At 41.7% G+C, this 520,848-nt stretch overlaps 5 protein-coding genes, 1 long non-coding RNA gene, 1 other non-coding gene and 1 pseudogene across 9 annotated transcripts; 2 read left to right on the top strand and 6 right to left on the bottom strand.

The window, feature by feature from the left end:
* Positions 1–1,546: 1,546 nt before the first annotated feature.
* tnnt2a (troponin T type 2a (cardiac)) lies at positions 1,547–36,365 on the top strand. Of its 3 annotated transcripts, none has more exons than XM_080210091.1 (13): positions 1,547–2,322; positions 3,617–3,643; positions 6,048–6,074; positions 12,461–12,493; positions 14,284–14,299; positions 16,581–16,641; positions 17,824–17,940; positions 22,283–22,360; positions 22,444–22,557; positions 32,140–32,252; positions 33,194–33,284; positions 34,694–34,734; positions 35,529–36,365. In XM_080210091.1, exons 1-13 carry the CDS (start codon positions 2,271–2,273, stop codon positions 35,575–35,577), a joined length of 819 nt encoding a protein of 272 aa, XP_080066217.1. In that variant the 5' UTR covers positions 1,547–2,270; the 3' UTR covers positions 35,578–36,365. The 3 variants fall into 3 exon arrangements, with proteins under 3 accessions (XP_080066217.1, XP_080066216.1, XP_080066218.1); XM_080210090.1 differs by having other exon boundaries at positions 14,281–14,299; XM_080210092.1 differs by lacking the exons at positions 1,547–2,322; positions 3,617–3,643; positions 6,048–6,074 and adding an exon at positions 10,991–11,192 and having other exon boundaries at positions 14,281–14,299.
* Positions 36,366–71,897: 35,532 nt separating this feature from the next.
* On the bottom strand, positions 71,898–131,201 carry LOC145357036 (plakophilin-1-like). The gene is made up of 14 exons (XM_080210088.1): positions 130,846–131,201; positions 129,569–129,654; positions 113,639–114,078; positions 105,224–105,353; positions 103,189–103,396; positions 102,153–102,318; positions 94,914–95,031; positions 90,420–90,590; positions 86,500–86,676; positions 85,247–85,400; positions 84,648–84,834; positions 82,180–82,264; positions 78,531–78,649; positions 71,898–74,606 (listed from the first exon to the last, which is right to left on the bottom strand). The coding sequence occupies exons 1-13, from the start codon at positions 131,027–131,029 to the stop codon at positions 78,548–78,550; spliced, it is 2,208 nt and encodes a 735-aa protein (XP_080066214.1). The 5' UTR covers positions 131,030–131,201; the 3' UTR covers positions 71,898–74,606; positions 78,531–78,547.
* On the bottom strand, positions 71,898–519,644 carry LOC145357037 (uncharacterized). Its single transcript, XR_013889237.1, has 2 exons — positions 519,549–519,644; positions 71,898–72,861 (listed from the first exon to the last, which is right to left on the bottom strand). It is a non-coding gene; the product is annotated as an uncharacterized LOC145357037 (long non-coding RNA).
* LOC145356858 (uncharacterized) lies at positions 174,259–190,608 on the bottom strand. The gene is made up of 5 exons (XM_080209794.1): positions 190,283–190,608; positions 185,362–185,987; positions 185,019–185,172; positions 176,380–176,500; positions 174,259–175,689 (listed from the first exon to the last, which is right to left on the bottom strand). Exons 1-5 carry the CDS (start codon positions 190,556–190,558, stop codon positions 175,430–175,432), a joined length of 1,437 nt encoding a protein of 478 aa, XP_080065920.1. The 5' UTR covers positions 190,559–190,608; the 3' UTR covers positions 174,259–175,429.
* LOC145357035 (immunoglobulin-like and fibronectin type III domain-containing protein 1) lies at positions 195,386–274,524 on the bottom strand. The gene is made up of 24 exons (XM_080210087.1): positions 274,422–274,524; positions 262,870–262,954; positions 262,107–262,229; positions 257,865–258,004; positions 254,796–254,895; positions 253,048–253,089; positions 252,062–252,107; positions 246,361–246,541; positions 242,592–242,705; positions 241,495–241,663; positions 241,132–241,401; positions 234,445–236,883; positions 232,569–232,693; positions 226,993–227,134; positions 223,064–223,360; positions 221,351–221,650; positions 221,055–221,228; positions 217,788–217,916; positions 214,785–215,087; positions 208,309–208,397; positions 208,024–208,216; positions 205,729–206,028; positions 202,802–203,128; positions 195,386–197,967 (listed from the first exon to the last, which is right to left on the bottom strand). The coding sequence occupies exons 2-24, from the start codon at positions 262,910–262,912 to the stop codon at positions 197,963–197,965; spliced, it is 6,051 nt and encodes a 2,016-aa protein (XP_080066213.1). The 5' UTR covers positions 262,913–262,954; positions 274,422–274,524; the 3' UTR covers positions 195,386–197,962.
* LOC145357167 (U2 spliceosomal RNA) lies at positions 257,625–257,823 on the bottom strand. Its single transcript, XR_013889257.1, has one exon. It is a non-coding gene; the product is annotated as a U2 spliceosomal RNA (small nuclear RNA).
* LOC145356825 (receptor-type tyrosine-protein phosphatase R-like) lies at positions 333,870–425,405 on the bottom strand. Its single transcript, XM_080209734.1, has 11 exons — positions 425,291–425,405; positions 424,966–425,061; positions 413,276–413,514; positions 353,494–353,671; positions 348,574–348,658; positions 344,756–344,835; positions 344,038–344,175; positions 341,929–342,039; positions 339,892–340,049; positions 338,392–338,505; positions 333,870–334,498 (listed from the first exon to the last, which is right to left on the bottom strand). Exons 3-11 carry the CDS (start codon positions 413,338–413,340, stop codon positions 334,390–334,392), a joined length of 1,038 nt encoding a protein of 345 aa, XP_080065860.1. The 5' UTR covers positions 413,341–413,514; positions 424,966–425,061; positions 425,291–425,405; the 3' UTR covers positions 333,870–334,389.
* On the top strand, positions 343,587–343,821 carry LOC145357166 (U2 spliceosomal RNA; annotated as a pseudogene).
* Positions 519,645–520,848: the final 1,204 nt, after the last annotated feature.

The following is a 520,848-nucleotide window of genomic DNA, read 5'->3' as shown; positions in this document are numbered from 1 at the left end:
GAAAAAAACCAGTGCGATTTACTTCAATTTTTACCTGAATTTGACTCTTTGGGAAGATTCACCCCACCATATTCTTTCCCTTTTTCCAGCTACCCATTTAACTCACCCTTAAAAGTTCTGAAGGTATCTGCTTCAACCGCCAATGTTAGAAATGCATTCCACAGTCTCAAAATCCTCTGTGTAGAATAATTCCTCTTGTTCTCTAACCCATTTTCATCTTGTGTCTGTAATTTCTTCAATCACTGAAAATGAAAATCAGGAGGGTGGGGATTTGACTGAACCCCTGGCATCAGTGTCCTGTTGTTATCTACTCTTGTCCCATCACTTCATTGATGTTAAACACTGCCTTGTAGGATTCTCTATTCTAATGGGAACAACCAATAAGTAAATCTGTTCTATTCAATCTTCCATTGATCAATCTGGTATACTTACCATATGGTATACTTATTTCTTTTAATAATGCCAAAACCATATTAGTATTAATTTAGCAATCTGAGGAAATGAGTTGTTGTAAGTGAAATTGGTTGTAGGGTTGAGAGCTAGGAGATCTGTAATGTTTGTCCAAAGATAAAAGCATTTGAGTAGATATCTCTGATTGTATAGGCATGAGTGGCTCTGACTAAACTACTTTCTTGAAGATTTACAAGAGGTATCTTCTAATTTTATAGAACAGCCCAAACTCTAAAATTAATTTTCGTGGAGGGTAGACAAAACAATGCTTTTATTTAGTTTGCACCAATTAAATTTTGCCGGAGCAACAAAGTCCTAAAAATTCATGTTTGCAGGTCCTTTCTTATTTTGATGTCTTAAACTTGTTTTTATTTATTGCAAAATATTGTGCTGTATGAATATGTGTGCATATTTTTATAATTGTGTTTTAAAATTGTTACTTTACAATACTGATTAATTCAAATTTTTAATTTATAAATCTATTACCTCTACAGAAGAGGAACATGAAGAAAATGGTGAATAAATTTTTAACTCCATAAATTCCCATGGCAAATAACAAATATGGTAACATGTATGGTTGTTTCAAGTCCAATTTAGTAGTGTCCCCCATATATTTGGTGATGTTAGCTGAATTGGTTAAATCAGTGGTTAGCTGATCCAGTCCCTGCTTTGAAGAAGATGGCTTTGATGCATGACAGTGAATGTGATTGATTAATTATATGAGGCAAAAAAATTATGCCCTCCCAGTATAAAAAAGTTCCAATTTAAGTCAGACTACAGCAAACACACTTGCTGGGATTTTGCCTGCTAACATCTCTTTTTGTCGGGTTGTCGGGTTGGAGCAGAGGGGGTTGGGGGGGGAGGGGGGGGAGTGGGTGGGCGGAGCGCGGGTGAGCGGGGGAGCATCTACAAGCAGGTCTTCCAGCTTCAGTGTCATCAAGATCCATCTTCCAGCCATAAAATACCCCTGGAGATCCAGCATCTTTTTCAACAGAGATGTTGGATGCCCTTTTAATAAAACACCCAGGCCATCAAGCCTGTCCCGCCACTGAATACAATGCTAAACCACTTTGTACATCATTAATGAGGTCAGGGCAGGAAAATATGGCATGTTTCCTTACTAGCCTTTGCAGCAGGAAACACCAGCCTTTCCCACCTCCGCCATGGGTCTTTTGATTTTTTTGATTTAAGTTAATTTGATTTATTATTGTCACATGTATTAGTATACAGTGAAAAGTATTGTATCTTGCACACTCTACAGCATGCCATTCATACAGGAGGAAAAAAGAGAATGCAGAATGTAGTGTTACAGTCATAGCTAGGATGTAGGGAAAGAACAACATAATATAAGGTAGGTCCATTCAAAAGTCTGATGGCAGCAGGGGAGAAGCAGTTCTTGAGTTGGTTGATATGTGTCTTCAGACTTTTATATTTTTTTCCTGACGGAAGAAGGTGGAAAAGCATATGTCTGGGGTGCTTGTGGTCCTTAATTATGCTGGTTGCTTTCCCGAGGCAACAGGAAGTGTAGACAGTGTCAATGGGTCTTAGACCCAGATTGGAGAATTCTACCCTCTCTAACACCCCAGACAATATTTTCATTATTGCAGTTGTGAATGCTCATCACCTTTTAAGCCCCTGTTCATGAAACATCTGTCCTTTTCAGTCCTTATAAACTCTCTTGTAGTCAGACAAGTTTATAACCAATAAGAAATTAGGCACAAATATTCATTATATAATAATAAACACAACCCCTCCAAAAAACTTACAGAATCTTGCTTCATGATGTGCAAAGCATTAACCATTGCGTTTATGTCATTTTAATGCTCAATGTTGTAGAAGAGGAAGAAGTGGAAGATGAAGAAGAGGGACAAGGTAAATCATCTTATTTTCAAATTTCCGCTTTTTGTCGGTGCTTTATTTATATCTGATCTTCTCTATCAAGAAAAGTTTGCGTGGAAAGTAATGGTGCAGTTATAACATTGATGCTTCAAGACACAATTAGCTACAAACACTTGATGGATACTGAATTGTGATTGACCACTTTGTCTTGCAATTCAAGAATGAAAGGAACGCAATCTGTGTTGTTTCAGTTGAGGGGTTGGTTAATGGAACCTTTGCTAATGTCACTCGAATGCTATTTTTGTCACACCCACATGTAAAACTCAAATCCCCAAGGGATGGGATGGAAGTCCTGAGGATGCAATTAAAACTGACTTCACCTAGCAGTCCCAACAACATTAAGAAATTTGACATAAGAAGCCTAAAATGGGAGGAATGTGTTACATTGAAAGTAATGCCCTTCCCTCTGGGAAAGTCTTGTCACTAAAAATGATAATCTGTGCATGTCAGTTATCATGTGTGTAACGTCATCTCAGTTTAATTAGATTGCAAAACATTGCAGTCCCAATCTGTTGACTAACATTTATTCTGTAGCATTGTATAAGGGCGGCACAGAGTGTTGCTGTCTCACAGCACCAGGCACCCAGGTACGATTACTGGCTTGGGTCATTGTGGAGTCTGCACATTCTCTCCGGGTCTGCATGGGTTTCTTCCACGTGCTCCGTTTTCCTCCCACAGACCAAAACACGTGCTGGTTAGGTGCATTGGCCATGCTAAAATAATGTTTTAAAAGTTAATTTATTAGTGTCACACATAGGCTCACATTAACACTACAATGAAGTTATTGTGAAACTCCCCTAGTTGCCGTACTCTGGTGCCTGTTCAGGTACACTGAGGGAGAATTTAGCATGGCCAATACAAACGCACCTAACCAGCACGTCTTTCTGACTATGGGAGGAAAGCGCAAACCTGGTGGAAACCCATGCAGACATAGGGAGAATGTGCAGAGTCCGCACAGACAGCGACCCAAGCTGGGAATTGAACCCGAGTCCCTGGCACTGTGAGGCAGTAGTGATAACCACTATGTGGCTGTGCCACCAATTTCCTTCAGTGTATCCGAAAAGGCACCAGAGTTCGGCGACTAGGGATTTTCACAGTAATTTTATTACAGTATTAATGTAAGGCTATTTGTGACACTAATAAATAAATTAAACTAGAAGAGGAATTGAACTTTTCTGCCTTAAAATATCTTATCACATTTACAGTGACCACTGATGAGCACTAATCTCTTTTTTAATTAATCCCTTTGCTTCATTGTTTATTTTAGCTGATGAAGAGGAACTAGAAGAAGAAGGTAAGGTGTGTGACCCACACTGACCACTGCTTTATTGTGGATTTCTGTGTTTGGCAAATTGCATGATGTGCTGTTTAATAATGATGTAAATGATACATGGCTGTTCTAGCCTTCTGCCTTATTTCGTCCTTCCTCCAGGTGTAATGCTAAGTGTAACAAATTCTACTCCCACCACAATGTCAGAACAAATACTTCATGTCAAGTTTGTTTTGCAGAAATCTTCTTTGCTTTCTGCTACAGAATTACCCTCTTGCTTTGCTGTTTCTGCTAACATTCTGAATCTTGAGAGAGACAAATTATACCGTATTCATATTTTAAATGGATAAGCATGCACTTAACTGGAAAAGGTTTGGCAATCCGTTCAGAATATTAAGTTGATGAAGCCACAGCTGGCTAAAATTAATTGTAAATCTGAGTACACAGCTCCTTTACATACTCTATGGTACCATTATTTGAAATATAAATGATTTTGCTGGGATGAGTAAAATCTCCCCAAGCGATAGGCAGGGTGGTGGGTTATGATAGAAGTGGGACATGCATTGCCGAACTGTTCCCTGTGGAAACTGAAGAGTATTACATAGAGCATATACAAAGCAGCTCACTGGATCTCACTCCAACCCCCAAAAGTTGCAAGATTTAACACTCACAAAGTAATGCCATGAGCACAGACGCAAAGAACAATATGATTTTTTAAGTGTTAACACCATAGCAACACTTCTATCCAGCAATCCGTAAAACCCTCAAGTGCATGTGCGATGCTATGGCTAAAGAAATACAATCGATTCTTCCGCCACTTGCCATTGCTGATAAAAGATTTAAAATCATATATTGTAGTGAGTAAATTCATATGGTATTGTTGCAAAACCTGCTTGAGTTGCACCTTTATTTTTTCATTTTTGTCTAAGGTTTTTGCATTCATATATGTAACAAATTGGGGAAAGTTGCATTTTAATCCTCCAAATGTAATCATGCAGTTTAAACATAACAGAAGCTTTAAATGACAAAAAATCAAAATTAAATGGAACAGCTATTATTACTTCAATTGAGCCATTCATTATGTAAGAGGATAGAGATGTTTGACAGAATGCATTGTAGTTTTCAACTTTTTGCAGCTGTATATAGAACATCTCCCAGGAGCTCTTGTGCTCCACTGTGACCAAGGATTTGATTCAATTGTCTAAGGATGTAAAGAACCCAATTCTACTGCTGGCTCATTTCACAGTAATGTGGAACTGCCGGCGTTGGACTGGGATTGGCACAGTAAGAAGTCTCACAACACCAGGTTAAAGTCCAACCAGTTTATTTGATAGCTTTCGAAGCACTGCTCCTTCATTAGGTGAATGGCCATTTTACAGTGTAATGGGAAAGTGGAAGAAATGCCTTTTGTAACCATAGCTTAAGAAATTATAAATAGAAAGAGGACCTGTGAAATTCAAATCCTTTTTTGACTAAACATTAAAAAAATGTACATTTATTGGAATTAAGTAATGGATTAATTAGCATAAAAGTCATTGTAGAAATAGAAAATGTAGCAGCAATTCAGATGTAAATATCCAGGAATTACAATGGCCCAAGCTTTGCGGTCTATGGCAAATCTTTGGTAGTCACTTTTGACCTTGAAGGAAATTGCCCACAAAGTGCTAACAATCTCTGTGGCATAGATTTCTCCTTTCCTAACTTTAGGTTAAATCTGGCACCCATCAGCAGTGTTGGCATCAAGCAGCCAATTAAATTGAAGAATTCTCACAGACAGCAAACCATTACATTGTACAAATTATTTTTAAAATATTACGGCAGGAATCCCATGGCCGATCATACTAGCAGGATTTTCCCATCCTGCTGCAGTGAATGGAGATTTGGCTGGGTGTGCACAGCCAGTAAGATCACGCCCTATTTTTACAAAGGCTGAACAATTGATTGGGATGTACACCTGGGATTAAGATAGAATCATAAATATCATAAACATTTTAAAAATATTTATATAGAATTAATTTTTCAGAGCAAGGATAGTTGTTCAGCAGTAATGATGAACTTAGAATGCTGTCAAACCACCCAGTTACAAATTAGTCAACAAGATGTAACATTTTCAAGGGTTTTTACAAAGGGAGTAATAATGTAAAAGTGGAATTCTAATCAGTCCTGTAGTTAGTAACATGTGGAGTCTTTAATGGCACAATGTTCGGAGAAGCATAGAATAATTGACTGCAGCTGCTAAATTTTCATATTTCAGTGTGTATCTGCAGCATCCAGAAACTGTTGTTAAAGGCTGATAGTTCCACTGTCATTACTATTGTAAAATCTGGGGCATTATATTTCACACTTCAAAAGCATTTGCATTTAATTGCTGAAAATTATTTCAGGTTATTGCACTAAGTAAACTTTCATTTACAATTTTAATTCCTAGAAGACGGAACTGTTGAAGAGACTCAAGGTTAGAAATATTCAGATTCTTTGCTTATTCTCACTGTTGCTTTATCTGTGCCTTCGGGTTTTGTTAGATAAATGGAATAGCCCGTAATATAGCATATATATATCAAAAAAGTCTTGACACTTTCATTACCATGTATTATATTAGGATTCCCCGTTGATCTTCTATTTGTAACCACAGAGATATAGAGTAGACAGAATCAGAGGGCTTTTAGAAAAAAACTATAATATAATATTGTATCTGAAGTCAGGGTCAGAGAGAAAAATCATGGGTTGCGTTGCTTCTCCTGATTCTAAGCCCTTTATTTCCTCCCACCACCTCCACCCTCCACTTTAATCCTCCCTCTCAATCACACATATTTCAAGATTCACCAATCAATTCACCAAGCAATTGCAGAAAAGTCCAAGTGAACTGATGATGCTTGCTATTGGTATCTGGTTACAAATATCATTTGAAATACATGCACCATGGGTCATTAATATTAAGAGCTGCAATGATATAGTGAGGTGTTAGTTTAGGCGTACCCTAGAGGTGATCCCAGTGTGCCTATTAAACAGACCAGCAAGTCCAATTTTTACTTTAACAGTATTGTTCAATATTGTTAATTTAACATGAAAATATCCCATTAGTTATCTTTAACCACAAGCGTATGATAACAGGTGATAGGGCAGCATGTTGGCACAGTGGGTAGAACTGCTGCCTCACAGTGCTAAGGACTCGAGTTCAATTTTGGTTTGGGTCACTGTGTGCAGAGTCTGTATGTGTTTTCTCGAAGTGCTCAGGTTTCCTCCCACACTCCAAAGATGTGTGTTAGGTAGATTGATCATGCTAAATTGCCCCTTAGTGTCAGGGGGATTAGTTGGGTAAATGCATGGCATTAAGGGGAAAAGGTTTGGGTGGGGTTGGTGCAGACTCAGTGGGCCAAATAGCTTTCTTCTGCACTGTAGGGATTCTATGGTTCTATAACATTGATTTCAGTGACTACCTTAGCCCTCGTTAACATGTTTTACACATTGTACCACATGGAAACGCTGATAGTTAATTCATATTTTATGGAGACAATCAATACCTGCAACTCAAATATATTGCACAAGACATTTTCCCTTCTGTAAAAGTAATTATTTCATACAAGGAGTATAGTTGGAATCTATTTTATCAATGATCTCACAGGGTAGAAAGATCAAATGACTCCTGAGCAATAAAGTGGAATTAATGTACAGTACAGATCTTCACTGTCTCTGAAAAGTGCTGGGGCCCTCAGGTGTCTCTGTTCCAAATTATACTTAATAGGATAGAGGAAAAGACTGAATCATTCACTATTGTAGTCTTGCCTGGTGATTGTCAAGCGGTGTTCATTCATCCGTTGTCATAGTGTCTGCATGGTCTCCCCAGTGTACCATGCCTTGGGTCATCCTTTCTTGCAACATATCAGGTAGACAACGTTGGCTGAGTTGCAAGAGTATGTACTGGTGGATGGTTTTCTCATGTGAGGTGATGGCATCTGTGTCGATGATCCAGCACATCTTGCAGAGGTTGCTGTGGCAGGGTTGGGTGGTGCCATGATCACTGTTCTCCTGAAGGCTGGTGTTTTGCTATGGACAATGGTCAGTCTGAGGTTGTGCAGTGGTTTGAAGGGAAGAAATGGGGGTGAGCAGATGGCCTTGGCAAAATGTTTGTCTTCATTGATGACATGTTGAAGGTTCCAGAGAAGAGAGTCGCTTCTCCATTCCAGGGAAGTACCGGATGACAAAGGGTGTTCTGTCTGCCATGTCCTGTGTTTGTCTTCTGAGGAGGTTGTGCGGTTTTTTGCTGTGGTGCGTCGGAAGCGTCAATCAATGAGTCGAGTACTATATCCTGTTCTTATGAGGGCATCTTTCAGCGTTTGGAAGTGACTGTTGTGATCCTCCTCATCTGAGCAGATCCTGTGTATATTGAGAGCTTGTCCATAGGAGATGGCTTCTTTACAGTGTTTAGGGTGGAAGCTGGAGAAGTGAGGTTATCTGTGAGCTTGTGGTACAATGAAGTGCTGAGATGACTGTCCTTGGCGGAGATTTGTGTGTCCAAGAATGCAACCGATTCCGGAGAATAGTCCATGGTGAGTCTGATGGTGGGATGGAATTTGTTGATATCATCATATAGTTGTTTCAGTGATTGTTCACCATGAGTCCAAAGGAAGAAAATGCCAGTGATGTATCTAGTGTATAGCGTTGGTTGAAATCCTATGTAGTGGTGTTGTTCGAAAGTCTGACACACCCACACACACACACACACACACCCACACACACCCACACACACACCCTCCACCACACCACCCCCCCAATCCAATTGGTTCTAAAATTACAGAATTCTTACTTCCCATTTTTCAAGCAAGAACATTCTCCTGATAATTACCGAGGTGCTGTTGATCTTCAGCAGCCTCATGGATTTCTGACAGGCTTTTCAAAAAAATATTTGGAGCAATAAAGCTGTCTGAAGGTCAGAAGCAGCAGCACAGCAACTCTGTGAAATTGCCACTGACAAACTAGTTCTGATGTGTTAAGCTATTCAACAGTTCTGGTTTCTCAGTCTAGACAATGAGTACTCTGTTCACAATATGGAATCCGCACCCTCCCTAGCCCCAGGCCCTGACATTTGACATTGTCTGCAACGCATCACTCCCAGGCCTTGCCTGAGACCACATAATCCATAATATCTCCTGAGATAACAGAATTAATATTCTCCTTTCTGAAGTTTCCCTCAAATGTCCAGGCATTTACCCACAGGGAGCATGGGAACGGTGGAGGCACTGTGACTCCAGGTAGTTTTGGCCTTTAATTATTAGCTAGCATTGTTGACAGAGATATGGGAGTGGGGGAATGTCACAACAAACAGTAGGGGCTGTAAAATATAAAATTAAACAAAAAGATACAAATGAATGGATTTGCTGTATCTATAGCTTTTTGTGGAATGTTGAAAATAGAATCAATATTGGATCGAGACGATTTTCACAACATGCAACAAGTTGTTTGCTTTCCACTAAAAACTCATATTAAATTTGTTCCATCCTCCATCCTATACCAGTGACATTAGTTTCATGTTAATTACTTCCATAAATAATCCCATTGGTCAGGTTTCAAAATATTTTGTGCTGATTCCAAAATACACAGAAGCTGATTACCGCTGAAGTCAGTCATCCTCGAAGCTTATCATAAGACCATAAGAAGTTGCAACAGAAACAGACCATTCAGCCCATTGAGACTGCTCCATTTTTCAATGAGATCATGACTGATCTGATCTGATAATCTCAACTTCACTTTCATGGCCTATCCCCATAACCTTTGATTCCATAACTAATTAAAAGTCTGTCTATCTCAGCCTTGAACATTAACTTTACCTCTACAATCCTCTGCAGTAAAAAACAAATCCGCAGATTCACTATCCTCTGAGATGAGAAATTCCTCCTCATCTCTGTCTTAAATTGGTGATCCCTTATGCCAAGATTCTACGACAAGGGAAACATTTTAAGAACATAAGAACTAGGAGCATAAGTAGGCCATTTGGCCCCTCGAGCCTGCTCTGCCATTCAATAAAATTATGGCTGATCTTTTCATGGACTCAGCTCCATTTACCCACCTGTTCACCATTACCTTAGTTCCTTTATTATTCAAACATTTATCTATCCTTGCCTTAAAAACATTCAATGAGACACCCTCAACTGCTTCACTGGGCAGGGAATTCCACAGATTCACAACCCTTTGTGTGAAGAAATTCCTTCTCAACTCAGTCCTAAATCTGCTTCCCTTTATTTTGCTCTAGTTTCACTTGTCAATGGAAACAACTTCTCTGCTTCTATTTTATCTATTCCCTTCATAATCTTATTTGTTTCTGTGAGATCTCTCCTTGTTCTTCTGAATTCCAATGAGTATAGCCCCAGTCTACTCAGTCTCTACTCATAAGCCAACCTTCTCAACTCTGAAATCAACTTAGTGAATCTCCTCTGCACCCTCCTCAGTGTCAGTATATCCTTTCTCAAGTAAGGAGATCAAAACTGTACACAGTAGTCCAGGTGTGGCCTCATTAGCACTTTATACAGCTGCAACATAACCTTACTGTTTTTAAACTCCATCACTCTAGCAATGAAAGACAAAGCTCCATTTGCCTTCTTAATTACCTGCTGCACCTGCAAATTAACTCCTTGTGATTCTTGCACAAGGACATCCAGGTCCCTCTGCACAGCAGCATTCTGCAATTTTTTATCATTTAAATAATAGTCCATTTTGTTGTTATTCCTACCAAAATGGATGACCTCACATTTACCAACATCGTACTCCATCTTCCAGGCCCTCGCCTATTCATTTAGATTATCTATATCCTTTGTAGGCTTTCAGCATCCTCTGCACACTTTGCTCTGCCACTCATCTTAGTATCAACCGTGAACTTTGACACACTTCGCTTGGTCCCCAACTCCAAATCGTCTATGTAAATCGTAAACAATTGAGGTCCCAACACTGATCCTTGAGACACATCACTAGTCATTTTCCTTCATGCTTCGTCTTGAGTCCAGAGTTATTGAGCATTCAATGTCAAAATGCTGAACTTCTCTGGTCTAGGAGAAATATCGTTCAAACATAATACATCGAAAAATAGCAGCAATATGTACAATACAGTTGCAAACTCAAATCTTGTTTAGTATCAATACAGGTGAATAAAAACATCAAATCCAGCTTTGCTTTCACATCACAATGTGAAGATGAATACAATGGAGCCTGTTATTTAAACTACAAATATATTTATGTGTTTAAATTGTAACTTAACTTTATTTCTGCAGAATCCTGATATATCACTACAAGGAAATAGTCCATTATTTAACTTTATGCCAGATATTTACAATTCATTCATGGAGTAGGGGCATCATTAGCATGGTCAGCATTTATTGTCCATTCATAATTGTCCTTAAAGGCGATGGTGAGTTGCCTTCTTGAACCCTTGCAGTCTATGTGGTGTTTTCAGGGAATCAGTTCGAAGCTATATCTGCTCAATGGCCAAACTCCCTCAACTGATGCTACATAAAAGACCTTTTCTCCTATAAGTGGCAAGTTGTCTGTGTGCTAATCTATCTAATGCAATTGTCATTAGACAAAGGTAAGTTTCTTAACTGAGCACAACCTCCACAATTAATATAAAATGATGGATGAACATGTTGAAATTTGACAATTTGAAATTTCTATTAGTTGGATTTTATGCTCCCCCATCTCATCAGACTGATGTGAATGGGAGGGGGGAGGGGGAGATGGTTGGTGGGCATGAAAAATATGATGAGTTGGTAGCCCACCGGCTACCCCCAAACCCCAAAATATGGGTAAGGCACCCACCAGCCCACCTTCCCCTAGGCCTATTGAGGCCCTTGTGCCTAACTCAGTGGCAATTAAGAACCTCAATCTGCTTCCACTGCCATAATATCTTGGGTAGTGACAGGCATGTGGGAATGGGAAGGCCATTTTTACACTAAAAATGGTGAAAGTGTCAGCAATGGGAGCAATTTACTTGAGATTGTACATTCTCCCCGCACTTTGTGCTTCCATGCCTGTTCTTGAAAACCTGCCTACCCTATCCCTTCACCTATTCCCCTTGCCCCAAGTTGCCATTATGTCCGCTCATAACATTCAGCCAATTTGATTTTTGTACTCTTAAATGACAAAACTACAACTGCACTAGTTATCTTTATGCATCCATTTTACATGAAGAATTTGACAGCAATCAGCAATTGTGTAATAGGGCTGGGTTTTACGGCTCGCCATCCCAGTGGCAGGTTTGCAGGTATTGCAATGAGGCAGTAAACATCATGGGTACCATGCCAATCATCTGCCTGCCAATCCTTGAGCTAACCAAGGCTCTTATGTGGTCAGCTAATAACCCTTAATGGCCTCATTGTTCCACTGCTAGAATTTAGCCAATGGCAGGGGAGGCCCACACCAAGCATCCAATATGGCAGTTTCTACTGCATGAGTTGGTGATAGGAAAGGGGGCTTTTCCTCCATATTTACCCATTTAAGACCCTGTCCCTAGGTCTTCCTAACTATCCCCCCCTGTACCCAAACAGGTTCTGTTTGTGGTGACTGGGGGACTTCCACAGTAATTTCTTTGTAGTGTTAATGTAAGCCTGCTTTTGACAATAACAAATAAGCTAAACTAATCTATCTATGTACTGCAATGCTAGCAGACCAAGGTGGGTTCACATATTTTCTTAGAAGCTGCTTTTGCTGTATGGTAACCGATACTTTAACATAGTATGTATTGTCGGAAAGAATGATTGAAGTTGCACTTCTATAATTGTCACAGTGAATGTGCAAGAGTCTTTTTCATCTGTATTTTAAAAACCTTAAAATAATGCCTTCTCTACAATGTTACAGAAAGAGATGCAAGAGATGGAGGAGGAGAAGAAGGTATTTATTTTTCCTGTTTCAAGAACATTGAAACTTTTTCAGTGCAATTGCACCATTAATGAAACTTGCCCAGTCTTTGAATCATACCTTCTTTTATAATATCCCTGTGAGGGACATTTTATTATGTTAATGGTGCCACACAAATAAACATTGTTGTTGATTTACTGTAAAAGTACTAATCAGCCAAATTACACTCCTTTGTTCATTTCAATTGCATTGTGGGATTTATGATGCTGTAACTTATTAATACGGGGATGAAATGAAAATTGTTTCACCGTGCAAAGGACTTGGATTTGATTCCCGGCTTGCGTCATTGTCTGTGTGCAGTCTGCACATTCTTCCCATGTCCATGTGGCTTTCCTCTGGCTTCTCCAGTGTCCTCCCACACTCCAAAGATGTGCTGGTTAGATGCATTGACCATGCTAAATTCTCCCTCAGTGTACCCGAACAGGCACCTGAGTGTGGCAATTAGGGGATTTTCACAGTAGCTTCATTATAGTGTTAACGTTGGCCTAGTTGTGATGCTAATGAATAAACTGAAAAAAATACTCCAATTGGTCTTTTTGTCAAGTGTTTCCACCTTATGCTTCATTACAAAAAAGCACTTTATGGTGCATCAAAAAAATCTTTTTTAACGTCTTTGCTATACGAATCTCTTCATTTCACTCTGATATCTGACAAATTTTCAGACCTTTCAGCAAAACAATTGCTTTCACCTTATTAGCCAGGGAACAAATCTTATCCTTTGAGATGACATTTGCATTCATCCACAGACAAAGATATGGGGGCGGATTTTTCTGGGAATCGCAGCATGCAGTGGGGCGGACCATGAAAAGGTGTTAATCTCAGGCGGGATTTTTTTAGTTTTGGGGCGATGCAGTCAGAAAATTCCACTCATGGTCACAGTTTGTAGCCCAAATCTTTGCACTCCACGAAAGTATGCACAATTTTTAATTATTACAATATCTGAGAATTAGCACCCGATGAGGTGGTTTTCACATCGGAACAAAAATGCTTGGCCTGTTGACTGTATAGGAGTACTCGAGCCCTTGCACCCGATGGGATGAATTGGTAGATGGGGTGAAACTCTGAAACACCAGCAAATTGGTTATAAATTAATATTCAGGCCTGGATGCTGGATTGATGAAAGGGCCTTTACACCCAGAAGTTCCCACCTGAGCTCAACGGACCTTTAAATAGTCCGCCGAATTTGCTAAGATTCCCATGGCGGGTAGGATGGGAGAATTTCAGTCATTGGCTTTAGTGAGACAGTACAGCAATGAATAAACCCAGATTTTTGTCTGCAACTTATTTAAATTCATTTTTAATCATTTAATAGGCAATGAATGTAAATATTAGAAAGGGGATTTGTGCTTGGAGCTTTTATTTTTTTAAAACACTTGATTATGTTATCAGTTCATTTATTTGGACTAAATTATGCTCTATATATGTATTGCATCATCATTGAAGACTATATTAATCAGCTGCCAAACATTAACCAGCCTAATCTGAACTACAAATGAAACTGATCTTTAGGCAGTGACAGATATTTTATAACACTTCAGTTTTTGCTCTTACTATGCTGGGCACTCAACATTATTCCCACACTCGAGAAGCAGCTCAGTATTTAATGCATCCTTTTTTATTAAGTATTCTTAAGATTGCAGACATTATTGAAAGTGATTATCAACCGATGTAAATAACTCAGACCTGATAATTGCTTATTTTCTGACTTTAAAATTGTCATTAACAAATCTCTCATTTTCCCTTTTTATTCCATGTCTAAGAAGGAAAACCTAAGCCAAAGTAAGGGACAGTTCATTCCTTTCATTAATTTATTAAGCTAAATGATTATCGTGGCAGCTGTGTTCTGTATCATGACTTTACGCAGATATTTTATGCTTTTGATGTTGGTTTTGGTTTAATGGTAACACCTGTAAGGCAGACAGCTAAGTAGTCAAAGTTCCAAATCAGACACTTGACTGACATTTAGGTGATGTGCTTGATGATCTGCTGCGTTTCACATCAGACCCAATCTTCTCTCTCCAATGTACTTAAAAGATCCCACGCACTATTCAAAGAGGAGAAGTAGATGTTCTCAAGTACTTGGCCAATATTTTACCCACAACAACATCATCATTATAAAAAAAAACAGATTATCTAATCGTTATCTCATTGTAGTTTGGGTATTTGACCAGCTGGTTACTGCATTTCCTTATGTTACAACCGCAGGGGCACTTTTGGTAGAGGGGTAAAAGTAAAATACTGCGGATGCTGGAATCTGAAACAAAAACAGAAAATGCTGGAAAATGCCTGGCAAGATAGAGTAGAGCCAACATTTTGAGTCTGGATGATCCTAGAGCTGGAGAGGAAGGGCTGTGGGTGGCAGTTACATCCACTATGGCAGAATAGTGAGGCAACGGACCTCTAGATATTGAGAATAAAAACAAAAAATGCTGGAAAGCACGGCAAGTCTGGCAGCATCTGTGACAAGAAAAACAGAGTTAATGGGGGCAATTCTCCTGGCCCATTGCAAGGCTTTTGCTGGACGCTGCATGCCTCTGGGTGCTGGATTTCTGGCACTTTCAGCTCTGCACCAGAAATCAGCTTGGAGTTGCATAAATTATTTAAATGCATATTTCAATACGAGTTAAACATATATATACTCCCCTGCCCACCCCCAGCCCCACCGCCAACACTGTTTCACTCCAGCAGGGTTTACAAAAGCTTTTACTCATTTATTAAGCTAAATGATTATTGTAGCAGCTGTATTCTGTATCATGACTTTATGCAGATATTTTATGCTTTTGATGTTTGTTCTGGTTTAGTGGTAAGGCAGACAGCTAAGGAGTCAAAGCCCTCACTTGTGGGGAGCTCACAGCCAAGCCCCTGCTGGAGTGATGGGGGGCCATCGAGGCATCCCAGAAGGTCGACAGTAAGGGGTGCCCCCTGGGCACGACCATCTTGGCAATGCCAGCCTGGGCCCCCAGCACTGCCCAAGGGCAGATGCTGCCAGTTTTGTCCAGTTTTCCAGTATTTTCAGTTTTTATTTCCAGCATGCACAGTATTTTGACTTTCCTCTAGATATTGAGCCTTCAGCTTCTTTACAATGGAGCCAACTCCGCATCATAAAGAACAGTAGATCAGGAAAATAGGTAAACAATTGTGATTTGGGATTGGACTGGACCAGAATCAGGAATGGACTGGTGAGGTTTGCGTTTCTATCAGGGCTTACAAGATGGGGGATTAGTGGGGGATTTTGGGATGGTAAATCTGATGTGTTCACCTTCTTTCATCTGCAAACTTATTAATCAATCCAGTTACATTTTCCTCAAAATCATTTATATATATTACAAACAGCAAAAGTCCCAGTATTGATCTCTAGGAATGGCACTATGGACCTCGGCATGCTTGTCCATAGATCTCTGAAGGCAGAAGGGCATGTTAATAGAGTAGTGAAAAAGGCATATGGCATATTTGCCTTTATCATTCAAGACATAGATTACAAAAGCAGGGAGCTTTTTGCTTTATAGAACTTCAGTGAGGCCACAGCTGGAATACTGTGTGCAGTTCTGGTCGCCATATTATGGGAAGGATGTGATTGCACTGGATAGAGTGCAGCGGAAATCCAGTGGAACGCTGCCTAGAATGAAACATTTAAGTTATGAACAGAGGTTGGGAAAGTTTGGGTTGTTTTCATTGGAGCAGAGAAAACTGAAGGGCAACCTGATCAGGGTGTACAGGGTTGTGAGGGGTGTGGATAAGAAGTAGCTGTTCCTCTTAGTTCAAGGGTCAGTCACGGGGGGACACAAGAGGGAATGTGAGGAAAAACATTTTTGCTCAAGCTGGTGACAGTCTGGAATGCGTGTCCTGGGAGGGTGGTAGAGAGGTAGAGGTTTGCCTCACATCCTTTAAAAAGTACCTGAATGAGCACTTGGCACTTATAACATTCAAGGCTTTTGGGCCAAGTGCTGGTAAATGAAATTAGGTGGGAGGTCAGATGCAGACTTGATGGGCCGAAGGGCTTCTTTTACACTATATGATTGGATGACTTTATGTGATCTCAACTTTTTTTTGCTTTTTCTAGACTTTTCATGCCCAACCTTGTGCCACCTAAAATCCCAGATGGAGAAAGAGTTGACTTTGATGTAAGATTCCAAAGTGCCAATTCATTTTCTTGTTATTCTGAGTGAAAAATGTTTCGTATTTAATTTTTAAAGATTTTTTTCTTGTCCCGTACTTCACATTCTCTCTCGAAAATCTCGTTCTCTTGGTGTTGGTTCACTATCTTGCTATTTATAATGTCCTTTAGGGAAGGAAATCTGTTATCCTTATCACTGGCCGACAAGTGATTCCAAATCCACAGCAACGTGGTTGACTCTTTAATGCCCTCTGAGGTGGGCAATAAATGCTGGCCTAGCCAGCGATGCCCACATCCCATGAATGAATGAAATAAAATGGGCATGGGAAAATGAGTTGGTTATTCAGTCCCTCAGACCTGTTCTGTAATTCATGATCTGTACATCAACTTCAGTAATTTGATTTTGCTTCATCCCTTACCTCACATAAATCAATTTTTCTCGGTCTTGCAAAAGTCCAATTGATGCAGCATCCTTTTTAGTGAGGAATTTAGGACTGTTCAAAAAAATCATTTTACGAACATGAGTATCACTGGTTTCCATACCCTGTGTGTGGGAACATGCTTTGCACTGTTACATCTTAATGGCCTAGCTCTAATTTTAAGATTATCATTTTTATTCTAGATTCTTGTACTACCGAAAATAGTTTGCCTGTAGCTACACTTAGAAATGTTTGCATATGGCTCTGCTATTTAACCAGTGGGTAGAGTCACCATTGTTCTAGATGATTATCGGCTAACTCTCCCGTTTGAGGGAGAGAGTTGACTGGTGGTGATTTAACCTGAGGAACGTCATACCTCAGGCAAGAGGGAAGTTTGGGAATTGAACCCATACTGTTGACTTTGCTCTGCATTATTCACCAGCTGTCCAGCCAACTGAGCTAACCAACTCCCAGTGGAACCATAACATCAAAGCCCAATATGTTTGTTTCCTAACATTTCCACAGTGAAATTCCAAGCAAGGATTTACCCCTGGATAATGGAGTGCCCTGAGGCCAATTGTGACATTTGTAATATAGTACTGGATGTAACTAGCTAACTCAAGACTGAGTGCCAAAATGAACCCAATATTTCCTCTATTGTTCAACGTGTCTCAGGCGAAATTGCAGAACTATCTGTGACTTACATCTTCAGAAATTTGAAAGATCATCAAATGTGATGAAGCCCACTCATATGATCTTCTATTTTGCAGGACATCCATCGAAAACGTATGGAGAAGGATCTATTGGAATTGCAGACCTTAATTGAAGTCCACTTTGAGAACAGAAAGAAAGAAGAGGAGGAAATCATTGCTTTGAAAGAAAGAATTGTGAGCTGAAGTGTCTTTAAGAGTTGATTCTATGAAGGATGCTTTATGTGGAAAATCTGTAATGTGTGATCAGGGAACGGTCGCCTCCGAGACTGGTGGATTTACAAGGATTTGTTTTTTCAGTTCTGTGTATGTCAATGTCACGGACAGATGGTAACAGGGGCACATCAAGGGTTTCCAGTCAATAAATCAAGTTGCAAGCTAGGACAGAAGAATGTCAAGTTAGAAAGTGTCCCTTGAAAAGCTGTCACCTCCCCGCCCCCCCCCCCCCCTCATTCTACTTTGCAAAGGATACAACTAGAAACCATCAAGCTCTAGCCTCCTAGAATGCTGATTATGGCCAGAATTTTACAGCCTCGCCTGCCCCAGAATAAGGTCGGACAAGGCTCGCAGAATATCATTCCCTGTTGGTCTCGAGCAGAATCTTATGAGCCTTGGACAGGCGAGGCAGTAAAATTCTGACATATGAGATTAACCTAAGGCCCAGTGGACTGCACGAGTATCATTTCACAGTCCACAACTCCTAATTTTATTGGAATTATCAACACCAATTATCTACGCAGTTGTTCAAAGGCCAAAGATTCACTGTCGTGTCAAATTGAGGATTCGTATTCTTGGTTGCTCTTCTTCTGTCAATAGCCTTGCTTGGGTCTGGTGAAGAATATGTCCCTTGTATGATTATCAGGGCTGATACAAGGCCTGACCTAGTGTACCTGAGTCCTGGCCTAATTTGCAATCATTCTACTGCATTTAATGAGAGTGTTGGAAACAGCCCTTATTGCCTAAGGACATAAAGCAATTGATCTCATTGAGACGTATAAGATGATGAATGGGATGGATAGGATAGAGGTGGAAAGACTCTTCCCGCTCAAAAAAGACAGTAGGACTAGGGGGCACAGCCTCAAGATAAAGGGGGGGCGGTTCAGAACGGAGTTGAGGAGGAACTTCTTCACTCAAAGGGTGGTGAATCTCTGGAATTCTCTGCCCGTTGAAGTGGTGGAGGCTGCCTCGCTAAATATTTTTAAGAAGCGGGTTGATGGGTTTTTGATAAGAGAGGGGATTAAGGGTTATGGGGAGAGGGTGGGAAAGTGGAACTGAGCCACGACAGATCAGCCACGACAGATCAGCCATGATCTTATTGAATGGCGGGGCAGGCTCGAAGGGCCAGATGGCCTACTCCTGCTCCTATTTCTTATGTTCTTATGTTCTTATGAAATCAGGAAGAGGCTATTTGACCCATAATGAATGGGTCTCATAGGGGAACTCAAGGGGATCTCATAGAAACTTACAAAATTCTAACAGGATTAGACAGGGTACATTTAAAAAGAATGTTCTTGATGGTGAGAGAGTCCAGAACTTGTGATCATAGTTTGAGAATAAGAACTGAGGTGAGGAGAAATTTCTTTACACAGAGAGTGGTGAATCTGTGGAAGTCACTACAGAAAGTAGTTGAGGCCAAAATGTTGTGTGTTTTATAAGCAAAAATTAGATATAGCTCCTAGGGCTAAAGGAATCAAGAGACATGGGGGAATCAGGGTATTAAATTCAATGATCAGCCATGATCATATGGAATGGCAGAACAGGTTCGAAAGTCCAAATGGCCTATTCCTGCTTCTAGTTTCTATGTTTCTATAATGTCTTGTTTGGCTCTTTGCAAGAAGAATCAAAACTAATCTCACTGCCCAACTTTCTCCACCAAACCTGTTTTGTTTTTGGTATTTCATATTTCAGATTGTGATTATTGGAAAATAAAGGCTTTGTTATTATGGAGCATATAGCCCAGGATAAGCAATAGGAGATTATAAAATGAGGCCCAATTATCTATGGCTTGCAAGAATTGCACCTGCCGGCTGCCATGCTGATTTAACAAGATTATGCGGAGAAAATGGAAGATCTCATTTGCACTGGTGGTATCTGTGACACCATCATAGCTACCTGAACATTTACTTAGCCATTAGCTGCCAGAAATATTGATGCCCAGCTGCCGTCAGAAAGGTATGGTGCCAAGCACCCTATGGCATACTTTTTTGCTGCCCCATCACTGCTTCACAACTCAACCAACACTAAATGAGGAGGCAATGGCCTAGTGATATTACTGCTAGACTATTAATCTAGAAACTTAGTTAATGTTCTGGGGAACAAGGTTCAAATCCCACTATGGCAGATGGTGGAATTAGAATTCAATAAAATATTTCTGGAGTTAAGAATCTACTGATGACCATGAAACGATTGTCGGAAAAACCCTTGTGGTTCACTAATGTCCTTTAGGGAAGGAAATCTGCCGTCTTTACCTGATCTAGCCTATATGTGATTCCAGAGCCACAACAATGTGGTTGACTCTAAATTGCCCTCTGAAATGGCCTAGCAAGCCATTCAGTTGTATCAATCACAACCCTCAACACATGGGCTGCACCATTTCAAGATGGCAGCTCACCTTCTCAGGGGCAACTGGAGATGGGCAATACATGCTGGCCAGTCAGAAATGCCCATGTCCCTCAAATGAATAATAGATAAATAAATTCACAAACTAAAATTGATCTCAATATCTTAATGGACTTAAACCACTCCCTTGGCTTTCACCCTTCCTGATGGGTCCCACTTCAGCCTTCTGAGATTCATTTCACTCAATTCTCACTGATTTTCCATTTTACACTCACCCACTGAAACTAGTATGCATGGTGATTACTCATGTTTCAGATCCTTTCTTCTCCAGCATTTGTATTTAAGGTCTGCCATAGTCCATGTACATCATTCTCTTCAGGAGAATGATGAAAGGTACATGTATTTAAATGACAACAAAGCTTTGAGAAATAATAATTCAAAACAAAATTAATAACTACCTGGGCTAATTAAGGACAGCCAATGTGGATTTGTTCATGGCAAACCATATTTAACTAATTTGCTTGAATAGTTTGGTGAAGTGACAGAGAGGATTGATGAGGGTAATGCTGTTAATTGGTGTACATGGAGTTCCAATTGGTATTTGCTAATGTACCACGCAGCAGATCTGTGAGCAAAGCTACAGCTCATGAATTAAAGGGCACACCAGCAACTTGGATACAAAATTGGCTGAGCGATAGGAAACAGTCATGATGAATGGTTGTTTTTTTCACACTGCAGGAAGATTTGTAGTCGAGTTCCCCAGGGCTCAGTGTTAAAATTCCTGCTCTTCCTAACATATGTTAATGACCTAGATCGAGGTGCACAGAGCACAATTTCAAAATTTGAAGATACAAGATTTAGAAGTATTGTGAACTATGAAGATAATGTAAAACTTCCAAAGGACATAGCCAGGTTGGTTGAATGGGTGGACTAATGGGAGGTGATATTCCATACAGGGAAATCTGATATGATTCACTTTAGTTGGAAGAGCATAGGAAGACATATAAATTAATAAGTGCAATACTGAAGGGGGTGCAGGAGCGGAAAAACCTGAGTGTTTATATGCATAAATCATTTTAGGTGACAGAATGGTTGGGAGTGTGGTTCATAAAGCAGAAGGTATTCTGGGTTTATCAATAGAGTACAAAAACAAGGTTAAGCCTGCATAAAAACCCTGGTGTGGCCTCAACAGGAGTAATACACCTAGCTCTGGACACCACACTTTAGAAAAGATGTGAAGGCATTAGCAAGGTACGGAAAAGATTCACAAGGATGATTTCAGGGTTGGGAAACTTCAGCTATGTAAAAAAATTGGAGAAGTTGGGAGTGTTCTTGGAGAACAGATGAAGAGAGGAGATTTTATTGCATATTTAAAATCATGAGGGATCTGGACAGAGCAATTAGGAAAATTCCCACCGGTAGAAGGATTAAGAACCAAAGGGCACAACTTAAAGTTTGTTGACAAAAATAACAATAGCAACATGAGGAAGAACTTCTTTATGCAACAAATGATTAAAATATTTGGAATGCACTGCCTCAATTGAGGTTTTCAAAAGGGAATTGGATCATTAATTCAAAAGCACTTCAGGTCTTCAGTCCAATTGTAGGAGATTGACACAAAGTGAATTATTCCTTCAGAGTGGCAGCGGAGAAAAGATAGGTCAAAATGCCTCCATCTTTGCTAACCATTCTATGGGATTTTTCTGGTCCTGCCCATCATGGAAACGGTTGCAGATGGGAATGGAAAATTTGGACAGGCAGTTAAAAGTTCACTGACTTTCAGCGGGACTAGGAAATCCTGGCTGCAGGTAGGACTGGGAAATCCTGGTTTCAGGCGGGATAAGGGAATCCTAACTGTCGGTGGGACTGGGAAATCCTGGCTGTAGACGGGACTGGAAATTCTGCCCAAAGATTCTATGCTCTCAGTTTTCTGGTAAAACTCAACATTTCTTCACGGTAGGAAAACCGTAGAGCAGAACGCGCGGAACAGCAAAGGATTCGAGCCGAGAGAGAGAAAGAACGTCAATCAAGGATTGCTGTAAGTCATGACCTTAGAAATATCTTCATTTTACCTTTTAATAACTGCAGAAGGAACTAATATCTCTACTGAAATTGTGTTAGGAGGAAAAAGCCAGAAAAGAAGAGGAAGAATCAAGAAAGAGAGCAGAGGAAGATGCAAAAAAGAAAAAGACTATGTCAAATATGTCCTTACATTTTGGAGGCTACATGCAGAAGGTAATCATTAAATCTTGTTCATTGTATAGATATTGGTGTTTTTAAAGGTTATCTATACATACTATGCATTATGGAAATTATCTCTGGGTAAGCCTTACATGAGAATGGAATATTTGTTTTGTAATTAAAATTCCATTTAAAAAAAAACAGATGTGCTTTAGTGATGTTTCACTTTAAAACTGATCCAGATAGATTTATGGTTGTTTGAGCAGCTAAGGCTAAATTGAAAAACAGAACCACAAAGTTAGTTGTTTTAAGATTAGTGCATGAGTCACATACAAATTGAATTGGGCAAATAAGGTCAATTGCAATTCTCATCACACACCTACTGATGTACAAAGATAGACTTTCATTTGTTTCCATAGCTAGTAATTCCCACATCAGGTTGCTGGCTTGTCGCCAGAGGTTTATAGTTCGAGTAGCACTACTCTACATCAAGTGTGTCAGGCCTGAATTCTTTCCAGCTCTTACCGCCAGCCATGGGTGTGTTTTGAAGGATGTTGACACACTCAACCTGTTTGGCCACATTATGAATGCACCTTCTTTAGCCATGAAGCCTTGGGATGGGACTCAAAGTAAGGAGTCTCACAACACCAGGTTAAAGTCCAACAGGTTTACAAAAGCCACTAGCTTTCGGAGCATTTGCTGCCCGGGGCTCAATGGGACTCAAACCCAGAGCTCCTGGCCCAGAGGCAAGAATGCTATCCTTTTGCCACAGGTATAAATTAGATGCATGGCACAAAAGGTGTGTGGAACAAATTTGTCTTGATTCATGACTCACTGGCATCAGTGCCAGTGAAAGCAGGAACAATGCCAATGGGACAGTGTCATCTAAACTTCACCAGAACCAATTTCTTGCCAAATCTTTTAACTAGGGTTTCAGAGATGCATTTAAATAAAAAGTGAGGGTAGGGTTCACGTAAAGAGAGACATACAAATTTGAAGAGCAGGGTAACAATGCAAGTAATGATAACCAGAGTGTAACCGGAATGGACAGATCATACAACCATAATAGTACACCAGCAAGGTCAGAGTTGGGAAAAGTGGTAAAAGATAGAATTAAAGGCTCTTCATCTGAGCACATGCAGCATTCATAACAAGATGAACATATTGAAAAACAAATAAAAATAAATTGTTATGATATGATAGCCATTACAGAGATTTGATTGCAAAGTGACCAATGCTGGGAACAAAGTATTGAAATGGTCATAAGAAATGTGAACAGTATAGTAGCGAGAAATTGCCTTGGCTCAGAAGATTGAGATGTATGGAGGGATTTTACAGCCTCGCTAAGGCAAGACTGGAAATTCCCCCGAGTTCAACAGAGATTTCTTTTGTCGAACCCACACCTGCTCCTATTCTGTGATGGGAAAGTTGTAGAGATCCGGCTGTAGAATCAGTTTCGGAGATCAGTAAGTAGCAAAGGAAAGAAGTTGCTGGTGGGAGTAGTTCATAAGTCTGCTAATAGTAGCTAAACTGTAGGACAGTGTATAAATCAAGTAATAATATTGGCTTGTAAGAAAGGTATAGCAGTAATTGTAGGCAATGATCTACCTTTATATAGATCAGATGAATAAAATTTGTAAAGGTAGTCTGAGATACAAATGGTTGTAAACACATTAACTGCATGAGCAAAAGTTTGGCAAATGAAGTACCATGTGGGAAAATGTGAGGATGTCAACTTTGGCAGAGGAATGTAAAAGCAGAATATTATTTAAATTGAGAGAAATTGCAGAATGCCATGGGACAGAAGGATGAAAGTGTCCCAGTGTATCAATGGCAAAAATTTAACATGCAGGTACAACAAGTGTTTAGGAAGGCAAATAAAATATTTGCCTTTATCGCAAAAGGGTTGGAATATAAAACATATAGGCCTTGATTTGATTTGATTTATTATTGACATATGTATTAGTAAACAGTGGAAAGTATTGTTTCTTGCACGCTATACAGCCAAAGCTTATCATTCATAGAGAAGGAAAGGACAGAGTGCAGAATGTAATGTTACAGTCATAGCTAAAGGTGTAGAGAAAAATCAGTGAAGAAGCTGTTCTTGAGTTGGTTGGTCCGATTCCTCAGACTTTTGCATCTTGCTACAACTATATAAAATATTGGTGAGAGTCTACCTAGGGTACTGTGTACAGTTTTGATCTTCTTACTTAAGAAAGGATATACTTGCATTGAAAGTAGGGCAGAGTACATTCAATAGGCTGATTCCTGGGATGAAAGGGGTTTCCTTATGTGGGCCAGTTGGACAGGAAGGGACTTTATCCTTTGGAATTTAGAAGAATTAAAGATAATCTTATGGAAACATATATGAATTTTAGGGGACTTGACAGGGTAGATGCTGAAAGGATGTTTCCCCTCATGTGGAAATCAAAAGCTTTAAAAAGAAAAGATCTCCTTTTTAAGATAGAGATAAGGGGGAAATCTTTCTCTTGGGGAATTGCTAGTCTTTGGAATTCTCTTCCACAGAGAGCAGTGGATGCTGGGTGATTTAATGGTGGAACAGGCTGAATGCCCTGATTGTATTTTTAATAATCTTATGAAGATAATAATCCAAATTTTCAAAATGCGTGGCACTGAATGGGAGATTTTGCTATTGTTTCACTTCAAGGGCCAGATTGGTCCATAACTTAGACAGCATCTATCCTCTGACACAATGACAGAGGTTTTCAATTTATCTGTACTTCGAGCAGATACTCAGTAGGGAGCTCCACTCTCAACAGTACTAGTGAGAGACCCCGACCATATGAATATATGGCAACAATATGAATCCAGCACATTCTTCATGGATCCCAGACAAACATTAAGGATAGAATCCCTAGAGTGCAGAAGGAGGTAATTTGGCCCATTGAGTCTTCACCAACTCTTACCCAGGCCTACTCCATAACCCCACGTATTTACCCCGCTAGCCTATATATCCTGGGATACTAAGGGGTAATTTAGCATGGAAAACAACCTGACCTGCATATCTTGGAACTGTGGGATGAAGCTGGAGCACCCGGAGGAAATTCATGGAGGGAATATGTAAACATCACAGACAATCATCCAAGGCTGAAGTTGAACCCAGGTCTCTGGCACTGTGAGGCAAACCACTGTGCCACCATGATGTCGAGGATGCAAATAGCATTCCCTGAGAGGAGTTGATAATTCAAGACCTCTGATATTACCTCCTCTTAATGGCTCATGTAGACATTTGCTTATGATACTTCAATTATACTATAACCCAAGGGTAATATTTGATGCCTGCCTTGAGACCTTACAGTAAAAATTAAAAACAATAATGTGGGAAGGGAAACAAGTCACTTGAAAAAGCAAATACATTGAGGATTTGTGTAAAAGTTAACAATGAGAACTAATTCTTTTGTCAGCAAATTTTATTGGAAATTTCTTCATGAAGGATTACTTACATTGGAGGATGCAGATGTTGGGAATTAGCTCAAATAATGATATGGAGAATACAACCTATTCACAGCAGGAAGCTAGTGTTGTCTGGAATTACTTAATCTGCCAAACACTATAATATTTATGCTTGATGTAGCTTCCTGAACATCTTGTACATAACACAGCCTGAAAGTATGTGTTTGTTTATACTACAAAGTTAAGTCAATTTTGGATACAAGGTGAGGTGTATTAGGTAAAGTATCATTACTTAACAGCTAACTAAAGAATACACATAAGGATATCAACAAGTGTGAGCTTCAGTATACTTTCGATAAGAGTATGATTTAGAACCTAAGAACTAACTAGGAGCAGAAACAGCCCACCCAGTCCCTACATCATGCTCTGCCATTCAATAAGGTCATGGCTGATCTTTTAAGTGGACTCAGCTCCACTTAACCTACCCTTTCACCATAACCCTTAATTCCTTTACTGTTCAAAAATCTATCTTTACCTTAAAAGCATTCAATAGGGTAGCCTCAATTGCTTCACTGGACAGGGAATTCCACAGATTCACAACCCTTTGCATGAAGAAGTTCCTCCTCAACTCAGTCCTAAATTTGCCCATCCTCATTTTGAGGCTATGCCTCATAGTTCTGGTTTCATCCACCAGTAGAAACATTTCCCTGCCTCTATCTAATCTATTCTCTACATAATTCTATGTTTCAATAAAATCCCCTGTCATTCTTCTGAATTCCAATGAGTAAAGCCCTGGTCTACTCAGTCTCTCCTCATAAGCCAACCCTCTCAACTCCGGAACCAACCTAGTGAATCTCCTCTGCACCCCCTCCAGTGCCAGTATATCCTTTCTCAAGTAAGGAGACTAAAACTGTACACAGTTTTGAAGAGCATAATTGCCCATTCATCTTATCTGATTAGGTGAGGATTGGTACTTTACACATTCAGTCTTTTGCCATTGTTCTGTAATGTTGAATTAGTAAATACGAATCATTTAAATAAGATTTAATTTCCATAAGGATTGCAAAGATGATCCTGGATAGGTGCGAAAGTCATGATGTGGGTGTGCCGGCGTTGGACTGGGGTAAACACAGTAAAAAGTCTGACAACACCAGGTTTTAGTCCAACCGATTTATTTGATAGTAAACGCACAAGCTTTCGGGTTAGTCCCTTCGTCAGGTGAACTCTCCATTCACCTGATGAAGGGACTAACCCAAAAGCTTGTGCGTTTACTATCAAATAAATCGGTTGGACTAAAACCTGGTGTTGTCAGACTTTTTACTTAGGTGCGAAAGTAACAGGGTAGTTGTTATGGGGGACTTTAACTTTACAAATATCGATTGGAAAAGCTATAGTTCAAGCACGTTAGAGGGGTCAGTTTCATGGCACAGTATGTAGATAGGCCAACAAGAGGTGAGGCTACATTGGATTTGGTACTGGGTAATGAACCAGACCAGATGTTAGACTTGAAGGTAGGTGAGCACTTTGGTGATAGTGACCACAATTCAGTTACGTTTACCTTAGTGATGGAAAGGGATAGGCATATACCGAAGGGCAGAAGTTATAGCTGGGGGGAAAGGTAATTATGAGGCTATTAGGCGAGATTTAGGATACATAGAGTGGAGTAGGAAATTGCAGGGGCTGGGAACATCTGAAATGTGGAGCTTATTCAAGGAGCAGCTACTGCGAGTCCTTGATAAATATGTATCTGTCAGGCAGGGAGGAAGTGGTCGAGCGAGGGAACCGTGGTGTACTAAGGAAGTTGAATCACTGGTGAAGAGGAAGAAGGAGGCTTATGTAAAGATGAGACGTGTAGGCTCAGGGCACTGGAGAGTTATAAATTAGCCAGGAAGGAGCTAAAGAGAGAGTTAAGAAGAGCTAGAAGAGGACATGAGAAGACTTTGGAGGATAGGATCAAGGAAAATCCTAAAGCTTTCTACAGGTAAGTCAAGAATAAAAGATTGGTTAGGGCAAGATTAGGGCCAGTCAGACATAGCAGTGGGAAGTTGTGCGTGCAGCCTGAAGAGATAGGAGAGGCACTGAATGAGTATTTTTCGTCAGCATTCACGCAGGAAAAAGTCAGTGTAGTCGAGGAGAATACCGCGACACTAGGTAGTAGACTAGACGGGATTGAGGCACATAAGGAGGAGGTGTTGGCAATTCTTACGAGTGTGAAAATAGGTAAGTCCCCTGGGCTGGATGGGATTTACCCTAGGATTCTCTGGGAGGCTAGGGAGGAGATTGCAGAGCCTTTGGCTTTGATCTTCATGTCGTCATTGGCTTCAGGTATAGTGCCGGAAGACTGGAGGACAGCAAATGTTGTCCCCTTGTTCAAGAAGGGGAGTAGAGACCATCCTGGGAATTATAGACCAGTGAGCCTTACTTCTGTTGTGGGCAAAGTTTTGGAAAGAATTATAAGGGATAGGATTTATAGTCATCTAGCGAGAAATAAATTGATTAGGGATAGTCAACACGGTTTTGTGAAGGGTAGGTCGTGCCTCACAAACCTTATCGAGTTTTTTGAAAAGGTGACCAAAGAGGTGGATAAGGGTAAGGCAGTTGACATGGTGTATATGGATTTTAGCGAAGCGTTTGATAAGGTTCCCCGTGGTAGGCAATTGCAGAAAATGCAGATACGTGGGATTGAGGGTGATTTAGAAGTTTGGATCAGGAATTGGCTAGCTGATAGAAGACAGAGGGTGGTGGTTGATGGGAAATATTCAACCTGGAGTTCAGTTACAAGTGGTGTACCTCAAGGATCTGTTTTGGGGCCACTGCTGTTTGTCATTTTTATAAATGACCTAGATGAGGGTGTAGAAGGATGGATTAGTAAATTTGCTGATGACACCAAAATTAGAAGAGTTGTAGACAGTGAGGATGGATGTTACGGTTTGCAGAGGGACATAGATAAGCTGCAGAGCTGGGCCGAGGGATGGCAGATGGAGTTTAATACGGAAAAGTGCGAGGTGATTCACATTGGTAAGAATAACAGGAGTACAGAATATAGGGCTAATGGAAGAACTCTTAGTAGTGTTGACGAGCAGAGAGATCTCGGGCTAGATGTGCATAGCTCCCTGAAAGTTGGCACCCAAGTTGATAAGGTTGTTAAGAAGGCGTACGGTGTGTTAGCTTTTATTGGTAGGGGGATTGAATTTCGGAGCCGTGAGGTCATGTTACAACTGTACAAAACTCTGGTGCGGCCGCACTTGGAGTACTGCGTACAGTTCTGGTCGCCACATTATAAGAAAGATGTGGAGGCATTGGAAAGGGTGCAGAGGAGGTTTACCAGGATGTTGCCTGGTATGGTGAGAAGGTCTTATGAGGAAAGGCTGAGGGACTTGAGGTTATTTTCATTGGAGAGAAGAAGGTTACGAGGTGACCTGATTGAGGCATACAAGATGATCAAAGAATTGGATAGGGTGGACACTGAGAGCCTTTTACCTCGGATGGTGATGGCTAACACAAGGGGACATAGCTTTAAGTTAAGGGATGGTAATTATAGGACAGATGTCAGAGGTAGGTTCTTTACTCAGAGGGTAGTAAGGTCGTGGAATGCCCTGCCTGCAGCAGTTGTGGGCTCGTCAACTTTAAGGGCGTTCAAATGGTCAGTGGATAGGCATATGGATAACATTGGAATAGTTTAGGTTAGAGGGTCATTAGATTGGTTCCACTGGTAGGCGCAACATGGAGGGCCGAAGGGCCTGTACTGCGCTGTAATGTTTTATGTTCTATATTTTTAATTGAGCACCGTGACTCAGATTGAGGGTTTCATAAGCATAATTACTTTGAATAGTTTAGCGTAAGTTCCAGTTACATTGTTAGTAATTGAGCAATCTAGTAAACAATGGACCAGTTTTATAGTTTATATAGTTACTGTCAATATTGCTCTTGGGCCATTTGGTAAGTGATTTCCAAGAAAAACCAGAGACAATTATAATGGAAAACTATTGTTTTGGAGGATAAAGGATTAGGAGAGAAGAATTTATCAAACAATAGTATGTTTTTGTAATAAAGTGTACGAGTAGTTAACTATTTAAACAGACAACTGAGTGTAAATCAGAGATAAACTCAACATATCCTGTACAACTGCTTAAGTCAATTCTACTCAACAAAACCATTCCTTCACAAGCAAAATATTATTTTTCTTAGTACTATCACCAAATGAAAACCCAAAATCAGAGATTTGTCAATGGATTTTTTTTAACACTGTAGGAAATATCAGTGCTGGAAGAAGATGAACATTGGAATTTTAGAACCCCCCCGCCGCCCCCCCAGGAATCAGAGCAATAGCAGGCAATGGGAAGCCAATTGACCATGGGCGGGATTTTATGGTTTGGGAATGAGCGAGGCTGTAAAATCCCACCCAATATTTTGATTGTGAAGGAACAGTTTTATGGAATAGATTCTATTGATAGATTCTGATTTGTACTATATGTGCTGAATTTATTAGTGATTTATTTTAAGGAATCTGTTTAAACATTTAGCTACTAATACATTCTTCAGATCTATTACAAACACATAGCTATTGTATACTAAAACCTTCACTCTTAATCCTTTATCCTCAAAAAACACTGGGATTATTATTTTTTAAAAGGCCTCTGGTAGTTAAGTAATAACTGAGTCACAGGTGATACTGATAATATTCCTATAGAAATTAATCAGAACAAAGCAACTTAAATATGATTTCAATAGAAAAGAACAGAGCGAGTAATTACCACAACAAACCTAGTTATACGACCTTTGACATAATATGTTTGTGTCAATCAGCATAAGTGTTTCCTGACAGGGATTATTTTGTTTTCCTAGTTTCTGCAATTTTCTTCACTCCCTGATAGATCCTAAAATAATTCATCAGAGGCCAATGTACCTTCATCAGATTCCCTTTAATTACAAATTTATCTACAATTCTAGGAGCGGTGAATTCAAGGTCAGAATCTGGTATGTCAGTAGACCAGGGACACTCCTCAATCTAAGTATATGAGAAACTCCCTGATTGGGGAGGTAATCATTACCTCAATCAGGGAGCTTATACTCCAAGAGACCAACCCAATGGCCTCATTGCAGTTATTACAAATCATTAAACCAAATGTGGGGCAAATTTTCCCTTTCCACCTGCCATGTGAGTTGGAGCAGGCGAGGGGTGAAGCATGGAAAGATCTGTTGACGTCAGTCAGGATTTTCCTGTTTCAGTGTGAATGCAACTGGAAAATCCTGCTCAGTGTGTTTGGTGCTTCAAACTAATTGACCATTCTTCATATATAAGCCGAGATTCTAAGAGTCAGCAGGTTTTTGTTGACCAAAGGGTTTATGCCAAGCAAGTCCAATCATCATCTATGCAGGGTCTACAACTGATAGGAACTTTGTTTGGCCATTTGAATTGCAGACAACCAATCTCACGCCAATTAATAGAGTCCTCCCTCTCCTTAGATCAGTTAAATCAGCACATACTAGGCATCAAACCTTTCATTTTTTTGAGGAACTTTCTTGACTTGTATTGTCTGGCTCTATACTACAGGATATTGCCTAGTATGGAGGGAATTAGCTATGAGGAGAGGTTGGAGAAACTTGGTTTGTTCTCACTGGAGTGAAGGATGTTGCTGGGAGATCTGATAGAAGTCTGCAAGATTATGACTGGCACGGACAGAGTGGATAGTCAGAAGCTTTTTCCCCAGGATGGAAGAGTCAATTACTAGGGGGCACAGGTTTAAGGTGCGAGGGGCAATGTTTAAAGGAGATGTACGAGGCGGATTTTTTACACAGAGAGTAGTTGGAACTCGTTGCCGGAAGAGGCAGTGGAAGCAGATACAGTAGTGACTTTTAAGGGGCATCTTGATAAGTATATGAATAGGATGGGAATAGAGGGATATAGTTCCCGGAAGGGTAGGGGGTTTTAATTAAGTCGGGCAGCATGGTCGGTGCAGGCTCGGAGGGCCGAAGGGCTGTCCCTGTGCTGTAATTTTTTTTGTTCTTTGCTCTTTGTACTTGGATACTTTTAGAAGTAGGACCACTGAGAAAGCATGCATTTTCTAACTGAGAACATTCCATTTCTGGAACTGGGTTGCAAACAATCCAGATCTTTTAAGAAAAGAGCGGGATTTAATTTCACTGGTTAAATTCCAATTTGATTCAAATACAGCAATTAATAATGGCGTTGTATCAAACTAATCACATCATTTCCATCAGACTGACAGCCGTAGAGGTGGGAAGAAACAGACAGAGAGGGAGAAGAAGAAGATGATCCTTGCAGATAGACGCAAAGCTCTAGACATCGACGATCTGAATGAGGAGGAACTGAAGTAAGGATAAACATATTTTGTTGTTTATTTGTTTCACATCTATTTCCCTGAGACTGCCTCAATGCCATTTCCCTAAGACTGCATCAGTGCCAATGTAATTTTGTGGAAATTGGAAAATAAAACTGTCCACCCTTTGGTTTTTCAACTACTTATTGTATTTTGTTGGTGATTTCTCCACTGTCCAACCAGAATTGCAATGGGCAAACAGTGGAATTCCTAAAATTTTAAGTCCATGACATTTAAAAAAAGATAACTACATTTGTGTGGTTTTAAATTCATCTGTTTTTCATGCCTATAAGACTGTAAAACACAGGAACATTTGGCCCAATGAGTCTACTCCACCATTCAATGAGATCATGGCTGATCTGATCTAATTCTCAACTCCACTTTCCTGCCTTATCCTATTATCCTTGATTCTCTTACTGATTAAAAGTGTATCTATCTGAGCCTTGAACATTCTTAACAACCCTGCCTTAACAGATCTCTGCAGTAAAGAATTCCATAGATCCCCTACGCTTGGAAAGAAGAAATTCCTCTTCATCTTTGTATGAAAGGGGCAACCTCCTTACTCAGGTATTATGCCTTCTGGTCCCAGACTCTCACAAGGGGAAACAATGGCCAGAATTCTCCAGCCGATCACGTTAGTGGCATTCTCTGGCTCTGCCAACCATGCACCTCCATCCATGGATTTCCTAATGGTGTGGGGTGTCTTCAAGAGGAAATCCCATTGACAGAGTGGTGGGACCAGAGAATCCTGCCACCAGCAAATGACATGCCACCTTCCATCACCAAGAGACACACAACTGGGAGGCCAGAGATTCTGGCTCAAACTTTCAGCACCTATGTCATTCATAACTTAGACATATTTTTATAAAGGACTTGGATGAAATATAGAACAATATTTCAGGCATTTAACAAAGTTTACCTTACTGTGTGATCAGGGAAAAAGGCAAGGAGCTATGGAAGTGGCTGTACCAATTGGAAGCAGAAAAATTTGACCTACAGGAGAAAATGAAACAACAAAAATACGAGGTGTGTAGAAATGTAACTATTTTTGCTAGTTCGAATCCTTACAATTAATTTTACCAGCTGCATATAGCCATCATTACATTTCATTTATGATAAATTTGAAAGATATCAGGGTATTAGATTTATTACAAGGAGTGGAACACTTTTCCTCTCACCAGTCATGAATTACATATTCCCCAAACCATAAAGCTTTGTCCTTTGTGTCTCAACAACTTGCCTTAACTCCAGCATTCTCTGCTCACGCACCCCCATGCTCCCCCCTCCCCGAAACAAAATAAAGAATCTTCATAAAGGACAAGTCTACTTAATGTTTCAACACTGCGTACAAATTCTAATAAATCCTGTCTTACGTTCTTGGACAGGCGATATAATTGGTCATTTGATTCACAAACCTGAAGCCTATATTTGCCATGTAATAGATGATGTATTATTTCATCAATTGGTTATACAATTCTATTTTTCATACATAAAGAAGAAATCCTGCGAATTAATGCTTCCCTTGGGTTCCAGTTATTTGCTCTGAATTATACCCAGTTTAAATTCAGGCATAGTCTAGTGAGATTAGGAGGACACTTGGGCATAATTTGATAATACCAAAAGGGTGCAATATTGGGCATGTTTTCTGCTTATCTCCTAGCTTGAACCCATAGAAGAAATCTTGGAATATTTCTTAATATTATTAAGTCAACCTTTGATATTCTTTATGTCAGTCACTTTAAACACTGACTCAGATTTTTATGAAAACACTAATCAGAATATCCTAAATTGGAAGACTTGCAGTCATTGGAAATTCTAAATGCTTAATTATTTCCATCAGTTATGAGTGGCATGGTGGCACAGTGGTTAGCACTGCTGCTTCACAGCACAAGGGACCTGGGTTCAATTCCTGGCTTGGGTCACTGTCTGTGTGGAGTTTGTATGTTCTCCCCATGTCTGTGTGGGTTTCCTCCGGGTACTCTGGTTTCCTCCCACATTCTGAAAGATGTGCTGGTTGGGTATATTGACCCGAACAGGTGCCGGACTATGGCATCTAGGGAAATTTCACAGTAATTTAATTGCAGTGTTAATGTAAGCCTTACTTGTGACTAATAAATAAATTTTAAACTTTAAGATGGATAAAGATGAATGGAATATAAGCATGAACTAGAGGAAAGATAATGCAATTAGACAGAGCTAAGTAATGGTGTTCCTTTTTAAATATATCGAGTGGAAACACTGCCATTGAGAATAATGTAGATTTCATTTTCAATGCTGTACTTTCCACTCAGAACAATGTTAGAGAGAGTCAACCTTAACACAGAAAGCTCCAAAAACTAGGACACTATTCAATGAAATGAGTCCATTTCACCCATCCAAGTTTCTCCCTTATATATGCTATTAATCTAAATGTGTTTTTCTAAATTATCTTACAGATTAATGTACTTCGAAATCGAGTTAGTGACCATCAGAAGGTGTAAGTATTTAACAATGCTATGCTAATAATGAACTAACTATTCCACAGAATTACAAGATCAATCCCCATCAGTTTACGCATCTGTGATATTTTTTATTTGCTTTGCTTGCACATGTAGTTCCATGTTATGCCAAATTACTTGAATTCATACTCTCCTGAATACAAAAAGTAAACAAATTAACAAGTGAAACAAATTGAGGAAGAGGGGAATACTCCTTCAAAGGAGTCAACAAATAAAAAAAAACCCAAAGGAAACTTACTAAACTTTAAATCACTATATGGTTCTAGGGAGAAATGATGCACCCCAGCCCCCACTTTGTTGACTTGAATTGGTATAAGTCCATCAAAATAATCTTCCAGTTTGCCATAATTGATTGACATTCATCCTGATTGCTTTGTTTAATTATGTTGTGGCTATGCATTCATTTGTTCTATAAATGCTGAGTCTTCCGCATTAACCATAGTGGCATACTCTAATCAAATTGATTTCTTATTATCTTTCCATCCCGTTTGATATTTTTCATTCTCCTACTTTCTATTCCATGAACCTCTTGCTGGGTGATTTAATTGAATTGAATACCTCCAGATGAATAACAAAGATATGTTTAAAGGGAAGTTGGATAAATGCATGAAGGAGCATGGATTAGGAAGATAAGATGTCACAATTAGATTAAGTAGAGTGAGAAAAAGATCTTGTGGAGCATAGACCGGTTTAACTAAATGACCTGCTGCGAATTCTGTGTGATTTAAGTGAAGAAAAGCTGGAATAACTGGTCATTATTTTCCAACTTTAGCTCGAAGGGACTTCGTGGCAAGGGAAAGGTTTCAGGCCGTTGGAAATAAGTGAAACGTGTCTTGTGACATTGGGCAGAAACAAGTTTCAACATCTGACAACTGATTCTATAATTTCAACATCAATAATTCCACTGTCTCAATCGACGCCTATCACTCACAATTCCATTTCTTACTTGTAGAATCTTCAGAAAAGCACTTTGACTGTTGTGGTTTTCATGTCATTCAATATTTTAATATCTTTGTTACATTCTTAACAGTCACAGCAATATTTCTTTACTTGTAATTCGGTGTGATCAAGCTTTTGCATAACAGTTGCTTCTTTGTAGTAGAATGAAACCTGGCAGTATATTTAAGACCTTACAAAGACAGAAAGTGCATCACTGCAAACCATAGTTACATATCTTACCTGCTTACGGAAGAGCTATTTCAGGATTACTTCGATGTTCTAGGCTTATCATGTGGACAAAGCTGATGAATGGAAGCATTTGAATATTTCTAACTAATTTGTAAAAAATCTTTTGGCAAGAAGGACAGATTTTCAAATTTTTTGAGCTAGCGCTTCTCCAGGAAAAGGAAACAATTTACTGCAATTGCAGGGAACAGTGAACAATTGAGCTTCGTACATTACCTAAATTCTAGTTTACAATATTTTAGCATATGTATTGAGACAAAATCTACATGTTGCAGATGTGATAATGCACAGTCGAAAATGCAAAAATTTTGTATTTCAAGGAAGTATTCGTGAGGCATACTTATTAAAACTAAACAAAATATGCTTGGTATCACTGCAGAGCAAATGTCATTGTCAGCTATAAAATATGATGAATCTCTGTATAAATGAGGCTTAATAAAAAGTGACAAAGACAAATGGATTATGTTAATATGTTTTCTTATGCCTTTTTTTAAATTATGGCATATGTGTTTAAATGGTTGAAAGATTGTCTGTAGCCTATGAAAATTAGTTGAAGCTAGCTTGTGATGCCACTTTGTGACTGACATCCTAGCTGTAATGAAGAGCATTGGAAGGTTTTTTGATCTCTGATTTGTCTACTGCCTTGGCCCACAAACCACACCAACTTCCAGTCCTGTTCAGATAACTACCACTTCTCCCGACTTCCTCCTCATTAGTCCTGGTGGCTTAAACCCACAAATGTGATCATCTAGATGGACAACAGCAGCTGATGTATGGGAGCACCATCACCTGGAAGTTCTCTTCTAAGTCGCTCACCATCCTGGGTTGGAGATATCTTGTCATTCCTTCACTGTTGCTGGGTCAAAATTCTGGAATTCCCTCCCTAACAGCATTGTGGGTGAGGATGTATCTACACGACAGGGATTGCAGCAGTTCAAGAAGGCAGCTCACCACCAGTTTCTCAAGGTCAAGTAGGATAGTGCAATAAACACTGGCCCAGCAGCAATGCCCACATTCTTTGAATGAAGTTTAAAAAACCTCCAATTATTATTAGGAGTGGCACAGTGGTTAGCTCTGCTGCATCACAGCACTAGGGACCTGGGTTCAATTCCAGCCTTGAGTGATTGTGTGGAGTCTGCACATTCTCCCTGCGCCTGCCTCGGTTTCCTCTGGGTGCACCGGATTCCTCCCACAGTCCAGAGATGTGCAGGTTAGGTGGATTAGCCATGCTAAACTTCCCCTTAGTGTTTCAGGATGTACAGGTTAGGGGGATTAGCAGGGTAAATGTGTGGGGTTAAGTGAATGGGGCAAGGGGATGGGAAGAATGCTTTGTCAAAGAGTGTGCTAATTCAATAGGGTGAATGGCCTTCTTCTGCACTGTAGGGATTTTATGCTCCAACAACATTTTTTTTATCCGCCTTTTTGCTTACATCATGTCGCTCTGTAGCACAATCACTTGGAACTGAAAAGAACTGACACTGAGCCCATCAATGGCAATGGTGGCTGTTTCCATTGTATAGTGTGGCACTTATGACAAATATTTTCATCCATTGGATCCATGCCATCTCGCTGGCAGGGCAGCCTGTGATTCATTCACCCTGCCATCACCTCAGCACTGCCATCCTCGCAACGTCACATTTAAAGGCAGCACCAGCACACACGAGCTACACTTCACAGGTCTCTGTGTGATGGCTTAATTCCAGATTTTTTTTATTGAACTCAAATTCCACCATCTGCTGTGGCAGAATATGAATCCAGAACAGGCCCCCAGAACATTAATTGAGCTTCTGGATTAATAGTCCAGCAATAATACCACTAGGCCATTATTTCCCAATTCAATGAAGAGCGAGTTCCATTCATTCTCCTCACTGCAGTCTTAGAGAGAGAGAGATTTGACAGTTAGCATTTGTCTTCTAAGGATGACTCTGCCCACTTCATTACTGACGTTGTCTCTCAAAGCTCACTGATTCATATCCTGGCCATCGTATTAAAGTCCGGTCCTTCGTTGGAATACTGTTTGGCAAACCCCACACCACATGACCAAGTGGCCACAGCATCGGCCACTCTACTGCATCCAGATCTCTCATCTCATGTGCAGGTATTGTTCCAAGCTTTACTCCAAGGCCTTGATCACAACTGGTCAATGGGAGGCACCTCAATACACAGCCAAGAGTTAAAAGTGTGGAGTTACAGCTGAACGGTCTCAGCTGTAAGAGGGTAATTATCAATGACATGTCTTTCCATTAGCCCTGCCCTTGTCAACATCCCACCTCTAGAAGTTCCCCTTTCCCCATCATTTGAGTGGAACAGTCAGCCTGTGATGACTGCCCACCCACCTATTGCACTGCCCCAGGTTTCCCTTCCCTTAGTGAGGCCATTCCAAGAAGCACGCAGCCCAGAAACAGAAGACAACCTCAGGAACAGTACTTTCACACTTGACAGTCCGCCTACTCTCAGTCTCCCCCGAGTCAATCCCTCACCCACACTACCCCTCAAGTAATCCCTCACCCCATTCTCCTAGAGCCAACCCTGTTCCTTGCTTATGTCCACAGCCCACTCTCACCCAAGTCAACACGCTGTACTCCCACTGGTCACCCCTGAGTCAACCACCCCCTCCCCAGTCTCCCCCACTCTCCCCTGAGTCCCTAAGTCAAACCATTCTCAGTCTCCCCCAAGTCAACCTTCTGCGCACTCTTCCCAAAGTCTTTCCCCACTCTCTGCTGAGTCCCCAAGTCAACTCTCTCCCACTCTCCTCAAGTCTTTCCCCATTCTCCCCCAAGTCCCCCAAGTCAACCCCATCCCACTCTCCCCAGTGCAACACCCTCCCCATCTCCCCCAAGCCTTTCCTCCATTCACCCCCAACTCCCCAAGTCAATCCCTTCCCGCTCTCCCGGGTCAATTCCCCAAGTCAACCAGCCCCAATCTTCCCCACGTTAGCCAGGGCCCCCTACTCTGCCCTGGTCTCCCCCAAGTCAACCCCTCCCTCTTCACCCTTGAGTAAACCGCCCAGTCTCCCTGAGATAAACTGTTGCCCTTCAAATTCTGATCTCCCTGCTGGGAAATTGAGATCACTGTATTTATTCATTCTTATTTTGTTACACCCTTTGGCTATTGCATCTCAGCAATGTTTCTTTACACAAGGAATTGACTAAGTCATCATGACCTGGAGGGAAACAGCAATTATGGCTGAGACAAGTCTAATTTTCCCAAGAAACCGGTTCAGCATCTATTTCTTTCCCCGCAGGGATAAACAGATGTGAAGCTAAGTGTAACAAAGCTATAACCAGCACTGGCTCGCTGAACTGTAAATGTTAGCACAAGTTCAAAATGATGGTTTCCTTTCTTCCAGTGAACTGTACATTAATGATCTGTTTCAGTTAAATAAGTGAAGGTAGTGTTTTTTTGGAAAGTTGTGATGGTTTGGAATAAGTGCTATGGCTGTGGTTCTACCACTCACTGACCACCTAATGGAGCTCAAATAAGACCAGGGACAAACCTGCTCTTGCATAAAAAGAAAATGCTGGAAATATGCTGCAGACTAGGCAACACCCATGAAAAGAGGAACAGCCTGTATACATTTAGATGCATCCTAATTAACATGACACTATCATAAGACATAAATGGTGGCCTTTCTCACTTATTTTGTGGAAAACCGGTCACTCCAGCTCTCTTTTGTGAAATATTGATCTTAGAACAAGAAGAGGGCCACATTCTTATGACTTCCTCCCTTTAGGCTTTAGACGAGGAGAGGTAGTAAGATCAGGTGGGAGGTAAAAAAATCAAGTTCACGCCTGGTTTTTCAACTTCCCCAATCATTCTTTTGCCGGTGAAATCGCCTTTGCACCCAGAAAGAGCACAAAGCCGATTGAAATATTAAATATATTGTTTAACTGTGATTAATGAGTCCCAAAGACTATTGTCCAGGCTTACTTACCTGTACCACCTCACTGGCTGAACTTGACCCTGACAACAATCACATTTGATCCCCATCAATGGGTCCAGATGTGATGGCCTCACCGGGTGGGATTGGATGCCATTAAATGCTCCGAGTGGTTGAAGGCAGAGCCAAGCAGTGCCCACGGGGCAGTGTCAGCCTGGCACTATCCACTTGACACTCTGGCACTGCTCACCAATCCTGGCAATGCCCATAGGGCACACTGGCAGTGCCCACCAGCCACCATAACTATGCCAGGGGCAGAATTATTGGTGGTGGAGCCAGAGTGGGACAGAGCCATGACAGTTGGGAGACAAGTAGGGAGCTTTGCATGTGTGGGATGGTGAGAAGGAATGAAGCCAGGTTGGGAGGGAAGGGGGAACTCTGCCGAGGATGGTTCAGCGTTCAGGGAGGAATGGAGGGTACTGTGCCAGGGGGTGCATGGGGGTGAGGTGATCAGTGGGATGGAACTCTACGGGGAGGGGAGAAAGGTGGGAAGGCGATGCCCATTTGGGGTTCCAAATGTCTGGGGGGGTGGTTCTGATTTCCCTGGGAGTGCCTTGATGTCTGTGGAGTAGACGGGGGACAGCAGGAGATTTCCAAGGACTGGGAAATTGAGACACCTGCGTAATAGTATCCCTAAAACTCAGCAGCTGGCTTCCCCAGCAAGCTGAAGCTCTACTCCCACTTTGCGCCCCCCCCCCCCACCCACCCTCCTCCCCCCCACCCCACCCCCCCTCCCCCCTCCCCTTCCCCCCAAGCACCACCACCACCACCACCACCACTCCACTGACAAGAATCACATCCTGGCACTATTTTTGCACTTAAGTGCCATAAGATTGCATTTTCAAACTTGCCCAAAAAAAAAGTCTGAAACTCTTCTGTTTTCTCACTCATTTGGCACTTTGAATTTTCTTTGTAAAAGACCACGCTGGAGGTCTATTGATTTTGTGTTTGGGGTAAACTTTGAACAGTGGTAGTTGTCAATTTCACAAAGGGGTGTGGTTGGGACTTCTTTACTCTAGTGGCACGCCTCCACCTGGGATCGTTCAATTAGGAACTTTCCAGGAACTTGAGATATTGCATATTGAAATTGCAATCATCACCTGACTTTAGCCAACTTATGAGTGTGCATTTTAAAATATAAAGAACGCAGTTCAAGTTATGAATAAGACATACATTCATTGGGTATAATGCCCTTCTCTTCTGTCATTAAACCTTCTTCTATTTCTCATTCTTATGTAATCTACCTTCCCAAAATTCTAAGCTCACCCTCCAGATCCTTGACCTTCTCACTCTCTTCAGTGTCCCAGATTTAACTCTCTCTGAGATAAGCCTCCCTTTGCACCTCTCTCATCATTCTTTGAAAGACCAATTGAGGTCGCAACTAGCAAGTCCAACTGCCCCATGCTAATCTCTCACCAACGATCCCACCCAGCACATCCGTTGAGGACTGAACTTGCCAATCTCCTCCCTGTCCAATTAAACCTTCCCAGTGTTGTTCCTTTGGAATGAAAAGAGAAAATGCAGGAAAATCTCAGCAGGTTTGGCAGTATCTGTAAGGAGAGAGAAGAGCTGAAGTTTCAAGTCTAAATGACACTTTGTCAAAGCTAAGTCACTAGAAAGTGACAGATATTTAGACTGTAGGGTGAGGGAATGAAAGATACGTCATAGCCACAAAAACAAGGGAAGGGCTGTTCATGGCACTCTCACTTTCTATGCATTTTAACTTTGACAAAGAGCCATCTGGGCTCAAAACACCAGCTCTTTTCTATCCTTGCAGATGCTGCCAGACCTGCTGAGATTTTCTCTTTCGGTTTCAGGTTCCAGCATCCGCAGTAATTTGCTTTTATCCACTGTTCCTTTGGATTCTGCCAGTGGTTCAGTTATCACTGCTCCTGTCTATATCTCTCCAGAATGTCTGTTCACTTGTTAAAACATCCTTTGCAATCCACGAGTTAATTGCAGATGATTGAATCGATGGAAACCTAATTGAGGATTAAGGGGTCCTCTCCCTTAATGAAGCTTTCCCCCTAGTCATGTCTTCAATCACTTGCCTCATCCAAACAGTCGTGATGGTTGTGTGACTCCATACAGCAAATTTCATCCTCTCTGCTCTCTGGCACATTCATCTCCTTTAAGCAACTCACCTTGTTCCATTCACTTAAAAGAACAAAGAACAAAGAACAACACAGCACGGGAAACAGGCCCTTCAGCCCAACGAGCCTGCGCCGCCATCTTAACAAAGCATTTTTCCTACACCTCCCTTGACCCGTGTCTTTCCTCTTAAGATCCTCATTCTCCACCACTCACCCAAATAGCAAGTCCATTTTCTCATCAAGATATCTTCACCGCTTTACTTCGTCAACCTCCTGAGCAATTTCATGTCCTTGGTAATTTCAACATCATTTCAATTCACCATTCCTACTCTCTTCTCTGCTGTTTAATCCTCCCTTAATCTTTCCTTCCAAGTAAACTCCCTTGATGTTACCATTACATATGGCTTCACTACTCCTATAGTTTCAACCACAAATCAGGTGTCTTCGATCAGTCCCTTGTATAACTCTCTACTTACATCTCCTCCCCCTTCAAACTCTACTTCCCTCTGTATCCACTCCTGGAATAATCTCTCCCAAATTGTCCTATAACTGTCCTCTAAATCTTAATTCTCTGGCCTTTGGTCTTCCAACTACCATGACATTTCTGCAGCTACTAATCTACTCACCCGTATTCTCAGCTCTGCCTTGGATACCTTAGTCCACATTCAAACCACTAATCTGTCTTATCCTGTCTATTCTCCATATTGTAGCCATCATCTCCACTGTCTAAAATCCGAGAGTAACAGATCTGAATGAATATGGTGGTTCCGTCACTCACTGCTAGATCTTGCAGAACTACATAAAGCACTTTTGTATCCTTTTCTCTGCTAGATTTTGTCACTTTTCCAGAATTATCCTTCAATGCAAAGGTAAACTCTGACTTGCTTTCTCGACTACATGCTGTCATTTAAAATCTCTCTCCATTGACTCCTCCTCCCTCATCTCCAATAACAAGGGTGATGAGTTCATGGATTTCTTTCTCACCATGGTTAAGAACATCCAATCAGCTGCCTCCCTCACTTTCCTCCCTTTCACCAGCTCAGCAGGCTGAACTTCCTCTATAGCTCCCTCTGCCCTAGCTCTGAACCTTTCTCTAGTTTCTCTCCTATTTCTTTTCACATCCTCTCTGAGCTCATCTTGTCCATGAGATCCAGCTCCTGCTCTTTTGACCCTTTGGGGTGCTGACCATCCAACTTCTCTTCCTGGTTAGCTGATATCACGAAGGGGTTTCTGACCTCAGGTCCTGTCCCTTTGTTATTTAGATCTGCCATCAACATCCCTCTCCTAAAAAAACCCTTGACCCTTCTTGTCTTTGCAAGCCATTGCCCCATCTCCCACCTCCCTTCTTTTTCTAATCCACAAATGTGTTGTAATCATCCAAATGCCAAGCTGCAGGGGCTATGGGCTGGGTGCAGGAAGGTGGGATAAGAAAGGGCACCTGGCATGGACAAGATTGTCCAAATGGCCTCCTTCTGTGCTGGAAATTTTCTATGATTCTAAATTAGTGCCCACTTTTCCTGAAATTCTGTAGCTGAATCCTTCTAATCAGATTCCTGCCTTGGACACATTATCAGATCAACTCTCAGATAACATCCTATATGAAAAAGACAGATTTTCATCCTTCTTGATCTGCCTACAGCCTTTGGTGCAGTTGACCGCACGATCCTCCTTCATGGCTTTTCATTCTCCCCAAAAAAAATATTGAATTTGCATGAAAACTGGAGCAATTCCAATGGGAGTTCACACGATAATCTCTCATACTCTGTGCAATGCAGAGACCACAAAGGTGAATATCATTAGATTTCAGGGGTTGAGGCCTATTCCCACCTGGGAGGCTGAAACCAGCAGGCCTCTGCACATACGCAGTGAACCTCAACTGTCAGTCTCCCAGTTGCTGGCCAGCTCGATTGCTGGCCAGTCTGGGACCCCCATAGTGCTGCCCCCCAACTCTCCAATGCCTGATGGTGGACCCCCTGACCATTACTGGGCCCAGACCTGACCCACCAGTATCCCAGATGGCTCTGATCTCAAGTCTCCCCTGTATAGCTCACCCCACCAGCAGTCCTGACCCCACCACCCCCACCAGCCAGCAGACCACTCAATGCCCGCCCTGATCTCCAACCCCACCCCCCCCAAGTGACAATTCCCCCTTCCACAGTGCATATCCCCTGGCAGGCAGACCCCCCACCTCTGGCTGCCCCCCTGGCAGAATCCCCTCCCTGGCTGACTTCCCCAACTCCCCCTCTAGCAGAACCCACAACAGCCTGCCCCGATTGCTAGCCTATTTCCTGACCCGACTGATCCCTATGCAGAGTGATTGCAGGATTCCCCTACCCTGAGTTGATTGCCCCCAGGCCCCACCCCCACAGGTCATGCCCCCTATAGACCCATGACTATGCCCACTGTGCAATGTCTAGGTGTCCCCTGGGCACGGGCTGTTTGCCTCTTGGGCAATGCTGGGGGCACAGGCCGGCGCTGCCGGGTGCCCATGCATGGGGGAATGACCACCTGCTGCCCGGTCCTCCGAGGGGCCCCAATTTCCCTCCCCCCTTCACTCCAGCAGAGTTGTCCCAATAGTCCCTGAAAGTGGGGAGCTACTGGAAACCCCGCTGGAGTGAAACACTCTGGTGGGGTGGGAGAGGCCAGCGGGCCCACTAATTACATTTAAGTTATATTAAAAACAGATTAGAATGACTTATCTGGTCTTCCCCCCCGGTTTCCAATGTAGATCCGACAGTGCCAGAAATCTGACACTGGGAGGTGCTCTCACAACAGTAACGCACGTGCGAATCCTGCGCATGCCCAAACATGAGATTCTACCCCCTCCCCCCCACTTGTTTTGTTCTATTTTTATTAATTCAATTCTACTCAGGCTATCACCATTCTTGGACCCTTCTATTTCTCACTGACATTCTCACCAATAAAATCCGCAGCAACATCACCCAAAAACACAACCAGAGTTTCTACATGTACATTGATAATGTCCATCTTCACCTCGCCACCAGTGATCCCAGCTCTTCCACTACTTGTCTGATATGCAGTCCTTAATTAGCCAAAATCTTCTCCGATAAAATATCGAGAAGGCTGAAGCCATTGTTGATGGTCATCACCCAATAAAATCCATTTCCTAGCCACTGATTTCATCATTATCCCTATCAGCACAAAGTGAAAATGGTTGGCAGAAATGAAATTGTTGAAGGCCCTCATTGTGGCTATCTGCATCAAATTCCTTAAACACGAGTAATCAAAATAACTCAGATCACTGCAGTTGTGAGAAGTTACCACCACTCCAGCTCAGGCAAATCCATTCAGGCACGGACAGAATGTGCAAACTCCACACAGACAGACCCAAGTTGGTATTGAGCTCAGGCCCCTGGTGCTGTGAGGCAGCAGAGCTAACCATTGTGTCACCATGTCACTCTCATCTGAATTATTAACTTCTCACCAGAAAAAGCAATAGAAAGTTTGTGTGTGGAGGCAGTAGAGGGATTCAGTTAAGAGAAAGTTGGGGAGCCTCTTCCAAACTTACACCATCCTCTGTGCCTTACTCTTATTCTGTAGCTCCGTCATGTACGAGCACGCTGGCCTTTGATACAGTTTCAGAGAATTAGCAGCCATTCAAACCTGCATTAATGCAGATTCTGGACCCCATCACAGATTCTTGGAAACATTGGGTGCACTCGTTCAGATGTTAATGCATTACTGAAATTGAAGAATAGCCATTTACCCAAAACATTTCAGGGAATTTTTCCAGAAACTTAGAAGTGATTTTAGAGCCAGGAGTGGTGGTAACTTCTCACGATTCAGTGATCTTTGTTATTTTGATTACTCACATTTAAAGAATTTGATGCAGATAGCCACAATGAGGGCTATCAATAAGTTCATTTCTGCCAACCATTCTGTTCTCACATGCCTCCTTGAATGGAAGGGAATGATGAGCTGAATAGCTTTTGTTACTGTGTTTTTTTTGAAGGTTTATGTACTGGCAGTATTAGTTCTGAAGGTTTCCAGTGTTGGTTATATCATAGAATCCTACAGTGCAGAAGGAGGTCATTTGGCCCATTGAGTCTGCGCTGAACACAATTCTACCCAGGTCCTATCCCCATAACCCCATGCCTTTACCCTCACTAGTCTCCCTGACCCTGAGGGGCAATTTAGCATGGCCAATCAACCTAACCCACACATCTTTGGACTGTGGGAGGAAACTGGAGAACCTGAAGGAAACCCATGCATACACGGGAGAACGTGCAAACTCTACATAGACAATGACCCAAGCTGGGAATTGAACCTGGGTCCCTGGTGCTGTGAGGTAGCAGTGCTAATCACTGTGCCACCATGCCATACCTTTGAGAGGTACTGTATGTAAAATGCCTTAAGAGCTTTTATGGGCCTATGGCAAACTACGCATAAGTCATATTTACACAGAGGTGAAGAAATCAGGTTTATCTGATAAAGTTTGATGATAATCTCCACTATGTTCTACAGTTCTTCATGATTGGATTGTGGCACAGAAGGAGAGTTGCAGTCTGGTACAACATCTTCATTTTTTCCAAGCCAAGGCAATACATTCATATTGTTTCACTGAGCCTCCAAATGTGGTTAAAAACTGTTGTTCGTTTGCAACCTTCAGCAAAAAAAAACTCGGGGATACAGAAAGTCTAGTTTCCAGTTGTCTTTGAATACAGAATGCATTATTAAGCCAAAATAAGAGAGTTAAAGAGAATTTATGGATCAAAGCGTTCTGTAGGGTACCTGAATTCTTATGAATTCAACTTCGAATGTTAAGATTTCCAAACATTTGGCACTATTCAGGCTAGATTCACTTTGAAATGTTTAGCTGTGCATAAATGAGCAATGTATAAATGCTTTAGGCAAACATAATGTTCATGCTGGTTTTGGAATGCTGATGGGGGAATTGATGCAATTTGAGACAAGTTAATTAATTTGAAAGTGGATTTAAATAATCCACTTGACTAAATTACAGTTGCAATCTATTTCTTTCCCTTTGGCAATTCCCAAATTTCAAACACCCATTTCCAGTGGAATTTAGTGACAATGAAGAATTGGAGACCCAGTGGAATTGATTCTTGGCCCATTTCTGCTCCTCCATCTGAGATTGTGCCACCACAAGACACTCTGGATCCCAGGAACTCCAGGATCCTTTTATCCATTTTATTTTGTATTGGAATTCAACAGAGCAAATTCAACTGTTTAGTTATTTTCTAACTTCGAAAGAGAGTTAGTTAAGTTTTCTACTGAGCATCAATGGTATATTACAGGTTCTGCTGACATATTAGGCGGAGTTTTATGGCCTCACTCATGCAAGATTGGAAATTCCTGCCTGAAATCAACAGACCATTATCCATCCCTCGTCCACTCTGATTCTGTGGTGGGTAGGGCAGTAGAATTATTAGACATTGTTTAATGCATCTGTTTGACAGCTTAAAGTTAAGTCACAATTTAAAAGAGTATTTATTCACTGAGAAAGAAAACATGAGGCTACTTAATATCTTCCTGTGTCTGCATGGGTTTCCTCAATGTGTTCCAGCTGCCACCAACAATCTGAAAGACTTGCTGATTAGGTGGATTGACTGTGCTAAATTCTCCCTCCATGCACCTGAACTGGTGTCAGAGTGTGGCGATTAGGGAAGTTTCACAGTAACTTCATTGCAGTGTTAATGTATGCCTACACTAATAAGTAAACCTAAACTAAACTTTTCTGGTAGCCCAAATTCAGCGTCCATGGTTTTCTGTTCGGTTCACAGGCAAGTTTAACTTACCTATGGTGCAGATGTGAGAGTGGTTGAAGACTTTAAACGTGAGAAAACAATCTAATATAAAAACTATAAAATCTGACAGCATTAATCTAAGGAAGGGGTAGCTGATCTGTGGGAACACAATTCAAGCTATGTTATCAGGTCTGAAATTATATCATTTTGTGCAGACGAAGACGGGATTTGACTTGTTCCAGATCAGAGCTCCAAATACCTTCTAACTTATGTCATGCAGTTACTCACTTAAAAATTACGAGGGTGTGTTAAAAATAGTTAACATCACATATTCAGAAAAGGTCAATGTAGTATTTAAAGATATGCAGTTTAAGTTGATTGGCCATACTGAATTGACCCTAGCATCAGGGGAATTAGCAAGGTAAATGTGTGGTGGTAAGGGAATAGGGCCTAGGTAGGATTGTGGTCAGTACAGGCTCGATGGGCTAAAAGGGGTGTACTGTAGAGTTCTATGATTCACATATTAAATGCTGAGAACACCCATGAGAGTCATGATGATTGCCCAAGACTGCAATATTTCCCTCGCACAAAGACACAACAACAGGGATTAAACATATACACACACACACACACACACACACACATACACACACAAATATGCACACACACAACCATGCACATGCATGTGTGCATACACACACACACTGGGGTCAGAATCTGATGCAATTGAGAACATCTAGGTCAGATGGACTCATGATGGGCAGAAGGGCATCAATAGATGAGCCCAATTAATTGATAAAATTTGCTGGCAAGCTCCCCACCAAGTCATTTATTATTGTAACGTGAAAATATATCGTTCCTTTCTTGTCACAGGGGTTCTAAATCCCTAACAGCACTGTGGATGCACCTACACCACATGGACTGAAGAAATTCAAGAAAACAGCTTGCCAAAGACAATTAGAGATGGACAATAAATGCTGGCCTAACCAGCAGTGCCTATGTTCCTTGAAAGAATAAAAACAAGAATGAAGTCTCATGTCTAGAGTTCAAAACAGAAGGACCAATCTTCATACCTGGAGGCAGCGACACAAACATTAATGTAAAAAACACGTCTTTCTTAGCACTACCAGGAAAAGAAGATAATCCTCCTGAAAAATCATTGGAAATCTTCTCTTTTTTTTTCCCTAACAATCTTACAGGAAGCTGGCCATTTTTTTTTCACTGAAATTGCAGATCTTCATTGCCTTCTCAGTCTTCGATACTGCACTTTATTTACGCAGTTGTGAAGTTTTCCGAAGAATTAGAGATCATTCCTCTTTTGCGGTTTCTTCCAAGAGTTATTCAAGGAAGCAACAAAATTCTCAGAGAGTTCTGAGTTCTTCCCTTCTAGATCCAGAGTGTCCAAAGTTCAATCTTCCCTTTTGGATCAGTTTGTCAGTTAAATGTCTTTGTTGTCCTTTCAGTTCAGTCATCCAGCAACCTCTCCCAGCAATTGACAGCAATGTTGATAAATGTTGTCCAATTCTGCAGATGATGTCCTACCACATGCAGAAGAAAGCTCTCATGTCTCCAAACTTCTTCCCTAAAGGCCAAGAATAATCATTGAAGCGGGAATATTGTTGCTCAAAAGTAGAATCAAGCACTTGGCGGGAGCAGTGGAGGAGGGGAGATTAAGTTAAAGGGTTAACAGGTGGGGTACGCTAATATGTGACATAGATGATGATGTACCCGTAACATTGGTCAGTCATATGATGCTCAGAGCTATGTGTTTACTCTGTAACCCATTTAAAAATAGTAAATAGTATTCATAAGAAAAGTCTTACTAAGATGCTACAGTATGTCTACAGTCTGCCTAAGAACCAAGTTGTGGAGATGCTGGCATTGGACTGGGGTAAGTACAGTAAGAATTCTCACACCAACAAGTTAAAGTCCAACAGGTTCATTTAGCAGCACTAGCTTTCGGAGTCTCAGGCTCCTTCATCAGGTGAATGAGAACTTGTGTTCTCAGACAGGTCATATACAGACACAAACTCAATTTACAAGTTAAAGATTAGAATGTGAATCTTAACAGGTAATCATACGGCACATGAGGACAGCCTCAACCAGGGTCTTGGGTACATGTCACACTATCTGTAATCCCCACGACTTGCCTGGGCTTGCAAAATCTCACTAACCATCCTGGCTGGAGACAATATACATCTCTTTATCCTGTGCTTAACCCTCTCTCCACTCACATTGTCTGCATCTTTAAGACTTGATTACCTGTCAAGATGTGCATGTCAACCATTATCTTGTAAATTGAGTTTGTGTCTGTACATGACTTGTTTGAGAACACAACTCACCGGATGAAGGAGCCTAAGACTCCGAAAGATGGTGCTGCCAAATAAACCTGTTGGACTTTAACCTGGTGTTGTGAGATTTCTTACTTTCAGAATCAAATCCCATGTTTCGAGTCCAAGACAGAGGAACCCATCTCAGAACATACAATAAAACTGCTATCCTTGCATCTCATTTATCTTCAAATCAAAAGACAATACAAAAAAACTTACTTTTATCTGGCATTTTCACAAACTCTGGATATCTCAAGACACTTTACAGCCAATGAAGCATTTTTATTTGAAGTGGAATCACTGTTGTAGGAAACATAGCAGCTAATTTATGCTCAGCAGATTCTCATAGTGATGCAATAATGACCAGGTTATGCTTTTTGGAACATCGATTGAGGGATTAGCATTGATCAAAGGATAGCTCCCCTGTTCTTCTCCAAAATAATGTCCTGGCATCTTTTACAACCACCTGAACAAGCAAATAGTTTTAACAGGTTTGGTTTAACACCTCAAAAGAAAGATAGCAGCACCTCTGACAGTGCAACATTCCCTCAATACTACACTGGAATATCAGCCTTGATTTTTGCCCATCCCTAGTCACCCTTGAACTGAATGGCTTGCTAAACCATTTCAGTGGGCAGTTGAGAGTCAGCCACATTGCTGTGGCTCTGGAGTCACATGTAGGCCAGACCTAGTAAGGAAGCAGATTTTCTTCCCTAAAGGACATTACTGAACCAGATGGGACCTGCCTCACCTCTCCCTGAGAGTGGAAGGCAATCACTGACAAAAACTGCCAGGGGAAAACAGCTCAGGATGAAGCATCAGTTGACAATGAGTCAAGGACCTGCCTTTTGGCAGAGCTCACATACCATACTTACAGTCAGAAACCATTATATAAGCTACAACCCATACGTGGACCAATTAAAGGCAGCACACAATAATGAGGCAAGAAAACTAATTTTAAACAAAATGGGGTGAGGAGACCTCTGGACTAATATACATCACATAAATGACTGGCTCATTTGTAAATGATCGTAACATTTAAACATATAAAGCACATCTTGTTTATCAGACAATCATTTTTCTGGGAGGAATGCCAGGTAGCTAGTGACTCAATGACACAATGCACGCTGTAAGCTGTTGGTAATGCTGTTAAAACAGACCATGTATGATTTGTTTTTCACTGTTTGTGTGCTGAAAATGAATCACACAGTCACACCTTTAGCCTCTGTAATTTTGTTTGAAAAAAATGCCATGTTCCACATGAAAACTGGTGATATTCAGCTCTGTCTTTCTCAACCTGTCTACGGTCTTTGAATCATCACATTTTGTTTTTGACTTCAAGTACTGGATGTACAGAAGTATCCATCAACTAAATATTGAGAAGACAGAAGCGGTGGCGCAGTAGCACAGTGGCTAGCACTGCTGCTTCACAGCTCCAGTGACCTGGGTTCAATTCCTGGCTTGGGTTACTGTATGTGTGGAGTTTGCATGTTCTCCCCACATCTGCGTGGGTTTCTTTCGGGTGCTCCAGTTTCCTCCCACAGTCCGAAGGTGTGCAAATTAGGTTGATTGGCTATGCTAAAAATTGCCCCTTAGTGTCCTGAGATGAGTAGGTTAGAGAGATTAGCAGGTAAATATGTAGGGATATGGGGGTAGGCCTGGGTGGGATTGTGGTCTGTGCAGACTCGATGGACCAAATGGCTTCTTCCTGCACTGTGGGGTTCCTATAAAAAAGAAGCCATTGTCTTCAGCTCACAACACAACCTCCAGTCTTCACCCACCGATTCCAACCACAACTTTGAAGTTGAACCAGGTAGATTGCACCTTTGAAGTTTTATTTGACATGTGGAGAGGTGAGTTTCTGGTCACATTACAAAGACTGCCTACTTCTCCCTTTGCCCAACCATCTCAGCTCGTCTGCTATAAGCCCCCACCTACCTACATCTCCATTGTCACTAGACTTGATTATTCCCATAAATAAAAGCAAATTACTGTGGATGCTGGAATCTGAAATCCAAAGAGAAAATGCTGGAAAATCTCAGCATGTCTGGCAGCTTCTGTAAGAAGAGAAAAGAGCTGACATTTCAAGGCCAGGTGATCCTTTGTCAAAGCTTTGGCAAAAGGTCATCTTGACTATTCCCATGCTGATCCAGCTTCCCATCTTTCACCCTACACAAAGCTTATTCAAAATTCTGTGCTGCCACTCTCCTCGCTTGTTAAAATAATCATTTTCTTGTCACTCCTGTGCTCGCTGACAATACATAGATTGGCAATTCCTCCCTATAACCTCATCTTTCCCTGCCCCTGTAACCTTGTTGACCCTGAGCTCCAAACATACAGCTTCATCCATTAAGAGAGGCAGCTCTAACAACAGAACGAGAAGCTCTTGGCGTTGTGCTCAGACCTGCAAGTTCTGACACAGGAAATGACTACAGGAGGTCATTGCCAGTGTAGGGGAAGGATATGACACCCAGTCTTTTAGATGGATGTCCATCCTTCAGTGGTGAACTGGGCGGTCTAAGCACACCTCACAATGGTAGGCAAGCTGCCTGTCATCATTGTGACCTCCTCTTATAATGTCCCGGAAGCTGGCTGCAGCTCCTCTGCCTCAGAGTCTGTGGCGACTGAGAAGTGCATAGCTGTGTTTCTAAGCACACTGTCTCAGGTGAGCCTGTTCAGGCCTCACCAGCCCGAAGACAACCCACAAGGTCATCTATGCCAACTACTCCACGTAAACTTCAGGCACAGTGAGCTCAGCAATGGGTTTGAACTGGAGACTTATTTAAAATATCACAAGTTTTTAATTCTGTTCCAGTTTGATGTTTTTAGTTTATTTAACATGAATGGTAGAAGTAAAATTACTACTTGGTCACAAGCCCTGAGTTTCCTATGTATTCGATGGGTGTTTGTCTCATCAATACCTGGCAAAAGACGCTGGGGCATCAAACTTTATTATTAAGGCATCAATGCCACATTGGCTCATGACATGGTTATGTGTGTGATATTTGAGATGGAGGTGGTGCCCATGGACTCAGATGGAAGGCAGGTCTTGGTAGTCTAGTGAAAGAATATTAAATCCAAGCCTCTTCAGTGTCTTTACTTCTGTGGAGATTCTGCTTTCATTGATCACGACGATGATGAGCGATACACACTCTGGCAGATATTGCAGGGCACCCCTGGAGTGGTCCGGCATCAGAACCACATTTTCAGCAGGCCAATTGTCCACACCACTCCCCTCTTTTGGATATGCGACAGCAATTGTATCTCTCCTCTGCCTCTGTCCTTGGGTGCCTGAGAGGCGACATCAGCCACCCTTTCAAGGGATACCCTTTGTCACCAAACAATCACCCATCAAGGAAAGCTGGAGCCCAGAATAGCCTTGGCACTTTAGGGTGGTGCAGCATGGAGGCATTGTGGGAGCTGCCAGGTTACCTTGCACAGACCTGTAGAATCTGGGTCTGGTCGTCACAAACTATCTGAACGTTCATGGAGTGAAACCCTTTCCTTTTGATAAAGATGCTCACCTGGCTGGTGCTTTAGTGGCCACATGGGTGCAATCAATGGCGTTCTGGATGTGGGAGAATCCTACAATTGCTGAAAAGCCCCTGGCCTGTTCAGCCAGGCTAACTTCACCTGTCCTGAATGGATGAATGTTCTCACCTCCCTGAGTATAGTGTTAGTCACCAGCTTGACCCAGCTACTTGCAGCTGACTATGAGACTCCACAAAGGTCACCCACTGAGCTCTGCAAAGATCTGGAGGTATAAAATGTTAAACGTGACAGTGATCTTGAGAGCTACAGGTGTTGGGTTTCCTTTCACACAATTGGAGGTTAGCCCTGGGCCAATCATCTGGCGAATTGTGTCACTGCTTTCCTTGAAAGCTGGAGCCCCTTGCATCTTCCCACATGATTTCTTGTGCTTCCAAACCAGATGCACATGCACCTGAGCAGCATAATTTTCTGCCCTATGATTGTAAATCCTGGCAGAATTAATGATTTAAATCACTCCATTGGATGGTTCGCAATTCAGCGCAATTGTCCAGGGGAAGTTAGCCCTTATTGACAACTGTTGGGTCAACCCTTACCTGGGAACCCAGCACATCTTTGACACATCTCCCAAATCCGAAATGGGGGAGCCAGGAAGTTAACACCTCAGAAGAAAGACAGCAGCACATCTGTATTGTATATCGTCTGGCATCTCCAAATTTTGACAGACTTGATTTCCTTGTCATGCATAAGTGAACCTCAGCATCAGTCGTGATTCATATTAGGATGTGGTAATGATGATTCATAAATAGCTATCAGCTGTTACCATCTCTTTCATACAAACCCTGTGGCTTTATCTGATTCCTGATCAATATCCTGTTCTGAAGTTTTGTCATTTTACCAACATTTATCTTGGGAATCCCTTCGTCATCCAGTACTTACCCGGAGTGGAGAAGCTACAACATCTTCTCCAGAGTCTTCAACACATCATTGATGAAGACGAACATCTCGCCAGGGCCATCCCTACACGCCCACTTCTTGCCTTCAAACAACCGCACAACCTCAAACAGACCATTGTTCGCAGCAAACTACCCAGACTTCAGGAGAACTGTGACCACAATACCACACAACCTTGCCACAGCAACCTCTGCAAGACATGCCGGATCGTCGACATGGATGACATCACCTCATGTGAGAACACCATCCACGGCACCATTCTCTTGCAACTCGGCCAACGTTATCAACCTAATACGCTGCAGGAAAGGATGTACCGAAGCATGGTTCATTGGGGAGAGCATGCAGACACTACAACAACAGATGAATGAACATCGCTCAACAATCACCAGGCAAGACAGTTCCCTTCTTGTTGGCGAACACATGGGCATTCGGTCTCTGACCTTTGGGTAAGCGTTCTCCAAGGCGGCCTTCACGACACACGACAACACAGAGTCACTGAGCAGAGACTGATAGCCAGGTTCCGCACACATGAAGATGGCCTCAACCGGGGTCTTGGGTTCATGTCGTACTATCTGTAACCCCCATGACTTGCCTGGGCTTGTAAAATCTCACTCCCTGTCCTGTCTGGCGACAATACGCATCTCTTTAACCTGTGCCAGTGCTCTCTCCACTCACATTGTCTGCATCTTTAAGATTTGAATAACAGGTTAGCTGTAAAGACTTGCATTCTGATCAGTATTCTGTAAACTGTGTGTGACTTTATGTGCCCTTCTCTGATCAGAACCTTCCACACACCCGACAAAGGAACACTGTTTCCGAAAGCTTGTGGGTTAACTATCAAATAAACTGGTTGGACTTTAACCTGGTGTTGTGAGACTTCTTACTGTGTTTACCCCAGTCCAACGCCGACATCTCTGCATCATGCTGGAAACACAGAGAGTGAAATTTGCTGGTTATGTGAAACAGGCTAATAACAGATTAGTAACCTGTTTTACACCACACCCAACTGAAAGTTTAACAGTTTATTTATTAGTCACAAGTAGGTTTAAATTATCAATGCAATGAAGTTACTGTGAAAATCCCCTACTCACCACACTTTGGCACCTATTCAGGTACAGTGAGGGAGCATTTAGCACAGCCAATGCACCTAACCAGCACGTCTTTTGGACTATGGGAGGAAATCAGGGCACCTGGAGGAAACCCATGCAGGCATGGGGAGAATGTGCAAACTCCACACAGACAGCGACCCAAGCCAGGAATTGAACCCGGGTCACTGGACTTGTGAAGCATCAGTGCTGACCACTGTCCCACTGTGCTGATCAATGGGAAAGAACATCAGAAATAACATAAAATAGGCCATCAATTCACTATTAGCCCATTTTGTTTTCCTGATGTGAATCCATTTCTCTCCCATTGTCAGAAAACTGAACATGTCCCACTTACATCCATTAATCCAGAAATTTTCATTTTTATTCTTGGCTTTCTTATTATAGTATCATTAATCTTAAACAACATTGCCATTTTTCATTTTATCACCTCGTTCTGTCAATTTGAGATAACGAAAATTACTAAAGTAACATTTCAAAAACAAACAAATGTGTGAGTTAAAAGCAGGAGTAGGTCACTCAGCCCTTCAAGTCTGTTGCACCATTCAATAAAATCATGGCTGATCTGTTTGTAAATTCCTACCTGTTATGTATGCTGGGACATGCCCCTTTAAGAGAATGGGTCAGGCGACCTGAGACTCAGGCTCCACACAGAGTGGAGCTTGTATAGTTAGTCTTGTGCAGACTGTGCTTGAGGATAGATGTGTTAATGAACAGTTCCATTTGTTTATTCCACGAACCTCATCTTTATATCAGACTTCAAACATAATATCACCTACCCTCAATAACTTTTTACCTCTTTGCTTATCAAAAATCTATCTACCTCTGCTCTGAAAACATTCAAAGTCTGTGCTTCAACTGCTTTTTGAGGAAGGGAGTTCCAAAGACTGACTAAAATTTCATTTCTGTCTTAAGATATTTATTTTTAAGCAGTGATCCCCACTTCTAGATTATCCTCTTTGCATTCACCCTGTCAAGATCCCTCAGGATTTTATGTCACAATTCAGACACCTCTTATTCTTTACACTCCAGTGGATATATTAAACTTCCCAAGACTGGCCTGCCCAACCTTTCCTCATAAGATGATCTGCCCTTCCTGGTATTTGTCTTGTAAACCTTCTATGGAATGTTTATAATGCATTTTCAACATTCCTAAGTAAGGAGGCAAATACTGGACACAATACTCCAGTTGTAGTCTCAGTAGTGTCCTGTGCAACTGAAGCATATTTTCCCAATTTTTATATTCAATTCCTCTCACAATAAACAATAACATTGTAGAAAATCATAGAATCATAGAAACCCTCCAGTGCAGAAAGAGGCCATTTGGCCCATCGAGTCTGCATCGGCCACAAACCCAGCGAGCCGTACACCCATATCGCCACATACTTACCCTCTAATCCCTCTAACCTATGCACCTCAGGACACTAAGGGGCAATTTTAGCACAGCCAATCAACCTAACCCACACTTCTTTGGACTATGGGATGAAACTGGAGCACCTGGAGGAAACCCACGCAGACATGAGGAGAATGTGCAAACTCCACACATTCTGTTAGCTTTGTTAGTTACTTGCTGCATCTGCATACAAGCCTTTTGTAGGTCAGACACAAGGACACCCAGATCCCTCTGAGTCTCAGAGCTTTGCAATCTCTCAGATAAAATGCTTTGTTAAATTTTTTCAGCCAAAATGGACAGTTTCACATTTGCCCACATTGTATTCCATTTACCAGATCTTTGCCCATTTGTTTAACCTATCCATATCCATTTGTAGCCTCCTTATGTCCTTTTAACAATGTACTTTCCTACTTTGTGTCATCTGCAAACTTAGCAAACATGCCTTCAGTTCCTTCAACCAAGTTATTTGTAGAAATGGTAAAAAGTTGGGGGCCTGGTACTGACGTCTGTGATATACCACATGTTACATTCTATCACCCAAAATAAACATTTATAGCCAACCTCTGTTCGTCAGCCAATCTTCCATCCATGCCAACAAGTTACCACCTTCACCGTGAATTTTTATCTTCTACAAGAACCTTTGAGACCTTATCAAATACATTCTGGAAATCTAAATATAGTACATAAATAAGTTCTCCTTTATCTGAAACACGTGATCCCTTCAAAGAACAAAAACATTATTTAAATGTGATTTCACTTTTATAAAAGCATGTTGACTCTACCTGATTGCCTTAAAATTTTTCAAGTGCCCTGCCATAACACATCTAATAACAGCTTCTGACCTTTTCTCTATGTCAGATGTTAAGCCATTTTGGCCTTTAATTTCAGGCTTCCTGTCTCCCGTTTTGAATAAATGAGAAACATTCTCTATTTTCCAGTCTAATGGCACTCTCCCTGAATCCAGGGAACTTTGAAAAATGGAACAAGCATCTCAACTATCTTGCTAGCCAATTCTGTTGCGATCATAAGATGCAGTCACAATCAGAGAGTCATAAAGACATGCAGCACAGAAACAGGCCCTTTGGTGCAACTCATCCATGCTGTCCAGGTTTCCTACTGAAATAGTTCTACTTGCCTGCATTTGACCTACGTCCCTCTAAAATTTTCCCATGTGGCTGTCCAAATATATTTTAAATATTGTAATTGTACCCACTCCTACCACTTCCTCTGGCGGCTCATTCTATATCTGCCTCAGCCTCAGTGAGAAAAAGTTGCCCCTCAGGTTCCTTTTAAATCATTTCCCTCTCACCTTAAACCTATGCCCTCTAGTTTTGGATTTCCCTATCCTGGGGAAAAGACCTTGTGGCTATTCACCTTATCTATGCCCCTCATGATTTTGTAAACGTCACCCCTCATCCTCCTACGCTCCAAGGAAAAAAAGTCCCAGTCTATCCAGCCTCTCCTTCTAAGTCCATCAGGGCCCAGGGACTTTTCAGCCCAGAGCTCCAACATATCTCTAATGAAAATGTATAACTTTACATCTGTGATGTGATAGTCTGTGGTAGGAGAGGAAGTATTGGTTATAGATGATCAATGAGGTATTGGACAAAGATAGGTTGATCACAGTGGCCCACAATAACTCTGCGGAGTAATCCAGTTTTTGGAGCTTGGTGTCAAATTACACTTTACCTTGTTTATTGGTGGGTGATGCTAAGGCTACAACAAACCCCTGAAAACTTGGTGGATCTGATTTGATGCTTGTGAGTGCTAATTTCCCCAAGGGAGTTCATTAAACAGATGATTAGCCACTCAAACATCTAATGAGCTGAGCTGTGACCTCCTAGTTCATATGTTTGTGTGTTCATATGTAAATGAACATACAAATAGGGAGGACGCCTTCTTCCTTCTAAATTTATCATTATCACACTCCTATACTTCCCATGATTTAAAAAAAAAGTTATGGGCATTGCTGGCTAGAGCAGCATTTATTGCCCATCCCTAGTTGCCCTTGTGAAGTTGGCCGTGAGCTGCTTTCTTGAACCACTGCAGTACCTGAAGTGTAGGTACACCAACCGTGCCAGTAAGGAAGGAGCTGCAGGATTTTGGTCCTGTGGCTGTGAAGGAATTGTCCAGTAAAGAAACAATGAAGAAAATGGTGCATTGATATTGAAATTTTCCCACCTTAACTCTGTTTCTCACTGCTTGCGCTATGTGAGGAAGATGTGTTCAAGGTCCAATTTTCATTGAACTCCATCTGGCCCTCACAACAGGATATGGATTACTTAGTTTGCAAATCTAGTAACGTGACATATCTTGGTGTGTCTTACCGCTGTTGTATATCTTACATGTAAATAAACAATTGGTCTGTCATTGTGGTTTCTATTGCATTTCAAGAAAAGCAAGTGTGGTAAGCAACGGAAGAGACAACAGACTGAAACCTGGTGTATATTCCTTGAACGCTGGACCAAGGCAGCCACATGAGGCTTTGAAAAATAGACAATCTGCGCAAAGGAGACTAAGAGCAAGTGAACAGGGCTGTCATCAAGACTCATCAGATACTCAAACATGCCCTCCCTCATGGACAATATTATTAGAATGGAACTTTAACTTTTAATCAAACTACTCATCATTTTCGATAATGCGCAAGCTTCAGCATGAAACCTCTTACCACAGCAGGAGAATCAGGCCAAAAATATCTCCATATACGAGTTGTGCCCTTGTAAAGTTGGCAAGAGGTACAGTTCGAATTGAATAAAGTGGATCATTGTTTAAGAAGCTAAAAATGCAACATCTTAACCATCCATGAAAAAAACATGTTCTAAAGTTATCGTAGAGCAGTAAATTAGGTGCGTAATGACTGCATAAATTTCTCTGAAAATTGGGTGAATTTTTCAATATATCAGGAACACCAAGGCTGAAATCCTTTACAGGAACACTGAACAATTTCAGTAAGTCAAACACTTAAATATTTTTCAATTTCTCTGATTATTTTACTGTGCTTTCAACGATCAATTTAACCCGAGTAGGAAATCATTTTTTAACAAGAGGGTTGATTCTTTGAACTCGCTGTGCTGTTAGTAGATTGTGCCAATCCTGGAGTGAAGGCTGAGAAATGCGTTTCGCACCAGGCACCAAACTGCTTGCGATTCTCTTTACCCCTTTCTAATAGCATGAACTGGTTCATGCCCAGAAAGAACATGAGGCTGATTTGTATGAGATTGACTGCATTTCAATCTCATTAGCAAATTCCATACCTTCCCCCCTCCTGGAATGAGCCCATCCCTCTGGCGGGATGTCACACATGCGCAAATTACTAGTGGTCCCTGCAGGTGTGGTTCAGGTGTAAAAGCTGTAAGGTTGGGCATGAAGGTTAATACCGTTGAACACCAACCTCCAGGGTGTAAGACAGTGGCTGGTCGACTGCTGCCATGGTTTGGGGTGGGGTGGGAGGGGCTCCAATGGGCACAGGATTTGGGTGAGGTCAGGCTGGGCAGGGGCTAGGGTCATTGCTGGTCCAACATTCTCCCCATCCACTGACTGACCTTTGAGGTGTTCCAGAGGTCAGGCTTAAACCCCACTAATGTTGCACCCTCCACCTTGCCATCTGTTCCATCTGTTGGAACAACTCCATGATTTACCATGGACGTCCCTCTCGCCAGGAAGGGGTTGTGTCTGGGGGTGTCATAGAACATAGAACATTGAAAAACTACAGCACAAATAGCCCCTTCGGCCCGCAAGTTGTACCGATCATATCTCTACCTGCTAGGCTTACCTATAACCCTCAGTCCTATTAAGTCCCATGTACTCATCCAGAAGTTTCTTAAAAACCCAACGAGTCTTTCAAGGGAAAACTGAAATGGGTGCAGGAAAGGCATGTGCTGGTTAGGAGGAAGGATGGGAAAAGTAGGATTAGAGAGCCGTGGATTACTAGAGATATTGAGAACCTGGTCAGGAAGAAACGAGAGGCGTATGTCAGGTCTAAGCAACTGGGAGTGGAGAGAGCGTTGGAGGAGTACAGAGAGAGTAGGAGGGATCTCAAAAGGGGGGTTAGGAGGGCAAAAAGGGGGCATGAAATGGCTTTGGCAGGTAGGATTAAAGAAAATCCAAAGGCGTTTTACTCCTATGTTAGGAACAAAAGGGTGGCTAGGGGAAAAATCGGTCCCCTCAGGGACAGAGGAGGGGAATTGTGCTTGGAGTCTGAGGGAATGGGGGAGATCCTGGATGAATACTTTGCGTTGGTATTCATGAAGGAGAGGGGCTTGATGTCTGGTACGGTCATTGAGGGAGCTGTAGACCAAATGAAGGATCTATCGATTACGAGGGAAGGGGCTTTTAGGTAGCATTAAAACTGATAAATCTCCAGGGCCAGATGGCATTTATCCTCGGCTGCTTAGGGAGGCGAGGGATGAGATTGCTGGGCCTCTGACGCAAATCTTTGTCTCTTCTTTGGACACAGGTGAGGTCCCAGAGGACTGGAGGATAGCGAACGTGGTACTGTTGTTTAAAAAGGGTAGGAGGGATAACCCGGGTAACTATAGGCCGGTGAGTTTGACATCAGTGGTAGGCAAGTTGATGGAGAGGATTATTAGGGATAGGATGTATGAGCACCTAGAGCGTTGCAATCTGATTAAGGATACGCAGCATGGCTTTGTAAAGGGGAAGTCTTGCCTTACGAATCTGGTAGAATTTTTTGAGGAGGTGACAAAAACGGTCAACGAAGGACGAGCCGTTGATGTCATCTATATGGATTTCAGTAAGGCGTTTGACAAAGTCCTTCATGGTAGGTTGGTAGAAAAGATTAAGGCTCATGGGATTCGAGGCCAGGTATCTAGATGGGTTGAGAACTGGCTTGCTAAGAGGAGACAGAGAGTAGTAGTGGAGGGGTCCTTTTCTAGCTGGAGGTCTGTTACTAGTGGTGTGCTGCAGGGCTCAGTACTGGGACCTTTTCTCTTTGTAGTATATATAAATGATTTGGAAGAGGGAGTAAGTGGTGAGATCAGCAAATTTGCAGATGACACTAAGATGGCTGGATTGGCAGGCAGTGAGGAGCAGTGTCTGGCAATACAATGGGATATTGATAGGCTGGTGTATTGGGCAGATATATGGCAAATGGAGTTTAATCCGGATAAATGTGAGGTGATGCATTTTGGCCGGAATAATGTAGGGGGGAGTTATATGATAAAGGGTAAGCCTATAAAGAGCATAGAAACGCAGCGAGACCTGGGGATGCAAGTGCACAAGTCTTTGAAGGTGGCAGTACAAGTGGAGAAGGTTGTGAAGAAAACCTATGGTATGTTAGCCTTTATAGGAAGGGGTATAGAATATAAGAGCTGGAGTCTAATGTTGCAGTTGTATAGAACATTGGTTAGGCCACATTTAGAGTACTGCGTCCAGTTCTGGCCGCCTTACTACCGGAAGGATGTGGAGACTCTGGAGAGTGTGCAGAGGAGGTTTACCAGGATGTTGCCTGGTATGGAAGGACTGGGTTATAAGGAAAGGTTGAGCAAACTGGGGCTGTTTTCCCTTGAAAGACGGCGACTGAGGGGGGATCTAATAGAGGTATATAAGATTATGAAAGGTATAGATAGAGTAAATAGAGGTAAGCTATTTCCTATGTTAGAGACACACAGGACGAGAGGCCATGGGCTTAAGGTGAGGGGGGAGAGGTATAACATAGATATTAGAGGGAATTTTTTCACACAGAGGATAGTGGGGGTATGGAATGCTCTGCCAAGCAAGGTGGTGGAGGCAGGCCCGCTGGAGTTGTTTAAGAGTTACTTAGACAGGCACATGAGTGGGTTGGAGATGGGAGGATATAGGAGATTGTTTTAAATAAGGTTCATTAGCATTGGGACATCCCTGGTAATGTAAAAGGATGTGGTATGATAATAATGTTTTTCTCTTTTAATTCACAGGTTTTAAGTCGGTCCGCCTTGTTGTCCAACAAGGGGCATACACGCAATGGGTCGTACTAGGGCTGCTCTTGAATGTTTGAGAGTGGCCTAGTGCTTCATGTCGTTAGTGTGTGTTTCAACTGGACCAGATGCTGGGCAACACGACATCTCAGTGACTATCACTGATTGCTGTGCAGACACATGGATTTGGGCCGGTGTCTGTGGGAGTTTGTGCATTCTCCCCGTGCTTGCGTGGGTTTTCTCCGGGTGCTCCAGTTTCCTCCCGCACCCCAAAGATGTGCTATTAGGCTGATTGGAAGTAATAAGTTGTCCCTAAATTAGTTTCCCTCAATGTGGATTGCCATAAAACAATAGATGGGGGTCATGGGTGGAGGGGGCGACTGGTAGTGTTGGGGTGGCGGTGCGGGCTCGATGGGCCAAGGGGCCTGTTTCCCGGGCTGTTTTTATTCTTTGTTCTTTGAATTTGCCTCCACCACCACCAACGGCAGCCGATTCCACACACCCACCATCCTCAGAAGGACTTGAGGACAAGGCTGGGGGGATTGGGAAGTGACTCAAGGTGGACATTTGAGGTATGATGGATAGGATTGGTGCCAGGATGAGACGGGTGGACATTCACCCTTGCAGCTCAAATAAGGTCATTCATTTTCTTCCGGCATTGCGCAGGGGGAGCATACAAATGCAGCTATCCCTGGTTAAAGGCACACAGCTCCAGCCACTTTGGGCGAGTCACACGCCTGGGGACTCCATAACAGCGTGTTTCATGGGAGGCTGGCTCAGTACACTGAGTGCTGGAGGATTATGGTGTGGTGCGTGCCAAAATGACCTGAGTTGTTCACTCCTGTTTGCTCATCGTTGTGACACTTAGAAATTTTGTGGGAAGCTTTCACCCATTGTTCTCAGAGTATGGGTGGCAATACCAAGATTGCACTAATTGCCCCTCCCTACCTTTGACAATCTGAATTTCACACAGATTAAAGATACTGGATGTTGGAAAACACCAAGGTGAATAACTCGTTACAGAAAGGCCTCAACTGAAACAGCCTTTTGGCTTCAAAAATGCTTTATTTCTTTGATATTTGAATAATGCACGCCAGAATGCAATGCATCCAATTCCTCATCTCTTACCAATTAAACACAGAAAATATAATTCCAGGAGAAATGCAAGTGAATCATCACATTAAGATCTTTTGTATTCAAAGTAAAACTCCCTGTAAAAAAGGTACAGTCACCAGCAATCAGAGCAAAGACAGAGAAAGAGGGAGATTAACTCAAACAATTAAAAATAAAAATAAGATTGATTACATGCATAATTTAAAAAAAACCTTTCATGGGATGTGGACATTGTTGACTGGGCCAGCATTAATTGCCCATCTCCAACTGCCCTTGAGAGAACCATGTTGCTCTGGATCTGGAATCCCATGTAAGCCAGACCAGGTAAGGGTGGTGGATCTTTCCCTAAAGGGCATTAGTGAATCAGATGTGTTTCTGTAACAATCAGTATTGGTCATCATTGAAGCTATAGTTACAGATTTTTATTCAAATTTCACCATCTGCTATGGTGGGATTTGAACCTGGGTTTTTAGAGAATTACGCTGGGTCTCTGGATTAGTAGTCTAGTGAAAATACCACTGTACCACTGCCTCCTTAAATTTCTGCCTAACTTGATTCAATGTCAAAGCAAAGCAATGAAATATTACATAGATGAGGACATAGACAGGAGAAACAAACCTTAAAGAGTACAAATTACACCAAGTAAAAACCTGTACCTCAGGGACAGATACAGTACAATGGTTGCGTTTTACTGTTCTTTTATTGACTTCAAAACCAACATAAATGAATCCCCTCACCCATCAATTAAAGACATGCTTTAACAATCAGAATTCTGTAATATGCAGCAAGGAAGTTAGTTGTAAAGGAGAGAATGGAATGTCGAGAGCAAAAAACATAATCCCATTTTAATTGCAACCAATGACCCTCCAAATTGAGAATAATTAAAATTTAAGACACGTCAGACAGAAATAAATCTCTGCAACGCTGATACCTTTTGTAAGTTATTACTTCATGCATGGTGGCAAGATGAGGTGGGGTGGAATAGTGTGGACCAGAATAGAAAACACTGATATGACTCAGCCTGCAGAGCAACATGTCTTGATGATTCTTCAAATTCTTGCTCTCCTTAATGCTGTTAGTCCTGTTCTCCCAGTCTTTCCAATGCTGTCAAGAGGCAAAGGAAGGTTAGAGATTTCTTCAGCCTCATCTCTAGCTTCAGTCATACTGTCGTTTTTGCCTTGCTGCTAAATGGTTTCTACTTGGTGTAGTTTGTATCCTTTAAAGCATGTTTCTTCTGTCTATGTCCTCATTTGTGTAACATTTCATCACGTTGCTTTGACATTGAATCAAATTAGGCAGCAGTTTGAGGAGGCAGTGGCACAGTGGTATTTTCACTGGACTTGTAATCCAGCGACCCAAGGAAATGCTCTTGGGACCAAGTTCAAATCCCACTATAGCAGATGGTGAAATTTGAATTGAATGAAAATCAGATACTAACAGTGTGTGGCAATAACTCTACAGGTGCCACTTTAGTTTGATGATGCATGTAGCATATTGTGTATGAACCTAATTAAATGAATCTCTCAAGAGGGTACAGTGATTACCAAAATATTTTGTGGGTTTTTTGCTCCTGTCTCTGGTCTTAAATGTTTGCTACCTAAAAGCTGTTTCTTGCTCTCACATACCAAGGGCTTGAATCTATCTCTAGGAAGGATTGGCGCAGTGAGGAGGCCAGGCTGAGTGACAAGTTTGGTGAAAGCCAAAGAGAATTTAGCTCCCTGGCACATGCAAGATCATGATATCCAACCCAGCGAGGTCTGTCTGACCTGGAGGGTCACAGATTCAAGTGGCAATGAGCCTCCACATGCGATAATGGAGCATGAAGGAAGTTATATTCAGCAGGGGCTGTGGGAGTGAACCAAGAGCAGGGTGTGCCAAGGTTTCTCTTTGTGGACCAGAAGGAGTATGAAAGCTCATTTTGGCTGTAGAGAAAATAAAAATATTTAAAGAATTTCTCTTGCTGGACCTGTCTGACCTTGGTTACTGTTCTAGTAGGTTTGCTATTGCTTTGAAAGAGAAGCTGGTTCTTCTTTATCTGAACCTCCTTCATTCACAGTGGCTCTGTGTCTTCAAAACCTGCTCATGTTGAGTTGCTCAGCAGCAAGAGAAGAAACTATCAGGAGAAGGCCTCAGTCGTGTTTCATTGGCAGCACTACTGCCTCACAGCTCCAAGGACCTGAGTTCAATTCCTGGCTTGGGTCACTGCCTGTGTGGAGTTTGCATGTTCTCCCTGTGTCTGCGTGGGTTTCCTCCCACAGTCCAAAGATGTGCAGGTTAGGTTGATTGGCTATGCTAAAATGTTCCTTGGTGCCCGAGGATGCGTATGTTAGAGAGTTCAGCAGGGTAAATGTATGGGGTTTCGAGGATAGGGCATGGGTGGGATTGTTTTGGTACAGGCTCGATGGGCTGAATGACCTCCTTCTGCATTCTAGGGTTTCTATGATGTCAATGCCAATGCACCTCCTGCCAGTGGTGGGCTGTGTTTCCTGCTGTTCATCATTGCAATATATTACCATCGTTCTAGGTTCTTACACTGGGAATATAACCCTCACAGCAAATAATGCTGCCAGCAGGTTCAATGCCACTTTTCCCATACATTGCCAATATCGGAGATGATTCTGCCCACCGACTGAAGGCCTGGAAAATAGTCCTGCTCAGAGACTAATGTCATTTTGCACTCAAACTACTCTTCCAAAGCAGCAATACTACTGAAGCCAGAAGTAGTGATAGATGCAGCATAAAAAGCAACCTTTCCAGATGTATCACAGCACTTCCAAATCAGCAATACTACTGAAACCAGAAGTAGTAATAGATGCAGCATAAAAAGCAACCTTTTCAGATGTATCAAGACCCCAAGAAATTACAAAGGGTTGTGAATGTAGCCCAGTCCATCATGCAAACCAACCTCCCATCCAATGACTCCGTCTACACTTCCGCTGCTTCAGAAAAGCAGCCAGTACAATCAAGGATCCATGCACCCCAGACATAATCTCTTCTACCTTCTTCAGCTGGGGAACACATACAAAAGTCTGAGATCACATACCAACCAACTCAAGAACAATTTATTCCCTGCTGCCATCAGACCTTTGAATGGACTTACCTTATATTACATTGATATTTCTCTACACCCTACCTATAACTGTAATGCTATATTCTGCATCCTTTCCTTTCCTTCTCCCCTATGAACAATATGCCATGTTTGTATAGCACGCAGGAAACAATCCTCTTCACTGTACACCAATACATGTGACAATAATAAATCAAATCAAGTGTGCTTGAAAAATCAAGTTGAAAGGGAGGAAAACCAAATTTCATTTTGACATTATAGCCAGAACATTACCAGAGTTTAGCATTGGGGACATAGTCGGTACAAGTCTTCAACATTCTCAACGGACATATGTAGAGAAATTGTCACCTCAATTGTACATGGTGGATGTGAACAACCAAATACATTGGGTGGCACAGTAGCACAGTGGTTAGGCCACTGCTGCTTCATGCTCCAGGGACCTGGGTTCGATTCCTGGCTTGGGTCACTGTTTGTGTGGAGTTTGCACATTCTCCTTGTGTCTGTGTGGGTTTCCTCCCACAGTCCAAAGATGTGTGGGTTAGGTTAATTGGCCATGCTAAAATCGTCCTTAGTGTCCTGAGATGTGTAGGTTAGAGGGAATAATGGGTAAATGTGTGGGGATATTGGGGTAGGGCCTGGGTGGGATTGCTGAATAAACTAGGCTTGTACGCATTAGAGTTTAGAAGAATGAGGGGAGATCTCATTGAGACATATAAGATGATGAATGGGATGGATAGGATAGAGGTGGAGAGGCTCTTCCCGCTCAGAAAGGACAGTAAGACTAGAGGGCACAGCCTCAAGATAAAGGGGGGATGGTTTAGAACGGAGTTGAGGTGGAACTTCTTCACTCAAAGGGTGGTGAATCTCTGGAATTCTCTGCCTGTTGAAGTGGTGGAGGCTGCCTCGCTAAATATATTTAAGACGCGGGTTGATAGGTTTTTGATAGGCAAGGGGATTAAGGGTTATGGGGAGAGGGCGGGAATGTGGAACTGAGACACGACAGATCAGCCATGATCTTATTGAATGGTGGGGCAGGCTCAAAGGGCTAGATGGCCTACTCCTGCTCCTATTTCTTATGTTCTTATGTGGTTGGTGCAGACTGAATGGCCTCTTTCTGTGCTTGTAGGGTTCCTAACCACAGGAATATATTAACAAAACTGTTCCATCACAACAAATAGCATGAAGGGAATCTCACCAGCAGCACTGAGTACAGAACTACAGTCAGTCCTAGAGGTTCACACGTCCCCAATAACCATAATAGAACAAGTTACCACAGCAACAGGTTCTGTGAGAACAAGTTCCAGATTCCACACTTACTATCAAGAGGCCTGGGTGTTCTCAGACTTTTGTATCTTTTTCCTGAAAGAAGGTGGTTGAGAGTATGTCCAGGTTGCGTAGGGTCCTGGATTATGCTGGCTGCTTTTTCCGAGGCAGCAGGAAGTGTAATGGAGTCAATGGATGGGACGTTGGTTTGCGTAATGGATTGGGCTATGTTCACAGCTCTTCGTAGTTTCTTGTGGTCTTGGTCAGAGCAGAAGCCATACCAAGCTGTGATACATCTGGAAAGGATGTTTTCTATGGTGCATCTGTAAAAATTGGTGAGAGTGGTGGTGGGGAGATGCCGAATTTCCTTAGCCCCCTGAGAATAAACCCATGACCTCTACCAATGGGAAGGACAAGGGCAGGAGGTGTTTAAGAATATGACCATCTGCCAATTCCCCTTTACATCAAACTGTCTCGGGACCATATCACTGTTCCTTCACTGTCACTGGGTTAAAATCCTGGAACTCGCCACCTAACAGCATTGGTGATTACCTTCATCACACTGCCATGCTCAAAAAAAGGTTATCTATCACTTTCTCAAGGGCTATTAGAAATGTTGACCAGGACAACAATGTCCATATTCCATGAATGAATAATTTTAAAAAGCTTTTAATGCTTCGGTTTGTGTTACATTAATCGTGTAACGAGAGAGCAGTTAGCCCTCTCATATGTTGTTATCAGTGCAGAAGTGAGATATGTTCCTGTAATCAAAACAATTAACAACAAAGATTGACTGATTAGTCAAATACACACCTTTCTAACGTGCAATTTTAACAAGTTATGCCATTGGACATTTCTTCACTGTTGCCAAATTTTGAAGAAGTCAATATTAGTTGATTGATAGGTCATTTGTTTAGTTTTCAAAAAATAGGGAGCACATTTATGAACAGCGATAATGCGATATAGTCAGGCATGTCAGAATGAATTGTCTTTGCCTTTGAGAAATTGGGTGGCACAATGGTTAGCATTGCTGCCTCACAGCACAAAGAGACCTGGATTCAATTCCAGCCTTGGGCGAGTGTCTATGAGGAATTTGCACATTCTCCCGGTGTCTGCTTGTATTTCCTCTGAAAGTTCCGGTTTCTTCCCACAGTCCAATGATATGCAGGGTAGATGAAACAGGCATGCTAAATTGCCCTTTAGTATCCCAAGGTTTAAGCTATGTAATCCCAAGATTACATAGCTTAAACATAGCTTGAACCTGACGAAGGGGCCAACCCGAAAGCTAGTGAATTTACTATCAAATAAATTGGTTGGACTTAAACCTGGTGTTGTCAGACTTTTTACTGTGTTTACCCTAGTCCAACACCAGCATATCCACATCATTACATGGGTAGGACAGGGGAGAGGGGCTGCGTAAGAGTTGGTGTCGATTCATTGGCCTCTTATGCACCGGAGGGATTCTATGATTTGAGTGTCCAAGGGAAATGAAAAGGCCTCAACTGGAGTGTTGCACCTAGGTCTGCGCACCTCATTTTAGGAAGAACGTAAAAGCACTAGCAAAGGTGAAGATTCATGAGAATGGCTCCAGAGATGAGCAACAGTTGGTAAAATTAGCACTGTTCTCCTTGGAGAAGGTCAAGAGGAGACTGAGAATGCTGGAAATCTAAAATAAAAACAAAGTGGGGGAGATACCCAACAGGCTCGGCAACATCTGTGGAAAGAGAATGGGAGACCGGAATTTTACCTTCTTCCATTGGCAGATTTTCATGTAGGAGGCGGGGGGGGAGAGGGAACAGGGATGAGATTCTCACCCATTGTTACCACACAGCAATTTTACATTGCAGTGGGCAAGGCCTTAGACGGGAAGCCCATTGTTGCTGCAACTGAGGCTTTCATGTGGCCACATATTGACTATATAAGATTTGCTGTCCCTCCTGCAACGATTCTCATGGGTGGGCGGGTTGGAAAAATCTATCCCATGGACTTTTACTTCATACTATCTAGAACCAAAAATGAATTATGAGATAATTTGGGTGGCACGGTAGCACAGTGGTTAGCACTGCTGCTTCACAACTCCAGGGTCCTGGGTTCGATTCCTGGCTCAGGTCACTGTGTGGAGTTTGCACATTCTCCTCGTGTCTGCGTGGATTTCCTCCAGGGACTCTGGTTTCCTCCCACAGTCCAAAGACGTGCAGCTTAGGTTGATTGGCCATGCTAAGAAATTGCCTCAGTGTCTAGGGATGCATAGGTTAGAGGGATTAGTGAGTATAATATGTAGGGATATGGGGGTAGGGCCTGGGTGGGATTGTGTTCGGTGCAGACTCGATGGGCCGAAGGGCCTCTTTCTGCACCGTAGGGTTCTATGATTCAGATGGTGGAATGCAGATGGATCTGCACCAAACCAGTTTGTTCAGATCCAGTAATACGACTTCACTGGATGTTCCGGTCATACATCTTGCACAAAAATTGGGCACCAAATTCAACTGAACAATTCTTTCATTTAATTTTTTATTCAGGAGTTTGATATATTTTGCTGTTTCAGAAATAAAGAGGTCTAACTGTACAAGATTTCTAAAGTTTTGTGGTTATACAATTTCAGATAAAACAAAGACGTTCCACAATCACATTTTTGTCATAGTAGCAGACAGATTGCTTTGTGGTAGGTATACAGAAGACGTGCCTTTTAGCCACTGTGCACACCAGCTTTTGATATTTCTCCCTAAACATTCTTCACCTTCCTTACTCCTTTAAAAGATCCTCTCAAAACCCACGTCTTTCACCTTTACTATGTCCTTCTTTGGCTTGGCATTCATTTTTTAAAAAATATTGATTATACCTTTATTAAACATCTTGGATATTTTTCTGTATTGAAGATGCTATATAAGTGAAAGGTCTTGCTGTAGTACTCAGTAATATCGTAGGCATAATAAACTATACTCTCCAGTTTCTCTGAACACTCTCTGCTTCTGTTTTATTCATTATTCAGTCTCCCTTTCTTGCTCTCAATTATCTGTTATTGTTTTTTTTCCATACTCTTTATACTTATTTTTCTACATTTCCCCAACACTCTGTATAAACATAGACTGATTTTTTTGTGCTCCTGCAAGATCAGGAACCAACAAGCCCAAACACTGAGGCTGGTAAGTGTTCCAACTTCCTGGCTCCATTTTCAACATCAGAGGCAAGTCAACTTGTTAACCAGCCTTGTTGACCAGTGATTAAAGGAAGCTGCCTAAGATTTTCCATTTAGTTTCCTGACATGATGAAAGCAGGCACACAGTAGTAGGTCGGGTTGCCAGTACTCTAGGTAGGCTTACAGACCCCATCTGTCTCATTGCAGGGTGCCACAAAAAAAACACCAGCCTGTTGGGTTGCTACTCATTTACCCCTTCCTGCAGCTAGGTGCTTCACTAGCCTGTGTGCGAGCCTTTATTAGGAAGCTGTCTCAGGGCACTGGTCAAAACTCCAGTAAGTGATAACTTTTCCAGAATATTTTCTCCAAACCACCCTTTGATGGAAGCTGTTTTTAATGATGGGTACACAAGAACGTCACAGACTCCAAATCAGTTTGGGGACAAATATTTCAAAATGAACTTAGGTGCAAATGAATGGGATGCCTCCACCTAGCTTAATCAATAGAAAAACTGAAGTGTCAGGGATACAATTATGGGTCTGATACAAGTTAATATCAATGGGAATAACACTCAAAAGCCTTAATTCTGATGTATAAATATTCTGCATGCTGGAACATTTTTGAACTGAATGCTGAACAATTACCCCAAAATCTGAATTTACAGATTGTCATTTAAAAAGAAAATCTGACATTTCAACAAATCCAGAAACATATAAGAGTTAAGTGAAAATTCCCAGGCCCCTCTCCTTTATAAAATCAAGCAAAAGCAACCTTAAAAACAGCATTTGGAAGCTTCTCTTTCCTCAACGCCATAACCAAAACAATTAACAATTCAGTACAATTAAATGACAGAAGAGCATATTGCACTTATTTTGAAGTGCAGCATTAAAAAAGAAATGTATAATACAAAGTACATTGCAAAGCTATGCAACATTCAAGATTATAGTTTATCATTAATTATTCCAGATTAAACATAACCAAATTTCACTGGCAGTAAAGCTTCCCGTTGACACTAAATTTTATGTATACTGCAGAACAGGTCAAATATTTAATCACAGACGAATATGTTGAATGTTTTTGTCTGACTCGTAAGTACCTTGATTAAAATCTGCCCTTGTGCGTTCCCTTCAGATAAGCCACATTTCAACTGCATTTTTCTGTGAAAGGTGGTGGCACATTTGGAATGACACACCTATTTGTCTTAAAGAGTAGGTGAAGCAGTAACAATCCCAGAGACTTGTTTAGGGCATAACATATTTAAGCATGCAAAATCAACCAAATACATTCATTGTACCGAGAGAGAGATTTAATCAGAATGAGAGTCAGGCTTTCTTTATTCATTCTGAAGAAAATCAAAATATACAATTTTTAAAAAGTAACAGACAATGCTTACTCCCACTGATTATAACTTTGTGAACCAAAATGCTAAGCTATTGGAATGGTGCCCAATATTTACGATTGCCTCAGGAACCAACTCGAAGTTATGGCACAGTGGTTAGCGCTGCTACCTCACAGCGCCAGCACCCGGGTTCAGTTCTGTGGAGTCTGCATGTTCTCCCCGTGTCTGCATGGGATTCCTCCAGGTACTCCGGTTTCCTCCCACAGTCCAAAGATGTGCAGGTTAGCAGGATTAGTGGGGTAAATACGTGTCATGGGGATAGGGTCTGGGTAAGGTGCTCTATCAGAAGGTTGGTGCAGACTCAAAGAGCCAAATGGTCTTGTTCTGCACAATAGTGATTCTGTAATAGCAACTCACCAATGACTGGATAGCCACTTGGGTTTGGCCCTGCTTAAATTCACATAGCACCAGTTACTGCGAAGTTGTTTTTAATATTTTCTTTATAAGTCGTCTATTATTGAACTATTTTTGTGAGAAATGTGCTTATACAGGAATTTCATTCAACCACAATGTTGTGGACATTAGAGGCAGGGATGCAGATTCAACTGTTGCAAATTCCCAAAATCTTTCTAACAGTAGCAGCTTAAGCATCAAGAATTTCAGGAAAAGGAGTAAGGAGAGCATTATAACATACATTTGTATACAGTGAAGGTGGACAAGCACCAGGACACACAGGGTATACTATAGCGTGCACACAAATCAAGTAGAAGTTCAGATAAACAGTGAACACTTTTGTTTTATCATTTGTTATCTTTGTGATATGATTAGGTCTGTTCCTGATAAGTCATAACAATTGGGCTGCAACATTTGTCTTCTGTAAATGCATGTTCATTATGTCAACATGCTTAAGGAATGTTTGCACAGGCAAGTATGAGAATATTAAGGGCTTTAGATGAATTTAAAAATGACAGGTTCATGTATTTAAAAGGATTCGAAAACTGAAGTTCTATCTGTTCCATATCAAAATGTAAGAGTTGTTCTAAAAGCTTCTCTACTGAAATGATGTGGCAAAATTATCTGGTTCTCTTTTACATACATCTCTTTAACAAGCATATACATACTCTATAGAACACTGTCCTATGACTTTTAGCCACCTTGCTGATTGTTTCAACTAGACAAGGGAGCTACTACAATAGACATATTTGCTGGAATTTTACGTGGAGGTTGTTGCCCTGCTCCCAGCTTAGAAATCACAACTCCATTTACCATTTAAAACTGCACAAGTGGTCCACTGCTATGACCACATGCAACCCCACAGACTCTGAGGAGAATGGAGGAGTGTGGGGGCATTAGTTGTTACAGAAGGAGGGGACTTGCTTAGAGGGCCTCTGCTAGGCAAAACCCAACATGTAATTTGCTACTTAAGGCTTCAAATGGTCTCTGGACAATTAAGTCACCCAAAGCCTTCACCGTACTACAGGTGCCACTTAACATACGCAAATTTATACTTCCCTCACCCGCCAGCCTAGCTTTGGTTGGTGGGGGGGGGGAGCATGCTTCCTGATGCAAGTTTTGCCGCACTGATTTATAAATGTACATTGTGAACTGTAAGCTTGCAACGCTTGAACTTTACAAAATCTGACAACATTTCTCAAAATAATATATAATTGCTACAATTTTAGCTTCACCGCTCCCGACCCACAAGATTCATTTGTGGAATATCATACAAATCTTCTGCACAAATTCAGTGTAGTTAGCGTTCCATTGAAGTGATCTTTGGTCAGCCAAAGAGAATCCACTGCAAAATAAAGTGGATTTGTTAGAGGTGATCAGATTTGATTTAACACCATATAAATTAGGAATACTGCACAATACGCCACATCAAAATAAATGCACATTTATACGCTCAACAGAACAATGTGTATACATTAGAACCGCTTAATTGTCACTCCAATCTTAAATGTTAAATTAAGTTGTGAAAAAATAAATAGATTTCAAGATCAAATAAATCAAATTGAGGGGAAACCCTTCCACAAATCAAACTGAGGGGAAATACATTCCACAATACAATAATTATATTGCCTCAAGGAATACTAAAAAGGGAATTGATATAAGGGCTATAGGCAAAACAAGATTGCAGGCTTCCACTTCATAATAAAACTTCCATTTTATAAAATGTTTTTATCTATAAACTTTGCTGTTTAATGGTCTTTTGGTTAAGATCAAGCGCAAGATCAGGTTATCATCAGCTAGGATCGAGAGTGTTCCTTTTGTGGGGGCCATGAATTGGATTCAATGTGAATTTGAATTGAATTATGGAGCAAGCAATGAGTTGGATTCGGGATTGATCGAACCGTTCTGCTTATTGACTTCTGAATTCTGAGAAAGAAATAACATTTTAAAAAATATAAAACATTGCAGTTTAATTAGATTGCTAAAGATTGCAATCTTATCAAATCAAGTATAATGCATGGAACAATCCAAGTAAAGGGGGATTTTTTGTTATCTTATGTTTTATGGGGTTGATTTACAGGGGATTGGAAGGATAGGTATGGTATGCGTTTTCTCAGATGAATAAACAAAGCAGATGGCCGGCAAAAGACAAAACAACATTATTGATAGGAAATCTTCAAGGATGTATTTTAGTGTATATGAATCTGGACTTTGATTACAAATTTTATAATAATCTTGGTAAGGATAATCAATTTGAAACTATGTGGTGAATGTCAGGAATGATGCCACTGTTTAACTGCTTGAAAAAGAGAATCTTTGTACTTTAACTTCTAACTTCTTGTATTCTAGTTCTTGCATAACTATAGTCATCACAGTCTCCTGGAGTTTCTGTTCTTCAACTCATAAATGTCTCAGTATAAGATATTGCTACCTATAAATCATAAACAAGTTTTTAAGAACAAGATGGCCCAATGTAATTGATAGCAGAAGTATTGTTATCTTAGATGCTGTTTCGCCACATACCATTAATAAGTAATTAATTTGTCTGCTTGAAAGTCAGAAAACATGTACAGTCTTCCTAGCTTTGAGCAAGGGGTAAAGAAATCAGAATATATAGCTGGATTTTGCGACCCTTCTCACCAGCAGGGTCTTCTGGTTGTGCCCACTATGGACTCCCTGTGGCAAGCCAGGCAAGCCACACAAAACACTGCAGACATCAGCACAAACAGAAGATCCCACAAGTGGCCACTGGTGAGTCACCAGGGAGGGAGGGAGGGAGGGGGTGTTGAATCCCACTCATTGACACTGACAGTCAGATTCAGCAACAGTTGAAAAAGAACTTAGCAATACCCCTAGTTTAAAAAGGATAAAATAAAGATTTGCATTTATATAGCATTTTTATTTAGTGTCTCAAAGTGCTTTACAGCCCATTAAGTACTTTGAACTGTAGACAGTTATAATGTAGGAAATGATTTGAATGAAAAAAATTGAATTATTAGCTAGCCACAACTCTTAGTTGGAGAAACAGTTATCCATCTGCAAAACACGTCATAGCTTTGAGGCTGGGATATGAAATATTGACATACAAAGATGACCTTTGCTCAACTGCCCAGAAATCTGCCATGATACAGACAGGTTGACCCATTGCCTCCATTGATTTATATAGTGAATGAAATATGTGCAAGTAGGCATGACACTGGGTTGTTTCACAATAGTCTGGTGAATTCCCTAGTGTAAGATTATACTACAGACAAGGTATACCTGCATTACAATTAGGTAATGAATGGCCACAGAACCCCATTATGGCTGGAACAGATTGCTTCTGCAGTTGCCACAGAATTGTGTTTCTGTTCGTGCCTACTGTTTGATATTTCAATAGGGGTGGATGCCAAGGGGGTTAAAGGTAAAACAGCTCAAGAATGTGATCAATACAGTGTCCGATCGTTTTGAGTGCAGGCAGCTAGATGCTCAGTTCCCACCACTGCAGCAGGTGTACGTGTGCTTGCAGGCAAGACACCACAAGGTGCAAGGGTTATACAGGCTACGATATTAGAAACCAAGTGAGACAAGAAGTAATTAACTCGCCAACCATGCTCAAAAGTTTGGCAAGTTTATTTCACAGACTCTCCTGAGGAACCAGGTCTCAGGATAAAAAGGTGTCTGTCACACAGGGAACAGAGTATCTGGAAAGCAAACTTGTAACATTCCTTGAGCAGGTGGGCTCTTAAAATACATATACAGTCAGGTTATAGCACTGAACCTTGACTGCTATTTTAACTCTGGTCTGATGTGGGGAAGCCATTTCCCTGCCAGAAGGGCGGGTGAATAAAAGCTTGACTCAAAATCGATGACAACCTGAAGTCACTGGGTGGGATTTTCTGATGGGGAGGTGCCGGCATTGGACTGGGGTAAACACAGCAAGAAGTCTCACAACACCTGGTTAAAATCCAACAGGTTTATTTGGTAGCAAAAGCCACTAGCTTTCAGAGTGCTTGCTGCTCCTTCGTCAGGTGACGAAGAGGCTCAGCTGATGAAAGGGCAGTAAGCACTCCAAAAGCTAGTGGCTTTTATTACTAAATAAACTTGTTGGACTTTAACCTGGTGTTGTGAGACTTCTTACCGGGCTTTTCTGGTCATTTGCTGGTGGTGGAGGGTGTGGACAACAAGAAACTCCATTGGCAGCAGCAGGATTGGAATATCCAATGACAGGTACAGCAGGTGATCGAGGCAGCAAATGGAATGTTGGCCTTTATCGCGAGAGGGATGGAGTATAAAAGCAAGGAGGTCGTGCTGCAACTGTACAAGATACGGGTGAGGCTGCACCTAGAGTACTGTGTACAATTTTGGTCCCCTTATTTAAGGGAGGATATATTAGCTTTGGAGGGGGTACAGAGAAGGTTCACCAAGTTGATTCTGGAGATGAGGGGGTTAGCTTATGAGGAGAGATTGAGTAGACTGGGTCTGTACTCATTGGAGTTTAGAAGATTGAGGGGAGATCCTATAGAGACATATAAGACAATGAAGGGGCTAGACAGGGTAAAAGCAGCGAGGTTATTTCCACTTGCAATGGAAACAAAAACTAGGGGGCAATGCCTCAAAATATGGGGTGAGTCAATTTAGAACAGAGTTGAGGAGGAACTTCTTCCCCCAGAGGGTAGTGAATCTTTAGAATTCTCTGCCCAATAAAGCAGTAGAGGCTACCTTGTTAAATGTGTTTAAGTCACAGATAGATAGATTTTTAACCAATAAGGAATTAAGAGTTATAGGGAGCGGGCAGGTAAATGGAACTGAACCCAGTTATCAGATCATGATCTTATTGAATGGTGAAGCAGGCTCGAGGGGTTAGATGGCCTACTCCTGCTCATATTTCTTACGTAAAACACTCCGAGGAGGGTGACACGGAAAATTCTGCCCAATTTGGGATTGAGATTACACCCTAATTGTAACAATGAAAATTACGGGTTTACCTTAACTCAGGTCAAGCTATTCAGGCTTTGACCAACAAAAAAAAAGGCCCTAATAAAATATAAAAGGAAAATAATGCTAATGCTGGAATCTGAAACAAAAACAGAAAATGTTGGAAAATCTCAGCAGGTTTGCCAGCGTCTGTGGAGAGAGAATGGAGCCAATGTTTCATGTCTGGATGACCCTTTGTCTAATAAAATATACTTCATCAAAATAAAACATATTCGATTTGCATCTGTACCAAATCACATTCTGAAATCCAATTAAAGATCAGTGACATTCAAGGAATTATTTTTCCAGTTACCTTACTGAACATTTCCGTTAAAATAATGTTTTGCTTAGGAGCCTTCCAGAATGCTGTTGAGTTAATTTGACAGCAGCCGTGGTCAAATCATTTACAAAGTCCTTTTTGCCAAATCCTTCCTGTTAAAACACAAAAATATATTGTCACATTATTGTCTTGACTTTTCACAAGTGTCAATCAAAATTCAAAAGTTTTTCGCTGCCTCAGAAAACAAAACCAAATTTTTAATTCTTTATCATTTAAAAAAAGATCAATCATTAACTTTGCACAGAGATCTCCACCTGCAACCTCCTCTGTGGCTGGAATTCTTCATGCCGCTGCAGTGAATGGCATTTTGGCCGAGTGCCAAATTCTCCATTGTTACTTGCAGTGGGGCAACCATGGAGGAGATCAAAGACTCCTACCCTATGTCTGACTCCCTGCATTCACAATAAAGAAGCACAGTATTGTAAATTTACGACTTTTAAGCCATGTGTGTAGAAATCAAATTCTTATTTCCTTCACTCAAAAATGCAGACTCCGTGCTGTATGTCAGAATACCGTAAAATATCTGAACTTGTGTCATTAATTGTTATAGCTTATAAACATCCTTCATCATGGTGGCACAATGGTTAGCACTGTTGCCCCACAGTGCTAGTGACCAGGCTTCAATTCCAGCCTTGGGTGGTTGCCTGTGAGGAGTTTGCACATTCTCCCTGTCTGCGTGGGTTTCCTTCAGGTGACCATAACTCACAGCAGCAGAAGTAGGCCATTCGGCCCATTGGGTTTGCTCCGCATTCAATCATGGCTGCTATTTTTCTCATCCCCATTCTCCTGTCTTTTCCCCATAATCCCTGATCCCCTTATAAATCAAAACATATCTATCTCTGTATTAATAACATTCAATGACTTGGCCTCCACAGCATTCTGTGGCAGAGTTCCACAGATTCACCACTCTCTGGCTGAAGAAATTCCTTCTCATCTTTGTTTTAAAGGATACGCCCCCTTAGCCTGAGGTTGTGCTTTCTGGTTCTAGTTTTTCCTACTAGTGGAACATCCTTTCCATGTCCACTCTATCCAGTCTTCACTGTATCCTGCAAATTTCAATATGATTCCCCCCTCATCCTTCTAAACTCCAAGTACAGACCCAGAGTCCTCAACCGTTCCTCATACGACAAGCTCTTCATTCCAGGGATCATTCTTGTGAACCTCCTCTGGACCTTTACCAAGGCCAGCATATTCTTCCTTAGATATGGGACCTAAAACTGCTCACAATACTCCAAATGGGGTCCGATCAGAGCCTTATACAGCCTCAGAATTGCATCCCTGCTCTTGTATTCTAGCTCTCTTGACATGAATGCTAACATTGCATTTGCCTTCCCAACTGCCGACTGAACCTGCACATTAACTTAGACAGAGTCTTGAACAATGACTCCCAAGTCCCTTTGTGTTTCTGATTTCCTAAGCATTTTCCCATTTAGAAAATAATCTGCCTCCATTCCTCCTTCCAAGGAGCATAACCTCACTTTTCCACATTGTATTCCATCTGCCACTTCTTTGTCTACTCTCCTAACCTGCCCAAGTTCTTCTGCTGCCTCCCGGCTTCCTCAACACTATGTGCCCTTCTACATATCTTTGTATCATCTACAAACTTAGCAACAGTGCCTCAGATTCTTCTTCCAAATTGTTAATGTATATTGTGAAAAGTTGTGGTCCCAGCACCAACCCCTAAAGCACACCTGCCATCCTGAAAAAGACCTCTTTATCCCCACTTTGTCTTCTGCCAGTCAGCCAATCCTCTGTGTGAACTGGATTTAACACCATAGGCACTTATTTAACAGTCTCCTATGCGGCACCTTGTCAAGGCCTTCTGGAAATCTAAATAAATCACGTCCACTGGTTCTCCTTTATCTAATTTCCTTGTTACCTCCTCAAAGAGCTCCAACTGATTTGTCAGACATTAACCGCTCTCCCCCGCCCCGCCACCCGCCTTGACAAAGCCATGCTGACTCAGTCCTATTTTATCATGTACTTCAAAGTATTCTGCGATCTCATCTTTAATAATGGACTCTAAAATCTTGCCAATGACTGAAATCAGGCCAACTGGTCTACAAATTTCCCATCTGCTGCCTCCCTCCCTTCTTAAATAGCGGTGTTACATTAGCTACTTTCCAGTCCTCTGGGACCCTTCCTGCCTCCACTGATTCCTGAAAGAACACCACCAATGCCTCCCCAAACTCTTCAGCTATCTCTTTTAGAACCCTGGGGTGTAGTCTATCCGGTCCAGGTGATTTTTCCACTTTCAGGCCTTTCAATTTCCCCAGAACCTTCTCCTTAACGATGACCACTGCACTCACCCGTGCCTTTGATTCTCCTGGAGCTCTGGCATCCCACTCGTGTCTTCCAATGTTCCGCTGCCATTTCTTTGTTTCCTATTATTACTTCTCTAGCCTCATTTTCCAATGGTTCAATGTTTATTTTTGCCTCTGTGTTACCTTTTATATGTTGAAAAAAACTCTTCCTTTCTTCTTTGATATTACAAGCTAGCTTACACTCATATTTCATCTCTCCCCCCTCAATGGTCCAGTTTCCTCCCACATTCCAAAGATGTGCAGGTTAGGTGGATTGGCCATGCTGAATAGTCCCTTAGTGTCCAAAGATGTGAAGGTTAGAGGGATTAGCAGGGCAAATATTTGGGTTATGGGGATAGGGCCTGAGTGGGAATATTGTCAAAGCAGAATCAATGGGCCAAATGTCAGGACTCTATGATTCTAATTGAGTCTTCACATTAAACCCTAACTTCCAAGAGTGAGTGGCTAACTTCTGATTCCCAAAATGTTTGCAGCACCAACAAGACAAGACATGATTCAGGAGTGTAATTGTCTGCACTTGCACTTGTGTATTAGTAACAGCACTTAAAAAGCTAGGTAACATCCAGGTCAAACAATCCTCTTAATAAGCTCATTATCTACCACCTTATACAGCCTGCACCACTATGGCCGCAACGTGTGCTACTTACAGAATATTCTGCAGCAAGTTGCCAGACTTCTTTGAAAGTATAGAAAACGGACAACAAAAAAAAGCAGCAATTTATAGTGCCTTGTGGCCACTATTCACACAATATTCAATTAAATCATGACTCTGACTCATAGCTGATCAAAGCTCAATTCTATTTATCGATCTTTGTTCTGTTTCTCTTGATCCAGAGTATTATCTTGACACACCTTCCATACTCTCAACACTCACCAATTGGAATGACAAGAGTAGCAAAAGAAACAGGGTCACTTCCAAGCTGCCCTCCAAGTCACAAATCACCTTGGCTTGGATGTATTATGGCAGAATCAAGGTTCTGGACTTCTCTACCTACTAGCAGTGAAGGAGCCCCTTCACAAGGGCTGAAATAATAAGGAGAAGCCAGGCCATATGTGACCAGGATTGTATAATAAATACTGGCCTTGATAACTAAAACTCACGTCCACTGAGAATGCACAGAAAATGAAAATGCACCACAGACTTTTTTAGATTTTGGTAGGGTTTCCAGTCTCCGAAGTAGCCAAATGCATCATACATGTGTGATGCCAGCTGATACTTAAATCACAATTTCACACACTAACCATTAATGGATAAAACAGAAATAAAATCAGGCCATGTCTAAGAATCTGTTACATACCTTTTTAAAGGAGCTCTGCAAGTCTTTCTGTGCCCACAATTCATACAGGAGAAGACAAGCAGCTTTGCCAGCAGAGGGATGAGCACTATAAAAATAAATGGATAATATTTACATACTTACACAATGCAATTTGCATGCACATAATTTTGACCAAATATATCATACTAATATATAGGTATGGAACTTCTCATAGTCTTTGAGCAGGTATCAGTTTACTTGGAACAGAATAAGTTAGCGCAAAAGCTCAGAATTTTAAATACCAGAGAATTATATACATCACCACCTTTACATTGAATGATCTACAATCTTTTACATGGCACAAATAGATTTTTGAAACAAAGCACTACCTGCCCACTAAACTAGCAATTCCACCAATTGTCATAGAATGTCTACAGTGCATTCCAGCCATCGAGTCTGCACTGACTTTCTGACAGAGTATGTTACCCTAGCCCTCTCCACTGTCACCCCATACATTTACCATGGCTAATCCAAACATCTTGGGACACTAAAGGGGCAATTTGGCATGGCCAAAAGCTGCATAGAAACAGGGTCACTTCCAAGCTGTCCTCCAAGTCACAAATCACCTTGATTTGGGGGTATTATGGCGGCGTCAAGGTCTTGGACATCTTTGGACTGTCGGGGGAAACCCACGCATACAGGGAGAGAATCTGTAAACTCCATACAAACAGTCACCTGAAGCAAGAATTGAACCCAGATCTCTGGGAGCTGAGTTAGCAATACTAACCCTGTGGCGCCCTGTACACTTCAGTACCAAAAGCAGGTGAAAACAACCAAGTGAAGACCAACAGCATTAAATAATACTGCTGAATAATACTTTCCTGATGATCCCACACTGCTGTGATGCTGGAAAATGAATGCCCTGTTCAGTTCACAAATCAATGACACTAACAATCTGGGATTATGTTCAATGTATTTCCTAGCGGAAATGCCAGACTGAAAAAAGTGCAAATTTATTTCGGAAAGAGGTCTGCTTACTTGGCTAGCATAACCTCAGAAGTACATAGAACACTACAGCACAAACAGGCCCTTCGGCCCACAAGTTGCGCCAATCATATCCATACCTACCAGGCCTATCTGTAGCTCTCAATCCCATTAAACCCCTAGTAGTTCTACATCTTAGAGGAACAGAGACAAATTGTTCACATTGTTTCTTTCCACCCATGATTTTTTTTAACAGCATTTGTGCCAATAAAATTCTGGCAGGAAAATGTTTGGCAAATGTGGTACACCGATTAAAAGTTCTAAACGCTTCTCAGTTTTGTTTTGGAATTAACTGAAAAGTACTGTTTCAAACCAGGAAAAACATTACTGCATAAATGTAGCACATTGTGGTCAGAACCCCGAGGTTGAGTGAATGAATTTTCAGCTACCAACCACATGGTGTCAGATGCCCAATTGTTGACTAGCTGGTCAAACTAGTGGCCAATGAGTGCACTCAGGATCCAATTAAGAATGGTGGAAAACCAATAGGAATCGCTCCAACAACACCACATTGGGAGCTCTCCATTTCAGTTAGAAACTGATGTAGATTTTTAAAATTTGTTCATGACTGTGGTCATCACTGGCAGGGCCAGCATTTCTTGTCCGTTCCTAATTGCCTTTGAAGCAATTGACTTGCTATGTTCCTGCAGAGGGACTGTCACCAATTTTTACAGATGCAATATAGAAAGCATTCTTTTTGGATGTATCACAGTTCTGACCAAGACTGCAAGGAATGACAAATATTATGAATATGACACAGCCAATCATGCAAATCAGCCTCTCATCCATTCAGTCTGTCCAGACTTCCTGCTGTCTTAGAAAAGCAGCCAGCATAATCAAGGACCCCATGCACCCCGGGCATTCTCTCTTGCCCCTTCTTCCGTTGGGAAAAAGATACAAAAGTCTGATCACGTACCAACCGACTCAAGAACAGCTTCTTCCCTGCTGCTATCAGACTTTTGAATGGACATAGCTTATATTAAGCTGATCTTTTGCCACACCCTACCTATGACTATAACACTATATTCTGTACCCTCTCCTTTCCGTCTCCCCTATGTACTCTATGAACGGATGTTTTGTCTGTAAGTTGTGCAAGAAACAATATTTTTCACTGCATTCCAACACATGTAACAACAATATATCAAATTAAAAGGAAGTTAAGAGTCACCCACATTGGTGTCCAAATATCTATTACTGCATAGCAACATTTATTATTCAAAACAAATTTAAAACCAATCAACTGTATTTATCAAAATAAAGTCAAGTTAGTTTCAGTTACCTCAAAACTATATTGTGAATAACAGTGTATGAGTACATAATGTTACTTTTGGAAGCTTCTGTATCTATTTTAATAGAGGCATTAACCCATTTATTGGTCTAAACGTGTCCAAATCATAATGGGATGAAAATAAGTTAAAACAGTTTGGTTGCTTGCTAAATTAGAAAATGTTTTTCTGATGAAATACCTGGATTTACTAAGGCTGATCAGATTTCTTAACATGGAGCCCTGTAGTACTGTTTTTGCCATGCTGGTATTACTTGGTATCAGATTTCGCATAATATTACAGGCCGACGCGATGGTATCGTCTGAAGTCTTGGAGCTACTGCCTTCTCCAGGGAGAAGCCGCGCTAAATCTGGTAAGGTCTGAGATGCTGACAAAGGATTTAAGAATTGGTTAATTACTCAAACTTTATAGACACTACCAAAATCACAACTTTGGCTTTGTCAACACTTGCATGGTGTCATACTCCCAAGTAGGCCTGCCTGCTTGGAATTCACCACAGTGCTGACCGCCTCCTGCTGGCTTCAAAACAGCAGAGAGCGACCATTAAGTGATCAATAATTGACTACTTGGGGGCCCACCCCCTGCAACACAGCTGAAATGATTAATGGAAAACATTGATCTCATGCAAAATGGAAAATATTTCATAAAAAATCACAATTTTCCCATCTATGATAATAGACAAGGCAGTTAGGAATTGTTCAGCCATCCAATATCAGGTTTGGTAGGCATATTCAACTGTATAACCGTTTGCGGGTGAGTGTCAAAAGAAAATGTCTCACCCAATTGTGGCTGGAGACTACTATGCCTCGACATGTTGTTCAGCAGCGAAACTGCAGTTTTCTGTATCTCCGAGTTGCTTGAACTGAGAAGCTTTGTGACCTGAGGAAGCGCCCTTTCTTTATCTACTATTTTTGAACTCATCAGATATGACGACTTGTGAAAAAAAGTCAAAGAAATTAAATGTTTCTGAAAACAAATAGGGTGCATATATCCTGTTAATTATAAGCCCATTCCCCACATTGATTAAAATGGATGAACTTGAACTCCGAGTCTAAAAGCTAATACGGAAATAGGAAATGTACTTTATATTTCATTGCAAAGAAAGAGAATAAAGTTAATCATTTTTGCATTCAACAGTTTGGCTGATTCTACTGAATTTCATTTTGCACAGGATTGTGTTTTTTTTTATTCAATCATGGGACATGGGTATTGCTGGCTGGACAACATTCATTACCCACCTCCAGTTGCCTGAGAGCAGTTGAGAGTCAACCACATTTCTTTGGCCCTGGAATCATATGTAGGCCAGACCAGGTAAGGACGGCAGATTTCCTTCCCTAATGGATATTAGTGAAGCAGAGGGGTTTTTTCCCAACAATCAACACGGTTTTCTGGTCATCGTCAGTACATTCTTAATTAGATATTTTTTATTTAATTCAGATTCTACCATCTGGGTGGCATTGGGCGGCACTGTAGCACAGTGGTTAGCACGGCTGCTTCACATCTCCAGGGACCTGGGTTCGATTCCCAGCTCGGGTCACTGTCTGTGTGGAGTTTGCATATTCTCCTCGTGTCTGCGCGGGTTTCCTCCAGGAGCTCCTGTTTGCTCCCACAGTCCAAAGATGTGTGGGTTAGGTTGATAGGCCATGTTAAAATTGCCCCTTACTGTCCTGGGATGTGGAGGTTAGAGGGATTAGAGGTTAAACATGTGGGGATAGGGCCTGGGTGGGATTGTAGTCAGTGCAGACTCGATGGGCCGAAGGGCCTGTTTCTGCACTGTAGAGTTCTATGTTCTATCTGCTGTGATGGGATTTGAACCCAAACTCCCAGTACATTAGTTAAGTTTCTGGATTAATAGTCTAGCAATAATAGCACGAGGCCATCATTTTCTCTACTAACAGTTGACAGAGAAAACACCCAGATTAGATGTGATTCCATAAAATGAGCGTTAGAGACACAATCCCTTTCATATATTAAGCAACAAAGTTTTGCTACACTATATTAAAAAAAATCTGTCCATTCAAAGTTTCTGTACCATTTTGTTGCTGGCTGTAAGGTTCTGCAGTGCTCCAGCACAAGCTTCCAGCGTAGCATCGGACTTGGATTTACTAATAAGAGCGGTATACATTTTGATTGCGTTTGAATGCGAAAGGTTGTTAACACCTTTGGGATTGTCATCCTCTGGAGGCAGGGGCATATTATATAAATCAGGCTGTGGAAGGAAAAAGAAACACACGTGACAGAAAGGCCAATATAAACATTTCAAAGGAACTCTTTCCAGTTTTGGCAGGAGCGGCATGCCAATGGGTATGAATGGCTGGCTGATTTTCAGTTCCATTGGAAGAAAAATCAGATGCACAACAGGAAACAAATCCAAATTGCAAGTTAACCACCAACTCCAAAAGTGAAAATTACCCACCTCCTTTCTGTTTGAGATAGCAGTGATCGATATTTCTACTAAAATATAGTTTGCGTTGGAGTTGGATTCAAATCTACCAGCAACAAAAATGCTGCATGAAACTAAATTTTAATTAATCTTGAAGCATTGGTTTTGGGTGAAAGATGTCAACAAAAAGTAAGTTCCATAAATTGTGTAATACCATATAACCATGGTTTCCAACTGTGTGCCCTGGCACACCTGATGTAGTAAACACAGTAAGAAGTCTCACATCACCAGGTTAAAGTCCAACAGGTTTATTTGGTAGTAAATGCCATTAGCCTTCAGAACGTTCTTCCTTCATCAGGTAACCTGACAGCATTCCAAAAGCTAGTGGTGTTTACTACCAAATAAACCTGTTGGACTTTAACCTGGTGTTGACACTCCTTACTGCGTTTACCCCAGTCCAACGCCAGCATCTCCACATCATGACGCCTGACGTGCCCACACGAAGAACCCCCCCTCATACTGCCAAAGTGTTCCGAGAAAAAAAATACTCAAAAATGATTCCGAATTCATGTAATTAAACTAACTTCCATCTTCAGCTCTGTGGTTGGCATTGCCCATTTCCCATTGTAACTTCTGTCCACATTAGTAATAGAAACTTTGAAGACCTGCTATTCTGTAGTTAAAGCTGCCTGATGGAGAAAGTGTTTCAGCTTCACCACTGGGAGGGTGCAATTACAATGTGACCGTTTAAATAGGTATAGGTAATTTACAATGGGATTATAAAAAGGAGTGAATTTATGACTTTAAAATGAATCTATATTATGTGTTGGTGTGTCCTGCTCCATTGATCTACCTGCCTCTGCAACCAAAATCAACTGGATAACACCACTTGGCATAATACCAAGAGCAGCACAGTGGTTAGCACTGCTGCTTTGCAGCACCCAGGACTCGGGTTCGATTCCTGGCTTGGGTCACTGTCTGTGTGGAGTTTACATGGTCTCCCCGTGCCTGTGTGGGTTTCCTCCAGGTGCTCTGGTTTCCTCCCACATTCTGAAAGACATGCTGGTTAGGTGCATTGACCTGAACATGCGCCGGACTGTGGCAACTCAGGGAATTTCACAGAACTTCATTGCAGTGTTAATGTAAGCCTTACTTGTGATTAATAAACAAACTTTATTTTAATACCACGGCAAATCAATAAGTTTTGCCACAAGTATTCACTTTCCATATTTCCACGCTAAAATGAATTTTGCTGCAGTATCAAGAACACAAAAGATTAGGAATTTCTTTAAAAATGAAAAATTAATTCATTAAAGCTTCTGCCGGTTGGATGACAGCAGTATAAAGTGTGAACATTGATTATTTAAGGCATTTTGAAATTTCAATTATGAAGACAGCAATTGTTGGTTTCCAATGGGAGAGTTCACTTAAAAACCAACATGCAATCTAAAAAAAGGGACCGAACTCCCTTGCATACACTGAATTGAACTCAAATAAAAACAGAAAATGCTGGAAAAACAGCAGGTCAGGCAGAATCTGAGAGAGAGAAAACAGAGCTACACTTTAACTCCAATACAACTCTTCAGACAGAAACCCGCCAGGCTGCTGCTTGGCTATGGCCTCTCGCGTCACGGTTTCAATGCTGTTGCCAGTGGGATGAGCCCGTTCCTCAATTGGCCTACTGGTTTTTGGGCTATCAAATGCCAACCCATCCACAAGTACAACCGTGATGGCTCTGCGCAGGCAAATATTGGCAGGTAGGCGACTTACTGGATTTAAGATGCTTTCCTGCCTTCAAGCCCACCATCTAGCCCTATGGCTTCAGATTCAATTTTCTGTGGTACATATCTAACGTACTTAACTTTTGTGCCGCATATTGCTAGTGAGAATGACATGACCTGCAGCACAAGAAAAATTTGAACAGCTTATTTCACTGCTCTGTGCTATGAGCTTTCTAGCAAATAAATGGAAGTGCACTTCATTATACTTCTATATACTATGTAGTCACAATAGAACCATAAAGAACTACAGCTCAGAAACAGGCCTTTCGGCCCTTCTTGTCTGTGCCAAACCATTTTTTGCCTAGTCCCACTGACCTGCACTTGAACCGTATCCCTCCACACCCCTCTCATCCATGAACCTGTCCAAGTTTTTCTTAAATATTAAAAGTGACCCCGCATTTATCACTTTATCTGGCAGCTCATTCCACACTCCCACCACTCTCTGTGTGAAGAAGCCCCCCCTAATATTCCCTTAAAACTTTTCTCCTTTCACCCTTAACCCATGCCCTCTGGTTTTTTTCTCTCCTAGCCTCAGTGGCAAAAGCCTGCTTGCATTCACTCTATACCCATCAAAATCTTATACACCTCTATCAAATCTCCCCTCATTCTTTTACTCTCCAGGGTATAAAGTCCTAACCTATTCAATCTCTCTCTGTAACTCAGCTTCTCAAGTCCCGGCAACATCCTCGTGAACCTTCTCTGCATTCTTTCAACCTTATTTACATCCTTCCTGTAACTAGGTGACCAAGACTGTACACAATACTCTAAATTCGGTCTCACCAATGCCTTATATAACCTTACTATAACGCTCCAACTTTTATACTCAATACTCCAATTTATAAAGGCCAATGTACCAAAAGCACTCTTTACGACCCTATCCACCTGTGATGTCACTTTTAGGGAATTCTGTACCTGTATTCCCAGATCCCTCTGTTCAACTGCACTCTTCAGAGTCCTACCATTTAGCCTGTACGTTCTACTTTGGTTTGTCCTTGCAAAGCGCAATACCTCACACAGTCATTTATTTCTGTCAGCAATGAAAAGAGGGCAGTTAAAAATAAAATCTCATCTTAACAGCAGGTATTTTTGTCAGGAATTCCCCTTTTAATGCGATACTCTAAACCCCAAACAACTTCTGTTTTGATGGAGCTACATATGGGTTATTCTTTTAAACTGCAGAAGTGCCACTGGGACAATACCCATTTGTTATTGAATAAACCAGCTTCCCTTCACACTTTAACAATGGCATGGACAATATTTTAATGTTTGCTGTTGCATAATTTAGACATGTATCCTCTTGAGCATAGAGGCTTCGGGATGATCTAACTGCAGTATGCAAAACAATTGAAGAATTTGATAGTTAATTATTTCCTTTAGTGGAGGAGTACAGATAAATTTAAAAATCAGTGTGGTATGCTATCTGATGTTGATGTTACAAATTTTTTTCTCAGACAAAGGATAGTGGAGATCTAGAGCTCTCCTCCTCAAAAATGTTGAGGGTAGGTCAACTAAAATCTTCAAAATTTGGATACAGTATTTATGAGTCATAGAACTAAGGGAACAGCCAACTCCTGTTCCTGTCTGCCTAGTATTCAGAGGAAACTTGTTAAAAAAAACTCACTCAGTTATTAATTTTGCTAAGTTTTTCTTGGTAAAACCTTAAGTGATATTCAAAAAAAAATGAAAAACCGGACTTAAAGCTTAAAGGCCTGAAAACAGATCAGAATTTATTGAAATATTGTAAAAATAACACTAACAGCGTCTTCAAGAATAGATATGTATGTTTACCTCATCAAACTGGTCAGTTGCAGGGCTGAAACAGCCTACTGAGGACTTCTTTGTTACTCTACTTCGCTTCTGCACATTTCCATTCTCAGTTATCTGACTGAATGCAGTTGGCACTTCAGAATCCAAGTGATATGAGAGGTTGTGTAGGATACAGACACAGTTTTCAACAGACTGGCAGGAAAAAAAAAAGATGGTGTTACAAGAGTTAAACAGCAGAAAACACTAATTTAATATTTATGCTGGCCAAGTTATTAATATAAGCTTTTATTACAAAATTGGCTAATTTGATTTATTATTGTCACATGTATTGGTATACCATGAAAAGTATTGTTCCTTGCGTGCTATACAAAGTATACCATTCATAATAGTACAAAGGGGAAAAGGAAAGGAGAGGTGCATTACAGTATGCAATGTAGCATTACAGTCATTGCTAGGGTGAAGAAAAAAGGTCAACTTAATATATGGTAGGTCCATTCAAAAGTCTGATGACAGCAGGGAAGAAGCTGTTTTTGAGTTGGTTAGTACATGATGTCAGACTTTTGTATCTTTTTCCCGACGAAAGAAGCTGGAAGGCTGTACGTCCAAAGTGCATGGGGTCCTTGATAATGCTGACTGCTTTTCGAAGGCGGTGGGAAGTGCAAATGGAATCAATGGATGGGAGGCTGGTTTACGTGATGGACTGGGCTGCATTCACAACCCTTTGTTTTTTTGTGTGGTCTTGTTCTGAGAGCAGGAACCATACCAAACTGTGATACATCATTAACAATCATAAAAGGTAGCTAAAATGTTTATCGGTTTGTATCTGAATATAAAGTATATTGTTGAAGTGTTCAAATTGTAGGGCACCTGGGATTATTAACTGTAGTAATTGGAAGGTAAAGTATTTGAAAATCAACTCAAGGACCAACCCTCATCTTAATTGTAAAATGAGGTATATTCATTGCACTGACAAAGAAAATCTGCTCTACATAAAAGTAAATTGCTGCAGATGCTGACATCTGAAACCAAGAAAGAGAAAATGCTGGAAAATCTTAGCAGGTCTGGCAGCATCTGTAAGGAGTGAAAAGAGCCGATGTTTCGAGTCCACATAACCCTTTGTCAAAGCTAAATTGCATCGAAAGTGGGAGATATTTATACTGTAGGGTGAAGGAATGAAAGATGAATAATAGCCACAGAAACAAGGGGAAAGGCTAAGAGGTGCTAATGGCAGTTCATAGAGAGAAATGAAGGTGTGAATGGCCAAACGGCAGAAAAGCTAATATCAGAGAGTAAATCTGCTCTACAAGTTTTGAAGCTTGAAGGATAATATTGAGGTTTTTAAAATTACAAAAGTGCTCAATGAAGTAAATACAAAGAAGTTACTTCCTTTGGTATGCAAGTGGTAAAATTATAGCTGGGCCATTCAGTAATGAAATCAGAAAAAACTTTTTCCCTTGGAAATGTGGAATTCTCTCCCCCAGTCAGCTGCCAGATCCATGGAACTGCTCAGGGCTTCAAAGTGACATTTTTTATTTATTAAGGATTACCGAGGGATATAGATCAAAGATGTGTAGTGGATTTGAGACACAGATCTACTAGGATCTTGCTGAATTAAGGAATAGATCACAATTCCTATGCAGGCTCAAGTAATGTGAAAGCGGTGCATTGGTTAGTACTACATTATAGGAATAATCTGATTTAGCACAGAATCATTATGGCACATGGGAAGACTATTTGGCCAATTGTGACTGCACTAGTTCTCCAAACAAGCATCATGACTCAATGCCATTCCCCTGCCTTTCCCCTGTACTCCTGCACATAATGACTTGAATAGGAGCAATCTAGGAATTCTTCAATTCAACCTGCCTCCGTCACACTTCTAGACAGTACATTCCAGACCCAAACCATTTGAGAATTTTTTTTTTCCACACCATATCACATTTGCTTCTTTTGCAAATCACCTCAAGTCTGTGCATTCTCATTGTTGATTCTTTTATGAACAGGAACAGTTTCCCCTACGTACTCTCATGATTTTGAACATCTCTATCAAATCTCCTCTTAGACTTCTTCTCTCCAAGGAGAACGATCCCAACCTCTCCAAGCTTTCCTCATAACCGAAGATTCTTGTAAACCGCTTCTGCGTGCTCTCCAATGCATTGTTATATAATATTACCGGGAGAAACTTTATCCCATTTTGTGTTAAATGACATTCACAATAAATATAGGCCAAAAAAGAAAGATGAGAGGGGAGCATTGCGCTATTTGGCTCACTGATAAATGGAAAATAATAACTCTATACTGTGGATGGCAAAGAATTTGGGGCAAACATAAGCAAAATTTTGTTTTTCAAATACTCTGTTAATCCAGATGAATGTCATTAATGCCAAAGATGTGCAGTTTAGGTGGATTGGCCATGCTAAATTGTCCCTTAGCGTCAGGGGATTAGGAGGGTAAATATGTGGGGGTTATGGAGATAGAGCCTGGACTGAATTGTGGTCAGTGCAGACTCAATGGGCCGAATGCCCTCCTCCTGCACGATAAGGATTCTATGATTTATGTCAGGAAAAGGGTACTTTTCATTTCAGACACAACACGGATGTTCCCAGTAGGTTTTTGAAAGCCATCATCAGATTTGAAATCTGGACGGTGGAGAACAGACACTCTGAGATTTACCAAGCACGGTGAATTAATGATAGAAGACAGGTTCTGGTTGCCTGTGAGCGGCCACCTCCAGACAGTTAAATTGGTCTCTACACCTCTAGCAATTCGGAGGCTGATAGAACATAAGAACATAAGAACATAAGGAATAGGAGCAGGAGTAGGCCATCTAGTCCTTCGAGCCTGCCCCGCCATTCAATAAGATCATGGCTGATCTGTCGTGGCTCAGTTCCACTTTCCAGCCCTCTCCCCATAACCCTTAATCCCCTCTCTTATCAAGAACCCATCAACCCGCTTCTTAAAAATATTTAGCGAGGCAGCCTCCACCACTTCAACGGGCAGAGAATTCCAGAGATTCACCACCCTTTGAGTGAAGAAGTTCCTCCTCAACTCCGTTCTAAACCGCCTCCCCTTTATCTTGAGGCTGTGCCCCCTAGTCCTACTGTCTTTTTTAAGCGGGAAGAGTCTCTCCACCTCTATCCTATCCATCCCATTCATCATCTTATACGTCTCAATGAGATCTCCCCTCATTCTTCTAAACTCTAACGAGTACAAGCCTAGTTTATTCAGCCTCTCCTCGTAGCTCAATCCCCTCAACTCCGGTATCAGCCTAGTAAACCTCCTCTGCACTCCCTCCAGGGCCAAAATATCATGTTGCCTTCATTAACAGGCTTTCAGCTGCATTAGTGAACTGCCCACTGCGTGCTCTCCTGTCCTCCTCCACCCAATCCTGACTCTGGAAAAATGTCATGATATGGGGATGCTGGCGTTGGACTGGGGTAAACACAGTAAGAAATTTCACAACACCAGGTTAAAGTCCAACAGGCAGCGCTCCGCAAGCTAGTGGCTTTTGATAGCAAATAAACCTGTTGGACTTTAACCTGGTGTTGAGAGACTTCTTACTCTGGAAAAATGTCCCAGAAATGAGATGGAGCTAACACTCAGACCAGTGAACAAAGTTCTGCACCTGCCTACCATTGTTCCTACCCCTTACAAGGGCTAAAAATCCACACTGCGTCAGAATCAACCATTTTCAATTCATGTACAGCACGGAATGTTGCTTTGTAGAGATTTGAACGCTTTGGGCTCAACCTCAGGACTGTAGACCTCAATGTTTACTTCTTAAAAACTGTTAAGTTTCAAGTTTCAGTTAGTTTAGGCAATGTATTAATCCACAAAAACACAAACCATTGTGTATGAGCATTTAGCATTGTACTATAAAAAGAAAGGTTTATAGGTAGGATTCAGCAGCCACTCAGGCCAGTTGGATTCTCTCATCCCACTTCAGTGAATAGTGATTTGACCCGGCGCCAAATTTTCCATCCTCTCAAAGCGGTGAAGGGGCGTGAATGGCTTGAGAATTCCAGCCTCTATTTTTACGTTGTCAAGATCCCTTTAAACATTCTCTCTCTCTTACAATAGATAGGTCAGTGGTTGAGCATTACTGAAGAAAACAATGGGCTTTTTGTCAGCATAAGGTCTCATTGAAAGGACTGGCAGTTACGCTGCAAAGTTAATGAACGATTTCACACTATCACAGATAGTGTTACAATAGACGTCAATTTTCTTTCTTCTTGTTCCGAATGTTTGGACTGCTTTATACATTAATGACGTAAAGAGTTGCCCTCCCCCCCCCAATTTTGTTTCCTGTAAGTTGAATGACAAAATGTGGAAACCCAAATAATATAATTTGAATATCTCAGCTAGGCATGCAAAGCTTTGGGGATGGGAGCTATACAAATTACAGATGAAAACTCTGATTAGGTTCTCCTCCATTTTCATAAATTATTTATAAAATATACACATGCCTCTCTAACAACATCATCATGAACCAATTAGATTAATTATTATACTTACTTTTTCATCAGCTTGGTTTCTTTCAATGCATGCTTGAACATGAGACATGAGCGAATCAATTAGTCCAGGGGAGTTGCGCATTAATTGACGGCCTGTTTGACTAGCAGAGCTCAGGTTCCTGTACAGAGCAAGATTTACAAGTTATACATTATAGAGTCTGACAGTGCAGGAGGAGGCCATTCAACCCATCGAGTCTGCACCGACCACAATCCCACCCCGTCCCTATCCCCCTAACCCCATTCATTTACCCTGGCTAGTCCCCCTGACACTGAGGGGGAATTTAACATGGCCAATCCATCTAAACTGCACATCTTTGGACTGTGGGAGGAAACCAGAGCACCGGAGGAAACCACATAGACACAAGGAGGATGTGCAAACTTCAACAGACGGTGACCCAAGGCATATTGAAGCTGGAGTAGGCCTTTGGGCCTGTATCTCTGCTATTCAGTTAGATCCTAGCTGACTGCCTACCTCAAATGTCACTTTCGACACTGTCTAAATATCCCTTAATATCACTCTTATCCAGAAATCTATTGATTTCTCTCTTGAACATGCTTGATAGATGTGGTAGCGAATTTCAAAGATTTACCACCCTCTGAATGAAGAAATTCCTCATCATCTCAAGTTTTAAATAGCCTAAGACTGTATCCTTGTTCTGGACTTTCCAGGCAGGGGAAACATCCTATCAACATCAACCCTGTCATGTGATAGTAAGCTCAGAATTTAGAAGTGATCAAGATTGAAGAAGGAAGCATGGATCAGCTATTTTTTTAAGCTAGATCAGTACAACCTGAAATGCTGGAATCAGATTTAACTGTACCATTCAAAAGGGAACTGGATAAAGACTTGAAAGAGAATCAATGACCAAACCATGAGAAAAGAACTTGGAGTGTCACTAATTAGATGGGTCTTTCAAAGAGCTGACATCGTGGAACAAATGGCCTTCTTCAATATATGATTTTCCAAACCTATGATTCATATGAATGTATGGTTAGCACTTCTGCCTCTCAGGTCCAGGCCTGGGTTCAATTCCCACCTTGGGTCACTGTCTGTGAATTTTGCACATTCTCCCCATGTCTGTGTGGGTTTCCTTTGGATGATTCAGTTTCCTACCATGCTAAATTGCCCCTTAGTGTCCAGGAAGTGAAGGTTAGGGGGATTAGTGGGTAAAATATGTGGGTATATGGGGGTAGGGCCTGGGTGGGACTGTGGTCAGTGCAGACTCGATGGGCTGAATGGCCTCTTTCTGCACCATAGAGTTTTATGATTTCTATGATAATGATGGCAGCGATAACTGATCTGCTTCCATTTCATAATTGGATCCAGGTGGTCTTTCGATTTATGATACAATTGGTCCTGAAACTGCATTAAGTCAAAATGTCATTAGCTACACCAGTTTTCCTACTGGAGCAATGTTATAAATGGGGGACTGGTTCCTGAACTAAGGCGTAATACTGTATTTTCACTAAATTGTGAAAAGCTTTTCAGATCTTGCTTCAGCTTAATTGCATTGCAGTAGTGCATTTCCCGTGATAGAAAAATAGTGCCTACACTTTCAAAGGTGCTTCTATATTGTATCTGAGAACTAAATTGTCCTTCCTGCGGTTGTGAAAGCCAAGCCCAGCACAGCCAGGGCCAAACCCAGCAGTCTATTTCTAAATGTTGCTAATCATTATAATTTGAATGTTGTAAAGTCAGGGTCTGCACAGTGGTGCAAGATTCTATGAAATAACAACAACAATGCAAGAAAACCTGCTTAGTATAAATTCTGCTATTCTGTTTAATTGTGACGTGGAGTTGCCAGAGTTGGACTGGGGTAGGCATAGTAAGTAGGTTAAAGTCCAACAGATTTATTTGGTAGCACGAGCTTTCGGAGCGCTGCCCCTTCACGAAGGGCGTTGTGAGACTACTTACTGCTTAATCGTGTTTCAGTAAAATAAAACTCAGTGGGAGTTTTATATCCAGAGTATGTTTGCAACACCAAATGATACATTAATCCATAAAAGAATCATAATTGTTCAACAAGATAAAGTCTTATCTATGGTTTGCACTGTGAATGTTAATATCCTTGCCAGATGTTAATGCAATACTCATTCCTGACCAAGATTTTCCTTCACACAAGAGTACCCAGCACACAACAGTAGCTTTGTTTTTGAAGAAATATGTGCTTGCCAAGTAGGACAAAGTCTCCAGTACACACCCTGCTCAAACGTGAAACCTGGCTTTTTTGGAACCAAAACATTTTTCAGAGTAGTGTGAACCAAGTTGCTTAATTAAAAATATTTCCAAAGATTGTCTTGACATCTTGTGTTAATATTCATACATTCACGTTTCTACCAAAGTGTTGCTGATAGCGGACAGGGGTAGAAATGCTACGTAATTTCTACCTTCCAATCACCAGGAACATTAAATATCATTGTAGACACCAATCTGGCAAATGCCAGTGTTTCTAATGTAAGTAAAGAGAGCTACAGTGTCCTCAAATGTGATTATTTTCATTGCATTAATAAACAAAGGGGCATTTTCATCTTTACTTCTCTCAATGCAGAGCATCACAACTAGGATTGCTTGAAAGGACAATTTACCCTATTAAGTCAAATAGAATATTTGGTAATTTAGGCTGTATGAATCCAAAAAGTGAGAAATAGTAAGTTTATTCACAGCTCAAAATCACTGCACTAAAAAAGTCTTATTCAATAAGAAGAAAATAATTTTATATTAAGTTTCAGAGTAAACTTCACACAGGAGGAATCGCTCTGGTCACGGTTCCTACCTTTCACTACGAATGTAAATATGTCGATTTCAGTTTGATGTTTGTAGTGAAATAACTCACAATTTGTGAATTCACAATAAATCGATTTACTATTTTGCTGGAAATATATAGTAAAAGGAAATATTCACAGATTTAAGACATTAATTGATGTAGTGATCACAGCAAACCTTCCTCTTTGGTATTTTGAGGAAAAAAAGGAGTTAATTAGTATTCTCTCTCTTCTACCTTTAAGCTTAACAATGTAGTTTATGACTACTGTGTCTACAAATTCAAGGTTTTCTTGGATCGTGAGAACTCTTAGCTTAGAAAGCTAATCCATAATTAACAAGTTACTCATCAATTCACAACATGGGAGATGCTGGCTCCAGATCCTCTGCAGCCATTTACAGAAATTGACTTTGACGTACTTCAAACAGAATGCTTGTATGTTTAAGAAAATCTATTTAAAGCGATCTGTCAAATTATCAGCTTGACAACTGTAAGGCATACTTCCAAAAGTAACATGCAGCTAACACAGTCAGGCTTAATAATTACTTTTGTCCAATCCACCCAGATTTTTTTTATATATTCGTTCATGGAATGTGAACGCAATTGTCTAGGTCAGCATTTTTATTGCATTTTTATTCAGGGTGGTGCATGGATTTGAACTTGCAGATGGCAATGTGCCCAGATATTGGTTGTCCTTGTCATTTAGGGTGTAGAGATGGAAGGTTTGGGCTCAAAGGAGCCTTGCTGAGTTCCTGTAGTACATCTTACAGGTATTACACAATGCTGCCTCTGTGCATCAATGGTGGAGATGGTTGACAATCAATCAGTCCTGGATGGTGACAAGTTTCTTGAGTGTTGTTGAAGCTGCACTCATCCAGGGAAGTTGAGAGTATTCTATCAGACTCCTAACTCCTCTACTTAAAGTTAGAAGAGAAGGAATAATAATTAACCCTTATTTTTTCCTCAAAGTACCATAGTGAAAGGTTTGCTGTGATCACTAAATTAATAATGTCTTAAATGTATGTCAAAGTTCTTTACTCGCTGTAAAACTCTTTGGAATATTTTTGTGAAAGGCACAGTGTAAAAGCAAGTCTTTTGTTTTTCTCGAAAGCATTCATCATTATTCACCACCTGCTCCATACTGTAACTTATAAATTGTTTCCACCAACTTGCAACATAATCCATCTGCTTTTCCCATTTGACCTAATTTTCCATTACATGCAAATTTTTAAAAAGTCACCCAAAACTCTAATTTAATAAATGCTGAAAATATGCAATAAACCATGATCTGCCATCCAGTACTGGGAAGAGAAAAGGCAGATAGTGTCTTGGTGTGGAGGGATCTGACACCATTTGAATATTTCCCTCATTTCCTCGTGGGGAATGAGGAAATGGCTGAGACTTTAAATAAGTTTTTTGGGTTGGTCTTCACAGTGGAGGACACAAATAGCTTACCGAATATTAAAGATAGAGGGTTGGTAGGAGATGAGGTCCTTAGTACATTTAATGTTACTAAAGAGGTGGTTCTTGGTAGGCTAATAGGACTGAAGGTAGACAAGTCCCCAGGACCAGATGGAATGCAACCCAGGGTACTGAAAGAAATGGCAGAAGTAATAGCAGATGCGTTAATAGTTATTTATTAAAATTCGCTGGACTCTGGGCAAGTGCTGGCTGATGGTGGAAAACAGCTACTGTAACGCCACTGTTTAAAAAAGATAGTAGGCAAAAGGGGGGTAACTACAGACCGGTTAGCTTAATGCCCGTAGTTGGGGAAATGCTAGAATCCATCATTAAAGAAGAAATAGCAGGACACCTGGAAAAGAACGGTTTGAATAAGCAGACACAGCATGGGTTCATGAAGGGAAAGTCGTGTTGATGAATTTACTGGATTTTTATGAAGATGTGAGTAATGCGGTAGACAGAGGAGAACCGGTGGATGTGGTGTTTTAGATTTCCAGAAGGCGTTCAATAAGGTGCCTCACAAAAGGTTGCTGCAGAAGGTTAGGGTACACAGAGTTGGGGGTAAAGTGTTAGCCTGGATTGAGAATTGGCTATCTAACAGGAAGCAGAGAGTTGGAAAAAATGGGTGCTTTTCTGGTTGACAGTTAGTGACTAGTGACGTGCCACAGGATCGGTGCTGGGGACTCAACTGTTTACCAAATACGTAGACAATCTGGAGGAGGGGGCTGATTGTAGGATAACAAAGTTTGCTGATGACATGAAGATGAGTGGAAAAGCGAGATGCGTGGAGGTCGCGGAAAGTCTGCAGAGAGATTTGGATAGGCTGAGTGAGTAGGCGAGGACTTGGCAGATGGAGTATAACGTTGGCAAATGTGAGGTTATCTACTTTAGAAGAAATAATAGTAGGATAGAATATTATTTAAATGGTGAAAAGTTGCAGCGTGCTACTGTGCAGAGGGACCTGGGGGTCCTTGTGCGCGAATCCAAAAACTCAGTCTGCAGGTACAGCAGGTGATCAAGAAGGTGAATGGAATGTTGGCCTTTATTGCGAGGAGGATAGAGTATAAAAGCAGGAGGTCTTGCTGCAACTGTACAAGGCACTGGTGAGGCCGCAACTGGAGCATTGTGCGCATTTTTTGTCCCCTTATTTGCGAAAAGATATATTGGCCTTGGAGGGAGTACAGAGAAGGTTCACCAGGTTAATACCAGAGATGAGGGGGTTAGCTTATGAGGAGAGATTGAGTAGATTGGGCCTGTACTCAGAGTTTAGAAGGCTGAGGGGGGATCTTATAGAGACATATGAGATAATGAAGGGTCTAGATAGGGTAGAGGTAGAGAGATTCTTTCCACTTAGAAAAGAAACCAGAACTAGAGGGCACAGCCTCAAAATAAGGTGGGGGAGGTGGGGGGTGGGGGAGCAGCTTAGAACAGAGTTGAGGAGGAGCTTCTCTCAGAGGGTAGTGAATCTCTGCCCATTGAAGTGGTGGAACCTACCTCGTTGAATATGTCCGAGTCACAGGTAGATAGATTTCTGATCGATAAGGGAATTAAGGGTTATGAGGAGCAGGCGGGTAAGTGGAACTGATCCACTTCAGATCAGCCATGATTTTATTGAATGGTGGGGCAGGCTCAAGGGGCTAGAAGGCCTACTCCTGCTCCTATTTCTTATGTTCATTTTCTGTTTTTATTTCACGAGTATAAAAATAGACAGCGTCTCCTAACCTTCCATAACTAATACTGATGAAATAATCACTTTTTAAAAGATAACTTGTTCTTCCATTGTGTCACCATTTAAATTAATACTAAATTGAGCTGGTCAATGTCTTTGTTAAAAAAAGCTCACAAGCAGTCCTGTTTACGTGGATATGTATTTAATGTTAAACCTCATCCCCCTAGTTCCAGAGTCTCCAACAGTGTCTCTCAGTGTCTACCTAACAGAACGTTAGACATTTCGGTTAAGATTCACCTCTCATTTTTCTCAACTTAAAAGAGCACAGGTCCAACCAGTTTAGTATTTGCTCATAAGACAACCCCTTCAGACCAGGAATCCTTCTGAACTGCCTTCAATTCAACTACCAAAACTGTACATGGTATACTAAGTGTTGTCTCAGGAATTACCTTTTAGTGAGACTTTCTTTTAATGCTTTTAGACTCTTATCATTTTTGCCTAGTTGCTTATTGTACCAGTACGCCAATTTTACGTTTCATGTACAAAGATACCCAGATCCCCCAGTGATGGGAACTTCTATAGTCTCTCTCCATTTGAGCAATACTTTGCTTTTCTATTCTTCACCAAAGTGCCTCAGACTCAGGCTGTCACCAAATTGCCTTTAATTTGTGCCCACTTGATTAAACTATCCACTTGCTAAATCTGGTCCGAATCTTTCCCTTTGCATGAGGAAATGCCAATTGGGCCATCTCCTGACTTTGGTGATCCTGAACCTGTGTCACCTTCTCCCACTCCAACAGTATTTTTGTCTCTGTGACATGGGGAGTTAAAGCCTGCTGTCCTCTGAAGAAGTCATATTCAGCTCAAAACGTGAACTCCATTTCAATCTTTGCATATGTCACCACTGAGTTTTTCCAGTATGGTGGTTGTACTTCAGATTGCCAGCATCCACAATATTTTGCTTTAATTGTGTGGGTGCGATCGAAGCTTTCGATCTAAAATTCAATTAGCAACATTTGGAATCCCAATTTGTCTGAGGGAGGGGCTGCAGGCAGGAAGTGAGCAGGTACTCGCATGAAATTTTAAAGCTTTGAATTGCAGGAAGCACAGCAACCTGGCAACAGGAAGGCTGGGATGTGGGTCAGTGGACTCAGATACAGGATGACTGGTCACAATAGTTAGGATGGACTCTTAACCGGTTATGGTACTGGCATACTAAACTATGGAAAGGGGACTTTTTTTAAAAAAAGCAGTGGTAGTTACTATCAAATTATGCATTTTACATAACTAGTTACACAACAAGTTCCCATGTCTTACTCCCCCACCAAAGGATCAGTGACGATGATACCTTAGACATCCCGTGGCATTGTAGAAAACATCTGAATCATTAGTTTTGATGTTGCCATACTCCTTAGAAGCAGATGGAATGATCACACATTCAGTCAGGACTGGCAAGGCATCATTTATTAGGTCTTCCTTGAGGCTGTCACATGATGAAAGGTTCCATAAAAGTCCTAATAACATGAAAAAGAATTGGCAAACTTAACGTGCCATGCACAAACTGAAACAATCACTAGTTTTAAAAGTAGCATTTTTTGCATATCCTGATCTTTTCCCTCTCACGTGTCTCTTTTTTTTAAAAATAGCTTCCTTAAAACTGAGCAATTGCAGACAATAAACTGTGAATTTCAATCCTATGATGCAAATCAATTGACAGCAGTCTGCAATTGATTAACAATGATAAACTGTGAATTGCAACATTTGACAGCCTATATCACGAGTAAACAATTTAAGTGAATTGGATTGCATTTACTGCCAAGCTACATGTCAACAAGAATTTGGCAGGTACACATTGTCTAGAGTGTAACCTATTTCCGGAATGCTCATGGTGTTAATCTAGTGAATAGATAGAAAACCCTTTGTTTTTATTACTTCTGCATGAATTTATAGTGTGCCTTTAGCAGCAGACCACAAGACCCAAGCGGCAGGTAATAACTGATTGTGCTGCAGTTCTTTACCATGATCAGGCAGGGGATGAGGCTAGTCCGTTGCACTTGGGGTGTGCTGATGCCTGTGATCGTGGCTTGCCCAAACTAGAGTAAAGGATCAGGGTGGCCAATGGAGTAAAACCGAGGCTTTACCTGACGCAAGTTTTCATATCGGTCTTTTGGCTAAGGTGAAGCGTTGCATTAAGCCTGGGAGGCCTTATCCTGTCAGCTTGGATCTTGTTTGATCAAGCCCAGGATGGGATGCCTTGTCTTGTCAACTTGGATCTTGTTTGTCCCTTATCTGGGGACCATGATTGGACTTAATTTGAATTGGCTTTTTTGATTAAAAAGATACCAAAAAAACAAGAGGTCTCCCGATTAAACAGAAGGTTGTACCTGTTATTTGCTTTTGTGTTTCTGGATCATATGTCTCTCTGAGAAGCTGAAGTGTTGATTTGATCCCACCGTGTTTCTTTACTTCAAGCTTATTGGTGGTGTTCTTGTAGACTGCATTTCGGAGGGCTCCACAGACAGATTGTTGAACATTGACATTTTTGATTCCCAAGAGGTTGATTAGCTGAGGAATTGCACCCATTCTGCATATCTGGAAAATCAGATCAGTTATTCATTCTAGTTGCAACACTACACAATAAACTATGTAATGACTATCCAAAAATCATTTAGTAACAGACAATGAACATCAGTCTTAAATATTTAAAATATAGCATTTGCATATAACCTCTCAAAATGAACATCCACAAGACTCTTCTTTAAAAGGGGGTGACCTGAAGTGGACATGAAGCAAGAATGAAAGAACTTGGAAGTTCTTTAGTTCTTTGTGGTTCCTGATTAAATGGACCAGGGAAAACAATGCCCCAGATCACTGACCCAAAACATTAACCCAGTTAATGTTTCGGAAGCACAGATGCTTCTGAATTTGTTGGCTATTTCTTGATTTTTCTGTTTTTATTTCAGGTTTAAATGAAGCCTTTATGTTAAGAACAAAGGCAGCAAGATAGGTTGTTTAGAAGGGGTCTGTAAAAGAGAGGGCCATGCATAATGGGTGAAGTATTATTAGAAATCAATCTATCAAAAATGTTGAAGGAAAGAGTACCATTCTGGAGTCAAAGGGTAGAGGCAAGGGGACTGGAATGAATGGCTGAAGATTTCCCAAATAAGGGAGAGATCTACAAAAAGAGCCAATCAGTGTAGCAACTCAAAAAGAAGATCTCAATGTGGAGCTGGAAAACTGATACCAAAAAGGGTCAGCCTTCACTCAGCTAGCTGTACCACTCCCATCTGAGAAGGTTGGGGATTCAAATCTCTACACCAGATGTCTCCTCGGCCTTTTGGCCAAGGTGAAGCATCATTTCAAGCTCAACATGTTGTGCAATGCCTCATATTCTCAGCTTTGGATCTTGTTTGTCTGTCTTGTGGGGAGACAAGTTAGAATTAGAATTTGGTTTTTGGAGCAAGCAAGGAATGGATTTTGGTTTGTCCGGTCCATTCTGAGCATCGGCTTTGTAACTTTAGGAGTGGAGTAAAAAAATGTTTTAAGAAACTATGAACACAATCTAGGTTGAAACTCCAGTGCAGTAATGAAAGAGTGCTGCACTGTCAGAAGTACATGCCTTCCCCTTTGGGTGAGACCATAAACGAAAGTCCTGTCCATCCTCTCAGGTGGATATGCAAGGATTCTGTGGTGACAACTGAAAGTAGGGGAATTCTTCAGATCGCCTGCCCATATTGATCCCTTACTCAGCATCCGTAGAGAAGATTTATCTGGTTATATATCTCACTGCTGTTCATGGGGCTTTCCTATACAGCATTTGGCTTCCTTTTTTCTCGCAATACAAAATTAGAGGCCGGGATTTTACAGCCATTTACATCCCCCTGTCACTGCAAGTGAGGACTGAGAATGTGGTGCTGTGCCAAATCTCTATTCTCCTGCCATGAACAGCCAGAACATTTCTGCCATACACTTCAATAGTAATTCATTCGTAGGTGTTAGACGAAGAGGGGTGGGAGGAAGTCTGCATGGAGCGTAATGAGCATGGGCCTACCTTTCTGCTTTAAGTTTGCTATAAAGTACATAGGGACACCTTCGGATCAAAAACAAGGTTACAGAATTCCAAATTTGTCCCAAGTCTGGCAGAAAAATTCTGTAGTGAGAAAAGTTCATTAAACTGCAACAAACCAGGGAAAATTATGTCCCAAATCATGAAATCATAGAGTGGAACACAATTACAGGACCCTCACCCTCCTTACCCCTGACACTGTCCCATAACTCCCACTGAAAAGGTCAAAGTGAATTACTCCAGTTTTCATGCAAATTCAACACTTAGAATTTTGGGGGGAAAATTCCAGCCTCAATGTTATATTTTGTTCAAGAATTCCTATTCCAGGGTATAATTGCAGTTTTTTACTTTACCACTGTTTTAGCATTGTCCTCCTTAAAGCACTCATGCTGGATGTAGGAAGAAGCATAGGCCAGAACATTAGGTTCCTTGGAAGACAAGGACATCACTGCTTTTTGCAGGTTCATCTCAAAGCCAAATTTTCTGGAATAGATCAGAAAGATTAGTGTGACAACACTGAGATTTGCAGCTGTACATCCTCTGTGGCTGAACAATGCAGGCTTTTAATTACTATTGAATAATGCATCAAAATAATATCAACACAAACCCCCACCATATGGTATTTGAGATGAAAAAATTGAATAAGTGTGGACAGAAAGGCAATTATTCTAACTGTAGCTAATTATTTGATAGTTACAATCACAGAAGGCGAACTTATCACAATTTGGCAGAGTGTTGATTCCAGTGAGAAAACAAGTTGGTTTCTCTCCAGATCTTACCACACGCTGCCAAAAAAATGGAACAGCTGGGCCTGTTTTCATGCCATCACATAAGGTCAGGGGGAGGAAGGCCCCCCCCCTCCCCCACCAACTTCTCCTCCGGATCAGAGTCAAAGCTGGCACTTCTTCACCAGCCCCAATAATCAATGCCCTGGCAACCTTCCCCTTCCCCCACACCCCTTCTTTCTAAACATCAAACCCCTACCCTCGACCCCCACACCCATCGCCGGTATCCCCAGCCCCCAGTCCCAGCCATCATCACATTTTAATGAATTCACCCTCTCTCCCATGTTACTCCCACTGGGGTCCCCCTCAGCACTGCCCTGGCACAACCTGGCAGTGCCAACATGTGCCAATGGACAGTGCCAGGAGTCACAGCAAGGCCAATGCCTGGCCATGTCCCTCCTCCCCCAGGGGCTATACTCACCTTTATGCCCCCCGGGAGGTATCCCCTCGACAGGTTCATGTCTGGGTGAACCTGTTGTAAGCTGTACTGTCGTTTGAATATAAAGCCTGGGTGGGGAGGAGGGAGGTGTCAATATACAGTAAGGACAGGTTAATTATATTTAAGTTTATTCAAGATGCATTGAATTCACATTCACAGAGTTTTTGCTGCATCTTGAGCCCTTGCCGACAGTCTCATTGACGGCAAGCATGGGCTCAATATCCTGATGTGGAGATGTCGGCGTTGGACTGGGGTAAACACAGTAAGAAGTCTCACAACACCAGGTTAAAGTCCAACAGGTTTATTTGGAAGCAAACGCCACTAGCTTTCGGAAAACTGTTCCTTCATCAGGTGAGTGGAGAGTTCACTCACCTGACGAAGGAACAGCGTTCCGAAAGCTAGTGGCATTTACCACCAAATAAACGTGTTGGACTTTAACCTGATGTTGAGAGACTTCTTACTCAAAATCCTGTCCATATGTTGCAGATCCTATTAACGTAGCAGAGTAAACAAAAGAGATGTGCAAAAATCAATTCAAAAAAGTGAAATGACAAATAGTAATTGAGCACACAGTTTTCTTTTTACATTTTTCCCCCTGCCCCCATTCTATATTCGTGGCTATACTCCATTCCAGTACAGTACAGTGTCTATCACCTCTGACAGGCACAATGGCACCAATGTGATTTGCCCACAAGACGTGCTGGATGGTTCATCCTCAGAATCCTACAATGCAGAAGGAGGCCATTTGGCCCATTTGCATCAACCACAATCCCATCCATGCACTATCCCCATAACCCCATGCATTTACTCTGCTGGACCCTCTGGAACATAGTCAATCCACCTAACCCACATACTTTGGACTGTGGAGGAAGCCCACACAGACAAGGGGAGAATATGCAAATGCCACATTGACAGTGACCCAAACCCTGGAATTGAACCTGGGTCCCTGGAGCAGTGAGGCAGCAATGTTAAAGACTGTGCCATCCCATCCTCATCCACATCACCCATGAAATTCAAACTAAAGAAATAACAAGAAAATACATTTAATGCAAAATGCTTCCAGCTATGTATAAAAAAAGATTCATTTTAAATTCAGCTAATTCAGAAATAATTGCCTGACTTTTTCCAGTTGTCAGGTGCATGCTCTTGGCAGGTGCAGAAGCAGTTGGAATTTTATGCGCTTCCTGGCAGTACGTGTCTAAATTTTATACGCAAAATTCTGGCCAATGATTTTGGATGTTTAAGAATGCACGGTAAGGGCGGGGGGGGGGGGGGGGGGGTGCGCACAGTAGCACAGTGGTTAGCACTGCTGCTTCACAGCTCCAGGGTACTGGGTTCGATTCCTGGCTCGGGTCACCGTCTGTGTAGAATTTGCACATTCTCCTCGTGTCTGCACGGGTTTCCTCCCACAGTCCAAAGATGTGCGGGTTAGGTTGATTGGCCATGCTAAAATTGCCCCTTAGTGTCCTGGGATGAGTAGGTTAGAGGGATTAGTGGGTAAATGTGTATGGATATGGGGATAGGGTCTGGGTGGGATTGTGGTCGGTGCAGACTCAATGGGCCGAAGGGGCTGTTTCTGCACAGTAGGGTTCTATGTTCTAATGCAGCTTTTTGATCACTGTAGTCAGAAAGCTGACAAATGTTTTATGGCTAATAAGGTACAGTTCTGAGGATAGGCAGTTGCACTCCTATTTCACAAATTAAAGTTACAACTTTGCCAACGACTTCGTATTTTGGAACTTTGTACCTCCTAACTGGATTACAGATTGCACTCCTAAACAATAACAAAGGCAAAACTCTGCTAATGCTGGAAATTGGAAATAAATGATCACATTTGTGGTGAGAAAAACAACGTTAATGTTTTGCATCAATTAACTTTCCAATCTCAAAGATTTCAGGCATTCCTTAAACTTCTCACCTGTAGTTCAAGAACCATGCTCAATGCCATTCACTGTCACATGCATACTCCTAACCTCTTCTGCAGTACCAAACATTGAGATGTGATCAAGCATATGAAGTACAAATTAACATGAACTTCTCATGAAGACTTGTTTCTGTTTGAAATACTTGGCAGGATGATGCACTAATTATGCTATGAGGGATGTCCGAAAGGCTAGGTCTGGTTAAATGCATTGATGTGGAGATGCCAGCATTGGACTGGGGTAAACACAGTAAGAAGTCTCACAATACCAGGTTAAAGTCCAACAGATTTATTTGGTAGCACAAGCCACTAGCTTTTGGACCTCTGCTCCTTCTTTAGGTAAATGAGAGTTCTGTTCACAAACAGGCCATATAAAGACACTAACCTAATTTACAAAACAATGGTTGGGATGCGAGTCGTTATAGGTAACCAAGTCTTAAAAGGTACAGACAATATGAGTGGAGAGAGGGTTAAGCACAGGTTAAAGAGATGTGTATTGTCTCCAGCCAGGCCAGTTAGTGAGATTTTGCAACCCCAGGCAACTCATGGGGTTTACAGATAGCGTGACATGAGTCAAAGATTCTGGTTGAGGCTGTCCTCATGTGTGCAGAGCTTGGCTATCAGTCTCTGCTCAACGACTCTGCATTGTCATGTGTTGTGAAGGTCGCCTTGGTGTACGCTCACCCGAAGATCAGAGGCCGAATGCCCGTGACCGCTGAAGTGTTCCCCAACAGGAAGAGAACGCACTTGCCTGGTGATTGTCGAGCGATGTTCATTCATGCATTGTCATAGCGCCTGCATGGTCTCTCCAATGTACCACGCCACGGGACATCCTTTCCTGCAGCGTATCAAGTAGACCAGGTATCAAATACCTTCTAAACTGATGAATGAACATCGCTTGACAATCGCCAGGCAACAGTGTTCTCTTCCTGTTGGGGAACACTTCAGCGGTCACGGGCATTTGGCCTCTAATCTTCGGGTAATCATTCTCCAAGGTGGTCTTCATGACACCGACAACACAGAATCGTTAAGCGGACTCTGATAGCCAAGTTCTGCACACAAGGATGGTCTCAACCGGGGTCTTGGGTTCATGTCACACTATGAGTAACCCCCACGACTTGCCTAGGCTTGTAAAATCTCACTAACTGTCCTGGCTGGAGACAATAGACATCCTCTTTAATCTGTGCTTAACCTCTCTCCACTCATTATTACCTGTAAAGGCTCGCATTCCAACCGCAGGCGCTGGAGTGTGGCGACTAGAGGATTTTCACAGTAATTTCATTGCAGTGCTAATGTAAGCCCACTTGTGACACTAATAAATAGACTTTAATGTTATAGTTTATCATAAAAGGTGGTTAGTGTATTTTGACTAGATTAAACAATAGCCCGATTTAACAATGGGCTGCTGGGGGCAGTACCAGGAACATAGAAAGGTCAATGTTCTCATATGTATCATAATTTGTAAAGATTTATTAAAGATTGAATCATAACATTGGCTGCAATGATCATTCTTTAACTTAGGGTTTCTAGAATTAATTTTGTAGTAAGATTTTCTGAGCAGAATTAATTTAACAATTAAAAAGACTGAAAAGTGATGCGATGCAGACAAAAGAACTAATCTGGGAGAATTAATAACTGGAATTTACTAAACCACAATCTATTTTCAGATGTCTAGTGTTTCAGGAAGGCAAACAGAAAACACATGTAGGCTGTAAAGTTTCTCTGTGCAGATAAAGAGAATGTTAGCAACAGTAGATCCAAATGAACCCTCATCAAAACATCAAACGTGACAGCATTTTCAATTGGAAACCAGTCTTCAAAAGTAGTTCACATTGTACTGTCCAATGTAAATCTGCCCAACTCTCACCTACCCTGACTAAGGCCCATAATTCTGTTTTTTTTTTGGTCTGGCGCAAAATGGCCTTATTAAAAATGAGGCAGGATTTAATGTCACATGTCAGATGCAGCAGTTATGGCCCTTCAAAAAAAAAGTCTGCAAACTACTGAATTCCAACATGCAGAAGGGGCTCCCCCCCATCACCCCACAGAAACATTAAAAGCCAAACATGAATGCAAGAAAATGACAGGACACCAAGGGCCAAAATCAGTCTCAAAGAAATGTTGGCACTTAACCAAAAATTGCAGAAGATTTAGGTTAAGCTTGTAGAAGAATAATAAGTTATCCTCCTGACTCTAAATCAGGAAGTGTCTCAGCTCAAGTGACAAATGTCAACAAACCTTGACTGGAATGTCAGTTCTGATGGTAGCAATTAGGAAGATCAAAAGTTACTGTCTTTCAACAGTGCCTGGTGCAAAATATTTTCTTTCTTCTATTCCGCCATGAACCTTTACCCTAGGGTTTACCATGGGTATTTGTCTGTCAGTCTTTACAATGGAAAGGGCAGAGGAAATGAGTAACGAATTCAGGCTAAGGTTACACCCAAAAAAATACAACTTGGAACACCCTTCACTAAGTCTATACATCATATTACTGGATCACTCAGATGAGGCCTGCTTGAGAAGAAAAAGATTCAATAAGCAATTGTCTTTATTACAAGCCAACTTTCACAAATACACTCAAACAAACATTATCTTAAAGAAAACTTCAGATCAGGTGATTTGTAGTGCATAGAAATTTGACATTTGTTTCCCCTCACCCACATCAGGTAATGTGGCATTATGTCAAATTCTTTCCCTCATTGATATTTAGATGCTACACCAGCTTCTGTTTCAGATTCTCCAAGATGGTCCTCAGTGCATTACACATCCAAAAATATAAGAGGAAGCCAATGGAGATCTGATCGTATAGACTCTGGAGTCAGGAACTGACTGCTGCAGTGTCTCCACTCCCCACTGATCACACTTTCACTCTTGACTCATCCGGCATTGAGGTACTATGTACAAGAATGCCACACATATAAAGACACTGCAAAGGAGAATGAGGGGAACAAGTAGATTATTTTGACTGCTTTGCTGAGGCTGTTAAATTATGACAGCTGTAGAATCCCAAGGTTCAAAGTAGTGACACTCACTGCCACATCTTTCTACAAGTGTGTATCACTTTCTTCACAGGACTCCAGCATCTCACCCCAAAAAGCCTGACCCACCTGTCCAATATACACATTGGGATTCTTTGATCTCCGAGAGGAGGTGTTTTGCTCAGCAGGAAGAGGTGGTGTACCTCCAGCAGCAAGATCTTCTTGTCCGATGCTATCAATAAGATTTCCCATTGATGCATCCCACACCGCTGGAAAACATGCAGTCAGGGTGCACCATTGGCAGGACTGGAAGATCATGCCCATAGAATATGGAATGTACAAATTTGGCCCTCAAAGGTTTTGCTGATTCCTTCAAACTGCTTAAATATTGTCCAAGTTTTATATTCTACAGTTTCACCAATGCTCTGTATCTCTGTTCCAGGTATTCTCCAGCTGCACCTCCTTGCGCTCCCCCAACATCTTTTGCTACCCTCATCAACCATAACCGTCCCCCTCCACCCCGCCTCTCATTTCCAGTCACCCATTCCACCCATCTCCGAATCTCCAATCCACACATTCCTCGGGTCTCCTAAATTTCTTGACCTTAATCTTTACAATGGCCATTTGAAGACTACCTCTCAACTGTGTTACTCCCACCTCTAGGTACATTGGACACAGTTGGGGCAGTATTTAGACAGTGATTTACTGAGTTACAATGGGTCAGCGCTGCCAAGTCAGGGGGAGGAATTAGAAATTCTGCTCCACCTCAGTTCCAACTGTGAAGCTTCACAAAATATATTTCATATCAAGCCCCTAATTTTTACGTTCTTCAACTAGACAATGGGGGAGGGGATCTTGAGTCCTCTCTCTATGTGCAGGAATGCTGGCAAAACCAGGAAATTGCGAATCTCGGTGGCAATGTTGCAATTTCCAATTTTCACCACCCCTCACTGACAATGTGATAATGGCCGTGAATCTGATTTTAATACATCTAAATATATTTCCATGCAATTAAAGACCTCCATATTCCCCTCGCCGACATGACATTGCTTTACAACAGGTGCACCCAGTCGTGAACCGGTCATGGGAAACCCCCAGTGACACAAATGTGAGTATAATCCCTGGGAGAGAGGGATATGACTGTGCAATAGCCTGGCACTGCCCCTGGCTACTGCATGGGGTGCCAGGGGGTAGATAATAGTGTAGCCTCATGGGAGGGGTCTCATTTATTTGTGGAAGTGGGGCAAGCAGAAGTGGGAGCTGGGGACCCTGGAGATAATTGTTCGTGATGGGGAAAGAGAGGGAGTCTGATGCCAGCCATGTTTAGGGGGGGTGGGGGATGGGGGGTGACATTGATTGTTTGGGGGGGGGAAGCGGTGAAAGGTCCAATGCCAGTAATGTTCAGGAGGCAAGTTTAGGCCTGGCCTCTCAACATAATGGTGTGGAACAAGCCACCTGATTTTTTGGACAAAGTATCATAAGATCCAGAGAGAAAATTGGCCCATTTCTGTAGAGAAAAACATGCCGTTTTTCAGTCAGATCATGATACTTTGCCAAGTTCTGGTAAGGTCGTCCCCAGACTTTGTAGGGTGTTCACGAAAATAGAAAAACCGTCAATGCACATATGACCTATACAGTACACCACATACATTTTATGTAACTTAATTAATAATTTGCTTTTTGACTTGTACGGGACTTTGTCCACTGTTAAATGGCTTTTTTGTTACAAGAAGCGTCACATCTCATCAAGAGTTTCTATTTTAACTACGATGGTGGGATAGGGACAAGTAAAATAATCTGGATTTCTCATTCAGAGATAGCTCTCAGCTATTTTCTACCATCTTTATTGCTTTATCTGGGTATCACAGGGACCAATGGAAATTTTTAAACATGATGCGGAGATATCAGGCATTGGACTGGGGCAAACACAGGTGAGTGAACCTGATGAAGGAACAATGTTCTGAAAGCTTGTGGGTGTACGATCAAATAAACTTGATGGACTTTAACCTGGTGTTGTGAGACTTCTTACTACAATTTTTAAACATCCAGCACCATGAGCAGGAATCTCTTCTCAAATTGTATGATTGAAAGAAATACTCCATTTTAAAAAAAGAAGGTTAAATTTAAAGTTCCCCATGGTTCTGCACCCAGTTGTTATTTGGTAACTTAATAACAAGACGTGTGTGGATTTTCTAAGATTTAATCTGAAACAGTGCCGCAGGGAAAGTGAAGCAGTAGCATCCAGCTTGCTAAGGCTGATGGTGGAATGGATATTAAATTTTAACCCCCCACCCTCAAATGCTCTTACCACAACAATCGATCTGGACATTCTTAAATGCTGGGAAAATTTGATTGTTCAAGGAACTATAAGCTGCTACAAAAGGGAGCATTCAGACTTTTTGAGTTGTCTGTGATGGTTCTAACAAAAATAAATTCACATCTCAACATAGCTTGTTCCCATGTGCAGGCAAAACCACCGGATACCCACCAAAAATGTTCAAATTAAGCTGACCATGGCACACGAGCTGGGGCCAGCTTCAAGTTTGTGGGTTGAAATCTTGGCCCACCACACACACTTAGCAGCAAACATTGCCATAGAGGAACATGATAACCTCAATATTTAATTCAATCAAAATTAGGCTTACCGTGTTCCATTTGCTGTTTTCTGAATAGTGCTTCCTCTTTGGAAAGTGGGATGCCTCGAGGTCAATGATCCTAACCTTCCATTTTCCTGACTTTTAGTATCTGGAAGCATCCTGCTTCTCCTGATATAGAGACTTTTGCTTTGGTTGACAGACCGGTTCCTGCTTCCCTGTTTCCTGAAAATCTGAGTCTTTTGCATATTTAGGAGATCTGGTTCACTTCGACTGCTTGAAATGCCTGGGAAGAAGACTTCATTGTCACCCTGCGGACTTTGTGGACCAGGATGCTTTTGATAAGGTGATGACACGCTGATGGACTGCTTTCCCTTCATGCTATAAGTGCTGAACCTGCCCCATTGCTGATGTTCTTTACTGGTTCTTGTTCCATCAGTGAAGCTTCCTTTAATAGAATATCCATTCATGATGCTATCATATTGCGAACCCTTAACAAAAAGGGAATGTTTAAGTAAAAGTTAAACATCTTCAGTCTAAAAAAGTTACATGCAAATGTATTTGAGATGAATCTAAAGCCTAGAACTGCAAGGTAAAAATAAACATTGTCAGTGTCAAATGTAATTGAGATCCCTCAAACCTAAATTTAATCTTATTGCACCCTTTTATAGGCATAAAATGGGGGTAACAATGCAGAAAACCACATTTGAAATCTGAGAGTTCAGTGAATTGATTGGGTCCTTTGTTTTAGAATTCCACAAATTCGCAAAGGTGTCATCTCAATCTTACAATAAAGGCCTCAGCTTATTTTAAAGTTTATGTATTAGTGTCACAAATAGACTTACATTAACACTGCAATGAAGTTACTGTGAAAACCCTGAGTCACAACACTCCGGTGCCTGTTTGGGTACACTGAGCGAGAATTTAGCATAGCCAATGCACCTAATCAGCATGTCTTTCGGACTGTGGGAGGAAACCAGAGCACCCGGAGGAAACCCATGCAGACGTGGGGAGAACTCAGACTCGACACACAGTGAGCCAAGCCAGGAATCGAACCTGGGTCCTTGGTGCTGTGAGGCAGGAGTGCTAACCACTGTACCACCATGCCAACTCTTCAGACTCTTGTTTTGCTCAACTTGGAATTACAGGCCAGAAGTTCCCTCTCCCCTCTGCGGCAGGTTTTCCATCAAGTAGTGGATCTCTCTTGGCCATGAGCAAGATCTTCTGGTCCAGCCAAAGTCAATGGCCATTTGCATTGCTCACTGGCTGTGCTGTCAGGGAGGGTCACGGTGTGGGAGGGGGGCCTTCTCCTTCACTGGAAAAGGAAGAATGCTTCAATTAGTGGAAGAGACCGGGATCCAAGGGCATAGACTGAGAGTAAACGGACGACCATTTAGAATCGAGATAAGGAGGAATTTCTTCAGCCAGAGGGTGATGAATCTATGGAATTCGTTACCACAGAAGGCGGTGAGGTCAGGTCATCGAGTGTATTTAAGACAGGCAGATAGGTTATTGATTGGTGAGGGGACCAAAAGGTAATGGGGAAAAGGCAGGAAAACAGGGTTGAGAAACTTATCAGCTATGATTGAATGGAGCAGGCTCTATGGGCTGAATGGCTTAATTCTGCTCCTATATCTTATGGTTTAAGGTCCCACTGGTGGGAAGAGTTGGAAAATCCTGTCCATTGAATCTTACAACATTGAAAGAGCCCATCATAGTTATCCTATTTCTATGAAAGAGCTAATTTTGAGTAAAAACCAAAATGGATTGCTTTCATTAATGAAGTGATGGAAAGGACTGATGGTTGGGGGTGGGGGAGGGAGGCTGTAGTGCAGTAATATGCATATGGATTTTTTAAAAGGTTTCTGATGACATACCACTGAATAGAATTGTTAGCAAAATTGAAACCCATGGGATTAAAGGGGCAATGTAATATGAATCGGAAATTGGCCAAGGGAGAGAAAGGATAGGGCAATGATGAACAGTTGTTTTTCACAACAGGATAGAAGTGTGCAATGATGATCCCAACGGTCAGCATTAGCTCATTTGGCATATTTATTTAGACATATGTAATGGCTCTGATACAGGGGCATAATTTAAAATTTGAAGACAACAAAACTACAGGTATTTAGTTAGCTCTGCTTGTCACATCCCCCTATGCCACCCCTACCATCATAACCACTCCAGCAGTTTCTATTAAATTCCTCTCATTCGCTCTTAGCTCACATTTCATAGAATCGCTAGAGTGCAGAAGGAGACATTTGGCCCATTGAGTCTGCAATGGTTCTTACCCAGGCTAACTCTGTAACCCCACCAATCCTCCTAACCTACATACCTTGGGACACCAAGAGGCAATTTAGCATGGCCAATCATCCTAACCTGCATATCTCTGGACTGTGGGGGGAAACTAGAACCTGGAGGAAACTCATGCAGACATAGGGAGAATGTGCAAACTCCACACAGACAGTCACCCAAGGCTGGAATTGAACTCAGGTCCTTGGCACCGTGAGGCAGCAGTGTAAACTACTTTAGGCGACAGTGCTAACTATTGTTGCCCGAGGTACCCTGTACCTCATGTATTCAGCTGGCTCTCTACTGAGTTAGAAACCTGTCACCATGTGCTTTCTTTTTCTGTTTCGGGTATGTCAAAACAATACTTGTGCTTACATGCTCCATTATCAGCGCAGAAAATTCAAGCACACAGGCAGAGAAGTTCAATGTTATTTAAAAAATAGCTATTTGCTAAAAAGCTCCTTCAATAATGGCTTTTGAAACTCAATAAAAATAAAACATTAATGGAATGTGGCTCTCATTTCAACTGGAAGAATATACATGTGCCTACATTTCTCAATTTTCCAACTAAAAATTAAATCAGAAATAGGAAACTCGCAAAATTTGTGAAAATATCAAGAGTGGTTTTCCTCTTACAGCACTTGTAGTGAAGAGATCATCTAATGATGAGGTGATGAGCACACACCCATAGCAGAGATTGCCAGATATTAATTAAATTTTAAATTAACGAGTGAAAGATTGGGTCGATACCATTTTGGATGTGGAACTGTTTCTGTCCGTGTTTTTTTGAAAAGTGTGCATTATTCATGTGATTCCTTAAGCTCAGGCATTAAAAAGGAAGATCTTCCCTATTTAGTTCCACTGCTTATCCAGTAGGCAGGACACAAATGTTAACACATCTAATTATAGTAGCAATGAGAATAAGTACAGTCATTATACAGAATTTTGAATCAAAAGGGGTTAAAACTGATGTTCTAGACCCAAGCTCATCATTTCCATTTTTTTCCTCATTTCTTTTAAAGAAAACAGTCCTTTTCTTTTTACACATTCTCTCCCACATCCTTTCATCTTTCAAGGCTCTTTGCCTTTCCAAAACCCAATCTCATCCTTTCAGTATTCCTCAATCTTCCTCCTCACCTTCTGGTCTGCTCAAGGCATGACCAGAAGGGCTTACAGTTTCCTCTTTGCCTCTCTCAACATCCTCCAAAGGGCTCTTTGACGTATTTGATGCTGCTACATACTCATTGCCCCACCCTACTAACTTGCTAACCAATGGGAATGTTCAATGGGGATTAATTATTTCAATATTTCTTCCCCATCTAACCACTCCCAGTTCTGACCTTGTGGACTAGAGAAACAATAATCACCACCCCTCGCTACATCTTGCTATGAAATGTCCGTTCACATGTGCCCAGTGTCCTGGCATCCAAAGCTTATTATGGATAACTGCATTGGTCTCAAAGTCACCAGAAACCTCCGAGGGGTGGTTCTATCTTGCGCCCCCCCCCCCCCCCCCCCCCAACAGCTGCCTATACCTTCTACCATTTGCCCCATCAAGACCACTTTCCTGAATCAAACCTACTTGTTTCTGATATCCATGCCGAGGAAAAAAAAGCCCTCAACTCATTCACAACTGAACTTTCAATATCCCAATCACCTAGTCTTTAGCGTAGCAATGCAGATGGCAATTTTGCAGATAATCTTCTCCTCAGCCCATCTTTGCCCCACTGTGAGCCATGACTTTCATACATCTTGACCATTTTTCTGGTACAACTTCCATTTCTGTTCTCTAAACCTCAAGGGACACAAACTTGAATCGATATGATGGACAACTTGTTTAGTCACTTACGTCAAATCACAAAGCAATCATCTATTATTTTACTTATTATTTGCCCTCCTTTGTTTTATTTCTGAGAACGCTGATCATTTAGTTCAGAAATAAAGGAGTGTTGTTGTTGTACTATTTGACTGCGGCTGACAGCCCCATCCATGCTCCTTCTCAAAGGTGTGGAGATGCTGGTGTCGGACTGGGGTAAAACAGAAAGAAATCTCACAACACCAGCTTAAAGTTGGACTTTAAGCTGGCGTTGAGAGATTTCTTTCTCCATCTTAAAGGATCAGTTTAGCGGTCAAAGAATGACAATTCTGGTTGATTCTTTCCTTCTCTGGTCCCTTTGCCCCACACTACTACCCTGCCTGGATGCCTTTTTCCAACAGCCCACTGAGGGAGCGAGTAAGTTGTTTTGTTAAGAAAATGGTCCATGAAACAAAATTTTGAAGAAATCATTAACTTGGTGCGGAGCATCCCAAAACACACCACAGCCAATGAAATGTAGCCACTGTTGTCATGTCGGAAGAACTTTGCACATCTTCCTTGAATGGTGCCATTGGATCTTTTGCATCCATTGGACAGCCAAATGAGATATTAGTTCATATCGCATATAAAAAATGTAGCACACCCTTATAACTATATGGAAGCTCTAGACTACATTATGCACTCAGGTCAGTTTCAAAGTCACAACCTTCTGACTCGGATCCAAAAATGCTACCACAGAGGTATAGCTATTGTACAATTGTACTCATTTTTTCAACACCAGAATTTTGATTGGCTCTGTAGCTCAGTGATTAAGAGCATTACTCTTGTAAATCAGGGGTTGCCAGTTCAATTCTTGCCTGAATTGGTGGCTAACATTTTAGGGCAGCATAGTGGTACAGTGATTAGCACTGCTGCCTTACAGTGCTAGGCTCCCTGATTTGATTCCAGCCTAGGGTGACAGTCCGTGTGGAGTTTGCACATTCTTCTCGTGTCTGTGAGGGTTTCCTCCGGGTGCTCCGATTTCCTTCCACAGTCCACAGATATGCAGGTTAGGTTGATTGGTTGTGCTCAATTGCCCCTTAGTTTCCCAAGATGTGTAGATTAGGAGAATTAGCAGGATAAATATGTGGGGGTTACAGGAACAGGGCAGGGATGGGCCAGGGTGGGCCTAGGTGTTGACTCCATGAGCGGAATGGCTTCCTTCTGCATTGTAGGAATTCTACGATTACTAAACTGCGATCCTTCCAGAAAGCACATGGATGGGATTGTCAGCGGCATTCAAATAGTGAAACAAAACACTCCTCTACTGCTAGTGAAATTGACAGTATTTTCTGACTTTGAACAAGCTGATTTAGAACAACTTCCTTGGGCATCACCATCAGGAATTCCTCCTCTATAACTTTGTAGAAATTGGGTGGAAAATTCTTCACAGAAAATTGCCAACAATCATTCAAATTCTTGGTGGTCAATTGAAGGACCTGCAAAGAAATTCTCGAGGTTTCCTTCAGCCAAGATACTAGAATAAACATTTGGAGAAAAAGGTACAGAAACATGGGGAAAATGGGACAAACTGGAATATTCTTTGAAAGAATCGATGCAGACTTCATGGATCAAGTGGCACTGCTTCTTGCTGATTACCACATATTTGCTGATTCCACAGAAGAATATTCTGACAGGCTTCAAACTCTCTTTTTCCTTCATAGAGTCATAGAGGTTTATAGCATGGAAACAAGCCCTTTGGCCCAAATTTTCCATGCCACCCTTATTTTTTCTATAAAACCCCTAAACTAATCCCAATTGCCCGCATTTGGCCCATATCCCTCTAAAACCATCGTACCCATGTAACTTTCTAAATGCTTTTTAAAAGATAAAATTGTACCCGACTGTATTACTACCTCTGGCAGCTTGTTCCAGACACTCACCACCATCTGAGTGAAAAAATTGCCCCTCTGGACCCTTTTGTATCTTTCCCCTTCAGGTAAGGGTTACAATTTGAAGCTACAACCGAGCAGCAATTGTATTCAGACGTCTTGTTGCAAAACGAGTTTCTTAACAGTGGAAGCCTGATCACATTCTTAAGAAAATGTTACACCCAAAAACTGGGTGGAGAATGGGTGTTGGACAGTTGAAAAGAAACACTTTTTAAAATCCTGTTCGTGTGCGAATGTGCCACCTGCAAAGCTCAAAACTCAAACACGGGTAGCAAAACTGCTTTCATTACACTTTTGAGCTAATTGAAAATATAAGCGGCAGATGAAAAGGTTCAAAGTCTGTCGGTATATAATCAAAGCAAGCAAGTCTGTTCATGTTTCTTCTACTCTCATTTCTTCAAGTGATTTTAAGGGAAATGAAATATTAATTCAACAATATGAAGTCAATTATTTATATATGCTCTTGCAAATGTTTCTTTGAATGCAAGATTATATTAAAAGGATATATTTAAACATCATGTGAGTCAGGAGTAGCTATTGCCTGGAAAGTGTTGGCTGAGTTGATATTTTTGGTTGGACAGTACTTCGCTGTCAACAACGACTGCTATAGCATCTATAAGACCCCAAGCCACTCAGACAGGCAAGTGTCAAAAAGCATGGTCAGACAGCTGTATTCTTAAATGAGGAGCAAGAGGTTGAAAAGGAGAAAAAAGGGCCATTCCAGAGTTTAGGGTGTTGGCAGCCAAAGACACGGCTGCCAATACTCAAAGTCAGACATGTCGTCATTGAATATTGTCAGATTCCATTAAGCTCAGAGTCTTGAAAGCTGATCTTAGCAAAACGTTGCAATTAATAAGTATAGTATTACAGAGTCACAATGCACTCAAGGGGAGTTTTACATCTCTAACCAGGAAACTTACGGTGCCAGTGCTTTTTCCATTGACAAAAACCAGAATATCTCCTTTCAGACAGAGAAATTGATCCACCTTGAATTAGCTCATCTCTGGTGGGTTATCATTGGATGCTTCAACTTTCTCTCTCTGTTAAAAAGAGACCAGAAATATAGGCCGGAATTCCCCCATCCCGCCTGCCACTGGAATATTAGTCGGTGGGGATGGACCATGTAAAGGTCCATTGAAGTCGGGCGGGAATCTCCGGTTTTCAGGTGATTGTGGCCGGAGACTCCCACATATATATCTCATTTATATTCAGCAACTCCCGCTGAAGGAGCATGCACATGTCAGTAACTCCTGCTGGAGGTGAATGTACATGGATGTGAAAAGGTTCAGATATAGTTGTGATCATTCACAGTCAAACACCTGACGATACACACTGCCAAGATACTAATCAAAGAATACAGAATTGTGCTATTCCAGCCAATCTTCCAATCAACTAGCCATGCATTTTGTTGGTATTTGTGAACTTGAATGGTGACAAATGACTGCCATGGTGCAATACTTAACTAAACCATGTAATGTGGCATACCTTGTCTCATTCAGAAACATGGAAATCAATGTATACTTCATGTGTGAAAATATCACAATTAATGATATTGTACAGTAGGCAAATAATCAAAACAGTTTTTCAATTTCACTGACAGATTTGATTACAAATTATGTACTAGAGGCTGACATTTTTAAAAATCATCGCACTGTAGGATACAAACCTTTTCATGCTTGTATTTATTTTATACTTCATGAGTAATAAATATTTTGCATCAGTTCCTAGTAAATGAAGGGTTAATTCTAGCTGTATGGTTCGAGTTAATTTGAACTATATATATGGACAGATTATTAATGTTAGGGTCATGACTATTGTTTGGGGCTTGTGATTATGATTGCCAGTTAATGTTAGCATTGACTAGGCAGACAAGAGCAGCCCCTGGTTACAGAGTATAAAAGGAAAAAAACTCAAACTTATTTACCAGCAATAAGGAGAATGACAGCCGCCACAAGCCACTAAAATCAGCGAAAGCGGGAACCATTTAAACTCTAGGATATTGGTTGCTTTCTTAATACTACTGAATCAAGTGGCTCCCTGCTCAAAATTATATTGTCTGACATCTGAGCCCTTCTCAGTACTGAAAAAAGAATGATGCTAAAATCTCTTCAAACCTATAATTTTCTTTGCTAATCCTTCGCTGCGGCTGTTTTAGACTAGGGGCTGAATTTTGCTGCCCTGCTGGAAGTGAACCCTACGATGGGTTCCCCTGAGGCAGGATAGGTGAACCACCCAAAATGCCACCAGCGTCGGCAGATAGCCAATGGCAAGTCGCCTTTACCACCAGAAAACACATCATGGGGGGGAGCAGAAAATCCCACCCTAAATTTGGAATTCAGTTTACTTTAAGACATTTTGCAATTCAAGTTTTAAACACATAACTTTGCTTTCAAGACGAGACAAGAAATGTGAAGCAGGAAGCGCTCAATTTTACTACCTGACAAATCTTGAAAGCTTTCTGTGGCTTTCATTGTGTGGGTTTTTCCAGGTCCATGAGTTTGACAGAGTCCGTGTAGACTCCTCTCAAATGGTATGAGAAAAAGTATGTTCAGTTTTTCACATGAGTAACCTGTACTTAAGTCATCACTTACAAAACTTTACTGAACAGTCATTTTCTGTTTGTATCTCTTCCCGAATCTAATGGTGCACAAGATAGATTTTCATCTAGTTCCATAGCTACTTAGATTTTTTTTTCCCTGGAACAGATCACTAGACTGTTGCCAGAGACTTACTGAGGGGTGCCACTCCACCATCAAGTGTGGCTGACCAGGAGTCTTTACTATTTTTGTCATAATTGAGTTTTAAAACTGGGATCTGACCAGCTATATGAAACAGTGGTAAGGAGAACGACAGAAGCCACAAGCCACTAAAATCAGCGAAAGCAGAAACCATTTAAACTCTAGGGTATTGGTTGCTTTCTTAATACTACTGAATCAATTTGGCTCCCTGCTCAAAATTATATTTCTGATATCCAAGCCCTTCTCAGTACTGAAAAAGGAATTGATGCTAAAATCTCTTCAAACCTATAATTTTCTTTGCTAGTCCTTCGCTGTGGCTGTTTTAAACTAGGGGCTAAATTTTCACTAGACAGAAAAAAAGCAGCCCCTGGTGCTCTTAGTGTCTAGCATTGAAAACTGTAGTTTGGTAATATCCAATGTATAAAGCTCACGCCAGAAATAAAACCCACATGGCAAACTAGGCTTGAGCTACTCTCTATTGTTACTAAAATTATTTTATATTCACATATTTTAAAATGTGTTTTCAACAGTGGTAAAACTGTAAGAACATAATCCAGGGAAAGTAAGAAAGACAGAAGGAATATGGATAGTTACAGAGGACTAATCTAGCTACTTTCTTTGAACAACAAATTACTAGTTTGCTCAATGGCATCAGTGTAATCAAGACAGAATTTTCTAATGGTGCTGATTAAATAATTTCTACTCAATGCTGGATTAAGTTGAAGTTTATTTATTAGTGTCACAAGTAGGCTTACATTAACACTGCAATGAAATTGTGAAAATCCCCTAGTTGTCATACTGGTGTCACTGTGGCACAAGTGGTTAGCACTGCCGCCTCACAGGGCCAGGGATCCGGGTTCAATTCCTGGCTTGGGTCACTGTTTATGTGGAGTTTGCACATTCTCCCTGTGGGTTTTCTCCCACAGTCCAAAGATGTGTGGGTTAGGTTGATTGGCCATGCTAAATTGCCCCTTAGTGTCAGGCAGACTAGCTAGGGTAAATGGATGGGGTTATGGGGATATGGGTGGGATTATGGTTGATGTAGACTTGATGGGCTGAATGGCTGCCTTCTGTACTGTAGGATTCTATGATTCTATTCCAGCACCTGTTCAGGTACACTGTGGGAGAATTTAGCATGGCCAACGCACCTAAACTGCATGACTTCCAGATGTGGAAGAAAGCCCACGCAAATACGGGGAGAATATCCAGAATCTGCACAGACTGTGACCCAAGCCAGGAATTGAACTCAGGTGTTAACCACTGTGCTAAAAAAGAATAACCTTGGAGGTATTTTTCAAATTTTGAGGTAAAATAACGTTTCAAATATTGGATCCTGTGATTATGAAATAGAAATTTATACAATGTGTTCAGATCATATTTCAGATGGGAGATCCATGCAGAACTTTTTATTCCAACAGCTTTGTCCAATATTTAAATTTTACAAAACCTGCCTACTCTTATTCCTATCACAGAATTTTATATATTTTGAAAGTGAAACCTATTCTATTAGTTGTGACCAAATGCCTAACATTGAGTTAATATTGTGTAATATTAACCCAAGATTGTACTGATTGAAGTTAAGGCTCACTTGGCAGGGAAAAGTTAAAGATCCAGGTTGAGTAAGCTCTGCTAGGTTTAAACCAAAAGGTCTTCCAAGTCTAATCATCAACCAACTGATCTTCTCAACTGACCATGAAATGGAATGTGTCTACACGTCACATGGCCAGGTGAATGGTCCAGTTTTAATTTTGATCCCCTGTATTTTCACAGACACTCTAAATATAGAATGTCATCTTACACCCAAGCGAAGCAGAACAAGAACAAGAATAGTGTCAAAAGGATAGGAGAACACATCTTGACAAGGGTGGTATACTCATTTCTATGGATGTCTGTTTAACTCACTATATAAAAGGGCCTTTATTTTCAAAATGTATCATATTTTATAAACAATTCTACACAGGGAAAGACTCTCACATGCTGCGTGCGCTCATGGTAGTTGTGGCAGAGGGGCAAGAGTGGAATAGGAAATATAAGCAATCAAACCTAGCCCAAGGGATGACTCTGTTCCTGAATTACACTTAATGTCTGTAATAGGATGTTGCCATCACCTAAATATTAAAACATTTAGCCATCCACTAGAATCTGACCAATTTTTTTTTCAATGCAAAAGTTTATTTATTAGTCACAAGCAAGGCTTATGTTAATGATGCAATGAAGTTGACGTGAAATTTCCCTAGTCGCCACATTCTGATACCTGTCTGGGTCAATTCACCTGGCTGTGGGAGGAAACCAGAGCACCAGGTGAAAACCCATGCAGACACAGAGAGAATGTGCACATTCCACACAGTAAGAAGTTTCACAACACCAGGTTAAAGTCCAACCAGTTTATTTGATAGTAAACCCACAAGCTTTTGGAAATACTGTTCCACTGTCAGGTGTGTGGAAAGTTCTGATCAGAGAAGGGCATATAAATGCATCCACAGTTCACAGAGTACTGATTAGAATGCGAGTGTTTACAGCTAACCTGCTATTGAAATCTTAAAGATGCAGACAATATGAGTGGAGATAGCATTAAGCATAGGTTAAAGAGTAAATTCCACAGTAAATTCCACACAGACAGTGACCCAAGTCGGGAATTGAACCCAGGTCCCTGGCGCTGTGAGGCTAGCCACTGTACCACCCACAAGTTCAGTAAAGATCTTAAATATAATTTACAGTAACTAAAACACCATTTCGAAACATGGAAAATCATTTATTAGTTGTTGAACACTTAAAGCGGCTAACCTTTTGCTGCAGGTACCTGTCTTAAACTTATAATGACCAAGTTTAATTTACTATGCCCGACTGAGTGATTCTGGATAATTTACGAACAAAAACTAAAATTAATTGACAACAACAATTAGCTATCTTGTCCTATCCTTTAGACAGAAGACTACCACCCTTCATTTATTTTTCACCCAAGATCATGGTATGAATTTTTAATTATAGTTTTAAGTTTATTCATTGATATCACAGTAGGCTTACATTAAGACTGCAATGAAAATTCCCTAATCGTCATATTCTGGGACCTGTTTGGGTATACTGGAGAGAGAATTTAGCATGGCCAATGCACCTAACCAACGTATCTTTCAGATTGTGGGAGGATATCCATACAGACACAGGTAGAATGCAGTCAGTGACCTAGGCTAGGAATCGAACCCCGGTCCATGGCGCTTGAGAGGCAGCAGTGCTAACCACTGTGCCACCCTAAAATCCTTTAATATGCTTTCTCCTTCAGTCATAAAATCATAGCAGCCAAAATTTGGCAAACAAAATATATACATTGCAGTACTGATATTCAGTTTCCAAATACAAGAACGTAACACGTGTTATTATTGAAATGATCAATCCAAGTTAACAATAATTTGTTAAAGATGGCAAATCAGAAATGTTTAAGAACATAAGAAATAGGAGCAGGAATTGGCCATCTAGCCCTTCGAGCCTGCCTCGCTATTCAACAAGATCATGGCTGATCTGAAGTGGATCAGTTCCACTTTCCTGCTTTCTCCCTGTAACCCTTAATTCCCTTGTCTATTAGAAACCTATCTACCCGTGACTTAAATATATTCAGCGAGGAATATATTTACACATGTTGTGTGATGGTTATTAATTTGTGATAACTATGGATTATGAAATGTGTAGTGTAGTTTTCAGTGCAAGATGTGAATTTACTCATAGAAATCTTTGGAGTGTGGGAGGAAACTGGAGGAAACCTGTGCAGACATGGGGAGAATGTGCACACTCCACACAGACAATCATCCAAGTACAGAATTGAACCCAGGTCCCTGGCACTGTGAAGCAGCAGTGAAAATGTGTCACTGAAAATGGCACACAGCTCAGGTTAAGGTGACACTGAACTAAGTATCATAGTATCCACACAGTGCAGGAGGCTGCCATTTGGCCCATCAAGTCTGCACTGACCACAATCCTACCCAGTCCCTAACCCTGTAACCCTACAGATTTACCCTACTAATCCCCCTGATACTAAAGGCCAATCCACCTAACTTGCACATTTTTGGACTGTGGGAAGAAACTGGAGTACACAGAGGAACCACACAGACAGTGACCCAAGCCAGGAACTGAATCTAGGTCCCTGATGCTAAGAGGCAGCAGTGCTAACTACTGTGCCACCGTGCCACCCAAAGGTAATCAACTTCACATGGTGGAAAAAGAAATGCCAGGAACAAATCAGAGCCACAGATTATTATAAATTTGCAAGCAGAGTTATTAAATATTTGTAAAAAGAATTAAATATTCTTTTACATTTACACATTGGTGGTCTATTTAATTGCAAATTATAATTATTTGTTTCACAGCATGACTAATCGAAGTGATCAGTGATGATACTAATACCACCACCAATCAATCACAAACTTCAGAAAGGATAGTTTAAAAAGAATTATTTAGGACTGAAGAAAGGATATATTTTATTCAAGGTACTGTTTGATTTTTTTTCGATTTGCATCGTGAAAGCATTGTACTTGGATACTATAATTGCAATTTTGATCCAGTGTCATGAAACTATCAAGCCGGAAATTGAATATATTCTGAACTGTGGGAATATGCGAGTAAAATAATTAAGGCAGGGACAAACAGATTGTGTGAATGGAACTGGTATGTTTGATATGTTAATGAATTTAGCAACACCGCAAACAGACACTTACCTAAGGCAATATTGGGAAGAATGGGTGCAGAAAGTGAGTGGATTTGAATAGGTTAAGACTTCAAAAGGAAGAGACGGAAACTGTGGAGGAAATGTGTCATGGTGGAGATGTATAGCTAAAACACAGGAACGGAGGTAATTAAGTCTGGGAGACAACGATTCAAAAGAAATTAGATCAGAAAAGGGAGAAAGTTAATTTTTTTAAAAGATGACACCAAAACCTATGCAGAGAGTTGCTTTTTTTTAATGATCTCAACCAACGCACTGGCCAATATTCCTCCCACAAGCGGCAAAAGCAAAATTGGCTCTCATTCATCTCAAGTTTGTTTGAAGAGTTGAAACTTGGTTAAAATTGGCTGCTATATTCACCTAACAGCAAAAATAATTAAAATTGAAAAGCCAACCTTTTGTTTCCAGCAGTGTTGCATAAACCAAAGTTTAAAATTGGTTACATCATAACTATTATTTCAGCTTAAGCAGCAGCTTGAATTAAATCATTTCAATAAACACTTGCATAATTTGTACGTGTTAAAGGGAAATTCACCTGAATATCAGAATTGAATTCTACTTCAAATTGTGTAAAATAGTACAGAATTTTGCTCCACAGTGCAAATTAAAATATAAATATATTTCCAAGCATAATTGTGTTTTACTGCCATTCTTTCAAAATTAGTGAATCAATAAGATCTTTGCAACATTGCTGGAAGTTAGATAGCCTTTATATTATGGAATCTACTTATCTGAAAAACAGGCATGGGTGGCAATCTGACAGACAAACTTTTATAGAATCATAGAAAATCATAGAAACCCCACAGTATGGAAAGAGGCCACTCAGCCCATTGAGTCTGCACTGACCACAATCCCACCCAGGCCCTACCCCCATATCCCTACATATTTATCCACTAATCCCTCTAACCTATGCATCTCAGGACACTAAGGGCAATTTTTAGCATGGCCAATCAACCTAACCCGCACATCTTTGGGTTGTGGGAGGTGATGCATTTTGGAAGGAATAATGCAGGGAAGAGTTACATGATAAAGGGTAGACCAATAAACAATATAGAAATGCAGAGGATCCTGGGAGTGCAAGTGCACAAGTCTCTGAAGGTGGCAACTCAGGTGGAGAAGGTTGCGAAGAAACTTATGGTATGCTAGCCTTTATAGGAAGGGGTATAGAGTACAAAAGCTGGCGTCTAATGCTACAGTTGTACAGAATGTTGGTTAGACCGCATTTGGAGTACTGCGTCCAGTTCTGGTCACCTTACTACCGGAAGGACGCGGAGACCCTGCAGAGAGTGTAGAGGAGGTTTACCAGGATGCTGCCTGGTATGGAAGGACTGGGTTATGAGGAAAGATTGGGTAAACTGGGGCTCTTTTCCTTAGAAAGACAGGGATTAAGAGGGAACCGATAGAGGTGTATAAAATAATGAAGGGTATAGATAGAGTAAACAGTGGCAGGCTTTTTCCTAGTTTGGAGACAAATATCATGAGGGGCCACGAGCTTGGGGGGGGGGGGGGGGGGAGTATAATTTGGATACTAGAGGGAGGATTTTCACACAGAGGGTCGTGGGGGTATGGAATGCACTACCAAGTAAGGTGGTGGAGGCAGGCACGCTGGCCTTGTTTAAGGTTTACTTTGATAGGCACATGAGTGAAACAGGGATGGAGGGTTACAGAAGACGGTTTTAAATAAGGATCAGAGCTTCGGGACGTTACTGGAAATCTAATGCTACATGTGTTGACGTTTTGTCTCTTTTACTCCGCAGGTGTGTCGGTCCACCTTGTTGTCTAACGAGGGGCATGCACACGATGTGTCGTGCGTGGGCTGCTCTTGGATGTTTCGAGAGTGGCCTAGTACTTCACGTCGTTTGTGTGTGCTTAAAACTGGACCAGCAGATGGGCACCACAACAGCTCAGTGACTATCACTGCTAGCTGTGCAGACACATGGATTTGGGCCAGTGTCTGTGGGAGTTTGCGCATTCTCCCTGTGGTTGCATGGGTTCCCTCCGGGTGTTCCGGTTTTCTCCCACACCCCAAAGATGTGCTCTTAGGCTGATTGGTGTAACAAATTATCCCTAAATTATTCTCCCCTGAATCTGGTTTCCAATGGGGGTACCGTAAGCATAGACACGGGTCGAGGGAGGTGTAGGGAAAATGCATTGTTAAGACGGCGGCGCGGGCTCGTTGGGCCGAAGGGCCCATTTCCCGTGCTGTGTTGTGTGTTGTTCTTTGAAACAGAAGCACCCAGAGAAAACCCATGCAGACACGAGGAGAACATGCAAACTTCATACAGACGGTGACCAAAGCCAGGAATCGAACCCAGGTCCCTGGAGCTGTGAAGCAGCAGTGCTAACCACTGTGCTACCGTGCTGCCCACAGATTTTATGATCTGTTAAATGGATTATAACACAATATTAATCTGATTTTATAAGACCTTTTTGCAGATTATGAAAGCAAATATGCTGCCGGTTGTAGATTGAAGAAATGTCTTTATAAATTACCTTGTGTCTCTGGGTTCCTTGATTCCTTATGGATACTTTTTGAAATGAATTTCCAGCATTAAGAATGTCTCTTGAGTTCCGTGGTTCTAATCAGACAGAAGCAGAGAGAGAAAAAAATTATAATGCAATAACAAAATATTCAAACAGGCATTTTGCATCTTGCCCAAAGTAAATTAAAACAATCACAACAGTCAGTTCTAGCAGTATGTCCCATGGGACCAAAAGATATAGGACAGAATTAGACCATTTGGCCCAAATGCTCTGCCATTCAACCATGGCTCATAAATTTCTCAACCTCATTTCTCTTGCTTTTCCCTGTAACCTTTGATCCTCTTACAAATCATGAACCTGTCTGTCTCTGTCCTAAATATCTTTGATGCCTCCATATGCTTCTGTAATAATTAACTCCAAAGATTCACCACCCACTGGCTGAAGAAATTCTTCCTAATCTCAATTCTAAAGGGTCATCCCTGGACTCTGAGGCTGTTCCCTCAAGATTCTACTTTTCACCTAATGGAAACATCTCCCCATGTCCACTCGGTCCAGGTCTTTCAGTATTCTGTGCTATATCAGAACTGTAGAATAAAGTGTTAGATGTGATCCCGGGTGGTATAATAATTGCACTGAGCAGTTTTGGCAAAATTGAGGTAATTGTGCAAAAAGGGACATAACAAATCCATCCTGTCCTATAAATTATATGCATCACCAGCAATATTACATTATATTTACATAAGCAAGATTTTGTAAAAAAAACTAAAATTATAAGTGCCTGTCATCGTAACTTAAGATTTCAAGTGAAAATAAATCATGCCTCATGGGGCAGCTCAAGAAACCTCCCACCAATAGTACAATTCTCAATATGCCAATGTTTGACCTAGACAAAATGCAAACATGAAATATGTATCAGTAGGTAAACTGTAATGTTCATTCAAAACATGCCTTTGTAAAATCCAAAACAAAGCATGTCTACTCCAAACCAGCAGAGAAAAACATCATTTCAAGACAAAGAGAAATCCCAATGTTGTTAAACATCCTATTAATATATATAAAAACAGATTAATTTAAATTAACGCAGCATCAATAAAGTTTTGTACTGGTGCTCAAATCTCTACAGCATAATAATTGCAAACGTAAGACTGGGGGAAAAGACAATAATTTTGACTTGTTCCTTAATAATAGTTCTGCAGAAAGTAAAACTTGTATCGGAGTAAAAGTGGGGGGTGATGCGGGGGGGGGGGGGGAGGGTGGTGGAGTTGGTGAAGAGAGTGGGTCCTTACCTCTTTTCATAAGACTCTGATGATTTCTCTTATTCTGCATCATTAACTGCACTTGGTTGCGGACTCTCTTCTCACTGTCCACTCGAGCCAAGGTGCTCAGCCTGTCCGGTGGCGGCAGAGCCAGAGTGGAATTAGCCTGATAGTCAAAGATTTCAGCGGCTGTAACTGTCTTCACATAAGCCATTTTCACGCTTTTTTTCACCCCTCTGGTCTCGACAACCACTCTGACACCCTCTTTGATTCCTCCCGTCCGTCTGCCTGCCTCAGACTTGTTTAATCCTCTTTTCTAACCTGCCTGAGCTCCGTACCTGAACACCAATGAACCTGGGTGGTGTCCGTGGTTGTTTGGTTAGTTCCTCTGTCAATCAAGTCAGAGTCTTTTGCATAAAGCGACTTTTTAAAATGGAAGGAGTGAGAAAATGCTGTCATTCTGTGTAGTAATGAATCAAACAAAGAAGGTTAAAACTTTCTTCCCCAGTTTTATTTCTCCTTGTCTTATGTTGTCTTTATGGTCTATGGTTCCGCATTAATCTGTCACTCCCTGAATTGCCCATTACCCACAGTATTTCTAGTCTTTGAGTAAACACAGATCCACGAACTAAAAAGATTAAAGGGGAGCGGGTGGTGACAGCCCCTGGTGCTGCAACTAAAACAAAATGTCAATCGGAAGTTTTACTGACTAAACCAAAGTATCATTCCCAAGGGGTAATGGTGCACCCCCCAGCCCCCATGGCACTGACTGGTTGTGGCAGACTCACTCCCTCCCTAAGGCACCCAGCCGTGAATGGAGCCATGGCAGAGGGGCAAACAGGTTGTGGACAACACCATCGTCCACCCACTTCTTGGACTTGTTAATGGCCCTCTTAACCAGGCTTTTAGGGGCAGGCTGATGAGAGGGCGCCTTCATCCCATCCTGATTCCCTGTCCCCACTCCCTATCACACCAGTTAACCAAAGATTAGAAACTTGGGGCTGAAGCGCAACCAAAGATTGAGGAGCAGCCCCTTCAAATGACTAAAAAGGGAGCTGCAAACCTGGACAATTTATATACACATGGAACAGAGACTCCCCTTGGCAGCAGAAAAGATATTCAGTCTCTGAATCTCCTTCATACACTAAAGGCTTCTGGTCATCTGGGACAATGATGACTTTATCTTTTATCTTTACATTTGCGTCAGACAATTGACATGGGAATCAGTGTCCCCAATCAAAAACTAAAAATGACTGTGGTGTAAATGTATGCATGTTCAAAGCACTTGTACGAAATCCACCACACAATTATTGTAAAAGTTCATTTTATGCAGATAAAACCATCAAAACAGATGAAAATCATCTGAGCATTTTTGCACTCAAGTATGATAAATAATCATTTATATAAGTTTATTTATAAGTGTCAAAAGTATGCTTACATTAACACTGCAATGAAATTATTGTGAAAATCCCCTCGTTGCCACACTCTGGCACCACTCTGGGTACACTGAGGGAGAATTTAGCATGGCAATCCACCTAACCAAGACATCTTTCGGACTGTGGGGAAAAACCAAGGCATCCGGAGGAAACCCACGCAGACACAGGAAGAACGTGCAAACTCACGCAGTCATCCAAGCTGGGAATGGAACCCGAGTTTCCTGACACTATGCAGCATCAGTGCCCCCATTTATTTCTAAGCTTTACTTGCATATTAGCACCATTATAATTAGCACCATAGTAATTAATAGCTGGAGTCATTATTTTATCAAGACGAAGGGGGGAAAAGAAGATAAAATTCTTATCTGGCCATTTAACCACAGGTGATGAGCAAATAAAGTCCCGACATGATTTCTTTACTCGTACTGTCTCTATACCTTCAGCCACGTTTTTGATATATTAACAGCTTTCATTGATATTTGTTGCAAGATGTAGGTGTAACCCAGATGAAAGTATTCACTTGCTGTGCTTTTGAACTAGTGGCCATCAGTTAACCAGCTGCATTTTGTAAAGTATTGTGCCGAGTATGCAGAATAAATACATTCTCAAAACCATGAGACATGGTTTAAACAAAGCATGTGATTAAACAAAACCTGACCCTAAATGGATGAGCTCACAAGTTGGAAGAGTAAAATGGTCTATATAAATGCCGCAGGATGAAAACAGGTGGGTCAAAAGAATGCAAAACATGTTTGACAAAGAGAGATTATCTTTGTGCGATAGTTTGAAGCATACAATCAGCAAAGCCTTTTTATATCTTTCATAATTATAAAAAAAGCTGCTAACTCACTCTCACGTGTTTAATGCTATCACCCAAAGCCAGGAACCAAGCCAGAGACCTGGGAAAAAAAACTGAAAATCATGAATGTCACAAATGTGCTCAGCTTAAGAGGAACAATTCTGAATGACTTCTTCCTCCACAGAATCATAAAACAATTCTGATGTTACACCGATGTGATTACTTTTTAAAGACAGGGGCCAGAATTTTACCGCCCTGCCCGCCATGGGAATTGGAGCGGCCGAGGGCGGATCATGGAAAAGTCCATTGATCTCAGGCAGATTTTATGGTTTCAAAATGAGCAAAGCCATAAATTCCCACATATGGTTTCTAATTTTTCTTTTTCTGGCTGGACCTTTATAAATATATTGAAATCCTCTTAAAACAATGGAGGACTACTAGATGACTACGATATGTAAGCTGGCATCCCACCAAGTAGAATTAAAAACAGACACTTAATCCTCTGGAGAGTGTGAAAAACTCAGGGGCAATTTGAGTCCATACTCTCTGTCTAGGGGAATGGGGGCACATGCTCAAAATCTGGAAAGTGCAATTCGCATCAGTGAGTTTCCATGTTCATATTTTACTGGCCCCCTAACCGATGGAATGGTGTGAAACACACAGCAGGACCACGGAAAGTTCATTGTAATTCATGTCATTAGTGAGCACTCTCTCCAGGAATTCCTCCTTCACCAAATGTTCAGTGGCCTCTGCCTTGATGTCACGCCAGCGCCAGTTACAACAGGTCTACATAAGCATAAACCTGGTGCTTCAGAGTGCTCAGGCAGTCAACACCCTCCATAGTGTGCCATGCTCAGGGGGATCTGGAGAGGATTTGGGGGATGCAGATAAATTCAACTCGGGACTGGCCATGAGGTCCCAGAACTGCCATTTTGAGAAGGGACGCACACCGAGACAGATACCAACTGCTGCTGGAAGGTCATCAACTCGGTGAAGGATGCACTTTGGTCCGCCCGAAACTTGCTGATCTTCCAGCTGAAAGAACTGTCCTCGACCGAGTGTTGCAGACTGGCACATTCCAAGGTCCAGGACTATGTGCTGAGGGACGCGCTGAAGCTTGGGGCAGCCACCGCAAAGGCACAATGGGGAAAGGCCACACTGTAAGGCCTTTTAACGGGGGCAGACCGATGGCTCGGGAACTGCAGAATACCCTCGACCTGTGTGCCAATCTAAGCAATAACGGCACACAGTAATTTATTGAGGCATTTATATAGTTTTAAGTATTGAAATGTAATGATTGTAACTTGTATAAATCTGTAAAAATGTTTTGATTCTGCATTGTTTGCTACTCAAAGCCATGTAGATTTGCAATAGTTTATTTGAGATATTTTTGAATAAAGTATATTTTTGGGAAAAAAACTGCCATTTTGAGAAGTAGGGTCAGCAGGGGTCACTTGCAGGCCTTACTTTCCCTTCATGTCGGAGTACCCTTTGCATTAAAGTGGCTGTGAAGGCTGACATGCGTTTCCCATATCCTCCATCCTGGGTTCCTGTTCATGTGGCAGCTAAAGGAGTGCCCTTCCTTGGTAAGGGCTGTCAAGAGGGTATGAGGGATGTAACACTGCCATTCTTACACTCCACAGGGATGAGACTCTGTGAGTGAATTAAGAAAAATTTATTGCCAAAGGTTCAACACAAAATGGTGACCTAACTTCACTAGTGCCTATATTCATCAGTGCCCACTAAATGCCTATAATTTCTTAATCTTCCTGACCCTCCTGCTATGCCTAGATGTATCCCCAGCATCCACAGCTGAGGGTGAGGTGGCCTGCTGACTTCCATGTCCTTTTGTCTGAGATTACCTTGGTGGGCGTGTCCCGAGAGTCCAGGACTTTGAAGGTTCAGGCCTGCTTTCGGGCAGCATAGATTTTTCACTCCTTTCCTCCTCAGTGTCAGGGCTAAAGATGTGTTGCTTACAAGGAGGGCAGGTATCAGATGGGCTGGAGATGCTTAGGGTCCCGTGGCTGTAGTGCCACAGGCTCTACTCCTGCCAATCCTTTTCCCTTCAAGTTCCCAAGGGACCCTGTGCTCATCCATGGGATGGAGGTGCAACTAGAGTGAGATTCAGAAGCCCTGCTGTCCTCTGACACTGACACTCATGGATTCCCACCAGTGTTTGCACCTTACAGTTGAAGACCTGCAGCATGGTATGGACATCTCCTGCCATGGAGTGCTCGTTCTGCATCAATGTATTCACTGTGGTCACATGGAGTTGGCCTTGATGCACTGCAGAGGCGGTACTATCTGCTTGGATAGAAGGTGATGAGACTCCTTCAAATAGCTGTGTACTCTGAGGAGGGCTACTGTCATCCCTTCCTGATACTGCTCACAACTCTGCCTTTGCACCTCCAGCTGCTGTGGGACAACCAGACCCAGGGACACATCATAAGAACATAAGCAATAGGAGCAGGAGTAGGCCATCTAGCCCTTTGAGCCTGCCCCGCCATACAATAAGATCACAGCTGATCTGAAGTGGATCAGTTCCACTTTACCGCTTTCTCCTCATAACCCTTAATTCCCTTGTCTATCAGAAATCTATCTACCCGTGACTTAAATATATTCAACGAGGAATCCTCCACCACTTCAATGGGCAGAGAATTCCAGAGATTCACCACCCTTTGAGTGAAGAAGTTCCTCCTCAAATCTGTTCTAAACTGCCCCCCCTCCCCTTATTTTGAGGCTGTGCCCTCTAGTTCTGTTATCCTTTCTAAGTGGAAAGAATCTCTTTACCTCTACCCTATCTAGCCCCTTCATTATCTCTATAAGATCCCCCCCTCAGCCTTCTAAACTCTAACGAGTACAGGCCCAGTCTATTCAATCTCTCCTCATAAGCTAACCCCCTCATCTCCGGTATCAGCTTGGTGAACCTTCTCTGTACTCCCTCCAAGGCCAATATATCCTTTCGCAAATAAGGGGACCAAAACTGCACAAAGTCCTCCAGCTGCGGCCTCACCAGTGCCTTGTACAGTTGCAGCAAGACCTCCCTGCTTTTATATTCTATCCCCCCTCACGATAAAGGCCAACATTCCATTCGCCTTATTGATCACCTGCTGTACCTGCAGACTGAGTTTTTATGATCATTATCGGCAAAGGACCCAGCAGAGTGCTAGGCTCTGGCATCCCTCTGATTGCTGGTTTCCTGGGATGTCTCTGCCTCTGCCTGCTGTGGATATTCAGCTGTGAGGTGCTCACCAGTGAGTGAGCCAGAAGTCTGCCTACTTATTGAACCCACCAAGGTGCGAGTATCTGTGCTGGTGCCAGATGTGGGTAATGGCTCTTCTACAAAGAGCCATTTGAATTGCTGGAGTCCATTGGGTGAAGGGAGGGGGGTATTGAGGGGGGGTGGGGGGTGGGAGCATGAGGATGGTCTGGCCTGGAAGAGAAGGAGGAGATGACATCAATGCAATAATAGGGGATACAGAGAGAACATAGATTACCCACTTGCGATTAGAGGAATGAATTGATTGGAGATAGTCAGCATGGTTTTGTGGCGGGTAGGTCGTGCCTTACTAACCTTATTGAGTTTTTTGAGAAAGTGACCAAAGAGGTGGATGGGGGTAAGGCAGTGGACGTGGTGTATATGGATTTTAGTAAGGCGTTTGATAAGGTTCACCATGGTAGGCTTCTGCAGAAAATGCAGATGTATGGGATTGGGGGTGATCTAGGGAATTGGATCAGGAATTGGCTAGCGGATAGAAGACAGAGGGTGGTGGTTGATGGTGAATATTCATCATGGAGTTCGGTTACGAGTGGTGTGCCTCAGGGATCTGTTTTGGGGCCACTGCTGTTTGTAATTTTTATTAATGATCTGGATGAGGGTATAGTTGGGTGGATTAGTAAATTTGCTGATGACACCAAAGTCGGAGGTGTGGTAGATAGTGATGAAGGGTGTCATAGTTTGCAGGAAGACTTAGACAGGTTGCAGAGCTGGGCCGAGAGGTGGCGGATGGAGTTTAATGCGGAGAAGTGTGAGGTAGTTCACTTTGGTAGGAATAACAGATGTGTCGAGTATAGGGCTAACGGGAGGACTTTGAATAGTGTGGATGAGCAGAGGGATCTAGGTGTATGTGTACATAGATCCCTGAAAGTTGGGAGTCAAGTAGATAAGGTTGTTAAGAAGGCATACGGTGTCTTGGCGTTTATTGGTAGGGGGATTGAATTTAGGAGTCGCAGCGTCATGTTGCAACTGTACACAACTCTGGTGCGGCCGCACTTGGAGTATTGTGTGCAGTTCTGGTCCCCACATTACAGGAAGGATGTGGAGGCTTTGGAGAGGGTGCAGAGGAGGTTTACCAGGATGTTGCCTGGTATGGAGGGGAGGTCCTATGAGGAGAGGCTGAGGGATTTGGGGTTGTTTTCGCTGGAAAGAAGGCGGCTAAGAGGGGATCTTATTGAAACATACAAGATGATTAGAGGTTTAGATAGGGTGGATAGTAATAGCCTTTTTCCTCTGATGGAGAAATCTAGCACGAGGGGACATAGCTTTAAATTAAGGGGTGGTAGTTATAGGACGGATGTCAGGGGTAGGTTCTTTACCCAGAGGGTGGTGAGGGATTGGAATGCCCTGCCTGCTGCAGTTGTAAATGCGCCTAGTTTGGGGGCGTTTAAGAGATCCGTGGATAGGTTTATGGACGAAAAGGGATTTGTTTAGGTTAGTGGGTCATTGTTTTGTAACTGGTCGGTGCAACATCGTGGGCCGAAGGGCCTGTTCTGCGCTGTAATGTTCTATGTTCTATGACAGCATATGTGTTGAGGATTTTCACATTTCTCTGCTGCCCCCACTTCACCAGTACTGCAGGCATGCTCTTCCTCCTCCCTGGCCATCTTGAGAGCTGACTCCTCAAAACATGTGGTTATTGTCGGCTCGGGCATGACTCCAGCTGCCATCCCCTGCAGTTGTTGTGGACCAGGTGCTGTATATATGGAGCCCCCCAGTGCTTGCAGCAGTTAAGTCATTGCAGGGCAGGCAAATCAGCAGGAATGCGCTGCTGGAATGGCGTGAAAGTCATGGGCATAAAAATGATCACTAATGAGGCATAAGATTCAGCCTGAAAACACACTAGTGCCATTGATGGGAAACACTCTGGAAATTTTTGGTAAGATTTCATCCCCCTCTCCTATTGGCTTTACAATAGCCTGGAAAGTTTCTGAGGTGAGACATAAAAATGCAATTACCTGTCCTAAATACTGCAGTTTGTAGAGACTAATAGGACTTCCCTTGGAATATACAGCCAGCAAGATACTTTAAGAGACTGTTCAAAGCAAAAGAAAGGTCAGCAATAAGAATGCTGAACCTAAACAGGCTGCAAAAAAATTGTTTGGTCTCTCTCTTTCTCTCAAAAGTATTGTGGCTGGATTTACAAAGTAACCATCCTGAAAGGGGAAATTTACGGCAAATGAAATCTTTTGGGAATAAAATGTGGAAACTTGCCCCATACAACTACATTATAAAGACAGCTGAGCGCAATGAGAGCAACATGGAATCATCACATTGAAAGCAGCCAGAAAACAGTTAACTGTATACTTATTTGTTTCATCTTCTTCACAAAAATAACCTCAAGCTATTCTCTTATTGTACCACCTGTGCTAGTGTGTGGGTTCATAGAGAGCATGAGTGATTTATGAATGATAATTGCAATTTACCTCATTTTATAAAAAGAAATTCTGGAAATAGTTTCAATGAACTAATTTTGTTCTTTGGTTAACCTTAAAAAATCTGTCTGACTAATTATTTTTAATTGGAAAGTGTAAGTACTGGGACTTGGGGATTTTCATAGTGACTTCATTACAGTGTTAATGCAAATCCACTTGTGACTAATAAATAAACTTTTTCGGTTGTATTGACAAAGACTTCTACCTTCACAAAATTAAACTCAAACTTGGAATAGGGGAGACATTTCACCCCTCCTCACGTGATCATGACAACAGCACAGAAGGGAGTCATTCGTTTTGTCATACCCATGTGGGCTATTCCAAGAGTAATCCCGACAGTGCCACTCTTTTCCCATACCCCAACAAAATGATCTCCTTTAATTATTTATTCAGTTCTATTTTGAGGATTCTTATTTGATCTTCAGCTATTAGAAAGTGCATTGCAACATTGCAAATCATAAACATTCATTGCGTAGATCATTTTTTTCCTCATCCCATGGCTAATTCTTCAGGCAGCCACTTTAAATCTGTGCTCACCCTTACCCTGCAATCAATGGAAACAAAGGTGTTTTTCATTTACTCAATCCAGATCCTTCATGTGAGAGTGGTGGACGACATGGTGGTGCAATGGTTGGCACAATGGTTAGCACTGCTGCCTCACTGGTTTTGATTCCCAGCTGGGGTCACTGTCTGTGCGGAGTCTGCATGTTCTCCCCGTGGTTTTGTGGTTTTCCACTGAGCGCTCTGGTTTCCTCCCACAGTCCAAAAGAGATACTGGTTAGGTGCATTGGCCATGCTAACTTCTCCCTCAGTGCACCCAAACAGGCGCCCGAGTGTGGCAACCAGGGGATTTTTGCAGTAACTTTGTTGCAGTGTTAATGTAAATCATTTGTGACGCCAATAAATAAACTTAACCTTAAAACTAGAGATAAAGGGAGCAATAGAGAACCCAGAACTCAGTGAGATCAGTAACAACTCAAATGTCCACAAGAGCAGCTGGGATAAAAGATTTTGAAGTTCAAAAATACATTGAAAGCGGTGAAGGTCCAAGGACAAAGTGAGAACAGGAAAGGCCACAATGTGCGCCATGGAGTCCTGCTGGCACAGTGAGAGAAGTGGAGGCCTGAGTGGCTGGCAAGAGCAGTGGGAATAAAAAGAACTCTGGAGGCCCAAAAGCACATGGAGAGTAGTGGAGGCCCATTAGAGAGCACAGAGGCAGAAGCCCAAGAGCAAGGAGAATTCAACAGTGTTTAAATTCAGAGGCAGTAAGGGAAATATCAAAAGATATAGAACTGATTAGTGAGTTGGCTAAAAATAATCAGAGTGGGTTAACAAGAGATGAAAAGCTTGACAAAAAAAAACATTTTTAGCAATTACAGAATGTGCACATTTGGAGGGACATTCAGTACTCAAAAAGGTTAATCTGCCCTGTTTCATATCACTGATTTTTGCCAATAGCAAAAAAGTCATTGTGTCTTTTTTTACAATTGCAATTCACTACTGTTGTGACTATTGCAGTTTACTTTCAAAATTTTTCCTTTTTCTGATTCAGATAACGTGTTAACAAATGAATGAGTCAAACTTGCATGGCTTTCTGCTTTTCAAATACTGAATAAAAGGGTTGGACGGCACAGTGGTTAGCACTGCTGTCTCACAGAGCCAGGAATCCAGGCTCAATTCTGGCCTCAGGCGACTGTCAGTCTGGAGTTTGCACATTCTCCCTTTGTCTGCCTGGGTTCCCTCCCACAGTCCATAGACTTGTGGGCAGGTTGATTAGCCATACTAAATAGCCCCTTAACATGGGAATTTGCAGTGTTAATACATGGAGTTTCAGGGATAAGGCCTGGGATGGATTGTTATTAATGCAGGCTCAATTGACTGAAAGGTCTCCTTCTGCACTGTAGTGGTTCTATGATTGCATGCTAGCTCAACAGGCTCAATGTATTCAAGAAGCCATTCAAGATATGGCTGTAGAGACTAAGGTTGACAGAGGGGAAAATGAAAGAACTAAAAGACTGTACTTGAAAGCATAAAGAACTCACATGAAATCAGATTAATAAATACGACAGATAAAACTAAATAGATTTAATCTCATAGCCATTGAGGAGGCATGGAACAGAATAATATGGCCCAATGTTGGATGGGCAGTAAAGATCCAGAAGTGGGCAACTTTTCAACTTCTAGGCCTGCCGTTCAACTTGCCATATTAATTGATCCAGTTGCAAGCAGAGGACAGGTTTGAAATGTGCAGGTGGTGAACATCCCTCCCAAACAGTGATCTAGGGTGGGATGTCCGGTTTCTGAGGATTTTGGCTGTGACCTGGAACAAGATCATGGCCAGTAATTTAAATAGCTCCCTGGCACAGGACAGTGTCAAGGTGACCAAGCATATGCCAGCATTGTTTATAGTTTGGAAGTCTATTTGAACTTTAGCTACTTTAAGGTTGGGTGTTTATTTATTTGAATTCTGCTGTTGCCACTGCATAGACTGTTTTTTTTAAACCTGAAGGAGTTTTCCACATCTTTGCACGGAGAAGTTGTCTGAAATTTCCCACCAGATATGTCTGCACTATTGTAGTGAGGGAACAGGCAGGGGAGAAGCCCCTTGACTCTCAGAGCGCTCCTATCTGCAGTGTTCAACCATCCTGACCAGCTGTTGCCTTGGGGGGAGGTGGGGAGACGAAGAGGCAGCATAGCCACACGTATGCTTTCAGGGAGGAGGTATCCCAGGGGGGTCAGCAGTGTTGGTCTGGTGAGGACACCCTTGTATCAATGGCAGAAGAGGCCCAATGACTTCACAAGGGTGGCCAAGGTGCATCAAGGCCTTGTTATGACTAACCTTATGCCAGAGTGCTAAAGAGCACGGTCGTCAATGCAGGAGGAAAGTGAGTTTGACTGGAGCTCTAAAATAGCTGGATGCAACAAAGACTTCACTGTCTGTGATAATATCTACGTGCTTTTGATTATTTGTTCCAGTTGGAGGGTGGAAAGTTGGCAGAATGCGTGGATGAGAGATAAGCACAGCATTTGGGCTGCCATGTACTCTGTTAATAAAGAGTTAGCGTTATGCCATTAAATAAGCTGAACTTGCTAATGAATACAATCTCACCCATCTTTTCAAGCCTACAATTTCCATTTTTCCTCAACCTCTTTATAGTCCTGGAAAATGAACAGGAGATAAATAGAGCACCAAGCAACTGAAGAAGATGATTCCAATTTGAGGGTTTGAAAAGGAAATTCTACTCCTGGGATTGAGCATGCCGCAGTTTCCGATCTCTAAACTGCTAATTTGAGACTCAGGCTCTGCTGAACATTTTAAACCTGCACTAACAAGCTTCCCCTTCTAAAAACGGGAGCACTACATGACGCAAACCAATTTTGCTGATGAAGTGTATTATAGCAGTCAATTATGTCATTAGTCACCTTAAATACACATTTAAATGGAACTTAAATAACACAGGCAGGCTACTCATTTAAGACTGCCCACCTGACATATTATGAAAGATTGCCAAGAAAGCTATTCAATGTCCGATGATACCGGAGATGGGGAGTGCTTGCGATTTGGGAGCATATTATTCAGTGCATGGTTACAGGATGAATTATAAGGGAACCAGGGGGTATGAGGTAATGTTGAAATAGAAGATCAGCTTAGTGAATAGTAGAGGAAGCCTTAAAGGACCAAACTGTGTACTTTTTTTTAATGTTCTTACTAATTTAAACACAGTCGATCAGTTTGCTAGATGTTTTCTACGCTCACTGATACTTACACTACTTAACTTTCCACTCAGATGCAATCAGTTTTGCTATATCAATCCTTCTTAAGTTTGGGGATACTCATTTGTGTCCTTTATGGCATTAGGCTTCACACTTGCATAAGTTTACAACAATTTAGGGTTTGTTATATCTGGACTCCTCCAATGATAAATGCAATTTTGGTTCAAATATCTATTAGCTCATTCATAATGCAGAGGCATTATTGCTGCTTAAGTATCAGTTTGAAAGCCACACCCTTTTTGAACTTTAAGAGCATCAGCCTGTTAATAGAAAATAATGCGTTTAATTTTAATTAATTTCCTCTATCTTCTTCAAAAAGGAATCAGCGCAATTGTACGCAATCTAAAATAAAAGCTTAGCATATTGGAAATACACAGCAGATGTGTAGAGAGGAAAGACCCCAATCTGTGTCTAGGCTAAACCATTAACATTTCTTCTCTCTCCACAAATGCTAACTGATGGGCCAATCCCAATGTTATTAGCCTATTTAAGTAGGATCTCAGCATTTGAGGCTAATTAAAATGGCCAGGGTCCCTAACGTTGCAAATCTTGAATATAATATTGCCTTAAACCTGTAGCTTGAAGTAATAACTTTTTAACAATAAAAATCTTGAGAGAAATGAATTGTTATCCAAAATGTTCAATTATCCCTCCCTATATGTTTCTAACATTAAGCCCCTGTGGCTACTCTCTAATCCGAACTCCAGCCTCTTTCATGCCCCTGCCTTTTTCTCATCAGCAATTGTGCTTTCAACACTTGGATCCTATTATTTTTGAATTCTTTCCCTTAATTTCACTCTTCAACCTTCCTAATTTCCTCAAATTCCAACTCTGGACAAACTTCTGGTTGCATATCTTTCATATTTTGGTGGCCATTCCTTCCCTTTCTGGGCTCAGCTTCAATCTTTCCTCAGGATTCAGCGACTTGAGGTATTGTTTACGTTAACTATGTTGTATAAATCTGAAAAGTTGTGGTAAAACGTTTTAAAAATAGGTGTGTTTGGAGTGTGGGAGTACAATAGCACATGGGAAACTCCAAAATGTGTTAAGCACATCCATTACTGGCTCTGTCATTTCATTATCATCTTCCCAGCAGCAGCGGGCACGATGCCAAACTACATGAGTTTGTCTCAATTCCAGCATTTAAAGGGACATTCCAAACATGCAAACTGAAAGAATTTGAGTTTATTGCTAAAGAACTGAAATACTGTAACAGAGCCTAGACAGGCAAGGGCTGTACCCCATTTTATGAATGGCTGTGAGGAGTAGGAGAGAGATGACAGCACTATTTTCATGTTGTTCCTGTGGCCACGTTGAACAGACAGTCTCAGCACGTCCTTCACCCACTGCTGTATCTGTTTTTGGGTGTAATTGAATTTCTGGGCCTCAGAGTAATTTTGCTCCATTGTAATTAATGAGCTCAGTCTTTTTAATCATGGATGTGAACTGTTATGTTCAAAAGGAATTATAGTTGTCACGATAGCACTCAGTAATAAAAAGTGATCTTAGTTACATGTGAATGAAAATACCTTACATTTGAAATATGCATTGACACAAAAGCTGAGAGCTCAGGTTGTTGATGATGGCCCAGTATCCATTAGTTTTCCCAATAATCTTTACCTCTTGCTTGTTAATAGGGTGCAAGCCATTTGGTGAAGCCAAAACAAGAGTTTCTTTTTGTGAAGAGAGTTTACTGACAACTTTCTCAGTCTCAGAATTCTTCTCCCACCAACTATAGTGCCCCAGCTATCCTCTACTTCTAGCCTTTGAGTGAGCCAGTGGAAAGAAAATGAACTAATTAAATTGCCAGCCTGTTAAACGGGCACGCGTCTCTGACTTACGTGTGTTCAAAGACAATTAATACCGATCATCTGATTCTTTTATCTATAATAACCATAATTGACAAGATGTTAACGTTGGTTAGTGGAGCTCCGGCTATTACCATTCTGAAAAAAACTCTGCGTGCTTATAGTTCACAATCCTTATAAAGAAGAAGTAGATATTTTGTTCCACCTTTCTCAGAGTAATTGACTCAGATTTCTCAGTCCTGATGATACTACTTGTTGAAGTAAATCTTATTGCCTGTATTGAGCTGCAGTGGTTAACCTTTTAATCAGGGCGGCATCATTGATTTTCTTGGCTTTTTACCAAAACAAATACTTACAGGATGTGCTTACAGTTAATCACACAAGTTTTTAAGGCGGTGAATATTCAGTTTCTGATTTTGTGACAGATTGGGTGGATTCACTTTATCATGTTGTGGAAATGCCAGCGTTTGTGAACAACAGGTAAAGGTGCTGTTAACACATATATCTGTACACCATAGAAGGACACTGATAGTCAGGACATCGGAATTAAGTTAGCAGAAGATTGATTACAGCCGGTCTGAACTGGACATGTTAAATAGTTTTAGATAAGACAGATGGGAGAACTAATCAAGTAAGAATATTGAATAAACACTATAATATGTACTCTTGCGATAACAAGAAACGTGGTTAGAAGGGGAGTAGAGGGGATGGGAACGTGGGGCACCATGAGCCAATAGGGGAATGACAACTCACTAATAGGACAGAGACCACCAATTAGGGGAGAACAACATATTGTAATTGATTAATATGCTTGTAAAATAGTATAAAATGCTTGCTTAAACTCGATGTAGGGTATGCCTATTTTTTGGACACCCGGTCTTGCAAGAACGTTAAATAAAATATCTTGCTCCTTCAGAACTTGACTCAACTAAATATTTTTGACTGTGAGCTGCGTTTCTCACAATTGGGGGCTCGTCCGGGATCCTAACATCCCTGGTGGGACTGTCGCCGGCGACGACTGGGAAGATGCGTCCCGTTCCTCCTTTGAATGGTCCCAAGTACTCGTCGGTGGGCCTCTCCGCCAGCGGACTGTTGAGAATCCTAGGAAGGTCATTCCGAACGAGTAAGGGGGAGACGATAGGCATCGTCGTGGTCGGGCAATGTCGTGCACGAACCAAGGTAAGAAAATTGACTTTTAAGCATTGCCTTGATGACCGGGTCGTGGTAGGTAAACTATGGGAGGCGGGGGGAGTGAGATTAAGTCCCCCAGGCCAGGGAAAGGTGCCGGGAAACTGCGGAAGAAGGGTGGGGCCCCAGGGAACATCCCTGCAGAAAGTCCTTTGGGATGGATGTTGGAAGATTGGGATTATAACACTAGCACTAAGGATAAAAACAAGAAGACTATGATTAAATATTGTTGTTTTGTTTGGGTAAAGGAACCAAACCGAAGTCCGGCCGTCTTCTGGCCAAAGTACGGTTCGGATGAGGATTGGGTCTGCCAGACCCTTAAAAAAACATTTATCTAAGCTAATAATAGAAATGAAACTTCCTTGGACCAAATGCTTACCAATAGCACTTCTGCGTATTTGCACAGCTCCCCGAAAGGATTTGGGTTTATCCCCCTATGAAATAATGTTCGGACTGCCGTATATGGGAGCAGCCAGGGAGTTACCAGTCCCTGAAATGAACGATCAATTTGTAAAGGAATATATACTGGGTCTGTCCTCCTCCATATCCTTCCTTAGGAAACAAGGATTGTTGTCACAGATGCCACCCCTCGACTTCACAGTACATACGATCCGACCAGGAGACTGGGTCCTGGTAAAGTCCTGGAAAGAACCTAAGCTGCAACCGGAATGGGAGGGACCATATCAAGTACTCCTAACAACTGAGACAGCGATCAGGACTGCAGAAAAGGGGTGGACACATCACACCAGAATTAAGGGACCGGTAAAACCCCCAGACGACTCTAACACATGGACGGTCGAACCTGCTGAAGAACCTTTGAAGCTGAAGTTTAAAAGACTCTAAGTAACCAATTGTTAATAGCGGCAGGAGCGCGGGAAAAGAACTGTTTTGAGTTAGGTTCTCCCCTAAAAGGTAACGGGAAAAGAGATAGAATGAAAGAGATAATTTTGGTAATACTCCCCTTCCTCTTGTCCCCAGGAGTTCTTGCAAGTATGGGTTATGATCCAGATGAGTTAGAAACGGAACAGGGGAACACTATGAGCTCAGTCACGGTTTTGGATCTCCCTACACCACAGGTGGTAGAGACTGACCTGTGTTCCCTGGTAGTATGTGGGGATTTGGTGAGCCAGCGAAAATATTCGGTTGAATCCTTACAATTTTATGCAGATGGGGAGCATCCTTGGGGTACACTCCCTACCATAATATCCCTTCATCAGAAACGTATGCGGCCAGGAACAGAATGCCTAGGCAAGAAATGCAACCCCATATATATAACCATAAAAGGGGCCCATTGGACCGAAGAAATAAGAGGTCCAGTCTTAGATCCTAAGAACCTCTCCCAGTACTCCCTAGCCGGTGGACCCTTCTTTACAGGTAACTGGACCAGGGACCAACAACTGCATCAGGCAGTATTTGGAATCAGGGTAAAGGAGGGAGGAAAAGATAGCGAATTGAAATGTTGTTTCCGAATCTATGTAGATAAAAATTTGAAATCACCCGACCAGAAGGAGAAGGTCCCTCAAAACAACCCAGGGGTAGTAAGAGTGGTAGAGGTAAAAAAACCTGAGACAGACCCTTGAAATAGAGACTGGATATGAGGAGACCAATGCCTGGGTAGAATGGGTCAAATACACTGTAAAAAGCTTAAATAAAAGCAATTGCTATGTCTGTGCATCTGGGAGGCCAGTAGCTCGAATAGTACCCTTCCCCCTGGGATGGAAACGCGACGGAAGAGGTATGGAGTGCATGTTGGCCCTGTATCAAGAAAAGGGAGCATGGGGCAACCCGAACTGCACATCCCTGTCTCTAATGTTCCCTCCTGTAAAAGAAAAGAACTTAAAGACTCCCCCTCAGTTTCTCGCTACGGTTGTGAATCACACCTCATGCGTGAACAGACAAGGGGCAGGGTTAACTCATAGTATGGGGGAGTTGGAATCATGCTTAGAGATCAGTAGCATTACGGAGAACGGGACGGGAGGGAACTATTCATCACTGAACATCCCCAGGGCAGATTTATGGTGGTATTGTGGAGGAAGGGTACTGAGGCCAACTCTGCTGCCCCCCCCCCGGTGGAAGGGTACATGTGCAATTGTCCAATTGGCTATACCATTTACCCTGGCATTTGAAGGATCCAAAACAATCAGGAAGAACAAAAGGTCAGCAATAGGAACTTCTTTTGATGAAAAGATATACCTGGATCCCATTGGAGTGCCTCGGGGAGTCCCGGATGAATTCAAAGCCAGGAATTAGATTGCGGCTGGATTTGAGCCCTTGTTTTGGTGGGTGACAGTAAATAAGAACGTGGATTGGATAAATTATATGTATTATAACCAACAGAGATTCATTAACTATACCAGGGATGCTGTCCGGGGGTTGGCGGAACAACTTAGACATCACTAGTAGAATGGCATGGGAAAATAGGATGGCCTTGGATATGATGCTAGCAGAGAAAGGAGGGGTGTGTGTAATATTGGGGGGAAAGTGTTGTACCTTCATCCCAAACAATACGGCCCCGGATGGCTCTATAACCCGAGCCTTACAAGGACTAACGACCTTAGCTGAGGAGATAGCAGAAAACTCTGGGGTTAACAACGTATTCACTGACTGGTTGGAGTCCTGGTTTGGAAAACGGAGAGGAATGGTGGTGTCAGCACTGACCTCCTAAATAATAGTGGCCAGGGTACTGGTAACGGTGGGGTGTTGCATAATCCCCTGTGTGAGGGGACTAGTCAAACAGTTTATTGAAACAACAATAACCAAGAAAATGTCTGTAGTAGACCATGGGGAACAAATGAACTTATTGGAAATAGGGAATGAACTGCATGATGAAATAGATAAAACAGTGGAAAAGATGCTCCAGAAATTTGAAATGTGAGAAGTTGCAATGAATGCGTTAACAGCAAACTAAAAGAAAAAGGGGGAATTGTGAACAACAGGTAAAGGTGCTGTTAACACATATATCTATACACCATAGAAGGACACTGATAGTCAGGACATCGGAATTAAGTTAGCAGAAGATTGATTACAGCTGGTCTGAGCTGGACATGTTAAATAGTTTTAGATAAGACAGATGGGAGAACTAATCAAGTAAGAATATTGAATAAACACTATAATATGTACTCTTGCGATAACAAGAAACGTGGTTAGAAGGGGAGTAGAGGGGACGGGAACGTGGGGCACCATGAGCCAATAGGGGAATGACAACTCACTAATAGGACAGAGACCACCAATTAGGGGAGAACAACATATTGTAATTGATTAATATGCTTGTAAAATAGTATAAAATGCTTGCTTAAACTCGATGTAGGGTGTGCCTATTTTTTGGACACCCAGTCTTGCAAGAACGTTAAACAAAATATCTTGCTCCTTCGGAACTTGACTCAACTAAATTTTTTTGACTGTGAGCTGTGTTTCTCACATGTTGGACTGGGGTAAACACAGTAAGAAGTCTAACAACTCCAGGTTAAAGTCCAACAGGTTTATTTGGTAGGAGTGCTGCTCCTTCGTCAGGTAAGTGTGAGTTCTGTTCACAAACAGGACATATAAAGACACAAACTCAATTTACAGAGTAATCTTCATAGGTAATCAAGTTATGTCTGGGCTTGCAAAATCTCACTAACTGTCCTGTCTGGAGACAATACACACCTCTTTAACATGTGCTCAACCACTCACATTGTCTGTATCTTTAGGTCTTGATTACCTGTAAAGACTCGCATTCCAACCATTATTTTGTATATTATTTTGGTATAGATGATTCACAAAAAGCCAAGAAAATCAATAATGCTGCTCTATTTAAAAGGTTAATCATTGCAGCTGCATACAGACAATGAGATTTACTTCAACAAATAGTGTCATCAGGGCTGAGAAACCTGAGTCAGTTACTCTGAGAAAGGTGGAACAAAATATCTACTTCTTCTTTACAAGGATTGTGAACTATAAGCACGTAGTTTTTTTTCCCGAATGGTAATCAACAGAGCTCCACTCATCAATGGTAACATCTTGTCAATTATGGTTATTATCACAGAAAGAAATCACAGAAACCCTATAGTGCAGAGGCCATTCGGCCCATCGAGTCTGCACCAAGCACAATCCAGGCCCTACCCCATATCTCTACATATTTACCGCTAATCCCTCGAACCTACGCATCTCAGGGCACTAAGGGGCAATTTTGGCATAGCCAATCAACCTAACCCACACATCTTTGGACTGGTTAAAAGAATCGGGTGATCGGTATTAATTGACTTTGAACACACATAATTTGGAGATGCGTGCCCCTTTAACAGGCTGTCACTTTAATTAGTTCATTTTTGTTCCATTGGCTCACTCAAAGGTTAAAAGTAGAGGATAGCTGGGACACTGGGGTGGTTGGGAGAAGAATTCTGAGACCGAGAAAGTGAGAGTGTGACGTGAACCCAGGATTCTGATTGAGGCCATCCTCATATTTGTGGAGATTGGCTATCAGTCTGTGCTCAGTGACTCTGCGTTGTTGTGTGTTGTAAAGGCCGCCTTGGAGAACGCTTACCTGAAGATCAGAGTCCGAATGCCCGTGACCGCTGAAGTGTTCCCCAACAGGAAGAGAACGCTCTTGCCTGGTGATTGTCGAGCAATGTTCATTCATCCATTGTCGTAGCTTCTGCATGGTCTCCCCAGTGTACCATGCCTCGGAACATCCTTTCCTGCAGAATATCAGGTAGAGAATGTTGGCTGAATTGCAAGAGTATGTACTGTGTACCTGGTGGATGGTGTCTTCAGGTGAGATACTGATAAAAATGTTTAAGGTTGAAATAGACAGATTTTTAATCAGTAAAGGAATCAAGGGTTCAGGAGATAAGGTGGGAAAGTGGAGTTGAGAATTATCATATCAGATCAGACATGATCTCATTGAATAGCGGAGCAGAGTCAATGGGCCGAATGGCCTACTTCTGCTCCTATTTCTTATGGTCTGACTTTCATGAACTGCTGTGATCTGGTCCAGATGCTCTCCCAGTGTTGTTAGCGTGGAAGTTTTAGTTTTTTGATGCATTGAAGTAGGGAAAAGGATGAATGCATTTTGTACCTGAAGGGAAAGGATTAATGGATTTTGTACCTAAAATATGTCACAAACATAACCCTTCCTCATGGCTGATCTCCTTTAGCTTATACTGTTCCTGGCAATAATATAAATTATTTGTTCATGTCTTACATGTTTTAATTCTCATTTGTATAAAGACAGATTGTTTAATGTCGCTGTTATTTTGTAGACTTTGTAAATCTTACCTGTTTGTGTTAGTGGGAATTGTTACACAGATGGTAGATTATGATACCGGCTTTTAACAGCTGCTGATGGCAGATCATGATACCGGCTTTTAACAGGAAGAGTCCTGCTAGGACAGCCATGATCGCACAAGTAACTTCAAATAAGGGATGCTGGTACTGCTGCAGGAGTTTCCTGTGTCCTGCCTGCAGGACTGTAATTCCTGATTAACTCTGGGGCTGCATCACGACCCAGGAAGGAAGAACTGGAGGTCTGGCAGGGATTGGAACTTTGAATCGTGATTCCTGCTGCAGCTCATAATGTATAAATATCCACTTGTGTTTGTGTTCTATGAGAAGTCTGGTAATCTATTGTAAGGAACCAGTTTCTCCCCAAAGCTTTGGAATACAAACCACTGTATTTTGACTCACTAACAGTCTGGGGTATTATTTTACCAGCAACAGCAGTATGCTTCCAAGTCCAGATGAAGTATGACTTGGAGGAATATGTGGAGTTGGTGATGTTCCTATGTACCTTTTTCAAATTAATTCATCGGATGTGTGAATTGCTGGCTAGCTATAGATTAGTTAGCCTGATGTCAGTCGTGGGGAAAATTCTAGTGCCCATTGTCAGAGGTTTATAGCAGAATACCTGGAAAACAATGGTAGAATTGAATAGAGTCAGTACAGATTTATGAAAGGGAAACCATGCTTGTCAAACCCACGGGAATTTTTTGAGATTGTAACTAGTAGATTCAATGAGAGGGAGTTGATGGATGTGGTTTATTCAGACTTTCAGAAGGTTTTCAACAAAGAGAGATTCCCACAGAAGAGATTCATAAAAATCATAGAATCCCTACTGCACAGAAGGGGGCCATTCAGCCCATCAAGTCTGTACTGATCACAATCCCACTCAAGCGTTATACATGTAACCCCACGCATTTACCCTGCCAATCCACCTGACACTAGGGTCAATTTGATTTGATTTATAATTGTCACATGTATTAATATACAGTGAAACGTATTGTTCTTTGTGTGCTATACAGACAAAGCATACTGTTCAAAGAGAAGGAAACGAGAGAGTGCAGAATGTAGTGTTACAGTCATAGCTAGGGTGTAGAGAAAGATCAACTTAATGTAAGATAAGTCCATTCAAAAATCTGCCAGCAGCAGGGAAGAAGCTGTTCTTGAGTTAGTTGGTGTGTAACCTCAGACTTTTGTATCTTTTTCCTGAAGGAAGAAGGTGGAAGAGAGAATGTCCAGGGTGCGTGGGTTCCTTAATTATGCTGGCTGCTTTGCAAGGCAGTGGTAAGTGTAGACAAAGTCAATAGATGGAAGGGTGGTTTGTGTGATGGATTGGGCTACGTTCACGATCTTTTGTAGTTCCTTGCAGAGCAGGAGGAGTTGTAGACAGTGAGGATGGATGTTACAGTTTGCAGAGGGACATAGATAAGCTGCAGAGCTGGGCTGAGAGGTGGCAAATGGAGTTTAATGCGGAAAAGTGTGAGGTGATTCACTTTGGTAAGAGCAACAGGAGTACAGAACGTAGGGCTAATGGAAGGACTGTTGGTAGTGTCAACGAGCAGAGAGATCTCGGTGTGCATGTGCATAGATCCCTGAAAGTTGGCACCCAGGTTGACAAGGTTGTTAAGAAGGCGTACGGTGTGTTAGCTTTTATTGGTAGACGGATTGAATTTCGGAGCCGTGAGACCATGTTGCAACTGTACAAAACTCTGGTGAGGCCGCACTTGGAGTATTGCGTACAGTTCTGGTTGCCGCATTATAAGAAAGATGTGGAGGCATAAGAAACGGTGCAGAGGAGGTTTACCAGGATGTTGCCTGGTATGGTGGGAAGGTCTTATGAGGAAAGGCTGAGGGACTTGAAGTTATTTTCGTTAGAAGAAGGTTAAGAGATGACCTAATTGAGGCATACAAGATGATCAGAGGGTTAGATAGGGTAGACAGTGAGAGCCTTTTTCCTCAGATGGTGATGGCTAACACAAGGGGACATAGCTTTAAACTGAGGGGTGGTAATTATAGGACAGATGTCAGAGGTAGGCTCTTTACTCAGAGGGTAGTAAGGGCATGGAATGCCCTGCCTGCAGCAGTTGTGGACTCGCCAGCTTTAAGGGTGTTCAAATGGTCAGTGGATAAGCATATGGATAACATTGGATTAATTTAGGTTAGAGAGTCATTAGATTCATTCCACTGGTCGGCGCAACATTGAGGGCCGAAGGGCCTGTACTGCGCTGTAATGTTCTATGTTCTATACCGAGCTGTGGTACAACCAGAAAGAATGCTTTCTTTAACATAGCCAATGAACCTAACCCACACGTCTTTGGACTAAGGTGTGAAATTGAAGTGCATGGGATTAGGGGTAGTATATTGAGAAGGATAAAAAACTGGCAGTCAGGAAACAAAAAGTAGAAATAAATGGGTCATTTTCCAAATGGCAGGCAGTGACTAGCGGAGTACCTCAGGTCCCAGCTATTCACAATATGTATTAATGATTTGGATGAAGTAACTAAATATAATATCTCCAAATTTGCAGGTGACTTGAAGCTGTGAGATGGATACAGAGATACTTCAGTGTGATTTGGACAATGTATGGCAGATGCAGTTTTATGTAGACAAATGTGAGGTTATCCACTTTGATAGCAAAAACAGGGAGATAGATTATTATCTGAATGGTTATCGATTGAGAGAGGGTAATGTGCACCGAGACTTGGGTACACCAGTCACCAGATAAGCATGCAGGTACAGCAGCCGGTAAAGAAGACGAATGGTATGTTGGTCTTCAACGTGAGGGGATTCGAGTACAGCAGGGGGGATGTCTTGCTATAATTATGCAAAGCCTCAGTGAGGCCGCAGCTGGAATATTTTATGCAATTTTGGTTCCCTTATCTGAGGAACAATGTTGTTGCAGTAGAGGGAGTGCAGAGAAGGTTTATCAAACTGATCCCTAGGATGGTGGGGCTGATATATAAGGTGAGATTGAGTCGGTTAGGATTATATTTGCTGATGTTTAGAAGAATGAAGTGGGGGGGATCTGATAGAAACCTATAAAATTCTAACAACACTAAACAGGGTAGATACAAGAAAGATGTTCCAGATGGTGGGAATGTCCAGAATTAGGCATCATAGTGTAAGGATATGGGGTAAACCTTTTAGGACTGAAATTAGAAGAAATTTCTTCACCCAGAGAGTGGTAAGCCTGTGGGATTTGCTACCGTATGTTTTCAAGAAGGAGTTAGATATATCTCTATAAATCTAAGGATATGGGGGGGAAGGCGGGATCAGGCCATTGAGTTGGACGATCAGCCATGATCATAACGAATGGCGGAGTAGGCTTGAAGACTCAAATTGCCTATTCCTGCACCTATTTTTCTATGTTTCTACTGCCATCTCAAAAAGCTCTCAAAGGTGATGGTGAACTGCATTCTTGAACTGTTGCAGTCCCTGCTGCCTTTCTAGATAAAAAAGAGATTGTGGATTTAGGAAGTGCTGTTGAAGTGGATCTGGTAAATTGCTGCAGTGCACATTGCACAAGCTATATGTTTATGCTACATAAGTTAGTGCTGGAGGAAGAGAACACTTAAGGTGTAAGATTGGGTACAGATCACTTGGGTTGTTTTATTCTAAATTTTATGAACAGCAGGGGATATTTTCCAAAATTTCCTAATATCTGTGAGCAATACATGATGATTTGTATATAAACCTTTCTGGTCATAACTACTTTCTTAGCGGCAGTGAAAATATAATCCCTTTTTCATTTTACCTAGATTTGTGAGTAGATTTTTAAAATGATCAGGCTTTATGTAAGATATGGTGCTCATTTTGTTCAGTATGTCCTGTTCAACTAATGCAATGATTGTCATATACAACCTGTGAAGTAGGGAAAAGCTGAATGCATTTAGTACCTGAAGGGAAAGGGTTAATGGATCTTGTACCGAGAATATGTCACTAACATAACCCTTCCTCATGACTGATCTCCTTAAGCTTATACTGTTCCTGGCAGTAATATAAGTTATTTGTTCATGTTAAAGTGTGTGAAACTTTTATAACTGCTGATAGTTGAATGTGACTGTTATTTTGTAGACATTGCAAATCTTACCTGTTTGTATTAATGGGAATTGTTACACAGATGGTAGATTACGATACCGGCTTTTAACAGCTGCTGATGGCAGATCATGTTACCGGCTTTTAACAGGAAGAGTCCTGCTAGGACAGCCATGATCGCACAAGTAACTTCAAATAAGGGATGCTGGTACTGCTGCAGGAGTTTCCTGTGTCCTGCCTGCAGGACTGTAATTCCTGATGAACTCTGGGGCTGCATCACGACCCAGAAGGAAGAACTGGAGGTCTGGCAGGAATTGGAACTTTGAATCGTGATTCCTGCTGCAGCTCATAATGTATAAATGTCCACTTGTGTTTGTGTTCTATGAGAAGTCTGGTAATTCTTAATCGGAGCCAGTTTCTCCCCAAAGCTTTGGAATAAAAACCACTGTATTTTGACTCACTAACAGTCTGGGGTGTTATTTTACCGACAACACCTGAAATAATTTAAAAAAAAATTGTGTGTGGCTACTTGAATATTGAATACTTCTAACAGATGTTTTCATAAAGTTCTCCCTGGTCGGGTCTAATACAAGTTAGATTCAGAATACACACCATTTCCTCCTTCAACCAGGAACTCAGGTTCAATTCCGGCCTTGGGTGACTGTGTGTGTGGAGTTTGCACATTCTCCCCATGCCTGGGTAGGTTCTCCAGTTTCCTCCAACACCCCAAAGATGTGCGGGTTAGGTGGATTGGCCGTGCTAAATTGCCCCTTCATGTCAGGGGGATTAATAGGCTAAACATGTGGAATTATGGGGATAGGATCTAGGTGGGGTTGTTGTTGGTGCAGTCTCAATAAGCTGAATGGCCTCCTGTGCTGTAGGGATTCTATGAAGATCAGCATAGTTGGTAATTTTTTTATTCATTCATGGGACATGGGCGTCACTGGCTGGTCAGCATTTATTGCCATCTCTAGTTGCCTGGGGGCAGTTAGAATCAATCACACTGCTGTGGCTCTGGAGTCACATGTAGGCCAGAACAGATAAGGATGGCAGATTTCCTTCCCTAAGGACATTAGTGAACCACATGAGTTTTTCTGACAATGGACAGTGACTTCACAGTCATAGTAGATTCTTAATTCTAGATATTTATTTTATTGAATTCAAATTTCACGCTACGGCTGGATTTGAACCTGGTTCCCCAGAACATTAGCTGAGTTTCTGGATTAATAGTCTAGTGATAATACCACTAAGCTATCGCCTCCCAAAAAAAACTCAAGGACATTTTTAATAACATGATAATTGTTGTTATAATGCTAATCATCCAGCCCCTTCACAGACATTGGGGTTCTCCCCTCTTTCCACCTCAATATATGAGAGGAACCTTCCCGAATGGAGGAAACCCCAACTCCCATGGCCCACCAACCTTGCTGATCATCCCCTGGGACTTGGCATGGTCACCAGACCTGTTTTCACTTTTGAAAACCAGTTGTGATTTGCAACATCAAGATGTATAGTGGGCAGACATTATAATGTAAAACCATTTAATTACATTCAAATTGTATCAAAGGAGAGAACAGGATGACACAATGGCAAAGTGGTTCGCACTGCTGCCTCACAGTGCCAGGAACCTGTGATGTCTATATGGAGTTTGCACATTCTCCCCATGTCTGCATGGGTTTCCTCCAGGTGCTCCAATTTCCTCCCACAGTCCAAAGGTATGCAGGTTAGGTTGATTGGCTCTGCGAAGTTGACCCTAGTTTTGGGGGACTAGCAGGGTATATGTGTAGGATTAGGGAGGGTAGGGTGAGATTGTTGTCAGTGCAGACTCGATGACCTCCTTCTATATTGTGAGGGTCCTACGACTGTATGAAATGTATTCAAATTCATGGAAATCAGGTTCATGACCTTTTTGTGTGCGAACCTCATCACATCACCAGCTAGGGATCTGAAACCAAGATCACATTAATGCAGATCCTGATTTGGATCTCTTTCAAGATGGGAGAATTGGGCCCTATGGATGAGATTTAATGGCCATAACAATGGCAAATGGGGCCACTAAATTTCACCCATGGGGCCCGATTCTCCCATCGCAATGTGCACGTTTTTTGGCATGTCTGGTTGGGAGATGCACATGTTGGCCACTATGCGGGATTCGCGCATATGGGACAATCAGTAGAGATGAGGGGACCCGCTGCCAATTTGCATTGCTGGAGGAAGGCCAGCGATCAGGGTGCAGTGGGAGGAGGGATCTGCCTCCTGTGGAGGGGGGGGTGTCTGTAGGTTTTGGGGGGGGGGGGGGGGGGGAGTTTGCTGGGGTGGGAGGTTGTGGGGATTGTCATTGTGCGGGAGGGGCTGGAGATCGGGACAGCCCAGGATGGGGGGAGGTTGTGTGGCCAGAAACGGACGAGGGGTTGGAAAGACAGAACTGCGAAGATCCCGTGCTGGCCATAGATCGAGCTGGCCAGCAAACTACAAACTGACAGATCAGGGCCACTGTGCACGTGCAGAGTTCTGAAACTGTCAGACTGATGTGAACAGGCCAGGCCCCCTGAAATTTTAATGATATTCACGATTGTGACCTCTATATTGCACAGTGTGTGGGATATTCAAGTTTGAACTCCCATTGAAAAAACAATTGTGATTTACACCAGTTTTTCCATGAGTTCAGTACTTAGAATTTTTTGGGGGGAGAATCGGGCCCATAGTCTCTCTTTCTCTCCTTTAATACAGTCCTTATTTTCTTTTATTTTGTTTGGTGCTTCAGCAATGCATAGGTCAGTATTTTATTGTTTGTAGTTGAAACTTCTACTTCTGTATTAGAAAAGCAGTTTGCAGGTCCTTCTATGAATAATGATCGCGGATCAGTGGTGGGTAAACTGCGGCCTGGGCGGGCTGAGGGGGGTGGTGGGAACAGATGCTCCGTTAGTGTTTTGAGTGTAGCCCACAAGACATTTTGTTGACTGTTGCCCACATGCAGAGTTGCCACATTCCACTGCTTTCCATTGGTGTGGCTTTTTTTTGCTACCAGTATAACTGAAATGATACGCATGTAAAGGAAGAGAAGGGAAGTGAGGTGCATGCTAATTGCACCCAATGTTGCCTGTGAGCACTGTGTGCTCCCTCTGTGTCCAATCAAGCGTAATTATTTGTTTTATTTTTACTGCTTGAAGTTGCTGGCAGATCCATAAATATATGAATGATTAAGCATTTTCTCTATCTTTCTAATAAAATATTTAGAATCATAGTGTCCCTACAGTGCAGGAGGTGGTCATCTGGACCATTGAGTCTGCACCAACAACAATCCCACCCAGGCCCTATTCCCCGCATATTTACTCTGCCAATCGTCCTGACACTAAACGGCCAATCAACCTAACTCACACATCCTTGGAGCATGGAAGGAAACCAGAGAACCTGGAGGAAATCCACGCAGATGTGGGGAGAACATGCAAACTCCAGACAGCCAGTCACTCGAGGCTGGAACTGAACCCAAGTCCTTGGTGCTGTGAGGCAACAGTGCTAACCACTGTGCCAATATGTCGCCCATTTGATGTGTATTAAATGTGTTCAACTCATAGTTAGTGAACGTGTCCAATTTCAATCCTGCGGCCCACAAAGATGAAGGAGGGCCACTCATGCAGCCCACCCATTCGCTGAGTTGTCCATGCAACTCATGCCCAAATAACTCAATGGCTGCTATTGGAGAAGTAGTTCCACGGATGGCCTCCTAAACTCCCATTGTAATATTAGCAGAATCTCAAGTATTAAACTGTCACAGCCTAAGTTGTGTGGAAAGATCAGGGAGCTCGCATGTAAATGATATCCTTTTAACACATTCATGTGGGCAAAGATCAAGGGTAAAATTTGGCTGTTCTTTGAAACATGCTCATCATTCTGTCCGGAAACATTTAGCCCAAGGGCTATCAGTATTGTGTCACTGCCATCAAGTAACACACCCAAGAATCATCTACATTTACAGAGACTTTGATTTGCCACTCCCAAAAGCCAGTATATTTACATTACTTGTGATGAATCAGATGTCTCTCCTATACTAATGTCTTTTGCAGAGTCATTCACGCACAAATTATTCTGCTCAATAATCCAACACCAAGCAGTTTCAAAACTGGTATGTCACATTTGAACTTTAGAGCTCTCATAATAGTCAGCATGCTAGACACACACTTCTCTTAGACACTAAAAGATTTCGAAAACGGGTACTCTAATTTTGCTCACGTTGCTTAAGCATAGTCCAAAGCCTAAAAACTATGATAATGAGTTGTGATAACAAGATTGAGGTACGATATTTTTTGTGAGCCACAAACATTCATAGAATCACAGAATCCCTACAGTGCAGAAGGAGGCCAATTGGCACTGCTCCAACTCTCCTTCAGAACATGTTACCCAGGCTCCATCCTCATAACCCCACACATTTATCATGCTAATTCCTCTAATATTTTGGGACACTAAGGAGCTATTTAGCATTGCAAATCCTCCATACCTGCAGATCTTTGGACTGTGAAAGGAAACCGGAAGATCTGGAGTAAACGTACCGCAGACACAGGGAAAACATACAAACTCTGCACAGACATTGAACCAAGGCCAGAATTGAACCCAGGTCCTAAGTGCTATGAGGCAGCAATGCCGACCACTATACCGCCCATCTGTAAGAAAAAATAGATTTGGAAGGAGCACAGTGTCATTGACCAGAATGATACTGGGTCGAGAAGGTTAAATTATGAGAATAAGTTGTATAGCCATAGATTGGATTTCCTTCAGTATATGAGATTGAGAAATGATCTGCTCAAGCAGGTAAGTAAAAAAATATTTTTTCCCTGGGTTTTGTTTCTGGTTGGTCCAGGGTGGCACAGTACACATTGATTAGCACTACTGCCTCACAGTGCCAAGGATCTGGATTCAATTCTGTCCTTGGATGGCTGCCTGCGTGGAGTTTCCACATTCTCTCCATGTCTTTCTCTGGGTGCTCCAGTTTCCTCCCATAGTTCAAAGGTTTGCAGGTTAGGTTGATCAGCCATGCTAAATTGCCCCTTGGTGTCCCAAGATGTATTGGTTAAGGGCATTTGCAGGGCAAATACTTGGGGTTACGGAAATAGGGCAAGGGTGGGTTGCTCTGTTAGAGAATTGGTTCCAAGTTGATGGGCTGAATGGCCTCCTTCTACACTGTTAGGGTTCTAGTATTCACGTTAAATTCAAAATGGTGTGTAAAAATGAGGCTTGCAGTTTTATTATAATTACTTGCCTACCTGTCCAATTGTTCACTGACCAGGAATGGAATGGTTGCCTGCCCTTCTCACCATGCCTTCACAATGGCACAGTGGTTAGCACAGCTGCCTCACAATGCCAGGAACCCAGGTTTGATTCCCAGGTTGGGTCACTGTGTGGAGTCTGCATGTTCACCCTGTGTCTGTGTGAGTTTCCTCCCACAGTCCAAAAGGCATGCTGATTAGTGCATTGGCCGTGCTAAATTTTCCCTCATTACACCCAAACAGGTGCTGGAGTGTGGCAACTAGGGGATTTTCAAAGTAGCTTGACGGCTGTATTAATGTAAACCAACTTGTGACATTAATAAAAAAACTTCTGAAATCCCTTTTTCAGAAATAAAAACTTACCTTCTCCTTAACAACATGTTTTGCGGCTCAGATTATCTGACTTATTTCAAACTTCCAAGAATATCATATTTGGAATAGACAAATCCTGTAAGGAAATTACTTCATTAGAAATTGAAAGGCTGATTTTGTACACAGAAGGGCTTGGGAGAGAATGAGACAAGGTGAAGTTACACACATGATAGATTTCTAGTTTCTATGTATTTATTTGTAAGCCACGATGTGGAGATGCTGGTTTTGGACTGGGGTAAGCACAGTAAAAAGTCTCACAACACCAGGTTAAAGTCAAACAGGTTTATCTGGTAGCTAAAGCCACTAGCTTTTGAAGCGCTGCTCCTTCATCAGGTGAGTGGGATTTCAGTTCACAAATAGGACACATAGAGACACAAACTCAATTTACAAAATAATGGTTGGAATGCGAGTCTTTAAAGGAAATCAAGTCTCAAAGGTACAGACAATGTAAGTGGAGAGGGGGTTAAGCACAGGCTAAAGAGATGCGTATTGTTTCCAACCAGGATAGTTCACGACACAAGACAGCGCAGAGTCGCTGAGCAGAGACTGATAGCCAAGTTCCGCACAGATGAGAATGCCTCAACGGGGATCTTGGGTTCATGTCACACTATCTGTAACCCCCATGACTTGCCTAGGCTTGCAAAATCTCACTAACTGTCCTGGCTGAAGACAATGCATATCTCTTTAACCTGTGCATTGTCTGTACTTTTAAGACTTGATTACCTGTAAAGAGTTGCATTCCAACCATGGTTGCATTCCAACCATTATTTTGTAAATTGAGTTTATGTCTTTATATGCCCTGTTTGTGAACTGAAATCCCACTCACCTGATGAGTAGCTAGTGGCTTTTGCTAAACCTATAAAGTCCAATAAACCTATTGGACTTTAACCTGGTATTGTGAGACTTCTTACTTTCTTTATAAGTACGTGGTCACAATGAGAACATGAAACAAGGAAAAATTGTTTGGAATTAACTTCTGTTTTAAAGCTCTCAGTGAAACCTAAATGTCAGAATGCTGTTATATTTATTTTGCCAAGAGTGATCATAGTGGAGTGTTGGTTTAGCCCTGAAAATCTTTAATAGATACCTTGGAGCGTACTTGATGAAATTAGAATCAGAGATATAGAATCATAGAATCCCTGCAGTGCAGGAGGCCATTCAGCCCATTGAGCTCCCAGTGACAACAATCTCATTCAGGTCCTATCCCCATAATATTATGAATTTACCCTGCTCCCCCTCCGTGTACCTGAAAATGCTCCCTCAGTGTACCTGAATAGGTGTCGGTGTGTGGCGGCTAGGGGATTTTCATAGTAATGTCATTGCAGTGCTAATGTAAACCTACTTGTGACTAATAAATAAACTTTATTTCCTGGAACCCGACAGTGAAACCTCATCAATTTTCCATAAAGGCAAAATACTTTGCTGGAATCTGAAATAAAAACAGAAAATGCTAGAAAATCTCAGCAGGTCTGACAGCATCTGTGGAGAGAGAATAGAGCCAGTGGCTGGAATCTTATTACCATTCACTAGTGGGAATTTCCTATCCCACTGCAGTGAATGGAAATTTCTCTGTCTTCCAAATTGTCCAATCTTGCTACAGTGGGAACGAGGCTTGAACTCTACATATTGAATCTGGATGAGCTCTGATGATGTGTCATCCAGACTCAAAACTTGGCTCAATTTTGATGAAATTAGAATCAGAGATATAGAATCATAGAATCCCTGCAGTGCAGAAGGAGGCCATTCAGCCCATTGAGCTCCCAGTGACAACAATCATTCAGGTCCTATCCCCATAATATTATGAATTTACCCTGTTCCCCCTCCGTGTACCTGAAAATGCTCCCTCGGTGTACCTGAATAGGTATACCTAAATATGTCGCACTGTCTGTAACCCCCGTGTCTTGCCTGGGTTTGCAAAACCTCACTCACTGTGCTGTCTGGAGACAATACACATCTCATTAAACTGTGATCAGTGCTCCTTCCACACATATTGTCGGCCACTTTAGGACTTGAACAGCAGATTAGGTGTAAAGATTCACATTCTAATCAGTAATCTCTAAACTGTCTGTGCTTTATATGCTCTGTCCGAGGCCAGAACTCTCCATTCACCTGACGAAGAGGGAGTCCCCTCGAAAGCTTGTGAGTTTACTATCAAATAAATCGGTTGGACTAAAACCTGGTGTTGTCAGACTTTTTACTGTGTTTACCCCAGTCCAACGCCGGCACATCCACATCAATTTTCCATGTCAAGCTGGTTAGAATAAAGATCCTATTCCTTCAGGTTTATGGAGAGTAAATGTTCTTTGTCCCATCACATTAAGAAAATGCCAGAAATAGAACAGTACTAAACTTCATCCAACAAGTAAGCAAGCTGATCTGTGAATGTCAAGTTCCACACTTTTTTTTAGATAATACTGAAATGCCATCAAATATAATCAATGCTCACTTAGCAATAACACAGCTCACAAGCACTTAGAAGAACATCTACACCCTCTGCTGGTAATAGAAAGTTTAAACTCCATCTGAAGGAACACAAGTTTTAATGCAAAAGCTCCTCTCAATGGAAGGGAAGGGTTGTGCATTGGAGTCAAAATTGACAAGAATATTTAGCTAGTGTTCAAAAATCTAGTTTTTGTACAAATATTTCTCAACAGCAAGACTTTTATGTCTGTCACATACTTTGGGGCTAGACTTTACGCTCCTTCAGCAGTATATTTGAAGATGTTGGCCAAGGGCAGGGTGTAGGCTCATAAAACAAAGCTTATGACCTGCTTCTTGTCTGTCCACTGCCCCTGTCCTATCTCCCACCTTACAGGTAACTGTGGGAACCTCAGGCAGTCCTTCTGCCCTTGGGCCTACAGAGCACCTGAAAAGTGTCCTATCCTGCCCCTGTTTGCCTGCAGCAGGGGGAGGGTCCCACAAACCGAGTGGTCCAACAGCTTTTACTGGGCAGGTGGCATGGGCAAGAGGCAGTAAGATCCCATGTAGCTATTGGAGGGACCCGGGTTAAATCCTGGCCTCAGGTAACTGTGTGTATTTTGCACATTCTCCCTTTGTCTGTATGGGTTTCCTCGGGGTGCTCTGGTTTCCTCCCATAGTCCAAAGAGGTGCAGGTTAGGTTGATTGGCTATGCTAAATTGATCCTTAGTGTCAAGTGGATTAGCAGGGTAAATCCATGGGATTACGGTGATAGAGCCTTAGTGGGATTGTTGACGGTGCAGGCTTGATGGACTGAATGGCTTCCTTCTGCACTGTAGGGATTCTATGATAATCTCCTTCTTTGGGGACTGGCTCTACTCTCTGCAGTGGCCACAGCTCAAACATGTCAATCAGTTTGACGGGAAGTTCTGACTCCCCACTAAGTGGCAGAAGGTTTGCCCCCCCGAACCAATGAACATCCTGCTGAGCTGTGGGAGAACTGGCTTTTCAGTCTGGGAAGTGGGGGTGGCAGTTGGGTGGTTGTGAGGGGTGGAGGAGCTCATCCCGTAGATCTGTGGTACATTTTTTTTGGATTATGAATCATCAATGAATCTCTTAACCAGACTTTGGGCAATTTTTAAAATTCCTGTCAGAGGCTGCAGTGCCAAAAAACTGTCGTCAGAGAGCAGTGTGTCAGTTTGTTGGCATGTTCCTGCCTCTGGCCCATTTTGGCATGGTCAGGTTTTTGGAAGTGATGATTATCTTTCCATAAGCAGTGGAGTCCTTTAAGTCAATTAAAGGGCTTTTTCAGGTCCACTGGAGGGGCCCAATCTTCCTGAAGACCCCTGTGGGAGCAACCAGTGAAACATAGCTAATGCATGGAGCAACAGACCGGGCAGATAGAAGTGGGGGCAACACTCCAGCATATATTGAAAATGCTCCCCGCAGCAATGGCTGCAATATGGAGTTGATCACAGCTACAGCCATTGTGATGGGCTTCACCCTCCACAATAGATGCCTGGTATCCCTGGTCACTTTTAATCTAATTCATTTTAAAGAACCATAGAACCCTACAGTGCAAGAAGAGGCCCTTTCGGCCCATTGAGTCTACATCGACTACAATCCCACCTAGGCCCTAACCCCATATCCCTACCTATTTTACTTGCTAGTCCCTCTAACCTACACATCTCAGGACACTAAGGGGCAATTTTAGCATGGCCAATCAACCTAACCCGCACATCTTTGGACTGTGGGAGGAAACTGGAGCACCCGGAGGAAACCCATGCAGACACGAGGAGAATGTGCAAAGTCCACACATGGCAGTGACCTAAACTGAGAATCGAACCCAGGTCCCTGGAGCTGTGAAGCAGCAGTGCTAACCACTGTGCTACCGTGCCACCCGAAGTTTAGTTATTAGTGTCACAAATAGGTTTATAATAACACCGCAATGAAATTACTGTGAAAATCTCCTAGTCGCCACACTCCAGCACCTGTTTGGGTACACTGGAGGAGAATGCACCAAATGGCCACATCTTTTGGACTGTGGGAGGAAACCAAAGCACCCGGAGAAAACCCGTGCAGAAATGGGGAGAACATGCAGACTCTGCACTGTGACCCAAGCTGGAAATTGAATCTGGGTCCCAGGCACTGTGAGGAAGCAGTGTTAACCTCCGTGCCACCTGACTAACCGTCTGCAAAGTTTTAAATTGTGCCTTTTCTCCTACATACGCTTGCAATTCTCATCTCCGAGAGTGAGGCTGTCAATCTATGATGCGAGAAGCATTCCAGCCTCAGAAGCTGAACTGTTAAACTTAATTAACGGTGATGCACAACCTGACCATTAACTGGCTATCACTTCAAAAAATTACATGGTGCATCTGATGCAACAGGGAGTCAGCACACAGAAATGCATGCCATGTCCAGGTTTTGGGCCAGGAACTAAAATTCTGCTCCTCATGTCCCGTGAATACAATCAAATGTTCACTGCTGCAGTGACCAGGAGACCAGAACACAGAATGTCACCTTGTCAGCAGTGAATTTTCACATAGCTTTCTTGTCTTTGAGAAAGGCAAACTGAAAATCAGTCCAAGAGAAAAAATTGATTGCAAATCAACAAAGTGATGTATTTTCCATAAAGTACATGAAAGAACAGAATACCATTCATTAGTTAGATGCATCTTTACTTCCATAACAAGGTAAGCAACCTTGCTATCACTTTAGTCAGAGCTCACTCACAGATTAGCTGACTGGTTGTGTGCAGGCTGGGGATGGTGATTGGTGGTGTAGGATTTTCCTCTGGGGACATGGGTGGAAAATCGCATTGTGACCTCTTAACTGCTTCAATACGGTGACTCAATCGTTAGCACTGCTGCCTCACAGCACCAGCGACCTGGGCTCAATTTCTGGCTTGGGTCACTATCTATGTGGAGTTTGCACATTCTCCCCGTGTATGTGTGGGTTTCCTCCGGGTACTCCTGTTTCCTCCCACAGTCTGAAAGACATGTTAGTTCGGTGCATTGACCCAAACAGGCACAGGAATGTGGCGACTAGGGGAATTACACAATAACTTCATTGCTATGTTAATGTAAGACTTACTTGTGACTAATAAATAAAGTTTACTTTATTGGAATTGGACAATTAGCATTTTTTGTTGTTGCAATTTTTAATTTTTTTTTCACCTTTGCCACAGGTGTGTCTATTAGTCAGCTTCTCTAATATCCACTACTGACAATGTTGGCACTTATTGGTCATCCCTTGTTACTCCTGAAGGTGGTGATCCTTCTTCACGAATCATTGCATTCTGCGTGTTTAATGGTCAGGTTGTGCCTCATTGTTAATTGAGTTTCTCACCTTGACTTCCGAGGCTGGAGTGTTCCTAGCGTCCACAGATTGACAGCCTCACTCTCAGAGATGGAAACTGCCAACGTACACAGGAGTGAAGGGGCAATTTGAGATGGAGGCACTCTTCAAAGACTTTGCAAAATGGTTAGATTGAAACTGATCACAGATGCCAGACCCCTACTGTGGAGTGTTGAGCCCATCAGAAAGTGGGCTAGCTGTGGCTGCAAATGAGTACAAGGTGAGTTCCCAAACTGGAGCAAATAACGAGGGAGATGCCTCACCCTCTTGAAGAGCCAGGAGGTGTATAGCAGGAGCTGGACATCCACTTGGTGGTGGTAATGTTCCAGGAGACATTGAGGGGCCATTCTCCCTTCCTGGCGCACACATTTTAAGGTACGTTGGGATGGGAGAATTGCGTGTCGGCCATTTGCGGAACTTGCTCGTGTTCCCGATGTGTGTTCATCTCCCAGAGCCGGAGAACAGGCACAGTCAGGACCGTGCTAGAAAGCGGCGGGAAGCGGGGTAGGTAATTTAAATTTTTAAAAAATGTATTTTAAATCTCATTATTGATCCCAGCACAAAATTCTCAGGGTCCGACAGCATCTTCCACATATTTCACTTGCAGGGAACTAGTGGGAGACTCTGCCGGAGTGAAGAAGGGGCATTTGGGGCCCAACCGGGGCGGGGGGGGGGGGGGTGATGGTGGTGCCCCAGGGGCATAGGCACTCTGGCAGTGCCAGCCTGTGCCCCTGGGACAGTGCCAATCAGACAGAACCCATTGTGGATGGGTCTAGGGGGTGAGAGTCCCACTGCCACTCTGCATTGGGATCGGTTGGGGCTAGAGGAAGGCCAGCGACCGGGGCAGGCTGGGGGTCAACTGGAGATCGGGATGCTCTGGAACGGGGGAGACGGAGTCAGGGCTGGCCCAGGAATGCTAATGCAAGCCGTGATCGGGCAATGAAGAGGACTGGAGGGGCAGCAGTGTGAGGGTCCCCAAAGCAAATGGGAGGCTGACAGATTGCATGTGCAGAGGCCTGGAACTGTCAGAGTCCAGCATGAATAGGCCCCACGGTTGTGACCTCTGCTTTGTACGGAGTGGAGATTCAGGTCTGAAGTCGAACTGAAAAAACACTTGTGAGTTACGCCCATTTTCTCACCAGTTCAGCACTGTTGGGAGAATCGCCCCTGTGGAACAGGCTGAGGGAATGCAAATTTCCAGAACAACAGAGGGTGCTCATGACTCAGTGCTCTGTTCAATCAATGGCATCGTGACAAATTTAAATAAGGAACGGGGAAATTCACAACTAGGTCAGGGAATAGTGAGATTGATGCCCTACTTAGCTCCAGAGCCACAGGGCAGAGCAGTTGAAGCTAGCCCAACCCGTGAGGTAAGGTATCTCTAAAGATGCAGGACAGAATAGGAATGAGAAGGTCACAAATCAGGCTTTAAAATGGGATGTACAGGTGTTTGACTTGCCCAGATCACCTTTTCAATATTAGAAGGAGAACAAGTTCAGTGCCTGACAGACAAGCAGATAGTGAAGGGATGCCTCACCTTGCTGATGAGCTGCAGGGCAGTGCAGCCAGAACTGAACTTTCAGCTAAGCGCAGTAGTGTCCTCAAGAGCATGGGACAGGTTAGGGGAAGATCCCCAACTAAAGTAAAAGAGGAAGGGAAGTAGGCAAAGTGTGCAGAAGTCAAAGGGAGACTAGCAGGGAAATGCAGACAGGAGTAAGCCCTGATAAGCCTCCACGTTCAATATAAATTCATCTGAAAAAGTCAAGTCTCTGAGTGAGAAGACGCTGTCAAGTAAACATTTTAATTAAGTCATTATGAAAGCAAATCAACTATCCAAAGGATATATTACTGTGAAATAGGTCAGTGATTGATTTTAATCATTTTGGTTAAAATATCTTACACATTAGAAATTTCAAGTCACTAAGGAAAATAAGTTGGGAGTTAAAAGGAAAAGTTCTGAATAGGAGTAATTTGCAGGAACCCAGTGACAGGAGTGTGAGAATATGTCACCCTATGATTGCACAATGAAACAGCATCTCATGTAGCTGTCAAATGTGGCAATATGAAGAAAGGTGCCATCTTCAACAACCAGTGGCAATAGGAGGTATTCCCATGAGTCTTTAATAAATCCACTGAATTTAATACCTAATGGATAAATATAGCCATTAAATCACCAAATAACATTTATCTATTTATCAATAAAACTTAAGTGGAACTGAGGAATTTATTTCATAATTTAGTTCATATTCCATCCTTGCCCCATTAGCTTCAAATAATTACCAATTTTAAAGCATACAGAAAGGCTGCAAACAATATATAAATGAAAAATTTGATCCAACATGAAAATTAAAACAGTTTTCTACATTTGAAATGAAAAACAACACCAAAGCTTTCTATCCAATACTACCAGACCCAAGAGTAACATTCTAATATTTTTAAAAATGTATTGAATTCAATTGTGCATCTTATCTCGACAATGGATACTGAAGCACTCATTATAGAAGCCTTGTAGCACCAGGGTACCTGAAAGATTTATCTTTCTCCCTACCTCTCATCTTATATTTTAAACAGAGGCAAGGATTCTCCAAACTCATTCACCCTGCCACCACTACCAGCAAGAACGGTGAATTTGGCACTTAGCCAAATCTCCATTCACAGCAGTAGGACCGGACAGTCTGAGTTACGGACAAGGTTGGTGAATTCCAGCCACAATCTCTTCAAGGAAGACAGTAGATGCACCTTCAAGTCAGCCTCCATTATAGAAGGTGATGTGCGCCTTCCATTGAAAACTAAATGTCAGCATGTAAAGGCATTCATTTGTATGGAAGGCCTGTTTAGTAAACCACACAAAGACTTTTACGACAAAGCTATTCCAAAATTGTAAATTAGCTTTAGCCCCAACAGATAGATACAAAGGTTCTATTAATTGGGTAGCTCTTTTTGTGTACCAACCAAATAAACAAAACCAAAATAATTCAGGGACAACTCAAAAAGGGCAGCTCCCTAAAAAGAGGGTGAACCGTCCGAAACAAAAAACAAAGCAGAAAGGAAACTTTAAACATCAAAATGTGAATATTGGGGTCAATAAAACACCCCAGTTCCTGCGATACCCAGCAGTCACGGAAGGCGTCCACTAATTGGGTATTGTATATTCAACATTACACATGTCCAGTTGGATTGATGACTTAATTGGATTGATTCAGGCCTATAAAATAATTAGGGGCATAAATAATCAACATCTTTTCCTGACGGTAGGGGAAGCTAAAACTAGAGGGCAAAGGTTTAAGGTGAGAGATACAAAAGGGTCCAGAGGGGCAACTTTTTTCACAGAGGGTGGTGACTGTCTGGAACAAGCTGCCAGAATAGTACCATTTTGTCATATAAAAAGCATTTAGACAGTTACACGAGTATAGAGGGACCAACTGACCAGATCGGCCAAATGCAGGCAATTTGGAATAGCTTAGTGGTTAAAAGCTGGGTAACATAGACAAGTTGGGGCAAAGGGCCTGTTTCCATGATGTAAACCTCTGATTCCTATTGTTTTTACACACATCCAATTGGATTGGTGACTCCTATTGCTTTTAGCTAGTTAATGACCTGCCCACATAAAAAGGGCTATCAGTTACTTAACCAGTCATGGTTCACTCACTACAAAAGCAGAAGAAACAGGGTGCCGCATCCACAATTAAGCATGATGAGATGAATATGCATTTTATAGAGTGGCCTTCATTTGAAGTTCTGTAATTCCTTCGTCTCATCTAACAAAGTAAACTGCATGGTCATAATTAGCTTAAATTAACTACAAAATGGTTTTGTAACCAGCGCCTAATTGTTTGCCACACCTTAAACAAATGCAACTGGAAAAGTGCAATACAACTTTTACAATATACTGAAACCTTTAAAGTTATAAATTATTTATATTAAACATTTATTTCAAGGAGCAAAATCAACATTGTACCTGGCATAAAGATTTAGAACAGCTGATGGAATCTTTGTATAGAATGGAATTAAACATTAAAACTGCCTTTGCTCGACTTCATTTGATAATGGTTGAACCCAGCAATAAACAAGAGTTGTTTTTGATTTTGTTCCTGTACCTTCCATTTAAGATTGCACTTATACCCAGTTTACAATGTTATAAAGAAAACGCGATCTAAAACTGCTGAGTAATTTCCAGCATTTCCTATTAAGGCAACTTTATAATCTTGAATATCTCTCTGTACTCTTTCTATTCTGTTTCTAAAAGTTAAATACAAGAGAAAATGCAAGACCTCATTGAAACTTAGAGGATGAAAGGCCGGGAAGGAGTGGACATAGGAAGATGTAACCATTAGTAGGAGAAATTAGGATCCAAGGGCACAACCTCAGAGTAAAGGGACAACCCTTTAGAAATGAGGTGAGGAGGAATTTCTTCAGCCAGAGGTGGTGAATGTATGGAATTCATTGCCATAGTAGGCTGTGGAGATCAAGTCATTCGAGTGTATTTAAGACAGAGGTAGATAGATCCCCTTACCAGTCAAGAACTTAAGGTTACGAGGAAAAGGTGGGAAAATGGGTTTAAGATATTTATCAGCCTTGATTGAATGGTGGAACAGACTCAATGGGCCAAATGGCCTAATTCTGCTCCTATATCTTATGGTCTTATCACAGTATTGTGGAAGGATTTACATGTTTGGCTGTAGCTGTTCTGAACTGTATTTTGAATTATAAACACTTATTGAAGTCAGAACCGATTTAGATGCTGCAATATGTAGGTAAATGAATAGCCTGCCTTCAGGCCTTAAAAGATTTAAATAGTATTTGCACATATTCTCGGTCTTGCATATCTTACATTCATTTTCCTCAGAGAGACTTAGTGACTTGACAATGTTACAGGTAATTATAATGTATTTACTAATTACGAGGTATCAAGGTATGTGATGACTAATCAACTGGTGGATAGTGTTAACCAAAGAAATGCTACCACTTAGTGGTATTCATCATATAGCTTGATGAATTTCTCAAATATTGCTAATAATTTCATTTTTAGAAAAGTGTATAAATAATTTAAAGTTGATGGAAGAAACTGATTACATTAGAAAATAAAAATGAGTGTGCAGAAATTAAGGCAGCTTTTGTTTAGTGTTGGAAATCGGGAGATAGGAGACGAAGGGCAGAATTTAATGCCCTCCCCCATGGCAAATTTGGTGACGGGAGAGACATTTAATCAGGTGGGATGGTGGCGGGTGGGGAGCCCGCTACCTTGTCACCTTCACTCGAACTACATTGTATAATCAAGTTTGCCGATAGTGCACTTAGTCACGCACATTTAAGCAGAAGGTTTAAAAGAGACGGAGATTGGGGTTAAATCTGAACAAGTATTAAATTATCAACTTTGGGAAACCAGAGTTTTTTGGGGGGAGGAAGTAAATTTTAATTGAGCAAAGAGATTTGATTGTTTCAGAGACACAAGGACTGATTAGAGACAGTCAGCATGGCTTTGTGAGTGGAAAATCACGTCCCATGAATTTGATTGAGTTTTTTGAAAGGGGTAACCAAGAAGGTAGATGAGGGCAGTGCAGGATGTTGTCTACATGGATTTTAGCAAGGCCTTTGACTTGGTACTGCATGGTAGGTTATTGCATAAGGTTAAATTTCATGGGATCCAGGGTGAGGTAGCAAAATTGGCTTGATGACAATGTGGAGATGCCGCCGTTGGACGACAGAAACCAGAGGGTGGTTGAAGAGGGTTGTTTTTCAAACTGGAGATCTGTGACTAGCGGTGGGCCTCAGGGATCGGTCCACTGTTATTTATCATTTATATTAATGATTGGGATGAAAGTATAGGTGGCATGGTTAGTAAGTTTGCAGATGACACCAAGATTGGTGGCATAGTGGACAGTGAGGAAGGTTATCTCGGATTGCAACTGGATCTTGATCAATTGGGCCAGTGGGCTGATGAATGGCAAATGGAGTTTAATTTAGATAAATATGAGGTGACGCAATTTGGTGGACTGAACCAGGGCAGGACTTACTCAGTTAATGGTAGGGCACTGGGGAGAGTTACAGAACAAAGAGATGTAGGAGTACAGGTTCATAGTTCCTTGAAAGTGGAATCACAGGTGGACAGGGAGGTGAAGAAGACATCAGCATGCTTGGTTTTGTTGGTCAGAACATTGAAAACAGGAATTGGGACGTTTTGTTGAAGTTGTACAAGACATTGGCAAGGCCACACTTGGAATATTGTGTACATTCCTTGTTGACCTATTATAGAAAAGATATTAAACTAGAAAGAGTGCAGAAAAGATTTATTAGGATGCTACCAGGACTTGATGATTTGAGTTATAAGGAGAGGCTGGATAGACTGGGACTTTCTTCCCCGGAGCTGAGGGGTGATCGGTCTATAAAATAATGAGGGGCATAGATCAGCTAGATGGTCAATATCTTTTCCCAAAGGTAGGGGAATCTAAAACTAGAGGGCATAGGTTTAAGGTGAGAAGGGGGAAATATAAAAGTGTTCAGGGGAGCAAATTTTCCACAACAGGGAGGTGTCTGGAACAAGCTGCCAGAGGTAGTAGTAGACGCGGGTACAATTTCATTTTTTAAAAAGCATTTAGGCAGTTACATGGGTAAGATGGGTATAGAGGGATATGGGTAATTGGGACTACATTAGAGGTTTAAACAAAAAAGGGCAGCATGGACAAGTTGGGCCGAAGGGTCCGTTTCCATACTGTAAATCCCTATGACTAAATTCACTAAGATAGGTGCAAAAAGCAATCTAAAGGCTAATGGCCTTTATCTCAAATGGGCTGGAATATAAAGGGAGTAAATTAAGTTTAACTTCAGTCACAAATCAATCCACATCTGGACTGCTGCATTTTTTCATGGGACCTCAGGGAGGTTTTGTTGGCCTTCAAGGAGGTGATGCACTTTTGCAACAGAATGAAACCAAGGCTCAGATTTGGAGTCAATTATGGTTGCATGAACACAGGTTGCCTATACTCAGCTTGTATTCCCGAGTATAGAAGTTGATGAGGTATTTAAAGAGTTACAGAAACAGCATCTGTGGAGAGAGAATAGAGCCAACGTGGAGTCTGGATGACTCTTTGTCAGCGAGTTAAGTGGTTAAGATTTAACTGGATTTGATAGTTTGTTTGAATCTATCCTTTCTACTGGTAGGGGGAAATCTGTTTCCCATCCTGAAGCATTGTAGAAATCTAGAACTAACAAGTTCTAAGTACAAGAATTGGGAAATCATGTTGCAGCTATATAAAACCTTAGTTGGGCAACATTTGGAGTATTGCATGCAGTTCTGGTCACCACATTAGCAGAAGGACATGGAAGCTTTGCAGAGAGCGCAAAGAAGGTTCACCAGGATGTTGACTATGAGGAGAGGTTGAATAAGCTAGAATTATTTTCACTGGAAAGATGGAGGCTGACGGGGGACCTGATAGAGGTCTACAAGATTATGTGAGGCAATAGACGAGGTGGATAGAAAGAGGTTTTTTCCAAGAGTGGAAATGTCAGTTACAAGGAGGCACAGGTTCAAGATGAGAGAGAGAAAGTTTAAGGGAGATGTGAGGGGTTAGTTTTCCATGCAGAGAGTAGTGGGTGCCAGGAATGCGCCGCCAGAGGTGGTGGTGGAAAAAAAGCAGGCACATTAGCAACATTTAAGAGGCATCTGGATGGGTACATTAAAAGGGAGAGAATAGAGGATATGACCTAAGGGCAGAAGTTTTTTTTAGTTAGTGACTAGCACTGCTAGCTGTGCAGATACATGGATTTGGGCCTGTGTCTGTGGGAGTTTGTGCATTCTCCCTGTGGTTGCGTGGGTTTCCTCCAGGCGCTCCGGTTTCCTCCCACACCCCAAAGATGTGCTGTTAGGCTGATTGGTTTTACCAAATTGACACTATTCTCCCCTGAATCTGGCTAAGTTAGGGGTTCCATTCGTAGACATGCAGGGTAGAATAGGTGTAGGGTGATGCGGCGGTGCAGGCTCGTTGGGCCGAAGGGCCTGTATCCCGTGCTGGGTTGTTCTTTGCATCATGATCAGCACAGGCTTGGAGGACTGATGGGCCTGCAGCCTACAGCGGTAGGATAATTGATGCCTTCAGACCTTCAGTATAACATTCCTATAGAGTGAAGGCAACCAAATACAGGTGACTTAAAGATAAGCCATGATCCAACTGAGTGGCTTGAAGGCTTAGTACTGGATCCTAATATTCTTATGTTTATTTTGAAGATCTGTCTATTCCAGTTTCAATCATTTATGAATCCTCACACTACGACCCAAATCTCCGGCAATAACATTGAAGAAATTTGGATAAGTTTTCCTTCCTTTGCATTAGAATTTCAATTTACTTTGGTTCCAAAATAACTGGGAGTAGAACAACAAAATACATTGGAGATCACTCAGCACAAACAACTACCTTATGAATAGGGACTTCATCTTGTAGCCTCTGCAATCATCTATGGAGCAATCTTTGAGATTATGCACTCAAACATGAAGCCATCGTATAGTGTCGTTCTTCCATCCATCTAGCCGCATGAACTTGTTTTAAAATTGTCATTTTCTCATGTGAGAATTTGGCCATCTCAATCGTGGCGCTCATCTAATATTCTACTGGAAATAGATTTACATTAGACACATTTACAATGATCAGGCAGCATGGTGGAATAGTGGTTAGCACTGCTACCTCAATTCCAGAGACCTGGGTTTGATTCTGGCCTGAGGTCTGTTGTGTGGAGTTTGCACCTTCGCCCAGTGTCTGTGTGGGTTTTCATCAGTGCTCTGGTTTCCTCCCACAGTCCTAAGACATATAGGTTAGGTGAATTGGCTGTGCTAAATTACCCCTCAATGTTACCCTTTGGCTGCCTTACCCCTCAAGCTATAAACCCTCGGTGACAGTTTAGCAACCTGTTCCAGGAATAGTTAGCAACAGAAACAGATGAAAGTTCCGACTTATGCACCATCAGGGTACAAAAAGGTTGAGAGAGAGACAGCGCGACAGACAGACATTTGCAATGGTAGAATTTCATAACAGTCATGTCAAAAATTAATTTAGTCACTCAGTCTTTGCCAAAAACAGGTTCATTGTCTTCCTACTGATTATTTGTCTCCGAAAACAGTGGTTGTTGCAAGGTTTCCACCTCTATTTGTTCCTTGTACAGCTGCAACAAATGGGCTCTATTTGCAGATTTTTCAAGCTACTACAACTATGCACATGCCATCCAATTTACTCTCACAGTTGCTAACTTATAACTACCAATGTTATTAATTTGGATCTTAAAGCCAGAATCCGTAACATCAACAGTTTTTACTGTTACTCCAATTGAATCAATGGAACTGATTTCAACCAAGCTCAGCACAATCACTGGATCCTTCAATATGCGATGAGGAAAGTTAACTTCTCGAATGTGTGGCCAAGCACAGTTATCTGAAGTTTCACAGAAAGTTCTTACTTCTCCTGAAAGACCTGTTTAAAGGAAGATATGCTGAGAATTATTTTCAGCCATACAAGTGGGTGCACCCCCTGCACCCCCCACCCCCACGCACTCCCCCCGATGGCGCAAGACTCACATTTGCTACCAAAGGTCCTAAAATTAAATTTAATCCAGGTCATGCATTCATTCCAATTAAAATAAAACTTCCCATTTTATGTTAGTGATAAGGATGCAGAGACTACCACCGATTGCCCGAATAAAAATGATCCATTCCATCCCAATGGTCGAGTTGTATATACAAGGAGTATCTGAGGCCTACAGACTGGCTAAGTCCTCAATCTGTGTGGTGCTGAATTATTCCAGACAGTACACTGGTTGGGTTGCCACAATTGACTTCCATACTTCAGAGTTAAGGCTTGGCGAGGGCAGGAGAAGACTGAAGAACACAGGATTTCCTCTCCTGATCACTTTCCAGTGACCCCTCTGGGTGATTATGTTCATGAATGTTGGGCTCAAGGATTAATTTGTTTGATGTCAAATGGCTAATCAACAGATTAAGGCTCACACCTGCATAGTGGACCCACAGAACCAAGTCTGGATGATGCTTCAGCAGACACGGAGAAAATGAGCAATTAAAAAACACTAAGACATCTTGAAACAAGCACCAGTGAAATATTTATGACCGGTAACAATTCTTAGTTCTCTGGTGTGCCAATACTTACACTGTTCAACAGTGTTCTTCAACTTGGTTTCAATCTTCCCCAAGCTTTTTTGCACAATATGGAATGTTTCATCTATGACATTTGTTAGCTGTTTAATTTGCTTATTTCCCTTATCTTCAACCTACATGTCAGAAAAGAATTGCAATATCAGTACTGCAACTTATTTATATGAAGCTCAAGCAATAATCAGCCTCGTGCCTTTTTTTTCTGCTGACTCTATGATCCTCAATCATTTTGTATGATATGCTATTACATATTTCCATATGTTGTGTGTGTGGATTGTTAGAATCATATAATTTCCTACAGTGAAGAAGGAGCCATTAGGCCAATCAAGTCTGCACTGGCCACAGTCCCACCCAGGCTCTATCCCCATAACCCCATGCATTGACCCTAGCTAGTCCCTGACACTAAAGACAATCCACCTAATGATGTGGAGATGCCAATGTTGGACTGGGGTAAACACAATAAAAAGTCTCACAGCACCAGGTTAAAATCCGACAGGTTTATTTGGCAGCAAACGCCACTAGCTTTCGGGGCTCACCTGACGAAGGGGCAGAGCTCCGAAAGCTAGTGGTGTTTGCTACCAAATAAACCTGTTGAACTTTAACCTGGTGTTGTGAGACTTCTTACTGTGTTAACCCAATCCATCTAAACCACACATCTTTGGACTGTGGGAGGAAACCAGAGCAACCGGAGGAAACCGACACAGACATGGGGAGAATGTGCAGACTCCACACAAACAGTGCCTCAACATCAGTGGTAGCAAAGTTGTTGGAAAAAATTCTTAGGGATAGGATGTATACGCATTTGGAGCGTTGAGATCTGATTAGGGATACACAACATGGCTTTGTTAAGGGGAGGCCTTGCCTTACTAATCTGGTAGAATTTTCTGAGGAGGTGACAAAAACGATTGATGAAGGACGAGCCGTTGATGTCGTCTATACGGATTTCAGTAAGACGTTTGACAAAGTCCCTCACGGTAGGTTGGTTGAAAAGGTTAAGGCTCATGGGATACAGGGACAGGTATCTAGATGGATTGAAAACTGGCTAGGTAACAGGAGACAGAGAGTAGTAGTGGAAGGGTCCTTTTCTAGCTGGAGGTCTGTCACCAGTGGTGTGCCGCAGGGCTCAGTACTGGGACCTCTTCTATTCGTAATATATATATAAATGACTTGAAAGAGGGCATATGTGGTGCGATCAGCAAGTTTGCAGATGACACAAAGATGGCAGGATTGGCGGATAGTGAGGAGGAGTGTCAGGTGACACAGCAGGATATAGATAGGCTGGTATACTGGGCAGATAAATGGCAGATGGAATTTAATTCTGATAAATGCGAGGTGATGCATTTTGGAAGGAATAATGTAGAGGGGAGTTACATGATAAAAGGTAGACCTATTAAGAGTATAGAAATGCAGAGGATCCTGGGAGTGCAAGTGCACAAGTCTCTGAAGGTGGCGACACAGGTGAAGAAGGTTGCGAAGAAAGCTTATGGTATGCTAGCCTTTATAGGAAGGGGTATAGGGTACAAGAGCTGGTGTCTAATACTACAGTTGTACAGAACGTTGGTTAGACTGCATTTGGAGTACTGCGTCCAGTTCTGGTCACCTTACTACCGGAAGGACGTGGAGACCCTGGAGAGAGTGCAGAGGAGGTTTACCAGGATGCTGCCTGGTATGGAAGGACTGGGTTATGAGGAAAGATTGGGTAAACCGGGGCTCTTTTCCTTAGAAAGATGGAGATTAAGGGTGGATCTGATAGAGGTGTATAAAATAATGAAGAGTATAGATAAACAGTGGCAGGCTTTTTCCTAGATTGGAGACAAATATCACGAGGGGCCACGGGCTTAAGGTGAGGGGGGGAGAAGTATAATTTGGATGCTAGAGGGAGGTTTTTCACGCAGAGGGTCGTGGGGGTATGGAATGCACTGCTGAGTAAGGTGGTGGAGGCAGGCATGCTGGACTTGTTTAAGGTTTACTTAGATAGACACATGAGCGAAACAGGGATGGAGGGTTATAGGAGACTGTTTTAAATAAGGATCAGAGCCTCGGGACGTTCCTGGAAATCTACTGTTACATGTAAGAACATAAGAACATAAGAAATTGGAGCAGGAGTAGGCCATCTAGCCCTTCGAGCCTGCCCCGCCATTCAATAAGATCATGGCTGATCTGTCGTGGCTCAGTTCCACATTCCCGCCCTCTCCCCATAACCCTTAATCCCCTCTCTTATCAAAAACCCATCAACCCGCGCCTTAAAAATATTTAGCGAGGTAGCCTCCACCACTTCAACGGGCAGAGAATTCCAGAGATTCACCACCCTTTGAGTGAAGAAGTTCCTCCTCAACTGCATTCTAAACCGCCCCCCCTTTATCTTGAGGCTGTGCCCCCTAGTCCTATTATCCTTTCTGAGCGGGAAGAGTCTCTCCACCTCTATCCTATCCATCCCATTCATCATCTTATACGTCTCAACGAGAGCTCCCCTCATTCTTCTAAACTCTAACGAGTACAAGCCTAGTTTATTCAGCCTCTCCTCATAGCTCAACCCCCTCAACTCCGGCATCAGCCTAGTAAACCTCCTCTGCACTCCCTCCAAGGCCAAAATATCCTTGCGTAAGTACGGCGCCCAAAACTGCACACAGTACTCCAGCTGCGGCCTCACCAATGCCCTATACAGCCGCAGCAAGACCTCCCTACTTTTATATTCAATCCCCCTCGCTATGAAGGCCAGCATCCCATTTGCCTTCCTGACCACCTGCTGCACCTGCAAGCTGGGTTTACTCCGCAGGTGCGTTGGTCCACCTTGTTGTCTAACGAGGGGCATGCACACGGTGGGTCGTGCGTGGGCTGCTCTTGGATGTTTCGAGAGTGGCCTAGTACTTCGCGTCGTTTGTGTATGCTTAAAACTGGACCAGCAGATGGGCACCACAACAGCTCAGTGACGATCACTGTTTGCTGTGCAGATACATGGATTTGGGCCGGTGTCTGTGGGAGTTTGCGCATTCTCCCTGTGGTTGCGTGGGTTTCCTCCAGGTGCTCCGGTTTCCTCCCACACCCCAAAGCTCTTAGGCTAATTGGTGTAACAAATTGTCCCTAAGTTATTCTTAATCTGGTTTCCAATGGGGGTACCATAAGCATAGACATGGGTTAAGGGTGGAGGAGGATAAACATTGTTAAGGTGGCGGTGCGGGCTTGTTCGGCCGAAGGGCCTGTTTCTCTTGCTGTGTTGTTCTTTGTTTAGCCAGAATTGAACCCAGATCCTTGGCACAGTGAGGCAGCAGTGCTAGTCACTTAACAGGGTGTATATGGTAGGTAGGAGGAAAACTAAAATTACAATCTCAATCTTCCATGAGGTTACAAATATTCAGTTTTTAATGACCTTCTATCCACACATAGACAAGTGGAACAAGAGGTGCCAAAGCCGGTTGAAAATGAAAAACCAAAGAAAAGTTAGGACACTGGTCCCAAAGATCAAAGGCCAGTATCTAACCCACTGTACCATTCAGTTTTCTACTTTCCCATTTATGCCCCGATAACATTCCTGATCAAATTTAAGACATATTTCAGACTTATTCTAAACTAGAACTTATGAGCATGAGTTGTGCTGAGTTTGTGATACAATTGGTTTTTAACTTGATCACTATCAATATCAGTACATTTCTACATGTTTGTTCACTTGTTTTTCTCTTTTAAGTTTTGCAACTCAGGTTTTAATATTTGAATTTGTTTTCTGCTACTGTTATTTGGTTCGGAGGACAAATTTTTGAAGATTCCATCGCCAGTCAAATTTCTATTTGAGTAACTCTATAACAGTGTAGAGAAGTAGTGCCATCAAAGTTTCCACACAATTACTACAAACTTATACTGATGTGAAATGTCTAGAGGGTTTTAAAACCCATGCACAATCAGGAAAGATTTCAGTGTGTTAAACTCTCCAGTGCCTTGTAATCTATCATGTTGATGGAAATCCAACTTGCATCATTCTTATGAAAATTAAAGAAGTGACAGCCCAGATTATGGTTGGCCTGGATTTGAATGGAAAATGTTACTCATGCCTACACAGATATATTTGGATAGGAGACATTTGCATATACCTTGGGAGGCACTTCAATCCAGGCAGGAAAATAGCTGAAAGGTGCACACACAGGCAGAGATGTCATTAGCATGATTTTTATAGTGTGTACAATTCAGCAAAAATTCACAAAAGGATTTTCAGTGAATTGTAAACTTGCAGTTTGAACAGTTTACTGTAATGTTTATAACATTTTATTATTGGGAAAAGATACTAAAATAGCTTTGCAGTTATGTTCTTATATTATCCATTGGTTAACAATGTGCATTGCAGTCAATCAAATTATCCCAGTGGCTACGAAACCTACATAATGCCAGATTATATTAACCAACAGATTTAATTCCAAGTGCATAGCACAGTGCCAGGTTTTATTGAATAGCAAATATTACAGTGAATGTAATTTTCACTTTAGTATCACAAAATTCAATTACATCAAGAACATTCACAGTACATTTTTGACATAATCTGGATCCTTCAACCAAGGACATCACACACAGTTCAACTTGTAAATTATCTATTGCTATCAGTTTGTTGTTTTAAATAAATACAATTTTATTCTATTATATTTTGTGTTAAGTTTATTCAAATCTATTTCAACTTTCTGTTGGCCTTCCTCTCTAACAATTTGGTGTTCCAGGACCACAGAATTCTTGCAGTGCAGAAAGAGGCCATTCAGCCCATTGGGTCAGCACTGGCTTTCTGAAAGCACAATCTCTCTGCCACCCTATCCTCATAACCCTCATAAGTGCATTTACTCTAGTTAATCCACTTAACCTACACATATTTGGACATTAAGGGGCAGTTTAGCATGGCCAATCCACCTAACTTGCACACATTTGGACTGTGACTAACCAGGCTAGCCCCCTTGAAATTTGGATGCAAGACAGACAACTGTCATCCCAGCCCAGAAAGGCTGGCCCAGATTTCGGAGCCTATTGTGCACCTATTGCCATATCAACCCAAAGCACCTAATAAACAGGAGCTGGAACTCTGAAGTTGAACTAGCACCTGAACAGGAATCCCCAAAGAGGTCCAAGCCTCTTAAAACACCTTCAGACCTCAGCCTTCCCACAGTCCCTGGGACTGAACAGCTGAACCCACAGGTTACCAAAAAGTGGACAGGCAAGAGCCAAGCGGGACAACAGCAGCTCAGCCCTATGATTCCAGGATTCGATTCTGGACTCGAAACATCAGCCCTTTTCTCTCCTTACAGGTGCTGCCAGGCCTGCTGAGATTTTCCAGTATTTTCTCTTTTGGCCTATGATTCTAGGGCACAGCAGTCCCGGAGTGGCATTTTCCTGAAGACTACCCATCACTCTAAGTGCTAACCGCTCCTGCAAAACCCCCAGACCCTTTCAAACAGACTTTGTCAGAAGGTTGGAATGTCTAACATCCAGCAGATGGAAAACAGAACTCCAGCACTGAATAGACTTGCCCAGGCCTATGAATTTCAAATCCTGTCAAGTTACCTAAGTGTAGTAGGAATGTACCTTTTCCTATAAGCTCAGTTGGCTGGTTTGTGAAACAGAGCCACGCCAACAACGCGGGTTCAATTCCCGTGCCAGCCGAGGTTATTCATGAAGCCCCACCTTCTCAACCCTGCCGTCACCCATGGTGTGGTAATCCTCAGGTTAACCATCACCTGTCAGCTCCCTCCCTTTCAAAACAAAGGGGGAGGGCAGCCAGTCGTGCTCTGGGGCTTTGGCAACTGGGAACTCCGAAACCTGGGCTTTCTGGGCTGGGATGATATGAAAATGGCTCTCTGACAGTTGCCTTTTCATTCTAAGTAAAAGAATTCAACTCAAGAGCATTGTAGGCATGTTGGTGTGAAGACAAAATATAATAGAATTGTATTGATTTAAAACAAAAAACTAATAGCAATGGACAATTTGCAAGTTGAACTGTCAGTATGTGTGATGTCCTTGATTGAAGAATCCAGATATCAAAAACGTACTGTAAATATTCTTGATGTAATTGAATTAATTCTGTAGGTTCATTATTGTTTCAGAACAGACTTGAAATGATTGCTTCAAAATAAAAGTTTTTCCCCCCCCCCTGAAAAGCTCTTTGAAAATAAAGAACAGTCAGTGCCTAAACTGTTGGGGCCCTCAGACTGAGGGGGTGGAGGGGGGCCCTAAAATTGAGGCTGATAGGGTAAGGCCCCCAAGTGGCTGCTTAATATTTGAATGGGTGGGTTTCTCATCCTTGGTCTTGCCTGTCCCAAGAGTGAAGTTGTATCTAGGTTTGGGCAGGCTGGTACTGTGTGTGTGTGTGTGTGTGTGTGTGTGTGTGTGTGTCAGGGGAGGGTGTCCTGTCCATTGAATTGTACGTTACCCCTCTCTGAGGGAGGGTAAAAGCCTGCCGCTGCAATCCAGGAGCCATTTTGTGGTTATTACCACCTGACAAAACCCAACAAGTAATCTGAAACTTTGACAAGCTACTTTTTAATAAAAGCAAAAGACAGTACACGATACTGAAGGAGTTCTGTCAAGCAGAATATGATATTATGGTCCCAAATACCAACAACTTGATAGTGCTGATAACCCTCGAGGCACATTGGCACTGATTCGCAAAAGAAAAAGCCCAGGAAGTGAATTTCCATCTGGTGAGCTTTAAAAAAAGAATGACTTATTTGATCATGTTGATTAACCAAAGCTTCACACAGTTTGAGATCTACGTGCAAGCAACAAAATAAAATTCCAGTTTCATGTCAAAAGAAATTTCAACTTAAAATATTATAGACTGATCCTTTTTGGTGTAACAAATGGTATGAGCATATTCTGTTTGTTATGAAATCCCTAAAAAGTAATTGGATTTTGAATAGTTACAAACTGAACATTTCAGATTAATGAGATTGAATCCCCAAACAATTTCCAAGTGATTAGAAAACAATTTCAAGAGAACTTGTGAAAAGATAATAATTCTATCTTAAAATCTATCAAAATACGAGGTAATTGCTTTCCGCATTCAGTCAGAAGATCGAAATTTTGAAGTGTCACAAGTTATTTTCTGGATTACTCGTCAAGTATAAAGGATGGCAAGAACTTCTCCTACTTCGACTAATGTTTTCCCCCAGTTGTATTCCACTCACGTGAATGCTGCTAAACTGCAGATCTGCAAACATTACAGAACAGACTCTATGGACCAAATTCTCCGACATCACCTGTGGCTGGGATTCTCTGGTCCCGCTGCAGTAAAGGGAGTTTTAGCTATTCACTAAATTCTCTGTTCTGGCTGGCGACAGTGGCTGAGTAAATGAGATCGGAGAATCCCGGCCAATGTTTGTGACACCAGTCATCAACTCAGGTAGTTAAACAATCATAGGTAGGAATCCATCCTGTAAACATAGCATTGTGGGATGGATTTTCCACAAGGCATTGGGACCTCAATGCCAAACCTATACCCTCTGGCACAACCTTCTGGGTGGCAGTGTCCTAGCTAGCTGTCTTCATGTGGGCTTCCAATGTTGCAGGCCCAATAAAAGGCCAACAGCAATGTCAGTCCAGCAGCCTCAGTGAGAGAAGAAGAAGCTTGATGGAGGCACCCAAGATGCATGTGCAGAAGCAACGTATTAAAGAGGCCTGAAGTCAGTACAGCCATCAGGGTCAAGGGGAAACTCTCTTCAGATCTATCGATGGATGAGGTTTCAACATTTCATCCCTGTCATAAAATATAGAACACTACAGCACAAACAGGCCCTTCGGCCCACAAGGTGCACTGATCACATCCCTACCTACCAGGCCTATCTATAATCCTCAATCCCATTAAATCCAGAAGTCTCTTAAAAGACCCCAACGAGTTCGCCTCCACCACCACCGACAGCAGACGATTCCACTCACTCAATACCTTCTGAGTGAAAAACTTACCTCTAACATCTCCTCTGTCCTTTTCTATAGCTCCAACTTTGGAGCACAGAGTCTCTCACTCCAGTGGCCTTTGGTCTGCTGCTAGGAAGTTGCTCCAATGCAAGGATAAAACTGACGTTGACCTGGATTGGATTACTTATTTTCCCATCTCCACGGAGCAGGCCGCCATCCTGATTCCCAACCCACCCTTGAGGAAAGTCCTCAGCAGCAAAACCGCAGCACAGAATCTTACAGATGCGGCTCCTTTTGTTTCTCCAATTCTCAGCAGGCTCCAGTGTGAAAATACCAGAAGAAGAATTCTCTTCTCATCATTCAGTACTTTGTCCTTGTCCCCTAGAAACCAGCTAGGCTTTTGTTGCTTTGGCAATACATTTCCTCATACAATTTAGTATTCCAGTAAGTGTTAAATGGCTGCACATACCTGTTCTTCTAGCCTCTGTTCTGACAATATAGGAGAAATGCTTCAAGAATCAGGTAACAAAAAGTCCAGGGTGGCCCATTTTAATTGATGCTACTTAGCTCTGCAGCGACACAAGGTACTCACCATGGCTGGGACTGGACACCATCCAACTGAAAAGGTCCAGCACCCAAGTACCATACTCATATAGAATTTTGTCCAACCTGTTAAGCAGGTGGTTCTTCAACAATTTTTATTATAGTTAATCAAACAATAAAACTGCAATTTATTGAAAATTATAAACTGTTTACCTCTGTGATGTGATTCCGCAGATTAACCATCACTTCATCCATTTCGCTATTTCTGTTTTGCAGTTGGCTAACATCGTCAGCCAAAGTACTTCGAACAACATTCTCGAGTTCTTCCACAGAGATCTTCTCTTTTTGTAACCGATGGGTCAATTGCCTGAAATGGATACAGCAGGGCATTATATTCTTCAGGTAATACCCACTATACACAGCATACAAAATCTCAACAGATCAGGGCTGAGATAAATTGTTAGGAATTTACTGGCTGCTACACATTAAATATCATATTTTTCTTTCAGTGTAATCAATTACAATTCCCCACCCACTGACAAAAACATGGTCAAACCTGATATTTTCTAGCTCTTCTTTACTGGAGAGGTGCTCTGCTTGTTGGAGTGATGTGGTCTCTTTAAGAGTCAGGAGTTCCTTGCCATGCTGCGTTATCTGTGATTGTATAGCATCAGTCATCAGAGCAGTTTGATTTAATTGTTTTGTTAATGTAACCACTCCATTGGAAAGGGAGGGAAGACTGTGATCCACTAACTCTTTGACCGCGCTTATGTCCTCAGCACTTTGTTGTAGGGTCTGAAGATTCAGTCTCTCTGCTTCTAGGTCTGCGATTCGACCTGTTAAACTTGACAAAGAAGCAGAAAGCGAATTCACATTTTCCTCCAGTTTTGAACTCACAGACTTCACACTTGCAACTTGCTGCTCAGTCCTTGCAAGTTCAGTTCCTCTAAGAAGCTCAACTGTTTCCTCCACGTGCTGCAAGTCAGTCTTTGTTAGCACCTTTTCTCTGAGCTCACTCAGGCTTTTGCCCATTTGCGATTGAAGCGCAGCCAACTTATTATCCAGGTCAGAGGATTGAATCTGTGCCACGGCTACTACTGTCTTATCCATCTTACGTTCAAATTCAGACTGACCAACTTCAAGATTCAGCAATCTTTGTTCATATTCTTCTGTGATCAACAACTGAAATAAAAGCAAAAAGAGATGAGATAAGTGTTTTTTTTTTAAAGTTTGAACCGTTCCTACTTTTAACCTACCACATTTCTACTTCAGATCAACTGTATACTGAATACTTCAACATTTTCAATGCATTTCTGTATCAGTAGGCTACTCTGTTTTCAAATTCTTCTGTGGCCTCATCTCTCCTGGCTGGCAGTTTTTACATTTGCAAATTGGGCCATCTGCCATTCTGTGCAGATGTAAAGTCTGGCAAGGCTGTTGTCAGATTGTGAATCTGACTCTAACACAACTATTTCCTATATAGAGTAGGTGGGTGCCAAAATCAGAAGCCCGTCTGCCAATTAAAAAAAACATTAGTGAGCAATTGAGCTTGTCAGCAATAAGAACATAAGAACATAAGAAATAGGAGCAGGAGTAGGCCATCTAGCCCCTCGAGCCTGCCCCGCCATTCAATAAGATCATGGCTGATCTGTCGTGTCTCAGTTCCACATTCCCGCCCTCTCCCCATAACCCTTAATCCCCTTGCCTATCAAAAACCTATCAATCCGCGTCTAAAAATATTGAGCAAGGCAGCCTCCACCACTTCAACGGGCAGAGAATTCCAGAGATTCACCACCCTTTGAGTGAAGAAGTTCCTCCTCAACTCCGTTCTAAACCGCGCCCCCCTTTATCCTGAGGCTGTGCCCTCTAGTCCTACTGTCCTTTCTGAGCGGGAAGAGCCTCTCCACCTCTATCCTATCCTTCCCATTCAACATCTTATACGTCTCAATGAGATCTCCCCTCATTTTTCTAAACTCTAACGAGTACAAACCTAGTTTATTCAGCCTCTCCTCATAGTTCAACCCCCTCAACTCTGGAACCAGCCTAGTAAACCTCCTCTGCACTCCCTCCAAGGCCAAAATATCCTTGCGTAAGTGCAGCGCCCAAAACTGCACACAGTACTCCAGCTGCGGCCTCACCAATGCCCTATACAGCTGCAGCAAGACCTCCCTGCTTTTATATTCAATCCCCCTCGCTATGAAGGCCAGCATCCCATTCCCCTTCCTGACCACCTGCTGCACCTGCAGGCTGGGTTTTTGCGACTCATGCACAAGGACCCCGAGGTCCCTCTGCACCGTCGCCTGCTGCAGTTTTTCGCACGTAAGTAATAGTCCTTCCTACCATTATTCCTACCAAAGTGGACAACCTCACATTTGCCAACATTAAATTCCATTTGCCAGTTCCTGGCCCATTCGTCCAGCCTATCTAGATCCTTCTGCAGACTCTCCACACCCTCCGCACAATTTGCCGTTCCCCCAATCTTGGTGTCATCAGCAAATTTCGACACCATACACTTGGTTCCCTCCTCCACATCATCTATATAAATGGTGAATCCAACTGACCATGGACTGGTCAGGCAGGTGAGCGTGCAAAGTCTGGGTTTTCAGCTGAGTTGAGAAAGCCAGGAGGAGGTAAGCGCCCTGTGTTGTTTGGATAACTATGATGATAACCCCTCACACCTGGTCTCCAAAACCCACCTCTCAATAACTCTCCATCCTGCCTGTGATAACCCTCTGGATTGGCATGAGGAATCCCTGATCTACTTTCCAGTAGGGTACATAGAATACAAGTTCCTGGATGACTGAGAATTACCTTACTAGGCAGAATTCGTATCCTGAGCCATTTATAAAGCATGCCCCTGAGCGGGTCCATTATTGTAATATCCCGGTTGAGACCTGTATGTGGTTTTGCTTTACGCAATGAAGCACTGTACCTTTACAGTCAACTCGTGTTATTACTTGTCTTAGAGTTCCCAATCCCGTGTTGTCCAAAATCACTTACCCGAGTCTATGTCCTTGGGGATCCATTGCTCCTTTCAACTTGCAACTGCCTGCAGTCTCAACACGAACCACTCCTAAATTCCAGTGCTGCCGGGACTGTTAGAGCTGTTGACCAGTCAGATTCTCCAATATCTCGCAAGGCAAGACTTACTTGTACTGAAGGGAGAAAGTCCCGCTCCCTGCTTCTTTAAGCTGGGGGCAGTGTGTTGTTGCTTACTTTTGTAACTGGGCAGCGAGCAATATGGCACACTCCCCTCGTAAAATCCAGACACTATTTTTGTAATCTCCTACAACTGTACAACCTTCTGAGATGCCTGCATTCTTCTATTTCAGACCACTTCAGCATCCTTGAATTTAATCACTCCACCGCTGGTGGTCATGCCTTTAGTTGCTTAAACCTTAATCTCTGGAATTCACTCCCCTAATCTCTATCTCACTTTCCTCCTTATGACACTTCTTAAAGAATATCTCTTCAACCAAGCTTTTGGTCCTCTGTGCTAATGTCTCATTACGAAACAAAATATTACACAATCATATAATGTTCCTGTGAAGTACCTTAGAATGTTGTATTACATTAAATTTATTAATTAGTGTCACAAGTAGGCTTACATTAACACATAAAGTTACTGTGAAAATCCTCTTGCCGCCACAGTCCAGCACCTGTTCAAGTACATGGAGAGAATTTAGCATGACCCGTGCACTTAACCAGCGTGTCTTTCGGACTGGGAGGAAACCAGAACATCTGAAGGAAACCCATGCAGAATGGGGAGAGCGTGCAGACTCCGCACAGAAAGTGACTCAAGCTGGGAATTGAATCCAGGTCCCTGGCGCTGTAGAGCAGCAGTGCTAACCACTGTGCCACCATGCCACCCAATGGACTAATAAGATGTTTCTTTGACAGCTAAACATTTGAACCTAATTTTCTCTTTTTTTCTCTTTATTTTTTGCCAACTTTAAACTCACTTCCAAGAAAGTCTAGACAGGAAAATAAACAGCACAAAATGTTGTGGATGAACAACACATTTGTCATTTTATGTTTTTCCATTATGATAATGGACACAAATTGTTGGTAAGTGTGGAAGCAAAGGAATGATTGAAGACTTTGTCATTCGCAAAAACTAGCCTCATTTCCTCTTTCTGGAACAAAATTAAAAGCTTGACTCAAAACAACAGTTTGCTAGATCAATGAATATTAAAACAAAACTGTATTCATAACCTGAAAGCGCTTTATTTGTGAGTTAGCTACATTGGTGACTTTGAAGATGGAAGAATGATCAATGCTATTATGAGATGCAAGCTACATAAAAGAAATCTACATTTGTTTAATAAAATGAATCAAGATTGAATGAAATGTTAAAATATTTAAAGGCTCATCACAATGGTTCTAATCCTTATCAACAGAATGGTCAAGGCAATCTGATGAATGATTTCTGAGGGCAGGCAGTCCTAAGTTTATTTGAATCAGGGTGTCTGATTTAACCTAAATTGACCAAGTGCAACAGCCTTGGAGTTACATTCACAAAATAAAATTGAGAAACGCAGCTCAATCAGTCTCCAAGTTGGGTCAAAGGTGAACCGATTACTCAGATAGAAACTTTAAACTTACCTTCAATAATCTAAACTTAAATCAGTATTAAACTTGTGTTTACCAAAATTATTGCCCAGATAAAGATTTTAATATACTTAATATTTATGGTAGGATGGGGGTGTGTGCAGGGGAAACTGAAGTGCTTGGCCACTAGTAGAACATGAGAGTTTCATAGAATCCCAGAAGGAGGCCATTTAGCCCATCGGGTCTGTACCGACCACGATCCCAGCCAGGCTCTATTCCCATTGCCCTACATATTTACCCTGCTAAACCCAACACTATGGTCAATTTAGCATGGCCTGCCAACCTAATCCGCACATCTTTGGATTGTGGGAGGAAACTATACCAACACAGGGAGAACATGCAAACTCCATAGAGACAGTGACCGGAGACCAGAATTGAATCCAGGACCCTGGCACTGTGAGGCAGCAGTGCCAACTGCTGTGCCACCTTGAGACAGTATTTTATTGGATGCAAATCACTTCATCTAAATAGTACACTGACTGGGAGAAGATGTGAAAATTCCCTCAAACTCTAAACCAATTAAAGTTACATGGTGCATCAATACCACAGTTTTCAAATCCTACATTAATTACATAAAGAAAAAAAGTGTAGTCGTATCTAACACTGATTGGAAATGACAATCTGATATAGAGACTTGAAATTGGAAGCTTGGAAATTATTGAAATTAAATCTTTCACCGAAATTATAAATTATGACAAACGCGCGCGCACGCACACACACAGGGACACCTTTCTGTTCATTGTCTCTCGTAACCCTTTCCTCCCCACACATCATTTCCCCAGGAATAATCTATCTCCCGCAAACTTGACAATTGATTGTAAAATTAAAGGAGGTAACGGGGTTGTGTGGTCAGCTTAAGTGCATACCTTCTGGTCCAGCTCACGCACTTGCGTCTGGATCTTTTCGAACTGAGACAGTTTCTCCTGCAGGATTTGGATGGTTTGATCCAGGCTGTTAATGGTTTGGAGTTGCTGCTGAATGTACCAGCCGCCAACACCGCAGCCGGCCACCAGCAGCAGGAAGGAGGTCCACAGCAAGGAGAGGCCGGCTGGAGCGGAGGGAGGCTCGGACACATTCTTGCTGTCAGACCGAGCGAAATTTTCCTCCCCCCGCTGTCCACCTTTCCCTTTCCGACTTCTCATTGTTGCAAAACTTTCCTCGGAAAACTTTTCTTTCCAGTCTGGCCCCCCACAGGCGGATCCAAGCCTGTGATAGGCTGATCTCTCTCTATCAGCGATGAGGCTGGCTGTCAAAACAAGCCAATCACAGGGGGACACCCAGCGTTTTTGTTTCGGAGTTAACTCTATGTAGCAATAACAAGCCTGAGATCCCACTAATGGCAAAAGTCTGGATATTTTCCCCATTTCTCTGAGCCCAGCTGAATACGATGGCACTCAGCATGCTACAGCTTAAAGGTAAAGTGAAATGAGGTTTCTTAATTATTGTGCACAAATTGTCCACGAAACAACAATGCCTCAATTTCAAAAACAGCCAATAGCTCAGTACTTTCAGATGTCCAGAGGATATAGTAGTAGTGTACTACAGTTCATGCAGAGAATGCAAGTTGCTGTGGCAGTGGGTTGGGAGTTGAGGGATTTGTTGGGAGCTTCCTCAGAAAAAACAGCCAACAGAATCAAGGATCCCAGAAATATTCTCTTCCACCTTTTTCTGTCAGGTAAAAGATACAAAAGTCTGAGATTAAGTATCAACGGACACAAGAACAGCTTCTTCCCTGCTGCCATCAAACTTTTGAATGGACTCACCTTATATTGAGTTGATCTTTCTCTACACCTTAGCTGTAACTGTAACACTATGTCCTGCACCCTCTCCTTTCCTTCTCCCCTATGTACTCTATGAATGGTATGCTTTGCCTAAATAGCGCACAAGAAACTATACTTTTCACGGTAAACCAGTACATGTGACAATAATAAATCAAATTCTTTTCAGCCTTTTTTATGTTTTTATTACAATTCAATCAAATCAAATCCAATTCAGAGTTTCAACATGTTGAGACATTCCAGATCCAAGCTGACAAGACAGGGCTCTCACCTCCTGTCTTGGGCTTGTCTTGGGTTTGCTTGCGAGTTTACTATCAAATAAATCGGTTGGACTTAAACCTGGTGTTGTCAGACTTCTTACTGTGTTTACCCCAGTCCAACGCCGGCATCTCCACATCATTGGGCTTGATCTATATGATCCAAGCTGATTGGAGTAGGCATAGCTCCTCCTCCAAGGCTTGATCTTATTTGCATCTTAGGCAAAAGGCCGAGATGCCACTTTTAAAAATTGCTTCAAATGAAGCTATAATGTAACCTAATGACTTCAATCAAGCACAGTCTGTCAATACTATACTTGATCTTAGCCAAAATGCCAAGAAGATCAAGCGTCAGATCAAATCTAAGATGGGGTGCAATGCCTCATCTTGTCAGCTTGGATCTTGTTTGTCTCCCTTGTCGGGACAATGAATTGCATTCGGTTGGATTTTGAATTTGTTTTTTGGTGCAAATAAGGAGCAAATTTGGATTTGCCCGGTCCACTCTAAACATTGGCTTTGTAACTTCAAGGATAGAGTAAAAGCTTTTTAAAAAAGAGGGACGTATAGTTTGGAAGATTTATTTTAAACTGCTGTCAGTCGCTACCAATCAGACATGATGTGATGTATCAATACCATGGCAGTGGCAGTCGAAGGCAGTATATACTTAACCTCCTAGTTAATGGGGTGACTAACTGTCCCCTGTTTTACTGGATTGTTCCATAATCAAATCCACTGTTCTAGGTTGTACGAATCTGGGAAGCAAATATGTTAATCGGTATTCTAAAACTCAATTCAATATATACTCAAGTCAATATATATTTTTCAAAGTAAGCTGATATATTGGCTATTTAATTCAGCATTATACTGCACCATCATTCAGTTCTTATAGTCATTGTAGTCAGATTAAAACATAACAAGTTTGTTTTAAAGCTGAAATCAACACTTTATTATTGCCTTCTCATTTTTAAAATCTTCACACAATATAATCCCAGTTATTGTATCATGCATCAAATATATGACTGTGATACATCATTGATTCTGTGATATCTATAATGCTTGGCAGACATTATTATACAAAAAGAAAGGGGATAGGAACAAACTGAATGGATAACTACAAAGTATAATCTTTCTTGTACGTAATATGTTGAGTGACTTCAGAAAGTCATCTTCATGGGTAAGCTTAACAAATCCCACAGTTGCCCAATGAGTATCTTGTTTCTGTTCAAGAGCTTATTTTCTGTTTGTTTCAATGAGAGAGTGCTATAAATATGGAGGGCTAATCATAATTACATGGTGCAGTTTTCAATTCTCATCATAACTGTTTGGATTCCATCCATTGTGACAGTTTTCAAAACAGAAAATAATTGCTTGTAGCATTCCTTCCGACTTCACATGCTTGAGAGATGATGCAACATGATAGCTTTAGATTTTCACACTTTAAGCTTTTTCATTACAGTTAATATGCAAAATCAACCTCCAACTTTAATAGACACAACTCCAGAACATATATTTTCAAATTTGGATCCATGGACAAGGAGAGAATCCTGAAGAGATTTTGAGACCCATGGATTTCTGACTGGAGTTGGGAATTTCACATCCAGTGAGCTATTTCTGGAACATTCTATATTCATATGGGATTCTTCTGTGCTTGTTAATTTCTCCAACATTTTGATGTTGATGTTGATGTTTGACTATTTGGCAATATATTTTGTGTACTGGGGCAGATTCCTGGAAAGGAGTTGCTATTAGCAAGAGTTCCCTACCCAGAAGTTTAAAATTGTTCACCTTACATTCCTTATGGTGTTCTATTTGCTGTAGCATGCTCACATTTATGAAAGGAAACTGATTATTTATATATGAACTCTAAATCTTTTAAAAAAATAACCTTTTACAATTCATACTATTCTATATTGATGAGAAACATACTGAATTAAGAATGTAAGTCACATGCTTTTATACATTTGCAATAACTATTATAGTAACATGGTGAAATAATGTATGGCTAATTTGTGACTAAATGTTAACAAGTTACTGCTTTTATAACTTAATTAAAAAGAATTGACCATATCACTCACATAGTAAAATCAGTATTATTCACCGTAACTCTGCAAATAATTCTGGGCTGAACACACACAAAATTATGTGGAAGTAGCGCAGCTTCAAGGAAATACTAGTGACCAGTGGAAGAATCTGTTATGACAACTTAGCTCAGTAGATAATTAAACCTGGTTTATTATAATCAGGCCACATAAATCAACTCCTTAGCGTCTGCAGTTTTGCATCATGGTGTGGTTTTGGTACCAAAATGGCTTCCGCACTGCACGTGCACAGCTTTGACACGGTCAGTGCTGGACGCCATTTTGTTGAGGGTAAGAACATTAGAACTGATCAGAGTAGGCAGATCATGACATCAGTCAACAATTCCCCAATAAGGAAAACACAGTATTTTTATTTCCCAGTGTTTACTAGTGTTCTGTTTTAATGCATACAAGACCAGTTCGAACTTGTATTCTTATTTCCCCAATTTTTACTGTTGTTCCCTTCAGGATTGAAGTCAGCTGTGCCATTTTTGCTTTGTCACTCCAGGTAACACCCACATAAGCTGAACATGTATTCAGCTGCAGGAAGGCCCTCCCACCAACACCTTGAAAGGGATCATTAACTATTTTCAGCTTAGTTTCTAATTGATTTCTACTGGATCGATCTCAGGTTGTAGAAGTGAATCATAGAATCCCTACATTACAGAAGGAGGCCATTCGGCCCATTGAGTCTGCACCAACACCAATCCCAGCCAGGCCCTATTCCCATAACTGCTAATTCCTTGACACTAAAGTCAATTTAGCATGGCCAATCAACCTAACCCACATATCTTTGGACTGGGAGAAAGCCAGAGCACCTGGAGGAAACCCACGTAGACACAAGGAGAACATGCAAGCTCCACATAGACAGTGACCTGAGGCCAGAATTGAACCCGGGTTCCTGGCTCTGTGAGGCAGCAGTACTAACCATTGTGCCACTGTGCCGCCCATAAGCGCTGTTGGGGTGCTGTTGTTGGATAAAGCTGGCGAGGTTGACAGGTGTGCTGCATATGTGGACGTGGGTTCTGACCGCAAATGTTCTGGTCTGACCACTTGTCTTCAGTTCTGAGTGCATTAGTTAGCCTTGATTTGAAGTATGAAAGGGAGATTGTGCTGAGGCAGCACAGAAGAGGATGAGCTGCTCTTAAGAAAGGGCAGGAAGAGTGAAGGGTTCTCAGGATGAGGCTTTAGGCATTGAGGGTCTTCAGCCAGCATTTCTCTTACTAAGCAGAAACAGTGAGATGAATGTTTCGAGGAACTTAAGTGCACTGGGGTTGAAAGTGGGAGGTGAATTCTTTGTTGGACTAAGGTCAGCATTTTGCTGGCTACAGCCAATTAGCAGCTTGCTGCCGGAGTCACCATCCAATTGACGATGGTGGTCCACTGCAAGGAGCTGCCAGCCTAATCAGAGGGCTAGCAATTCAGCAGCCCTACTATCAACCATGATAGTGCTGATGTTGTATCACCAAGGAGGATGGGTGCCAGGTCCTTGAAGATGGTGAGTTTTCTTTGGAAAACCACAGCTAGGCAGGCAGGCCCTCATAATCTGACAGGATTTGTGCTCTCATGAGCAGGGGGTGGCCGTTGTCGCTGGGTGAACCTCCAAGAAGGAGGGCTCCGTACTCTGCATGAAATCTTGTTTTTCCTTATTCTTTCATGTAATATTGGTGGCAGTGGCAAGGCCAACATTTGTTGTCCATCTGACTTGCCCTTGGACTGAATGATTTGCTAGACCATTTCAAAGGGCACTTAATGGTCAACTGCATTGCTCTGAGTCTAGAGTCACATGTAGGCCAGACTGGTAAAGGTGGCAGATTTCCTTCCCTAAAGGACATTACTAAATCTGATGTCAAAGAACAGTACAGCACAGGAAACAGGCCCTTCAGCCCTCCAAGCCTGTGCCGCACATTGGTCCAACTAGACCATTCGTTTGTATCCCTCCATTCCCAGGCTGCTCATGTGACTATTCAGGTAATTCTTAAACGATGCCAGCGTGTCTGCCTCCACCAACCTACTTGGCAGCGCATTCCAGGCCCCCACCACCCTCTGTGTAAAAAACATCCCTCTGATATCGGAGTTATACCTTGTCCCTCTCACCTTCAGCCCGTGACCCCTTGTGATCGTCACCTCTGACCTGGGAAAAAGCTTCCCACTATTAACCCTATCTATACCCTTCATAATTTTGTACACCTCTATTAAGTCTCCCCTCATTCTCCGTCTTTCCAGGGAGAACAACCGCAGTCTACCCAATCTCTCCTCATAGCTAAGACCCTCCATACCAGGCAACATCCTGGTAAACCTTCTCTGCACTCTCTCTAAAGCCTCCACATCCTTCCGGTAGTGCGGCAACCAGAATTGGACACAGTACTCCAAATGTGGCCTAACCAGCGTTCTATACAGCTGCAACATCACACTCCAGCTTTTATACTCTATATTCCCGTCCTATAAAGGCAAGCATACCATATGCCTTCTTCACCACCTTCTCCACCTGTGCTGCCACCTTCAGGGATTTGTGGACTTGCACACCTAGGAACCTCTGTGTTTCTACACTCTTGATGACCCTGCCATTTATTGTATAGCTCCCCGCTACATTAGTTCTTTTTACAACAATCAGTGATTGCCATTCATGGTCATCATTAATGAGAAATGCTTTATATTCCAAATTTATGTATTGAATTTCAATTTCCTCAGTCTGCCTTGATTGGATTTGAACCCTTTTCTGTAGGACATTAGCAGCATGATGGCACAGTGATTAGTACTGCTGCCTCAGAGTGCCAGGGACTTGGATTCAATCCCAGATTTGGGTGACTGTGTGGAGCTTGCACATTGTTTTCTCTAAAAGGTTTCCTCCCACAGTCCAAAGATATATGGGTTTGGTGTCCCCAGTGACTGCCTAAGCTCAAATCCTGCCTCTATCAGCCTCTCGAATACACATAGTGCCAGTTCCTAAGTAGTTGGCTGATCATATGAACTGAAAGAAGAAAGGCAGAAGGGTCAGGTTGCAGTAAGGGAAGAGGGAAAGCAGGAAGTGAATGATTAAATCACCTGCAGCTTGGAACTCCCTCCCTAACAGGGCAGCACGGTGGCACAGTGGTTAGCACTGCTTACCTCACAGTGCCAGGGACCCAGGTTCGATTCCTGGCTTAGGTCACAGTGGAGTTTGTAAATTCTCCCCATGTCTGTGTGGGTTCACTTTGGGGCCTCCGGTTTCTTCTCACAGTCAAAGTGTGCAGGTTAGGTGGATTGGCCAAGCTAAATTGCCCCTTAGTGTCAGGGGAACCAGCTACGGTAAATGCATAGGGTTACAGGGATAGGGGATAGGGCATGGGGCATGGGTGGGACTGTTCTCGTGCAAACTCAATAGGCCGAATGGCCTCCTTCTGCATTGTAGAGATTCTATTCTATGAAGCACTGTAGGTATACCTACTCCACATGGATTGCAGTGTTCAAGGAGACCGTTCACCACCACCTTCTTGAGGTCAATTAGGGATAGGCAATAAATGCCTCTGATATAGGCCAATATGTCTAATAGACCAGTATTAATATTGACCTCTTGAAAACCCCACTTTGGAAGTTAACTTCCTCCAATCTGATAAACAACTATTGATTTCTCTGAGTTTCCTGTCACTCAGCCAATTTTGTATCCAGCCTGCCACTGTCCCTTTTATTGAATGAGCTTCAGCTTTGTTGACAGGTCTGTTATGTCGCACTTTATCAAATGTTTTTTGAATGTCAACACACATCACATCAAGTGTCTGACTTCACCAGCCCTTTCTGTTACCCCATCAAAACACACAATCAAATTAATTAAACCAAATTAGTTTTTAACAAATTTGCATTGGCCTCCCATAATTAGTTCAGTTCACTTACTTTTGTCCCACATTATCTTATGTAAATTTTTTACCACCAACAAGGTTAAACGGATAGGCTTATAGTTGATTTTCCAACACCAATTTTGAGGTGGAGGTTTCTGTCTCCTGTCCACCTCCCCAATACTGTTTCATTGATCTTTGGAGCATACTCCCTGCCTTCCTGTGGCATGATCACTCTTTGTCCTGCCTCTTTTCCACAAACAGTTCCAGCACCCACTGGAGTCCGAATGCGTCTCCCCTTCAAGAGGTGCAGCTTTGTTTTAAGTGGTACTAACCTTGTGCAAACCTTAGCCCCCGCTTGCTAAGGCATGCAGCATCTCAGCAATGTGCTTTGCACTAGGCTGCGTGCTGCTATTAAGTTGGCAGGCAAGCAAAGCAAAGTGTCAAAATCATTTCTGCAGCTGTATCCATTCATGAGATGAACAGCTTGCTACATATCAAACTCTAATGTTGGCCAGAAATGGGAGTTCACTTTGACTCTTGGTAATGATTTGATCTAACTTGTTTCTTCCACTTGGTCTGCTTATCAAAACCAATGCCAACGTTCTTTGTGTAGTTGCTTCATTCTGTGTGAAAAAAAAACATGGAACAATCACTTTATGTGCAATCTCTTCAACTATTATTCATTATATCATCTACATCAGTACATCAGGTTATTCATGAAGGCCCACCTTCTCAATCTTGCCCCTCACCTGAGGCATGGTGATCCTTAAATTAAAATTACCATCAGTCAGCTCTCCCACTCAAGGGTCATCTAGGACTCTGCAACTTCGCTTTAAAATATTATTAGACCATAAGATATAGGAGCAGAATTAGGCCACTTGACCCATCGAGTCTACTCTGCCATTCAGTCATGGCTGATATGATTTTCATCCTCATTCTCCTGCCTGCTCTCTGCAACCCTTGATCCCCTTATTGATCAAGAGCCTATCTATCTCTGTTTCTTTTAAGAACACTCAATGACCTGGCCTCCACAGCCCTCTGTGGCAATCAGTTCCATAGATTCACCACCTCCGGCTGAAGAAATTCCTCCTCATCTCAGTTTTGAAAGGAGCGTCCCTTCATTCTGAAGTTGTGCCCTCGACTTCTAGTCTCTCCCACTAGTGGAAACATCCTCTCCACATCCACTGTTTCTTGGCCTCTAAGTCTTCTGTAAGTTTCAATTAGATGCCCTCTCATCCTTCTAAACTCAGAGTATAGACTCAGATTCCTCAACCACTCGCCATAAGACAAACCCTTCATTCCTGGGATCATTTGTGTGAACCCCCTCTGACCCCCTCCAAGGCCAGCACATCATTCCTTGGATATGGGGCCCAAAACTGCTCACAATATTCAAAATGGAGTCTGACTAGAACCTTATACAGCCTCAGCAACATATCCCTGCTCTTGTATTCTAGCCCTCATGAAATGAATGCCAACATTGAATTTGCCTTCCTAACTGCCAACTGAATCTGAATGTTAACTTTAAGGGAATCCTGAACCAGGGCTCAAGTCCCTTTGTGCTTCAGATTTCTGAAGCCTTTCCCCATTTAGAAAATAGTCTACACCTCTATTCTTCCCACCAAAGTGCACAATCTCACTCTTTCCCAATTGTATTCCATCTGACACTTCTTTGCCTATTCTCTTGCCTGAGGATTTTAGTCAAATGTTTTTCCTTTATTTGCTAAATTCTGGTAAAAAAGGTGTGTATAAAGATATATAAAAATATACACACACATATATATACACCTAAGTATGGAAGAAATATGACAAATAAGTGCGAGCAAATTATTTGAGTTTCTTTAAAACTTGCACTGAAACAAAAGTGTAAGCATGCACATTTATGGCTAGCTCATGAGTATCAGGTTAAGCTATAAATAAAACTCTGAGTCAGTGGTGATATTTGGTTTGAGGTTAATGACATTTCACTTGGTCAACTGGGGAATTATTTGATGTTGACATTGGACATTGTGCCTGGAGTCAGTGGAATAGATCTTGACATTATGCAGTAATCTAAAATGGATGACAATGGTCAACAGTCTGTTTTACTTCTCCCTCTGTTTTTAATTTGATTGAAGTCAATGGGAATACAAATTGTGAGCAATATACTGAATGTATAATTCTATTCGTTATCTACCTCTGATTCTGTGTGAATCAGAGAATCAGCAGCTGATTCGTTATCCACCTCTTTCCCACTATTTTTTTAAAATTCATTCGTGGAACATGGGCATTGCTGGCTGGCCAGCATTTAGAATCATAGAAAAACTACAGCACAAACAGGCCCTTCGGCCCGCAAGTTGCGCCAATCATATCTCTACCTACTACTAGGCTTACCTATAACCCTCAATCCTATTAAGTCCCATGTACTCATTCAGAAGTCTCTTAAAATACCCTATTGAATCTGCCTCCACCACCACCATTTATTGCTCATCCCTAGTTACTTGAGAGCAGTTGAGAGTCAACCACATTGCTATGGCTCTGGAATCACAGGTAGGCCAGACTAGGGAAGGCAACCTGCTGTCCTTACCTGAAGGATATTAGTGAACCAGAAGGTTTATCTGAAAATTGGTAAAGGTTTCACGGTCGTCATTAGACTCTTAATTCCAGATATCAAGCAACTGGGGATAAGCAATAAATCCTGCCATGACAGGATTCAAACCCAGGTCCAAAACATTAGTTGAGTTTCTGGATACTCAATACCACAAGGCCATCACCTCCCCTCCTATTACACAAAGACGAGATCTATTCCTGTCAGCCACACCTAGACAGTGATGATTGGCCAACTCCTGACAGTAAAGCATGTGTTAACAGTAGGGACAAACAAAGTAATGCTACATCAATAAGTTTCCTTTAAGATACACAAATGCACATGTATGAAGGAGAAGATGTATATGCCCCAGTCCTATATCTCAGGAAAAAAATGGTTTATCTCATGAAACGGGCCTGAACTTAAAGGTTTTGTAAAGGGAACAGTATTCAAGATTATCTGCATCTTAAACAAATATGCAAAGAGGCAGATAAATCATAGTACAAATGTATCTGTGAGACCAGTATCTTTCATTATCTGTATGCAGTATTACTGGGGTGGGCGCAGTAAGAAGTCTCACAACACCAGGTTAAAGTTGAACAGATTTATTTGGAATCGTGAGCTTTCAGAGTGTTGAGTCATCTGATGAAAGAGCAGCGCTCCGAAAGCTCATGATTCCAAATAAACCTGGTGTTGTGATACTTCTTTCTACTTCAGTGAAGAGCAAACTGCAGAAGGTCAAGGGACATGGAGTTGGGGGTAGGGTGTTAGCGTGGATAGAGGATTGGTTGTCAAATAGGAGGCAGAGAGTGGGGGTCAACGGGTGCTATTCGGATTGGCGGATGGTGACTAGTGGAGTGCCCCAGGGGTCGGTGCTGGGGCCTCAGCTTTTTACCATTTATATAGATGATCTGGAGGAGGGAACCGAGTGTAGGGTGTCGAAATTTGCTGATGACACCAAGATTGGGGGAACGGCAAATTGTGCGGAGGGTGTGGAGAGTCTGCAGAAGGATCTAGATAGGCTGGGTGAATGGGCCAGGAAATGGCAAATGGAATTTAATGTTGGCAAGTGTGAGGTGGTCCACTTTGGTAGGAATAATGGTCGGAAGGACTATTACTTACGGGGCGAAAAACTGCAGCAGGCGACAGTGCAGAGGGACCTCGGGGTCCTTGTGCATGAGTCGCAAAAACCCAGCTTGCAGGTGCAGCAGGTGGTCAGGAAGGCGAATGGGATGCTGGCCTTCATAGCGAGGGGGATTGAATATAAAAGTAGGGAGGTCTTGCTGCAGCTGTATAGGGCATTGGTGAGGCCGCAGCTGGAGTACTGTGTGCAGTTTTGGGCGCCGCACCTACGCAAAGATATTTTGGCCTTGGAGGGAGTGCAGAGGAGGTTTACTAGGCTGATACCGGAGTTGAGGGGGTTGAGCTATGAGGAGAGGCTGAATAAACTAGGCTTGTACTCGTTGGAGTTTAGAAGAATGAGGGGAGATCTCATTGAGACGTATAAGATGATGAATGGGATGGATAGGATTGAGGTGGAGAGACTCTTCCCGCTCAAAAAAGACAGTAGGACTAGGGGGCACAGCCTCAAGATAAAAGGGGGGTGGTTTAGAACGGAGTTGAGGAGGAACTTCTTCACTCAAAGGGTGGTGAAACTCTGGAATTCTCTGCCCGTTGAAGTGGTGGAGGCTGCCTCGCTAAATATTTTTAAGACATGGTTTGATGGGTTTTTGATAAGAGAGGGGATTAAGGGTTATGGGGAGAAAGCGGGAAAGTGGAACTGAGCCACGACAGATCAGCCATGATCTTATTGAATGGCGGGGCAGGCTCGAAGGGCTAGATGGCCTACTCCTGCTCTTATTTCTTATGTTCTTATGTTCTTATGTTCTAAACTGCCATTGCAAGTAGGATTCGGAGGCAACTCGAAACATGAAAACACACATTTGAGTGATCCAAATATTTGTGAATCACACCAATAGCGATCAATATTTTTGTAGATTTCACTTCAAAATATTTTCACAAATCCTCTATCTATTAGGATGGAAATGCAAATAAGCAGTGGGCTTGTTTCCGTGCTTAAAGCAAAAAGAATTGGTCAATTAGATTTCTCTTAATATAATAAGCCTCCATGCCCTTGCCCCCATGCAGTCATGGATTGTCCTCAATCTAATGAATCAGTTATCATCCCAGGATTCAATCATTAGCCAAAATCAGCATTTGAATCTCATTAGGCCAACTTATCAAGTCCAAGATCTGATGCAATGCATTTTCTCGTCAGCTAGGATCTTGGGTGTCCCTCTTGTGGAAATCACAAATTAGAATCATAGAATTGATACAATGTATAAAAGTTAAAGTTTATTTATCAGTCACAAGCAGGCTTATATTAACACTGCAATTAAGTTACATTGAAAAAAAAAGGAGGCCATTCAGCTCCTCGAGCCTGCGTTGACAAAATCCCACCCAGGTCCTACCCCCATAATCCAATGTATCTATGCTGCATCCCCTGACACTAAAGGGTAATTTAGCATGACTAATCCACCTAACCTGCATATCTTTGGACTGTGGGAGGAAGCCAGAGCACCCAAAGTAAATCCATACAAACTCCACATGGATAGTGACCTGAGTCCATAACTGAACTGGGGTCCTAGGCACTGTGAGGCAGCAGTGTTAACCACGGTGCCAGCAGGTCACCCAATTAGATTCAATTTGAATTTGGTTTTGGATCAAAAAAGGAGATGGATTTGGGTCTGCCCATTCCATACTGCATTGGCTTTGTAACTTTAAGAATAGAGTAAAAGTTAACAAAATATGCTCATGAGACAAATATCTTCTCTTCCACACTTCCAAGATTGTTTTTATGTCGGGATTATGACTTGTGAAATGCCTTTAATTACCTTTAACCAGTAAGTTGGTTGAGGTGGTGGCACTTCCAACTGAATTCTCTGCAATGGCTGTATATTCTCCAGTATCCTTTGGGCTTGCACCAAAAATGCAAAGGGAACAAACTCCATAGACATTTGTTGACCAGAAGTTTGCATCATCTGTGATATTTATATTATCTTTTAACCAAGTCACTTTAGGTGCAGGACATCCTATAACGGCACAGGTCATATTAATGTCAGTTCCACGAGGTGCAATGTGAGTCTTTAACTTCACAATGAATTGAGGGGCTTTCGTATTGTTCCGAGCCTTGTAGTTTGGCAATTTTAATGTAAATGGATCTGTAAAAAGTAACAGAACAATAAATTAATAGTTCATAAAAACAATTCCTCGAATTATTTCAAACACCACTACTCCTGCCTAAGTTGCAAGGTATGATGTGTACACATGCAAAGTTTGCATTTGTGCATATTAAGCATTGAAATCATCAGGGATGTGCCCACACCCTTGATTGCCAATATCCATTCTGCAAAAAGGTGGGAGTGTTATGTTTTTCCAATTTGGTTCAGACTTTGTACAGATGAGACTTTATTAAAACAGAGATTTTCTCTCTCTTCTGCATTGGTTTGGTCTGCGCCACCTTCAATGGAGGCAGCTGCCTGGGACATCACGGACACTGGTATCATAGGCATTGACATTGTATGTGTGCATGTTCAAGGAGTGTGCCCTCTTTCAAATAAGCAACATTAACATTTTTGAACAATATTAACATAAACAGATGTTTGTTTTCAAATTTAAACATTTTTATAGACTACGTGTTGCCGGTTTTCATGCAACAGCACAAAGTGCAACTCTTAGCTGCAAATGTGTTAGACCCAAACTGGTGTGCTACAAAATGGTATTTCATGTCAGGCGGTCATATCGTAACATTGTCAGTGTGCCTTGAGAATGCAAAGATTAGAGATCTCCATACTGCAGACAAAACATAATGACTGGAGGCCATTTTTGGGGACAAAATGTGTGAATATTATTGGCAAATGATAATGCTTTTGCACAGAATAATACACAAGCTTCCCATCTACAAAGGTTTGTAGGATGAAATTTAGGTGTTTTCTAATTTGAGAAGCCTGGTTCTGAGTCAAGCCAATTTTCCCTATTCTAACAATAATTTTTGAAGTATGAAATACTTCCAGTGGTTGAGTTTTTTCGAGAGGAGTTGGCTAATGTAAACCTGCAAGTCAAATATGCACTTCACTGTCACTGGGACAAAACCTTGGAACTCCCTTCCTAATGGCACTGTAAGTATACCAACAGTGCACAGACTGCAACAGGCCAAGGAGGCAGCTCCCCACCACCTTCAAGGATAATTAGTGATGGGTAGCAAATGCTGGCCTAGCCAGTGACACCCACATCCTGCAAAATAATTTTTTTAAAAATCAAGGAATTGTTTGAGATAATGCTTACTTCGTGGCTAATTAACTAAGGAAAGGCAAAATATGTTTTTAAGTTTAAGTATTAGTGTCACAAGTAGGCTTATATTTCATACTGCAATGAAGATATTGTGAAAATCTCCTAGTCACCACATTCTAATGCCTGTTCAGGAACACTGAGGGAGAAATTGGCATGGCTAACGCATCTAACCGGCACATCTTTCGGTCTGTATGAGGAAACCAGAGCACTGGAGGAAACCCACACAGACAGTGACCCGGGGCTGGAATTGAATCAGGATCCCTGGCACTGTGAGGCAGCAGTGCTAACCACTGTGCCACCGTGTTGTCCTCCATGTTCAGAAAGTTGGGTGTTATTTACGGATCCATGATGCTAGAACTAAAACACTTTGCTTTGTTTTGTATAGTTAAATCAAAAACTAAAGTGCAAGTTTCCAAAACAACTTGGACAATATTTTCTTATGTGTTCGTACTGAAATAGTCTCTTGATTATGTTTCTTAATTAGTTCTTGTCTTCATATTTGCAATTATTTATTTAAACAGTCAGAAATTTTACATTCCCTGTACAATGGTTGAACAGGCACTGAGGTCCTTCAGTTTATTTCTCATTGCTCTGAAGTGCTTGGACAGGCATGCCCAGCTTGTGGTATGGTAGCATACCTGCCAAATGGCACTTCTGAAAGATTAATTCAATTTCTCACTCCACAGATGCTGCCTGACCTTGAGAAGTCCCAAAATTTTCTGTTTTTAGTTTTATTTTATTTCAGCATCTATAGCATTTTGCTTTTGCAACAGCAGATTTGTGTTCCAACTCTGTCTTGATCCCTAATAGGACAGAAAATGGATTTTGAATAAAAAAAGCTGTGACATAAGGTCATCTGGACTCAAAACGTCAGTGCTTTTCTCCCCTTACAGATGCTGCCAGACCTGCTGAGATTTTCCAGCATTTTCTCTTTTGGTAATTGATTTTGGATGTTCTACCAGGTTAGGTTCATATTCCAGAATGAAAAGCATTAATAATATTAAAACAATATTTCATAGAGTTCATAGAATCCCTACACTGTAGAAAGAGGCCATTCGTCCCATTGAGTCTGTACCTATCACAATCCCACCCAGACCTTATCCTGATAATCCCATGAATTTACCCTAGCTAGTCCCCTAACACTTTTGGGCAATGTAGCATGGCCAATCCACCTAACCTGCACATCTTTGGGCTGTGGGGGAAAACCAGAACACCTGGAGGAAACCCATGCAGACACAGGGAGAATGTGCAAACTCTGCATAGACAGTGCCCAATCAGGGAATCAAACCTGGGTCCCTGACGCTGTGAGGCAGCAGTGCTAACCACTGTGCTACCGTTCCACCTAGTGTTAAGTAGGAGCTAATTTATTCTTCATGGAGATTATAAAGCACTAATTGGTTTTAATTAAATAATCACACTCAAAATTCATTGAGTGTTCTTCTGGTTAGCAGTACTTTAAAAATTTGCTTACCTCTTTGCTTTGAAATGCACCATGGCTCTCGTGTATCAGAAGATTCACTATAGCCCATATCATTTCTCGCCAGAACTCTAAAGTAATATTTGCGTCCTGGAATAATATTTAGGACTGTAAATTTGTTGTTAATGATGCCATCTCCTATTGTGTGCCACTTCAGTCTGCTCGAATCTCTTTTCATAACAACATAACGTAAATGATCATCCAGAAGTTCATCTTTGGACGGTTCCCAAGAAATTGTCACTGTGTTAAGGACATTTTCATTCAGTGTTACTGGACCTGGAGGTCTGGGAGTAGCTGCAAAATAATACATGCCAGTTAAATTAGAAAAAAGAGACTTATGATCATTTTCACAATAAATGTTGGAATGTCCAAGATAATTACTATCCAATAACATTCTGCCACATAAACTACAGATTACACACTTAATTTAAACATAATATCAATGGGAAGGCAATGGAGTAGTGGTATTGTAGCTGGACGAGTATTCTATATGTAATGCTCTGAAAGCCCTGGTTCAAATCCCACTGCAGCAGATGGTGAAATTTGAATTTGATAAAAAATCTGGAATTAAAAGTCTAAATGACCATGAAACTATAGTTGATTGTTGTAAAAAAAACCTGGTTCACCAATGTCTTTGAGAGAATGAAATCTGCCATCTTTACCTAATCTGGCCTGCATATGTCTCCAGATCCATAACAATGTGGTAACTGTCCTCTGAAATAGTAAGCCACTTATTTCAAGGGCAATTAGTGGTGGGCAACAAATACCAGTGACCTTCATGTCCCATGAAAGAAATTAAACATAATCTCACTAGCACAAGAATGGCAAATTAAATAAAGCTGTTTCACAGAATTATAATTTGTATGTTACATATCAATGTATTCCTTCAATTCAGGTGAGCCTGGGCAAAATTATTTCAAATTAAAGCCAAACATATTGGGGCAAATTTTCCTGTTCTGCCCGCCACGGGAATCATAGCGGGTGAGGGGTGGACCACGGAGAGGTCCATTGGCCTTGGATGGAATTTTCCAGTTTCAGGGCAGGAAAAAGCTGCACGTAATGAAGTTCATTTTCTAATAACATGAATCATCATTTTCTGTTTATTTTTCACATTAAGCTTTTTAGGATTAATTCTAAATTTGAAATAAAATTTATCTCAAGAATAAGACAAACAAATCTGACAAAAAAAATTATGAAGAGAAAAGCAAGTAATATTCTGTCAATGTATATTGTCAGGGAAGTTTAAAAATATTTTATATTAGCATAACAAATTTTCTGCCTGCCTTGTAGCAAGCCCTCTAATGAGAATCTCTCCAGAATCATTGCCCATAGAATTCCTACAGCGCAGAAGGAGACTATTCAGCCCATCCAGCCTGCACCAACAATAACCCACCCAGGTCCTATCCCTGTAACCCCACATAAAGGGCAGTCCGATGGCACAGTGGTTAGCACTGCTGCCTCACAGCGCCAGGGACCTGAGTTCAATTCCTGGCTTGGGTCACTATCTCTGTAGAGTTTGCATGTTCTCCCTGTGTCTGGGTGGTTTCCTCTTGGTGCTCCAGGTTTCCTCACAGAGTCCGCAAGACGTGCTGGTTAGGTGCATTGGCCATGCTAAATTCTCCCTCAGGTGTATCCAAACAGGCGCCGGAAGGTGCCGATTAAGGGATTTTCACAGTGACTTTGTTGCAGTGTTAATGTAAGCCTACTTGTGACACTAATAAATAAACTTAAAGACATTAAGGGCCAATCAACCTAACCTGTAAATCTTTGGAGTGTGAGAGGAAAGCAGAGCAAACAGCGGAGAATAAGGAGACTATTCCCTTCTTGAAAATTTCCACAAATTCTACAATCATAGTTTACCCTATTTGTTTGGATCAGAACAGCAATATATGATCATCATGTGATCTAGTCAACTCTACATAGAATTAACTGTCATTATCACCAAAATCAGATTATCTACTCATTTGTTCACTTGTTACTTGTGAGACCTGGTGTGTAAAATTATCTCCCATGTTTGCCTGCTATTAAATGCTTGCAAAGCCCTGAGGATGGGACAAGACGGTGACTCAATGGTGACAATAGTTTATCCTAATGCAGTTTTTGCAGACCTTGCTATGTATAAATTGGCAGTCACATTTCCCCATATATGACAAGCAATGAATACATTTTCAAAGTATTCATTAGTTGTGAAATGCCTCAGAGCATTCTGAAAGTTTGTCTGTTTATCCAAGATTTTTTTAAAATATAAAAGCAAGTTCTTCCAAATTTTATATGCAAGTTTAAGATCACCTGTAACTCTGATCTCAAAGCTAAACGATTCTTGTCCAAGAAGATTCTTCAGCATCACAGAATAAGTTCCAGAGTCAGATCTCTGGGAAGCTGGAATAATAAGCTGAGTGCTATCATTGGAACTGGTTACTGTAGCCTTCTCTGAGAGCTGAAATCCATCTTTTAGCCAAATTACTTCAGGAGGAGGCGATGCCTGAAAAATGCACAAGGAAAAGCCCAAGCTTTAAACCTTTCTGCTGTATCTCAAATGCAAAAATATATAAATCATTTTGTGGAGTTTCTCACTTTAAATGGCATGTGGAATCGAAATGAATTTCCTTCTTTGACAATCATAAAATCTTTTATGGATTCATTCATTATGAACTTGGGGCACACTGAAAAGCAAGAAAGAAATAACACCATAACTTTGCAGGCAGATATATACGTTTGTAAAATTTTTAAAGACATCATTGGTGTATTTCTACAATAATAGACAATAAGGTAATTTACTGTATTGCTGTTTGAAATATTACTGTGTCACATTCTATATATTGATGGTGACTATACTTCAGAAGTACTCTATTGGCTGATATACCTGAAGATGTGAAAGATGCTAAGAATAAAGTATTATTAAACTTTGTACTGGGAAATGAAATGGGGCAGATAACCAAATGAAAATGAGGGGGGTGGGGGGGATTAGGAAATAGTGATCACAACATAATTAGGTCTTGAATATTTTGGATGGTTTCCTTCCTGCCATCCTGGCCATCTCTGACTGCCTGACAGCCATTTCTATTCCAACAAATGTTAACTGGTTGCAGGTGGGATTTCCACCCCCTTATTCAAGAGGAATTGCCACCTTAGAGTACTGCGAGCCAAAGTGATTGTCCGGCAGCTGTCTATTCCCTGTAGTGACAGGAGTTGCAGTGAGCATGAGAGGAAATGCTTCAACATGCCAACGCCTAAGTCCTGGGATTGGATGCCCAAGATCCTTGGATAGGGAAGGGAGGGAGAACCTTGAGGCAGGTGGGTCATGGAGAGTGGGTGTTTGGGGTGTCAGGTCATAGATCAGAGGGCTAGGGAGTTCCAATGGCCCTTGGACTTTCAGAGGGACATATATCCGAAGGCAAAAGGTGGGGGTTGGGGGGGGTGCAGTCTGATGGAAGCCACCCTCCTCCTAACCAAAACTTATGCCCATTCATTTTCTGGGTTTCCTCATATCAGGTAGAATGCTGGGTGCGAGTTGGATATCTTCCCACTCACCATGCTGGTCAATGCGCATGGTGAACTGGTAAGGTCACACTCAATGTTTATAGTCATGTGGCCAACAGCTAAAACTTTAAAGCATGCTGCTAAGAGGGTCCAGAGAGTCCATTTCATGAGAATGATTCCAGGAATTAAAATCTTGACGTATGAGGAGCGTTTAGGGACTCTGGGTTTGTGTTCAATGGAGTTTAGAAGGATGAAGGGGGACGTTATTGCAACTTACAGAATACTGAAAGGCCTGGATGGAATGGAGGTTGGCAAGGTGTTTCCCGTGGCACAGCCTCAGAGTAATGGGACAACCCTTTAGAACTGAGATGAGGAGAGATTTCTTCAGCCAGAGGGCGGTGAATCTATGGAATTCATTGCTATAGAAGGCAGTGGAGGCCAGGTCATTGAGTGTACTTGAGACAGAAATAGATAGGTGGAGAACCTGGAGGAACAGCTTCTCATCTTCTGGCTAGGCATGTTACAGCCTTTTGGTCTCAACATCGAATTCAACAACTTCGGATGATTAGCTTATCAAACCTTAATCCCTTTGTTTTCATTTTATTTAATTTTTAACTATTCTCTGCCTTTTATTTCTTTATTGCTTTTATTTTTCTTCCCCCCTCCCACTCTTTCCCTTAGTTTATCCCCTTTCCTTAATTTTTCTCCTCCTTTGCTTCCCCTTTCCTTTTTTTCCCTTAATTTTACCTCTCTCTCATCCATCTCCCCCCTACCCCCACATCTTCGTTTGTCACAGTTTACCTTCTGATTTCAGCTTCTCTGCCATTTGGCCATTCTATTATTTCTATGAACTGCCATTAGCAACCTTTCTCCTTGTTTTTGTGGCTATGGCTCATCTTTCATTCCCTCACCCTACAGTATAAATATCACCCACTTACTATGCTGTTTAGCTTTGTCAAAGGGTCACCTGGACTTGATATGTCGGCTTGCCTCTCTCCTTACAGATTCTACCAAACCGGCTGAGATTTTACAACGTTTTCTCTTTTGGTGGGATATAAATGAAAAAGACGTTAGGTTCTTGATTGGAAAAGGGATCAAAGGTTACAGGGAAAAGGCAGGAGAATGGGGTTGAGAAACCTATCATCCATGATTGAATGGCAAAGCAGACTTGATGGGCTGAATGGGCTAATTCTGCTGCTATGTCTTATGGTTTTATGGTCCAAAAGAAGCCAACGTTATACCAGCTCAAGAACTGTGTGGAAATGTGATTAAAGCCGAACAAGCTGGCCTGCTGAACAATCATAAGAACATAAGAAATAGGAGCAGGAGTAGGCCATCTAGCCCTTCGAGCCTGCCCCGCCATTCAATAAGATCATGGCTGAGCTGTCGTGGCTCAGTTCCACATTCCCGCCCTCTCCCCATAACCCTTAATCCCCTCTCTTATCAAAAACCCATCAACCCGCATCTTAAAAATATTTAGCGAGGTAGCCTCCACCACTTCAACGGGCAGAGAATTCCAGAGATTCACCACCCTTTGAGTGAAGAAGTTCCTTCTCAACTCCGTTCTAAACCGCCCCCCCTTTATCTTGAGGCTGTGCCCCCTAGTCCTATTATCCTTTCTGAGCGGGAAGAGTCTCTCCACCTCTATCCTATCCATCCCATTCATCATCTTATACGTCTCAATGAGATCTCCCCTCATTCTTCTAAACTCTAAAGAGTACAAGCCTAGTTTATTCAGCCTCTCCTCATAGCTCAATCCCCTCAACTCTGGCATCAGCCTAGTAAACCTCCTCTGCACTCCCTCCAAGGCCAAAGTATCCTTGCGTAAGTGCAGCGCCCAAAACTGCACACAGTACTCCAGCTGCGGCCTCACCAATGCCCTATACAGCCGCAGCAAGACCTCCCTACTTTTATATTCAATCCCCCTCGCTATGAAGGCCAGCATCCCATTCGCCTTCCTGACCACCTGCTGCACCTGAAAGCTGGGTTTTTGCGACTCATGCACAAGGACCCCGAGGTCCCTCTGCACCGTCGCCTGCTGCAGTTTTTTGCCACGTAAGTGATAATCCTTCCTACCATTCTTCCTACCAAAGTGGACCACCTCGCACTTGCCAACATTAAATTCCATTTGCCATTTCCTGGCCCATTCGCCCAACCTATCTAGATCCTTCTGTAGACTCTCCACACCCTCCGCACAATTTGCCTTTCCTCCAATCTTGGTGTCATCAGCAAATTTCAACACCATACACTCGGTTCCCTCCTCCAGATCATCTATATAAATGGTAAATAGCCTTATCATCTTGTGATAAGGCCCTATTTAACATTGTTTATGAACATCCGGAGCAATGCAAAGGACGGAAGGAGGAACAATAGAGCAGAAATCTCCTGTGATCAGTGAGCAATTGGAAAAAAAGATGGTGCACATCAAAGGACTTACTTGACAAATGAAGAATGGCAAGAATCAGCATAACCAAAAGACATGCAGAGTCTTGCTGAGCAAAAAGCTGGGCAGTGGCCAGGGATGCCAAGAGAGACACAGGGCTTGGAACATTCGAAAGAGGAGCAGCATCACTTTTCAGAGAACTGAGGGACTGCTGTATACCCCGTTTCATAAAGACATGGCTCAGTCCTGCTTCACTAGTCTGTGCCCTACAATGAGAGGGCTTCTCAATCCACTGAATGGACAGCACTGTGGTCTCAGGCAAGGCTAGGGGAGGTGGAACCTGCTTCCTAATCAACACTTTGTGGTGCCTAGACATAGCAACACTGGTGAGTTTCTGCTCCTGTGATACTAAAATGCCATCCCTACTGCCTTCCACGGGAGTTCATCTCTGTTACCCTGGCAGCAAGTCACATCCCACCCCATGTGGATGTGAAGACTGTGCTGGACAAAATATATGCCATACAAATAGCCTGGAGATGAAATGTCCCAAAGCATTTTTCATCATGGCTGGAGACTTCAATCAAACCAAAAGCATCCTACCAAAATACCTGTTCCACCAGAGGTTCCACTAGACCACTGCTACACAAGCAAATATTCCTACCCACCCAGACTTTGGCAAATCAGACCACAAGACTGTGCTTCTGCTCCCGGCTTACAATCAAAAATTGAAACAGGAGAATCCGTCAAAGGAAGTTGTGCAATGTTGGTCTGAGGAATCAGATGATCTCCTATGGGGAAAAGCCAAATTTTGCAGATGCCGGAATCTGAAACAAAAACTGAACATGCTAGAAAATCTGAGCAGGTCTGACAGTATCTGTGGGGAGAGAATAGAGCCAAGGGTCATCTAGACTCGAACTGTTGGCTCTGACCTCCAATGGGACTGTTTAGAGTCAGTAGACTAGTCAATATTTAAAAATTCTGTGACAGCCTAATCAAGTATAATAACTGACTTCATTAGAAAGTACGTAGAAGACTGTGTGCCAAAGGAGCAAATCCGGGTGTTTCTCAATCAGAAACTATGGATGAACAGGGATATCTATTGCCTGCTGCAGTCCAAGTCTGAGGCGTTCAAGTCAGGCAATCCTACCTATACAAGAAAGCCAGATATGATTTAAGGAGATCCATCAAAGATGCCTAAAGACAGTACCGGACTAAGCTAGGGCCCAAGCTAACCACATGGACCCCCACCAACTATAGCAAGATCTGCAAGACATAACAGGCCACAAGATGAAGGCATACAAAATCGCTGGCAACAGTGCACCCCTCCCTGATGAGATCGTTGCATTCTATGCCAGTTTTGAACAAAAGGTCGGAGAGAGCATGCCCTCCACCCCAGAAGTCTTGGTTGAACCTATATCCGAGGTCACCATTGCAGATATCAGAGCAGCCTTCTTGATGGTCAACCCATGGAAAGCAAGTGGCCTGGGTGGGGTACCCAGATAAGTAATCAGATACTGCGTGGACCAGCTGGCAGGTGTATTCACAGACATCTTCAACCTCTTTTTACAATAATGTGAGGTCTCTGTCTGCTTCAAGAAGATGACCATCATCCCGGTACCAAAGAAAAGGCAGGCAGCATGCCTTAATGACTATTGATTGGTGGCTCTGACATCCATCATTATGAAGTGCTTCGAAAGTTAATCATGGCATGAATCAATTTCGGCCTCCCAGATTGTCTGGAGCCACAATAGGTCGACAACAGATACCCTTGCCCTTCACTCAACCTTGTCAACCGAGCCAACAAAAACCATGTCAGACTCCTATTTATTGACTATAGCTCAGCCAACCTTAATACCATCATTCCTACAAAACACATCTCCAAACTCCGTGGCCTGGGGCTCGGCTCCTCCGTCTGCAACTGGACCCTGAACTTCCTGACCACAATCAGTAAGGATAGGCAACAACACCTCTTCCACGATCATCCTCAACACCTGTGCTGTGTTTTCAGCCCCTTACTATACTCCTTACACATCTATGACTCTGTGGCCAAATTCCCCTCCAACTTGATTTTTAAGTTTGCTGATGACACCGCCATAGTGAGCTGATTTTCATACAATGACAAGACGGAGTGCAGGAAGGAGATAGAGAATCTGATGAACTGGTGCGATGACAATAATCTCTCCCTCAATGTCAACAAAATGAAAGAGACAAGAGACAGTCATTGACTTCAGGAAATGTAGTGGAAGACATGTCCCTTTCTACATCAATGGGGACAAAGTAGAAGTCGTTGAAAGCTTCAAGTTTTTAGGTGTCCCCATCATCAACAACCTATCCTGGTTCCTCCATGCTGATGCTATAGTTAAGAAAGCCCACCAAAGCCTCTACTTTCTCAGAAGACTAAGGAAATTTGGCCTATCTGCTACGACTCTCACCAACCTTTACAGATGCATCATAGAAAGCATTTTATCTGGTTGTATCACAGCTTGGTATGTCTCCTGCTCTGTCCAAGACTGCAAGAGGGTCGTGAATGAGGCCCAGTCCATCACTCAAACCAGCCTCCCACCCATTGACTCTGTCTATACTGCCTCAGAAAAGCAGCCAGCATAATGCACCTTGGACATACTTTCTTCCACCTTCTCCTGTCGGGAAAAGATACAAAAATCTGGGGACACATGCCAACCAATGCAAGAACAGCTTCTTCCCTGCTGCCATCTGACTTTTGAATGGACCTACCTCACATTAAGTTGATCTTTCTCTACACCCTAACTATGACTGTAACACTACATTCTGCACACTCTCCTTTCCTTTTCTATGTACAGTATGCTTTGAATGTATAGCATGCAAGAAATGATACTTTTCACTGTATCTTAGTATATGTGACAATAATAAATCAAATCTAAAAGTATGAGCTACATAAGGCATCACCGCTGTGGAGATATGAGCAAAAGTGGGAAGAACCATCATGCAAGACACACCTTAGCCGAGACTCAGTGAAAACCCTTTGTAGGAAGAGCTTGACCAGCTCCACCTCATCAGATAGTCCAAGTTACAAAATCTTATTTTAATTGTTTATTGGAAATACTCATTTATTTATTAGTAGATCCAGTAAGTGTGTGTTTATCTCCAATTCCAGTTGAGCAGAATAGGACTCTGACTCCTCAACATGTTAAACTATAAATACAATTACCTGGTGGAGGCATGGCAATGACATAGTTGTCTAATTCTATAGGTTCCCCCATTCCACCTTCATTGGCAGCTCTCACACGTAGAAAATGCATTCCCATTTTTGTTAAGCCTTTCACGGTATATGAAGTCAGCCCCACTGGAACAGCGTTGCATCTGGTCCACGTTGTACTCTCAGAAGATTTCATTTCAACTATGTACCCTTTAGGAATATTATTGCCCTGGTAAATCGGTGGGCTCCAGGCAAGAGATATGGTTGAGTAGGTGGAGTCTGTTACTCTGAGGTCTCTTACAGTTCCAGGTAGCTCTGCAAGTAAAAGGCAGCAAAAAGTCATCAAGACATATCTCCATCATAATTTGAGATCAGTTTATAAATTATTGAAATTAAAAAATGTTTCAAACACATTAAGGCAGAATTTTACTTTTACCCATTGGCATATTGGTAGGTAGGGGGTGAATGTAAAATTAATGACCTTCCAACATGCTTCCTACTCATTCCAAATTCTCTGCAATTTTATGCTTAGAAGGTCAAGACCAGCTCAGTCTTGCCGCAGTTGCCAATTATTGACCACTTAAGGGCTGCTTCCACTCAATTTTCAGGTTGGTGGATAGAGTCCTCGAGCCCTAAAAGTAACCAGGTTCAGATCTCGGGCAGAAAGGGGAGGGGGTACCTCGATCACCATCTTTCTTTTAACATCAGGCACCCCTGCAAAAGGTCCAGTCCCTGTAAGACTTTCCTCCTTCCCCCACCCAGCCTCTCCACCAACACCCCATTCCCAATTATGACCAGACCCCTGCACTTCATCTTCCCACACTGAGAACCCCAAAACCTAGCTGGTTCTGGACATCTGGGACTTAGGCTCTGGGGATAGCTTGCAGTCCCAATTCTGTCCATTGTAGCTTCTACAGTGCCAGGAGCTACAATGGAGAGCTGTTGACCAAATCAGATTAAGCAGGAGATCTCCGAGACAAGATTTCCTGCTGATTGAGGGGTTGAAGCCTATCTCCAGCCAATTAAGACTCATTGGAACATAAACTAGCTGTGGGGCAGGCCAGATGGGTAGAGATGTGTTTTCTGTCAACGTTCCTCCCCATCGTCCACTTTATGAGGTTGAGTTTGGGGTTGGAGAAGGTGGTGGAGCAGATTCTCATACTGTTTTATGTGCCCCCTGCAGGAAACATGCTTAATAAAAGCAAATTACTGTGGAATCTGAAACCAAAAGAGGAAATACTGGGAAATCTCAGCAAGTCTGGCAGCATCTGTAAGGAGAGAGAAAAGCTGACGTTTCAAGTCCGGATAACTCTTTATCAGAACTTTGACAAAGCATTGTCTGGACTCGAAAATCAGCTCTTTTCTCTCTTTGCAGATGTTGCCAGATCTGCTAAGATTTCCCAGGAAATATACCTGCTGGGGCAGATAAAATTCAGCCCTCTCATCTCTCCTGGAATACAATAATGACAAAGTGACATCCTGATAACATTTACCCCAATCCTCCTGAGCATCAATAAACAATTAAATCAAATTAATTTGATGAGTAGAGAACAAGTGCAATTTTTATAAAAATATACTCTACATTGGGCCCGCCCATCTGTGAGGAATCAAACAATTTTCTCGGCTCCATGGAAACAGGGTTGAAGACAATGTGGGGATAGAGGGAAGGGTGGCTGAGACATGGTGGGTGCCATATCATGTTGGGTCCGATGTTTTCCCACTACTTTCTCGGACTTGAGCTAGTAATAGGATCAGCTGCTTACTCCAGGGAGGTGCAAAGAGCAAATGAATGATAACTTTGTGACATCGCATGGACTTTCTCACTCATGGGGTGGCACAATGGCAGAGTGATTAGCACTTCTGTCTCACAGCCCCAGGAACCTGGGTTCGATTCCAGCCTTGGGTGACTGTGTAGAATTTGCATGTTCTCTCTGTGTCTATGTGGATTTCCTCCTTGTGCTCCAGTTTCTTCCCCAATGCCAAAAATATTCAGGTTAGATGGATTGGCCATGTTAAATTGTCCTTTTTTTTGTTTTTATTCCAACTCAATCAAATCAAGTCCAGTTCAGAGTCTCAACAAGTTGAGACATTCCCGATCCAAGATGACAAAACAGGGCTCTCACCTCCTGATCTCATTCACATCTTAGCCAAAAGGCCGAACTGCCACTTTTAAAGATTACTTCAAATGAAGCTAAAATGTAACCTATTGACTTCAACCAAGCACAGCATGTTGACACTACACATGACCTTAGCCTAAAGGCCGAGAAGTGTGATGGATTAGTCAAGATAAATGTGCAATGTTACAGGGACAGGGCAGAGGGGAGAGTCTGGGTCGAATTCTCCTTTAGAGAAGTAATGCAAACTCAATGGGCTGAATGGCCTCTTTCTGCACTGTATGGACCCTGTGGTTCCCCCATCCCATTGCATGTTTATTAGAGGCATGGCCATTTCAGAGTGGAAGTTTCCATACCCGAGTGACAGGACCACAGAGGTGAAAGGTCACCCAATCACGGCTGCAGAGAGGTTTCCCCTCTGTCTGCAATGCAGTCCTCCAGCAAGGATGACTCCCGTGTTGATGCTCTTTCTCAATCCTTGACCAACTTCAGTAGCGGTTACCTCCGTTTAAGGTTCTGGAGCTGCTGAATCTCCTGCAGGTTGGACCTGCAACCTGAGAGTCGCTCTGCCATCCTTCACAGGACAGTGAGTGTGGAGGTGGCCAATTAAGAGGCCGCCTCCTAGTAGATTGCCCCACCTGTGTCACTGCTCAAAAGGGTTTGAGACCCCCATTTGGGCCTGACATCAGGGCCCTGAACCCATTAATACAAACAGCTCACAAAATCTGTAGAAGTGTTGGATCTGGTTAACTCCAATTGCAGGAATTATAAATTTCACCCCGTATATGCTAATTTGTTATCTCATTATTGTGCAATATAATTTATTTTTACTTCTTGCATTGTTTCATATCATTATGATGGACAATTATCCTTATCTGTAAAATGCACACAGAACACTTACTCATAGGCTCACGAGCGAAGACTGCTTCAGTTTCACAGCTGGGCTCTCCTGGACCGGAGGAGTTTACGGCAATCACTCGGAATTCATACTCTAGCCCCTCGACAACATCTGTAACTGTCCACTTATTACCTATGTGAAATGGGTAGCAATCATTTTAGAAATCACAGCAACTCTTAAGATGCCTTCCTGCCCTTCTTTCAGTTAATGTGGAACTCAGTGAATATACTATTAAAATGGATTTGTAATCTTTCAGAATTTCAACATTCAGTTGATTTTTTTTTAAACTCAGTTTTTTTTATGGCAGCATCTACAGCATGGGTGTTTGTGAACATTTGTGTATTTAAATAAACCAATTTTTATTCAGTTTATACCATTGTATCATTCATAAGAACTGATCCTTTAAAACAGATATGGTTAAACACATCTTAAACACCAAACTGGAGCATAGAATTAACTCTTTCTTGTGAGGTAACGCATTTTGGAGGGTCTAATACAGATAGGAAATATACAGTAAGCGGCAGAACCCTTAAGAGTATTGGTAGGCAGAGGCATCTGGGTATATAGGTACACAGGTCATTGAAAGTGGCAACACAGGTGGAGAAGTGTTCAAAAAGGCATACGACATGCTTGCCTTCATCGGCTGGGGCATTGAGTTTAAAAATTGACAAGTCATATTGCAGCTTTACAGAACTTTAGTTAGGCCGCTCTTGGAATATAGCATTCAATTCTAGTTGCTACACCAGCAAGAGGATGTGGAGGCTTTGGAGAGGGTGCAGAAAATATTTACTGAGATGTTGCTTGGTATGGAGGGCATTAGTTATGAGGAGAGGTTGGAGAAGCTTGGTTTGTTCTCACTTGGAATGATGGAGGTTGAGGGACGACCTGATAGAAATCTACAAGATTATGAATGGCGCAGACATAGTGGATAGTCAGCAACTTTTTCCTAGGATGGAAGAGTCAATTACCGGGGGCATAGGCTTAAGTTGCAAGGGCAATGTTTAAAGGAGATGTACGGGGCAAGTTTTTTTTAACACAGAGGGTGGTGGGTAGCTGGAACTCACTGCCAAGAGAGGTAGTGGAAGCAGGTACGATAGTGATCTTTAAGGGGCATCTTGACAAATACACAAATAGGATGGGGATGGAGGCATATAGTCTCCTGAAGGGTAGGGGGTGTTCAGTTGGGCAGCATGATTGGTGTGGGTTTGGAGGGCCAAAGACCCTGTTCCTGTGCTGTAATTTTCTTTGTTCTCTCTTTTCTTTGTTTTACATGATGCAAGGTCTTAATATATTGCTTTTTTTTATATTCACGTTCAATTAAAGATGATTTGCATTGAATCTTAAACTAAGACAATTTTTTTCTAGCAAAATAACACTTTGTTTAGGAGGAATGACATGAAACATTGGTAGTTTATAATAATCCTTTTAACAGGTTAGGCAGAAAGAACAGCTTTATTCCTACTGATGTATTTGGAGCATTAGGAGTAATTCGAGTAATCTATGTCACCTGTATTGCATTAAAGATAATGTCTCATTATTTACTTTTTGATTTAGGCTTATTTGAGTATTAATGCCACTTTCTTACATAAAATGATCTACAATATGAAATTAGGTTCACACTTCTGCCTCACAGTGCCAGTGACCCGGATTCGATTCTAGCTTGGGTCACTATTTGTGCAGAGCTTGATGTGGAGATGCCGGCGTTGGACTGGGGTAAACATAGTAAGAAGTCTCACAATATCAGGTCAAAGTCCAACTGATTGGACTTTAAAGCTTGCTGGACTTTAACCTGGTGTTGTGAGACTTCTTACTGTGTGTAGAGTTTGGACATTCTTCCCATTCCACGTGGGTTTGTTTTGGGAGCTCTGCTTTCTTCCCACAGTCTGAAAGATGTACTGGTTAGGTGCATTGGCCATGCTAAATTCTCCCTCAGTATACCCAAACTTAGTGTGGTGACGAGGGGATTTCATTGCAGTGTTAATGTAAGCCCACTTGTGACACTAATAAATAAACTTTTAAACTTTAAATTCAAGGCCAGAGTTGAACCTGGTGCTATAAGGCAACAGCAATAAGCCAATTATCTATCTATCTGTGTCAATTAATTTGAATTTAAATTTTGAACTCATGGCTCCAGAGCAATGAGCCCAGATGTCTAGATTATTCACCCAATAACACTTCCACCAAGCTTCCCACAATCTGAAAGGCATGCTGATTCGGTGCATTGGTTATGCTAAATTCTCCCTCGGTGTACCCAAACAGAGGCCAGACTATGGCGACAAGGGGATTTTCACAGTAACTTCATTGCAGTGTTAATGTAAGCCTACTGTGACACTGATTAAAAAAGAAACTTTCAAAATAAACTTTAGGTATTAAATATGAGTTATGTATCATGCATTTAAATTATAAAAAAAATTCAATACAATAGTTTTAAACTGTGGCTGGAATACTCGAGCTCTTCATGCTGGTGGGATCTTTTGGTTCTGCTGACGGTGCACCCTGCCACAGGTTTCCTGACAGTGTGGGGTGGAGTCAGTGGGAAATCCCATCAGCAGCAGGACCAGAAAATCTTGCCGCTGGTGAACGGTGTGCTACCTCATGCCACAGGGAGCCCAGACAATCCCCCCTGCCCCCACCGTATCTTTGTTATGGCATCAGTATTATGAGTGTTGAGTCAGCTTTTTCGCCAGCCTGGGGAGCTGGGGTGGGAAAGTCCTGGAGAGATGGGCCAGATTGTCATTAGGGCATTTTAGTGATGGTGGGACCAGATGCAGAGAGGCTTCTCATTGTAAGTAAGGGAAGGACAGCGGGTTTACATAATTAATGGTCAAGTTAGTGACAATTCTACATTGCCCTCAGCTTTGTGGGAGGAGGGGAGACTATCAGCTAAATGGAGGTGGCCTCCCTTCTGTAGTCTGGAGAGATGTTTGAATGGAACAATGGAGGAGCTGTGGGAAGTGAAGAGGAAGGGGTTCCCTGTGAATTTTAGTCTTTTTTCTTTAATTACTTACTAGGACCAAGGTCCCATGTGTACCTCAGCAGCAACCACGTCTCTCAGTGGAGCTACAAAGTCTACAGAGCTTCCAGCCCTGTGACTGGGCTGGTAGCATCAGGTCCCACTGTACTGTCCTTTTTGGATGGCGTGTCCACAGATTGCCAGAGACTGCATATGGTAAAATTGCTGAGTGGGTACCACGCGGGGGCTGTGGAGTCACTTTTTACCCCGATGTCGGGGTCTCAATGTCACTTTTAAAATCCAGCCCTTGCCCTTACCTGTGATTGGAGTATCAGTGACAGCAGTCCAGGTATTGCTACCTTTCTTGCGCTTTTCTACGATATATCCAATTATTCTGGAATCACCAGTATTACGTGGTGGAGTCCATGACACGGTAATGGACTTGCTGTTTGCATTCAAGATGTTTAGTTTTTCTGAAGGTCCAGGGACAGCTGGAAAAAAAAATTTGCATTAAGTTTTAAATTTGGAAGCTATTTTGAATGAAAATTATTGCATTGTCCTACTGTTGTACATAAATGTAACCATACAATGGCCCAACGTTACAAGAACTTACCTTTTCTACCAGCTCTGATTACATCAGACACCAATGCTTCACTTACGCCTTCTGAATTCACTGCCCAAACTTTGAACTTGTAATTCTTTCCATGCTCCACTTTGTCGGAAGTGAATGTTGTTGTTGACTTGTTCACTTCACCAACTTTGGTCCATGTACTTCTACCCATCTGTTGTCTTTCGATTGCATAGCAATCTATAGGTTTCCCACCATCATCTTTCGGGGGCTTCCACTTAAAGGAAATGCAATTGCCAGAACTTTCTAGGACTTCTACAGGCCCCTGAGGTGCCTGTGGTTTATCTGAAACAGGACACCCATGATATCTTCAATAATTTATTTAAATGAAATTAGATACCAATATTTCTGCCAAAGCAATTAATATCCTGTAGTCAAGTGATGTCAACAAATGTTTTGCTGCTCGTTGATGCTTCTTTAAATCTGACACGTTATAAAACTTTGCAATGCTGAGTTACATAATTAGATAACAATTTAATAATGCTTTGCTGAAATTCTTGTTATTTAAGCCCATCATGGATAAAAGAAAATACACAAATGACCATGCCCTCAATTATGATTTTTGTACCAGAGTCAAGGGCAATTGATGCCCCCCAGCACTGACTCTACTGGAATATTCAAAGGGAAATAACCTTGTTAGAATGAATTGTTGGACATCTACATGACAATGCCTGCACCATCAGTATCTACTTGCTCCAAACTGCTGGGAAATCTGGTCTCTGCTTCCATATCCAGCAAATATGCCAGCACTTAAGCCTGAAACATGAAAATTGGCCTCAGGTAATCCCTTTGGTAAGGAGTTTGCATTGACTTTAAAGGTAAATTCACCAATTATTCGGTCTTTGAGGTCCAGGTCATTTCCCTGGCTTATCACTCTTTGAAGGTCATCACTTGGCCTTTATCAGTGAGTGTCCTAGCATCCACTTAGATCCTTGTGACAGGAAGGATATGGGAGCTCCTAACACAGGGAGTCTCCTGACTCCTTAAAGATAGGTACCCTAGGAAGAGATGGCAGGTATGTCCAGTAGGAATGCAGAAGCTTGGGCCATGATATGCCAGCCATTAAAATGCATGCTTTTCATTTCAAATGGTAAATTCAAAGTATTCAAACCTCCGCAAAATGGTTTTACTGGTCAGGAATGGTCAAGCACATCCTGATCAAACTCTGGAGGATCTGATATTAAACAGTAACAACAGATTGAGGCACTAATAACTGAAATCATAGGCACAGATTTGGTGCACTGGTGCACTCAGTTTCTAAACTCGACCATGCTGCATAGGATTAGCTTTTCGCCCCTTAGATGAACGCACCATCAAATGAGAAGCCCCCATTTCCTACCTGCTAGCCAGTCAACATTAGGGGCCTAAAAAGAGTAAACTTCTGTGAGAGGAGAGGGTATACATCATTATCCCCACATCATAAGAGGTTGCGTATAGTCTAAATAAAGTTATTATATAAACAAAGGGATCACGAAGCCGAACACAATGGGCGGAATTTTACTGGCACATCCGCCTGAGTTTCGTACGATCCTGCCCAAGGCCAACGAAGAACATCATATAGCTTTGCCCGTCCCTGGCTGGTGTGCCGGTAAAATTCCAGCCAATATTGAAGATGACATAAATATAACTACTGCAAAACTAGCACAAAAATAATAAAAGTAGCAAAATAAAGAAAACAGCAAGGTATAAATACATTACCAGTGACAGCCAGCCTAACGTTTGCGCTTGCTGTACCACTTTCATTCTTCAGTTTAATTGTTATGTTTCCACTATCCTTTCGATTACATTTGGAGATTGATAGTCGTGAAAAATTTTTACTTGTGTCAATGCTAATTCTGTTGTCTTCAAACAGTTCTTCCCCATCTTTATACCAAGATACCTTTACTGGTGGCTTTCCTGAGAATGGCACTTTCATTGTTGCCGTTTGACCAGCCTTAACAACTGTGATTTTCTTTTCCAATTGGTCAAGCACATCCTGATCAAACTCTGGAGGATCTGATATTAAACAGTAACAACAAAGACAATCATTTACAATCATCTAGTAGCTCTAAATTCTATTGAACTGAAATGTTTAATTATGCTGAATTTTATGTGACCTGCTGATCAGTTCATATTGCTATTTGGATGAACATGTACTTTTTAAGTAGAATTTTCAGATATATATATATATCTTTGCGTTAAGGTAAGTAGAGTGATTTCAGTTTTATGTACATGGTTTGTGAGCCACGGTGCCTAAAGATCTGGGTGGACCCATGGCTGAAAGGTCAGTCTTTTGGATTTGTCCCCTGAAGATAAACAGATAGGTTGAATAGGGGTTCGAAGTTTAATGATTTTTTTGGGAAAAAAAAGCACAAAGGAGGGAAAACTGGGCTTTTGCCTCATGACAGTGGTCATGTGAAACAGAGAAAGACAGGGAAGAGTTCAACATGTGTCAGAGAATAAAGACAGGGATTGTTCAGCTGTCTGAGAAAAGCTTAATGCAAGGCTCGAGAATTATAGAATCTCTACAATACAAAAGGAGGCAATTCAACCCATCAAGCCTGTATCAACCACATGCCATCCAGGCCTTATTCCCATAACCCCATACACTTAGCCTGCTAATCCCCCTGACGCTAGGGTCAATTTAGCATGGCCAATCCGTACATCTTTAGACTGTGGGAGGAAACCAGAGCATTCAGAGGAAACCCATGCAGACACGGAGAGAAAGTGCAAACTCCACACAGACAGTCATCCAAGGGTAGAATCAAATCTAGGTCCTTGGCGCTATGAGGTAGGAGTGATAACTATTGTGCCACAGTGCTGGAGGGACAGTGGTAAACTCAGTAGTCAGTTATAGGACTCAGTAAAATGATCAGTTTAGAGGTATTGCTATTGAAATAATGGCTGGAATTCTCTGGCTGTTCACGCAGGTGGGATCTCTAGTTCCACCAGCAATGCACCCACTCCTGTGGGTATTCCAGTAGCATGGGTTGACACTAATGGGAAATGCTATTGATATTGATGGCAACAAAGAACCCTGCCACCAGCAAACGGTGCACTGTCTCCCACAGCTGAGAAACACGTGGCTGGGAAGCAGAGAATCTCACTTGGTGAGTTTAAAGTGTTATTTTTGGATGCCTCAGGAAGGCTATGAGTTGAGTGTGAAGCATCAAGTGAATGTTCGATAAATTTCTGGAAGAAAACTATTTTCAAGTGGGCCAATTCCAAGCAAGGAACCTTTGTGTCCAAGCTAGTGGTAACTCTTCATGGATTGCGCATCTGTAAATGCATTGCTGGGTAAGGGGATGTCAGGAAATTGACTAATCTTCTTGGATTGAAATCTTTCTAACCTTTTTTGCCTGGTGTGATATAGTCCATTTTTCTTGTTTAACAGATATTTTTTTCTTTGTGTTAAAAGTCCATCAGCAGATTCCTGTGAATTTGTTCAGTAACCTTCCTCTGTGGTTTTCTAGAAAAGGTAAGCTCTATTAAGACAGGTTCAACTGTGGATCTGACTTGGGATCAGCTGGGATCGTGACACTACCGGTTATACCATGGGCTTTTATGTGGCAAAAAAATAAGGACACATGTACTAATGAGTTAAGCTAATGAAGGTGGCTGGAAGAGTTTGTTCAGCAGAACCTGGAGCACATTTGAAAGGACTAAAGTTTGCTTTAGAATTGATCAATACAAAGCACTTCAAAATATCCTAAGAGGCACATAATGTGCCATATAAATGGAAGTTCTTTCTGGAATTTACACATGGGCTATAGCTAATTAGGGAAAAGAAAACATAGCAAATGGTATGTTTAAACATGTTAATTGGCATTTGTCTGTTTGCATAGTTCACAGCACAGAATCAGATTATTTCACCCAGTTAGACTTTGTCAGCATTTATATGTGTGTGAGTCTGCTTCCCCCCTCCCACAACTACTTCTTCCCATTCTGCCACCAAAGATCAAAACTTAAATGATTGATACATAACACAAAGTGAAATAGCTGCCTCCAAAATATAAACCTATCTGGGGTCCAATGACAGTGTGTCTGCAAAGGATATTGCATAAATGTTCCTATGTCTGAACAAACTTGAGTAGCAATGCCATACTTTATCTGTTATTCAGGCAGCACTAAACCGTCAGATTCAAATGTGCTAATATGTCAAAGCACATGAAATCGTTTTTTCAAGCTTCAGTGGAAAATGAAATAATACTTCACTGATTTGGTCAAATACAAAAGCACTGTCAGTTTGTTCTTAGCCACTTTGCAAGACCAAGCTATTAACTGCACTGCTGGCTTATCTCCAGGCAATGATTTCAAGTCATATCTGCAAGCTCAGTGGAAACATAAAGGCTATTCAATTTTCTTTTTGCAAGATGTAAGATTTCAGGAACGAATTTGTAAAAAATGAAAATCTGAAGCATGAAATGTGCATGTATTAGGTGTTTGAAAATGTTGGTGATCTATGAGTCACATTGTGAAGCAGTTTATTTAGTCATAGATTTTTATAGCCTCTAAATTTAACATTGCATTGTTATTTCATTTGGGGCAGAACGGTGACAGTGGATAGCACCATTGCCGCACAGTACCAGGGACCCGAGTCCAATTCTGGCATGTATGGAATTTGTACTGTTATCGGACAACAAATTTTATGAAATTGGGCACACAATATGGAAGCAGACTAAAGTTACACTCAGAGCCTCTCCACTAAAAATCACAAAGTAACAGACACAGACTAGCAGGTAAGAGCATGCTTTTAGAATGCAAATGAGGACTAGTACACAAGGGAAGCTGGACAGGATGGCACCTACAGGAACTAAATTAAAAAAACACATCCCCACCCCATCAAAATCAGCACTTCTAAAACAGTCAAACAACCCGTGGAGACACTTAAAAATTAGCATAGGTAAGGAAACATCCCTGGCCCCTCAAACCTCTTTTGAGATCAATGACACGCCTATGGTTCAAACCCCGAAGATTCTAGACCATTAATAACCAATCAGACAAAACGATTAACACACACCTAAAGCAATTTCCCCAACACTTGAAAACATCGAATACTATAAGGTCAAATACTATAAACAAAGTATTAGCATTTGAATCGCAAACTACACCGAAGTTCAGGTATAACTATAGCCTGCCGTGAGGGATCATTAGAGCGCTTTCGGGACAGTCCGATTGTATGTCCTGACAGCGCTTCTCTGTCAATGTAAAAGAAAATAAAGCTGTGCCGTTATTGAACTTCACCCCAAGTCTGTAGTGGTCGTTTCGCCCACTCGCGCTAACAGTACATTCTCCCCATGTCTGCGTGGGTTTCCTCGGATGTTCCAGTTTCCTTCCACAGTCCAAAGATGTGCAGGTTAGGTGGAAAGACCATGCTAAATTGACTGTAATGTCAGGGCATTAGCAGGATAAATATGTTGTCTTATAGGAATTGGGCCTGGGTGGGATTGTGGTCGGTGCAGACTTGATGGGCCAAATAGCCACCTTCTGCACTGTAGGGATTCTATGATAGGAATGTATTGAGAGGAAGTGAAAGCAATAGGTCAGATTCAAATTCTCCTTTTTCTTGCTGTTGTGAATATTTGTTAGTTTTACTGTGGATTTGAATTGAATCAGGTGATGTTACTTTCATAAACATTGCGATTTACCTTCAACAAACAGAGAGGCTTCAGTTTTTCCTCCATCAGCTTCAAATTTATATGTCCCTGAATCTTTCTCCTGGACATTTTCTATGGTCAATTTGTGTACAGCTCCCTCCTGGGTAGCTATTATTCCATTTCCTGAAGTAATCTACAATCACACAAATATAAACAAATATAGGCAAGTTTTAAAAACTTCTGAAGTATTTCTAATAAGAGAACAAAAGAGTTACAGTGTACCTGCATTGTAATTTGCTGTAGTGTATTATAATAAAATTCTCCATTATTAAATCCAAATAAAACTGCTTACCAAGTTCCTTTTTCGTTTTACACACCCTTGGTTTGTCCTGCCACCAGCAAAGGTATAGAAATAACTTTATCACTTTGGCCTGTAAAATGCACCACTTGGCAATAACCTAACAGTCCACAATGCAATCATTCTGAGTGGCTCAAAGTCTTGGAACTCAGTCTCTAATAATATTGTGGGAGTATCTTCAGAATATGCACTGCAGTGATTTAAGAAGATAGTCCAGCAACATCTTGTCAAGGTCAACTAGAGATGAATAATAAATTGCCAACAATGTCCAGATCCTGAATAATTACTAGAAGATAAGTCATCTGAATCTCCTCCCTCCTTTACTTCAGTGGAAGCATCAAGTAGGTTATAAATGACACAATTACTTCGTGATTGCAGCACAGAAACACATCAGGCTTGCCAATTTGAGATCTCAACAAGTGCAATACAATCTCTTGGTTTGCCTGAACAGGACAGCATATTAGGCATTCAAATAAGCAAAATACTGTGGATGTTGGAATCTGAAACAAGGACAGAGGATGCTGAAAAACTCAGCAGGGCTGCCAGAAAATTTCATGTTCTGACAAACAAAGAGTCCATGGATTTGAAATGTTAAGTCTATTTCTCTTTTGATGGGTCAGAAATGGCAACCTGTGGCCCAAGGGCGACATGCAGCCCATCAGTTTTCTAACTGCGGGTCTTGAGACATTTTGTCGACCATGCCGATGTGCAGGGCTGCCACATTCTGCCGAGTTCCATCTGCATGGCCTTTTCTTATCAATATTGGTGGTTTGCACGTAAAACAAGGACAAGTGAAGTGACATGCCTGCTGATTACACACAACGTTAACTGTGAAAGCCATGCGCTCCCTTTGCGTCCAAAGCTTAAATATTTCTTTTGTTTCTCCATTTCAAATTGGTAAAAGTTCCATTAATATATAATTGATTAAGCATTCTCTATTACTCATTATGAAATATTCGACATGTGTTCAATCTTACTCATGGGGTCATGGTTAATGAATTTCAGCCCAATTTCAATCTTGTGACCCACTGAGATGAAGGCAGACCACTCATGCGGCCCACTCACTCACACCTAGGTTGCCCATCACTGTGGTAGACGTTGGCAGACCTGCTGAATTTTTCTGACCTTGTTACTTTAGGCATTGTTGGCCAATATGGATCATCCTCTGGCCAAACTCCCTTTTGTTGATGAATCTGAAATGTAACTGTTATATTTGCTATAACTGAAAGCAGCATGTGATATTACAAAAATTAATTCTTTGCTGTTTGACTGATGATTATCACCTCAATACCTAGTCTACTGTAGAAGGCCTCAGTTGCCATGACAACAAACTATTAATTTGGGAGAGCACAATGAGCTATCCTTTTTTGTATGATACAGTGCCATTCAAGAAAGGATTTTTAACCCAGAAACAAGAGTGACAGCATGGTAACCAAAGGACTGAAATAAGAACACATGACAATAGCATGAAGAACATTCTTTTGCCTGAAGTTTTTTTTTAAGTCATGGTCTTACCAAGCTAAGAAGTTTGTTGTTAAACTGAGGTTTGAAAATCATTTTTCCAGGGATCTTTTTCATCATTCTGTCTGAGGCAGTTCTAATTTGGTTTGCATTAATATCTACATGAATCTTGTGTGTGAAAAGATATCCCAGTCTTTCTGGATACTCTCATTTTCATAATAATTTACAATTCAAATTGCAAACTGAGACTGGCTTAGGAATGACACAATTATTGGAGGACGAAAATAGAGTGATGGTCAAATTTAGAGGAATGAGGACAATAAAATGTCACAATACTGGAGTAGACAAGAGATAGAGAGTGATAGCGGAAGGAGGTATAAATGCTGACCAATCAAGGCTGACTTGCTTATACTCACAGAATCATGCCTTTCAGCCAATGTCCTCTGCTCCTCTAACACAATTGTTAAGTATATACTGTCCTACCAAGGGGCAGCATGTCAGCTTTGACAAAGGGTCATCTGGACTCGAAACATCAGCTCTTTTCTCTCCTTACAAATGCTGCCAGACCTGCTGGGATTTTCCAGCAGTTTCTCTTTTGGTGCCTTTCAGGTTTTTGCAGTTAGGAGGAAATGGCCTTGGAAATCCTCAACATTGACTCAAGATACCACATGGGTTCATTACATTAGATCAAACATGGCACAAGGCAATTGCCTGCTGATTGCCACTTAATACCTTCCATCAACTGATGGATCAGTACTGTTCCATGTTGAAGATCATTTAGAAGTACTGAGGGCAGAAAAATTACAATATATGCTATGGGTGGGAGACTGCAATGTTCATCATCAAGAGTGACTTTACACCATGACCATTAACAAAGTTGGTATAGTCCTGAAGGATATAAATGCCACTCTGGGTCTTTGTCACTTAAGGAACAACCTCCTTGACCTTGTCCTCAAATAATTTATCTGTCATAGAATCCATAGAACCCATAAATCTCTACAGTGCAGAAGGAGGCCATTTGGCCTATCAAGTCTGCATCAATCACAATCCCACCCAGGCCCTATTCCCATAACCCCACATATTTACTCTGCCACTCCCCCTGACACTGGGGTCAATTTAGCAGAGTCTATCAACCTAACCTGCATGCACATCTTTGGGAGAAAACTGGAGCACCCGGAGGAAACTCATGCAGACACAGGAGAACGTTCAAACTCCACACAGACAATGAGCTGAGGCCAGAGTTGAACCTGGGTCCCTGGTGCTGTGAGACAGTACTTTCCCAATCACAGATGCGTTTGCTCACATCAGTATTGGCAAGAGTGATCATCACGTGGTCTTAGTGGAGATGAGACCTTGTCTTCACACTGAGGACAATTTCCATCAAGTTGTGTGACGCTAACAATGTGCTGAGTGGGATAGAGTCAGAACAGATCTAGCAGCTCACAATTGAGACTAAGGTGTTTGGGCCAACAGTAGAAGAATTGTACTCAGCCACAAGCTAACTCATGGCTCAGCATTTCCCTCATTCTACCATCATCATCATCATCAGCAGCAGCAAGTTAGTTGATCAAAATCAATGAGGAGTACAGGAGAGCCTACCAGGAGCAGCACCAGGGCCATAGGCAAAACAAATACACAACAAGCACAACTAAGTGATCCATCAACCAACATATCCGATCAAAGCTCTCCAGTCCTGTCAACTCCAATCATCAATAGTGTGGACAATGAAACACCTGACAGGAAGAGGAGGCTTCTTGACCATTTCAATTCTCAAGGAAGTGGAAAACAAGATTGTGTGCACGTACGAAAAATCTAAGCTTGATGATTTTCACCTTGCAGTCATCTTCAGCCAAAAATACTGACTGGAAGATTTATCTCAGTCTCCTCTCGAGATCACAATTATGATAGAAGCCAGTCATCAGACAATTTGATTCACTTCATCTGTTATTAAGAAACAGCAGTATGTACAGCAAAGCTATAAGCTCAGACAACATCCTGGTTTTATTGCTGAAAATTTGCACTCCAGAACTAGCCACACCTTTAGCCAAGTGATTTCAGTATAGCCACAATACTGGCATCTAATGGATGAAATGGAAAATTGCTCCGGATGTCCTGCTCATAAAAACAGGAAAAATCTAAATCAGGCCAATTAGTACCCTCCTCGGTCTACTCTCAATCATCAATAAAGTGATGAAAGCGATTAAGGACGAAGAACTATCAAGAGGCATTTAGCAATCCCCTGCTCACTGATTCTGTTTGGGTTCTGTCAGAGCCACTCAGCTCCATACCTCGTTACATGCTTTGTTCAAACATAGACAAAACAGCTAAATAAAAGAGGTGAGGTGGCATCAAGGCAGCATTTGATCCCATGTAGTATAAAGAAGCACTATTAATATTGAAGTCAATGGGGATTAGAGGGAGGAGGGAACTCTGCAGTGGTTGTAATTCTATCGAGCGCAAAGAAAGAGGATTGTAGTCATTGGAGACAAATCAATTTAACCTTCAGACATCACTTCTGGAGTTCCAAGAGCAGTGTCCATGGCCTAACCATCTTCATTTGCTTCACCAAGGATCTTCCTTGCATTATAAGGTCAGAAGTGGGGACATTCACTCTTGATTTGGCAATGTCCTGATCATCTGCAACTTCTTAGATAATGATAATTGTATGCAACAAGACTTGGGCAATATTCAGACTTGGACTGATAAGTAGCAAGAAATATTCACTTCATACAAGTGGCAGGCAAGGATTGTATCCAGCAAATAAGAATTATCTACATTCTCTTGGCCTGCTATCACATTATCAGAATTGAATCCCCAAACATCAATATGCTGGTGATCATCCTTGACCAGAAATTTAACAAGACCACTACCACTTAAGAGTCTGACGACAGAAGATGGTCTCTACACTATCTTCTGTAATGGGAATTCTGCAATGAATCACTCACGGCGACAGGAACCTGGGTTCGATTCCCAGCTTGGGTCACTGTCTGTGTTGAATTTGCATGTTCTCCCTGTGTCTGTGTGAGTTTCCTCTGGGTGCTCCAGTTTCCTCTCACAGTCTGAAAGATATGCTGGTTAAGTGCATTGATCATGCTAAATTCTCCCTCAGTGTAGCCAAACAGGCGCTGGACTGTGGCGACTAGTAATTTCATTGCAGTGTTAATGTAAGCCTACTTGTGACAATAACAAATAAACACCGACTCACTCTCCAAAGCCTTTTACACAAGTCTGGAGTCTGCTGGAATACTGTCACTTGCCTGTTTGAGTGGAACTCAACTCATGCTAAAGAAGATCTAAAACAATGTGATCCATTTGATTTGCAGCCCATTCCCCACCTCACATACTCCTTCCAGCACTGGTGTACCATCTGCAACATGTCAAGGCTCTTCTAAAAGGATCCCTGAAACCCACAATCTCTAACACCCAGCAGACAAGGGTGGCTGGCGTATGAGAATATCACCACCTCCCTGTTGCCTTCCAAGTGACATATTATCCTGACTTGGAAATGTATTGCCATTCCTTCACTACCGCTGGATCAAAATCCTGGGATGCTATTCTTAACAATGGGAGTACCTGTACACAAAGATAGCAGTAGTCAAGTAGACGGCTCACCACCAGATTCTCAACAGTAATTAGATGGTGGGAAATAAATGGTAAATTGTCCATATGATCCACGTCCCATGAATTATTTAGGAAAAAAAACATAAGAATCAGAGAGTGCGGAAACCAAAATTTTTATTTTTATTGTAAACAGCAGCTCTAATTTACTAACTCTTTAATAGCGATAGGAAAAAGAAATTTGAACTACCTTTGTGCCATCCTTAAACCAGATGCCTTGCACATTTTCATTTGCTGTTGTGCAGCAAAGTTCAGCTGCCTGTCCCTTTCGAGCACTCACATCCAAAAGTCCGCTTTTGAAACGTCGAGCTGGCTCTGTGATAATCCACGAGAAAGCGAGATGTAAAAGTACATTTGTTGGAATTAGAAATTAACTTGCACTTGAGTAGTTAACATATTGAATGTGAAAGTGCATTTTTCTTATATTACAAAATGTTAACTCACTATATCAATCAGGTCTGAGTTTCCTGAAACTTTCATGTTGTGGTAATATCTGATTTTGAACAAAATTCTAGTTGAGGTCAAAGCTTTTTGTTGACTCTTCAAATGAAACAAGTATTTATGATTCAAGTTACTGTTACATCCTAATGAAAAAGCAGATGGTGGCACTGGAGTGTTCATGGGCCAAATGCGGGCAATTGGGAACTAATAAAGGGAACAAATTGGGAACTAGCATAGGGATTTAAAAACAAAGGATGGCATGGACAAGTTGGGCCAAAGAGCCTGTTTCCATGCTGTATACCTCTATGATTCTATTTATTCGATATTCCAAAATTTCTTTAGTTACATGTTCTCGTGATATAGGGAAATTATTTCAAGTGCCATATGAAATGTGTCCAGATATTTAGAGTTTTCTCCCCTATACCTAACACTAATAACCTGGCCTACCTCTATACAATACATCCAGCTATAAATATGCCATCTCACGTGCTGGGTCAAATTAGTATTAAGAGCATTTGAACAATATTGTGACCTGGCATTTCTTTTTGGTAGCACTTTTTTAAAAGCATAATGCCACCAAAATTGCCCTAACCAATGCTAATAATTGCAGGATTTCAAGCACAATTTGTGATTCCATGATTTTTAAAAACTAGTTTAAAGAAGCACTGCACTAGAAGGTTGCATTGTCCTCAAATCTGGTCACGCCACAGATCAAATTTAGCATCAATGTGAATATGAATGAACTATGCCTGTATCTTTGATGAGGTACTTAAAAATCCACCTTTTTTAGGAGCAGGTACGTTAATAAGCCTGTTCTCAGATAAGAAGTTGACTTCTATACTCAGATATATCTAGTAAATGGTTCTGTGTAGCTTTTAAAGTCATCAAGTTACTCACAGGTGGTGAACTAGATACACTGATTGAAATGTGATAATTGATTTTTTTATGATATATCAATTTTGAGTTGAACTAATAAAACTGTGACAGATTACTTCTCGAATGAATCAAACGCTTTCAGGCAACTTTTAAAAATAATAACCTAAAAAGCCAGATTTCAGTGAAAGACAAATAAATTTGAACATTGAGGGATGAGAAGTTTCCTTTATGTAGATAGACTGGAGAAGTTGAGATTTTCCTCAAAAAAGATGTTGAGAGGAGATTTAATAAAGATATTCAAAAACATGAGGGGTCTGGATTGAGGAGATAGGGAGAAATTATTCCCATTAGTGGAGGGATGACTTAACAGGTCATTGGCAAAAGAAGCAGTGGCAACATGAAGATAAACTTTTTCATGCAGCAAGTGGTTAGGAGCTAGAATACCCTGCCCGAGACTGTGGTGAAGGCAGGTTCAACTGAGACTTTCAAAAGGCAGTTAGATTACTATCTGAAAAGGAAGAAGATGGAGGGCTATAAGGAGAGGGCAGGGGAATGGTACTCGGTAAATTGCTCCTTCAGAGATCCAGCATAGACATGATGGGCCAGATGACCTCTTTCAGTGCTCTAATCATTCTGAGTTTCTAATAATCCAGTTACAGTTATGGATTCTGTCTCTTTCATAGTGCTTTATAAACAGAAGCATGTATTTTTTGACTCATTTCTTGAAAGGTTTGTTCCAGCTCTCTTACCTTTGTTCTTGCGGTTCTGTTCTGCTTCAATGTCACTTTCAGAAAGTTTTCCTTTTCTTCTTCTAGAACTCCCACTCAGGTGTCTCTGAGATGCATCAGAAGTCAACACGCCTTGATCACTCCCTGATTCATTTTGGTTTGACATTTGATCTTTTCCCAGCAAACCTTTTTGTTTGCCCAGTGATAATGGATCACCCGACATGTCATTCGGACCATATTGACCTCCACCACCTGTCCCAGCACCGGTAGAGTCCTTGTGCCCTGACAGACCATCAGCTGACTTATTCTGCATTCCTCTCTGCCCTGATGCGTCTAATCCATTTTGGCCTTTTCCACTGCCATCCAAACCTGCAAGGTTATTTATTCCACTTCCATGCATTCTGTCCCCACCATCTTTTCCCATTCCATCCATTCTGCCTTTGCCATCTCCTCCCATTCCATCCATTCTGCCTTTGCCATCTCCTCCCATTCCATCCATTCTGCCTTTGCCGTCTCCTCCCATTCCATCCATTCTGCCTTTGCCATCTCCTCCCATTCCATCCATTCTGCCTTTGCCATCTCCTCCCATTCCATCCATTCTGCCTTTGCCGTCTCCTCCCATTCCATGCATTCTGCCTTTGCCGTCTCCTCCCATTCCATCCAATCTTCCCTCACCATCTTTTCCCATTCCATCCATTCTGAATTTGCTATCTTTTCCCAGTCCACCTTTGCCATCTTTTCCTATTCCATCCATCCTGCCCTCACCATCTTTTCCCATTCCATTCATCCTGCCTTTTCCATCTCTTCCCATTCCATCTTTTCCCATTCCATCCATCCCACCTTTGCCATCTCTTCCCATTCCATCTTTGCCATCTTTTCCCATTCCATCCATCCTGCCCTCACCATCTTTTCCCATTCCATTCATCCTGCCTTTTCCATCTCTTCCCATTCCGTCTTTTCCCATTCCATCCATCCTGCCTTTGCCATCTCTTCCCATTCCATCTTTACCATCTTTTCCCATTCCATCCAATATTCCCTTGCCATCTCTTCCCATTCCATCTATTCTGCCTTTCCCATCTTTTCCCAGTCCATCTAACATTCCCTTGCCATCTTTACCTATCCCATCCATTGTGCCTTTGCCATCTCTTCCCATTCCATCCATTTCATCTTTGTCATGTTTTCCCATTCCATCCATCCTGCCCTCACCACCTCTTCCCATTCCATGCAATGTGCCTTCGCCATCTTTTCCCATCCCATCCAATCTGCCTTTGCCATCTTTTCCCAGTTCATCCAATGTTCCTTTGCCATCTTTTCCCATCCCATCGAGCCTGCCAAAGGCATCCATCCTGCCTTTGCCATCGCTTCCCATTCCATCTATGCTGCCTTCCCCCATCCCATGCAATGTGCCCTTTCCATCTATTCCCATTCCACCCATCCTGCCTTTGCCATCTATTCCCATTCCATCTATGCTGCCTTCCCCCATCCCATGCAATGTGCCCTTTCCATCTATTCCCATTCCACCCATCCTGCCTTTGCCATCGCTTCCCATTCCATCTATGCTGCCTTCCCCCATCCCATGCAATGTGCCCTTTCCATCTATTCCCATTCCACCCAACCTGCCTTTGCCATCTATTCCCATTCCATCTATGCTGCCTTCCCCCATCCCATGCAATGTGCCCTTTCCATCTATTCCCATTCCACCCATCCTGCCTTTGCCATCTATTCCCATTCCATCTATGCTGCCTTCCCCCATCCCATGCAATGTGCCCTTTCCATCTATTCCCATTCCACCCATCCTGCCTTTGCCATCTAGTCCCATTCCATCTATGCTGCCTTCCCCCATCCCATGCAATGTGCCCGTTCCATCTATTCCCATTCCACCCATCCTGCCTTTGCCATCTATTCCTATTCCATCTATGCTGCCTTCCCCCATCCCATGCAATGTGCCCTTTCCATCTATTCCCATTCCACCCATCCTGCCTTTGCCATCTATTCCCATTCCACCCATCCTGCCTTTGCCATCTTTTCCCAGTTCATCCAGTGTTCCTTCGCCATCTTTTCCCATCCCATTGAGCCTGCCTTTACCATCTCTTCCCATGCCATGCATTGTACCCTTGCCATCTTTTCCCATTCTACCTAAACTGTCTATACCATCTTTGCTCATTTCATCCATACCATCTTTTCCAAGACTATTACTGCCATCTTTTCCCATTCTGTCATAACCACCTTGGCCATTTTTGGTAGCACCAGCTGAGGAACTTAGCAAACCTCCTCTACCAAAGTTCATGCTGTCATTTTCTGATGAGTTGTCACTTTTTCCCTTCAGACCATCTTTAGCCATTAAACTTTTGTCACGTGTTGAATCTTTTCTGCCTTCTAAACCATCTTTGTTTGAATCACCCAGTCGTTCTTTCATATGAATGTCTAAAGATGATGATGGTGAGGCAGTATCTTCACTTTCTAAAATAAGAGTTAGTTTATATTGTTAGTAAACATAAATAACTGCAGCATTATTATTAAAAAAACAGAAATTATCAGAAAAAATAATTGAAAATTAAAAGCTATTTTAGCAGGTACACCTGTAACAATTTAAACATTGCAAAGGCTTCATAAAACTATTGAAATATTTGGAAAGTTTCACAACAGAAGTGACAAAGAAAGCTGACTCTAAATCAAATTCCAGCAAATTTTGCCAGACAACTCTGCATATTTCATACGTCATTATCTTAAGAGCAACTGATAATTTTCATAATTTTAAAAATGATGTGACAATTTATCTTCTGCTCCCTACATCCATAATCACTCGTCTTAATTCCTACATCTTTTCTAACTTTGTCAGATGATGCTCTCCTATATATCTAGCATAAATTGTATCCAATTATGTCCCTGATCCACTGGCATAGGGCCCTCCTTCACATTCATGCTTCTGTATTATCTCTTCTTCTTGGATTAGAAAGTAGCAAAAGTAACTTTTCTGTTTGAGGAAGGGAAAACAGGAAAAAAGGATTGTTTAGCCTAACATCTGCAATAAGGAAAATGCTAGAAATCCAATATTAGGGATGGAGTAACTGGGCACATAGAAAATCATATCATAATTAGGCAGTCAACCTGATTTTATGAATGAAAAATTATGTTTGACAAATCTATTAGAATTTTTTGAGAGTCTAATTTACTGGTAGTTAAGAAAGAATTTGTGGCTACACTATATTTAGATTTTCAGAACGCATTTGATAAGTTACACTCAAGATGTTACACATGATTAGGGCTTGCAAATTAGAGTCAATCTATCAGTTTGAAGGAAGATTTGTTAATGAATGGTAACCCATCCATCAGAGTTGGCTCTGCAGGAGAGGGCTTCATTATTGGTAGATGTAGCTTCATGGAGACCAACAGTGTTGTTCCAGCAGCCCACCCATTTGACCCCCAGGATTTGACACCACTGACAGAAACTCTCAAGGATCTTAAAGTGGCATTGTTAGGCATTATAGTTTTGCTACATTATAGGAGGGTGGTCAACACCATGGCCTTATAAATCGCGACCCTTATTGACTTCCAAAGGTCCATGTTGCCAAAAACATGTTGTTGTGACTTGAAGGCATTTTGTGAGTTTGTGCCACTTGATAGCACTGTCAATGATATCTTCAATCCCTTTGCTGATGATTATAGAGGAGGCGGATGGGATGGCAATTGGCTGTATTGTATTTGATGTGTTTTTTGTGGACAAGACTACCTGAGCAATTTTTCATATTGTTAGGCAAATGCCATTTTGTAACTGTACTGGAACAGCTTGGCTAGGGCCAAGGCTTGTTCTGGGTCTTAAGTGCTACTGCCAGGAAATTGTCATGGGCCTTTGCTGTATCCAGTGCCTTGGCCATTTCTTGAAGTCATGCAGACTGAACTGAGTTGCTGAAGACTGGCATCTGTGATGCTTGTGACTTAAGAAGGAGGCCAAGACGGATCACCAGTTCATCACTTCTGATCTTATTGAAACATGCAACATTCTTTAAGGGCTTGACAGAGTTAATGTTGAGAGACTTTTTTCACCTGATTGGAGAGTCCATTATTTAGGATTGAGACATTCTTTTCCCTCAGTGTTGTGAATCTTTAGAGTACTATGTACTCCAAGGCCTGTGACCATTCAGATGGTTTGTATATTTAGGACTAAAATCAATAGATTTTTGGACTTTAAGTGAGTCAAATGGAGTGGGGATAGGGCAGGAAAGTGGAGTTGAAGTTAAAAAAAATAGCCAATTTATTGTTGAATGATGAAACAGACTTGAGAGGAAATGTGGTCCATTTCTGCTACTATTTCTTATGTTAAAGGTTTCTTGAAGAAGTGGATATGTTCACCACTTCTTTTTAACGTCATCTTTTCCACGCCCAACCACCCCGCAGTTTGGCTTCTGACTGGCAAAGAGAATTCAAATCAGTCTGCCTCAAATGAGAGCCCTCATCAGATGAGGGGAGGACGAGGCATCCGTGACTGATAAGGGAAGTCAAGGACAGCAGAAAAGCAAAAGAAAAAGCATTCAAAGTGGCAAGGATTAGTGGGGAGCCAGAGAATTGGGAAGCCTTTAAAAGCAAGCAGAGGACAACTAAAAAGGCAATGGCTGAGGGGGTGGGGGGTGGAGGGTCATGAAGATGAAATATCAGTGTAAGCTAGCTAGTCATATAAAAGAAGAAAAGAAAAGTTTTTCAATATATGAAAGATAAGAGAGGCAAAAACAGCCAATGGACCACTGGAAAATGAGGCTGGAGAAGTAGTAGGAAACAAAGCAATGGCAGAAGAACTGAATAGCTACTTTGCATCAATCTTCACGGTGGAAGACACCAGTGGGATGCCAGAACTCCAGGAGAGTCGGGGGCATAGGTGAGTGTAGTGGCCATCACTAAGAGAAGGTTCTGGGGAAACTGAAAGGTTTGAAGGTGGATATGTCACCTGGATTAGTTGGACTACACCCAGGGTTCTAAAAGAGATAGCTGAGGAAATTGTGGAGGCATTGGTAGGGATCTTTCCTGAATCACTGGAGGCAGGGAGGGTACCAGAGGACTTGGAAGTAGCAAATGTAACACTGCTGTTCAAGGGGGGAGGGAGGCAACAGATGGGAAATTATAGGCCAGTTAGCCTGACTTCAGACATTGGCAAGTCCATTATTAAAGATGAGATTGCGGAGTACTGGGAAGTGCATGATAAAGTAGGATTGAGTCAGCATGGCTTTGTTAAGGGGAGGTCATGTCAAACAAATCTGCTGGAGTTCTTTGGGGAGATAACAAGGAAGTTAGATAAAGGAGAACCATTGTACGTAATTTATATAGATGTCCAGAAGACTTTTGACAAGGTGCCGCATATTAAATTAAGTGCCCATGGTGTTAATGGTTAGATCCTGGCATGGATAGAGGATTGATTGACTGGCAGAGGGTAGAGGGTGGGGATAAAGGGGTCTTTCTCAGGATGGCAGCCGGTGATCAGTGGTGTGCCTCATGAGTCAGTGCTGGGACCAAACATTTCACAATATACATTAACGATTTGGAGGAAGGAACTGAAGGCACTGTTGCTAAGTTTGCAGATGATACAAAGATTTGTAGAAGGACAGGTAGTATTGAGGAAACAGAAGAGCTGCAGGAGGACTTGGACAGGTGAGGAGAGTGGGCAAAGAAGTGGCAGATGGAATACAATGTGGAAAAATGTGAGGTTATGCACTTTGGAAGGAGGAATGGAGGCATAGACTATTTTCTAAATGGGAAAATGCTTAGGAAATTAGAAACACAAATGGACTTGGGAGTCATTGTTTAAGATTCTCTTAAGATTAATGTGCAGGTTCAGTTGGCAGTTAGGAAGGCAAATGCAATGTTAGCATTCATGTCAAGAGGACTAGAATACAAGAGCAGGAATGTACTTCTGAGGCTGTATAAGGTTCTAGTTTGACCCCATTTGGAGTGTTGTGAGCAGTTTTCATCCCCATGTGTAAGGAAGGATGTGCTGGCCTTGGAAATGGTCCAGAGGAGGTTCACAAGAATGATCCCTGAAATGAAGAGCTTGTCATGTGAAGAATGGTTGAGGACTCTGGGTCTATACTTATTGGAGTTTAAAAAGATGAGGAGGGATCTTATTGAAATTTACAGGATACTGCGAGGCCTGGATAGAGAGGACATGGAGAGGATGTTTCTACTAGTAGAAAAAGCTGGAACCAGAGGGCACAACCTTAGGCTAAAGGAACAATCCTTTAAAACAGAGATGAGGAGGAATTTCTTCAGCCAGAGAATAGTGAATCTGTGGAACTCGTTGCCGCAGAATGCTGTGGAGGTCAGATCATTTAGTGTCTTTAAGACAGAAATAGATAGGTTCTTAATTAATAAGGGGATTGGGGTAATGGGGAAAATGCAGGAGAATGGGGATGAGAAAAAAAACAGCCATGATTGATTGGCGGAGCAGACTCGATGGGCCGAGTGGTCTAATTCTGCTCCTATGTCTTATTGTCTTGTGGTCTTAAAACATTGTCCCTTTTCAGATTGCTTATTTAAAATTTAGCAGGTGGTAGAATTCAATGTAATTTTCTTTTGCCTTTCTAACTGGCTTTAAAATCTCATATCCTTTTTGCGTCGGTGACTTGCATCTGAAGATGAAATTGTAACAATGATACTTCTTAGTAAAGATTTAGAGAAGTCAGCATATAGAATATAGTACGACCATATGAAACACGAACTTACTTTGCACATTAAGATATGCAGTACAGCACCCAGCTCCTGCACAAATCGTATACACTCCTTTGTCCACAGGATGTACATCTTTTACTATTAGACGGTGAGTCAAACCGTCAGGTGAGACCTTAATTTCAAATTTATTGCTGTTTTCCAGGGGTATCTTCTTGAATGACCACTCAACCGGGATGGGTGTGGAAATGGTGCACTCAAAGACACCATCGCTGCTCTCCTTGCATTCAACATCTTTTAATCGCTGTTCAAAGTGCACAGGGATAACTGCAATAAAAAAACAAACAGCAGAATTCATATTAGAACGAAGTTGTTTAATCAGAATACAATGGTTGAGTAATAGGAAATGATGACACTTACGACTGATGTCCACTTCTGTTACAAAAATCTCCGCATCTTCAACCATTACTTTGTATGTGCCGACATCTGCAAGCTCGAGATCTTTAACGCAGAAGATGTACCTTTTGCCTATACGTTTCAGATGATGCTTTCCGTTCTCGTCCAGCGAATGCTTGATCAGTTCTCCGTCCTTTAATGAACATTATAAACAGCTTATTGTTGAATTTAAAGGACAGGATTATTTACATTTTCGGCTCAAGATTTGCTCTGGTTACTTTTATTGCAAACTAGTTGTGCAGTTTATTCTAAATCATACAAAAGTGGAACCGCTGTCCAATTGTCCAGCCCATTGCATTTCTAACTGTGATACTACTTTGTGGAAGTCAGAAAGGGGCAGAAAAATATAATAAAAGTAATAGGTGCCTTATGCAGCAGAACTAAACAAATAATACACCATCGAGTACATGCAACACATTTAAGTAGAAACATTAACCACTCTAGATAACTGGAAAAGGACAGAAGGTCAGGAAGATCACCTCAAGTGAAGGCACCAGATAAATGACACACACAAAAGAAATGTCTTAACCAACTTATTGAAGCAAATCTATTCCATAAAAAAGGAAAATCTAATCATAGAATTTTGGAATTCCTACAGTGCAAAAGAGGCCATTTGGCCCAATGAGTCTGCATTGACTCTCTGACAGAATTCCTTACCCAGGCCCTCTCCCCTGCCCTACCTCCATAACTCCATACATTTTCCACGGTTAACCTCCAAACCTGCACATCTTAGAACATTAACGGGTAATTTAACATGGCCAATCCACCTAACCTGCACATCTTTGGAGTATGCGAGGAAACTGGATCATCTGGAGGAAACTCAAACAGACACTGGGAAAACGTACAGACTCCACACAGAGTCACCCAAGGTCAGAATTGAACCCAGGAGCTGTGAGGCAGCAGTGCTAATCATTGTGCTTACTACCATGCTGCCCATAATTCTAGATCCAAAATTGTGAATTTTGTAAACAACAGGTAAACACAAAACAAAAGTTTCTGGTCTATCTATGAAACATCTTATATTACCACTACAAACTCATTAAGGCAAAATTAACAATCACCTTGTATAGATAAATATTTAGGTCTGGATTTTTGAGTTCCATATCAAATCCAAAGCGAGCTGATCCATCTGTCTTTGTATCAATGTGTCTCAGGTTACTAATTTCTTTCACATACTAGAAATTGGAGAGAAGAGATAAGAAAAAATGTTAAGAGAGTATATTGATCAATATCCATCTGCTAAAGTTATTAAATGACAGTCTTACCATTTGAATCGATAGCATATACATTTATTGTCAATATTTGCATATTTTTCTGAATTGCCCAAATACAGGCAAGTGAATAATTGACATTTTCTTTTTAATCTAATGATATGTGTCCCATTCAAAATAAACCAAAATAAAGTTTTTGGAAAGTCCTAATGCAGTAGAACATTGTCAATATGTGTCAGAGAAAATCATGATCAAATTGAATAGTGCCCCAGTCAGACTCCACCATATATTCTGTGTCCAATTCTGATTGCTAAGAATAAGGGAGTTATTCAAGCCCCAGGCTAGTGTAAGGAAAACCACAAAATTTATCCCCAAGCTTGCTGTCTGACTGCTACAAAAATACTAGAGGTATTTGGACTCTTCGGCCTTGTAAAGAGATATCTGATGAGGGATGATCTTGTAGGAGGAGTATGCACAAATGTAAATGCAAATCAGTAGATCATGTGACATAGGAACATGGTTAGAAAGCAAATAAATGGCAACATTTTGCTTCATATCTGGAAGGGCTTCTGATTGGCACATAACATTAACTCTAAAGGGGAAGGGCAAACCCTGGCATCATTTATGAACCAACTAGACGTTGCAATAGAGGAATAAAATGTTATTTTAGATAAATTAGCTACAATTAGCCAAGTAGCCTTCCTTATCCACAATTTTCTTGCAATGGTGCTCTGATGATATTATGAGTTTAAATACTAGCACTCCCGCAATACAATTTATGAATTAAGTTTGATAGTAATAAATAGAAAATAGTAATGGATGTGTCGTCATTGTTAAATGTACCTCAGTTCAGAGTAAAGATAGATTGATGAATTAAATGGGTATTAAAAAATATTGTATGCTGAAATAATCACAAGGCAAAAGACAAAGAAAATATAACCTTTAAACAGGAGATTCTAGGTTCTAGTCCTTCTGGTGAGTCCTGAATTTGGGGTCATAGTTTGTTTGTCCCCAGATTTCTTTTCGGATGAAATTTTTTCACCCAGAGATGGTGAACCTATGGAATTCACTACTACGAAAAGTAGTTGAGGTCAAAATGTTGTGCGATTTCAAGGAGAAATTAGATATAGCTGTTGGGTCTAAAGGGATCAAGGCATGGGTGGGGGGAGGAAGAAGGATTAGGATACTGAACTTGATGATCAGCCATGATCATAATGAATGGTGGAGCTGACTTGAAGGGCCAAGTGGCCTACTACTGCTTCTATTTTCTATGTTTCTTTCTCTAAGATCTTAGCACAAATATCAAGGCTAAAACTCCAGTGCAAATTGAGGGAGTGTTGTAATGTCAATATTATCTTTCAGATGAGACATTAAAGGTTTTATATTTCCTCTCAGAATAAAGAATCCATGATTCTGTTTCAGAAAAAAAAAAATGGAACCAGCTTTGGTGTCATTGTCAATGTTTACCTCTCAGTTAATATCACAGAAACAAAATATTTGGTTGCTAACTCATTGTTGCTTGTGGGAGTTTGTTGTGTGCTGTGTTTCCCATTGCAGCAGTGAATATACTTTGAAAATATCTCATTAGGTGCAAAACACTTTGCGATGACCAGTGCGATGACAGGCACTATATAAATGCATTTTTTTCTATTTCCATTTTTCTATTTTATGTTTACATATGCAGCTATGCCTCAAAATAGATATAACCTGTATCTCTGAACAGCCCTCATTATGGTTCTTAATGGTGTCAGGATCGTTGGCTAAAATGAAGATTTAAAAATTGAATTAAAAAAATTAAAGAAGTTTTGGATAAAATAAAGAGCTACATAAAGATGGAACTGAAAAGAGTGCAGTTCTCTGGGTGATTTTTGATATGTGAATAAGCTTAGCAGCAGAGAAACAGTGTTAACTTAAGTGAAGTGAAGAACAATGGGGTATAAAATTACAGTGTTGAAAATATGGAAGCGATGGGTATAAAGTGGTACATAAGATTTCATGACACACTAAAAAGCAAGGTTTTCTGGTTTAGATAGAATGATATCAAAAGAGAAAAACAATATATCAATAGCAGGGTAAGCTAAATATGGAGAAGGAGAGGACAACAATTGGTAAGCAGCTAAAGCCATAGCTATGCCCAGCTGGAAACTGGAAGTCTACCAGAGCACAGAATTCCAGGCTCCAAGAGGCTGTTTAAAAATCTCATTGAAACATTGTGCTGCACTGAAGAAAGACTTTCTAAACTTAAAGATAATTCGAAGGTAGTAACTCTTTGCTGGATTTAACTCATAAAGCTATACTCTATGGGATATTGATTTGGTACAAGGGAAGTTTCTCAGAGTTCGGGAACATAGTTAGATGGGAACGAGGTTAATTCCATTAAGTATACCTTTGTTTTGTATTGTGGTTTATCTTGTAGGTTTCTTTTAGGTTAGTTAATTTATTTCAATATTATTATTTATTTCAATGCTGACAGCCAGACTGTATGTTTCCTCACTGGTTTGCATATCTTTCCTCACATTATACCAAATTGCAAAATTAACATTAAGAATTGGTGTTCCAACTTATCCCTCTGCCTTTTGGGATATTATCGCATCTAAAATCAGTGGGATTCTTAACCATTGCACGATCAGGATCCTGGAACACAAACTGTCCAATGGCCCTTTCTTAGTTGTAGGTAACAGAAAAGTAAATTTCTAAAGCTTTCACTTGGTGCAGACCCTGATTCATCAGGACTGGGTATTGGGAAATCCCAAATATGGATTGTGCAAATGTAATTTCACGGTATGTGTACCAACCCTCCTGACATACGCGCAAGTGAATAATTTACTCCAGAGAAGAATACGGTGTGAAAACATATTGGAGCAATCTTATTGACTCATCATGCCTCTATGTTTTTGCTCTCTCTCTCTTTCCTATTCTTGGACACTGATCTGTGAGGTTCATGGCATTTTAGGAAAATTTGAAAATTATCTAACAATGGCTTTCTATGGATCCTTGTCCTCTCAAAACCCATTTCCATGGCAATAAGAATTGGATAGATCTTGTACCCGGGTAGAACTACTAATTAACCAACCACTTGAGCTCGATACACCTAGCTTGGATTTAAATAGACTGATTAAAGGTGAAATAAATATAAAAAACCTAACATTCTGAACATCTCCCTTGGCCCTGGGGACTAACAGTCTTTCCACACTGTAGCCATTCTGATCATTATTTACAGGTGTGAATATTTTGCATCTGCTTCTCAGTAAGATAATTTGAGCCCTCCGTTGAAATGTTATGATCAAGGTATCAGATTTGCTGTCAACAGAATTCCAAGTGGGTCACAGGGCTTCTTACATTCCTCTGTTTTACACTAAGTTAAAGACTTAGGGCAGGATTTTCTGGCTGCATGCGCCTCAAGGTCTCACCCAAGGTCAATGGACCTTTCCATTGTCCGCAGCCCACCCACTATGATTGGGGTGGAATAGTCTTAATGCCAACGTGCAACAGCATCATAAATCTCATATTTGTTACATTATTATAACATATTCTTTTAAGCTCCAAGTTAATACTGGGGAATGATTTAAATTAAACTAATTTGTAGAATTGATCACCAGCTGTAACAAAGGTATATTACCAGATTTTGCTTTTCCTCTCTTTCCTTTTTCATCTGCGTCAGCTTTGTCAACATGCCTCGGAAATCAGTGAGACCATACTCCATGCAAATCCTTTCATAATCTTTCTTGTCAGCCTGCATTAGAATTTCCCAGATCTTTTCTTCTGAAATCTTCTGTTTTTTCTTTCCAGGCGCCGGAGCACTGCAAGATTTGTCAGTGTAGGAGGAAATTATTTAATAAATTCATTTTAATGATCTATAAAACACTCAACAGACAAATATGTCATTTAGTTTTGTTTAACCAAATCAGCAGACAGCATATTGAGTTCTCTGTCTATGTCCTTCAATTCAAAAAAATGTGGACCTTAAAGTCCTTTGAATAATTGTAAATTTTATGATTGATTATGTAATGATAGTAGTAGTTTTTTTATATTTAAGGGGATTGTTTTTTTGGTTCAGTTTTTTTCTACAAGCAGTCAATATGTCTGGAGGGAATGTAGCACAGATGCTGGGAGAGCAGGATAATTACCGATTTTAGTTATGCACATAGTGTTGATTAAGATAGAGTTAATAGATTTTTGTTTTACAAAGGAAAAGGTCCCCTGAGGATTTTGATCAAGGGAATGGAAGGTGAGTTGAGGTAATCAGGGTCATATGATAATATGTGGTTAATGGGAGGAGCTAGTTTTGTAGCAGAGGAAAAACAGCTTTCGGTTTTGGCTGGGGTTTGTTTAAAGACGGAAGTCTGCAAGCTGCTCTGAAACTCAAAATCACTCTCTGAAAACTGTGGTCAGAACTGACCACACCCATGATAGTAAGTATGTTTATAGTTTCTAATTGTATTTAATGTGGAGTTGTAAATCGATAAGAGAATATCGCTAATTTGGAAATGAAACAAGGGATTAAATTATTTAATCCCAAACGAGCCCCCAATTTTTGTTAGTGCCCTGTTATAAATTAAAGTTGTTTCTTTTCATTTTTTAACTATTATTAGGAGTTAAGCTGCTTCATTTTGTTAGCATTTGGTTAAACTGTGTTATTAAATAAAGTTTGTTATACTGTAAATATCCCCAATTTATCAGTGGGATTACTCCTGGAACACCCTATCTTTACATTTATGCAAAAATAGAAAAATGGTTGGAACTTAGTCTGGCTTCCTAATATAATTTGGGATTCTGGTTCAGGGCACTAACAAAAATTGGGGGCTCGTTTGGGATTATATAGTTTAATCCCTTGTTTGGTTTGGGATTATTATATTTAAAGACAGTGTGTATTGAGGAACAGGTGCTTTCTTTCAGGTGTTACATTTGGTTAGTTTAAGTAGGGAGTGCCTTGGGGAAATTGGCTCCTTCAGCGGCTAAAGATTTGCTGCATGAGGAAGAGGTCACTGTGAATGGTTTGCAAAGGATGGCTAGAATAAAGCTTTTTGTATTTGGCAAACCAGCTGAAGTTTGAAGAAAAGTTGATGAAAAGGAACCAAGACAACTTGGACTGGAATAAAAAACAAAGGAAATGGCAGAACAAGAGGAGCGAGAATGAGAGAAGAGAAAAAAAAGGGAGAGCACTTGAACTTCAGAAACTGGAAATGCAAAAAGATTATCGACTTGAAATGGTGGTGGCAAAGGCAGAACTTGAGGAAAGTGAGAAAGAATTGACCCTTCTTAATCAAAGGCCTAAGGTGGATATGTGTAAATATATTCAAGCACTGCCAAGCTTGTCCATTTCATTTGAGAAAGTAGTTAAACAATTAAAATGGCCAAAGACTATTGTTGGTTCAAACAAAGTTGGTAAGTAGAGTTGGTGAAGTGTTTGTGTTACTATCAGAGGGGGTTACTAAGGACTATGATGAAGTGAAAAAAGCCAACGTAAGCACATATAGAGTCAAGGGTCAGAGAGGTTTGCAGCATGGAAACAGGCCCTTTGGCCCAACTTGTCCATGCTGCCCAGTTTTTATCATTAAGCTGGTCTCAATTGCCAGTGTTTGGCCCATATCCCTCTAAACCCGTCTTACCCATGTAACTGTCTAAATGCTTTCTAAAATACAAAATTGTATCCACCTCTACTATTACCTCTGGCAGCTCGTTCCAGACACTCACCAACCTTTGAGTGAAAAAATTGCCCCTCTGGACCCTTTTGTATCTCTCCCCTCTCACCTTAAACCTATGCCCTCAAGTTTTAGAATCTCCTACTTTTGAGAAAAGATTTTGACTATGTACCCTATCTGTGCCCCTCATTATTTTATACACCTTTATAAGATCACCCCTAAGCCTACATTTCAGGGAAAAAAAGTCCCAGTTTATCTAGCCTCTCCCTATAACTCAAACCATCAAGTCCCGGTAGCAACCGAGTAAATCTTTTCTGCACGCCTTGTTGTTTAACAACATCCTTTCTATAGTAGGGCAACCAGAACTGTACACGGTATTTCAAGTGTGCCTTACCAATATTTTGTACAACTTCAACAAGACATCCCAACTCCTGTATTCAAAGTTCTGACCTACTTCCTCCTCCTTTCTTCCCCCCCACATCAGAGAATGATCTGGCCGGCCTGCCCTCCCTCCCTCCCTCCACCACCACAACCACCACCAATCTGAATTAGAGAGCCATTGGAAGCTCTGAACTTACCTCTTCAGAAGCTGGAGTGCCTGAAACAGACCTTTGCCAAGCATGTCTGTTTCACACTGAATCTGGGTGGGCAAAAACGATGGTAAAGAGGGAAATGCAGGTAAGATTTAGCATCCAGCTCATTAAGTCAATTTAAATGCATTCAAATACATTTAATTTGATGTCACACTCATCATCGGGCTTTGGTAAAGTGAGAATCTGCAGGGACAGAGGTGTGGATCGCGCTATTCACCTCATGCTCAACTTTGCCAAGTTTTCACGCCCGAAAATGGACGCACCCAATGATAAAATCAGGCCCTGTGAGACTGGCAGAAGAAATGGTGGATGACTGTGAATGATCTCATAAATCAATATATGGATTTTGATGTCAATTTCAATCAGTGAGGGATCGAAACTGGGGAAAAGAGAAATCCATAGGTGATCAAGACAAAGGAGGTCTGATTCGAGATAGTAAAGATATTTTGCCTCAGGTTAAAAAGGAAATACATGGGGGTGGAAGAGAGATAAGAAACCTTAGATGTTTTTATTGTCAGAAATTTGGACACAAAAGCCACAGTGTTGTTGGCTTAAGAAAAGTACTGGGAAGACAGACGTGGTAAAACAGGATAAGCCAGGTGGGTTGGTTAATTTGGCAAAGGAAATGAACATTGAAACTGAAGAGGTGTAAAAGAATGTACAGCCTGTTCAGCGGACTTGATTGTCAAAGAAGATGATCTGAAAGGTCTTGCCTCTGAAGACTGCACCTCCCTGCAGGGATTATTCAAGAGCTGAGCTGAGACCAATGTTAAGATTTCCAGTTTAGGTTATCAAGGACCATTATCTATTTCAGTGAAATAGCCACTGCATGAATCTTTTTGCAGCCTTGTGTGTCACATTTGTTAGGCAGCAGTTAGCCATCACAGAAAGAAGCTCACAAGTGTTCGGATCATAGAATCCTTACAGTGCAGAAGGAGACCATTTGGCCCATCGAGTTTGCACCAACCACAATCTTATCCAGATTTCTATCCCCGTAACCCCATTTACCCTCCTAGTCCCCCTGACATTAAGGTGCAATTTATCATGGTCAATCAACCTAACTACCGCAGTACAGGTTGGTGATGTCGGTGAGATGGGAAAATTTGGAAAACATTAAAATTCAACCATATTCCAAATGTTCTTTTTCTATATGTGACAATGCCCACTAGTGTTAGGGCTGGAGAATCCTACCCGATCGTTAAGGCCGATCATGTTTCATCTGAAATGGAAAACTATGTATAATAAGGGCAGCACAGTGGTACAGTGGTTAGCACTGCTGCCTCACAGAGCCAGGGACCTGGGTTCAATTCCAGCCCTGGGTGATTGTCTATGTGGAGTTTGCATGTTTTCCCTGTACCTGCATGAATTTCCTCTGGGTGCTTCGTTTTCCTCTCACATTCAAAAGATGTGCCGGTTAGGTTGACAGGCCATGCTAAATTGCCCATTACTGTCAGAGAGATTCATGGGGGTAAATATGTGATGTTTGAGGGATCAGGCCTGGATAGGATTGTTGTCAGTGCAGGCTTGATGGCCCAATAGCCTCCTTCTGCACTGTAGGGATTCTATGATTTTAAGCCAGTGGAAGAGGCAGGAGAGACAGAAGATAAGGTCAATAATAAGGTGGATGGCAGCGAAAAAGCTTTCATGGCAAAAAAGCAAAAGAGAGTCGTAATGGATATTACGAAAGGCTCAGAAAGGACAGTAGGACTAGAGGGCACAGCCTCAAGATAAGGGGGGGGCAGTTTAGAATGGAGTTGAGGGGGAACTTCTTCACTCAAAGGGTGGTGAATCTCTGGAATTCTCTGCTCGTTGAAGTGGTGGAGGCTATCTCGCTAAATATATTTAAGACGCGGATAGGTAGGTTTTTGGTAGGCAAGGGAATTAAGGGTTATGGGGAGAAAGTGGGAAAGTGGAACTGAGCCACTTCAGATCAGCCATGATCTTATTGAATGGCGGGGCAGGCTCGAGGGGCTAGATGGCCCACTCCTGCTTCTATTTCTTATGTTCTTATATCGCAAAAGAGCAAAGAATCTGATCAGATGAGATGTGAATGCTTACATGACTGTCTGAATGCAGCATGAAAGCATTAAGTAAAAAATTAGTCAAAACCAACCAGCTAAAGCAAAACACAAAATATGTGATGATGTGATGATCTGAAATTGTCAAACACATTGCTGAATCCAGTAGGCTGTGGAGTGCTGTGTCAAAAGATGTCTGTCAAGCTTGCAGTGAGATTCTTTGGAAGACTGTAGCAAACCATGAACAGAAAGATCAAAAAACAAAAAGGGGGAGCAAGGTGGAGAATAAAAAATGACAAGTGGCATGAAGCTCAATGTCATGCTGATGGTCTGCAAAGTGGTCAAGCAGTCTCTGTTTGGTCCCTCCAATGTCAAAGAGACCACATTGTGAGCAGAGTATGCAGTATATTTATTTGAAAGAGATGAACGGAAATCACTGTTAGACTGGGAAGGAGCGCTTGAACCTTGGATGGCAAGAGAGGAGGTAATAGGATCAGGTGTTCCATCACCTGGACATGAAAAGAAGAGTACCTTCGGAAAGCGAGGGGATATGATGAGTGACCGAGAGTGCTGTGTGGAGAATGGTCCCTTCAGAATAATTATTGAGTTAATTGCAAAGATAAGCATTGTGGGATCTTTGTTCAATTTTGGCTCTGCTTATTCTCTCTGTTGTTTTTAGTACAAATTCTAATTGCTTGCGTACTTGTCATGTCACATGTCATGTATTGAGGCTGTCTGTATGCTCAGGTGGACACAAAAGAGCTGTTTACACTATTTTGAAGAGGAACAAGAGTGTTATCACCAATGTGTTGGCCAATATTTATCCCTCAACCAACATCACAAATAAATAGATTGGCTGCTCATTATCACATTGTGGTTTGTGGGAGTTTGCAGTGTGCAAATTTACTGCTGAGTTTCTCACAGTGCAACAACAGCCACACTTTTTCATTGTCTGTAAAGTTTTTTTAGTTATTCAGTAGTCATGAAAAGTTGTATATAAACACATTCGTGCTTCAGAATCTAATATCATTTCATTGACTACTTAATTATATTCTTAAAATGCTTACCGCTTTTTCAACATCTTCCGAAAATCCATTGGTTCTGTACTTATTTCTGCAGAGATTAGAATAAGATAGCCATAATGTGTTTAATTGTGGGGCTTTAAATTATTAGGTATGATATATATCTATAATGGAGATCTTCTGACACAGTGGATAAAATTTAAAGTTTACTTATTAGTGTCACAAGTAGGCTTACATTAACATTGCAATGAAGTTATTGTGAAAATCCCCTAGTTGCCACACTCCGGCGCCTGTTTAGGTACACTGAGGGAGAATTTAACATGGCCAATGCACTTAACCAGCACGTCTTTCGGACTATGGGAGAAACCGGAGCACCCGGAGGAACCTACGCAGACACAAGGAGAACGTGCAGGCTCTGCACAGCCAGTGACCCAAGCTGGGAATTAAACCCGGGTCCCTGGTGCTGTGAGGCAGCAGTGCTAACCACTGTGTCACCCTTAGGCATTCCTGCCTCTCAGCCAGAAGCTCCAGGTTCAAGTCCCACCCCCAGGAACTGATGGCCGAGGAAGGTGCATTCATAATGCAGCCAAACTGCTCGAGTATCAACCCGCAAATCCTTCCAACACACCAATGGCTGGCAGTAAAAAGCAGCACAGACTCCTCTATAGCCACGTTTGATGTGGAGTGGCGTCCCTGATGCTATAAGCCTCTGGCAACAGGCTAGCAACCTATTCCGAATTACTAGCTATGGAAACTGACTAAAGCCAGCCTTATTGCACCCCTACATGCATGAAAAGAATTGCGATGGATTATATGTCCATACACACAAGTACATTTTTCCACCTATATTTGCTACTTCAGCATTACTTTCTTTGCCTAGTAAGAAAATATAGTTCTGCCCCCAGATCGTTCTATCACTGGTCTCCCCAACAAAGCCAACATGTGCTATTGAAGGTCCCACATGAAAATTCCTTCCTTTGTTAAATGTAGTTTAGATTTTTTTTCCTTTTTAATTAAATAGAAATGCTCACCTTGTTCTTCTCCAGGTCTTTTAAGTTTCTTTTTGTATCCAACTAATTAAGAAAATATCAGTGCCACACAAAGAAAAGAGGAACGCATTAGTTGAAATTCAGAAATATTAAGATAAAGGAAACAAAAGTGGTTTTGTATCTGCAGACATGTATTCATAAACAATTTAAAATTATCAGTATAGACAGATAAAGTGGCAGGTTTAAATGTGGGGAATTACAAAGATACATTACTGGGAGCTTTCTTTCATTGTAGCATTTATTGGAATATTACTCATTTTAAATAATAAGCTACTTTCCAATTCCCAATATCATCAGACAAAGAGAGCTTTACTTTTGTGAAAATGTTATTTTGGAGCAAGGCAGCAATCCAGTCTTATATTAATTCTGACTTTTCTGTGAATCATGTTGAAAACAGGGGTATCTTTTCCAAACAGAGGACCTGCGATGACCAGCAAAATAAGGTAACTTCAAAATAAGGTAGCTACACAAATCTCTATGTATAAAACCATCATGGACCCAGAGCCTAAAATGAAGGCCCAAGTGGACAAAATCAGAATACTATTTTAACTGTTGCTAGTGCTACCAATACTCACGTTGCTTGATACTTTATTTTACGTACACTTTATTGCTTCAGATAAATTAAGAGCCTTACTGAGGTTTCTACAAATACAAAGTAAGTGTTTTCATTGGGGATGTGTTTTTTTTCCATCCTACTTAGTGATCATGGTGCCATATTGATTTTTAATTGTATTTACCTTAAGCTTGAAATTATATATGATCAAGATATAAGAGAAACTGAGTGCAACAAAAGTCCAAATTAATTATGTACCAGGTTTCATCCCTTAGCCGGTATAATTGACTTAAATCAAGCTGGAAATTTCAAGCAGTTGGAATATTTTACATTTCAGGAACATACCTGTGAAGTTATGCAGGAAACAGGATTGAAACTGACTTGCAAAACAGATCATGATTCTAGGTTCTGGTAAGGTTAACCATAACAAACTTCCAACTTTGCCTTTCATGAGTTATTGAATTAATTACATAATTGGAAATATTTATCCTCTACACTGCCAACCCTGGTACACTTATATATGCTTGATATTGATTTCCTTAATATACTAAGTTCAGAAGTCAGCTGTAAAGAAACAAAATAAACTAAAGCAAAAGCACAAGCCTGTGGTGAACACAAAGCAGTTCCAAATGGGACAATTACAATAATGGACCCACTCAGGTGCCTGCTTTTCCAGAGATCGGTACACGAGCTCTGGTAAAAAATTACCAATCACCAGGGAACTCATATTTTATAAGACCTACAGGGAGTGATTTCCCCGTCCAAGTCCTGGGGGGCTATCACACTTAGTATTTTGTTTATATGCATTTTTGGGATGTCCATTGCTAATCAATCAGTAGTTACAACTGAATGGATTAATAGGCCGTTCTCAGAGGGCAGTTTAGAGTCAACCAAATTGGTCTGGGATTGGAGCCACAAATAGACTAGATCAAGTAAGGATCACATGTTTCTTTGCATGAAGGACATTCATAAACCATTTAGGTTCACCAGTTGGATTATATTTCTCATTGTAAACCATTTTTTCTCTTTGGTCACTTTTCAAATTATGGCATTTCTATTGATTGTAACAAGGCAGTACATATATTAAACAGGACACAGCTTAAAGTATTTGTGCATTTTAAATATTCAATTGACATAGCAACGTTTAAACTTGTAGAGGTATTGTATAACTTCTTACTTTCTATGATATTGAGATTTACTGTACATCTGGCCTCTCCATATTCATTTGACACAACGCACTTATAGGGACCAGCATCCTCTGCAGTCAGTTGGTTAATCTTAAATAATAATAAACATAGTTTAATACATTTCTCTCTCAAAAACTCAAATTTATTCCATTCACCATATTCCCCCATCCAAATGGTCTTGGTGTAAACTTAGAATAGTGGTTCTCAAACCAATATTTTGCAATGACTTCAATCAGGCCATTGAGGTTAGCCCATTGAAGTATGAACTCCCTGATTAAGGATTCTCCCGGTCCACTGGGCACTGCAGGGATTGGGGTGTATTATTGATCCCTTTAATCACAATTTAATTTGATGTTTTAAGTTTCCTTTTGGCTTTGTCTTTTGTTTCGGGCGATTCCCCTCCTTTTAGGGAGCTGCCCTTTTTGACTTGTCCTTAAGTTACTTTGGTTTTGTTTATTTGGTTCAACACGATATGCCTGATGAGATCTAACTGACAGACCAATCAGGAAGCCTCACGCTTCCTATTTAAAGCAGGTATGTCGGTCTCTCTGTCTGCAACAAAAGATATCCCTGATTAAGGATCATCAGCTGTTTCTGTAGTGTAGTGATTGTCACACTTGCTTCACATGCACAAGGTCCCTGTTTAAGGATCCACCAAAAGATGTTCATGATTAAGGATCCAATTGATGGGCCAATCCAGGAGTCTTTGCCTTGCACTTAACTGGGAGTGTCAGTTCCACTGACACCCCAGAGGTAGACAGCTAACTACTAGCACTCTGTGTACTACTATTAGAGTTTATAAATAAAGGGATTTTGGTGAAGGGACTTCTGCCTCCGAAGATTTATTACAGTTTATAACTAATGAAGTAATGGTTGGGAGTTTGGTGCAGATGGAAAAATGAACACCTATCAAAGTTAGATATTGGGCCAAAATTTCTCAGAGTGGTAATTAACATTGGATTGCCATTTCATACCCAGTTACTACAATTCTTAAGTGTCTGACTTGCCTGATCTTCCTGACTCAGGCTGGGTGAGATGCAGGCAGTGCAGCATTTCCCTGCATCCAGCATCAGAGTCCAAAAGAAGCAGAGTGAGGGAGGATATGACCTCTTCATTATAGACAAGGGGCTTGGGTCAGACATGGAGAAGCACAGTTAGACATCAGGAGGGAATTGGGCATTGGGAGTATCAGACATCATGTAGTGGACAGACATTGGGGGTGGGGGCAGAGGGGTTGTAAGTCAGGGTCAGATGTCACAGAGGGTGTATGAGTCAGACACCGGAGGTGGGTGGGAAATTGGACATGGGGGGTGGGTGTTGAGGGTTGGGACAGGTTGAGGGGATATGCAACCAGGTCAGGAGGTTAGGTCAGTTTTGAGAAGGGGAAGGTGGGGGTTGGGTGAGATTGAGTCTTTGGAGGTCTGGGTTGGGTGTATGGGGATCATGGGGAGGCAGTGCCCAGATAGGTTGGGTCAGATGGTGGTGTTGGGGGGAGGAGTGGGGGACCGTCCTCTGTGGATTCAGGAGTATCGATGTCTCTGTGTGGGGACCAGTCAGCATCTTTAAAACAATTAATCTGAAGGTAGAATTGCTTTTATTTCCTCTATCTCATTAAGAGTCATCATTAGCATAACACTGGCAGAGCCACTGAAAATAACTTGGTTCCCAGTGTAGCATAATTGTCCAAGGGAAATGAGCGCTTCTGGACAATTGCTGGGTAAACCCTTATCTGGGAACTTGCTATGTAACAAGGGACTTTGTGAATGAGGTTAATTTTCTTCTGATTGGGAAGTTTCAGACAGGTTAGAGTGACCTCACCTTCTGACATGCAAGTATATTTGATAACGAAGCAGTTCAACATTGGCAGATGCCTGTTCAATATAGTTTGGGCTGCATTTGGTGCGTTAACTAGTTCTGAGTTATAATTGGCGGGAGAGGTGTGGAATTTGCAGCTATTATTGGGTGGAATTTTGCACTCTGTGCACAGAATGCTGGTTCTCCAGTTGCACAGCTGAGATTTCTCTCTAAATTCTCTGGCACTCTGGGCACAGAAAACCTATGGGTGTGGTTTTCATCGTCATGTTGGCAGTGTGGGAGCTATGATGTGGAGGTGTCGGTGTTGGACTGGGTAAACACAGTAAGAAGTCTCACAACACTAGGTTAAAGTCCAACAGGTTTGTTTGGTAGCACAAGCCGCTAGTTTTCCGAGCGCTGCCCCTTCATCAGGAGCTGGGCAGTGCCTGGCATGGGTCCCCTGGAGAGTCCGATCCAATCTGTGCTGAAGAAATATTCTACCCTCCACATCCAACCACATGGAAATGGGGCAACCTCCAATTGGGGTCTCCAGAGGACCCATCCTAGGTACTACCCTTAACAGGGTCAGGTTGGTACTATCAGGGTGCTGGGACTGTACCAAGGCACTACCCGGGCATATCCTCTCTTTCCTTACGGACCAAAAATACAGACTGAGATTGAAAAAATGTCACCATCCAATGAACTGTGTTTGTGAATTTGAATTAATTTCCATAGCTGATGATGTTACTAATCGAGACACTCAGTGGTTACATATGGAGCTCTAATAGAAATCTATGTTGGATGCCTGATGTGAGGGAATACTGTAATACCGTTCTTCATCAACATTTTAGACTGATTGATTTTCTGCTCAAGGACTCTTTAGGAAGGGTCACACCAGGAAAACTAATTGAATTTTTTTGTTTATATATCCAATTCAATCCAATCAATGTCCAATTCTGATCTCAGTAAATGAGACATTCCCGATCCAAGCTGACAAGCCAGGCCTCTCACCTCCTGTCTTGAGCTTGATCTACATGATCCAAGCTGATTGGAGTAGGCATTGCTCCTCCTCCAAGGCTTGGTCTCATTTGCATCTTAGCCAAAAGGCCAAGATGCTGCTTTAAAAAATTACTTGAAATGAAGCTGCAATGTAACCTTATGACTTCAACCAAGTACAGCATGTCGATACTACACATGATCTTAGCCAAAAGGCCGAGAAGTGATACATGATATGATACATAGCCAGATAGGTGTACAGTCCTTACCTGCAGGACATGTTCACTCATAACCATGTCAAAATAGATCTTATGCTTGTTACTATTTCTGAGTTCTTTTGTTTTAAAGCTCCAGACTACTGTAGGCTCTGGATTTCCTCGAATAGCGGCTTTAAAATTAGCAGTTTTACCTTTAAAAGAATAATTAACACAAAAGTGTTAATGAATTCATTTCCAAACCAGAAAAAAATGGAAGTGTCACTACAGTTCGTAAATAGTGAATTCATCAGCCCCTTCATGCCAGGGAGGACATTTGTAAGTACATACAAAGATAAACAGGCTTGGTAGTTTACAGATGGCTTTGTCTTTGTTTCCTCTTCTGAATGATAGGGGAACTAATCGAGTGTTAGGGTTCTTTTATTCTTTGGTAAGGCCAATACCTTTGCTCATCTCTAATTGCCCTTGAGAAGGACACAATAAGAGGTCGCAGTGAGGTGGCACAATGGTTAGCACTGCTACCTCAAGGCATCAGGAACCCGGGTTTGATTCCTGTCTTGGGTCACTATCTGTGCAGAGTCTGCATGTTCTTTCCATGTCAGCATGGGTTACTTCCCTGTGCTCCGGTTTCTATCCACAGTGTGAAAGATGTGCTGGTTAGGTGCATTGGCCATGCTAAATTCTCCCTCATGGTACCCGAACAGGCGATAAAGTGTAGCGACTAGGGAATTTTCACAGTAATTTCATTACAGTGTTAATGTAAGCTTATTTATGATTGATAAATTTATTCAATGCATTGGGCAAGAGTTCCCATTGTTATGATGCCCAGTTACACTATCATTTAGCTAGGTTTTGGAGAGTAAAGATATTCTTTTGTTGGATCCACGAGGTCAACTAATGGAAATGTCAATGACAGACTGCTCAATCGTTGCTTTTCTGCTGCCATTGTGTTATTAAAAATATAGGGCAAAGTACTGTCACTAGTAAAGAACCCCCGATGTCAGGTTGCAAACCAGGTTTGGTGAGCAGTAGAAACTGAAAGTGAGTTTGGTTAGAGTCATTCAATTAGTAACCAAGGCCAGAATTCTCCCATCCTGCTTGCCACTGAAATTTTAATAAGGGAGTTGCAGAGAACATGAAACTCCATTGACGGTCGAGCAGGAATTTCTGGCTTTTAGACCAACGAGGCCGGAGAATTCCATCCCAACAATGTGGAAGCTGGAAAAATGAGTAAACCTCTGGACCATACCATTTAATTGACTTCTTAACAGGCTCATTTGCCTGTTCACCATCAATTAGTGTGCTGTCTATCTGGCAGCCTAGCCATCTCTGGGAAACTTCAAAGGCTGCAAAAGATTGTTTCCGGACTGTGTGTTCCCTCCCTTCGCAGCCCACATGGTTCTCAGTCCTTTGACCACAGTGTAAGAAAATTCTTACAGCACAGAATTTTAAAAACTCTTTTATGGGATGTGAGTATCACTGGCAAGACCATCATTTGTTACGTTTGAACTGTGGTTGATTCTTAACTGTCCATCTTATGACCATTACAAAGGACAGTTCAGAATCAACCACATTGTCGTGTTTCTGCGTCACATGCAAACCAGATCAGATGATGATGGCAGATTTCCTTTTCCCAAAGGAAATGTGATCTGTTTTTTCCCCATCAAATCTTTTATGGTCATCATTAATCTATTAAATTTTTATTGAATTCAAATTCCACATTTGGGATTCAAATGCAGAACATTGCCTGTGGTCTTTGGATTAGTAGTCTAGTGACAGCACCACTAAACCTCCACCTGCGTCAACTCTTTGAGACAAGAATTAGTTCCACTCCTTGCAGCAACCCTGTAGACAATGCAATCCAGACCATAATGATTCCCTGCATGATTTTTTTTAACCTCATCTCTGTGCTGGATCTTTTGTCAATAATCTTGAATCTGTGTCCTCAATTCACTAAAGTCCCTGCCAGTTTCATTTTAGCAATTTCAGGAAAGCTGGTGGATTTGTGTTATTGTCACTGGATTAATAATTCAGAAAGTCAGGATAATGCTCAGTGAACCCAGGTTCAAACCCCACTATGGTGAAATTTGAAATCAATTTTTTAAAAAATCTTAAGGCTGATGATGATGACCATAGTTGGTTATTGTAAAAATCCATCTGACTCACTAATCTGCTGTCCTTAGTTGGTCAGGTCTGGCTGACATGTGATTCCAGACCCACAGCCATTTGGTTGATTCTTAAATATCCTTTGAAATGACATAACAAGCCAATAAACTGAAGGGTAATTAGGGATGGGCAACAAATGCCAGTGATGTCCATGTCCCATGAAATGATTTTTAAAAATAACGACCTTATGCACCTCATAAAATAACAAATTCCCCTTAACTTGCTCTATTTTAAGGAGAACAACATCAGTTTCCCTCATCTCTCTCTGCTCTATCATACTCTGCAGCATGCAATGAAGCTGGGCTGAGCTGAGATGACCTCCTCAGAAGTAAGTCCCAGCCTACTTCACCCCAGAGTCAGTCCAAACCCCAAAATTCAGAGTTACAGTCTCGGTTCCGCAACTGTTATGACCTCCAAATATCATTGCATCCCCTCAAAATTGGGTGCGTGAATGTACTCCAAAGGTAAGTTTTAAGTTTTGAGTTTATTTATTAGTGTCTTAAGTAGGCTTACATTAACACTGCAATGAAGTTGCTGTGAAAATCCCCTAGTCACCACACGCCAGTGCCTGTTCAGGTATACTGAGGGAGAATTTAGCATGGCCAATATACCTAAATACCACGTCTTTCAGTCTATGGGAGGAAACCGGAGCACCCAGAGGAAACCCACGCAGACACTGGGAGAACATGCAGGCTCCATTATGATCCACAGAATCGAACCCGGGTCCCTGGTGCTATGAGACAGCAGTGCTAACCACTGTGTTGTCATAGAGTCATAGAGGTTTACAGCATGGAAATAGGTCCTTCGGCCAACTTGTCGATGCTGCTCTTTTTAACCACAAAAAATTGCCCCTCTGGACCTTTTTGTATTTCTCCTCTCTCATCTTAAACCTATTCCCTCTAGTTTTAGACCCCCCCCCACCTTTGAGAAAAGATGTTGACTATCTAGCTGATCTGTGCCCCTCATTATTTTATAGACCTCTGTGAGATCAATCCAAAGTATCCTATGCTCCAGGGAAAAAAATCCCAATCTATCCAGCCTCTCCTTATAACTCAAACCATCAAGTCATGGCAACACCCTAGTAAATATTTTCTGCACTCTTTCTAGTTTAATATTACCCTTTCTATAACAGGGTGGCCAGCACCGTATAGAGTATCCCAAGTGTGGTTTTATCAATGTCTTATACAACTTCAGCAAGGTGTCCCAACTCCTGTATTCAATGTTCTGACCAGTAAAACTAAGCCAAATACCTTCTTCACCACTCTGTCCACCTGTGACTCCACTTTCAAGGAGCTATGAACCTGTACCTCTCGACCTCTTTGTTCTATTACTCTCCCCAACACCCTACATTAACTAAATAAGTTCTGCCCTGGTCTGATCTATCCCCAACACCATCACCATTATCTGAGTAAGTTCTACCCTGGTTCAATCTACCAAAATGCATCATCCCGCATTTATCTAAATTAAACTCCATCAGCCATTCATCAATCCACTGACCCAATTGTTCAAGATCCCATTACAATCCTAGATAACCATTTTCACTGTCCATTATGCCACCGATCTTGGTGTCATCTACTAACTTACTAACCATGCCTCTTAAATTCTCATTTAAATCGTTAATATAAATGACAAATAACAGTGAACCCAGTGCCGATCCCTGAGGCACACTGCTGGTCACAGGCCTCTGGTTTGAAAAACAACCCTCTACAATCATCCCTGTCTTCTGCCATCAAGCCAATGTTGTATCCATTTGACTACCTCACCCTGGATCCCATGATATTTAACCCAATGCAACAACCTACCATGCAGTTGTACCTTGTCAAAGTCCATGTAGACAACATCAGCTGCACTGTCCTCACCTTGTTCGAGGTTACTCCTTCAAAAAACGCAATCAAGTTTGTGAGAAATGATTTTCTACTCACATAGCCATGCTGACTGTCCCTAATCATGTCCTTGCCTCAGGACATCACGATTTATTTCCTCAAGTTCCCGAATATCCATGCCTTTCTCAACAGTAAGTACTGATGAGAAATATTAATTTCAGATCATGCCACCCAAAGGTGCCACAAATTTGGGGCACCTTTGAACATTAGGACAGATGAGGTAGATGATTTCTATTTAGTTCCTTACCCTCTTGCATGGTCAGCGGGATTGGTCTGCGTGCAATATCTGGTCCGCAACATCCTTTTGGGATATTTTCTGTGAACTCTGTTAACATAACTCCTGGAGTTGATGATCTCTTTGTTTTGGCACCTAGAGCGTTTTAATAAAAATAAAACTAGTTTTGTTACAGAGGAAAAGTAACTAATACCTTTCAGTTTTTGTCTCAAGATTCGGATTATTAGGAAACACTTGTAACTACTGGGAATGCTATTTTAATTTCCCAGTGATGCTATCCATGATTTATAAAGAGTTGCTGTTAATGAGAAGCAATAGGGGGAATTTTCCACTCCCATTTTGGAGGTGGGGGTGGATGGGATGGGGGCTGGTTCTGCGGCAGGAGTGGGAAATCTCCTGGGGGTCCCAAAATGTGGATTCCTTGTAGTGATTCTCCCTGTACCCTGCCAGTGATGTAATGGGAATTCCAACGTTAGGATTCCAATTTGAAGACATTTAAATGTTATTATCAGGTCGTTACATCTGTTAACCTTCCCCCACCACCCTATTGATCTCAGGCGGGTTTTCTGGTTGCGGGACTGGAAAATCTCACCCAAAATCTCCAATTTGTCATCCCACTGTTTGAAGCTGTAACTCCAGCCAATTACAAAATCCCAATTGAAAGATGTCCAAAGTGGACATTTTACTTCCTGCAAATTTGTTAAATCTACATGCCAATCTATTTAAGCACTAATCAAAAGCAGATATTCTTATTCGTCGTTCCATAAAGCATTACCTGGTCTGGTGCTACCCGTTGATGGATTCATTTTCTTGTCCATGTTTGGCTTCTTACTCTTCACTTAACACTTATAAGGTCAAAGCTGTTAATTGAGAGAACATGGTACAGATTAATCTTGTACTTCTATGTCTATGACTTTGAAGTGTTACCCATTGAGACTAACGTAAAAGGTGTCACTCTGTGTGAAAGGTATATATTTTTTAAATTGTACATACACTTACTACATTAATTCTCATAATGTATAAATGGAAGTATAAAATTTGTATTCTGAGTCATGTGAAGGATCTTTAATTTTTTTCTTCTGGACTACCCAGAGAGATAGGTGAAGTTGGAGCAGTTTTTTTTTCAGTTTATAACATTCAAATGCATGCCATCTCATATAATAAATGCTCATCGTAAATTCAATGTATCCACTATCCCCCAGTCCACGATTCGGTGTCCGAGAGTGCTGTACGTTACTGCACCAAACACTGCTGTATAGACAAAAACCCTGTCTCAATGATTTATTAAATAATAGAAATTTAATTCAAGATAATACTTTCCCTATTTTTTTCATGGAATCATAGAATCCCTATAGTGCATAAGGAAGCCATTTGGCCCATTGACTCTGCACTGACTTGTCAACAGAACATCCCACCAATTCCTGTAACCCTATTATTTACCCTGCTAATCTCCCTAATCTATACAAAGGAGCGAATAAGCATGGCCAATTCACCTAACTTGCACATCTTTGGACCGTGGGTGGAAACAGGAGCACTTGGAGGAAACGTACACAGAGTCAGAGAGAACATGCAAACTCCATAGTCACCAAGCCCAGAATACAACCTGGACCCCTGGCACTGTGAGGCTGCAGTGCAAACCATTGTCACCATTTTTCTCCCCAATTTATTATTATTGTTGGCAATATACCAGAGTCAGTTGTTCGTACAGCTGTTCAGTTTGTTGATTTAATGCTAATTAAAGTATATGCTTTTAAAAAAATTCCAACAATAGTTAAAAACTGAATGAATGAGATGCCACATTGTAATCATTATTGCCAGTGTCAGGTTGGCGGTAATTTATCACATCATTAAAAAGATGCTGAGATTTGAACTGACAAGTTAACTTTCTATGGCAAATTGGACATTGTGTCTACAGTACAAGTATAGATACATCATGCCAATCAATATATTTGAATGGGATGTTCTTCTTCTTGATCCATATAAAATCACAGATGTAATTATTTAAATATGAGCACAGGAGGAGATGACACTGATCAGTTTTCAGCTCTAAATTAGATTTATCTTACATAATCCTATTTACCTGATCCTTCCTCATATCATTTTCTTCTTTAAATGCTGATCTACTTGCTTCTTCAAAACTATGACAAAGTCAAAACATTAAAAATGACTTAAACTTAGAAAATACCACTGGTGGAACTGACAGGCATGGGCATCTACTTGATAAAGCTCAATGGCCAGAATCTTATTGCTATTTACACCGGTGGGATGTTTCCATCCCACCACAATGAACAAAGATTTGGCTGGCTGCCAAATTCTCTGACTTTGCTGAAGCAGGTTGTTCAGTAGTTTCCATTCCTTGACCTTGCTCAGGAAGGTTGCATTGTGTGGGGAGGGGGGTGCAGATGGAAGGTGGGCAGTAGATTGTTTGAACAGATGATCGTGGATTGGTAAATGAGGAGCAGCATGGATCGTTTCAACCAACTTAGGGGATTTGTCAATCGGCGAATGTGTGGTGGAGTAATGTCTGCGAGGGTAGGAAGTCAAGGAAATAGTGTTGAGCAGAGGATTCCAGGTGTGATGTGCATTGTTACGTAATATTGGTTGACCACAAGATATGTATGTGATGACTTTCGACACAGTACTTTGCTATGCATCATGATTGGACAAGTTTCGATGTCCAGAGCCCACAATTAATTCCTGTGGCACTCTAATAATTATGTCCTGCATTTCCAAAATGACCTATTTATTCCTAACCCTTTTCTATCCATGAACCAAACATGACTCCCTGTTAATAGGTTACCTCTATTCATAGAATGCTAGTATTACAATCTTTAGTATGTTATCTTATTCAATGTCTTCTGAAAGTTCAAATTTATTATATTCACTGGAGCCCCCTTATCCACCCTGCCAGTGAAACCCTCATAAAGTTCTAATAGATTTATCAAACATCATTTCCCTTTTGTAAAACTGTGCAGCCTTTATTTATAGAAGTCAAAAACATAAGGTAGGAGCAGGAGGAAGCCATTCGGCCGTTCGAACCTGCTCCACCATTCATCGCGATCGTGGTTGCTCGTCCAATTCAATAGCCTAATCCTGTTTTTTGCCCATAACCTATGCCCCAAGTTCCACATCCAGCCAACTCCAGAATACAATTACATCATATTATGGTTTTTCAACTGCCCTGTTAAGAGATCCTTTACATATTCTTGTACTTTCCTTATCGATGTCAGTCTAACAGGATTCTGGTTCCCTATCTTTGCTCTCACTCCTTTCACAAAGAAATGGGGTCATATTTGTTATCTTCTAATCTGAAAGGAAACTGGAGAATGCTGAAAGAGCAAAATCAATGCATCCATTGTCTCTTTTAAATTCTGGCATATTGATTAAGTAGTTCAGGTGGCTTTTAGTGCCTTTAGCTCCTACAGTATTTTTCCCTTACTAATATCAATTGCCTTACATTCCTGATTCTCATTAAACCCTTAGTTCCCCAGAATTTCCCATATATTCTTTGTGTCTTCCACAGAAATCAGAACATCGTTCAGTGTCTCTGCCATTCCTTCACTCTCTGTTGTAATTTTTCTGTCTCTGCCTTTAAGGGACCCCACTTACATTTTCAAACCTCTTCATGTTAATATGCTTGTAAAAGCTCCAACGGGTGGGATTTTCTGTCCACACCTGCCCCAATGCCGGAAAATCCTGTCTGAGGTCAACAGACATTTGGATGATTTGCCCCTGCTTGCTACAATTCTCATGGCAGGTGAGACAGGAAAATGTTTTTAAAGTTTATTTATTAAGGTCACAAATAGGCTTACATTAACACTTCAATGAAGTTACTGTGTAAATCCCCTAGTCGCCACACTCCAGTTCCTGTTCAGGTATATCAAGGGAGAACTTAGCATTGCCAATGCACCTAACTAGCACCTTCAGATTGTGGGAGGAAACCAGAGCACCTGAAGGAAACTCACACACACACACAGAGAACATACAGACTCACACATACAGTGACTCAAGCCAGGAATTGAACCCAGGTCCTCAGCGTTGTGAGGCAACAATGCTAACCACTGCGCCACTGTGCTGCTGCTACATCTCTATTCAAACAACAGGAAAGCAACACAAAAGAAAACCTTCTTCCAATGGCCTACTCCTGCTCCTATTTCTTATGTTCTAAATCTTTCAATGAATTAAATATAACCGCTTCGTGTGACGTGCTTTAAAGAAAATGCTCATAACAAAATTAATTTAGTTTTATTATTTTTGATTTGAAAAGAATAAAACAATGGAAATATGCTTAGAGAATATGAAACTGTCAAGGTAGTTTAGTTCTGTGGGTTGACAACAGTTAATTTGGATCTAAGTGGTAAATTATAATTGTAAATAGTAAGTTCTTGAGAATTTCTACACCCTCATGAAAGATTTTTGAGAACTAAACTGTTGCTAATTTGTTCTACTATTTGACAGATTTCCCCTTTTGCTATGGCTCCAGATGTTTTCAATTAGGGGTATAGAACTTGAATAAAATCTTACAAGACCACCCTGCATACAAACACCCCGAATTAAAAACAATAGAATCATTGAAGAATCATAGAATTCCTGCAGTGCTGAAAGAGGCCATTGGGCCCATCCAAGTCTGCACCAACAACAATCCCACCCGAGCCCTATTCCCATAACCGTATATATTTACCCTGCCAATTTCCTCGACACTAAGGGGCAATTCAACATGGCCAGAGTATTTTACCCAGGTCCTCTCCCCACGTTATCCTCATAACATTTACCATTGCTAATCCATCTAATCTACACATTTAAAAATCTAGGCATTGAATTAGCATTTTTCAACACGTACAAATTTTCTGGTCCTACAAAGTAATGACACACTCAAACAAATCAATGCTATTTATTTATGCCTGTGGACTTAAATACTTGAAAGAATTTGAGCTCTGCTTCAACTTTTAAACACAGTAAGAAGTCTCGCAACACCACGTTAAAGTCCAACAGGTTTATTTGGTAGCAAACACCACTAGTTGGACCTGTTGGACTTTAACCAGGTGTTGTGAGCCTTCTTACTGTGTTTACCCCAGTCCAATGCCGGCATCTCCACACCATCAATATTTCAATACACAATTAAAATAATTTCTACATTCCGAAGATATTTTGCAGCGAGGGGTCGTTAAATATTTTAAGACATGAACCTTTATGGAAATTTATGGATTTCATTACTTTTTGTTCAAATAGTGTAGGAACCTTTTGATGTTAAACAAATAATAAAACCACAGACAAGCTGGATCATATTTACCTACTTATCCATACATCACTGTTTAAAGTGCTATTGGAGCATAATATATCAAGCCATTTATAAAGCAGATGTTCTTTATCCAAACCAGTTGTTCTGGAGCCTTGTGTCAAGATGAAAATAGCAGAGATTCACAGTACAGGCAGAGGTGTAAATTTAGAGGAACACACTCTTTACTTCCTGAGACTTATTCTGCTTATGGTCAATGTATCTGTTATTGATACATAAAGATTAAGATGTGCTCTTATTTGTGGCTAATCCTATTTTCACACATTTTAATATAAAATAGAAAATTATCCTGGCACTAGAACCCACACAATGTTCTGATTTTCACCCACACCCATTCTTGACTCAATTGTCAAGGCTCAGTTGCAATATGTTCAATGGAATCAATGTTGAACACAATTTAACTTTTATCCACTAGATGGTGCCATGCAAACACAAAACAGAGAGTCACCTTTAATATTCAACAAAATATATTTACCTAGTGCATTTAATATAGTAAGACATTCTAAGTCATTGGTACTTATATAATTTGCTTTAATGTTTTAAATATAAATGGATTAGCTAATGAGGTAAGAAACCTGACGAAGGAGCAGCGGTCCGAAAGCTAGTGGCGTTTGCTACCAAATAAACCTGTTGGACTTTAACCTGGTGTTGTGAGACTTCTTACTGTGTTTACCCCAGTCCAACCCCAGCATTTCCACATCTTAGTTAATGGGGGACAGTAGCTTGGTGAAGTGTTATTGGACAAATAATCTAGCAATCTAGGCTCATTGCCCTGGAGACATGACTTCATAATTTAAATTCAGTTAATTAATTTGACACAGATAGATAATTGGCTTATTGCTGCTGCCTCACAGCGTCAGGGACCTGGGTTCAATCTGGCCTTGGTGTCAAAGTTTATTCATTAGTGTTACAAGTAGGCTTACATTCACACTGCAACAAAGTTTTTGTAAAAATGCCTTAGTTGCCACACTCCAGTGCTTGTTCGGGTACACCGAGGGAGGATTTAGCATGGCCAATGCACGTAACCAGTGTGTCTTTCGGACTGCGGGAAGAAACTGGAGCAGCCGGAGGAAACCCATGTGGACATTGGGAGAGCGTGCAGAATCCACACATACAGTGACCCAAGCCAGGAATTGAACTCAAGTCCCTGCTATAAGGCAGCAGTGCTAACCACTGTGCCGCCGTGCCACCCCATTACTGATGTGTGGAGTTTGCATGTTCTCCTTGTGTCTGCATACATGGGGTTATGGGGACAGGGTCTGGATGGGATTGTTGTTTTTGCTGGCTCGATGGGCCCAATGACCTCTTTTTGCATTGTATGGATTCTATGATTCTTTTTTTCTGTAATTTGGGGTGCTTGTATGCAGTGCAGCCTTGTAAGATTCTATTCGAGTCGCCAAATTGTGATGATAATAAAAATAAAACAATTTATCATAATTTATACTGTGGTTATGAACAATGATAAAATAAAAGCATACAGTTATAAAAGGCTTGTATAATAATGATCATGTCAGCATACAAATCATTACAATATTTTGCAGAATAGAAATAAAAGGTCTACTGCACTCTGCATTTTGTATTAAACTCGGCACATCATGGGCGGAATCTTCCGGCTGTTCATGCCGGCGGGATGTTCTGGTTTCGCCAATGGCACACTCCACTATGGGTGGCCTAGCAGTATATGATGTGAAACTACATGTGGTCCATTGTTATAAAGAACCATCTGGTTCACTAATATCCTTTCAGGGAAGGAAATCTGCCAACCTTACGTGGCCTGGCCTATCTGTGACTCCAGAGCCACAGCAATGTAGTTGCTGCTCTTAAATGCCCTCTGGAAAGGCCTCAGTTCAAGAGCAACCAGGGATGGGCAAGAAATGCTGGCCCAGCCAGCGACACTTACAATCCATGAATGAATAAATAATATTTAAGGGGAAATCCCATCGACAGCGACAGGGTCAGAAAATCCTGCTGCTGGCCAACAGTGTGCTACTTCTCGCTGCTGAGAAACACGCTGCAGGGAGGCCAGAGAATCTTGCCCCATATGTTTTCACTGCTCGGGTCCTATTTCTGATTTTTATGAACTAAGGTGTTCAGCTGTCTCATAGTATATTCATTCTATATCCTGTGTATGGAAATGTCAGTTCTGTTACTGATGATCATATAAGTACTGTATTGTCATAAAAACCTAGCACCACGTTGATGCCCTTCAGGCGAGTTACTGTCGTCACTTGCTCCTGCCTACATGTGACTTCAAACTACAAATTAGCGTAGTGGACTTTTAACTGCTCTCTAGAACAATGTAACAAGCCACTCAGCTGCTCAAGGGTATCTAGAAAGGGAAACAAATGATGCCCTCATCAGCAATACTCACAAACCCCCAAAAATGAAGCAACAAGAAAGAAAGGTAATAATTAAACACATCTACTCCACAATGATATATGCAATGGCCCAGATTTTGCCATAAGTGCTGAGGCGATAGCGACTTTCCCAACTTTAGTTTGAATTGGCATCAAGTCAAGGGGCTTTCAGACATCCAGCAACATGCAGGGCAGGCAACCAATTAAATTGAAGTATTCTCACAGACAGAAACTCAGGAAGTAAAGGTAAGTTTTAAAAGTTTGTTTATTTAACAGCGTCACAAGTAGGCTTAGATTAACACTACAATGAAGTTACTGTGAAAATCCACTAGTCACCATATTCCAGTGCCTGTTCAGGTATACTGTGGGAGACTTTAGCATAGCAGATGCACCTAACCAGCATGTCTTTCGGACTGTGGGAGGAGACCAGAGAATCAGAGGAAACCCACACAGATGGGTAGAATGTGCAGAATCTGCACAGACCATGACCTGAGCCAGGAATAACCCAAGTCCCTGGCACTGTGAGGCAGCAATGCTAACACTGTGCCACCGTGCCACCTCAAAATGAACTGATTATCCTTCATTTTCCATCAAATTTCACAGAGATCAAAATTAAATAATTGGAATGCATAAGATTAAAGTTAATTTTAAAAATGTGTTTTCTTTAAAATAAGAATGGAAAACCTCTCATTCCAAAAATGTAAAAAATATTTTTCCAGGCCCAGGGAGATGTCTTAGTAATATTTAGAAACTTAATACATCATTAGAAACACAATTACAGCTCAGTCATCAATAGATTTTGTAGGAACAATAACAGCATAAAAGGGCAAGTTCCCATCAGTACAGTGCTTTCTATTTGATTGTAGTCTGGATGATTTCAACATCACATTTATGGAAACATATGGAATCATTGGCAGCAACTTCTGGATTTACACAGTTAACTGAGCAATTGCAGATTCCAGGACTGGAATTCTCCAGCCTCAAAAGCTCTACCACCCTGGCCACTGAGAATGGAAAATTTGGTACTCAGCTAAAAGTCCATTTACTGCAGCAGGATCGGAAAATCTCAGCTGTGGGCAAGGTCGGACAATTCTGGCCTACATGTTTCTGTCAGTTTTAGAGGATTAATGATTACTGTTGCTACCAATTGAATCGATTGTAAGTGTCACTGGCTGGGCCAGCATTTCTTGCCCATCCCTGGTTGCTCTTGAACTGAGGCCTTTCCAGAGGACATTTAAGAGTCAACTACATTGCTGTGGCTCTGGAGTCACAGATAGGCCAGACCACGTAAGGATGGCAGATTTCCTTCCCTGAAATGACTGATGCTACCAATTGAATTGTTTATATTGCAAAATCTGGACACTGGGTTTTCATTTAAATTCAAGTCTCTTCATTAACATTTCTTCAAAATCCTTCTTTTGAAATCTCAACAAATCTCAACACATTATTTACTCCCTAATTATATACTCTGTATACGGATGACACAATAAGTCGTTTCCTGTCATTTTATTGTGAGTATAAAATTATATTCTTGATTGACATTTTTTTGCAAAAGGCAAACTTTTATTTTGTTAACCAAGGAGCTTGGTAAACCTCTTACCCTGGGCACTATCTAAAACATTCATACTGCAGCTTCTGAGCTATTCTGGGCTTGGGGCTGGGGTGCGGTGGGGTCTGGAAGATGGGTTTGGGATGGCTGGCGAGGTTCAGGCAGGATTGGGTGGGGGTAGTTGGGCAGTAGTGAGGAGAATTGAAGGGTATTTTGTTGGGGGGGGGGGTAGTTGGGGTGTGGGAATGTCGAGGAGTAGTCGTCAGTGGGCGGTTTTGGGGAGTCGTTGGGGATTCAAAGGTTAGTGTGGGATTAGGGGGTAGTGGATGGAGGGGGGGTTAGCTATTTGTGGAGGGAGTGCGGGGGTCCAGTGTAGAGTCAGAAGCTGGAATTTCACCAGCACACCTGCCCCGGAATCGCGGCGGATGCGACTTGCAGAATGGAATTCTTCTTGGCCTCGGGCGGGATTTTGTGAGCCTCACCCAAGCGAGGTCGTAAAATACTGGCCAGTAGTACTGTCACCCAAGAGTTCGAACTGAATCCTTCTAACATTTTCTGGTTAACTAATCTACTTAGTGAGTCCGAACCATCCAAAGTTGCTGACTTTAAATCAGAGTTTCTGAATGTTCCAGGCAAAAGCCAAACAGTGGAAGTTGAAACTTGCTAGGCAATTCCAGTAAGACCTTGTCATGGAGACTTCCGAGAGATCCCTCAATGCATTTTCCAGGGTACAACCTCGCGTGAATGGAAACTCTAGACTAATGGGTGCAGTGAACTTTTCTCATTCAGTGGCTAGTTTTCTTGACCTTCAGATTTAACGAATGGGGAACCCCATTTTTTTCATGTCAATAAGTTTTAGAAGTTTCTAGCAGCTTTGTTGCATCAGTGTTCAAAATGCAGCTCTACATTAAACCAGAGGAACTAGTCAAGCATAGAACAGTATCAAACCGTTTTCTTTTAAAAAATTATTCTTTCATGGTTTGTGAGCTTTGCTGACAAGCCATTATTTGTTACCCATCCATAAATGCCCCTGTGCTACAGGGTGTAATGATTTCAATCAGGCCATTGAGTTAGAGTATGAGCTTCCTAATTAAGGACCCAATCAGGGAGTCTTTGCCTTGCACTTAACCGGCAATGTCAGTTCCTCTGCCGCCTTACCCCCGAGATAGACTACTAACTACGAGCACTCTGTGTACTGCTGTTTGAGTTATAAATAAAGGGATTTTGGTGAAGTAACTTCTGCCTCCGAAGACTTACTATACACAGTTTATTGGGCCATTCCCAAGGGCACATGATCTAGAGTCACACGTAGGCCAGACAAGCTAAGAGGTGGCAGATTTCCTTCCCGAAAGGACATTAGTGAACCAGATGGGTTGTTATAACAACATGTTCACCTTTACTGAGACTGGCTTTCAATTCCATAGATTATTAATTGAATTTAAATTCCACCAGCTTCCATGGTGGTTCTGAAACCAAAGCATATAGCCTGGGCCTCTGAATTACTAGATGAGTGACATTACCATTACACTATCATCTCTCCTAAATAGGGTCTTGCAATGGATTTGCTGTGCTTCCAGGTTTGGTTAGTAGTGGGTCACCATTTTCAACATTTTACAATATACCGGGCACCAAAAAAATGACCTCAATTTGATGCAAACACTTTTTAAACACGTTTTGCATCATTTATATTTAGCCGATATGTCAGCCTTGAGATTCTGCCTGGTTGTGCTGTTTCACTTTGGTGCAATTCATTCCAAATTAGCGTAAAGCACTTCAATCTTTCAGCATCGTTCATGCTTAGCACAAATCAAGATCTTTTCTTCGGCAGCCTTTCCAACCAGTTTGCAAAAATTATGGGAGAAGAAGGCCCTGCCCACAAATCCCGGAACTAAAGCAACCATTTTGGATTTCTGTTATTTTATGTCCATTTACAAGTCTTCAAGTAGTCTCTAAGATTATGTTTGCTTTTTGTACCTAAGGAACTTACGGGCAATTTTTAAAAGCTTATGAATAATTATTTTAATCTAAATGACTAGAAATTTGACTAGTATATATCAATGTAGCCAAGAAATGATTCTGTATAGTTTGTAGTGATTAGCATTGCTGCCTCACAGCACCAGGAACCCAGATGTGATTCTCTGCTTGGATCACATCTGTGTGGACTTTGCACGTTCTCCCCATGTCTGTGTGGATTTCCTCCGGGTTCTCCAGTTTCCTCCCACAATCCAAAAGACATCCTGGTTAACTGCATTGGCCATGCTAAATTCTCCCTCAGTGTACTTGAACAGGTGCTGGAATGTGGCAACTAGTGGAGTGTGGTAACTTTATGGCAGTGCTAAAGGAAGCCTACTTGTGACACTAATACCTAATCTTCAAACCTTAAAGTCATTTTTAGTTACTTAAAATCAGACCACTCACAGGCAGTGGAATTGCTATTTTTGTAAGAAACTATTTTTAGCTCATTAATCAAACTGAACCAAGATTACACTCTTAAACTGTATCAAGGAATGTTTTTAAAGCAAAATTTTTATAAATCTACATTTTAAAACATTACACTGGTTCGGGGCAGATTTTGAATTTGACAACGTGCGAATGATTTTAGTTTTTCGAGAAGGGTGACATTTTGGATGTAGTTTAATGTCAGTGAAACCAATCTTTTAAAAATTATATCTTATGAAAATAAACAAGTCGAGCAACAGAAGCTTTCAATTTTCTGCTGTATCTACTTTGTCTCATACCCATTTCTGTCATTTTTGCAAAGTTAAACATTAGATTGCAATCATTAACCAGTTTATAGTTGTTCTCCTGTTTATCATATTCCTCCAACATAAAAAATGTGGCAGAAAATCAAATTGTTTCACAGCAACAATTATGTCAGTATCAAACCCATGCAACTCTGGGGAAAAAAGATATTTCACCCACCATCCAAAACGACTACTCACTAGAAGAGGCCACTTAAAGGAACATTCCATGATATGCGTTGGAATTGATAAACAAATGCCGCATGAAGTTATTACAATGTACCAAACTATTTCCTAAACCCGCAATCATTTTAGCTCAGGCTGTCAAGATAGTGTTTGAAAGGCACGAGTATTTTCATTGCGCATTAATGCTCTCCTACATACCTTTCCCATGTGAAGTGCACGGCTTGCTTCTTAATAGACGAATGTGCTTGATCCCTAAGGGTTTCACACTTCAGTCCCCAGTAAATATCAACGTTTCGTGGACCTTGCCAAAACATTTGTCAGAGATATGAAGCAAGGGTTCTCAAATTTCTTCCAGCCATTGGCAGATAGTGTCCACTTTCTGCCTTTAACACTCTCGCTGCTCGCTAGGTGTACGGCAGCTGCTGACCTGGGAGTAGTGGTGAGCAGTCACAAGATGAGCTCCATGTGACTGGCTCCAAGGAGTTGCAACATGTCTGCTTTGATATACATACACAGAATTACAAATAATTTCTAATCTCTCTGTCATTGCCATGCACACTCTCTTTAAAATATTGTATATTTACAGGTTCTCAAGCAGTCTGGTAGGTATTTTGAAATGTGGCTTGTGACCATTAGTTATTATGATTTAGTTATGATTTAGCATGTGAAAACGGCAGATTGGGTTGTGAGGGTAATCCTAACCAGGCGCCAGAACAGCATTTTCACCTGCTTAATGGTTTTTCCTCTCGAAGGATGGCTTTGGTTGTATCACTCGGTACTTCTGTTTTGGGACTCCCCTCGAGGGGTGAGTAGCCATCTCTTAAAGTGATATTGCCTACCTCTAAGGATCCATCCACAGATTTCAAGGGATAAGGTGAAGAGCTGTGGCAGCCTGCACCAACAGAAGATGGAGAGGATCTGGTAGTTTCAAGGAAAGTGGCGCAGACATGGAGGAAGCACTTGTTGTGGTCACAGACCAGTCGGCCGTTGAGGGGGTAGAATCTCTTCCTGTTGATGAATCTGACTGGGCAATACCGGATGCCTTAGTGGCCACACAGATGTTATCGATACTGGTCTGTACCTGGGGGAATGGTGGTGAAACCCACTGGCCTCTACGCCTATGTGACTTTATCTGTCCTGAATTGTATTGTCCAGCTTTAGCAAGTGGGGCATCAGTGATCTGTAAGATGCAGTGATATATAGCTGTTTACAGATGCTACCTTGGACTGCAGCTGATCCTTAGAGGGAAGCAGAAGTGAAGAAGTCCATGGCCACTGTGGCTTTGATGGTGATAAGAAGTTCATGGATCAGTGCTGTGAGTTCTGAGGTCTCCAGTGATCAGAGCACAGATGTTTATGGCCCCCTGCCTGGAGAGTTGCAGTCTTCTGCAGCACTTTCTTTTGCTCATGTTGAGGTAACTCCTTTTTTGTAGTCCTATGCAGAGGGAAAGCTGTTTATGGCCTTCCTGCCCCTGATTCCTCTCTCTTGCCACTTCCTTGGGCCCTGGCTTTCCTGACGAGGATGTAGCTACTCCTCGCCACGAGGCCCAAAATCTGAGCATCTTCTGCCAATTATCATTGCTGCATTGTGTTCAGGTGGCCCTCCTAATTTCCTTGGCAACCTTTCAGCCCACTCTTATGGCCCTGAAATGCCAGGAAGGCAACAATCTCTTTCACTGCCCAATCACTTACTGCATACTCTGCTCAGTCCCTGTACTGCATCAAGGGCACACAATTCCCAATGGCCAAGACCCACTCTGCACCATTCACCCTTTTATGGGTCTGAGGTAATTCACTCGGGAAGCTGTGACTGACTTCCCACCTCTCTACGTCTGGTTACCTCCCAGTAGTATCTCCTGACTGTGCCTCACCATTAATGAGCTCTTCATGTGTTCTAGTCACCATATAACCTGCTCATAGATGCTGAGTTTGGGTTCCGCCAGGGCCACTCAACTCCTGACCACATTACAGCTTTGGTTTAAAATTGGATTAAAAAAAGCTGAAAGCCAGAGGTGAGGTGGGAGTGATTGTCCTTGACATCAAGGCAGCATTTGACCGCGTGTGGATTCAAAGAGCCCTAGCAAAACTGAACTCAATGGGAATCGGGGGAAAAAACCTTCCTCTGGTTAGAGTCATACCTGGCACAAAGGAAGATGGTGACTGGAGGTCAATCATCTCAGCTCCAGCACATCACTGCAGGAGTTCCTTGTGGTAGTGTTCCTCAGGGATTGCATGGGATCACAATCAGGTCCTCCTGCCTGACAGTTTCAGGGACAGCATGGCAAGTCAATTAACACTAGTATATTCAGACTCCCACCCCCTCCATTCCACTCCTGACAGGACAGAGAAATTCAGCTGTCAGTGAAATGAATGGTGAAAACCTTTTTCCCCTCAGAGAAGTTGTCCCATTCAGGAGGAACCACAACTTTACGTTGACAACTAGAGGTCAGTCTTTTTTTGAAGAGACTTCCTCTAGTGCAAGAGTGCTGTTCATTTCTTTCATACCACTGTCCATTCCCTGTGCTTATTTTTAGGTTGCTACTGCAACAGGCACTGCATAAGCATTAGGAGGACATGTGGAGTGGTGTTCCGGGATACTGCATCTAATATAACCTGCTCATTGTCATGCATGTGTTGTATGCGCATAATGGTTTATTGCCTATCCAATGAATAGGTAACTGCAAATAGCAGCTGTAATGATATTATCACACGCCATAACTTAAGAGGCTGGCTTCTGGTTTTAACTGAATGCTACTTCATATGACTGAATGTGGCTAGCGGAGTCACATTGCTGACTGCTACGTTATATATTCCACACCACACTTAAAGCACAACATCAAATAAATACAAAAACCCAGCACTGCAAAGACAGTAAATAGGCCCATGCTTGTAAAAACGTTGTAATGGTAAGATTATCACTGTACATTGTACACTTGGCCAGGCGCACTGGGAACTGCAAAAGCTATGGACCCTGACAAGATTCCAGCAATATTACTAAGGATTGTGTTCCAGAACGTACCACAACTCTAGCTAAGCTGTTCTAGTATAGCTACAACACTATCATCTGCCCAACAATGTGGAAACTTGCCCAGATTGTCCTATACAGAAGAAGCAGGACAAATCCAACCCAGCTAATTACCACCACATCAGTCTCTCTCTATCATCATTAAACTGACTTGTGCTTTGGATATGATGGTTAGGCTTCAACAGTGCTATCAAGCGATACTTACTCGGCATTAACCTGTTCACAGATGCTCAGTTTGGGTTCTGCCAGGGTGACTCAGTTTCTGACCATATTACAGTCTTGGTTGAAAATTGGACAAAAGAGTTGAATGCTAGAAGTGAGGTGAGAATGACTGTCCTTGTCATCAAGGCACCATTTGACTGAGTATATGGCTAAGATCAAGTGTAGTATCGACATGCTGTACTTGGTTGAAGTCATTAGGTTACATTTTAGCTTCATTTGAAGCAACTTTTTAAAGTGGCATCTTGGACTTTTGACTAAGATGCAAATGAGATCAAGCCTTGGAGGAGGAGCTATGCCTACTCCAATCAGCTTGGATCATGTAGATCAAGCCAAAGACAGGAGGTAAGAGCCCTGTCTTGTCAGCTTGGATCGGGAATGTCTCAACTTGTTGGGACTCTGAATTGGGTTTGATTTGATTGGATTGAATTGGAATAAAGAATGAAGAAAATTGAGGAGCCCTAGCAAAACTGGACTCAATTGGAGTCAGAGGAAAAACCTTCCATGAGTTGGAGTCATAAGTGGCACAAAGGAAGATGGTTATGATCATTGGAGTTCCATCATCTCAGCTACAGTCTTCACTGTAGAAGTTCCTCATGGTAGTGTCCTAAACCCAATTACCTTCAGCTGCTTCATCAATGACCTTCCCTCCATCATAAGATCAGGAATGGGGATGTTTGCTGTTGATTGCAAAATGTCCAATATCACTCACAACTCTTCAATACTGAAGCAGACCATGCCTAGATTCAGCAAGCCCTGGACAATATCCGTGCTTGAGTTGACAAGTGGCAAGTATCATTCATGCTATACAAGAGGGGATTTAACCATCACACTTGACATTCAATGGAATTACCATCACTGAATTTCTACTACCCTGGGGGTTCCATTGACCAGAAACTGAACTGGACTGTCAGCAAGTCAAAGGCTAAAGAATCCCACAGCGAGTAATTCACCTCCTAACTCCCCAAAGCCTGTCTATTATTTATAAGGCACAAGTCAGGAGTATAATGGAATACTCTACACTTGCCTGGATAAGTGCAGCTCCAACAACACTCAAGAGACTTGATACCATCCAGGACAAAGCAGCTTGCTTGATTGCTATCCCATCCACAAACATTCAATCCCTCCACCACTGACAAACACTGACAAACACTGACAGCCATGTGTACTATCTACAAGATACACTGCAGGAGCTCATCAAGGAATAGTTGCCAAACCCACGACTGTTACCATCTGGAAGGCCAAGGGCAGCAGGTACCTGCGAACACCACCACCTGGAGGTTCCCCCTCCAAGTCATTCACTTGGAAATATATTGCCATTCCTTCACTGTCACTGGGTCAAAATCCTGGATTTCCCTCCCTAACAGCGCAGTGGATCCACCTTCACTTCAGGGACTGTTACAGTTCAAGAAGGCACCATCTTCTAAAGGGCAAGAAAGAATGGCAATAAATACTGATGTAACTACCAATGCCCACATCCTGTAAATGAATGAAAAATAGTAATTTTCATGTTTAACAAAGTTTTTATGCATAGTCAATACAAAGAAAGTACAAAGAGAACAAAGCAAAATACAACACAGAAACAGGTCCTTTTGTCCTCCAAGCCTGTGCCAATCATAATGCCCTAACTAAACTAAAAAAAACTTCTGCCTTTACTGAGTTCGTATCCATCTATTCCCTCTCTATTCATGTACCCATCCAGATGCCTCTTAAATGTTGCTAATGTGTCTCTTTCCACCATTTCACCTGGCACTGCCTTCCAGGCACCCACCACTCTCTGCGTGAAAAACTTGCCCCGCATATCTCTCTTAAACTTTCTCCCTCTTTCCCTGTAATGCCACGGTGTAATTGATTCTTCCACCCTTGGAAAAAGGCATCTGACTATCCAGCCTGTCTGTGCCTCTCAAACTTTTGTAGACCTCTAGCTTCCATATTTCCAATCCTAGTTTATTCAACCTCTCCTCCATTGTCAGCACCCTCAAGACCAAGCAACATCCTGGTGAACCTTCTTTGTTCTCTCTCCAAAGTTTCCACATCCTTTTGGTAGTGTGATGACCAATCTATTTACTAAGAAACTAAAGTTAGCCGTGAAAACAAAGCTCAAGATCTTGGAATGTTACATCTGCTAATTTTTTTTATTCGTGGGACATGGACAAACCTCGTTGGCCAGCATTAATTGCCCATCCCTAGTTCCCTTTGAACTGAATGGCTTGTTAAGTCATTTCAGAGGGCAGTTGAGAACCAACCACATTGCTGTGGCTCTGGAGTCACATGCAGGCCTGACCAGATAAGAATGGCATTAGTGAACCAGATGGATTTTTCCAACAAGTGACAATGGTTTCATCAGTAGATTCTTAACTCCACATATTTTTTATTGAATTCAAGCTCCACCATCTGCTGTGGCGGGATTCAAACTTGGGTACTCAGAATAATAGCTGAGTTTCTGGATTACTAGCCTAGCCACTAGGCCATCGCTTATTGACCATATTGTCCTGTCCATATTGACATATTGAAGCAAGTGTTAGATGATGAGTGAAGAATTGGGATTGCAGTATTATGGTTTCTGAGGTGAATAACAGAAGACATCTTGGAGAAGACAAACTACCAATGAAAGAGGCGCCAGTAAAATCTGAGACAGAAAGAATGCTTCTCACTGAAATCAAGCAGAGACAGTGGGTGTTGGGATTTCCCCTCCCACAGCCATACACCCTCTCCACTCCCCTCCACCCCCCGTGTGGCATGCTTTGCAGAGGCAACCCATCATTGGCTGGCTGTGGAATCTTCCGGTCCCATCACTGTCAATGGACTTCCTGTTGTTTGCGCCCTTTAGGCTGACAGCACTATGCTACGTTGAGAGAATGCTGACTTGTGCAATGACGGGTGCTCTCTGTCAGATGAGATATCAACCCAAATCATTCTCTATCATTTCTATCTGTATATCCATATGGTCAACTCCAGTGTATTATTGGGCTCCACTCCCTTATCTTTGCCTACATTTGGTATTCCATTTGGTATTTCATGTTGACAATATCAACTCAGAAAATGGTACCAGCCTCCTTATAAATCATGTGAACACTGCTACCTCCATCTCTACCTCCTCTGTTTATCCAGGAAAAACTCAGACTGTGTGGAGTGTGGGGTGAAATAACATTTATTGGTGCCAATAAAAGTGTCCTCAAAATATGTGCTAACATAAAAACATGTGAAACTGAGACTTTAATGTGCATCTTCTGTCTAACTAGTGTTTTCCTTCACCCGTACCATCTTAGTGCAGCTACAACAACTTAATTTTACGTGGCCTACCATTGCGTTTTGGTGTCTCTCCAGATATACTTCGGAGGTAGAAGTGGCTAGCTGCATACTGCGCTCCGTGGCCTATGATGCCCTTGGCAATCATCCTCTGGAGGGCCTGGAGCTTGCAGGCCCTGTCTGGTTTCCAGGTATCACAGACATATCCATTCCACTCTCTTCATCCTGCTGCCTCTGAGATGCCCCAGTGTCAGGAAGGGAGGAGTGAGAAGGTGTAGCCACAGCCACAGTCTCCTAGGTGGAAGGCCCTGGCATGGTCTTAAGGTGTAGAGATGCCGGTGTTGGACTGGGGTAAACACAATAAGAAGCCTCACAACTCTAGGTTAGCGTCCAACCAGTTTATTTGATAGTAATCCCACAAGCTTTTGAAAACAGTGTCCTTGCGTCAGGTGTGTGGAAAGTTCCTGACAAAGGGACACCGTTTCCGAAAGCTTGTGTGATTACTATCAAATAAACTGGTTGGACTCTAACCTGGTGTTGTGAGACTTCTTACATGGTCTTAAGCCCTTCCTCCTTCTTCAGAGTTCCTGTGGGCCTCTGGTTCACTCCATGGGACTGCAATGTTTGTGCAGTGAGCTCCAGAAACTTTGGCGCCACCTGCCCTCCCCAGTCCTGGAGGACAACCTGCATTCTTGCCACGGTGGTCGAGCTCTTTGCGATGGCCCTCGAAGTCAGGGCCACCTGCCAATGGTGGCAGCAAGCCGCTTCTGAGACTGGGCCGTGCTCTGCAACCCCTCAGCCATGACTCTCTGTGATTGGATCACGTTCTCAAAGGCTGCTGCCATAGCCCGCTGTGTCATGGTGAGAATTTCCTGCCCCTAGCTTTCCAATATGGATGCCACCCTTGCAGTGTTGGCCTGGGAACCATGTAAGACAGGCAATAACTGGTCCACCTGAAAGCTTTGGGACTCCTCCCAATAGCCTCGCAGTTGGTCCAGTGTTGCTGTCAGTCCCTCCTGCATTCCCTGGCTCTGTTGTTGCATCTCCAGCAGCTGAGGGACAAGTGATCTCAGAGGCCCAGTATGTAGCCTGGGGCCAGCTAAGTCCTTGCCTCCAGCAGGCCCCCAAATGCCAGAGGCCTCAGATGTTCCCTCCCCCACGCAATGTACATCAGCACATGTGTCGTGCACACCAGAGAGTGAGCCAGGTGCCTCGCCACTAACTTGACCCATCAATTTGAGAGTCTCTTGGGATGGTGAACTGTGAGGTGGAAGCTCTTGCAAAACTGCTGCCAGCCTTGGTGGTCCCTTCATCAGTTTCTGAAGAGTCTTTTGAGCTGTAATGGGGAAGATGGGTGGGTGCAACAATGGGGTGCCGCAATGCCAGATGGGTCCAGCACGTTTGGGACCCTCCCCACAACACATGACACAAGATTAAGTGCAAGGGAGGGAGAGGAACCTAGGCAGCATGCAACTTACTTGAGTTTTCTGCAACAAGTGGATGATTAGTAGGTGTTCACTTCTACTTTCCAGTATGAACATGCTATGGCTAATTGTCCACATCCCCTCCTCTCCCACAAGCTCCAGTGTCGGTTCCTCAAGTGGGATCTCATGTCACCCCCTGTCTTTGCCCTCTCCTGGCAATGATGGGTAATTGTCTCTATGGAGACAGAAGGATCCATGAAAATTCTGATGGCACAAGTCCTGGAGAGTATCGGGGGTGGCTCTCAGACAACAAGGGTTGTGATACTCTTGGTGGGAGTGCAGAGGGAGGTGCTTGGGGGTCAGGGGCTGGATGCTGGGGTGGAGGGATTTGGGAGACCTTAGGAGGAAGATGCTACATGAGGTTAAACACTCATCTTTGCTGTCTGCATGAAGTCATTTCATTTTCTTGCGGCACTGCTTTCCAGTCCTTCTGGCCAGTGTCCTGACAGCCAGATCTGAGCCACTGGCTGTCTGGTGAGTTAAGCCCTGCCCACTACCTCTAGTGGCTAGAAACAGTCTAGCCCATTGAGTCAAAGCTGACACTGGAGTCAAGTGTTTGATCTATCAAGTGACTCATTGGTAAATCAGGATCCATCAGGTAAAAATAATGCATGCTGCCACCACCTTCCAGACTGTATTTCAATCCCTTCCCCTGGGGCGGTGTCCTGCTGGAGGGAAGAGGGGGTCCTGCCTTGTTCCATTGCCTCCAACAACCTGGCATCAGAAGATCTGGGGACTGTCTTCCTCAAGGTCATTTCTCCTTGCGCTGACTGTCTGTCCATCCTTTTATGGAGCTCTTCTTTGATAGGCAGATCAGCTGCAGGCAGTTTGGGTGAGTCATCCGCCCGTTAGAACGTTCCAGTGAGTTTAATGTGGTTTGTTTTGTTATCATGGAGGGGAAGCAAAGTTAGCACTTGCAGATGTGCAGGGGGGGGTGGGGGGAATGTGCCTTTGTGATGATTGGGGGCAGGGGAAAGAGAGGGTCATGTAACTCCGCAATTGGGGCCAGGGGAGTGATGAGGGGGCCAAGTTCAAAGGGGTCCCAGGGAAGTGGGGATGGGGGATAAGGGGGTCAGTAATGTTGTGGGAGTTCCCTGATATCCATGGAGGGGAAGGTGTGGCTGTACCTGGTCTGGAGTGGGGTGCGGAGGGGGCGAGGGGGATGGTGGGTTCTTTCAGGAGAGCTGCTATTTTTGAGCTTTTTCTGCATCTATGCAGTTTGTGCCTCCGGTCTGAGCTGCTGACTGTCTGGCAAGTTAAGCCCCATCCACTACCTCTAGTGGCTAGAAACAGTCTAGCCCGTTGAGTCAAGGCTGACACCGGTGTCAAGTGTTTGATCTGTCAAGCAACTCATTGGTAAATCAGGGCATCGGGTAAAAATAATGATTCCAATCATGATTCATTGGAGCCGAAATATAGAAATTACATCCACGAAATTACAATCAGTATTAAAATAGCTGCAATAACAATTTGCTTGCTATTGAAGGCAAAGTAATTGTTTGATGTACGGCTGGAGGCTGATTTACTCCCACAGCAGTTGGGCAGTGCTAATTGGGTTTAGACTCTTTATTTATAACCTTTGAGAAATTTACTATCAGCTTCCCAGTGATTGAATATGTTTAATAATAATTATGATAGTAATACATTTGTGGCACTGAATGTCTGAATTTACCGCACATAGGAATATTTGAACATAAGAACATAAGAACATAAGAAATAGGAGCAGGAGTAGGCCATCTGGCCCTTCGAGCCTGCCCCGCCATTCAATAAGATCATGGCTGATCTGTCGTGGCTCAGTTCCACATTCCCGCCCTCTCCCCATAACCCTTAATCCCCTCTCTTATCAAAAACCCATCAACCCGCTTCTTAAAAATATTTAGCGAGGCAGCCTCCACCACTTCAACGGGCAGAGAATTCCAGAGATTCACCACCCTTTGAGTGAAGAAGTTCCTCCTCAACTCCGTTCTGAACCGCCCCCCCTTTATCTTGAGGCTGTGCCCCCTAGTCCTACTGTCTTTTTTGAGCGGGAAGAGTCTTTCCACCTCTATCCTATCCATCCCATTCATCATCTTATACGTCTCAATGAGATCTCCCCTCATTCTTCTAAACTCTAACGAGTACAAGCCTAGTTTATTCAGCCTCTCCTCATAGCTCAACCCCCTCAACTCCGGTATCAGCCTAGTAAACCTCCTCTGCACTCCCTCCAGGGCCAAAATATCCTTGCGCAGGTGCGGCGCCCAAAACTGCACACAGTACTCCAGCTGCGGCCTCACCAATGCCCTATACAGCTGCAGCAAGACCTCCCTACTTTTATATTCAATCCCCCTCGCTATGAAGGCCAGCATCCCATTCGCCTTCCTGACCACCTGCTGCACTTGCAGGCTGGGTTTTTGCGACTCATGCACAAGGACCCCGAGGTCCCTCTGCACCGTCGCCTGCTGCAGTTTTTCGCCACGTAAGTAATAGTCCTTCCTACCATTCTTCCTACCAAAGTGGACCACCTCACACTTGCCAACATTAAATTCCATTTGCCATTTCCTGGCCCATTCGCCCAGCCTATCTAGATCCTTCTGCAGACTCTCCACACCCTCCGCACAATTTGCCTTTCCCCCAATCTTAGTGTCATCAGCAAATTTCGACACCCTACACTCGGTTCCCTCCTCCAGATCATCTATATAAATGGTAAATAGCTGAGGCCCCAGCACCGACCCCTGGGGCACCCCACTAGTCACCAACCGCCAATCCGAATAGCACCCATTGACCCCCACTCTCTGCCTCCTATTTGACAACCAATCCTCTATCCACGCTAACACCCTACCCCCAACTCCATGTCCTCTGACCTTCTGCAGTAACCTCTTGTGAGGTACCTTATCAAACGCCTTCTGAAAATCCAGAAAGACCACATCCACCGGCTCTCCTCTATCCACCGCCCTAGACACATCCTCATAGAACTCCAGTAAATTTGTCAGACACGACTTCCCTTTAATGAAACCGTGTTGCGTCTGCCCTATCAAGCAATTCCCTTCAAGATGCCTCGCAATTTCCTCCTTAATGACGGATTCTAACATTTTACCTACCACAGACGTTAAACTAACCGGCCTGTAATTCCCCGCCTTTTGCCTGGCACCCTTCTTAAACAACGGCGTAACATTAGCCGTTTTCCAATCCTCCGGCACTTCCCCGGAATCCAGCGACGTCTGGAAAATAACCACCAAGGCATCCACTATCACCTCCGCCATTTCTTTCAGAACCCTCGGATGCATTCCATCCGGTCCTGGGGACTTGTCCACAATCAGCCCCTCCAGTCTGTCGCGCACCACCTCTCTAGTAACTTACAGATGTAGCTGAATTATTTCAGGCACAATTTTGACAAGTTTCAAACATAAATTACTATGAACTTGAATGTTTTTTGCTTTATTTGTATAATTTCAACTGTTTGAAATCACCTGCATTTGCTCCAATATTCAGCACAGGCAATGAGTCACAAAAATTAATTAAATGTCCAGTCATCTGCCTGGAAAAGCAGATTCAATAAAAATATTTTAAAAAATGTTAATAGGCCAAATTATAGAACTATTGGAAAAGAGCATGGGAGCAAAATGAATCAAATAACCAGAGCCAGAACAGTTACTACAATCGAATATCTTCCTTCTGAGCTACATTATTCTATGATTAAAATAACTGAAGATTCATTAGAGCTTAACCAATATCACTGTAGTGCACTTCTGATGCTGAATGAGTAGGGGATAATGCCTGCTACATCAGACACTTCGCTGAATGTTTCACATCTATAAAGTGAATGCTGTGCAATCTTAATTTTAAGCCCATAATCTTGATTTGATTTGTCTTATTATTGTCACGTGTTTGAATTCACTGAAAGTATTGTTTCTTGCACTCTAGACAGACAGAACATACCATTCATTGGGAAAAGGGAAGGAGAGAGTGCAAAATATAGTGTTACAGTCATAGCTAGGGTGTAGAGAAAGATCAGTTTAATTTATAGTGAGTCCCCTCAAAAGTCTGATGGCAACAGGGAAGAAACTGAACTTGAGTCAGTTGGTATGTGATCTCAGACTTTTGTATCTTTGAACACCAATGAGATATATACTTGGATAATCTGTTTGAGATATTGGCTGAGGTGTAAATGCTGGACATGGCAGTGAAGTAACTCTCCTGTTCTTCTACAAATTTGGCTTGGGAACATTTACATAGACTTAAGGAGGAAGAAAGAGCATTGGTTAAGTCTCATCCAAAAGGCAGCACTTTTGGCAATGCCACATTCCTTTAGTACTGCAATAAACTGCCAGGTCAGTGTACCTTTAAGAGATTTTTTTCAAGTCATGCTCTCTGCAGCTCAATGCCTTAGTTGATGTCATTGTTGCCAGGCTGTCTATGAAGAGTCCTTTTATTGCTCCTCAAGTGGTTTAAATGAGGATTGCTTCTGTTTACCCTGGGATTAGTGTTATGATCCTGCATTGATAGGAGAAAAGTTCATGGGTTCTGGACAGTTTTTTTTCTCTTCCTCTGGGGTTTAAGGTTTTCTATTTCTGTTTGGCTGCAGTTTGAGTTTGAGATTTTAGAAGGGGCATCAAACTGAAAAGAATTCTCTCTCTTTCTCTCCCTGTTTTTGGAAATTCTGTGAAGGCTGAAAGCCTTCCTAGAGTGGAAAATCTGTTGTTCGTGGCTTGACCAGCATTTACCTGGGGTTCTGGGAAGCTGTTCTGACTTCAGACTGCTCTGGGTGTGTCAAGAGGACTTCTAGAATTTATAAGACTGAGAGTTTTCTATTTTCCAACAAAAAGACTCAATTCCAGTATCACATGAGCATTAGATTTTACTGTGTTGAACTTGGGTAAAAGGTTTTGTTTATGGAAGGTTTTGGTTTGATTGGAAGATCTTAGATATATTTGTTAATGGTTATACATTATTGTGGTTGTTTTATTTTTGTTTGTAATTGATAGAAGTGTGGCTAATTTTCTTTCCATACATGTTAACTATATTCTTAATTAAACTTTGTCTGATAAATGCTTTCTAGTGGATCATTTGAATCATACAGCAAGACATTTGATAAGATGCCCCATGCAAGACTTATTGAGAAAGTGAGGGGGCATGGGATCCAAGGGGACATTGCTTTGTGGATCCAGAACTGGCTTGCAAAGAGTGGTTATAGATGGGTCATATTCTGCAAGGAGATCAGTCACCAGTGGAGCATCCCAGGGATCTGTGCTGTGACCCTTGTTCTTTGTGATTTTTATGAATGACCTGGATGAGGGAGTGGAGGGGTGAGTTGGTAAGTTTGCTGATAACACAAGAGTTGAAGGTGTTGTGGATAGTGTGGAGGGATGTCAGAAGTTGCAGCGAGACGTTGACAGGATGCAAAACTGGGCACAGAAGTGGCAGATGGAGTTCAACCCAGATAAGTGTGAAGTGGTTCATTTTGGCAGATCAAATAGGATGGCAGAATATAATATTAATGGTAGGACTCTTGGCAGTGTGGGAGATCAGAAGGATCTTGAGGTCCGAGTTCATAGGACGCTCAAAGCAGCTGCGTAGGTTGAAGCTGTGGTTAAGAGGGAGTATGATGTACTGGCCTTCAATAATCAAGGACTTGAGTTTAGGAGTCGGGAGATAATGTTGCATCTATATAGGACCCTGGTCAGACCCTACTTGGAGTACTGTGCTCAGTTCTGGTCGCCTCATTACTGGAAAATGTGGAAGCCATAGAAAGGGCGCAGAGAAGATTTACAAGGATGTTGCCTGGATTGGGGAGCGTGCCTTATGAGGATTGGTTGAGGGAGCTCGGCCTTTTCTCCTTGGAGAGATGAAGGATGAGGAATGACCTGATAGAGGTGTATAAGATGTTGAGAGGTATTGATCGAGTGGATAGTCAGAGGCTTTTTCCCAGGGCTGAAATGGTTGCCACAAAAGGCCACAGGTTTAAGGTGCTGGGGAGTAGGTACAGAGGAGATGTCAGGGGTAAGTTTTTCACTCAGAGAGTGATGGGTGCTTGGAATGGGCTGCCGGCAATGGTGGTGGAGGCGGATTCAATAGGGTCTTTTAAGAGACTTTTAGATAAGTACATGGAACTTAGTAAGATAGAGTGTTATAGGCAAGCCTGGTAATCTCTAAGGTAGGGATATGTTTGGCACAACTTTGTGGGCCGAAGGGCCTGTATTGTGCCGTAATTTTTCTATGTTCTATGTTTCTAAACCTCAAGTGAAACATATTATGCTCATCCTACAAGATGCAAAACTTACGATCCAGGTGGCCTTCATAGGTCACTTTGAAGTTTCTGACTTGAACCATACTATTAGATTTTGTCTTATATTTCTTGAGTGAAGCACAAACACAAGAGTTTCTGACTCGGAGGCAAGACCACTTCACCAACACTGATACTGTATACAACGGACAAGAGACAAGTTAAAATCTTGACATTTTGGACTGAGATAGAAGAAAAATCTTTCCAAAATCCAAGATTAAATACAGAAAGTTCCCGATCTTTTGCGATAGCAACGACTGAAACAAAATACACACTCTCTTCCGTGAGAAGGGCTTATCCCTGGCCGTGTCTTAAGTCCAATATTGCAAGGCGTATCTGATGTCAGATTGGAATGGAGTTCAATATCTCAGTTTTCCAGCTGTTTGCAGCGTGCCAGATGACATTTTAAAAGATATAAAATGATATGCAGTCAGGGAATAAACATGACACCTTATTAAGCCTGAGTATGTAATGCGATCCTGACTATGAAACATCACGACTTATTTAGTGATTACAGTGCTATTTTCCAGTTTATATCAGAGCTCACTTCACAAGTCCCTGTGAGTAGTAATTTCTTTGGACTGGTTTTGCACGAAAGCATCAAGTGGTACGTATCATGTGGAGGTGGTGACATATTGCAGTTCTATAGGGATGAGGTTGTTGATATGTTAATCTTCTGGATAAGGATATTTCCCCCTTTGATCCTTTGCGATCAATCTTAGAGCTCTAAATATAGCGAACTATATTTCCTTTCATGGCCGAGGTAATCATACATAAAGCTCTTAGTTACCTGAAGATGTAACTAATACAATTAAACAAATACACTGAATATCAGTTGTGTTGAGAGATTATTATGAGACAATATCAACCTAACCTATCTATTGAGAAACTCATAGAATCCCTACAGTGCAGAAGGAGCCAATTGTGCCCTTCCAGCCTGCTCCTACAACAATCCCATCTGGGCCCTATCCCTGTAACCCCACATATTTACCCTGCTAATCCCCCTGAAACTCAGGGTCAATTTAGTATGGCCAATCAACCTAACCTGCAGATCTTTGAGTGTAGGAAGAAACCAGGTAACCCAATGAAACCCACGCTGAGAAAGGAGAACGTGAAAACTCCGTACAATCACCCAAAGCTGGAATCAAACCCAGGTCCCTGGCATTGTGAGATTGAGTTTGATATTGGTTTTTATACCTCACCTAATTTTTCACTTTATCAAAACCAATGGGAGGTAAAAGTAGAAGTTTTAAAACATGTATGAATGGAAACTAATTTTGGAAATGAGGGTAGATATGGTTACTCAGTTAGCTAGACTTCTGGCATGTAATTCACATTTACACCAATAGCATAGGGTTTAACCCCCATTCTCTTGTGGTCTACCTCCTTGCCCTGTCCCCTAGAAAAGTCTCGGCATAAACTGAATCAGCAACTCTTAAAATATTGAGGATACTACCTGGAGAAGAAGAAAATTTGAAGAGTGCAAAACCAGTGTTTCACTTGATCCCATTAGACTGTCAATTGACAGATTGCTTAACATTGTCCCCAACTTTTCCAATGGACACCAAGTTGAATTGCCTTGTTTTACACTCTTTGAAACTCTGTGGACCATTTCTTTTTCAGTAACATATGCAATGTAAGTGGAAGTTGCTGTTGTTTGCTTCTGTAACATTTTAAGATGAGATCAGATTACTGAAAGTGGTGAATTTATTTTTTGATGAGAGAAGCAATAATGTAAGTGTGGTGATGAATCTTGTCCTTCAAGTCTGTTATCTTATATGACAGATTGTTTCAGCTACTTCACAATCTTTAGCATAACTGACATTGGAAACAGACATGTCTGTGTGCATGCATAGAGAAGGTTCCAGCCTCGTTCCGGAGCACAATACCATCAGAAGCTCCAAAATCAATCCATACTATGGTATGGGAAGATGCCACATTAGTGTAATGGTATTATAGTTACGTTAATGAAATTGTGAGGTGTAGCATGTTGTAATAGTGACATCAGCCATTATGTGCAAGAGACTATGTAGAAAGGTAGACTTTCTACAAGAGAGTGCCCACTTAGAAGCTTACCATCAATATATTGTTCATAAAATAGTTTTGAAGAAACCTAAGTCCTAAGTCACTCCTGAACAGAGGGAAATTTTCCTAGTATAGATGCAACATGGAAACCAAACCACAAAGCATTGTAGCAGTGATGGTGACATCACTCTAATGATGATTTGGTGCCATCAAGAGAAAACCCCAGGGAAAAACAAGAAGATTTATTCAAAGGAAGAATCAGAAGACTTATCTTGGTGAGAGGCACAATTGAGAATACATAGTGATGTCAACACCATTCCAGCAGTCCCTGCCCCCTTCCTAGCCAATTGAATACCTCGAAGTTCCACACTGAAGCCAACATTAGAAGTTAGGGAACATATACTTCCTGAGATATTGAGCAGTGTCAGGTTTGCATGCCAAAAAGCAGAGGTACCACATTGGATCAGTTCCCTATGCAGTGGAGCTTGTTGCAAATTATGCCCTCCCGAGACAAGGGATAGAGACCTCTGCAGAATTGTTTGATGCATATTACAGTTAAAAACAGAACCTCATAATTGAGCAAACGTGATTCAATCAGAGATACCAAAGACTAGGAGAATCCATCTAATTGTTTCTTACAGATTTCTATGAGCTGGTCTTGTGGTACAGTGAGTAGCACGCCTTCCTCTGAGTCAGAAGGTTTTGAGTTGCACCCCAGGACTTCATGGACAAGGAAGGCACATTCAAAATGTAACCAAACCTTGTCAACCTACAAAATCCATTCAATATGCTCATGGCAAGAGTTAAGAGTGGGAGAGGCTCCTGGTCAGCCATGGAGTAGTGACCCTCAGCTTATAAACCTCTGATGACAGAGACTAGGAATTACTAGTTATGGAAAGCTTAGTGTACCATTAGGTGCAGGAAGAGAAAGATGATGGTGTATAGCACATAGAACACTACAGCACAAACAGGCCCTTCAGCCCACAAGTTGCGCCAATCACATCAATACCTACCAATCCATAGACCTATCTATAACCCCCAATCCCATTAAATCCCATATATTCATCCAGAAGTCTTTTAAAAGACCCCAGCGAGTTAGCCTCCACCACCACTGACAGCAGCCGATTCCATTCACTCACCACCCTCTGAGTGAAAAACTTACCCCTAACATCACCTCTGTACTTGCTTCCCTGCACCTTAAATCTGTGTCCTCTCGTAGCGACCATTTCAACCCGGGGAAATAGCCTCTGAGAATCCACCCTATCTATTCCTCTCAACATTTTATAAACCTCTATCAGGTCGCCTCTCAACCTTCGTCTCTCCAGGGAGAACAGTCCCAGCTCCCTCAACCTATCTTCATAAGGCATGCCTCCCAATCCAGGCAACATCCTTGTAAATCTCCTCTGTACCCTTTCAATAGCTTCTACGTCCTTCCTATAGTGAGGCGACCAGAACTGCGCACAGTCCTCCAAGTGGGGCCTGACAAGGGACTTATAAAGTTGCAGCATTACCTCCCGACTCCTAAACTCAATCCCTCGATTAATGAAGGCCAGTACACCATACGCCTTCTTGACCACATCCTCCACCTGCAAGGCCGATTTAAGAGTCCTGTGGACCCAGACCCCAAGATCATTCTGCTCTTCAACACAGCTAAGACTCCTGCCCTTGATAGTGTACTCATTCATCCCATTGGTCCTGCCAAAATGGACCACTACACATTTATCCACATTGAAGTCCATCTGCCACTTCTCCGCCCAGTCTTGCATCCTATTTATGTCCTGCTGCAACTTCTGACATCCTTCCAGACCATCCACAACACCACCGACCTTCGTGTCATCGGCAAACTTACTAACCCATCCCTCCACTTCCTCATCTAGGTCATTTATGAAAATGACAAACAGCAAGGGTCCTAGAACAGATCCCTGGGGCACTCCACTGGTGACTGACCTCCATGCAGAAAAAGACCCATCCACAACCACTCTCTGCCTTCTGCAGGCAAGCCAGTTCTGGATCCACAAGGCCAAATCCCCTTGGATCCCATGCCCTCTCACCTTCTCAAGAAGTCTTGCATGGGGAACCTTATCAAACGCCTTGCTGAAGTCCATGTACGCCACGTCCACTGCTCTTCCTTCATCAATGTGTTCAGTCATATTTTCGAAGAACTCAACTAGGCTTGTAAGGCATGACCTGCCCTTGACAAAACCATGCTGACTCTGGGTCTATGCTCAGAGAAGGATGCGGGCATAGGAGGAGCGGGGGCGGAGGCAGTCTCACTGAAAACTTACTGAATACTGAAAGGCCTGGAAAGAGTTTCCATTAGTAGGAGAGACTAGGATCTGAGGGCATAGCCTCAGAATAAAGGGACAACCCTTTAGAACCAAGGTGAGGAGGAATTTCTTCAGCCAGAGGGTAGTAAATCTGTAGAATTTATTGCCACAGAAGGCTGTGGAGGCCAAGCCATTAGGTGCATCTAAGACAGAGATAGGTAGGTTCTTGATGGGTAAAGGGATCAAAGGTTAATCTGATAATCAATCTGGTTATGGTTCCTTTATTGTGGAGTCCTATAGGCGTAGACAAAGGTTGTAGGTAGAAGAGGGCACTCACAATGTTAAAATGGTGGCGCGGGCTCGTTGGGCCGAAGGGCCTGTTTCCCGTGCTGTGTTGTTCTTTGTTCTTTGTTCCTTGTTATGGAGAAAAGCTAGGGTAATGGGGTTGAGAAACATATCAACCATGATCAAATGGCACAGCAGACTCGATTGGCCAAACGGCCTAATTATACTCCTATATTTTACGGTCTTATGGAAGAGGACAAACCAGCTTTTCCTCCAAAAATGTTAGTTCCCTTTCTGCATACTAGGAAAGGACTTGAACAGATGAAACATCATGGACTTCAATGAGGAATTTCACATTGCTGCATTGAGGATAAAGGCAGTCAATATCTGAGATTTTAACAAATACAGAAGACGAGAAGAATAACGAAGAAAATATCAGCTCCCTACCACACATCAGAAACTACTTTTGTTTTCTATAGGTAGTGAAAACATTGCTACATTGGCTTTAACATGAAGCTGCACCACTGTGGGCAAGATAATGACTGTGTCAGGTGTGGGTATAAATGAAATTCTTGTATAGGAGTCTTCTGCTGCAGAAACTCCGAGTTTTGACCTCTACTTCTGAGCTGAAGGACAACTTTAGTGAAAGTATGATTTTCGATTAAAATTGAAGTCTAGACTTATTTTCACAACAAATTAATAGGCTCGACTATCACTCTGGCAGTATGATCCACCTTGGATCTGGACAACTCTCAACTGTCAGCCAATCTCATTGGTGGGTTCAGTTGGACAATTCAGGTTTTTGACAGTAAATACAGCTGACTCCACAAAATAAAAACTTCATGTACTTTGGCAGAAGATTTAAGAAACACACTGGGACCTCATCATCCAACAGGTCTCTTGTTGCTATTAGTTTAGCTCAGTTCAGGTCGGTTTAGCTCAATTGGCTAAACAGTTGGTTAGTAACACAGAGTGATGCCAACAGTATGGGTTCAATTCCTGTACTGGCTGAGGTTATTTATGAAGATCCCACCTTCTCAACTTGACCTGAGGTGTGGTGATCCTCCGGTTAAGTCATAGCCTTTAGTCATCTCGGATTATCGCGAATTTACCTTTACCTCTTGCTCTAATGGCTTCTTTCTCATGACCTTCTTCACCACTTTGCCCCTCAATGAATAAACCGCACTAGCTGCCATTGGATGAAAAGCCATCAGTTCATCACCCAAGCTCGGAAATTCCTCCTTGAATGGCATCCGGTGGACCTGCTGTTTCCAGAATGTTAAGTTGGACACCGGCGTTTCCATTCAGTAAAGATGTGCATCAATTGTGAAAGATATAGAAGATCTCTGTAATCTGTCACCCACTGTACAACATCAGCTCCACTGACAAGTTTGAAGTCAGTTATAAAACCATTAAATTCTAAAGTAACTGAGAAAAATTCTTGTTCTTGACTTTTACTCTGTGAGGAAATAAATCATCTCATTCTTTGTTCTCCCCAATTTCTTGAAATGTCTGCTTTTCATAAATATTTTCTTTCTTTAGTTTTTTTTTAATTTACTGACTGCTTGGTGTCCTGTCTTTCCACATTTCCTGAACTGTCTGCTTTTCATAAGCATTCTCTTGCTTTCTTTCTTTATTTCTTTATTTACAGAACCATTTGAAGGGTCCAGTCTTTCCAATTTAGAAACACTCTGCATCATCTGCTAAGAATTCCTTACCTTCTGGGCTGCTTTTTAGCATCACAATAGGCACACCTCAGAATAGCTGCTGTAGAGTTTCCTGCCCTCTCACTCATTTTGGTAGGATTTTGAATGGGCACATTTGCCATCTTCGGGCCTACCCAGCTATCAAGCTCACCTGAAGCCTTGGCATTTCGACAGGTTAAAGCCTGCTTTTGCTCCTGGGGTTCAGCCTGTGTGGTATATTTAACCACTTGTTCCAAGTGTTGGGTTGTCTTTTTTCTGTAAAAAACATCTGACAGCTTTTCTTCATGGGTTCCAATGACAACGTGGTTGAAAATAAGTTCATCTTGCAATGTGGGAGATTGAATGACAGTAACTTGTAGGTGGGGGGAGAAGAAGAGTAGGAGTAGGCAGTGGATAGAATCTAGCAGTTAAGGAGGTTACAGAAATTCAAAAATGTAATGCAAATAGTTAAGGAAATAGTTTCAGAATATTAGTTAAAAAGTTGAGATCATATTCGAGGTGAGTGCTGGCATATTGGGTATATGGTTATGGTAATGAGACAGTGATGTGTATCATGATATAACAGTGACATTAACAATCAGGCGTACAAGACTCAGTAGAAAGGTAGAATACAATAGGCTGTACAGAGAGGGATGTACTTTCCTTGAAGTTTATTATATATATAATGTAAATAAAGTAATTTTGCAAAATGTACCAGAGTCAGACTTAAGTCATTTGTGGGTAGAGGGCGGCATGGTTTAAAGCTTAAGTTTATTTATTTATGTCACAAGTAGGCTTACATTAACACTGCAATGAAGCTACTGTGAAAATCCTCTAGTCCCCACACTCTGGCGCTTGTTTGGGTACACTGAGGGAGAATTTAACATGGCCAATGTACCTAACCAGCACATCTTTTGGACTGTGGAAAGGAACCTGAGCACCCGGAGGAAACCCATGCAGACACAGGGAGAGCGTGATTCCACATAGACAGTGATTCAAAACAGGAATCAAACTCGGGCCCCTGGCACTGTGAGGCAATAGTGCTAACCACTGTGCCATCCCCATTCATGGCACAATGATTAGAACTGCTGCCTCACAATGTCAGGAACCTGGATGCAAACCCCAAAACCCTTGGTAAAAAGGTGCCAAGCAGCAGTCAAACCACTGAAATCAAATACAGGGCATCAATGACATTGGCTCTTAGACTGAATCTGGATGTCCGTATCTATGCTCTTCTGCAATTTCAGGATTTAGTAAGCTGTCACTGAAACACTTCAGTCCTGGAGTGATGAACAGAAATTGATGTATCTCTTTCAGATATAATTACCAGGCAATGGTACGCAATGTGTCTGCTCTTCATTTACCAGTGTGCTGCAGACTCTTATCGTGGTAATTAACAAGAGATTTTAGGTGACTGGATAAGAGATATGACTTGGTAAATTTGAGAGAAAGCAATTATATGGGCAATAGGAGTCCTGTTCTTACATTTGGAAATCCCAGCTCTCCCATTAAATGCTTTGTTACTTTTTTCTACATTATCTATTTCTTTGCACACTGCAATGAGTTATAATGAAAACTTTCAGCCTATTTTACATGTACTAAGACACAGTGCAAGCTTTTATCATAAATACGAGAATCAGGAGTCAAGGTTTTTCTGCTATCGCAGCAGGCACGATTTTCATCTCTTGAAGGGCAGGTGAACTGGAGACAGATCAGAAGCAGAGATGGAGGGAATCTAATGCTATGGTAGACAGGTTAAAAGTTTCACCTCTGTTCCCTCAAGTTCTCCATTATAAATAGTAAGCATAAATGCCATGTTACTCTCTCCTCTGAGTCCTCTCACCTCCCATCTCATTACTTATCTCTTCACCCCACCTAACCCTGTCCCCACAACTCATGAAGCATGTGTCCACTTTACTCATTATCCCTATAATAACATTTGGAAATCATTGAAAAACTCATAAGTCTGTCAAAATAATCAAACATAACTTAAAAAGGCATTTCAGAAGCTTATAGGTCTCACATTATTACTTTTGAATTACTACCATATGAAAGGAGGCCATTTAGCCCATCAAATCTGTACTGACCACAATCTTACCCAGGCTTTAATCCCGTAACCATCATTTACCCTGCTAATCTCCCTGATGTTAGGGTGAATTTAGCATGGCCAATCAACCTAACCCACTCATCTTTGGATTGTGGGGGGGGAGGATTCTGGAGCTCCCAGAGAAAACTCACGTACTAACAAAGGGAAAGTGTGAACTCCACACAGAAAGTGACATGAAGTTGGGTGCACTGCAGTGAATAAGTATTTAGTATTATTATAAGTTTCAATGATATGCCTAATATGAGATGGAGTGGATGTGGAGAGGATGTTTCTTCTTGTGGGAGAATCTAGAACTAGGGGGTCACTGTTCAAAATTAAGGGAAGACCCATATAAGGCAAAGATGAGGAGAAATTTCTTTCCCGCAGACCGTCATGAGTCTTTAGACCTCTGTTCATCAAAAGGCAGTAGACACAGATATTTTTAAGGCAGAGGTAGATAAATTTTTGATAAGCAAAGGGTAGGCGGGATTGTGGAGTTGAAGTTTTTTTTATTCATTTGTGGGACATGAGCATCGCTGGCTGTCCAGCATTTATTGCCCAACCCTAGTTGCCCAAGGGTAGTTGAGAGTCAACCACATTGCTCTGGGGTCACATGTAGGCCAGACCAGGTAAGGACAGCAGATTTCCTTCCCTAAAGGACGTTAGTGAACCCGATAGATTTTTCTGACAATCGACAATGGTTTCATTGTCATTAGTACTTCCTTAACTCCAGATATTTTTCATTGAATTCAAATTCCACCAGCTGCAGTGGTGGGATTTGAACCCAGGTCCCAGGTCAGTCATGGTTTTATTGAAATGCAGAGCAGGTTCAAGGGGTTGAGTGGTCTACCCCTGCTCTTAATGTTTGCATTCTAACTTACATAAATAAAGCATGTTCAGTATGCAAAATGCTCCTGACGTATGCTGTTGCAGACTGAATATTTTTCCATGATACAAACCCATGTGCTGAACCCGATAAAGCCAAATGGAAAATCAAAGTTCATCTGTATTTATAATTACTGTGTCTAGCATGAAATCACTTAGGTACACAGCAATGAAAACAATAAACTTTAAATTGGAACTGCTTGCTGGAAAAGATTCTAGATGACCAGTTTATAGCTGTGAATTGGAGCTGAGCTCTCAGTATAAGATTTATTTTCCAGCATTTTTCTGTTTTTGTTTCATATTCCAGCACCCACAGTATTTTCTGTAGTAGGGGGTAGCCAGGTAGTCAGGTCGGGTGGTAATTGGTTGGCTGGGGGCTAACCAGGTAGTCAGGGAGGGATTTTCGGGGGGGGGGGGTGTCCGGGTATAGTGTTACCCGGATGGTAAATCACATTTAACTCTGGCTAACATTTCCTGGGTAACTATCAAGTTAAGTTATGCAGATTTGTCCTAATTCCCTGACTGTAGCCCAGAATTGAAGAATTTTGTGCATGCCCCCTAGCAGCATTGAATTATCCATCAGAAGTTTAAACTTTACAAGCAATTCCCATGTAGGTTCATGCTTCATCACTTCTGCAGTTTCCTAATGCACATCTGTTTCGATTCCCAGCTTAGGTTCACTATCTGTGTGGAGTCTGCACGTTCTCCCTGTGTCTGCATGGGTTTCGTCTGTGTGCTCTGGTTTCCTCTCACAGTCTGAAAGACGTGCTGGTTAGATGTGTTGACCTTATTAAATTCTCCTTCAGCATACCAGAGCAGATGGCAGAGTGTGGCAGTTACTTCTCTGTAGTTTTAATATAAGCCTACTTGTGACACTAATAAAGTAACTTTAAACTTTGTTGCATTGTTCTGGTTCATTGTATGACTCACCTGATGGAGGAGCAATGCTCCGAAAGCTCATGATTCCAAATAAACCTGTTGGACTTTAACCTGGTGTTGTGAGACTTCTTACTGTGCTCACCTCAGTCAAACACCAGCAGCTCCATCTCATATTCAAGTTCATGATTGATTATAACAGGAAATAAACTTGTGCAATCAAAATTCTGGTCTTTGATGAACCAGAGACTGGAAGATTTTGACCATTGAAAAATGCAATTGATCCCATGACCTCAAGTTGCTGCAATTAATAGAAAGGTAGCAAATGGCCAGGAACCTCCCACAAGCACTCATCACCCCAAATAGATGGAAACTGCCTGGAGGAAGTTTAAAGAAGATTGACACTATCAAACAAGGAACAAAAAGCATCCAACTGGATATTTTGGCTCAAAGCAGATACTGATTGGACTGTAAACTGCTGTCATTATACTATTTTGTCTCTCTCTAGAACTAAGATATAGAGTAGAATATACTGTAAAGAAGCTTTGATGTTTCAGCCATGGGGCAGGAGTGACTTGGTGAATGACTAGAGAACTTCAGTCAATATGAAGTTTACTGACCTTGGGTTACGGTAGGATTTTCGCTTGCTTCATATTTTGAACAATTACCTGTTCCACAGTGGAGTATAGGTTCATTTTGCAGCTGCTGATATATTTTGAGTGAACCTAATAAAATTGGATAATTAATTCAGCATTTTGATTGGACAAGTTTATTTCCTGTTATAATCAATCATGAACCAGAACATGAGATGGAGATGCCAGTCAAAGTCCAATAGGTTTATTTGGAATCATGAGCTTTTGGAGCATTGCTTCTTCGTAAGGTGAGTTGTGCAATGAACCAGAACAAATGGACTAAAGAGCTCTGCATTTTTCTTCTCTTGTTATATTTATTTCCAAGAGGTGGAACCAGGAGAGGGCAGTCCTGTAGAGGGGAGGCATCAGAAGTTGATTGAGTGAATGACTGTGTCAAAGGCATAGAGAGAGGTTGAGAAACATAAGAAGATCAGACACATGGTCACAGAGAATTTTATTTATGACTTATAGTGACACTTCAATGCCATGGCCATATCCTGACGAGAGAGAATCAATCATACCATTGGGAGAAAGGTTCAGACATTCAATAACAGCACATTCAAACAAGGAAGGGAAATGGGTCAAAAGTCATGGTGGTGTAGGTAGTTTCGGAGAAGCCCTTGAAAAGTGGGGAGACAGGAATTCAGGAGGTCTGGGAAGGCAGTTTCAAGGAATGGAATCTAAAAATCTGCAAGCAATGTGATACAAGGTGAAATTAAAGGAGGGGGAATTGCATAGTTGACCAGAGACGCAACAGAGGATTTGAGTGACGTATAAGAATGAATGGGTTCATCGTAAAGCACAGGGTGGGGAAATGTGATAGATTTAAAAATGAGAAGGAGTTTAAAATCAGTGCTTTAGGACTGAAAAGCAGTCGTTAAGGACTGAAGTGAAAACAGCCAAAGGTATTGTGGACAGGTGACATCTGGCAGACCATTTGTGATTCCACATCCGATATGTGGGGGTCTTTTAAAAGTGAGTTGTTAATAATTCAGGACAAGTATGTTCCTGTATAAATGAAGGATAACAATGGCAAGATTCGGGAACCCTGGATGTCAAAAGAGATTGTGAGCTTAGTGAGAAAAAAAGGAGGCATACATAAATTTCAGGAAATTGAAAACGGATAAGGCTCTTGAAGAATACAAAGATAGCAGGAAAGAGGTTAAACAGGGTTTTAGGAGGGCAAAAAGGGGGCCATGAAATGTCCTTGGCAGGTAGGACTAAAGAGAATCGCAAAGCTTTTTATGCATATGTAGGGTAGATCAGGGTAGCATAGGAAAGGGCAAGTACTCAAGGACAATGAGGGAATTTGTGTGGTAAGCCAGATGAGGTGAGTTAAGTCCTTAAGAAGTACTTTACATCAGTATTCACAAAGGAGAAGGATGTGGTGGATGGTGAGTGTAGAAATGAGGATATTGACATTCCAGGACATGTTGAGATAAAAAGTGAGGAGGTATTGCAGGTTTTGAAAAACATTAAGGTGGACAGTTCCCCAAGACCAGATAGGGTCTATCCCAGAGAGAGAGTTGATGGAAGAAATTGCTGAAGCCTTGGCCAAAATTTTTGTATCCTCTTTAGTCATGGGCAAGGTACCAGTGTATTGGAGAGTAGCTAACTGTGTTCCTCTGTTTAAGAAGGGCTGAAGAGACAATTTGGGAAATTACAGGCCTGTCAGCCTTACATCATTGGTGGGGAAATTATTGGAGCAGATTCTGAGGGACAAGATGCACACACATCTGTAAGAGAATATAATTATTAGTGATAGGCAGGATGGTTTTGTGAAGGGGAGGTCATGTCTTACAACCTTGATTGAGTTCTTTGAGGAACTGACAAGAAAAATTGACCAGGGCAGGGCAGTGGGTTAAAGCCTTCAATAAGTTTCCTTGTGGCAGGCTCTTATAGAAGCTGAAGTTATAGGGGATCTGAGGTGAGTTGGCAAGATGGATACAAAGCTGGCTTGGACATAGAGTAAAAAGTCTGACAACACCAGGTTTTAGTCCAACCAATTTATTTGATAATACTCACAAGCTTTCGAGGTTTCCCTCTTCGTCAGGTGAATGGAGAGTTCTGGCCTCAGACAGAGCATATAAAGCACAGACAGTTTAGAGATTACTGATTAGAATGCGAATCCTTACACCTAACCTGCTGTTCAAGACCTGAAGTGGCTCATACCCACATTTGGACATAGAGAGCAGAGAATGGCAGTGAAAATGTTCTTTTCTAACAGGCGTTCTGTGACTAGTCATGTTCCACAAGGATCAATGCTGGGACCTCTGTTGTTTGTACTTTATATAAATGATTTGGGGGAAAATGTTGGTGGTCTGATTAGTAAATTTACAGATTATACAAAAATTAGGGGAGTAGCGGATAGTGAAGAAGATTGTTAGAGAATGCAGCAGGATATAGATCAGCTGCAGATTTGGACCAAAAGATGGCAGATGGAATTTAACCCGGACAAATGTGAGGTGATGCAATTTGGGAGGTTTACTGCAGAAGGGAAGTATACAGTAAATGATAGTGCCCTTAGAAATATTAGCATACAGAGGGATCTAGGCATGTAGATCCACAGTTCCCTGAAGGTGGCAATTCAGGTGGACAAGGTGGTCAAGAAGGCATGTGGCATGCTAGTCTTCATTGGTTGGGGCATTCAGTATAGGAATTGGAAAATAATGTTGCAGCTGTAGGCCACATTTGGAGTATTGTGTACGATTCTGGTCGCCATACTACTGGAAGGATGTTAATGCATTGGAAAGTGTTCAGAAGAAATTTACCAGGATGTAGCCTAGTTTGGAGGATATGGACTATGAAAAAAAGGTTGAACAAACTTGGATTATTTTTGTTGGAGTGTTGGATGATGAGGGGGGGACCTGATAGAGGTTTACAAGATTATGACAGGTTTGGATAGAGCAGATAGTCAAAATCTGAGTCTTTTTCCCAGATTCGAAGGGTCAATTACTCAGGAGCGTAGGTTGAAAGTAAGGGGGACAATATTTAAAAGAGGGGCAAGTTTTTCATGCAGAGGGGTGTGAATGCCTAGAATGTGCTGCCAGAGGAGATGGTGGAAGCAGATTCTGTTATAACGTTCAAGAGGCATCAGAATAGATCCACGAATAGGCAGGGAATAGAGCGATATGGACTACATAGGGGCAAGAAAATATTAGGGCCTGGTCCTACACTATGCTGTTCTTTGCTATTTTGTCTGTATGGGTTTCCTCCCATACTCCAAAGCTATGCAGGTTAGTTGATTGATCATGTGAAATTGCCCCAAGATGTATAGGTTAGGGGAATTAGCAGGGTAAATATGTGAATTTACAGGAATAAGTCCTGGGTAAGTTGTTCTGTTGCAGAATCAATGCAAACTTGATGGGCCAAATGGCCTGCTTCTGCACTGTAGGGATTTCTATGAAATACAAAATTGGGAGATACCGAAGAAGCAGCTCAAAGGTGCAACTTAACTGTAGTGCTGGGACTTCTGATTGGCAAACGTTTGATCGCAAGAGGTGAGGTCGGGATAAGGAAAGGTCTGACAAATGGTGTGAAGCCAAGAAAGCTTAATGGATTAGCTGATGAGGGATTTAATTTCAAAATTGCTGGCCAAATTCTCATTATTAATCTGTGATACAGAATCTCTGAATTACTAAAATATCCGTAATAGAAAATATTCCAACAATGTTTTTTGTGGTTGAACTTTATATTGCAAGTGAATGGATTGGTTCAAATTAACTTCTGTGAATAATATGGATTAGTACCTCATCTTTACAGCTGCCTTAGCTTAGCAGGGTGAATAGTAGAAGGCAGGCGCTTGTGCAAAGTAATTCATGGTGTTTCATCCTGCCTATGAAACTCTTTTTCATTTTGAATCTGCAAGCTCACAGAGTGCAATTTGCAAACATTTGTTGTACATTGTTTTGTCTCCTCACCCCTCCTGCTGTAAAATCGCGATCAAAATCTTCTAAACAGACTTTTTAAACTTTGCTGCACTGGTTTGTGTTAAGCTGATAACTTATTCACGTTGGCACCAGAGAACAGCAGAGGGACGGATTTAGCATCAGCATAATATGACCACCCGCTCCTTATAAATATTCTGTCACTCTACTCACAGAAGAGCCAATATATTGTCCCACAGTGACATTTTCGTGAACTTGGAAATAAGTTTTATAACTTGCTTGTGACCATTAACTGCTGGATCATTCTTCAGCATCACAGGAATAGCACAGTTGTCCAGTCAAAAAGAATGTGGGTGGGCACACTATGCTATCTGTACTGAGGATATGAATCATATTACTAATTGTACTGGATCCTTCATAGAATTTTTCTTAGTACTGTTCACTGTCAGTTTATTTTTCCTCCCTCAACAAGGTGTTGATACAATTGTCCTCTGGCACCGTACCAAATTGATTATTATTTATTCCTGCACTAACTTTAGCAGTTAAGTGCCAAGCAATTTCACGCAGACTACCAGCAGACATCAAAGCCATGTTGTCCTCATTCAGCAAGAACTTAGGTGAGCTTCCAGCTGGGGTTGATGGATAGCATTCAGTTCTGAAATCTCTTGCTTTTTTAAAATCTCCTTTCTTGCTGAGGGGCAATGTATTAGAACATAGAACATAACAGCGCAGTACAGGCCCTTCGGCCCTCAATGTTGCCCGACCAGTGGAACCAATCTAATGACCCTCTAACCTAAACTATTCCAATGTTATCCATATGGCTATCCACTGACCATTTGAACACCCTTAAAGTTGGCAAGTCCACTACTGCTGCAGGCAGGGCATTCCACACCCTTACTACTCTGAGTAAAGAGCCTACCTCTGACATCCATCCTATAATTACCACCCCTTAATTTCAAGCTATAATTAATATATTATACTATACTATATGTATTAATATATAGTACACTGTAATATTATATTATTATAATATACAATATATATTAATCCCATATCATCCTGGCTAACACCAACTAGTTCACTGTAAACCTAAGTGAAAAATGTGAATTTCCTAGTCTGAAGATATTCTCTGAATTGCAATGATAGTCTCTTTTAATAGAAGAGTCATCCAGTTATGGTGATATTAAACCTATTCATCTTCATGTTAAATGACTGCTAATGTTGGAGGAAATGTATTTATTGAGTTCAGAAATAATTAAAATATATGGTACAATGGTTAGCACTGCTGCCCCACAGCATCAGGGACCTGGGTTCGATTCCCATCTTCGGTCACTGTTTGTGTGAAGTCTGCACATTTTCCCTGAGTTTGCATGGGTTTCCTCCAGAGGCTCCGATTTCTTTCCACAGTCTAAAGAATGTGCTGGTTAGGTACATTGGCTGTGCTAAATTCTCCCATAGTGTAGCGAACAGGCACTGGAGTGTGACTCCGAGGGGATATTCACAATAACTTCATTGCAGTGTTAATGTAAGCCTACTTGTGACACCAATAAATAAACTTATTAAAGGGCAGCACAATGGTTAGATCTATTGCCTCACAGCTTCAGGGACCCAGGTTCAATTCTGGCCTTGGGTGACTGTGTGGACTTTTCATGCTCTCCTCGTGTCTGCATAGATTTCATCTGGGTGCTTCAGTTTACTCCACAGTCCAAAGGTGTACAGATTAGGTGGTTTGGCCATGCCAAATTGTCCCTTAGTGTGCCAAGATGTGCAGGTTAGATGGATCAGCTATGGCAAATGTGTGGGCATACGGGATAAGGTGGAGTGGTAGGCTTGGATAGGATATTCTTTCAGAGTGTTGGTGCAGGCTCAATGAGCCAAAAGGCCTTCTGCACTGCAGGAATTCTACGGTATGGTACATTACCATATCTAAACCGCGATTCTCCCATTGTGGCCCACCACTTTCTAATGGGTCTGGCTGGGAGACGCGTGTCTGCGACTTGAATGGGGATTTGCGCGTGTGCCGGGAACGCGTGCGCATCTCCCAGAGCTGGTGAACAGTCCTCAGTATCAAACCACACTGGAAACCAGCGGGAAGGCAGGTAAGTATTTAAATCTGTTTTTAACATGTTTTAAATATATATATTTGTCAATGATCAGGATCTTTCAGGACTCGATCAAATCTCCCACCCCATTCCGGTGGGGTTCAGATTAGCCCCCACATTTGGGGAGCTAGCGGGATTCACCGCTGGAATGAACGGGGGCAATCAGGGCAGGTGCCCCAGGGCATGTGCACCCTGACAGTGCCAGTCTGTGCCCTGGCACTGCCTGAGGGACAAAGTACTCATACCCAGGGGCACCTTGGCACTGAATGCCAAGGAGGGAGGGCCTAGATGCAATTGATGGGGGTGGAGGGTCCTGCTGCCACTCTGCAGAAAGGATCACTTTGGAATGGAGGGACAGCAATGATTGGGGCAGGAGGGGCGGGGTGTGGGAATGGCCTGTCAGTGAAGGGGGCCTGCCTCCGCGGTGTCACCATTGCTGGGGGGTGGGGACTGGCCATCGGGGCACTCAAGGGCGTGACGGGACGAGGGGTGGGAGGGATCAGGGCTGGCTCGGGAATTGTTGTGGGGGCTGCAATCAGGCTGTGGGGGGAGGGCGATGGTGAAGGGGCAGCACTGTGGGGGTTCCAGGCTGGCCAGAGATCGGGCTGGCTAACAAATGGGGGTTTGACAGTTTGGGGCCACTGAACGTGTGCAGAGCTCCAGAACTGGCCAATTCTGGTGTGAATAGGCCCCCTCCCCGGGCTTTTAATGAGATTCATGACTGGGACTCTTCACGCACAGAGTGCAGTGATTCAGGTGAGAAGCTGAACTGTCAGAACAGTTGAGACTTAGATCAGTTTTCCCACCAATTCAGCACTTTTGGGAGAATCGCCCCTCTAGTAGTGTCAAGCTACTCTCAAATAAAATATTTATCTTCAAACTGAAATATTTAAATTCTTTAAACTAGAAGAGGACAGAAAGTTAATTAAATCATTGTTCGCAACCACAAAGTTTGCACTTTCACTCTGCATGGTCTTCAGTTATTGGCTGATTTATGAATAACTCTGTAATTTACTAAACTGCAAAATTCTCCATCCTGGAATCCTGACTAAGTCAATTTTGAACCTGATCTCATAGCTTCCTGATTGTTACCCCTGCACGAACCTTGGCAATTAAGTGTCAAGAAATTGCATGCAGACAACCAGCAGACATCAGAGCCAAACACGAGTATTTCCTTATTCAACATGAACCCAGGTGAGGTTCCAGCTGGGGCTGGTGGATAATGTTCAATTCTGAAATCTCTTTCTTTTTTTTTTGATCCCTTCTCTTGCTGAGCGGCAATGTATTAGTCCCACATCATTCTAGCTAACACCAAACCTCAGTGAAAAATGTGAAATTTCTGTTCTGGAGATCTTGTCTGATCGGTGATGATAGTCCCTTCTAATAAAATTATACTGTTGCATTAGCAAAGCGTCATCTACTTATGGTGATATTAAACATATTCATCTTCATGTTCAATGATTGATAGTGTTTGAGGAAATATATTTATTGAGTCCAGAAATAGTTAAGTACAATAAAACAGAGATATTAAAGAGCAGAATGGTACCATAGTGGTTAGAACCGCTGCCTCGCAGTGCCAGGGACCCGGGTTCAATTCTGGCCTTGGGTGACAGTCTCTGTGGAATTTGTGAATTCTCCACCTGTATATGTGGGTTTCCTTTGGGTGCTCCAGTTTTCTCCACAGTCCAAAGATATGCAGGTTAGGTGGGTTGGCCATGCTAAATTACCCCTTCATGTCCAAAGCTATATAGATTAGGTGGTTTAGCCATAGTAAATGAGTGGGTGTACGGGATAGGGCAGAGTGGTAGGCCTGAAAAAGATACTCTTTCAGAGAGTCGGTGCAGACTCGATGGGCCAAATGGTGTGTACTGTGCCTCACCTAGTAACATCAACTGAATTAACATATTTATCTTCAAACTGAAATATTTTAAATTTTTAAACCAGAAAAGGACAGAAAATTAATGGAATTATTTTCCTCAACCACAAAGAATGCACTATCATTCTACATGATCTTCAGTTATCAGCCAAATTATTGAACAATTCTGTAATCTACTAAGCAGCAAAATTCTCAATCTTGGAATCATGGTTAAGTCAACTTTGAGCCTGATCTCATCGCTTCCTGTAGAATTAGGCCACTTCAAAGAGAAACTTTGTACACAAATAGAAAGGAATGAAAGCTTTTTTCTTTCCAATTGTGTAAACTACAAATATTTACTGAAGGATTATCTAAAATCATTATTGTTGAAAAGCACAAAGGAGTTCAATTGGGTTTCATCCTGCTGATAAGCATTACTATACTCTTACGAAGCCATACAAATTCTAGCCTTTAATGTAATTTGTAACTTGAACTTCTTCTCTCCCACCCAACGACTGGCGTTTTGGTCAGTTGATGAATGCCCCTCTTTCAAAGTCATCCCACTTCAATTTTTGCTTCTCAATCGAGCCTCTAATATTCTGTACCTGCTTTCTCTAATTCATTTATGACACATTTCCTTTGATCTTTCCACAACATCTTTAAGTGCTCTCTTTTCCATTATCGTGGTTCAAATCTTATTTGAATAAAGTTGAATTCCAGTAAACCTCTCTCTCTTTTGTTTTACTCCATGCACTTTTGATCTCCCAAAGCAAAAGTCCCTAGTTAAGATAGATTCATACAGCTGAAGCTGAGGTTTAACCAGAATTGAACAAAGAAAATTCTCTACGTTACTTAGTAAAGATTAGTGGTCTCTGAGAATGCTTGACATTAATATGATTAGTAATTAAACATGTTTAATTCATGAAGTTCTGGTTCTTACTTTTAGAAATTGTTAAAAGCCCAATGATTTGCATGGGGAATCATTAATTGACCTCCCAAATGGGCTTATTGAATACAAACTCCCTGGGGATTGGTAATGAGTGAACCAGGTGGAACTCTTACCCTCAACCCTATATAAAGCAAGACCTTGAGAGGGTCCATTGATCATTTTAGTCCTGGTTGGAACCTTTTTTTGTTCACCACATGTGGTTATTGCTTATTTTCATTTGTGCAATAACTCACAGTTCCTTCACAGCCAACTCCTGGGTTTATTATAGAAATCTTAATTCAAAGATCATTCATTGTTGATTTGGTACTCATGAATCTATTAGATTTTTCAGTCTCCAACACCAAATGTTGGAGTCATCCAAACCAGGAATAAACATCACTTAGAATCAAGCCAAAATTCAATCTCAAAATACAAATCACATCAAACAATGTGGAGCTTTGCTATTTTATAAGAAATGAGAGGTAATAGGAAAACATTACAGCTATATAACACAAATCTCAAAGCAGTCATTCAAACCTACCGTGAGATACATATGTAAACTTTGCCCTTACAGCTATGACATTATTAGAAACATTCTAATAATTTTCTGCCTTTGCTACTCACAATCACTCATCTATTATCCTACCTTTAATCAAAATTGAATTCAGTATTATTTCAATAGCCAATATTTGACTTTAATCATCTGTAAATAATGGAACCCAATAAAACTGTCAATTTTGTACACATTTACGTATTTTATTAAGAAGAGCAAATTTTTTAAGTGATCAATGAACCCAGTTACGAATGTCAGAGACCTTTATTTGTATTATATATATTCCAACCTGGAAATAAGTAGCAGATTTTCATTAATGTCATTGCTGAATGTGCAGTAATTTTAAGAATTCTTCCACAAGAAATGTTTTGTAAGTATGCTCTAGGATATAGAAAGAATAATGTAGGAATTTTTTTAAGCGATTAAACATACGGCATGCTTTAATTCGATAAAAATTGATATATGATTTTGACACCTTTATGAACAAACACTCCAAAACTCTCTTTCTCCACCACCTCAACCCCCCACCCCACTGGACTAGAACCCCCAAATTCAGAGGCCCAATTCTCAACCCCGGCCTGGTGGGCCCTGTTTCCCAACTTGGTCTAACAGTCTGATCCAACGGTCTGATCCCACTGGACCCTTTCTTGGACCCAGCCAGGCCTCCAGCTCACCATGCACCTCTTATCCAGCTTTACATCCCCAATCCCCTGACCAAACCCCCCGGCCAATCTCCAACCTAACTGGACCCCCTCCCTGGCCTGACAGGCTGACATGATGTGACTCTCTGACCCGGCTGGACTCCCCCCACCCCCGTCCCCACCCAACTGACTATGAATTCTTGAACCTACCTGATTTCTCGGCCAATTCCCTCCACTGCCTGACCCAACCTCCCCGATCTCTGCACCCAGAGACTACCACAGGCCCCCATCAATGTCTGACCTACCCTAACGACCAACATATCCTAACATCCCATCCTTGGACCCATGGAAAGATTGGGTAGATCAGTGCACAGATCAGCTAGCGGAGGTATTCACAGACATCTTCAACCTCTCTTTACAACAATCTGAGGCCCCTATCTGCTTCAAGTAGATGACCATCATCCTAGTACCTAAGAAAAACCAAGCAGCGTACCTCAGTGGCTGAACTGGTGGCTCTGATGTCCATCATTATGAAGTGCTTCAAAAGGTTAGTCATGGCATGAATCAATTCCAGCCTCCCGGAATACCTGGATCCACTACAGTTTGCCTACTGCCGCAACAGGTCCACAGCAGACATCATTTCCCTGGCCCTGCGCTCAACCCTGGGGAACACCTAGATAACAAGGACAGCTCTGTCAGACTCCAATTTATTGACGACAGCTCAGCCTTCAACACTATTATTCCTACAAAACTCATCTCCAAACTCCGTGGCCTGAGCCTCAACACTTCCCTCTGTGATTGGATCCTGAGCTTCCTAACTCACAGACCACAATCAGAAAAGATAGGCAACAACACCTCCTCCATGATCATCCTCAACACCAGTGCCCCATGAGGTTGTGTTCTCAGCCATCCTACTATACCCCTTATACATCTATGACTAAGTGACCAAATTCCGCTCCAATTCAATTTTCAAGTTTACTGACGATGTCATCATAGTGGGTCGGATCTCAAACAGTGTTGAGACAGAGTACAGGAATGAGATAGAGAATCTAGTGAACTGGTGCAGCAACAATAATCTCTCCCTCAATGTCAACAAAACAAAGGAGATTGTCATTGACTTCAGGAAGCGTAAAGGTGAACATGTCCCTGACCACAAGTAGAAAGGGTCAAGAGCTTCAGGTTTTTAGATGTCCAGATCACCAACAACCTGTCCTGGTCCCCCATGCTGACACTATATTTAAGAAAGCCCACCAATACATCTACTTTCTCAGAACACAAAGGAAATTTGGCATGTCAGCTATGATTGTCACCAACTTTTACACATGCACTGTAGAAGGCCATTCTTTCTGGTTGTATCACAGTTTGGTATGGCTCCTGCTCTATCGAAGTCTGCAAAGAACTACAAAAGATCATGATCAATCCATCACGCAAACTAGTCCCCCATCCATTGACTCTGTCAACACTTCCCACTGCCTCAGCAAAGCAGCCAGCATAATTAAGGACCCCACGCAACCAAGACATTCTCTCTTCCACCTTCTGCCTTTGGGAAAAAGATACAAAAGTCTGAGGTTACATACCAACTAACTCAAAAACAGCTTCTTCCCTGCTGCTGTCAGACTTTAGAATGGACTTGCCTTGCATTAAGCTGATCTTTCTCTACACCCAAGCTATGACTGTAAAACTACATTCTGCACTCTTGTTTTCTTCTCTATGAACGGTATGTTTTGTCTGTACAGCGTGGAAGAAATAATACTTTTCACTGTATGTTAATACATGTGACAATAATAAATCAAATCAAATCTGGCCTCTGACAGTACCCCCCCCCCCCCCCCAAACTCAAAACCCTTGACTTGTATTTTAATTTGTTGGTATAAGGTATAAGTTTAGGTTTAAACTTAATTTGTTTTTCTATGTGCTGAGGAACAGTTAAAACTTTAGTTAGCTTCATGTTAAACTTGGTGCTTGTTAGTCTATTAGTTTCATTTTAAACTTTGTCTACATTGCAATTACAGGTTTCCCTCGAAAAACAATTACTGGTTTAAAACAACTAAGCTGTTGATTAGCAACCAAAGGCCCACACAGAAATGCAGAAGCATTTAAGTTCAGTTGGTACCAAGTAACTGTGAAGAAAGCAACTCTTACAGAAACTGTCTGTACAGTCAGGACAATGGACAAGGGGGCAGAAAGCAAGTCCCAGACATTAAAGATCAGATAGTTCTAGAAACCTGAGTATGAAAGGAGGAGTCCCTAGGAAGACAGAAGCTAAAGGGACAAAGAGCCAGAATCTGAACAAGGTACAGTTCACTGAAGTTGAGGAAAAGCATAGAAATACTCTCAGTTAAAAACAGGGCTACAAGGAACAGACCTGAGAGATAGGTTAGTGAGAAGCCAATCATCTGAAATAATCTTAAGGTAGTTGATACCTTAAAATTAAGTCTGTGAAACAGAGGTGTTCAGTTGCGTGGCTGGATATCAGAGAGATTATGTGAAAACTTGAATGCACGTTATGTTTCTGGACAAAGAAATCCTGAAAGGTGAGATTGAAATCCTGGATGTGGATCCTTGCTAAAGCATCTGAGAGAAGCTTTATGTGGGAGATTTCAAGCATGTTCTTTTAGAGTGGATTTTGGAGACCCTCATGTGGAAATCAGATTTCCCATAAAACCACGGTGTGTCAACCATTGAGTTGTATTGAGTGGTATGTGTCATTGGTTTCAGAGTATGGCCTGTATGACTACATTTTATCTATTGGTTTACCTGGACTGTGTACTTACTGAGAACATTAGAGAGTAAGATCTATTTTGTAATTAGTGTTATCCTTACAAGTCTGTGTCCACCTGTGATGGTATAGGTGAAGGAGCATTGTATTATAGTTATTTTTTTCTTGATTAATGTTTATTCCTCTTGTTAAAAGTTAATTGTGAATCTTGTGACTCTGTTCATCCAGATCCCTAAAAAATAAATGTTTCTAACTACCTAGCTGGGATCCACTTTCAGCTTAGCTGCTTTTTGACAGCTAGTGCAGCAGGACTATGCTTGCGCCAGTGAGGAGTCTTTTGGATGATACATTAGTTAACACTGCTACCTTACAGCGCCAGGGACACAGATTCAATTCCAGCCTTAGGTCCCTGTCTCTGTAGAGTTTCCGCATTCTCCTCGTGTCTGCATATGTTTCCTCCGAGTACTCTGGTTTTATCCCACAGTCCAAACACGTGCAGGTTAGATGGATTGGCCATGATAAATTGCTCCTAGTGCCCCAAGATATATGTAGGTTAGGGGGATTAGTGGAGTAAAATATATTTGGTTATGGGGATAGGGCCTGGATGTAGATTCAATGGGCCAAATGACCTCCTTCTGAACTGTTGGGATTCCAAGCTGCTCCGACCAAAGTTTTCAGCTCTATTTTCAAGAACAGGGTAAATGTGCATTAAAATCATGTAATTCCAGTGGGCCAATGCTTTCCAACACCCGTTATGGCCCACTATCTTTTTCATTCCTATCCGTTCCAAGTGCATTTTATTTTTAGGGAAATCTGAAGAGTGTACCAAAGTAAAATTGTGCAGTACAGCATTACAGAGAGTACGATTTGTGTTACTGGATCTGCATTTTTATGTTTGTTGCAGGCGTGGAATCAGCTTCTAAGGAAATAAAAATGAAAAAAATCATTTATTACTCAAAAATGTTAACTCCATTCCTACCTCCACAGATGCTGCCAGATCAACTGATCAAGCTCCACACAGTGACCCAAGGCCAAAACTGAACCTGGGACCCTGGCACTGTGAGGCCGCAGTGCTAACCACTGCACCGCCTCAAAACTGTCAAAATGCTTTTTAAAAGACAAATTGTACCCACAAATTGTTCCACACACTCAACATCCTCTGTGTGAAAGGATTGCCCCTCTGGACCCTTTTGCTAAATTTCTAGCAGCTCCTTTTTTTCCTCCAGATTTCCAGCATCAGAAACATTTTGCTTTTATTTCATGTTCTAGTGTATTGCCTTGATTTTCCATGCCTTTAAAAGTATAAATGAACAATTTAAATCCTGTGCAAATGCCCAGTGTATGTGAAAAACAGTGTGTAAGAAAGGAATTGCATTTACTCATTAGATTTTCCAATGTAAACAGCACTGACAGTATCACAATCCCTTAGATACACATAGTATCCAAGTTAAAGGTAGGACATTGGAGAGAACTATAGAACAAAGAGACCTAGGGGTACAGGTTCATAGTTCCTTGAAAATGGAGTCACAGGTGGACAGGTTGGTGAAGAAGGCATTCAGTATGCTTGGTTTCATTGGTCAGAACGTTGAATACAGAAGTTGGGACATCTTGTTGAAGTTGTACAAGACATTGGTAAGGCCACACTTGGAATACTGTATACAGTTTTGGTCACCCTATTATGGAAAGGGTATTATTAAAATTGAAAGAGTGCAGAAAAGATTTAGTAGTATGTTACTGGGACTTGATAGTTTGAGTTATAAGGAGAGGCTGGATAGACTGGGATGTTTTTCCTTGGAGTGTAGGAGGCTTAGGGGTGACCTTACAGAGATCTATAAAATAATGAGGGGCATAGATAGGGTAGATAGTCAACATCTTTTCCCAAAAGTACAGGAGTCTAAAACTAAAGGACATAGTTTTAAGGTGAGAGGAGAGAGACACAAAAAGGTCGAGAGGGGCAATTCTTTCACACAGAGTGTCCTGAGTGTGTGGAACAATTTGTGGGTACAATTTGTCTTTTAAAAAACATTTCGACAGTTTTAAGGCAACACAGTGGTTAGCACTGCGGCCTCACAGCACCAGGGTTCCAGGTTCAATTCCACTGCCTATGTGGAGTTTGCACGTTTCCCCATGTCTGCATGGATTCCCTCTGGGTGTTCCAGTTTCCTCCTTCAGTCCAAAGATGTGAGGGTTACGTTAATTGGCTATGCTAAATTGCTTGTTAGTACCAGGGGATAAGCAGGGTAAATATGTGGGGTTACGAGAATAGGGCTTGTGGTTGGTGCAGACTCGATGGGCTGAATGGCCTGATTCTGCGCTGTTGGGATTCTATACATGGGTAAGATTGGTATAGAGTGATATGAGCTGAATGCAGGCAATTAGGACTAGCTTAATGGTAAAAACTGGGTAGCATAGGCAAGTTGGGCCGAATGGCCTGTTTCCATGCTGTAAACCTCTATGACCCAATGACCCTAAATTAAAAAAATGTAGACTGCAGGAAAGATTCTTGGAAGATAGGTCTACAAGTGATATTCTGGATTTTACTATAGAAATGTTTACAAATTATTTCTATTTAAATACCAATATAACTGTAAATGTAATGACTTAAGCATTTCTTTTAAACTCTCATCTCTTAAACTAGTTCAGTGTAGAAGCATCCCTCCATGACTGTGGACTTAGCCATCGAAGATCAGTAGATCAATCAATAAGAGGACTGATCGTCAATGATCAAGAACGTTTCCAACACTTACTCCAGATCCTGTTAAATAAATACAGCTCCCCCTGAGAAATTGCAGTTAGTCTCTCAAAGAACAAAATGAGGTTGAAGTTCTTTAACAAGAATTTTCTATTTTGCTGACATCAGAAAATTGTATATTTTTGCTATATACCTTCCTCCTATCCTTATACATCTAACCCTATCAACATAATTTTCTATCTCTTTCTCCCTTTTGTGCCCATCCAGCTTTCCTCAAGTTGAAATATTGTCTCAACTATTCCTTCTGCTAGTGAGTTCTATATTCTAACCATTTTTCAAATATAGAAGTTGCTCCTCAAATATGTGTTGGACTTAGGATTGACCATCTTGTATTTATAACCTCAGATCTGGCCTCATGCGCAAGTGGAAATGTCTTCTCTAGATCTATCCTATCAACCCATAAAAGAATCTTACAAAATATTATCAGATCACTCCCGAATCTTACGTCTTCCGGGGAAGAGAGTCATAGCCCATTCAAGTGTTTCTCTCTGCTCTCTTATTAATGTTCTAAATCATACACCTTCTCCAATGTTTCTCTGTCCTTTTAATAACGTAGAGACAATGGTTGGGATTTTACCGCCCGCTACAGGAGTTAGAGAGGGCGAGGAGTAGACCATGGAAAGGTCCGTTGACCTCGGGCGGGATTTTATGGTTTCAGGATGACAAGGCCATAAAATCCTGCCCAATAAATATTTACATTTTGCTTTCATTCCCACTCCACTGGCAATAAAACAGAAAAACAGAAGCTACTGATCAGAGTCTCCTATACCAAGAATGCTGCTAAAGCCCAGTTAAATTGGGTAACAGGTAGCTAATCCAAGTACAGCCATATAAACATTACTGGGAAGCTTTTTTCCAGATCGGAGGTGACGAACACAAGAGGTCACAAGTTCAATGTGAGGGGTGCAAGGTTCAATACAGATGTCAGGGGAACATATTTTATATAGAGGGTGGTGGGGGCCTGGAATGCACTGCCAAGCAAGGTGGTTGGGGCGGACAAGCTGGGATCATTTAAGACTTATCTGGATAGCCGCATGAACAGACTGGGAATAGAGGGATACAAAGGAATGGTCTAGTTGGGCTCATGAGCGACGCAGACTTGGAGGGCCGAAGGGCCTGTTATTGTGCTGTATTGTTCTTTGTTGAAAAGTCTCACCTGAATTAATCCTCTCCAGATGTTGAATGACTTTGTCTATGTTGCCAGGATCTTCTGTTTTTATTTTGGATTTACAGCATTTGCAGTTTTACTTGCAATTGCCTTCAATCAGTTAAACTAAGACTGGTTAAGGAAGTGGACCTTTGCTTTTAGTTTGTGATGTCTGTGTTTCCAGGACATTTCAAAGCCAATTAAAAACTTCTGATGTGTAGTCACTTCTGTTATTTTGTCATCAAGTGCTGTGGCCAATTTGCACACAGCACAATCCCATGAATAAGTGACTAATTAAATCAGTTGTTTTGATTAAGGATTAAACATTGAGTCAAAATCTTCCTGTTCTTGTTCACGAAAGACTTGGAACCGTCCAATCCCACAGAACTGTTCAAAGCATGCAAATTTAACTCGGAGTCAGACATTTTCTGTGAAGGACCCCAGGCACCAGAGGAATTGTTTGTTGGAAGTTTTCAGGCAATCCCCATGGAGGTCAGTGCATCAGGACTCCAATAAGGCCTCAACATGAACTTTCATATATGTCTGGACTCTGACAGTCAGACACAGGAAGACTAGGCCTATGTTTTCACAATCTGAAGTATTGCTTGTGTTACAATTTAACCAATGGCAACGCCCTGTGGTGATCAGCTGACTGACCAGGTGACCTGTTACAAAGTAACCAATGGCAGCACCCTATGGTAATCAGCTGACTAGCTGGCCTGATAGAAATAGGAAGCAACTGAGGCTGTGGGGGAAGAGTGTTTGTGGTTTATGGTGTGGTTGGGTAATAAAGTCTCTTTATTAAGCCTTTACTTTGTGAAGTTGTGTTTTTGCATCTGATTTACTGCTACTGGAGGATTCTTGTTGTTGGATGAATAGTGTGGATATCTGATTTAAACATGAGAACCATTTAAATGAACTGAGGTTAGCAGTGAGTTAGTGAGATTTTGCAAGCCCAGGCAAGTTGTCGGGGTTACAGATAGTGTGACATGAGCCCAAGATCCCAGATGAGGCCATCTCGTGCTTGGCTGTCAGTTTCTGCTCAACGGTTCTACGTTGTTGTGTGTCATGAAGGCCACCTTGGAAAATGCTTACCCAAAGATCAGAGGCTGAATGCCCTTCTTTGCTGAAGTGCCCCCCAACAGGAAGGGAGCACTCCTGCCTCATGATTGTCTAGTGGTGTCCATTCATCCATTGTTGTACTGTCTGCATGGTCTTGCCAATGTACCATGCCTCAGGACATCCTTCCCTGCAGTGTTATCAGGTGGACAACGTTGGCTGAGTCACAAGTGTATGTACTGTGTACCTGGCGGATGGTGTTCTCATGTGAGATGATGGCATCTGTGTCAATGATCCAGCACGTCTTGCAGAGGTTGCTGAGGCAGGGTTATGTGGTATTGTCGTCACTATTCTCCTTAAGGCTGGGTAGTTTGCTGCGAACAATGGTCTGTTTGAGGTTACGTGGCTATTGAAGGTAAGTAGTGGGGGTATGAGGATGGCCTTGGCGAAATGTTCGTCTTCATCGATGACGTTGAAGGTTGCAAGAAGATGTCTTGGCTTTTCCGCTCTGGGGAAGTACTGGATGATAAAGCATATGCTGTGAGGTGGCATTGTGCCACTGTGCTGCCCATTGATTAAAACATTTCAAACACATTGCAATAATAGAGAGACATGTTTGCTGGTATAAGTGTGGTGGCAGTTCATGAATTCAGATCATTTGAGCTGCTTTCTATTACAAACTGTCAATAAAATGTACTTTTCACCCACTGCTCTGATTTGCTTGATGAAATGTGTAAAGATGGATGACAGTTTGCTTCATCATGTAGAGTAATTGAAGAATGTTACTGACATAAGGAAATTAAGAGGATGCTGCTGATGGAAACAGCGCATGCATTCATAATTGGTGTCCTATCATATAAATCTGATACATGATACCAGCAGCAGCTGCCTGCACATTGGATAAACACTCATGACCTGATCTGCATGCTGTCTGGTATTTCTTGATTTTATATTTTGCCCCCTGCTGTGCTGCTATTTGGGTTATTTTCCAAGACACAAACCAGGCAATAGTTAAGTCATCTGAGTGCTCTAGACCAATCATCAAAATGTTCAAATAATCAAACAACTATTCTCTTCTCACTCGTGTTTCCTCCACCAGAAATAAAATATTTTAAGAAATAAATCTAACAACACAGTCAACAATTTTGCAAACATTATGGCCCTCATTTTCTGTTTATGTTATGGAGAAAGCATTCCTCCTGCAGGCTCCATTCATCTACAACTCCTTCTTCACTCAACCTTTTAAGGGCTCAGTTCCACATTCTCTCCCAAATGGCATATTGCCTCTCGTCACTCATTTGGCTCACAATGTTATTCTAATCAGAACTGGCCACAATTTTGCATTTATTTATTTCTTTTTTTTATTCATTCATGGGATATGGGTATCACTGGCTGGCAAGCATTTATTGCCCATTATTAGTTGCCCAAGGGCAGTTGAGAGTCAACCACATTGCTGTGGCCCTGGAATCACATGTAGGCCAGGCCAGGTAGAGACGGCAAATTGCCTTCTCTAAAGAACATTACTGATCCAGATGGGTTTTTCCAACAATAGTTTCATGGTCCCAAAAGAGAAAATGCTGGAAAATCTCAGCAAGGCAGGCAGCATCTGTAAGGACAGAAAAGAGCTGATGTTTCAAGTTCATATGTCCCTTTTGTCATCTTTGGCTTCATAGTTTTGGTTTCATATTCCAGCATCTGCAGTAATTTGTTTTTGTCCAATGGTTTCATGGTCAACAGCAGACTCAGAATTCCAGATTTATTTTTTATTTAATTCAAATTGCACCATCTGCCATGGTGGAATTCAAACAAGGATCACTAGAACATTAACTGAGTTTCTGAATTAATAGTCTAGAAATAAGACCAACAGACCATCACCCTATATAAATTGATGGCCCTTATAGGGACATTAAAAGGGGTTGAAGATGACTTCTGGATGAGTGGAATGTAAAATGAATGACTGATTTGCTATTATCCATTTTGCACTGTACCCCAGACACCTATTTCATCTCTTACCCAAGCAGTAGATTAACTGTGGTATTAGAAAACTTCAGTTTTCTAATACCACAGAAAACTTCAGTTTTCTAATGTAGGATGTTGGTTCCATCTAAAACTTGGGGGAGTTAGCAAACTCCAAGTTTCCAGCTAATCCTCTGTTGTTTTCACTTGTACTATTTCGCTGTGTAAGTTGTTTCAATCTTTTTATGAATTTTACCACTAGCTTAAATTTTTGATAGATCTTGCACACTTCTGCTTATGAAATCTTTTTATTTAACCATTGAGATTATCTGTACGTCATCCTCTAGAATTCGTCAGTCAGTGTCTTGAAACTACTTCACTAGACTTTCCTCAGTTGGTAACTGCATAGGTCTGAGGTACAGAGGTCACGCAAAGCTCTGGTTCAATTTGCCATTCTTGCTGAACTGCCTGACATGAAGTTCAACTGAGATACTAAAATTAGTTGCAGTTTCTTTAGGCTGCGGCGCGTGTGAAGGTTGGGGGTTGAAACGGAAAAAGTCAGCTTGAGTTCCTGCTCCTAATTGCTATAACATTTGATTCTTCTGGAAAGTGCTCGCATTTCCATGTCAGGTGGGATCTGTACTGGACTCAACTGCGATATCCCACCATAATTGATAGTTTCCTAACATGCTCAGGGAGACATGCCAGAGAATAATGAGCAGCCATTGAACATCGGCATGACTTAATGGGGCATAAACTCATACTGGGCAGAAAAGAACATGAGATAGAATTGTTTTGCCATTTTCAAGGACAACCAAGATGGATTTATATCCCAGTGCTCGCAGAAGCAATGAAAATTAATCTCATCGTTCAAAATGTTCTGCAAAATCTTATTGCAATTGTGCAAAGTTACATTTTCAATGTTACATTTCCACCTCGAAATAGAAGCCAAGCATTTAGTCAAACATGCATGCATCTATTTGTAGCTACAAGTAAGATTTTACATTTTATGAGAAAGATTATATGTCATGGATTTATAGCAGTTCTCAGATTTTCATCCAAGACAGAATGTATCGTGAGTACAACATCTGTTTATGAGATCAGCTGCTATAATTTGTGGCCTTTGCGGTCCTGCTGATTTATAACAGGTCACATACTCATCAGCTTACTTAAGGACATGCCATATTCTAGTGGTGACTGTGCTTACTAATATTTTTAATAAGCACCTGTTCAAAAACCATCTCCAAATGCTAATCCACTTTGAACTGCATGACAGAAAAAAAATGAAGACATCAATGTTGTTTGAAAAAATCAATCCATCAGTTTTTTAAATTATTTCCCTACTTCGTGTACAAAATGTCATGATTATGGTAATCATGAGCCTCAGACTTCTCTGCAAATGTCTGTGCATTAAGCACACAACCCAAATCATTCAATGTACATGTCCTAAGAATTCATTCTATTTAATATAGATGTTTTATTTATTGTGTTCAGTTAATTTTAGTAACCATATTATGAATAGTATTGCAATAATTGTTCATGCCTTGTGTCCCAATCTCCTAATAAATCCTTCCATCTCCCTGCATCTTCACTGTATTGAGGTCAAGACTCATTGGACTATCATCTATTCCAACCCATTTTTCCTTCAAACTTCACATTGTAACCTTTGTCTAGATTTTCTTTTGTTTCCCTCCTAACTTTTATCCATTCCATGAAATCTGGAATTTTGCATAGGTTTCATAATAAAAAGTTATGAGATGGCTCTCAGAGAAAAAAAAACTGCCTTGATCTTAATTCAGAAGTTCCTACACAGTTCATTAAAAAAAATAAACTTTTATGTTTTTGTTTGTTGTAAAGAAATGCATTCCTGCAGCATACGTCGAACATTTATGCTCACAGTTGGCTTGCAAAAATAAATCAGTGCGATGATGCCAACCATATAAAAGTTCCATTGCTGACTCATTCATGTTAGCTAATGATCTAGATTTTTCGGTCGGCAACAAAGCAATAGTACTCACCACTGACCTTGAAGAAATCTGCCCACAAAGAATCAGCAATCTCTGTAGCTCGGACTTCACTATCTTGTCTGCACTTTGATTCTGGTGCAAGGTTAAAGGGGCATTCAACAGTGAACTCAGCAAGCACAATTATCAGCCAACCTTGTTGAGGTGTTATCATAGACAGCAAAGCAGGAAGCTAACAGCACTGAATCCCTTCATTTTTTCAAATTTAAAATGCATATAACATAGTGTATGTTTCACTCCCTGCTCATGGCACCTTCCCGTACAATCATAGATGGTGCAACTCCTGCCCCTTTATCTCCTTCCTGATCACTGCCCCAGGTCCTAAACACCCTTTCCAGGTGAAGCAGCACTTCACATGCATCGCCTTCAAACTGGTCTATTGCATTCACTGCCCGCAATGCAGTCTAGTCTACATCAGGGAGACCAAACACTGAACACTTTCGGTCTGTCAGCAGGATGACCTAGACCTCCCTATCACTTGCCACTTCAAAATATCACCCTATTCTGTCCATCCTTGGCCTTTTGCAATGTTCTAGTGAACCCCAATGCAAACTGGAGGAACAGCACCTCTTCTCCTGATTGGGCACTTTACAGACTCAACATTGAATTCAAAAGCTTCAGAGCATGAACTCTCTCCTCCACCATCACCCCATTTCCATTTATTTTATCTGATTTTGTTTCATCTTTTCACCTCATTCCTTCATTTTTATCATCCTTCTTTCTCACTTCTATTTTCCACCTCTCTATTCCCACTCCTCTCCACCTTGCTCAACTCAACACCTCCACCACCCAGTGCGACAGCCTTAACCATCTGTACTTCTGTTCTGCAATTCACAAATTCTAATCACTTCATGGACACTTTCAGTACCTTTCCCAGCTTTCTTCATCCTCATTTACATTCCCTTTCTCCAATTACAGACCCACCCACCCCCATGGTATATATCTTTTCTGATTCTCTTTGTTCTTAGCTCTGACAAAGGGTCATCCAGACTCGAAACATGGCTCTATTCTCTCTCCACAGATGCTGTCAGGCCAGCTGAGATTTTCCAGCATTTTTTATTTTTGTTGTGGTATAATGCATGATTTTGCTTGAAATATGATTAAAGTTAATCTAAAGATACACAAACTTTAAAAATTTAAGGCCAGAATTCTCCGGTTGTTCAACTCAGTGGGATTTTATGGTCTTTCCGGCAGCATACCCCCGCCCACGGATTTCCCACCGGCACGGAGTGAACAATGGGAATTCCCATTGACAGTGGCGAGGACAAACAGAGAATCCTGCCACGAACAAACAACTCACCACCTCCAGCCATCAGAAAACAGACATCTGAGGGGCCGAATTTGGTACATGATCTTACCTGACATTCACGCCACGTTCTCGCTACAGTGAAGTCAGAGGATTTGGCAACCAGCCAAACCTCTGTTAATTGCGGCGAGATGGGAAAATTCTATCAGTGATGGAATTCCAATGTTGACGTCCACAAACTTTAAATTAACTTTCAGGTCCAGTGAGGTTATTTGGGAGTAATTAGAAAATTAATATACTTTTAAAAATCCCAGTTACACCTTTGTCAAAAAGACCCAACTGAAAGGATTTGTTTTACAGTGAAGTAACAGCAAAAGAACATTTCCTATTATGTGCAGTCAGTGGAGAGCATGGCAGCATGGTGGCATAGTGCTGCTGCCTTGCAGCATCAGGGATCCCAGGTTCGATTCCCAGTTTGGGTCACTGTCTGTTTAGAGTCTGCATGTTCTCCCTGTATCTGTGTGGGTTTCTTCTGGGTGCTCCGGTTTCCTCCCACAGTCTGAAAGATATACTGGTTAGGTGCATTGGCCATGCTAAATCATCCCCCAGTGTATCCAAGTGGCAGAGTGAGGTGTGGCATGAGGATGTGTCTAGGGCGGTGGATAGAGGAGAGCCGGTGGATGTGGTGTTTCTTGATTTTCAGAAGGCATTTGACAAGGTGCCTCACAAGAGGTTATTACAGAAGATCAGGGGGCATGGAGTTGGGGGTAGGGTGTTAGCGTGGATAGAAGATTGGCTGTCAAATAGGAGGCAGAGAGTGGGGTCAATGGGTGCTATTCGGATTGGCAGTTGGTGACTAGTGGAGTGCCCCAGGGGTCGGTGCTGGGACCTCAGCTATTTACCATTTATATAGATGATCTGGAGGAGGGAACCGAGTGTATGGTGTCGAAATTTGCTGATGCCACGAAGGTTGGTGGAACGGCAAATTGTGCGGAGGGTGTGGAGAGTCTGCAGAAGGATCTAGATAGGCTGGGCAAATAGGCCAGGAACTGGCAAATGGAATTTAATGTTGGCAAATGTGAGGTTGTCCATTTTGGTAGGAATAATGGTAGGAAGGACTATTACTTACGTGACGAAAAACTGCATCAGGCGACGGTGCAGAGGGACCTCGGGGTCCTTGTGCATGAGTCGCAAAAACCCAGCCTGCAGGTGCAGCAGGTGGTCAGGAAGGCAAATGGGATGCTGGCCTTCATAGCGAGGGGGATTGAATATAAAAGTAGGGAGGTCTTGCTGCAGCCGTATAGGGCACTGGTGAGGCCGCAGCTGGAGTACTGTGTACAGTTTTGGTCGCCGCACTTACGCAAGGATATTTTGGCCTTGGAGGGAGTGCAGAGGAGGTTAACTAGGCTGATACCGGAGTTGAGGGGGTTGAACTATGAGGAGAGGCTGAATAAACTAGGCTTGTACTCGTTAGCGTTTAGAAGAATGAGAGGAGATCTCATTGAGACGTATAAGATGATGAATGGGATGGATAGGATAGAGGTGGAGAGGCTCTTCCTGCTCAGAAAGGACAGTAGGACTAGAGGGCACAGCCTCAAGATAAAGGGGGGGTGGTTTAGAACGGAGTTGAGGAGGAACTTCTTCACTCAAAGGGTGGTGAATCTCTGGAATTCTCTGCCCATTGAAGTGGTGGAGGCTGCCTCGCTAAATATTTTTAAGACGTGGGTTGATGGGTTTTTGATAAGAGAGGGGATTAAGGGTTATGGGGAGAGGGCGGGAATGTGGAACTGAGACACGACAGATCAGCCATGATCTTATTGAATGGCGGGGCAGGCTCGAGGGGTTAGATGGCCTACTCCTGCTCCTATTTCTTATGTTCTTATGTAGAGTGTGGCAACTAGGGGATTTTCATGGTAACTTTATTGCAGTGTTAATGTAAGCCTATTTATGAGACTAATAAATAAACTTCTTATCTTGAAAATAATAGAATCACTGACATCAACTTTTACATTTCTACTTTATTCTGCGAGTGCACAGATTTCTAAAGTTGTTTCAGTTTTACTGCTGTAATGATGGTAAATGCTGACAGTTTTTTTTGTCATTACCACCATAAAATCAACATTATTACTGAGCTTTCTGAACACTAAGACCATCAGCCTTTTTTTAGAAATTACCAAATTTTAGCAACTTTTTTTTCACCATGGCCTAATGGGTAAACCACTAGGATTAACCACTGTGGCACTGAGCAATATGAAATAGAAAAGTCCCAGGTTCAGTTCCTGGCCTGTGTAAAGCCAACTGATTTTATCTATGGCAGGATTTTGGGCCCTAAACTTGGCATCAGTACTATTTGCTAAGGCTAGAATCAGTCATGGCGTTAGATCCAATGAGATAAAATTGAACTGTAATGTCATCTGTGGAAAATGGCTTGTCAACACATGCCTAGGTTCACAAATGAAAAATGCTTTCTTGGGTGAGTTATGCAAGGTCTGCCTAGTCCAGCTGAACCACTGCCCATTCAGAAGGAATCCACTATCAGCCTTGAAAGAAAAAGAATAGGGGGCCTTTGCCCCTGATATAGGGGTGCCAAGGTGAGCTGTTTAAAAACCCTATCTCAGTTCTCTAGGACTTTGGTCATTTGTTTTCTTAAGATTAAACCCTCTAGCTCTCACCCCTCAAACTCCCTAGTTCCCCGCCCGCACCCCTGCTGCCATCAGATTTTTGAATGGACCTACCTCAAAATAAGCCAGTCTTTCTCTACACCCTAGCTATGATGTAAAACTACATTCTGCACCCGCGCTTTTCCATTTTTATGTACGTAATGCTTTGTCTGCATAATGCGCAAGAAACAATATTTTTCACTGTTTAATAATACATGAGACAATAACATATCAAATCAAATCTTATTTCCCAAATATATCTCCACACTCTGAGTTACATTCCCACCCATCCCTAAAGACCTCTCATGCCCTCCATGCAAACCCATTTTCCCACCTACTCCAAACTTCCTGTCATATCCTCCATGGCCCCAATCACCCTCATTGCTCTTTACAGTGCATACGGTAACTTAACTCCATCACATGATGTCCTGCTCATCCCCATGACCTCTTAGAGTCCATATGTTAAATTAGTGCTAACTCATGCCCCCACTTACATTCTTCTTGCCAACTCACTGAGTGTCCGCCAGGGGTAAACTTGCTGAAGACTATTGAACACCAATTGGAAGAAACATTGAGGGTAAGATACAGGATATACTCTGGACGGAGGTACTTCAATATCCAGAATCAAGAATGGCCTGATAGTGCCATTACTGGCTAAGCTGCCTAAACTCTAAAATGACATAGTTGGTAAGCTGGGTCTGTAGCAGGTAATGACAAATCCAACAAGAGGGATTAATCTACTTGACTTTGTCCTTTTCAACCTACCTGTCTCATATGCATCTGTTCTTGACAGTTTTGTCAGCAGTGACCAGCACACAGTATTTGTGGAGATGAAGACCTATCTTCATATTGAGAACCCTTCACTTTCACTGAATCATAGCCCTGGAACCCTGTACCTAACAGCACTCTGGATGTTCCTACAACATGTTAATGGCAACGATTCAAGCATGTGGGGCACTACCACCTTCTTGAGGGCAATTAGGGATGGCCAATAAAAGCTGGTATAGCCAGCAATGTCCATGAACCATGAATGAATAAAAATTAAAAAAATCTTCCATCATGGTTTGTGACACTACCACTGTACTAAATGGGATAGATTTTGAACAGATCTGGGCATCCATGTGGTGCTGTGGGTTATCAGTTGTAACAGAACTGCAATCTGTAAATGATATATCCTCCACTCTACCCTTATCATCAAGCTGGGGTATCAACCCTGGTTCAATGAAAAATGCAGGAGGGCATGATAGGATTGTTTGGAAGCTTATTACTTATGCACAGGTGAATGCCTTTCTGACTCTCCTGGTGGCCTGGCAGCTGATGGGAGAATCAGGTGACGAAGGGGCAAACCCCGAAAACTAGTGGCGTTTACTACCGAATAAACCTGTTGGACTTTAACTTGGTGTTGTGAGACTTCTTGCTGATTTGTATGCCAACCCTCAGCTGTCACAAGAACACAACAAATAGAAACAGGAGTCGGCCACCAGGCCTTTCAAATCTGCCCCACCATTCAATATGATCGTGGCTGTTCCATGCCAACCTCAGCTCTTTTTCTGTGCCATTTCTCCTTTCCCCCGATATATCAAATATCGGTCCATTTCCACTTTAGGCACTTCAAATATTCCAGCCTCCACCACCCAGATGGGTTTGAAGGTCCTAGCAATTTTTAATTATTGGTTCAGCACGCTCGCATCACTCTCCCCAGCCATGCAGGATGTCGGCAACCCAGAGGTAAGAGACCAGCAACCTCAAAAAGAAATCTGTTCCTTGATTCGGCCACCCTCCCCTGAATCCATCATCTGTGCTGTTGCCTCACTTGGACCTCTAGCCGCTGCATCTGGAGTCTTTGTGCATTCCCTTCCAGTAAACGATGTAGGATCATTTTGACCCCCTTGTTTGTGAGCTATTCATGCAGGCTTGTTAGGGTCCAACTTCCCTCCTCTTAGTCTTCCCGCTGCCTTCCATTGTTTGTCTTCTTCACTCACTTCCTTACCCCCCTGTCTGCCAACATAAGCGTTTGCCCTTTCCCCCTTCTGGCACAGCCCCCCTTCCACATTGCCCTCCTTGTCTTCATGAGATGACACCCACCTCTATCACCCCAGGCCTCACCTCATACTCCACCCCAATCAAACCTCAGACCTTTGTTGTGAGGCAGCACGATTCCCACAGCGAAGTGCTGTCCAGAGAGACACAAATGTACAGCACCAAGGTGGAAGGAGACCCCTGTACTTCCTAAACCAAGATGCAATACTGATCTGAGGCAGTGACCCAGGAGGGTTCAAGAATCCAGTAACATTGCACTGTCATTGAAGGCCAGCTCGGCATGAAGATGGAGGGCAGGAACTGTGAGTGGGGAATAGTGCATGAGGCGTATTGTAGTACAATGTTGGAAAGTTGTCACACTCATTCCAAAATCTCTGGTCGCTGGGGACTGCCTTGACCACAAGCTTTAGTGAGCGGATTTGACAATGATATGAACTCCCGCTGAACTGACACAAGATTAAAAGGCTTAGTGCAATTCCAGTGGGCAGCTGTTTTATTTATTGTTTATTATTTATATATGTCACTAGTAAGCTTACATTAACACTGCAATAAAGTTACTGTGAAAATCCCCTAAGCATTCATGAGATGCAAATTAATGCAAATGGCATTTGCACCCTGCCAGCGGGAAGAGTGACCCGCCATTTGGAAAATTGCAACATGATTTCATGCCAGTAGGTTTCAGAATTTTTACCTCTTCCTGGATTCTTACTTTCCACTCACCATCAAGTCCGTGCCAGGCTGGATGGGAGAATTTCACCCTTCGTGTTCTGCATCAATGCAATCTTGTCAAATTGATCAGAGCAATTACAAAAACATTCTGTAGCATCACCATTGGACAGGACGGAGGAAATTTATAGGGTGGTATTTTCTGGCCTTGGGCGCCACAAGACAGGAAATTCGTGCCTGAAGTCAATGGTCTTTAAATGGTCCACCAAATGTTTTGTTCCATCCGCTACAACTCCCAAGGGTGAGATGGGAAAGTTCCACCATAGTCTAGATTATGGCAACTAATAGTATGGAGAAGGCAGAATTTTCCCATCCCCCCCACCATGGGAATTGTAGCAGGCGGATCACAGACCAAGCAAAGGTCCATTGATCTCAGGCAGGATTTTCCGACTTTGGGACAAGCGCAGCCTGAAAATTCTGCCCAGAGTTTTGGGACTTTCAAACAAAAAGCAACAAAATTGTCTACTTTAAAAGCAACGAGCCTTGTTGCAAGTCTTCATTCTAATTGGATTAGATTGCTGGTTGAGGCATTCCTAAAAAAGACTCTTTACTAAGAATGTGTTACAGAATCAGTGGTAGGTGTGAGGAGAAACTCAGATTAACTTTTGTATGTTTTCTCAGCACAGGCACATAACGAATACAAAAGACCAGCTTTCAATCAATCGGGAAAAGAAATGTTTCATTGTGTTCACTTGCACTGGGACTCCAAGCAAAATGATGTTGATGCAATACTAGGATTGAAAGTGCCTTCATATCTATGCTGAATTGTAAGACAATTGTACACAGTGACAATGGCAATGTTGTATAGAACAGCATTTTGATAATTTCATGAAGAATAAATAATAGTATTCTTTGGAACTGACAGTTGAGATTTTGATGCTGAAAAGCACTTTATGCAATCTCAAAATAACCTTTCTAATACAAAGGTGAACAGTACTTTTATCTAATGATTATAGTGGTCAGAATATTCTATCCATTATTTAACAATAGCAATTTGATTGGTTTAAATGACTGCTGTGTAGCCTGGTTTGAATCTAAAAAAAATGAAACTGAAAGGTTGGGAATGTAGTTGAAGGCTTAGATTTTTGAAAAAGAGAAAGTATATATTCCCCATAGTAACAAAGGGCAGCACACATCTTAAATTGTTGCCCATTTCCCCTACTCCCACTAGCACATGGGTTATGGAACTAAGTGGGTAAGCCATTTTTCTGAAAGAATAGAAATTGATTTTTCATTTCAATTTTTCCATCCTGGATAATTGCAAACACAAAACCAGCATGACAAAGGCATGCTCAAATTTCTATATTAATAAGATTTTTGATGTACGAAATCAAAAGGGCAGCATGATGGCTTAGTGGTTAGCGCTGCTGCCTCACAGCGCCAGGAACCTGGATTCAATACTTGGCTTGGGTCACTGTCTGTTCTCCTCATGTGTATGTGGGTTTCCTCCGGGTGCTCTGGTTTCCTCCCACAGTCCGAAATGCATGCTGGTTAGGTGCATTGGCCACGATAAATTCCCCCTCAGTGTGTCCAAACAGGTGCCAGAGTGTGGCGACTAGGGGATTTCACAGTAACTTCAATACAGTGTTAATCTAAGCCCACTTCTGACTCAAATAAATAAACTTTAAAAAACACCTTGTTACCTTATCTGGGAAGAGCCAACAAAACTGAATCAAAAATACCACATTCAAACTTTGGGATGGACTTTTATTTTCGGCATGGTATGTCACAGGACCTCAGTTTTCTCTTGTTCACAAAGTTCTGTTTTAAACCTTCAAACTATCTGCTTGCATGAATTCCATCAACATACCAGAATGCAGGAAGACGGAAACAGCCAGTCATAATGTTATGCATTTTTAAAATTATTATTTATTCCTGAGGTGTGGGTGTTACTGAGAAGGCCAGCATTTGTTCCCCATCCCTCAATACCCTTCAGAAGGCAAGAGTGAGCCACCTTCTTGAACTGCTGCAGTCCATATGGTGCAAGTACACCCACAGTACTGTTAAGAGAAGCTCCAGGATTTTGAGCCCACAAAAATGAAAGACAAGTCATGATGATTTGTTCATATTAATTTGGACGAGATTCTCCAGCCTACCAGCCACGTGTTTCCCACTGGTGGGAAGTGGCGCGCTGCTTCCAACAGCAGGACTCTCTAATCCTGCCCCCGTTAATGGGAATTCCTATTGACATCGCCCTATGCTGGTGGTAAGCCCGTGGGCAGGATTATGCTGCCAGCGAGACTAGAGAATTCCGCTGTATGAATGGGCAGAGAATTCCAGCCTTTGTCTCTGTGACAAGAGGGCAAAAGTTGGATCCAAAATGTCACATTAGTATCTTCACCTATAGTGGTAAGCAAGGCAAAAACCATCACACACACACACTCACCCCAGCTTGGTGAGAAAAATGACTGATCACTCTCTCTCTGCTTCATTAACATGGATTGTTCCTCCCCTTTTTATGTGACATATCGCTGAGTAACCACATCATAGAAAGTAGGGCGCAAAATAAATCTGAAGACTTTTGCTGCTTCTTACACTAAGTTGACTGCAAATCCATTTTGCAAATGGAATAATATCTTCCTCTTAAAATGGATATCATAATTATGTACTTGACCTGTGTAGTTTGTATTGGTAGCAACTTAGAGAAACAGAAATGGGTTACAAATTCATAGCTTGGTTGATTGTGTCCCAAGATTTGAGTGCATTCAGTAAAGGTAAAATACATTCAAAGTGCAAAATTAGATTAAAAATAAACTTTATCTAAGAAGGTTTCTACTATGCCCAGGTATACACAATGATATCTTTTTCTTTTTGAGATCTGCTTTATTCATTTCTAAATGCCTAATCACACAGATAGACTTGGGGATCCTTTCAATAGTTTAACAAGACATGATGAGTACAAAATGGAGAATCGTGTTTTGTTTTTAAACAGTTGACAGAAGGAAATTCATCCAATTACATTTTTTTTTACAGAGTACAAAATCATACTTGTGTATAAACAATATAGGCACTATTGTGATCTTGATAAAGGAATCAGGCTGTGCAAATCTAAGTGTCTTATCAATACAACATTTTAGCAGCACAATCAGAGAAATAAGCCAAAATAAAAATCATAATTTAATTTGCACATTCTCAAACATTATAAACTCTGGAATGTTAAACAGAAGAACACAAGATCTAGTGTACATACAGAATAATTTTTAGATTTATTCTACAAAACATAACGATCCTAAACAAAATCTATTCCTTTCAGAGTTTCTATCTTCATTAGGTAAAGTATTGAAATATAAAAAGAAATAAATTTAATGATTTTTATTGAAAAGCTGTAAAACATTCATATTTTAATTTGCAATATGAAAAGTGTATATAAAAATAAAGTGGTCTCCATTCTGGAAGTTTGCAATGCATCATTTACAATAATTTTCCATTTATCCTGGTATTTATCAAAAATATATAAAACGGTGAAATGAAGCCCTGTTATATTTTACTTAAACAGATAAGAATACTAAGGGCAATGCAAATAGACTGAAGTAAAAGTCTGCTGTAATTTCTACCACTGCTGATTGATCAAAATGCTACATATACATAACTGAATAATAGTAGTAACTCCTGTTAGATGTTGCATTGACTGCGCCATTGAGCTAGCTGCAGAATGGAAGGGGCATCAGTTTAATTTGCAGATTCCCTTACAATCATCAAGTTCCCAACCTTATTCAAGCTATTGGAGAGTAGATTTTTCACAGGAACAACTGATGTCAGCATCAGTAAATAATTGACCTCTTCCGTGCATCTTCCACCAAGCAGTTCCAGAACAGACATCTGGGAGCAGAACTCTCTTGTTGGGAATTAGTGCAGAGGGGTATGATAGAAGTAACGAAAATATAATAGCAAATAATTGCAGGGAAAATATATTGTAAACGTCAGATTCTTGCACTTTTAAATGTGCATCTACTCTTAATTTGAATTATCTGTTTAATTATGGGAAAAAATACCTATTTTACTGCTTTATTAAAACACCTTAATTAGCATTGTTGCCTAATCCATATTCTTTTCAAACCAAATTTGGCTCTGCATTAATAGATTAGGAATAGATTAAAATAAATGAAAAGCAAAATTACCATGTTGCTTATTACTGTGCTGCTAAACTTGACAAACTTCTAATACTTTAATGTATTGAAAGTAATGATTGATATATCCTATCATATGCATGATCGAGCAAACCTTTTACTGGAAACCTGCTAAGTTAGTATTCATGCCATTTGATGGAAAATCAGTTCTTGACATTTGGAAATCTCTGACCTTTTAGTTTGGGTTATAATAATTGATACCAAAATGTCAAAACGCATGTATCAATGAGGGGAGCGTCACTGAATAAATAGGTTATTTAGCAAACCCAGTGTTTGGTGGTTTGTGATTACTTTTCCTCGACCACTTGTATTTTTGTCTTCCAACAAACTTTATAGATTCTTATAGATCCTTTACAGATTCTATAATTGTTTGCTGGAAGGCAAAAATACAACTGCAAGTATCCTAGAGCAGAAGGGTTCAACTAGTGACATTTTCAGATTTCATCAGCGCAGCCTGTTGTTCAACCCATCAGGAAATGCATATCGTAAATTGGAGAAAGAATCCTGCCATTGTCATTATTCAGCCAAACTGTTGGCAGAGATTGGCACTTTCACCCTTTCGTGGAACAAGAATGGGAATGATGCATGATGGTATTCCAAATTGGTCCCTTTATTTATTTTATGTTCTTTCATGGAATGTGGATGTTACTGCCAAGGCCAACATTTGTTGTCCATCCCTACTTACCCTTGAACAGAGGACATCCAGGAGTCAACCACATTGCTGTGAGCCACATGTAGACCAGGCCAGGTAAGGGTGGCTCAGTGGTTAGCAGTGCTGCCTCACAGTGCCAGGGACCCGAGTTCAATTCCCGGTTTGGCTCACCATCTATGTAGAGTCTGCACGTGCTCGCCATGTTTGTGTGGATTTTCTCCCACAGTCCAAAAGACGCACTGGTTAGGTGCCTTGCTAAATTCTCCCTCAGTTGTAGCCAAATAGGCGCCAGAGTGTGACGACTAGGGGATTTTCATAGTAACTTTGTTGCACTGTTAATATAAGCCTTCTTGTGATATTAATAAATAAACTTTAAAAGGGCAGCAGGTTTCCCTCTCTAAAAGACATTAATGAACTAGATGGGTTTAACAACAATTGATAAGGTTGTCATGGTCACCAGTACTAAGGCGAAGTTTTATTCCAGATGTATTGATTGAAATCAAACTTCCCCCATTGCTGTGCTGAAATTTGAACCCATGTCCTCAGAGTATTAGCTAAGCCTCTGGATTACTAGTGCAGTGACATGACTGCACTACCATCTCCCTACTTAACACATGCTTTAATTGATGTTCCACAATCTCTTTTGGAATTTGAAATGCTCTCGAAAGTATAGAATGTCTAAGATCCTCACCATCCTGGAATTTCCCTAATTGTTCAGCCTTCCAACCGTGGCCAGTTCTATCCTTTATAAAGTAAAAACACACTACAAATAACATGAAAATACATTTCTGGACATATTGAGATTTTTGCCAGAGGAATCATTTTAAATGTATTGTGGCAAGTGTAACAATTGGACCATGTTTATGAATCATTGAAATGTACCTAAAATGTGGCGTCAAAGTACTCTAAATCACTAAAAGTGCAAATGAATGGCATTCAGGCAGTTTTGCGTGCAGTAATCTTGTTATAGAAAACATTTAAAAAAAAATTAAAACATGGTTTTATAATTGGCCCTGCATTAGCAATGCTGTAAAGGGTGTTCTTTGAAGCTGGACTGAGGCACTTTGTTATGGCACTCTATAGATGCTGGCAGTTGCACTGATGCGGCTAGCACTAAAAAGACTTATCTTGGTAAATTTATCATAGGTGAATACTTCATTCTCCACCACCATAATCTTTCTAGTTCAATCATTGTTTTGTAATCCAAATAAATCATATAATTTGAAAACATGATGGAACCTTAATAGGCTTAGACTTAGGCCAGGAGTCTAAGTCCTTCACACTGATTGGATCTTTTGGTAGATCCGAAGGCGAACCCCCATAGTGTCCCACAGTGGCCTGGTTGGTGGACAACACAAATGGCCATTGCTGTGTGAAATCAGAAGATCCCACTGATGGCCAACAGTGAGTTACCTCCCTCCGTCACAGGAGTGGGGAAACAGCAAATCCTGGCTTTATACTTTAAGAGCACAATCCTTGTTGGAATAAATCTCGATCTATTTCATGGTTCCATGGAATTCCCTATGGATTGTTAGGTAGAAAATGGGGTTGTGGGGTTGTGGGGTGGGGGGGCGGTGGCGGAGGGCGGGCGCATTTTCAAGCCCTGCGAGCTTCCAGCAAGAATCACGATGGCCCAGAGAATCAGGCACCGGGCAAGAAACCGGTTTTGTGCTGAGCGTCAAAACCATTGAGATGCTCCCAGACTGTCTACCAGCCCGGGATCACGCCTATCTATAGCTGCAGTTTTCCCATTGGTGTGGGCACTTAGTCCTAATTTGAGAGAATCGTGGCCATGGTGTAAAACCATTCAGATGTGGTAAAGAAATATAATCCTTAAATAAAAGAGCAGAAAGAGTTTCTTACTTTAACCGAAGAAATTGGGAGAATCTTACTCCAAAAAGTTGCAATATTTGCCACTGAGCCATCAGATGTGCACTAACACATATCCAAGGTCCAGAGTTAATACCTTACATTGCAGATAAATGGAAATCTACCATAAACATTCGATATTGCAATTGTGGAAGCGTTTTTTTTCTACTGTTTTATTCTTCTGTTCCCTGGAGAGATTTTATTTTAAACATTCGCCGCTGCTTTATTAAATACAGAGAGGTACTCATCATTCTGAAGTTGAAGACAAATCAGACTTCTTGGACTGATTGCTTTGATAAAGACATAGAGTTTGATGCAAGAATTGATATTGCTCACTTGTCTGGATCATTCCACCCCTAAAAGATAGAATTCAGATCGGCCATATAATATTTTTTAGGACACATTCATAATACCTTCACAAAGGAAATACATTTTCATCAGAGCAGAGGGATTGGAAGTGATTAGCAAATTAATTTAGTTGCCAATTTCAGAAGGTTGGATTTTAGTATATCAAATCATCGATTGAACCAGCCAACTTTCCTCTGGCGTTGTTTCTCTTCCCACATCTAGTGGTGCACAAGGGAGAGTTTCATTTGTTCCCAAAGCTAGTTTATACCTGGAACAGGTTGCTAGTCTCCCACCATGGGCTTATAGCCTGAGGGACGCCTCTCCATTTAAAGCATGGCTGATGTGTATCTACTGCTCTTACTGCCTGCCACTCCTGTGTGTTGGAAGGACTCTGCAGGTTAATATTCAACAAAGATGTGCAAGTTAGGTGGATCGGCCATGCTAAATTACCCTTTGATGTCCCAAGAAGTGTAGATTAGATTAGTCATGGGAAATGTGTGGGGGTATACAGGCATAGGGCGGAGGAGAGGACCTGGGTAACGTACTCTGTCACAGAGTTGATGCAGACTCGATGGGCTGAATAGCCTCTTTCTGCACTGTAGGAATTCTATGATTCTGTTTGGCTGTGGTACAAAGGCACCTTTCTTGACCATTAAATTGTCTGATTTCAATTGCATTTTCAGATGGTTCCCAGTGCAGCACAGTTCCCTATTACAGGCTTGAACTTCCCAGGCACTTGCCATTTAATCCTTACCTGGGAACAATTGGAATGGCTGGCATGCAGTGTGTGGCACCCAATTAATCTTTGGGGCACCCCTCATATATGCTGTCTCAGAACTTGAAAGGTATTGACCAACGTACCTGATCTGGAATTCTACTGTGAAGGAACTGAATTGTTCTGCACAGAAATCAGTAAAATAAATGATGTGATGCAAAGAATTAAATATTTTTAGAAATATTGTGAAACATTAATGTCGAAGTAATATATTTTGACACCAGCTTCTTTTAGAGTTAATGCCTCTTATATTGTTTCCAGTCAGTTTCAACTGGCTAATTTTAAGCATAATTTCCTTTTACATAGTTGTTATTTTTGGGAAACTGCTGAATTTATCAAAGTGGATAGATCTGTGAAATGCAAAACTATCTATTCTTATGAATACCAACATCAGGTGAGACTAAACAGAGAGTATAACTCAATATGGTGAGACTAAGCAGAGAGTAAAGTTATCTTTGTCCTTGGAAAACAATGTGCCTTATATCATCCTAGGCAGGATGGAACATTTAGTGACCTAACAAAATGTCCATTGATTTTTTGGCAGGATTTTCCAGTCCTCCATTGTATCCGTGTGGACTGTTAATTTCCCATACCCAGTCGTTCCTATCTCTTGTCTGACAGTGATTTGTGATTCTTGTAAATCGTAGAGAGAAAAATCTCACATTTGAAACATCTGGGCCAGATTCTAATCTCAATCTTTCTCTTGAACTATTCTATCACTCAAACAGTGTCAGCTAAAGATGATTCATTGACTACTCTTCAGTCAATTTAAACAGTCAATGTAGTACTTTGTTCAAAAATTCATTAACTATAGATTAGTTTGTCTATCAGTTGTAGGCAATCACTAAGAATCAATAACTGAAGATGAAATTAGTGAGCATTTAAAAATGCATGCATTATTCAAGAACAACCAGCATAAATATGTTAAGTACTATTTTGAGCTCTTATGGATGGAATTTTTCCATCCCGCCCTCCACAGGAATTGTAGTGGGCGGGGCACAGGCCATGCAAAGGTCCACGGACATAAAGCAGGATTTTCGGCTTTGGGGAGAGCACAGCCAGAAAATCCCACCTTATGTTTTGAAGAAGTGTGATGACTTCATTCAGGCTAATGAGGTTGGCTTGTTGGAGATTGAACACCCTGATTGAGTTTTCATCAAAAGAGTTTCCTGATTGAGTCCTAATTGATGGAATTTCATGTTTCCTACTTAAAGCAAGTGTGTCAGTTTCTCTGCATGCCAAAGGAGGAAGCAACAGGGAGTACTCTATTGCCTAGCTTGTATTGTAAATAAAGGAACTTATGGTGATGGGACCTTTACCTCCGTAGAGTTATTACAAGAAGTAACAAATTTAGATTTATTAAAAGATGTGACATAACGGTATATTCAGAGAATGTTTGATAAGGTGTCTTATAAGGGATTTATTAGCAGAAATTTGGACGATAGTATAAGGACAAATGTAGCATCATTGAAAGAAAAAATGGTTGATGAACAGTAAACAATCAATTAAGATTCCTTTGATTGTAGGAGGGTTAGAGGTTGGTCAGTACTGGTTCAATTTTTATTTTAAGTACATGTAAATAATTTGGACTTGGTGCACAAGGGTAATGTTACTGCTTTAGATAATTGCACCCAAAATGCATTTAAAACGTTGTTGAGTAGACTACAGTTCAAATTTTCAATAAAATGAATTTAAAATACCACAAACATAGGGGTAAATTTTCCAGTCCTGCCAATTGAGGGAATCATCACCTGGAGAACAGAAAATTTAATGGACCATTTACAGGTTGGGTGAGGATTTTTGGTTTCAGGGTTGGCGCGGCTGGAACATTCCACCCTTAAAATCTTCCATCAGTGCAATCAAGCAATGTAACAGGATGTTATTGTTTAATTTTTCCTTTCTGTTGAAAAGTATTTATGTTGTATTAAAGAGCAGAAGCCTGGTACAATTTTATTAAAACTGTTGAAAGTTTATTTATTACTAAATTAGACACCTTTAATTGTTTCCTCTATCTGTGAGCAACCCGATTTAAACTAGCTGAAAATGCCTTAAAAATATTGAATCATATAATATTTTAGTTGGAGTGCACTAGTCAGCTTACAGTTAATTAAGGCTTGATACAAAAATATTTTGAAATGTAGCTACGAGGACTGTGTGCTGAAGGAAATGAATAAAATTTAAACAGTATTCTGGAACAGCATAATTGGCAGAATTTTGTAATTTTAACGTGGTTTCAGGAACAGTCTTAAGGATCCAGCAAACAGAATCTGAAACCAGCAAAAGGTCATGGAAAAGTTGGATGGTTGGGAGCTTGGAAGTGTTTTAATAGGGCATCTTTTTGCACATTTGTAGCCAGTATCTAAATATGTTGCATCATACTTAAGAGTACATGACATTGACATCTTATGCTTAACTAGAAATCATTGATTTTTGGTTTAACATTGAAATTTCCCTACAATGATCAGGAATGGGGTCAAAGGATCAGGATATGGATCTCATGGACAAGAATAGCTAGAAGAGGGCATGATGGAAAATGTAATGGTCACTATAAAAAGACACTGTTTCAAGGTTATAATGGGGAATAGGCACAGCAAGCAACTGGAAAGAGTATGGTCTCAGTCAAAGTAACAACGTCCATGAGTTCTTGCTCTTGTTTGAAATTAGGGAACAGAATACATAGCGAGGAGTTGAATGCAATGACTACTTTGGGTAAAATATGCTGGAATAGTGAATTATTTTGAAAGAGAAGTGGAAGTCCCAAGCATACTTGGTGTGTTTGAGTTAGGTTTATGGATGAATAGCTAACCAGTTGTTTAGGATTGGGGAAATGAAGATGATGATGGCTGTAAAAATGAACAAGTGTCATACTGAGTGGATTGTATTGAATATGGCAAGGGAAAAATTGGATGGTTGGGAGCTTGAAAGTGCTTTAATAGGGCATCTTTTTGCATATTTGTAGCCAGTATCTAAATATGTTGCATCATACTTAAGAATACATGACATTGACATCTGATGCTTAACTAGAAATGTTGCAGTCTAAAACGTTTCTATCAATCTCATAAAGCACAAAAGTGATTTAAACATAGATGCTAGAAATCTTACCAGCTTATAAGTACCAACACTGACCTGTCTGTCCGCATCTGACATACAATTCCAAGAATATCCACTTCATTAGTCTCCTTTATCTGTTGACAGCCAATGCTTGTAGCAATGAAACAGCCTGTCCTCCCAATCCCTGCACTAAATAGAATGGATGCTTTCATTATCAAAGGCTTTATGGGTGACAACTGGGGCTGAATTTTTCCCATTATAGGGGGGCAAGAATACAAGCAGGCAGCTATGTAAATTTTGTACTTTCAATTTATACAGAGGTGAGACTGGGCTGGGAAAAGGCTACGGAAGAGATAGGGATGGCAAACAGTGGATAGCCACCCAAGATGAGTTAACGGCCAATTACCAGAGCCAGATTTCCAGCCAGATTCCAGGTCACTTTAGGGGATAAAACACGTACCTGGAGTCAGCCTCCTGGTGACATAGCAGGGAACATCCACTCCAGGGAGTCTCTGGACCCTACTTACCAATCTGGCCACATCTACAGTCATAGGCACCAACACCCCCAATCCACACTGCACCTCTGCAATAGTGATCTGGGGGCTGCGACCATTTTGTTTCAATTCCTTTAAAGTTGTTGAGATTGCTTCAAGATGGAAGTGCCTTTGAATCATAGAATCCCTCCAGTGCAAAAGGAGGTTGTTTAGTCCAGTGAATCTGCACTGACCACAATCCCACCCACGCCCTATGTCCGCAACCCTACATATTAACCCTGCTAATCCGTCTGACACTAGGATCAATTTAGCATGGCCAATCAACCTAATCCGCACATCTTTGGACAATGGGAGGAAACTGGAGCACCCAGACGAAACCCACACAGACTCAAGGAGAATGTGCAAATTCCACGCAGACAGTGACCCGAGGCTGGAATTGAGCCCAGGTCCCTGGCGCTGTGCGACAGCAGCGCTAACCACTGAGCCGCAGTGCTGTCCTTTTGTCTTCCTTATCTGCAAAGGCTAAAGAACATTCCATTAACTGGATGGTAAATGCACCCTCTGGTCACTAATTGGATGATTTTGGAGAGAATGACTGCTCCTGACACAGTGAAGGATTGAGATGCCCAATTGTTCCTGATGTTGCGTTTCTGACCCAAAATTTAGCCCTTAATTGCATAATATAACAGAATAATGAGTAAATGAAAACTAAAGACAGAAATTGTTGCCATTCTGATGAAGGAGCAGTGTCCTTAATGAGCAATATTTGCCAAGACATTTTAAATTGAAATTTTAACACATTGGCTGTATGATAACCTTGTGATAGAAAGGAAATATGCAACTGCTTTGCTGTTATCCTTTCCTGATAATACAATTTGTACTTCAGAGCAATAGCACATGGCTAAAAAATGTACTTGTATTTCTGTAATAAGATGCAAGATTGGGCAAAAATAACATAATATAGTCAAATCCACATCATCTTCAACCCAGCAAGCACTCAAAACAGCTTATTGTCATTACTTTTCCCTCAGCATTTGATTAGAATTATACAGTTAGGAATAACTTAAAATGTTTCTCTCACCTGCAATGAACTATGATGGGTCCCCTGTTCCCTGCATTCTCTCTGCTTTCTTCGACCTCATGTATGAGGTCCAAGAGTGTTTGTGCTGTATCTGGGGTCTTGTGATCAGGCCAGGATGAGTGCCAATAGTGCTTTACACTTCGAGACTGTTTTCCATCCTAGAAATAAACAAGTAATCTTACTTTTTCCTCAAAGCTTCTTGTTGAAACCTAAGGAGATCAGTAACTGCCTTGCCTATTTCTCCCCCTCCGACCAGTATATGCTAGTCCTCACTCTCCTACTCTGAACTGTTACTCAAAACAATTAGACTGATTCTGTTAATTGGCTGTACTTGAGAATGGCCTGGAGATCGGTGTTTTCTGTTTGTTTCTCTCTCTCCCTTTCTCAGGAAAACTGTCTGCATGGCTATTCCCATATGTGTCAATACAATACCACAGTGGCAAGATGGCACTGTGGTTAGCACCACTGCCTCATAGTGCCAGGGACCTGGGTTCAATTCCTGGTTTGGGTTACTGTCTGTGGGGAATTTGCACTTTCCGCTGTGTCTGTGTGGGTTTCCTCTGGGTGCTCAGATTTCCTCCCACAGACCAAAGATGTGGGGGTTGAGTTGATTGGCTATGCTAAATTGCTCCTTAGTGTCCCAAGATATGTAGGCTAAGTGGATCAGCAGAGTGAATATGTGGGATTACAGGGATAGGGCCTGGGTAAGATGCTCTATCGGGGAGTCGGTGCAGACTCAATGAGTCAAGTGGCCCCTTTCTACACTGTAGGGGTTTTATGATGTGCCGTTTTGACCCCAAACTTCTTTTCAAACAACTCTCCACTGTCATCCAGTGGCGTATTTTGAAGTTATTCAATATTTTGTTGCCTGTATCCTAACTTGCAACAAGTCCCATTCACCAAATGCCCCTTTGCTCGCATGACTCCCAGTGAAACTCTTCAATTTTAAAATTCTCATCATTGTTTTCAAGTCTCTGCATGACATTATCTCTGTTATCTCCTCCAGCCTTAAAACTCTCCAAGATATCTGTGCTCTTCTTTCAGCATTGCCAATTGCTTCACCATAGGTGGCCATGCCTTCAACTGCCACAGGCTTGGGCTCTGGAGTTCTCTCCCTCAACCTCTCTACTTTTCTCCTTTAAGATGCTCCCTAAGACCTACTTTTGGACCATGCATTTTGTCATTTGGCTTACTATCTCCTTGTATGAGGAGGCAATGGCCAAGTTGTATAATCGCTGAACTATTAATCCAGAAATTTAGCTAATGTTTTGGGGACCTGCGTTTGTAACATGGTAAATGGTGGAATGTAAATTCAATTTTAAAAAATCTGGAATTAAGAACGTACTAATGACCATGAAACCATTGTCGATTGTTGGAAGAAATCCATTTGGTTCACTAATGTCCTTTAAGGAAGGAAATCTGCCATCCTTACCTGGTCTGGCCTACATGTGACTCCAGAGCCACAGCAATGTGGTTGACTCTCAACTGCCCTCGGGCAACTAGGAATGAGCAATAAATACTGGACAGCCAGCAATACCCATGTCCCACGAATGAATTAAAAAGAAATGTGCAGGACTTTCAGCTGCTTCTTGGAATTCCTTCTCTGAATGTGTCCGTTTCTCCTCCCTCCTTCAAAACAGACCTTCAAACCTATCTCCTTGTCTTGGCTTTATACCAGTTGCCCTAATATTTCCTTCTATGATTTGGTGTTGCATTTTGATTTATGATGCTTTGGGATGTTTTATTACTTCAAAGGTGTTTTTACAAATATGAATTGTTGCTGTTGTACTCAAAGCAGAGCACATTGTTCTCTGTTGTCCCACTCAATATTCCCATATACTTTCCTGAAATTATATTACCAAAAGACACATTAATTGGTCATTAATCTTATGTCTGTTTGTGGAGTATTGATAGCAACTGTTATTTTGACAGCAAATTCTGGGATATATTTTAGAATAAAGTGTCCCATCTCAAAATTATTGGCATTGAATTCCATCTTCTATATTTGGGTTTTATTAACTATGTTTGTTCTATTACCTTAATACTTAAATCCAGAATAGTGTATCCATCACATTCGTTTTGATTGTTTACAACAATTTCAAATCTGCCAAAGGTATCCCGGTTTTCCGGCCAATAGACAACACATTTCTGAAAATACAAGATGCTTAGTTTAAGTGGGATGGAAAGGACTTGTATTTTGATAATGTCATATGCATATGACATCAAACATTCTCAGCAGTTTCAGCAAGATTTCTTAAATGTAATAGTCCACTTAAAATAGATATAACAAGACACTTTAAAATCAAATCTCTACTTTAGCTAATGTCCTATTACAACTTTAAGACTATGGCCTTATTACAGTTTGGTTATTGAACATCTCCTGCACAAAGATGGGGAGTGCCTTCTTCAAGGCAAGCTCTGATGCTTCAGATCAACTGCAACAGAGCCATTTCCAGGGTCAGGTCTATGGGACTCCTGCCCTCAAGAAAAGCCTACCAGCATAAAGGAGGAAATTGCCTGGTGCAGCAGGAGGGATTCTGCTGCAACAGCACAAAATCCAGAAAAGGGTGGTAGAAATACCCAAGATCCCAAATCAGGACTCATTAAATCCTCCACAAGATGAGGGACTGAAACTCATCTGTGGCTGCATACAGCAAGACCTGGATAGCATTTAGGTTTAGGCTGATAAGTGGCAAGTGGTATTCATGCCACATCAATTCAAGTCAGTGACCATCCCCACTGAGACAGAATCTAATTATCTCCCTTTGATATCCAACCGTATTCGTTGAATCCCCACCATCAACATTCTGGGGTCTACCATTGGCAAGGAATTAACTGCACTAGCTACTAAAGAAACTGTGGCTATAAGAGCAGATTAGAAGCTGAAAGTCCTGTGATATATAACTCATCTCCTAACTCCCTAAAGCCTGTTCACAACCTCCAAGGCACAAGGTATTGTTGAATGCTGTCAAAGATACTGTTCTAAACAACGCAGCCCACACCTCACCCATCACATTAGGGTGGCACGGTGGTTAGTACTGCTGCCTCACACTGCTGGAACATGGTTTTGATTGTGTCGCTGGGTGACTGTGTGGAGTTTGCATGTTCTCCCCATTCTGAGTGGGTTTCCTCCAGCTACTCTGGTTTCTTTCCACAGAGAAATATGTCTAGGTTAGTTGGATTAGCCATGATAAATGCATGGGGTTACGGGATGGGGCTAGATAAGACGCTCTTTCGGAGAGTTGGTGCAGACTTGATGGGCCGATCAGCCTTCTTTTGCACTGGAGGAATTTTATGGATTCTATTAAACATTCACACCGTCTGCCACCGATGCATTGTGGCAGCACTGTGTGCCATATACAAGGTGCCATATACACATTGCCAAGACTACTTCAACAGCACCTTCCAGACCCACAATGTCTACCACCTGGAAAGACTAGGGCAGTAGACACATAGAACATCCCCTGATTTGGAACTATGTCATCATTCCTTCACTGGCATGGGTTCAAAATCCTTGAATTCCCTGGTTAATATCACAGCGGAGATATCTATATCATATGGACTACAGTGGTGCAAGAAGGCAGCTCACCACTGCCTTAAGGGCATTTAGGAATAGGTAATATCTACTGGCCTAGCAAGTGATATTTAATCCCAACAGTAAGTAAAAATATGCTTTTATACAGCATTAAAATCAGCGTTCTTCTCGGCCTTTTGGCTAAGATCAAGTGTAGTATCGTTCTTATCAGTTTAGCTAAGATCAAGTGTAGTATCAACATGCTGCACTTGGTTGAAGTCATAAGGTTACATTGCAGCTTCATTTGAAGCAATTTTTTAAAGCGGCATCTCAGCCTTTTGGCTAAGATGCAAATGAGATCAAGCCTTGGAGGAGGAGCTATGCCTACTCCAATCAGCTTGGATCATGTAGGTCAAACCCAAGACAGGAGGTGAGAGCCCTGTCTTGTCAGCTTGGATCAGGAATGTCCGAACTTGTTGAGACTCTGAATTGGACTTGATTGGGTTGAATTGGAATAAAAACAAAAAACAATTAAAATCAGCATTCCATATGAAAACCATTTTACCACTGACAAATGTCTCCTCACTTTCTTATTGCTTTAAATGTGGAAAGGAGTAAAGGTATTCATATACCTCATTCTTTTCTTTTAACTTTGTAATCATGACAATTATTGGACAATCCTCTTGCCAAACCATCTCCCAGAAGTCATTTACTGTATTAACCATGGGGCCCTGGGTAGCAATGTATGCTTTCTCCTTTCCTCCATACCCCTGCATGAAAGAGATAATCAAAGTTGATCAGATCCAGATGCTATTTAATAATAGGTTCACATATATGAAACTCCACCCAGCTTACTTAGGAAGTTGAACCCTTACTGGAAAAGACACAAGAATCCAGTTAAACAAAAATATACAGGACTGCACTGGAGTGAACTGAAATGTTAGTACACAAACACTGGTATATCCAGGTTAGAAAGCAAATCCATTGAAAAATAAATTTAAAGTCAAATTAAAAACAGTGGGTATTTGCCTTTATATTAAGGAAGGTGTCAGGGATGTTGGAAATAGGAAGATAAGCTGTCGCCTGAGAAGAGTGAAGACAGATCATAGAACAGGCAGGAAAAAAGGTCATGGCCATGTTTAAATAGTACAATTGAATCAGTTGAGAAAGTTAACAATAGACAACAATGTTGGCTCATTATTGATTTGAACGAGATAGCTAAGAATTTAGAATTTGTTGATTACTTAAAGGCAAAATTAATACTAAGTGTAGTTATAGTGAGCCAAAATCTGAGCATGGACAGAAGCAATTTTCTAAACTGCTGTTACCATGAAAAGTAAGTCAACTTACCCGAATGTAGTTTGCATTAATATAGGAGCTCAGGTGATTAACGTGCTTCCCTGACATGAGGCAGACTCGGGTCTGTGGGTCTAAAAGGGGACAAAACAATTTTAAAAGGCACCCTGAGTATGTTCAACTCTGCAGCAACCAAATCAAGATAAACTGTTCAAAGTAAAATCATACTGAAATCTGAGTGGATGCAGTGGGGGAGAATACATTCAGCATTTGTAGAGCATGTGTCTGCATTGGATTCCTAGCTGAGTGAAGATACTGTGTGGTTTAGTTAATGCAAATGTGGAGAGCAGATATGGACAGTACCAAATAACTCTCACACTGAGGACAAAGTTAACAAAGTAGTCTAACTGAATGCTGCCTGGATGTATTTCACCAGTTCTAAATAGACAGAAATGATGCCTTCAAAAATGATCTAACTTGGCTGCCATTGGATAATTTTCTGGAAATTTTCTTTTTACCCTTTGATCCCTTCAGAAGCAGTGGGGTCGGGGGGTGGGGTAGGAAATGTGGTGGGATGTCTGGTAGCATGCGGGAACTCAGAAGTACGAGTTTCCTCCACATGCTGTGAGACCATTGATATATTCCCTACTTGGATGTCAGCCTCACCGACAGGCTTGGACAGAGAACATTGGAGAAGGGTTTGCAGAATCTGTAACTTTAAGCCCCAACCTGGGGTGGAGGGCCACATCTTTGGCCTGGGTGGGATTAGATCCAATCTGATGCCTGTGGCAAGGTAAGGGATTGCAGGCCTGTGGAATGGAAGTCCGGAGTTGTGGGGAAAGGTCGGATTTTGCAGGCCCATGGGATTGGAAGCTGGGTCTTGCAGAGCCAGAGAGTTGAGACCTCAGGGACTGGAGGTCTGAGGGTGATCAAAAGGATCAAAGGTGTGTTTGATTTTAGTGGTTGGCGAGGCAGGTATGTTGAATCCAGCGGATGATTAGAAAAACACTTGTGTCCTGGTCTAGAAGTCCTCATCTTGCTTTAGCCAGTGAGTTTCTGCAAACTTCAGCCAGCTGGAATTAGATTTGAAATGGTGCAGGAAGGTGAGCCATGCAGGATTGATAATATTCAAATAGCCAAACTGTGTCATGGTTTGAGTTGATTGCCCATCATAATTTTGCGTCTGGAGGCAGGCCTGATGTGGGATTCAGAGTTTTAACATCTTAACCACCCACTTGACCCAAGCCAACCTTTTTTTTCGTGGTTAAAACATCCCTGCTGGTGTGGTTGGTGGGATCTGATATGTTCTTCTAATTTTGCGGTTGAATCATATTCTTCAGCACCCTGCATTGATACAACTGGGAGGAAACTCAGCCCCGATCTAGCAGAAACCCTGAACTGAACTAAGCTGAGAATCTTCGATGACTGCAACGGGTACTTGGGACAGAAAATTTCCCCTGTTTTAAACTGTGCCAAATGTGACATGAATAAATGCAAATTATTACTGAGTAGCCGTGAAAAGGAAATCTATAAATATGTTACTGTGCCGTGTCAAAAAGGCACGTAAATATTATGCAAAATGACAAGAATAACAGGACAAGTGCTGGAAAATGAGTCATTCAGGATGGCTTTCTATATTTTTGGTAGCAATGGTACCACTCTCTGTGGGTAGAAGTACATAGGAAATTGCTTATTGACCAATTACCACTGTCCACCTTTCATCATCCATTCAACAATTTCATTTCAGCAGATATGTGTGTTCAACATAAAAAAGAACTACCACTCCACTTTCATTGTAAAACAGTGCTTCATATGAGTGATAACTAAGATACAATCTGTAACTGGAATTCTAATCATAGAGAATAAATACAATGCAAAAAAAGTGGGAATCTTCTGAGGTTTCACATGAAGCAATAACGTTGAAACTCAGAACTTAAACATGAAAGTGGGAAAAATTTTAGATATGGTTTTAGCAGTTAAATTGTGTGTTGTCCCACACATAGACTTTGGCTACAATCAATGGCTTTTCATTGAGCATTTCTCAAGCATAACTGGAACCATATTTTGCTTAAATAAGAATTTATATTCAGATATAAATACTTGGATAAAGAATTGTGTGATTACATAATTTATTACATTAGGTCAGATTTACTCCTAGCTGGCAAATCTTTATCTGAAATTTAAATTCTGAATCATTTTATCAAGTTACATAATAGTTATGATTTTTATATTGGTGGGCCTGCTGTATTTAATTGATTTCATTGGATATGCAGAATCAGGATATTATTTTTGCTTCACATGTTCTTTCATCTAATATTTTGTTAATTTGATTTGAACAGCACTGATTTTGAGTGTCTGTTTGTGATCAGCTTTCATGTACTTACTGTGACTACTGCTCTCGATGGGCCAAATGGCCTCCTTCTGCATTGTAGGGATTCTGTGATTCTATAACTGATTTTGTATGTGCATAAAATAAGTTTGATATAGATATAAATTCTTGCTTATACTGATAGTTCAGTGATGTAATTTTACATGTGTACTTGCTGATCCAAGTCTACTTTATTTAGTTTATTTGGTTAGTGTAGTCATTTCTTTGCATGGCTCAGTATTGTTAAGAAAACATCATAAGTATTAAAAAAAACAATGGCTCTTTAGAATGAAAATCCCAATATGGATAAGTAAAATCAAGTTAATTCTTGAGACATGAGGAATTAATGGCAAGGTATGCACTTATTGCTTATTCCCAGTTATTCAGTAAAAGATATTGCTGAGCTGCCTGTCTGAACAACAGTAAGAAGCCTCACCACACCAGGTTAAAGTCCAACAGATTTATTTGGCAGCAGGAGCTTTCGGAGTCTCAGGCTCCTTCACTGGGTGAGTAAGGACTTGTGTTCTCTAACAGGTCATATATTGACACAAACTCAATTTACAAGATAATGGTTGGAATGCGAGTCTTTACAGGTAATCAAGTCTTAAAGGTACAGACAATGTGAGTGGATAGAGAGCCAAGAACAGATTCAAGAGGTGTGTATTGTCTGCAGCGAGGACAGTTAGTGAGGTTTTGCAAGCCCAGGCAAGTCATGGGGGTTACAGATAGTGTGACATGAACCCAAGATCTCAGCTGAGGCCGTCCTCAACTGTGCAGAACTCAACTATTGAGAATGAAAATTAAAATCAAGGATGTTGAATATCATGTTTATTCCATGGAAAAGTCATACATTTGCAGCAAAGTGCTTTGGGGCACCCAAGGTTATATAAATACAAGTCTTTGTTTCATTTGCTTCCTTCCGTCCTTCTTTCTTTTCTTTCTTTATTTTGCTCTTCCTATTTCTTTCTCACTTTCTCTATTTGACTCTCTTTTTTTCTTTGTTTTTTGCTCTTCCATTTTTTCTCTTTCTCTATTTCTCTGTCTCTTCCTTTTTTTCTCTATTCCCTCTCTATTCCTTTCTTATTCCACAAAATTATTAAATACTAATCAATATTAGTTTGTAATAAAGCAGAGATTCTATCTCTTCAAGAGGAAACATGGCAGTCAATATGTTACATTTAACTTGAATTGTTTGTTTGCTGTGGTATAACTATTTTCCAATTGACATGTTTCTAAGTTCAATAGTTCTGATTGTCACAGCCTGGTATAGACATGGTTTGTACACAGGACAAAGGAAAAAACAATGTTGCATTAGTGCGCATACTGTACCTTCCTAACAGGGTTAGTATTCAAATAAATGTAGTAAGCACCTTTCACCATTAATAAAATTTCTCATCCTAATTCAGTTCTTTGTAAGGTTACAGAAAGGAAACTTTGATAAACTGCACCAATTTTCTATTGCGATAATTAATTTTAATACTTAATATTTGCACTTCAGACTTACTTGGTAAAATTGTTTTATATCTGTTTTTAGAAGCATGCCCTGGGATATTCAATTCATCAGATTCAATAAAATTAGGCGGGATTTTCTAAAGAGAGAAAAAAAATGTCAGAATGAGATGTGGGATTATTGTACAGGTTAGAGGCTGAGTGAAATGCAAACATTTCAGTACAGTACAGAGTTCTTGGAAATGATATTGCTAAAGTTGAGCTGATTGAAAAAAGTGTGAAATTATAATAAATATACTTGTGTGACCAAAGCAAACATTATTCCTTGGTGCAATTGGGGATTGAGAGTTTTGTTACTCAGGCCCCCAGCAACCTCAGTAAACTCTATTGTGTTCTGAGATGGTCCTGCTTGTCTGTTGGATCGAGTTGTGGTACTTGGTTACTAGACAGAGTGTAATCATACTCTGGTAGCTATTCAATTAATACTATCGCTAAACAGGTTACAGAGTAGTATGTTGCCCATGAGCATGATGTCCCTATCTCTCTCTTTTTTTCTCTCTCAAGTCTAACAAATAACTGATGTGAGTGATACATCATCATCTACCTATGTCATTAATTATCTATCCCATCTGTTAAATCTTTATACTACTCCGGGACTAAGATTCATAGAATCCCTACGGTGTAGAAAGAGGCCATTCAGTCCATCGAGACTACACCATCTCTCTGACGGAGTATCTTACCTATACCCTCTCCCGCGCCCAGGACCATAATCAAATGAGTACTTCTCTGAAGAAATGTCCTAATTATCCAAATAAATCCACCAAGTTTGGACCGGTTCTTGCTTGGTCTAATCTGCACACATAGGCTTTCACAATCTTTGCCAATCAAAATCCCACTTCAGCTGATTATTTAAATGGTCAGTTACCTCCATAAACTGTTCGTGTGCAAACCCTGACCTGACTTCATCCCCCCTCCTCCACCCCTCCTTCCTCAAAATAATGAGTATCATGTTTTGTGGGCATAGCTTAAAATTTCTGGGTTCATCCACCATTTTCACCACAATGGCCCAATCTGGCATTTCACTTAATTCACTTAATTTCTCTGCTGCCATTGTTTACATTTAACTAATTCCATAATCTTTGCCATTCATTCACTATGCAGCTAAATGACACCCACCATTATGACTTGGCACCATCACATAACAATGCATGTGCGATGGTGCATATTGTATTCTGGAGCTATGGATAGCGGTGAAGGCACCAGAATTCTTCCCATTACATTGCTGACTAGGAATCATTTCCATTCTTCCCATGTGTCAGGATAATTTGCAGACTGGATACATCACTGTGTTATGAGTGAGGCCATCAGGTCCTGGTGTGAGACTTGAACACAGTAAAAAGTCTGACAACACCAGGTTTAAGTCCAACCGATTTATTTGATAGTAAATTCACTAGCTTTCGAGGTTACCCTCTTCGTCAGGTGAATGGAGAGTTCTGGCCTCAGACAGAGCACATAAAGCGCAGACAGTTTACAGATTACTGATTAGAATGCAAATCTTTACACCTAACATGCTGTTCAAGTCCTAAAGTGGCCGACAATGTGAGTGGAAGGAGCACTGATCACAGGTCCAGAATCACCAGAATCAGTTGCATTCTTGGACACACGCATCTCCATCAAGGATGGTCACCTCAGCACCTCAATCAGTAATCTGTAAACTGTCTGTGCTTTATATGCTCTGTCTGAGGCCAGAATTCTCCATTCACCTGACGAAGAGGGTAACCTCGAAAGCTAGTGAATTTACTATCAAATAAATCGGTTGGACTTAAACCTGGTGTTGTCAGACTTTTTACTGTGTTTACCCCAGTCCAACGCTGGCATATCCACATCATGACTACGTGGGACTTGAACCCAGAACTTCTGCCTTATAGGCAGGGATGCTACCCACTGCATCATAAGACCTCCCTTGGTTCATGTGTGCATCCGAGCATGACTCAGGTTCCCTCCACTTCTATGATCAAGACTTAATGGAAGTAACGGAGTAACTAAGTGTGACCAATAGGTGGAGCTAATGTCTGGTCAAAAAATTAACCAGTCCTGACAAAAGTAACTGTGTAATAGTGCAATAAAAGGAACATGCAGTCTTGTCAAACCATGCTTATAGTCAGAGAGGATCATTCCTATTGGTTGATCTAGCAAACATAGTTTGTTCCATTTGACTACTAAAGATAAACACCAATCCATCTGTTTAAATGGGTTGCAATCTGCCACTTTCCTTTGGAACATAAATCTTGCTCCTGGTGCTGACGGTTCTGATCGTCTTTGTCAAACATATGTTAGACTTGAATTCTTCAGTTCCAGATACTCATATTTTTCTGCTTTTTTTTTTCAAGTTCTACTCCTCATGAGTGTCTCCACACTGGTCAGATTCTATGGCTATATTGCTGAAAATGAGGACACGTATGGGCAGCATAGTGGCACAGTGCTGCTGCCTCATAGTGCCAGGGACCCGGGTTAAGTCCAGCCTTGGGTGACTGCCTGTCTGGAGTTTGCACATACTCCCCCTGTCTGCACGGATTTCCTCCGGGTACTTTGGTTTCCTCCCACAGTCCAAATGGCCTCCTTCTGCACTGTCAGAATTCTATGATTCTATGATCTACAATATACTGATCCAACATTCCCTGCATAGCTTTAATTACAGTATGGACTTAAATTATTATAAAACAATCACTCATGACTTCTTAAGTTTAAGCGTATTTCTTTTGGCGAATTTTGTACTGAGCAAAATGAAGGAACAATAGTGTTTGGGATTGGAACCATTTCTTCCTCACTTCACTACCATAAAGAATCATATATATTTACAGGGCTAAGTTAAAGACTGTTACTCAATGGTAGGATACGAACTTCTGCCATGAGTTTTACTCTGTTGGTTTAGATTTAGGAAACGGAGCACAGGAAGAAACCAAAACAAGTAAAGATAATCACAGCAATGAGACCATTACAACCATATAATCAGAATACTCAACAGAATCCCCTTTAACAATATAATTAGACCAATTAATGACTGACGCTCTAACACATCTTGGCATTGCTCATTTCTTTGGTCAAGACTGTTTCTGTTTTTTAAGGGGCCAGTGTGTGTCTTTTAATTATACTCATGTGGTTAAAAAAAAGGAATATTATAAGAACAGAATAGTATCTATTTGGTTTAACTTACATGAGGAAGCTCATTTGAAAAACTTAAAAGGATAGGAATATGTACTATTAGATATTGCAACTGCGTTGCATTTTTTTCACGTATGTAATTTGGTTTTAAAGAGTTTACATGATGGATATCCTAATTACCAAGTTTTGGCCACAAACCACAGGAATTATCCACTTTGTGAGAATGATACACTTGGATGGTGAGGGAAGAGATATACTAATTTGGATATATTCGAATCTGTGCTGTATTTATGGACTATTTGGTTGTTGGTGCTTTTGTTTTTCTTTAATCCCTGACAGGGGAGAGTCAATGATCAGGCAGGTTGATCTTCCAGGGTGAAACATGCAGGTGGTTCATCCAGGACAAAAGCTAGCCCATTTCACTTTGGCTGTGCTGAAGCCTGAAAGGGGTAAAACCATGATGGTGCAGTCAACAATCAGGGTAGCTGATGAGGTTTAAGCGAGATGTTGCCTGATGCAATTTTTCAAAGTCATCTCAGCCTTTTGGCTATGATGAAGCACCAGATTAAGATGTAATGCAATGCCTTATCTTGTTAGCTTGGATCTTGTTTGTCCGCCTTGTGGGGACCATGAATTGGATTCAATTTAAACTTGGATTTAGATTGAGATTGAGAAAAAAATCCCTATTGGGCCTCTGCTCATGTTCAAGATTCCACAGAGAGACAAAATTTAAGATGGCTTTATTGCTAATTAATACTTGACAAAACTTAGATGTAGCTAGGGCTACATCTTAATACGGGAGTTCAATATGAAGTGGGTTTGTAAAGCCCTGAACATTTGGGCCTTCTTGCATGGAAATGTAAAATTATTTGTATATTTGGGCATCACGGTGGTTAGTGTGATTGCCTCACAGCACTAGGGACCCAGGTTCGATTCTGGCCTTGGGTCATTGTTTGTGTGGAGTTTGCACATTCTCCCTGTATCTGCATGGGTTTCCTCCCGGTGCTCCGGTTTCCTGCCACAGTCTAAAAATGTGTGGATTAGGTTGATTAGCTATGCTAAATTGCCCATTAGTGTCAGGGGGATTAGCAGGGTAAAATACATGGGATTAAGGGGAACGGGCCTGGGTGGGATTGTTGTCAATGCAGGCTCAATGGTTCAAATGGCCTTTTTCTGCACTATAGAGATTCTATGATTTCGAAATTGCAATGATTTTACTCTTAGAGAAATATTCCACTGTAAATTTTAAATTGAATCCCTTTTGGAATTCTTTAATGCCAGGAATTTCACTGACCTTCAAGATTATAGGAGAAGTTTGAAAATGCTTTGAAAAACAAATGCAAATCATTTTACATGAAATGGTCAGAGCTGGCGGTGGGCTTGTAATGTAGAGGTGGCAGGCACTGATTGCTATAAAAATTGCTGAAGCCAGTGATCAGACCAAACAAGTTAGTAATGAAGTTAGATACACGATGGACCATGAGCAATGAAAAGTCAAGTGTTGCATTAGCACCCATTTTTTATTAAGTAATTTATGAAAGTTAAATTCAAAAATGTAATTTTTTTTGCTTGATTCATTTTTTTGGTGTCCCATTTTGAATGTCCCAATTATCATTCAAGTTTTCAGTTCAATGGAAGCAAAATTATCTCTACAATTCAGTAATGAGACTAATAGGTGCTGATAATGTTGAGCTCTCAGTTGCCCTACAAGAAATCCTGTTAGATAAGTACTCCCACAACAATTGTTGTATAAAAAATTAAATACTGTTAGATGCAATCTGCTTTGCAACTTAAAGATTTGAAAATGTGTTACCGAAAATTCAGCTTCCAGTGCTTGTACGCTATCCGTGGCTTCCTTCAGTTGCTCCTTATTTAACAAACAACTGGTGGTTTTGAGGTACAGTAGAGTTATTTCTCGAGGGGTAGATTTGATGGGTTCAATATTTCCCAAAGCACTCACATCCAGTGTAAGGGATACATTCGAGCCTCTCCTAAATATTATTAAAAATAAGAGAAAAGTGTTAAGGTTACTTGAAGATCACAACCGGGATTTATTTGGGAGTTATTCCTGCTGCATTACCATAACTTTGACTGACTCACTATTCACGTGCACGAACAAGATTACTGCTGATACAACAGGAAAGGTTCCAAGGGAATTCTGCTTTGCCATATAGGGCTGTCTGTCATTCGGTCTGTATTATATATTCGAAATAAGAACAAATGCCAGAAATACAAAGTAGATCAAGCAGCATTTGTGGATCGAGAAAAAGAATTAACACCGCAGGCTCATGACTTTTCACCTGAGAGATGTAAATAGTGGCCTTAATGATGGTGTAAATATTCAGTCTTGTGTTGATAAGTGGCAAGTTATATTCATGTCACACAAAGAGCCAGGTAGTAGCCATCACCAACAAGAGAGAATCTAACCATCTCTCCTTAATGTTCAATGCTAATAGTGCTGTCGAGTCCCTGACTATCAACATCCTGGTGGTTACCATTGATCAGAGATTGAAATGAACTAGCCTTATAAATGTTGTAGCTGCAAGAGCAGATCTGTGGAGAATAACTTACCTCAAAACCTGTCCACCATTTACAAGGCACTAGTCAGGAGTGTGACGGAATACTCTTTGCTTACTTGAACGAGTGCAGCTCCAACAAGATCAAGAAGTTCAACATCACCCAGGACAAAGCAGCCCACTTGATTGGCATCCCATTCCCCACCTTAGACAGCCACTCCCTGCACCACCGGTGCACACTGACAGAAGTGTGCACCATCTAAAAGATGGACTGCAGGATCTCACTAAGTTTCTATCGACAGCATCTTTCAAACTCTCAATCTTTACTACCAAGAAGGATAAGAGTGGCTGATGCATGGGAGCACCACACTTGCAAGTTCCCCTACAAGTCACACACCATCCTGTCATGGAACTATATCACCGTTCCTTCACTGTGGCTGGATCAAAATCCTGGAACTCTCTTCTTTAACAATGTTATAGTTGTTCCTACAAGATAAGGGCTGCAATGGTTCAAGAATGCAGCACATCACCACTTTTGCAAGGACAATTGGAGATGGGCAGTAGAATTGTCAACCTATTTACTGAGACATACGAGAAGATGGGTCTTAAATTCAACATTCAGAGGACCAAAGTCCTCCATCAGCAACTTCACACACCTGACAATGATTTATGATCAGAACTCAAGTAGAACAAGTACAAATTTTAATCTCTTCGGAAAGGTTTAATATCCTCTTTGCTATCGACTCCAGCAAGTTACAATAGCTGGAAGAGCATTTTTGTATATTTAAGATGAACTGTCACATATTGGTGATGCAGGTCCAATTTGATATGAAATCCAATTCTCTTGCACTTGAATAGCAGTTAAAACTGCAGTTTTGAACTGTAGGGCTTCTTACATGTTAGAAGCATCGCGTTTTCAATTAAGCATGCATCTGTTTGTTTTATAGCTTTACTGCTTGGGAGATAAGATAACAACTGGCAATCACTGCTTCCATCCTGTAGCCCTACTCCATGCCAAAGGACTGAGCTCACTCTTCAGAATAGATTGGCCTCATAGCTCAATAAGCAGCGAGGACAGAATTTGCATTTTTACCTAGCTAACCATACACAGTAACACCTGCGACCTATTCCCTATCATCATATTTATGTGCAGACTGAATGTTTACAGGAATTGGGAACAGCTTTCATTTTGGAAGATGTCTCTGCGACAGTGTAATCCCCATTTCTAGAACACAAAGGGAGGGGAGGCAGACACAGGAACATTTGTTTCCTACATTGGTGTACAGTAAAGCAGACAACGAAAAGGGTTCTGTCACAACCATAGCTAGGGGATGTGGTCAGCACATGTTTGCCTCTCTATAGGTGCCTGTGGTTAACTTTTATTACTCTGGATGTTTAATGGAGGAGTGGCAGGTTATCACATCCTGGGCATGGTTTGATACTTTTTGTTTGTATTCAAGCCCTGGTTTAATCTGCCTCCATTTTACATTCTATATGCTGTACTAATTGGAATTCTGACGTTAATTGTGTTTCCAGGAAAAAAAGTCATTTGAGCAGGGTTGCAAAAACTTCAAAGCTTTAGCTGAGGAAACTGTGTAAAGTCCCTGTTGTTTCCATTTGAGACTATCAATGGTGGACAAACAAAATGCTGCACTTGATCAATTTGATATAAAAGGTTTGAAAAATATGTTTCAGTTTAATTAGTGTCACAAGTAGGCATACATTGACACTGCAAGGAAGTTACTGTGAAAATCTTCTAGTTGCCACACTCCGGCACCTGTTCAGTTACACTGAGGGAGAATTTAACATGGCCAATGCACCTAACGAGCACTTTGTTTGGATTGTGGCTGGAAGCCAGAGCACCCAACGGAAACCCATGCAGACACAAGGAGAATGTGCAGACTCCGCACAGAGAGTGACCTAAGCTGGAAATCAAACCTGGGTCCCTGGCAGCAGTGCTAACCACTAATAATTAAATGTGTTTTGAGGTTTCAATTTTTTTTAAAAATTGCACCAAAGTGCGACTTGTGAGGCTTGATTTTGGAGAAACACATGCAAAAAATTAATTTAGCAGCCTGGAAATTTTACCTGTATTGTGCTCCAATTCAGACAGAGCAGTAGTGGAAATAATGAAAAGGTCGTGTATTGGCCTTTTTTGTGATATACCCCATCCCACTTCTGTAGGGATAACAACCTCTTTCCTGCTCAACAAAGAGTGGGGAGGGAACGCTTGATAAGCCACTTTCTTTCCTATCTTCCACCACTGCTGCCCCATTTCCCTCAGAGGTCACAGCAAGCTTTTGATCATGGGCTGGGATTTCACTGGATGCTTGTCCTACCTGACACATTCCATGAAAATGTTTTGAGATCAAGGAAATCGGCAGATGTCAGACTGACCTACTTGGGGTAGGGCAAGGGAAGTCTGCAACATTTTACCTGCAAGTGTAAATTTATTACTGTGATAAGTAGACTTACATTAACACTGCAATGAAGTTCCTAAGAAAATTCCCTAGTTACCACACTCCGGTACCTGTTCAGGTACACTAAGGGAGAAAATAGAACTGCCAATAACCCATCAAAAACCTGGAGATAAATGCAGCATGTCTGCCCCAGGCTTTTTAAGCCAACCTTCATCTCATAATTTCCAGTTTTTCCAACCAGCTCGCGTGCACATAAGTGGTATGGACTCGAGTGAGGCCATTTGAGCTCTATCATTTAAAGGAACACTCCAGATATACCATCTAGTGGAGTTGGGTACGCACAGAAGAAATTGACAAAAAGCAGTTCAGATGATGAAAGGCTGCACCTTGGTTTAGTGACACCTCACTGGATGTGCTGTAAGGGCTAATCGGCAGTCATTAGAAGAAAAAAGCCTGCAAGTGAAACAAACAAGGCATGACTGAATGTTGCCCATGCAGTCAGCAGTAGAAATGTGATGCCACACATGTCAATGATGCTCTACACTTAAGAAGCAGTGCTGATAAGGATTGAAACAGTAAGAAGTTTCACAACACTAGGTTAAAGTCCAACAGGTTTATTTGGTAGCGCAAGCCACAAGCTTTCAGAACGTTGTCCCTTCATCAGGTGAGTGGGAGTTCTGTTCACAAACAGGGCATATGAAGACACAAACCCGTTTACAAAATAGTGGTTGGAACACACATTTCTGATGAAGGGGCAGCACTCCAAAAGCTTGTGGCTTGTGCTACCAAATAAACCTGCTGGACTTTAACCTGGTGTTGTGACACTTCTTACTGTGCTTACCCCAGTCCAACAGCGGCATCTCCACATCAAGGATTGAAATGGGCAGGATAGTGGAACAGTGGTTACACACAGGGCATACACTCACACACACAAACTGACGGGCAATTTAGCATGGCCAATCCACCTAACCTGCATGTCTCTGGACCGTGGGAGGAAACCGGAGCACCTGTGAAGATCCACACAGACCCAGGGAGAACGTACAGACTTCACACACAGTTATCCAAGGCCGGAATGGAACCCAGGTCCCTGGCGCAGTGAGGCAGCATGGCTAACCACTGTGCCACCTTACTGCCCATTTCAGTACTTATCAGCATTATTTCACTGTCATGTCTTCAGTGCCTTCAATTGCTGGTGTACTCTCGCTTTGCTATTTCTGGTGAGTTCCAGGAAGGTTGGGGGCGGCGGGGGTGGGGAGTTGGGGGGGGGGTGGTGGGGGGGGATGTGTGGGGGTGTGTGTGGTGGCAGGTGGAGGAAGTGGGGACAGGGTGTGATCCTGACGACAAATAGGTAACTGAGCGATCAGCATAACAAAATTACCAAGCCGATTTGCTTAAGGGGATTACGGCAGACGCACAAGAGCTAAATGAGGAAGTCAGTGTATGTCAGCTAACTTCTCGACATGCTCATGTTTATTTCATTAACTCTCCACACTTATCTAAACCCACATGCTCACCCGCATTAAAATTCCTCCCCCAGGCAGACTGAGTCGTTTGGTGGGGGAGGGGTGGGGAAGAGAGTAAGATCATCCTCTTTGAATCTAAGAATATTTTAACCATGAGTAAGTAACGAGGAGTTTTGGGGCAGTGAAGGGATTTTGATGACAAAGCACACATATTTGCAGAAAGCTGGTACAAGAAGTAATCAAAGAGGCAAATGGAATGTTGGTCTTCATTCCATGGGGGACTGAAATGGAAAAGTAAAGATATTGCGCTTCATTTTTACAATGTCTTGGGCAGATTCAGAGAAATTTACAGCACAGAAGGAGGCCATCTGGCCCATTGTGTCAACTAGGTTTTGATTACACTAATCCCATTTTCCAGCACTTGTATCGTAACCTTGGAGGTTACGGCAACGTAACTGAATATCTAAATACTTAAATGTTATGAGTGTTTCTGACTCAACCACCCTTTCAGGAAATGAGTTCCAGACTCCCACCACACTCCAAGTGAAAAAGATCCTCCTCAACTCCGCCCTTAACTCCTACTTCTTACTTTCAATCTATGCCCCCCGTTATTGACCACTCTACTAAGGGAAAAAAATTCACTTTATCTACGCCCCTCATAATATTTATATACTTCAATCAGGTCCCCTCTCAGCCTTTGCAGTTCAAAGACAGCAGCCCCAGTCTATCCAATCTTTCTTCTTAGCTCAGGCCCTCCAACCCAGGCAGCATCCTGGTAATTCTCCTCTGCATCCTCTCCAGTGCAATTGCATCCTTCCTATAATGTATTGACCAGGACTGCACACAGTATTCCATTTGTGGCCTACATAGAATTTTACCTGAAAGAACCCCCCCGCCCACATAGAATTTTATACAGCTCCTACATGAACTCTCTGTCCTTGTATTCTGTGCCTCAGCAAATAAAGGCATGTACCTCATTTGCCTTCCTAACCACTTATCTATCTGCCTTGCCGCCTTCATGAATCTGTGGATATGCATTCCAAGGTCCCCCTCTAATCTCCAATACTTTCCAGAATACTACCATTCATAGTGTAATCCTTCGCCTTGTTAGCTGTCCCTAGATGCATTACCTCACACTTTTCCAGGTTGAATTCTATTTGCCACTGCTCTGCTCACCTGACTGGTCTATTAATATCCTCCTGCAATGTACAACTATCCTCCTCACTATTTACCACCATACCAATTTTTGTGTCATCCACAAACTTTTTGATCATACCCCTACATTTAAATCCAAATCATGAATGTACTCCATCTGGAGTATTGATTTCAGTTTTGGGCACTGCATCTCAGACATGGATTGGCATTGGGGAGGACATGTTATGATGTGGAGATGCCGGCATTGGACTGGAGTAAACGCAGTAAGAAGTCTCAAACACTAGGTTAAAGTCCAACAGGTTTATTTGGTAGCACAAGCCACAAGCTTTTGGAGTGCTGCCCCTTCATCAGGTGAGTGGGAGTTCTGTTCACAAACAAGGCATATAAAGACACAAACTCAATTTACAAAGTAATGGCTGGAATGCGAGTCTTTACAGGTAATCAAGTCTTAAAGGTACAGACAATGGGAGTGGAGAGAGGGTTAAGCTCAGGTTAAAGAGATGTGTATTGTCTCCAGCCAGGACAGTTAGTGAGATTTTGCAAGCCCAGGCAAGTCGTGGGGATTACAGATAGTGTGGCATGGACCCAAGATCCTGGTTGAGGCCGGTCCCACATGATGACAGGGTATCTAGATTCTTTTTTAAGTTTTAAAATTTATTTATCATCAAGGATTATGGAGCAGAAAGATGTAAATGGAGCTGATGTGCAGATCAATCTGATCTAATTGAAAGTCCGAATAGGCTGGTGGGTATAGATGGCCTACTTCTGTTTGTATGAGGAAACCTGGATTGTTGTGCATTAGTGACAGCTCCGTTAATCAGGGTACCTGTTATAAAAGTGAAGAGTATCAAATTTCTCCAAATTTTCAGAAATACAATTTTCATATCAGATGCAATCAGATAATCAGATTCAATCAATCAGGTTCATGTTACAACAGTACAAAACTCTGGTGCGGCCGCACTTGGAGTATTGTGTACAGTTCTGGTTGCCGCATTATAAGAAAGATGTGGAGGCATTGGGAAGGGTGCAGAGGAGGTTTACCAGGATGTTGCCTAGTATGGTGGGAAGGTCTTATGAGGAAAGGCTGAGGGACTTGAGGTTATTTTCATTAGAGAGAAGAAGGTTACAAGGTGACCTAATTGAGGCATACAAGATGATCAAAGGATTGGATAGGGTGGACAGTGAGGGCCTTTTACCTCAGATGGTGATGGCTAAAACAAGAGGACATAGCTTTAAATTAAGGGGTGGTAATTATAGGACGGATGTCAGAGGTAGGTTCTTTACTCAGAGGGTAGTAAGGTCGTGGAATGCCCTGCCTGCAGCAGTTGTGGACTCGCCAACTTTGAGGGCATTCAAATGGTCAGTTGATAGGCATATGGATAACATTGGAATAGTTTAGGTTAGAGGGTCATTAGATTGGTTCCACTGGTCAGCGCAACATCGAGGGCCGAAGGGCCTGTACTGCGCTGTAATGTTCTATGTTCTAAATGTGGAGACAGTAAAAAGTCTGACAACACCAGGTTTTAGTCCAACCGATTTATTTGATAGTAAACGCACAAGCTTTCGAGGTTTCCCTCTTCGCCTCGAAAGCTTGTGCGTTTACTATCAAATAAATCGGTTGGACTAAAACCTGGTGTTGTCAGACTTTTTACTGTGTTTACCCCAGTCCAACGCCGGCACATCCACATCATAAATGTGGAGAGACAGGGGGCAGAAATCTATAGCCCCGCCTGCCACCAGAATCATCTGGTCCAGCTGAAGGGCATTGAACTTTTGGCTAACCAGCTGCATTCTCTGTGACGGGTTGTTACATGGAAAATGACAACCATGGTTTCCATTTCTGTGGGAGCAATTACAGGTTTCACAACAAATATGCCAAAAGTTGTCTCAGTTTTGAAAAGTGTGTTTTTTTTTCCTGAATCATCATGAAACTCATTTACAAAAAAAGTCAGAAAACAATGCACACTAGATATTCTTCTGCTACAACATGTACATCCACTGGTATTCATATCTTTAGCCAGTGTCTGAATATCTTGATGCTATTGGTTTTATCACTAATTATTAAGAACAGAAATACATCATCACATTCCAAAAACTTATCATTGGCCTCATTGTTCAAAACTGTTGGCAATGTTTGACAGAAAACTCAAATAATATTGGAAACTAAAAAAAAACTACTCACTGAATATTGTTTGTAGAATATATCAATTTCAAGTAATTTTAGAGCTAAAAATAACTACATTTCAACATAATGGAATGTGAAATTTGCCCTAAATATTTTGGGAAAGAAACAACATTAAATTGAAACAAAACAGATCCAATGAGAGTGGAAAAAATGTTATTTCAGAATGGTTATGTAAGGACAAAATGGACATCTTGCCCACTACCATTTAGTATTCATTGATGTTATGATGGCACAGTGCTTAGCACTGCTGCCTCACAGCGCCAGGGACCTAGGTTTGATCCCCAGCTTGGGTCACAGATTGTGCGGAGTCTGCACATTCTCCCCTTGTCCACGTGGGTTTCCTTCAAATGTTCCAGTTACCTCCCATTGTCAAAAAGATGTGCTGGTTAGGTGCATTGACCATGCTAAATTCTCCCTCGAGTACCCAAACTGACGCCGGAGTGTGGCAACTAGGGTATTTTCACAGTAACTTCATTGTTAATTCACGCGTTAATGTAAGCCTACCTGTGACACAAAAATTTTAAAAAATTGGAATAATTTCTGGCATAGAATATAAACCGTGCTTTTACATCACTTATAGAGATCACTGAATTTCAAAATTCCTTTGTGACAATGTACCCATTACTAATCGCTTTCTTTCTCACTGTGTAGGTGATAGCTATGTCTATTCTGATAAGTTGCTAAATTGAAACCCATTTCCATTGAAAAAAAATCACTGTACCTGGTAAGTTTGTCAAATAGTAACATCTGCAGATTTGCACAGAACACAAAAGCAAACTGATACCTGATGCTTTTCTCAATGAATGTCAATATTTATTTTTGTATGCCAAACTCAATGAACACAAGATGTAGGATGCAATGAATATGTTCAAAGAGATGTTATCTTCACCTTGCTGCTTCCCCCTCTATGTTTCTCAAGTAATGTTCATTTATCAATGCTATCTTCTATGTTGCTGCCTAATCTGCCTACTGGACGCCCACACATGCATTAACACTAGTCTCACGGTGTGATACACACGAAAGTCTGGTGCCTCTCTTGCATCACTGCTGCCATTCAGTTTTCCAACAAATAAGCAATTACTCCAGATCAAGCTAGAACAATTTGAAGTTCTGATTGTTGCAGTGTTGATGTGGACCTGTAAAACAAAATAGCTTCCTGCCTGTGCTGAACAGTGAACAAAGAATAAAGAAAGAACAAAGAAAATTACTGCACAGGAGCAAGCCCATCAGCCCTCCAAGCCTGAGAGTTAATATTTTATTGATTATTGTCCTTATCAAAATAAAATCAGGTTTATGTTTTGCAATATGATAAATAAATTTGTTCTGACTGCGTTAAAAACCAATATACTTCACCAATTCTTCTAATCAAAGAACAAAGATAATTGCAGCCTTCAGCCCTCCAAGCCTGCACCGACCATGCTGCCCTACTGAACTAAAACCCCCTACCCTTCTGGGGGCCATTTCCCTCTTTTCCCATCCGACTCATGTATTTGTCGAGAAGCCCCTTAAAAGTCACTACCGTATCCGTTTCCATTATCTTTCCCCGAAAATGAGTTCCAAGCACCCACTACCCTCTGTGTAAAACATTTGCCTCGTACATCTCCTTTAAACCTTACCCCTCATACCTTAAAGCTGTGCTCTCTAGTAATTTTTCCACCCTGGGAAAAAGCTTCTGACTATCCATTCTATCCATGCCTGTCATAATCTCATAGACATCTATCAGGTCGCCCCTCAACCTCCATCGTTCCATTGAGAACAAACCAAGTTTCTCCAATCTCTCCTCATAGCTAATGCCCTCCATACCAGGCAACATCCTGGTAAATTTTTTCTGTACCCTCACCAAAGCCTCCGCATCTTTCTCATAGTGCAGAGACCAGAATTGAACACTATATTCCAAGTGCGGCCTAACTAAGATTCTATAAAGCTGCAACATGACTTGCCAATTTTTAAACTTAATGCCCCGGCCAATGAAGACAAGGTATGCCTTCTTGATTACCTTGTCCATCTGCATTGTCACTTTCATCGACCTGTGTACCTATACACCCAGGTCCCTTTGCCTATCAATACTCTTAAGGTTTCTGCCATTTATTGTATATTTCCTATCTGTACTAGATCTTCCAAAATGCATTATCTCACATTTGTCCAGATTAAACTCCATCTGCCATCTCTCCGCCCAACTTTCCAACCAATTTGTATCCTGCTCTATCCTCTGATGGTCCTCATCACTATCAGCAAATCCACCAACCTTTATGTCGTCCGCAAACTTACTAATTAAACCAGTTTGGAGGCTTTGAAGAGGGTACAGAAAAGATTTACTAGGGTGTTGCCTGGTGTGGAGGGTATTAGCTAAGAGGAGAGGTTGAAGGAACTTTGTTTGTTCTCACTGGAACGACAGAGGTTGAGGGGAGACCTGATAGAAGTCTGCAAGATTATGAGAAGCACGTACAGAGTGGATAGTTAGAAGCTTTTTCCCAGGGTGGAAGAGTCAATTACTAGGGGGCATAGGTTTAAGGTGCGAGGGGCAAGTTTTAAAAGAGATGTACGAGGCAGATTTTTTACACAGAGAGGGATGGGTGCCTGGAACTCATTGCTGGGAGAGGTAGTGGAAGCAGATATGGTAGTGACTTTTAAGGGGCATCTTGACAAGTACATGAAAGAGATGGGAATAGAGGGATATTGTAGGGGGTTTTAGATAAGTCAGGCAGCATGGTCAGTGCAGGCTTGGAGGGCTGAAGGGCCATTTCCTGTGCTGTAATTTTCTTTGTTCTTCTTTGCTCTTTAGTTACATTTTCCTCCAAATCATTTATATGTATTACAAACAGCAAAATTCTGAGCACTGACCCCTGCCCTGTCACAGCCCTCCGTTCAGAAACACACCCTTCCACTGCTACCCTCTGCCTTCTTTGATCGACCCAGTTTTGTATCCACCTTGTCAGCTCACCTGTAATCCCATACAACTTCACCTTCTGCATCAAACTGCCATGACGGACCTTGTCAAAGGCCTTACTGAAGACCATGTAGACAACATCCGTTACCCAACCCTCAATCATCTTTGCCACTTCCTCAAAAAACTCGATCAAGTTTGTGAGACATGACCTCCCCTTTACACAACCATGTTGCCTCTCATTAATACGTCCACTTATTTCCAAGTGAGAATAAATCCTGTCTCAAAGAATCCTCTCCTATAATTTCCCTACCACTGATGTAAGGCTCATTGGCCTGTAATTACCTGGATTATTCTTGCTACTCTTCTTAAACATTGGCTATTCTCCAATCCTCTGGGACCTCCCCTGTCGCCAGGAGGATATAAAGATTTCTCTCAAGGCTCCAGCAATTCCCTCCCTTGCTTCTCTCAGTATTCTGGGGTATATCCCATCAAGTCCTAGGGACTTGTCTACCTTAATGTTTCTCAAGAACACCAATATCGCCTCCTTTTTGATCTCAACATGATTCAAACTATCTACACACCCTTTCCCAAACTCATCATCCACCAAATCCTTCTCTTTGGTAAATACTGACGTAAAGTACTCACTTAATACCTTGCCCATTTTCTCTGATTCCACACATAGATTCCCGCCCTTGTCCTTGAGTGAGCCAACCCTCTCCCCAGCTACCCTCTTGCTCTTTACGTGTCTAAAAAGCCTTGGGAATTATCTTAATCCTGGAGGCCAATGCTTTTTCATGAACTGTTTTAACCCTCCTTACTCCTTGCTTAAGCTTTTTTCTACTTCCCTTGTATTCCACACTTGCTTCATGTGTTCTCAGCCTCTTAGCTTTGACAAATGTTTCCTTTTTCTCTATGACTAGGCTCACAATATCTCATTATCCAAGGTTCCCAAAACTTGCCATACTTATCCTTCATCCTTGCAGGAATGTGCCAGTCCTGAATCCCTGTCAACTTACAGTTGAAAGCCTCCCACACACCAGATGTTGATTTGCCTTCAAACATCTGCCCCAAATCTACATTCTTCAATTCCTGTTGTAATTAGCCTTTCCTCAGTTGAGCACCTTAACTTGAGGACTACACTTATCTTTATCCATCAGTACCTTAAAGCTTACTGAATTGTGGTCATTTCTCCTAAACTGCTCCCCTACTGAAACATCGGCCACCTGGCTGGGCTTATTCCCCAATACCAGGTCCAGTATGGCCCCTTCCCTAGTTGGACTATCTACACACTGTTTTAAGAAGCCCTTCTGGATGCTTCTTACAAATTCTGCCCCATCCATGCCCCTAGCACTAAGTGAGTCCCAGTCAATATAGGGGAAATTAAAATCTCCCATCACAACAACCCTGTTACTTTTACACCTTGCCAAAATTTGCCTATATATCTGCTCCTGGGTGGCCGACAGTAAACCCCCAATATTTTGACTACACTTTTGCTATTCCTGAGCTCTACCCATATTGCCCTGTTGTATGAGCCCTCTGAGGTGTCTGCCCAGAGTACAGCTGAGGACGGTCTCAACAGGGATCTTGGGTTCATGTCGCACTATCTGTAACCCCCGTGACTTGCCTGGGTTTGCAAAACCTCACTTACTGTACTGTCTGGAGACAATACACATCTCTTTAACCTGTGATCAGTGCTCCTTCCACTCACATTATCAGCCACTTCAGGTCTTGAACAGCAGGTTAGGTGTAAGGATTCGCATTCTAATCAGTAATCTCTAAACTGTCTGTGCTTTATATGCTCTGTCTGAGGCCAGAACTCTCCATTCACCTGACGAAGGGGCTAACCCCGAAAGCTTGTGAGTATATTATCAAATAAATAGGTTGGACTAAAACCTGGTGTTGTCAGACTTTTTACTGTGTTTACGCCAGTCCAAAGCCGGCATACCCACATCATATTCACCTTAACCAGTAGTGCAACTCCCCCACTCCTTTTACATCCCTCTCTATCCTGCCTGGATTGTTAAGCTGCCAATCCTGTCCTTCCCTTAACCAAGTTTCTGCAATGGCAACAACATTGTAGTTCCCAGTACTAATCCAAGCACTAAGTTCATCTGCCTTACCTGTTACACTTCTCGCATTGAAACAAATGCATTCAGTCCACTCTTTGATTAGCAACCTGACCCTGTCTGCTGTTTCTCTGAGTCTTACTGGCCTTACTCTTTGGTTCCCCTTCAGCTAATTCACCTTTGCATTGGTTCCCACCCCCCCTGCCTAACTAGTTTAAATCTTCCCGTGTGATACTAGCAAATCTCCCTTGCTGGTCTCATTCATTGCAAATGCACTTCACAGGTGACATCTCTGTCAGCAATCTCAACACAGTTGCCCAGAGGTTGATTATCAATATTTGTGCACAGGCTGGTATATTAAAGAGGAACTGAAAGACTGACAAATACTACAAAATAACCTGGAAAATGAAAATTAATGACTCATCATATTGTTGAGTTCTGAATAAGAACCAAAGAGAGGGAGACAGAAAAATAACAGGCCAAGTATAAATGTGGATTTGTCTATAAACAGCAACACAGAATGGTTTCTTCGACCAGCTAAAGAAAAATCCCACCATGAATAATCTGCTATAACAAAAATGTGCCTTTCTCTACTGGTGTATTTTCGCAAGATTGCAAGATGGAAACAGTTAAGAAAATCCATTTAACACAATTTAACTCATCCACCCAGACAAAAAACCTAAGAATTCTCTATCAGAATCTAACACACTTCTGAATCATCAATATGCTGTTACCTCCCCTTTTTGCCTGTAGATTTATTTTGTTAATTGTTTTGTATAAGTTTTTTTACATCAGTCCTAAACTTGTCTTTTGTCATTTCAGATATATAGCAGTTTCTGTGTCATCTACCATCAGAATGTTTCGATAAATTCTCTACTCCATAGCCTTCTTTTGAGGCAAAGGACATCCAATGGAAGTTGTAGGATCTAGGTCTCTTGCTGGATTCTGAATGAACAGGGCAAATGGTAACTCCTGGCATAGCAAGTCCAAAAAATAATAGTAACCCCATAGAAGAGACATTTGGCCCATCGAGCCTCACTGACTCTCTGACAAATTATCATACCCTGGCCCTCAGCCTCACTCTATCCCTGTAACCGCATCCATTTACCCCGCTAATTCCCCTAACCTATACATTTTGAGATAGTGAGGGACAATTTAACAGGGCCATCTTTGGACTGTGGGAGGAAACCAGAGGAAACCTATGCAGACACAGGGAGAATTTGCAAACTTCACACAGTCACCCAAGGTGAGAATTGAACCCGAGTTTCTGAAGTTGAGGCAGCAGTGCTAATCACTGTACTACTATGCCACCCACAAGTTCCTTGCAACCAAATCCACCTCCAATCATTATAGTACTAGGTAGAGATTCCAGTCCTTACAAAGTAGGTTGGAAAGTCCTAGAAATAGCAAAGTTTCATTACAAGTAGGTTCTTGGTGTTTTCTAATGAGTTCCATTCATCTCTTGCCAAAGCTAACGCAAGAGTCCAGGGGAATGGGTTTTTGATAAGAGAGGGGATTAAGGGTTATGGGGAGAGGGCGGGAAAGTGGAACTGAGCCACGACAGATCAGCCATGATCTTATTGAATGGCGGGGCAGGCTCGAAGGGCCAGATGGCCTACTCCTGCTCCTATTTCTTATGTTCTTATGTTCTTATGTAATACCTGAGAAAATTTGAACCAGTACTACTGTAGTAAGGTCATTTAGCTCTTTCTGTGCAGTGAAATAATAGTCTATTGTCAGTCATGGATACTATAGCCTGAATTTTGGCTTTTGTGTTAGGAATAAAGAGTCAGGACAATTCCCAGCACTGTTTACCCAGTCTGGGGGGAAAGTGTGCTGGAATTTTGGCGTTTCATTCAGGGATTGGAATGGAGTGGGATGGTGAGTGGGTGAGGTTGACTATACGAGTCATGGTGGATAACTCAGAAACAATGCTGCCAGGTGTGGAGCTGGGTTGGGAACGAGGGGGGGTGGGGGAGGGGGGGGGGGGGCGGTGGTGGTGGTGGGTGGGGGGAGAGGTGGGGGGGGCTTCGGGGGGGGGTGCGCTTGGATGGAGAGAAGCCTACTTTGCTTCACAGGTACTTTGTCACAGCAATGAGAAAAGACAATAAAGCAAAATAACAGCCCTTCAGTCCTCATTCCTCAGATCCTCTCCCCTACACATTTCCCATGCCTCATCCATGCCACCTTATGGCACACCCCATAGTCCCCCATGCCATCATGCCTGACCTTGTACCCATATTCATTGCCCCTCATACTCTCCACATCATCCAATGTCCCACTACCCAATCCCATGGATCTTTACAGTCCCTATGCCAACTTAGCACCAATTCATTGTCAACCCATGCCACCCACTCACCACCCTTTGCTGTCATACGCACCATGCCAACTCATCCAGCATCCACCATGGGCATATCTCCATGGGCATTCCGCATGATCAATGCTAAGATCAAATAAAGTTCTTGAGTTGCTATTGATGATTTTATAAAAAGCATTCTTATTGAAAAAAAACTCTCACTGCATCTAACTTCATTTTGAAACATAGAAACAGAGATAACAGGTGCAGGAGTAGCCATTCAACTCTTCAAGCCTGCACCATCATTTGCTATGATCATGGCTGATCATGCATTTTCAGTATCCCACTCCCGCTTTTTCTCCATACCCCTTGATCCCTTTAGCCGCAACACCCATGTCAAATCCCCCTTGAACGTATCTAATGAAATGGCACAACAGCTTTCCATGGTAGAGAATTCCACAACTCTGAGTGAAGAAGTTCTTCCACATCTTAGTCCTGAATGGTTTACTCCTTATTCTTAGGCTATGACCAATAATTCTGGACTTCCCCATCAGGAACATTCTTCCTGCATCTAGCCTGTCCAGTCCCACCAGAATTTTATGTTTCTATGAATCCCTTCTCATTCTTCTAAATTCCAGTGGGTATAAGCCCAGTCGATCTAATCTTTCTTCATGTTTCAGTCCTGCCATTCTAGGACTCAGTGTGGTGAACTTTTGCTGGACTCCCTCTCAATAGCAAGCATGTCCTTCCTTATAAAAACAAGCAATGAAATTCATAGTCCCACTTCAAAGAGTTTGTAAGTATATGGATTTATCATAAAATTGTGAATGGACTGAAACTTCATGGTGATAATGGAAAGTTTTAAATCAGTAATACATTGATTTTGTAATGATAACCCTCAGGCTTATGTGAAATAGAGTGAAATAGCAAGAACTGATTTTTTTCACACTGGTAATAATATTTTTTAATAAATATTTAACGGGGACAAATCTAATTACTTGACAGCTACCTTTGAAAGTTTCTTTTCACAGCTTCTTATGACAGCGTTCTTGAAACTTCCTTATAGCCCTCTTGACATTCCCAATGAGTTTCACATTTCCAAAATGTTTATGTCTTTTTTCACACATTCATGTTGACTTGCAGCAATTTTAGGGGGCAATTTACCTCTCCTAAAATCTATCTGACCTCCCCCAACCATGTCATAGGGCCATTTCCAAAGATGCCCTATTCTTCCAAAGAACTCTGGCAATTTTACACCTTCCCCTACCAGGGCTAAAGTGCACTGAACATGTTCTGAACATCTTACTAATAAAAAATAAAGTTTATTTATTAGTGTCACAAGTAAGGTTTACATTAACGCTGCAATGAAGTTACTGTGAAAGTCATCACACTCTGGTGCCTGTTCGGGTCAATGCATCTAACCAACACATCTTTCAGACTATATCCTAGAACCTAGAAACGCTATAGTGCAGAAAGAGGCCATCTGGCCCATCAAGTCTGCACCGACCACAATCCCACCCAGGCCCCACCCCTATATCCCTACACATTTACCCACTGCCTTTGGGAGAATTGCAACATGAGTTTACACCAGCAGGTTTCTGTCTTTTTGGCTCCAAACCAGCACAGGCAGAAATAGGACAATTGACCTTTGTGTTTATTGATGTGCAAATGCGTTGGAGTCGAACTAAAAGAAAAAACATATTCTTATCAAAAGGGGCTCAATTTTAAATGCAATACCCATTGTAACCAAAGCAAAAACCATAATCTGCTGTTCCATTCATTGTGTGCAAGTTCAATGTTAGTGTAAATGTATTCTACAATACAGTAACTCATAAAAATGTCCATTTTCCTGCTTCACCCCACAATGTTCTGAAGATGTTTACTCCTTTCAAATGGTTGAAAGTGACTCACAACAAACTTCAGTTTGCTTTCTGAGGTTTCTAAGTGTTGGCCCATTTTTGTTGTGACAGTAAGTGCACAAGTCTGAATTTAATATGTTATGATTAAGAATAAACAACAAGAGATGAGAAAGAAAAGCAAGTATATTTGATAAAACGGCTTTAGGTATCACTTGAATACCAGATATTATGAAAGATATTGTGGTGAGAAAATTCCAGCTGATTTTCCTTACTGTGCTACTGCCTGGGTGGTAAGGACAAACAGCACATCATAGAATCATGGAATCCCTACCGTGCAAAAGGAGGCCATTGAGTCTGCACCAATTCTCTGACAGAGTATCTTAGCCAAGCCTTCTCCCTTGCACTATCCCTGTAACCCCGCACATTTACCATAGCTAATCCATCTAACCTACACATCTCGGGACAATAAGTGGCAAATTTAGCATGGCCAATCCACTTAACCTGCACATCACTGGAGTCTGGGATGAAATCAGAGCACTTTGAGGAAATCCATGCAGACACAAGAGGAATGTACAAACTCCACACAGATGGATACCTAAGGCTGCAGTTAAACCCAGGCCCCTAGTGTTGTGAAGCAGCAGTGCTTGCTACTGTGCCACACTCACATCTAATGCTTTTCTTCAATAAATAACTTTAAAGAAAATTTCAGATAATTGTAAAGAGTTAAGAGCCCAAAGCCCATACAGCCAATGATTATACAAAAATATGTTAGGCACTTTTTGTTACTGCTGAATGTTGGTTGTCTCTCATTGGCTGGTTGACATTCTGATGATGGATGCTTCAATACACAGTTCATCCTGCATACAGTGGATTGTATAAATTTCACAACCATAAGCTGAACATTCTGATTTTGATGTGTTTGATTTCATTGTTTAATGACTATCTTCCAAAGCATGAATATCCACTTTTTAATCTTTCTTTTTATAAGACTTGATGTTCTTGACTTTTTCCTCAATATACTGTCGAAGAAAATACAGGTGGCGTTCTCCCAAGAAGTTCTAAGTGTTGAATTCATATAAAAACTGGAGTAAATCCTGTTGGTTTTTTTCAAAATGAATCATCCACACTTGGTACATCACAGAGTGCCCTACTATGAATCTCATTAAAAAACTTCAGGCGGAGCCTATTCCCGCTGGAGAGGCTGGCAGCATGGTGCTGAGCAGACCATTGTGCATGCACCGATCTGTCATAGAGGTGATCGGTGCATGTGCAGTGGTACCACATTGCCAGCTCCCTGATCACTGGCCAGCCTGCAAACCACCCCCCCCACCCCCCAACGCTGTTTCAGCACAACCCACTAATCATTTCTGAGGGTTGAGCGGAAGCGAGTATTTACAAAAAATACTTCCTCGTCAGCTTCTCATTTTCATTTCCTCTTGTTTCCCCCCCATGGATAGATTGCTTGGCCCCTCCATCAGCCTGCCTTGATCTCCCTGCCGCCCTCCACCCCCCCACCCCGATCAGGCCAAGCCCACTGCCCCAATGGCCAGCCCCAATCACTTGGAGGCAAGCTTGAGTGCAGAGTGGCAGTAGGACTGCCCCTGCCCTCTCCCTTGGCATTGCCCAATGTCCTGTGGGCAGTGCCAAGATGCCCCCTGGGCCTTGCCACTTCACCTGTTGGGCTGTCCCAGGGGCCAGTCTGACACTGGCAAGCTGACAATGTCCAGGGGGCATCCTCCCTCACCCCTGACCTTCTGTGGGCCTCAATGGCCTTGCTTCACTCCAGCAGGATTGGGCAAGTGGGAGCTATAGTAAACCCCACTGAAGTGAAACATTCCTGGAGGGGGTGGGGGTGGTGGGGGGAGCTAATTAGATCAGCCTGTCCACATAATTTATACAGGTCCATGCTGATCTCTGGCGCACAGCGGGATGCCCGTTACACAGCCTCTGATTGAGTAGCGCAATGGGCCCAGAGTATCGCCCGCTACATTTTTCACCTACACAAAATAGATGGCAACAAATTGAACAAATGTGCTTGATTGACTTTTGGCTTCTATTCTCAAAAGCTGTGAAGACCTCAAGTTTCAGGTTAGCACTGCTGCCTCACAGCACCAGGGACCCGGTTTGTATGTAGAGTTGATATGTTCTCTCCCATGTCCGTGTGGGTTTCCTCTGGGTTTTCTGGTTTCCTCCTCTAGTCCGAAAGACGTGCTGGTTAGATGCATAGGCCATGCTAAATTCTTCTTCAATGTACCTGAACTCGGGTTTTTTCACAGTGACTTCACTGTAGTGTTAACATAAGCTTATTTGTGACACTAATATCTAATTTTTATAAACTTTAAATGCAGCAATTTACTCGCTAAAGCTGCCAGACATTGAATATGTATCTACCCAGCACTCGGACTCACTGAATTATTAAAGAACAAACGGTAGGAAATGTCAGTTCACTTGAAACTGGGCTTCAAGTGTCACCTTACCAATGGAAAGTTTTCCATTAATGCGACTGCCTGGTTGCTCTCTACTGCAGAATAGAAATGGTATATGTTTCAGCACAGCCCATTAATCATTTCTGAGGGTTGAGCAGAAGCGAGTATTTACAAAAAAACTTCCTCATCAGCTTTTCATTTTGTAAACAATTACTGCTCCTCTTGTTTTATTTTACTTCAGTAATCACCAGTGAATGGTCCCGGAATGGATTTATTTATTTTTCCACAGCTGGGATCGTGCAGACAATAACATCCACAGTAACATCTCCATTATTAATATGGCAGCAACTCTGCTTCAGATAAACTAACATTTCTTACCACACATGTGGCCTCTATTCTTAAATATCTGCACAGGGCTTCTTGGCATTCATTATAGCAGAAACATAAATATGGCATCTCAATATTTTCTAGCCTCATACATCTGTATTTATTTTTATTCAAAGTGCTGTGACATATAAACAGAGAAATGATGTGGTTCTTAAATTTTTCACATCTGTCACTAAATATTGTTTTGCTTCAATGTCTTATTTCTTTAATTATTTAAGACAGTTGTTTTCATTTTACTTCCCACTCTCTCTTTCCCCCAGTAGGCATTCCCCACTTTACAGCCCTTATTAAAAGGATGGATAAGAGATTAACATTGCTAATATGACTCCAAAATTAATTCTTTGTCTATGATCAGACAAAGAAGAGATGTTTGTGAGATAGACTGGGCTTTGTTCACAACTCTTTGTAGTTTCTTGTGGTCTTAGAGTGGGAGCTGTACCAAGCTGTAGGACAACCAGAAAGAATGCTTTCTATGGTGCACCTGTAAAAGTTGGTGAGAGTTGTAGTGGACCAAATTTCTTTAGTCTCCTGAGAAAACAGAGGTGTTGTTACGCTTTCTTAACTATAGCGTCGACATGGAGGGACCAGAACAGGTTGTAGGTGATCTGGACACCAGGTTATAGACCAACAGGTTTATCTGAAATCACAGATTACAGATGCACCATAGAATGTATTTCTTTAATTGTATCACAGCTTAGTATTGCTCCTGCTCTGCCCAAGACCCTGCAGGAAAGTACAAAGGGTCGTGAACGAAGCCGAGTCCATCATACAAAACATCCTCCTATCCATTGACTCTGCCTACACTTCCCACTGCCTGAGAAAAGCAGCCAGCATAATGAAAGATCCCAAGCACACCGGACATGCTCTCTTCCACGTTCTTTCATTGGGAGAAAGATTCAAAAGTCTGAGGTCACATACCAACTGACTCAACAACAGTTTCTTTCCTGCTGCCACCAGACTTTGAATGGACCTAAGTTGCATGAAGCTGATCTTTCTCTACACCCTAGCTGTGACTATACACTATATTCTGCACTCTCTCATTTCCTTCTCTATGAATGATATGCTTTGCCTGTATAACATGCAAGAAACAATATGTTTTATTGTATACTAATACACATGACAATAATAAATCAAATCAAAGCTTTCAGAGTGCTGTGCCTTCATCAGGTGAAGTCCAGAGAAACAGCGCAAATCCTTAAATAATAGGGGTAATACTGAATTTTGAAAGGAATTGGTTAGCATCAAATATCCAACACCTTTTCTGTGTGTAGGAGAATGGTTCAGTGACAAAGCATAGGACTGGACATGACAAATACTCATCTCATTTGTGAGAGGAACCAACCAAGGCACTTGTCTGCAGGACAAATAAAGTCACAGTCAGTAGGCCAGATAAGCAGGCTCATTAGTGTGCATTTTCGATCCACTGGTCATTAAAAATTCCAGGCATAGTCCTTTCAAATGGGAAATCATGCATGGCTTAAAATTTATTGGTGTCACAAGTAGGCTTACATTAACACTGCAATGAAGTTACTGTGAAAATACCCTAGTCGCCACACTCCAGCGCCTCTTCGAAGGAAAAATTTAGTATAACCAATGCACCTAACCAGCGCGCGTTTCAGAATGTGGGAGGAAACTGGAGCACCTGGAGGAAACTCACGCAGCCACAGAGAGAATGTACAGGTCCTAGACCTGACCACAGACAGGTGATCCAGGTAGGGAATCGAACCAAGTTCCCTGGCGCTGTGAGGCAGCGAGCCACTGTGCCATCATTCCACCCGAAAGGCTAACTGTTGTGATGTCGGCGTACAGGTTTGAATGTCTAAAGTGATTTAACAAGGTAAATGAAAAGAGGAACAGTGAATGGGGTAGCACGGTGGCACAGTGTTTAGTAATGCTACCTCAACACTCCAGGGACTTGGGTTTGATTCCCGGTTTGGGTCACTGTCTGTGTGGAGTTTGCACATTCTCCTCATGTCTGTGTGGGTTTCCTCTGGGTGCTCCGGTTTCCTCCACAGGAAAGATGGGCACAGTCCAAAGATTTCCACAGTCCAAAGATGGGCAGGATGGCCATGCTAAATTGCCCCTTAGTGCCCTGGGGTGTATATGTTAGAGGAATTAGCAGAGTAAATATTAGGCTTTCGGGGATAGGGCCTGGGTGGGATTGCTATCTGTGCAGACTCAATGGGTCAAATGGCCTCCATCTGCACTGCAGTGTTTCAATGAAGAAGAATAGAACCATAGTATCCCGACAGTGCAGAAGGGGGATATTTGGCTCATTGAGTCTACATTGACAACAATCATACCCAGGCTCTGTTCCTTCTAATCCCATTAAGACTTACCTGGATAGTCACTTGAGCAGACTGGGAATGGAGGGATACAAACAAATGGTCTAGTTGGACCAATGAGCAGCACAGGCTTGGAGGGCCGAAGGGCCTGTTTCCTGTGGTGTACTGTTCTTTGTTCTTTGTTCTTTGTATGTATTTATCCTTACTCTAAGAGGCAATTGAATATGGCCCGTCAATCTAACCCGCACATCTTTGGACTGTGGGAAGAGCAGATGCACCTGGAGGAAACCCACACAGACACGGGGACAATGTGCAAACTCCAGAAAAACAGTCACCTGAGGTTAGAATTGAGCCCAGGTCCACTGTGCAGCCCTTGATGATGAAACCAAAATGATAACATTGGAAGGATCAGCACTGAATTCAAACATTATTCTTTGCAATCAACTACTTGGAACATAAACTGGGTGTAACAAATCTCATCACAATGATTAAACAACAAGATCACTACATTCAGATTGTTCAATAATGTTTTCTGAAGCATTATGATCGCATTGTACGCTGGTCAGCCTTTAGTTGGCCAATGAGGAAGACATCCCATTCTCCCGGTGCTGATGGGCAGAGGTGGGAACCATGGTTGCTTCCACATTTGCCAACAGAAAAATCCTGACAGGAAATGTAAGCTGGAATACTTCATTTAATGATACACAGTAAACCAAATAAAGAGGGGGAAATAAAAATGGAATTAAGAGAATCAGAAAGAAAATCACCAGCAACATTTGAAACCTGAAGGAATGACACTCCATGCTTAAAGGAAGTGCTAGAAGTATTATTTGGTAGCGAGCAAGACGTATTGCACCTTTAAAAATTATTTTAAGTTTTATTTATCAGTGTCACAAGTAGGCTTACATTAACACTGCATTGGAATTACTGTGAAAAGTTGCCATGCTCTGGCACCTGTTCGGATACACAGAAGAAGAACTTAACATGGCCAATGCACCTAACCAGCACGTCTTTCAGACTGCAGGAGGAAACCGGTGCACCCGGGGAAAACCCATACAGACACAGGGAAAATATGCAGACTCCACATAAGCAGTGACCAAACTGGGGATTGAACCTGGGTCCCTGGCGCTGTGAGGGAGCAGTGCTAACCATAGTGCCCATTTATAGCTGATTTGACAAGCCTTAAATTTTCCTGGCGTGTTTAGTGGGTGTCTAATAGGTAAATATTTGTTTTAAAGCTGAGTTTCTTTATGAGGTCTTGTTATTCCAAAGCTTGTGATGAAGTAAGGCAACTTGGAAAGGAAAGGAACTCCTAGATTTCAGAGCGCATGTGTGTGTGTGTGTGTGTGTGTGTGTGTGTGTGTGTGTGTGTGTGTGTGTGTGTGTGTGTGTGTGTGTGTGTGTGTGTGTGTGTGTATAGAATATAACGTCCAATTTACTCCATTATAACAGTGGCTGCTGATAGATTCATCATTATTCTTAATGTGAAATCTGATCCATATTATGGTCAGTATGTATTAGTAACAAGCTATTCTTTCAGTTGAATGAGGCAGGCTTTATCAGATGTTATTGTTGGACAACAAGTGGAGCATCAATATATTTTCTAATTGTGGGTTGGTACAAAGATAAATATTATACTTCCTGTCATAAAACTGTCCCTAAAAGAGTGGCCCACCCTAAACTTGGGTCATTCTTTTAAAAACTTTTACATGTTGCCTGTCACTGAAAGCTTTGGGAATTATAGAAACTATGCTGAGTTTCAAAGATTTCAAAATCGGAATGTGGGGTATTGGGTAGTCATATTTGTGAATTTGTTTCTTTATCCCCCTCCTTATACACCCAGTTATAATGGTGACTAGGACAGTATCCTCACTTGTCTTTTTAATGAGCTTTGAGTTTTTGTAAAATCACATGGCCTCAAGCCACTGAATATGGTGCTAACGCCCTCTTTAAAATTATTTAAAAACTGGAATAAATCATGTAAAATGTCTTTATTTGCAGATACTAAAAAAATCAACAAAATATTACTTGTATCAAGATTAGTGGTGAAAATTTGTACTTATGAGTTTTAGTGTTCCCGGTAAAAAAATAAGCAGCAAAGTATACTACTGTCTCACAGCACCAAGGACCCGGGTTCAATTCCAGCCTTGGGTGACTGTATGGAGTTTACATGTTCTCCCCATCTGCATGGGTTTCCTCCTGGTGTTCCGGTTTCCTCTGACGGTCCAAAGCTATGTGGATTTGGTAGCTAAAATACCCGTTAATGTGTAGGGTAGATGGATTAGCTATGGTAAATGTGTGGGGTTACGGGGATAGGGTGGGGGAGAGGGCCTGGGTAGGATATTCTGTCAGAGAGTCAGTGTAGACTTGATGGGTCAAATGGTCTCCTTCTGCACTGTAGGGATTCTATAATTCAATGAAATTTACAATGCTGTAAATAGGCCATAATCAAAAGCATGAATATTATTAAGTATTGTGGTTATATAGATGGTCAGGTTGAAGAGGAGTCATTGGTTGCAGCATGATCTGCTGAGATAAATCCATGATTACCCTTGAGGGAAAGAAATCAGTCTGGCCTGGCCTTTCTGAGACTTTAGATCCACAGCTACGTGGTTGAATCTTAATTACTTTCTGAAATGGTCCAGCAACCATTCAGTTCAAGAGTAATTTCGGGATGAGGAACAAATGCTGGTCTTGCCAGCGATGCCAATATCCCATTACAAAAATAAGGAAATCATTAAATGTAGGATCTGGACATGAAAGCAATTAAAAGTGGATGAAGTTATCTGGGCTGATTTACCACAGGGACAAATTGCATTATGCGTTACTAACCCTTGTGAGAGGGCCATAATAGGACTTACAGCGGCGAGATCTCTCCACCCCCACGAGACACATAATCAGGTTCAAGCCCAGCTTAACACTGTAGTTTCCGGGATCATCAGTCGCTCCCCACTACCCCACCAGATCTCCCCCCATCCCCAGTGGCATGATGTCACGCTGGCATGAATCATTACTATTTTCCAAAAACAGTGCCCTAATCTCTGTGGAGCCAGGCTTGCCGATTCTTTCAGGCCGACCTCCACCAGAATGATAACGCAAAACAAAATGTCAGAAGATCTGGAGTGAAAACCTGGCCGCGTTTCTGGGAAGAAACAGTTTTCAGTCAGAATCTAACACATTGGCCTGAAATTTTCTGATGTGTATACCCCATCCCCGCTGACAATGAAAATGGAGAACTTGGTGCCCAGCTGAATCTCCATTCTCAGCAGCAGAACCAGAGAATCGCAGCTGCACGCGAGGTTGGAGAATTACGGCTTTGGCCATTTTTTTAGGAAAACTCCGTGCAGTGGCTGGAATTCTCCAGCCATTCATACCAGCGGGATTCTCTGACCCTGCTTGTGGCACATCCCCTGCTGTGGGTGGCAGTGGGAATTCTTATTGACAGCTGGACCAGAAGATGCCATTGCCAGCGAATGGCATGCCTTGGAAAAGCAGCCAGCATAATCGAGGACCCCACGCATCCGGGAATGTTCTCTTCCACTGTCTTCCTTTGGGAAAATGATACTAAAGTCTGAGATTACGTACCATCAACTCAAGAACAGTTTCTTCCCTGTTGCCATCAGACTTTTAGATTGATCTATCTTATGTGAAGTTCATCTCTCTCTACACCCTAGTTATGACTGTAACACTACATTCAGCACTTTCTCCTTTTCTTCTCCCCATGTACTCTATGAACGGTATGCGTTGTCTGTATAACATGCAAGAAACACTACTTTTCACTGTATACCAATACATAAAGAGCAAAGAACAACACAGCACAGGAAACAGGCCCTTCGGCCCAACAAGCCCATGCTGCCACTTTGACATTGTGAGTGCCCTCTCTATCTATGAGGTTTGTCTACACCTATTGGACTCCACAATAAAGGTGTACAAATTTAGAAAATTATAACCAGATTGAGGGACGCCTAACTTAGGGACAATTTGTTAACAAACACCAATCAGCCTAAGAGCATGTTTTTGGGGTGTGGGAGGAAACCGGAGCACCCGGAGAAAACCCACGCAAGCACGGGGAGAATGTGCAAACTCCCACAGACACTGGCCCAAATCTATGTATCTGCACAGCAAACAGTGATAGTCACTGAGCTGACATGTTGCCCGTCAGCTGGTCCAGTTTAAGCGTACACTAACGACGTGAAGCACTAGGCAACTCTCGACGCAACATCTAAGAGCAGCCCTCGCACGACCCACCGCATGTGTGCCCCTTGTTGGGCAACAAGGCGGACTGAATCTCCTGTGGATGTAAAATGTGACAATAATAAATCAAATCAAATCAAACCTCCCGATGCCAAGAAAAAAAACTGAGGGGAGGCCAGAGAATCCCGCCCTCTGTCTTCAAAATGATTAAATTTAGGGTTAGTGAAATCCTGATGATCCTTGTGAAACCTCGATAAGTATTGGAATTATAGGAATCAATTATAGCTCAGCTATTATACTTCAGAGAAAACCAGGCTGTGCAGGTTCTTGCTTGTGATTCACATGTTGTTAATGAGTTCTAGTAATTCAGGTTATTTGTATTTTGGTTTCTTACTCATGTCTTTGACCTATTTGAACATTATTGGAATGGCTTGCACTGTTACCTCATTGGTTGATTAATCCAAACAGAACACCACAATCAGTTAACAACTAAAGTTAACTTAAGGTACACAAACAGCTTAAAGGGAACTTTGATTTAAACATTATTTCTGTCCTAACAGGCTTTGTGGTTTGGATCTAACTGGTGTGTGCAGCTAAAAAATATGCCAATGTCTAAAATAAACAACTGTAATATTCTTGGATAGAGATGATTTTCTTGGACAGTCTGGTAGGAACTTCTATTGTCAAGCCCTGAAAAGATGATTGTGGAAACGCTTCATGTTACATTAAGTACTGGTTCATTGTGTCACACATATCGCCCAGCATCAGAAGCCCATTTACCTTCCCATGGCCTCTATGACGTATTGAAATTACATTATATACTTCATTCACTTAAGACTACTATTCTCATGTGTCAACAGAGGGAGACTCGAAGGCAAATGTTTCAGCAGCAACTATTGAATCTTACTCTGTTTTCCCAAGAACATCACAATGGTAACAAAGGTGGTGAGAAATGAGAAACATTGGTGTGAAACTTTTGGAAGGTGTTTGTCTACATTCTGCAGACAGCATTTGAAGTTGGAGACTCAGAAGATAATACATTGAGGCTGCAGCCTGTTTTCAGAAACAGAGACAATCCATTTTGGGATTAGCAAGAGGAAGGTCTGTATGGTGCAAACATATATGTATACACACACATATACATATATACACTGAGACACACATAGAATCCCTACACTGCTGAAAGAGGCCATTCAGTCCATCGGGCCTGCACTGACAACAATCCCACCCAACCCCATAACCTCATGTATTTACTTTGCATTCCCCTAACACTAAGGGGGAATTTAGCATGGCCAATCCACCTAACCCGCACATTTTTGGACCGTGGGAGGAAACTCACACAGTTTCCTGTGTGACTGGAACATAGTCACTCTGAGTACTTATTCGGAGGTAAACCACGCAGACACAGGGGGAACATGTAAACTCCACAGAGCCACCCAAGGCTGGAATTGAATATGGCTCCCTGCTATTGTGAGGCAGTAGCACTAACCACTGCACCACCGCTATAAACACACACATAATCACACGTATACACACACCCCACTGTCAATGGAGTCTCCTGTCCAATGCACCCCTCAGCACTGTGAAATCCATGGAACAGGCGTGCCATTGGAGGCGACCAGACGATGCTGCTGGCATGACCAGTGAAAAAAGACCTTATGGTGAAGAATGGGAACAAAAACAGAAAATGCTGGATAATCTCAACAGGTCTAACAGTATCTGTGGAGAGAGAATAGAGCCAATGTTTTGAGTCTGGATGATCATTTGTCAGAGCTGAATACAAGGAAAGTCTGTCAAGATTTATACAGTGAGGGTGCAGGGATGGGGGGGGGGGGGGGGGCGGGGTGCTATAATTGATAGATTGGGCATAGGTAAAAAGAGTGATGACTGGAAGATATTTTTGAGACACTTAAGCCTGCACAAGGTGCAAACTGAGTAAAACACAGCAAGAAATGTTCTAATCAAAAACAGAATATATGAAATAATTGTCTTCCAATGAACTAAGTAGGAAGTAAATGAGATACTTGACCAATGTCACACACAATTGAGGCATCTGGAAAATAAATTTAAATTTGGTGATATAGGATATATCAATTTTGAAACCAAATACAAATCATTAAATCTCTAATCAGTGAAGTGAAAAAACATGCAACAAAGAAAGAAAGCTGTCAGAGCTGCTGGAGTTATCAAAATTATTATTGCTTTCAGAGACTTGAGCCACTGACGATGTGGCTGTTAAAGTACCTGTCATATTCCAAATTCAACTCTCGTGTACAATGTGGACTCACATGGAAAGAACATAAGAGCTAGGAGCAGCAGTAAGCCATATGACCCCTCGATCCCGCTCCGCCATTCAATAAGATCATGGCTGATCTTTTTGTGGAATCTGCTCCACTTACCCACCCACTCACCATAACCCTTAATTCCTTTACTGTTCAAAAATTTATCTATCCTTGCCTTAAAAACATTCAATGAGGTAGCCTCAACTGCTTCACTGGACAGGGAATTCCACAGATTCGCAACCCTTTGTGTGAAGAAGTTCCTCCTCAACTCAGTCCTAAATCTGCTTCCCCTTATTTTGAGGTTTTGTCTCCTAATTCTAGTTTCACACACCAGTGGAAACAACTTCCCTGCTTGTATCTTCTCTATTTCCTTCATAATTTTATATGTTTTTATAAGATCTCCCCTTATTCCTCTGAATTCCAATGATTACAGCTCCACTCCACCCCATCTCTTCTCATAAGCCAACTCTCTCAACTCCGGAATCAACCTGGTGAATCTCCTCTGCACACCCTCTAGTGCCAGTATATCCTTTCTCAAGTAAGGAGACCAAAACTGCACACAGTGCTCCAGGTGCTGCCTCACCAGCATCTTATACAGCTGCTTAATCTTGCTCTTTTTAAACTCCATCCCTTTAGCAATAAAGGACAAAATTCCATTTGCCTTCTTAATTACCTGCTGCACTTTCAAACCAGCTCCTTAAGATTCCTGAACAAGGACACCCACGTCCCTCTGCACAGTGGCATGTTGCAATTTCTTTACCATTTAAATAATAGTCCATTTTGCTGTTATTCCTACTAAAATGAATGACTTCACATTTACCAACATTGTACTCCATCTGCCAGATCCTCACCCACTCACGTAGATTATTTATATCTCTTTGCAGACTTTCAGCGTCTTCTGCACACTTTGCTCTTCCACTCATCTTCGTGGCATCTACTAATTTTGACACATTATACTTGGTGTCCAAATCCAAATCATAAATCGTAAACAATTGCGGTCCCAACACTAATCCCTGAGGCACACCACTAGTCACTGATCAGCAACTAGAAAAACACCTATTTACCCCCACTCTTTGCTTTCTATTAGTTAAATGCCTTCTGGAAGCCCAGATACACCACATCCACAGGTTCCCCATTGTCCACTGCACATGTAATGTTCTCAACGAATTACACCAAATTAGTCAAACATGACCTTTCCTTCATGAACCCATGCTGCATCTTACCAATGGGACAATTTATATCCAATAACAGTAGTGTCATAAACAGTGTTGTGACATAGAATTATAGGATTACAGTGCAGAAGGGGGCCATTTGGCCCATTGAGCCTGCATCAACAACAGTCCCACCCTGGCGCTATCCCTGTAACGTATTTACCCTGCTCATCCTCCTGACACTAAGGGGCAATCTGCATGGCCAATCAACCTAAGCCACACATCTTTGACTGTAGGAAGAAATCAGATCACTCGGAAGAAATCCACACAGACAGAGAGCATGCAGGCTCCACACAGACAGTGACCCAAAGCAGCTGAACCTGGATCCCTGGTGTTGTGAGGTAACAATGTGCCACTGTACCATTACTACCATTACGGTGCTTATCCAAATGGACAGAGTGACCTGCCACTAGCAAAATGTGCAAAGCCTGTGGAAAATTCAACCGCGTTGCTCATGTTTGTTGTGAATCAGCAAAACGTAACTCCTACAACTAATATCATAAGCCTGCACCCAAAATGCACTGAGAATGCAGCCAATGTAGAGGTGAATAAATTTCAATATGCTTTTGTACCCTCTTTAAACACAGAAGCCAGCCACATGTGACAGTAACCATTGGCTGTTTGGATGTAGATGCTCTCATAGGTACAGGAGCATCTGTCAATGTCTGGGCCTGTTTGCCGTGGGCAGAAATCCTATTATGGCCGCTAACTCTAGCGAAAGGGCCATAATGGGATTTGTACCAGAGAAATTTCCAAGCGCAATGTGCCTTGTTCCCTAATGATGCAATCAGATTCCCTCCCTTCCTGATAGTGAATCTGATTTCAAGAAATTAGAAATCATTTAAATGTAATTCAGTGTTTTGATGCTGTATCCTTGGGTAACATCAGCAGCTTCCCTGTGCTGGTGGGAATCATGGCTGGCTTCCAAAAATGGGAATAAGTTGAGATAACCACACCAGGGTGCAGAGGTGAGGAAAGCTGTAGGTGGTGAGGGACTTGGCTGGCGATGCCTGGCACTACCCCCAGTGAAGGTGGGGCAGAGCGGGTGAGTTTGCATGGTGAAGGTGGTGGTTGTAGTGGGGGAAAGGGGTGGGGTGAAGGAGTGAGGTGTCCAATGTCAGTGCAGATGGAGAGGTGGGATTCAGGTCACCTTGATGGTGACCTTCATTGTGGGGGAGAAGGGTTGAGAGGTAGTGGGAGGACCTGATCATTAAATAGTGGTGCTGGTGGGGGGAGGGCGTTATAGAGGTCAGTCCTCTAAGTTTGATAGTTGGGGATGTTATTCTTATCTGCCAGGAATCCCGATGTACAGGGGTGGGGTGTTGAGGTGCCAATCTCTAAATCACAGCATTGCTGTTGAGTTTAGCATCCCCCTCACCCAGGACATGGGTGTTGCTGGCTGGCCCAACCCTAGTTGTCTGAGAGAAGTTGAGTATTAACCACATTATTGTGGTTCTGGAGTCACATATTCCAGATAAGGACAGCAGATTTCTTTCCTTAAAGGACATGTGGGGTGGCACAATGGCTCACAGCACCAGGGACCTGGGTTCAATTCCTGGGTCCCTGTCTATATGGAGTCTGCATGTTCTCCCCTTTTCTGTGTGGGTGCCCTCGGTTCCTCCCAGTCTGAAAGATGTGCTGGTTAGGTGCATTGGCCATGCTAAATTCTCCCTCAGTGTACCTGAACAGGTGCAGGAATGTGGCGACTTGGGGAATTTCATAGTAACTTCATTGCAGTGTTAATGTAAGCCTTACTTGTGACTAATAAATAAAACTTTAACTTTGAGTTCAGCAGCTGAGGTATTTCAGCACATGATTCAGTCTGCACTTCAAGAGTAGGCGGGCACGTTGAACATCAACATTGACATCCTGATCTACGCAAACTGAAATTGAATTTGAGACACATCTAATGCATGACTGCAATGGCTTAGAGAACATGACCTCACCTTACACAAAAACACATGCTTGTTCAATGAAAGCAGAACTGAATTCTTCAGTCATGTGTGCAATGGTGAAGCAATATTACCTGATCCATGGAAGGTTTCAGCTATTGCTCATGCTGCAGTTCCTGCAAACATGCAAGAAATGATGTGGGGATGCAGATAACTTACTATGTAACATGCAAGAAATCCAGAGACTGATTCATCACATACTGTCACATACTTCATTTCTGATCTGGCAATGTAATCTGGCCCCCACCGTCCCCTTCAATACGATCTGACAAAAGGCATCACCAAGTGGAAGTGGACTATATCACACAAACATGTTATACACCAGATCCAACAACAGTTGTCAGCATATTGTACAAACACCCGTTTCAACTTTGAGAAAAATAGTTTTTTTTTGTGGATGAAAGTCCAGTGGCTTAGATGCAGTTCTCATGCAGAATGACAAATCAGGTAACCCATCAATCATTGCTAAGGCAATTAAACAGATCATTCTTGCCTTGAAAGTAACATCATTCACAAACAGATACAGAAAGGCTACAAATTATATGGGGTAACTTATTTTAGTTGTATGGAAGTGAATTTGAAATAATAACCAAGCATAGGCCACTAATAAACTTTCTCATATTGCAAACCACCCACTTGACTATCAATTCTAACTGATGAATGGTCATGCTGACTTGAAACATTGGCTTTGTTCTCTCTCCACTAATGCTGTCAGACCTGCGAGGTCTTTCAGCATTTTATTTTTTTGTTTCAAATTCCAAAATCTGCAGTATTTGGTTTTAAAACTTGACTATCATGTTCGATACTCAAACCACAAAAGTGTGGGTTCATGATCTCCATAGACAACAGTTTGTACTACCAATTGTGAATAAAACGTTGCCATACAAAATCTTAATTATGTAACATAAAATATGGTGCTAAAATCCATCACAGGAACAAGGGAACAAAATGAGTTATTGCAAGTATGCATGAAAGCAATGTAATCATAAATTGGAAAGATATAGGGTGGGATTCACTGATCTCATTCACCCCTTCCCCACTGCCAGCGAGAATGGAGAACTTGGCGCTCAGCCAAATCTCAATTCACTGCAGCGGGACTGGAATATCCCAGCTGCGGGCAAGGGTGAAGATTTCTGGCAGTAATCGAGTAAGTGTCTACAAACAAAAATCGCTGATGCTTTCAAAGGTCTTCATAATGTATGGAATGAGCTCAACATGGATTTTAAAACCATTATCCTTGGTTTCAAATTCTTCGGTGGTCTCATCCATCTTTACGTTGAGCATCTCCTCAAGATGGACAACCCTCTGAGATATCTGCATTCCTCTCGTCCCAGTCACTTGATCACAAAGCAGCCAGCATAATTAAGGACGCCACACAACCTGGACATTCTCTCTTCCACCTTCTTCCGTCGAAAAAAGATACAAAAGTCTGAGGTCATGTACTAACCAATTCAAGGACAAATTCCTCCCTGCTGCTATCAGACTTTTGAATGGACCTACCTTGTATTAAGTTGATCTTTCTCTATACCATAGCCATGACTATAACACTACATTCTGCATTTGTTTCCTTCTGTATGAACGATATGCTTTGTCTGTATCGCGCACAAGAAACAATACATTTCACTGTATGAAATACACGTGATAATACTAAATCAAATCAAAATCAAAATCCCCAATTTTAATCACTTCACTATTGGCAGCCATGCCTTCAAGTGTCTTCAGGTCCTTTTGTCTCCCCTTTATGTCTTTCCTCTTCAGATGGTCCTAAAGTCTATATCTTTGAACAAGTCTTTGACCTTCTGCCCTAAAACATCCTCATGTGGCTCAGTGTCAAACTTTGTTTGATAATCCTCCTGTGAAGAATCTTGGGATTGAATTAAAGCTGCTTTAATGAAGAAAGTTGCTCTTGTCCCTATGTATCTCTCCCTTTTTCTGTCCACATCCCTATTTGACGTTGTGCATTTGTCTTTCCTTCTGTTGGTCTGTTCGTCTTCCACTTGGCTGGCACCTTCTTTCCTCCCTTCTCTCTCTCCCTCTCTTTGTTCAGAAATTTGGAACTATAATATTAATTTCCTTGTACACTGTAAACTCTCCAGTCTGGAATTTTTTGGACCAAGACATTTCTGGACTTTGGAATGTTTTGGATTTAAAATGCCCAGACACACATGTGTGAAGTGGAAAATACCCATGGACATTAATATTTACTTGAAATGTTAAACAGAGATAAATAAATTATAAAGTAGTAATAAAATTGTTTTACTTATCCAAATACTCCATATTTACACTCCCAAACTACTGTAGTAAATGTGCTACTAATGTGACGGAATGCTGAGTCTGTTCAAAAATTCGTGACAATTGATAGAAATCTCCTGTCACTCCTCCCACATCCACCGTGGACATCAGGACCCACCACCAATTGCTCACTGGCACAGTCAGGGTGCCCAGTGGGTAGTGCTGGAGTGCAAAGTTGGCACTGACCAAGGGGCTCTGCACAGCCCTGGCTCAACCACCTGGCAGGGATTCAGTCACCTCCAGTCCCATCGGTGAGGCCATGTCTGGTCACGTCTGGTTCCCATTGGTGAGCACTGTGTGATCCTCACCTGTGAGGACCTCGACTGGTGAGCAGGTAAGGGCAAGTGAACCCGACAATAGTGTCCGAGACTCATTAATTAAGGATGCAAAGCTGATTTCACCAGCAAAACAGGCCCAGTAGCATTGCGAGAGACGAAAAACCCGATTTTTTTGCCTCTCGCTCGATCTTATCGGCTCACCGTACCCATACACCATATCAGAAGGACAAGCCAAGTATTTGGTATTCATTAAAATCCAGTAGAATTTTTAATTCTTCTGGAGAAATAATTATTTTATTTGCAGTTTTTGCATCACAAATCAACCTTAACTTTGATAATCGCAAAATTGGTTCTCACGTGAAAATCTGTCAATAGTGATTCAACGGAATAAATTGTGACCAACTATTTCATGACCTCTCATGGCTCTGTTGCTAAATAATTATGTGGCGAGCATCAATCGTGTGGCTTTTTCCATGTACGTATTGCAAATAAAGCCATCAAGATATCATCTACATACTTCTCAACCCACCCACCCCCACCATCCGCACAAAAACCAATTTTATTAACATACACCAATCAATAGTGCAAGCTTTCCAGTTTCAGAAAAAAAAACCGAAGACAATACATGTATTTATGAAGCAATGTGTCATTTCTTCAAAGCACTTGACGAAATGGCCCGGATGTTCTGAGCAGCGGTAGTGATGAGCTGATTTCTGTTGTGCTCAAAATTTCTCCTACACGGCAATGCTGTGCATTTTGTATGGGCTCACTCAGTGCTGCCTTTCTGAAATATGTGCATCACAGCGTTCCTTGGGAATCTCTGACAGAGCGGAGTAAAATTGGAGGAAGATAGGACATCCCCTACCCCGCTACTCTCCTGCGTGGGAGTACATTTATGGTACATAGCTACTCAATGGTTAGTTTATAGGCCCAGTTTTTGAATATTACTGAATGGGTGAAAAATTGAGTGGTAAGTGGGTAGGGGATAGGGAGGTTTGGTGGTGTGTGGGGTGGGGGGGGTGGGGGGAGGTGGGGGGGTGGTGTGACAGGAGTTGGAAGTCAGGTGTGATTGAAGGGTCAGTCCTGGAGGTATGCAGCTGTTAGACTAGATTTTATTCTGTCTAACATTTTCTCTAACTATTCAGGTAAGTATAATAAATCAAGAGAAACTCGATGTGGCTCAAAGTATAAAAGGATTTATTGCCAATGATAAATAATTATTTACTAACAAGGGTCTGAAAGAACTAACTAACTAGAGACATGTAGGACAAGGGGCCACGGACTTAAGGTGAGGGGGGAGAGGTATAACACAGATATTAGAGGGAGGTTTTTCACACAGAGGGTAGTGGGGGTATGGAATGCTCTGCCAAGTAAGGTGGTGAAGGCAAACACACTAGAGTCATTTAAGAGTAACTTAGACAGGCACATGACTGGGTTGGAGATGGGTGGATATAGGAGATTGTTTTAAATAAGGGTCATGAGCATTGGGGCAACCCTGGTAAGGTAAATGGATATGGTATAACAATGTTTTTTTTCCCTTTTCATTCACAGGTTATAAGTCGGTCTGCCTCGTGTTCAACGAGGGGCATACACGCGATGGGTCGTACTGGGGCTGCTCTTGGTTGTTCGAGATTGGCCTAGTGCTTCATGTCGTTAGTGTGTGCCTAAACTGGACCAGATACTGGGCAAGACGACAGCTCAGTGACTATCGCTGATTGCTGTGCAGATACATGGATTTGGGCTGGTGTCTGTGGGAGTTTGCGCATTCTCCCCGTGCTTGCGTGGGTTTTCTCCGGGTGCTCCGGTTTCCTCCCACACCCCAAAGGTGTGCTGTTAGGCTGATTGGCAGGAATAAATTGTCCCTAAATCAGTTTCCCTCAATCTGGATGGCCATGAAACATTAGACAGGGGTCGTGGGTGGAGAGGGGGACTGGTGGTGTTGAGATGGCGGCGCGGGCTCGTTGGACCGAAGGGCCTGTTTCCTGGGCTGATTTTGTTCTTTGTTCTTTGTAACTATTCTCTACTCCTCTCCAGCCCGGGATATGCCTCAATGCAACTGATTGACTCATCTTCCCCACCTTGACTCCATATACGATCCAGCCAGTTCACATGGCCTTCGGTGATCATTCTCTTAAAGTGGCTATGAGACCACAGTAAATACCATGGAACTGTCCAAAATTCCCAACTCTAGCTTAAAGTTGAAGCGATTCACGGAGGATCCTAGGGATTAGATGTATTACCCATTAGAAATTCAAACTTTTCAGTAAATTTTCACATGGGTCCCTGCATCAAGACATCTACAGAATCCTGATGCATATCTTCCGTTGTATAGCCGGTCTTCATTGATCCAATGTTTACATTTGGTCCACTGGGTTTCTTTCAGAAGAGCAGTTTCTGTTCTGCTGGCAAACAAAGGAATGGCTCTGCATCAGCCAGGCCTCAGAAAATGTCATTAAATGGATGACCAGTTAATCTGATTTTTGATCTGTCGTTGGCACCAGGACATTGACAGAACTTTTTAAGTAATGTTCTTGAACCTTCAGGCAGTCATTTTTATGGTGCACTGCTACAGGAACATAAGTGAGCAAATTGTGAGCAGCAAAATCCTGAATTTTCAATGTACAGACATGGTGATTCAATTTCCACCTAGCAGAACAAGTCCATGAACATATCTTTTTAAAGTCCATCTGAATAGCCAGTGAGATGGTACTCTATTTCAGGCTTCTATCCAGAACGTGGCATCCTTGACAATGGTCTGAGGTGGGATTGCGGTGTGTCAACTTAGGCCATGAACCAATTTTGTCATGTTGATCTTTTGACCTGTATCAGAAGTTTGTACATTTGAATGCTGCTAATGAGTCAACATGACACGTCTTCTGCTTCTTCAACTCAGGCGATAACAACATCAAATCATCCTATGAGAATGGGTTGTGTATTTTATCAAGATCTGCAATCCGACTTTACTTAGACCGAATCAACTGAGTCATTTCTAAGCTAAATGAGATAACATGATGTGCAATGATATGATCATGATGTGTTGACTTAATACCAAGAAATGCAAGATCTGTTTTATAGCAGTTGGACTTTATTCTGATGCAATGACACATGTTTGTGCTTTTGCCGACAAACACTGATTTTGTTCAGAAGAAGTCTGACAACACCAGGTTTAAGTCCAACCGATTTATTTAATAGTAAACTCACAAGCATTCAGGGTTTGTCCCTTTGTCAGGTGAATGGAGAGTTCACCTGACGAAGGGACGAACCCCGAAAGCTTGTGAGTTTACTATCAAATAAATCGGCTGGACTTAAACCTGGTGTTGTCAGACTTTTTACTGTGTTTACCCCAGTCCAACGCCGGCATATCCACATCATTTTGTTCAGAAGCAGAGAGACTTCTCTCCAACCAAATTGTTAACATATTATTCTCCATGTATTAGTATTACTACTCTATATCGACAAGGCTTAAGGCAAGTGAGCAATCGAATTGCATTTTTAAAATTGTTTTTTTCCCTGCTGCATCATCGCTTGAATGGCAATTGGAATCTCTGTGTATCCCATTAGCTCTCCTGCATGGGAGTACATTTGGGGAGTACAGTGAAAAATGAACTAAACTAACCACCCCCTCTCTCCTGCTCACCCCCACTTATCCAGGCTCCCTTTGCTCACTTTATTAAATAGACCCAAGATTATTAATACTCTCCTGATTAATGATATAAATAAGAGAGGTGCTTCAACTGCACGCTCTAATTATTTCAGGATGCAGGCCAATAACTCAGTCAAGAAAGCAATTGGCCAAATATCTAATTATAGAATCAATAGAATACTAACTGTGCAGAAGGAAGCCAATCGCCACATTGAACATGTTCTGACAACGATCCCACCAAGGCCCTATTCCCGTAACCCCGCATATTTACTCTGTTAGTCCTACTGACACTAAGGGACAATGTAGCATGGCAATCAACCTAACTCGCACATCTTTAGACTGTGGGAGGAAACCACAGCGCCCGGAGGAAACACACTCAGACACGGGGAGAAAGTGCAACCTCCATACAGACAGTGACCAGAGGCTGGAATTGAACCTGTGGCACGGTGATTAGCATTGCTAACCACTGTGCCACCCTAATTATTTGGGCAATTACTAAAAATGTTGAAGAACGATCAGAAAGTGCCAATTCCTTAATCTGTGAATACCATTTACAGCTAAAGCAAATCCTTCCTGTATTTATTTTCACCAGCTCCATTGACTGTTGGGACTCCCTCCACCCCAGTTTGAGTTTTGTTCACATTTTCTGAGTGCCTGCACTGTAGTAAAACACTTTGTAACATGAGGGAAATGTTGTCATAAAATATTGTGCAATAACAAGATTAGCCCGGATGTGTTGAGTCATGTGCTCATTAACCACATACCCAAACTCACTTTGTGATGATTAAGTTTGTGCCACGTCCTGACATGCGTGGGTGGCCTGATTGATGTCTACTATTCATTCTCGACGTTGTGGTGGGTTGGAAATGAGGTGTTTGAGTATAAAAAATACACTGAATGATACTTTTTGTCTTAAATATCCTTCTTTTTTTTTGATGTTCATTATCTGGGGTGTTTGGTAGAGTTCCAGCATGTACGTAAGTGACTGCTAATGTCATGAAAGTACACCACAGACTCAAGGGGTGGAATTTTCCTGTCCCACCCACCACGGGAATCGTAGCAAGGCGGGGGTGGACCATGAAAAGGTCCGTTGACCTGGGGTGGGAATTTCCGGTCTCGGGGCAAGCGTGGCTAGAAAATCCAGTCTAAGCTCTCCACACATGACTTGCTTTAGTAAGCAAGTGTCAGGCATTCTGGCAGCATGACCACTTGTGACTGTTTCAATAAACTGCGGACGCTTGGCACACCAGCAGGTGAACACTTCAGTGTTTGGTACTTTGTCCTCCCATCTGATCTTCAGATGATTCTGAAGACAGCTCACGTATGTGGTGGCATGATGACACAGCGGTCAGCAATGCTGCCTCACAATGCCGGGGACCCGGGTTCAATTTCAGCCTTGGGTCACTGTCTATGTGGGGTTTGCACATTTTCCACCGTGTCTGCATGGGTTTCCTCCAGGTGCCCCAGTTTCCTCCCACAGTCCAAAGATGTGCAGGTTAGGTTGATTGACCATGCTGAATTAACTCTAATGTAAGGCAGGTTGGTAGGGTAAATATGAGAGGTTGCGGGAATGGGGCCTGGGTGGAATGGTGGTTAGTATAGACTCAATGGACTGAATGGCCTCCTTCTGTACTGTAGAGATTCAATCCTATATGGTTCAGTTTCTTAGAACGACATTGGTACACAGTCCAGCCACAAAATTCTTCCAAGATCCCATTGGTGGGTTCAATGAAAGGCAGGGAGGGCAAAGAAATCAGCGGGAGGCCCCAAACAAAATTTTATGTGGGGGTGGATTTTCAGCAGGATTTTCCACTGGTGCCCACCTTGGCAGATCAGGAAACCCTCTAGAAGTTGGCGTGGAACTGATTTGCATTCCGCTATTGGAATGCAGCTGAAGCCTTGACCACTTCCACCCAATTGTCTTTGGGAAGAGAAGCTGGTGACAAGCATGTGTAGAAAATGTGGCATGCAGATATCAAGATTCAATTGAACAATACCTGAAGCTGCCTCTGGAGGGAAAGGTGGAGACCACCAAAGCCCTGGACCCCAAAACACTGGGAGGAGCGAGCATTTGTAGGTGCATGATCCAGATTTGGAGGCCTGGAGGGGGTCCATCTTCCAGCCTCAGAATTTCTCTGGAGATTCATCTTCATTTTCAAGAGATCCACATTCTCTCATCAATTCAGTGATGTTGGGTGTCTTTTCAATGTGTCTGCCAGATAGGATGGTGAACGGTGTGTCATTAGGTCTGCCCAGCCAGAGAAAACAGTGCAAACCCTTGGGTGCATAATTAATTAAGTCAAGACTGGAAGATTTGATGTGTTTTCCTGCTGGCCTCCACAGTGGGAAAGACTACAGGTTCCTACCCCCACCACAGTATTTAGCCCCAGGATGGGAGAATTCTGTGATATGTCCTGTATGTGTACACCAAAATGGGTAGGCCTATGGCCCACTTTGAGTTAGGTAGACAGACTTAATCCTCTTTGATCCTAGATTGATGTTCAAAGTCTGAGAATGCATTAGCAATTCTTACATATGTCTCATCATCAATATTGACAGCTTGAGAGAATATGCTGCTGCCAAAATAAGTGAACTTGTCCTGCTAACAGGCTCTGGCCGCAGTTTGAAATCTTGGGCTCGAGACAGGGCTTGCCTGCATCAGGCTGGTACATGACTTCAGTTATCTTCTTGGCAATCAGAAGTCTGAAGTAGCTGCATGCATTGAAGAACATGGCAATGGCACAATCATGTCCAGCTCTGAACCAGTAGCTAGTGTACAATCATGAACAAACAGTAAATTGTGAAAAATGTCTGTGGAGGCCTTGGTCTTTGCCCAGAGACCTGTGAGATTCAGCAGCCTCCTCTCCCTGCAATATCCAATTTTGATTCCAAGGTCACCATCTTGAAAAGCAGCAGACTGATTAATACAGTTCGCCTACTGCCACGACAGGTCCACAGAAGATGCCATCTCCCTGGCCCTACACTCAACCATGGACCACCAAGATACCTATATCAGACTCCTATTTATCAACTACAGCTCAGCCTTCAACACCATTATTCCTACAAAACTCATCTCCAAATTCCATGGCCTAGGGCTTGGCTCCTCCCTCTGCAGTTGGATCCTGAACTTCCCAACCCACAGACTACAATCAGAAAGGATAGGCAATACAGCCTCCATGATCACCGTCAATGCTGGTGCCTTACAAGGCTGTGTTCTCAGCCCTTTACTATATCCTTTATACGCCTATGATTGTGTGGTCAAATTCCCCTCCAGTTCGATTTTCAAGTTTGCTGATAGTGGGTCAGACCATAGTGGGTCTGATCTCAAACAATGATGAGACAGAGTACAGGAATAAGATAGAGAATCTGGTGAACTGGTGCAATGACAATAATCTCTCCCTCAATGTCAACAAAATGGAGGAGATAGTCATTGATCTCAGGAAGCGTAATGGAGGACATGCCCCTGTCTACATTGGTACGAAGTAGAAATGGTCGAGAGCATCAAGCTTTTCGGTGTTCAGATCACCAACAACCTGTCCTGGTTCCACCAACATGCCGACATTATAGTTAAGAAAGCCCATCAACCTCCTTACCTTCTCAGAAGACTAAGGAAATTTGGCACATCCGCTACAACTCTCACCAACTTCACAGATGCATCACAGAAAGCATTCTTTCTGGTTATATCACAGCTTGATATGGCTTCTGCTCTGTCCAAAACTGCAAGAAACTACAAAGGGTCATGAACAAAGCCCATTCCATCACTCAAACCAGCCTCCCATCGACTGACATTGTCTACACTTTCTGCTGCCTTCGAAAAACAGCCAGCGTAATTAAGGGCCCCACATACTCCAGACATACTCTCTTCCATCGGAAAAAAGTCTGAGGACACATACCAACCAATTCAAGAATAGCTTCTTCCCTGCTGCCATCTGACTTTTGAATGGATCTACCTCACACTAAGTTGAATTTTCTCTACACCATAGCTATGACTGTAACATTCCATTTTGCATCCTTTCCTTTCGTTCTTTATGTACAGTAAGAAGTCGCACATTACCAGGTTAAAGTCCAACAGGTTTATTTGAGAGCATGAGCTTTCGGAGTGCTGCCCCTTCATCAGGTGAGTGGCACTCCACATCATCTCTACGTACAGTATGCTTCATCTGCACAGAGTGCAAGGAACAATATTTTTCACTGTATACTAATATATGTGACAATAATAAATCAAATCAAAGGTTAACCCCTCCAGAACTGAGAGATAAATTGGCAAAAAATATCCATTTGAAATCTATCGTGAAATTAATTCAAGCATAACGAAGACATTATCAAATGATTATATTCTTTCTGGGAGAAAAATGAGCTTCATACTTTCAGAATTAAAAATTGATGCCCTGTTAACTGAATGCCAATTATTCATATGGTAAACATGTGAGAGCCATAATGAAACCATGCTCTATAATATTAAAAACAAATGTATTAATACATTCACACTTTGGTACTTTAAATGAAAGGATGAACCCATTTGTTTTGAATAGGCTCATTATTTGCTCCAAAATATTGCAGAGCACAATTTAGTTTATTCAGTTATTCTTGAAGATTTCAGATCTATGCATTTCAGTGGCTTCAGGTTTTTAACCCACAGGTCTTCTAGAAATGTGACACATTTTTTGCTGGTCTCAAATGATTTCCAAACTAACAAGATATAATGTTAAAATAACTCATCTTCAACTTTTGTATTCATTCAGGTTTAAGCTACACAGGACCCAGAACAAATATATTTGTCCCTTATCTAATTCAATATTTAATGTCACTGCAGATGTTAAATATTAAATGCTAAGCCTTAATAAAAGGCACTACTCTATCTCTGCGATATGGGTTTGATTACAATCCAGGGATCGAAGATTTGATTCACTCTTTTGTCTGTGGTAAAATTCTTTGCTGTGTTATTTGGGTAGCATGGTGGTTAGCACTGCTGCCTCACAGCGCCAGAGATCTGGATTTGATGCCAGTGTTGATTGATGTCTGTGTGGAGTTTGTGTGTTCTCCCCATCTCTGTGTGAGTTTCTTCTGGGTGATCCAGTTCATCCCACAGTCCAAAGATGTCTAAGTTAGATGGATTGGCCATGCTAAATTGTCTCCTAGTGTAGCTACACAATATGTGTAGCTTATGGGAATTAACAGGGTAACTATGTGGGGTTATGGGGATAGGTTGGGAGGTGGTGGATGCTCTTTTGGAGAGTTGGTGCAGACTTGGTGGGTCGTATGGCCTCCTTCTGCACTGTCAGGATTTTATGATTCATGGTGAAGCGTGCAAAAAGTACAGTATCAATTTTAAAAGCCTTACTGTTGAATAACTGCAGTATGACTCTAAAACATACCAGGAAAGATGTAGGCTTGATTCTCAGTCTATGCTAATTAGGCTGACCTTCACTGGTCAACACAAACAGTTTTATAGTAATCACTAGTATTCTGAATGTAAATGTCATCTTGTTGCTGTTTGTATAACCTTACTGTATGCAAATCAGCTACTCCATTTTTGCATTTCATCAATGTTCAAATTTCAGAAGTGTTAAGTTCTGTGGAAAATAATTTGAGATATGTTGATGCTGTGAAAGGCAATATAAATTGCAATTTTATTTTATTATTCTGATATATCATCATTTTGTTTGGTTTGTGAAAATCCTTTTGACTTGAACACTTCTTGCGGAAAATTCCTTCTCCTCTTCAAGCATTCATCTTTCTTGTGTACATGTTAGATGGTATTGTTTTGTGATGTTTTTATTTGGCTGGGTACATCAGACCTAAAATTAACCGGCAATTAGCTGAACTGTTTTAAGATACAGTTTCTGACCAATTATTATTTCATGTACAACAGTGTCCCTCAAAGATCACCCTCAGAAGTGAGATGGAGCAGAAGGCCAAATTTCTGCAGGGTGGACCTAAGGAGCTGGCAGCAGTGCCATAAAAAGTCTAATGAGCTTGCATGAGTGATTAAGGTCAGTGGATGTATCTTCATTTGAGACAAGCTTAGTCAGAGAGCTAAATATATGGGAAGTCTCGTGGTTGGCACTGTTTGTTGGGAATTAAGGACAGTTCCTTTTTTGTGATTTTGTCAATCTTTATTGAATATTCATGTTAGTGCCCAGTATTGTACTCTACACTTTATGGGACATGGCTAAACTTGCAGGCTCAACTGGCCCTCCTTCTATACATTGTAAAGTACATTGTCTGAAATCATTCTCAATGGGGTAATAGAAATGTAGGCAAGCTCAAAATTCTGAAAGAACTCTATCATCTTACACCCTGAGATGGAAACACATTTGGATAGCACTGAAACCACCCTATAGTTCCCTCATTTTCTTATCCTGACTGACTGCTCCCTCCACTCCTCCCCCCATCACATCTAGGATGCCCGGTCCTTCCCAGTTCACTCCTCAATACTCCTGACACCACTCTATATCCTCCCTAGATTCTCCCTTCTTCTCCTTTCATCCCCTGACCCTATCCTCTATCTTCCCAAATATCCCATTTCAATGCCCCTAACCCACTCCACTCTCCCTCCCTCCACTATTGACCCACGCTTGCCGGTCTTGAATCTCCACGGAAGTTGCCATTATTCTCTTCTTCTCCCTTGTGCCTTAAACAAGGAAAAATTGCTGACCTTACGTACATCTGCACAAAGCTGATTGGTGCATGCCACCTTTAGGCAAGCATGAACTGGGTGTCAAGGGATTCTTGTGCACCACTGACTTTATCTTAGAAGTGGGATGTAATTTAAGATAAAATTTTACATGAATGAGTACTCATGGCACGAAAATGTATTACAAGTATGAGCCTGCCACAAGCCAGCATGAGGCTTGACATGCCCCAAATCTGGCACTAACTTTACCTCTACATTTCAACCTATTGCCAGGATTTTTATCCTGTCTAATTCAGTCACCCTGCACACCATGTTTCCCACTGTTGTGGCCTCCATAAAATCCACTCCATCAGTCATTTTAAATCTATTTATGCATCACAGGAAACAAGCAGACAGGAAGCTTTCTCACCAGGTTTTCCAATGTTGCGAAAACACTGGAGCTAGGGTAAATTTAACAAGGGACTCAGTGGAAGTGGTGTTTGAATGGCAGATTACTAAAAACACAACTCTATCTATCTAAAAAGACTTCTGGAGGGATTGCCTGATGTTGACTATCTGTGGGATTTACCAATGCTACCAACATTATCAGATCTTTGGCTGGCTCACCATATATGCCATGACGGGTCCTACCATGGTGCTGCTAGAAAGTCCCAGCCTTTAAGGAAGGATATTCTACCCCTCACCCCTACACCCTTCCCCCTGAGGCATCTTTTCTGGCAGCAGAGGATCCCGCTGGGAGTTCTACACTGTTACAGATGCCATTTCTCAGATGAAAAGGCCGTGGCTGTCTTCTCAGATTGTTACAAATCCTAAAGTTCTTTTTTGATGAGAAAAATGGCATTCTCCTTTGTCTACTTGCCAATATTTACCCCTTAACCATTATCACTAAATGGGATTATCTGGTCATTATCACATTACATTTTTGTGAGAGTTTGCTGTGTAGAATTTGGGTGCCATGAGGTCATAAAAACTACATAAATGTCAATTTTTCTTTCCAAATCTTCTTTTCTTGTTGAATCTTGAAATCCCAGCTCACAAGAAGGTCACTTCATTCAATATGTTGTACCAATGTACACTCCATGTCACTCTCTCAAGAAGGACTTACCTTCTTGTGGGATTGTGGGTAATCTAGGAAGTTGGATCAGGAATTGGCTATCAGATAGGAGACAGAGGGTGGTGGTGGATGGTAAATATTCATCATGGAGTGCAGTTACGAGTGGTGTGCCTCAGGGATCTGTTTTGGGGCCACTGTTGTTTGTAATTTTTATTAATGATCTGGATGAGGGTATAGTTGGGTGGATTAGTAAATTTGCTGATGACACCAAAGTTGGAGGTGTGGTAGATTGTGAGGAAGGGTGTCATAGTCTGCAGGGAGACTTAGATAGGTTGCAGAGCTGGGCCGAGAGGTGGCGGATGGAATTTAATGCGGAGAAGTGTGAGGTAATTCACTTTGGTAGGAGCAACAGATGTGTCGAGTATAGGGCTAACGGGAGGACTTTGAATAGTGTGGATGAACAGAGGGATCTAGGTGTGTGTGTACATAGATCCCTGAAAGTTGGGAATCAAGTAGATAAGGTTGTCAAGAAGGCGTACGGTGTCTTGGCGTTTATTGGTAGGGGGATTGAATTTAGGAGTCGCAGTGTAATGTTGCAACTGTACACTACTCTAGTGCGGCCGCACTTGGAGTACTGTGTGCAGTTCTGGTCCCCGCATTACAAGAAGGATGTGGAGGCGTTGGAGAGGGTGCAGAGGAGGTTTACTAGGATGTTGCCTGGTATGGTGGGGAGGTCCTATGAGGAGAGACTGAGGGATCTAGGGTTGTTTTCGTTGGGAAGAAGGCGGCTAAGAGGGGATCTTATTGAAACATATAAGATGATTAGGGGTTTAGATAGGGTGGATAGTGATAGCCTTTTTCCTCGGATGGAGAAAGCTAGCACGAGGGGGCATGACTTTAAATTAAGGGGGGGTAGCTACAGGACGGATGTCAGGGGTAGGTTCTTTACCCAGCGGGTGGTGAGGGATTGGAATGCCCTGCCTGCTGCAGTTGTAGATGCGTCTAGTTTGGGGGCGTTTAAGAGATCTCTGGATAGGTTTATGGACGAAAAGGGATTGGTATAGGCTAGTGGGTCATTGTTTTTGTAACTGGTCGGCGCAACATCGTGGGCCGAAGGGCCTGTTCTGCGCTGTAATGTTCTATGTTCTATGTTCTATGTTCTTGTGTTTTCCTGCATTCCTTTTTTTAAACAATCCAATGTGTAAAAACAACCCTTCGAATCTACTCCTTTATGTTTCTTGGCACCTGTACTGCAGTGCATTTGTTTTCCTAGTCCTTGCTACCTCTTGATGTTCCAATATTCTCCTGGTCAGCTTCCTAACTGGTATTAAAATTGAGCTCAACCAAAATTCTGCTCCCTGTATTCCAACTCATGTCAAGTCCCATTCTATCATCACACTCCCTAACCTATGCTGTCTCATGGTCAAGCAATGCTGTAATTAAAAAAATGTTTTCTTCAAATCCCTCCATGTGCTTGCCCCTCCGTAACTCTGCAATCTCCTCCAAACCTGCAACCACACAAAATCTTCACGCTACTTTGAGTCTGTCCTCTTGCGCATCCCTGATTTTAATTGTTTCACCATTGATGGCCATACCTTCAATTGTCTATGCTGTAGACTCTAGAATTCTTTTCTGGGACTTCATTGCTTTTCTACTTCTCTCATAACATCTCAGTCATAACATTTCCTCCATGGCTCAATGTCAAACTTTGTTTGGTAATGCTCATTATGGGTCTGTTTAGAACATTAAAGGGTTCTAAATAAATGCAGATTGTTGCTGCAGTCCAGATAAGTACGTACTGAGCTTTTGAAAACTCATTGTAGCTGACTATGAGGTATATTTAGAATTGTGTATGGATTTTTTGATGGAAATAAGATAAATACAAAGGTGTAAAAAAAACAAAGTTGTTCTATAGTTCATACACAGATGTCAAAGACCACAGCACATCTGGATTAGTATTGGCCCAGTTGTTGCAGAAGTCCAGAGGCCCCCTGTTCACAGCATCAGCAAATAAACCACTTTTTTTTTGAGAAATCTGCACCACCCACGCTTGAAAATGGTCAGATTTACATAGCAGATCACAGTGGAGATATAACTATTACAGGAACTAGAAAACTAAATAGATCACATATAAATGAGGAATGACACTAAACAAAACTGGGGTCTACTGACTAACTTCTGGATTGATAAAAAAAGTGAGTAAAATAACTGCGGGGGTGGGAGAAATGATTTTAACAGAGATTAGAAAGAATGAGTGTATAAATAACCAAACAGGTCAATAATCAGGAAATATCATTAACTACTTTGATTCTAAGTGTCTTGGTTAATTAATTTTTACATTTACATTAAAAATGACTGTGTAAAATTACAAGGAATTTGGCTTGTACAGTATTAATGCATACTCTAATATTATTTGGGGGAAGTATGATATCAAATAAAAGAAAAGAAATTGAAAGTAATATTTTAAGGTAGAGAAAAAATGTCACAAAACTCACATTCAAATTTGCCTGTGTGGTGATCTAGGCAATGAACAATGGAAAAAAAATTGGGAGCACTCTAATACACCTGGGACACCCAGGATTAGAAGAATTGGTGAAGTATAATGGTTTTTAACACAGTCAGAACAAATTTCTTCAGTGACATTGCAAAACATATACCTGTTTTTATTTTGATAAGGAGAATAATCAATAAAATATTAACTCTGAATGTTACAACTGCCCTCTGAAATGGGCAGTTCAAGCCACTCAGTTCAAGAGCAACTAGGGATGGGCAATATATGTGGCTAGCCAGTGATACCCATTTGGACATAGAAATTCAGACATGAACAGATTCAGCCTGAGATAATTGCCAAGGAGTAACAAGGAATCAGTGTCAATGGAATAGAATCTGTGGTGCAATCTAAGCCAATGATTTCTGTCTGCCTAAGAATTATCTAGAGAACTTGTGACTCTCCTGAGATTATGTTCACCAGTGGTGAATTCTCTGGTCACGCTAGCTGTGCACCTTTGCATGGGTTTCCCAGGGAAATGGGGTGGCTACAATGGGAATTTCCATTGTCAGTGGCAGGACCAGAAGATCCCACTGCTAAGAAACACACTAATGGGAGGCTGGAGAATTCCAAACTAGATGTCAGGCAAACAATTTGACAACACAAAAGTAGTGGAGGGTTCCAGAGAATTTATGTAAAGGGAGAATCATGATCAGTGTAGGTTTGGGGGCCGAAGGGCCTGTTCCTGTGCTGTACTTTTCTTTGTTTTTCTTTACGAGATGGATGAATTGAGTGTATCTGTGGAAGCTGACCCCATGGTGCAGAAATTTTAAAAGAGTTTGGTGTCTGGATCAGAGGCCGGTGAACACACTACTTGGCACCACCGGCGTTTGTGCTGTTCCCTCATCATGGTCCCATCTTGAAGCCATTTTGATGGAGGCCAGCTCAGTGACTGGCAAACAACAGGTAGACAATTGCCATTACTGAAATGTTACCAAGGGCCCATTCCCATACCAATTAGAGATTCTGTTAGACAATGAGGGCAGAATTCCCCCAGAGACAAGTTACAGTTACTTTGCCATATCCTTTGTGTGGCTCCAATTTAACCACTTCACTATTTGATATTGAAGAATCCTACACTAAGCTTTTGTCATTCTCACCCTCACAGCAATCCCTGTCTATAGATTCCATTGTACTCTGTTGACTATATAAATACAACTGGTGTCACAATTGACTGTTCATTTGTAAATTATTTACAATTATTATTTTGGGCATCACTGGGTAATTTGCCAAATATTTTCAACATCTTTAATTCCTCCAGGGAAGTTACTTCCCCAGTTCATCTCTATTCCTCCTGGAAAGATATGTAACGGCACTGTTGTGTCGGAAGGTAAAAAGCAATGACAGGCTTTGCCAGTTATACATAATGTGAAGCTAGATTAAGCTGTTGCTGCAATAGTTTATCTATGCCATATATAGCTTCCCAATATCTTTTACCGAGAGAAAAGTTATTCTGAACAATTGAATTGTCAATAACAACAAAAGTCAACTATATGTTGCCTTGCGAATCCAGAACTAGCTTGCCCGCAGAAGGCAGAGAGTGGTTGTGGATATGTCTTTTTCTGCATGGAGGTCAGTCACCAGTGGAGTGCCCCAGGGATCTGTTCTGGGACCCTTGCTGTTTGTCATTTTCATAAATGACCTGGATGAGGAAGTGGAGGGATGGGTTGGTAAGTTTGCCGATGACACGAAGGTTGGTGGTGTTGTGGATAGTCTGGAGGGATGTCAGAAGTTGCAGCGTGACGTAGATAGGATGCAAGACTGGGCAGAGAAGTGGCAGATGGACTTCAACACAGATAAATGTGTAGTTGTCCATTTTGGCAGGTCTAATGGGATGAAGGAGTATATTATCAAGGGTAGGACTCTTAGCAGTCTAGAGGATCAGAAGGACCTTGGGGTCCGGGTCCATAGGACTCTTAAATTGGCCTCACAGATGGAGGATGTGGTCAAGAAGGCGAATGGTGTACTAGCCTTCATTAATCGAGAGATTGAGTTTAGTAGTAGGGAGATAATGCTGCAACTTTATAAGACCCTTGTCAGACCTCACTTGGAGTACTGTGCGCGGTTCTGGTCGCCTCACTACAAAAAGGATATGGAAGCTATTGAAAGGATGGAGAGGAGATTTACAAGGATGTTGATTGGATTGGGTGGCATGCCTTATGAGGATAGGTTGAGGGAGCTAGGTCTTTTCTCCCTGGAGAGACGAAAGATGAGAGATGACCTGATTGAGGTTCATAAGATGTTGAGAGGTGTAGATAGGGTGAATTCTCAGAGGCTATTTCCCAGGGCTGAAATGGTCGCTATGAGAGGACACAGGTTTAAGGTGCTGGGGAAAAGGTACAGAGGAGATGTTAGGGGTAAGTTTTTTACTCAGAGGGTGATGACTGAGTGGAATCAGCTGCCGTCGGTGGTGGTGAAGGTGAACTCGTTGGGGTCTTTTAAGAGACTTCTGGATGAGTACATGGAATTTAATAGGATTGAGGGCTTTAGGTAGGCCTGGTAGGTAGGGATATGATCAGTGCAACTAGTGGGCCAAAGGGCCTGATTGTGCTGTAATGTTCTATGTTCTATGTACATTCTCGTGGCAAGAAGTCTCACCACAGAAGTCCAAATGGTTTATTTGAAATCATGAGTTTTTGGAACATTGCTCCTTCCTCAGGTGAGTGACTCTGTTGGACTTCAGCCTGATATTGTGAGACTTCTTACTGTGCCCATCTCAGTCCAACACCAGCATCTCCAAATCATACATTCTTATGGGTTTGTTTTTGTAAAGGTTTCAGGTGCTTCCTATTTTAAGATTACAATTTTTTTACATTAAAAAAATCATTTAACTTTTTCTTTTTTGATATCTTTTTTTATCAGGTTGAATCTGAGGTTTAATGGGACATGACCTACGGTTTATGGAGTCCAGTTCCTTCCAATGGCCTATGTGCCATTTGAACTTCCATCAATCTCACTCATTCTCTGGAGATGAATCTTGACCAACACGCTCAAAACAATAATCCCAGCAGCAAACAAGCTTCTCTGCATTCATCCCTGACCAGTTCTAGCGCTGCTGCTGACTTTTTCCACAGTCCTATTGGCCTGTGTCTCAGGGGTTGCTGTTGATCAGTGCTGACAGAAAAATGCATAGACTAATAGAGTTCATGTTACACCCATCACATATTGGTAGTCTAAGTATACATTTCAAAAAACTATTTAATAATAGAAAATCTAACCATCCTTTGTAATTGAGCTGCACATCATGGTAATTTCCCTTGAGTGGTGATCTGACATCTTTTGACTGGTTAATAACCGTGTTTGATCAAATGCTGTATTATTATTTTATAGCTTTTGAAAACCCATACTTTTAAAATAAACACATCCTATCTGAAGTGCCCATTATATTATTTAGCTACGGTTTACCCAAAAGAGACAGATGTAGGTGCTGGAAAGAGGGAGGGTCATATCCCAGATGTTTGGATTCCATGGAAATTGTCCATGAATCTTCAACTTTCATTGGTCAATTACTCTGCATCTGGAACCCATTGAAAGTCAGATTTAAAGTTGGAGGGATGAATATTTCCCTCTTGTTTTAAGTGGATTGGATCAGCGGCAGGTACAGAAAATCTTTTGTGAGTCCTAAAATTCAGTTTACACATATGGGACTTTCCGCTGATGTGAATCTCGACAGGTCGCCCAGGGTGTGCACCTGGTAAGTAGAACCTACCAGAGGAGTTCAGGTGTATGCATTGGCCAGGGCAGAGAAGTTCAGGCTCGGGCACTGGTCCTGGCATTGTTTGGTCACTGCTCCTTGCATGATCTCTTGGCACTGTCCAGGCATGGCCCCGTGTTATAGTCCTCTGGCAATACCCTCTGGGGTTGGCCCTGAAACTTCTTGGGCACTGCTCCTGGTACTGACTCTTGGTAGTACCCTAGCACTGTCCCTTGGTACTGCCTGGGCTTAGCCCTCTAGTGGGCACTGCCCCTGACACTTCTTGGACACTGCTCCCTTGGTACGCCACCTGGCACTGACCCTTGGTATTGCCCAGAACAGCCCCACATAATGACTCTCAGCACCACCCCATCACTTCCTTTGCCTTGGCATCGCCCCCAGCACCCACCCAGCCATTGCTGGGCGTGTTGACTGGGGGAGGGGCATTGTGTGTTCAGTGGGTGGGAGAGGGTGGAGGTGTTTTGTGGGGGTGGGGGAGCGGGTTTCATGAAGGTGTTCTGGGGAAGGGAGTTGCAAAGTAGTAATGCATTTTGGGGGTAGGGGCAGTGTTGCGCCATGCAGAGATATTCCACTGGGGTGAGGAGGGGGGGGGTTCTTTGTGTTCACAGTTTTTTTGGGGAGGTGAGCATGCCTGTTGAGGGAGGGAGGGGGGATGAGGCCATAGTATTCCATGTTTAAATTTTTGTATCTTTTAAAAGCAAAGTTCCTGCCAGGCCAGACAGTAGCATCCTGGTAAATCCAGTTCGGGGTCTAATGGTAACTCAACAACGCAAGAAATCAGAGCAGGAGTCACCATATAGTCTGTTGAACTTGCTATGCCATGCTGTTGTTCATGAGCTTCAACTCCTACACTACATAGGCTGCAGCAGTTTAAGTAGCCAGCTCAGTCCCATCCTCTCAAGGACAATTAGAGAAGGGCAATAAATGCTGGCCTAGCCGGCAATACCCACATCCCATAAATGAATAAAAATAATATTCCACTTCTCAGCCCTTTCCAGTATCCGCTGATTCTCAGAGAAAAGAAAATTCTGCTTTATTCAATGGCGGGGCATTCACAACTCCTGGGATAGAGAATTCCAAAGGTTCACAACCCTTTCAGTGAAGTAAGTTGCCCTCCTCTCAGTCCTAAATGATCAGTCCCTTATCCTGAGGATGTGCCCCCTGCAATTTGGATTTCCTGACCAGCGGAAACAATCTTTCAGAGTTGGCCCTTTCAAGCCCCTTCAGACGCTGGTACAATTCATTGAGATAGTTTCTTATTCTTCTTTATTCCTGTGCTCCAATCCCTGTACAATGAAAGCTATTTACCTTCCTAATTGCATACTGTATCTGGATAGTTAACTTTTAACATTCCTTTTACAAGTCTACCCAAGTCCCCTTGAACTCCCATACTTACAGACTTTTCATCTTTTAAAAGATATTCAGCTTTTCTATTCTTTCCACCATAGTCAATATCTTAATATTTCCCTATATTATAACCCACTGCCATCTTGCTGTCCATTCAGTTAACCTTCCTATACTTCTTTGCATCATCTCTGTGTCCGCCCCACAGCTCACCTCACTTTGTATCATCAGCAAACTTAGCTACATTACTTTCTGGGCAAGGTGTTCTGGCCATGTGTTCTGGCTCACCACAAACATACAGTGGTCCCAGGTTTAGCATAGAAAACAAGGATGTTCACGTGATTTTACAGCTCTGCAACACTTGCTGTGAATTAGTCCTATGCATAAAGAATTGAAACTCTTGTTTCTCCATTCCAGAAATCCCAGCACCTTAAGGTGGATGTAATGTCACTGCTGGCCTCTAGCTAGCAAACTACCAACAGCAGAATTTCTACTCCAGAAAGTAAGAAAAACTGCAAATAGCCAGAAGTTCTAATATCAGGGAGAACACACAGAATACTGCATCAATCCTGAAGTCCAAACACCTTCTAATTAACCAGCAGCCAAAATTGAAAGTAAAATCTCTTGATATCTGACCTGTTAATCATCCTTCCCCTAATAATTCAAAATGGTCATAAATTTGTAAAACTCTAGGACATTGCATTAGGCCCAGATTAAAAATAAACAAAACATAATTTTAGTAGCAATAAAAGGACATCTAAGTAGACTGGTTGGCACCAATGAAAAAAAAATCAAAGCTGCTTACAAACTGCAGAGAACATGATTTAAAAAATACATTTCTTAAAGGCACAGTAGTGTCACAGTATTCACTGATTGCACAAAAACTGCAAAGATTCACAAACCTTTCAGTGAAAAAATATTCTCCCAATTTTAGTGCTGAATGATTGGCTCCTTACCATGAATGTGTGCCCCCTTGTTCTAGCTTGTCCAGCCAGGAGAAATAACCTCTCAGTATCTCCCTTGGAAGTATCTAATAAGACTTTTTAAATTCATGTAGTCCAATCATTTTGCAATTAAAGTTCATGTGTCATTTGTTTTTCTAATTGCTGGCTATACCTATATACTGACTTTTGTGTTCCTTATGCAAGTACATCCAAGTTTGAGTACTTAGCTGTTTCACTTCTTTCAAAATATATTCTACTTTTTTATACTTACAACAAAAGTGAGTAATCACACACTTTGACATTATACTCTAACTGCCACCTTGTTGCCCACTCACTTAATCTGTTTATATGTCTTTTTAACTTTTTGTGTTCTCCTCACAGCTTGCATTCCCACCTAACGTTAATGAATAGCTGACCTTTGAGGTACTTCACAAGTCAAGGAGTGCCAAATTGAAAATGCCTCATTTATTCCTACTCTCTTTTCCCTTCTGTAAAAACATGTTGACTTGTTCTAATCATTGTAGACTTGGGGCAGCATGTTGCCACAGTGGTTAGCACTGCTGCCTCACAGTACCAGGGACCTGGGTTCAATTCCCAGTTTGGATCACTGTCTATGCAGAGTCTGCATGTTCTCCCTATGTCTGTTTGGGTTTCCTCCCACAGTCCAGAAGATGTGCAGGTTAGATGCATTGGCCATGCTAAATTCCCCCTCAGTACATCTGAACAGGCGCCGGAGTGTGGCGACCAGGGGATTCTCACAGTAACTTCATTGCAGTGTTAATATAAGCACACTTATGACACTAATAAATAAACTTTAAAGTTAAAGGCCAGAATTTTACTGCCTCACCCACCCTGGAATGGCTAGCAGAATGGAAATCTCCATTGGTCTTGGGCAGGACTTTACATCTTGCCTGAGCGATGTCGTAAAATCCCACCAAAAGTTTCTAAGTGCATTGTTAAGACTTCATTAATAATAGATTCCAGCACTTTCCCAATGAGTGGTATCAAGATAACTAGGCTGATTATCCCAGTTTTTCCTGCCCTCCTTTCTTGAACAGCAGTGTTACCTTTGCTAACCTCTCATTTTCTGGGGCCATTCCAGAATTTAAGTAGTTTTGAAAAATTATGGCCATTGTATCCACTATCTCTGCAGCTATACTTTGTTTGAACCTAGGATGTAGATCATCAGGTCTTGGGTATGTTGAATTTTAGTCCCTTGAGTTTCCCCAGTACATTTTCTTTGATATGAATGACCTTAATTTCCTCATTCTTATTAGGCCCTTTGTTACCTTCTATTTGAGGCATGTAATTGTGTCGCATACTGTGAAGACAAATGCAAAATTTTTCTTCATTGACTCAGCCACTACCTCATTTCCCAATGGTAATTTCTCCTGCCCTGCTTCTACTGGACCAATATTTACTTTAGCTACTCTCTTCCTTTTTTATTTATTAATAAAAAGCTCTTACAACTTGCTTTCGTATTCCTGGCAGGTTTACCCTCGTGTTATTTTTTTTCCCTTTTTATCAACATTATGGTGGCCCTTTACTAGTTTCTAAAATATTCCTGATCCTCAAACTTACTAATACTATTCTTTGCAAAATTTTAAGCCTCTTCCAATATTATCCTGGATGGGTCTTCCTTGCTGAGTCTTTATTTTTCAATAGAGTATATGTTTGATGAAAATTTTGAATTATTTCTTTGAATTTTACTGTTCAATTTGCTGCAATATCTTTTAATCTATTTGTGGTTAACCGTAGCCAGCACTCTCCTCATAAAGTGGTACTGTTTAAGTTTAAGATTCTCCTTTGTGATTTGAATGTCATTCTCAAACATAATGCGGAATTAAAGGTTGCAGGAAGGGGCTTACAGGTGGTAGTCCATGTGGGGATAAATACATAGGAGAACACAGGGGGAATTACTTTATACTTCCAACATAGAGGATGCATAGCAATGTTCTCTATAATACTGGGTTTGGAAAAGGCAGGAGGGAGTTTAATAAATAAACTGCGCATGGTAACGATTGGCTGACAACATGATTTGAAACCTGTTGTCTCAGATACAGGAACATTTACAGAGCTCCTTTGCAGGCCTCCTTTCATCATGTTCTAGATCCACCACTGTTCCTGCACCAAGAGAGCCTAAGCTTATGGGAAAATCACTACCACTTGGAATTTTGGAATGGAGGTGAGTTTATGTCCTGGAATAGAACCCACTTCCTATTCCCCATCTCAAAGGGGAAATTTATCTCTAAATGTAGGCCATAGTTGAAGTAGTAGAAAGTGCAGTGGGAGGGAAACTGAAGTAAGTTAAGATGAAGTTTAAGGGATTTGAAAGTAAGACCAAGGTTCTTAAAGACAACTTGTTAGAGAACGGGCAGAAAATGAATGGAAGCGTTTGGAGAATGGGACCTCAGGTGGTTGAGAATAGCAGCTCTAACATTCTGAATGAGGGTGGAGACTGGCTTGAAGACTATTTGAGAATAAAACGCCATGGATATTGAAAATTTAAATACAGAAAATGCTGGAAATAAGCAGCAGGCCTGGCAGCACCACTAGAGACTCAAATAAAGTTAACATTTCAGTTCAATAACCGATCATCAGAACTGGCCAGATCTACGAGCTGAAACATCAACTCTATTGCTTTACCCACAGGAGCTGCCAGACCTGCTGCACATTTCTAATGATTTGAGAATAACTTCTCTGGAATAAATTTGTGGATTCAATTCTCTGGTCTGGTGGTGGGCTTGAGGCGGGGAGGGGGGGGGGTGTGGGGAAGGTGGAGGGGAGATAGAAGCATTTGGCATGAGAAATATGGAAAACCTGTCTCAGTAACTGAACTGATGCGGGGGAAGAACATTTTGTAGGTCATCGGGTATTACATCAAAGTTCCACACCTCCTTATTTAGCCCAAGGCGGTGGCAATGAGGGAGATTGAAGAAGTTAAGACTGAGAGATTGCCAGTGCCAGCAATGTCAAATAAAAGCTTTTAGTTTTGATGCTTACAAGACATCGGAAAGTTTGACTCATTCACGCTTTAAATCACAACCAGGAAATTGAAGTGTACAGAACAGCCTTTGGGACCAATGTAGGAGGCTGACAGATGAAGTTGTGCATCATCAGTCAATCTGCAGAAGCTGGCATCATACTTCTGGATGATATTGCTGAGCAGCAGCATGAAGAAGGAAGAGCCAAGGATTCAGTGTAAAGCCACTTTCTCACAAGCACTGTTTTAGTAATGCCTTTGACTTAACAGCATTCAATTATGTTGCCTTGTAATAGTGAGGTAATGCGACAAATAGAAGCACCCAAGATTTTCTGACTTTGGGTAACTTTGTAGCATGAGCATCTAATAACGTTCAACTTAAAGACTAATTCATTCATGAGAGTGAACATCACTGGCTGGACCAGCATTTATTGCCTACCCCTGATAACACTTTAAGAGTCAACCACTTTGCTGTGGATCTGGAGTCACATGTAGGCCAGACCAGGTAAGAACAGCAGATTTCCTCCCCTAAAGTACATTCATGAACCAGATGGGTTTTTCCGACAATTAACACTGGTTTCATGGTCATCAGTAGACTTTTGTAATTCCAGATTTTTATTGAATTCACATTTCATCATCTACCGTGGCAATATTCGAACCCAGGACCCCAGAACTTTATCCTGGGTTTCTGGATTACTAGTCCAACAACAATACCACTATGCCACTGCCTCCACATTTTAGTGAGATATCTGAGGGGTAATTTTAATCAAATTTGTCTGGCAGGAAATCTCAAAGATAGGATCGGGCATCAGTTCCCCATCTCATGCGATGTTAATAAAGGGTAAAATTGTGACCCTGTTAGTTTCATGAGAAAGGGGATTAGATTGAATATGCTGCTTTCATTTGAGAACCATGAAAGAAGCAAAAACTTGTTGCTAAATGCAAAGTAAGATTTGAAAGTAATGAGTAAAGCCACATGAAATTTTCTTAATTGATGCAACAGCTTCATGGTCCTGATTTTCTTTTATTGCCACGTTTCTGCTGTAAGTGTTGCAAAAATCCTGGTCAATTGAAATTCCAGGCCTACATTTCACCCGTGATCCCCATCCCATTGCCCCCTTGTGACAAATTCATTATAAATGCAGGAAGGGGGTCTCAATGCAAGGGAACTTAAGCACCACATTATGTGCCACAGCTTACCAATGAGGCAGGTCAATAACTGCACATAAATGAAGTTTTCTCCAATGTTGAAAAACATTGGTTTGGTAAAGCAGGTGGTATGGAAAGAAGGGGGCTGGGTGACATCCTGGGGGAAGGTGCTCCCAATACATGCAGGGCTGATTGAGGTGCCCACCACTTTCTTTCCTGCCTTTTGTCTTGTAGCCCTTAAAAAATGGCCCGCCTCTCTTGCCAGCCTGCCCACTTCGTCATTTTATGGTGTGGACAGTGTATTATTCAGGTCAATAGGTTTGTGAACAAGCCCAATTGCCCTTTCATTATTCATTTAAACGTGGTAGGCAGCCCCTTTCAGTGCCTGCCAACTAGCATATTATTTGAGTCAGCTAAGTGTGGGCATGACCATCTCTCCTCCCCCCAGAAAGTGGACCCAGTGGGGGCGTGGAAAATCCAGCCCATTGTGATGGTCATCAATTTTTCCTTTATGGAACTTTCTACAATTAGCAATAAACTTCCACATTTCCTGCCTTCCATTTTGGCAAGAAAGTGAGAACCATTAACAGCTTTTTAGTCATTGCAGCAAACAATTTTGTTATTTTACCAAAGCTGTAAGTTGCTACTAAGTTAACAAGTGATGCACCTCCTAGGGTCATCTCAGTTCTAGGTTCTGGGAACAACATGGCTCATTTTGTTTTGTTTACCATACTATCCCTCAACTTGGAGAGATGCAGATGATATCAACCTAACTGCAGAGCAGAGGGGAAAAAGTCAGCAGCATGAGAATTAGCAGGTTACGTTGCCATGGAGGGGATTACAGATAAGATGGATCCTCCCATGCCTGGCTTGATATTATCATATATATGCTTCCAACTGCAATTAGCAGCAGGAACCTGGTTAATCTTTCTCTATTGAAGCCAACTTGCAGGCGGTGAAATTCATTTCAGCATCTTTACTCAGACTTATCTCAATTCCCTGGAAGTGGACAGTGCCATCGGCAGCTACCCAGGTCGACCGCGTGGCATTCTTAATGATATTTAGAAATGGTATTATCCCTTATCATATCTTTGTGGGTGATATTATGCAAATGAGCCTAGAGTAGGGATCTAATGTAGTTTTCCTATTCACTGGGAAAAATCATGGTGCCTTCAGAGGATCAGAACTAATATTGAGTTCATGGTGTATGGTTTGGAAATTTATATGATAGCAGGTGTTGTTAAGAAATTATTGCCACAAAAGACGATGATCAGTAGATCTTTGATATACAAAGGTTATGCTAAATTATTCCGCACAGACATTTCCTCTGCTCTAATGTTAAAAAGAAACAACTATGTTAAACCTGTGATTTTGACTGAAATTGTTCTCTGCAGAAGTGATGTGTTGAATCATTCTCTTCTTACCTTTCCTGAAGCCGGCTTTGTTTTACTGATTTGAATGCTGTGGAGAACGTTGTTGAAGGATCCATGCTCTTTTTTGCAGGTTGACCTCAGTATGTACCGGAATAGAAGCGAACTCAGATTGTACCATGCTGTGCGTTGAATATACTTCAGAACAAGGCAAGCCTGGGCTGAGACTACCTGCAGGCTCCACAGTATCCAGGCTGGTTCGGATGTGAAGGCACCCTTAAATGGCAACTTGTCTGCAAATGATCAGAAAATTTAAAAAATTGTTGCGTTGAGAAACACAAAATTCGAACTTCAGCCTGCAGATTATTGAATTTTATTTCAAACTTTGACAATATCCATATATGTGTAATTCTGATACTTTAAAATATAAACCTCATAATGGAAATAACAACACATGAGGCAACAAAAAAATCTTGCACGGTAATCACTAAATATAGAAATCGAAACAAACAGCATTAAAGTTCATATAACCTTGACATGTTTAAGGTCACTTATGGATCAGAATAATACCTGAAATTTCTATTAAACAAAAACTATGCTGAAAATCATTGAGTTTTATATATGTTTCTGTTACCTCCTGATTTAACTAAAGCCCAGAGGGGAAAAAGAACCTCTCAGGCAATTCAGGATTTCTGCATTTTATTGACCCAGTACATGTTGGTCAAAGACTAAGTTGCTGATGTTATTTGTTAAGTTAAAGCAAGCTTTTCATGGTTGGATTTATATTGACTCAGTTTTATAGAATATTCTTTTGATCTTCATAATCATTTCATGTTGGATTTGATTAGTAATTGTATTAGTGCAGATAATTAAATATTAAAACTATTCCAGAGCATAATACAGCCCACTGCGGCTTTTTCTGTTGATCCAGGAGTTAGCATAGCTGCATCATCTGAAAAGAATTGAGTTAATTGAAGCTATTTATTCATTTTTCTCCGAGGTGGACAAAGGTGCAGAACAAAGCTACTGTTTATTTTGTGATATAGTTGAAAGCAACGCAATTTCCATATCCTTTCTATTTCCTGGTTATGAATGACTTTGTAGTGCACTAAATATAGTTTGTGCTCGATTCATTTTGAATGGGCGTTGCATTAAAATGAAAAGAATGAAACCTTTTATTTCTGCAATTGTGCCTTTATCTTTTGTTTTGCAAATTGATGACTTCTTTCAAGATCAAAAATGTCAGCAGTCAAGATGGTTAAGCGTGCATTTCTGAAATCTACTGGGCAAAAATAATTGGTGCTGTGACAAACAGTTACTTTTAGTTAAAGCTGAGGAGTTGTCTCCAGCTTGTCCCCTCTTCACCATATTTGCTCCTTGCTGTAGTACAGTTCCACAGCCACCAGTTACTATTTGATGCTTCAGCCTAGTGTCTGACTTTCATAGTTAATATTACCAGGCTACTTGAAAGCTGGAGGAGGGGTAGGGAATCACAATCCCTCAACACACACCAATTCTAATAGGGTTTCTGTAGCAGTCAGGAAATCTGGTCAGTTTTCTCTATGCATTGTCTTAAGATATGTATATTAGTGTGTGGGTATGAAGGTTTTCTACATAGTGGTATGACACAGACTAGTGTCCGGGTGATGGGAGTTTTGACATATGTTGCAGTATGATACATAGATTTGAGTGTGTGTAATTGTTTTTTTTGTGTATCTTGTAGTTGACACACATACTAGTAAGTGGAAAATAGGCTTTTCTGCATTGTGGTATGATGTACAAACTAGTGTGGAGATAATGGATCCTTCTAAATATATTGTAGTATAATGCGCAGATCAATGCATAGGCATGTATGACCATGAAACAAAAACTTTTCATTAGTTTTCACTGAAGAAGAGGATACTGCCGAGGTAGCAGTTCCTGAGCCGATAGTAGCAATATTGGATAGCATTAGAAATAGATAAAGGGGAGATGCTTTAAAGATTGGTAGTACTCAAAGAAGGAAAATTGTTTCCGAGGTTATTGAGGGAAACAAAGGTGGAAATTGAAAAATCTATGATCACATTATTCCAGTCTTCCATAGATTATGCAGTAGAGGATTGGATGATAAACCCAACATTACAGGCCAGGCAGTCTGACGTGATAGAGGTAGTTATCCAAGGGAAAAAATAATTAGTACATGGTAGAGCATGGGCTAATAAATTAAAGTTGCCATGAATTTGTTAAAGACAAATAATGTTTGACTAACTTGATTGAGTTATTTGGTGGTGAAGTATTGGAAAGTGTTTGTAAGGGTATTGTGGTTGACAATGCAAATTGTGACTTCCAGAAAGCATTTGACAAACCGCTATGCAGTAGAGTGATTAGCAAGATGAAAGTCATTGGAATGTATAACAATGAGGATACTAGAACAGAGTTCAGGAGGTCACAGCCAGACTTGTGGAACGGGTAGACAGAGAGTGACAAAGTGGTTAGCACTGCTGCCTCACAGCACCAAGGACTGGGATTCGATTCTCAGCTTGGGTCACTGTCTGTGTGGAGTCTGCACATTTTCCTCTAGTATGTCACATTGGAACATCATCCACAACACTATATTCTGCACCTCTCCTTTCCTGCTTCCCTATGTGCTGTATGAATGGTATGTTTTTTCTGTCTACTGCACAAGAAACAATACGTTTCACTGTGAAAATAATAAATCAAACAAAACACATGGCAGCAAGTTAAGTGCAGAGTCCTTCTCCCAAACATACCATCAAAAGTATTCATAGATGAAAAAGATGTACATGTGTATGAAAGCATAAAAAATTGAATTATAGCAAAGTATTTTGAGTTGCTCATGACCCTCTTGACTTTCATTTTCATTAATTAACTTATTAATTAAACTCGCAAGTGGGGGAAAGGGAAGGGTAAAACCATGGGAAGTATAATAGTTAATAGGAAGCAAAGCAGCAGGTTAGCATGTGAGGAGGATATTTCAACTATTTGGAGGGGCACTTCATAGAAGTATGCCGGCGTGGAGGGTGCTATCTCACCTAGAGTTCAATGGGTTCACCATGGTTACTGTATTCACATTGGATATAGCATATTTGAACATTTGTCTCATAAATTTCTTTTCACCTCTGCATGCTCTGTATAATATGTATAATAGAGAGCTCAAAGGAAAAGATAAAAATGTAAGGCTCCTTCTTACGGGTAATATTGAAGGCAACATGCTAAGTTGCATCATGGTATGGCTTCATCAGGACCAATGATGTGGCCTGATTGGGGAGCTGCATGAGAGCTTCTCTGTTTCTCTGTTGTGTCACATAAGAGTGCAGAGGTCAACGGCTCTGCCAAAAATGTCTCCTTGTATATTCCACCTTTCCATTTATGACTGACATTAAAGGATGCAATGATCCAACTCCATGACCAAATGCTGGGTGCTAGACATTAATCCACATTACAGTATTGTACTTTGTCATTGGCATAGGCCGTTCAGCTCAGTAAGTCATGTATCACCCAGTTAATACAAGTTGTCTGCTTTCACCAATACAGTGATTGCATTATCATTTCCAATGTCGCAGGATGTGGTTTGAACAGTTTGCAAGATTTGAGGCAGAGCTGGTGCATGCAGCTCCCAGGTCTTAACTTAAAACATTTGTTGGAATGCACATAGAACCAAGTTCTAGTCACGGTGCAGTTCTCTAATCATGTGCAAGATGTCATATTTGCATGATTGATGCAACATACAAATGTCAATGTGTATAGGATTTAATGCCTTCATTCCTGCCATCATCTGCATTGCAGTCATGGTTTGACAATGGTACATATGGTGGCATGAGTGCTACATTCATAATTAATGGCATTCATGTGAGGGGGCCAGGATGAAAGGGATTTACTTCCATATTTATTTGAAAATACTGATGACCATGTTTGTAATGGACAAGATAGTTGTGATTTGAATGCAACAGAATCTAACTCATTTGCTCCCTTGTGAGGGATAGGCAGCCCCTCGAGAGACTCAGACATCAATTTAGAAGGATTTTCCTGTGACGGTTTGTCACCACCAATTGCCTGCTGCCATTTGTAATTTTGGAGAAGGTTATTAAAATCTGTTCTGGGCAAGGACCCCTCTGATAAGGACACCTCTTACGTGGTATCAGCCCTGGATACATGCCCTTGCCTCCCTTCTGCTCTGCCATTCGTGGGCTCAGCATCCTCCTCTCTATCGGAATAGCCTGAAGGCACTTGGGCTTCTTTTTTTAAAAACTATTTACAGTACATGGACATCATTGGCTTGGCCAGCATTTGTTATCCATCCTTAATTGCCCACGAGAAGGCAGTGGTGACATGCTTGAACCGTTGCAGTCCCTGAGGTCCTCCTACACTTCCTCCTTTTCTTCCTCATCAGTGGTCGAACCTTTCCCTCCACTGTGCAATGTAGTGCAGCACGCAGCCCACAAAAACTAATCTTGAAACCTTGGGATATATTGCAGACGTCTCTCTGAGCAACTGGGGTATTAAAACCTTATTTTTAAAATGCTAATGGCCTGCTCGATGATGTTCCGGGTGACAACACAGCTGCCAATTTTAGTTTGCTCTGCTCTGCCTCCAACTGTGGGTATATCTTGGGGGTCATTAGCCATGTCCTTGTCCCCTTGGAGCCAATCTTGGAACTGTGCAGATGCATGTTCTGTGTGCAGTTTGTATCGTTCTATGAAATAGATTGGGGAATTGTAGATTCCTTAGTACAAAGGAGTAGTGGCAGCTACCTCAGAATCTGTGTACACTTAAAGAAGCACCTTATTATGGTCACAAATCACTGACATATTGATGGAGTTCACAAAGGCATCCACGTGCTTGAGTTGGGGCTTTGGTTACGACATAAAGGCAGTCAATTATGTCCTCCCCCTGAGGGAAGCCTGCAATTTGGACAAAGGTTGTGGCTCTCTGAACCTGAGACTCAAGAACCATGGTGAAACTAAGATACTCCCTCACATGATCAAATGGGGCATTAGTGACTCCCTCAATGCATCTGTGTTCTATTGGCTGGGATATACCAGCCAGGTCTCCTGCTGAGGGCTGGAAAGAACCTGAGGCATAGATTACCTTTGCAGGACATGGGTTGTGGATTAGGTTGCTGCTGCAGCATGCGACAAATATCTGTCACAACGCTGCGACTCAACTGGAGTCTTCTCTGGCACTGGTTTTCTGTCATGTTGAGGAGGATGTCCTCGTTCTGTACACCCACTCCACAGGACAGAACCTCATTGCTCTCCATCTCTTCCCCTTCCTTCCTGTTGCTTGTGCCACTGTCTCTTCTTCATGACCTTTGGCCGTCTCTGAGCTCTAGGTGCCCACATTGACTGGCTTCTACTGACTTTATGTGAGAGGGTGCTATGCCCATTCTTTATGTTTCCTCAGCTGCATTTCCAAAGCACAACTTTTTTTCCCCCTTGCATCTGGGCGGAAAACTCAGCGCAATGAAAAATTGCAGCAGCCCCTCCATCCTACTCTCTTGGGTCACAAAAGAAAAGTGTGAGTTAAGGTCCTGGCATTTCTGGGGCACTAAATTAAAACTTTAATATAACTTCACAGGGGAATCTCACATTTCAAAGGAGAACGTTGGTTCTCCAAAGGAAATGCACAGAAAGCAAATCTTCTCTAATCTGGTCTGCTCTGCACCCAATGCTGGAGGGCTGCAAGAATCCAAAGTGGGGCATGGCTGGTTAGTTAAATGGCCCTGTGCACGTGTGAACATTGGCCCAACGCTAGTCTCGCCCCTTGTGAAGATAGGAAATGCTGGGTTTGGAGGGGCGGGACTTATAATTTTGTCCATTTTTGGGATTTTTTGCCACTTTGAGGATAAGACCATAAGATACAGGAGCAGATTTAGGCCATTCAGCCCATTGGGTCTGCTCCTCTGTTCAATCATGGCTGATGTGTCTCTTAGCCCCATTCCCCCACCTTTTCCCTGTAACCTTTGATCCCCTTACCAATTAAGAATCAATTTACCTTTGTCTTAAATACACTCAATGGCCTGGCCTCCTTTTGTGGCAATGAGTCCCACAGATTCACCACCCTCTGGCTGAAGAAATTCCTCCTCATTTCAATTCTAAAAGGTCACCCCCTTATTCTGAGTCTGTGCCCTCAGATCTTAGTCCAAACAAAAGTTTTAAAAGGTGATTAGTGTCACAAGTAGGCTTATATTAACTGCAATGAAGTTACTGCGAAAATCCCCTAGTCACCACACTTCAGCACTTGTTGGGTACACTGAGGGAGAATTTAGCATGATCAATGAACCTAACCAGTACGTCTTTCGGACTGTAGGAGAAAACTGGAACACCCAGAAGAAACCCACACAGGAGCACGGGGGAGAACATACAGACTCTGTATAGACTGTGACCCAAGCTAAGAATCAAACCCAGGTCCCTGATGCTGTGAGGCAGCAGTGTTAACCACTGTGTCGTTTCTCCTACTAATTGAAACATCTTCTCTACATCCACTCTATCCAGAACTTTCAGTATTCTGTAAGTTTCAATGAGAGTTTCGCCCCCACCCTTATCCTTCTAAACTCCATGGAGTAGTCTCCATTATGGTGAAAATCCAAAGGGCAAGAGCAAGGACATTCTGCTAAACCTTTATAAAACACTGCTTTAGCTTCACACAGTGTATTGTGACTAATTGTGGGCAGCACACTTGAAGAAGCTCGATAAAGAAGTTACTGGAACGTTATCCAAAATGAGGGACTTCAACCACATGGCGAAAATAGGGATGTTCCCATAAAGATTAAAAGAAGATTTGATGGACGTGTTCACAATCATGAACCGGAAAATTCGATGATAATCAGAGGAAGTTGATAGGTGATTGGCCAACGAACAAACGCAATGTGAGGAAACATTTATTTATGCAGTAAGTTGTTGCGATCTAGAATATATCGTCTGAGGTGGTGATGGAAGAAAATTTTAACGGTGGATTTCAACAGGGAATTTGATAAGTAGTTGAAAGATAAATATTCAGGGCTATGGGGAAAGTAGAAAATGTGAGAGGATCTGGTTAAGTGTACCACAGAGAGGTCACAGGCATGATAGGCCAAATTACCTCCTCCTGGTAATAGGTAGCTTTAATAATTTTGCATCATGATATGTAGATCATCTTGCGCACAAAGTTAAGTAAATTGGTTTAGTCAAAAAAGGTTGTAACATCACTACGAGACAGGATTTGTACTTTAATAGGCATCCCGCAGGTAAATACTTTAAGGTTATATTGCAGTTTAGGAATGCTGATGTGAATGAGAAAAAATTGTGTGTAAAATTGCTTATGTGTTTGCGTGTCTATATATATATAGATGTCACCATGCAATAAAGATTTGCATTGAACTGTATATTTTTCAAGTTGGATATTACTTATTAAGTAAAGAATATTTGATAGTACAGAATTTGCGTATTGTTAAGAAAAAATTGTCAAAACTTTTCATCTTACACTCATTAGGAGGTTCTCAGAAATACCAATGTTAAGGGAAGCAATAACTGTATTCTGTATGAGAAGAGAGTGTCAATTGGTTGGCAAGTGGACTCTGATTGAGAGAGGTGTTGCCATGGGAATGCACCAGTTAATTGTGACTGACAGTTAACTGTCAAGCATTGTTTAGAATTTAAACCAGGCAGCTTGAATCTGATTTGTCAAGGCATTGACCTGAGGAAAGAACCAGTGAATGTCTATCTTTTATTTTACTTGGCTGAAACAGGTGCAATGTGTGTACCTGTTCTTCGTGTCTGGAAATAATGGGTCCTTGCATACTAATATGTAGTTTCCTTTATTAATATAAGTAACTTCCAACTCACTGCATAAAGAAGCGTTCTCTTACCTTACCTCTGATTCATTTATCCGTCACATATTTATGTCCTCTGGTTATCAACTGCACCATGTTGCAAGCCTAATCTGAAATTGGTTGTCAGCATAATTTTTAGCAGACTAAGGATTTTATGCAAATGTTGTCCAATTGCAGAATCACATCTAATGTTGGATATTGTGTGTGAGCACGGACTGGTTGGGGACAGTCTGTACCCTGACGATTGCAAACAGCAGCAGGGACATGCTGTTTGATACTATCTGCCAGTATTTGGAATGTACAGCCTACATACCTGGCATCACACTGACAGTGAAATAGCTAGCTTCATTGTTGCTCTGAGATATCTTGCCTTTTCAGGGTAATCTGAGGTAGATTGGGTGCTTTTCAGGGCCTAAATTGATGCTCTTGGGCATGACATACAGCACAAAATAATCTAATCAGGGGTAAGGTAGTCATTATCCCTCAAAATATCAGTAATGTAGCCTATTTCAGCATCAAGTCTGCATCATAAGCAAATAGTTTTTGGCTCTATTTGTGATGTTGCTGCTAAGGCCAACCTTATAGCGTGTGGAACTGTTTGAGCATGGACTGGCTGGGGACAGTCTATACCTTGTCCATTGTGAACAGCAGCAGGGACATGCTGTTTGATACCTTCTGCCAGTATTTGGAATGTACGGCCTACGTACCTGACATTGCACTGGCACTGAATTTCACTTACTACATTACTCAATTGTGAGAGGTAGAATGTCTTTTTGACTTGACTGGAGGATCCTATTAGTAGCAAAAACCATTTGCATTGCAAGTGCATAGTAGCAGTGTGAAACAGCTAACCTCACCGTTGTTCTGAGATATCTTGCCTTTTCAGCATAATCTGAGATGGACTAGGTGCTTTCCAGGGACAAAATTGGTCTTGGGCCTGTTCATAAATTTGCACGATATACAGTACAAAATGATCTAATCAGGGATCAAGTAGACATTATTTTTTAGGATATCAGCGTTACAGCCTATTTCAGCACCAACTTTGCATCGTAAGCAAACGGTCTTTGGTCCTACTTATGACATTGCTGCTAAGGACAACCTTATAGTGTGTGGAACTGCAAGAATCCCAATGTCTGTGTTAACTGCTGAAGATAGGCTTATTCTACACAGTGCCCTGGCATATTGCTCAACTAGCATGTCAATAACAGTCAGTTACCCTTAGCTGGTGCATTTTACATGGCAAGCTCTACCAATCATAACCCATTTGTCAACAAATCAGCACTTTCTTCTTGTATTGTATAAAGTTGTTTCTTCCTTGACATTGATATTCTTGCAACTGTCTGATGAGTGCAAGATGAAAAGCGTCAACAAAATGTCTTTTTTCAGCAATACTAATGAAAATTTGGATGGAAAAAAGGCAATGAAATAATAGTTTATTAAGGCATCTATTATAAAGAATTATAGCAATATAACAGCTACCATCATACAGGTAATAAGATGTTCCTTCAAATTGCAGGACTTTATATTCAGTCACTGGTACCTTTATGTAATTTAGGCACATTGAAGATCACAATAGATGCAAAAGATTTCTTCATCTAACAGAGATAGCGAATAAAGCTATTGCACAGAACTTTGTGAAAAATGTATTTGACAGTTATGCTAGATGTATAATGGGTGACTGATCCACTGTTGCCTGTTTCACAGCTTTGTCAAAGTTGAACATTCCACCCAATACCATTTGGAAACTGTCACTGCTGTCTGTGTACATCACATGTCCCACATCAAGATTCGAGTCATATACTGGAGTCACTTTAAAAGGCACATGACTGCTATATTTCTGCAACAAATAGACTCTGATTCTTTCATTAGCCTCCCTTTGCACTACTTACAAATAAGAAAATAACAACAAAAGTCAAGGACATGGTGGTACAGTGGTTAGCACTGCTACCTCACAGCACCAGGGACCCGGGTTCAATTCCCAGCTTGGGTCACTGTCTGTTTGGAGTTTGCATATCCTCCCCGTGTCTGCGTGCGTTTCCTCCTACAGTGAAAAGATGTACATTAGGTGGATTGGCCATGATAAATTGCCCTTTAGTGTCAGAGAGACCAGCTAGGGTAAATGTGCAAAGTTATGGGGATAGAACTTGGGTGGGATTGTGGTCAATGCAGACTCAATGGGCTGAATGGCCTTATTCTGTAGGGATTCTATGTCATCAAAATTCAACTTTCCAACAGCTCCAAATCTCCTATTATTGCAATCAGTTACATTTTGAGTCTCTCTTATTGTGTTTGAGTTCATTAGTATGACAGATTATTCTAAATTCTAGTCACCTCCCTTCCTTTTTACATTTGCTTTAAAGTTATATTCAATTTATTGAATTGATGCATGCTGTTTCTACTACCTGGTTGAATTTGAGGTAACTTATAGTAATATCTATGCAGCTTAATATTTTATACGTGTGAGCGGTGTTCCCCAAATGTCCAATATATATTGTAAAGCACGGTTTCTCAATCATTGTCTCATAGATTATCCCAATTTACTTAGGCGCAATCTGGTTGCTCTTTCCCGAGTGTGATGCAGAGCATGGTAATGAATAGCTGACATTTATCAAAGAATGGGAAGTGCAAGCAAAATTCTTCAGTTAACAGGAACACACAACTGAAAGAATTTAATTTCAAATTGGTAGTATAATGAAAGTAAAAAGATTTTGGATTTAACCTGCCTGATTTCTCCAATGGAATATTCTGTACTTAGTTAAAAGGAGTTGACCATACTAGAAATAAACACGTGTTTATAAGATTAAAATTCATCAGGATAATTGGAAAGGATGTTTGCAAACCTCTCTGTGCCAGACCTTCTCCTGTAGGATGGATCCTGGTAACCATACACTTTGATTATCAATGGCATGTCCTAATTCTCATATGCTTCTAGCAAAATTTTTTTGTATGCAGGTTAATGTTGTGTATAAGCAAGAAGCTGCGACAACACAAAGGAAAAACTGACATCCAAGTGCATCAATTCCTCATTAGCAACAAGTTCGTTCAAATTTCACTTTGACATTGTATAGTCCTCAGTTTTACAGCCTCATAAACTGGGAGCTAACTCATTGTGAAAGTAATTGGCATATTGTCGGAAAAACATACCTTAATATTGGATACATTGTCCATAATGGTCAATAATTTAATAGAAGTTACTTATACTTAAGCTTTCCATTTCTTTATAATAATAATAGATTTGATTTAACTTTTGATAAATGTAATTTTAAATACAATTTTTTAAGTTTTTATCCAACTTGAGCCTCAAATATTTCAGATGCGAATGCAATCACAATCAAAAGGTGCATTGCAAAATATTATCTTCTGAGATAATCTGCTGTTAAGTTGCACTAGAAGTGAAAACAGAAAGAACAACCCATAACTGATCTATGTGGCACTCCTTCGTGTTCTATGTTTGGAATAAAGACCACAGAAATGCTTCAACTATTTTCAGAACAAACTAATTCTATCAGCAAAAGAATTCAATGACAATACAGTGGATCTATTTTTCTCATTAGACACATACTTTAATGAACTGTACTGTTTAACTCATTCTTAAATACTGTTTCATTCATTTTTTATCTGAACTATTTATGAATCTGAAGACTATCATTTCATATACTATGCTTTGTTTAAGTGATACCAGAGTTTAAAAATCTGGATAAACATTTCTTTCATGACACGTTACAAAATACAGCGCAATATATTGTATCTGCTTCTCAAGTTTGTGTTAGATTAATCTTATTTTACCTTGTTAAAATACACACAATGTATTTACCCATTTTTTCTGTCATAGGTACAAAGTAGAACGAAGAAACAGGTATGAAACTGGTATATATGCCACATCATCTTAATCGCAGAGCAAGAAAAAAAACTCAAGAAAAAAAGAGTAACTTACCAACAACAGGAATACATTTAAAATGTATGGAGGACAGTGTTAGACAACCATGGCAGTTTCTGACTGTTGCTCAGACAATGTCCATGAAGTTTGTTTCTAAAAGTGCAGAGAACATAGAGCACATTAAGTGGAAAAAGGGCAGGAACAGGCATGTATCACAGTTTCATAATTCCATCGACATACTGCAATGCTGACAGGAACAGCCAAATTGGACTTTGAAAACCAGTTCAACCGCACAACTTCTCAAGTTTAAACCCATTCAAGGCACAGCCAGATTTTCTGACCCCTTGTGCTTTCTGTTTGCCTTTCCCACTTCTTTACTCACCGAGAAATAAAAGCTAAAACGATCAACTGAAGATTGGAGTTTCTTTTCTTTCTCTTTCTCTCACTCTCTGTGGTAATCCCTGCCTATAATGTACACTGCTGCATTTCCCCGAATGCTCAGGAAACTGCTTATCAGCAGAGAGGTTCTTCTCACTGTTCATTGCTGCTTCCTCCCACACCACCTACACACGGGCCTACGCACTTTCATCATCCTACTCCACTTGCAAGCTGAAAAGGTGAAACAAAAGGTCGCATTAAATGTACATGACAAAAAAAATGGAAAATTGGTGACACAGCCTAATAAGTCTATTTTAAAACATTTTGAATGCCCGTGTAAACCAGTTGCCAGATAAATTAGCTTTACAGATTTATTAGTAGAGTTACTTACACACACACACTATATACTCCAAAGCCTCTGGTTATTTAATTCTGAGCCAGTTTAAAATGTAAGATTTTTCTTTCAATTGTGCAAATATGTAAATTTGTTTATTGCAAAAGTTTGCACTTACTTGCAATATTTGAGAATATTTCTGGTACTTCCAACATATCTCTGTACTAGTCTAACCAATATGCAACATACAGTTAAAGAAGGATGAATGAATAGTTGTTTAACTCATAATGACTCTTGTTTTTGAGGGGGGATATATGAACCTGACATTGAAGTCTGCACTGCACTAAAAAATATTTTTATTGCAAAATCTTCCTTATTTTGTTACATCAATATGTACTTCATATGATTAGGAATGAGGAAGTGAGTTTTACTTTTATTTTGAAAGTAAAACGTTTTTTTGTTTGACCACAGTGACCAAAGTCATATTTGTCACCTTCCTATCAGCCCCATGCCTTTATCCAGAGTGTGTATGTATTTTTCTTCCATTACATTAACAGAATAAAAGCACATAGCCACATTCTTACTATCTGAATCAGCATAAGCCTTACTAAGTTCTGTTATTGCTACTCGATAAACATTGTTGATTTCAAATGGAACAAAGGTCCAAGGCTTCTGAGACTTCAAAGCGTGTCAGAATGTAATTGCTAACACTTTAACCTGATATGATCATGACTTCAATACATTTTATTGATTTGGATCTGTCACAGCTAAGTAAATTTGGTATAACCAATGAAGCGATTAAATTGGCTCTCTGCCAATAAAGAGCGCTTTTTAACTTTTTCACTTTTTAATTGTTGCCATGAGGTGATTAACTGCTTCCACTCGTGCTGTCATTGCTGCCTGGCTCCTCTGTTTCAGCTGTCAGAGATGGGCTTTAGCAGATTTCTGACCTGACCCCGAGGTGTAGCTTCATGCAAAAGTGAAACAAATTTTCCTGAGGACAAGGACAAAGAGGGAAAGGGGTAAGTTGTGCTGAAATGGAAATGGAAGAAAGACTGGGTCACAAAACAAAACAACTGGGTCACAAAAATGTTTGTTTTCCAGGCTAATCTTTTTGAGAAAAAAATAAGCACGACAGTCATTTAATTAAGTTAACCATAAGTCAGTTGGCTGCATATTATTATTATTCTGGGTTATCAATGCTGAAATTGTCCAACGGGCACAAATATCTTCCAAGTCCAATAGCACTAAAGATTAGTTACTCAGCTTTGAACATTTGCACCAAATGCTTGATTCTCATTTGATGCTGAATATTCCTGTTTTTTTTTCAACCAAACCATTTTAGCAACAAAATGCACTACCTTTTGAAGCTAACAGTTGCTTGTGGTAGTGTGCTCCTTGCTGCTACTCAATTGGCAGCCAGACCAAATGAATCAGCTCATTAATGGGTCCTGGAGGCGTGGGGGAAGTCTTTTGTACAGAAGCAGAAAAGTACATTTTAAATATTTCAAACTCTTGTATTTCATAATACTTACAGAGTTAAGATGATCTTAATCTTGATTAAGGCAAGGTCATTGTGTTATAAGATTATGAACAATTAGGATCTTTTATGAACTTGATCACAGTGAGACAGAGGATTTGGTGGAAGTTTGTGTGAGAGTTAGTGAATGAAGCAAGTACATTGAGGTAAAGTGTCATTTGATTGATTGAAATATGACAGGAAACGGGTGAAAATCTAAAGCTCCTTGGTGCTGCAGAAGTTGTTAAAGTGTTGTGCATGTTGGAAGGAAGACTTGGGGTGGGATTTTCTGGCTGTGCTCACCCCAAGGCTGGAAAATCCCACCCAGGGTCTATGGACCCTTGCATGGTCTGTGTCTCACCCACTGCAATTGCTGTGGCAGGTTGGACAGTAAAATTTTACACCCTTCATATATTATACCAGATTTGGAATTAATGTTTAAAACTGAATCCAATTGATGTCTTATGTGGAAATGTACTGACATAGAATCAAATATTAAAATACTGTCACATCCAATCATAAATGATGGTGGACAATTAAGCAGCTAAATACAGGAGGTGATTTAACAAATATCCCCATCTTCAATGATAGGGTTGCCCAATGCATCAGTGCAAAACAGAAACTTGAAGTATTTGCAATCATTTTCAGCCTGAAGTACTGAGAAAATGGTTCAATTCGGCCTTCTCCAACATTATAGATGCCAGTTCTAGGTAATTCTATTCACTCCAGGTGATATGAAAAAACTGGCAGAAGGAACTGGAAGCAGCAAAGGTCCTGAGAAACTCCTGGCAGATAATGCTGAAGATGTGCTCCAGAAGTAGCCAAGCCCCTAGCCAAGACACAGCATATCTATAACACTGGCATCTTCCCAAGAACATGAAAGTTTCGCAGGTATGTCCTGTCCACAAAATGCAAGACAAGTTCAATCCAGTCAAGTACCGCTTCAACAACCTGCCCCCCATTATCAGCAAACTGATAGAAGGTAGGCAGGGCTGGCAGATGGCATTTGCAAAACAATCACCTGCTCACCAAATTTCAGTTTGGGTTCCACTAGGACCACTCATCTGCTGATTTGATTACAACTTGGTCCAAGAATAGCAGGAGGCCTAAATTTAAGAGGCAGGGTGAGGGTGACTCCCATTGAACCACAGAATATCTGCAGTGCAGAAAGAGGCCACTCAGCCCATTGAGTTTGCATCAATTCTCCAAGACAGCATCTTACCCAAGCCCCAACCCTACCCTATCCCCGTAACCTTGAACCTTTACCATGGCTAATCCACCTGACCTAGACATCTTGGGACACTACAAAGCAATTTAGCATGTCCAATCCACCTGACCTGCACATCTTTGGAGTGTGGGAAGAAACTGGAACACCTGAAGGAAACCCAAGCAGACACTGGGAGGGTGTGCAAACTCCACACAGCAAATTCACCTAAGATCGGAGCCTAACCTGGGTCCCTGGCACTGTGACGCAGCAGTGCTAACCACTGTGCCACCCACTTGTCAAATGCAATATTGTAATATCAAGGGGAGTCAAGTGTGGTATCAAAGGGCCTTTGCAAAGCAGGAGTCAATGAGAACAGGGGGAAAATTCTTCACTGGTTGGAATAATACCTGTGTAAAGATCCTTTTACTCCACACAGACAGGTCTCGGATGTCACTGATAACTTGGGTGTCTCTCTCCTGCAGGTGTTCAACTCACAGCCTGGAAATGTCACTCTGGGATGGCTTTGCAGGAGAGGGAGAAAGACTCATTGTTTATTTCTGACCAGTGAACTCAGCTTATGACACACCAGTTACCCTGGCTGCCGCCTACGACCGTATTTCTCTCTTCCTTGTAAGTAGCAAAATACAACCCAGAAGCGTCACATAGGAACAGCTTCACAAGAAAGAGAGAGAGAGAGAGAGGGACCACTGGTTTTTCCTGGCCAGTAGACCCCTTAGAGTGAGTAGTTTTGACGTGCTCCACCCCTTTACAGTTCTGTGCCCCAGAATTATCTTCTTGCATTTTAGTGACTCACCAAGATGGACAATGAGAGAGAGAGAGAGAGAGAGCAGTCAAAGTTAATTTAAAACTAATGTATTCAAGAATGACTCCAACCAAACTCAGTCAATAAAACACAGACACGACAATACTATGCTATGGAAAAAAAACTCTACCGGCACAATGTAAATTCTTAGCATTACATGATTTACACAAAAACAAGAATCCTAGATCCCTCCTCAACCAGTACTCAATTGGGGGATTTCCGAAGGCTGAGATAATATACTCATCATTCCTTGGATCATTTTAAAAATAAAAGTCCTTGCTGCTGCTGCTGGATCTTCTTGTTCCTTCCTCCGCCACAAAGTAGTTGTCTGCCTGGAAAGCTGAATTCATTCGTTTCTGATGTCACACAACTCTTTTGCACTGTTCTTCAGAGAACTGCTTGCCAAGTTAACTGCTAAAAGGTCAACCACCTCTTCCCTTGTGTGTCCTCCTGGCCAAAGTCTGATATTTTCTAAAAGGCTTAATCAAATTGGCTGACTCCTCCCATCGGTTAGTTTCAAAACAATGGGGTGCAAAGTGCTCACAGCATGAAATGGATTTCATCAGTTTCAATGACAAAGAGCCCAAACTGTTTTAGGAGGTATGTGAGGCTTGTACTCGTTAGAGTTTAGAAGAATGAGGGGAGATCTCATTGAGACGTATAAGATGATGAATGGGATGGATAGGATAGAGGTGGAGAGACTCTTCCCGCTCAAAAAAGACAGTGGGACTAGGGGGCACAGCCTCAAGATAAAGGGGAGGCGGTTTAGAACGGAGTTGAGGAGGAACTTCTTCACTCAAAGGGTGGTGAATCTCTGGAATTCTCTGCCCGTTGAGGTGGTGGAGGCTGCCTCGCTAAATATTTTTAAGAAGCGGGTTGATGGGTTCTTGATAAGCGAGGGGATTAAGGGTTATGGGGAGAGGGCGGGAAAGTGGAACTGAGCCACAACAGATCAGCCATGATCTTATTGAATGGCGGGGCAGGCTCGAAGGGCTAGATGGCCTACTCCTGCTCCTATTTCTTATGTTCTTATGTTCTTATGTGATGGGCTGCTAAGTGTCCCAAGATGGTTTCCTGGAACTGCTAAATGTTTTCCCATTAGCGGAGGCATTATTCTATATAGCTGGGTAAAACTCGTTACCATTTCCATTGATTCTTCTGTAGTTGGTCAGGGGCTATCAACACCCTCAACATAATCTTGTCAGATAGCTTTGCCACAACTCATGGCTCCCTTTGTTCACTCCTTGGATGGTCTGGTGGTGTTGTATATTCCAGTGTCTGATTTGCAGCCATCTTGCTTGAATATAACCTTTTAATTTAATACTGTCTTTAAAATCTTTGTTGTCCCATTTGAAATTGGCCATGTTGTATCAGTTCAGTATAATGTCTATGTATCCTATGGAGTCCAACCAAATGACCATACACCTGGCAGAAAAGAAAGATGGCTGTGGTTGTTGGAGGGCAATCTTCTTAGACCCAGAACATCACTGCAGAAGTTCTTCAGCGTAATCATATACCCAGTTGCTTCATCAATAAACTTCCTCCATCACAGGCTTAGAAATGGGGATCTTCACTGATGATTCCACAGTTTTCAGTACCATACACTGTTCCTCAGGTACTGAAGGGCTCTATGTCCAAACGCAGCAAGATTTGGACAACGTTTGTGCAGACAATAATTAACATTCATGCCACAAAAATATTAGACAAAAACCATCTCTAACAGATGCAGCTCCTCTTGATATTTACCTGCAATATCATCACTGAATCTACCACCATCAACATCCTCGGGGTTACAAATAACCAGAGAAACTGATGGGCCAGCTATAAAAATACTGTGGCCTACATTTTCATTACGCCAGGCCTTATTCAAAATAATGCTGGAACCCTAATGAGGAAGTCCCATATCCCATTTCTGACACCAGTAGGAGAAAGGGGTGGGACATCACCCTTACCTGGTGTGAACCTGAACTCAAACAGATCCCATTTGTATTGGAGGAAGGGCCTTACCCTGCAATGTATTAGTTTTTTTATTTTTATTTTACAGTGGATGTAAATGCTCATCAAAGACAGACTTTGGAATTGTCAAGTTATTGAGCGCCCTGCTCCCTTAACTTTTGAAAGAAAAGCACGCCCACATATCTGTATTAAAAATAGTAGTGCTCTCAGTTTCAATAGCTGTTTGCATGAGCTATATAGAATCATAGAACCCTACAGTGCAGAAAGAGGCCCTTTGGCCCATTGAGTCTGCAGCCATCACAATCCCACCTAGGCCCTACACCCATATCCACACATATTTTACCCGCTAATCCTTCTAACCTAAGTATCTCAGGACACTAAGGGGCAATTTTTTTAGCATGGCCAATCAACCTAACCCGCACATCTTTGGACTGTGGGAAGAAACTGGAGCACCCAGAGGAAACCCACGCAGACACGAGAAGAATGTGCAAACTCCACACAGACAATAATATAGTATTATTACTGCTTCTCAAACTATCATTATCACAGTGGGGATTGTTAAGGGATTAACTGACTTTCAGACGGAATAATGAAAATAAAATATGTTTTTATAAGGGATGAATAACTTCAGGAGGTTTGAATAGGCTTTTATTAATGACAGTATTCAAAAATAATGAGGGCTGTAACAGATACTTAAAACTTTATTTTATTTCATTTCAGTATGGCACCTGAAGTCTACGCATGGTAGATATTGGATAAGTTGACATGGAGAGTTGGCACTAAGGGTGGCATGTGTTGGCATGTGTTCACACTAGGTTGGCATGGAAGCTATAAGAGGCTGTGGGGCTGAGCAGATGGTCATATGTTGGCATGGGGGAGGCATTAAGTTGATGCAGGGACCATGGGAATAGATTAGGTCATGTATAGCATGGGTTGGCACAAAGTTGACAGAGAGGCTAAAGGACATACCAGGGCATGCAGAAGGGCATGCCAGGATTAGCATAACTAAAAATGAGGTGTCAAACTGGTGAAGCTAAAACACAGGGCTACTTGCATGTTAAACAACAGAAGCAACATGAGATGGACAGAGTCAAGAGATCCCACAATGAATCCAGTTCTGCAGTCCTTCTACATACAATTGTGAATACTGGTAGACTATTAAACAACTAACTGGAGGAGGAAGTTCCTCAGTGATAATGGGGGAGCTAGCACATCAGTTCAAAAGACAAAGCTGAAGCATTTGCAACCACCTTCAGCCAAAAATGCTAATTGTATGATCCATGTCAGCCTCCTCTTGAGACCTCCACTTTATAGATGCCAGTCTGAATTCAGTTTACTCCACATGATATCAAGATACTTGAAGGCATTGGATATTGCAAAGTCTATGGGCCTGACAGAAGCCTGACAATAGTTCCGGGCTCCAAAATGAGCTGTGGCCCTAGCCAAGCTGCTCCAGTATAGCTACAACACTGGCTCTACCCAGAAATGTGGAAAATTGCCCAGTTATGTCCTGTCCACAAACTCAGGATAAATCCAACCTAACCAGTTACTGCCCCATCAGTCTAATCTTGATTATCATCAAATAATGGAACGTCTCATCAAACAATGTTATTTAGTGGCCCATGCTTAGCAATAACCTGCTCGTTGGTGCTCAGTTTGGGTTCCACTTTGTCAACACAAAGATTGGCCGGGTAGTTAACAGTGAAGCAGAGTGTCTTGGGCCACAAGAAGACAAAGGTGAAACTGTCAAATGGGCAAATAAGTGGCAGATGGAGTTTAATTCTGAAAAATATGAGTTGATATACTATGGAAGGAGTAATTTGACAAAGACGTATTCAATGAACAGCATGACACTAGGAAGTTATGTGGAGTAAAGGGACCTTGGCGTGTTTGTCCACAGATCTCTGAAGGTGGAATGGCATGTTAATAGATTACAAAAGCAGGCAAATAATTTTGGAATTTTATAGAACTTTGATGAGGCCCAGCTGGAGTACTGTGTGCAGGAAGGATGGGACTGCACTGAAACGGGTGCAAAGGAGATTCATCAGGATACTGCCTGGGATGGATTATTTAAGTTATGAAGAGAGGTTGTGTAAGCTTGGATTGTTTTCTTTGGAGCAGAGAAGACTGAGGGGTGACTTCATCGAGGTGTAAAAGATTATGAGGGACATGGATAGAGTGGATAGGGGATAGTTGTTCCCCTTAGTTGAAGGGTCAGTCATGAGGGGACATAGGTTCAAGGTGAGGGGTAGGAGGTTTGGGGGGATGTGAGGAAAACCTTTTTTACCCAGAGTATGGTGATAGTCTGGAATGCGCTGCCTGGGAGGGTGGCAGAAGTGGGTTGCCTCACATCATTTAAAAAGTACCTGGATGAGCTCTTGAAAAGCCATAACATTCAAGGCTATGTGCCAAGTAAATGGGACTAGGTGGGAGTTCAGGTATTTTTTGTGTGCTGGTGCAGACGCAATGGGCCAAAGGGCCTCTTCTGCACTGTATGATTCTATGATTCTAACTCATCTCCCAAATTTATTATAGCTTTGGCTCAAACGTGACAAAAATCTGAATTCAGGAAGTTTGGTGAGAGTGTCTGCCCTTGATATCAAAGCAGCATTTGACTGAGTATGGCATCAAAGAGCCCAAGCAAAACTGAAGTCAATGGAAACAGGTGGAAAAATCTTCACTGACTGCAACCATATTTGGCAAAGGAAGATTTCTGTAGCTGTTAGAGGTCAAGCAACTCAGTCCCAGGACATCACTGCAGGTATATCACAGGCCCAACCATCTTCAAATTCTTGCATTGATCTTCTCCATCATAAGATCAGAATTGGGGTCATGTTACTTAATTATTGCACAAGTTCAGCCCCATTTGTGACTCCTCAGATACTAAAGCAGTCCATGTAGCATGTTCTGAACAATATTTGGCTTGGCCTGATAAGTATCAAGTAACATTCAAAGCACACAATTATCAGTCAATAACCATCTGCAATAAGAGAGAATCTAACCAACTGACCTTGACATTTAATGTCATTATTACCATTGACTCTCACCTTATAAACATTCTGGAGGTTACCATAGACAAGAAACTGACTGGATCAGCTAAATAAATACTGTGGCTGCTAGAGCAGGTCAGACCCTAAGAACTTTGTAGCAAATGACACAAATCCTGACTTCCCTAAGCCTATCAACGTTCTGAGACTATTTCCTTGGGTGGATGAAGCTGTTACTAGGGGGCATAACTATAACGTTCATGGTGGAAGATATTGGAGGGATGTCCGAGAGTGGTTGGGGTGTGGAATGCACTACCTGCTGTGATAGTGGAGTCGGACACTTTAGGAATTTTCAAGCAGTAATTGGGTAGGCACATGGAACACACAAGAATGGTGGGGAGTGGGAAGGCTTGATCTTGGGTTTGGACATAGCTCGGCGCAACATCAAACTGTGCTGTAATGTTCTATGTTCTATGTTCTACCAACTATCTACAGGGCAAAGTCAAGAGTGTGATAGAATACTCTCCATTTGGCTGGATGATACAGTTCCAACAATGCTCAAGAGCTTAACAGCATCCTGGACAAAGCAACTCACTTGACTGGCACTCTTTCAACCAAGTTCAACATTCACTTCTTCAAACACTGATTCACAGTGGCACCATTGCACATCATATACAAGACACAGGGCAACAATTCACCAAGTCCCTTATAACAACACCTCCAAAACCCACAACGTCTACCATCTAGAAAAAACCAGGGCAGCAGATATATGGGAACATCACCACCTGCAAGTTCCCCTCCAAGACACATGCTATCCTGATTTCAACCTATATTGCCATTCCTTCATTTTCACTGGGTAAAACTCCTGAAATGCCCTTCTTAACAGCACTGTGGGTGTGCCTATACCACATGGTTTGCACCAGTTTAAGAAGGCAGCTCACCACCACCAATTGTGAATGAGCAATAAATGTGACATCTACATCCTATGAAGGAATACCTTTCAAAAAGGAGGCCATGGGAATGCGTGGAGGGGAAAACATCGGAATGGAATGTATGAGGAGTTATTGGGAATGAATGGTGGGGCAAGACTTGGCTTACATTAAGCTTTGGAGTGGGTAATGTTGTGATAAGGTGTGAAGTGTGAAGACTGGAGGGTCAAATGTTCCAGTACAAAACTGAGTCAAAATCCCAGAGCACTGAGGTAAACCTTTTATTCAACTTTTCTTGGCACTTGGAAGCACTATGGGGATTCCTGAATCCCCAAGATCTGTCCACTGTCAACATGGGGAGGTAATAACCTTGTCGTATTATCGCTAATCTATTAGTCCAGAAACTCAGCTAACGTTCTGGGGTCCTGAATCCCACCACAGTAGATGGTGGAATTTGAATTCAATAAACAATTCTGGAGTTAAGATTCTACTCATGACCATGAAGCCATTGCAGATTCTCAAAAATATCCATCTGGTTCTCAAAGATGTGCAGGTTAGGTTGATTGGCCATGCTAAAAATTGCCCCTTAGTGTCCTGAGATGCGTAGGTTAGAAGGATTAGTGGGTAAATACGTCGGGATATGGGGGTAGGGCCTGGGTGGGATTGTAGTTGGTGTAGACTCAATGGGCCGAAGAGCCTCTTTCTGCATTGTAGGGTTCTATGATTCTATGAAAATGTCCTTTAGGAAAGGAAATCTTCCGTCCTTACCTGGCCTGGCCTATATGTGACTCCAGAGCCATAGCAATGTGGTTGGCTCTCAACTGCCTTCTGAAATGGCCTAGCAAGCCATCCAGTTCAAGAGCAGCTAGGAAGGGACAGTGAATGCTGGCCAGCCAACCACCCCATGTCCCACAAATTAATTTTTAAAAAAGGCACAAGTCGGAAGTTCGATAGAATTCTCCCCATTTGCCTGGAAGAGTACAACTTCAACAACACACAATATGCTTGATGCTATCCATGCCAAAGCTTGATTAACACTCTATCCAGCACTTTAAACTTTTGCTCAATCCTACTACCAGTACATGTAGTAACAGTTCTACATACAAGGTGTACTGCAGAAATTCACTGAGGCCTCTTTGATAGCACCCTCCAAACCTCCAACCTGTGCCACCTTGAAGACAAGGGCAGCAGATGCATGAAAACACAACCACTTGCAAGTTCCTTTCCAGGTTGCACACCATCCTGACTTGGAACTGCATCACCATTACTTCACTGTCACTGGCTCAACATCCTGAACTCTCTTTCTAACAGCACTATGGGTGTACCTGCACCACATGGACTACAGTGGTTCTAGAAAGCAGCTCACCACCACATTCTCAAGGGCAATTAGGGATGGGCAACAAATGCTGGCCTTTCTAGAAACGCTCACAGCTCATGAATAAAAAAATTACAAATAAAGCAGCACATATTAAGCACTTTCACTGCAGGAAGGCACAAGTGCTTCAATACATTGAGGCACACTTGTCATGAATGGGTCTGAGTAATGCTTATTCTCCAAGTTACTTGCTTGAAGTCAGCTAATGATGGGATTGAACTGAAATTTCTCCACTTGGAGAGAGGAACTGTGGGCTAAAATACACAAATATTGTGCTTATATATTTCATGGAGAAACTTTTTTTATGGGGCAGTGGTGTGAGGTATGTGCTGGTGAATCATGCAACAGATTCCCATGACCTTGTTGGTTTTACAAGTAATATATTATGCGGGGTGACAATTCATCAACATCCCACCACAATCCGAACCAGTAAGAGTAGAGTTTATGAAAGTTTATCTGTGTTATGTCATTATGAGGGCCAAAGTATTCTGTCAAAAATTTATGGTGACTTTAAAGATCTATTTCTGTCCTCAATTTTCCAACATTGCTGGGAAGGGTTCCTTAATTTGATGGAATACAATCTATCACAGTTTCCCCAATTTGTATTTAAACAGAAATGATTTTGGTCAGCATTGTTTGCACTATTTGTGTAAATTATTTATTGACAACTGTTCTAATCAGTTTAAGCTTCACCTTTTAGTATAGTCACTTAATGGGCGGCGTGGAGGTATAGTGGTTAGCACTGCTGCCTCACAGTGCCAAAGGCCAGGGTTCAATTCCTGACTTAGGTCACTGTCTGTGTAGAGTCAGCACATTTAACGTGTCTGCGTGGATTTCCTTCGGGTGCTCTGGTTTCCTCCCACAGTCTGAAAGACGTGCTGGTTAGGTGCACTGACACTAACATGAGTGTGGCTCTAGGGGAATTTCATTGCAGTGTTAGTATAAGCCTTACTTGTGACTAATAAATAAATTTTAAGCTTTGTTACTATCTTGGCTTCATTTTGAAGAAATAAAGGAATGGGACATAATCTCACGCTGTCTGCCAAGGCTGCATTAATCCCAAGTCTGTCGAATATCAAGGCAACCAGTGTTACATAAAACATAATCAGTGGAGAAATAACTTCAAAAGGTCACAATGTAGGGCTGAAATCAATCCAAGTAAATGCAGACCAGCTTGTAGTGAATTGGTGAGAAAATCACTTGTTATTGTTTATTTTGGATATAAAAATGAACCCCTGCTGCATTGGGACATGTTTTTTATTGTATTTTAATTAAACAGCATTTTTTTTTAAATGAATCAAATACTTAAGATGGTTTTGCCTCTCAGTGACAATTCAAGTGACACAGAGAGTAAAGTTGGGTATGAAACTGGTGACATTCCTAAGTGACAATGACCACAAATAGATGACGTAGCACCAACCAATAACGAGTTTGTAAATTTAAAAGGGTAAAGCTAAGGCAACTGAGGAACTGTTTAACAAATTAACTTACTCAAGAAGAACTGTAGTAGAGGGCAGCCCGAGTTCCTTTAAGGGCTTCTGAGCCTACGGTACAAGTCCATACCAATAACAAATAAATACAAATTAAAGAAGTATGATCCTTATTTATTGATTGAAAAATATTGACAAAAATTGACCAAGAACAGCAAATGCTCCTAAGCCTATTTATGGGGGGAGAGGGAAGTGGGGAGGGGGTGAAGTGAGGGAGAACAATAAGAAAAGTGGATAGAAAAGTGAAAAACAACATCATTTTGTAGAATATCATGGTTAAAGTCAGAAGACAAGCAGATGAATTAGTGGACAATTTAGTTTCAGTGTTTTATTGATAGCAAATTTGCTGTCATTATATCTGTTCCTTATTCAATTCTACTTAGAGTTCCACCTCAGGAAAATAAAACAAAGCTGTTGGATGATTTCTGAAAGGAAGTGCGCTGTGTGCTTTATGCAAATTGCAAACAAATAGATGGCCTCAAAAATATTGAAAGAAACAGCCAGCTGGCCTCCGATAAGGAATTATCCTATGTTTATTGGATCTGGAATCCTTGCCTGACTTTGAAACATTGGATGCGTGCAAAGCCCGCCAATGCAAACTAGTCGTTCTCACAAGCAATCTGTTTGATATGCAACTAAGATGTCAGAAGATAACAAAAAAAGCTACCAGAAGTCAGCAATTTAAAGTCTCTCTGTGGAAGTTAAAGTTGATTAAAAATACATATACCCGTCTGGTGTGGAAATACTGCCTTAACATGAAGTGGCAAAAGTCTTTGTGGAGAAGCAGAAATGCTGCCAGCATTTACAATTGTGCAGTTCCCTTCCTTCATCATGATATATCTGGTCTTAATATTTTAGTGCCTCACTGAAGTACAGCAAAGTTCTCTCCAGCTTTTAGCTGGCATGGAAATGCAGGTGAGCACCAGGGCTGCAGGAGGGAAGATGGAGAAAGGGATGAGTGGGGCTTCTATACAAAGCACTTCCTACTTCTTGCCCATTGCCCTACCACCTCCATTTCTGTTGGTTGATATGAGGTGCAATGATTGCTTACATGGGCAGCATGGTAGCACAGTTGTTAGCACTGCTGCTGCACAGCACCAAGGACCGGGTTCGATTCCCAGCTTGGATCACTATGTGAAGTTTCCACATTCTCCCCGTGTCTGCATGGGTTTCCTTTGGTTGCTCCGCTTTTCTCCCACATTCTGAAAGATGTGCTGGTTAGGTGTGTTGACCTGAAGAGGTGCCAGACTGTGGCGACTAGTGGAATTTCACAGTAACGTCATTGCAGTGTTAACGTAAGCCTTACTTGTACTAATAAACAAATAAACTAAAAACTACATTTGTGTGATCAATAACTTCCTGGTCATGTGGGAAGCCAGTTAGCCAGAGTGGCAAAGCCAAGTGCCTACCCATTCTGATTGACCTCCTTGTTGAGAAGTGTTCACAAGTTTTGGCTTTGGCAAACATGACATGTGGGATATATTTGTAGGCAACAGATTGTGAGAATCATCTGTAAATTCCTGGAAGGAGCCAGAAGGGAAGAAATTAATTATGGTGGCGACTTTGATAGCCACTGGCAATGTGTGCCTCCCTAGTCCAGATGGCATGATGTCTATTTCCAGGAAGTTGCAAATATCAGCAACCACCGAACATAACACCCTAAGCCTCCTGATTCAGTGATGCTTGGATTTGCCAAGAAGCTGACCATTTGCCAATAAATCCTGTGTTATAGACATTACCTGCTACAAGTTAGACCTGTGTCTTCAATCCTTATTGTTTGTGAGGTGATAGGTGTTTCGGAGGAGACTGAACCCTGCTTCGATTAACACTGCTCTTACTGCTGGCACTATTCCTGCTACTATTCTTCCTGTTCCACACCTGATATTCCAGGTAAAACTGCATTAGCAGTTCTCCTGGTGAACTGAAGGATGACATCTGGGAAGCATAGAGCAAAGGAATCAAACTTCAAAGTAATAGAAATGACATCCAATGCATTAAAAGCATTCTCAGAACATGTGCTCTGAGCAAAAAGCTTTCACCTAAGTAAAAAAGCAGGTGGCGGGTCTCAGTATTCAAAGGATTTTTGCATGACACTTCTTAAGCTATCTCAGATCCTATTGTCCTCTTGCCTTGATTTCCCTGGCAATTTCCTCAAAAGCCTCAAAGCCCATGCACGCAGTCAGGTTCCAAAATCCCAGTTAAAATAACTGACCATAAGATCTTTGGATAACTGTCAACCCATCTCTCCCTGTAGCACTAAGATTGGCAGCAGAAATTGACAGATTGCTGCTGCCTTCCTAATGCACTGTCAAGTTCAGCCTTTTTAAGGAGCTGCCCAGTCACAAGCCCAATGACATTCTCAGGTTAAAACTTCTCCCTTAAATGTCAAATGCAGATGAAACTACTCAAGAGAACTTACTGGACAATGCAATATACACAAATGCCTATGTATAATGACATATACTTATACACCACAGTCTTATTTCGGCAAGATTTAATTTATTTACTCTATTTACATTGAAACATAATGTGCAGTCTGTACCCTATAAAACGTTCTGTCACATATATAGCGTACAGAAGACATGTGATGTTTATACAGCTGCTTTCCCAATTGCTGGAAAAATGAACAACTCCTATCAATTACACAGCTTGCCTTGCTCTCACATATCAGCTCCTCTGCTATGGTGGGGCAGCTATTTCTGCAGCAATGCATAGCATCCCAATACATTACTCAGCACTGGAGGCATTTCTCTTCTATGCTCAAGTTGCTTTTTCATGAAAGCAATGCATACCTGAAATAGTACTGAATAACAAGTTGATAGCAGAAGACCACACTCAACTTGTGGATCCAGACCTGCTGAGTAGCTTTAGCAATTTGCAATGATGCAAAACTTCGTGTTATGAAGCCTTCAAAGTAAGGCCCTTTACTCTGTTGTCAGTTTCCCAGGCTGTATTTTGTATAACTACAGAGTGAACACATCCCTGAAATTCATATAGGAGATGAGTGAAATTCAATTTACTTTCAGGTCACAGAAATGAAAATCAAGAATTGTTATTGTGTATTTTCTTCTAATTTTAGTACATTTCATCCTACTAGATTGAGGTATAAGAAACCCACACTGGCGTATGATGAAACTTTGGCCAGAATTCTCCGATGTCATACGCCCTGCCAACGCTGCTAGTGAGAATGGAGAATTCAGCTCTCAGCCAAATCTCCATTCACAGCAGCAGGACTGGAGAATCCTAGCCATGGGTGAGGTCAGAAAATTCTGGCCATTGTCTCATAATTTCAGCTGGAATTAAGTAGAACATAGAACATAGAACATAGAACACTACAGCACAAACAGGCCCTTCGGCCCACAAGTTGCGCCGACCACATCACCTACCAACCTACAGACCTATCTATAACCCTCAATCTCATTAAACCCCATATACTCATCCAGAAGTCTTTTAAAAGACCCCAGCGAGTTCGCCTCCACCACCACTGACGGCAGCCGATTCCATTCACTCACCACCCTCTGAGTGAAAAACTTACCCCTAACATCACTTCTGAACCTCCCTCCCCGCACCTTAAATCTGTGTCCTCTCGTAGCGACCATTTCAAACCGGGGAAATAGCCTCTGAGAGTCCACCCTATCTATTCCTCTCAACATTTTGTAAACTTCTATCAGGTCGCCTCTCAACCTTCGTCTCTCCAGGGAAAAGAGTCCCAGCTCCCTCAACCTAACTTCATAAGGCATGCCTCCCAGTCCAGGCAACATCCTTGTAAATCTCCTCTGCACCCTTTCAATAGCTTCTACATCTTTCCTATAGTGAGGCGACCAGAACTGCGCACAATACTCCAAATGAGGCCTGACAAGGGTCTTATAAAGTTCCAGCATTACCTCCCGACTCCTAAACTCAATCCCTCGATTAATGAAGGCCAGTACACCATACGCCTTCTTGACCACCTCCTCCACCTGCGAGGCCGATTTAAGAGTCCTGTGGACCCGGACCCCAAGATCCTTCTGCTCCTCAACACTACTCAGACTTCTGCCCTTAATAGTGTACTCGTTCATCCCGTTGGTTCTGCCAAAATGGACGACAACACATTTATCCGCGTTGAAGTCCATCTGCCACTTCTCCGCCCAGTCCTGCATCCTATCTATGTCCTGCTGCAACTTTTGCCATCCTTCCAGATCATCCACAACACCACCGACCTTCGTGTCATCAGCGAACTTACTTACCCATCCCTCCACTTCCTCATCCAGGTCATTTATGAAAATGACAAACAACAAGGGTCCCAGAACAGATCCTTGAGGCACTCCGCTGGTGACTGACCTCCATTCAGAAAAAGCCCCATCCACAACCACTCTCTGCCTTCTGCAGGCAAGCCAGTTCTGGATCCACAAGGCCAAAGGCCCTTGGATCCCATGCCCTCTCACCTTCTCAAGAAGTACTTACCTATACAGAGCTCACAGTATGGCATTGTGAGACAAAGCAAGACCACTATTAGGTTGTAGGTCAGTTTCTTGGAATCATCCAGGACATTGTGGGAGGCTAGAGAGGAAATTGCGGGTCCCCTAGCAGAGATATTCGCTAGGTATACATGGGGAGGTAGTAAGTTGGATTAGACACTGGCTCAATGGAAGAAGTTAGAGAGTGGTTGTGGAGGATTGCTTCTCTGAGTGGAGGCCTGTGACTAGTGGTGTGCTGCAGGGATCGGTGTTGGGTCCATTGTTGTTGGTCATCTATATCAATGATCTGTATGATAATGTGGTAAATTGGATCAGCAAATTTGCTGATAATACAAAGATTGGAGGTGTAGTGGACAATGAGGAAGGTTTTCAAAGCTTGCAGAGGGATTTGGACTAACTAGAAAAATGGGCTGAAAAATGGCAAATGGAATTTAACACAGACAAGTGTGAGGTATTGCACTTTGGAAGAACAAACCAAAGTAGAACGTACAGGCTAAATGATAGGTCTCTGAAGAGTGCAGTTGATCGGAGGGATCTGGGGATACAGGTACAGAATTCAATAGAAGTGGCGTCACAGGTGGATAGGGCCGTCAAGACTGCTTTTGGTACATTGGCCTTTATAAATCGGAATATTGAGTATAAAAGTTGGAGTGTTGTGGCAAAGTTGTATAAGGCATTGGTGAGGCCGAATTTAGAGTATTGTGTAGAGTAGAGTTTTGGTCACCTAGTTACAGGAAGGATGTAAATAAGGTTGAAAGAGTGCTGAGAAGGTTCACAAGGATGTTGCCGGGACTTGAGAAACTGAGTTACAGAGAGAGATTGAATAGGTTAGGACTTTATTCCCTGGAGCATAGAAGAATGAAAGGAGATTTGATAGAGGTGTACAAGATTTTGATGGGTATAGATAGAGTGTATGCAAGCAGGCTTTTTTCACTAAGGCTAGAGGAGAAAAAAGCCAGAGGGCATGGGTTAAGGGTGAAAGGAGAAAAGTTTAAAGGGAATATTAGGGGGGGATTCTTCACGCAGAGAGTGGTGGAAGTGTGGAATGAGCTATTGGATAAAGTGGTAAATGTGGGGTCACTTTTAACATCTAAGAAAAATTTGGACAGGTTCATGGATGAGAGGGGTGTGGAGGGATATGGTCCAAGTGCAGGTCAGTGCGACTAGGCAAAAAATGGTTAGGCACAGACAAGAGGGGCCAAAAGGCCTGTTTCTGAGCGGTAATTTTCTGTGGTTCTATGGTTCTATATTTGTATCATCGGTAGTCTCAGGTGAGGTGCCTGAAGACTGGGGAGTGGCAAATGTTGTACCTTTGTTTAAAAAGGCTGCAGGGAAAAGCCAGTGAGTCTCACAGCTGTGGTTGGTAAGTTGTTGGAAGGTATTTTGAAAGACAGGATCTACAGGCATTTAGAGATGCAAGGACTGATTAGGGACAGTTGGCATGGCTTTGTGAATGGAAAATCATGATTCACAAACTTGACTGAGTTTTTTGAAGGAGTAAACAAAAAGATTACTGCCCTCCAAGATGAGGGCAGTGTAGTTGATATTGTCTACATGGACTTTAGCAAAGCCTTTGACAAGGTGCTGCATAGTAGATTGTTGCATAAGGTTAAATCTCACAGGAACCAGGGTGAGGTAGCGAAAGGATACAAAACTGGCTTGCTGACAGAATGTGGATATGCCGGCGTTGGACTGGGGTAAACACAGTAAAAAGTCTGACAACACCAGGTTTTAGTCCAACCGATTTATTTGATAGTAAACTCACTGGCTTTCGGGTTAGCCCCTTCGTCAGGTGAATGGAGAGTTCTGGCCTCGGACAGAGCATATAAAGCACAGACAGTTTACAGATTACTGATTAGAATGCAAATCTTTACACCTAACCTGCTGTTCAAGTCCTGAAGTGGCCGACAATGTGTGTGGAAGGAGCACTGATCACAGGTTAAAGAGATGTGTATTGTCTCCAGACAGTACAGTAAGTGAGGTTACTGCACCGATAAATTAAGTAAATTAAAACTGCACCGATCTCCTCAGGAGACAAACACGGGACACAGTGGACAGAGTACCCTTCGTCGTCCAGTACTTCCCCGGAGCGGAGAAGCTACGACATCTTCTCCGGAGTCTTCAACATATCATTGATGAAGACGAACATCTCGCCAGGGCTATCCCCACACCCCCACTTCTTGCTTTCAGACAACCACGCAACCTCAAACAGACCATTGTTCGCAGCAAACTACCCAGCCTTCAGGAGAACAGTGACCACAATACCACACAACCCTGCCACAGCAACCTCTGCAAGACATGCTAGATCATCGACATGGATACCATCATCACACGTGAGAATACCATCCACCAGGTACATGGTAAATACTCTTGCAACTCGGCCAACATTGTCTACCTGATACGTTGCAAGAAAGGATGTCCCGAAGCATGGTACATTGGGGAGACCATGCAGATGCTACGACAACGGATGAATGAACATCGCTCGACAATCACCAGGCAAGACTGTTCTCTTCCTGTTGGCGAACACTTCAGCGGTCATGGGCATTCAGCCTCTGACCTTCGGGTAAGCATTCTCCAAGGCGGCCTTCACGACACACGACAGCACAGAGTCGCTAAGCAGAGACTGATAGCCAAGTTCCGCACACATGAGGACGGTCTCAACAGGGATCTTGGGTTCATGTCACACTATCTGTAACCCCCGTGACTTGCCTGGGTTTGCAAAACCTCACTTACTGTACTGTCTGGAGACAATACACATCTCTTTAACCTGTGATCAGTGCTCCTTCCACACACATTGTTTGCCACTTCAGGACTTGAACAGCAGGTTAGGTGTAAAGATTTGCATTCTAATCAGTAATCTGTAAACTGTCTGTGCTTTATATGCTCTGTCTGAGGCCAGAACTCTCCATTCACCTGACAAAGGGGCTAACCCGAAAGCTAGTGAGTTTACTATCAAATAAATCGGTTGGACTAAAACCTGGTGTTGTCAGACTTGTTGCTGACAGAAGCCAGAGAGTGGTTGTAGGGAGTTGTTTTTAAAACTGGAGGCCTGTGACCAGCAGTATGCCTTAGGGATCAGTGCTCGGTCCACTGTTATTTGTCATTTATGTTAATGATTTGGATGAAAGTATAGGAGACCTGGTTTGTGAGTTTGCAGATGACACAAGACTGGTGGCATAGTAGACAATAAAGAAAGTTTTCTCGGATTGCAAATAGATCTTGATCAATTGGGCCAATGGGCTGACGAATGGCAGATGGAGTTTAATTTAAATAAATGTGAGGTGATGCATTTTGCTGGATTAAACTAGGACAGGGCTTATTCAATTAATAGTAGGGCACTGGGGAGAGTTACAGAGCAAAGAGATCGAGGGGTACATATTCATAGCTCCTTGAAAGTGGAGGGGCAGGTGGACAGAATGGTGAAAAGGCATTCGGCATGCTTGGTTTCATTGGTCAGGATGTGGGTATGCTGGCATTGGACTGCCGTAAACACAGTAAAAAGTCTGACTAAAACCTGGTGTTGTCAGACTTTTTATTTCATTGGTCAGAACATTGAATATAGGAGTTGTTGAAGTTGTCCGAGACATTGGTAAGGCCAGACTTGGAACGCTGTGTACAGTTCTGGTCACCCTATTATAGGAAATATACTACTAAACTAGAAAGAGTGCAGAAAAGATTTATTTGGATGCTACTGGGACTTGATGGTTTGAGTTATAAGGAGAGGCTGGATAGACTGGGACATTTTTCTCTGGAGCGTAGAAGGCTGAGGGGTGAGCTTATAGAGGTCTATAAAATAATGAGGGACATAGGTCAGCCATAAATCAATATCATTTTTCAAAGGGAGAGGAGTCTAAAATTAGAGGGCATAGGTTTAAGGTGAGAGGGAAGAGATACAAATGTGTCCAGAGGGGCAATTCTTTCACACAGAGGGTGGTGAGTGTCTGGAATAAGCTGCCAGATGTAGTAGTCGAGGCAGATACAATTTTGTCTTTTAAAAAGCATTTAGATAGTTATATGGGTACGATAGGTATAGAGGGATATAGGCCATATGTGGGCAATTGGGACTAGCTTAATGGTTTAAAAAAGGGATGGCATGGACAAGTTGGGCTGAAAGGCCTGTTTCCATGCTGTAAACCTCTATGACTATAACAGTGAATCGGGTGAAAAATCAAATTTTGCTACTTGTATCAGACTTGGCTTATTCAGATTTACTGTGGCTTTGTTATGTTTAGGCAATATCGGATATCACTCAAGCATGGAGCATAAGACTTCGAAATGGCTCCAAAGAGTGTTTTTCACCATATCTCTACATTCTGTTCCAGTTGAAGGAACAGGTTAGCCTAAACTGCGGAGCCATTGTGTGATCAGCAGCAGAATCCAGTGTTCAGTGGAACAAGTGAGATGTTGCACGTTGAAACAAGAAACAAGATTTATTTTACCAATCTCTCCTGTTAAGAGTTTTCCTGTTAATGTATCCAAAAGACAATTCTCCTTAAATGATTAGTCACTTCTTCCAGAATAGAATTATACCATACTGAAGAGATCAAACAGCATACAGTGCCCTCTACAGGTATATAGTTCATTGCACTTCAATGCATTGAGCACTATACTGGAATTACAGAAAGCAAACACTGAATTTACAAAAGGCAGGACAATTTAATGTGGCAGTTACTGACACAGACACTACATAGTGTTTCATCAGGAATAAAAGGGGTGCCTACAAGCATCCAATGCGGCAGGCAGGGCAAGCTCACTCGATATGTGCCAGAAGGGCACCATCATACTGGTGAAGGCAGAAAAGATAGTGTGCAAGGTCTGTACCTAAAACAGACATCAGGCCCTTTGTATGTACAGGAAGGCCTAAAGCCAGCTCAGCTCTTTCTTTGTAAAAATGGAGCTACCTCAGGTGCAACCCAGCAAGCTTTATCCAGGAAAAGCAGGTCCACATGCAACCAGCGCTGATCCCCACAGGGACCATTAAAGGTAGACCCATAATGAAAACAGAAAATGCTAGATAAACTCAGCAGGCCTGGCAGCATTGTGGAGGATTTTGTAGAAGGGTCAATGAACTCAAAATATTACCTCTGTTTCTCTCTCCACAGATGCTGCCACACCTGATGAATCTATCCAGATGGCAACACAGTGGCACAGTGATAGCATTGCTGCCTCATGGCACCAGAGACCCGGGCTAAATTTCAGCCTCAGTGATTGCCTGTGTTGAGTTTGCACATTCTTCCAGTGTCTATGTGGGTTTATTCTGGGTGCTCCGGTTTCCCCCCACAGAACAAAGATGTACAGGTGAGGCAGATTGGCCATGCTAAATTGTCCCTTACTGTCCCAAAACATGTAGATTATTAGTAGGGTAAATACATGAAGTTATGGGGATGGGGCCTAGGTAAACATTGCTTTGGAGAGTCGGTGAAGACTCAATGGGCCAAATATCCTCTTTCAAAGGATGATTTTCTATTTGTATTTTAGATTTCCAGAATCTGCATTATTTTTCTTAAAGATAGACCCATCACTGACTAGGAGCCAGTATCCTGGGTTTAATATTACTTATATGTTGCTGATGTCCACCTGTGAGAGGAAATTTCAGTTCCAATCTACCTCCTCCCTATTTGTTTTGCAGCAAGAGCAAGTACAACATGGTGAAATAAGAATACTGGTCTGAACTGTTTTTTTCCTCTTGATGGGCAACTTTCAAAGTTCAATTTAAAAACTGTTCAGGACCAGATCAGAAACCCCAATGAATGTTATGAAGCCGACTCAACTCCAACAGTCTTTTTTGATTTTGGCATCAGTGTGAGGATAAGGTGTTTCACTCCAGGTATGATTCTACTTTCACACTGAGAGCTTTTATCAAACGAACTTCATTTACCAATAAAGTTTAAGCAATTTTCCTCATAGACTTAAAATCCTCCTCAAAATCAGTTAACAAACAACATAGGTTTCCATGCTGGTACATGGAGTGCCTGTCCTCAAGCCTCCAGAACCTCTCTGGAGAGAGAAACACATTTCTCCTAGCAGGTCCCAAATAGCAGACCCCAGAGAGAGAGAGAGAAATGACAGAGACACTTCTTGCTTCTTTCAGAACCAAGCAAAAATATGCTGCTTTTCCCTGTAAGCTTAACTTCTCCCATTAGCACATAACTCTGTATCTTGTCAATCAGCCTAATCAAACCCTTTTCTGAAACACCAGGGAAAAACCCAAAAATAAACAAAAATGCATTAACTCAGATGAAAACAAACACTCCATTATCTAAAACCAATTATTCCGCTGCATTCTCAGCATTTGACATGCTTGGTGCAGACAAATCGGTTCCGTGTAAACAGAACTGAATTTTAAACATAATCCTTACAAGAAGCATGTTATAAACATGTTTCTTAAAGGCACTGCATCATCTCAAAACCAGCAAGAAGAAATAACAGCTTGCCTTTTTATCTATCTTTTTTCATCTATATTCTGGAATCTTCTAGTGCCCTATGTCATCTTAAAAGTTTCCAATTTCCTGTCCATGACCATCTTGTTTTCATCATGGATGTCCAACACCATGACACCTTCACCCTCCACCAGGACAGTCTGAGAACTCTTCATTTCTTCCCTGAATGGAGATCTAATCTGTCCCCATTCGCCACTAACTTTCTCTGCCTGGCTGAACTTGTTCACACATCGAACAACTTCTCTTTAAATTCCATTCACTTTCTTCAAATAAAAGATGTTGCTATGGTTCCAAGGTTAAGTTATTCGGACCTGCCTTTTTGTGAGCTATATGGAACACTTTTTCCAGTCCTACTTGGGCCACTTCCTTCTACTTTTCCAACACATTGATGATTGTACCAGTGCCATTCCCAGTTCTTGTTGAAACTGGAAAATTGAATTAACTTTGCTTCCAATTTATAGCCTTCTTTCACCTGTACATGGTCTATCTCTGACTTTTCCTTTCACTTCCTTGGCTTCTCTGTTTCTTTTTATGGGGATAGGCCATTAACTAATAGCCAATATAAGCCCATTAACAAAGAACAAAAAAGAACAAAGAACAACCCAGCACGGGAAACAGGCCCTTCGGCCCAACGAGCCCGCGCCGCCGCATCACCCTACACCTATTCTACCCTGCATGTCTACGAATGGAACCCTACTCAGTCAGATTCAGGGAAGAAATAGTGTCAATTTGGTAAAAACCGATTAGCCTAAGAGCACATCTTTGGGGTGTGGGAGGAAACCGGAGCGCCCGGAAGAAACCCACGCAACCACAGGGAGAATGCGCAAACTCCCACAGACACAGGCCCAAATCCATGTGTCTGCACAGCTAGCAGTGCTAGTCACTGAGCTGTTGCGGCGCCCGTCTACCGGTCCAGGATCAAGCACACACACCGACATGAAGTACTAGGCCAGTCCTGGAACTTCCAAGAGCAGCCCACGCACGACCCGCCGTGTGCATGCCCCTCGTTTGACACGAGGTGGACCTGCACCTGTGGAATAAAGACAAAAATATTAATCTTACAGCCTGCCTTTCCGGTGTCTCCCGAGGTTTAACCCTATTTAATAGCCCCTACCATATCCCTCCATTCTCGTTTCACTCATGTGCCTATCTAACTGCATCTTAAACGAGTCCAACGTTCCTGCCTCCACCACCCTACTCGGTAGCGCGTTCCAGACCCCCACAACTCTCTGCGTAAAGAACCTTCTTCTCACCTCCAAATTATACCTCTCCCCCCTCACCCTTAAATGATGACCTCTCGTGTTCGTACCCAGTCTAGGGAGCAGTCTCTCACTATTAACTCTATCTATTCCCTTCAGTATCTTATATACTTCTATCATGTCCCCTCTCAATCTCCGTCTTTCCAAGGAGAATAGTCCCAGTTTCTTCAACCTCTCCTCGTAACCCAGTCCCCCCATGCCAGGCAACATCCTGGTAAACCTCCTCTGCACCCTTTCCAGAGACTCCACGTCCTTCCGGTAGTAAGGTGACCAGAACTGGACGCAGTACTCCAATTAAGTCCCATAACTACCTTGACTACTCTTCCTCATATATTGCTTCATGTAAAGACTCTACTCCAGATTTTTCCAGTTTCTCTGTCTCCGACGTATAAGTTCTGATGACGCAAACATCATACTGCTGCTTCCTATATGTATCCTCAAATGAGATTTCAATCATGAAACTTACCATCCCTGTTCTGTTCTCATGCTTCTGATTTTACCCCTTCCCCTCCCTCTCAGAATCACTAAAGGGTTCCTTTGTCCTTATCTCCCACCACATAAGCTTCAATAGATCATCTCCTTGCCTCCAATGTAATTCCACCACAAATAATCTTTGCCCCCTCTCCACTCTGCATATTCTGACCAGATTTTTTCCCTCCATGACACCCCAGCTCACTCCTCAGTCAGCCTCAACACCCTTTTCCACATATCTTTTCAATCAAGTGACGCAAATGCAAAACCTTCCATTTTACCTATTCCCTTCTTATCGTTCAAGATGCCAAACACTCCTTCCAAGTGAAGCAGTTGGGGTGGAGTTTTCCCCCTTTTCTGAGGGACGGGCAATAGCACATGGGGTGAAAAATTGAGTGGAAGCCCTAAAACATCTTTTACAGTGGCGGAATTTCCCTACTCGATTGTCCCCCAACCCCCTACCCCATGACATAATGAGAGTCCCAAATTTCAAAGAAAATAATTGGGAATTTCTGTCCCGTGATTTACTCTTTCAATTTGACATTAAGGAGACCAATCAACAAGTGACTGATGGCTTGGCAGAACATTTCCCCTCAGTCTCGAGTGCGGCTCTATGCTTCCAGTCTCCTGTCATTGCTCCCACTCTGACCATTATGTCCTCAGCCTATTCCAATGATATCAATGCAAACTTGAGGAACAGCACCTCAATTTTTGATTGGACACTTTACAGCATTCTCAACTCTCAGATCATGACTTCTGCTGGTCTGTATTTTATCTTCTCCTTTCTCTCTTAGTTCCTTTACTTCATATTTGCATGGCAGCTATCTGCCTATTCACGCCTCCTCTTGACAGATTTTTTACTTCTTTGCTTGTCCCATTATCATTCTTGCAGCATGAAAGGTTACCAGATGGGATATGCTAATGTATGACATAAATGATAATTATGTACCACTGACATCAGTCAGTAATGTGTTAGATCCGAGAGAGAGAGAAAGAGAGAGCTTGGAACACCATGCCTGGAGCAACATACTTACTCTATTATCTGTTTAGAAGTAGCACTAGTAAACAAGTGTTAAACAAATATCAGTGTAAGACTACATGTCCAGTAACAAAATACCACTTCTGGAGTCTATAGACAGAGGGACCACCTCAGAACAATTCCCTTTGACCTTGCATCCTGAATTGTTTTCATTTTAATCTCTCGTACCCTCCATGCTATTATAATCCTTCCCCTCTGTTCTTCTTCCAAACCCTCATCCCTTGCACGTGCTCCTAACCTATTACATTTCTAAGTTTTTGCAGTTCTTAAGAAAGGTTTTAGACCTGAAATGTTGGGCAGGCTTTTACAGCTTTGCATGTCCCAAAACTATAAAATCCAGCCAGAGGTTAATGGACCTTTCCGCGGTTCACCCTTTGTCTGCTCTGATTCCCACGGGGGGGCAGGGCTGTAAAATTTCAGTGGTTAACTCTGTTTCTCTCTCCACACAATGCTGACAAACTTGTTGAATGTTTCTAGCATTTTCTATTTTTATCGTGAAGAAAAATTATCTATTTTTCCCAAAGCCTGCTCTCTCTTCACATTTGACTGCAGTCCTTTTAGTCTCTATTTTTATCTCTCCATGTCTGTCTCCAAACGTATGGAATCTTCTGGTTAGGTCTGCAACAGGAGTCATTGTGGGCAGCACAGAAAATTTGATGGACCAACCAAAGATCTGTCGACTTCTAGCGGGAGTTTGATCCTGTGATGGGAAATCCTGGTCTTGTGAACTGTCCCCAATTCAGTCCTATTTATTTGACAACCAATACCACAAACAATGTTGGTTGTTAAGCAAACCATTCTTGATTCGTGTCATAAGTTGATATCTGATCGCAGAGAAATTAACTTGCCCGTTGCGGTCAATGATACTTTTATTTTCCACGTATTTGGCAATATCTCAACAGAATATACTCGCATATTTCTAAGAAAGTCATGTTAATGCTGTTTAGAACATTGGTTACACCAGACTTGGAGTAATGTGCACAGTTCCAGTCTCAATATTGTAAAGGGAATATTGAACCATTGATGAAGGCACAAAAAAATTCACTAAAGTAATATCAGAGCTGAACTGCGATAGGGAAAAATTGAACATCTATTTTTAATATTCATCTGGAAAAGAATAAGTTGCGGCAGTGACCTTGCATCATGATTTTTTTTCGTTTTAATCTTTTGTACCCTCCATGATATTATAGTCCTCCCTCCTTGTTCCGTGTTTAAGTTAATGGCCAGAATCGGTGCGGGCGAGGCTCACAGAACAGAATTTTCCATTGACCTCGAGTGGGAGTTTACGGGTCTTGCCCGAGTGAAGTCATAAAATACCAGCCAATGAATTGAGCAGGCATAGATAACATGTTTCCACTTGTAAAGGAAACTAAAATTAGAAGTGATAAATATAATATAGCTAATAAATCTAACTTATCTGCAGAATAGTTAGAATGTGGAAAATGCTATCACAAGAAATAGGAATAGTCATAGAATCCCTACAGTGAAGGACGCCATTCTACCCATTGGGCCTGCACTGGTTCTGAAAGAACATCTTACCCAGACCCGATCCCAGTAACCCCACATATTTACCCCACTAATTCCCCTAATCTACACATCTTGAGAAGGTAAGGAGCAATTTAGCATGGCCGCCCCACCTACGATGAACACCTTTGGACTGTGGGAGGAAACCGGAGCACCCAGAGAAAACCCACACAGGGATGGGGAGAATGTGCAAACTCCGCACAGGCATTCCCCCAAAAGACTGGAATTGAATCCGGGTCCCTGGCGCTGTGAGCAGTGTTAACCACCATGCCACCGAATAAGCCAGATGCATTTAAAGGGAGATAGCTGAAGTAGAAAGATTTAGGAGGACATACAGGATGTGGTTAGTGACAAGAAATGGGAGGAGGCCCAAGTGGAGAATTGACCTGAAATAGATTGGTTGTGTTGAATGGCCTGTTTCTGAGCTATTGATCTGATGTTATGGACATTACTCAAAAATAAATGATCTGCTCATTAATCTCACTGCCTATAAAATACCAAAAGCTACACTTCAAAAGCTATTATCTATTGTAGTTTGAGATACACTGAGGACATGAAAGATGCCATTTAAATGCAAGTTCTTTCTTTCATACGATTGGATTCAATGGAGGTCTATTGATTAGAGCATGCAGTTAGTTTCATGTCCTGGGAACATTACCTCGGTAAAATAAATCAAACTGAATTGCCATTGTCTTATTTAAGGAATCCTGTTCTACTGATCTGCTACCAAAGCCAAACATCTGTCATCTGGCTTATAAAATCTGATCTGGCAGACTAACTGAGGTATAGAGACATCTGAATATGCCAAATACATGGAAAATGAAAGTATCATTGACTGCAATAGGCCAGCTAATTTCACTGCGATCAGATTTCAACTCAGGACACGAATCAATAATGGTTTGTTTAACAACCAAAATTGTTTGTGATGTTGGCTGTCAAGAAAATAGGACTGAACTGGGGACTGTTCACTATCACAGAGGTTCATCAGCCATCGCCCAAGTGTTTTTTGCTTACGTTTTGTGTTAAGGAAAATCTTCAAAAAAATGTATTTTTGTTTAGGAGCCTCGTGCCAAATCTTGCTGGTTTCTAATTTTCCAAATACCTAATACCTAGTTCAAAAGATTATGCCAATGTAATTGTTATTTTAAATGCAAGGTAAGGAGAGCAATCATTTAGTGTTGACATTGGCATATAATTCGGCCTTCGAAGCTGTTGTGGGGTAGCTGAGGTGACCAGTACTGTCAGGAAATCTCAAACAATACAAGACTCACTAAGCCAGTATCTCTGCGATAAAGACATAACTTTATTAAATCAGTGGCCACCAGGAGATCATAGGGTTAAGTAGCTCTGGCATAGAGCAACAAAACCTCTCCAATGAATCTAATAATATAATCAAAAAAAGATCAATTACAGATTGTTCTTATTAATCATTCTCACCTTATAATAACTTCAAATCAATCATTTTCAAGGTACACAAATCAACAATTACACCTGTTAAATACTCTGGCCAATGGCATTCCACTCCTCAACATAATGCTATTTTATCAGTCCGTGTAATCCAGAAGCTAACTCCTATCTTGACTGACCCCCAGGCCCTGGTTACCTAGAAACCTAAGACACTCACAGCCCAGAGTTCAAATTAACATCCTCACGGATTCCCTTAACGTTCACTGTCTAACAAGATAAATATGTGACACACCTCTGGGCACCAGTCCATCTTGTTTGGACAGTAAATAACCCCTATTTGCCAATGATTAAGTGTTCTAACTGTTCTCCTATCCGAAACTTTAACTGATAAAACTTTCATATTTCCAAGGTTCAAATATTCTCTTAAAATATGGCTTCACCCTAATGATTTTTACCATGATACCTTGTGATCAAATGCTTTTTGAACAAAGTGAACAATATTCCTTAAAATCAACAATAATACATTTAAGATATCAGCATTTATGATTTACAATCATAAACACATATTTGAATCAATCATTGCATCTCATATGTGTAAATTGCTTCTTGTTGGCTTATTTTAAAGTCATTTAGCTGAATGCTTGCTAGTTATGTTAGTGCTTAATTTGTATTGATTAAAAATCTTACTAATCTTCTTACCCTACTCCAGAAGCTTTGTAAAATCCCTCCAAAAACAGGGGTTGTCGTATGCACTGGTTATAAGAACGAACTGTTGGCATGGTAGGTTGCCATTCTGAAAGATCATTAGCATCTGATGCAAATCTTCATAATATAATTGATATCGCATGGCTTAATAACTTACATGATGTGGAGATGCCGGCGTTGGACTAGGGTAACACAATAAGAAGTCTCACAACACCAGGTTAAAGTCCAACAAGTTTATTTGATAGTAAACCCACTAGGTTTTGGAGTTTGCAAACCCCGAAAGCTAGTGGGTTTACTATCAAATAAATTTGTAATACCTTACACCCAGTTATGAAGTACTGGTGAGCAAAACATGTACTTCTAGGTTAAAAGCTGAGGTTGGCTAATAATCAGATACAGCGTGCTGTAGCTGCAAAAAAGGACTGACTATACGCAAAAACTGATTCTGAGACTTCAAAACTGGGGTTGTCTTATGAAGCAATTTCATGGGTTGCACAACGGTTAGTACTGCTGCCTTTTGGGCAGCACAGTGGCACAGTAGTTATTGCTGCTGCCTTATGGGGTGGGTGATGGCACAGTTGTTATCACTGCTGTCATACTGTGCCAGTGACCCAGGTTTAATTCTGGCCTCAGGTGACTATGTGAAGTTTGCACATTCTCCCCGTGTCTGCGTCTGTTTCCCCCAGGTGCTCAAGTTTCTTCCCACGCTCCAAAGATGTGTGGATTAGGTTAATTGATCATGTTAAGTTGACCATGATTTGATGGTCATTGATCATACTAAGTGTCATGCTAAATTGATTGTGCTAAGTGTCATGAGGATTATTAGGGTAAATCTTTGGGGTTACATGGATAGGGCCTGAATGGGATTCTTGCCGGTGCATACTCAATGGGCCAAATGGCCTCCTTCTGCACTGTAGGGATTCTATGATTCTAGGTTAATTTATACACGATGATTTATGATACCTATCATTAGTTATGCAGTGGTTTCCAATTGTCAGTGATAGGATCAAGCTCAAGGTAATGGCCCCTTAATCAAACAGGCCATCACTGCCACCCAGTCCATGGATGCCCTTCCCAAAGGTAGTTCCTTGGCTCATTGTCTGAGCCAGTTATTTGTCAGCTTTTATCAATGGTATTTTGCCATTGCCTTTCACTCTTAGTGATAGAATAAGGAGCAGGTCCCAAGGATACCTCAGCCAGGATAGGAATCAAACCCACGCTGTTTGCATTATTCTGAACCGCACATTTGCCTCCTAACCTAATGAGCTAAGCAACCCCCCTTATACCGCCTCACATACCAAGAAAAATCAGCTTGAAAGTTATCAGAGCATAACTAGCATGTATCAAACGACACTGTAATGAGAAGTTTTTGCCTTCAGGAGGAAAGAGAAGGCAATCGGTCAAAATTCTTAGTATTGCTCCTCATGTCAACTATATAAGTAAAATCAGTTTTGATTGATGAATGCATTTTTAAGATATTAATCACAGGCTTCATGGTAGTACCCTACATTCATGCATATCATTAACTGGTATCACTAACTGAGGTTTCAGACTAAGGTCTGTTGACTGCTGCAAATAAAATGTAATCGAGATACCACATCAGAGATAGTGCAGCTTCAACAGATTTACATCAAATAAACAACCAGTCACTCAGATCAGTTTCCATTTTCTAACCTCATGCCTGGGCCTGACTATCAAAATATTGATGCTGAGTTAGAGAAGCTGTCAGTTTTGATGTTCTGGGCATTTCACAGCACCAGCGCACTCACAAAAAGAGAACATATCCTGCTTCTGAAAATGTAATAATGCAGGTGCTTAGAGGGTCTTGTTAGTGACAACAACAATACTGAAAAAATGATGCAGGAATAGCTATAAAAGGGAGAAACACAATTTAATGTACAATGTTCAAATAGCTAACCAAGGAAAAGCTTGCAAATCAATTCATTAAAGTACCAAACAGATATCTGAAGAGATAAAAACATTAATAGGAGACATGCTGAAAGGTAAGGGCAATGATGATGTGAGTATAACACCTAATTTAAATTTTGGAAGGCATAAGGAGCAAGTGTTAACGTAGACCCATACCTGGAGCCAGGATTGGTATCATTATAGTGCTTGTCTCAATTCCCCAGGCAACTCATCCATCTTTGAAAAAAATAATCGGGCTACTTTCTTTATGGCTGGGCTGGGCTGAGCACTGGGTTGTGAGGGGAGAAGGGAGGATTAATTGTCACCTGCAGGAGCCATCAAAACTCTGAGAAGAACATTACACAGAGAAGCCAATTTCTAGAAAGCATTTAAAACACCATCAGGTCTCCATTTATACAAGGGGTCTATACCTGTTTTAGAGGGCTGCCTTGGATGTGTGAAAAATGACTTAAAACAGCATTAAGTCCCCACTTATACAGGGTCCTATGCCCTGCCTGAAAAATGACCTAATTATTTCTTGCTTAATGAACTACAATAGTTTCTGGTAGGTCAGTATCTCAATTTTATAATTTTCAACTTTGTTTTCAAATTCTTCCATGGTGTCTCCCCTTCATATTTCTGCAACTTCCATCAGGTCTACCCTCCAAGATTTTTACACTCCTCCAGTTCTGGCCTTTTGGGAATACCAGATTTTCATTGTTCCATGGTTTGCAGCTGTGTTTTCAACTGACAAAATCCTCAACATGGGAACTCCCTCACTCAACTATTCCACATTTCCAGTTCTCTCTCCTCCATTCAATCATTCTTTAAAACTTTGTTCTTGGACCAAGATTTTTATCAAGTTGTGGGTATCAAATTTTAGCGTTCTCTTTCTTAATTCTTCTCTCAAATTTTAACACCATTCCTTGAAAAGAGGATGCTCTGGAGACTTGCTACAAGGCTATCTGACAGTTATGTTCTTTATCATTGTTTTTGCGTTCCAACTGTAACCAGCTGGGAAGATTTCAGATTGATTTTGCTATTCATTTTGGCATACTTTGAAGAGGAATAAATCTTGAACCTGTTCTGCAGAAATGGATTCAGGCATTGTTATTTGAAAGGATTTTTTGAAGGAGCTCTCACCATTGGAATATGTACAAAATTTATTGAGTTTAAAATTAATTTATCGGTTTCATCTAGAAAAAATATGTTGATTTTAATTCCTAAAGACTTTACTTGCACGACAATTAAAAAAGCCCAGTTATACTGAAGGTTTTTTTTTTAATTCATTCATGGGATATGGGTTTTCTGGCTGGCCAGCATTTGTTGCCCACACTTAACTGTCCTTGGAGGATAGTTGAGAGTCAACCACACTTCTGTGGCTCTGCAGTCACATGTAGGTGAGACCAGGTAAGGACAGCAGATTTCCTTCCCAAAAAGACATGAGTGAACCAGATGGGTTTTTCCAACAATTGATAATGATTTCATGGTCATCAGAAGATTTTTAATTCCAGATATTTTTATTGAAGCCAAATTCCACCATCTGCCATGGCAGGATTTGAACCCTGATCCCCAGAACATTAGCTGAGTTTCTGGATTAATAGTCTGGTGATAACACCACGAGGCCACTGCCTCCCCAAGATAAAATGTAATTTTCCGCTGTACAAAATTCTGGAAAGGCTCAGGACTGAATCTGTTGAACTGACAGCTCATTGAATTTTGTATGGGTTCACATTAAGGATTTATGCTTGCACAAATTTCACAGCGATCACGAACTTGTCTGGCTGGTCAGAAGAATTGGTGTGAGTTAACTCTGCCAGCTCACATTAATGCATTCAACAACCTATAAAATTTGAGATCAAAATGTAAACTTTAGCATTAGGTTCAACAAAATATATAAAGTTGTTCTCAACATGTAAAAGATGTGAGTGATAAAAAATGGGTTTTAAGCTTTAAGATGTTAATTGGTGAATTAATTCTAACCATCAGTTCGCTATTTGTAGCAAAATGAAAAGCAAGGTTTTGAACATCTAGTTTATGAAGTTTATATTCCCCTGCATATATTTCTTTTTAATATAAAACAGAAAATGCTGGAAATACTCAGTGAGTCAAGTCATAGGGCAGAGTTTATGACCTTGCTCGGGCGAGATCGTAAAATCCCGCCCAAGGCGAATGGAGGTTGCTGTTCTGTAAACCTTGCCTGCCCTCGGAACTGGGCCAGGCGAGCTGATAGGGTTTTGGCCTTAATTTGTGGAGTGAAAGAGAGTTAATGGGCAAAATTCCACAATTTCACCCATGACATGTTTGGTGATAGGCAGGAGTGCAGAATCTAGAGGGAACTAAAAAGTCAGAAACCCATTCGTGTAAAAACATATTACAATTCTCCCAATAATGGGTCAGTTTTCGCACTGCTGGGTAGAGTGAATGCCATTTGCATCCATTTGCACCTCATGAATGCCCATTGAAACAGCTGTTTGATAGCTTCCAATCCTGCATCACACTCGTAAGAATTATGTCAGCCTCAAATCTGTTCCAAAATAAAAAAACTTCACATTTTCACACTTTATACTCCATTTGCCAACATTTTGCTCACTTACTTAACCTCTCAATATCACTTTGTACAATATTTGTATTCCTTTCACAGCTTGCGTTTTTTGTGCCATCTGCAAATTTAGCTGCAGTACATTTGCTTCTTTTCGCCAAGTCATCACTATACATTGTAAAAAGTTGCGGTCCCCGTACTGATCCCTGTGGAACCCCACTGGATACAGGTTGCCAATCTGAAAAAGAATCCCTTATCTTCATTCATTAATTCTTGCTCATTGGCCAATTCTCTATCCATGCCAATACACGACCTCTAACACCATGGGCTCTTTGTCTTATAACTTAACCTTTTGTGAGGTACCTTATCAAACATCCTCTGGAAGACCAAGTATGACACATCTACTGGTTCCCCTCTGTCCACTCTGGTTGAGACTTCCTCAAAAACACTAATAAATTAATCAGACACAATTTCCCTACCATGAAGCCATGCTGATTCTGCTTGGTTAGATTATTATTTTCCAAATGTGCTGCTATCACTTCCTTAATAATTAATTCCAACATTTTTATAATAGATGTTAGGCTAATCAGCCTACTTTTTGCCTCCCTCCCTATTTGAATAGGGGTGTCACATTAGCAGTTTTTGAATCTCCGGATCTTCTCCATAATCCAAGGATCTTTGGAAAATTACAACCAATGCATCCATTATTCCTGTAGCTACTTCTTTTAGCATCATAGGACGCAAGCCAACAGGTCTATGGAACCTTAGCCACGTTAGTTTGACTAATACTATATCTCTAGTGATGGTGATGGTACTTAATTCCTCCCCCATATTCTTTAATATTAATGAGTTGTTCAAAGTATATTCCCCCCAAAAGACTAATGCAAAATATCTGTTTGACTCCCCTGCAATTTCCTTGTTCCTCATAACTATCTCCTCAGACCCATTTTCTGACGGACCAAAGTTCACTTTGACCCCTCTCTTTCTTTCGATATACTCAAGGAAGCTTTTATTGTCAGTTTTTATATTCCTCATTTATTTTCTCTCACTTTATTATCTGTTTACTCCTCTTTTGCTGGATTCTGAATTCATCCCAGCTATCATTGACTTTTGCATCCTTATATGTTTTTGCTTTCAATGCTCTCCTTACTTCCTTTGTTAGCCACGGTTGGCTTATCCCTCTCTGAGAATCTTTCCTCCTTACTGGAATATATTTTTGCTCAGGGTCATGAATTGCCTCCTTAAATGCCTGCCACTGTTCGCTTTCTGTCTTTGATGCTAATATATCCGTCTAGTCCACTTTAGCTAACTCTATCCTCATTTCATTGTAATTCCCTTTACTTGAGTTAAACACTCACTCGCCTCATTTGCCCTGAAACCAAAAAATCCCACCCAAGGTAAACGGATCTTTCCATGGTCTGCCCCTCGCCCGCTCCTTCCGGCCTCCTGCCGGCTGCTCAGCAACTCCCTCCTGGCCTCAGCCCCGGCTACAGCCCCGGGCTCGGCTTCCACTCTGGTTGGCCCTCAGCACCAGCCGCTCAGATACGGGGACGCCGAGCAGCCAGAGCTTGCCAACCTGTATGACAAGATGGGTGGGGCATTAAAATTTGCCCTCGTCTTTCTGACCCAAGGTTCTCACTCTCAAACTGAACATTAAATTCTATTATGTTATGATCACCACTTCTGAGGGGATCTTTTACTCTAAGGTCATTCATTAAACATGCTTCATTATCTATTACCAGATCTAAAATAGCCCCTAGTTGGTTCCATGAAATATTGTTCCAGGAAATTATCCCCAAAGAACTCTACGAATTTTATGTCATAGCTACCTTTTCCAACTTAATTAACTCAATTGACATGAAAATTAAAGTTACTCATAATTGTTATTATATTCTTTTTACATGCTCCTATTAATTTATAGATTTATATTCTTTCCTGCTGACTACTGTTTGGGGGTTTATACACCACTTCTACCAATGTTATTTTTCTCTTGCTTTTATTTACCTCCCCCAAATAGACTCTACATCATCTGAGCCTAGATTGTCCCTCATGACTAACTTCATTTAATCCCTTATTAACATTGCTACCCATCACCTTTTCCTTCATTCCTTTCTTTCTGAAAGATCATATATCCCTGGATATTACACTCCTACTTGTGTTCTTTTAACCATGTCTCCATAATGTTATGAAATCATATCCATTTACTTCGATTTGAGCTGTCAGTTCATCTACCTTATTCTAAATGCTTCGTACATTAAGATGCAAAGCCTTTAAGCTTGGCAATGTATCATGTTTAATCATCCTAACTTTTATTTGTACTGTGGCACTACTTGCTCTCGCCCTTGACTATCCTCTCTACCATTTTTGCATTTTATGTTCTCACTTTTATACTGTCCTTACTTCTCTTTCCCTTGTCACCTTGTTTAGTTTGCCATCCACCTGCCATTCTAGTTTAAACCCTCCCCAACCACACTAGTAAATACTCACCCTAGGACAGTAAGGGGATCAAAAGTTACGCAGAAAAGGCGGGAGAATGGGATTGAGAAACTTATCAGCCATGATTGAATGATGGAACAGACTCAGTGCGCTGAATGGCCTAATTCTGCTACTGTATCTGCAACCTCAGGGACATGAAGACCCCACTTGCCGCTTTCCCTTTCCACCCTGCCTTGAGAACATCTCGAAGGAGGACACACAAATATCAAATACTGGGTCTGTACCTGGAAATAGAAACATAGAAATAATCATTGCTCTTTGTTTATTCTTAAAGGAGAATAGATTCCAAATGTTCAATCCATCCCAATACTGCTGTTGAAACTCTAAATTGTGACTGAGCTAGAGTCACAGGTCCTGAAAACTAACAGTTATTGAGTTTGTCCTCAAAACCAGCAAATGTAAACTGAATACATAAAGTTCTATAATAAAGAAAATATAGATTCTCATTCATGAAGCTGTCATGAATGGTATTGGCAATGATCAAAAAGGTAGCTGTTTCTTAAAAAATGCATGTGGTAATTATGTTGTCAGATGCATGCCTCTGGCAATTTGATGAGATCAGAATAACAGGTTGATGGGATTTTACTTCCTGTTTGTCTGAGGGCAAAGTAGAGAAGTTTCAAAAGGATTCTTGGTATTTATGACTCAATTCATTGACGCGTACATGAAACTCACCAGTTCTGCTTTCAAAATAAGATCGAATGGCAATGAGAACAAATTTAATATCGAACTTTGATCTTGTTTGGTGTTCCTCATATGAGAATTACATGAATAAAATGTTCATTAAACCATAAAATATAGGAACAGAATGAGACCATTTGGCCCATCGAGTCATTCAGTTTTTCAATTCCATACTCCCATCTTTTCCCCATAACCTTTGATGTCCTTGCCAATCAAGAACCCATCTTTTCTGTTTTAAATACACTTAATGCCCTGGTTTCCACAGTCTTCTGTCCACTAATATATATATGCCTTTAATATACTAGGTGGCACGGTAGCACAGTGGTTAGCACTGCTGCTTCACAGCTCCAGGGTCCTGGGTTCGATTTCTGGCTCGGGACACTGTCTGTGTGGAGTTTGCACATTCTCCTCATGTCTGCATGGGTTGCCTCCGGGTGCTCCGGTTTCCTCCCACAGTCCAAAGATGTGCGGGTTAAGTTGATTGGCTGTGCTAAGAAATTGCCCCTTAGCGTCCAGGGATGCGTAGGTTAGAGGGATTAGTGGGTATAATATGTAGGGATATGGGGGTAGGGCCTGGTGGGATTGTGTCCGCTGCAGACTCGATGGGCCGAAGGGCCTCATTCTGCACTTTAGAGTTCTATGATTCTATGATTCAAAAAATGACATTAGTTGCTTCTGAGAAAAAGAGTGACTCAGATATAGTGACCATTGCATTTGATTGTAGACTGCTACGCACTCTTCTGAGAGTTCAAGTGACTTGGGTTATAACCACCACGATGTATAATATGCAAATGAGATGCTTTCCACTCCTGCATTCCCACCCACCAATACTGAATACACTTTCACAAGATATGACAAGTCCAGGGCTTGAATAACAATCAGTTCTGTGAATAATATGAATATATAGGGTCCCATAACACTAATAGCACCTGAGTTTGCTTGATGTCTGTCGGAGACAATAAATTGCTAGTACTAACTGCAGAAGCATGTGGTTTGCTTCTCAGGAAGCCTACTCACTGAAAAAGCTAACATCATCCTGACTCAACTGGTGAACACAATATGCAGTTTCTGGTCAGACAAAGGAACTACGCCATTTATACGCACACCAAGAACAGGAAATTTGAGAAATTCAGCATCACCACCAGCAGCAACCAAGTTTCCCCTGGTACCACAGTAGGAAACAGTACCACTGTAGGGAAGTTCATTGTTAACTTGTCAGACTACACACTTCAACCAGATGAAATCGAAGTTCTCAGCCAAGGGCTCAATTTCTGCCCCATCACCAAAATAGACCCCATCAGTCTCACGGCAGACACAGAAAAATTTATCAGGCGAATGAGGCTGTGGGAGTTCTTCCACAAACCCCTAAAGGACAACAACGAACATAATGAGACAGCCAATGAAGCGGAACAGCCGACAGAGAGATCTATGGTGCAGCAACTGGAGAGGAAAGAGCCGAATTGGACTTCTCTGGAAGGCTGCTGCCCTCGACTTGACATGAATGCTCAATCCGTCAGGAGGTGCGTCAATGCTAGATTCATCAGCCGCACTCGCAAGACAGTCCTGAACATCAGCCAAACACAATGCAATACCATCTGTGCTCTCAAGACCAACCGCAACAGTGTCATCAAACCAACAGACAAAGGAGGGGCCATCATCATACTGAACAGAACGGATTACTGCAAAGAAGTATACCGACAACTGAATAACAGGGAGCACTACAGTTACCCTCAGATCCGACCAAAGAACACACACGTCATCTTAACAGACTGATCAAAACATTTGATCCGGACCTTCAGAACATCTCTGTGCTCTCATCCTATGTACCCCCTGCATTGGAGATCTCTACTGCCTCCCAAAGATACACAAGGCAAACACACCCGGTCGTCCCATCGTATCGGGCAATGGGACCCTGTGCGAGAACCTCTCCGTCTACTTCAAGGGCATCCTGAAACCCATTGTACAAAGAACCCCCAGCTTTTGTCACAACACTACGGACTTCCTATAGAAACTCAGCATACATGGAGCAGTTGAACCAGGAGCACTCCTTGTCACAATGGATGTCTCGGCACTCTACACCAGCATCTTCCATGACGATGGCATTGCTGCAACTGCCTCAGTACTTAATGCCGACAACTGCCAATCTCCAGATACAATTTTACGACTCATCCGCTTCATCCTGGACCACAATATCTTCATCTTCAACAACCAGTTCTTCATCCAGACACACAGAACAGCCATGGGGGCCAAATTCACACCTCAATATGCCAACATCATCATGGACAGGTTCGAACAAGACCTCTTCACTGCACAGGACCTTCAATCAATGCTATACACTAGATACATTGATGACATTTTCTTCTTTTGGACTCATGGTGAACAATCACTGAAGCAACTAAATGATGACATCAACAAGTTCCATCCCATCATCAGACTCACCATAGACTAATCTCCGGAATCGGTTGCATTCTTGGACACACTTATCTCTGTCAAGGACGGTCACCACAGCACTTCACTGTACCACAAGCCCACAGATAACCTTACGATGCTCCAATTCTCCAGCTTCCACCCTAAACACATTAAAGAAGCCATCCCCTATGTACAAGCCCTCTGTATACACAGGATCTGCTCAGATGAGGAAGATCACACAGACACCTCCAGACACTGAAAGATGCTCTCATAAGAACAGGATATGGTGCTCGACTCATCAATCAACAGTTCCAATGCACTACAGCGAAAAACCGCACTGGCCTCCTCAGAAGACAAATGCAGGACACAGCGGACAGAGTACCCTTCGTCATCCAGTACTTCCCCGGAGCAGTGAAGCTACAACATCCTCTCTGTCATTGATGAAGACGAACACCTCGCCAAGGTTATCTCCACACCCCCACTTCTTGCCTTCAAACAACCACACAACCTCAAACAGACCATTCTCCACAGCAAACTACTTAACCTTCAGGAGAACAGTGACAACGACACCAAACAATCCTGCCACAGCAACCTCTGCAAGACGTGCCAGATCATCAACATGGTTGCCATCATCTCATTTGAGAATACCATCCACCAGGTACAAGGTACATTCACTTGCAACTCGGCCAACACTGTTTACCTGAAACCCTGCAGGAAAGGATGTGCCAAGGAGACCATGCAAACGCTACGACAACAAATGAATGAACATTGCTTGACAATCACCAGGCAAAAGTGTTCTCTTCCTGTGGGGGAACACTTCAGCGGTCACAGGCTTTCGGCCTCTGATCTTCGGGTAAGCGTTCTCCAATGCGGCTTTCACAATACACAACAGCGCAGAGCCGCTGAGCAGAGACTGATAGCCAAGTTCCACACACATGAGGATGGCCTCAACCGGGATCTTTGTTTCATGCTACACTATCTGTAACCCCCATGATTTGCCTGGGCTTGCAAAATCTCACTAACTGTCCTGGCTGGAGACAATACACATCTCTTTAACCTGTGCTTAACCCTCTCTCCACTCACATTATCTGTATCTTTAAGACTTGATTACCTGTAAAGCCTCACATCCCAACCATTATTTTGTAAATTGAGTTTGTGTCTTTATATGCCCTGTTAGTGAACTGAAATCCCACTCAACTGACAAAGGAGCAGGGCTTCGAAAGCTAGTGGCTTTTGCTATCAAATAAACCTGTTGGACTTTAATCTGGTGTTGTGAGATTTCTTACAACAAAATAAGCACAAAGTGTCAACATTTGTTTAGTAGTTAATTGAAACTAAAGACTTCACCATGAAAAGAAAACTCACTTTTGATTGACAGTATTAGTTGGAGTGTCTCAGAAGAGTTAGCAGCGTAAGGGTTAATGTTTGCAGCATGGGAACATTTTCGTGAGGAATTGCTGTGGCTTAATGAAAGTGGATTTTGTTCAGATTTAACTCTGATATTTTAGAAAATTTAGTTTCTCATTCACACAGGCCCATTGTGGCCAAATGGGCCATCTAAAATGGTGTTTTGTAAAGCACTCTGGGACAATTGGGCAAGAAACTAAACAGACAGGCTGCAGTTTAAAGACAGAGACAAACAGGCTGCAACCCTGACGAGTGAATAAACAGGATTTGGGTCATCTCCAGGATAAAAGGGACTTTATAGTCACACTGGTTTGTTTCATCTCCAGGATGAAAGAGACTTTCTGGTCATACTCGGTTGTGTACCAGATATAATGGCACTGTGAACCCTCATTTAGGAGGGAGATATGTGACCTATGTGCCTCCAGCAGCTACAGACATGGCCGCTGGGGACATGCCCAGAGATCGTGTGGTAGCACCTGATTGGCCTCTTATCTATCAGGGTGATCAAGTCCTGATCAATTGATTGGCAATGACCAAAAAGGGGTGTGAAACCAAACGGGATATAAAGGGTGCTGCACAATCAGGACTCTCTCTCTCTGACCCCACGAACAAGCCGCAACAATGGTGACCATTGCCAGCATGAGGAGAGCCCACCCAGGAAGGAAGGGAGACCAGAGCCACAGTGCCAAACCAGACCAAAGGACCAGACAGTGCAGATGACTACCAAGACCGGCACACAGATAAAGGCCAATATCTGCTTGGGTACTTGCCAGTCACACAAAGTTAAGTCACAGTCTCATATTGGACTTGAACTTCCTGTAAGATAACTTATTGTTGGTTGGGTGGGTGTTTATTGATTGTGTGGGTTTAAATAAATATTGGTTGTACTAACAAGACGTCTACTCATAGTTACTTGTCCACTGTATAAGGGTTAAAACAGACTGTGAGGCAGGCAACACCATGTTTTCATAGAATCCTAGAATCCCGTTAGTGCAGGAGGGGGCCATCTGGCTTATCGAGCCTGAGCCCACAACAATCCCACCCAGGCCTTAGCCCCTTAATCTGGAAACTCCATATATTTAGCCTGCTAGTCCTCCTGGCACTAAGGGGCAATTGAGCATGTCCAATCTACCTCACTACTTTTGGGTAGAATAAGCAACAACAGCATTTTACCACATTGTGGGATATAACAAATTACCTGAAATTCTTTAAAATAACTGGCAACCAGCCCCCGAAAGGCAATTCTACATTTACAAAGGTTTTAATTAAAAGATTACTTTTTCCAAGGCTAATATTTATTTACTAGCAATGCATTTTAAGAATTAATTTTAAGTAAATATTCTCAGCAGGTGAAACTCCCCATCTATACTTGCTTGTTTGTCAAGTGCAGGCATCGCTGGCTAGACCACAATTATTTCCCATCCGTAATTGCCTTTGTGAAGGGGATGGTGAGACACCTTCCTGGACTGCTGTGTTGTAGGCACACCCACAGGGAGGCAGTTCCAGGATTCTGACCCAATGACAGTGAAGAAACAGAGACATATTTGAAGTAAGCATGGTATGTGGCATGGAGGAGAACTTGAAAACACTGGTTTCCCCCATCTGCTGCTCTTGTCCTTCTCATTAGTTATGGTCGCGGATTTGAAAAGTGTTGCTGCAGGGGGTCTTGATGTGTTTCTGCAGAGCAGCTTGTAGATGGTACACACTGCTGCCACTGTGAGTCACATGCTTTTCACTGTATCCCAATATATGTGACAATAATAAATCGATCCAGTTCAGTTCAATTCAATTCAATGAACAGCAGTTGGGTTCCTTCACCATAAAGATTGCAGTAGTTCAAGAAAGCAAATGACCACCATCTTAGAAGAATAACAAGGGATGACCAAGCAATGCTGAACTTGATTTTCTGATCACAAATGGTTTTTTAAAAAAATACATTCCATGGTTTAGTAACACTTGCGGGTTTAGTGTTGAAATCTTTGGAAATAGAGATAGGAGCGATGTAGAACAGGTGGCTGATTCACCATCCCTTTTGCTGAAAGTCAAAGTCGATCCTGAGCATTAAGGTGTGGGCTGGATTAAGAGTTTAAAGAAATTAATCAGATAGACAATAAAAACTTGTAAGACATTCCTGAAAGCCTGCTGCTTATTCATTTCCGTATTAAATATGTCCTGTTGATTTCAGTGTGTCTGAAATGATATCAAAAAATAAAGGATAATTGTGGACTAGATTGTGTGTTTGTTTGTGCTTCAGCTGGCAATGAAGGAAGATGTGTGGGTGGGGAGATTGGGCACTAGAAAAGTAGCAGTTCTGTTCTGCAAGTATTGCAGAAAATTACTGAGTTTAGTTTGCACAAGTGACCTTTCCTGTGGAAAGGTGGCATGCTGTAAGGATTGCGCCACGCAAATGCTCACCACATCTCCACAGAAAATTCCAACTCCCCTGACAAAATCTTAATCAAAGCCTGCTCCTGATCTGAGGATAATATTTCAAAAGCAGTTTTAGAACTGCCATCAATGACACTCATTATATTGGTGATTTCAATATCTGTTTACAATCATTAGAGCTCGCCAGATTTACAAAGCTAATTATTAATTCCGGTTTATAACTTCAAAGCGGGCTTAAGACCATTTCCTTTGCATTAGAAAATTATTCTTGTGCAGATGCACTGTATCCTAGTTAGAGATTAAAGGCTAGTGTGTTGGCTAAAAAAATGAATATTTATGTGTGCATGAAAATAAACTCAAGCTTCTAAACAGGTGCAGTGCAGCAGTCGTGACTTCAGCAGGATACAAGTCACTCACTAAAGGACCCCACAGATCATAACCAGGATTTCATGGCTTTCTATGCTCCCCTTTCCCTGGATTTCCTTCTAAATCCTTGCTCATTTTTGTCTCTATACACAAATAAATGAAAATACTCCATCAAGTATAGGTTGCTGAGATGTTTTACAAAAATCTAACATTTTTTACTTATTCATGGATGGACACTGACAAGCGAGGCCAATATTTAGTGCCCATCATTAATTATCATTGAGATGGAACTGTTGATATCCCTTCTTCAACCAATGCAATCTGTGTGATGAAGGCACTCTCACAATGTGATGTTCCCATGCATTTTCTGCCCTTGTCCTCCCAGATGGTAGAGCTTACTGGTCTCGGAGGTTCAGTTGAGCTCAGAGATAGACCGTAAGAAGTCTCACAACACCAGGTTAAAGTCCAACAAGTTTATTTGGTAGCACAACCTACAAGCTTTTGGAGCGCTGTCCCATCATCTCATAGACGGATACACACTGAAACCATTGTGTACTAGCAATGGAATAAGGGGGTGTGTAATGTGGTGGATGGGGTGATGAGCAAGCTGGTTGTTTTATTCTCAATGGTCTTGAGCTTTTTGATATAATTGTTATAATTCATGTCAGAAATGCCAAAATGTTTTCTGAAGTCTTCTTGGATCATAAGTTTTGCTGTTTGAATTTAGCTGGATAAGCATGAGATGGTTACTTCCTAAGTTCAAATGATCCACTAAGGAGCTGAAGTGGGGAAAATAAAGAAATGGTTACCTGGCACACAAAATGGTTACCTAGGAAGAGACATCAGACAGGCACCAGCTTTTAGTACAGGCAGTCACTTAAAGTTAAAACATGTAGTTACCGAAATGCTGCAGGAAGCTAATCAGAGCTTGGGGCACTTTAAGGATAAGGGCAGACCCAGAATAATAGAGACCGATAATAGGATCAGCCCTAGATGGGAGCATAAATACATAAATGCAACAAAAAACAATCACTGAATGTATAGATCGAAACCAGTTATTGATGGAGGAAATGTATCCATTCTATGAACAATGATACGTTAACTGCCCATGTCTGTCTGATTATAATGATGTGTTAACTATTGGTCACCATGATCTGGCTACTCAACTATAATGATGTGTTAAACAGCTAATGTCTGGACTACCTAACGTCTGAAAGGTATAAAAATGATCAACTGCTATTGTATGATTGAGAACATAGCTGCCAAGCACTGCAGAGTGCCAGTGCCTTCTCCTGAAGCTTGTGTCCGAAATAAAACTGTTTTATTGAACCTCCAAGTCTGACTCTGGTGGTAAATTTCCCACAACAATTGACGTAGTGGTCAAGGAAACCATTGCTGGTAAGTTTTGATCGATTGGCCACGATCGGAAAGCTGGGGTAGAGATCACTGAATCTGTGGGAGTCAGACGAGGTCAATAATACAGTTTAAAAGAGTTAAAATTAAGGGGTATTTATAGTGATAAGTATTGATTGTATATGGTACAGTGATAAGTACTAACGGCTGATAGTGATAAGTAACTGTTACTTGTGCTGACCGACTAGAGGACAAGGAAATGCCTGTCTCAAACACGTAGCCTTAGACTGTTTGTTAAGAGGGGAAATCCCCCACGCGAAGGTCAGGACACTTAAGTGGGCGAGACATGAAGGGCGTTTAGGATTGTGATGCACAAATGACAAAGGTCGGTTAACATCAAACTCTGTAGTGGCGACCAAATACAGAGTTTCCATCTGATTGCATGAAAGTTTGTATAGTTGGGTACTGGGCTGTCAAAGTTGTAAAAGCGGTGCAAAAAGGAGATGATCAACTCTGACCTAGAGCTGGACTCCAGTGGAGAAACACATTGCCGAGGCGTGAGTATAAATTGAAACCCTGAGATGGTAATAATAAATGATGCTAGAGTAGTAATAGTGCCTGGGGGTAGTGAAGTCCCTACAGTAGAGAGCACACTTTATTAGGGAGTAATCGTGGCCATATGGTGCCTAAAACACATTGCCAAGGAGGCAATAATGACAGGGGGTAGTGAAGTCTGCGAGATGGCAGATAAAGAAGTTAAGAGGGGATCGGCAGATTCTCTTATTGAAATGTGCATGACAGACAGGCAAGCGTTAATAAAGAGGATGTAAAGGGATGGCTGGGATGCTTCTTAGACCTTAGAACAGCAGAGAAAGTGGATAGATGGAGAAAAGAGAAACAAGACAAAGAAGACAGGGGTATTGTTAGTACATCAGTTAGTTGGACTAATTGAGCAAGTAGGCGCCTCTACTAAAACGTGGAGTGAAGATAAAGAAAAGATTAGAGAATTAGAATCCAGAGTAAGGGAACTGGAGAAACGATACCAAGTGTTAGAAGAGAATCAATGGAGAGGGGAAACTGTTCTTCTACCTCCTTATGATTCCACAGGACAGGGACCAACCGCTCCTCCAGAGGACTGGGAAGTACTAGAACAGAACTTAGCACCAGTAACCTAAGGGGGAACAGATATGCAGCCAAAATCAAATTATAAACACTTCACCCAGATGAGTGATGGTAGATAATGGCTTCCCTGGGTAAATTACAACCTAGAAGCGCAAACATTAAATTCTGGGAAGAACTAGACACAATTTGGGTAGGACACCAATTACACCTGGGAGATGTACACCAGCTGGCCAGGGCAGCCTGTCCAGCAGATAAGTGGAGGGAGGTAGCAGGTGGACCCTCCAGTATAAGATTATAGTGGAGGACGGTGGACACATGTAGTTGCCCTAACAGCAGAAATAAATGCCCAACAGGCAGCCTTCACCTAGTTTAAGGCCGAAATTCAGAGAGTATTAGGGAATGTTCCTACTAACTGGAGCAGAATTACCTCAACCAAACAGCTAAAAGGGAAAGGAGCTTCTGAATAAAGGGAATGATTGTTCCAAGTATATCAAGAGCACTCAGGACAAGGAAACCTAGGTTGTGGGGATCTACTGTTCATCCAGGCTTTCAAGGATGGACTCCCTAGTGCTGACCGAACCATCCTAAAAATGGGAGTGATTATGTCCCAAGATTACGATGAGTTGGTAGAGTGGTCTAGCAGTGTATCGGGAGGTGGAGAGGAGAAATCTTAGACAAGAACAAGGCTAAAAAGAATAGCAGCTTACAGTAATGGGGACAGAGCTAAGTCTAAACTGACTTGCTACAATTGTGGCTGACAAGCGCACTTTGTAAGGGATTGAAGAGTGCCAAGGAAAGGAAACAGATTTGGGAGCAGTGGGAAACATTGTAGCCACTGTAATAAACATGGGCACACAGAAGCAGTGTGTTGGGATAAAAATGGGAGATCCATGACCACAGCAGAATCAGAGGAACTACGGAACCTCTGAGGTCAGCAAGATTGACGTCTGCAGCCCCCATTTATAATGGTAAGAAGGAGGGAAGGATTTATGTGTCTGCATTAGTAGGGGGCAGGAAATGTGAGATGCTGATGGACACAGGAGCACCCATACCTGTCATCGACCTAACCTTACCCACTATAAATAAAATGATTTACCTAACCGGGATAGGAGGGAACAAAACACCCGCCTACCTGAGCGAGACCACATTAGTAGAGATAAATAATCTGTGCATACCAATGAAGTTTTGTGTGTGTAAAAATAACAAGGGTACAATAATGGGAAATGATTTAATGAAAGGATATGAGATTTTGATAGACTGTGCAAAGGGAGAATTAATCTGGCCCAGACAGGACGATCAAAAAACTAGAATAGGGAAACTCACAAATCACCTCAAAACTATTAAGGTGGCCACAGTCACCACCAGAAATTGGGAATTAGAGACAGGAGGGTTCAGAGCCATCTGTGCGTCTGTCTCCGGAGTATGAGCTGAAATAAAGTTAGATACCTGTTTGACTAAAACGGACACAATAAAGGTACCTGGATCGGAGTACAAGCCCCGCTGACAATACCCAATAAAACCAGAGGCAGAGAAAGCTGGAATGGAGATAGTTAAAGGGTTAATGGAAAGGGGGATTATGAGAGAAACCACAAGCACCACTAACTCCCCAACCTGGCTAATAAGCAAACCTGACGAAGCTATAGTCTCACAATAGATTACACCGGACTGAATAAAGTCACATCCAAGTTGCACCCCATTGTAGCAAGCCCCTTGACAATCCTGAATGGACTGTCACAGAAGTACAAAATATTCACAGTATTGGACATAGCCAAAGGATTTTGGTCCCTACTCTTGGATCCCGAATCCCAAGATAAATTCGCCTTTACAGTGGGAGACAAACAGTATACTTGGACTCGCCGACCACAGGGATTCCACAACAGCCCTGCTATCTTCCATCGAGTAATGAATGACATCCTGAACAGGGTAGAACTGCCAGAGGGTAGCACAATCCTACAATACGTAGACAACATCTTAATAGCTTCGGACAAGTCAGGACATCAAGAAGCACTATATCTAATACTATGCGAATTAAAAACTGCAAAGGTTAAAGGTGAGCCCCAAAAAGGCACAAATCGGGAAAACACCTCATATCCTAAGGACTTAAGGAAACGCCAACAGACTGAAAGAAGGCACTTCAACAAATGCCATGACCTGTCACCGTAAGAGGGGTCAAGAAGGTGCTAGGACTATTTAACTATAACCAAAGTTTAATCCGGGGATTCGCAAAATCGGCTGAACCTATACAAAGACTAGTCAAAGGGGGAAAACCAGCTTTACATCCCATAGAATGGGGACCCGAGCAGGAAGAGACTTATAAAAAATTAAAAACAGAACTGATATCAGCCCCTGGACTAGGATTCCATATCCATTGTAGCAATGAGGGAGGGTTCTCTTCCGCAATGGTAACACAGGACCATGGAGACAAAAGGAGACCCATAGGTTATTAGTCACCAGCCTGCCAAGGTGCATAGCCGCCTTGGATTGCACCACCTGGGCTGTAAAGGTTAGCGAGCCAATAATAATGATAGGGAATATAATCCTTCACACCAAACACACCCTAGTGGAAATGTTGAACATGGGAAAACTAAGGTCAGTCTCAAACATGAGAAGGGCCAAGTGGGAAGCTGGCCTCCTACCTCCAAGCAAGTTTGTAATAATAATAAGGGATATAGGAAATAACCCAGCAGAAGTGATTTTAGACACAGGAGAGCCACACAAGTGTGGGGATATCGATATGGACGTAGAAGAAGGTAGGATAAAGGATATACATCTAACAACAGCTGAGGAGACCCTTTTTGTAGATGATCCATGCAAATATGTGGAAGGATCACCCCAGACAGGGTGGGCAGTAGCAAATGACAAATTAGACACAGTATGGTCAGGAAGGATTGACAGAGGCCTATCCACGCAAGTGGCAGAACTAGTGGCACTCACATAGGCACTAGAGTTATCTAAAGACAAAACGGTAAACATCTAGACAGATAGTCGATATGCGTTCGGAGTCATACATGACTATATGACAGCATGGGGTAGAAGAGGGTTCAGAACCACAGGTAGAACTCCTATCAAACACCAACAAAGAATTGAGGCATTATTGAAAGCTAGCGAGAAACCTTAAGAAGCCACAGTAATCAAAATTAAAATGCACCAGAAAGAACCAGGAAGAGATAACTTGGACTGGTTAAATTTCAAAGGGAACCAACTAAACCAAGCAGATAGAGCAGCACAGTTAGCCTTAGGACAGGAGACAGTTGGCGAGCTGCCATTAGCAGCAACAGAACAGACAGGAGACGAAATAGCTATTTGGGACTTACATAAGGATACCTCGAAAGAGGAAAAGAAGAAGTGGGAAGGGGCTGATAACATTTGGAGACAGGAAGATAAGGTAATCGCATCAGAGTGCATACAAAACACCCTATTGGACCCTCACAAGTGGGTAGAGAGGCCATGATAACTCGTATACGAAAGGAATGGTAGTGGAAAGGAATGGGAAGAAACATAGCGCAACACTGTCACCAATGCGTGATGTGCGCACAACACAACGCTGGTCAACCCATAAAAATTAATATGGGACACCAGCTGAGACCAAAGGGACCCTGGGAACATCTGCAAATAGATTTCACAGGGCCACTAACACAATCCCATGGCAAAACCTATTGTCTGGTTATCATAGACCAGTTCACCAGGTCGGTAGAAGCATTTCCTACTATAAAGTGTACTGCTACCATGGTGGCTGGACGATTGGCAGAAGAGGTAATCCCTAGATGTGGAGTACTCCTACAGATCGAATCAGATCAAGGGATGCACTTCACTGGAAAGGTGGTAAAAACAGTGTGCCAATTGATGGGGAAAAAACAAAAATTCCACATCCCTTACCACACACAGAGTTCTGGAATGGTGAAACACTTAAGGATGCACTGGCTAAAGCCATACAAACATTGGGAAAAATGTGACAGAAGTATTGCCCACTATATTAATGAGGCTAAGAGCTATCACAAACTGGACAACCAGATTAATCCCTTATGAACTAATGACAGGATGGGCGATGCAATTACCAGAAAGCATCATAACTGGTGGGACCGATGTAGATCCACTAAAAGATAAAATCAGGAGATATGTTTTGGAACTAAGCACCCAAAAAGGGGATGCGCAAATTGGTAAAAGATAATCAAGAAAAAAGAGACGCATTGAGGGAGCTTGAAATGCCCCCTGATGTCCCAACAGCGGGAAGTAAAAGAACAAAGAACACTACAGCACAGGAACAGGCCCTTCGGCCCTCCAAGCCTGCGCTGCTCATGCACCCTACTAGGCCATTCGTTCGTATCCCTCCATTCCCAGTCTGTTCATGTGGCTGCCTAGATAAGCCTTAAACGAATCCAGTGTGTCGGCCTCAACCACCTTGCTTGGCAGTGCATTCCAGGCCCTCACCACCCTTTGTGTAAAATACGTCCCCCTGACATCCGAGTTGAACCTTGCCCCCCTCACCTTAAACTTGTGACTCCTTGTGTTCGTCACCTCCGACCTGGGAAAAAGCTTCCTACTGTTCACCCTATCTATGACCTTCATAATTTTATACACTTCTGTTAGGTTGTGCCTCATCCTCCGTCTTTCCAGGGAGAACAACCCCAGTTTACCCAATCTCTCCTCATAGCTAAGACCCTCCACACCAGGCAACATCCTGGTAAACCTTCTCTGTAACTCTCTTCAAAGCCTCTACGTCCTTCTGGTAGTGTGGCGGCCAGAACTGGACGCAGTGTTCCAAATGAGCCCAAATAATGCTCTATTTAGCTGCAACATCATATGCCAAATTTTATACTCTATGCCCCGTCCAATAAAGGCAAGCATGCCATATGCTTTCTTCAGCACCATCTCCACCTGTGCTGCCACCTTTAAGGATCTGTGGACTTGCACACCCAAGTCCCTGTGTGTCTATACTCCTGATAGTTCTGCCATTTATTGTATAGCTTCCTCCTACATTAGATCTACCGAAATGCATCACTTTGCATTTATCTGGATTAAATTCTGTCTGCCATTTCTCCGCCCAATTTTCCAGCCTATCTATGTCCTGCTGTATTCTTTGACAATGTTCATCACTATCCGCAACTCCAGCAATCTTTGTGTCATCTGCAAACTTACTGATCACACCAGCTACATCTTCTTCCAAATCATTTATATATTTCACAAACAGCAGAGGTCCCAGTACAGAGCCCTGCAGAACACCACTAGTCACAGACCTCCAACCGGAAAAAGAACCCTCCACTGCTACCCTCTGTCTTCTATGGCCAAGCCAGTTCTCCACCCATCTAGCTAGCTCACCTTTTATCCCGTGAGACTTAACCTTTTACACCAGCCTGCCATGAGGGACCTCGTCAAATACTTTACTAAAATCCATATAGACGACATCCACAGCCTTTCCTCGTCAATCATTTTTGTCACCTCCTCAAAAAACCCAACTAAATTTGTGAGGCATGACCACCCTCGTACAAAACCATGCTGTCTATCGCTAATGAGATTATTCCATTCTAAATGTGCATATATCCTATCTCTAAGAATCTTCTCCATCAATTTCCCTACCACGGACGTCAAGCTCATCAGCCTATAATTACCCAGGTTATCCTTGCTACCCTTCTTAAATAACGGGACCACATTTGCTATCCTCCAATCCTCTGGGACCTCACCTGCGTCCAGTGAAGAGACAAAGATTTCTGTTAGAGGCCCAGCAATTTCATCTCTTGTCTCCCTGAGCAGTCTAGGATAGATGCCATCAGGCCCTGGAGCCACCAAATCCTGCCTAATCCAGCTGTCATTAGCCTTCCCCCAATTCAGCACCTTACCCATAAGACAACATTCATCTTTTTCCATTACTATCCTAAAGTTTACAGAATTGTGGTCACTATTTGCCACATGTTCCCCTAGTGAAACTTTGATGACCTGACCAGGCTCATTCCCCAGTGCTAGGTCCAGTATACCCCCTCTCTAGTTGGACTATCCACATATTGTTCCAAAGAACCTTCCTGTACGCATTTTATAAATTCCTCCCCGTCCAGACCCCCAGCCCGAAGGGATTTCCAGTCTGTATAAGGGAAATTAAAGTCTCCCTCTACAACAACCCTATTTTCTCTGCATCTCTCCAGAATCTCCTTACATATCTGTTCCTCAACTTCCTGTGGGCTGTTGGGAGGCCTGTAGTATACCCCCAGCATAGTGACTGTGCCCTTCCTGTTTCTGAGCTCCACCCACAGTGACTCGTTACATGCCCCTTCTAAATTGTCCACCCTCTGTACCACTGTAATATGCTCCCTAACCAGTATTGCTACTCCCCCACCTCTTCTAGCCCCTCCTCTGTCTCGCCTAAAACACTTATACCCTGGAATAGTCAGCTGCCAGTCCTGTCCTTCTTTTAACCAAGTCTCTGTCACTGCAACCACATCCAAGTTCCGCGCAAGTGTTAAGGCTCTAAGTTCATCTGTCTTGCCCGTTACTTGAAGCAGATGCACTCCAGACCTCCAGGACCACTGAGGTCACCCTCCCCCAGAATGCTCTTCCTCTTAGATAGCCTTGTCCTGGCCCCAAGCTCGTCCCCAGCCTCTATGCTTATTGACCTATTGTTTTGATCCCCACCCCCCGCCACATTCGTTTAAACCCACTCGAACCACACTAGCAAAACTCTCAGTCAGGATATTCGTGCCATTCCAGTTTAGGTGTAACCCGTCCTTCTTGTACAGGTGCCATCCTCTCTTGAAGACTTCCCAGTGATCCACAAATTTGAAATCCTCCTTCCTGCACCAGTCCTTTAGCCATGTGTTCAATTGTACAATCTCCCTGTTCCGAGCCTCACTAGCCCGTGGCACTGGGAGAAGTCCAGAGATTGCTACCCTAGAGGCCCTGCTTTTTAGCCAACTACCCAACTCCCTGAATTGCTCTCGCAGGACCTCCCTGCTCTTTCTGCCTACAGCATTTGCACCAATGTGGACAATCGGTCTGATTACCCGCCCCTTTTAGGAAGCTTCCTCCCCGCTCATAAACATCCTGGACCCCGGAACCAGGGAGGCAGACTACCATCCTGGAGTCTCATTCGCGCTCACAAAACCACCCAATTATCGCATCCCCCACTACTATTGCTCTCCTAGTCCCCGTCTTTCCCTTCTGAGCCACAGAGCCCAACTCCATGCCAGTGACCTGGTCACCATGGCTTACCCCTGGGGTGTCATCCCCCTCCACAGTATCCAAAACAGTATATTTATTTCAGAGGGGGACAACCACAGGGGATACTTCACTGACTGCTCTCTCCCCTCCCCATTCCTGTCTGTCACCCAGCCCTTACTGTTAAGGGGGACAGCCACCGAGGTACTCTCTGATACGTGACCTTTATCCTTCCTAACCGTGACCCCCGTGTCTTCCCGTGGTCCTGGTGTGACTACCTGCCTGTAACTTCTCTCTATGAATTCCTCATTCTCCCTGTCTTGTTAGGGGTAGGCAGATGGAAGGTTGTGTTGGTGATGAGAAGGTCGTGTGCTGCACAGGTCTTCATTAAGAGTAGGCCGTTACTGTTACACTTGCCCACTCCATGCCTCCCTGCCAGATTGCAGAGTCACACCTTGCACTTGCATTGAAGTCGCCAAGCAAGATCAGCTTGTCAGTACTGCTCACTGCTGATAGTTGTTTGTAGAACTTGTCTTTCATCTTGTCCAGGTTGTTCATTGTGGGGCCATAGGCGCTGATCAGGGTGGCTTGACTTCTGCTCTGTAGCGGAAGCCATAATGTCATAAGTCGGTCGTCTACATTCTAGGGTAGACTAGCAAGTTTCCAAACAAGATGACTCCTGACGGCGAATCCAGCTCCAGCATCATGATGCTCATCACTGCCATGACCACTCCAGAAAAAAGTGTATCCACCTCCAGTTTCAGCCAGCTGACCTACATTGGCAAGATGAGTTTCACTCAGGGCTGCAATGTCAATCTTGTATCTTGCAAGCTCTCTGGCAACTAAGGCTGTCCTTGTCTCTGGTCTGTCAGCTGTAGGATTGCCCAAAAGCGTATGCACGTTCCAAGTGCCAATGGTGAGCGGTGTCACCTTGTGTTTTATTTTGTTTATTCGACCACATTGGAATCCCCGCCAGCCGCGGTAAACTGGCCAGGGCATAGTGAAGCAGGCAATGTTTAGGGCACCTTTTCTAGCCCCTTCTGCATTCTACGGAGGTGAGCAGGGTGTTCCTGAAGAGGACTGTTCAGTCGCCCAGGTAGACGCTGAGTTTCACTGCTGCTTTGGTCAGCGGAAAATGACCACTAGACCTGAGCCGCCTGTGTGCAGGTCCGTGACTACAGCTCCCAGTGTATCCACTTCGTCACTCCTGGTCACTCATCTGGAGCTGGGCCTGCTTCCAGAGTCACAGTGTGGCTTCCGCAAAGGTCGTGGAACTATTGATATGATTTTTGACAGGCACCAACTTCAGGAGAAGCGTCAGGAGCACAATCACGAGCTCTACATGACCTCTGTTGAAGTCATGAAAGCCTTCGACACTGTCAGCCAACAAGGCCTGTGGAGGATCGTGTCAAAGTTCGGCTGCCCCCCCAAATTCATTCAGATGGTAGGCCAGTTCCACGGTGGCAAGATGGCCAGAGTACTGGGCGGCGGAGAATCCTCTAAGGCATTCCCAGTAACAATGGCATCAAACAGGGCTGTATGCTCACACCCACACTGTTCAGCATGACGTTTACTGCCATGCTAAATGATGCCTTCCAGAACAGTGTTGATGGAATCACGTACAGCGTGGATGGGAAGCTCTTCAAACTGAAGAGACTTCAAGCTATTACTAAAGTGAAGGAGACTATTCTGAGAGACTTCCTCTTTGCCGATGACTGCACCCTGTATACTGGCTCAGAGCCAAAGATGCAAGTCAGTATGGACAAATTTTCCACGGCTTGTGACAACTTTAGATTCACCATCAACATTAAAAAGACCGAAGTCATGCACCAGCCTGCTCCTCATGCACCGTACACAGAACCCATAATCACAATCAAAGAGCAGAAACTACTGGCAGTGGACCAGCTCACTTATCTTGGCAGCACCCTCTCCCGAGCAGTGACTATTAATACAGAAGTTAACTGCAGAATAACAACGGCAAGTTCTGTTTTCAGTAAACTGTACTCCACCGTATGGAAATGTCGAGGAATCAGCTGAAGGTTTACAGCACTGTGGTATTCACTACCCTCCTGTATGCCTGTGAAATGTGGACTGTGTATGCAAGACAGCTCAATCATTTCCACATGTCTTCACAGAATATTACACATCAGATGGCAAGACAAACTACCAGGCATTGAAGTTCTCTCTAGAGCAAGTCTACCATTAGCCCACACACTGCTGATGAGAGCACAGACCCAGCGGGCAGGTCATGTCATCCGTATGCTGAACGAGTGCATATCCAAGCAGCTCCTTTTGGGGAACTCTCTGCTGGAAAACGCTCGCATGGAGGTCAGAAGACACATTACAAAGACACACTCAAGGCTTGACATAGACACGACCCGCTGGGAAACACTGGCACAAAACCGCCCTACTCTGCACTGTCTCATCCACAAGGGCTGTCAAGCTTACGAAGCAAGGTGCAATGCTGAAGCACAACTTAATCACAAGCTGCGCAAGTCCAGAGCCACCAGCGCAACAACTACGTTGCCTACACAAGTCTACCCAATATGTGCCAGGATATTCCATGCCCAAATTGGTCTGATCAGTCATCTTCGGGCACACTGTGTATGGTGCATGAGGAGTAGGCTGGTGCATGACTTCAATCTTTTTAATGTTGATGGTGAGTCCAAAGTTGTCACAAGCCGTGGAAAATTTAAGAATACAGTTAACATGTATAGAAATAAAATTAGCAATAACTTCTATCAATTAGAAACAAAAAAAACAAACAACTATGATATTGTATAACCTTCAACAACTAGATACCATTCCAACCAAAAGTACCCCATAAACCAGACCCTTGCCATAGGTTTACCACAGAAAATATGAATGCTCGTGTGATGCTGAAGCTTAGTCCCTTGGTTTGAGAATTGAAACTCTGACTTCCAGTCTTGTAACTTCCCGATGCCTTCTTGTTACATACTCAGACAAGCTTAAAGTCAGAACAGCTTCCCAAAACACCAGGGAGCAAGAGAAAGAGGCCCTAGGTGATTGCTAGCAAATTCACAACAGCAGAATTTTTATTCCAGGGAAGCCAGGAGGCCTGCTTCCAGCTAGCCAGCAGAAGTTACAATCCCAGGGAGAGAGAAAAACAGAAACACTGCTTTTCAGTCTGATGTCCTAACACTTTCTAACTAAAACAGCAATCAACAGCCAAGCTAAAAATGAAACCTTGAATTCACTATAAAGAAAAAACCTCTCCAAATTACATGGTCTGTCAACCAAGTCAGTGCATTACCTATATTAAAAATAAAGAAGACCCCATTTAAACCATTAAAGCAGGAATAAAACGACTTCTAAGCAGGCAGCCAGTGCCAATATGAAACCAAAAGGCCTGCTTACAAACTGCAGAGAACACGATTTCAGGAAAAAAATACATTTCTTAAAAGTACACTAACATCACAGTTGGAACTGCATTAATCAAAGCAAGCAATGAGTTGTGTCATGTAGCGAAAAGCTTTTGGGAGTCAGCAGGTTAGTCATTTGTCACAATATACCCAGCAGCATTCTGGATGGCATAGTGCAGTGAGTAGCACTGCTGTGTCACAGCACAAGGGGCCAGGTTCACTTCTTGGCTTGGATCACTGTCTGCATGGGTTTCCTTTGGGTGCTCTGGTTTCCTCCCTCAGTCCAAAAGTCTGGTTAGGTATGTTGGCCATGCTAAATTCTCACTCAGTGTACCTGAACAGGTGACAGAGTGAGGCAACTAGAGAATTTTCACAGTCACTTTATTGCAGTGTTAAGTCTACTTGTGACACTAATAAATAAACTTAAATCTCTCCCTACTTTTGCAACAACACTGTTTATGTGGTTGGTCCAGTTAAATGTTCAATCAATGGTGAACTACAGGCTGTTGGTGGTAGTGGATTCAACAATTGCAATGCCATTGAATATCAAGGAAAATGGTTAAACTTCCAGGCAATGGTCATCATCTGACACTTATGTGATGCAAATGCTACTTGTTACTTATCCACCCAAATATAAATGCTATCCAGGTTTTCTTACATACAGATACAGACTGCTCCAGTATCTGAGGAGACATGAATAGTATTAAGCACTGGGCAATCATCAAAGAAGTTCTCACTCTGATCTTATGAAGAAGAGATGGTCAATGTCGAAGATAGTTAGGCCGAGGACACCACCATGATGAATTCCTAGATGAAGTTCTGGGGCTGACATGATTAACTTGCTAGAGCTCACTTGTTCTATACTTGATCAAATAGTGCCTTGAGATCAAGGGCAGTCAGGCTCACCTCAGCTCTGAAATTGAACTCTTTTGCCCATCTTTGGACCATGGATGTAGTGAGATCAGGATGTGGGGCTTGCGGCAGAACCCAGATTAGTGAGCAGATTATTGCTGAGTAAATACCATTTGATAGTTCTGTTCATGACACTCCACATCACTTTGATGATGTTTGTGAGTAGACTGAGGGGCAGTGATTGGCTGGACTGGATTGGTTCTACCTTTTTTGGATAGAATGTACCTAAGCAATTTTCCATTCTGTTGGGTAAATGTATTTGTACTGTAAAAGTTTGATTAGGGGCACCATTGGTTCTGAACGACAAACCTTCAGGATTATACCCAGAATGGAATCAAGCCCCATAGACATTTCTCAATCTAGTGCCTCATTGTTCTAAAGGAATTCTACTCCACCCTCCCACTTAAATATTAAACCTTCTCCTTTGATGCCAAGTTATGTCAACTAATGAATAAAAAAAGAGATTCCTTCATGCAAACCTCCTGGCTGTGATATGGCTGTTTCTATGATGCAAAGGAACTGGAGATAGCGGCCCCTTCATCTACTTGACTTCCTGCCCGCCCACGGTTAAAACCAAAATGCAATGTTTATACAGGTTGTAATTTGATGAAGCTCCAGAATGTGAATATTTAAAATGGATTATTTAATCCAAGGAGCATGGTTTGATTGGGAAGCAAAGCAAAGCAGATTCTAAGACTGACTTAGTTCCCAGTCCAGCAATAAATTGCTTTTATAATTTGCACTATTGTATTTACTCCATCTTTCTAAAATCTGATTTTAAACCCCGACAGCCCTCTGTGTTCCTCTAATTCTCACCATATGATATCCTTCAACCCAACATTGATGCCCATGTCTTCAGCTGTCTGGGCCATAAACTCAAATATTCTCCTTAAACCATTCTGCTTCTCTCCTTCTTTGAGATGTTCCCTAAAACATAACCCTGTCCCAATGTCTGCTTAGGTGTATCAGTGTCAAGACTTGTCAGATAACACTGTGTTCAGTGCTTTCGGATAGCTATGTAAAAGGTGCTACGTAAATGCGAGTAATTATTAAGGAGCTAGCCCAGAAATGCCAGGTGTATACAGGTAGTTTGAGTAATACTGATGAACTAGTTAAAACAAATGTTGATATATTTCTGCTGCCCACCTGAGTGTAAGCAGTGTTCTTGAATAACAGGGTACAAACTTAATGAGTAATGAAATGTGATTCTTGAATTCAACTTTTGGCTTATATTGTAATCATTAGATTTATTGTTTTAGAACTTATCATGATGTAAAAATCTTGATCTGGATTTTTATTCCAGGGTTGGAAATATATTTATGTCTTTGATCTGGATAAAGTGCTTAATTTGCTGTGGGCGGGGACAAGTGGGGGGAGTGGTGGGGAAAGATGGGAAAGATTGGTACACAATTAGCATTGCTGGATGCACATGATGACTGACCATGAAAACCAATGGCCAACATTAGCACAGGTGGATGTGCACAGGCAGTGCCCCCACCCCCAGCCCCTTGCCCTTGCCTCTCTACACCACCACCGCAGGTCCTTGGGGATGGTAGTTCCATATTCTACAAGGGACAATTGGTAACAGTAGAGACTACAGTTTCAATGTATTTAGGTGGTGATGAGATTATTCAGACAAGTGTACTTGCTTCACAACATATTTTTCTGATGAAAGTTATGTGACAGAATCATCTGTCATAGGGCTGAGGATCACTCAAATAAATGTTACAGGATGAGAAGAGCCCTTGTGACCCTGCCAATTGTGGTGAAACCTTGGCAGCTTTGCTCTAAAGCCTTGAAACTGGCCCCCCCCTGGAGTTCCACCTTTGTCCTTCTCTTTCCTCTGTTCTCCATTCTCCTCCTTGTTCTTCTAGAGGAAGAATAGTGTTCTAGGTCCTTCATCCAGTTCCAGGCCTGTTTGTAATGTTGTGCATTGTGTAGCAAAAGCTACAAATCAAGACAGCTGACTGGCTCGCACTGGAGGACATCACCTAGTCAAGACAATGGAAGTGCATCTTCAAGAAACAATGGTCTATTCAATGCATGTTCATGCTGGCTGTGGTTGTGCCATCTCTCTACATCTATCTCTGGGTTCTGAGCATGTATCAGATCCACTTCCTCATTAGGTAATCATCTTCCCCCAGCAGACACCCATGGAGTCTAGATGTTGGCCTGAAGAAGTGTAGAACCTGGGACTCTCTATTAGTTTTAGTCTGAAGGGTATAGTTGAACATTATACCAGCTTTGGGAGTGGATAGGGGAATAAATGAGCATTTATTACCCTGTAGCATTATCTTGTCTTAGTCATGTCGTGCTGAAATTGCAAGTTTTAGATCATAGAAGGCGAAGGGTGTTTATGAAAGTACATTTTTCTGTGAACATGTGTTGCCTGTTGGCAGAAAAATTGACTTGTAATATTCTCTATCCTCAGATTCTCAGGGCTTGTTAGATTTGTTAAGTCTATCAGGTAATTACTCTATAAGTTATCTGATCTCAACCTCATCTCTGACATTAAACATATCCCTTCCACCCCTCCATGAATAACGACCAGATCCCTCTGTCAGTTACATACTAGATGCTGCTATATGATTGGACTGAAACATCTAATAAATAGCAGATTGACTGGATAGAGAGGTCTGGTACATAATATTCATTCTGAACAGAGGTGTTTGAAAAATAACAGACAAACTGGACAGAAGCATATGGTAAATAACGGTTTGTCTGTTATTTATCAAACCTCTCCGTTCAGAATGACTGTTATTTATCAAACCCTCTCTTCTGTATGACTGTTATTTACCACATCTGAATGCCCAGAATCGCTGTTATTTACCAGACCCATATGTCCAGTATTACTGTTTTTATCAAACCCATATGTCCAACGTGACTTTTAATTAACAGACATATCTGTTCAATCTATCTGTTCATACAATCCCTACAGTGAAGAAGGAGGCCATTCAGCCCATTGTGTCTGTACTAACTCTCTCTGACAGAACACCTTAGCGAGGTCCTTTCCCTCAATCTATCCACATAACCGCACTCATGGCTAATCCATCTAACCTACTCAACTTCGGACACTAAGGGGCAATTTAGCAAGACCAATCCACCTAATTGGAACATCTTTGTTCTGTGGGAGGAAATTGAAGCACCTGAGGAAACTCACACAGACACAGGGAGAGAACATGCAAACTCCCACAGTCAGTCATACAAGACCTGAATTGAACCCAGGTCCCTGGCACTGTGAAGCAGCAGTGCTAACTATTGTGCCACCGTGTTATTTAACAGAACTATCTGTACAATCTATCTAGTATTTAGCCACGCTATCTGTCTGGTCTGAGTGTTATTTTCTACAGCCCCTTGCCCAATCATGCTGTTGTATAACAAATTACTGCATCCAAACTCAAAATCTTCAATTTTAAAAATGGGTTGTGAGTTTTAAGCATTTCATAAATCACATACACTAAAGCTGACCATAATTTTAAAAGTTCCTTACTGCAGGCCATAAATTGTAAGCAGAAAACTACACCGTAATGCTCGCTTTTTCACTAGTCTTTGTGTTATTCTGACAAGTTCATTTTCCCACAGTCATACCAACACAAATGAACGTACCTACTCATATATATTTCTCGGTACACCAAGGAGAAGAACAAGGATTGTTATTGCGAGTTGATCTCTTGTAAGCACTAGACAAATTACTCACAATAGTGGAAGAAAACAGTTTATCTGACATTTATTAACATTTTTTAGTTAAAAAAAACATACCTGTTTGATGTTGCCAGCTATCATGGCTGCAAGGCAGTGCATAACGCATTAGTGATGTTGTTCTCTTCAGCAAAGGTGATTAAATCGGTGCTCGCTGTTACAAAATGGAACAAGCTTCTTGTTTATCCACAGTCGTGCTTTGAAGCAGTGAGCCATAAAACATGAATCAGGCGCAATTTAATATTAAGTTTAATTTTAAAATGTAACCTTTGAAGTATTAGTCACTGTATACATAATTTTAACCAATGGAATATAAATTTGCTCTGCATGGGTTCTAATTTGACTGTCGCTGAAGACTTTTGCAAATAGCTAGCACAGAAAAGTTTCAATGGACATAAAATAAGACAAGTGGGATCAGTGCCTGAGACTAAAAGCCCTTACCCCCCATTTTAAAATAGAGAAGAAACTTAACAATGAGTCAGATCTCCAATCCCCTGCTTCAAGAATGGCCATGAGCAATGGTTGCTTTCTTAAAACCAAAATAAATTATTTCTAAAATGTTGATGGAACTTGTTAGTTTTCTACCTTTACCGTTTCCATATCCATCCCTCTCCCATTTACGTTGAAGTCCTCTTGAGATCTTTAAGTCTTTAAATGATGGGTTATTTTTGCTGCTGCAGTAGGAAATATGTGAAGTCAAAGACTTGTAAATGGTAAAACAAGACTGACAGCCACACTTCATGTGGTTTCCAGTTGTGTTTTTAGCATTACAACCCCATGACTGCAGCTAAAAAATACTTTGCTGGCTGTAAAGTACGTTAGGATGCCCTGTTATTGTAATTTATTTAATTTACTTTATTTTTTTCAAAATGTCTTTCCTTCTAAAACTCTTCAGGGATGACAATGCAAGGATTCTTGCAGGATCAGATGGTGCACGCCCGTAGGTGTCAGCACCTAACTATTGGGGTTCAGACAGGGCTGCAAGTCCTCAGCCCCATGGAGCAGATAGTACCGACCATCATTTAAGAGAGTCAGTGATGGGATTCAATCAGTCAGAAAGATGTGCTGGTTAGGTCCAATGGCCATGCTAAATTCTCCCTCAGTGTACCAGGAGTGTGGCAACTTGGGGATTTTCACAGTGACTTCATTGCAGTGTTAATGTAAGCCTACTTGTGACACTAATAAATAAACTTTAAAATTACGTATGGAAGGCAATGGTACACAATCTAAACTAATCCATTTGTTCTTATCCCACTTAGACAATCCCTACAGAGCAGAAGGATGCCATTCAACCAATTAAGCCTGCACCGACAACAATCCCACCCAGGCCCTATCCCCATAACCCGACACATTTACCCTGCTAATCCTCCTGAACACAGTAAAAAGTCTGACAACATCAGGTTTTAGTCCAACCTATTTATTTGATAATATACTCACAAGCTTTCGAGGGGACTGCCTCTTCGTCAGGTGAATGGAGAGTTCTGGCCTCAGACAGAGCATATAAAGCACAGACAGTTTAGAGATTACTGAATCCTCCTGAAACCATAGGGTAATTTAGCATGGCCAATCAACCCAACCCACAGATCTCTGGACTGTGGGAGGAAACCAGGGCACCTGGAGGAAACCCACACTGACACAGGGGAAATGTGTAAATTCCACACACCTGAGGCCAGAATTGAACCCGGCTCCCTGGTGCTGTGAGGCAGCAGTGCTAACCACTGTACCACAGTGCCACCACGCTGCCCTCTCATCCTACAAGACATATAAGCTGCAGATAATGTAGACATAAACCTCTAGCTTTGCCCTATACACCCAGCACAATCCCAACACTTTTCTCCTTTCAGCTACCCAAGAATTATCTAGGCTGTGATATGGGAATCCAAGAAGAGCCGGGGACTGATGATGATCAAGTGCCGTCACTCGATCTGACACTTGCAGCCACCAGCATTAGATACTGGCACTGCACATCCTTTAGAGAGTAGAATAGAGGCAGGAGTTTCACATGGTATGTTACCTAGTGCAAGTGGGCTGCAGCTAGTGCAAGGACAAGTCCTGCATAGGGTCAAGTATCCGGGAGCATGTGCTCTCTTTTTTGCCATAGTGTGTGTGACCTGATCAAAATGACATGTTAACTGAGTTATCTGATTAAATTGTTTTGCACGTTCACACCCATGCAATGAGTTAAAGGAATCAAGTCATACTCTACCTGTATGTGGCCACATTGCTTACTGATCTTTGTAAATGTTGCAGTGATGGTCAAAATTTATCACAAAAAGCTGAAATATTTCAGTAAGCTCTAAGCAAAAGGCTGAGAAGTCAGAACAGAGGTCACATCTGCTCTACATTTAAGTTGCAATGTTATCTGCTGGAGATTGTCATTGTACACACACGGAAACTAAACCCAATAAATTTTCCTATTGCTCCTCACCTTTGCAAACTCTGAACCCACAGGGTTACTAACACCTACTACTTCCTTCCTGATTAGAAGCTTGGTGCTGTGGGAATCTTACTTAATTTCACCCCTGAGAAAGTTGCTAATAGCTCCTTATGTCTCCTGTGCTGTTACTTTTATGATCAGTAAAATTTTCATTAAAACTTAGCCTGGCAAATGGCATTTATAGGAAAGAGAATCTAGACACGTCATTCACAATATGCCTTTTCTGGAGAATTTGGAAACATTCTGGAAAAAGAAAATGTGCAATATGAAAATTATTTTGGCGAAGTGCAATTGTTTCTGGTAATGACAGGCCATTCTTACAAAATGAATGAACTTCTATATTAGAGAATTTCCTAAATTTCCTAAAAGTAAAGGAAGAGATATCTCACTAACACTCATTGGCATGACCCAGTTCGGAATTTTCCATCCTGCCCGCTACAGGAATCGTAGCGAGTGGAACAGACCACACAGAGGTCCATTGACTTTGGGTGGGATTTTGTGGCCTTGGGGCGAGCGTGGCTGGAAAATCTCACTCTAATGTTTACTTGAGTGAGAGACCGGGGTTATAACTGGTGCCTGGGAACTCAGGCCAAGCTGATTCACTGCCTTCAGCAGAGTGTTTAATTGGGAGGTTAAAAAAAGATGTGTTTAAAGTTTTGATCAGATGAAATAGTGAAAATGAAAGTGAGAGCTGAGTAAAACAAAATTGTGTGAAGAACTTTGAGATTAAAGAAACTATTGACCAGTTATCTTACAGGGCTCAAATAAACCGTGTTAAAAATGGCTCAGAAATTAAATGGCCCCAAACAAATCCAATAAGGGAGGTAGCATGTGCATTGCAACATGCTGGGCCAGAATTACATTGTTCACCATTTTACTGTAGGAGATGTTTGGAGCCTTCATCTAAAGTAAACATTATGTTCTTTGCATGTGTAAAGAAGTGGCCAAAACCCTGTTTGATGTTTCTTTTACCAAATAGGTTTGCTCTGAACACAGCTGATATCATACTGGTTGTGTTTATAATGCAGGTTTGAGTGATGGTCATGCTGTCAAGGGGAGATGATTAGATTCACTTTTGTTGGAAATGATTGTTGCCTGGTACTTGTATGGCGCAAACTTTCCTTGCCACTTTTTAGCCCAAGCCTGAATATTGTCCCAATCTTGCTGCATATAGATACAAACTACTTCAGTATGTGAGGAGTTGCGAATGGTGCTGAAAACTGTTCAATCATCAATAAAACATCCCAACTTCTGAGGTTATTCAGAAGCAAGGTCATTGATGAAGAAGCTTAAAATGTTTGGGCCTCGGACACTATCCTGGGGAACTCCTACAGTAACGCGCTGGGCCCAAATGATTCACCTCCAACAACATAACCATCTTCCTTCCTGATAGGCAGGACTCCAAACAATGGAAATTTTCTCCCTTCATTCTCATTGACTTGCTTCGGCTCCTTGATGTCACACTAAGTCATATGCTGCCTCGATGTCAAGGGCAGTCAATCTCACCTGACTTCTTGAATTCAATTCTGTTGCCTATGCTTAGACCAAGGCTGTAATAAGCTGAGTGACACTGGTAGAATCCAAACGGAGCCTCAGTGAGCAGTTTATTGCTGACTAAATGCCATTCATTGATGAAGCCTTACATCACCTTGCTAATAATCGGGAGTAAACTTAAGGGGCAGTAATTAGCTAGGTTGAGTTTGTTCTGCTTTTTATAGTAAGAAGTCTCACAGCACCAGTTTAAAGTCCAACAGGTTTATTTGATAGCACAAGCTTTCAGAGTCTCCTTCCTTCTTCAGGTGAGTGAGGCGTTGTGTTCACAAACAGGGCATACAGACACAAACTCAATTTACAACATAATGGGATGCAAGTCTCTACAGGTAATCAATTCTTAAAGGTACAGACAACATGAGTGGAGAAAGGGCTAAGCGCAGGTTAAAAACGTGTATATTGTCTCCAGCCAGGACAGTTAGTGAGATTTTGCAAGCCCAGACAAATCGTGGAGATTACAGATAGTGTGACATGAACCCAAGGTTCCGTTTGAGGCCGTCCTCATGTATGCGGAACTTGGCTATCAGTTTCTGCTCAGCGATTCTGCATTGTCATGTATTGTGAAGGCCGCCTTGGAGAACGCTTGCCTAAAGATCAGAAGCTGAAAGGCTGTGACTGCTGAAGTGCTCGCCAACAGGAAGAGAACATTCCTGCCTGGTGATTGTTGAGCAGTGTTCATTCATCCATTGTTGTAGCATCTGCATGGTCTCCCCAATGTACCATGCCTTAAGACATACTTTCCTGTAGTGTTGGCCGAATCACAAGAGTATGTACCATGTACCTGGTGAATGGTGTTCCTACGTGAGATGCTGGCATCCATGTCGATGCAGAGGTTGCTGTGGCACAGTTGTGTGGTGTCATGGTCACTGTTCTCCTGAAGGCTGCGTAGTATGCTGCAGTTAATGGTCTGTTTGAGATTGTGTGGTTGTTTGAAGGCAAGAAGTGGGGGTGTGGGGCTGGCTTTGGCAAGATGTTCATCTTCATCAGTGACATGTTTAAGGCTCCTGAGAAGATGTCGTGGCTTCTCCGCCCTGGGGAACTACTGGACGACAAAGAGTACTCTGTTTGTCATGTCCCGTGTTTGTCTTCTGAGGAGGTTGGTGCGGTTGTTTGCTGCGGAGCATCGGAACTGTTGATCAATAAATCGAGCGCCATATCCTCTTCTTATGAGAGTGTCTTTCAGCATCTGTTGTTGTCTGTTGCGATCCTCCTCATCTGAGAAGATCCCATGTATTCGAAGGGCTTGTCCATAGGGGATGGCTTCTTTAACGTGTTTAGGTTGGAATCTGGAGAAGTGAAGCATCGTAAAGTTATCCGTGGGCTTGCGGTACAGTGAAGTACAATGCAGAATCACTGAAGAGAAATTGATAGCCAAGTTCCGCACACATGAGGACGGCCTCAACCAGGATCTTGGGTTCATGTCACACTATCTGTAACCCACATGACTTGGCTGGGCTTGCAAAATCTCCTGGCTGGAGACAATTCACACCTCTTTAACCTGTGCTTGGCCCTCTCTCCACTCACATCGTCTGTAACTTTAAGACTTGATTACCTGTAAAGATTTGCATTCCAACCATTATCTTGTAAATTGAGTTTGTGTCTGTATATGTCCTGTTTGTGAATACAACTCCTCACTCACCTGAAGAAGGAGCGAGACTCCAAAAGCTTGTGCTATCTAATGAACCTGTTGGAGTTTAATCTAGTGTTATGAGACTTCTTACTATGCTTACCCCAGTTCAATGCCAGCATCTCCACATCACTGATTTTTATGGACAGGACATACCTGGGTAATTTTTAATATTGCCAGGTAAATGTCAGTAGCTGTATTGAATCCACTTGGCATAGGAGCTTGGCTGATACATGAAGAAAAGCCTTCAGTACTATTGCTGGAACATTGCCAGGGGCCATTTTATCCAGTAATTTCCAGTACCTTCAGCCATTTCTTGATATTATGTGGAGTGGATCATATGGGCTCAGCACTGACAACTGTGATGCTGGTGAGCTCAGGAGGAAGTAGAAATGAATTATCTATTTAGTACTTCAGCCTTGTCTTTTGCAGTGAGGTGCTCTGTCACCTTAGCATTGTAAATCGGGATGTTTGTAGAGCCTCCTCTTTCTGTTACCAAAGGAGAAAACGCTGGAAAATCTTTGACAAAGACCTGACGCTTTGAGTCCAGATGACCCTTCCCAAAAGCTTTGACAAAGGGTCATCTGGACTTGAAGCGTCAGCTCTTTTCTCTCCTTACAGATGCTGCTAGATCTGTTGAGATTTTCTAGCGTTTTCCCTTTTGGTTCCAGATTCCAGCATCCACAGTAATTTGTTTTAACTCCTCTTTCTGTTAGTTATTGAATTGTCCATCGCCATTCATGATTGGCAGGCCTGCCATATCCAGGGTGTCAGTGTGATGCTGTCACCAGCAGTGTGTCACAGTGGCTCTGTCACTGCCAGGGTGTCAGGGGAGTGCTGCCAGCATCCTCTGTAGCTGAAAACTACCTCCAATGTTGAAGAGCATAAGAACGAGGAGTAGGAATAGGCAATTCAACCTTTTGAGCCTGCTCCGCCATTCAATACAATCATGGCTGCTCTTGTCTTGGCCTCAACTCCATTCTCCTGCCCGATCTTCGTAACCCTTCAAACCATTACTTACTAAAAATCAGTCTATCTCCTCCTCAAATGTATTCAGTGTTGTGGCATCCACTGTATTCTGGGCAGCAAATCCCACAGATTCAGGACCCCTTGATCAAAGTAATTTTTCCTCATCTCTGTTTTAAGTCTGCTACCTCTATCCTAAAACTATGATCTTTCATTCTAGATTGTTCCACAAGAAGAAACACCCTCTCTACGTCTATGTTTAAGCATTTTATATAACTCAATTAGATCTCCCCTCATTCTTTTAAACGTGTGTCAGTATAGGCCTAAATGGCTCAATCTCTCTTCATAAGACAAACAGCCCATCTCTGGAATCGATCTAGTGAACTGATTCCAATGCACCAATATCCCACCTCAAGTAATAGGACCAAAGCTGTACACAGTACTCCAACTGCAGTCTCAAATAATGCCTTGTTCAGTTGCAGAAACAGTTCACTACTTTTATATCCTATTGCTTTAACAATAATTGCCAAAATTCTGTTTGCCTTCCACATTACCTGCTGCACCGACATCATTTTCTGTGATTCATGCAAAGGACACCTAATTCCCTCTGCACTGATGCACTCTGAAGTTTCTCTCCATATAGATAATAAATTGTCTTTATATTATTCTGAACAAAATGGATAATCTCACACTTATCTATGTTAAAGGGGTTTACTCACGCCTAGGGCTTCTGAAATCAACCAAGGACAATTGGACTATAGAATGGAGTGCTGTTGTAATCTTGAAGGCTTCCAGATGATCAGGGGGCATAGATATTAATGTGGCCAAGCTACTTCAAAGGTTTTACTGGACACAGACAATAATTAAGATTTTTAACAGAAAGTTGCCTGAAATCATCATGCAAAGATTGGTCTCCATGTTTCCCAGGGAAAGAAGTGAAAGCCCAGTCAAGAGACCCCCATCCCATGGGAGAATCCCAAAGTCAACGCTTCCCTCCAGCCCGAGCCCACCCAAGCCCTAGGTCTCCTGGGGGATCTGTCCTCTATAGACTGGCAGTGTCAGAGGGCCACATGAAAGCACTTGCCTCCTTGTCAGAGTCCAAGGTGCCTGATTGACACTTGTCAGGACCTTTATTGTTTGGTGCCCGCTGGATCTCCCCTTGAGGGGGGCGGAGTATGCTGGGAGGCTGGGACACCTGGCTTCAAACCAATAAACACATTTCAATGAATAATTTTGAATTTTTCAAGTTCACTCTCGCCCTGAGTGAGAACCTGATTGAGGCCAGCAGAGTGGCCCCGGAGGCTTATAATGGACAGGCAAGATTCCTGCGATGGCCCTCATGGCCAATTCAAAGGGCCATTGGTATTCCCACCTTTTTTATTTTAAAAAAAATTTTTAGTCATTCGTTGGGCATGCTGGCTGGCCAGGATTTATTGCCCATCCCTAGTTGCTCTTCGAGAAGATGGTGGTGAGCTGCCTTCTTGAATTGCAGACGTCTAGGTATTGTGAGTTAATTCGAAATGCTACTAAGGAGGGAATGCCAAGATTTTGATCCAGCGACTGCAAAGGAACGATGATATATTTCCAAATCAGGATGGTGAGTGGCTTGGAGCAGAACTTGTAGGTGGTGGTGTTGTAACTGCTTCCCTTGCCCTTCTAGATGGAGGTGGTTCATGGGTTTGGAAGATGCTGTATAAGGATCTTTGATGAATTGCTGTAATGCACTTTGTAGATAGTACACCCTGCTGCTACTGAGTGTAGATTGTAGAGAGAGTGGATGTTTGTAGATGTGGTGCCAATCAAGTGGGCTGTTTTATCCTGGATGGTGGCAAGCTTCTTTAGTATTGGCAGAGCTGCACCCATCCAGGCAAATGGGGAGTACTCCATCACACTTCTACAAGACCTGTGCCTTGTAGGTGGTGGATAGGCTTTGGGGAGTCAGGCGAGTTATGGGTGGCATGGTGGCACAGTGGTTAACACTGCTGCCTCACAGTGCCAGGGACACACGTTCAATTCCCAGCTTGGGTCACTGTCTGTTTGCATGCTCCCTCTGCATGGGTTTTCCTCCCAGTGCTCCAGTTTCCTCCCACAGTCTGAAAGACATGCTGGTTAAGTGTATTGACCCTACAGGTGCTGGAATGTGGCGACTAGGGGAATTTCACAGTAATCTAATTGCAGTATTAATGTAAGCCTTACTTGTGACTAATAAATAAACTTTTTAAAAAATTTTTTACACGCTGCAGTATTTCTCTGACCTGTCTTATGTTTATGTGATGAGTCCAGCAGAGATTCTAATTAATGATGACCCCAAGGATGTGGACAGTGGGGGATTCAGTGATGGTAACACCATTGAATGTCAAGGGGTGGTGGTTAGAGTGTCTGTTATTGATGATGGTCATTACTGATTAATCTGTAAACTGTCTGTGCTTTATATGCTCTGTCTGAGGCCAGAACTCTCCATTCACCTGACGAAGAGACTAACCCCGAAAGCTAGTGAGTTTACTATCAAATAAATCCATTGGACTTAAACCTGGTGTCGTCAGACTTTTTACTGAGTTTATCCCAGTCCAACGCTGGCATATCCACATCAGCCTCAGTCCCTACATATCTTCTAGATGTCTTCTGTCTCAGAGAGGATTCCAACCCTTGAGGTGATTACCCACTCTCATTAAAGACATTTTTACATGATAAATTGCCATACAAATGCCAGATTTCTTTCCTCTTTGTTTTATTTGTGGAAATGATTGTGCTCAGCAGAACTGAAACTGATTGAATACAAGAACATAAAACACAAGAAATAGGAGCAGGATTAGACCATATGACCCCGTGCATGTGCTCTATCATTCAATACAACCATGGCTGATCTTGGACTTCAACTCCAATTCCTTGCTCATTCCCCATATCCCTTGGTTCCCTGAGAGACCAAAAAGCTGTCTATTACAGCCTTCAAAATCTTACAATGAAGGAGTGACCACAACACTCATGGGTAGAGAATTCCAAAAATTCACAACCATTTGAATGAAGGAATTTCCCCTCACTTCAGTCCTAAATGTTTGCTCTAGAACAGGCAGGATTGAACAAGACAGAAGTAAAATTAATTCTCCTCCAGTACAGGATGTGAAAGTTACTGTTTAGGGAGTGATCGTGGAACATCTGCTCCTGGAGGCTGTGGTATTTGTGAGTAAGAGGAACAGTCCATCCTCCGCATCATTTGAGTCACACAGTGAGCAGGATTTTTCGGCTGAAGGGATATTACAGTGTTGAATGTGGGATGAAACCTTTTCAAGCTATGACTGGTATCTTCATTGAATTCTCTTGCTCCTGTTAAGTATCACTTCATACCAATTGCATATTTATTTATTCTTTGCAGCAACCTCAGTGAAACCACTCAACATCATCAGTTAAGTACTGCAAGTATTTTATTGCTAATCCCAAGTTACCATCAAAAGCATCATTTAATCAATTGTAACTGGCCTTAAGATCTCCTTCAGTACTCCTATGGAGTAAATGAACTGTCCAATATAAAATTCAGTTATTCTGATCTACCTCTCCTACCATCAAGATGGTTCCTTACTTATTGGCCATCAATTTAAAGCTGTTTAAAGGAAGGTCTGTTCCCAGATCAACTGTTTTTTTTGTGGGCAATTAAGCAGGGGAGGGGGTTCTTTCAGGTCAAACCAAGTAAACAAACTGAAATTATGTTAGGACAAAGAAAAAGGGGCAGTTCCCCAAAAGGAAGGGGGAAAGGCCCGAACAGAAACAAAAGTACAAAGGAAACTTAAAACACATCAAATCAAAATGTGACTATCAGGGTCTATAATGCACCTCAGCCCCTGCGGTGCCCAACGGGCACGGAATGGGCAATTAAGGGTGACACAGTGGTTAGCACTGTGATTGAATTCCAGCCTTTGGTGACTTTATGGAGTTTGCATATTCTCCCTGTGTCTGCGTGAGTTTCTTTCAGGTGCTCCGGTTTTCTCCCACAGTCCAAAGATGTGAGGGTTAGGTTGATTGGCCATGCTAAATTGTCTTTTAGCGTCAGGGGGTTCAGCAGAGTAAGTATGTTGAATGACGGGGACAGGGTGGGATTGTCGTCAGTGGAGGCTTAATGGGTTCCTCTGCACTGTAGGGAGTCTATGATTCTATCAATCGTGTGTGCCATTGATTCTCTCTATGAGGTGGAGCTTTCTCAAAGAGAAGAAGAATGAGGGAAATTGAAATGAGGGAAGTCTTGAGAGTTGACAGTGACAAAGAAGTGGTTGCCTCCCAAAGGGCAAGAAAGAGTTAAGGGCAAGATTAAATTGTATGTATGCAAATGCATGGAGTATAGTGATAAACAGGGGAACTGGAAGCAGAAATTGTTCCAAGGGGATATGACATGGTAGCACTGACAAAAACATGGCTCAAGGTAGAACAGAACTAGATACTTAACAACCTGGGTTATAAGGTTTTTAGTAGAAACAGGATGTGGAAAAATGTTCAAGGCCTATACCACTATCTTGGTCAAAGATAGTGGTATAGCCCTTGAATAACAGGCTAGGGAGGAAATTGCGGGTCCCCTAGCCGAGTTATTTGAATTATCGATAGTCATAGGTGGGGTGCCTGAAGATTGGAGAGTGGCAATTGTTGTGCCTTTGTTTAAGAAGGGCTACAGGGAAAAGCCTGTGAGCCTCACATCTGTGGTGGGTAAATTGTTGGAAGGTATTTGAGAGAGAGGATCTACAGGCATTTAGAGACGCAAGGACTGATTAGGGACAGTCAGCATAGATGTGTGAATGGAAAATCATGTCTCACAAATTTGACTGAGTTTTTTGAAGGGGTAACCAGGAAGGTAGATGAGGGCAGTGCAGTTGATGTTGCCTATATGGACTTTAGTAAGGGCTTTGACAAGGTACCGCATGGTAGATTGTTGCATAAGGTTAAATCTCACAGGATTCAGTGTGAAGTATCAAAATGGATACAAAATTGGCTTCTTGACAGAAGCCTGAGGGTGGTTGTAGAGATTTCTTTTTCAAAATAGAGGTCTGTGACCATCAGTGTGTCTCAGGGATCAGTGCTAGGCCCATGCTTGGTGGCATAGTGGACAGTGAAGTAAGTTATCTCTAATTGCAACAGCATCTTGATCAATTGGGCCAATGGGCTGATGAATGGCAGATGGAGTTTAATTTAGATAAATGCAAGGTGATGCATTTTGGTAGACTGAACCAGGGCAGGACTTACTCAGTTAATGGTACTGGGAAGAGTTACAGAGCAAAGATCTAGGAGTACATGTTCATAGGTCCTTGAAAGTGGAGTCACAGGTGGACAGAGTGGTGAAGAAGGCATTCGGTGTGCTTGGTTTCATCAGTCAAAACATTGAATACAGGAGTTGGAATGTCTTGAAGTTGTACAAAACATTGGTAAGGCCACACTTGGAATACTGTGTACAATTCTGGTCACCCTATTATAGAAAGGATATTATTAAACTGGAAGGAGTTTCAGAAAAGATCTACTAGGATGTTATCGGGAATTGATGGATTGAGTTATAAGGAGAGGTTGGATAGACTGGGACTTTTTTCTCTGGAGTGTAGGAGGCTGAGGGGGTGATCTTATAGAGGTCTACATAATAATGAGGGGCACAGATCAGCTAGACAGTCACTATCTTTTCCCAAAGGTTGGGGAGCCTAAAACAAGAGGGCACAGGTTTAAGGTGAGAAGGGAGAAATACAAAAGGGTCCAGAAGGGCAATTTTTTTCACACAGAGGGTGATGAGTATTTGTAACAAGCTGCCAGAGGTAGTAGTAGAGGCCTTTACAATTTTGTCTTTTAAAAAGCATTTAGATAGTTACATGGGTACGATGGGCAGGGCTGGAATAAGGAAGACTAAGCGGAAGCAAAAGGAAAGGATGGCAGGCTATGCCAAAACAAATAGTAAAATGGTAAAAGATTAATGAAGAACATAAGAACATAAGAAATAGGAGCAGGAGTAGGCCACCTAGCCCCTCGAGCCTGCCCCACCATTCAATAAGATTATGGCTAATCTGAAGTGGATCAGTTCCACTTACCCACCTGCTCCCCATAACCCCTAACTCCCTTATCGATCAGAATTAACTCCCTTATCGATCAGAAGGATCGAAGGATAGAGTGGAACTCATAAGGGACAAGCAGGATACACCGCTCACGAAAGCAGACGGTATGGCAGAATTACTAACTGAATACTTTGCTTCTGTCTTTACCAAATCAGAAGATGTTGGCAATGGTCCAGTTGAAAATGTGGATGTTGAGCAACTTGAGCATCAGTATAGTGATAGGTATGACAGGCATAGATAGAGTGGATAGTCAATGTCTTTTGCCAATTATTCAGGGGCATAGGTTTAAGTTGAGGGGGGGAGTTTAAAAGAGGTGTAAGGGGTAGTTTTTTCACACACAGGGTGATGAATGCCTGGAAGGCACTGCCGGAGGAGATGGTGGAAACAGAATCTATAACAACATTCATGAGGCATCTGGATAGATAGATTAATAGAGGGATAGGGACAACGCAAAGGGAAGACAATATTAGATCAGAGAGGCATCTGTGGCACCACAGATTTGCTGAGCCGAAGGGCCCATTACAGTGCTGCACTGTTCTTTGTTCTTTGATTATAGTGCTCTTGATTGACTCAATCTTGCCTGAAGAGTGAATGCGCTCACATTATCATGTCATGCTTAGCGTGCAGACTTCTCCACAGAAGTGTTTTTGTGACATTGGTGTTTAATCCTACAAGTTCAAGCAGTGCACTAGCTGAAAGATATTCTTGAATTGTCAGAAGGAAAGCAAAGCTGTTCAGTTTTCTGTTCAGCAATCAATTTTATGTTCAAAGCAAGCACTTGTATTGAAAATATTAATAGGAACATCATTATTAAAAGAAAAAATAATCAATTGAAAATAACTTTCAATTCTGTCAATTATGAAATAACTGAACTTTATATTAAACATTACATGCCATCCAGTAAATTGCTTACAGGGAAAGGAATGAAAGTGGACAATATTTGGAATTTGCCTAATTTCTTCTGATTATTATGAAAGGAGCTAAAAGAAATGTACAACTTAAATGAAATTATTGCATTTCTAGAGTTTGCAGCATTGTCCTACATGACTCTTTAAACTACAAAGAGCAGGTATGACTAATAAAAAAGTTTGCAAATTTTCCAATGACCTTTCTGTGGACTGAATTACTGAACTGGAACATTTAGGAAATGAACTGTCAAGATTTTTCATGCCTGCTATTACAGTGTTCTTCATTAAGGTGCATTTAAAGGTTTTGAAGATGAAAAATGTGCATTTTAGGCAAATTATCTGTTACTCATCTAGCACAGCTGAAGTTATTGTTGGCAATATCTTAAAATAATCAAATTGCCTCAAACATAACCCTCTCCCTGCCCGTTAGTGAGGTTAAGCATTGAAAATTGATGTATGTGGCCTCAGTGTATGTACAAACACATTGCGATTTTTATAGCAGTGTATTTTTGGTTGCGTATCTGCTTGAAGAGAGGCAAAATACCTCATTAAAAGCAATCTCCTGATTCAATTGCTCAGGAAAATCAGTAGCAAAATGGTGATGGATGTTCCTTTTACAACATTCCATACAGAGCAGGAGGTGCTGAAGTGCTTCCCTGGTCCAGAGTTGGCTAAAGTGGACTGGAAAAATTGGTTAAAAGACAAGTCAGCAGAGAAGCAGTGGCAAACATTTAAAGAGATATTTCATAACTTGCAACAAAAATGTATTCCACTGAAAAAGAAAAGACAGAATTTTATATGGCAATAGTACATGCTATTCTGTCAAAGGAAGGATTTCTAATCAAAGGGATCATACCATAGGTTACAAGGCTAAGCAACAATTCGATTTTTCAGGCTGCACCAACCAAAGAAATAGAGAGGAATCCAGGGAAGATTGTCCCTAACTCATTGTCCCTTGGTCCCTCACTCTCAGCTGGAGTTACTGTTGAGGGTTTGCAGCAAGGTAAGCTTTCCCAAGGAGAAAAGAAGAACAACTTCTCCAGTCATGCAGATATAGATGGAAGTGGCCAAGGAAGTCAGCAACCAAAGTGAGCTTTCTCCACCCTAGAGACTGTGCAATAAAGGGAACCAAAATTTCAGGAGGCATGAATACTTTTATGTGCCAAGGTCCACACTCTGTACAGATTTTCTGTCTCTGACCAAATATGGCCAGCCACTGACTTCAGCGGCACTGGTAAATCCTATCCCTGAGCAGGATTGGATAATGCTGGACTTTTCCAGCATTATCCTGCACAATCTCCTCAGAACAACACACTTCATAACACCACTCATTCCTCTCTCTACAGGCATCTCATATCCCCACTCACACTCCCCACCGTCCTATTGCCCCCTCAGAACCACTGACAAATGCTCCGACATTTTGAGACTTTCTGCCTGTATATCCTGTTCAGGAGCTATCAACTCCTTCCAGTTGGATCTCAGTGTCCAACCCCTTTCCCCTATGGAGGAGCGTGCTGCCAAGCCATGGTGAAGACTGGCAGCAAGTTGGCAGCTGAAGGTGAGTGACAAGTGCAGTGCCTTCCAAAGTCTTGATTATCATCCTTCAACCAATCTCTGGGAAGCAACACTTTGATCACTAGTCTGACATCTGGCCAAGGTTGTCACACTTCACTGTAACTGACCAAATCTTTCACAGCTCTGTACACCCTCCTCAGTAACTTGATGAGTTGCTGACAGTTTGGGAAACAGACTGCGTGACTTCTCTGAATCGCAGCAGGTGAGGTCACGGAATGAGGGTGAGGAAGGATGTGTGTGGGCAGTGTGTGCACGGGTGCAGTGACTTTAAATTGCTGGCCTCCTGATCCTCTGGAGGTTGAGCTCAGTAAGGTGAAATTCCTGATTCCAGGTAATTCCTCTTCATTCCAGGAAGCTTGAGAACCTTACCTCTGCATCTCCATTAGCATTGACTGGACCTTCATGTCCTCTAATGTTTTAGCACTGTTGTGCTTATGCAGACCTTCCCTACCTCCCCATAACTACAGAGCCAAATGTTTGTGTGGCATTCCTTTAACTTTTATTTTTCAGACTACCGGGTCATTTTCACATTTCTCTTTGTGGTGGCTTGCTGTGCACAAATTGACTACCTCTCTTGCTACATTACAACAGTAATGAAAGCATGAAAATACTCTGGTTGCGAAGCACTTTCACAGATTCATAAAATCCCTACAGAGCAGAAGGGAGGTTATTGGGCCCATTGAGCCTCCAATGACAACAATAACACCCAGGCCCTACCTTTATCACCCATGTATTTACCCCACTACTTCCCCTGCCCCTAAGGGGCAATTTAACATGGCTAATCAACAGAATCCACACTTTTGGAGTGTGGGAGGGAACCGGAGCATCCGGAGGAAACCCACACATAGATACGGGGTGAACATGCAGACTCCAATCACAGACAGGCACCCAAGGCCAGAATTGAACTTGGATCCCTTACACAGTGAGGAAGCAGTGCTAATCATTGTGCCACCTTGAAATTCTGCAAGAAGTTTTATATAAATACAAGTCATTCCTTTCTTTGATTGGATTATATATTTAAAAACAACTTATGATATCAGGTTGGAGAAATTTCGAGAAACATGTCATAACTCCTTAATTAACACATTCAGTGTAAGGCCTAGTGCCAGTAGCCCCAAGCCTAGCAGCTGAGGCCCACAGTGGCACCCAGCATTTCAGCTCCAAGTCCTGGCATAATTTCTTGTCAGAAACCAGGCCTGTTCTATGAGTACATATCAAGGACAGCATGATGAAGTTGGACACTAAATGTAATACATTGCAGGAAGCATTTTCATTTCGTACGCCTACAGACAAATAATAAAAATACATGAGCTTGAGTTTTGTTTTCACCATCTGGGCATAAAACATTGCCAGTGCAAAATGCAGAGAGGAAAATCAAATGAGAAAGGTCACATATCCATCTCATAGCTCATTAAATCTTCCTTCCATTCATGGATGGAGAAGTGGAGTGGTCTATTATGGATGCACCATTCCCCTGCACTAACCCTCACCCTCTGAGTTTCCTCTCTGTACTTTTGCTAAGTGATAGGTTAGATACAAGAGGTAAAAGTTAGAATGTTTTCCTTTATAGTTGATGGAAAAACAAATGAACTTTAAGTCTTACCTGCCTCTTCACCATCAGAATTGAAATAAGAACAGAGGAAAATCTCAGCAAGTCTGGCAGCATCCGTAAGGAGAGAAAGCAGAGTTAATGTTTTGAATCCTTTTGGCCCTTCATCAGAACTGAAAGGAGGCAGAATATGTTAGATCAGATTCAGTTCTTATGAAGAGTCAAAAAGTGGTGGGTAACCTATGGCCCTGGGGTCCACATGCGGCCCATCTGGATTCTAAGTGCAGCCTACAAGACATTGTACTGACTATTGCCTATGCGCAGGGTTGCCAAATTCTGCTGATTTCTGTCTGCAAAGTTTTTTTCCTATCTGTGTGACTGGAGTCATATGCACATAAGGCAACAGCAAGTGAAGAGAGGTGCATGCTGATTGCTCACAACATTGACTATGGGAGCCATGCACTTATAATTAATTCTTATTTCGTTTTACCATTTGAAATTGATGACAGTTACATTAATATGGAAATGATTAATCACTTTCTATAATATATCATGAAATTCACCCGAAAGTCACGCTGGTTAGATGCATGGGCCGTGCTAAATTTTCCCTCAAGGTACCCGGAAGGTGCCAGAGTGTGGCGACCAGGGGATTTTCACAATAACTTCATTGCAATATTAATATAAGCCTACTTGTGACACTAATAAATAAACTTCAAACAGAAATATTCAGCATGTACAAATCTTATTCATAGGGTCATAGTTAGTCAACAAGTCTGACTTCAATCTTGCGGCTTACGGGGATGCAGGAGGGCCACTCATGTCGTCCACTCACTAGCCTAGGTTTTCTATCACTGAGCTAAAGCAAAATCACTTTCACATATAAATTATGGTGTGATTTTTTTTTTAAAGTGGATTGTGTTTCTCAAAGTTATTAATTGATTTCAATTACACTACTGTGAAGTGCTTTGGGACATATAGTTATTTGTGAATTTCTGTAAATAGCAACCTTAGCCTTGTATATTTACCTGGGCAGGATTCAGCAGAGATTTAAAAGTGTCTTTTATGAGTTGTTCCATCAAGTTCAATGAGAATACTACACAGAAAATGATAAATACACAATCCAAATTGGCAGTCATTTGAACCTCTACTTGAATTCATCAGTGAAATGCACCCTTCATCTGTATGGGTAAATGAAAAGCTCTCAATCCACTTCAGATTCTTCTTGAATAAAGTAAATACACCTGAAACTAGGTCTATTAAGCAGATTGTTTGCATTTCTTAATTATGATGCAAATAAATTACAGTAAATGAGCTTTTATTGTCCCTTGAAAGCCCTGGTGTTGAGAGATCAATCCATTACGTTCATCGCTTTGAATTGCTGTGACTGAATTATGATCATTGCTTGGTCTTCGTCTCCGGTCTTTCACTCCTCCTCTGTCTTGCCCACTTATTGACAAACCAAATGCAGCAGGTAAGCAAAGAACCAAATTCTGTTTCTTTTTTGTACAATTAACTTAGCAATACTGTCCAAAATCAAAGTTTATCTTTTTGATCAGTTAGCGAGCAATTTTTATTAACTTCCTTTCTGGCTGTTATAACTCCCATGACATGCATGGGGAATCACTGTAGGACTCATTGAATACAAGCTTGGTAATTAACAAAGCAGCTGGAGCTCGTATACCGAGCCCTATATAAAGCAGGCCCCTGAGTGGGTCCATTAATTCCATTGTCCCAGTTAGAAACTGTCGCATTCATCACAGGCTTGTAATTTTTATTTCACTTTATTTTGTGCAATAAAGCACTGTTCTTTTACAATTGACTCTTAAAATTATTATACTTGCTGGAATTTTACCGCCTTGCCTGCCCACAACTCGGAAGATCCTGCCTGGAGAATGTTGTTCTGCAAGCCTCCACCCTCCCCAATGCTGAGGTGGGCAAGGGGATAAAATTCTACTGTCTCAAAGTAAAAGATACAGAAATATTACTGACAGATTTCCATTATACTGTCTAGTTGAGAATCAAACAATCAGGACTTGAATAAAATAGGCACTACAGAAAAGGCAATGTCCAGATCTCCACTCCCACTCTTTCAATTCTAAATGTTTTGAAAATGAGAGAAAAGTTTAAAAAATTTGGAACAACTCTGGGTAAAATTATAAAGTTTCTAGGAGGTCCAAAGAATGTGCAGTAGCATATCCAAATGTGTGAAATGCCCCCTAGAGGTGCTTTCACAGCATTCCACTCTAGAATCAAATAAACCCTTAGAAATTATTTTTGGGAGAATCTCAGCCTAAATTAGCACTGTCATGAAGGAATGCAAGAGTACAACCACCATCAAACTTTACAAGATCACTGAAGTTGAATTAGATTTCAGTTTCTGTCAGGGAGTTTCACATGATGTGGCTTCATTCAGGAGACAGCTCACTATGAAAAGGATGGTGTGTGCTTAAACTGGACCAGATGCTGGGCAAGACGACAGATCAGTGACAATCACTGATTGCTGTGCATACACATGGATTTGGGCCGGTGTCTGTGGGAGTTTGCGCCTTCTCCCTGTGCTTGCGTGGGCTTTCTCCGGATGCTCCGGTTTCCTCCCACACCCCAAAGATGCGCTATTAGGCTGATTGGCAGTAATAAATTGTCCCTAAATTAGTTTCCCTCAATGTGGATGGCCATAAAACATTAGATAAGGTTCATGGGTGGAGGGGGGAACTGGCGGTGTTAAGATGGCGGCGTGGGCTCGTTGGGCCGAAGGGCCTGTTTCCCAGGCTGTTTTTGTTCTTTGTTCTTTGTTCTTTGTCTCTGTTTCAAATCTTTCACACCCCATGCAACCATATTATGGAGTTTGCTTTGCTTTGATTTTAATGTGTCAATTCTGCCCATTTGGTATTTCAAAAGACTATTTTTGTCTCCAAACACTAAGTAATCGCATTCAACCTGACAGCACAAATTATCTGATACTTAAAGAACAACAATACTTTTCAGTTTATAACTAAGTTTGATTCAAAGTTAAATGGTGATTGAAGGTGTTTTCAATAATTTCGAAAGCTCAGCGAAGTCAAATATATTTATTGGGGTATTAACTCGTTTCCTAAGTTGTAAAAGAAAGCCTGACTCGGGGTACATGTGCATAGCTCCCTGAAAGTTGGCACCCAGGTTGATAAGGTTGTTAAGAAGGCGTACGGTGTGTTAGCTTTTATTGGTAGAGGGATTGAATTTCGGAGCCGTGAGGTCATGTTACAACTGTACAAAACTCTGGTGCGGCCGCACTTGGAGTACTGCGTACAGTTCTGGTCGCCACATTATAAGAAAGATGTGGAGGCATTGGAAAGGGTGCAGAGGAGGTTTACCAGGATGTTGCCTGGTATGGTGGGGAGGTCTTATGAGGAAGGCTGAGGGACTTGAGTTTATTTTCATTGGAGAGAAGAAGGTTACAAGGTGACCTAATTGAGGCATACAAGATGATCAAAGGATTGGATAGGGTGGACAGTGAGAGCCTTTTACCTCAGATGGTGACGGCTAACACAAGGGGTCATAGCTTTAAATTAAGGGGTGGTAATTATAGGACGGCTGTCAGAGGTAGGTTCTTTACTCAGAGGTAGTAAGGCCGTGGAATGCCCTGCCTGCAGCAGTTGTGGACTCGCCAACTTTAAGGGCGTTCAAATGGTCAGTGGATAGGCATATGGATAACATTGGAATAGTTTAGGTTAGAGGGTCATTAGATTGGTTCCACTGGTCGGCGCAACATTGAGGGCCGAAGGGCCTGTACTGCGCTGTAATGTTCTATGTTCTATGTTCAATGCCGATGACTGATTTTGAGAAGGGTTAATTCAGCCAAACAATAAATCACAAAACAGAAATATTTCAGTGCCGGAAGCAATGCTAAAGCTTTACTACATGAATTCTGTTTCCAAGGCTGCTAATCCTTTAATTGGAAAACACTAGGCTGGGCTTCAAGTTGTCTTTAAAGCATTAATGCAAATTCAAATCTAAACCATGCCTTTTCACTGCCTGTGGCACTATGGGATAAAATAAAGAAATGTTATTTTGACTGCAGACAGGTTGTCTAGATTAAAACTCCATTTGGCTTTGAACTGAGTTAACAAATTATTGCTCCTTGAATGACAATGGAATTATTATTTATAAATCTCAACCAGAAAGAGAAATGGTTTTGATTTCTAACAGAGAATGCAAGCTTGTGAGAAAATTTAATATCTCCAATGGTTGTGGCATGAAGGGAAATCCAATTGCACACTGTTTGACGCATCAGCCAGCCTCAAGAAAGGCAGACAATGATCGGGATTCTCCGATCATGTTTGCCCCTCCACAGCTACCAGTGAGAACAGAGAATTTGGCACTCAGCCAAAATTCCATTCACTGCAGCGGGACCGGAGATTCCCAGCTGCAGGCAACGTTGGAGAATTCCGGGCAATATGTATAAACTGGTTTAAAACGTAGAAACTAGAAGGACGAGTAGGCCATTCAGCCCTTCAAGCTTGCTCCGCCATTCATTTTGATCATGGCTGATCATCAAATTCAATATCTTGATCCCCCTTCCCCCCTTATCTCTTGATCCCTTTAGCCCCAGGAGCTATATCTAATTTATTCTTGAAATCACACAATGTTTTGGCCTGTGTGGTAGTAAATTCCACACTTTCACCATTCCCTGGGTGAAGAAATTTCTCCCCACTTCAGTTCTAAAAGGATTACCCCTTATCCTCAAACTATGATTCCTAGTTCTGATCCCCCACCTTTGAGAACATTCTTTCTGAATCTACCCTGTTACATCGGTTAAAATTTCACAAGTTTTTGTGTGATCCCCTCTCACTTTTCTAAACTCCAGTGAATATAATCCTAACTGACTTAGTCTCTCCTCATATGGCAGACTGCCATCCAAGGAAAACTGGTAAACCTTTGCTGTACTCCCTCTATAGCAAGGATATCCTTCCTCAGATAAGGACACCAAAACTGCACACTATACTCAGATGTGGCCTTGCCAAGGCCCTGTACAATTGCAGCAAAATATCCCTATCCCTAGACTCAAATCATCTTGCGATGAAGGTCAAATTACCATTTGCCTTCTTTACTGCCTGCTGCGCCTGCATGTTTAATTTCAGTGACTGATGCACAAGGTCACCAAGGTCTCATTGAATATCCACCCTTCTCAATTTACACCCATTCAAGTAATAATCTGTCATCCTATTATTGCTACCAAAGTGGATAAACTTTATCCATGTTATGCTGCATTTGACTACACACTGAGCCTGTCCAAAACATGCTAAGCATTTCTGCATCCTCCTCACAGCTCACCTTACCACCCAACTTTGTCTCATCTGCAAATTTGGAGGCAATATATTGTTTCCTTTTCTGAATCATTAATATATAATGTGAATATTTGGGGTCCTAGCACAAATAACTATGGTACGCCACTAGTCACTGGCTGCCAATCAGAAAAAGGTCCATTGATGCCAACTCTTTGTTTCATATCTGCTAACCAGCTTTCAATCCATGTCATGATATTACCTACAATCACATAGGCTTTAAGTTTACATAGTAGTCTGTTACATGAGACCTTGTCAAAAGCCTTCTGAAAGTCTAAATAGACCACATCTACTGGTTCTCCTTGGTCAATTATACTTGTTACATCCTCAAAAAATTCCAATAGATTCATCAAGCATTATTTCCCTTTTGTAAATCCATGCTGACTTTGTCTAATTATACCATTGCCTTCTAAATGCCGAGTTATGAAATCCTTGAAAATGGACTCTAGCAACTTCCCCAATACCAATATTAGGCTAAGGTCTATAGTTTCCTGTTCTTTCCCTGCCTCTCCTTTTGAATAGCAGGCTCTCATAACCTCATTTGTAGGAACCAGTCCAGAGTCCAAAGAATACTGAAAAATGGCCATGAATGGATCTGCTATTTCCAAGGCCACTTCCTTATGTACTCTGGGATGAAGATTATCAGGGTCTGGAGGTTTATCCACCTTCAATTTCTACAAAACCATTTCTCTACTAATGTTGATTTCTTTCAGTTCCTCATTAAAACTTGTTTCTCTCAGAACTTCTGATACATTAATCAGGCAGCATGGTTGGTGCAGGTTTGGAGGGCTGAAGGGCCTGTTCTTGCGCTATAATTTTGTTGTTCTTTGTTCAATTATTCATACCATCCTTTGTGAAGACTGAAGCAAAGTATGAATTTAATCCCCCAGCCATTTCTTTATTTCCCATTGTGAATTCTCCCATATTTGAATGTAAAACATGGAAGTAAACTATTTCCTGCTTTATTCAGAGGAATACGTTGTGAACAAATAAGACAATCTTTCCTGCAACTAAAAGTTTGGCTTCTGTTGGGTGTAATGTGATGATCGGTCTCTGTGCAATAAGTAGGTCTGGTTTATGTACATTGTACAGAGAAATTTTAAAAATACTGTTTTCTTTTATAACTGGTGCTGATCATATAACCATGTAAGAGACATAGAAACATAAAAGATAGGGGCAGGAGGAGGCCATTCAGCCCATCAAGGCTGCTCCACCATTCATGACGATCATGGCTAAACGTTCAACTCAATTTCTACTTCCTCCCCATAACCTTTGATCCCGTTCACCCCAAGTGCTATATCTAGCTGCCTCTTGAATACATTCAATGTTTTGGCATCAATTACTTCCTGTGGTAATGAATTCCACAGGCTCACCACTCCTTGGATCAAGAAATGTCTCCTTATATCCATCCTAAATGGCCTACCCTGTATCCTCAGATATATTTTGGTGAAAAGATATCAATTGGGTGTTGTTACTTAATGAGTCTAAATCTATCAACCATACATTGTTGCAGTTTGAAACAATGGGCAGCATTTTCCCGTTTGGAAACTTTTCAACTCATTAATTATATGTCAGCGAAGAGTTAATCGAATTTCATGATGCGGTTGGCAGTGATTCACCTGCCCTGCTGATACCTCATTGGGTTGAAGGTCTTGGGTCATATTTAACAACACCTGCAAGCACACTTACTTACTGCAAGTCAGGCATGTGCTGATGAGTAAAACCATAGATATTGAATCACGAGCTTTCATAGCGCTGCTCCTTCCGCAGGTGAGTCCAAACCCTTGTGATTCCAAATAAACCTGGTGAATTTTAACCTGGTGTTGTAAGGCATCTTACTGGGCCTTTTAATAAGTATTTATTAGATGGAAATGAATGCAAATATGGTTCCCAACATAGATTAGCGGGGAGCTTGCCCACCTTTAAGCTGCCATTAAAGTCACGAGAACAAAATTCCAAACTGAATTCCTGCTGGTGGGAAACTGACTTTTCCCAACACGCCAGATTTAATGCCTCCACTGGCCATGGTTCCTGCTGATGGTGAGAGCAGGAAGTTCCACCCAATGATTTTAAAAAAGTGACCTACAACATCTTTGAATAAAGGTGAGATGTTGTCATGTCTGCAATTGAAAATTGCCAGTAGGTGGCAGAATATTTCATAACATCAGAATATTCAGTTCTGCTTCTTAATGATCCGGTCTGATAATGTTTGGGGCAAAATAATGACTGAAAGTAGAACGTGAGTTCTATCTTCATTGGACAAAGGGCATTGTAAAATAAAAAGCCTGGATAATAACAGCCTACAAAAAGATCTTGGTTGCAACTCTTCTATAAACTTGAACCAGGTAACATTCTTAACGTAACACAGATTCAGAATGTAAGAAATAGGAGCAGGAGTAGACTTTTTGATTTATCATGTCTGCTCTGCCATTCAATAAGATCATGTCTGATTTGACTGTGGCCTCAACTCCACTTCCCTGCCTGCCCCCTATAATCTTCATAGAAACATATAAACAAAGAAACTAGGAGCATGAGTAGGCTACTTGGTCCTTTGCATCTGTTCCGCCGCCATTCATTATGATCATAACTAATCGGCAAATTCAATATCCTGAGACCACCCCCCCCCCCCCCCGCCCCCCTTTCCCCGTTATCCCTTGATCCTTTTAACCTGAAGAGCTCTACTTAATTTCTTCTTGAAATCACACAATGTTTTGGCCTCAATTACTTCCTGAGGTAGCAAGTTCCACAGATTCACTACTCTCTGGGTGAAGAAATTTTTCCTCACCTCAGTTCTGAAAGATTTACTCCTTATCTTCAATCTATGAGCCCGAGTTCTAGACTTCCCCATCATTGGGAACATTCTTTCTGAATCCACCCTATCTAATTCTGCTGGAATTTTGTAAGCTTCTATGATATCCCCTCTCACTCTAGTGAATATAACCCTAACCGAGTTAGGCTATTCTCATATGACAGACTGCCATCCTAGGAATCAGTCTGGTAAACCTTTGCTGCACTCGCTCTATAACAAGGACACCCTTCCTCAGATAAGGACACCAGAACTGCACACAATACTCCAAGTGTGGCCTCACCAATGCCCTATAAACATTGTAATAAAACATCCCTACTCCTATACTCAAATCTTCTTGCTATGAAGGCCATCGTATCATTTTTTTTACTGCCTGCTATACCTCTGCATTTACTTTCAGTGACTGATGCACAAGGACACCAAGGTCCTGCTGAGTATCCACCTCTCTTTATTTACTTCCAGACCTTCTTATTTTTGCTACCATAATGGATAACTTCACATTATGCTGCATCTGCCATGCATATGCTCACTCACTTGGCCTGTCCAAACCACATTAAAGTATCTCTGCAACCTCCTCATAGTTTACCTTCCCACCCAACTTTGCATCATCTGCAGATTTGGGGATAATACATTAAGTTCCCCTTTCCAAATCATTGATATATAATGTGAACAGTTGGAGTCCTAGCACAGGTCCCTGTGGTACCCAACAACTCACTGTCTTGTAATCAGAAAAAGACCCACTTATGTCAACTCTTTGCTTCCTATCTGCTAACCAGCTTTCTATCCATCTCAAGACACTACTGCATCAAAGGAAAATCAAGCCGGTTATTTAACAGGAACTGATCCATTACCATTAATTTTGTGCTCCCAGTGAAGTTGAAGCTAATGTAAGTCCACTTTTCAAAAAGGGGGATAGAGAGAAAACAGGGAACTATAGACCAGTGAGCCAATGTCTTGCGCTTTAACTATACATAGTAGTCTGCTATGTGATACCTTGTCGTAAGCCTTCTGAAAGTCCAGATAGATGACATTTACTGGTTCTCCTTTGTCAGCTCTAGTTACACGCTCAAAGAATTCCAATGGATTAGGATTTCCCCTTTGTACATCCATGCTGACTTTGTCTGATATACACAGCTTTCCAAATGGTGAGCTATGAAATCCTTGATAATGGACTCCAGCAATATTCCCAGTACTAATGTTAGGCTCACTGGTCTGTAGTTCCCTGTTTTATCTCTACCTCCCTCTCTGATTAACAGGCTTACATTCGCTCCAACTTCAGTGGAAGCAAAAAATTGGTGATAATGGGTCAGTTCCTGTTAAATACCCTGCTTGATTGTCCTTTGATGGTTGAGTTTCATTTTTGCCCCCTAACATTAGCCATTAAATTTGCCAGAAGTTTATTGCACCTTATAGAAATTTGTGTCCTCTCAACTGAAATGCGTTTTCTTGCATAAATCCTCCTGTTAATGTCAATCTGAAAAGAAAAGCACAAATGGTCATCAATATAGGATTCCTCATATAAATTTCCATGCTGCCTCAGGCAAAGGATTAGAGTTTCTGTCTGCATTTCCTGTTCCCTCAGATTTGTCCACATAAATCTTACAAGTAGTGGCTCAGCTTATTATCATTAATACAATGGGTTAGATTTTCAAAAGGAAGTCAGGAATCCCAAACCCAGATTAATTATGGATCCTCAGCCCATGTCTGAATGATGTCACTGTGGTGTTGTTGAGTGGGATTCTCCGGTCCCATTCATACCCATCCCACTACCAGCAAGAATGGAAGAGTTGGCACTCAGCCAAAACTTCATTCGCTGCAGCGACCAAGGAGAATCCCAGCTGCAGGCAACGTTAGAGGGTTCCAACAGTTATCTTTAAATGTAAATAGGCTGACTGCACAGAAGTTGAGTTTAGGGTCCAAACACCAGGTGCATCCAGGAGATATCAATCACCTGTCTGATATAAGAACTTTGCATCACAGAAAATGGACATGTTCATTGCCACATGTAAAATCAAGTACTAACTGAGACCAGTTTAGTCTAGTTTGACTATACATACACAAATGGCAAGGACAGGGTGCTATTACACTCTTACACACCTCGCTGCTTAATGAGCAAGTTACACAATGTTCAAATTCTATGAAACTCATATGTAGTGTTTGTTTTTCATTTATTTACAAATCCAACATAACCACTAGTTTCCCATTTCAAAGAAAACACCTCCTTCCTTGACCCAAACATTCTGAACCTTAGGGAGGACCTGAGTCAGAGGAAAAGTTTTCTCCAACAAAGACTGCTTTTGACCTTGATCTTCAATTACATCTAGTGCCAGTGATGAAACAGGCGGTTGGAGGGTGCCTGTGCCTTGCTGAGAAGAGCAGGCCACTCACAAATGTCCAGGAGGATAAAGAAAATGTAAAGTGGACATTGATGCCAAGTTTGGTTTGACTGAGAGTAGAGTAGAATTGTCAAGAATAAAAATCTTTAGCCTTTGAAATCATTGCATTTCTTCATAACATTATGTCGACTTAATGGAAATTCAAATGAAACTTACTTTCCACAATTTGTGATGTCGCAATCTACTTTAGAGAATTAGTTTATTTGTAGTTACATATTTTTTTCTGAAACATGTGACACTCAGAGGAGTGGAAAGTTTGTAGAGAATGGAGGTTTGGAGAAATGTTCTATGCTCTAAAAATGGAAAGGACGAAGCAAGTGGTTGAGGCCATGAAGGCGATTAAATTCTAGGTGAGGAATTTTAATTTGAGGTGTTATGGGGGACTGTGAACCATTTTAAGTCAGTAAAGGACAAAGGTGGCGTGTTTGAATGACCTCGTGTAGTTTAGGGTACAGGCTGCAATTTTGCAAGTGCTAAAGTTTCCAGTGTGTGGAAGAGATTTTTCAGGAAACAATTGGAGTGGTTGAGTCTATGATACATTTTGTACTAATTGGTTCATCATGTATTGACACAGATGATTTCACCAAAGGTGGGGAGATTATATAAGATAAAGGGTTCAGCACATTTGGATTCATCACATTCTATTACTAGGAAATACAGCACAGAAGCAGGCTATTCAACCAACCACTCCATACCAGCCACACATTATTAGTTACAGACATTGTTATCAGTCACATGTTTGAAATTGGACATTTCTATCATGAGACGCAACATAGTAACAAACTTGTGGGCTGACAAAAAAAAGGATCATTTTCCATTTTTAATTTTACTGTTTGATCTATTTATGATGTTTTAGAAACATAGAAAACATTGTACAGTACATCACAGTACAAGCCCTTAGGCCCTCAATGTTGTGCCGAGCTATGTCCAAACCCAAGATCAAGCTATCCCACTCCCTATCATCCTGGTGTGCTCCATGTGCCTATCCAATAACTGCTTGAAAGTTCCTAAAGTGTTCGACTCCACTATCACAGCAGGCAGTGTATTCCACACCCCAACCACTCTCTGAGTGAAGAATCTACCTCAGACATCCCTCCTACATCTCCCACCATGAACCTTATAATTATGTCCCCTAATAACAGTTACATCCACCCAAAGAAATAGTCTCTGCAAATAACAATTGGACAACTTTGGATAAAGTTATTTATTCACTTTGTACAAGTTGTTTGAAAACTTGTAGTGCAAAAGGTTCTGGACCCATAGTGGTATATACTGTCTTTTTTTGTTTTTATTCCAATTCAATCAAATCAAGTCCAACTAAGAGTCTCAACAAGTTGGAACATTCCCAATCCAAGTTGACAAGACAGGGCTCTTACCTTCTGTCTTGGGCTTGATCTACATAATTTAAGCTGATTGGAGTAGGTGTAGCTCCTCCCCCAAGGTTTGATCTCATTTGCATCTTAGCCAAAAGGCCAAGATGCCACTTTAAAAATTACTTTGAAATGAAGCTGAAATGAAGCAGAAGTGTAACCTAATGACTTCAACCAAGCACAGCATGTCAATACTACACTTGAGAATGCCTGTTTCATCAGTTTCATGCAAATTACATTGTATATGGAACATTGGAATCCAGTAGTCTATACAATATTATTTTTCTTTTAATTCCGTCACTGTGACCCCTCTCTGTTTTCTCAAGTCTTGCATCAGTACATGCTGAAGTACAACAGGAAATCCAGATGCCTGGACCATGTGCCAAGTGTCCATTTTGTATGTAAGCTCAGCTGATATTAACAGAGGAAATCATGTGCTGGTCCAATTTCACATCCCCACCCCAACCACTGGACAGCCATATATTTCAGCTTCGATAGCTCATTGCTAAATAGAGAGTATAAAGAAGATGTTTTTAAAAACTAGTTTCACAAAAGTAAATTAGCATGTAATGAAAACTATCCTGTTGTTTGTGTAAAAGCTATCAGAATTCTCAGCTAGGTTTTAATTTTGTTTTTCAATAGAGCAATCCATATGAGTATGATTTATTTTTTATTGTACTTGCGCAGGAGTTGGTCATTCTGACTGTTTATACACTTGTCAATTTGACCCCACATTTTGCATATAAAAGGACTGCTGTCATATTTGTACAAGTTTATAAAATGAGAATATATGATCAATTTTCCAATTTGTTTCACATTTATCCAAGTTAAGCTATGCATTGTACTCAACTACCTCTACAATGTCAATTGATAATTACGGTAGTGAAATTATTCAAGGGTAATCAAAGAATTTAACTTTTTATTCTTTTTAAGGCCACCAGGTGGAGCTATGGACAGACTTTGTGGGTTCTAAATCTGAAGGTGTTTTGTCTTTGGGGAAATTTCATCATATCTTGTAGAGAGATAAAATGTACACGGAATTATGTTGTAGGTTAGAGGAAAATTTGTAGTAAATTTGTAGTAAAGCTAGAAGGCTACTTCTGGCCTTCCTCTGGATATGTTGGATATTGGGCATAGATGATTTTCAAACATGCTGAATCAGATTTTAGTTTTTACCTACTCATGAGCTGGTTGGCTGCTGTATTTTTGCAACAGAGGTGGGGCAGGATTTTCCACGTGTCTCCAGCTCCCCTCCACCCCCAGCCCCACACCCACCCCACTCCCCTCCCACCCCGGATTTCCTGCCACTGGTCTCACCAATGGACCAATGACAACATGGTCTTCCATTGTTTGCACCCTCCGCCACCAGGGATCCCAGAGTGGGCAATCCCTGTCAGCGGGACCAGAAGAACCCGCTGGGGGGAGCAGCCTGAAAACTCACATCAATACTGTTTGCCTGCATTGCAGATACAGGGACATCAAACAGAAATGAGTAAATATCACTTACTAAGGAGACCAAATTTACTGAACATGATGGAGAGAGGGCACCATAGTTGGCATTGACCAGTTTGTCCAAAGGGCTTGTTTCTGTGCTATATTGCCCTATGATTCTGACTCTATGACTTAGTGCATCTACCTAGTGCACCATCACAACTGTGATAGTATTTATCAAACAAAATAAGTGGGGATGTAGAACTCCATAGAGGAAACCTATTAATGTTATTGCAATTTTACCACTTGAAAAATATCACACAGGACTTAACTTTAGGAACATATTTACCTTCAATAATATTAATCATAGCTTATTTTCCAAAGTCATTACAGGAGTTGTCTCAAAACTTCTGATAAATGATCTGAAGCTGCAATTTAAATGGCAATTCTATGGCCCAAGTCTTTAGATTTAAGAATCAAATATTTTATTGTTTTAAGAACTGATCTCCTACTGTGCATTAGTATTGTTAACTTGGTTGGCAATCCAGGAAACTGAGTTGAAATCCCGCCATAGCAGTTTTAGAAATAGAAGACTTCCTTGAAAAAAAAACCTGGAAATAATAAAAGTGGTAACAGCAAGAGTAACCACAATGCTGATGGGCTGTCAAACAAGCTGAGCTGATATAATTACATCCTTGGAGGAAATAAACCTGCCATACCTATACATTCTGAAAACATCATTGACGCTCAGTTGTATTTTTAAATAGCCTAGTCACCCACTCAGTTATATCAAACTGCTTTCAAGGCACTTGCAAATGGACAATAAATGCGAGCTTTGCAAATAATATCCACACTCTTAGAAGAGCGCTGTAAGGTTTGTGCATCTGGCATCAATTTTAACCAACTGGGACAGTTTATTAGTTATTTAAAGCAGATAGATATGTTGTAACTCTTGTAACTAAATTGTTGGTCACCTCACTGTTGCATACCGAAATAACTTCAGCATATTTCATTGCAGAGTGGATTCATTCATAAAATGTATATTAAATGTGCCATATGAATATAAGTTGGTGAAAAAATGGGTTGCGATCTGGCTTTTATGCTTGGCAGCTGTTGTTCTGAGCGATTCCATCAGGTGGCGCTATGGATGGACGTTGTGGGTTTTAAATCTGAAGGTGTTTTGTCTTTGAGGAAGTATCATCATATCTTGAAGAGAGATAAAATGTACATGGAATTATGTCATAAGTTAGAAGAAAATGCCATTGTCACTTTACAAATATATTTAAAATTGAGGTAGAATAGACAGACAAACATCACTTGAGGAAGATGTGTGTCATAGATGTGACAGAATCCCTACAGTGTAGAAGGAGGCTATTTGGCCCATCGAGTATGCACTGACCACAATTCCATCCAGGCTCTATATCCATAACTCCATGTATTTACCCTGCTAGTCCTTCTGACACTAAGGGGCAATTTACCATGATTAATCCACCTGACCTGCACATCTTTGGATTGTGGGGAGAAACTGGAGCCCCCGGAGGAAACCCATAGAGACACGGGAGAATGTGCAAACTCCACAGAGTCAGTCACCCGAGGCCAGAAGTCAACCTATCTCCCTGGCACTGAGAGGTAGTACTGCTAACCACTGTGTCACGATGCCACATTTATAACATTTAGAATTGTTTTCCATTTTAACACTTATTCTTTGCTGAATGTTCGGAAATGAATGTAAAGACTGAGTGATGGTCCTGTGCTGTGCCACAAATTCAGTTTGTGGCAGACGACAAGTTTGTGGTTACAGTTGTCTCGCATATTCAGCTGGTGACACCACAGGGAAAGTAGAGACAGGAATTTTCCCATCACAAGTAAAGAAAGGAGTATTCTACAGGCTCTTGTCCACCACCCGGTGGTCAGTCGGAGGTTGGCATCTTCAGAGTGTTGGGAGCAGCTGGTGGTCCTGCCTTCTCAGCTGGGGGAATGGTGCAAAATGGAAAGAAATTGACTGGACAACAAAGGGACAAGTAAATATTTGCATTTATTATACGAGAATTCTTCCAACTGATATTTGAAAACAAGTGAAATATCGACAGGTCTCCTCATCTCCTTATACTAATAAAAATTCAAGTGCAGTAACTTGATTGTAAACCACATTCTTTTGTCCAAAGGACTACAAAATAATGTTTCAAAGATTTTTTAAAAAATGACAAATATTTCAAAAATCAATGCATAAAAACAATGGAATTTAATGTGTAGCAATAATGAGAAACAAATTTAATTTTTTAAAATAATCACAACTAGTGTTTAATTTCATTAGTCTCCTACTGTTAAATTATGCAATTATGAATGATTTAAGATTGTGCTACTTTAGCCCTAGGATATTTATTCTGTTTTCTCTGCAACCTCTTCTAGAAGAACATTCCAGCACAGGTGGCAGAGGAGGATTCTGGAAGAAGTTGACTCAATCACCTCGACTGTACTGTGGGCAATGGAAGTACTGGTGTCAAGGAGTAGTTAAGCCCAAGGCACTATAGAACATAGAACATAGAACATTACAGCGCAGAACAGGCCCTTCGGCCCACGATGTTGCGCCGACCAGTTAAAAAACAATGACCCTCTAACCTCAACCAATCCCTTTTCATCCATAAACCTATCCACGGATCTCTTAAACACCCCCAAACTAGGCGCATTTACAACCGTAGCAGGCAGGGCATTCCAATCCCTCACCACCCTCTGGGTAAAGAACTTACCCCTGACATCCGTCCTATAACTACCCCCCCTTAAGTTAAAGCCATGCCCCCTCGTGCTAGCTTTCTCCATCCGAGGAAAAAGGCTATCACTATCCACCCTATCTAAACCTCTAATCATCTTATATGTTTCAATAAGATCCCCTCTTAGCCGCCTTCTTTCTAGCGAAAACAACCCCAAATCCCTCAGTCTCTCCTCATAGGACCTCCCCTCCATACCAGGCAACATCCTGGTAAACCTCCTCTGCACCCTCTCCAAATCCTCCACATCCTTCCTATAATGTGGGGACCAGAACTGCACACAATACTCCAAGTGCGGCCGCACCAGAGTTGTGTACAGTTGCAACATGACGCTGCGACTCCTAAATTCAATCCCCCTACCAATAAACGCCAAGACACCGTATGCCTTCTTAACAACCTTATCTACTTGATTCCCTACTTTCAGGGATCTATGTACACATACACCTAGATCCCTCTGTTCATCCACACTATTCAGAGTCCTCCTGTTAGCCCTATACTCGACACATCTGTTATTCCTACCAAAGTGAATTACCTCACACTTCTCTGCATTAAACTCCATCCGCCACCTCTCGGCCCAGCTCTGCAACCTGCCTAAGTCACCCTGCAAACTACGACACCCTTCCTCACAATCTACCACACCTCCGACTTTGGTGTCATCAGCAAATTTACTAATCCACCCAACTATACCCTCATCCAGATCATTAATAAAAATTACAAACAGCAGTGGCCCCAAAACAGATCCCTGAGGCACACCACTCGTAACTACATTAGTATTTCCCTCTCTCCCTCCTCCTCTAGTCAAAAAAAAAGCACTATGAGGAAGACGAGCAAAGTAAAAGCAAGATAAGATTTTTATATCTTTCCTAAGAGAACAAAGGCAGAGATATACTCCTCTTGCCAAGTGTAGGAGATTAGGGAACTTTCCAGCATCCCTGACAACTATGTCTGTGGGAAGTGTGACCAGCTGCAGCTCCTCATAGACCGTTTGGTTCAGTTGGACAGAATGCAGAGCACACAGGGGGCACAAGTGTGATAGACACTAGCTTCCACGAGGTGGTCGT

The sequence above is a fragment of the Carcharhinus amblyrhynchos genome, chromosome 22 (assembly GCF_965287045.1).
Source record: "Carcharhinus amblyrhynchos chromosome 22, sCarAmb.v2.hapA, whole genome shotgun sequence".
In the NCBI taxonomy this organism is placed as follows: domain Eukaryota; kingdom Metazoa; phylum Chordata; class Chondrichthyes; order Carcharhiniformes; family Carcharhinidae; genus Carcharhinus; species Carcharhinus amblyrhynchos.
The sequence above is the reverse complement of the archived record's forward strand: the minus strand, read 5'-3'. Positions and strand labels throughout refer to the sequence as shown.

Excerpts from the sequence above, each read along its gene's own strand:
- tnnt2a (XM_080210090.1), top strand. The coding sequence starts at position 2,271 with ATGCTCAATGTTGTAGAAGAGGAAGAAGTGGAAGATGAAGAAGAGGGA. Across the intron at positions 3,644-6,047 it reads AGAGGAACTAGAAGAAGAAG|AAGACGGAACTGTTGAAGAG; the intron begins GTAAGGTGTGTG and ends TTTAATTCCTAG. Across the intron at positions 6,075-12,460 it reads AACTGTTGAAGAGACTCAAG|AAAGAGATGCAAGAGATGGA; the intron begins GTTAGAAATATT and ends ACAATGTTACAG.
- LOC145357036 (XM_080210088.1), bottom strand. The coding sequence starts at position 131,029 with ATGGCTTATGTGAAGACAGTTACAGCCGCTGAAATCTTTGACTATCAG. Across the intron at positions 95,032-102,152 it reads AATGCCACGGGATGTCTAAG|GAACCTGAGCTCTGCTAGTC; the intron begins GTATCATCGTCA and ends TGCTCTGTACAG. Across the intron at positions 82,265-84,647 it reads ATCAGCCTTAGTAAATCCAG|TGCTCATCCCTCTGCTGGCA; the intron begins GTATTTCATCAG and ends TTATTTTTATAG.
- LOC145356858 (XM_080209794.1), bottom strand. The coding sequence starts at position 190,558 with ATGAGAAGTCGGAAAGGGAAAGGTGGACAGCGGGGGGAGGAAAATTTC. Across the intron at positions 185,988-190,282 it reads TGCGTGAGCTGGACCAGAAG|TTGTTGATCACAGAAGAATA; the intron begins GTATGCACTTAA and ends CTTTTATTTCAG. Across the intron at positions 176,501-185,018 it reads TGCGGAATCACATCACAGAG|GTTGAAGATAAGGGAAATAA; the intron begins GTAAACAGTTTA and ends TCTGACATGTAG.
- LOC145357035 (XM_080210087.1), bottom strand. The coding sequence starts at position 262,912 with ATGGACAAGAAAATGAATCCATCAACGGGTAGCACCAGACCAG. Across the intron at positions 242,706-246,360 it reads GAGAGGAAAAGCAAAATCTG|TATGTGAAAGAAATTAGTAA; the intron begins GTAATATACCTT and ends TCCAATTTCTAG. Across the intron at positions 217,917-221,054 it reads CACTGATACTCCAATCACAG|GTAATAAGTGGACAGTTACA; the intron begins GTAAGGGCAAGG and ends CATTTCACATAG.
- LOC145356825 (XM_080209734.1), bottom strand. The coding sequence starts at position 413,340 with ATGGATCCTTCAACAACGTTCTCCACAGCATTCAAATCAGTAAAACAA. Across the intron at positions 342,040-344,037 it reads AGTTAAAAGAAAAGAATGAG|AAATGTGTTGTCTATTGGCC; the intron begins GTATATGAATAC and ends TTGTATTTTCAG. Across the intron at positions 338,506-339,891 it reads CCCATCATAGTTCATTGCAG|TGCAGGGATTGGGAGGACAG; the intron begins GTGAGAGAAACA and ends CATTCTATTTAG.